The sequence below is a fragment of the Peromyscus maniculatus genome, chromosome 3 (genome assembly GCF_049852395.1).
Source record: "Peromyscus maniculatus bairdii isolate BWxNUB_F1_BW_parent chromosome 3, HU_Pman_BW_mat_3.1, whole genome shotgun sequence".
NCBI classification, from domain to species: Eukaryota; Metazoa; Chordata; class Mammalia; order Rodentia; family Cricetidae; genus Peromyscus; species Peromyscus maniculatus.
In genome coordinates this window covers 119,631,482-120,156,118 of record NC_134854.1, presented here as the reverse complement: position 1 = coordinate 120,156,118, position 524,637 = coordinate 119,631,482, and the positions used below count along the sequence as shown (strand labels likewise).

The 524,637-nt window shown below is 44.2% G+C and overlaps 1 protein-coding gene, 1 long non-coding RNA gene and 1 pseudogene across 9 annotated transcripts; 2 read left to right on the top strand and 1 right to left on the bottom strand.

Moving 5' to 3' along the window:
• Positions 1-34,502: 34,502 nt before the first annotated feature.
• Positions 34,503-34,879, bottom strand: LOC102926261 (histone H2A.V pseudogene; annotated as a pseudogene).
• Positions 34,880-46,845: 11,966 nt separating this feature from the next.
• Positions 46,846-51,371, top strand: LOC143272174 (uncharacterized). Its single transcript, XR_013049614.1, has 4 exons — positions 46,846-46,915; positions 47,469-47,565; positions 48,703-48,814; positions 49,612-51,371. It is a non-coding gene; the product is annotated as an uncharacterized LOC143272174 (long non-coding RNA).
• Positions 51,372-179,058: 127,687 nt separating this feature from the next.
• On the top strand, positions 179,059-517,488 carry Frmd4b (FERM domain containing 4B). 8 transcript variants are annotated; one of them, XM_076567441.1, is made up of 25 exons: positions 179,060-179,462; positions 275,894-276,021; positions 387,319-387,384; positions 388,593-388,687; positions 396,961-397,053; positions 413,330-413,414; positions 451,146-451,202; positions 452,029-452,051; positions 475,687-475,770; positions 476,983-477,048; positions 478,793-478,850; positions 480,753-480,839; positions 493,980-494,056; positions 495,435-495,573; positions 495,999-496,140; positions 497,381-497,514; positions 497,604-497,723; positions 498,840-499,068; positions 502,022-502,078; positions 503,853-504,000; positions 505,849-505,968; positions 507,593-508,404; positions 511,488-511,620; positions 514,658-514,749; positions 515,160-515,480. In XM_076567441.1, exons 3-25 carry the CDS (start codon positions 387,319-387,321, stop codon positions 515,348-515,350), a joined length of 3,108 nt encoding a protein of 1,035 aa, XP_076423556.1. In that variant the 5' UTR covers positions 179,060-179,462; positions 275,894-276,021; the 3' UTR covers positions 515,351-515,480. The 8 variants fall into 8 exon arrangements, with proteins under 8 accessions (XP_006972638.1, XP_076423556.1, XP_006972637.1 ...); XM_006972576.2 differs by lacking the exons at positions 514,658-514,749; positions 515,160-515,480 and adding an exon at positions 515,879-517,488 and having other exon boundaries at positions 179,059-179,462; XM_076567439.1 differs by lacking the exons at positions 179,060-179,462; positions 275,894-276,021 and adding an exon at positions 323,939-324,217 and having other exon boundaries at positions 515,160-515,481.
• Positions 517,489-524,637: the final 7,149 nt, after the last annotated feature.

Genomic DNA, 524,637 nt, shown 5'->3' with positions numbered 1-524,637 from the left:
GAGGAAGCAGAGAAGAAAAGTTGCTAGGAGAAAAAAAAATAGGTTGTTAACACTGGCCCAATGAATGGAACTAGCCATGGGGAGAGTGGAGATTGCCAGTAAGAATGGAATGGAGATGTGCCCTGGTTGTACTGATGAAGATGAATGAGCAAGACAAAAGAGCAGATAGACCCTTCATAGGGACAATTTGGAAAAATGGAGGATGGAGAGTTCTAGTTGCTGGACAGACCATCTATCCTGGGTAGGTGTCTTCTTGAGCCTGGAGAGATGGTACCAGCATTGACATCCCAGGAGCTTGGGTGGCAGGTGGCATGCCAAATTGGGGGATGATATGTTCCAGTTCCTGAGACATCACACCTCCTGTTTCCCTGGAGACAGGGAGTGCCTCCGTCCATCCTGTGAAGGTGTCAACAAAAGTTAAGAGATAATGGAGCTTTTTATGAGTGGGCATGTGGATGAACTCAATCTGTCAGGTGCCTGGCTGTTGTTCTCATGTCCTTGGAGCTGATGCAAGGGCTCTGGCACATCTGGGGGGCCCCCTGTGGGTTGGCCTTGGCATAAGTATGTCAGGAAGAGTGAACCTGTAAAATACAGGCTTGAAGATGGGTGGGATAAAGAGGAGCTCTAGAGAGTGATATTACTTTCCACCAGGCCAGATTTCTCAATACAGTAGCATAACTCTTTCCCTAAGAACCTGCAAGTGCATGTAAAACAGCTAGAACAGATTTATACTTTGGCATCATAGCAAAGGCTATGTCTTTGGGTTAAAAAGCATGAATATTTTTGCCTAGTGCCTGTTTTAGCCCATGAAACATACCTTTAAGTCTATACCTAGAAGATAACCAGAGGAAATTTACTGAACAAAAGAGGTTGAGCCAGTGAAGGAGGTGGAGGGAAGGAGACTGAGGAGCAGGGGATTAGGAACAGAGTTGAACATGTCTGCAGGCTTCCATACCCTCTTTAATGCTAACCTGTTTCAGAGGAGGAGTAGTTGGCATTTCAGCAGAGTTTTGCCATATGTGGCTGGAGACAATATAGTAATGCTGACAAAGCCTCCATGCAGTCCTAAAAGCTGGGACCAGTAAAATCCACAGAAATTTTAGAACTTCTAAAAACTGTTGGTAGTTAGTGCTCTATCGGTTTAACAAAACTGTATTTATCAACGCTAAAATTCTGAAGCCCATTTATCCTTTACTACAAAGCCTATGAACAAGGCAAACTTGTCTGTATTTTTATCAGGAAATTTAACTACTAAACTATTGAGCTACCAGGGTGGTGGTAGCCTTGGGGGGGAGCAGCTATTAAATTGGTAGATCTATTAGTACCCTAGTCATGATACACCATCAGATAGGAGAAGTATAAATTTCACCTGAATATACAGAACTAAGACAGCTTTATGGCTACCTAGGCAACTCTCACAGTTTTCTCCATGGTTGCTGGGGACAGAGGTCCCAAGGCAGTGTCAATCTTCAGCTGCCAATAACATAAGATTTGACAGACTTTCCTTGATAAAGTGGGGCAATCAATTCCCCAGTGTCCTGTTTGTCCACAGTCTGGACAGGTTCCCCCCACCCACTGATGGCTGGCATTGTTACATTTAAAGCAAGCTCCAGGAGGAAGCTCTTCTGTGGCCATCCATCTTCCTTGGAGGAGATGGGGATGCTGCCAGGAGCTGGCATGTCTCCATCATGAGAAGCTTTTTTTTATTAAATGCCATGTTTCAGGTCTCTGAGGTGTTTGAGGATCAGGTATATCTGTTAGGTATAAGCAGTTTAGTATCTCTAGAAGGCAAAACCTAGTTTCACAGTGTAAACAATTTAGTGTTTCTAAAGTAAATATCAGGGGGATTACTCTTATGTTAAAAAAAAAAAATCTGGCTGCCAACAAGATACATCTCAGTACAGGAATACATGGAGGTGTAGCTTTGATACCTCAGTAAACCAGCATTGTTTTAAATCCTATCTTTTACAAACCTTGTTTCTAGGACAGGACAGGGATTATCATACAGAAATCTATCCTAGTCCAAAATGTTTTGGAGACCCGTTGTCTCTTGGTGGACCCACTCCATTTGGTCACCTTTATTTAAGATGGTAGTGAAGTCATATGACCTCCCTCTTTTCCATCCTAAGTCAAAATGGTAGCTGCCCATGTGTTGTACTTAATTAAGGTGGTGGCAGACCGACCATATGTTGTTCCTCAGAGCAGTTCCAATTTGTAGTTACAAGTTTTAAGCTAACCTTTGTTACAGATATTTTAACCATAACCAATTCCTTAGCTTTCTTTTTTTTAAGGTAGAACAGCATAAAATAACTTTCTCTGTCATCACATCAGATTCAGCAAATCCCAGAGGCAAATTCTGAGCCCAGGCAGCTAGCTGTTACCAAAACACATGGAACATGTAAACTTAGGCATCCAAGACTAGTCAGAAACAAATATACAGCAGCCACATTTCCATCCATACACACAAAAACAGACGGGACTTTTTTAATGGAAAGAGAAACAAAACTTTTCGAGGGAAACTATGTCAGTGGACACACTTCGGCAGGTTCTGCCAGGAAGAGAGAACAGCAGAGTTAGTGCATGGGGGAAAACTTGGACAGTGATTGAGCAAAAGGTCATGTTGGAGGGGAGGCATGAGAAGCAGGTAGCAGGTGAAGGGTCGGAGGGCAGAGACACAAACGGCCAACAGGGAAGGGGCAGTTAAGCCTGGATGAAGGATCTCAAACCAACATACGGTGCAAGACAGGCCCAGTTTGGATAAATTTAGTAGGACACACCCCAAGGTTGTCTGGCGATCAAACTTAGACCCGCAAGTACCCATTCACAAGCCAAAGGGTAAAGAATTACATCCGGTTCTACAAACCTATGACTGGGAGTGGTATGAGGATTGCCTCTGCCTCTGTGAAGAACATTTCCCACATAGGGGAACCCCAAGGGACAGGGACTGTCACTGCTCTGGGAACAGGCTAGAGTTACCTGGCACTGTAGTGACCCATTACCTGGAAGCCCTTGACCCAGAAAGGGTCAAAAGACTCGGAAGAGATCCTGGATCCCGTATAGGCTATTGGTTTGGAAATGGGTGACTTACCGAGCCAAGAGCTGATCTGGTGTGGCAGAGGTGGGGTGGACAAGATGGGGAATGGCTTCCCATGTTGCCGGGGGACCAGCAGGGAACGCACCCACATGGCCAGAGGCTGGCAGGGAGGCCCTACTCTACTCAGGCTTGACACCAGATGATAAGTGTTTTGAATCCCCAATAAAAGGTTTCTCTGAAGATGCAGTAAGCCAGATCAAGCCAAATTAAAAGTAAAGGACCAGGTTTAATCTGAGCAAAGCTTTCCTGGTGACCTCGGAAGAAGAGAGGGGGAGAAATCATGTGGCAGGTCTATGGACAGGAGCTTAAATACCCTGTAGGAACAGTCTTGAACAGCTCCAGGGGAGGAGCCACCACTTGGCCAGATTTCTGAAAGGAACAGGGTTTGGGAAGGGAGCGGGGAATGCTGAAGTGGAACATATAGGACAGTGAGTGACAACTCAGACCTAAAGGATCATCCTTAAAGTGAAAGAAAAAATGAAAAAAAAAATCAAGACTTCAGAATTCTTCTTCACTGAAGTACAGTTTCCAGAGAGATCTCTGGGATGTGGCCCTGAGCTCGAACTGTCTTAACACTACACATCTAGCTGCTATTGCCCCCTCTCGCACTGTTTCTTTGGGCTCGTTCTACTCTCTGTTCAGAAAACCCTCACAGGGTTCCCTGTTACAGTGCCACCTGCCACCCTGTGGGAGTGGGTATGTAACTTTGTCCTCACTAAAATAACTTTTGATTTATTACTTGACAATTGCATATGTATATATAATGTATTTTGATTAGGATCAACCCCCATTTCCCTCCCTTATCCCCTCCCCTGGAGCCCCTCTTCATCCCAACACAGCTCCCTTCTACTTCCACATCTACTTTCTTAAGTAGCTCAGAGTGTTTAATTATGGTTGTTTGCATGTGCATGGATGTGAGGTGATTTCCTGGATCTTTAGCAGCTTATCAGTGCCTGCCCCTGATACTATCATGTTTTAGCCATAGTGATGCCTTTAGGAATTGACACGGGACCCTAACATGACTGTAAACTCTCCTTGGGCATTTTTTGCTAAGGTAATTCTGGTTTTGGTCATTCCGATGTATTAACCACTGAACCATGTCTCCAGACCCAATAGTTACACCATCTTAAATAAATAAATATCATGAAACAAATGGGAAAGAAAAACTTGTCATCAGTTTGTGGAGATATAATAGACACGTGACTTACACTTCAATTTTTAAAAATAGAGAAAAAAAAAAAGATATATCCCCTAAACATACTGTGTGGAATGCATTTGGACGTTCACTAAAAAAAACTCATGGGCCAAAACTGAATAATGTTATTAGGTCTGATGATGGCAGTATGCTTTTGTTGTTGATTTGCTTGATTCTGAGGATGGAACCCAGGGCCTCCCTCGTAATAGGCAAGGGTTCTACCACTAGATCACACCCCCACCACTACTCTATTTTTTTAACACCTTATCTCAGAGATACACATGAACTACTCATAAGTGAGAGTTTTTTAAAAACTGTTTCCTTCCTTCCTAGTCACAAAAGGCCTGGGGAAAGGGACAATGAGAAATGAATGGTGACGTGTTGAAGTTAGGTGATAGGATAGAAGAATTTATCACACACACACACACACACACACACACACACACACACACACACACGAACAAGCACATCCCGTCTTGCCCGGTTCTTTGTTGGTTCTGGGAATTGAACTCAGGTCCCTCTGCTTGCATCAAAAGCGCTTTACCAAGTGAGCATTTTGCCAAGTCACCATGACCAAATATTTTAGGGAAGACAGGAGACTCTGTCATAATGATTTTCCAATTTCTTCTGCTTTATTAGTATTGGGGGAAGTACACACCAATACACAAAGGGCACATGCAGAGGTCAGAGGACAGTTCCCTGGAGTCACTTATATCCCCACTCTTAGTTAAGTGCCAAGGATCAAGCTCATGTGACAAACACTTTTAGGGGCTAAACCATCTCTATAGCCATTCATAATGATTTTTATGTGACTTAAATTTTGATAAAACTAAATTGAAAAGTATATAACTCCAAATGAAAATAAGAGGGCACACAAGAAGGCTGTGGAAACAGATTTGTACATGCTGCATTTAAGGAAAAGAGCCAGTGGAAAGCTTCAGCAGAAAGAGGCTTATGGGGAAATGGAAAGTCTCTCTAGACCTTCAAGGAATGTAGCAGAGCCCAATACATAAATCTGCCTGTAGGAGCAACTGGATAACTTGTGCCATGACAGAACTGGGCTAGGGAGCCACCACCCAGGCCATCATTGGACAGTAAACATCGGTTTTGCACCCCCAAACACTAGACATTGTCATACTATGGGATGATCCTTCTGCGCACTGTGACTATGTATTGCTCTCGTAGGTTGATAATAAAGCTGTCTGGGCCTATGGCAAGGCAGGATAAGGTTAGGGGTGCAATTAAACTGAGAACTCCAATGAAGAAGGGTGGAGTCAGAATAGCTGCAAGGGGCCAGAGAAGAAGCAAGATGCCAGGGAACCAGTAAGCCATGGACCACATGGCAATACACAGATGAATAGAAATGGGTTAATTTAAATGTAAGAGTTAGGTCATATAAGTGATATAAGTGTGAGCCATCGGCCACGCATACTGTAATTAATATAAGCCTCTGTGTGGTAATTTGCAAAGCAGTTGCTGGGTATTTGGGAGTTGCTGGCAGGACAGAAACTTCTGATTACACTGTCACAATATCACATTTGGTGACAGAAAGTGGCCAAACCCACCAAAATCATTTCAGCATAGTTCCCACTACTTCACCTCTCTACCGTTCAATCCAAGGTCAATGCTAGATTTGATTGGTAGATCTAGGTTTTGTGCCCAAGTTTCAACCTGAAAGGAAGCTCACTGTCTCAAGTTTCCAGTACCCTCTTTCTCTCAAAGCTTCAGAGATATGAAATATTTTAATTATTTTGCAACATCCTTGGTAGCAATAAACTCAACCGTATACACAAACCCCCATAAATCTGACCCATAAATCTGACCAAACCCTACTCCTTTTTAAAGAGAATTTAATCTTTTGTTGTTGCTATTGTTTTATTTTTGTTTTTCAAGACAGGGTTTCTCTGTGAGGCCCTGGCTATCCTGGAACATGCTCTATAGACCAGGTTAGCCTCAAACTCACAGAGCTCTGCCTGTCTCTGCCTCCCAAGTGCTGGGATTAAAGGCATGTGCCACCACTACCCACCCAGAATTTAATCTTATTCTGCCTTTGAAAAAATATGTTCTTAGACACAGGAGGAAACAGGAGGGTATCCAGTTGTCTAAGAAGAGTTCCACATAACAACAATGTAAATAACGGAGCCAAGGGACATGGTTGCCAGGGATGGGGAGGGGTCAGCAGGCACGGTTTCCATATCTCCCAGCATATGGTATTCCTCTGTTTGCCAAGGCAGGAGAGTCTGTGCCAAGATGCGGGTCATGCCCCAGGAAAATGAGCGAAGGTGCACAGTGTTCAGAGATAGAGGATGAAAAACGTGGAGGTAAGTAAGTTCCAAGTTGTTAGGTGTGCTCCATGGCTTGTTAGGATTATTTAATAATACATCTGTTGTATTTCTTTGGGAGTTTTATCAAAGGTTTAGATCTTATTTTTTTTTAAAAAAATTATTAAGTGCACACTCACATCATCTGCATGTTCAAAGGTACTAAGGACAACCTTGTGATCATCTATCACAAAGAAGTCTGTGGGGATCCTGCTCTCCCAGCTTCCAGATACATTGTTCTTGCAAGTACAGTATGATGCAGATTCCTGGAGCTGCTAGAGAGGGAGAGAGATTCAAGGAACAGGGAACAAGAGTTGTACTGTGCAGAGCAAGAACAGAAAGTGTGACACCTTTCTCAAAGTGCTGTTATGAGGGAAGTCCACCAGCATCAATGGGGGGATATCAATCAAACTGCAGGTTGCCAAGCTGAGAGCCAGGATGGGGACTGAGAATTTGTACTTAGAGCAAGCTTCCCAGTGAGTTCTCTTGTTTTTGTTTGTGTTTGAGACAGGGTCTCACCATGTAGTTCTGCCTGTCCTGGAATTCACTCTGTAGACCAGGCTGGCATCAAACTCACAGAGCTTCACCTGCCTCTGCCTTCTGAGTGCTGGAATCAGGTGCCTGCACCACCATACATGGCTTGATTTTTTTTTAACTTTTACATTTATTTATTTGTGCGAGGATGAGGCACATGCTGTGGCTGCTGTGTAGAAGTAAACAACTTGTAGGAGTTGGTTTTCTCCTTCCACCATGTGGGTTCTGGGGATCGAACTCAAGTCAGGTTGTCAGCCTTGGTGGCAAGCATCCTTGAACACTGAGCTAGCTCCCAATGAGTTCCTTTGTGTGAAACTTTGAGAAGCATTTTTAACACAATCTTTTATTCTTTGAGAATGTCATACAATGTATTTTGATCATAGTCAGCCCTAATACCTGCCAAATTCCTAAATATCTTCTCACCTCTCCACCTCCTCCCAACTTCACATGCTTTTTTTTTTTTTTTTCAAATAACTGGCTGGGTCCAATTTGTGCTGCCCATAAACTCATGGGTATGTGACCATCCACTGGAGTGTGGCTGACCTATCAGGTACCACACCATGAACGAAAACTGGCTCCCCCTCCCCTAGAAGCTATGAACTATCCAAATTTTCTCAGTAAGGGGTGGGAGCACCTGAGCCCCTCCCCTCTCCATGCCAGAATGTTCACTGGCTTGATCTCGGTGTGATAATAGCAACAAGTCAGACCGGAAGAAAATGTGGCACCAACATGAGCCTAGATGAAAGGCTAGTGGAAGATGATTTTTAAAAAGTGCATGTAACGTTATGTAGACTGAGCAGCTTATATTTAAGAATATATATGTGTATATATATATATGTGTGTGTGTGTGTATATATATACATATATATCTGTGCATGTAACAGCAATTAATGAAAAAAGGTATGAATTTGAAAAAGAGCAAGGCGGGGTATATGGGAGGGAGAAAAGGAAAGGAGGAAATGATGTAAATATATTATACTATAAAGAAAAAAGAAAAAAATTAAACCAACCATAACAAAAGAATAAAATGTAAAGTCTGAGTAACTTGGATCTGAACAGAGGCGACACGAGGAAGTTAGGAGAGGCTCTGCTGAGATCTGGGGGTGCTTAAATGATTTCAGAATGGAGACTCGAGGGCCTCAAGAGTTGCTGACTACATACAATCCTTTGGGGAGAGACAACAGGGCTGGGGGCTGAGCATGGAGTTTGGGGAGGACTTTACCTTCTTTAAGGCAAGGAAGTCCTTTGATGGTTTAGAAGCCCAGAGGCAGGCAGGCAGCAACAGGCAGCTGCCATCCCGGGCTCCCACGAGCAGGACTCAGATGTGGTTACTCCAAACCCAGTGCTCAACAGTCCTGAAAGTCAAGCTGGTCTGAGGTCACAGGACTTGAAGGAAGAAGGAAAATGCAGACATGTCATGAGAACAAAAAGAAGACAACAAAAGAAGACAAATCCCAAAGGGAGTCTTTCTACTTCTCACCTCCCCCAAAACTACTAATCACTCCTGGGTAGGGTAGTTTTTGTTTGGTTGCTTGGTTTTCATTCGTTTGTGTGAGACAGGGTCGTATGTATCCCAGGCCCTTATGACTTTGAACGCCTGATCTTCCAGTTTCTATCTCCCAAGTGCTGAGATATAATGTATTTTTAAGCATAATTTTTCATTGATTCTTTGGGAGTTATACATCATGCATCCCAATCCCATTCATTTCCCAGGCCCTCCATATTTGCCTTTCACCCTTGCAGAGTCCCCTCCCAAAAATTAAAATAATAATAATAAAAAAACTACTAAAAGCAAAACAAAACACTACTCCTTCATCTTTCCCACCTCCCCATCACCTCTTGATTCATCTTACTGGCATTGGGAGCTGAGGTATGTCACACAGTATACCATTTTGTCCAATCAGCTTTGCCTGTTCATTATAATGAGTTGTTGGTCTGGTTCGAGGCCTCTAGCTTTCAGTACACCATCAATGCTGAACCTTGCCAAAACTCCTCTCGGGTATCTTGCTGCTGCCCCAAGTTATGGTGATCCTGTAGCTCTGGTACTCTAGGACCAGTCCCTTCATGCAGGTCATACATGTAGATGTTGGGGTGGGCCAACTCAAAGCACTAGATAGGGGCCTGGGTGTTAGCTGAGTCGATCAGTTCATGCTTCCACTGGGACTAACACTGCAGGCAAGGGGCAGAGCCAGCTCTCCTGCACCCATGTCATCTGGGGGTCAGCTCTACTGCACCGGTGGTGAGGGGTGGGCCAGCTCTTCCAGGGATGGGGTCATGTGAGCCTGCTCTCCCATGCAGGGTAGGGAGGTGCCAGCTCTCCCACTGCATCGGCCAGCAGCCAGCAGAGCCAGATCTCCCAGGGCCAGCGAAGGGAAGGGGTAGCTCAGCACAACTCTCGGATTTCAACAGGCATGGTTCACATGGTCCCCGATGGTAACATGGGCTGTGGATGTCAACAAAGACCTCAGCTGCAGCAGGACCACGGACCCAGACATGGCCCTTGGCAGCAGCTCAGGTCAGGATATCACCATGGTCCCGGGCAGCAGTGTATCCATATGGCCTTTGGTAGCAACATGGGCCACGGACATCAACACAGACCCCCGGTTGGGTAGCACCACTGATCCAAACATGGTCCTCAGCAGCAGCCCGGGTCAGATGTCACAATGGCCCCAGGTATTAGCACAGGCCACTCAGAACGTCATGGCCCTTGGGCACCAACATGGTCTCAAATGAGGCCTAGACCCCAGGCACCTGCATAGCTCTCGGTGGTAACAGGAGCCCTGGACATCAATACAGTCCCTGGATGCTTACAGGGCCACGAACCCAGACATGACCCTCAGCATCAGCCTGGGCCTGGCCATCACCATGGCCCCGGGTGGCAGAACAGGCCATCCACATCAGCCTCTTCCTCACTGTCTTCGATTCTTCAGTTGGGCCTCTCTCCACAGCACATGAAAGCTTCTTTCTCTCCCATTTCTCCACCATACAGTTGCTCGTTGTAATAGTGTCCAGTGGGTCTCTGGGTATCTTCCGCCTGCCCAGGCCGAGCAGGGCTGGGTGGGCCTGGCCATGTAATATATTTCCATATATTCATTTTCTTGTTGGAAAAGTAATATTACTCCGTACTTAAAATTATAAAATGTAAGTAAAAGAAAAAAATAATAATCTCATTGTTGAGAGCTGCCCATACTTAAATGTATGTCATCGAGTGTGTTCTTATAGATAGGTGTGAAGAAATACTTGAAAGATCACAGAATATACTGCCTTGTCCCTAGCATTTCCCTTTTGTATAGTTATTATGGGTAATTTACATTAGCTACAAATTATTTTCATATTTTAAAATATCTAATATTCATTATCATACAAATTTACTAAAATTCATTCTTCAAAACTCTGCCTTAATAGACCTTAGATGGCTTCCATGGTTATAGGTAAAGAAAATCGCGTAAAGAAAAGAAACAAAACAAAACCAGAAAATCTCATGAATTCTCTATCAATAATATAACTTCCTAGACATTAAATTACTATGCCAAAAAACATCCATGTTTGTTAAACGTTTATCTCACTTCGATTTTTGCCTGATTTCAGTTCTTTCCAGATTCCCATTGATTATTACAGCAAAAAGGCCAAGCTCTGTAACGCTGGCAGCCCATCTCCTCCTGTCCTGTCTTCTGGCCCCTCTCAAGCCTACTCATATCATTCCTAGGGTTGCAATGGCTAAGTTCTTAGACCAGTGGTTCTCACATGACCCCTTCACAGGTGTCTCCAAGACCATTGGAAAACCCAGACGCTTACACTACGATTCATAGCAGTAGCAGAGTCACAGTGATGAAGTAACAATGGAAATAATTTTATACTAGGGGGTCACCACAACCCGAGGAACTGTATTGAAGGGTCACAGCAATAGGTAGGTCGAGAAGCACTGTCTTAGTGCTAACCTGTCTCTGCCCTTTCCTTTCTCTGGGTCTTCTGTTCAATACCATTATTTAGATATTAAAACTCAGCTCAACCATTATAGGAAGCCTTGCCTGCCTCTATCCACACTCAGGACATCCCCAGATCACTTCAGCAGCCCATTCCCAAATTCAACGCAATCGACTGTGATGCACTGTGTTCTAATTATCTGCTTAACTTTCCACACGTTCCCACCCACCCCCCCCCCCCCCCCCCCCGCAGCTACACACGTATCTAAAACACTCCAACCTCTGCCCAGTCTGTGAACTTTTAGAGGGCTGGGACCATGTCTGTGGCTGATTTTGAATAGTGAGTGAATGAACTGACCATGAGTAAAAAGACTATGACACAATGTCTGAGACAGACAACTTAAAAGGAAAGAAGGGAGTTTACTTTGACTTGAGATTTCAGAGGGCTCCATCTGTGGTCACGTGACCTCACCAGTCTGAGCCTGTAGAACCACGGTGTGTTATGACCGGAGCAAATGGCGGAGTCAGTCTCTTCATCTTATGGTGGCTTCAGAGCGAGTTAAAAAAAGGGGGGGGGGAATGGAATCCCCAAACTCCTTCAAGAACACTCCCTCAGTGGTTTAAATTCCTATGCTCCGTTTGATAATAAAGGCTGGCCACCAGGCCTCTGATACGAGGATCTTAAGGGATCCTTATCCAAGCCTCAGTGGCTGCATTTGTCCCTTTCTGTCATGATAACAGCACTGCAGAGGAAAGCGTCACGTGTCCCTAGGTTGTCTGTCACCGTCGTCACGTGCACGTCACACAAATACAGATGGGACAGAAGAAGTGACTTTTCCATCGTTAGAACTCGCTCCCAGTCTACACTGATTTATCAGGGTAGAAATTAGCCTGTGTCCCCAGGGCACAGCACAGATGAGGAGGCTGCAGCCTCTTCATTAAAGCAAGAGACAGACGTGTTAGCACATGCTGCCGGGTGATTTGAAGAAACGCACTGGAAAATAACCGGATGGAGCCTGTTTAGCACTTATTAAAGGAACTAAAATCAGAAGCAGAAATACACCAAGATGCCTGCACACTTCCTGTCGTGAAGGCCTGCAGAGACAATCCTCAGGAGATATGATGTTCCTGTCTGTGCTAACACAGAAAACTGTCAGGAGGTTTCAAAAGCTAAGGATGCATTTGCTAGGTCACAGATGAAAATCAATTTATTCTTCTTTCCCTTTAGAATCCAGCATAAGAATGGGTGCTCAGTGTCCTGCTGTAATCTTTGGGAATAGGATGCTAAAGTAGCAAGATCCAGGGGCCAAAGGTCAAGAACATTGAAAAATAGAGTGCTTTCTACCTAGGGATAAGTGAGGAAGGAAGTTAGCCAGGGGCTTTTACTGCTTAAGAGCTGAAATAACCTGGATACTGGCCTGAGAATGATATACTAGCTAATACCTGTAAGATACACAGAATACTTCTCAGTACTTTGAATAGCATTGCACAAGATTATTGTAAATGAAATACATTTTTTATTCACTTAACACATATCTGTCCAGTATTTACGTGATGCTAGCCACTTTCTGAGAAAGACTTGTTGACGGATTCGGCTAACAGATCCGGTTTGTTCCATTTGGTCAAATACAAAGAGACTTTTAAACAGACATCAATAGTCTGGCCTCTTTTTTTCTGCATCACAAGGGCACATCAGCTGTGCTTGAACCCTGGCTCTGCTTACATGACCTTGAGCAAGATATAGAAATCACTTTGATCCTGACTTCTTCTTGTTGTTGTTGTTATTTTAATTTGTGAAACAGGATTGATGGGCCTGCATTGATTGTTGAGAAGAACAAATAAGTTATAATATTAAGTGAAGCAACACTTCCATCCGATTTTATATATTACCCTTGGTGGTGTTTGAATGAGAATGGTTCCCATAGGTTCCTATGTTTGAATGGTTGGTCGCCAGTTGGTGGAACTGTTTGGGAAGGGTTAGGAGGTGTGGCCTTGTTGGAGGAGGTGTGCCACTGGGGGTGGGCTTTTTGAGGTTTCAGAAACCGACTCCAGGCCACTCTCTCCTCCTGCTATCTATAGATAAGTTGTAAGTTCTCATCAACTCCTCCAGCACCATGCTAGTCTGCCTGCCTGCTGCCATCCTCCCCGCCATACTCCCCACCATGATGATCATGGGCTCACCTCTGATGTGAGAAGCAAGCCTGAAAGTAAATGCTTTCTTGGTGTCTCTTCACGGCAGTAGAAAAGTAACTAATATGCCATGTGTGATTATAGGGTTGTTATTCTACTTTTTGACATATTTTAAGTTCTACGTGAAGAAAAGACTGCTGCCAACAAAGCATGTCAACTCTCCTTTCACTTCAGGGAAACTATTGCGCATGTGTTAATGGTGTACGTAGATGAAGGATGAAGTCATGAACTGCTATGATTGAGGTTGGTGATGGGGAAAAAAAAGAAATTTTACTTTCAAAGTCTCACATTTTCATGTTGTTGTTGTTTTGAGAAAGGGCATCATGTTGCACAGGCTGACCCCAAACATCATATGTAGCTGTGACCGGCCTTGAATTCCTGGCCCTCCTACCAATTAAGTGCTGGGAATAAATGTGTGGAAGACTGTGCTGGGCTTTTTCGAAGTTATATTGGATACAAGCTTTATTTCACTAAAAATCTACATGTACCTTTTAAAATCAGGGAGGAAACAATGATATTTGAGGATCCTCATTAGTGCTTGATATATGACTTTCTTGTAGAATTGTCTCCTATGGCTCAAAGAGCCATAAAAAAACTACATAGAATAAGAAGGCTTGGCATTAGCTGCATATTCATCTCCAAGTTCATCAAAATCTACAGCTTTTTAAAAAATAAAAACATATATATGTATGTATGTGTATATATATATATATATATATATATATATATATATATATATATATAGTGTGTGTGTGTGTGTGTGTGTGTATGAGTGTACCACATATGTACTTGCTGCTCAGGGAAGCCAGAAGACAACATCCAGTTCCCTGGAAATGGAGTTACAGATAGTTGCAAGTCACCATGCGGACCCTGGGAAACTGAACCTGAGTCCTCTGCAAGCTCAGCAAGTTCTTTTAACTGCTGAGGCATCGCCCTAGCCCCACATTCTACAGCATTTTTGTGTCGACGATATCAAGTGCTTGCTTAAGAAAGATTGGAATAATGAAAGAAGGGAATGAGAGAGAGAATACATAAATTTTTAAATATTTTTTAAAATTAAAAAGAGTAAGGAAGGGAGGGACGAAGGGATGGATGGAAGGAAGGAAGGGAAAAAGAAAATCTGGGTAAATTCCTAATAGAAGTTAAAGGTGCGAGAGACACAGAAAAGGAAAACAAAACAAAGCAAAAATCGGGACGCTGCCTGGGGTTGGTTCAGCTGCTGTTCTTTTCCCCTTCCCAATGGCGAACTGCTGCCCAGGCCCCTTTCCAGGCGTCAATCAACAGAATCTAACATCCTCTGGTTAGAGAAGCAAGCTGCTGACCCAAGCTGGATCAGTAAACTTCCTATCCCTGTAAGCGGAATCTCCTGTGGAGGAACCCTAGGAGGGAAGGCCATTGGAGTAGAGTCAGCCCACAGTGCCCCCCTGTAGAACAGACCCAGAGGTTCCTGCTGAGATATCAGTCAAGAACCCCTGCTTCCCGCTCTCCCCCACAGGAAGCTATCCAACTGTGCCTTCTGGACTCTGAGCTACACAATATTCTTCCAATTAATTCCCATTCTTGCTTAACTTCATGAAAGTCAATGTTTGTTGCCTGAACACCAACAACAAAATCTTAGGGCATTTAGAGGTGTATCCATGGATACAGTGGACATCTAGGGCCCACCCCTTGACATCTTGTACAAAGCACAGTTGCACACACAGGTCTAATAGTGTCAAAACATCTGGCTCAGCTCTCAGGGCTCTTTGTGAGAGTAGGAAGATCCCACACCCATCTCTCCTCAATACAATACACAATTCCTAAGAAGCAGAAGCTCTGTCTTGTGAATCAGTGAATGCCCCACCCCTAAAACAGGACCACACCATAAGTGTTCAGCAAATGGTACTTGTTAATGTTACATCTCTGTTGTTTCCTTGATTTAAAAAAAAAAGTTACCTAAGACATGCAGTTAAATTTTTAAAAATTGCAAAATACTGTCTACTCTGTGATCCTTCTTCATAATTTAAAACACTCTAGAGGGGAAATAATAGGCCCGAGTGAGGCATCTACAACTGTTGTTTTGCTAAATGGAGATGTTGTAAAACTGCCTTAACTATGAACGCTTTTGCCCATACATTAGCACTGCTCTCAACTTTGACCAGAGAAACTTCTTGCGGAGTGGGCAACAGTTAGTGCAGTGACTCATAATTGCTCAAAGTGTGAGATGAAGCGACCATAAAGTTCTCATCCATGAGTGGACCATCTATATCAAGCCCACTCAGCTCAGAGAACACCTCAGAAGAGGGCATGGGAACCTTGCAGGAGCTGGAGGATGGGCAGGAGTGCTGTGGCATGCTGCCTTCTGGATATAATGTGGCCACTGCACTCATGAACGCATAGCTCTTAGCGTTACCCACACAAGACCTGTAAGCAAACAGAACCAGTCAATATTCTAACAGACAGCATGAACTGGAATGTGGGAGTGGGATGGGGTGGGAGGCATTTGGAGCTGGGGAGAGAAAGAGGAGAGTTGAGGGTAGATATGATATTATCAAGATATATTATATACTTATATTAAAATTTCAATAAATAAAAGATCAAAAATTAAATAGACAAATAATTAAAATGCACTATAGTATTTATAATTATATGAAAAATGATCCAGAGCTGTGCTCCTGGAGCTACTTTTTTCAAAGTCGCTATCTGATAGACGAGACATTGGCAAGATTTTAAGAAATGTTTCAATGTTATCTGGAATTTTTCACAGTATAAATGTGCCATTTACAGGCTGGAGAGATGGTTCAGAGGTTAAGAACACTGACTGTTCTTCCAGAGATCCTAAGTTCAATTCCCAGCAACCACATGGTGGCTCACAACCATCTATAATGAGATCTGGTGCCCTCTTCTGGCCTTCAGGCAAACATGTAGGCAGAACACTGTATACATAATAAATAAATTTATAAAATAAATAAATAAAAATAAAATGTGTCATTTATGGCAAATACCAAGTTCGGAAGAGGAGAAAGGTGCACTCAGATTCTGCTGGTAGAAACAGGAGACTCCTCTGTGTTGATGCAGAACCGGATGACTGTAAGTAACAGCTGGGAAGTAAATGCCTCAAAAAACTAAGAGAAAAGATTTGAATGCTTTTATCATAAAAAGAACAATCAGTGTTTGAGGAAGTAGATACTTTAACCTGACTTAAACAATATACAATGTAATGTATATATTTATCAAGATAATGGTACCCCATAAACATAGAAATTTTGTGGTCTTGTGTACCAATTAAAATAAATTTAATTAATAAAAAGAAAATAATTTTCTTTCTTTCTTTCTTTCTTTCTTTCTTTCTTTCTTTCTTTCTTTCTTTCTTTCTTTCTTTCTTTCTTTCTTTCTTTCTTCCTTTCTATTTTTAGACAGAATCTCACTACATAACCCTGGCTGGCCTGGAACCCTCTATGTAGTCCAGACAAGCCTGAAATTCACAGGGCTTTGCCTCTGCCTCCAGAGGGCTGTGTGTGCTACCATACCTAACTAAAATAAATAATTTTTAAATGCTTAATATCTCAGATTACCAGAGAAGTACAAGTTAAAACCAAATGAGCTAGCTTCTCACCTCAATAAGAAGGATTGTCAGCAAAAAGACTAAAGATAGCAAGTGGTGTGGACATGGAGAAAATTCGACAGTGTCATCAGGAATGTCATCATGACATAGCATGGAGGGTCTTCTAAAAATTTTAAGTGAACTACTTTAAAAATTCTCACTTCCGAGCTGGGCGGTGGTGGCACACGCCTTGAATCCCCGCACTCAGGAGGCAGATCCAGGCGGATCTCTGAGTTTGAGGCCAGCCTGATCTACAGAGCGAGATCCAGGACAGCCACCAAAACTACACAGAGAAATCCTGTCTTGAAAAACAAAACAAAACAAAACAAAACAAAAAAAACCCTCACTGGGTTGATATATATCCAAAGTAATGGAAAACAGTGTAAGTTAAAAACTTCACTCTCATGTTTATTGTAGCACTATTCGTAAGAGTCAAGATTTAGAAGCAATCTGTGTCTATCCCCCAGATCAACAGATAAGTAAAATTGTACATTTAAGCTGGGCATGGTAAGACATGCCTGTAATCCTATCAGTCAGGAATATGATAAGCTCAAGGCTAGCCTGGGCTACATAGTAAGACACTCCTCTAAAAAAAAAAAAAGCCAAGTTTGGGAGGTATAGCTCAGTGGTATATCACTTGCCTAACACACATAGGTTCTGGGTTTGGACCCAATACCACAAAATAACATACCATATATACACAATGGGACACCATTGAGCCTGAAAAAGAAAATGGAATCCTGTCATTCAGGAGTTCATGTCAGCCTAGATAAGCCTGGATGCACTGTGCCACGTGAAATAAGTCAGGCATGAAAAAAAATGTTATATGGCCTAAATACTTACATGAGGAATGATAATAGTCTGACTTTTATGGAAAAGAGAGTGAATAGTTGGTCATCAGAATCTGAGGGCTGGAACAAGGGTAGATAAAGAGATGTGGATCAAAGGGTTAGCCCTCCTTATCACATTTTATTTTCTAGTCCTCTCTTTATAAATAATGCCTCTTTAAATCCACACCCTTATTCAAAACGGCTGCTTGCATCTTATACCCCCTGGGTTTGAGGCATAAGACTACTCTGAAGAGAGACCAGTGTCTTAATTCTAAAATCACTGTAGGGAAAAAACCCATGATTAACACTAAGTGCACCATGTCACTGATGATGGTAGAGGAAGAAGTCAAGTGGTATTGTTGGACCCCAAAATTTAGGGTCTCAAGTGGGTGCCCCAAGAACCCAGACTCCAGTCCAGTTGATGCAAAAGCATGAGGAATTTATTATTAAAGCTTCTATATAGATGGGCAAACTCTGCTCCTAAGAGCAAGAGCCACATCTTACTGCAGCCCCATAAGGGCTTATAAAGGAAAAACCCACAAGATTACAATTCCCATACAATTTCATTTCACAAGATCATGGTCTGATCACAGAGTGATCACAGAAGGGGGTACAGTTATGTCAACAGATACTTTCTTCCTGAAACCTCAAGGGGGGTATCAAGGCTGGAGTGGAGTTTACACACAGGTCATAGTGGTCCTTCCTGGAACACCTGCAACTATCCCAGTCACAGTTGAGCATATCTCTTAACAGAAATCTCTTTATATTTTTATATGGTTGCAGGGGAGATTGAACAATGGCTAAGTCAGGTTGCCCTTGGAACTAGATTTTTAGTTTCTCAATTCCTGGTGCTTGAAGTTTCTCTTTTCCTGAGGCTTGGGGGTGTAAGCCTGAAGGGCTAGAGTCAGCATAAACATGGCCATTGTGGTCCAGTCCTGTGTGCATTCAGGGAAAAAGAATCAACATGGGCCCAGAAGGCACCACAGTAGTACCCAAGTCTACACACCAAGAATACCTAACAGAGAAAGATGGACCATGGCCTCCATATTCCAGACCCAGTGAGACAGTAAGTATGGAGAAATGGAAGACATTTTCTATGTCTTTTAAATTAGGCCCAACCTATGGCTATGTGACTGGAATGATTCCTCCTAACTATGATAGGAAGGACAACATTTCTACAAAGGGTTACTTCAGCAGACAGATGTGTGAAATGCAGCAAGTTATGTTACAAACTAGGAAATTCATTCACAGATGTGTAATGCCAGGCTCCACCAACATCCAGGGATATTTTCAACCTGACATCCAGTCAGCCTTTGATTTGTTTATCAGTAAAGTGATAGCTCTTGCAACGACTGGTTTAAAAATAAACACAATGTGGGTGAACTCCTTGAATCAATACCTGGACAAGGGAACAAGTATGAGGCATGAATAGGATCCTGGGAAGGTGTTACATCAGGGTTTTTAGATGGCAAAGCCAAGTTAACTTTACTAGCTGGCATCCAGCAATTGCAAAACGTTAGACATGGCCTGTCTTGTTGAAATCTACCTTGGTGCAATGAAGCAAACTCTCTGTCACCCAGGAACATTCTATAAGTGGGTCCAATGTGAGATCTACCTCTGATTTTCAATTGCTTTGATATTCCCATTGACACACAATGATATACTCATTATTGAGTGACTTCTTGTAATGTAATAAAGTCATTATATAAAATTGCCAAAAAAGAAAAGAAAAGAAAAGAAAAAGAAGGAGAATCCATCACCACAATGGGCCATTTGCAAACATTTATTTGAATACTATTTAAAGTGTTCTTGAGATAATGGACACAAAAATGAACCCTTGTCAATTCCAGTTATCTAGATAATTTCACAGTTAGCCACCCCTAATCATTCCCTCCAGGATCTGATCACACTGACAATCAAGATTTTCTGAACTATAACTCAAAAAAAATTTTTTTCCCAGTCATCTGGGGGTAGCTAGAAAACATAAGCTGTGAACTATAGAGATCTACAAGTTTTAAAAATATTCTTTTTCCTGCTCAGCCTGCTCTCTTGAATTTCACTGTGAAGTTCCCAGCTCCCTCCTCTTGGAGTTCTTATCTTTGGAGAGACTCACACTGCACAGGCAACAATGCCTGTCACGAGAGTCACGCCCTGACCGTCTCCAGAGACCAACATGCAGTGGCTCCTTATATGGTGAGGCTTGCTGCTCTGTGTCTTTGGACTCTTAGCTCCATCCTGAAGAGTGTTCCACTCCCCAGGCTCTGTTGCCCTCTGGCTGCCGGGTAGTTTGGCCAAGGGACTCATTGGTGCAAGAACGATTGCCAAGAAGAGGGATGGAGGCAGAGGACTTCTCTCCACCCCTTTATGTGCCGTCTTTCCGGCTTGGGTGCATCTCTCGGTAGTTCCGGTTTTGCAGGACGGTCCTTCTCCTTTTCATCTTCATTCCTGCAACTTACTATGATTTCAGCTTCCAAGAGATGGCCCCAAATCCTGGGCTCTGGTAACTACTATCCTCTCTTTCCTTTAGGGTGGTACTAATGTCTTGCTATTCTGCCTCTCATCTCCTTCCTTCACTTTTTAGTTCTTTCTCTGCCTGTGTAGCCAGTTCTCCATATTGAATTCTGTGTTGGAGACATATGGGGTCATTAGACATGTCTTTCCTGAATGCTTAGTGGTATGAAGACAAACACAGAAATACATTCAGAAGTCAAACAGAACACGCAAACACAACTAACTGAGTAAATCTGATAAGAGAGTCCAATTAGGGTTCGTAGAATGGAAAAGTCAGAAAAGCCTAAACATGGAGCTGGACCTCTGTGTACTGAGAAGGTTTCTCTGGTCCCGCCTGGCCTGCAGTCCCACAGCCACTTATAAAGTAATTACTCAGAGGCTCATATTAATCACCAATTGCATGGCATATGGCAGACTTCTTGCTAGCTGGCTTTTGTATCTTAAATTAACCTATTTCTATTAATCTATGTTTTGCCACGTTTTCTGTGGTTTTATTGGATTCTCCTTTGGCAGTGGCTGGCATCTCTCTGCCTCTCCTTTCTCTTCCTCTTATCTCTCTTGGATTTTCTCACCTGGGTCCATCCTGCCCTGCCATAGGCCAATGCAGCTTTATTTAACCAATCAGAGCAACACATATTCACACCATACAGAAAGACATCCTACAGTACTTCCCCTTGTCTGTCTAAGAAGCTTGAGCTATAGGCCATGGCCATACAATTCGCAATTTTTAAAAAAAGGAGGATTCTGAGCTAAACGCTGCTGGATGGAGGCATGGACCCACTGCTTCCCAGAGTCAGTGGAGAGAATGGCTCCCAGAGCTGGAGGTGAATTACCTCCGCCATGTTGAAAAGCCGAAATGGGACAAATCAGCAGCCAAGGCTGCCCCTTCAGTCCTAAATACACAGTTTAGCAGTTCAAAATCTCTCCCGGTCAGAGAAGGATTACAGATTCACAATGAGACAGATTCAGATAAAATAAAACTCTAAATGGTTTACAGTGTGTGTAAAAATGTATGTAGGCTTGAAAGAGAGAGAAAAAGGAGGATAGACAGTTATATAAAGAAATAGTTTTAAAAATTAAAGTCTTTTAAAGAGACAGTAAAAGTAATACAAAAAATAAGCCACATAAAGATGGAAATCACACACAAAGTCTGAATTATATTGTTTTTGGAATTTTTTCACTGCAGAAAGACATTTTATTGTAAAGGCTGCTGAACTAAGCCAATATATCTATATCTATATATCTATATCTATATCTATATCTATATTAAAGGTATCTTGAGTTCAAAGTTTGTTTCTAAGGATATGTTACTTTGGAAAAGAGGTTCTGCTTTTGTTTACACAGAAAACCAAAATTAAGGGACTATTCTATTGTCACTAATCTCATAATTCTTTGGTTCTATTTTGATTCTTTAAACTTTTCTCAAGGTATGAATTTTATATCAAAATTGATAAGATATATATATATATATATATTAAAATTTTGTCATGATATTAATGGTCATATAGAGTACTAACTAATTCTATAAAAAAGGGCTTCATCTAGCTGCCTGTGCATGTTTTTGTGTTTGAGTCTCTATCAGTTTATGAGAACCTGTGAATTGCTTCCAGGCTAATATGGTTTGATCAGCAAAACTCCCTGAAAGGTCTCTGATGACACCATGGCCCAGATGATCCAACATCCAAAAACAGTTTTGAAGCAACTGGCTGAGATGATCTATCCTCACAGATGCTACAGCCAAGGTTTAACTATAATTCTTCATTTTCTCAGGATCCCCATAAGATTACCAGTGCCCCCATCAGCAGGAAGTAGTATAAGAAACTATGCCCAAATTCCCAAAATATTGTTTATGAATGTTTATTTGTATTTAAAGCAGGTTGATTACAAATAAAATCTCTTTCTAAAAGAAGAAAGGGGAATATAATATAGAAATATAGGATAAATACTTTGCTATAGATTTTAGTTTATTGATACAAATTTAAAGTTAATTTTGTTATGCTGTATGTATATTTCTACTCTTGTTTAAGGTATTATGTTTGTACAGCTCATTTGAAATTGCAATGTATAATTAAGAAATATAGATTAATAATTAATCATCAATGACAATCAAACTTGTAGTCAAATTAGTTGTTTTCTAGGTATACATAGACATATTTCAATTAGGTAGGTAATCCTCAAACACTTCAAAGACCTACAGAATTTTTAAAACATTTAAAATGTTTTAAAAACTTAACCTTTCTGGACAATGAGACATGTCCGCTCCTGACAGCACCAATTTACTTCAAAGAGGAAGATGGGCATCAAAGACACTCTATATGCAGTTTATCTCCTTGGCAAAAATAGCCATTTAGGCAAGAAACTGCTCTTGCCTGGATTGTTAATAATATGTTTTATAAACTGGACATACAGGACTCATAGAAAAATGACCACTGAATTTGCCAAAGTGGGGTGAAATGGTCCTTCAGGTTCCTGTTTCACAGAGGAGACTGCCAGACATTCTGCAGGACATAGGGAGAAACTCAAGACCTATAAGCTGAAGAATGGATGCCCCAACGTTGAAGAGGATTTTGGGTGACTGTCCAGGCAGCCAGCTGTCTCTGTCATTCTAGATTTTTGGAAGTTGCTTGCAATTTACTTCCTATTTACTTAGGTAATATTATATCCTTCTTGCATCTTTAATGTAGTTGAAGACTAAATAGTTATAATTATAGTTTTCCTTAGTCATGATAAAAGATAAATTAGATATGAAACCTTAGACTCACAAATATAGATGATAAAATATTTTCTTTAATTTTGCCAACTATAAATAGATTAGATATTGTAACTGTAATGCTTGCTTGATAACTGTTTTGTCATATGTAATTTTACTAGGTTAAAGTTAAAACCTTCGTTTGTGATTAGACAGAAAAAGGGGAAGTGCTGTGGGATGTCTTTCTGTATGCTGTGAACATGTGTTGCTCTGATTGGTTGATAAATAAAGCCGCATTGCTCTATGGCAGGGCAGGATGGAGCCAGGTGGGAAAATCCAAGAGAGATAGTGAGAGAAGAAAGGAGAGTGGGGCAGACACTGCTAGCCGCTGCCAGGAGAAGCAAGATGTAAAAGTACCAGTAAGCCACAAGCCACAAGCCACAGGGCAAAGTACAGATTTATAGAAATTGGTTAAGATGTAAGAGTTAGCTAGCAAGAAGCCTGAGCCATTAGCCCACATAGTTTGAAAATAATATAAGCCTCTGTGTGTTTATTTGGGACCAAGTGGCTGTGGGATGCAGGTGGTAGAGATTCATCCTGACCACAGAGCCCAAGCAGGACAAAAGAAAATTTCAGACTATACCTGCGACTCATCATGAATTCCAGGTATCACTTTCTTCTGGACCTACCTTCCAGCTTCAGAGTTCTCACAGGCTTCCACTGTTAGAATTTTCTAGTCAAGTTTCAAAGAGAAGTTACTATGTTTTAAGTTATGGTATTACCCCATTCTGTCTCTCAGAGGCAGGGTCTAATGTATCCCAAACTAGCCTCAATCTTGATTAATAGCTATTGATAGCCTTGAACTCTTAATTATCCTGCCTCTACTACCCAAGTGCCAAGATTACAGGCAAGCATCAAAATATTCACTGCTGAAGATCAAACCATTGTTTGATGGCTTCATTTGTGCTAGGCACAAGTTATAGCCCCAGGACAACCCATGTTATTTTTGACATAAAATACTTGTTAATCTGTCCATTGGTGTCCCTCACTGATAGTTGAGTCAGGTCTAGCAAGAAAGTACTGAATAAAGCAATGGTGGCTATGGTCAATAAGGATTTACCTCTGTGATAAAAGTCCTCTAATCCATTATAGCATTTAATTTATAAAACATCCTCATGGGCTGTATGCTCATCATCACCTCCATTTTTTAAATGTTGAAACCGAAGCTTAGAAATGCAATATTCTGTCTGCAAACACAGGTGATGGCTGGCTGCTTCATCGTCCGTGGAGATCATATCTCTATTAGCACTGTCCCCCTGGAAGGGGTGGGAGTAGGTGGCCAGACTTGACGGCTTAAGTAGAAACTGAGAACTGTGGGGGGTATTCAGGAAGGAGACCGGCTATGGAAGATTTTCCAAACTTGGGCCAGGATAAACTTCTAAAAGTTGATGGGAATGATATTAACATAAAGTATAGACCTTTGTGTTACTGGAAATGGATTGAATTTGGATATTTTAATAGGAATGACCAGCCTGGACCCAGTGGATCTTGTGTCTGAACAAATGCAGTATCTAGACTGCTGACCCTCTCCAGATGAGCACTGTCAGTTGAGGCCCATGTATTCATTTTTAGAAAGAAGGCTTTCTGTTTAGACAATGACAATCCATAATCATTCACAGTAACTACCACCACCATCTACCTCCACCTGCACATAAAACATCCACACTGTGTTTGATGGGAAGCCCGGCACAGAGCAACCAATGTAGTGATGGTGTCCATGTAATCTGTTGAGAAGAGAAATCACCAATTCACCATGAGATGATGAGTAAGACTGTTTTCTTACACAGCTCTCTTGAGGTTTTGTTTTGATTTGACTTCGGTTTTTCTAATTGCACCTGTTCAAATTAAGATTCTGTGGTGAGTCAGCAGAAGGCATTGTTGATCCTACAATTCCCAATCCCTCCTACCCAGACACAGAACTACACACACACACACACACACACACACACACACACACACACACACAGGCAGGAGGTAGGAATGGAAGGAAGGAGAAAGAGGGAGAGAGAGAGAGCTCAGCTTGACTTCTTTGTTAGAAGGCAGATGTAAACTAGCACCTCTATCCAGGGGTCTCTTCTTGGGAATAAATGATGAAAGAAAATTAAAAATCATTAACCACTGTCTTAGTTATGGTTTTTATTGCTATGTTGAGACACCATGACAATAGCAACTCTTATAAGGAAATCATTTAATTGAAGGGGCTTGCTTATAGTTTCAGAGGTTTATTTTATTATCATCATGGTGGGGAACATGACAGCATGCAGGCAGATTTGTTGCTGGAGTAGTAGCTGAGAGTGCTACATCTTACAGGTAACAGGAAGTCTACTGAAACACTGGTCTTTATCCTGAGCATAGGAAACTTCAAAGCCCGCCCCCACAGTGACACACTTCCTCCAACAAGGCCATACTCATTCTGACAAAGCCACATCTCCTAATAGTGCCACTCCCTTTGAAATTATAGGGACCAATTACATTTAAACTACCATACCCACTGATGTCACCAGCCTCATGGTCAGCCCCAGTTTCACAGCTGACAGGAACCGGAGGGAAGGAGATGAGGGAGGAGAAAGCTATGGACCACCAATGGCATCCCCACTGATGGCATTAACTTGAAGTATGGTTTTTCTGCAGGATGACGTCCTAGATGAGAAAAAAAAGGGTATTTTCATATCACATGTACATTTAAAATATCACAGCAAAAATGTCTTTCCTTTCTCCCATAAGCATACATGGTTGTACATGTGTGTGTGTGAGTGTGCACATGCATGTGTATGTATATGCTGCATACATACATACATGTACAGAAGAAATTTCAGAACACCTATATTTACAAAAGACTGTCTTGGAAAAAGGCTGCTCAATGGTCGGTGGTGGCGCATGCCTTTAATCCCAGCACTTGAGAGGCAAAGGCAGGCAGATCTCTGAGTTCAAGGCCAGCCTGGTCTACAAAGTGAGTTCCAGGACATCAAAGACTAAACAGAGAAACCCTATCTTGAAAAAAAAAAAGAAAGAAAGAAAAAGAAAAAGAAAAAAAGAAAAGAAAAAGGCTGCTCATTGTGCAAACTCACACACAGAGGTACAGTCTGGACTTTTAGCTTCCAGCCCAATGACATCTATGGATAAGGCATTTTCTATTCTGCAAAGTCAAAGCAAACATTGTCCTTGGAGCCTGAATTCATTCTGAAAAGAATCTAGAGGGGAGACATGAGCCAAGCTGAAACAATCCCAGTGGCCAAGATGGAATCCTTTGGACAGCAGAACGAATAACCGCAGCATCAGATTATAACCCAAAGAATACAGAGCTATTTATTCATCAGTACTGACGAGCATCATTTATGTGATAGAATGCATAAACAGATGGGAGTGAGGCAGTACATTTCCTCACTTGAATCATTACAAGTAATACTTACAGAAATCTCCGTTTCTTACCTAACACCTCTCAAGTGGATTTTTTTTTTTTTTTTTTTTTACTTTGGAGGCTATTTTACTGAAGGCTTGGTAGAGCCAGCCTCTAAAACTATCACTCAGAAGGCTGATGAAAGAGTACTGTAAGCTCCAGGCTAGCCTGAGCTACATAGTTTTCTGGTCAGGTTGGGCTACATCCTAAATTTCATGTCAGACTGAACTACATAGCAAGAGTATGTCTTGAAATAAACAAACAAACAAAAATACTCAGGATATGTGATGTTTGAGGGCTTCTGTGACTATGTAAATGTGAGGACATAGGCGAAAGCTCTCAAGTGTGAGGGCCTGCATGGGAGATGGGTAAGTTATATTAAGGTGTGTGCATGTGTGTGCACATGTGGGCACATGTGTGCTGGATATTATAAATATATTTTATAGAAAAATTGACATGTTGAGTCTTCTCACAGTAATCAATAAGGCAAAATGTTACTTGATTTGTCAATTTCTTCCTGAAAATCACTTGTCAGATGAATGCTTTAATTTTTAAATATTATATATAGAGAGGTACACACATACATATATATGGTTCTGTATAGTCTCATAAATAGGGTCAAATTAATACAGCTAAGGCTAACAGTAGACAATATTAGGGATTAGCCATTTGAAAAAAGAATAAGAGACATGTATTAAATTTCCTTGTGTTTCATGGTTAGATGATGTGGTATCATTGGGAGCTGGGTTTCTGCCAGTTTCCCTCCTAATTTTAGTATTTAGACGAAGGGCCCAGTGCGCCACCACTTTTCCCACAAATTCTGAATCATCCCCTCAAGGCAACACATTATTAACACAACCAACTTTTTGTTGCAATGGAGTTAGAAATCTACTCCAAATGAGACATTCTGAAGTGGCTCCTATAGGAGGGAAGTATTTGAACTTCCAGTGTGATTTGTATGTGCACATGATGGGATGTGGTCCAACAAGCCCCTGAGATGTTCATTAGTGCTAATGAAGGATATGGCCAAGGGACCTAATACACACACAACTTTTCAAGTGGTTGGAGCATTTGGAGGTGGGGCCAGTTAGCATCTCAGTAATGAGTACTCAGCGTTTGTCATTTGGAGAGTTCTTTTCATTTTGAGTTCATCACCCAGCTACCTGTGAAAGCAGAATTAATTTCTATCGATAAATGGACACAACTGAACATTAAGTGTGTTGATGTGATTGACCAGCTAGGGGAAAGATTTTTTTCTTTTTCAGTTTTTAAAATCAGTCTTAGTGTGTGGGTATGGGTGTGGTGGGGTGTGACTGCATGAGCATGTGTCACAGTGTGTCTGTGGAGGTCACAGGGCAACTTTTTTGGAGTGATCATCTTCTCCCTTGTTGAGGTAGGGCCTCTCTTGTTTCTGCCTATGCATGCTCCAGGCTAGCTAGCCCATGAGCCTTCAGAAGATTCTCCTGTCCCACCTCCAAGTTGTAGCACAGAAATGTTGGGATTACAGATGTGTGCTACCACATCTGGCTTTTTAGTGTAGATTCTGAGCACCAAACTTAGCTTTACAGCAAGTGCTTTAATTCAATGAACCATGTGACTGACCTTCAGGGTTTTGGTTGTTGTTATTTGTTAGGGTTTTTTTCCTCCTCTCCCATCCTCCTCCCCACCCCCATCCTCCTCCCCCTCCCACTCCCCTCCTCCTCCTCCTCCTCTTCCTCCTCCTCCTCCTCCTCTTCTTCAACTTCTCCTTGTCCTCTGTCTTCTTCTTCTTCTTCTTCTTCTTCTTCTTCTTCTTCTTCTTCTTCTTCTTCTTCTTCTTCTTCTCCTTCTCCTTCTCCTTCTCCTTCTCCTTCTCCTTCTCCTTCTCCTTCTCCTTCTCCTTCTCCTTCTCCTTCTCCTTCTCCTTCTCCTTCTCCTTCTCCTTCTCCTTCTCCTTCTCCTTCTCCTTCTCCTTCTCCTTCTCCTTCTCCTTCTCCTCTTCCTCCTTCTTCTTCTTCAACTTCTCCTTCTTGTCCTCCGTCTTTGTCTTTGTCTTCGTCTTCATCTTTGTCTTCCTCTCCCTCCTCCTCCTCCTCCTCCTCCTCCTCTTCCTCTTCTTCTTCTTCTTCTTCTTCTTCTTCTTCTTCTTCTTCTTCTTCTTCTTCTTCTTCTTCTTCTTCTTCTTTCTCTTTGAGACAGTCTTACTATGTAGCACAGACTAGCATTGAATCCAAGATCTTTCTGTACCATCTTCTCATGTGGCTGGGATTACAGGTGTGTGCCACCCTGCTCACCAGGGAGACATTAAATCCTTTCCTTGTTTTTATATTCAAAAGGTAGTCTTGTTCTAAAAAGAATCAACATGTGGTGCCATTTAATAATAAATTGCAGAGTCATTTCTACTTTGATTTAGAAAGCTGATGACAAGGATGGCCCTTCTGCCAAGTTTTTGGATCACCAGAGCTGGGATTTGGTGGAGACCACTCCTGGAAACATGAAACTGGACCAGCTGCAATGATGATCAGACACAAAAGCACAGATGAAGCCAAATGTCCATGTTCTGATACGGCCCCATGACTCATGGTGCATCCTCAGATAACTTCTCTGGGAGAGTTTCCTTATCAGTTCAGCTGGTAACAAATTTTTACTATGGCATAGCTTTAGAAAGGGACTTTAAATCATCTTTGTGCTATTAATGACTCAGATATTCAGATGTGGAAGTAGGAAAGCATACAGCTTACAAAGTATTGAGTGAGAGGACGGAAAGTCTTCAGTATTTTATAAGTATTTCAGGTGGAGTTGCCATTCACTCTCCTGTGTTTTGACAACCCTCTTATGGCACTAACCTTTAACAGGAATCAACTTTAACAGATGTATTCTTAAGGTTGATGCTTACCCCAGTTGGAATCAATGATGTTTTTCCTTAGCTATTACATGGCCAGAGTTACCACAGAGCAAGGGATTGCTGTGGTTATCTAGAACATAACTTGACCCAGCGGTCATGACAATGCAATTAACAGAACGGCACAATACCAGGTAGGTCTATGGTGATGGTAATGAGGTTAATAACACTCTATAGAAGAAGGAGTCGGCATAGAGTCATTCCACACACTTTTTCCTGCTCCCAAGCTCTCCAGTGGTACAAGAACATGCAGGCAGTAGAAGGTTAACTAAAAATCGGACTCCAGTAGTGTAGTTTCCACTATGTGGCCACCATGCTGGGGTGGGACTCTCAGTGATGCAGCTGTTTTAATGTCACCCACACTCCTATAAGAAAGCCCACTAAACTCAATGTTTCGCCAAGCTGGATTTGGCTACCCTTTCTTTGGCTTGTCACTGGTGCCCTATGTGGGAAGAATACATGGTTGCTCACATCTCCCTTACAAAGGAACACAACAAATGACTTTTATTAATCTAAGTAATCATGCAGTGGGGGCAGGGAGGAGAGTCTAGACTGTGGTGTCACAAATAAATTTACACCCTGGTTTGTGGGAAAAATATTAACTAGAGCCCGAAACTGTACTCTCCAACCTAGGAAGCATGCCTGTTTCTCTCAAAGAATACTAGGTAAAGTGACTGATCTTTAATGACCATTTTGTACAAATGCCTTAAGTGAATGAGATGGTTTATCTGGAGGATAAAGAAGGGGTTATGTCACATACATCAGCTGAATTCGGTAAGGCTAAATAAAACTCTCCCATAATCACCTAAAGGTCAAGAATTATATTCATATATATATATATATATATATATATATATATTCACATATATATACATATATGTATATATATTCATATATGTATATATATATATGTGTAGTTTTCTTGGTGTTCACTGCATGAGAACAAATACTTAGTTGGCTAATGGTTTTTGTCAATTCAGCAGCTAATTGTAGCTCTTAACATAATTAAATCACTGATTAAAATAGGTTTATCTGAGCCATGGAAGAGAAAAAAAAGTATATTGCATCATCACTCTAACACCTCAAGGGCCGTGTGTGAATTAGGTCTCTTGGCCACATCTTTCTCAATAGCACTAGAGTCTTGTGTATGTGCATATTCATATGTGTGCAATTGCATGAATGTGAACATGTATATGGAGGCCAGAGGACAGCATTGAGCATTGTTCTTCAGGAGTTGTCCACCTTGTTGAGGGTCTTTTTAATTAAAAAAATTTAAATTGTTTGTTTATGTATGTGGGTATTTTGCCTGCATGCATGTCTGTCTATCATGTGTATTCCTAGTACTTACGAAAGCCAGAAGAGGGCATCAGATCCTCTGGGACTGGAGTTGAAGATGGTTTTGAGCCTCCATGTAAGTACTAGGCATTGAACCAGGAGTCCTCTGAAAAAGCAGCCAGTGCATTTAACCATTGAGCCATCTCTCTGACCTCCACCTTGTGTTTTGCAACACTGGTCTGAAGTTCACTGTGTACTCTAGAATGGCTGGCCATCGAGCCCCAAGAATCCTCCTGTCTCTACCTTCCTACCTTCCTAGAGCTGGGATTTGAAGATGTATCCTCTCCCAAGGCAAGCTGTATGTTCTGTGGAGCAATGTTGCTTGCTCTCCTGACTAGTCAACCAGCCCAGCATCTTCTCTCCTGCCACATGTCACCCTCACTACTAATCAGATGTGTTTATCACTTCTAACTTTTTACTAGATAAAAAATTTTAATGACTTGTTAAGGAGATACAGGTACATGACTTCCCAAGTCTAATTATGTTAAGATGTATTCTGATTCTTTTCATTAATCTCACTGCTCAGTTCAGGTTAACAGTATCTTCACCCTCTCCTCCTGATCTATATTTGCCCATAGGCCACATGAGACTGTTAGGAGCAGATGACTAACTGCACCAGCCTGTCTGCTGCTGCCTGAGGTCTGGACCTAGGCACTCTCTGGGTCTTCTGTAACACTATGGCCATACCTTCCCCACCATAGGCCAGTCTGAAACCTTCTTCAACTCTTTCCATCTCCCTAGGTGGAATGTGTCTGTCCTGGGAAACAGAGCCATAGACCTCCAACAGCAGGGAGCATGATTGACAAAGATCCCCAGTTGCAGGGTTCTGCAGTATGCCACTGTGCTTGGGACAAAGCCAGGCTTCCCAGTGAGCATGGTCAACCGAGGCAGGCTCGCTCCTTGGAAGCACAGGGCTCCAAAGTGGCCTTGCTCATCTTTTATCTGGATTTCACTCAGACCTTCTCCCTGCTCACTGGCGATGAGCTTGTAATGAGGTCTGATGGCTCTCGAAACCTCTCCATTTCTCCTCAAAGCACTTCTCCTAATAAACATATGCTCATTAACTCATATCTAAGCATTTGCTTCTCAAAGGACTCAAACAACATGGGGAACATGGGCCTTCAAGCTAAGTAAGGTGAGTTGCATTAAGAGAGGCCAAACCCATCAGGGCTCTTGGAACTGGAGGAAGTCACTGTTATCTGACCCTCAGAGACTTCCTTGGAGAATTTTAATATGCTGTCATTCCTTGCCTTTGTATCCTTGATGGACATTATGAATTGTAGGAAGCATGGCTGTGCTGAATTAGCAGGATCTTCCACAGCAGAGGCCATTAGGGTAGAGCAGATGATTTGGCATCCTTCTTCAAACCTGTCAGCAGGAACTAAGTGTGAAAGTGTTGTGATGAAGCTGAGGATACAGCTCAGTTTCTAGAGTGCTTGCCTAGACACACAAGGCCTTGTGCTCCATCCTCAGCACTGCATACACAAACAAGCAAACCAACAAAAGACAAAAACAGCCATAGAGGAGCATACCTGTAGTCCCAGCTCTTGGGAGATGAAAGCAGGAGGATCAGACATTCAAGATCTTCTTCAGTCTTACTGTGAGTATATCACCAGCCTGACCACCAGCCTGGGCTATATGAGACCCTGCCTCAACAAAACGAAGCAAATCTAAGGAGAAAGGATCATGATGGTGTTAGGAAATTCACTGATTCCTAGGACTCCTCTGTCCCAAGGCAAGCTGTATGTTCTGTGGAGCAATGTTGCTTGCTCTCCTGACTAGTCAACCAGCCCAGCATCTTCTCTCCTGCCACATGTCACCCTCACTACTAATCAGACGTGTTCATCACTTCTAACTTTTTACTAGATAAAAAACTGTAATGACTTGTTAAGGAGATACAGGTACATGACTTCCCAAGTCTAATCAGGCAGTTCACGAAGGATTCTCAAGACCACCTCATTCTTCATCTACCCCTCCGAAGTAGCTTGCCTTTAACTCTCCATTTCCCTCCTCTAGGTATCGTATCTTAAGCAGGTGGATGAGCCTTGGCTCAGTTGTTTCAGATGTGCCCCCTGACTCCACTGCCAACTGCATATGGCTTCATCTCACCGTCATATTCCCACCATTTTCCTTTTTCTCAGCATCCCAGCATAGATTTGACTTCACTGAGTCCATGTTGGCATTACTATAGGGATGAAAACATGGCTCTGCTCAACAGAATCATGCCTCCTTTTGTTTATAAATACACAGCTCTGATGAAGTTACTAGACAATTTATATATTACTATTACATTATAAGTAATACTGATTTTCTTTGTTTCCGGAGCCCTCGATGTTTAGTCCATCCACCCTTCTGATGCTGTCTATGCTAACTATTCCCCGAGCGGTCTGAGCTGCGTTCTTAGGCTTGTCGCTCTGCTGCCAGTTTTGAGATAACGCTTTCTATCTTCCAACATCCCATATCCCATGCCCTCTTAGTCTTCTCTTTCAGCCTGATGACCCCTGCTTGGGACACTCTCTGGCCACTACCATTATTCCTTGCTTCACTTCCAGTTGCTTCTAAAGATAGACTAGGGGAGGCATGGACTCAATGAGTACTAGCCTACAAGAAAATGCGTTTGGTCCATCTTTCCATTTATTGAGGTAGTGTGTCAGTCAGCTTCCCACCACTGTAATAAAGCCCCGGGATAATGCAGTTATAAAGAGAAACTCTCTGCTTTGGAGAGTTTAGTCCATGATTACCTGGTCCCATTACTTCTGGGCCTGTGGCGAGGCAAACAGTACCTCAGGCAGCATGTGGTAGAGCAAAGCTACTCATTTTAGGACCAAGAAACAAGTGAAAAAGAAAGAAAAGTCTGGGGTTTTGTTATGCTAATCATATACACGATTCCAATGGTCTAAAAATGCCCCATTAGATGCTACCCTGTAAAGATTCACATGCATGGACCCAATGGCCTAAAGATTCCCCATGAAGTGCTACCTCTAAATCCTCTGCTGTTTCCCAGAAATAACACAAGGGCCTTAGGAACATTCCAGATTCAGACCTCAGATGGAAGCTACATAGTTCTATGGAGAAAATAAGTTCTCCTCATTATTTACAATGTATTTTTCTAGATCCTAAAGTTACTGTTGAGAAATCTAATGTTATTTTCTTTCCTGTTCTTTTGCTTTTCCTTTATGAAAGCTTTTAGGAGCCTTTTCTTGTTGCTTGAGGCTTGAAATTCACCACACTCCACTTCAGTACGGTCTGGATTTGGATTCTGAGACAGACACAGACAATTGTACAAGAAGTTTGGTGGAAAACAGTTCTTACTTTTATTGTTATTTATTCCTTGGTAATCTCATACATGAACACAATGTATTTAGGTAGTATTCACCTCATAACCCCCCCCACTTCTCCCTATTTCCAAACTTCATGTTGTTCCCCCTCCCTGCCCCTCATTTTTCTGCCCCCACCTTCCTCTTCTTTTTCCTTCTTCCTCCATTTCCTTTCAAAGGGGCGACTTTTTTTTTTTTTTTTTTTTTTTGGTTTTTCGAGACAGGGTTTCTCTGTGTAGCTTTGCGCCTTTCCTGGGACTCACTTGGTAGCCCAGGCTGGCCTCGAACTCACAGAGATCCGCCTGGCTCTGCCTCCCGAGTGCTGGGATTAAAGGCGTGCGCCACCACCGCCCGGCCAAAGGGGCGACTTTTAAAAAAATTGTAACAAATGTTTCATCAATTCTATTTTTTGTATAAAAAACAAGCGAAAAACCTGGCCAATAACCACATGACCATGACCACAGGGAAAGGGACTTCTCAAACTTCAAGAGTCTAAAAACATACACATGTTCCTTTCAGCTTGTCTACAGCAATTGTCTGTGCTTTTCCATTGAGCTGTTCTTGAAAATTCCACACACCCTCAATGGTATTCTTTGTCCCAGCTACAGACAGTGAGGGAGAGCATGCTGGTTAAATCACTTCCTAAACAGTTTTCTGCTGCCCCTTCTTGATTTGTGGATGTACAGGATCTCACTGACCCTGGCTATGGTAGCCCTGATAAGTGACTCCAACTCTTCACCATCTTGGATTACAAGCTACAAGTGGTGTGGAGTGATGTGCTTTACTTTGAGATCTTGGGAAGCATTACCCGTCAACTCCAGCACTCAGCTGGGAGGTACTTGGTAATTGTGGCCCTGTTCACAGCAGCAGTGGTACCCACCTGTCCATGGCTTGTGGTTGAGTCTTCGACTGTCTATGGATGCAGCCTATAGGAAAACTGTATCCCGGCTCTCTGTGAGTGAGACACCACCATAGCCTTTGACCTTCCCACCGTCCTGTCCAGTTTTGCCTCCAGCCATGGGCTTGGCCATGTGACACCCACCCAAAGGTACAATTCTTAACATTAACACTTGTAACAGGTTTAAAAAAAAAGGAAATCAGGACTAGGTTGAGTTATAGCAGTAACAGATCATCATCTGAGAAGGGAAAAGCACTCACAGGAGGTAGGCAGGGCCTTCACACCCTGGTTCTAGATTGGACAGCACTTGATTTTCAGTCTCTACAAAAGAGCCTGACCTTGGGTAGAGTATCACCTTTGCATCATCAGCTATCAACCCGGCTTTGATAAAAAAAAAAAAAAATAAGTATCTTGGTCCTGAGGAGAAACCATGGCGACACCCCACTACACTAACTCTGATACAGGTCTTACTTTAACCTCTGTACTTACGCTTCCTTCGTTCTGAGTAGCTGGGTCCTTTAATTCGGAGATTTTGTGGGGGTGTGTGTTTGTTCTTTATTTCCTCTCCTGCTTTCTCCTTGTTTTGTACAGATTAGGTCTTGCTTCCCCCAGGATTGAGCTACTCTTACTTCTTCTATAGGCTATCTCTTGTTAATTTGGCTTACATTTTGAGCTATTTCCTCAACTTTGTTTTCCGATATGCCTGCCACGGTTACCCAGTGACACGGTAAGCCCTAAAGACACTAGTGGGGTGCCAACCACATCTGCTTTTCTGATCAATCATATGCTCATCCTGTGCTGTCATTCTGCAAGATATTGGAGGAAAACTATACAATAAAAATGTATGGTCTATCTGACATGTGACCCCAAGAACCATCAAGGACAGATGACAGCTCATTACTGCTTCTCTTAAAATCACTCACTTTAAGTATAGTTAGACGACCCAGTTAACTCAAACTGAAAGCAGGCAAGGTCATAATGTTTAACAAGACTCTCAAGACCTCGGGCTTATGGAATGCATTATAAGCAGAGAAATCTAGAAACAGATGATAAAGTTGAATGCTCTTAGAGATCATAGATCTGGCTCATTACAAGATGCATCAGCTGAGTATTTAATCGATCCTGACTTAGTCATGTGTTTCAGGGAAGTGCTAACTTCCCCCATTTTAGGACCCCTGGAGTACATCTCTGCTCGTGCCTATAAGAACATGAGACCACCAGCAGCAGAAAGTCTCTTTTCCTCTCCAATGTTTGGTCTTACCCCTCTTTCCTTCTTCCTCTCTTTTTTCCAGGACCACACAGTGTAGCCTAGACTGGCCTTGTACTTACTATGTAGTCCAGTGCTGGGATTATAAGTGTACCACACCATCCCGAGCCAAGTCCTTATTTTTTTAACCTAGCACTAGACTCTTCCCCAGATGAATGGAGGTAGGAATTTCTATTCTTTCCATAGCACCAAGTCCTTTCAATACATCTATGTATTTCCCAAGGTTGATCTTCAGTGTATTCAAGAGAGGGACCCCCACAACTCTGCAGTTTTGTTCTCCTCTCTTCCTGACCCCAAGGACAGGCTTCAGGAATGCTGGGACAATTGGTGGCTTGACCAATTTGCAACTGACAATCGCTTCCCAGTTTGTACCGTTCAAAAGATGAGTGATAATGAGGAGCCTCCTAATTACTGGGGCTTCAGCCTTGTCACATTACGACTCTTTCCACGAGACATAGCTAATTGCTTCTGTCAAGGAGAGAAATTTAGAAAGACCCAGAAAAGAAGAAGACACTTAATTCAGTTAAGAATATATTTTTTTAATTATTTCTGTTCATGGCACTCTTACATTTAAACCTTCTGCCTCTCTATTCATGTGTTGGAAGGGAGAGGTCTTTGTCCTTTCTTGTCTTGACTACTATTCCATCTCTCTCCAGACCCAACATTCACCCATTAATCTAGGGAGAGCCCCATGACCTAATTACCTTCCTCTAGGCCCTACTGCTTAAGATTTCCTCCATGGTGACACCAGTCTAGGGGCCAAGCTTCCAAGACATAAACCTTTGGGGAACACACTCAAGTCATAGCAACCCATGGCATATGCTGATGTTACAGTTAAGTGTAAAGCCCAGATCTCTGAATTTTAGGAACCTGTCACTGAGGACCACTGTAGATTGTGTTTCTATTACCTATCACTGCCAGCAAAGTGTCCAAAGCATGTTAGCTTAAAGCAACGATGATTCCTTACTCCTTGTCAACTCTTGAATTGACCAAGCTTAACTGATACCATCCAAGGTGGCCCCTCCTGCTCTGCCTTTTTGCCACCAGCCAGAAATCAGTCTAACTGAGCTGCCTCCCAGCACACCACCTCTATCAAGCCTCTATCTGCATAGTATTAATGTCTCATTGGTTAAGCAAGTCACATAATTAAGCATACTCAATGTGTGTGGGGAGAACCTTGTAACAGAAGGAGTACCAGAGCCATGGATGGAGTTAGCACTTAACTCCAAGTCTGATTAAAGTCATCATGTTGCCTCATAGCCACTTTATGTTGCTATTTTTTTAATGATTTGTTCATTTTTATTTTCTGTGCATTGGTGTTTTGCCTGCATGTATGTCTGTGTGAGGGTGTCAGATCCCCTAGAACTGGAGTTACAGACAGTTGTGAGCTGCCACATGGGTCCTGGGAATTGAACCCGGGTCCTCTGGAAGAGAAGCTAGTGCTCTTAAACTGCTGAGCCATCTCTCTAGCCCCTCATGTTGCTATTTTTATTTTGGGCGTCATGATTCTCAAAATTAGAAATAAAATTTTACCACAGCTGTCTCTAATCATTTTCTAATTCCTTACCCAAGATATTTAACCCTGTGCCCCTCTTTTTTCATATACATTCCCAGCTAGTTCATGCAGGACAGTCTGATAGCTTAGAAGGTCTGGACTATGAGCTAGCACCCAGGACTGAGTGTTTGACAGGCTGGAGACCTTCATTTGGGGATTTAGAGGGGAACACCCAGGGCATCAGAAGTCTCTGGGCCATGCCTACTGACCAGGAGCCTTGTTCCCCTGCCCAAGGAGCCACACGGATCTTTGTTTCTTGAGTGCCACACCATGAGCAATCTTATCGAAGCTAAGGTCCTTGCCTTCTCCCTACCTCGCCCTCCATTACGGGTCAGTCCCTTTCCTGACTATCCTTTCATAGTTCACTCCTTTCTCAACTCTTCAAGTCGCCAGTTGTCCAAGCTGATATTAAAAAAAGCCTACTTCCTGACTTATACCCATTTTTCACTCTTTGCTCATTCTTCCACAAAAACCCCACTTCTGCAAGCCTGAGCTAAATAGCTCCCCCTAAATAAGAATGCCTACATCCCCCCCCCTTTGATTTCCTTTCCTTTCCTGTCTTTAAATTTTATTTTAGCTTAACGTTTCAGATGGGGTCTCTCTTGCTATGTAGTACATGCTGGTCTTGAAGTTATGATCCTCTTGCCTCAACCTCCCAAGTGAGGGTTAAACAGTATGTCACTGTCCCAGTTCCCTGACTTAGGGTGAGCCCACTCTCCTTTGGATCTATTTCAAGTTCCTTGCTCCCCTGAAGGCCCTGTGCCCACAGGCTCTAGTTCTCCATTCTGTCTCTGACCTCCAGGAAGACATTACCGAGAAGATATTATTGTGCTTCACACTGCCCAGTAGCAGTCAAATCCTCATCTGCCTATTTATATTTAAATTAAATTAAACCAATTAAATTTAAATAGAAATGAGAAGTTCAGTTTCTCAGTCATATGGACACAAGTGGCCAAAGGCCACCGAGTGTGACTTAGTGACAATAACAAGCATTTCTTTTCCCCAAAAACTCTTCCTAAAATCTAGGTGGCCATTCTTTGGTAGCTAATTATTGCTTCTGATTTTTGATTGACTTTTCAGTCACCAGTTCTTAGCCCCCTTATTTCTTAAGCCTGATCCCAAGCCATACACTTTTTGTTGTAGAATCCTTTGAAGCTGGACTTATCCTTGTGGCCTAGAGTTGATCAAAAGAATCCCAGGGTAGGTTTATTGGGAGGGTTTCTTGTATATGGTACATCCAAGGAATAATCAAGATCCGAGCTTGCACCACATACCTCTTTGCCTGGGCTAACAAGGAAATGAGGACGTCTTTTCTAAATCAACAGCAGCCATCTTGTTTAAATCTATAGCAGCCATCTTGTACCATGAAGGAAGTGGGGTGACTGTCTTACAAGGCTACTCAGAATACTTAAATGTCTGAAAGAACCTACCTATCCCTAAGAAGCTTGATATGTCATTAAAATAAAATGACATTGTTTTATTGTTTAACAGTCTGCTGTCCAACTTTATTTATTATATAGCCTTTAAACATTACTGACAATAAAAATCATATTGTTCATGTGGGGAAGACAAACTCACTTCTGAAGAGTCCTTTCTGGACACAGTCTGACTTTGTCTAGCACGTATGGTTACAGAGAATGTTCCCCTGGTGGTGATCTTGGCTGGTACAGTATGATCTTGGCATGTCAACTAGAGCTGGATGTGTCAATCAAACTGGGTAAGAAGCCCTAAGTTTAGAATTCAGATTCATTCAGAAAGGGCAGCACATGTTCATCCTGGCTTCTGAGCAGAGGAGAGTCACTTCATAGCTCTAGATGGCAAGCCCAGGGCATATGACCTAGGAATTGGAGAAATTTAAAGTTAAGAGATTAGAATGCAGAAGAAAAGTGAGTTGTGCTAGAGTTGGACCCTTGCTCTGAGATAAAGCTTTGAAGTGTTGGGTTTGATTCTTCTGTATCTTACAGTTCTAGTGCATTCTTTCTTTGTAGCCCAGTGGAGTTATAACTCTCCCAGTTCAGATTCTGGGGCACTAACTGCCTGGTTGGTAAAATTTCCTCTATAGATGCCATTCATCTTTGAATGTTGAAAATACGTTAAGCAGGGATGTCTCCATGATATCCCCCTGACTCACTTATAGCACATAGTAGGAAATGAGTAAACTTAGGTGTCTTAGTCGATTTTATTTCGGTGCATGGAAAAGCAGAGCGAGGGCTCCCAGGCTGGACCACAGCCTCTCGAGTTCCTCTCCTGAAACAGTCTAATCTTAGCCTCTGTGAAAGTGTGTCATCTTAGCAACAGCAGCACTTCCATCTATATTTGTACCTGAAAGTTACACTAGAAAGGTGAGAAGGGAAGAGATGCCGCTCTCTGTGTTTCAGCTCCAAGATACACCCGAGACCAATCAATTCAAAAATGAATCTGCTAGTGCGATGCCAGTGACAATTTGAAAGGAAGTCTTGAGTCTCATTGAAAGCTCTGCCCAGTCCCCTACTCACGCTTAGATCTGAGAATCATTCATCGTGTCTGGTGTGTGTGGTGTGATGAGTCTATATGTAGGTGAACGTGTATTTCCTTGAATGGCTTATTATCAAAGATGTTAAAACTGAAGTAAGAGAATACTGAGGTCAATTGATTGGTTTCCATTTACTTTGTTTTATAACATCTGCCAATATTCTGGATCTTGACCCAATATGAATTCCCATTATATTCATCTATTGAATATTCATCCTTAAATAACCAGCAGACAGCAAAGATCCAAAATAATGATGGGTATGTTATGTATTTAGATGATATACCCATTAACAATGTATAGTGCACCATTCCGATAATTATCTCCTTCAATTGGCTCCTTGATTCTGGGAGATAAGACCTGCTTGTGCCCTGTTGTTTGAGTTTCTTGGACTGGTTCTAAAAGCAACTCACCCGCAAATGTACAGCAAAGACCAGCAGAACGTGTCCCAGAGCCAAGAGCTTCCTTTTTCTAAATCCTAGCCTTGTCTCTCTGCTCTGCTTAGAGACAGAACCAGGTAAGGCTTTGGAACAATGGCATCAGAGTTAGGTTCCCTAGCCAGCTGTGTACCAGATACATGGCAGGATTGAAATTCACAGCTACTTAGAGATGTCACTCCCTTCTTCATAAATTGGAACAGGAATATGCCTATCCTACAATGTCAAGTCAAAAGTCTTATACAAGAGTATATCTCGGGGATGATCCTGTCATATGTGCTCAATGAATGGTAGGCCACAAAGGAGACTTTCATAGATCCAGTTAATACAAATTCAGGTGTGTATGGTGTAATATGCAAAAATAAAAAATAAAAAAATAGAGGTAACCCTCTGCCTTCACTTCAGACTGGCTAGCAGGGATCAAGCTGGACTGGCGCTTTCATCAGCAAGGAACTTGCCACAGGGATCTAACCAGAAAGGTGACAATAGCCCACAAACACCAAGCTTCCAGACACTGGGCATCTGGAAATATCAGAAAACTGCTTAAAAACTCACCTCCTAGTCCAGGCTGCTTTGTGCCAAGAATCCCATGATTGCCCTCTGTAGCGGGGAGCATTGAAGACAGGCCTATGCTGGTATGAACTTAAGGGGAACAGTCAGAGGATGGGGGACACTGGGTCACACCTCCTGTGGCTGATCGTGTAAGCATTTCCTGTCTCCAGCACAGGCAATTTTCTGAAGCACAGAGTTTAGCCAAACATTCAGATGCTAACAGATCAGTATAGGTAACTGAGGCACAGAGCCCTGGACTTCTGCAGGGGAAGAAGCAAACAAGCACTGAGAAAAGACATCAGGAGTGTCCCGGGATGCCCCAGAGACAGCCATTGGACCTGAAAACTTGGCCCTTTCTCATACTGTGAATATACTTACTACCTGTTGTTCTCATCAGTTTTTAGGAGATTCAAGTCACCTCAGTCAAAGGTCTCGGCGACTGCTGAGCAACCCTACCCAGTGCTCATAAAGAACATTTCTATTTGTGGCACTGCATTTCTTTCTTAAAAGGAGTCCTCCAGCTGGGTGGTAGTGGCACACCTTAAATCTCAGCCCTCAGAGAGCAGAGGCAGGTGGATCTCAGTGAGTTCCAGGCCAGCCTGATCTACATAGCGAGGTCCAAGACAGCCAGAGCTGTTACACAGAGAAACCCTGTCTTGAAAAACAAAACAAAAAAGGAGTTCTTCAACTTCTACACATTTTTGGGCTCCTCAAACTGTGACAAGAGGAGAGAGAGAGAATGCCTGTATTCAAAGAGTGCCTGCTGTGTGTGACCCAATTGATTTGTATGACAAATAAACAAACCGAGGTCTGTGGGGAGGGAACTGACTCTCACTTGGCCTCACAACCAGCAACAGCCATGTGAATTTTAATGTTCAGCTCTCCTTTCCTCCCATCCTGGGCTCTTTCTAAAGAAACAGGTCACATTCCTGAGTAGTTCAGTGATTGGTGAAGTATGGGTCCCTAGAGCCAGGCTAGACCCCTGTCAGGTTCATTCTTCAGTAGCAAGAGTGGGGTGTTATAACTACACCTGTGGCACCTATTTCTGCAGGATAATGGATGTTCATAAAAAATATAATTAGTTTAAAAATACTAAAATATTTAAAGAGAGAATAAAGTAATACTAAAAAAATAAGAATGGAAAATACCATAACACAGAGCATGTAGATCATAGACAGTGCTTTGTTAACTTTAAATATTTTAAATGCTAATGATAAAAGAATGATAGCTGTGGAGAGTCACTGGATAGTAGAAAAAACTGCTGAATTAAATCAGTCTGTATACTTTAAGGATGTGTTGACCTCAGAATAGAAACTAGCATACGTGTTATGTTGGGGAAGAGGTTTTGCTTTTGTTTCCACAGAAGAAGAGATATGGATACCACAAGAGTGATAAAGACTAGATTCAAACCAGAGAGACTTCTTGATTAGGAGAGGTGATAGTTCATCTGCTGTGGGATGGTCTTTATGTCAAATTACTCTGATTGGTCAATAAATAAAATACTGATTGGCCAGTGGCTAGGCAGGAAGTATAGGTGGGACTAACAGAGAGGAGAAAAGAAAGAACAGGAAGGCAAAAGGAGTCACTGCCAGCCGCCACCATGACAAGAAGCATGTGAAGATGCCGGTAAGCCATGAGCCATGTGGCAAGGTATAGATTTATGGAGATGGATTAATTTGAGCTATAAGAACAGTTAGCAAGAAGCCTGCCACGGCCATACAGTTTGTAAGCAATATAAGTCTCTGTGTTTACTTGGTTGGGTCTGAGCGGCTGTGGGACTGGCGGGTGACAGAGATTGTCCTGACTGTGGGCCAGGCAGGAAAACTCTAGTTACATTCATCAAACAGCATGGCCATTCAATCTAAACAAAATTATAAGACTAACAAAAGCCTTTCATTTGATCAGATATAACCTGCCTGAAAGAGAACTTCCCCAAAGTTAGGGTTGGGGCAGAGTTTTGTTTTTGTCTTTCCAGGAGAATGAAGGCATCCAACTAAGGAATCTGAAGACCACTGGACAAATAAGACACCTGAAGAAAAAGGATGAATCATTCAGAGAAAATGTCCCAAGAAAAAGAGTAAATTGGCCTATCGGTATATCACATTTCCAACAGGATAAAATCTCATAAATCTTTCCAAATGTTTGCTTCTGCTGTTCTCTACAGACCTATAATGCAAATGGTCTTTTTGTAGTCCAAGTTCAATTACAAATTAAAGCTGACTTTGGAGTTGGAATGTGGCTCTCTAAACCCAAGCATGCTTGTTAAAGGAAAACCCAGAATCTCTGTCTTATGTCAGAAGAACCATCTGGTATGGGACAGAAGAAAAACCAAATTAGGGACTATTCTATTGCCACTAATATCATAATCCTTTGATTTTATTTTGATGCTTTAAAACCTTTCTTAAGGCATAAATATTATCTCAAAATTTGTAAGATTAATATATGTGTATTTAAACTTTCTGTTGTGATATTAATGGTCATATAAAGTACTAATTTTAGAAATAGGCTTCATCTAGCTTCCTGTACATGATTTTGGGCTTGAATCTGAAGCAGCTGGTAACTAGAAATTAAGCTTGTGTAGATTGTGGTCCTTTAACCTCTCTGAGATCTGCTGCATAAGACATTTAAAATGTTTTAAGTTTTCTGCAGTGAACTGTGACCATTCCTAATAACAACATTTGAAGTCTCCAAAAGAATAATGGGACCCCACAATGACAATTCTACCTGGATTGTGGTAATGCCACTAAGCTGACAAACACCATCTAAAGATCAGCTTTGGACTACAAACTGCTCAGGACAATTTCAAGGCAGTTAGCTCAGGTGGTCCAGTCTCATAGACTACTCTAGCCATGACTTCAGATAAGGCCTGCACTTTCCCATCACACCAAGACTGGACAACAGCTATCTCTCCCAGGACTTGATCATTATCTCAATTTTTTCAGGGTCCCTTAAAGATGCCGTTGCCCCCAGACAACAGGAAATAAACTTAAGAACATGACGGCCACATTCCTAAGAGGTGGGGTGGGTGGTTTTTGGTCCTTTGGTAGATTATGGATATTTATTATTCTTTAGGGAGGTTAGTAACAAGTTGTTGTTGGTCATAGTCAGGGAGGAAACTAAGCAATGGATATTTGATTCTGGAATCTTGTTCTGAGGCACAAAAAAAAAAAAGGATGGGGATATAGGGATGATAGGATAAAAAGGTAGATTATTGAATCTACTTTTAAACTAAAAAAGCAACTACTAGTCTCAAATATCATACATTGGTATGGGTTTTTTTGTATATTGATACAAATTTAAAGTTATTTTTATTATATTGGATATATGTTTCTACTCTCATTTAAGGCATTTTTGTATATGATACAAATTAAAAGTTACTTTTGTTATACTATATATATGTTTCTACTCTTGTTTAAGGCACTATATCTCTGCAGCTTATTTAACAATGTAATATATATTTCTAGTCCTTGAAAGTTATTATTACAAACTACTTAGGATAACTAAGAACTATAGGTTAGTAGTCAGTCATTTAACAATCAAATTTGTGACCATGTTAGGTATGTTTTCAAGGCCAAACAAATATATTTTAGATATACAGATGGTCTTCAAACACTTTAGAGACCTACAGAATATGGCATTTTAAATGTTTGAATAACATAAGGCTTTTTAAGACAGTGAGACATGTCTGCTCCTGGCAGCACCAATTTACTTCAAAAAAAGGTTGATGCACATCAAAGAACCTCCATATGGAGTTTGATTTCATTGTGGAAAAGTTAGCCACTGGGCAAGAAACTGCCCTTGCCTCAACTGCTGACAGTATGTTGTCCAAAGTGGACAAGCAGACCACAAAAGAATGTGACTGTTGAACCTTGCTAAGATAAGGCAGGACAGTCCTTCAAAATTCCTGCTTCACAGAAAAGTCTGTTAGATATGCTAAGCCTGTAGGTCAAAGATGAATGCCCTAACTGATGGTGGCCATGTCAGAAGAGCAGCAGGTAGAAATTGAACTTTGAGGTGTCAGCCCACCAGGATATGAATCCCTGATGGGTGAATCTTGGATAGGCAAGGCCCCGAGACCTTTGTTTGAGTGTGGAAGGGGAACAAGGGGGAGGAATGTGGTGCTCACCACTAGGACAAGACTGGCTAGGTCAGGAGCACACACTCTTTGATGTCACTGGAGCCAGGCTAGATTCACCTTGAGTTTTACAATCAAAACTTCCTGCCTTATTTCCTCAGCTGTAGACATCAAAGCAAGTTAAAGATATAAGATACACAGCAAAGCATATTCTTTCTGAAAAAAATATTTTGGATTTATTTACAAAAGAGAAAATGGAGAAAGGAGGTGGATGCAGAGAAAGAAGAGGAGAAGGAAGAGAAGGAGAAAGAGGTGGAGGAAGAAGGAGCAAGAGGAGGAGGGAGAAAAAGAAAGAAGAGGAAGAGGAAGAGGAGGGGGCATTCTCTTTCTTGTCTACATAGCTCACCAATAATAAATCTATCCTGTAGCCTGAAGATTTTCTCCAGTCCTGCCTGGCTCAATAGTTCACAGCCACTTATAAAATAATCACTCAGAGGCTTAATATTATTTGTAACTGCTAGGCCATTAGCTCAGGCTTATTACTGACTAGCTCTTTACACTTAAACTAACCCATAATTCTTATCTATGTTTAGCCACATGGCTTGGTACCTTTTCTCAGTTCTGCCTTGTCATCTTGCTTCCTCTGTGTCTGGCTGGTGACTTTTGAGTCTGCCCTTCCTCTTCCCAGAATTCTCCTAGTCTGCTCACCCTGCCTATACTTCCTGCCTGGCTCCTGGCCAATCAGCATTTTATGAAACCAGTGTACAAGAGCATTATCTCACAGCACTATTCCACTGCTTTAGTTGAAGCCAAGAAACAGTCTGCTTCAGTGAGGTTTGTGGAGCTGAGGGCCTCACAGGGGTCACATGCAAGAGCCCTCACAACAGCACAGAGCTTGGCCACCACAGGCTTTTATGGAAAGAACCACCACACAAGGGGGCTCAGGAAGTGAGAGTGTTCTCATCCTTCCATCGACATGAATGAATACAGGCCTAATGGTGTGGGCAAGAGGACCCACAGTATGCAATAATAAATCAAAGAGACGGGTAATGAAAACGAGGAGGCTTATTTTAAATTTCTGTAGAACTGGGAGCCAATCTAAACAAAATGGTGGGCATGCAGACTCGGCACAGAGAACAGTGCTCATAATCCCAATGATGGGTCCTTCTCCCTTTCCTTGTTGGCTGGTAGGAGGGGAGGGGAGATCGTTTTCCACATCATCTGCCACCCACATTCATCCTTTCCTCAACAAAGACTGGGCGGTGGGCTGTTCATCTTTATGTTTTATACCCTGTCTGTTGTAAAGCTTATCTGAAACATGAATTTTATCAGTCTGTGCTTTACTAGGCAAACTTTGCTGTCATTAATCTTTCTACTCGAACCTCTTAGTTTGGGTGGAAGTGGCTAGACCAGCGGGGGCCAGCAGGGGCCAGTAGGGGCTGTAGTGGGTAGCCATTCCAGCTTGGATCTGGAAGTTCCAACCCCCATGCTCTCTCTGTGCGTGCTCTCTGTGCCTGGACCCTGGACGGTGGAGGTTGACTGTGCAGAGAGCCCGCACAGAGAGAGCGCTGGCCCATCCAGCTCTCGGGTTTCCAGCGCCTCCCCTCGCCCCGCCTCGTAGGCGTGACAGTTGCCTGAGTCTCAATGGGAGTTGGAACTTCCAGATCCAAGCTGGAATGGCTACCCACTACAAGGGGCCAGCAGGGAACAGCAGGGGCCAGCAGGGGCCAGCAGGGGCCCAGTGTTTTCTGTGCATCTGCAGGTAGGCTGCCAGGCACTTTGGTCTTGAAAATGGACCCTTCTACTTTCTATCTTTACAATGAGCATTGTGATTCCATTGAAGATGAAGAGAATGGAAGAGAAAAGAAGAGGAAATTTTTTCATTTTAAAATTTAACTCAAAAGTGTGGTGGTATTCTAATTGTACTGAAATGTGATTTTGATTGTATGGTAATAAATAAATAAATAAATAAAGTTACCCGGGGGTCAGAGCTATTAGAGCCATAGACAGAGTGTGGCGGTGGTGGCACACACCTTTAATCCCATAGATCTCTGTGTGTTCAGGGATACAGCCAGCATTGGAGACATATGCCTTTAAGACCTAGGGGGCTGTACATTTAGACAGTGATGAGGCAGTCACGTGTTTGGGTTTACAACCAATGAGAAGGCAGAATGACTATGGAAATGACTGACACACAGGGAAATAGCTCTCTTTCGGGAAGCTGGGACAGCAGGAGGAAGGGTGAGATTTTAGCTCTGAGCTCTGACCTCTTGGCTTTCTCTTTTACATTGTTTCTGTGTTTCTTATTTAATAAGACTGTTGAATACATCTACACAAAAGTTGCATTTAACTAAGAAGAAATCCCCATGTTTCTTCAAGGAAAAAAAAAACCCCACAAAGTTAAAACAAGAGGTAAGCTATCAGGTACTTTGTTTTAAAAGTACACACAAATAGGCCTCTCACACTGGGCAGTGTGAAGCGGCTTCAGCTCTAGACACTAGATGCAACTGTAGTTGCTTAAGAAACTCAGACTGGGAAAATTCCCCTTTGCTCTGTTCTCATTGAAGGGTAAGGCATGGCCTGATATGGTGGTGCAGGACTTGAATCCCAGAACTTGGGAGGCAGAGGCAGGTAGATCTCTGTGAGTTCGAGGCCATCCTGGTCTATAGAGTAAGTTCCAGGATAGCCAGGTCTACACAAAGAAAAACACTGTCTTGAAAAACTGAACAAAAAGGTGGGGGGGGATGGGGTGGGTAAGGCAGGCCCTTTGTGTAAACTTTACACCAGCTCCATGGATGGAGCTGGCTGCTAGCCCCAGGTCACTCCCTAGCCTGGTGTTTCTGTTCATAAATTCCTTTACCTCACTCCATCTCTCTGGTTCCCTACAAGTACAGCCAAGCTTTGATGGTTATGTCTTTACAATCGACGAAGAGCAATTAGGAAAATGAATGAGAAGAAAGAGAACTCTATTTGTGTCCAACTATTTTAATTGCCTTTCCTGAGAAACTGAGGCCAGCCAATCAGTAAAATCTTAAAGGCCCATTAGCGCCCCAGTATACGCAAAGACTTCTGGGAGCTTCTGGGAAGGTCACTACGTGGCTTAGGTTTTAGAAACTATCCTGCCATTCCACTGTTAGCCAGGTGTTCTTTTTGAAAGTATTGTTGTTGTCCCCCACCTGTGTGTGTGTGTGTGTGTGTGTGTGTGTGTGTGTGTGTGTGTGTTGCATACCTGTGGATATGCAGGCAGAGGCCAAAGGAAGACACTGAATGTCCGAATCTGTCAATTGGCTTTAATTGCCTGGAGACAGAGTCTCTCACTGAGCCAGAAGCTGGACACTTCAGCTAGGCTGACTGGCCAGGAGGCTTCCAGGATCCACTCAGTGCTGGGGATGCAGGCATGTACATCCATACCTGGCTTTTTGCATGGGTGCCAGGGATTTAAATTCAGCTCTTTATGCTTACACGGGGCTCTTATCTTCTGAGCTCTATCTCCCTAGCACCAGGTTTTAGAAACTCGACTCTTTGTTTCCTTTTTTTTCTTTCCTACAGAAGTTTGGAAAAATCACCACCTCTTTGTTTTAATTATTCCTCATCTTGAGAAACAGAAGTAAAGCCATCTGCTGTTCTGATGTCCTGGGTGAGCTGTGAAAGGTGGGAAGAGGTATGTTAGAGCCCTACAAAGTGCTTATGTAAGTGTTAGCTACCAAGCCTGGGAGGGGGGCGGTTCCACTCTGTATGCAGATTTTTGTTTCAGGGTGTCCGTGGGTATTTAGTGATCATTGGCCCCTCCTGTCAGAATCAAACACACAAGACTCTCAGGTCAGATTGCTTTGGGGCTTTTGTGTCACAGTGTGTAGCCGCAGTTTCAGGTGTGCAAGAAATAACACATTTCTCTCAGAAAATCTTTGCATGGTGAACAGAAGCAAAAGCAGATGAAATATTAAATAACTCTCTTTATATTTCTCATTCTGCTTCAAAAAAAAGTGCCCACTCAGAGCCAATCACATTTCATCTATACTCTCATCTAAAATGACTCATTTTTTAAAACAAATGTGTGTGGTAGAAGTCGGGTGGGGGCTGCTTTTGTCTCCTGTGGGATGTCATGACACACCATCTCTACCATGCAGACCTCCTTCTTGTTTCCTGGAGCAAGAAGCCCACAAACATAGACAGCTTAGGTTATCTCACCTTTAGTCCTTATTCCCTGTGAAACCAAGGTGAAGTCCTTCTATCTCTGTGCTTCAGTCTGGATTGCTTACTTTTCTCACTGCTGTGGCTAAATACTGGACACGAAGCGGCTTAAGGGAGGAAGAGTTTGTTTAGGTTCAAAAGTGGAGTCCATCGAGGCAGGGAAGAACAGAGACATTGACAGGGGTCAGGGAGCAGAGAGAGAGACACGATGCTACTGCTCCGCTGGCTTGCTCTGGTGTTTGTTCATTTATTTGTTTTTGTTTTCAGTCCGGGGACCCTAACCTACAGAATGGTGCTGCCCACATTGATAGTGAGTCTTCCTGCCTCAGTTAACCTAGTCTAGAAACTTCTTCAAAGATTCACCCAAAGGTATGTTTCTACGGCGATTCTAAATCCCATCAAGTTGGCAATCAAGACTGAGCATCAAACAAACAACAAGGTTGAGCGTCCTAGTCTCTCCGTTTATGGATTGCCTTAAGCAAGACCTAAGAGAACTGTAGCAAGGAAAACAAGTTGAGATCTATAAAGCGTTCGGGACTTGGAGCTTGGCCAATGGCTGATTATTGTTGGTCAGCCCTCGTGAGCCCCAAGAGGTAAGCATCATAGTGTTAATTTTATAGACTGCTGTAAGGATACATGGCCACCCTGGGACTGGAGTAGATACTGGCTTCATTCATATTAGGGCATATTCCCTTTGGCGTTTTTAAAAAGTGACTTAAGCAATATGCAGGTTTATTTATAAAGCCAGAGCACATTATTCTCTGAGTATAATTAAGCACTTTTGAGAGCCCAAATAGGAAACAATTAGTCACTACTAAATGGTAATATTAATAATTCTAGATAATTAAAAAGGAACTTCCTGTGGCTCATCCTTGGGGAGAAACAGCTTTTTTTCATGCGTCCAGGGGATAATCTATAAATTGCAGGTAATTTTACTCCAGTACCTTACTGTTTATATGCATGCAGGATGGTATGGAGTGAGAGGCAGAGGCCAGCCTCTGCTTCATTAATGTCCACTCATTCATCTCAACACTTCCAACATCTCTATCCTGGTGACAGGTCTCCACATCTCCAGTGACAGCTTTACTCTTAAGACCCTATGACATTCTCCCCTGAATCATGAAATTATCTCTTAAGGAAACACCACTATTAGCATGTCACTTCCCAGATTGCTGCAAACCCCCACAAGGAATGTGGGCATCATTCTGGCATCACCTAGGTGTGGCTTTTTATTTAAAAGTTATCCTCTCAAGTCTCAAAGGTAGCAAAGATGCTAGCATTAGGAACATGACCCCAAAGGTGTCTCCAATTGAGGAAAACAGCCCAACTTCTAGAAACTGAGATCCTTGTTAGGTTTTCAGTTTGAATTGCCCCCAAGATTGTACTTTGAGTGCTTCCTTTCCAGCCTGGGGTCGCCATTTTGGGAGATGTTGGGATTTTGTAGGTGAGGCCTCAAACAGGTCACTAAGAGTTGGCATTTGAAGGGCATTTATGGCCCCCACTTCCTGCCTTCTTCTCTACTTTCTGGTCTGCTGTGATGTGAACAGCCCCTTTACCTGCTGCTCCCAATGCCACAAATGGTGCTGCTCCTCCATGCCTTCACCCCAGGACAGCCTGAAGCCAGAAACCAAGAATCCACCTTTCCACACTGAAGCAGCATTTGTGAAGTACACTTATCACAACAACACAGAGGTCACCAATCCAATCCTTAACCAGCCACACTATGGTGGGACCATAGGCAAGGTGCTTTGAGGCTCAAGGAAAACTGTAGGTGCCTACTGCTTGCTTCTTTTGTTCCTAAGGCTTATATTTTTGTAACTTTTGTATGTGTTTGTGTTGGTCCGTGTGTGCAGGTGTACATGTGTGTAAACACATGCATAGGGAGACCAGAAGACAGCTTTAGTATTGTTCCTCAGGACCTATCCACCTTTTTTGTTTTTAATACAAAAGACAGGGTCTCTCACTGGAGTCTGGGGTATATTAGGCTGACTTTTCAGTGGACTCAAGGATGTGCTGGTCTCCACCTCCCCAGGGCTGGAATTACATGCATGTGCCTTCATGCCTATCCTTTGTTTGTTTGTTTGTTTGTGAGATATCTTCTAGTAGTGTCAGAAGCTATAACCATAAACTCTCACCAACATGACTGCCTAAACATGAGCTGAACAAGGACAGTGCCACCAGGCATGCCAAAACAGAGGAGCAAAGCCCAAGAGGCCTCAACCCTCGTCTTTACACACGGATTCTAGGAACTGAACTCAAGTCCTTGTCCTTGCAAGGTGAGCACTTTATTGACTGAGTTATCTCCTCAGTCCTTTAGTTCTATTTTAAAGTGAAATATCCAGGTTCATTTACAGACCAGCAGCAAAATCCATCAATCAGTCAGTCAGTCAGTCAGTCACTCACTCACTCACTCAATCAATCAATCAATCAATCAGCATTTTCCTCTTAGGCTGAGTTAGGTGTTCTCATCTGAGACTAGGCTGCTGGGATTCAAGGTTTCTACTGATGCCCTCTGTGCTCAGTCTAGTCAAAGCCATGCTCATTTCATGTTGAGTCATAAATATTTTAGCAACATCCAATCCTCCCCTCACCCTACTCCCACTGAAGAGGGTTAGCATGCCTGTTAACTCCAGGATCAGAGACCTGAGTGTGAATGCTGACTGTGTGTTCTTAGACAAGTCACTAAAATTCTACTGCCTTACCTTCCTGATTTATAGAGGCTGGAGAGATGGCTCAGTGATCAAGAACAGAGGCTACTCTTTCAGAGGTCCTGAGTTCAATTCCCAACACCTACATGATGGCTCACAACTATCTATAATTATAGTCCCATGGGATCTGATTCCTTTCCCTCATGTATATGAAGGAAAAACCCCACTCATATACGTAAAATAAAGGAATATATCTAAAAAAGAATGTAAGAAAAGAAAAACTTCCTACCTTATAGTGGGAACATAGTAGGTACAACTAGGAATATAGAAGGTAAAACTGAGCAGCCATTGCTGAGCATCAAGCGCTAACGTGGTAGAATGCACACACCAGTAAATGTCCATTATTGTCTTTACAATGTGAGAAAACAGCCTCAGAGACTTTAGGTACAAACACAAATAAAGACCCTTGTCTAAAGACAGGATTGAAGGCAAACACAACTACCATACAAAGGAAAGGTGTACAGAGAAATGAGGGGAAGAGAAGAGAAGAAAAGAGAAGGGAAAAAATAAGCTAACCATCTGCCCCATCTCCGAATATGTGCTTTATCATATAATTTCAAGAAGATAAATTTAACAGAATAAATAGTGGTAGAAGTGCTGGGAGGCAGGCAACGGGGAAAGAGATATTTTTAGGCTGGCAAAGGGTTCTATCCTGTGAACGGATATGGTCTTGAAAATGTGTTGGGTCTTCCAGAGTTGAGTTAGCCATCATGAGAGCAGGGTGTAAAGCGAGGTCACCCCACACACAGACTATTTGCGTACAATCAGTTCTCTTTCCACTTCTTCATCATGTTTGTTGTCTTTGCCAGTACTCTGGTGCCAGGAGTTGACATGGAAGAAGGACTTGTGTCTTGTTTGCTTCCCTGTGCACAGTTTATTAATAAGTCCCTTGGAGACTGTGGTTATTAATCTCCATGGGATTTAGACTTACCTAGGAGACACACTTTTGGGCATGTATGTGAGGATGTGTCCCTGAGGGCAAAAACCTACTCCTTAATGTGGATGCATGATCCTGTAGGCTGGGGTCCCAGACTCAATAAAAAGGGAAAAAAGAAAAAGCAACAGCATCCATCGCTTGCTGCTTCCTGACTGCAGACACAATGTGTCAGCCACCTCATGCTCCCACCACCATGTGTTCCCTCAGACCACAAAGCAAGTCAATTCTTTTCCCATTAAATTGCTTTCATCAGATATTTGGTCACAGCACCGAGCGAAATAACCAGCATAGGGAAGAACACAGATTGAGACAAGAACATGTACAATGCCTGCTTGCACCGAGTCCACAACTCCCTATGAGACAGCTCGCACAGTGATTGGGGATTAGATGACATGGCACACTTGGAGTTCTTGACATGGTGCCTGGCACTGCTTTTCAATGCCAACGATTACTCCCACCCTCCTATTGATGACCTTTCAAATTCGCATCCAGACCATAAGCATGGATTTCACAAAACCAAATCTGGGAAGATCCCCTTTCTTCTATCCCCTCAGGGTCCAAAGACTTTTCCAAAAAATGATGGCAAGTCAAGGTTCCCAGGTCACATGTGACATGACTCTGAGCCATAGTGTCCTTGAGTGAGAAATGATGACAGGCCACTCGATGTTGCTCAGAGACTGTGGGGAGGATTTAACAGAAAGCGTCGGGTGTGTGGCATGCGGAGGGCTGGTTCCCCGTGGGGAAACAGGGGCATTGTAGTCTTGGCTGCATGAAGCTGGGTCCCCAACATCCAGCCATACTTTGAGATAGTGAAAGAGAAGGATCTGGATAAATGCTTGGGTCTGAGATTCCTTGAGCCCTTCTGTTGCCCCTAGAAGCAAAAGTTAGCATCCTAAGCCGGCCCTTAAAGTTACAGTCACCACGAGGCTGTGCTGCCTCCCTGTGGACTTTCACAGACACAGTTCTGAGGCGGCCAAGCCTTCCAGCCCAGGGTTTCAATGCCAAACCAGTCTTGGGGCGATTCCATGAGCTTCCTGATTGTGTTGTCCACATATTATTACTGTTCAAGTCACACTGGTTGAATTTCAGTGCTGCCCTACTCAGTACAGCGAATCACAACGCACCTGCCCCACTCACCGCGTTCTAGCTTTCCCTTTGCTCACTGAATTAGTCAGCCATGTGGTGTGTGTGTGTGTGTGTGTGTGTGTGTGTGTGTGTGTGTGAGTGGGGGGGATTTGAAGGTAAATATGATGGGGAAGGAAGAACTGGTCTTCTCTGATGATTAGGGGCAGGAGACAGCATCCTGACAACCTGTCATGTAACACTTCAGGGTCAGAATTAGTTTCCAATCCCCCTTTGAAACCAATCCTTCTTACTTCCCCGGTCTCAAAGTGCTCATCCACTCAATAAAGATAATGCTTGGCCACTGAAAATGAAGAGATTCTGCTTTCATTATCCATCACTCTTACTAAAACAACAGCTCAGCTCCGCCCACCTTCCTCTGCACTGTGAACCCCAGGCGGAGTGATGCTTTGCCTCTAGCAGCCCTTTCTTCAGGCTTCCTGATTTCCATGATGTGTGACTTATCTGTGTCCCCATCCCCCCCCCCCTTCCTCCAGCTAAAGGAAGCAGGGTTTATGAAAGACTCAGTGCCGATCCCTAACAAAGTTGTTAAAGACAGGAAAACGTGTGACTGGGCATATCGAATGCCGAGGAACGCAGAAGGGAATTACTTCTCTCTTAGTCACAGTACAAGCAAGTAAACCTGCCAGGACTTTACAGTTTTTTAGACACCCGAGGTATGTATTTATCATGGGCCGGTCCCTCCCAGGACCACCTCCTTGCTGCGTTCCTCGGCCTTGCTCACTGCTTCCTTCTTAGATGGATCTGTGATTTCAGGGCATGAACCTTCACCTTGCACTGACATTGCAGCCACCTCTTCATTTCTACATGCTCACTTAGAGTCTCTGCTTTAGAAGCATGAAACCTTCGTCTTTTGGCATGACAAGGCGGGGCCACTGTCTAGGACATCCCAACTGCTTCTGGTGTTATTTTTGTGGTGGTGGGCCTTGAACACACAACCTTGCCTATGCTGCCTAAGCACTCTGTCACAGAGTTTTTCAGAAGGAGCCCCCCTTTGCAGCCCAGGATGGACTTGAACTCAATAAGCAGACCAGACTGACCTCGAAGTCACACCAACCCCCCTGCCTCAGCCTCCCAAATGCTATCACACAGCTTTCATGTCCTCTTTGATTTAATCCTAAAGTCTGGTGTCTGGATCCATAGCCGCTTTGCTCTCTATACGAGGAAGGAATAGGGGGGAATATTTCTACTGACTCTGTTTACCCTAGTATACTTAGGTTTCCCATCTACTCCAAACCACCCCACCCACCCTTCTTCTTCCATATCAGACATGCTGTGGCAACTTCATCCCCTTTGCATACTGCCTGGTACACAGTCCATGCTGAGTAATGGTAGAGGCACTAATGACTTTTGTTGTTACCGTGACCGATACCTGATAGAAACAGCTTAGGAAAGGCAGCTCCCTGTTTGGCAGGGCAGTGGGAGTGGCTGTGGCTGCAGGAGTCAGGCGGGTGTGAGGTAGACACAGCTTACCCACATCTCTATGGAATTCACTTCCTCCAAAGGTTTCAACAATCTCACCACATGATATCACAACCTGGAGATCCCCAGGGTTCAAACACAGGAGCCCATGAAGGGTGTCTCACATTTAGACAATTCCAACATGTGGGTTTCCCCCAAGAAGGGAGCGAGGCAAGCCCCGGACTGCAGGCTGAGACTAGCATCTATGCTGGCCTTAGAGGCAAAAGACTGAATGTCATTGTCAATGGCTTCGTATTGCTTTATTGAAGACTCAACTCTTCTGATCCTCCAACCATTTCTTTTCTGTCCTGACAGGCAAAGGAAAAGGAGCGCCATCTACTGTTAGCATTTACCACATGGCAGACAGGCCCCTGATACTTCCCCGGGATTCTCCACTCACCATAAAGACAGCTGTCATTTTCCTTCACTTACACACAGGAAAACTAAGACCGAAAGGATACCTGAGAGGTCACTCAACCACAGAGGGAAAAAACTGGGCTCTGAGTCTAGGGTTTTGAGATGCTCACGCAAGAGGGAAGGAGAACACAGTCTCAAATGAACAAAAAAGGGCCACACTTCTTGCAGAATATTCCAACCCAGGGGATTCAGAGGTCCCTCAAAAGGATGCAAGGGCTGTTGATGTACCCTGCAGAGTCTGTCCTTCATCTCTCCCTCCCACTTTCCCTAATGACCCTATTCAGATCCCCATTCTGTCTACGCTATTTGCAACAGCTGCAGCTGAGAAGCAGGTGGTATTTACTTGAAGCCCACACAGAACTGAAGCGCCGTGCACTGTGGGAGCCCAGGGAGGGTCCATTAAACAGACAGAACAGGGCCTGGGAAGCAGGGGGGGCTGTGAGTCGGGTGGGTGGGTGAATCAGGAGGGTTGTGAGTTGAGGGGACTGGGAGTCAGGGGACGGGGAGTCAGGAGGGCTGGGAGTTAGAGAACACCTTTGCTAACCTTCAAGCAACTCCCCATTAATATTGCTCAGTTCCACGTCTAACCTTCCCATCCCGAAGGAGGGGTCCCTGCTGGAAGCAGTATTTGCCATTTAGTCCCGTGTCTGTGACTTGAGAGACCACAAGAAGCCTTCTGCTGGACCAGACTCTGAATCAGTAGATGACATTGTGTGTGTGTGTGTGTGTGTGTGTGTGTGTGTGTGTGTGTGTGTGTGTGTGTGGAGAGAGAGAGAGAGAGAGAGAGAGAGAGAGAGAGAGAGAGAGAGAGAGAGAGAGAGAGAGAGAGAGAGACCCTCACTTCATAATAAGAGTACTGGAGACTCAGAATGCTGACAGGGAGGCAGTTTATGACCTTGAAAACTTGGGTGTCAGCCTAGAAAAAGGGCAAAGATATCAGGTGAAGGGATTTGGCACAAAACAGTATTTTTTTTTAATTTTAATATGTATATCCCAAACTACATTTCTCTGCCTTGTTGAGTTCTCACTGGCTGAGTTCTTTAGGGAGTATAATCTTCCCGGTGTCTAGCATTGTCGAGCCCTAAGGTCCCATCCCATTGGCTCGGGACACACATCCTCAGCTAATGTATATCTTGGGGCCTGCCCTTTCCTCCTTTTCTGATACATGTGCTCAGTCATGTAGCTGCCTTTACAGCCCTGGAATGAACCGAGGGTGCTTAAACAAGAGGCTGCTACCTGCCAGCTACAGAAGACAGGGTGCTAGTGCCTCTTGCTTCTCTGTGATTATTTTAGTTTTAAAACTAAAAATAAACCATAACTATTCATTTCTAACATTCCCTGTATGTGTTCATGTATGCATAAGTGCACATACATATGTGCACATGCGTAAGGACAGAGGTCAGCCTCAGACGATGTTCATCTGGTTTATTGAGACAGGGTCTCAGATTTATCTAGGCTGGCTGGCTAGCAAGCAAGCCTTAGGGATCTGCCTGTCTCTACCTCCCCAGGGCTGGGATTCCAATTGCATTCAAACACTCCCACCTTTTTTTAACGTTGGTTCCGGGGCTCGAACTCAGGACCCCCAGCTTGCAGAGCAAGCACTTTACTGGCTGAATCATCTCCCCAGGCCAGCAAGTGGTTTTTATTTGTATAGCTTCTTTGCCTCTCAGTTCACTTGTCTTGTCAGGAGCTCTGTTCATGAGTCATGTGCTGGCCCTCTCCTGAGTCATCTGATCTCCATTTAGACCCCACTTCCACTTGGAAATGTCTTTTCTTTCACAGCCATCCGACTTCATTGGTCTAGTACAGGCTCTCCCTGGAGTTTTATGTTTCTGCTGTGTGGCAGGCCCCAGGTTTTTGCGACCCTTTCATTTGGCTGGTTTATATTTTCTCGTGTCCTCTCTGGCTTTTCACTCCTCACCCCCCTATTACATTTTGCAATCAACTGATTTTAATCTTTCTGGCTGTTTCCCTTGGCTTGGCTGGGCTCTGGCTGATTTTCTCTGTTTAAGGGTTTGTTTCTCAACATGTTTTGCCTCTTCTCCCTTGCTTCTAGATGTTACTGAGGAGTGATGGCTTTCAGCCTCCTAGCAAGATGCACCACAAAGAGAGTGACCACATGTCCCCATTTGTCTCAGACAGCCTCTGTTTGGCTTGTTATTCTGATGTCCAGTCCAAGAACTGTTTTGAAAATTTGCTCTAAGATGATAAGACCTATTTGAAAGTGTATTTGCCTCAGAGCTGGGGAGGCTGGCTCAGTCAATAATAAAGTCCTTGCCTCACAAGCACGAAGACCTGAGTTGGGATCCTCGGCACTCATGTAAAATGCCAGGCACAGTGGACTAGAACTCTAGCATTGAGAGGGTGGAGACAGGAGGCTCCTTGGAGCTCTCCAGTCAGGTCTCTCAATGAGAGACGTGGTCTCAGGGGAAACAAACGAACATGGAGAGCAATAGAAGAAGACACCTAGCAGTGACCTCTGACCTCCACATGTGCACACGTGAGAGTATGCTCAGGCCTCTTAAGCCAGCAACCTATGATTTTGCACGCTTGGACTTCATGGGTTCTGGGACAGGAAACACATTCTAGCATGTGCTGCTTGCTCTCTGGGTCGACCTACAGTCTGTGAAAGGTCTCTGCTTAGCGTTTCTTTTCCTGAGGCTGTATCTAACAGTGTTGTTGACTTCTCTTTTGGTGGATCTCCAGCATGTGACTAGGTATCCACGTGAACTGTTCCTTAGGGAAAAATATGAATAGGTTGGAGGTGAGGAATGAGAAATGCGGGGGAGAGATACAACATCGTGCCTATTCATTTATTTAGACTAATGTTATGAAATTAAAATTGCTAAGTCCTAAGTGTTGACTCAATATTTTCCATCAAAACAGGGGATAAATCCTGGAGTTCCCTCCCTCCACTCACGTTCTTCCAGGAGCTTCAGATGGCTCACATGCATTTGATCACAACTCCAGCATTAATTATCCACCCTTAGACAAGTGGCTATAAACTCCTGCAGGTTTCCTTCTGACACTTGAAAATGTAGATAAATATTTGCTCTCTTAGGATTAAGACGAGATGATAACTATGACTGTGCAAAGCAAAATTTATCAAACACCACTGAGTAGAGACATTAAAATGGCCACTTCGATGATCTGTGAATTTCATTTCCAAAGATCAGGCTGTCAGACTCTAGGACATCAGAGGATATGGTGGTGACACAACTCCCTGCCCCTATAATGGATACACTCTAAATCCTGTATCCTTTTTAGTCCCCTGGTTCCTGTTGCTCATAGAACTAAGAGATACCCTGACTATATGGCACCCCATTCTTCTTCTAAGCCTACAAGAAAGGTCCCCTACTCTGCCTCAAGGGCTTGAATCTTCCCAGAGACCCTACCCTGCTGCTATCTCCCTGTCTCTTTGTCCACCGGCTGACTCTTCTAATAACTCTTCTAATAAACTTCTACCCAAAAGGACAGTTTACTCCAGTGTCCCCTTTGAGCCCCCAATTTGAGACCTTGTGTGTGTACAAAGTTATTAAAGCCATCTACATATTCATGGGAAAGATAAGCAAGATACTGTTACCAATGGGGAATCCTCTTAATGGAGTGGATAGCCATCCCAGTCTGCCTAGGACAGAGGGCATTCTGGGAAAACAAGACTTTGAGCTTGAACAAGGCCAAGTGCTAAGCAAACAGAGATGAACTGGTCTTCTTCTCTTAGGACAGTGACGGGCCTGAGGCAGGGAGTGTCGGACAGATCAGGTAGAATGGAACCCGCTGCTTCCTTACTGACCTTGGGGAGTCATGAGGGCTGAAACCCCTATAGATTTGGGAATGTAGCCTCCTGGTAGCTGAGAAGCTGGGTGATCTTCAAGAGATGCTTCCAAACTCTGCATGTGGGACATCCATCAGCTAACATCAACTAAGGCAGATAGCCACAATAGCTATCACCATGCAAATCAAAGAACTGAATAAATCAATGTACTTAGAATATTACCCGGCACATAGCAGGTACTCCCAGTTGCAGTTATGAATCACTTTCTGTGCCTTATAAAACTTTGATAAATAGCATTGACTAATTGTATCATTGAAATGACACAGATGTTATTTTTTTAATATGATGAAAATAAGTTATAGAAATGGATGCCAGCCATTGGGTGGTATACCTTTAATCCAAATGCTAGGAAGGCTGAGGCAGGAGAATTGTGAGTTCCAAGCCAGTCTGGGCTACAGAACATGACTTATTCTGAAAAAAATTATGGGAAGAAGCTCAGAGCATATGTCAGTGGCAGAGCTCAGACCTAGCATGTATGAGACCAGGGTAGGCTTGGCAATGCGAGATCATACCCATGGGTGTGCGCAGTCACACACTTAAAAATGCCATCCCGTGCCTTAGTACCATTTTTACATCTTTGCTGTCTCTCCCTTCCTCATCACCCCATCTCTGATTTGCTATGCTCTTTTCTGTTCTATTAAAGAAATATATTTGATTTTGTATAATCTCAGCAGTAAAAAATAGAAACTAAGATCTCTCTTCTGTCATAAAGAGGAATGGGCCTTACACTACCCCCACAACCTGTGCCACAGCCCTCTTTTTAACTACTTATTTAAACAGTGTCTGATGTCTCCTTTACTCAATGGAATGGGTTGTTTGACAGGAAAAAAAGAAAAAGCAAACTTCACTTTAACTGCAAGCTGTGACACTTTCTTTGCCTGGAAACACATTCTCACTGTGAGGTGCTTTGAGCAAGACCCAGCAACCCAGCAATGGAAGACAGTTAAGTCACTCATGCCTTGGGTCACATTTATCTTCTCATTGTGAAAGAAAATGACGTGCTTGCTAAGGCTGAGGGCCCTGGAAGCCTGTCAGCAAGGTGCCTGTTTGAAGACAAGAAATGAGTGAGAATTGTTAGTTAGTCTTGGGAGCCCTCAAAGAGTCCTGTTTCCAAGATACATACAGTTTTAAACAGAACTGAAGCAGCAGCAGGGTGTAGGACGGTGTGGTTGTTTCTTCAGGCCGACAAACATTATTTTTCCCAGAGAGATTGCAGACATTATTTCTTGAGCTTACTTTACTGCTGGCTATCAGGCAGAGTCTGTCATGTTCTTGAACTGTTGAGACAAAACAGTGCTGTTTGGTTTAAATCAACACAAAACGCCACCTGGGGAACCATCCAACTTTCTCCCTTCTCTTCCCCTCGGCTTGTATTTACTGATGCTATGGAGAAGGCAACAGGGATGAAGGATGAGAAGCCTGTCTTTATAGATGGGCACCCTGAACTCACACTCAGGCCCTCCAGGCCAGCTCTCAGTCTACCCGCGTGGTGGTTGTCAAGGTTTCTGAGATCACAGATGATGTGATGACAGTAGAGACTGAGAATGTTGCTTGTCACACTGAGCAAACAGGTGCAAACCTCACCTGCACGTGTGGGCGGATTTCTCTCCAACAGGGTGGGATTCGAAAGCTTTTGGAGCAGTGGCAGGTGGATGCGGGGCCCTCTAAGTTGTATGTCCCCTCGCTCTCCTCCTGGCACTCTTCATTCGTTGTGAGAACTGTCTCAAGTGAGTGTGCCCACTTGAGTTCCCCATCATATGAGGATCTATTGACACATTCCTGGCCAATCAAATTACTCCTTTGGATTTTATTGTGTTTCAATATTTTATTGCATCCATATATTAACATTTTGAAGGTTTATTTCATCTTTTAAAAACTTATTTGAGATGTATTTCTCTTATGTGTGGGGGTGTTTTGCCTACATGTATGTGCACCACATGCATCATCAATATATGCAGTACTCAAGGAGGCCAGAAGAGGGCATCGTATGTGCCAGTACTGGAGTTAAGAGCCTTGTGAGCCATGTAGGTTCTGAGAATTGAACCTGGGTCCTCTGAAAGAGAAGTCAGTGATCTTAAGCACTGAGCCAACTTTCCAGGCTCACATATTCATATTTTTATATCATCTACTTTAATTTTTATCAGATCTTATTTTTGAAGACTATCACCACTCCCATTAAAGGCCTCAGAATGAGTCACACTGACTTTGCAGGCCAAGGACTTATTAAACACTTTCAGAAGGGTTTGATCTGGGAAGTGTGTGATTTGTTTATTTGTACCCCCTTTCCCCAGAGGCCAGGGGAAACAATGACAATGTAGAAGGAGTCATTTGGGGGTGATCTATTATAGTGTAAATACATGGGAATACAGAAGATAGCTTCCTGTGTCCACTTGTTGATTTCCTGTGTACCAAGCTCTGGACATTGGCTGCTTGACTCAACCCTCATCATAGGGTAAGAAGTCATGATTCAATCCTCCCCTTCATGGATTGATGACTGAATGGGAAGCTCACAGTTTCAGCTAAGTGGTCCCCCCATGGAGATGGAGCTCCCAGAAACCACCTGTCTCCATCCCCAATACAGAGGTACAGGTACTCAAACTATGCCTGGCTGTTGGCATAGGTGCTGGGAATTTGAATTCAGGTTCTCGTGCATGCACAGCATGTACCCTTTCTTACTAAGCATCATCCCAGCCTCAATGATCTGGTGTGTGTGTGTGTGTGTGTGTGTGTGTGTGTGTGTGTGCCCCAAGGTTCACACGTGGAGGTCAGAGGACTACTGGTGTGAGTTGGTTCTCTCCTAACATGTGGGTCTTGGGGATCAGTCTCAGGTTTGGCAGCAAGTGCCTCTACCGCTAAGCCAATGGCCACCCCCTCCATTGGCCATCTCCTTTTAAAACGTGGATCCTGGGGATTGAGCTTAGGTCCTCGTGCTTTTCAGACAAGCCCACTACGGACTGAGTTACCCCATCCCCGCGGGTCCAGCTTTCCCTGAATGGAGGTCCCTAAGCAAGAGTCTGGACAGTTCCTCGGGTTTCTGGCAGCCTTGTTGGACAGGGTCCCCTGCTCCTGACAGCTCCTAACACACAGTCACATGTTTAGAAGGAAAATGCCCCACACTGAGCCCTCATAAAGAAAAACCTAAAGGAATTTCCCAAACCAAAGTGACTCCAGGGAGTCTACGAGCACGTCGTCGTCGTCGTCGTCGTCGTCGTCGTCGTCGAGGACGACAGGGGAGAGAGAGAAGCAGACCCTGGCGGTTTGACGCTGACGGGTCTGGAGTGGACAGCTGAAGGAAGTCATTTAGACAGCAAGCAGCTACCTGCCAACTTGCCTCTTCACTCACCACCCCACCTCTGCAATAACAGCCTGAAAAACAGGGGTTATGTCGTAATTATGGGAGGAGAGAAGACTTCCTACTAGCAGGCAAGGGGTGGCGCAGCCCTCCATCAACATCCATCAACCCAGACAAAACCCCAGAAAAGCACGAGCCAGTTCACAACTGCGGAGAAGCAGCCATCTCTAATGCTCATTGCTCGATCCTGGGGCTACCACGGGGAGAAAATATGTAATATGTGGTGCTTGAAATCTGGTGAGGAAGACAGACGTGCAACAGAGATTTACACCAATGATTAAGTTAGTATACATCTACACAAGCCTGCATACGGATTCATCCTGGCTGTATTTTGCTAATGGCAGGCCTCAAAGCACAATTGATCATCATTTATACGAGTAATTAAGCTGTTATCTCTCAGGTCTAAATCCAGCCCTGTCTAGTCTGTCCTGTGGTTAGGCACAAGAGACATTTCCCAATCGACTTTGTCGGGTTTTCTGTTCACAGGAGGCCTAGGCTGGGCTTGGAAGGGAGGTAGGAGCGCAAAGCAGGAGGCTTCGGAGCAAAGGCTTTTACTACCTGCTTCTGGCTCTTGTGATTGAGTCCCAGCACTAACATTTCAGCCCAGCAGCAGGAGCCAGCTCAAGGGTGGAGCTCTGGCGTTCCCAGGACTGAGCTTGAGCCCCCTCAGAAAACCTTGTCTTACTCCCTCGTGCCGTGTGCACTCCTAAATGGCGACCTCCAGCTCCCGCCTTTCCTTAAATTAGTGTCAGGGAAAAACTGGAGTGTGTGTTTGTGCGTGAATTTAGGTGCATAAGCCTTCCTGCATCTCCACTAAATCCCTGTTTAAATGCCTAGGAGGGTTTCCGTTCCCCGACTACACTCCACCCTGTGGATCCTGGGCAAGCTCCGCCCACAAAGAGAAGGCCAGTGATTCTTTCAGCCAACCAAAGCAGAGAGAACAATTGGGTCTGGCCCTCCTCTTTAGGGTGGTCACTTCAGAAGTCAGAATCTAGGGGGAACTGGGTATAGGTTCTGGAAAGAGAGCAGAGATCTCCGTGAAGTCCCTGCCTAGAGAGAGCTTCTTACCTAGTGGGAGGACCGAGAACACAGGCAAACACGAGGCAGGCAGCTGGGCAGGGTGGATCAGCATCCTGTGGCTGCTATAATGAGTTATCACAAGCTGATGCCTTCCAACAATAAGAAAGACTCTCCTAAGTCAGAGGTCTGAAGGGAGGGTGTTATCCAAGTGTCACTTAAGTCTCTAGAAGAGAAGCAGCTCTTGCCTTTTCATTGACTCTAGGCATCACCTGATTATGGCCATGCAGCTCCAACCTCCGCTTCATCTTCCTGTGCCTCTTATAATAAACAAGAGCTGTGACTGTGGTTGGACTCCCCTGATTAACACAGGAGGAACTTGTTTCCAGATTCTATAGTTACTATATCTGGAAAGAACAACCCCGCCCGTTTTTTTTTTTTTTTTTGTTTGTTTGTTTTGTTTTTGTTTTTTGAGAGAGGAGGGGAAGGGAGAGAGAGAGAGAGAATAAGAATCATAATCACAGGTTCTAGGGGTTCCAATGTGGGTCTGTCTTTGGAGAGTGACTGTCTAAGTCTTTCACATAGTAATGTATGGATGCAAGCAGTATTGGGGTGATTTTACATGAGACAATGGAGAAAGGTCTTCATGATGGAGGAACATCGCTACCTGAAGCTTGCAGCATCCTGTCGCAGGCTCAGCTTGTGTGTGTCTGTCTCGGGGCTGCCTCCTATCTCCTTCTACAACAATTTAAGTGGCAGAGACAGGACCCTTTTCTTCTCAGAAAGTGTATGCATCAGCACCTCTCCCAACAAAACCAGGATTAAAACTGGAATATTACATAATAAAAAGTGGAATTTTCAGTAGATCTTTAATTCTCTAAGATCATATCTTAAGATCACTCAAGAAAAATTTACAATGAAGACTTTCAGATTTCACTTTTTAACACATGCTTTACTGAATAAAAGGACTTAAGACTGGGCAGCAGCTGAAGTCAAATTAGCTCAGGAGTGGGAGTGTGGGTCAGCTGGTAAATGCTTGCCTAGCATGCATGAGGTCTTGAGTTTGATCCCCAGAATCCTACAAACTGGGTATGTTGTCTCATGCCTGTAACTCCAGCATTCAGGAAGTAGATGCAGGAGGACTAGAAAGTCAAACTCATCCTCAACTCCATAGTGAGTTCAAGGCCAGCCTGGGATATATTGGACCCCATCTCAAGAAACAAGCCTAGTTAGCTCAGCAAAGGCATACTTTTTTCTTTTAAAAATGTTTTTGTTAATACATATTACTTAAGCGTAATAGTGGATTTCATTGCACACTTTTAATATATATTTTTGATTATATTCACCCTATTCTGAATTTCTTTTTAATTAAACTATTTTCCAGGGTTAAATAAACAAATGGGAAGGAGTACTTCTACACTTCCCTTAGCGTTATGGGAGTTCCTCAACACCCTAACTGTTCCTCTTCTAAATCCTATTGTGAGCTACAAGCCCTTGATTGGCACAGAAGCATTTTATTCTGCTGGTAGTGAAGGGCTGCTGATAAACACTTGACCTCTGGAAGGTCACAGCCCAGCTCCCCTCAGGCAAAAGAAACCCTGTTTCCATAACTGCAAGAACATCAGCAGGCCGATTACAGGAGCTCGGGGAGACCAGTTGAGAAAGAGGTTGCCTGCTGCTAAGTGGATCACACAAGCCTGTCCACAGATCCAAATTGCCTTCGCCATCTTGTTTCAGTAATACTTTTGACCTCTATTCTGAGCCTTTCATTGAAATTAACATCTCTGTGCACCAGACGCTCTGCACCTGTAACTTTACCTGCCTCAATTCATCCCTACAACCACGCTGTGAATTGTACAGCATCCATTGAATCATTAACGTGTGTGTGTGTGTGTGTGTGTGTGTGTGTGTGTGTGTGTGTACTTGAGAACATGTTTAGGCCAGAGGACAATCTTGGGTATCATCCTCAGAAATGCCTCCCCACCCCACAAATCCTTTGGGTCAAGGTCTCTATTAGCCTGGAGCCTGGAGCTTGAAATTAGTGTAAAATGTCTGGCCAGTGAGTCCCAGAGAGCCACCTGTCTCTGCCTCCTCCATGTTGGGGTAACAAGCTTGTCCCACATGTGGAGCAATTTTATGTGGGTTTTGGATGGGGGAAGTGGGAGGATAGACTTCAGGTCTTTGTGTTTACAAGGCAAACACTTCACTCACTGAGCCACATCCCCAGTCTTTATTCTGAAAATCCCATGAAAGTTTAGGGATGCTTTTGGAACAAATATATATATATAGTCACACAACACACACACAATCATATACTATCAGGGAAGCTCGCAGAAATGTTAGTTTGTGCGTTAAGAAACTCCAAGTAAGGAGCCGGCAGCCTCATTAATCTCACTTACAGAGGAGCTGGGCGGTGAAACTCACGCTGAGCCACACAGATTGCTGCCCACACCTTCAGAGTCCAGTGCAAACCCACGAACACTAGGCTGAACATGAAGGTTGTTCGTGAACGCACTGTGGACGGTTAACCCCAGGGATGACAGTACACACAATGTCAGTGCAGCCTTGTTAATCTTGTGGGGAGAGAATTTGCTTTCCAACTCAGGGACGACAGGAACGTGATAGTTCGGGGAATTCACATGACTTCCCCAAAGACGGGCGATCTGTAAGGTCCTTGGTCACAGTCCCAGGTTCTGGTCTCTTGTCTGTACGCCCGTGGGGATGACCTTCACAGTTTCCTGTTTGATGATATGCACAAAGCCCTGAGCCGCCAAGGACAGCATCCGAAGCACCGGACTCTGCAGTCAGCAACACCTCTCTGGCGCAGCAGCCCAGGCTCATATCTCACTTGTCCGTTTCGATTACATCCACATGGAGGGAAGAGCGATGGCTCTGAAGGGCACTTGACCAAGAAAATTAAAGTAATTTAGCCCTCATCTAGGAAACTGTGGGGAGGGTTGGCCTCCAGGCTGTTTCATTTGCTGATTTAACCCCATGCAGATGGTTAAATGATAGGGATAATCATTTTTTAATGAAAAATATTTTTTAAAAAATCTGGAACTGGCATTTCTTCTGCACTACGGTGAATTCATTCAACAATTTTGATAGACTTAATTTAATGTACAACTAATTAATATTCAAATGTGATCCTAATCCTAATTTCAGATTTTACAGGAGTTCTAATAACTGAAAATTTCAGCAAGGAATTAGTTTCACTCATGAGCTTGGAATTGCACTTTGAATATTGGCCAGCAGGTGGCAGTGTCTGACAAAGGGTTTTGTAATTTTCTGATTTCTCCCTTCCCCCTTCCTCAAATTCAAGTTTAAAAAAATAATTAGGTGCCCCCTTATTTCTTACTGTTGCAGAAGCAGCTGGTCTCAATCCTTTGGAAAAGGAAAAAAATTATTTTAAACCAATTCTCTAAATATCCCCAATTGATTTCAATAAATAATTCTATTTACAGATTATTTTTTTGGTAATTTAGATGAATTTGTATGGATGAGAATAGTTTAATTTTAGGGGTGGGGGCACAGTTCGAGTGTGTCTTTCATCACTCTCCCCTTATTTTTTGAGTCACAGTCTCTCGCTGAACTGGAGCGCTTTGGTTAGACTAGCTGAGCTGCAAGCCCCAGGCATCCTGGCGTTTTGTCTGCCCAGTGCTGGGGTCCCAGTGCTGGGGTTACAGGCACTCATTGCTCTACCTAGCGTTTAATCTTGGATGCTGGGGACCAAACTCAGGTCCTCGTGGTTCTGTGGCAATCACTTGACCAACACAACCAGCTCCCCAACCCTAAAAATAGCTTTAAAAAAAGCTGAATTAATAGAGACATACCCTCAGTTCTTTCCTGCAGTATGAATTTCCAATAACATCACCATTAGCTCTTGCTATTATTTCAATTCAATTGACTATTAACGTTTGCCAAAGAAAAATTACAGTGTTTCTGCCCAGAGTCTCTCTCTCTCTCTCTCTCTCTCTCTCTTTCTCTCTCTCTCTCTCTCTCTCTCTCTCTCGTCGCCCTTTCCTGCAAGAACTAAGTACTAACAAACAGAAAAAGAGATTTAAAACTGAGGTGAGGTGCACCTGTCTGCAATTACAGTACTTAGGACGCAGAGGCAGGGGGATGGCTGCAAATTTCAAGGCCAGCCTGGTCTACATAGAAAATGCCAGACAAGCCAGGGCTACCCACTGAGATCTTGCCTAAGGGTAATTTTCTCTCTTTCTTCCTTCCTTCCTTCCTTCCTTCCTTCCTTCCTTCCTTCCTTCCTTTCTTTTTTCTTTCTTTCTTTCTTTCTTTCTTTCTTTCTTTCTTTCTTTCAAGAAAAATAAGAAAGAAAAGAAGGGGGAAATGTTATTGGTTAAAAGAGAATTCAGAATTTGCATTAATTCTGAATTAATTAAATCTATTAATTTTGGCTGGAACCTCAGTTGTATTTACTTTGAATATTACAGTGTTTTGACTTTTTTTTCATACTGTCCTCTATCTGTCTGGTTTAGATAATATCTCAGAAATTGTTCCTATATATAATGTTGCATATCCAATATACATGCATGTTACAAAATGATACCATTTCCTTCAACCAACCTATCGGGCAGGGAGTGACAGGAATGAGTTAGCAAGGACTCTGAAGCCAGCATCCTGGCTGAGGACGTAAGAATAAATGCACGTGCCAGCTTCTGAAAGGACTCAGATGACCTCTGTTGCAGAGCTAAGAAGTAGGGGTGATGAATAGCACAGTGCAGAGCATGGAGGTCTAGAAGGGCGTCATGACGCGGTTAACCCTTGAGGGAGTCTCGCTTGAGGAGGACTGGCGGGTCATAGGATCTACAGGCACAGTTGGTCTGGGGAACAGCACATGCAAAAGCACACACAGTGAGAAGTGGTGGGTCATGAAGCCACTGCAGTGGGGCCCACATAGCTGGGTGTGTTGAGTGGGAAAGGATGAGTGGAGGGAAAAGCAGAGATCTTGCTGGCCTAGAGACCAGGAATAAAGAAAGAAAATCCCTTTCAGGACACGGGGAGCCACTGAGGGCTTCACACAGGGGCCAAAGCTTAGCCTTCTTATCCCCATTGTACAAGTGAAGACACCCAAGTTTAATGCGATGAAGCCATTCACCAAAGGCTGCCCAGACAGGAAGGCGTGGCTTCCCGGAGGTCAGCCCAACGTTGACTCAAGTAAGCCACAGGCATAAACTGGGGACTACCTTGAGACTCAGGAATCACTATAAAGACTGCCAGACAATGCTCTTCTTACTCTCCTGTTTTAAAATGTGGAGATGAGAGACACTGAGCAAGAAGGTACGGTCTAAATTGAAAAATAGATAACTAAATAATAAAATGGAACTATAATGGCTGGTGAGATGGCTTATTTAATCCAGGGTTTCCCTCTCGGGCCCAAGAACCTGGGTTCAGAACCCAGAACTATTGTAAAAGCTCAGTGCTGCAACAAGTGTGTGTGACCCCAGTGCTGGGGTGGGGGCGGGGAACAGATACAGACTCATCCCTGAATCACTTGAGCAGCTAGCCTAGTCCATAAACTCCAGGGTCAGTGAGAGGCCTGTCTCAGAAAATAATCTGGAGAGCACTAAAAAGACATTCAGTGTCGGAACTATGGCCTCCACCCATGTGAGGGCTATTCTTGGTGGTCAATTTGACTACATCCGGAATTAATTAAAACCCCAAACTGTCTGGGCACACCTGTGGGGGATTTGTGCTTAATCATTCAAAGTGGGAAGATCTCCTTCTCATCTGGATCTCTGAGGTTGGAAGACACAGCTTTAATCCTGATCTTTTGAGATAGGAAGACCCACCTCTATTCTGGGCCACACCTTCTGCTGGAAGCCTATATAAAGGACCTGGAAGAAGTTGCTCTCTTAGCCTGGTTAAATCCTCTCTCTCTCTCTCTCTCTCTCTCTCTCTCTCTCTCTCTCTCTCTCTCTCTCTCTCTCTCTCTCTCTCTCTCTCCACAGAGAGATTCATTTTACAAGTTTTGTTAATCTAGAGAACCCCAACTAATACAACATGCATGCACATATGAACATGTACATATACTTCCTCCCACAAAAGCTAGCCTGTATTTCTGACACACAGAGCAAAATAAATGGTTGGTTTAATCTGATTTCAGTTCTGCCACAGAAAAGTCACGCCTCAGTTGGGATTGTGCAAAAGGTTCTATGGCAGACACACCTTTAAAAGGTCCCAAGAACCACACCTTATGCAATTCCCTCTTGGTGAGCAAGTCTGGGACATATGACTACCTTCTAACCCACAGAATATGTCAAGAGCCATGGGCTGTCACTCTTGTGATTATGGTGCATTATGTAAGACAGCGACTTAGCAGAATGGGGAGAGATGCTGACGGATGGAAGACACGAGCTGCTATCATGTTCACACCTGAGCTGCTATCACATTCACACACAGCTACAAGGAAATCAACCTAGAGTTCTGTCTTTACTGGGGCAAGGTATGTTCCAGTAGACCTGTGAGACCAGACAGAGTACCATGATCTATATAGTGTAACCCCCATACACACATGCCTAAAATAAACTTCACAAGTTAGGTACAAGAAGAGATTAACAACAATAAAAACCAAATATAACAACTATGATAATATTCTGTGTGATGGTTTGAATAGGAGTGACCCCCATAGACTCATACATTTGAATGCTTGGCCCATAGGGAGTGGCACTATTAGGAGATGTGACCTTGTTGGAGTAGGTGTGGCCTTGTTGGAGGAAATGTGTTACTGGGGATACAGGCTTTGAGGTCTCCTATATGCTCAAGCCATGCTCAATGTGACAGTTGACTTCCTGTTGCCTGTGGATGAAGATGTAGAACTCTCAGCTCCTTCTCCAGCACCATGTCTGCCTGCACACTGCCATACTTCCCACCATGATGATAATGACCTAACCTCTGAACTGTGAGCCAGGCCTGATTAAATGTTTTCCTTTATAAGAGTTACTGTGGTCATGGTGTCTCTTCACAGCAACAGAAACCCTAACTAAGACATCCTGAAATGAAATGGCCAGCAATCTCTATTCTGGAACGTGGGGCCACTATGAAGTAAAATAAGGTTTATTTAACAGAAGCACTGTGATACTGTGAGTCAGTCAGTTAAGTGGGACGGCAAAGTTCATAGAAGGAGAGTAGTATATATAGTCTTGGTGCATCAGACAAAGAGATGTGTGTGTCTGGTGGGATAAAACAAGTTGGTATGAGATTTCTTCATGATGGTTACAATGATACATAATTAAAACTCATGAACTGTTTATTTTTAGAATTTCATATTTAAATATTTTCAGACCGCAGTTCATCATAGGTAACCAAAATCACAAAAAGGAAAATTGTTGATGGGGAGGGGCCTGTTCTCCTGCCTGCATAGCTTGGGAACCAGTTGTTTTTTGTTTGTTTGTTTTTTCCCCAATTGAGCCTCTGATGAGAACTCCACCCCAGACTGCACAAAAGCAGAGAACCCAGGTAAGTCACACTTAGAAACTTCAAGACAGAAAGTTGGGTGGGTTTTTGTTGTTGTTGTTGTTTTGTTTTTGTTTTGTCGGGAGCTATTCAGGGTACTTTGTTGCACAGTACTGAAAATGAATATATGCACCAACGCTTTAAAATGTTCAGGGCCTCTAATACCTGACCTTCCTATGGTTTCCATCTCTTGCTGCCTATGAACCCATGATGCCACCGTCCTCAGGTATAGGAAGTCCCAGATGCCAGGTAACAAACAGAATCATTTGCACTCTAGGGAGGAAAACAATTATGGAAACAAGCGAACCTAAAGATTTTCTGCTAAGGTCAGAGACCATCACCAGGACTTCAAATACCATCATCCCTCTGTTTCCAAAGGATTATGTCTTTGAAACTGCTGCACACAGTACAAAACAGGGCTCGTCAAGGTGTAGTGAACACCACACTAGTGTCTTGAGTTCTGAATACCTTTCTCTGGAAAAAAGGGTTCATGTCAGTATATTAAAGACCCAAGCAAAGTAAGCTTCATTAATTTTTAAAATCAACATCTCCCAGCCAGCTGTGGTGATGCCCACCTGTAATCACAGCACTTGTGAGGGTGACACAGGAGGATCGCTATAGTTCACGACTAGCCTGGACTGCACAGAGACTTGGAGCCAACCTGGGCTGTACAGTGAGATCCTACTTTAAGAACAGGCAAACAACAAAAGGATTTTCCAAATGGAACCTTCTCTTTCACACATACTGCCTACTGATACTCACCCTGACCAGAGTTTCTAGGAAGCAATCCCAGGCCGTGTAGGGAACCACAGTGGGACTAATTCTCCAATCATTAGTCAGAACTCAGCGTCTCTGAGAACTGGATAGACTGCAATTCCCTTTGGAAATGTGCTCTGCTCCTTGGGAAAGTCAAGCAGTTATTAGGGTCCTTGGTGCTATAATATCCAATCCATTCCAAGAAAGACAGAGTGGCTTCCACACAGATTATTTTTCAAACATTTACATCAAGTTTACCACGGGCATCATTTTGTGTGCTTTGAAAAGTCTCTAAGATGTATATATTGCGTGGCTCATCTTACAACGTTTTTTCAAATTTTTAAATGCAAAAGCAATGGATAGACCTACAGGATTCTCGCAAGAAGCAACACAACCATGGTGTGAACCTGGTCAGGACAGGTATAAAATTCAGCCTTGCACCTCCTCCGTGAGGCTGCCTCCCCGGATACCCATCTACGGAGGTCCTGAGCAATGATGTATGTGTATGGAAAGTGCTGAAAGGATAATGGGCGTGGGGAGGAAGTCCTGAGCAAGTTTTCTATTTATTCAATACTTCCTTTCCTTAAACAGAGTCTCACTAGGCTGTCCACGTTGGCCTTGAACTTCTCCCTCAGTCTCATGAATGCCGGAGTGTAGACATATGCCACCGTGCCTAACTAGTAAGACTTCTTGCATTTATTTATTTGGTTATTTAGTACCAGTTCTTTAGTTTTGTGGTGCGAGGGATGCCACCCAGAGCCACGTACATCCTCGGTGAGCCTTCTGCCACTAAGTCATGTCCTGAGTCTATTTTTACTTCACAGTAAGTGTGTGGACCGTACATCTGTGCTAACATTCTCGTTTACACATCCATAGCACCTTTGGTTCTCGTTCATCTCTTTAGTTCCTCTGCATCAGGGAAGAAGGGGGAGAGAGAGAGACAGAGACAGAGACAGAGATATTGATTGATTGAGAGAGAGAGAGAGAGAGAGAGAGAGAGAGAGAGAGAGAGAGAGAGAGCCCCATTCCCTGACTTCAGATCTGCCTTCATTAATTTGACTCTGGGATGCATTGCATCCAGAAAGCTCCCAGGCTGAAATATTGCAAATACCTAACAGACTTACAAAGCCTTATATGCCCCATGCTTCCAACCCGAGGCTGCATCACACCAAAATCCCCACCTCCAGTTAAGGGACTCTGGCAAACCGGCAAGGAGAGTGAACTGGAGAACACCAGTTTCCCAGTGGGTAGCGCGGGGGTGGAGGTGGAGGGGATGGGGGGGGGGGGGGTCCCATTGCCTCTTTCTTGCTGCTCTCCCAGCTCAGGAACCCACCACTCACCGGCAGGGAAGGCTGAAGCTCATCTCACCGCCCCAGGGCATTATCGGGGTTTAGGTTTCCTGTCATTCTCACCGCTTCCTCTCCACGCCCAGTGGACTTCCGGCAGTGCCCAGGGACAGGGCAGGTGACAGCTAAAGCTCCTTCCTGCTGCTGTCCCCATTTCCCAGGAGCCAGCTGCAGCAAATGCCCCCCGTGTTGTCTGGGATGCTAGCTCTGGGACCGCAGGCTCAGCAGAGAGCTCCATTTCCATTAAGGCCCTGCAGCTGCCAGGCTGCAGGCTGTCTCCCTCAGACTCAATGCAATAAACACTTCACAGCGACAGCCTTCACAAGCACACCAGTGGCTTCCAGGCTGGGGTTGATAACTGAAGTTCTGTCACTCAATAGCAAGTTGGAGGCAAAAACAAAGCACAAAATGATTAATTTTTCAAATATTAAAACAATGAAAATGTGCTTTTTTTAAAAAAAAAAAAAAAAGATACTAAAATCCTTTTGTGGACGGGATTAAACGCCTGACAGAGTGACTTGAGGGAGGAAGGATCCCCTTTGGCTCACTGTTCAGGGGGACACAGTTCAGTGCAGCAGGGAAGACATAGCAGAGGGAACCTGGGACTTTGCTTGTTAATTCTTCATGGATCAAGAAGCAGAGAGAGCTCCAGCAAAAGCTGCTGTGGAGTATTAGCTTGGGATGGCTTACATTCATGTATGCTGTGGAACATTTGTTTGATGATACAAAGAGGTGTTGCATTCTTTCATCTTGCATTTGCTTAACTCTGTGAAGCTGTGATACTTTGCCTGTCTAAAACACTTGGTTGGTCTAATAAAGAGCCGGACAGCCAATAGCCAGGCAGGAGAAAGGATAGGCAGGATTGGCAAGCAGGAAGAATAAAGAGGAGGAGAAATCTAGAAGGAAAATATCAAGGAGCAAGAAAAAGAGAAGGAGAAGGACTCCAGGGACCAGCCACCCAGCTACACAGCAAGCCACCGAGTAAGAAGTAGACAAAGATATACAGAAATAGAGAAAGATAAAAGCCCAGAGGCAAAAGGTAGATGGGATAATTTAATTTAAGTTAAGAAAAGCTGGTAAGAAATAAGCTAAATTTGGGCATTCATAAGAAAGAATAAGCCTCTGTGTGATTTATTCAGGCCCCCCAAAGAGCAAAGATCCAAAAGAGTTAAAAAACAAACAAACAAATAAACAAAAAATTCTTCTACAAAAGCTGGCACAGACAAACCCTCCACTCCATAACCATTTCCAGTGGCCCACTTTCTCCAGTTAGGTACCAACTCCTCAAGTCTCTACAACTTCCCCAAATAGAGCCCTACCTAGGAGCCAATATTCAAACACATGAAACTGCAGGGAGTACTTTATAGTCAAATACAGCACCTTTACTTTATGAAGTAATGGTCATGCTAAAAAGCATGCATTGTGTACTTAGCATCCTCACCCATCAGACTGCAGATACAGAGAATTTGCATAACTGATCCAGACACAAATGACTGGGAATCTGGCCCAAGCTGACACTAAATTTCAGCTTCCATGTCCTAATGCTGTAGGTTTCTACATCTCCAGAGATAATTGCTCATCCATGTTCATTGCTGCTCTATTCATAATAGTTGGAAACTGGAAACATCCAGCTCCATCAACTAAAGAATGGATTATGAAAATGTGGTACATTTATACAATGGAATATTATTCAGCTGTTAAAAATGAAATTATGAAATTTGCAGGTAAATGGATGAAGCAGGAAACAATCATCCTGAGTGAGGCAACCCAGAGATAAACATTGTATGTTTTCCTTATATATGGATGTTAGCTTCTGTGCTTTAAATGTGTGTTTTTCATTTAAAATAACCACAGATGTTAGGGAGCTAGTAAGGGAGGGTTAGAGGTGGGGGTGGGGGAGGGGAATCTTGTAAGGAAAAGGAAAATAGAATATAGTGTTATAAAGGGATAAAGAGAAACTAGAATAGGGGGATTAAATAGGAGGGGGTGACAGAGTTGGGTAGAGGAGGGAATTTGGGGAGGAATAACTAACACTAAAGGACCTTTGAAAAGTCAAATGGAATCCTACTACTGTAGAAGCCTCCTAAAATATAAACGTATATAAAAGGAATCTAAATGGAGTCACCACATCATGAGGGAGACAGTGCCCCAAATAAACAAATCTGTGAAGGTTTTCTGTAACAAAGGAAAGCTCACAGTTTTCCTCAACAACATCACCAAGTCCTTACAAATAGAAATCATCTTCCCCTTCCCACCACTTAGGCTCTAGATGTCTAATAACACTGCCAGGTACAAAAAGTCTCTTTGTAAAGATCTAGACTTGTTCTGTAGCAGTAATAATTGCTGATACTTCAAAAGCCTACTATTGATATTTCTTCTATTTTTAAAAATATTTATTTGTTTTAATCTTATGAGTATGTACATGTACCTGAGTGTATGTCTGTGCACCACATGAGTGCAAGAGCCCTCAGTGGTCAGGAGAGGCATCGGATTCCCTGGAACTGTAGTTACATATGGTTATGAGTCACAGTGTTGATACAGGGTTAGCTGGTGAGCTGTCTCCACCTCCCATCCTGCCATTGTTGGAATCACAAGCATGAGAAGCTGAGTTTAATCCCCAGAACCACATGCAAAAGGCAAGTGGCAATCCCAGTGCTGGGGAAATAGAGACAGGTGGATCCCTGGGCACACTGGCCAGCCAGTCTAGTGTATTTGGCAAGTTCCAAGGCAGTGAGAGACCCTACATCAAAAATCAAGGTAGAGCTATACAACTGTCTCATCTCTCCAGAGGTCCTAGTCCAGTACCATGGGAGCTTCTCAGCTATTGACCCACAGTTCATGTGTTTCCACTAGTTTGGCTGGCCATCTCTGTACATTTTCCCATCATGATCTCCATGTCCCTTGCTCATAGAATCCCCCCCCCCTCATTGATTGGACTCCTGGAGCTTGACCTGGTGCCCGGCTGTGGATCTCCGCATCTGCTTCCATGAGTCACTGGATGAGGGCTCTATGATGACAGTTAGGGTATTCAGCCATCTGATCACTGGAGTAGGCCAGTTCAGGCACCCTTGAGACCATGCCTTGGAGGAGGTGGGAATGAGGGGTGGGTTGGGGGGAAAGGCTGGGTGGCAGGAGGAGGGAGGAGAGGGGAATCCGTGGTTGGTATGTAAAATGAATAGAAAATCCCTTAATAATAATAATAATAAAAAACCAGGGTGGAGCTAGAGAGATGACTCATGGGTAAAACGCTTGCACAAAAGCATAAGGACCACACTTTGGCTTCCCAGAGCCACAGAAAAGCCAAGCAGTCGCACCTAATTCCAGCATTCTGGAGGCAGAGCCATGGAATCCCTGGGCCAAGCCAACTAGCTAGACTAGCTGAATCTGCCAACTCTGGGGTCAGTGAGAGACCCTGCCTCACTGATAAAGTAGAGAATAATAACATCAACATTGGGCCTCTACATGCATGTGCACACATTTGCACATGAACCTGCGCACATATTTATGCCATTACACATGCAAAAATCACACACACTCATACACGCACATAAATTCATAAATTTTGATGTTCCATGATATCATCATACACAAAGTCTGAAAGATCTGTAGGAAAGTAATGAATGATGCCAAAAACCCAATTAAGAGGCCATCTGCCCCCCAGAATATTCCCTTTATCTTGTTGCCACTTTGAGATATGGCTTTTAATATCCCTTCCCTAATAGTTGAGGTTTTTTTTTTTTTCCCTATGTGGCTAATCCTTTCCTGCTTCTTGAAGTCAATACAATTACAATCTGGCTCTCAGTAGATTTTACATAATGCAATCTGTCTTACGTGATCCATCAATAGATCAGAGCTGTCCATTTGTTAAGTATGGCCTGCATGTTCCTCAACTAAGACTTGTTTTCATTGTTACTATTGTGTGTGTGTGTGTGTGTGTGTGTGTGTGTGTGTGTGTCTGTGTGTGTGTGTGTGTGTGTGTGTCTGTGTGTGTGTGTTTTGCAGGAGTGTGGGTGCATGAACCCACATGTATGTATACACATGTGTGCAGGTGGAGGCCAGAGACCCATTAACTTCGGCTGTCATTCTTCAGGCAATGAGCACCCTGCTTTTTGAGACAGGGTATCTCAGTGGGGCCTGGGGCTCACCACTTAGAGAAAAAATAAAACCTCATGAGTCTTAGGACAAGGAAGTCCTTGTTAACACTTAATCCAGGCTGGCTGTCCAGAGAACTCCAGGAATCCACCTACATCTATCTTCCCAGTGGTGGGAGGACAAACATGTGCCACTGTGCTTGTTTTTTCACAAGAATACTGGGGATCAAACTCAAGTCTTCATGACTGTGCATCATAAATGATCTGGTTCCTCTCATGGCAGGCCTTCCAATGTTATGTTCTAACCTCTGGAGCTGAATTTAAATCTGAAACCCAGCAACATTCCAGGGAAAGCCATGAGTGGGTGAGTCTTTTGTTTGGGGATGTGTACGGTGAAAGGGTAAACCAAACAGACATTCTTCTTGCAAGTGACTCACCCTGGCTGCTTACCCCTCCAGAAGCAAGCTCTTATCAGTGCATGAAAGCCAGATCCTCACAGCCTATTAAGTAGCTCAACTAGGATCTACCAGAACCTCAGCAGTTCTTTTATCTCTAAACATCCTTCTTTCTTTTCCCTCTTGGCTCCATCTACACACACACACACACACACACACACACACACACACACACACACACCATCTTCACCACCACACCACTACTATTTTATCAAGCATTTTAAAAATAGGAGAAAAATAAAACCTCATGAGTCTTAAGGAAGTCCTTGTTAACATTGAAGCTAACTAGCAGCCTGGATTCTTCAAGCTGTTAATTTTGGAGATACCTTTTAGAAAGCTTTGTCTTCTGGTTATGAACATTTTTTACTCGGAAGATTCTGGATGAAGTAAGCAAAATGTTAGGCTTCAGAGTAAAGGAGGCCAGGCTTAAACATTACACCTATTGTATGGGGAACTTGGGTGAATCACCTTTTTTTTTTCCCCTTCCTTCCTTCCTTCCTTCCTTCCTTCCTTCCTTCCTTCCTTCCTTCCTTCCTTCCTTTCTTTCTTTCTTTTTAGCTGCACTTTCCTCCTGTACAAAATAAGACTAACAAGACTGGCCTTCAGGAGGGACAGCATGACCCCTCAAGAAGAGAAGGTGTTGTCAGTTTCAAGGCTCCACAGAAATAAAGCCCTTAGTATACAACAGCTTTTGTTACTCTTAAGCTGTTGTAACCCCGTTGTTTTACAATGACTCTTTTTAAAGCAAACCCAGAAATGGTTACTCCTAAAACATTTGTGTCACTATCACATCCAGGGGCATAGCTTGTGAGACCAGCTCATAAGTCTCACATAGCTCATAGGGTTCACAGCTGGGTAAGACTGTTGACAACTTCTCTCCCTACACTACAAGTATGTGTAGAACTTTCCAGCACTATGAAAGCCAGCCAGTGGGAATGAAGGTACCACATCAGTACCAGCTTGATTTCTCCATGTCCTAAGACTCAAAAGTGTGCTGTCTTCAGCAATAGGCATTATTGTCAACGAGGTCCTTGGAACCTCACTGACTGTGGCAGTTTGGGTGTAATTGGCCCCCATAAGCTTACAGTAAGATGCACTATTGGGAGGTGTGTCCTTGTTAAAAGAAGTGTATTGTAGCTAAATGTTTTCCTGTGTCCTGCCTGGCCCACAGCCACTCAGACCCAAGTAAACACACAGAGGCTTATATTAATTAAAACTGCTCGGCCATTAGCTCAAGTTAACTACTGACCATCTTTTACACTTAAACTCAGCCCATTTCTGTTGATCTATATGCTGCCGAGTGTTCCATGGCTTTACCTGTATGCCTTACATGCTGCTCCCTGGATGGCTGGCATCTCCTGACTCAGCCTTCCTTTTCCCAGAATTCTCTTTATCTGCTTATCCCACTTATACTTCCTGGCTGGCTACTGGCCAGTCAGCATTTTATTTATCAACCAATCAAAGCAACCCATTCACAGCATACAGAGTGATATCACCTATCAGTGTGTCACTGTGGGGTCAGGCTTTGAGGTTTCCTATTTTTAAGCTTCACTCAGAGTCACAGTTGATTTCCTGTTGCCTGCAAGATGTAGGGCTCTCAGCTACTTCTTCAGCACCATGGCTGCCTGCAAGCCACCATGCTCCCTGCCGTGATGATAATGGGCTGAACCTCTGAAACTGTAGGGGAGTCACCACAATTAAATGTTTTCCTTTATAAAAATTGCTATGGTCAAGGTGTCTCTTCATAGCAACAAAAACCCCAACTAAGACAGAAGTTGGTACCAGGGACTGGGGTATTGCTGTGATAGGCCTGTCCATGATTTTGTTTGAAGGAGTATGGACCTTGGGACTGTGGATTAGAAAAGCAATTGAATGCATTAAGTGCTGTTTAATGGGCCATACTAGTAGGAGCATGGAAGACAGTGGTGCTGAGTGTGATTTGACAAACTGTGGGGAACTGACTCAAGAGGTTTCAGAGGAGAAGAATATTAGTGTGTTGACTAGAGATCATGCTTGTGACATTTTGATGAAGCATGTGCTGCTTTTTGCCCTTGTCTAAAAGAGACTGCCTGAGACTAAAGTGAAGAGTTTTGAATTAATTTCGTTGGCAGAGGAAATATTTAAACAGCCGAGTATAGACTCTGTTGTGTGGCTATTAGTGGTAACTCTAATGAAGATTTATAATGAAAAGGAGCAAGTTGAGCAGGGTAAATTACAAAGTGTAAATTTGGAGGAGAAAAAGAGCACCAGGAAATAGAATGGAGTCAAGTCCTGTGTTCAAAGAGATAAATGGATTAAGAAATGGAATAAAAGGAGTGATGACCTCAGGGCAAGATCCTACCCAGCTAAGTTTCCAACTTGTGAAAAAAAACTAAAGAAAAGCTTAGAGCCAGGTGTGGTGGTATAGGCCTTTAATCCCAGCACTAGGAAGTTAGAGCCTGGCAGATCTCTGAGTTAGAGGCCAGCCTGGTCTGTAGAACAAGTTTCAGGACAGTCAAGCTTAGGCAGTGAAAGACAGAAAGCTGGTGAAGATATAATTGAATGAGGGGACCCATTAAGCATCAGAACTTGTCAGCTTCAGCCACATTGTTCTAGAGCTAACAATAGAAGAAAGGGGCTATAGAATTTGCTCCTGAGACTAAGGAAAGTTGCTGAGGCCAGGCAAATGTCTGGGGGTCCCTGAATGGAGGCCTTGTAGAGAGGCCATTTTGCGAAGCTGGGAAGTTGAAGTCTATATTGCCTTGGAGAGGCCAAGCTGTTAGAGATGCCAGAGTTGTGGGATACCTGCTGAGGAGAGCTATTAACAGGGAGTGAAATCAGCCCAGGAGAAAGAAGTCAACAAAGCTGAACAGAGTTGGAGATCTGAAGAGCATTTTGACATCAGACATGGAGATGCAGAGTTTAGAGTTTGCCTAGCTGAATTTTGGTCTTGCTTTGCCCTATCTAAAGATTCAAAGGTAGTATCCACATAGGAATGCAAACATTCAATGTTTGTCTTTCTGGGTCTGGGTCACCTCACTCAGAATGATTATTCCCAGTTCCATCTATTTACCTGCAAATTTCATAATTTTATTTTTCTTAACAGCTGAATAATATTCCATTGTGTAAGCATAGCACATTTTCATTATCCATTCATTAGCTGATGCACATCTAAGCTGTTTCCATTTTCTAGCTGTTATGAATAGAGTAGCAGTGAACATGGATGAGCAGACATCTTTCTAGTAAGATATAGTCCTTTGGGTTTTGCCCAGCAATAGTGTAACTGGGGTAGATTTGGTTTTGTTTGTTTGTTTTGTTTCACTTATATGTGTTTGTACCTGTCTGAGTTTATGTGCACCACCTGTGTGCAGGTACCCAAGAAGGCCAGAATAAGGCATTGGATCCCCTGGAACTTGAGTTACAGGCGGTTGTGAGCTGCCATGTAGCTACTGTGAACCAAAGTCAGGTTATTTACAGAAGCAGCAAACACACTTACCTGCTAAACCATCTTCCCAATCCTGCTGGGAAATGATATTAAATTGCCTCCTGAGTACTTATCTTTAACCCTCCACAGACTAGTGCAAGTTTCAGCCCCTATCAAAGAAGCTTGTTCTTGAAGTAGATGACAAATAATACAGAAACTCGCAGGTGATTGATGTGCACTAAGAGATTGTGTGGTGCTCAGCTCTAAATGGGACAGCCATAGCACACATCCCACCTCCAAAGGCTCAGGAATTGTTACAGAAGAGGAGGCAAAAGATGGTCAAAGCCAGAGGTTGTAGAGGACTGCTGTGAAACAGACTCTTCCAGACACAACCTGGCCACTACACGTGTGAAGTCCCAGCAGCTGTAGCTGTGTGCACAAGACCTGCACAAGATCAAGCCAGTCAAATTGCCAGAACGAATAGGGGAGAGACTCATGAAGTCCCACCGCTGGCTAAGGAGTATTGGCAATTAATGGCCTTTGGGTGGAGGGAGAGTGTCAGTTTTCTTCAGTGATGTGATTTCTGCAAGGCTGCCCATGCTGCAGTGGGTGGTCCTGCACCATGCACATACTGGTAGTACTAATTGTATTCAGTGGATTTAAAAAAGAGTACATTCAGTTGGGAGAGAAAAGTGTGTGTGTGTGGGGGGGGGTCAGCATGGGAGGACTTGGGGAAGAGAGAGTGTGGATTTGATCAAAACACATTATACACATAGATGAAACTCTCAAACAATACATTTTTAAAAATCTTTAAATGGACATTGTTTTCTCAGCGAGTCCTCAGCATCCTCAGGGGATACTCTTGTTAAAATATGAGGCTTTAGGGACAGAAGGGACAGCTCGGCCAGTGCAGTGCTTGCAATTACAACCATGAAGACCCTAATCTGACCCTCAGAACCCATGTGCAAAAAGCCAGGTGTGGTGGCGCTGGCTTGAGATCTCAGGACTGGTGATGGGGGACAGCAGGATCTCTGAGCTCACTGACCAGCCAGCCTCGCCCACTTGGCAAGTTCCAGGCCAGTGACGGACCCTGTCTCAGAGCACAACAAAACCGACAAGTGGACAGCACTTGAGGAAGGACATTCAAGGTTATCCTTTGTTCTTCGGATCTTCACATGCTTGTGCACACACATGAAAATGTACAAACTTGAACATGCGAACACATTACACACGTGTTATTAAAATATGAGGCTTCACGGTCAGGCGGTCCTGAATTTAAACCCTGCCTCTGCCATTAGGACCTGGATGACACAAGCTCTGTGTGATAATTTCTTTACTCACACTGTGCAACCAGACTACGTCACGGGCTACTGGAGACAAATGGCAATGTGTTTAGTACCAACTGTGGTGATATATTGTGTACCCTAATAAACTTGTCTAAGGATCAGACGACAGAGCCAGCCACTAGAGTGGACATAGAGGTCAGGCAGTGGTGGCACATACCTTTAATCCTGTTGCTTGGGAGGCTCTGGATCTCTATGAGTTCAAGGCCACACTGGGTTACAGGAGATTGAACCAGTATAGGAGAGAAACAGAGCCAGGCAGTGGTGACACACACCTTTAATCCCAGAACTTGAGATCTCATGCCTTTGCTTGGGAAGCACTTAATCCCAGGAAGTAATATGGCAGGGTAGAGAAAGGTATATAAGGTGTGAGGAAACAGGAACTCACTCTCTTTAGGTGGGGATTTCATAGAGGTAAGAACTAGTGGCTGGCTGTTCTGCTTATCTTTCAGCTTTCACCTTGATATTTGGCTCTGGGTTTTTTTTTTTTTTTTTTTTAATTAAAAGACCATTTAAGATTTGAACAACAACCAGCCACATAGTAAAGATTCAATAATGAGTTGTACTGATGAGGAGAAGGAGGAAGAGGAGGAGGAGGAACAGGGACCAGGGACATTGCTGAGAAGGGGAAGATGATAAGAAAATACCCTTGCTGGTGTTTTTATAAAACAAAGACATTTTATTTTTTGTTATTCCTGGCATATTTACTACAGACAAGGACTTGGAGTCTGGCACAATATTTATATTGCCTTTTATTCATGTACTTAATGACTAATTGGTAAGTGTTCAATGAATTTTACTGAATGAAATAGTTAGTAAACAGATTATTTGATAGTAGAAAAAGAAATGACTTCATGTGCCCACAACTCTGGCTTTGGAACCAGCCATGTGTTTTTATATCTGGAATCACCCCATTTGCTACGTGACTGGGTTACTCACTTGCCTTCTCTCTGTAAAGTTGGAATGAAGAGAGACTCTGCCCCAGCAACAGGAGACTTGAGCGATGAAATGTGTGTAAAGAACTTAGCACTGTACCAGAATCAGACTTAGTGTTCAATAAAAGTTAGTTACTCGGCACAGAAAGCCACCATTTGACATGAACTGACAGGAAAAGGTGGCCAGTAGGACTCAGCTCACTGGCACCAACGCCCAGTTCTCCTGAACTGTCAACATGCTCTCCCAGCTTGGAAGCTCACAAATGTTCAGAAAGCCTAACCATTTTCTACTCACCATCAAGACTGGAAATAAACATAAGGATCAATTGCCTTCCTGATGTGCCTGTATCCTTGCTCAGTCATTGTGTCTGGCTTCACCATTACAATAAAGCATGCAAATGGGAGCTCTGTTGATTCTTATCAGCCGGCTAAGGCCAGACCTTTTCAATTTGGCTTCATTTGCATCCATTTAGATAATGGTGGTGGTACCAACAGATCTTCTCTGTTCCCCTCTGCCTTTTGTTCAAGAATCTGGCCTGGAGGTGCTTTTGAGAGACCACACTGATAGATTAATTCTATCATTACTGCTCCACGGAGTCCCTGGGGCAGCCAGAGCGCATATTAACTTTTGCCAGTGATGCTGCAGAAACACCAGATTGGGAAATGGTGAATAACTCACTCTGGCTGCAAACATACGGGAAATTTATGAGGCTAGAAAGGAAAAGCTACAACGAGCAGGCTATGATGTAGCTTCCAATTTCAAACAAACAAGCTATCCACAAATTAAGGTCCCTCCCTCGGGTTGGAGCCATGACTCAACAGGAAGAGAGAAGAGTCTACTCACCTGTCACCACCCACACCCCCTTGTCATTTGATAATTCCACACTGGACATGGGAGTGAATAAGGTAGGCTCCAGACTTGCAAAGTACTGCAAGCTACTTAAGCCAAAGCCCTTTTGAGATCCGCTATTTGTTGTTGTTTTTTTTTTCTCCTCTGTTTTTGTTATAATCATGTGTCAGAAAAGTAATAAGCTCTAGCATTTTGAGGAGACTGAATTATACTGGAGACATGTAACCTGTATCACCAATTCTCCTGGGAAAATGGATAGATGCTACCCACATAAATATGCGCTCAAACATGTACACATAGATTCTACAGGAATTTCATGTCTATTTGTTGGGAAATTCATTGGAATCCTGCTTATTTTTAGTCTCATGTCAAGAGAAACTCATTGACTTCTAAGACTGTGTCTCTGATGCCATTCACTCATCCACATTTATAGGACTACTGTGTTCAATCACTATGATAGGTCTTGGGACCACAGAAGTACATATACAACAATTGCCTCAACTTAGGCTGTGCTTGTATTTGGATGTTTAAAGATCTTGTTTCATTTTAGTGGTTGATGACTGCCTATAGACACATTAAAATATACTAAAGATATGGGAAAGAAAGCATTTCTAAATCTGGCTCAGGGAGTCAGGGATATTGTGACAGAGGAAATGACATTTGAGCATTATGTTCGAGATGTACATACCGTGTCCATGTTTATCAGAGAGAGCACTGTTGACAGCGGCCAAGTCATGGAATCAGCCTAGATGTCCGTCAACAGATGAATGGATAAAGACTATGTGGTATATATGACAATAGAGTTTCATTCAGCCATAAAGAAGAATGAAACTATATTGCTTACAAGAAAATAAATGAAGCTTGGATCCTCACATTAATTAGAATAGGCCAGACTCAGAAAAAGATTGTCTTATCTGCGGGTCCTAGATTATATATATATAGACACAATAAAATCACACACACACACACACACACACACACACACACACACACACACACATACACACACACGCTATGAAGTTGATTAGAAGGGGGAAAAGAGGGATGAGAAGAAGGGTGGGTATGCCAACATGGTCAAAGTACATGAGAAACTTGAAAGAGATCCTCTTTTTGAAATCTAGCACTATGTACAAGAATATATGCAGATATAAAATAAGTAAGTAAAAAGATCTTTAAATCCACCAGGAGATAGGGGGTTGTGACAGAATTCCTGGGAAAGGGGACAACAGCCACAAAGGCTAGGTTTGGGAGAGTGATTGGTTCTAGAATCCTTCTGGGTTATTACAATCTTCAGATGCTAAAGTCTATTCTACGACATGTCTTCATGTCTGCATATAACCTACACGCACCCTCCCGCAGGCTTTAACTCATCCCCAAGTTTTTTGTTCTACCTTGTACTATGTAAATGTTATATAAATACTTGCTCTGCTATATTATGGGGAATTATGACAAGAACATGTCTGTGCATATTGAGTCCTGATGTAAGGTTGTCAACAATAATATTTATGAGGTATGGGATATAGCTCCATTGGTAGAATGCAGTCTAGCATGTACAAGCCCCTGGGTTCAATCATCAGGACTTCATCAACTGGGCACTGTGGCACATATCTGTAAATCTAACTCTGAAGGGGCAGGGGCAGGAGGATCAGAAGTTCAAAGCCAACCTTGGTTATACAGTGAGTTCAAGGCTAGCCTGGTCTCTATAAGACCCTGTTTCCAAAACAACAATTACTAAAATGACCTTTAAAAATACTATTTATGATTCAAGGCCAGTGAAATGCACATTGCAGAACCCAAAGACACAGAAAACTGCTTGGAGCAAGGGAGAAAATCTGTTGGGGGGGGGGGATGAAAATCAGAAGACGTAGAGTTTCTAAGTCTTGTTTCCATAAAATCTGGACTTTTTCTTGTAACAGGAAGTTGCCAGGGGATTTGCAGCATAGAAAAGCAACATATTCAGATTTCTGTTATACAAAGGCAGTGTTAAAATTATGTGTAGGAAAAATAAGTGTGAGTCCTTCTAATATCAATGAAACTGTCACCATGCTTCATGTTCTATTGCTCTCTCTCTCTCTCTCTCTCTCTCTCTCTCTCTCTCTCTCTCTCTCTCTCTCTCACACACACACACACACACACACACACACACACACACACACACACACACACACACACAGTTAAATGAGTTTTCAGACAACTTAGAAAGCCCAGTGGAAAGGAAGGGTATTTTTAGAGTAAAGCACGTCTGGTCCCCTGTGGGGATGGACATGCAATATTAACAGAAGATGACGTAAGCTTCATAAATTTAACCAAGAAAAGTAGCTGCTCCCATGAATTCATTGTCAATAGTATTTAACACTAACTGGTAGTTCTTCATCTATCTGGGAAATATGTAAATTAACTTATTATAATAAAAATAGAGCCATACCTTAAAGCAGTGGTTCTCAACCTTCCTAATGCTGTGACCCCTTAATATAGTTCCTCATGGTGTGGTGACCCCAATCATAAAATTATCCTTGTTGCTACTTCATAACTGTAATTTTGCTACTGTTATGAATCATAATGTAAATATCTGATATGCAGGATGTATTTTCATTGTTATAAATTGACCCAAAAGGGTAGAGACTCACGGGTTGAGAACCGCTGCCTTAAGGTACCAGTGATGATGATGGACAAGGCAGGTGGAAGGAGATGCTGCCTAAAATAACTGGGTACAGACTGGCATGGTGGCTAGCTCCTGTAATTCCAGCATTTGGGAGGCTGAGGCAAGAGGCCTGCCTTGAGTTCAAAGTCAGCCTAGACTACACAGTGAATTCTAGAGCGAGACCCTGTCTCAAAAAAGTATTCATAACCAAAATTACTTCTGGAAAAAAATTTAAATTTATTTCCAAAGTACAGTATGTATTCAGTCTATTTAGACATGTTTTTCTTGAGTCAGAGTTTCACTGTGTAGCCTTGATTGGCCTCCCACAGCAGTGGAGATTGTGCTGGGATTAAGGTATATACGTACAACTATTCCTGATCATCTTTTATAAATGCCATCTATATCCTACAAGGTTTCTAAAATGTGCAAAAATGCAAATTTGTGCTAATTTCACTATACTAATATATTTTAAATTTGCATAGATTAAATAAATATATGATGTGGCCATCACTGTAAACATTATTTTTTTACATGCAGTAATTCACTAATAAGTGTATTTTAAAAACTGAAAATGGAAGAGCTTCGAGGCTGCTCCCACTGTGATCTAATTTGTTGAATCCTAATACACTGTCTTAAGCAGGAAAATAACTAGCTTTACCAGAAGTGAGGCAATTCCTAGAGCCTCACATTACTAAAACCTGCAGCCTGTCCCACAGCTCGGATGGTAATGAGTGCTTGGATCAACCTCCTGTACTGTTACTTGTCGTTACAGGGATGGCAGGTCTGTATATCCCCACACACATTTCAGGTAAATCAATTGGAGAGGTGTTACCTCTGAACAACATTTGTTACATTTCTGGAAACGTCAGATGGAAATTGTTAATGACCAAAGACTTGACTGAGAAACTTCCATGGAAGGCAAGATGTCATGGAGGGTGTCTGGGAAACCAGGCACAATTAATGCCAGGGTCCTGGATAACACCTGATCCACATGAATATTTGCATAAACTGTCCTTGTGGGTCACAGAAAGGTCACTCTCTGAGGCCATTCCTGTAGGCCTTCCAGCTGCTGGGGTGACAGGTAGCTGAGGTCTGCCCACTGCTGGAGGGGCTGGGAGATCTTCCCTGGTCAGTTTCAGGGGAAGTCTTCACCACCATGTATGATGTACATTGTTCTGGCAAGTGGTCACATGCTGCTCAAGGTTATAGAGAAGCTGGCTTTGGAAGCAGTGTAGCCACCAATTTTAGACCTGAGATTATTTGTCTCAAACTAAACTCTAAGGTCTCTTATCTGGTGATGGGCTGGCCTGCATAACTCTCACAAAAAAGGATATGAGTGGCAAAATAGCCCAAGAGTGAAAACATTGTGTGCCTGAGAACCGAGAGAAGACAAGCCATTTCCAAGAGAGTACCCCATGGTATAAACATGTCTGCAGTGGGAAAGTTCAGCCACAGAGCTCACCAGTGGCAAGAAAGCTCAGTAGGAACCCAGTCTCAGCTTCCCAAGTAAATTTCTGCTGGGTATTTATAAGCCTTTGATTTGATAATGGTACCTTTGTTTGCTCTGTCAATCAGGCTACTCCAGTCATCTTTGCTGGATAGTGTATACTCTTATTTTGATGCTTTGTTATCTATTTGTGGCTTCCATCATTGCTCTTTGGGGGCCCATCACCCTATCTTGTGAACACCTGGCCTTAGCTTAACTTGGTTCTACCCAGCTCTTCTTAAATTACCCCATCTTTTGCCTTTGAGCTTTTACCTTTCTCTATTTCTGTGTATCTTTTCTTTCCTTCTTATTCCGTGTCTGGCTGTGTGGCTGGGTGGTTGGCCCCTTCTTTTCTCGCTTCTCGATCTTCTCCCAGATTTCTCCTCCTTCCTGCCAGCTATTGGCTGGTCAGCTCTTTATTAGACCAATCAGGTGTGTTAGACAGGAAAGTAACAGCTTCACAGAGTTAAACAAATGCAACATAAAGAAGGCCACACATCTTTAGATCATCAAACAAATGTTCCGCAGCATAAACAAATGAAATTAACACACCTTCGGCTAACATTCCACAACTCATCTCTCTCTAGACTCTGTAATAAGCTCACTCTTTCCAAACAGAAAGCACAGTTATTGGAGGTGGTTCTCCAGACTGCACGGAACACCGGGCCTGTCTATGAAAATGCCACTCCTAGGGGCTGACTTCAAGAACTTGTCCTTATGTAACCAGGCTTAGCAGTGATGAGAAGCTGATTAGGAAAGACAATGAGAAGCACTGTTACCTCCTGACGTTTAGTCTCTGCATCCATAAATGGGCAACAGGTCATGACAGGAAGAGGCCTGTCACTCTAGAGAGAATGATATATTAAAAAAAAAATGGTATCACCAACTTGTCCTCAACACTTCCTCCTCTGCTTCCTTTTTTCCTCTCCTTCTTCCTCATTTCCTTCCTCTCTCTCTTTTACTCCTCTTTCTCCTCCTCTTCCTCCTTTCCCCACTTCTCCCTTTTCTCTTTCTCTTCTTCCTCCAGGCACATCTTTTCCCCACATCCTCCCTATATGGCCAAATGTTTGAAACTTAGATGTATTCACACCTGGATTCTGGTCCCTGCTGGATCTTGGACAAGTTATTCATATATCACTTCACTCAGCTCTAATGTGGGGGAAACAATCACCTCTACCCTCTAGCGTTGTTCTGGGAAATGAACAGGAAATATCTCTGTCTGTCTGTCTGCCTATCTACCTACCTACCCATCCATCCATCCATCCATCCACCCACTCACCCACCCACCCACCAGGTAAACAATAAATATTATTTATTATTCCCATTTTGTTTTGCAGTTATATGTTGCCTTATAGTTGCAGTTTTTAATTTCTATTATATGCTGTGATCATTTGCTCATATCAGGAATATATTTCTAATGTAAAATTGAATGATGGGACAGAATTTCATTGTATAGATAATATAGTTACCAATATGATTTTAGTATATACTCCATCTTATTTAATTTTCTTAGTAAACATGAAGAAATATTACTCAAGTTGCTATATGCTTAGCTTAAACTTAGGATTTTTTCCCCTAATTTTTGCTTTAATTAGGTAAAGAAGCAAGTTATTTTTTGCTAAGGGGACGGGGCAGAAGAGATCAGCATAGATTCCCTACAAAATGCACATTTCCAGCTCAGTTAGCTAACTATTAGTTAAGACGAATATTGATGAAGCAATCATTGCGAAGTGAAAAATACAATATAGAACAAGAGGCTGCCAAGCAAGCCCACTGTGTTTGACCAAATGACAGGAAAGCTAACCAGTGACATGTCTGTCACTGCCCTTCTGTGAGTGCCGGTGGTGTGGTCTCCGTTTTCTTTCTTTTGACTCGCCATTTCGGGAGGGGGCCAGAAAGATTATGTGGCATTTTGATAATTCAAATTTTGTTTTTATTCAGAAAAAAAAAGATGTTCTCTCTGTAAAATTCACACTCATCTTAATTTCTTGCTTAGATAAAGAGGGGTCTTTTGCCCAGAAAGAGATATCCTCATTTGAGGAGAGAAAGCTATAAAACTTAAGACGTTTTAATACATGTCTGTTTGCTGTTGCTGCAACAGAGTGTCACAGACTGCAGAACTTATAAATAGTAGAGATTGATTTTGGCTCCTCTGTTCTGGAGGTGGGGAAATCTAAGAACTCAACACTGGCATCTGATGAAGTCCTCTGTGCTATAAAGGGAGGCATGTGAGGACCGCACACTTGATAACAACTCCACTCCTGTGATAAGGGAACCATTCCCACGGTAACAACACTAATCCATCCAGGACCCCATTCCTTCTTATTTGGCTGCAAGTCCCGACACTATTGCATTAGTCCGTTTTGGACACAGTAAACATCCGGGAACAGTCACATGCCCAATAATCTTTGAACTGTCAAACAAAACTTACTGAGTTATTTCATCGCCGAAATGGCACTTCACAGAGCTTCCTGCTTCCAGTGGGAGTTGCCTCAGCTCTGTCATTTCAAAGAGAATTTCAGCAGTGTGGTTAGGAACACACGCCTCCTCTGTGCTTTGTGAAACTAAGCCGCTTAGTCTTGTTGAGCACATCGGTAACAGCTTGCACCCTGAGAATTCAGTGTGTGCCGGCCTGTGTCTCAAGCATTTTATGTACGTTAGCTTATTGTCCTCTCTGAAGAACTCTTGACGTAAGTATGATACTTGTCTTTAACAGATGAGGAACTGGAGTGTGTTTCCTCATTGTAAAACAGGGATGCTACAACTTCCCTGGAGCATCAGGTGAGTATCAGGGACATGATGGAAGTGACACTAACAATATGAATGGGATGAAATGTAGACTAGAATTAACATCTCATGACACGCATAAGGTAATGCCTATGAGCTTTATGGCCAAGCAAAATAATCACAAAGTTCAGCCTATGCCACAGCCTCACCTTGTAGGCCCTGGAGTTTTCTGATGCCAAACACAGCTAAATTTTATAGCTTTCTCTCCTCAAATCAGGATATCTCTTTCCAGGCAAAAGACCCCTCTTTATCTAAGCAAGTAATTAAGATGAGTGTGAATTTTACACACATAGAAAGATCTAACCCCCTCCCGAAATGGTGAGTCAAAAGAAAGAAAACGGAGACCACACCGCCGGCACTCACAGAAGGGCAGTGACAGACATGTCACTGGTTAGCTTTCCTGTCATTTAGTCAAACACAGTGGGCTTGCTTGGCAGCCTCTTGTTCTATATTGTATTTTTCACTTTGCAATGATTGCTTCATCAATATTCGTCTTAACTAATAATTAGCTAACTGAACATACCATGGTATTTCATATCTGCACAGGTCAGCTAACCATCATTATCTAATCAATCCTCTATTGATAGGCATCATACTGTTTTCCTTTGCTGTAGTACAGAATTTGGTGAGCCCCTTTGATGATTCACCTGAATACCCCTTAGGGGAAACTCACGCATGTAGAATTGCTAAATGAAAGAACATACATGCCTCACAGCTTGATTCCTAATTAGGTTCTTAGTGTCTACGTAACAGATTGCTCCACTGTGAGAGTAGGGGCCTTCCAGTTCCTTCCTGGTTTCTGGTAGACCAGGAAAAGATGAAAGTGTGTACTGTGTGGATATACTTTTCCTAAGTAAACAAGGGCAGGGAACACAGCCCCTTCTCCCCCAGGACTTATCCCCTCCCCTCCTTTTCATCCTTCATCCTCCCATTTTCGTGTCTCCTAAGGGAAGAGGGGTCAGGAGGATGACAGCCAACTGATAGCCCGACTGAAACACTGGTTCAGCAACTGCGGACACTGAACCTTGGATCTCAGGTAACACAACTGAGGGATCCTGGTGCGAAAGGAGAAGCCAGGTCTCCCTGAGGTTGATGGCTGGTGATATTTACAACAAAACGAATCCTTCCCCTTGTTGCTCTTGTATGAGTTTCTGAGGTTGTTGCTCTGCAGTGATCTTTATCTGTGGAACAAAGCAGTTAGCTGTTCTCAGACTGCGGCATCCTTCGTAGAAAGGCATGCTCCACAGGGCTCCTACCAAACCTACAACTTCAGATAGTGGTGGCAGCCCCACTCAGCAGGGCCTCTCTAAGGCCAGGGAGACCTCAGTCACCCTGAACTCCAGGAGAACACGGGTAAGGGAGGGGGATCGCTGTGCCACGGCTCAGGCAAAGCTGACCACCTGCAAAAGAGCAGAGGGAGTACCCCAGAATCAACTGGCCACAAAAGCGAGTATCCTCTCTGAGAGGCTGGGTACTGTGTCCTTTGGTGAAATCACATGTCATCAGGGGTGCCTTCGACTTCAGATTTCCAAGCATCCCTTTCTGCATCTCAGTTAATAAATTATTCAGGACTTCCAAACAGATCTTCACTTCCAGGGTGTAGTGGTTGGTGTTTTGTGGAAGAGTGTTGGGTTGGTCTTTTTGAAGATACCAACCTGTGTGCTGTTCATGACAAACATGTAACAATTGTGCCAAAAGATTCAGCTAGCCTGATGCATGGAACATTGTGGTGGTATTGTGTTCCCCAAAATAATGTGTACCCTAATAAACTTATCTGGGGTCAGAGACAGAACAGCCACAATATTAAACATGAGGATAGGCAGTGGTAGCACACGCCCTTAATCCTAGCATTCCACAGGCAGAAATCCATGTGTTCAAGGATACAGCCAAGCATGGTGACTCACTCCTTTAATCCCAGAAAGCAAGCCTTTAATCCCAGGGAGTAATGGCAGAAAGAGAAAAATATATAAGGTTGAAGATCAGAAACTAGAAGCATTTGCCCTGGTTAAGCATTCAGGCTTTTGAGCAGCAACTCAGCTGAGACCCATTTGGATATGAGGACCCAGAGACTTCCAGTCTGAGGAAACAAGACCAGCTGAGGATCCGGTGAGGTGAGGTAGCTGTGGCTTGTTCTGGTTCTCTGATCTTCTAGTTCACCCCAATACCTGGCTCAGGTTTGATTTATTAATAAGAACTTTTAAGATTCCTGCTACAGAGCATGCACTCAGGACAAGAAGAACAAACCATTATTGTTATGAAGTATTTCATTAAAAAAAAACAACAACTCCCCTTTCTTCCCTTTATTGGTAGTTCCCCTCATCCATGGGACCAAATGGTTTATGATCAACAGTTAGAAATCAGCAGTTCCTCTACTTTCAACTGCCTGTGAGTTTTTAATGTGCATATGGGGGTGTGGCACATTAATATAAGCCAAAATATTTTAGTAAACAAGTTTCAGCAGCTCAATTTTAAAAATAAACCCATTGGGACTGCGGAGTTGCCCAGTGGGTAGAGAGTTTGCTGCCCAAGTGTGAGGACATACCTGAGTTTGGATCCTAAGAACCCATGTACAGCTGGATTCGGCAGAGTAGTACATGAGCCCAGCATTACCACAGCAAGATGAGAGATGGAGATGGGATAATCCCTGAAGCTGGAGGGCCACCTGGCCTGATGTATGCAGCAGTGATCAACAAGAAACCCTGCTGTGGGATAGTCTGTATGTCAAATTACTCTGATTGGTCAATAAATAAAACACTGATTGGCCAGTGGCTAGGCAGGAGGTATAGGTGGGACTAACGGGAGAAAAGAAAGAACAAGAAGGCAGAAGGAGACACTGCCAGCTGCCGCCATGACAAGAAGCATGTGAAGACACCAGTAAGCCACGAGCCACATGGCAAGGTATAGATTTATGGAAATGGATTCATTTACGCTATAAGAACAGTTAGCAAGAAGCCTGCCACGGCCATACAGTTTGTAAACAATATAAGTCTCTGTGTTTACTTGGTTGGGTCTGAGCGGCTGTGGGACTGGCAGGTGACAAAGATTTGTCCTGACTGTGGGCAAGGCAGGAAAACTTTAGCTACAAAACCCTGTCTAAAATAAGGTAGAAAGCAAAGACCAACATTTGAGGTTGTCCTATGACTTCAACATCTGCACGGTTGCTGTGACTTTTGCATGTGTCCATATGCATGCAACACACAATCATAAACTCATTAAACTTTTCTAGGCAATGTCAGCATTTCTATTTTTGAACCATATTTATTTGTTTATTTGTTCATTGGCAGGATCTTGAAAACTCTATGTAGCTCTGGTTGGCCTTGAACTTGAGGCAATCCTCTCTCCTCAGACTTTCATGTTCCAGGACGCAGGCATAAGCTACCATGACCATGTTAATTTTCTTACTGACAGTGAGAAAATAGCATTTGATGCATTTTTATGGGACAGCAGATGCCATCCATTGACTGTACTTTTTTTCCACAGAGCTGTTCCACATACCAGCATGCTTTTAATGTTTTTATGCTGTTCCTGTAATTTGCTAATGAGATATTAAAGTATATTTTTCTTCATGAATATGGAAAAACACCATTGGTCTGTAATAAGCAGAGAAGCAGCACCATGGCCTATGATCTTAGTAATATCTTAAATTTTTGACTTAATTTTCAGATTCTGAGTCCTGGGGTGCACACAACACCCAAATGTAAATACTAGGGATGTGGGCAAAGAATATTTCCTATGTGACACACCTGTCTCGTTGCATTTCAATTTGGGGTTGCATTTTAGTCACACCTGCCTTTTGGTGTTCTGACGTGGCTGTAGAATATCAGTGGCATTTAAAATGACACAAATACTGAGAAACAGGAAAAATAATCTTCAAATCATGGAGTTTTTTAAGTGATTGATTTAGTGATGTGACAAATAAGACAGCCGTAAATTTTGAGGCTGAGAAGTAGCAATAATATTTTATTACCAACACAAACACAACATGCTGGCTGCTTACTTATTTTCATTCTGGCCAAGTCCTTAGTGGTTTCTGTGATTCTCCCAAGATGCTCCATCAGGATAAATAATATAGCAGGCTTCTAGAAAGCTGCAAATGGTGATCTCAGGATGAAAAGAACAGGGGCAGAGAAACTGAAGTTGTAGAACACGGGGAAGCAACAGGCATCTCCTGCAATTTCACCAGAAAAAAACATGCTTTTCAGCCCACTCCAGGTTCCCAGCACATCTGTGTTCATAGGCTGCCACAGGAAGGGTTTACAGAGAGGGATGCAAACACCCTCCCCACCTGCTTCTTCCAGGTGATAATTCAAAGGCAGCTAATGGCACTTTGCATCTGTAGAGCACTTTACAGTTTCAAGCACACTCACTTACCTCATTTGGGTCTCACATAAGGAAGGAGCACTTTGGCAGTTCTTAATAGCTCAGTTTTATCAGAGAAGAAATATTAGTCCCTGCTACACTCATAACTTCTTACAGAAGAAACATAACTTAGATAATATAAATATAACTTGGCACACAGCAGGCTTCCAGTGGTGGAAAACACTTGTCCTAGGCTTCTATTGCTATGCTAAAACACCAGGACCAAAAGCAACTTGGAGAAAAAATGATTCCTTTCACCTTACAACTCACAGGTCATACTCCATCACTGGGAGAAGTCAAGACAAGAACTCCAGGCAGGAACCTGGAGACGGGACTGAAGCAGAGACGGTGGAGGAACTGCAGGAACACTGCTTATTGGCTTTCTCTCCTTGGCTTGCTCTCCATGGCTTGCTCCGTTTGCCTTCCTACACACTCCAGGACCATTTGTCCAAGGGTGGCACCACCCACAGTGGGCTGGATCCTCTCACATCCACCATTAATGAAGAAAATTCCCCATAGGCTTGCCTATAGGCAATCTGATGGAGGTATTGTCTTGATTGAGGTTCCTCTTCCCAGATAACTTGAGCTTGTGTGAAGCTGACAAGAAGACAAACTAGAATAACTACAGGAGCAACCAGAACACTGCTGTTATCATTATTACCATCCCCTGTGACCAGTGATTGGCTCTCAAATATTCCTAACCTTTGTGGTTGCAGCCTTTTATTGACAGCAGTGTTCGGTGTCTCAGAAACCTGCTCCATGATCTAGTTTCCTTTTTATTGCTGTGATAAACACCATGACCAAACGATACTTGGGGAAGGAAGGGGTTTATCTGGCTTGCAGGTTACAGTCCATCATCAAAGGAAGTCCGGGCAGAGGCTCAGGCAGGAACTGATACAGAGACCATGGAGGACCACTGCTCACTGGCTTGCCCCGCATGGCTTCTTCACTTTTGTGCACACCCAGGCTCACCTGCTGAGGGCTGCCATGTGCCTCGGCTTCTTCCCATGACCACTTCGATCTTGGCATTTCCACTAGAACTGAGGCCTGCACCTTCACCAACGGCCTCTCTGCCGGAAGACTGATGCCATCATGCAATGCCAAGCCCCAGGTGCTCTCCATGACCCCTTCATGCCTTTAAAAGCAGCAGTGGTCATATTGACAGCAATAGATACCAGTCTATATAAAACAAACAAATGCTTTAGGTATTGTCTAGTGTAGTTTTAATAACAATTAATAAATAAATATTATTGTGAGTCTGTCCTTTCAGATGAGAAGATCAAGGCTCAGAGAATTGCAATAATTCCTTAAGCTGATACAGGGCAGAGCTGGGAAGCAGGTTTAAATCTCCAAATCCTATGTCATTTTCTTCAAATTTCGTGTTAATTCACAGAAGTTGTCAGGAAGTAATACAATAAAGACCCATTTACTCATTGTGTATATGTTCAACTTCTAACACTATTAGTCATTTCTGCCTTCCTTCCTCCCCACCTCCCTGTCCAGCTGCAGACAGCACACCCTTCAGCCACTAAACCCTCATCCTTTGTCTCCGAAGAATAAGGACATCCCGTAGCCTGTGCTGCTGCTGAGGGCCAGGATGGTACCGAGGGCCATGATGCAGCCAAGGGTGGTGTTGATGTCCACGGTCTGTACTGCAGCCTGAAGACTATGTTGAGGTCTGTGTTCCCATGCTGTCGCTAGAAACCATGTGGAAGTCCATGTTCCATGCTGTTGCTCACTGTAGAGAGCAAGGAAGCTTCTTTTGCAGTGGTGTCCATGACTGCAGACTCTCATAGTTGAGAAGAGGAGACATTGATGTTTTCTGTGACAACCTCTCCCTGCCCCCGCCCCTCAAAAGAAACAGTCTAGACAGGGAGCCATTGAAGAGGACTCTTAAAAATTGTGACATGGATGCTCAAGTGCAGCTCTTCACAGCTGAGGACTTCTGGCAGGATGGAGTAGGACTCATTTTTTTTTTTTAAGGGCTGGCCACTGGGAGTTTGACCATGCTCCAGTGAGTATATGGGCAACACAAATTGAACTTTTTTTTGGTCTGTTCTTTTTCTTTCCTCGAAGGAGTCACAAAAGGTGGGGGATGGAATTGGGAGAATTGGAAAGCGAATGTGATCAATTATCAAGGTGCATTATATGAAGCTCCCAAATAATCAATAAAAATATTATGTTGAAAATATAAGAAAAGAAGGACATCCTCCCACATAGCCACAATACTGTTACCCAGCTTATCAATGATTTCCTAGGATCATATATTCCCATCTTATATTAATATAATTATCATGAATTCTTTCCTAAATGCTTTCAATGGCTATGGTTTTCAACTGTAAATCAAGACATGTACTTTTTATTTGACTGTTATGTCTTTGTATTTTTTTTTTAGGTTACTTATCACCACTAAATTTTTTTAAATTGCATGGACCTATTCTTACATCGATTCATTTATTATTAATTATTAATTAAATCTATTCATTAATTTATTAATATTTATTCGTTTATTGTTTGTTTGTTTATTTTGTGTGCATGTGTGTGTACACTACGGTCTGCATGTGGAGATCAGAGAACAGCTCATGGGAGATGACTCTCTCTTTCGATTGTGTCATGGAAATTCAACTCAGGTTGTCTTCACCTGCTCAGTCATCTTGCCAGCTCAAACATTTGACTGACCTTTTGAAGAATACAAGCAAGTTCTTTTTCTTTTTAAAAAGTATCTGCATTCTATGTTTATAAGGCTAATTAATGGTAGTTCCTTTACACGTCTGCCCTCAAAATTTCCAACAAAGCAAGTTTTTTGTTGAATGTCAAATCCCTAGCTAAGAAGCACAGACTACAAACCAATAAATAGGAGCTGTGTGACAAAAACTTTTCCTGGTAGATAGAACACACATGTCTACTCACCCCAGAGAGGGAGCCCACAATGGACCAAAGTACCGATACCACCAAAGTCCAGCTTGGTGAACCCATGAGTTTTACTGGGGTTGGTTACTTACAGGAATATGGGTGAGCGGTTACTTACAGAAGCAGAAATGACTCAGAGACAGCTGCGCCATCAAGGCCCACCCTGGCATGGGTGACAGCTCACAAAAGCTGGGAACCTGGAGCACACTGCACAGCCTTCAGGCAGCTCAAGGAGTTGGAGGGTGTCCCTTCCAAGTAACTCAGTCTAAACCTCTTCTAGGAAGCTTGGCTGGTTTCTGCTTCTTCCCAGCAGCTGGCCTGGTCTCAGAGTCTTCTTTGCAGCTTGGCTTCCATGGGTCTGAGAGGGACTTTTAGTTTTAATGCTTACTTTGGCAGGGAGGGCCCGTGAATCTGGTCAGTTTCAGGGACTTCCTGAAGCTCGTTTGAGTTGTTAACTTTCATGTTTAAGATATTCCCTCCAGGATGGAATGCATCAATCTCAGAGGAAACTGTCATCTAACAGAGGCCCTCATCTTTAACTCTATTTTTAATATATAATATTTTTCTTAATCATAGAAAAATTAACATGGGCTCAGTGAATAGGAAAAAGAGAAATATGGAGACATTGCATACTGGGAATCCATTGGGTATAAAAAGTTTACACATGATGTTTTCAAATTTGGCTACAAATTTATTCACAAGCATGAATTTTGGGAAAATCTAAGCACTCGGTTATTTTTTGGAAACTTTGCTAGCGACACTTACAAATCCTCCAGCTTCTACTAGATTTGGCAAATCTGTCCAGATAGTAGCACATTCTCTCTACTATGGAGATGAAATTTAGAGAAGTCTTGGAGTTCAGCCTGTTTGAAAGTCCCTGAAGCATATGAGCTGCTATCCACTACAAAGCTGTCATGCTGTTTTTACAAAACCAAGGGTCTTTATCCCATTAGTGGACTTCATTTTCCACTAATAATATATAGTTAACACCCATAGCCTGGCCTCATTATATACAGAGGGACTCTTAGGAAACAATGGAAGACAACACCAGTTTGCATTGTAAAATGTTGCAGAACTAAGGAACTCGGTGCCGAAATCTGACTTGGGGTAGCACCGTGCAGTAGAAAGCAGATGGGAGAGACATGAGAGGAAGCTCAAGGGTGAGAGCACTGGATGCTCTTCCAGAGGATCAGGTTTCAATTCCCAATACCACGTGGCTGCTCACAACCATCTGTAATTCCAGTTCCAGGGAATCAAACACCCTCTTCTGCCCTCTGTGGGCATCAGACATACATATAGTATACACATACATACAGGCAAAATACACATAAAATAAAAATAAAAAAATAAATCTTAGAGCACAAAGTAGGCAAGTTTTGTAAGATTCAACCATATAGTGCTTTCTGAATGTGTTGTTCATAATACACATTCAACAAACACTGAGATTGATTTATATTTCTACCATTTCCACCCCAAGACAGGATTTCTAGTCCAAACGAGGCTTGAACCCATTGTATAGTTGAGGATGAGCTTGAACTTCTGTCCTCCTATCTCTACCTCTCAAGTACTTGGAGTACAGTTATGTGCTGCTATGCCTGGTTTCAATGGTGCTGGGAAATCAAACTCAGTACTTCATGAATGCCAGAGAAACACTCTCCCCGCTGAACTGTATTCCATAGCCATATTTGTATCACTTCTTTATTCTTCCAAGCATTTTTGATTGGTTTAGCTGCATAAGCTACCTAGGTATTATGCAAGATGGATTGTGATCAAATCTTCTGTAACACAAGGAGATTTACCGTCATGTAAGATCATGCAGACAATTATTCTCAAGATAATATGATACATGATAAAATAGCATGTATGAAAGCCCTGATGAGCATGGAAAGTCTGGAAGGCTTCAAGGGCAAGGGGGTATAAGAGACTTAAAGACAAGAATTCAGAAAAGAGGAGGAAGAAATGCAGACTCACAGCCAGGACCTGGGACAAGTGGGAATAGTTAGTGTGGACCACGCATCTCCTGTCTTCAGGAACATGATGCACAAGGTAACAAGAGAGACATGATCTAGAACAGAACCAGGGTTGTTCTATGGCAATGGTTCTCAACCTCTGGGTCATGACCCCTTTGGAGATCAAACTGCACTTTCCCAGGGGTCTCATGTCAGATATCCTGCATATCAGATTTTTATATTATGGTTCATAACAGTAGCAAAACTACAGTTATGAAGTAGTAACAAAAATAATTTTATGGTTGGGGGTCACCACAACATGAAGATCTGTATTGAAAGTGTTGAAACGTTAGCAAAGTCAAGATCCACTGTTCTACAGGGATACTCAAAAAAAATGTGTGTGTGTGTGTGTGTGTGTGTGTGTGTGTGTGTGTGTGTGTGTGAGAGAGAGAGAGAGAGAGAAAGATAGAGAGAGACATAGACAGAGAGAGACAGAGAGAGATACAGAGAGAGAGACACACAGACAGAGAAACACATGGAGACAGAGAACTTGAAGACTTTCACTTGTAGTCGAATTTCTAAACAGTCTTATTAAATAAGAAACACAGAGACAAATACAAAGGTAATAGCCAAAGAGATCAGAGAACTAGTGAAGAGCCACGGCTTCCCCAGAGATAGCTTCTTCCTGTGTAACTGTGTTTTTATTGCCTTTCTGTTCTGCTTTCTCATTGGCTCTAAGCCCAGCCACATGACTTCCTCATCACTGCCTGTCTATACAGACCTTCAGATCTCTATGGTTGGTACTGGAAATAAAGGCTCGTGTCACCACGATTGACTGTGTCCTTAACCACCCAGAGACTCTGCCTGCCCTGTGATTAAGGGTGTGGACTACCACCACTGGACTTCTGCTTATGGCTCACTATGTGACCTCTGATCTGCAGGCAAACTTTATTTATTAACATACAAATAAAATCAAATTTCAGCACAATTAAAATATCACCACATCACTCAACCAATTCCAAAAGAGTAGAGGAAAGCAGAGGCATGGCTACAGCCAACACAACCAACAGCTGGAAGAATCCACCATGCGATGCAGCTAAGTAATGACTCTTCATTATAGATAACAGATTTTAGTTCACTTATAATATATAATGTATAGAGAGCCTTCATTCAAAAAATACGTAATGTATACTTTAGGTCTGGTTAATTTTGGTGTGTAATGCTTTTATTTGCAAGTTTTTTTTAAAAAAAATAATAAAGTTCATTTAAAAGATAAAACTGAAAACAATTTTAAAATAATTATATTTACTATTCTCAGAGAAAATAGTATAAGAAAAAATATGAAAATACTCATTGCAAGGAGCACCCTCAGAAACTCTAATCAATGAAGTCATGCACACACGAAAGACACATGAAGACGTCCCAGAAGGTGGAAGGAGAGGAATCAGGAGACAAATACCACGGTCAGAGAAACCGATGCCCAGTGAGTCGATTGACGTGGTCTAAAGTTCAGGTGATCCATTTTCAGCTGAGAATGAAGAGGACGAAGCTGCAGCAATGTGTTAGCCACGACTGGTCTGCTGAGTAAAAATGGATGATGAGGATGAATGCAGAGAAAAGAGAAGAAATCTAAAGAGGAAGCCGCCACCAGCAGCACACCAGAAAAGCTGCAGAGCGGCAATGAAGAAAAAAAAAAAAACTCTGAAAAGTAGCTATGAGGAAAAGCAGATTTTCCAGGAAAGAATTTTAATGAAGATGAGTCGATTTCTTGTCAACAGCAGATGTCAGAAGTCAATGCGGGAAGTAATGTACTTCAAAGAGCTGAGGGATGTAACTGTCCCCAGAGTTCTGTACTCTGCTAAACATCCTCCTAGCAAGAGAGTAAGTCTACTTAAGACATCCACAGCCAGAAATCATCTGCTACTCACAGTACTTTACTGAGAGAGCAACCGAAAAGGGAAGCTTGGGAAGAAAAGTAGTAATTCCTGAGGAAGGGATGTCTATATAAAACAGCGATCGGGCCTTGAGAGTTGTGTAAGTGGTTGAGAGCGCTGTTGCTCTTTCAGGGAATGGAGTTCAGTATCTAGCACACGTGTTGGGCTGCTCACAACCACCTGTGACCCCCCAGTTCCAGTGGATCTGATGCCTTCTACTGGTCTCCTCAGGCACCCACATGCACACCCACATGTACACACACACAAACACACACACACACACACACACACACACACACGAAAACAAAACTCTGGCCAGGCAGCGGTGGTACACACCTTTAATCCCAGCACTCGGGAGACAGAGCCAGGCAGATCTCTGTGAGTTCAAGGCTGGCCTGGTCTACAGAGAGAGATTCAGGACAGGTACCAAAACTACACGGAGAAGTCCTGTCTAGAAGAAACAAAAAACCAAAACCCAAAACACCACTACCACCACCACCACCACCAACAAAACCCTGGTGAATAAGGATTATACAGAAATGCTGAAACATTTTCTGAACTTTAAAACATTTTTCCTATCATAAAATGATAATAGCAACCAGGAAGAATGGTGCTTCTGTTCTGTAAAAAGATGGAGGAACTAGGTAACGGTAAAATTAAGAGTAATCACTAAACATGGAAATGTTTCTATAACTTCACAACTGATACAGGTTGAGAAAAAAGCCGAGTGTGTCAGCCTCCCCAGGCAGGAAGAAAGGGCTGCAACAGGAAGTGGACAGAGGGTGACTTTCTGGTTGGCTGACAGCATCCCAGTTCTCAACTGTGCTGGTTACAAAGACAGAGACTTCACCGACACCTGTGACGTTGTGAACTGCATGGATGGAATTTTGAGAGTGCATTTTGCAGTGCATTAAAGTGGGGGTTGAATAAAGTAAGTTACAAAAGAGGAAACAGAAAAGGCTGGTAACAGGAAGAAGAGAGAGAAAAAGGAGGAAGGGGAGGAAGAAGATGAAGAAGAAAGGAGGAAGAGGAAGAAGGGGGCAGGAAGAGAAACACCTGCATCCAGGGGCGAATCTGCTCCTCCTCCTTCTCTTCCTCCTTCTCCACATCTTTCCTCCCAGGCATGCTTTGTTCTGCAGCCTTAGCAGCCTTATCTTCTACGACTCCTCTTCTGTGAGCTTAACATTCCTTTGCTTCCTTGGTATTGAGAGCCAAGCTGGATGGTCCAGGATAATCGTATCTTTCGATCCTTAATTGAATTACGTCTGCTAAATCCCTTTTCCAAAGAAGGGAAATCCAAGCTCCAAAGGTTGGAAAGATACTCTGGAAGGCTTGGGTTTTCAGTCTGCCTTAGTGCCCATAGGCTGTCTTGGTTTTAACTTTGAAAAATCTACAATCTATAAAGTCCACAGTCTGAAACCAACTTGGGGCTGTTCATGTTCCTTATGCTTCTCTGAAATAGAAACATCAGCACTGGGAAGCCCTGCACCCTGAGAGCCCCTTAAGCCTAGGCAAGCAGTCTATGGTTTTAGCACACAGTCCTAGAAAAAAATGTCCTCTTCCACCATGTCCCCAAGAAGAAATGATTGCCAAATATTAGGAATGCAGGCTTCAGGCAAAATGGTACTGGAGGGCTGGGATGTAGTAGAGAGGCAGAATTTTAGTACACAGTCTAGTACACAGGAAGTCTAGTACACAGGAAGCCATGGGTTCAAACCCCAGCATCACCACTAACTAAAATGGAACTGGAGAGTTATTGTGAGAACAAGTAGGCTGCAGTTTAGCACCAATAGTCAAATTCTGAAAGTAAAGATGAAGGCGAAAGATTCAATAGTATGAATTTTAATGATGGTAGTCAGTTGCTCTGAAATGTCTCTATATGAAGGTAAAGAAACACGAAAATGACCGCAGGTGCCATTAGCACAAAGTGAGCACCTTCTTTTGTCATTCAGAACATGATCAGTGTGAGAACTTACTAGAAATGCCGGTTCTTGAGCCTTTTTGTAGACTTGGTATCTCAGACTCTCTGGCACTGAGGTCCATGAATCGACTGGCAGAGGTAGACTTTATCACTTTATATACATCCTTTATAGTATGTCAGTATGCAAAGCCCTATGGGAATGGCCCTGATAGAGAATCAACGTCCTGCTCTGGCCTTTGGGTAATCTCTTCCACTAGTGTTGGGTAGAATTGGTAGTTTACTTCTAAGCAATAAATTAGGTTGGAGAGGATGGATTACCTTTTATCATATAACAATCTGCTTTAGCAAACAGGAGGGGAGGCTTCTGGGAAGAGTACTTGAGAGGACTCCATGGCAAAGAACTGTGTGCCACCTCTAGACTGGCACATGGTAGGTGCCTGTATGTCACGACTATGAGTTATGTTTGGGGTGGTTGGTTTGATGTCCCTTGAAACAAACTAAAGTCACCAACCTTAACTGAGAAAATAGCCCCCACCAGATTGGCCTGTGGGCAAGCCTGTGGTACAAATTGTTAACTATGATTGATGTGGGAGGGACTACCCTACTGTGGGCAGTGCCAACGCCTGGGCAGCTGATCCTAGGTTGTATATAGGAAAGCAAACTGAGCAAGCCAGGGAGAGTGAGCAAATAAGCAGTGTTTGTCCATGGCTTCTGTTCTAGTTCCTGCCCCTAGTCCTGTCCTGAGTACCTGTCCTGACTTCTGTTCACGACGGACTGACTACAAGCTAGAAGGGGAAGTAAATCCCTTTTTCCCCAAAGTGCTTTTGGTTATGGTGTTTTGTCACAGCCATGAAAACTCTAGTGAAGACAGTTATTATGAAGCTTTTTATTATAATTTATATTAATGTACATTAAGTTTCTTACGTGGTGCTTTATTCTTAACGGTACCCGATATTTTCAGAGTCAAAAAAGAAAGAAAGGGTGATATTTTATCATCTAGTCATTCATTTTTTTTTTTTACAAAGTGAAGCAAAAACCTCACACCATAAAGCTATTCACATGACACATAAAATACACAATGAAATGACTGAAAGTGGGGACAAAGGGAAAAACACAGGACAGCAGAACAAAGCGGCTCCAGATCTAGGTCAGCTTCCTGCTCCATTCAGAAATACGTAGTTATTTCTGTGATGACTTATTTAATTCTCAGTTCCACTATTCAAAACATGCCAGGGAACATTTTAATAGGAACATTTCATCCTCTGTGCAGACCTGGTGTGAGCCTGGGCCCAGTTTCTAGAATTTACCTTGCATGACTTATAGCCATTGAATACCAAGTACAACGGATCAGAAGACGCTGTGCCCTATTGACTGTGAGATAAGACAAAAGGAGCCTTTGGCTACTGGAGCTCACTGGAGGGGGGGTGGTGGTGAATGACGTTCATCAAGTTCACCTCCAGGGACTTCCTGTGGGTAACGTAACGTCAGATGCTGGGGGATTTATACTATGGAAATCAAGCACCGTGAGTTGGAATTTCATTTTGCATTCACGGGGCTGATTTATGGGGGTGCTCCTAGAGTTGCCTGAGCTGAATAAAAATTTAAGGAAGACATTCTTTGCACGAGTCATGGAGCACCATCTTCCCTCATAGGGCGGGTGACAGCTCTGTGCAGACAGAACAATGGCAGGCGAATGATAAAGCAAGCAACACACCCAGTGGACGTCCCTCTGGACATTGTAAGCTGAGGCTCTGTGTTCAGGTGTCAGTGTTATGATCACATCTGACTTGTCTAGTCCTCTCAATGCCTTCGCATTCCCTTTGTGTGGCCTGCCAAGATGTCTGCGCTGCAGCGTCTCCTGACAGAGCTGGTTTAGGCAAAGAAGGGGGAGGGGAGGAATTTGAAAACAGAGCAGTTTTCCAAAAATGGGTGTGTGCTCTACCAACAAGCCTGAGGTGGCAGATAGCGATCTGTGTCCTTCGGTAGTTTTCAGTTCTCTCGCCCCCCCCCCCCCAGAGTCAGAATCTCATCCTGAGATGTGATTCCGATGTGTGGAAAGATGTATTTCTCAAACAATATGGCCCATCGGTAGAAGCCAACTGCTTCAGCTGGTACCAGCCATGGAACCAGCCATCTGTTCCAGGGCTGGAAAGAACACTGACTTGGCCTTAATGACGGGTTAAAAAGCATTGTGCCGTATGGCTAACTTAAGGGAGTTTCGAGGGGTGTTGGACTCCATACAAGTTTTCTTAACCCTGTGGAAGACGCAGTTGCACACATCAGAAAGCAGAACCGTGAAAGCATCAAAGGCAGCGCTTACCCACTAGCCTAGAAGCAGCCATTGTATTTCTGAGTGAATGACCATGGAGAAACCCGAATGGAGTTAGAGTCCTTTCAGGGTCCTGTGAAAGGTGTCAACTCCAAAGAAGTGTGTCAGGATGGAAGACAATCTCATTACTACACAGAGGGGAGCAGGAGGCGTAATCCTCTTAGGTAATCAAAATTGAAGTGCCCATGGTGCCTGGCACATCCTGGATCATCACCAAAATACCAGTGTTTCATTATGAAACTGTCAACAGAAATGTCAAAACACCTTCTCTTGCAAGCAAGAGCCGATTTCCCTTCATTTAACTCTGTGATTGCTTTCCCGCAGGAAGATGCTGTATGCAGACATCTCCCTGACAGTATGCCACATTTTCTATCATATCTACATTGTACTGGTCTAAATGGAGCTTCGAAATACAGTCATCAAATAGGCTGGGGCAAGAAAGGATTCCTTGTCCAGAGCGGGGAAAATGCTGCGGCAGCCTGTTGGGACCAGGGAACTGCAGATACCAGGACTTGGCGAAGACTTATTTCTGTTTTAATTCTTTACCGTCACATCTTTTTCCTGTCTTCTATGCTTGGTTAGCATGATTTAACAGAGAGTAAATGAACGGAATCAGGTGCCCAAAATGGCCCTTCAAAGACCTATCAATTACAGCATTGATTTCAATGTCTTCTCAGTGTGTGGACGATACATACAAATTCCAGTTACGAAGGAAGTTCCCTGACTAACTTGGTTAAACTACCAAGGGCTTCTGGAGGGAAAGCAGCAGGATAAAGCTTCAATTCATCTTGAAAGCCCAAGTCTTTGTGAGACAGAGCTATCTTGCCCAGCTTGTGGTTTATGTCTGCCTGAGCTTGCTGGAGAGAAGTCATTCAGTTCAACAAAAATCTCCTGTGTTCATCCATCCACAGGATTTCCTGTCTCTGAGAAGAGAAAAAGCAGGCTTGGATGAGTAATCTTGTTTGTTTTCTGTTGCTCTGATAAACATCATGATCAAAGGCAACTTAAAAAGGGAGGGTCGTTTCATCTTACACTTCCAGGTCACAGTTTATCATGGAGGGAAGTCTGGACAGGAATTCAGGGCAGAATCTTGAAGCAGAAACCGAGTTAACATGGCTCACTGCTTTGATCTTTAGTTCATAGTCAGCTAGATTTCTTATACAGGTCAGACCTTCACATCTAGGGGTGGTGCTGCCCACAGTGGGCTTGACCCCACCCACACCAATCATCAATAAAGACAATCTCTCATAGACATGACTTCATGTCAATTTGGTATGAGCAATTCCTCTGTTGAAGTTACCTCTTCCCAGATGACTTTATGTTGGAGCAAGTTGACAATAAAAAAATAACCAACACAGATGAGAACATCAGAGTCACGTTAGTTCTGACAAGAAAAAGTACCTCTCCATTCCTATCTCAGTGAGATCAGTGAACCACTCCTTTGGGGCTTGAGTACCAAACAGTGGGAGGTTGGGGAGTGATATAAAAATAATCTTGGGTACTTGGGAGGCAGAAGCAGGCAGATCTCTATGAGTATGAGCCTAGTCTAGTCTACATAGTGAGTTCCAGGCCTGCCAAGGACTACGTATTGAGACCCTGTATCAAAAAACCAATAACAATAACAATAATCTTAATGAAAACAATATTTTCCTAAATAATTTCATCCAGAAATAATAACAGAAATAGTTATTGTCTGTTAAAATGTCTTCTAAGACTTTTTGTGAGATTAACAATGAGAGATACATTTTGCGTTGGAGCTTGAGGTACACAAACCTAAATATGAATATACACAAAGTAAATCTCAATGTCATGGAACAGTCTTCTGACACTTCCTGTTTTTAAGTCACTGATTCATCAGCCACACTCATCAGCCATAATGGTCACCAGTGGTCAGATGATGAAGTCCCTGATTAAAAGTGCCCTGTAGTCATCTTGCCTGTGTTCGAGTCCTGATTCATGCAAATAGGAAACTTCCTTCTCTTCTCTCCCTGCACTTCAGGTTTCTTGTCAATAAAACAGAATTAACCTCTCAGGAGGAAACTTCTTGAGGGGTCAGCGATATCCAACTATCCTTCATTATTAACAGGGACCATTGTTCACAGATGCCCATACCTCTTACAAAACCATGTAGATTTACATCGACTCTGTGCACACCCTCTGTACACTTCAAATCCTTGTTAGCCTCTTGATAATGTCTTGTATCTTTTTCTGAAAGTATCTCTCACCTTGGAAGAGACTGAAGTTTTCTCAGGTCTTGTAACCAATAAAAATGGTTTACTATACACACACTATAAAGGTTAGTCGGGGGGGGGGGGGGGGGGGAGGGGGGGAGCTTCTAGCTCAGCTCCAGTATGATTTTGCTGTGTTCTGCAACCAAGATGCATAGTTATCTTCAACAGCAGGGTCCTGCTATCCAGTTCTGGTGGGCGGTCTATGGTAGGTGCCATTGGGTCCTCTCCAGGTGCCCTTGTGTTCCTACTGTCTGCTAAATACTTTTGAAACCACTGTGTAAATCCAGTGGTTCTCAGCCTTCCTAACACTGCAGCCCTTTAATACATACAGGTCCATGTCATGCTGACCCCAACCATAAAATTATTTCATTGCTACTTCATCACTCTAATTTTGCTAGTGTTATGCATCATAATGTAAATATTTGTGTTTTCCAATGGCTTTAGGTGACCGCTATGAAAGGGTCATTTGACTCCCACCACAAAGGGGTCATGACCCATATGTTGAGAACCAATGGTCTAAAGCCTTCTTATTCTTCAGAGTAGTCCGTGGTCATACTCAGACATTCAATCACATTTCCTGAAACCTTTGATTACGGGGACAACAATCTATTGGAGGAGCACAGATGAGATTCATTTCTTGTCTGGGTCTGCTGCATGCCCAGCAGTCACCCAAAAGCAGCAGCTGGAGTTGGGGTTGGGAAGATTCAACCATGTACCTGAAGCAGGGCATGGTTTTCTCAACCTCAGTTATTCAGAAAACCAGTTGCCTCACTAGCAGCAAATGTGAGAGATTCTGCATGAGTTGAGTGTTTATCTACATAGAAGAGCAAAGAATGGCAAGAGACAGGAAAGCCCACCATCCTAGGTAGCATATGAAAAAGACAGTAAAAGGCTGAAGTGTTCTACTTCAGTATCTTACCCTGTACTTTTACTGGAAACAGCCAGCCTTGAGTTATTTCATGCACTGAAGAAACTGTAAGGAGTTGGCAGCTAACAAATATGTCTCTTAATGTACAAGTTCTATGGCCTGATGTAGTTTCAAGTGGAAGGAGAAAAACATCTATTTGATGCCAAATATATATGCTCTTATATTAAACAGAACCTTGCAACAACACTGTGAGGTGAGCATTATCATCATCACTTAGTACGAGAGGAACTAGGAACCTGAAGGTATAGAAATCCATGGAGCACGGGATGTGGCTCAGTTAGTAGAGTCTCTGCCCAACCTTCCCAAAGCCCTGAACTTGAACCGAAGCACTGCAAATAACAGGTATGGTGGTGCACACCTGTGCTCCACAGGCAGATGCCAAAGGATCAAAAAGTCTATCTAGGTCATCCTTGGCTACATAGCAAAATCAAGGCCAGCCTAGGCTATGTGAAATCTTAAAAACAACAATAATCTTTAAAGAATCCTGTGTAAAAGCACAATTGGTGAATGGGGAACCAGTATTTGACTCCACATTAGCTTGCCTATAGAACTCTTGACATACACAAAACCACTGGGAAATTTTCAGCAGAAAATACAACTGAGGAGTTCAGCAGATTCTCTTTCCTACTGCTTATTTGTACACCTGCCTTGTGACAATGAAACAATAGTACTTATACAAACACAGCCAGCTCAGTTGAGAACATTCTGGAAACACTTTGTCAGGTTTGTTTAGTGTTTTGAAGAGGATTTCTGGAAGACTAGCACAGAAGTGGGATCACACACACACACACACACACACACACACACACACACACACACAAAACAACTATAATCAGGAAGGTTAAGAAATGTGGGAATCAATCTTCTTCAAGATCAATTATGACAGCTGAAGAGATGGTTCAGTGGTTAAGAGCACTGGCTGCTCTTGCAGAGGTCTTGAGTTCAATTCCCAGCAACCACATAGTGGCTCACTACCATCCAAAATGTAATCTGATGCTCTCTTCTGGCATGCAGGCTCTATATGCAGATAGAGCACTCATATACATAAAATAAAGAAATAAATCCTTAAAAAAAGAAGATCCATTTATATCACCCTTGAGCATGTACCCAAAGGATGCTTCATCCTACTGCTGAGACATTTACTCAGTTCTGTTCTTTGCTACTCTATTAATAATAGCCAGAAATAGGAAACAATCTGGGTGTCCGTCAATGGATGGACATTGTCGTCAGGACCAATTGAAGAATAAACGTTTTGCTGCTGCATGATGAAGCCAGCCAGTCAGAACTCAATTGTCAAATGCAGGCCAAACCAATGAGTGAGGATAAAGAATATTACTTACAGTGTTGAGGCCGGCCAGCACACCCTGCCCAAATGGCGTGAAGACTACCGTGGTGGGTACGCCTTCTGTTTGCAATGTGCAGGCGTGAGACATGTCACAACAGAAGCAGAAGAGCTGTCACAGCTTCAGAGCGGATGCTGAGCCACCCAACTCTATTGCCGCTAGAAAGCACAATGGGCCTCGGTTCAGACAAGGAAACATGTGTTGTCTTCTCATTAGGGAGAACAGCTGAAGAGAATTTGAACCAGGAAAGGTAATTGCATGTGTACACACACTTCCCTTCTGAGCCTCCGCCTAAGTGTACAGTGTGAGAACAATTCTTGTGGGCATTGAAATGTTGTTTTGGGGTTAGAATTCCATTTGATGAATACTATCAGGTCAGCTTCATTGTTTATCATTAACAACCTACAACATGACCTTCAAAACTTCCTAAGACACGGGTTAGCGCATTACCAAAATCAGAAAAGTTTAAACTTTTCGATCTTAGATTACGAGGTATCAGGAGGCAAGAAGAAAATTGTATAAATTTTAGTTTGTTTAGGACCTGGCATGGTACATGACGACATAGGCTCCAGATAAGTGGTTATTGACCAAATGGCTCTTTAGTTTACGTTTACACCATTGGTTTGAATTGCTGTTACTTACTTATGCTTAAATAATCAAGTTTTCTTTTATGTAGTTCCTTGGGTGTGACTTATAAAGTATTAGCCTCTTTCAGTGTTATTTCTTATATGCCTACAAAAGGTATTTCCCAGCTAGATCTGAAGCAAATGCAATCTAAAAAATTAAATTAAATACATTCAACACATTTTTTATAAAAAGGACATGATGTTGGGAAGTATAAAGTGGAGGAGCGTCTAGGAGGGGTTATGGAGAGAAATGGGGTAGTGAATAGAATCGAAATACACTTTGTTCATGTAAGAAGTTCTCAAATAATTAGTAAAGTGTCTTTGCATGCGTTTCGAGACAGAGTTTCTCTTTGTGTGGCCCTGGGGGTCCTGAAACTCATACTGTGGACTGGGCTGGCCTCGAGCCACAGAGATCTGCTTGCCTCCTGAGTGCTGAGATTAAAGGTATGTGCCACTGTTACCCGGCTAATAAAGTGTATTTTTGAAAGCAATGTAAGTTGTGATTGGGACACACACTCCTCTTCCCTTCTGTATCTATGGCACACATCTCTAATCACCAGATTTATTTCTGGCCTCAGGGTCCTTCAGTCTGGCGATGCTGGCAGTTATTGTCTTTTGGCTCCATTTAACCTCCTTAAGCTAGGATTTCCTCTTGGCAGAGTCATGTTCTGGGTTAGCTAAGCCCACGTCATCAAATCCATCAGTGACTGAAGGTTTCCTACACAAAATGTGACTTTACAGGATGTAAATATATGAACGTGTCCTGTTTCTCCATTTCCTCTGTGTGGGCATAGTAAAGCAAGACTCTTCACACTACTAAATGATTTCCTGGATCAAGGACCTGTCCGAGAAATTGTCATGCATTGCCTTTTGCTAATTATTATTTGCACCTGAGAATGCATGTTTGCAAAGACTAAAATCCTTTCTAGGATAGTTGGGTGCCACTGCCTTGAGCAGCTTACAGTAAGCTCCCTCATTTCTTTTGAGCCATGAAACTGAAAGACACTGATTGGAAGTAAAGATGCAACAGTCGCTCTAACATTAATATATATTAAATGATTTTCTCACACGCTGAGAAAGTCTTTAGTAACCTAATCACAGTGGCTGGTTCAATGACATCTTAAGCGATGGTTAGATGCTCACAGATCTCCCTCTTCCAGGAATGCCACTGGAATTTCTTGTGGGAGAAGACACTATTGTCTCTGCAGTGTGGACAGGTGATTAGAGAAGGGAAGAAGACTGAACCAGAGAGACTCATGGGAAGCAGCTACTGTCCTATGCGCAGAAATGAGCACTCAGCAATTGTGGACTCTGGAGCAATGGTTCTCAACCTACGGTTCAAGACCCCTTGAACTACCCTTTCGAAGGGGTCGCCTAACACCATCGGAAAACACAAATATTTACATTACAATTCATAACAGTAGCAAAATTACAGTTACACGGTAACAAAATTACCGTTATGAAGTCACAATGAAAATAATTTTATGGTTGGGGTCAGCACAACGTGAGGGACTGTATTAAAGGGTCACAGCATCAGGAGGGCTGAGAACCACACTGCTCTGGAGAACGGTCACAGCAAATGTGTACAAGGGCAGCAGCCATTTGTAAGAGGCTGGATTGGAGGCCTCCATGTGTACCTGTCCACAAGGCTTAAATGTCGCTGCTCAGTAGTCTGCACAGCATAATGTGTGTTCCTGGATGCTGGAAGGAATAAACCTGTTGCCAATCCTACTTTGTTCTGTCTTTAAATCATAGAACAGAAAAGCTATGTGAGCCAACTGTGCCAGGAGGGAACTCCAAGAAAACATCTTACTCTGGGTGCACAAATATAGATTTTGCCAAGACTATTAATAAGAGTAGTGATGACTGACATAAATTAATGCATTTCCTCCCTGGGTCAAGTGTGATCAGCTGGTGGTATGCTGGCGTGCAGGCTATTTATTGATTTGTTTGTTTGTTTGTTTTTTTGTCAACTTGATACAAGCTAAGGTAATTTGAGAAGAAGAAACCTCTTTTCCCCACCTCCACCAGATTGGCCTGTGGGGGCATTTTTCTTAGTGATTGATGTGGGAGAGTCCAGCTCACTCTGGGTGGTACCAGACAGGTGATCCTTGGTTGTATAAGAAAGCAACCGAGAAGCCGGGCGTTGGTGGCGCACGCCTTTAATCCCAGCACTCGGGAGGCAGAGCCAGGTGGATCTCTGTGAGTTCGAGGCCAGCCTGGACTACCAAGTGAGTTCCAGGAAAGGCGCAAAGCTACACAAAGAAACCCTGTCTCGAAAAACCAAAAAAAAAAAAAAAAAAAAAAAAAAAAGAAAGCAACCGAGGAAGCCATAGTTTCTGTGGTATAAATACTCCACTCCCAGGGTGGCTAGTTTTTAACTACTAACTTGACATCACTAAACACAGACTTGGGAAGAAAACCTTGTCACTGGCTTTCATGAGCTCATGCAGGCAGGCTCAGGCACATTGTCACACCATCATTTCTGCCATCAGGTATTTCATGGGCTCCTGCTCTGTACTATGGATTGCCCTGCACATTAGGGCTACAAGAGAAGGCAAAAAAGAGATGGTCTTACTGCTGAATCTCTCTTGGATTTGTAACCTAGTGAGAAACAGACATTAATCAAATAGTCACAGAAATAAAAATTCAGATGACTCAGCTCTTAAGAATGCTTGCTGCTCTTTCAGAGGACTGGAGTTGGTTCCCAGCACCCACATTTAAGTGCCTTTAACTCCAGTTCCAAGGGACCCTTTTCTGGCACTTTTAGGCATTCACCCATATTTGTAAATATAAACCCATACACATATACAAAAATCAAATAAATCTTTAAAATATCAAATCAATGCTTAAGTGAACTAGGAGAGAGTAGAAAGGTTTCACCTTGTCTATGGTCCAGGGAAGGCTTCCTTCTTTCTTGTTGACTTATTCCATATAATTAATCCCTTTGGAAATAACCTTTGCTGGATTCTCTTTTCCTGACTAGACAGTCACTGAAATACTAAGAATATGATTTCAGTTGGAATGTGAGTATCTGTCTTGGTATTTCTCTCAAAACAGACCCTAAACCATGAATGAGAACAAGTCAGGAAGAGAGAAAGTGAGGCAGCCAAGGGGAGGAGACCAGTCACTGGATCACTGGGAGAAGGTCTCACTGTGAGCATCTGGAGTTGCATTCTGCCTGGGACTCTGGGACCATGTGTTGAAAATGCACCTCAGGAGAGAGATGTGTGATTTGCAGGAGTGGGATGCCTCCAGTGTTTCTGACCTGCTCTCTCTCTCTCTCTCTCTCTCTCTCTCTCTCTCTCTCTCTCTCTCTCTCTCTCGTGTGTGTGTGTGTGTGTGTGTGTGTGTGTGTGTGTGTGTGAAGGTTGGACTTTTATTGCAAAGGAAGACAACAGGAAGGAGACTCGGGCATTGATATTTTGCCAGAGCCAAAAGGATATGGGCAGAGCAATGGCAGTGGCAGGGGTGGGTCAGTTAAGAGCAAACTTATCAGTATGCAGGCATGAGGAGTAAGTGAATATCTATGTGGAGAATGCACACAAGATTGCTCAGGTTGGCTCAGGACTATGGCTAGAGATGCTTAAGCGACGCCCTGTGATACACAAGGCCTAAGCTGCCGGGTGTGTTTGAACTCCATTGAAATAGCCAATGTCTAAGCCAGCCTGAGTTTATATTGCTACCAATAAATGTTTCTTGAGATTCCAGTCCTGGGCATTTGAAAAGGTGAATTGGTAAGTATGTTGAATTAATATCATGCTTTAATTTTAACTGTAACACCTGTCTCTCTCTCTCTCACCAAAGCCAACGTCACCAGATTCCTTCACTCCCTCTGTTTTATGCTCATGAATGTTCTTTCTGATAATATTTATTTTATTTTAATCATGTGTACGTATTTGTCACTATGTGTGAGCATGCCCACATGAGTGCGGATACCTGGGCATCCCCAGAATGGGTGTTGAAGACCCTGGAGCTGGAGCAACAGGTGCTTGTGAGCCGCTCCACCTGGGTGCTAGGAACCAAATCTGCATCGTCTATAAGAGCAATGCTCACTCTAAACCTCCAAGCCGTATCTCCAGCCTCAGTGGCCCTGCATCTCCACAGACTTTTCTGTCTTTCTGATCAGAATGCCCTTCCCTCGTGTGTACACACCCCTGGCCCTCTGCTCATTCTTTCATACCTTAATGCTTAGCTATAGGCGTTAAGTGTCCCCTTCCGTCTATTCTGTAAGTGAGGTGTCCCCATCACTGCGGGAGACAAAACTTACACGGCAGAAAACTGACCGTTTTAAGGTGTACGGTTCAGAAGGGCTGGTACAGTCTCAGCTCCATTTGAAAACATTCTCTTGGGGAATCCTCTTCCCCTCAGCCCCCGACAACCGCTGCGCTGCTTTTGGTGTCTGTGAGAGCATGCCTCTTGTGAATACTCCACACAAACGGAACTGAAGCCGTCTGTGGCTCACTGCTCTGTGACTTCTTTCGCTGGGCATGTTTTCGAGCTTCGTTGATCTTGTTTTATTATTATTCACTCAATTTTTATAGTTTATTTATTTTGTGTGGATGGGTGTTTGCCTGCACGCGTGTTTGTGCATCACATCTGTGCAGTACCCACAGAGGCCAGAAGAGGGTGCCAGATCCTCTGGGACTGGAGTTACAGACAGTTGTGAGCCATCTCCCCTGGGCTTGAATTCGGTTCCTCTAGGAGATCAACTAGTGGTCTTAACCACTGAGCCACCTCTCCAGCCACTACCTTTTATTTTCTAAGATTTATTTATTTAATTTTATGTGCATGGGTGTTTTGCCTGCATATATGTATGTGAACTACATGCACACCTGGTAGCCACAGAGGCCAGAAGAGGGTGTTGGATGCCCCAGAGGGAAATGGAGTCACAGGAGGCTGTGAAACACCACATGGGTGCTAAGAAACAAACCTGGGACCTCTGCAAGACCAAAGAGTCTCCTTGGTCACGCAGTTCTCAGCTGATGGGATTTGGGTTGTTGGCATCACTGGCTAGTGAGAGCAATGCTCCTGAGCTCCCGCCTGTCCACGCCAGTGTTCCGATGTAGATTTGGGTACTTTCGGTGGGCACATCAGCTACTTTCATGTGGCTATGGCCGCATCTTGGACAGAAACATCTTCAAAGAGGGAAGATTTATGTCTGCTGATGGTTTCAGTCCATCGTGGCAGAGAAGGCAGGACAGCACAACACAGTCCACGGTAGCATAGTGGTTGTTCACACTGCAGCAGAGCAGAAAGAACCTAGGGCGGTGTAACCTTCCAAAGCCTGCCCCCAGTGATCCACGCCTGCCAGCTAGGCTCCACCTCCTGAAGGCTCCACCTCCTGAAGGTTCCACCTCCTGAAGGCTCCACCTCCTGAAGGCTCCACCTCCTGAAGGCTCCACCTCCTGAAGGCTCCACCTCCTGAAGGCTCCACCTCCTGAAGGCTCGGATTTCTTATTCACAAAGAAGTGGAGAAGTATCTACTTCATATAAACTTTAGGGGGAATTAAATATGATAGCTTGTGAAAACAGTAGTTCCCTACCTATATAAAACTCTAAATGTTAACTGTCTTAGTAATTTGCTTATATTGTAGCACTTGAGTATTTCTGCATAAATATTCCAAAACAGTCTGTTGCTTTAGATTTTTTTTATCTCTTATCTTATACACTACCTAGTAATCAACTCCAGGGTTTGGAGAATCAAGTCAACCATAAAAGCTAAAGGATATCTCAAAAATAAGTGAGTGACTAAATCTGGTCATATTAAATAAGACTCATAGCAACAATAGTTTACCCTATAGGCTACTCATGTAATATATACATGGTTCACTGTAGTAAATAGCTAGTCTATGACATACCTAACCATACAATACATGAGATTCTGATTGATAATGCACTATAGTGATATTTTATTTGTACTAAAATGTGATTTGTATATTAATAAATAAAGCTGCCTGGGGGTCAGAGCTATTAGAGCCATAGCAAAAGCTGGGTGGTGGTGGTGCATGCCTTTAATCCCAGCACTTGGTAGGCAGAGCTAGGTAGATCTCTATGTGTTCAAGGATACAAACAGCATTGGAGACACACACCTTTAATTTCAATACCAACCACAGAAGACCTGGAGGTCTGTACAGACAGGCAGTGACAAGGCAGTCATGTGGTTGGGTTTACAACCAATGAGAAGGCAGAACAGAAAGTCTATATAAAGACAAAAACACAGGAAGTAGGTCTCTTGGCTCAAGAGGCTAGCTGCAGCAGACGGGTAAGGCTCTTAGCTCTGATCTTGGCTTTCTTCTTTGCATTGGTTCTGTGTTTCTTATTTAATAAGATGGTTGATTACATCTACAATGCACTACAGGCCATACAATGAAGAATGTTTTATAAAAATGTCTCACAAGATTGTCAACATTCAAGAAAAAAAAGTAAATTCAGATTAATGTAAATTTTTTATCTAAAAATTAAATTAGAAAGAAAAGTCAAGCAAAGGTCTTCGTAGTTTAGCCTGTGGTAAGGAAAGCACAGGATAAGTGTCCAAGGAGAAAAGCAACAAATTTGACTATTACACCAAAGAAGTTTGGCTGTTTAAAACAGAATCCCAAAAGAAAACAAATTGAAAAAGAAAAGTACTTCACACACACACACACACACACACACACACACACACACACACACACACACAAACGCCATCACGTTTGTTTATGCGCTTAGTTCACAAAGAACTCGTAAGTGGCTCAGGAAAAAGCACTCAGGACTCGGCAGCAACAGAAAAATAAAATAGTTCAGTGGTCATTTCCAAGGCAAACGTTATAGAAAACAAAATAAATACACCTCCTTCAAATGGAGAAAAAAAAAGACTCACTATCACTAGGAAACAAAGAATTCAAAACTAAACCAGAGTGAAATCAGTCCACTCAGCAGATTAGCAGCTTTCCAGAAGTGATACTCCTCAGTGAGGAGACGGGTTCTCCAAGACCAGGGAGTTTTACCCATTGGGGGTGACTGAGCATATTGCTGCAAATAACCAGGAAGTCTAGAACTTTCTTTGGATGGAATTGTATAGCACATTGCCTTTCCTTGCTGACTTCTTTCTTCTGGTAGAATGATGTTGCTAGTCATGTATGTTAATCCGATATTGTTTACTTGGACTTTTGTGTGTATTGGTTGTTTTCTGTTCTCAGCCATTAAGACAAAGCTGTTGAAAATATTATTAGGGGCTACAGTGGTGGTTCAGAGGTTAAGAACACTGGTTGACCTGCCAGAGGACTGGGTTTGATTCCCAGCATGCACATGGTGGCTCACAATCTTCTGTAACTCTTGTTCTAGGGGATCTGATACCCTCTTTTAACCACAGAGTGCACACACACACACACACACACACACACACACACTCACTCACTCACACACAATGTATATACATCCATATAGGTACTCATCCATGCTCAAAAGTTATCTTAATCTTTTGTAAAAAGAGTATTTTAGACAGATGTTTGTTCAGGATAGGTGTGTGCTGTTTCCTTTGAGTAAACCTAATCAAATTGCTAATTAGCATACATTGTGTTCTATAATCAACTCCTATGCTGCCTTCCAGTGTTTGATTAGCGTCATTTCCATCAGCAAGACAGGAGAGCTGTGGATGCTTCATGACCTCACCAACACTTTGTAATGCCAGCCTTTGCCATTTCAGCCAGTCTAGACATCATGGACTTACTCTATGGGTGTGTGGTGCTATGTTATAGGAAATAGGACAAATCTTTAATCCCCCCCCTTAAATTGGTAATTTTCGGAAGATTATTGGCTCCCTAGTCACTTTCACTTACGTTTTATACTCCCATTCATTTTGTTTTGTTTGAGACAGTGTCTGACTGTGTAGCCTAGGGTGGCTTAGGCATTACCGTTCTCCTGCCTCAGACTCCCAAGTTCTGGAATTAGAGGTGTGCGCCACTGTATCCAACTTTACTTTCTTTGATTTTCTGAGGCATTTCTAATTGAAACAAGCAAAAGTTCCCAATATAGTGAAACAATAGTACGGATCCATAATCAGTAAGAATGGTGGTTATCTCCATTTGAGAAATTATGAGGAATTCTTACTTAAACTATAAAATACTTCCCAATTTTCTATCATAAAGACGTAACACTTCAAAAAAATCCTTCAGAAAAGTTCCCCCAAGTTGGTCGACTCAAACGATAGAGGTCTGGATAGTTCTCCCTCCCTAGATGTTCCAGTATACCAGCTGGCTTTGGCTGTCTGCAGCAGAGCCGGTAAGGCTGGGAGCTGTCTGCAAGAAGAAGGGAGCATTTCAACCCAGCCAACTTTTCAGTTGGATCTAATAAATTTGTCTTCAGGCTCTCATCCTTTAAGTGAAACAGAATGTGCTAGCCTATAAATAAAACTGTTGGCAAGCAGGAAAATGTTGGGGCTGCTACCATAAAAAATCCTAAAATACAGTTGAGAAGTAAAATGCAGCAGGTAAGAGGCCACACACACCTCTTTCCACTCATGGATATATAACGACAGTCAGACACATCACAGCAAGGCTGATTCTCTGATGTTCTATAACTCTTGCTGATACTCAGACACTCGTGATACGTTAAAATAATGTCACTTACTGCTGTGTGCCTTTTAAGGCTTCAAAGCTCGGCACCGCAATGAACACTACTTTATCAAAGGACAGCCCAGTCAGGAATGTTTGTGAGAGCATAATGCTGAACAAAAAATTCCTTTGATTGTGGCACCCAGATTTCTTCCCCGGAGCCCCGGCTCGTTTGTGGGAAGTTGAACCCCAGTGCTCTTCCCAGTTTGTCAGAATCTCAGCTTGGCATACACAGCATCTGAGGGCACACTCTCCCCGCGGCAGGCTGTTGGTCTTCTCTTTGTGTGGCTTGTACTTTCCCTTTACAGTTCTCTGTAGTCCTTTCAGCATCCCGAGGCTGCAGGACCCCTGGGAGCAGAGAAGGATGATTATGGAGATCGACATCTCTGGGAGTGGAGCTTGCTTACTGGTGTGATTAAGTCAAGCGTAGGTCGCCTTCACAACTCCCACCCCTACCATTAAATAAGAGAGGGCTTCCCACTGCTCACCCGCGGAGGGATCACAGGAGTGAGAGCCATGAAAGAATTCTCAAATTGGAGAAAGCAGGATATGTGTACTGCTACACGGTGATTACTTAGCAGACAACCATGGCTGTTTAGTTGATTTTTCCCAACATTTCTCTCTTCCTTTGACCATTAAAAACATTCCATTTTTCTTTGGGAGGATCAGTATCTCCTATTTGTGGCCATATGGATGGGATAGGCTTGACTTTACCATTCTGCAGATGGGCTCCTTGATTGTCTTTGAATAAATCTACTTTCCCCATAGGGAGGGGAGCACTCAGGAACAGATGTGTAAAGCAAATGCGTAGATCCAGAAACTGGAGAGAGACCCTCTTTCAGGAAACAAACAGAGAAGAAAAAAAATCTTTCTTAAGCCGAAGGATATACTCTGAGGACAGTGGCTCTGAAGCTCTGGCGGTGGCATGGTGACAGCAGCCGTTCAGTCCACTACAGTGGAAACATAATGAATGCAGCTGGTCACACGGCAGCTGCAGACCAGGAAGAAGTGAACTGGGTTGTAGACAGGGCTAGACCATGCCACTAAAGACCCACCCCTTAGTGACCTGTCTCACCATCTAGGGCCCAAGTTCCAAAGATTCTGCAGTCTCCCAGAACAGGGCTACAAGCTGAGGACCAAGTGTTCAAACACGTGAGTCTGGTAAGGCATGCTTCACATTTAAGCAATAGTAAGAAGTGAATTTAAATTGCCCAAGGTCCATATCACCAAACTATATTCCAACATTTCTTATGGTGTGGTCCATGTTTCAATAATGTCAACGATAAAATGTATACCTTTAGTCACTACTTCAAAATTAAAGGTACTTGTACCTGGGTTGGTTTCTACTCATTACAGACCTTTTTTTTTTTTTCCTTTCAACTCTGGGGTTGCCATCTTTCAGAATCCACAGACTTGACATTCATTACCACTTGGGGAAGAGCTCCAAGAGAGTTTCTTCTTGTGGCTCTGAGTAAGTTCTTGCATGAATCCTTACCTTGGGTCTGAAATGGCTCCTTTCTCCTTTCCTTGGGCGTAACATCTAAGGCTTCAGTACTACATATCATTGATGACTCTGTGTCATACAGGGTCACCTCCATCATTGACCTCAGGATTCTCTTGTGTTCTGACTCATGTAACCCAAACTTCAGGAGATCTCGAGGTCCCAGGCATTTGGGAATCAATGTCAAGATTCCAGATACTGACTGCAGAGAAGCTCCTTGTGTGTTGCCTTTCCCCGATCCCCGTGCTCCTCTGTACAGCCTCCTCCCTAGCTCAGTACACTGTGGGCACACTGACCTCTTCTTGTCTTTCATCCCAGGCCTCTTCCTTTCACTTTCCTCTTCCTTTTCCCTAACTCTCTATTGCTTTCTCCTCCTCCTCCAAACTCCCACTGACACGTCACTTCCTCAGGGGCGATGCCACAATGCTTTAGCTGAGACACAAATCCCCTGTGCCCTTCTGTCATCTGCTTTCCTTTGGACATTTCTTGGCTTGATTTTTGTCTATCTCTTCCACTGGACTGCAACTCCTGACATTAGTTACTATGTCCGTTCTATTTCTTGCCTTCCCAGCAATATGTACACTTTCCATACACGGAAGACCTTTAATGTGTTGTTTTGTGAGTGAATAAATAAATGAGTGAATGAAAATTATTTCCTCTAACTCTTTCAAAATTCCACCAGAATCCCATTGTGAAAAAGACCATTATTATTTTCAAAACTTAGGATGCCACTGGATCCTTAAAGAAATCAAGGAAACAAGGTCAGAGAGAGGCTGAGAGGTTAAGAGGATTTGCTGCTCTCCCAAAGGACATGGTTCCTAGCACCGAGGTTACTTGGGTCACAACCACCTGTAACTCCAGCTCTAGGAGACCCATTGCCCTCCTCAGTGGGCATCTGTACATGCATATACAATCTGCCCTCATGCACACACATACATACATAATTAAAAATAAAAACAAAATATTTTCATTTTAATTCACAGAAACTAGCAATTAGGCCCCAAATCAGTCAAAGAAAAATAGATAGATAGATAGATAGATAGATAGATAGATAGATAGATAGATAGATAGATGATAGTAGATGGATATATAGATGATAGATAGATAGATAGATAGATAGATAGATAGATAGATAGATAGATAGATAGATAGATATAGATATAGATATGTGTGTGCATACACACACATATATGGCTTCTATGACAAGGGAGTTATGAGTTTACACTATAGATTCAGTGATTCAATGTATAAGAGTTCAGAAGCAGTAGAGACTAACAGTTTCCAGAAGTCGTAAGAGTGTATGCTACACTTGGAAAGTGTAACATTACAATTCAGCAGTGTAGGTTATATCTTGGGGAAAGACATGAAAGACACTCCTGGATAGCTTGGAATGTTTATTTTGTGGTTCCATGGTTGAGCGCATATGTCCATATTCATCACTCTGTAAGCTCAGAATTTGTTGAGACCATGCCCAGACACAATTAATACTATTGTATCTAATCACACCAGAAGTAAACTGCTTTATGAAAGTTTAGCTAGAAGTCATGTCATTGACTGCCTTCCTGGGATGAGAGTTTCCTTAAAAAATAGCATCTAATTTAGACCTAGGGCTTGGAAAAATTGCAAACAAGGTTTTAGAAACATTCTAGAGTCACATCAAAATATAATATCTGTGTAGAACCCTGCTTTGACACAAATAATTCATCAATGCCTCTTGAAATTATCTTCTCTCTTTGCCAAAGAGCAAGAGTGGATGTCACAGCTTTAAGTTTGTATTGTTTTCTAAAGAGGGAGAAAAAAAATGGAATTTATTGCCACTCTTTTTGCTTCCAAATGAGGTCTGCCTCTGACAGACAGGTGGCTCATAAATTGATCTTTTTACATGGAAATTATGGTGCACTTAATTTTTCTTAAGACCAAAGCTATAAATAGAAAACAGGTCATTGTATCATGACAATAAATTATTATTATTTATGCACACTGAAGATGAGAGTTACTTGCCTTCATAAATTACCTCTTCATGACTCATTGAATTCCTCCCGACCCGTGAATAATGAGTTCCCCAATCTGTAAAGAGCTGGAGCAGTGAAGACAAAGCAGGAATGGGAGGAGCTTGGAGAAGAATTATTGAATTAAGGACTTAACGTATTTACATAGCAGCTTTATAAAGATGGTTCCTTGGCAGTCTACACTAAATCAATGGTGCATAATTTGAAAAATAGCAGCCTGGTGCCTCTTTAGTTTTTCTGACAAGGGTAAATGATGTTATTTTAACAACAGCACCACATACTTTCATGAGAATGCTTGTTAAATGAAAAAGGGCCCCCTTTACGAAGTTATACATGTTGATAGCATGTATATATCAGTCATTTTCACACAATCCAAGAAAAAGTCTGGGTTTGTTTGGTCACAGACTCCATGTAGTCTCCTAGCTTTGAAATATATACTATATAAATATTATTTCTTAAGATCATGAAAGGTTCTAAGAAAATTGAACCCGTGAAACAAAGTATTCAATGATAGAAGACACTATGTGATTAATATTCTTGCGTTTATTGTATAAAAGAAGTGTTGGGCGGTTTTAAAAAAAAATGTATGCCAGTAAATTCATTAAAGTGCAAGACAAAAGCTTCTCTAGTGAATTTGAGATGTGGCAGATAAGCATTTGTAAGAGAGAAATGAGTCCCTCTATTACAAAATAATCTCCCCGTATTTGTGGGGTCAATAAATTTGTGGGGCCAAAAAGTTTTCTCTAGTGTCATTATTATTTCAAATCTATAGAAGAACTACAGTCTATAAAACTTAAAACAATGATGCTGCCTTCACTTTTGAGGCACCACTGAATCCACTGTAGACATAATTTTGGTTTCTGCTGTAACAAAGGGAAAGCAATACATGCGGCAAAGCTGGGGCCCCGTTCATTAGAGATCATTTTTCTACCTCTAAACAATGGACTCTCCATCCTTCCTATTCCACAGACTTGACATTCATCATCATTTGGGGGAAAACTCAAAGAGAATTTTCCCTTGTGGCTGTGATACAGAATAGCATCTGATTTCCTGCCCCCAGTTTAAAATACACTAGACAAATTTAAGCAAAAATCTAAAATTGTGCTGGTGGTCAATGTAGAGCCAATGTATTACACAAATTTTCACTTAAGTAACTGTTTAACATGAAGTAGAACAGCCTCTAGCTGTCATAGTCTCAGAAATTCCAATGATTTTCTAGTAAATTACACATATGTCCCCTTGCTTGAAGTGTTTCTGGTTGAGCCAGTCCCATGAAGCGTTCTAATTACATCCATCCTTGCTCCTGTCCTATCTCAGAAAGCTCTAGCAGGGGCCAAAGCTCTTGGAAATCAAATGGACAGCAAACTGAGATAAGATAAGATATTAAACTGCGTGATAACCAGAACTGTAGTTTTCCATGTATTTTATGAAATACTAGATAGCGGTAATGGGATAAGATCACATGAGATAAAAGAACTGCACTACATGAACCCTTGCCAGACACTAAGGACAGAAGTCGGAGATGGACACACCAAATTTATTTCCAAGTGTGTATCTCTGTACTTTCTCAAGGCTGCTTTGTGCATCGGAAGATACTCAAAACGTGCCACCAAGCAGACATCAACATATTCATTAGTATCATAGGAAACAAAGTAGCCAAGCCATAGAATCACTGCCAATCTTGACACCTTGATGATTGACAAACAAGAGGTCAGACAGTCTGTCATCCTTCTATAGAGATTAAAAACAATAGATAAAGAACAACAGTGGAAAACAGAGAAATCATTCCACTGAAGGTTCACAAGGACCAGACTCAAAAAAATTCATCACAAAGATACAAAGAAAATACAGAGAGCTGTTTGGCATATTAATTGACTGCAGGAAGATATGAGTCTTGTATAACCAAAGGCTGCCATTAGCAAATCAAAGGAAAAGGAAATTAAGATTGGATTCAATGAGAAATTAGATTAATAGGCTTAGGAAGAATAATAGGAAAATCAAGATAGGAATGAGAGGATTAAAATTTTCATAGGCAAAAAAAAAAAAGCGGGTGAATAGTCAATGTTGAAAACCAAGACACTAATTATGAAAGGTGAAATATGGAGAATGGATGAATCCTTGAGTAAACATGTACTGTTAACATGAGCACAGTTATGTCACAGGCATCGATGTCTTAGACCTATCAGAATGGTAAAACCTTCCCCTGGTCAGACTAAGGATGCTGACAGTGTACGTAGAAAGTATGGACCACAGTTTCCTCACCTCGGATGATAGCAGCCTGAGACTGCTCCCCTACAAAGACCCATAACCAAGACAGGCATTAGAGCAGTAGTGGTCCTCCTGACTCCCACCTATGCTTATATTCTCATTCTCTCTCTCTCTCTCTCTCTCTCTCTCTCTCTCTCTCTCTCTCTCTCTCTCCCTCCCTCCCTCCCTCCCTCCCTCCCTCCCTCCCTCCCTCCCTCTCTCTCTCTCTCTCTCTCTCTCTCTCTCTCTCTCTCTCTCTTCTCTATCTCTCTCTCCCCTATTGTCTCCCTTGATCTCCAGTCAGGTTCACAAACCTAGCCACTTGGGCCTGTCAGCAGTGGAGATATTCTTCCATTTCCAGAAGTTGGGAATTCAGTGGGTTGGAGATAGAAGTGATGCCTAGTCATTCACACAAAGTGCTAAAGAAACAGTTGAGCATTTTGAACAGAAGAAACCTGGAAAAGACAATGGAGTAAAGAGCCTACAGCTGGAGCAAAATAAGCCAAAACCCTATGGCTATCACCACTGTGGGGTTGCCATTGCTCAAGGTAGTCATAAATATCACAATTACTCAGTCATTGTGATGAGATATTTAATTTTGGCTCATTGTTTGAGGAGACTCATAACCATGGCCGTGTGCACTAGTTTGGAGCAGAAGAATATGTTCACATTATTATTAAAAAGAAGCGAAGAATGAGGTGGGGGGGCTCTAACAAAAAATCCCAAAGACCTAGCGACTTATTCCCTCCAGCTGGGTCCACCTTCTAAATCCTCTGAACATCTCAAAAGAGCCCCACTACCTGAGTACCAAATGTTTAATGCACAAGCTTGTGGGGGAATATCTCATGCTTTTATTATACCATCCTGGAACACTTTAGGATTTTCTCAAATAAATATTATGCATTCCTAATGTCCCAGAATGGAGAAGGGTCAGGGATGGTGGAGAAACACTAAGTATAAAGAAGCAGTGAGGTGGTAAACACAACGTTTCAGCATTTCTTGAGGAAAGCATCGTGATGCAAAACTGACCCTTATGAGAAAACAGACCTCCTTTTTAAACCATTCATTCCCTGTGACCTTAAAAATAAATAGGTAAGATACTGTTTATGAGCCATGTTCAAATTTTCCTTAAAGGAAGAAAATGATGGAGGAAAGGTGAGGAGCAAAATGCTTTCTGGTTTATAGAGGATAGCCATTATTTTTCCCAACAGTTCCAGTGACCTGTTCAGTGAGCAAGTGAGAGAAGATGCTTCTTATTTTTTTAATTGTACAAATCATGAAGCATGGTTTCAATACTTTATTTCAACATTTTTAGCATGAAGATCTAGAACTTGGTAACATCCTGTTCTGGAAGCTTAAACATAAGCTAATTCCATAAGGTTATCCACTTCTCTTTGACCTTCAACTTGGGATCCACCAGTGTGATAGCTGACTGACATTGGTCCTGATGAGAGCAACAGTGAATTCCAGGAAGTTGCCAAGCTAGACCAGTTTTAACTGAGGGCACAGCAGCAGGCTAAGGAGATTGGTTCAATGGCCTGATTTTGATTGTGCATCAGGCCACACAGTCCTCCACTTTCTGAGTCAATTTCCCAAGCTTGATTATGTTTAATTAATTCAATTAGCTGCCTGTATCTCTAGTGAATGCCGTTTACCCAAGAAAACTAATATCTGGTTCTTCTTATTTGCCACAAAGATCCTGATAGATACAGAATTTCATCAAGCTAAACTGAGTCTCAAAACCACTGAGGCATTGAACTCTGAAGTTAAACCAGCCTTGCATTTTTATAGTAAATCCCACCTGACTATGTTATGTGATTACTTTGATATATTATTGAATCCTAGTGTCTTATCTACTCTCATAATTTTCAAGTGTATCACACCTGGCTATGAATTACAGCTTGCAGACATTTCCTGCACTTGGTGTTATTCTCTTTAACTAAAGTTTTGTTTCTATCAACCCATATTGAAGTTCCCCCACCCCACCCCCATACTGGCCACATCTCCTGGGGCCATCACTCCACTCTCTGCTTTTATGAGTTTGGCTTATTTAGATTCCACATAGAAGTCAGATCCTAAAATACTTGTTTTCATTTGTCTGACTTATTTCACTTAGCCAGGTGACCCATCTTCATCTGTCTTGTCACAGATGAAAAGATTTCCTTCCTTTTTAAGTTTGCATAGCATTTCTGTTTATCCATACCACATTTTCTCCATCCACTTGCTTTTTGATGGACATTTAGGTTCATTCTGTGTCCTGGCTCTTGTGTTAACACTGCAACAAACACGGGATGTAGATGTCTCTGTTGTGGTGGTTCCATGTCTTTTGTGTGTACAAGCAGAAACGAACTGCTGAGTCCCGTGGCGGTTCTGGTTCTGTTTTCCTTCATTTTATTCTCTCTTGTATTGAATTGGTTCTATTGTTCTACTTTCAAGTTCCCTGACTCTTTTGTCATCTTGGTTTAGCTCTCAATGCTCACCTTAGTTCAAATATCTTTATCAACCTTGAGGGTTCTGTTTGCTTCTTTTTACAGACTTTAATTCTTTAATAATACTCCTTATTTTTTTTAAGTTCTGTCAGCAAGGCTTATTGTTACATTCTCCCTCTTTAAACTTGCTTGCTTTTTAAACATTAGGAACATATTTATTGTGGTTTCTTGAAATCTTTACTGTTAATTTCAACCTCTAGACAGAGGTGGTTTTCGTCGACTACTTGTTTCCATGAAATTGATGACTCTCGTCTGATCTTCCAGCTCATGGAATTTTTGTGGTTGTTCTTGTTAAAAATCTGGCCATTTAAGAGCCTACCTTAGCCGGGCGGTGGTGGCGCACGCCTTTAATCCCAGCACTCGGGAGGCAGAGGCAGGCGGATCTCTGTGAGTTCGAGGCCAGCCTGGTCTACCAAGTGAGTTCCAGGAGAGGCGCAAAGCTACACAGAGAAACCCTGTCTCGAAAAACCAAAAAAAAAAAAAAAAAAAAAAAAAGAGCCTACCTTAAATCAACTCTGGGTTCTGTTCTCCCCAGTGGATTATTTTTGCTTCTTTGTTGCCTTCTTTAATTTAGTATCTACTGTTTTAGATTTTGCCTGTGCACCCTGTAGTCACCAGGGACTGATGCCTGCTTGCACTGACACACTTGTAGTCCATGAGGCTTATATCTTCTGCTGGTGGATTAGTTTTTGGTTTAACAACATCAACGATTATACAGCTTGAAAACCACCCCCATATATTTGTCTCATAGCCAGCTCTCTCGGTTTTCCATCATGGGTACACACGAGCTGCAGGCCACATAGCCGTGGCCCTCGATTTATCTGTAGAGTGTTTAGGAAACATTTCAACTCATTTCCCCATTGAGCTCTCACTAGTCTTTCCATCTGCTTCTCCTCCATCGGGGATCACGATATCCTATGCTTGGGTTATATGTGGGCGTCAACATTTGCCATTGGCACAGATACCCACTCCCCATGCTGGATCAAGTTAGCCTCCTCCAGCAACATAGCTGATCATTTCCTCAGTCCACCCTTGGCAGCTCAGGTGGAGGAGCCATGAACAGGTGAGTGGCAGACTGCTCCCCTCCTGCAGGTCAGCAGTTAATCACGAGATAGGCTTCTGGCTTCCTTGTTTCCCTCTAGTTGACTCATAGTGCCCCCCTAAAAGTTGCTTCTGTCAACTGTGTCCAGTTGTAGTCATTTTTTAAAGAGAGTTTAGTGACCCCTTTAATCCTTCATAGACAAAATCCACGCTCTCTCCATGATGTTGCCGCCTCTTCCTCACCCCTACCTACTGCCTTTTACCTGTGTTTTACATCTAGGTTTCTCAAACCCTGGACTTTCCACACAGTTCCTAGGACACCAGCAATTCTCTTTTTAATTCTTGCTTGAAAAATCTTATTGTTTCTTGCTGCTTCCTTGGGCCTTGGCTGGATAGGATGCCCAAGAGCCTGTCTCCGGCTTTCTCCTACTTTTAATTTTCTCTTGCCTTCTTTTCTCTTGCGAATGAATGTCTCCTGTTCCTAAGCAAGAAAGAGTAGTGTAACAATTATAGGCACGATGGCAGGGAATACTACTGGTAGCCATTTTTAAGTAATGCATCACTTTGTAAAACTAAATATTATATAAAACATGTATTTATTTAAAATTTCACCTTTAATGGATTATAATTGATGAGCAAGTAGTGTATTGTCAAGCTATAAAACATAATGTAGGTTGAGGGGGAAGGCTTTGGGGTGGGAGGAGGGAGGACAGGGGAATCTGAGGTTGATATGTAAAATGAATAGCAAATCTCTTAATTAAAAGGAAAGAAAACATAACGTGGGTTTTTTGGTGATGTGTGTGTGCGTGTGCATGCATGCATGTGTGAACATTCATGTGGGATGGGGGATGTAGAGGCCAGAGGTCTAAGTTGAATGCCTTTCTCACTTTTTCTCCATCTTGTTTTTTGAGGAAACCATTTTTCTAACCCCAACATGGTGGTTTGCTGTCTGTCTATATTATGAGATGATTGCCACAATCAAGACAATTAGCATATCTGACACTTCATAGGATTACTTTTTGTAACTGAAACACTTAAGATCTACTCTTAGAAAATTTCCAATAGCAAACCCATCTTTATTAGCTACAGTCACCTCACTTTTCTTTGTTGGAACTCATTTCTCTTACAGCATCTAGCTTGCACCTGTGATAAAAGCCCTTCTGTTTCTCACACCACACTCAGCCATTACTAACCTGTAAATTCACCAAAGTTCCACATTGTCTGGGCAGCTGCTGGGTGCTTCTGCCTTCACCATTTCCTCCAAATCGTGCTCAGTTCCATGTCTGTCCACCTTAACAGTCTCCTCCCAAGACTTTCCAACAGCATGTAGCACCCCCACTCATGTACCACTTAGATTCTATTTTAGTTAATTCAATGTATTTGTGGCTGGTTCAGGAGAAGTTGGTTTTGCCTTGGTGGTTGGTGCTGAGGTTCTTTCCCTGTGGTGATATCATAAAGTAACAAAGCCAGACTCCTGTAACGCTAGATCTTTACTCAAGTTTCAAAAACAAACAAACAAAAAAACAAAAAAACAAAAAAACAACAACAAAATCTCAGAAGAAACTATCTGATTGACTAAAGGAAATTAGCATCCACCTCCACTGACTAATTACTGTGGAGTAAGGAGGGGTAGGGAGCTCATCCTGATGGGTGGAAGTGAGCCAGCTTTTTCTCTCCCCTCCAGTGACAGACTCTTCTCTCTTTTAACTGAGCCCTACTTGTATCTTCAAAGAAGAATAGATACACCCTTGTTGCTCAATCCTGAGGGCTCCCTCGGGGCAGGGGGTGAGAAGGTAATGCATCAAAGACACAGACACCAGGAGTCAGTTGAAGGCAAATACCGAACTCCTTTATTGAATATCAGGGAAGGCCTTATATACCCTCCTCCCAGCACCCCACCCAGTCTGTGTTCCAATATGGTGGCACAGCATGGTCATCCCTCATTGGCTGGGCATGATCAAGAACTCAACAGTGATCAGAAACTCTGACAGTGCCTGTTGCTAGGCCCTCAGGCAGACTTCAGGTTGGCTCATAAGGAAGTACATTATATGCATGCCTTGGCAACTGGTTTGAGGCAACTTCCTCAACCCTATGGGCCTGTCCTACTACACACCCTAGTTTGAAAGAAATTTCTCTTAACTTTGTAATCCCCTTTTACAGTTATCCTCCTCCTTTCAAAAGGCTGTAATGAGCCATCTACTTTGGTTCCCAGATAGCCAAGTTACTCCTGGAGGAGAATGTATACATATGTATCATAGCCTGCTTCAAATTCTTCCTCTGTCAGAAAGTCTGGTCTCCCTCCCTACGTCCTCTCACCAAATCTTCTACAGGACCATTTGGTTTCATCAAGCGGTGTTACTACTATGTATTTGAGTTTGTTGATTTTGTAGCTTGCACTTCATTTCTTTATTTGATTTTGTTTCTGAGATGCTTAATAGTAATAAAGAGTTTAAATGTGCTTTTCTATTTGCTCCCATTTAACCAGCGTTATAATACAAATAAGTCAAGTTAATCCTGGGAGGCTGAGGGAAGGCCTTTCTTTAAATAAGATCTACGTTTCGAGAAATATTGTCTATAATGTCAATTTGTCAGTCACACACTCCCAGCTGTGGCACTTAGCTATGTTCCCCAGAAAGTGAAATAAATTATTCAAAGGTAGGGACTTTGACATTTGTGTTTCTTTTTATACATACCTCCACATACCTATTGCTATTTCAAAACTATATTTTATTGAGTGAAGACCTGAAATCTTTGCTTTGTTATGAAACTCTGTTATACATCATAACTTTATTGGTTTTTTTTTATTAAGTTAGTTCTTTGATGATTTCAGGCAGTGTGTATGTGTACCAAAGAGTCTTCAGGAGAAAGGTCCATTTGGCCCATTCTTCTACATCACAGTTCATCACCAAAGGAAGTCAGGACAGGAACTCAAGCAGAACAGGAACCTGGAGGCAGAAGTCAATGCAGAAACCATGGAAGAGTACTTGCCTACAGGCTTCCTCTCCATGGCTTTCTCAGCCTGCCTCCACATAGAACCCAGGAATACCAGCCTGGGGATGGCACCACCCACAATGGGTTGGGTCCCCCTTCATCAATCATCAGTTGAGAAAATTGCCTACAGCTCAATCTTATGGAGGCATCTTTTCAATTGAGGCTCCCTTCTGTCTGATGACTCTAGTTTATGTCAAGTTGGCATAAAACTAGCCAATACAACAAATATGTATTGTGTGTGTGCAGGTGCGTGTGCGTGTGCGTGTGCGTGTGCGTGTGCGTGTGCGTGTGTGTGTGTGTGTGTGTGTGTGTGTTACATTTTGGTTACCCCCTCATCTCCTTCTTATTGATATCTACCCTCCTCCTTCCTGATTCTTTTCCAGATTCATGACTTTTGGTTTTAGTTTTAATTCATTTTTTTAAAATCAGGACCACCAGTTTGATTATCAGATTGGGACTACTGATTGAAGTCTGATAGTCATCACTGGGTTAAGACGAAAGGTAACAAGTCTGTCATTCCCTGAATATACCCATAGGAAATAGTTCAGCAGAAAGAGGCAGGACACCCTGGGTGGCTTTTATTAAGAGCTAGAAATTGTGCTAAACACTTTGGAGTTCCTCAATTACACTTTAAAACAAGTGTAGAGAATCTGATATAATTAAGAAATTCCCTAGCCGGGCGGTGGTGGCGCATGCCTTTAATCCCAGCACTCAGGAGGCAGAGTCAGGCAGATCTCTGTGAGTTAGAGGCCACCCTGGTCTACAGAGCGAGATCTAGGATAGGCACCAAAACTACACAGAGAAACCCTGTCTCAAAAATCAAAAAAAGAAAAAGAAAAGAAAAGAAAAATGAAATTCCCTAACAGAAGGAGAAACTGAGGCCCAGAGACTTCAAATAAGTTGTTTAACATCATATACCTTGTAAGCCCTAGATGTGTGACTGCATGTGTACAGCTGGTTGCTAGATGACCCAAAGCAGGACTATCCAGTGTGGTTTGCATAATATTTATAACACTTGTTCCTTTGCAACATGTTTATGCTCACTTTAGTCTTCAGCCTGTAATGCACCGATGGCTGGATTTCTTTTTCCCACTGCACACTGGTCAGAGGAGCACACAGTGAGTGTTTATCCAATCCCCTTATTTTGCATTTGCGTTTGAACCCTTGTTTTTAGGGTTGAGAAATTTTGCCTCCTTTAGCAGAACAGCTTTTAAAAACTGAACCTTGATCAGAGGACCTGTCACTATCCAGGCTGTGTTTTGCAATGAAGGAAATGCCATGCCAACACATCATTACAACACATTTCTGCCTGCTGACTTTCCATCCAGAACAAAGAAATCCATTGTGGTGGTGATGGTGGGACAAAGAGAATGAGTGTTGACAATGTGTCAACCAATGACCGACCGTGAAAAACACACCACGACCACAACCTTCCCATAGACTAAACGGGCATGTCTCAGCCCAGTCTTTGCTAATGACTGCAGCATTTATCAATCTGAATGTGATTGTGCCTTATACAAAGACCCTGTGAATGGCTTCATTTTGCTCTTCTGATGGCACAAATGAACTAAACAGAAGAGAGGCCTATGTAGTCATTGAGTGTTAACACATAGCTAAGGGCTTGGCTAGGCTTTCCCATCCTGTGTGTATAGTCAAACATGGCCCAAACTACCCTGCCTTAGCAACTGTGTTACCCTAGTTCATTCCTGCAGCAGAAGCCCAACCATTAAAGTGGTCCTTATTCTAAGAAATAGATATGTAAAGAATAGGGATGGGCTCTACCATCACGAGGAAAGGACTAGAAAATTCTTATCAAGATCCACTAAGTTTCTTCTTGCTGTGCATCCCTGTAACATTTTGTCTGGGTAACACCATTCCCCTCCCCATAGCAACCAGTGTAAACAAGCTGTTTGCTCTTCATGGAGTTCCCCGTCTTTCTGCTGTCAGATTTCAATCTAAATGTTACCTTTTAGAGGAACCATGTTAGGACTGCCATCGTAGACTTTGCAAACTGAACACAGTGCATTTATAACTAGAATTAGATAGTTCATTGGAGAAAAAGTACTCTGATTCATCTGGCAGACAAAATGACAGACTCAATCGTAAGTCTACCAGGAGAGGAAGAAGGAGGAAAGATTTACTTATTCAGGAAGAATCAAAACCAGACAATGTGACCCAATGTGTGTCCATGTGCACATATACAAGGAAGAGGGTGGAGGGAGGGAAAGAGAGGGAGGGGGAGGGAGAGAGAGATCCTTGCTAAGATGCTAGGATTCCTAAACGTTACCCACACCTTTGTTTATCTCAGCCTGTATTTCTATATTTCCTGCTATGACAGAAGTCACTAGTGATACTTCCCTGTCCCCATGCTTTCCTCTTCTTCCTGGGTGTAGTTACATTACCATTCCCAGCCTTCTCTGAAGCTAAGTAACACCACGTGACTGAGTGCTGGCCAATGGAATACACACAGAAGAAGTGATTAGCTGACATGCTGATTAGTTTCCCAAGGGCTCTTGCAGACTCTCTCATTCTTGGCTTGTTGACTGCCCAATGAAACAGCATTCAGCCAAGTATTCCAGGCCCAGGGCAGCCATTTGCTAAAGAAACCCAAAGTTCCTGACTCGCTTTGTGGAAGGTCATCTGGTGAAGACCAGCTTTACCTATGAGGGGAGTGAGGGGCAAACCTTTGGCTCATCAGGCAATTGGGAGTTGGGTGTTTGTTTAAGCAGCTAACTTTAACTTCAAGGACAGTGCAATATTTTCAAAGGCATTATCTTTATTTGGCTTACATTAAATTTGAAACATACCTGAATCATTACCACTCAAACATCCTTGAGTAAGACAGCTGCTAAAAATGAAGGCAATGCTTTGCACTGTGATTTATACGACTGATTTAGAAGAAACACATTGTTCATTTATACATAAATACATACACATACATGCCCCCACACAAACACATACAATATACGTAAGTCTATACAGAGAATAAATAAGAAAGTGTTAATGGTGGTGGATGTCTGGACTGGGTGTTCTTGGTGTCTTATTCAAGAAAATAAATGCATACAGATTGCAAAAGAAATTAAACATACTTTATTTAGAAAACAAAGAGATAGATAAGGACATACTTTCAAAAGTGACAGCTGGGCTTATTAGTAAGAGTGCTCAAGGGCCCTAGGTTATTGCTGGGGGCTTCTTTTATGGTATCTAAAAGAAGTAGGAGCAGTTTGGTTGCTGAAGACTGTAACATGGAGCATTACTTATTTTGATTGAACAGACTTGAGTTATGCAACCTTCTATTTACTGTATTACAGGTATCCATGGGTCCCATGAAGTATCTGATTTTAATTATATGCACTTATGCCTTTTTAAATATGCCTAGGCATAAGATAGTAAATAGGAGACCCCTTCCTAAAAATTTGCATAGAGGACACTGCACCTCATTGCACATGCACTCAAAACTGGTTCACGCTGGGTCAGTACTCTTGCCCTCCTACCTAGACATAACTGGGGAAATGTTTAAATAGGAACTTTTCATGACTGATGGCTGTCCAGGGGAGAGAGAAATCTGCTCCACTGTTTGGAGTGGGGTAGATATGCAGCTCGATGCAGGTAAGACCCCAAGTTGCTAGTTACAGTTAGAAGAGGGATGATGTATGTGGCCCAGGCCAAGCGGAGTCCGAGGTTGCTAAGCTACCCCTATGCTAAGCTATCCCCTATGATTCAAAACTACCTCTCCCAAAGAGGAAAACGTAAGTCAACACACACTGACGAATCACTCTGGGGAGGGCAAATTAAATTCAGCAAAGCTAATTCAGCATAGGTCAAATCTAATGTCTATTACTCTGTAGCTAAAAGATTAAGTCTATAAGGTCAACCTGAATGACCAGCAAAGCACCCACAAATACTTATGTATTGAGTGTGTGGGTGCACATGTGTACATGTGTTTATATGTGTATGTTATGCATATAATTATAACACACACTTACACACACACACACACACACACACACACACACACAGCCAGGCCAGGGAGCATTGATTCAGATTACGTCCCAACCTATTGCTGGGGCTAGGGCCTGGAAGGGGAATGGTTGACCAACCAGTGTCATATGTTTCTGTGCTATTATTACAATATTTTAACTGGCTTTTGTTTGTTTAAGTCACAGATGGGCATGGTACAAAATGGAAAAGCTGTGAAGGACTCTGTAGGGAACATACAGACTTGCTTCAGCATTAGAGCCTGCTACCTTCTCCCTGCGTATTTTTTTCCACATCTACGCTAAATTATACATTGTCATTCTTTGTACTGTTATAGGGTCTATTTTTATTTCCTTGTTTCAAATAATAAAATATGAAACATGAGTTAATACACCTATGGTTTATGCGAGCAGAAAATGAGAGCTAACTTTGAAACAAAAGGGAGATAAAATAGGAATGCCTTAAAAATTAAAAATTTAGTTTCAGTGAAATTGGAGATAATTCAGCGGGGCATGGTGATATATGCCTTTAATCTCAACATTGGGGAGGCAGAAGCAGGTGGATTTCTGTGAGTTAATGAGTTCTAGACCAGCTAGGGCTACATAGACCCAGCTTTGAGAGAAAGGAGAAAGAGAGAGAGAGAGAGAGAGAGAGAGAGAGAGAGAGAGAGAGAGAGAGAGAGAGAGAGAGAGAGAGAGAGAGAGATCATTCTAACTAACTGTTCAATACAGATTCTGTACTACAAGGAAGCTTCAGACTGAATCCGGTTTTGCTGCAGTCTGCCTTAATTTCACCTCTCTTGGCGTGTGTAGATTATAAAAGGACTTAACAGTCTTGTACCCTCCATCCAGTTCTCCCAAGAATAGAACTGGTCTCGTCTGTGCTTACAAGTCATGCCCTCCAGTAGTGTGTGTGTGTGTGTGTGTGTGTGTGTGTGTGTGTGTGTGTGTGTGTGTGTGTGTAGCCCGCAGCTTGTTCCCTTGGTAAACAGCCCCAGGGAAGAAGCAGGAAAGAGACAGCAGGAGAGACACAGGGCAGGTGGGACAAGCATCATAAAGCCACAAATGGAGCTGCTCTCGGCTTCCCGGGTGACCAGGACAAGCCTACCCCTCGACCCAGACCTTCCCTGGAGCGTATGAAATGCATCTCACAATCTAGTCTGCCAGGGAGACAAAAGCGGGACTCATTCGTCCTTGCGACACCCAGGGCTCATTGTGTGCCATTCACTTTCGGCTGTGCTTCTTAATGGTCCCCAGGCTGAGCTGTCTGGTAGCACAGATGTTAATTATTCGTGACTATTCTTAATTAGTTGTGTGAGTTATTCGTTCTTAAGCCTGACAGAAAGCCTCAGCTGGTGTGGTCTCTGGGGACACACCGGAGGGCCTTTCAGAAGCTGGGCTCACGACTCCTCCCCCACCCTGCCCCCCCTCCTTGAACCCCAGCGTTTCTATTTAATCAGGCTCAGTGAGGCCAGCCCCCATGGGGACCTCTGAAATAAATGCTGAGGCAGCACATAATGCTGGGAGGGCCCTTGCCCATGTGCTCTCCAGGCACCACCGGCCTGTGAAGTCTTCCAGCTGGAAATCAAGTTACCTCTTGGAGGCCATGGGGGTCTGGACTCTTTGACAAGTAAGTTCCCTAGTTCTGGTGATTGGTGCATTTCCCTGTGTGCTGTGTTAAGTCCATTTGGCTGCCCTCCAGACCGGCTAGATAATTAAAGCTTTATTGAGGAGTGTTGTACACATTATTGAACACGAATCTTCTTGGTCATCGCAGTTATCTGCACACTCAAACTAGGAAGCAGAGAGGCCACAACCCAAATGAAAGTGTTCTTGTCACGTGATACTCCTATTAGGAATGCCATGGCTCTGGTGGTCATTTGGAAAGAGTTTGCTGGAAGACATTGCTGATCTACTACTCGTTTGGGAACCTCTTTCCTCTGGTCCCCTTTTATCTGAACAAAAGAATTGGAGGGAAAAGAAACTCCCTTCGTTCTGAAAACCAGCTCCAGGTAGGGATAAATGAAAGCCTCCAGGAAATAAAACATATGCAAGAGAAAAATGGCTCCTGCCAGAAGGATGGCAGGAGAGGAAATAGACCAGAGTTCATTTTCAAGCACTTCAAGCCTTGCATTCTTTTTCTGAGTGTGATGTGAGCGCTTGGGAGAGCAGAGGGGGATGGAGGGAATATATCACAATTACACTTTAAACTCTGCTGTACAGAATAAACTGCAAGAATAAAAAGGAGTCACTTGGAAGCCATCTGTGATAAGATTAAAAATGAAGAAGGAATACAGCAGTCAGCAGCCTGTAACCCATTAGTATAAACTCTAATTTGGAAAAACTTCATCTAGATTATGCACAGTTATTAAGTCTCTGAGTGTGTAGAGGACTAACATATCTAAATATTTTAGTGTTTGCTCTAAGAAAGCAATTGATTTGAGAGGGGAAGAGAGAAGGATTTTATTACAAAAAAAGAGTAAATCATAAATATGCCGGTGAATAAATGTTTCAATTATCTGAAGAATTTTTCTATTAACGAGCTTATGGTGGCAGCTAAGATATAATCCTGAAGTAATCTTCAACAAAGAAAAGAGAACAGTGACTTGGGTTTCATAATTCTGAAAAACCCAAAATGGAGGTATTTGGTCTTCAGAGTGTTGAACTGTAGACTTAAGGAGGCTTTGGCTGGCATGGTTGTGTTGTTTGTTTGGGGTTTGCAGACATCTGGACACATTAGTGTCCTGATCTTTCCCAGGAAGATTCCTCTTGCATCACAAGCATATGCATAAATGACAGAGAACTACACCTAAATTCTGTCTCTGCCTCGGCCTCACTGTGGCACCGGGACAACGTGCTCAGCCTTAAACGGCATCCTCCCCTCCTGTGAAATAAGAAGCTTAAACAAAACTGGGACCATGTGAACCTCAGCTAAGAGAATGTACGTAAAGCACTTTACCTATTGGCTGGTAGGAAACAAGCATGCAAGCACTATCAGCTGCTTATACACATTACAGGATGGGATGTAGGCTGTGCTGTTGTTCAAAGTAGCCTGTGTACTGTCCCAGCCCTTGAACTTAACACTGACCAAATGATCCAGCTCTACACTGAGTCCCAGAAGACGTCAAAGAGCCAGGCTCCAGCTCACTGCAAATCTCTTTGCTCTCTCCATTTCACACAATCTATGTGGTTGGTGGGGCTTCCCTAAGAGTTTGGGTCTTGTAAAGCTGGGCACTGAATAATGTAGCCAGTATACAACAGCCAGGATCTAGGGCATAGGTGGAAAATAAGTTGTGAGATTATGTGAAAATAAGACACTGAAATTCTGGACTATTTGTTACTGCAGCCTACCTGACTGATACATAATTTCCCCCTCTTCATACAAAGCTCAAGGAGTTTTCTAGACTCCTTGGTTATGAGCATCAGAAGTATCTTTACCTACCTTAAGCAGAAATGTAGTTTATTGAAGATGTAGTCTATTATAGGCATGCTATATCTTTTAATAGTTCAAGGATAAAGTTTTAACTCTTCAGTTAGGAACAATGGTCAATTCTTGTGTGGGTCTTCTCCAGTGGACATAGCCGTTATCCCGGGGCCAGGCTTTGTAGCTTGTACCATCCATATTCTAGTCTGGTCTGAAGCCTTTGACTCACCGCCTAGCACTCCCACTTTGAGAAACTAGAGGAATATCTCATCAATATCGCTAGGATAGAGCCCAGTAGGCAGGTGTTTGCATCTCCCATGCCTGCATTTGGTAGTAATGGAGGCTGAGAAGGTACCCTCTGGGTTTTACTTTGGGAAGATGCGAACTAACCAATCCTAGGAAAGTCAATCAATGTTAAGGGCGGCAGAAGAGAACTGAAAACCGTGACAAGGAATATACAACTCAGGCAGGGGAGACATCCTGGTGGATCCAGGGCTAGCCGCACACACTTTAAGAACTGAGCTCAAACCCCCCAAACCGAGTTAAACACCATGCTTGGTAGCACACATCTGCAACCATGGCGCTCCTACAGTGAGATGGGAGCTAGAGACAAGCAAATCCCCAGAGACATGAGGGCCACCTGTTGTACACAGTGGCAAAAGAAGAAGAAGAAGAAGAAGAAGAAGAAGAAGAAGAAGAAGAAGAAGAAGAAGAAGAAGAAGAAGAAGAAGAAGAAGAAAGCTGTCTGCAAGAAGGCGATAACTGAAGTTAGTCTCTGACCTCGACAAGTGTTCCATGACATGCACACACCCACACATGAAATGTGTTGAGTTGCTGTGGTGGTGTAGAATTGAGTGGTCCAAGACAGTAGTCGCTAGCTACTAGCCACACGGGACTGTTTATGTTTAAAAACTTTAAGTTGAGTTAAAAATGCAGTCCCTACATCTCTCTAACCTATTGCAAGGACCCAGTGACTACACAAGGCTGGCAAAGGCCCTGCACAGTGCAAGAAGGGCTTTGGCATAGCACTGATACAGAATACAGTTTGTTACTCTGAACTAATGGCTGCATCAGAGTAAAGTCTGGGAGTGAGGCTCCCGCTTCAAGTGACAGCACCACTCTTGGTGATGCTTGGCAGGTCTCTTAGATTAGGCGGGGGCTGGGGAGGGGCTACCTGATTTTTACATCTGTTAAACAAGGGCCTGGTGAATGTAATGGAGGAAGCCACCTCCAATGGTCCTCACACAAGTCTCCCATAATTGGCTTCCGGATACGGCTTGTAGTGGGGAAGTCTTCTCACCTTCCTCCCACCCCATCCCCCATCCACTCCTCAGAGAAGGTAAAGCCTCCCATGAGGAGTCAACAAAACCAGGCATATCAAGTTGAGGCAGGGCCAAGCCCCTCCCCTCTGCATCAAGGCTGTGCAAGGTGTCCCACCCTAGGGAATGGGCTCCATAAAACCAGTTCATGCACCAGGGATAAATCCTAGTCCCACTGACAGGTGACCCACAAACAGACCAAGCCACACAACTGTCACCCACATTCAGAGGGCCTAGTTTGGTCCCATGCAGGCTCCCCAGCTGTCAGTCCAGAGTCGGTGAGTTCCCACTAGCTAGGTTCAGCTGTCTCTGTGGGTTTCCCCATCATGATCTTGACCCCCGCTTGCTCATGTAGGGAACAGGATGGTCGAGCTGGGAGAGAGATGGAGAGGGAGAGCAATGAAAGAGTTGTGTTGATAGAGTGAGCCATTATGGGGTTAGGGAGAAACCTGGTGCTAGGGAAATTCCCAGGAATCCACAAAGATGACCCCAGCTACGACTCCTAGCAACAGTGGAGAGGGTGCCTGAATTGGACTCCTGTAATCAGATTGGTGACTACCCTAATTGTCATCATAGAGCCTTCATCTAGTGACTGATGGAAGCAGATGCAGAGATCCACAGCCAAGCACTAGGTCTAACTCCCAGCTTGCTTTCTTATATCACCCAGTGTCACCTGCCCTTGGATGACACCACCCACAGTGTCCTGGGCCCTCCCGCATCAGTTATTAATCAAGAAAACACACCACAGGCTTGCTCCCAGGCCACTGGAAGCATTTTCTCACTTGAGGACCCCTCTTCCCAGATGAACCCAGCTTGTGTAAAGACAACAAAAAGCTAACCAGCTCACATGTGTGAACCATTTTCCAGACTAGCAGCTCAGGAGAGACCCAGATTATAAACCGAGTATACTACATCCAAAAAAAACTTCAAAATCCAAACTCATTTTGAGCACTGAAATGGAGCTACAAATGAAAATTTCCAGAAATGTAGCTTTCTTTCACATACAAAATTATTAGAAACATTGCATGAAATTATCTTCATTAAAAATTAACAATAATGCGAGGCGCTTGCTTCTTTCTTTTTTTGAGTGTTCTGGATGATTCTCTCCTTAGAATTGGTGTGCTTCCTTTTCCTGGAAATCATTGACCTAAGATCTTCCTGGAGCTAACTTCTCTTTACTCAAGTGCCACCTCTGCAGAGACCTTCCCTGACCCTGTCCCAAGTCTCTAGACATTCCTCCTTTTTAGCAACCTTTCAGCACTTAGGTTTTATTCTAAGATTTTAGTGTAAAAATTGTTTTCTACATATATTTGCTCTTTTCTTTCTAAGAGCTCTTTGTTTTATGTGCATGTGTGTTTTACCCATATATGTATGTGTACCACATGTGTGCAGTACCAGCAGAGAACAGATGAGGGCAGTAGATCCTCTGTAACTGGAGTGATGGATAGTTGTGTGCCACCACATGGGTACTAAGAACTAAGTCTGGTGTGTTCCAGGCAGGCCCCAAACTTACTATATAGTTAAGGCTGACACTGAGCATCTCATTCTCCTGCCTCCAGCTCCTGGGATTATAGGTCCAACTACCATACCCTGTTTATGCATTCCTGCGAATTAACCCCAGGGCCTCAAGTGTGCTGGGCAAATAGTCTTCCACCTGAGTTGTATCTCTAGCCTCTATTCAGTTATATCTTGAACAACTGATTGCCTTCTTTCTTTAGCCCAAGAAATAGTAAAATAGTTCTAAGGTCCATGAAAGTCAGAATTGTATGTTCTTTTACTCCTCATCCCTGGCCAGTGCCTGGTGTGAAGTAGACACTCAAAAGTGTGATAGCTTGAGAGCGTGGTTAGCTAATAATCCACATCACTTACTGCCTACTTGAGCCTCAGTAACTGTCTTAGCTTTTGACCTTTGGTCTTCTAGGACAAACGTGATGCTAATAGCTTTAACCCTCAGGTTTTTATGAGGATCCGAGTGAGAGAGAGAATGCAAAGAATCTAGCCAGCAAGTGGCATCAGTAATTACCCAGTAAATCAGGACTGTTGCCGTGGCTTTACCCTGGCTTGGTTCTTCCATGTGTCACTCATTCTTCATCTGCTCTTGGATCCCTTCGTGGGACACTTTCCATGAAGTCAAGGAGAACAGGGCTTCTCAGTGTGAAACGCCAGAGTTCTTGTTACCAGAACAAATAATTTCTGGTCTGTTTCCTTGGGAGATGATGAGATAAGTTGGATCTCCCTCCCTCCCTCCCTCCCTCCCCCTCCCCCTCTCAATCTCTCTCGGAAGTGTGACCCAGAAAACTAGGCCTGCTATCGTCATCTCAAGGGTTTCTCTGAGTACATGGGTGCTTAACAGCTAAGAGAGTACTGCTGTTGGGAGCCAGCAGGTATGGCAGGAAGCAGTTTATTTTAATGTTACGTTGGCTCTGTAGAAAGCATCTGTGACAATACAGGGACACTGACAGATGACGTAGGAGAGGGCTACTCAAAGGCAGAGGTGTCTAGCATTTGGAGAACAGCTTGATGGGGTGGGCAAAACTGACATCAATTTTCATTCCAAAGTCAAGATTAGAATTTAATATGCTCCAAAGCCATCTTCTGCTCCCAGTAAGCACATTGAACAGGAGTGGTTGCGTTCCTAGAAAGGAAGCATATGGTCACATCACCACTCAGGAAATTTGGTGGCCATGACAAATGGATGTGAATAGTATGCCTGTTAGTAATATATGGGGGTTGTTATTTATTTTTCCTTACGCCCTTGTTCTCTAATAGAATACAGACACAAACTTCTCCATTTTGTCTCACAAGTAGTCTAGCCCAAGGGAACTTTTCCCTGCTACCTTTATTTTATGGGTCTTTATTTCTCACTCATTCTATTTTCTCCCCACCCCTCTATATATATGTATATAATCTCATGATTTCTTTCTAAAAATTATGATGAAGTTTCAGTAGGTAAGTAGCCCCACAGGGAAAGTGTTTCCCTAGCATGCATGAGGCCCTGAGATTGAGCCCCAGAAGCACATAAACAGGGTATGGTGGTGCATGCCTGTAATCTCCAAATTTAGGAGGTGAAGGCAGGAGGACTCAGAGTTCAAGGCCAGACTCGATTATATAATACACTGGAGGCTGCCCTGGGCTGCGAGGGGCCTTATCTAAACAAAAACAAGGAAACATTTCATTCACTGGTAAACTAGAACCAAACCCACGCACAAGTGAGCTGGATTTAATGGGATATCTCTTCCCATACATACACAGGTTAAATGGTGCGTATTTATTTCCACACATTTATTCATAGAGTGTAATATTTGGGGGGAGGTTGTAGGGGGAAGAAAAGATTGTTTACTGGTTTTCTTGCAGAAAGAGGGACATGGGCATGTAGTCGGTGCCACCGGCATGTAGGTTGTGCCCCAGGCACGTAGGCGGTGCCCCCGGCACGTAGGCGGTGCCCCCGGCACGTAGGCGGTGCCCCCGGCACGTAGGCGGTGCCCCCGGCACGTAGGCGGTGCCCCCGAGCAGGCACCACGACCTTCTGCAGTTAGACATGAATGGCGCTGACAGGCTGGAAAGGAAAGATGCTCAGCATGCTGCCATCTTGCTGTCTCTCCCTGAGTCAGCGTGGCCTTGGACCTCGTTTCTTGGAAAGAGCTCTGTGTGGACTGCAATGGAACACTGGCTGTGGCCTCCAGGACAAATCATCAGTTCTCCGTGTCTCCATTTTCTTCTCTGGAAAAACAAAGGGATAGATGAAATTGCCTCCCAATTTATTCCAGCCCGATTTCTAATTGTACATGCAGTTTCTTGCTTATGTCGATATAAAAAGAAATAAATTTGACTAATGTAAGAACCAGAATCAAAGGGCTAGAAAACTCAAGGCTTTTAGGTCGTCTTTTGTTCAGAATGCCACGTTACCACCAAAGGAGGGATGACAATGTCCATCGTGGCGTAAAGCCATCCAATGGAGCATTAAGTAATAATTTAAAATAACATTTGCAAAAAATTTCCAGGGCCTGAAAGAATGCTGTAGACAGATGTTAAATAGTAGGGGAAAAAATTGAGAAATTAAGTTGCATGAACAAAATCATAACAACAAGGAAATGTATAGAAAGAATTGATCATTTACCCATGTGCTTTTTAATCAGTGGCTGCTTTGAATGGTTGACATTATGGACAAACTGTTTTCTCAACTTCCCCGTGTTGATTTTTCTATACTATCACACATAGGTTAAATTTTCCTTTGCACATGCTATACACTTGCTATGGAGCGTGTCCTCTATCTTCCCATTATAGGCTCATTTGTTGAACACTTTCCTCTAGCCATGGGTGATGGATTTCTGTGTCTGGCATCTACAGATTCTTGTAACAAATGGAAGGGAGCTGAGGAAAAGCCAACTGGGATGGGGACACAGTCTGCCACTCAATAGTAGTTCAATGGCTAGTAAGTACTCACCCTTGGTATTATTAGAGTTAGTCACCACCTGAAGGAACTAGCTATCTATATATCTTTTAAAAAGCCTCAGACTATTAAAATAGAAAGATCTCACTCAGCTAGAAAGAGACCATTGATGCGCCTGACTAAGAGTGATACTGATATCTCAGAGAATTTATTTATGACACAATACTCTTCAGATATTAAGGAAGATGAGCAGTATGGTAATTACATACCAGTCAGCATTTATTAAATGTGAGCTTTGGGCTAAACCCTGTACTAATTATTGAGGACATAGGAAAAGTATGATCTAGGTTTGCTCATCAAGGAATTCACATGTTGCACAGGCTACAGACCAAAACCAAATAGTCATGCTATCACATGAGACAGAGCATGAAGGTAGCAGATATCAGAATTGTGAGAGTTCAGAAAGCACCTGTACATTACCAAGAAATGCAGCAAAGTATGTGGAATTTTCCAAGACAAAGAACCCTTGAGTTGAGTAGCAAATGGGTGTGGCCTTGGAGAAGGGGGAGCTATGCCAGGAAGAAAAGGGAGAAAAACAGCAATGTTGAGAGGCAGGAAACAGTGTGCAGCATGACCCAAAAGGCTGGGCAGAAAGCGGGAGGCAGAGGGAGGCAAGAAATGAGAGCAGAGAGGGAGTGGGTCATGCTGATGTATATGAACCTTAGGCAACCAACGAGAGAGAGAGAGAGAGAGAGAGAGAGAGAGAGAGAGAGAGAGAGAGAGAGAGAGAGAGAGAGAGAGATTTTATTGGTTTAAATAGCTCTTTCATACATTTACATAAGTTTCTGCACAGTGTCTTTAATTTTGCTGCTTGTCTCACAAAGCCTAAAATACTTACTATTTGGTCTGTTGAGAAAGAGGTTTGTTCACCTTGAACTATATGTATCCTGAAGATGATAGAGGACCTCAGAGGAACATGTGTTTGGAATGAGCCTGGGAAATATGGCTGCAGTCATAGATGGCTGGGAAGGCTGCTCAGGAGAGAAATAAGAAGTATCTGCATTGAGGTGATGGTAGAAAGTTGGGGAGGATTCCTGTGGAAAGTCCTGAGGTCAGATTTGGATGATATCTTGGAAATGAGTAGGAATATGTGCATACAGAAGTCAGTCAGCTACTGTGTCTGGAAATCTAGAATGATCTGAAGAGGGAACTACTTTATTGTCATCAAATATGGGAAATATGCAAGTGGGTGTGTTACTGTGGTGAGGGGCTGAGCTGGGTGTGTGTAGACAGAGTTTTCCTGTCCCAACCACCTTTTCTCAGCACGCCATGTCCACCTTGTTTCTCCCTGCTTCTGCTCATGACTCCTCAGACTCTGCCCTTCTTTCTCCCAGCATTCTCAGTTTGACTCTCCTACCTAACCTTACCCTGTTCAGCTAATTGGCCAGTCAGCTTCTTTATTAACCAATGAGATTAATACATATTTACAGTGTACAGAAGGATTATTCCAATTAGACAAAAGGGGAAAAATACTGTGGAATAATCTTATACATTGTGAAAATGTGCTGCTCTCATTGTTAATAAAAAGCTAATTGGCCAATAGCCAGGCAGGAATTATAGGCAGGACACCAAACTAGGAGAATGATGGGAAGAAGCAGAGTCAGAGGAGACTCCAGCCAGCTGCTGAGGAAGCAGGTTGTGTAGAAAATGGGGTAACACGCCATGAGCCATGTGGCAAAGCATAGATAAGAAATATGGATCAATTTAAATGTAAGAGTTAGATAGTAACAAGCCTGAGCTATGGGCTGAGCATTTGTAATTAATATTAAGTCTCTAATTATTTAAGAGCAACTGCCAGTTATTTGGGAGCAGGTGGTCTGGACAGGAATACTCCACCTACAGGTATGTCCTGGTTCTTGGTCTCTAACTCAAGGAATTGAAACAAAGGCTCATAGAGTAGCAAAGAAATTTTTTTTTTTTTTTTTGGTTTTTCAAGACAGGGTTTCTCTGTGTAGCTTTGCGCCTTTCCTGGATCTCGCTCTGTAGACCAGGCTGGCCTCAGAACTCACAAAGATCCACCTTCCTCTGCCTCCCGAGTGCTGGGATTAAAGGTGTGCACCACCACCGCCTGGCAAAGAAATTTTATTTTAAGCAAAGCAATAGAACAGATCAGAATAGATTGGAGAAGAGCAGCAGTCCACATAAGTGAAGATACTTAAGGGTCACATTATTATTTAGGGTTTCCTTTTATGGCATTGAAGAGGAGTTTAGCTGTTAAGGAGTGTAGAATAGTCTTTACTTTGATTGGTACATTATGTCATATAATAATTTTTTTGTTGTACATATCCCTTCCCATAATGCATCTGATTTTCATCATATCCATGCCCAATTATGCATAAGGACAAGATAGAAAAACAGGGACTTCTCCCTAAAACTTCACTTGAGGTCACAGCTTTGCCTCATTACATGTGTACCCAAAACTAGTTTGGGACAGATTAGTTTTTCCATTTGTCATACCTGGAAATGTTGGGGATATATTTCAACAGACACTGTCCAAGTTTGGTTGCTATCTGGAGGAAAAATTTATCCCTTTGTTTATAGAGAGTGGCTGTGACTATAGAACGATGCAGATGGAGGGTCCCAGGTTGCTAGATATGTTGTTGAGAGAGTACATAGTTCATGTAGGTAAAGGGGCAAGGCAATCCAGTGCATTATTAGAAGAGGATGTGCATAACCCAAGCTCAGAAGAGTCTCAAGTTGCTAAGCCATGCCCTGTGCTTGCCCACCTCAAAAGAGGTCATATAGATCGAGTTTGTGTGGGAGAGATAAGAAAAGCAGAAGGAGAAGAACAGAATCTTGAGGATCACAATATTTAAAAATTTAAAATGGGGTAAAGAAATCACAAAGGAAACAGGAAATGGGTGGGCAGAGAGCTAGAAGAACCATGAATTTTTCAAAGAATCAAGAAGGAAAGGATGGTTAATATTGTTTGCTGTGATGGCTGGCCTTGGTTGTCAACTTGGCAGCATCTGGAATCAAGGCAAAGCTAAGCAGCTAGGCATGATGTGGTGGTTTGAAAGAAAATGGCCCCCATAGGGAGTGGCTATTAGGAGGTGTGGCTTTGGTGTAGGTGTGGCTTCATTGGAGGAAGTGTGTCATCAAGGAGGTGGACTTTGAGGTCTCCTACATTCAAGTTACACCCAGTATAGACACAGACTCCTTCTAGTGCCCGAGGATCAAGATGTAGAACTCTCAGCTCCTTCTGCAGCACCATGTCTGCCTATACATTGCTATGCTTTCCGCCATGATGATAATGGACTCAACCTCTGAAACTGTAAGCTAGTTCCAATGAAATGTTTTCCTTTATAAGAGTTGCCATGGTCATGGTGTCTTTTCACAGCAATAGAAACCCTAACTAAGACACAGGCCTGTGAAGGATGTTTTTGATTGGATTATTTGATATCAGAAGACCCACCCTAAATCTGGACCACACTTTCTGATGGCAGCCTACATAAAAGGACATGGGAAAAGGAGCATTTGTCTTTTGTCTCCTTGCCTTAATGCTTGATGGCAAGTTGATCTATCCTGCTGCTGAGGCATTTTTTTGCTTTTATTAGGACCTACTTCTTTGGGATTCCAATGTGGACTGAGAACCAGCAGCTCTCTAGGACTTCCCTGGGACTCCAGTACTAGACTGAGACTGTTGAGAAATCCAGTCAAGTGGACTGAACAATTATCAGAACTTTGGCTTTTCCATCAGGAGCTAGTCATTGTTGGAACACTTGAGCCACAGCCTATAAGCTACTCTAAATAAGTGCGCGTACACACACACACACACACACACACACACACACACACACATACACACACACACACGCGCGCGCACACAAATATTTACTAGATCCATGGGATCTGTCCATTTCTATTTGTAAGGAATATTCAAAGAATACCACAAAGGACATTCCAGTAATCTGGATTAGTGAGCGACTCAATGGCCTGAATCATTATATTGGGATTAATGCTAAAATTATTTATCTCAGTAAATGTAACAAGTGCCTCACACAAAGTAACATGTTTTATGTAAAGCACGATTTTTTGAGATAATGTTACCTTAAAACAAAGAACTGGGGGGTCATAAATAAGAAAGCTATACATAAGAAATTGTGTACTACCAGCCACGAATTCCCTGAAGAAAACAAAGAGATAACAAAATAAGAATATAACAGTGAAAACCAGGCATGTGGTGCATACTTATAATTCCAGGGCTGAGGAGGTAATAGATCTCCAGAGCTCATTGGTCAGTGAGCTCAGCCTACATGGCAAGCTTCAAGTCTCTGAGAGACCTTGTCTCAAAAAAGAAGGTGTATGGTGCCTGTCTTAGGGTTCCTATTGCTGCAATGAAACACCATGACCAAAAAATAATCTGGGGAGGAAAGGATTTATTTGGCTTACACCTATAGATCATAGTCAATGATTGGAGGAAGTCAGAACAGGACCTCAAGCAGGGCTGGAACCTGGAGGCAAGAACTGAGGATATGGAGGGGAGCTGCTTATTGTTTTGCCTCCCTGGCTTGATCAGCCTGCTTTCTTATAGAACCTAGGACCACCAGCCCAGGGATGGCACCATTCACCCAGACTGAATCCTCCCCCATTGATCACTAACTGAGAAAATACCTTACCGCTGGATCTCATGGAGGCATTTCCTCAAATAAGGCTTCTTCCTCTGTGATAACTCTAGCTTGTGTCAAGTTGACACACGGAACCAGCTAGTACAGTGCCTGAGGAATGACACCCAGCATTGACCTCTGGTCTCCACAGGTCAGACACACACATACATGCACATGCATTCACACTCACATGAAGGCACATGTATGTGCACATACAACACACACACACAGTATAATGGTAATCATATAATATTCAGAAATTAACAAGTAGGTGAATTTTTTAACAGACTTTGTACAAAACTCTAATCTGGAAATAGCCCAACCATCCCCTTGAGAACCTTTTCTCCAGCCTCACGGTTCAAGAGAAATTGCTGCTTTTGTAGCTCCAGGCAGAGGTGTACAGTTTCCATCCCAGGAGGTCCCTTGTCTCCTGAACCACAGAAATTCAGGGATGGGCCTGTGCCCTAGTTAGTCCTTGTCAGCTTGATACAAACCTAAATTAAGCACACCTTGGAAGAGGGGATCTCAACTGAGGAATCATCTCTATCAGAAAGGCCTATGGTCATACCTATTATGCATTTTCCTGATTAATGATTGATGTGCGAGGGCCCAGCCCACTGTGGGCAGGGCCATCCATAGTCAGGTGGACCTGGGCTATGGAAGGATGTTAACCGAGCAGGCCAGGAGAAGGAAGCCAGTAAGCAGTATTCCTCCATGGTTTCTGCTTCCATTCCTGCCTCCTGGTTCCTGCCTTGAGTTCTTGCACTGACTTCACTAAATGATGGACTGTGTTGTGACAGTCTTTCCCTCTCAAGGGGCTTTCGGTGAGTGTTTTATCACAGCAACAGAAAACCAACTAGGACATGTTGGGACCCCAGCGTAAGCCAGCAAGAGCTAGGTCTGGGCCTTTCCTTGGCACTCGTAGTATAGAAAGAGTTTCTATCTTTCCATCAGGATCCTACACCGGTAGGAAACACTCAAGGAGTCACTGGTGCCTGCCACCAGTGGAGCTGCATCAGATGAAAGGTCCTAGGGAGAGAAGACAAATGGAGTTGAGAGAAAAACAAAAACCAAAACAACAACAATGAAACTGGGACTCTCCTGATGGCATCATTAGGTCATGCCACAAGCAAGGCCAGGATGTTTTAAGGACAACAGCCCAAGAAATTTCCCTTCTCCCTAAAGCTGCTTCGATTTCAAGTTTCTGTCATTTGCAATTATAATCATCCACACTGGTGGAGTAAGCCGGTGATCTTTAGGCATGTAATGTAACCCATGCTAAGGGAATCCAAAATTACAGAATTGTTATGTGTTCCAAAATATGGTTATTGGTTTAGTCATGGGTTGTTCGGGTTAAAGCAGGAGAAATTTATTGTGTGAAAATAAAAAGGAATTTGTTGAGCTGCTCACCAAACTCAAGCGCAGTAATTAAAGTCAGACCGCACAGCCTGTGGAACAGCAGTAGGTGCACTGGTTACTTTCCTGTGGCTATGATAAAATGCCACGACCAAGGCAACTGATAGAAAGAAGGATTGGGGGCTCACAGTTCCGGAGGTTTAAGAGTCCGTCACCATGATGGTGGGAGATCGGCAGTCTTGGTGGCAGACAGAGTGGCTGGAGTATCGAGCTGGTGGCTCACACCTTAACCTGCAAGCGGGAAGCAGAGAGAGTGACATCAAAATGGCTGGAGTCTTTAAACTCTCAAAGCCCACCTCCAGGACATCCTCCAACAAAACCAGACCTCCTCAACCTCCCAAACAGTGCCATCAATTGGGGAACCAATGGTTTAAATGCACTAGACTATGGGGGGGGGGGAGTTTACATTCAAACTACAATAGTAAGTGTCAAAGTGGTCTGTCTGTCTGTCTGTGTTCCTTGCAGGGTTCACAGGGCATCACTAGTATGCTGATGTGTAGCTATTTTTTTCCTGGAAGGTAAAGGAAACCTCATAAGACTAATGAAGTAAATGAAACATACCTGGCTTGTGGTGATATAGTGTGTACCCCCAATAAAGCTTGCCTGGGGATCAGAGGACAAAGCCAGCCACTATGTTATACATAGACGTCAGGCAGTGGTAGCACATGCCTTTAATCCTAGCATTCGGGAGGCAGAGATCCATCCAGATCTCTGTGACTTCAAGGCCACACTGGGAACAGAGCCAAGCGTGATGGCACACGCCTTTAATCCCAGGACTAGGAAGAAAGGAAGATGGCAGGGCACAGAAAGGCACATAAGGCATGAGTAAACAGGAAGTCTCTCTCTTGAGGCTGAGGATTTCGTAGAGGTAAGAACGTGGCTGGCTTGTTCTGTTTATCTGATCGTTCAGCTTTCACCCCAGTATCTGGCTCTGTGTTTATTTTTTTAAATTAAGACTGTTTAGCAATTCATGTTACACTGGCCCATGAAGCAAATGCAGCTCCCGAGGAGCTATAAGATGTACAGTGCCTCTCCCTAAGCTATAAGCAACAACTATTCCTGCAGAGAAGAGACTCTATGACCCTTGTTGCTTCCAGGTTATACAGACAGCCCCAGGGATGCAGCTTCTGTGAGCTGTCACCCAGACTGAGGCAGGTCTGTTGGTTATAGAGCTGCTTTTGAGTCAGTCACGTGTGTCAGTGACCCCACATCCATCTTTCCGTAAGCAATCCCGGTAAACTCATTTTCACCACACTGGGCTAGAATCGTTCCCATGGTCTGCCATCAGTGCCTTATCTTGGCTGAACAGTTATCTGCTCACAACTCTTCAGGAAAAGTCACAGAAAGTGATCCATGAGCATCGAATCTCTTAGCGGTTTACTTAGCCTTAGAAAGAACCAAGCTCATGAGATTCCATCAATTACTGGCTAGCACTGCCTGGTTAATTGTCTGTGTCAGTAAGATTTCTGTTACTGTGAGAAAAATATCTGAGAAAATCAACTTAAAAGTGGAAAGGTTCATTTTAGCTCAAGGTTTCAGAGGTTTCTCTCAGGCCTGTGGTAAGGTAGTGGTATCATGGTGAAATGGGATGACAAAGGAAAGTGGCTGGCTCACCGAAGCCAGGAAGATGTGGAGGGGAAGGAGGAAGAGGAACAGAAAGAGGAAGTGGCAGAGAAGGGGAGAGGAAGAAGAGATGGGAGAGGGAAATGGAGGAAGTGGAAGAAAAAGGTGGAGGCAGAAGGGAGGGAGAGAGAGAAAGACAGAGAGAGAGACAGACACACAAACACACACAGAGACAGAGAGAGGAGAGAGAGAGAGAGAGAGAGAGAGAGAGAGAGAGAGAGAGAGAGAGAGAGAGAGAGAGAGAGAGAATATGAGAGTCCATGTGACTGGTTCACCCTCGGGATGGTATTCCTCTTTATAATCGGCTGTGGCCATGCATTAGCAGCGCCATTGTATACTGTGCTGTGTTAGTATCATCAACCTGGCAGGATCCACAATCACCCAGGAGACAAATCTCTGGGCATGTCTGTGAGGAAATGTTGATATTGAGTTAACTGAGCTAGGAAGGACCCAACCTAACTGTGGGTGGCACCACCCCACAGACTGGAGTCCTGGACTGCAGAAAGAGAAAAGGGGGAGCTGGGCAGCAACATCTCTCCGTACTTACTGATTGTGAATGCAATAGGCAAACACCTCCAGCTGCAGCACCACGATGCAATGTGCTCTTGAACTGTGCACCAAAATAAATGCTGCCTTCCTTCAGTTGCTTGAGTCAAGTATTTTTTGTTGTTTTGTTGCAGCAGTGAAGAACATGATTGGTCCCCAAACTTGTAAATCAGAACATGACCGCAAAAGCAGGAAGTAGAACAGAATAGAAAACACCGGGGTTTCCACTTCAAGTTCTAGGCAAAGCAAACTGAGTAGTTTCCAGTGATCCTGTCTCCGAGGAGCTCCAGGCTCCATTTCACCATGCTGAAACTCTCCTTGAGAACATCAAGATGGAATGCCACCACGTCTCCAAGTTGTATTTTTAAGTGTATTAAAAGTGGCAGGTGAATATGCAGATGTAAAATGTGACTTAGAAGTCAGATGCAGAGACTTTGAATCCCAGAATCTAAATCATTTCTACCTTGTGGTGTTAGGTACACCCTCCAGATAGCCTTTCCTTGACAGAACACACCGGTGGGAGGGCTCAGTGAGGAAGACGGCTTACTGCATGAACATAAAGACCTGAGTCTGGATCCCCAACAGCCACATAAAAAGCCAGCTGTGGCCTGTTAACCCCATTGCTATGTTGGGGTGATGAGGACACAGGAGAATGACTGAAACCTGCTGGCCAGACAGCCAAGCTGAGAAACAGCAAGCTGCAGGACAGTGGAAGACCTGGTCTCTGGGGGATGAGGCAGAGAGTGGTAGAAAGGGACACTTACATCCTCCTCTAGCCCCTGGAACTGTGTATCCTCACATACACGTGTTTATACATTACACACACATGCACCAAAGCACACACACACCCACATACACGGAAAGTACCTGGGTTACAGGATTGATGTAGAAATTAAATAAGGAGTTATATAGGAAGTACATTAGTACCCATGGCCCTCATTAAGGGTTAACTAGTAATATTAGTATTAGACTGCGACACACTATTATTATCTATGCCAAGACAAATCCACCGTTAATCTTAAAAAAGAAACTACCATAATGCTTCAAATAATCACATGTATTGGGAAAAAAAATCTGTAGATATTGTTATTGTTTTAAATCACATTGTGTGTGTGTGTGTGTGTGTGTGTGTGTGTGTGTGTGTGTGTGTATGTGTGTGACATATGTGTTGAAGTCAATGGACAACTTGCAGGAGTCAGTCCTCTGCTTCTATGATGTGGCTCTGGTCATTAGACTTAGAGGAAGACATTGTTATTGTTTTAAATCACATTTAGTGTGTGTGTGTGTGTGTGTGTGTGTGTGTGTGTGTGTGTGCATGTGTGCATGACATATGTGTTGAAGTCAATGGACAACTTGCAGGAGTCAGTCCTCTGCTTCTATGATGTGGCTCTGGTCATCAGACTTAGAGGAAAGCAACTTTACCCACTGACCCATCTTGCCAGCCCTAACACTGAGTTTTAACCAGTAGAAACACTTGGGAGTCGTTTTACATTATCAGTGCTTGAAGGCCCCTGCAGATCAACAGCATCAGATCTATAGCCCTAGGCCTATAGCCCTGCCATTTTTCAAATCATAGTGGAAGATAAAACAAAAGCTCATTAAGCCTTTGTGGAACAAATGAATGTGTGACCAACATACAGAGAAAACAATAAGTGGGTGAAGACTACAATAAATTGAACGCCCCAATCATAAATTGGAACAAAAAATGTTTAAGTCTGAAATTTACATTTTAAAGGTATATTTAAGGGCTGGGGAGATGACTCAGCAGTTAAGAACACCCACTGTTCTTGAAGAAGACCTGGGTTTGGTTCCCAGCAACCACATTGAGAGACTCACAGTTACCTGTGCCTACAGCTCCAAGGTAGCTGGTGTCCTCTTTTGGTTCCGTGGGCACTGGTACTCATATGTGTATACCTGCACCCCCAAATTTAAAATTTAAATCTTTACATTGCATATAAGAGCTGCATGTAGTGGTGCATACTTGTGATCTTAGCCCTCAGGAGGCTGCAGCAGGAGGATGGAAAGTTCAAAGCCATGCAAATCTGAGCTACTCTAATAAGACTATATCAAGTTACAATGGTAAGTTTTAAACACAAATACAATACTTAAAGCAATAGCATAATATGCAGGGTTAGGCTGGATGCACTACAATAAAGCCTCGTGTTTTCTTATAGCGTGTGTCTCCAGCATTGAGTCATTGTGGGAGAGCCAGTTGGTTGGAGAGAGCACATTGCCACTGTGGTGTGTAGAGGGGATAAAACTGCCTTCTGAGGGAGGGCACAGGCATTTGCTTCCATGACTGAAGTGCTCCCCCCTGGCTGGTGCTGTCTCTACTCTGTCTTTGGTTCTTGGATTCTCGTGCCAGCAATCACACAGCAGACAGACAGGAACGTCCAGACAGCATCACTCCCTGAGCGTTTCCTTCTCCTTCCTGACCAGCGCTTGGCACTTGCTGGCTTGCATGCAGGCCACTTCTTCTTTCAAATATTTTGCCTACTAAATGCCACAACCCAAAATAAAGATGCCAGCAAGGGAAGAATTCAAGAGGAAAGAGCTTTATATAGATCCCTGGGCTCAGTTTAACCCATAAAAGGTGAGGCAGGAACAAGCCCTCCCGTGGCTAATCAAAAGTCTGAACTGTGAAGTAATATTGATAGGCACTTGCCAGGAGGCTAGAAGAGAATTAATATTTGAAGGGGTTAGCAGCACCTGAATTTCAGATCCTCAGGAAATATATAAAGAATTAAAAGGATTCATGGATCAAATATGGCACAGCTATTGTAAGAAGGAAAAGGAAATGGATTTCATTTTATTGAAGATAGCAGAGTAAGTTGGAAAGGTCTAGAAAGAAGGAAAAGTAAGTAAGAAAGTAAGTTGGACCCATAAATAACCTTTTCAAATTATTCTACAGATGAATAAGAAGGAAAGAGGACCACAAGGATGTCAGAAAACAATGGGACCAAAAGAACCAGACATACACACCGGTTATGACAGAGTCATGTCCGTGGAACCTTTCAGTAAAGAGTTTTAATATAAAGCAATAAAGAAGATGGGATAAAGTTGTTGGAAAACTCACATTCATTTTTGTGTTATGAGTGTATAAGTGTACATGTGTCTCTGTGTAGGGTACCTGTACACATGTGTGTAAAGGTCAGAGGTCAACCTTGGGTGTTGTTTTCCACTTTACTTTTTAAGACAGTCTCTACCTGAGACTCGGTTCTCACCAATTAGTCCAGGCTGGCTGGCCAGTGAGCACCAAGTATCTGCCTGTCTCTGCTTCCCCATTGCTGGGTGAGCTCCACCATGCCCAGCTTTTCATGTGAGTGCTTTCATAGTACTGAAGGTGCTATGCATGCTACTGAAGGAGCAAAGTAATCATCAGTCACGCCCAGCTGTGAGCCCTGGGAGCTGCAAAAATGAATTCCACTATGTTTGCCTTTCTTTGGGGGTGAGATGATGGACATAAATCTCTTCCTATGGTTTCTGGGGAAAAGGAGATAGTCGGGAACCCAGCCAATGTAATGTGTGCTAATACGACATCTGATTACTTAGTGGGATCATTTTATGGAGACTGGGTGACACTGGAGCCCCAAACATGGCTACCTTCTATGCCTTATTGTACTGATCGCAGCTCCTTATGAAAAGAATTTTACAGCGCACCAGAAGCCTGCCAGTCTCCCTGGAGATGTCGCTTCCCAGGAAACCGTCTTCTCAGAGCATGTTAGCAACACCTGCTGCTCCTCCTCATAGACCCAGAGGTCTGAAAATGCATGGGAAAAATCACCACGACAAACATGTCAGATGGAAGAATTGCTTTTGCTTATCTTTCCTCATTCTTGGCCAATGTCCTGTCTGTTCAGGCTGCTGTAACAAAGTGACCAGACTGAGTGGCTTAAAGTGACAGAAGTTGATGTCTTACAGTTCTGACGGCTGGGATGCCCAAGAGCAAGGTGCAGTGTCTAATGAACGTTGCTAATCACGTCTTTTTAAACATATAACATTCTTATTAGGTTTTGAAAATTTCATGCAATATAAAATACAATTTATTTTGAACATATAATTCTCTTCCCAGCTCTATCCCCGTCATCTGGTTACTGGTCTCTTCAAATTTCATGTTCTTTCTCCCACTTTATTTTTGTCTTTTTCCTTTTTATAGATCAGCGATTCTAGTTTGTGCTGCCTGTACATTCAGGGCTGTAGGGCCATTCACTAGAGTCTAATTGATCTATCAGGCTCTATACCTTTAAAAATACCTGTCTTTTCCCAACTCCTCAGAAGCCACCACAAAGACTTTTTTAGCTATGCTCTTGCTTGAAGAAAAAAAAAAAAAAAACAAAACCTAGCTAACTCTCTGGAATATCTGTCTGTCTTGCTGTCTGTCTGCCTGTCTGTCCCTCCCTCCCCTCCCCTGCCTCTCTCTGTGCATGTTTCTGCATGTGGTGCACATACGCCACAATGAGTGATGCCACAGCACACTGTGAAGCCCAGAGGACCACCTTTGGGTGTTGCTCATCCTCCTCTGCTTGTGTGAGACAGAGCTCTGCCGTTGCATTCACCAGGCTGTCTGGCCCATGTGCTTCTGGAGTGCCTCCTGTTTCTGCCTCCCATCTCCCCGCAGGGATGCTCTAGGATGACAGTTGCCTGCCCTACAGCACTTAGGTTTTACATGGGTCCTGGTGATCTGAACTCGGGTTGGCAGGCTTGCATGGCAAATGCTCTTACTCACTGAGCCCTTTCCCTAGCCCTGGAGTGCCTTTTATAAAGGGTATGGATCACCTCCCAAGTCTTGCCTCCAATATCATCACTTGGGTTGGGGGATAGGATTTTAACATAGGAATTTTAGAAAGGAAACAAACATTAGGAGTCTGAATTTTAGGCCATAACAACCTCTTACTTCTCTGTAAAGGCCAGCCTTTTTCTTACTAACCTATGGTAATGTAAGCTCTGTTGATTGCAGACCTATGATAAGGCATCAGAGGCAGGTTCAGTGGCAACTTCTACCGGGCTTCCTCCATCTGGCTAGCCCCCAAGCCAGACTCCAGAGAGAAAGCAGAACCATTGCCTGGAGCCTTGTGGTACTTTCATGATTGCCTCATGCTTGGCAACCTGCTGAGCAACAAAAGCTGTAGTTCAACTGTGGAGGCTGTTAAGAAATCCTGCCCCAAGAGGAAGTCTACAGATGATATCATAATAATTAGATATTAAAAGTTTCAGACTTCACAATTATTAAACAGCTGAGGAAGAGGGGTGAATGGATGCTGTCTGGCCAGCTAGAAGCTTAACTAGTCAATGAAGACTCTTGAAGAGCTGACTCCAACATTGCAAGTGGTCTAAGGACTGAGAACCGGTATTGACCACTGATCCTCCTCAAGCCTGCTACAGCTGTCGTCTGGTGTTTTAACTAAACACTTATCCATATTAAAACTCTTGTCCATATTAAAACTCAATGTAGCCAGGTTCATTTTCACACTTCATTCACAGCTAGGAACACTGCTCTTGGAAGGGCTTGTTGTAATGATTTTTGTTATTAAGAAAACAGTAGGAGCTGAGTATGGTAGCTCATGCCTTTAATTTTAAAACTCAGGAGGCAGAAACAGGCAGATCTCTATGAGTTCAAGAGCAGCCTGGTCTGTAAAGTGAGTTCCAGGACAGCCACAGCAGTTACACAGAAAAAAAAAAAAAAACAAAAAAAAACGCTATCTCAAATTAATCAACCAACCAAACAACAACAATTAAAAAAAAAAACCAAAAGAAAAAAAAACAGTGTTTACCACAGTCCATAAGGGATAAATATTATTATTTTCTTCAAATAATGCATGCTTTTAGACCAGCTGGACTGAGTTTGAATCTTGTTCCTGTTGATGATGAACTTAGATTGCTTTACTTTGTATGGGCATCTGTTTCCATGTCTGTCAAATGGGGACAATCCCTATGTCAGGCACTGAAGGGTTGCCAGGAAGAATGAGTGGGTGCATACAAAATTTTAATCATGTTGTGGTTAACTCAGTGTTTGGCACACAGTCAATGGTAGCTATTTGTGACTACAATTATTTTTAATAATTAACATTACGTTTTGTTTTGGGAGGGATCATCTTTGAAAGTCGGGAAATAAGAAAAAGACATATTCTCATTCAGTAGGTCCCTTGAAAACCTTTCGGGCACCTGTATGTTGTTAGACTTCTGGGAGACAGAGAACCAAGGACGAACTCTGTTGCTTTGTGCAAGCTGCCTAAGGTTTCTCGAGCCAAGCATGGAAGCTGGAGTCTAGGCTGAAGGAGAAAAGAGGTCAAGGAATAAACTGAAGGACTTTTTTCCTTGCTGTGCCGCGGATGGAACCCAGGCCTATGTGCATGCTAGGCAAGCCCTTCATCACTGAGCCAGATCGCCAGCTCTGGACGGATTATTCTTACTGCTCAAGCTCACATATTTGAGTGTTCAGCACCTGTGGTGTGTGGTTTCACCATATCAAAGTTCTATCTTTATCCTTTCCGAAATTAAAATATAATACATCATCTCCCTCCTTCCCCTTTCTCCCTCCAACACCTCTCATGTCTTCCCCTCCTTGCTCCCTCTCAAATCCATGGCCTCTTTTTCTTATATATACATATATACGAATACTATATATATATAGTATGTAATTTATATATTTATACATATGCGTATGCATAAATAGGTACAACTAAGTGCTTAATGTTGCTTATGTGTACATGATTTCAGGGCTGACCACTCAGTGTTGGATAACCTATTAGAGGGAAGGACTAATTCTTCTGTTCTCAGCATTGCTTAGTTGTCTATAGTTCTTTCTTTAGGGGTAGTGTCCCATGAGAATTTCACCTTCCATGTTAGCATGTCTATTGGTGTTGTTCTTTTTGTTTTGTGGTGTGTGTGTGTGTGTGTGTGTGTGTGTGTGTGTGTGTGTGTGTGTGTGTTGTTCTTATTGAGGTCTTCTTTAGGCAGCCATATTGTTAAGGTAGCACGGATGAAGCTTCCCTCTCATTTCTAAGAGATGATCTCAGTAGATTTCTTGGTTCTCTGTCTCTTTTCATCTTCTCTACTGACCCTCTTCCAAGATGTTCCCTAAGCATTAGGTGTAGGAGTTGTGCTATAAATGGACCAACTGGGGCTGAGTATTTCATGGTCAGTTGGTTTCTGCATTTTGACCAGTTGTGATTCTTTTGTAATAGTTTCCATATGTTGCAAGAAGTTTCTTTGATGAGGAGTGAAAGCCACATTATTTGTGGGTATAAGAACAAGTATTTAGGAATTAATGGCACTAGTACATTCTCTTCTGATATCCATGATTTCACTGACACCAGGTAGGTGGCTAAGTTTCCAATACCAGATATAATTTCCCTACTATTGGTCAGGCATTAAGTCTAGTTAGACAGCTGTTAGTCACTGCCAGGATGTAAGTGTGCTGGCTAGTTTCATGTCAATGTGACACAAGCTAGAGATACCTGAAAGGAGGGAACCTCAATGGAGAAAATGCCTCCATAAGAGCCAGCTGTAAGGCATTTTCTTAATTAGTAATTGATGGGGAAGGGCCCAGCCTATTGTGAGTGGTGCCATCCCTGGGCTGGGGTCCTGGGTTCTATAAGAAAGTGAGCTGAACAAGCTATGGGAAGCAAGTCAAAAAGCAGAACCCCTCCATGGCTCCTGCCTTCAGGTTCCTGCCCTGTTTGAATTCCTGTCCTGACTTCCTTCAGTGATGGACTACAATGTGGAAGTATAAGCCAAATAAACCCTTTCGTCCCCAACTTGCTTTTGGTCATGGTGTTTCATCACAGCAACAGAAACCCTAACTAGGACAGTGAGTGTCACTATTCCATTGTATCTAGTTCAGACTTAGAACATAGCCAATTATAATCCTGAATGCTGATCATCCTGTCATCACCTTTGGGTGCAAGGATTATAGATACGTACCTCCATGTGTAGTTTACATGACGATGGAAATCAAACTCAGGCCTTCCTGTATACTGGGTAAGCACTATATCAACTGAGCTGTACTTCCAATACCTTGTTTCTTTGAATGTTGACTCTAGAGCAGGATGTGGCCTCTGAACATACAATTAAGATTCTCACAGTCACCTCAGGGAGCAGACTGCTTGATACAGAAGGTTGACAAGTCAAGGTATATTGCCATTAATGGTTGTCTAAGGTGATTTTTATATGTATCTGAGTATTTGTGGCTCCTTATATGTGCATGAGAGATGCCCACAGAGGTCAGAAGAGGGTGTCAGATCCCTTGGAACTAGAATTATGAGTGGTTGTGAGCCACAACGTGGGTACTGGGAACAGAACCCAGGTCCCAGGCAAAAGCAACCAGTGGACTGAGCCATCTTGTTATAATTGATTGCTTTGTGTCATTCCCAGTGACACCAAGTGATGCGTTTCCCAGTTTTGTAAAGAATCAGCCTACATAACTATGTTGGTTCCAAGCTCAGCTTCGACAACTCTACCAGCCCTGGCTGACATGAACTCCACCTCCATCACTTAATGTGCTTGGGCAATGCCTCCATCATCACCACTATGAGAGACACTGGATCATTGGGCCAGGCCACTGGCCACTTCAGTCCATCAGTCCCAGGAATAGAAGGACAAGGCTTTGGGAAAGAAGGAAAGGCAGCAAGACAGATAAGATCCTCTCTCTGCACAGAAACAGCTTTGCAAACTGGAGGCCGGGCGGTGGTGGCACACACCTTTAATCCCAGCACTCGGGAGGCAGAGGCAGGCAGATCTCATAGACACAATCTCTTTGGTCCATACAGGGTTAACATGGATTTTTGAATTGGCTGCCACCATTTAAATTTGAAACTATAATTTTAAAGTTGGAGTTTCTGGCTTCTGAAAAGTAAAAAACGTTGGCAACCCTCGGCCTGTGTTCCTGCACAGTCTCATGGCTGTAGCTGAGATGAACTGCTAGCAGGCTGGTCTCCACGTTGCTTCATTTCCCCATTCCCTGGAGCTTTGCTTTGCTCTATTTATGTTATATGTTGGTACTTTGGTTACATCTGCATGCTACTGTGTATGCAGCATGACTGTGTTATTTCATTGTTATAAACTTGTTATTCCTTCTGTAGTAGAGAGACAAATAAAATGTTCTGCATATCCAGATCTTGATCCAAAGCAGGGAATCAAAATGACTACACAATTTGGCACTTTAAAAAGACATCTTACACCCATTTCCCTTTCATTCATGTGATATTTGGCTGACAGACACTCGGGACAGTTCCAGTTTTTAAAATAATGAAGCATTCCTGTATGGCTTGGTCCAAAGCCGATGTCCTCAACTCCTTTGTGTCCTCAACTGCCCAACTAGCTCCAAATCTTCTCCTGACACCCTGAAACTGAGGGTCAATGGCTGGCCCTAGCAAAGGGCTCTTGAGGACCCCACCGTTGTGCTGGGTAACCATAGATATATTCAGCTGGTAAATGGAGAGTAATAGTGAAGGAGGAATATATTTGTCTCATTTCTACCTAAGACATGTCCTCTCGGGCAACATTCCATAGTGATGGTGAAATCCATAGTACTTGGCTGATTTCAGTCCTCCAATCCCACAAGCAAGAGCTGCTGATCCTTGTAGATAAAGAAAGTGGGATAAATTTGAGGGAAAGAAGTGTCTCAGGAAGTAGTGTGGCAATATTTGAAGAGGGACGAGCCCTGTGGATGCTGGCTTGTAGACCCTCAATTTAAATGCATGTTACTAGTTAGCCTCCAATCCTGTCAACGATTTCAGCTCCCATTTCCTCCAGGTTATCATTTGCCTTGGTCTTCATGTGTAGGGGAATCATTATGGTGCTGCTGTCCAGCTCTTAACTCTAGACTTGACACCAGAGTAATTCTTACTTAGCTTGACCCTGCCCCCAAACTCAGTGTTCCTCGCTCAGGGAACATTCTTGAAAGCTCATGAGTAGTCCCTCCAGTGCCATGTGCAAGGTCTTGCTTGCTGAACATACATATTGTGCACCTCATTCGCTTTCTAGTTCATAGCACAGTTCAGGGCACATGGTGGAAAGTCAATCATTATTTGCTGAGTGAACGAATACTTGAATGAATGTCTTTGAGTCCTTAAACCATGTTGCCACACTTCTGGACTACAAAGTAGCAGGAGTCACACGGGTCCCCAGATTCCTGTTGCTACCAGTGTCTGCTGCTCTCCTGACAACCTTCTTGCAGAAAACCTCTTCAGAAGCCAGGTCACATTCAGAAGCCACAGTCCTTTTCCTGAATGGAAATCCAAGAGTGCCTGCAAGTTTCCATATATTACTCAGGAAGCTCATGACAGGCTATTGCTCCCAGGAAGAAGTCTGGGGCGTAGAAGATGCTTGCAGAGTTCAGGCTAGAGCTGGGACTAGACCTGAAGGGGCTTCCGCATCTAATTCCATCCCTTCCCCTGTCCCACTGCTCTTGTCTCTCAAGAGCTTCTCCTGAGAGAACTTAATTCTTGGATCTGGATCTCTGTCTGGAAGAATTCAACTTAAGAAAATCAACAGGTAAGCATTTGTAGCTGAGGCTAGAGCATGTTTATCACATCTGTCTCGTGTTACAGCCTCATTGGGTCACACCTCGAGAGACATCACAAGCTCTAAGAATACTGAGAACCCCAGTGATGCCACCTGACATCACTTACTTAGTTTGTCACTTTTAGAATAAAAACACAGCACAAATATAGACCATTAAGAAATAAGAAAAGCCTATAGGAAATCAATAGCCTTTTTCTCTGAAGTCTCAGAGAAGGTTCCAACTCAGGAATTCCTTAATGATGAGGCTTCTGGTGGAACTTTGAAGAGCTATAATTGCACATTTTTCCCTAGGACCAAAATAAAGGACTTATTTTGAGAGGTCAATGATGGAGTTTTAATGCCTGGAGGCTTAATTGAAGAAACAATTGATTTCCCCATTAATATTTTAACCTCCTTGAAAGAAAGTAAAAACTAACTTGATTTTTTTAAATACTCTGCTTTAAAACTATGAGGCAAGTACATATTTGATTCAGTTGAGGTTGGTGATAAAAAGAATAGACCTGGGTGTGGATCTAGGGTGGAGGGCTAAGTTAATAAAGTGTTTGCTATTACAAGCCTGGAGACCTGAATTTAATCCCCAGGATCTATGTAAAAAAGACAGATTTGTTGATGTGCGAACATAATCCCAGCACTGAGGAGGCAGAGATAAATTGGTGCCTTGTGATGGCATCTCAGGCCAGCCAGCTTAGCTTAAAGCTCTAGGCCAATGAGAGATTGATCATGTCCCAAAAAAACGGGGATGTGGACAGCATTTCTGAGGAATAACAGCTGAGGCTGCCCCATTGCTTTCACAAGCATACACACACACACACACACACACACACACACACACACACACACATACACACACACACACTCACGCCATGAATTAGGATTTCTCAATAGTGGCAATTTGGGCATTTGGGGCTGAGTTGTAGGAGATCTGTCACATGCATTGGAGAATGGTTAGAAGACTATCTCCCACTGTCCAAATTTCAGCAACACATCCCTGCTTGGACAGTTGGACAACCATAAGTATCTCCAGACATTGCCAAATGTTTCACAGGGAAACAATTGCCCCTGAATAGGAGTCGATGATGCCCCATAGAGCATGTAAGAGGACTGTGGCCAGGGGTCTGAAGTACAAGAGTCGGAGAGTGAAGATTATTATCTCTGTCCTAAGAGTGTAATTATAAAAGTTCAGATATGTCTCCTGGATCCTGGAATTATTAATGGAACCCTCTAGAAATCGGCTTCTAAGTGATTAAAGTCTATTTCAAGACCACTTTGTGTGATTTTACAGCATTCCCCCTTCATGTAAGAGGGCTTAACCAGGAAGCTCACGTACTTACGAAGAATGTTTTAAAATGTGTGCCAGATTTATCCTGAAAAATTAAAAAAACTACTTGGAACTAAAAAAAGAACCTAACTGCTGAGCTAATTAAACAGATTTCTCCCTCACACACACACACGGGGGCCAGCTTGTTTTGACAGACAAAACAAAACAGAACAACCACACCAGGTCAGAAGCGACTGTTTTAGTCCTTGGGAACTTGAAGAGATTAAAATAAAAATAAGAAGAGAATAAACAGTCTTTACCATCCATGTCCTAATGGTTTCTCACTTAGAATTATTTGTACTGAGGAAGAAAGACAGAGAGTTGTAAATCTCTGGAAGCCAGTTACAAAAACTTTGTGGGTAACTTCAATGGCTGAAACCAAATCTGGGGTGATACATTGTGTACCCCAATAAAGCTTGCCAGAGGATCAGAGGACAGAGCCCACCACTAGATTAGACATAGAGGCCAGACAGTGGTGGCACACACCCTTATCCTATCACTCAGGAGGCAGAGGTCCTTCTGGACCTCTGTGAGTTCAAGGCCACACTGGAAACAGAGCCAGGCAGTGGAGGCACACACCTTTAATCCCCGTACTAGGAAGCACACATGTCTTTAATCCCAGGAAGTGAAGGCAGGGTTGAGAAGGTATATAAGGCACAAGGAAGCAGGAACTAAAGCAGTACAGCTGAGACCCTTTTGGGTGAGAACTCAGAGGCTTTCATTTTGAGGAAACAGGATTGGCTGAGGAGTTGGTGAGATGAGGTTGGCTGTGGCTTGCTCTGCTTCTCTGATCTTTCAGCATTCACCTGATATCTGGCTCTGTTTTTTTTTTTTTTTTTTTTTTTGCAAGACAGGGTTTCTCTGTGTAGCCTTGGCTGTCCTGACTGGGTGTGTCAGCACACACTTTTAATCCCAGCACTTGGGAGGCAGAGGCAGGTGGATCTCTGTAAGTTTGGGGCCAGCCTGGTCTACAGAGCGAGTTTCAGGAAACCAAATCTTTTTAAAACTTGAATGTGGAGCGTTATCACAGTCTCCAGCTGACAAGTATGAAGGACATGTACCACCTGTAAAGCAGTCTGTGGTGTCCTGTGCCCATAGCTCTTCAGTCTTCAGGTAAAATGCTTTATTTCACTAAATACATCCAAACATGACTTCTTTCAGCAGAAACCCTGACTTCTTATTAAAAACTTCAGAAGACAAGTGAGGGACACATGTTCTTGCCTTATATAATTTTGATCCATTAAGTAATATAATGAATAAATTAAGTCATCCTCTTTGCCACCAAAAATTAAAAAGGGGACAGATTTGTCCCTTGTCATAATTGCCACACAGTTGCCAAGGCCTAACCAGGGATTCTTCTGACCTGTGCATATCCGTTTTCTCTGCCTTTGCTTCATACCAAGTGGTCTGCTTTCTTGTTGAAGTCTGTTCTCTCAAATGGATGGGAAATACACACTGTTACTATGCAGTTGACACCAAAAGCCACAGATGTGGCATCCCTTGCTTTCAACAAGGCCGCTGTGAAATTCTTTCTGCGCTCCTGTGATGGACCATTGTGTATCTGAATACTTGCATGATCTGTCATGTTTGGCCCTTTGTATTTGGGAATGACCCTTCTTGAATTCTGTTATCCATGGTTAAATGTTTAAATACCCATTTGTTTTGTTCCTACTGAGGAGGGGTCTATAGAACTCATCTGCTTGATTTTGGAACTGGCAAGGCCAATAGCTAAGTGGACTGGCTGGTGGTTGTAATTGTTCATGACCTTCAAACGTCAGGTTCTCATCATTACATTATTTTATAGCTGAATGACGGGAAACAAACATTAACCAAAGAATTACACGGATGGATGTGAAATTCTCGTCTCTTTGAAGTAGGACTCCTGGACTATAGCAGCACCGTTGTTATTTTGAAATGGATCCATCGTTTTGTTGAGTGGCTCCCCTCTGCATCATTGCTTATGCCAGGGAATCTCTGAGCTCTATTAGGTGATAACAGGAACCTCTGCACCCCTTCTCCTCATGAGTGATCCCCAAAATGTCTGTAGAAATTGCCAAGTGCAAAAATTCAATGAAAATGAGACTCAGGAGGGTGCCAAGTGGACAGAGATCATAGCATCATTTGAGCATATAATCAGATGATTGGAAGGGGCCTGAATCCTTAAGAAAGATTTCTCCAGAGATATGATCTATGCCAAAGCCCCAATAATTCATGAGTTAACTAAGCAAAGACAGACTTTCATTCATTATCTGAAGAAGTATCTAGTAAATTCCTACAAGGTGCTGATGTTACAGCAGTAAATAAATGAACCAAACCAAACCAAACAAGAAAACACATACTTTGAAGCTGCCCCTTTACTAAGGAAACACAATTAAAACCAGATAAACAAACAAGGCAAAGAATGTAGGGTTTTTTTCTCCTAGGGCAAGCATGGAAATTTATTCTCTGAAGAGCTGACCATTTGGTTAGTCCTGGAATAAAGACAAAGAGGTAGCCCATGCCAAGAGCCTAGAAGAACTGAATGCCAGGGAGGGAAAGCCATGGTGCTGTGTACAAAAGTTACCTTAGGAAAGAATGTAATAATTCTCAGACCCAGATCTTTGCATTCATGTGGAATCCTGGCCATAGCATTAACAACTAAAATGCAGAATTACTTAATGGCTCAGCAGCTGCTTGAATGACACTCGTTTCTGGAATTCATTTAGATCGAAGAGGACCTGCACCCGAATCACCACCAACACAACAGAAATCAGAGACCCACTGTTAGTAGAGTGAACGTTGTCATCGTTTCCAGCATAGTTCACTCACAATCATGTAGATGGAACACTCTAGAAAAACAGTCATTGGCTATGTGTTATGGCTGAAAGGAAAGACTCTTAAAATGTCATGGTCTATAAATCTAGACCCTTTTGCTTGAAGATCAAATTTACCCATGAGATAAACAGCTTGAAATTCCTGTTAACAGCATCTACAAGATTGTTTTATAATGAGGTAGGCAATTGACAAGATCATTTAAAAAGAAGTAATGTAGAAACATGTCCAGGGGCTGTGCTTTCTAATAAAAAGGTTACTTTCCATGACAGACAATATTTAGCAAAACACTCTCTCTGTATTTATTTTTATTCAAACAAAAGCAATTTCCAAATTCTGGTTCTTCACACCCATGCTGAGAATTCAGAGGACTCAGAGGTCATGGCTACTAGAAAATTTTAGGCTGGAAATGTGAACTATCCTTGTATGTTATCAAAGAAACTGCAGCTCGGAAATGTTGAATGCCTCGTGGGTTTTCAAGACTGTGGAAGGGAGCACTTCATGCTTTTCTCAATTATCCCTGTTCCTGTTTCTGGTAACTTGTCACAGCCACAGACATTTGATACATTCTTCATTGTTTTATGGTTGGATTCACTTTCATTTAAAACCACAACACAAGATGCCAATTCCTTCAAGAGGTGTAGTTAAGAGGAGCAATTGAAGAAAGCCAATGGCAACTTTCAACATCACGTGGAAACCCTTTAGTTGGTATATACTCTCTGTGCATGGTACTGGGTTTCACGAGGACGTTTTCACACAAGTATAGAACGTACTGAGAGCCAATTCCCTATGCCCCACCCCCACCTCACCTCTCCTTATTCCCTTCATTTCCCTGGGTTTATTCCTACCTTGATGCCACAGATACATATGATTTTATTTATCTACATAAAACCTAGGAGCCATAAGTTTTGAAAAATCATACTTTCTTTCTGAGACTGACTCAATTCACAAAATAATCTCCAGTTTCATCCATTTTTCTACAAATGACATAATTTTGTTCTTCTTTATGACTGAACGAAGTTCTACTGTGTATATACCATTTTTTCCCCAATCTTCATCCTTTTGAGGAATCTCAAAGCAAGAACTTTTAACCTTCCCATCTGAAATATGTCATTTAAAACAATTTTCCATCCCAAAGTTTTCCAGTAGACTCCATGCAATGCCAGAAAGATCAAGGATCCTGGACCGAGAAGAAAGGAGAAAATGTTCTCTACCTTGGTCCTGGATAATAAGAAAAATGACCAGCTTAAAACTTATTGTCAATGTTTTCAGTAAAATTAGCTCCTTGTTTAAATGTTTTGAAATAAAATAATTAAGACTTTGAAAATGATCAACTGAAATAGACAAATAGAGTATAGAATATCACCCAGTGGATAAAAATTAAACTAGATTCAGATCCATCATCTTGGATATACCTTTATAAGACTGTTATTAAATGAAACACACACCCTAAGGCACCTTAGGGATGGACTGCATTTCAAACTGCAGATCACTATACTAGGAATTATTCATGGATACATATGTATACACACAATATACATACAATATACATATGTATATACACAATGATAGATTCGAACAAACTCATGTTACTGGTTACTTGTGGAAAGTTGAAAAGAATAATATTGGGAATAGGAGAAAAAGGGAACTTCAGCTTCCTCTAATGTTTTACCTTGATTAAAAACAAAGAATAGCAGTCAGTCCTGAGTGGTAGCTGTGTGTATTTGCTATAGAAAAACAACAAACAAACAAAAAAACGCGTTTCTGAAAAAGCAAAAAAGACGAAATCTCATGGAGGTTTCCGGTTTCTAAAACACCTAGAAAAAATTATCTCCATGCTTTCTCAGGAGAGTATTGGGTCCTGACAAGTTCACTGTGTGTTGCTATGATTGATTGATAAATAAAACACTGATTGGCTAAAAATAAAACACTGATTGACCAGTAGCCAGGCAGGAAGGATAGTGTAGGCGGGACAAGGAGAGAGGAGAATGCTGGGAAGTGGAAGGCTGAGTCAGGAGCCGCTGCCAACTGGTGCCATGGGGAGCAGAATGTAAAGTACTGGTAAGCCACAAGCCACATGGCAAGGTATAGATTTATAGAAATGGGTTAATTTAAGATATACGAACTAGATAACAAGAAGCCTGAGCCATTAGGCCAGTTTAAATAATATAAGCGTCTGTGTGTTTACTTTATAAGTGGGCTGCGGGACTACGGGGCTTGGCGGACGGGGAGAAAAACTATCCAGCTACGGCTGTGCGTTTTGTTTGCTTTGGCAGCACAAGCAAAGGCCCTGCAAGGCTCTGTGCATGGCTGAGCTCTTTACCACTGCTGACTCAAGGTGTGTTCCTCTTGCCGGCATCTTCTTCTTACCCCCTGCAGGACAGTCAACACGCTACCTCTTCAATATTTTACTTTTCTCTAAAATTGGCCCGCTACAGCAAGCGAGAGGAAACGGAGGGAAACAGAGGTGCAGAAAGTTCTGCAAAGTACATGAACGGAAGTGGAACTGAACTAACCTTATAAGCATTAGGAACAATTTTAAAAGAGGTGATCCCGTGACTGAAATGCCATCCATTGTCAATTGCATGCTTCAGAGCCAATGAATATCGTTATTATTTTTTTTTAACAGTGCACAATGTTTGAAATCATGTAATTGGAAATATCACTTAAATCTTAGCAAAAGAATAGAAGCAGACGCCTGTACTGGAAAAGCCCTAGGCTAGAAGCCAAGCAGCCATGCTTCAATTTCCTGTGATATGATTTTGTATTCGTGGGCAAATTATCTCCATGCTCCGAGCCTCACTTTCCCAGTTTTCCGAAGGAACAGTTTGGGAGAGGTCAGTGGTCCAACTGGGGCCCCTTGAGTCCTATCAGGAACTCAGATACCTTTTGTTTGACTAATTATTTTTAAATGGCTTTAAATTAATTGCTAGCATTTAATAATCAGAGATTTTAAAAATAAAACCCCAAGTTTGGCCTGCTATTGTTTTAATGGGGGTGGAGGTGGGGGTACTGGGTAGCAGGGGACCCTGTGGTCAGAGTGTGTGTTTCCTGTTTTGTGGTGGTCTCTACTTTGTCATCCTGACCCTCTCGGTTTAGTCGTTTTGCTCCTTATTGTGACAAAATGACAGACAGGGAACACCTTGACAGAGGATGGGTTTACCTCAGTTTGCACTTTGAGGAGATACAGTCTACAGTGGCAGTGAAGACATGGTGGCGGGAACCGGAGGCTGCTGGCCACGTTGCATCTGCAGTCAGGAAGCACAGAGTGAACAGGAAATAAGGCTAGGCTATGAAATCTCCCCAGGCCTCCTGGTGACCCACTTCCTTAATTGATGCTCCACTTTCTGAAGGTTCCACAACTTTCCAACACAGGGCCATCGCCTGGGGACCAAGCAAGTTTTCAAACACATGAATCTCTAGGGGGAATATTTCTAATTCAATCACAACACCTGGGCTCCTGTTTTTATTTAATGTACTTCGGGGTATGCCAACATGTACATCTGTATGAGGGTGTCAGATCCCCTGGAACTGGAGTTACAGACAGTTGTGAACTGTTACGTGGGTGCTGGGCATTGAACCCAGGTCCTTTGGAAGAGCAGCCAGTGCTCTGAACCACTTGAGCCATCTCTCCAGCCCATTCCCATTGATGTTTTTTGTCAAGTCCTGAGCATCTGGTTTACTCACCCGTGGACACAAAGTTCTCCCAAATCCTCCAGGTTTCGTGGGAGGAAGGATGTTGGTGTTAGTCAACAAGGCATCCCAAATGAAACAGGCCTAAAGGAAGATGTATCAAGGCCACCCACAGACTGGAAGATCTCTTCCATCCATATCAGAAGTTGCAAGAAAACTATTAAACTGATGAAACTTTTAAAGAACATACCCTGCTTTTCTTTTTACATTATTGTCATTATTGTGCACATTGTTTACACTACTCATCTTACACAATGTAAAATAATGCAGTTGAAGTGATCTCATGAAACAGTGGCAGCCGAGTTGGTAGAACTTCTGCTTTGCTTCGTTTTTAAAGAAAACTGTAAAAAAAATTTTCAGTGAAATACCCTCAGAAGGAGATCATGACATGTTCGTAGAAAATTAGTTCAAAATTCTAGAATAACATGAGATTCTTTCCTACACGCCCCCCACTCTTTGTTAGACTTTCCTTTCATGCTTCTGTCGTTTACAGTAATAAGGATTGTCCTAGAAGACACAATTAATGACGTAAGCCAGGGTCCGAAGGAAAACCACCCTGTGATCTCGCTCCTGTGTGGAATCTACACACCTTGAGGGCTGAAGGCTAGTTCAGTGTCTGGCCATTTGCAAAGCCCTTACAGAGTCCCGACTTTCAAGACTAGCACTAGAGGCGATGTGGAAAATAGAAAAGCTCATGTTGCGTCAGGTAGATGCTTCATGGATAAAGGAGCTTGTGACCAAGCCTGATCACCAATGTGCAGTCCCGGGGACCCAGATGCTGAAAGAAGAGAAATGACTCCAACCCATTGTCCTCTGACCTCCACACACGTAATGGGGCAATGCACACACGTCCTGCCAAAGTAAATAAATGAATGTAATAAAACTTTATGTCCTAGTGCGAGAGGGTGTAATGATGGTCACCAGGCACTAAGTTTCAATTAAATAGAATTTCAGGTAGTTGGGTATGGTTAGCAACCATGTATTATGTATATTAACATGCTGTAAATAAGAGAAGATTTTGAATGTTTCACAGTATATATATATTCAGTATAACTGAATACACTCATTTCCCTGACTTGATCCTTACACATCATATTCATGTACTTAAACATAATTGTGCATCCCTAAGTGTTACAATGATCATTTTTCAATTAAAAATAAAATTTAAAACATCCCCTTTTAGAACTAATAGGATGGTGTCAAATGGTGGCCTGGGTCTGGAATCATCTCTCTAAATACGCTCAAGCATGCCTACAATCCACTCGCTTAGGTTAGCATCTCCAAGTTTTAGCCATTAGTGAAAAACAAAACCTAATGACACTAACAAAATCCTGCCACACAGGCTAGAACTGACACTAGCCTGTAACCTCTCCAGGGCAATGGGTCCTGCCAGTGTGTCCTGCCGATGCCGTCACTGAGTCACTTCCCCGAGACAGTCGGGATCTTCAGGATCAGGTAACATGGCGGCAGAATGGTAGAAGAATAGTTGTCTATGGCTTGTGGAGCATCCTTGCCCTTTGGAGGGAAAGATGCTGCTGCCTGAGTACTCCAATGTAATATTTCATTAGATCTCTGCTCTCCTCTCAGGCTAGCCCGTAAGGGGCCGGATTGCTGCACTGGCTGCTCTCCAAGGCATTTCAACCAGTTAAGTGGCAAAGGAGCATCATTAAAAAGCATTTTCACTTGTGAAGGGCATAGTGATAGGCCCTTAAAAGGCATTATATGCGCATTTCTGTGAGGTTCAAATTCAGTTGTATTACTTGCATAACGTGGAAGCAGGGGAGAGGAGCAGCCCCACGGCTCATGCCCATGTTCACAGCTAAGCTGCAGCAATGGAGTCACATGAGATTGAACATTATGAAATTCCCAGTATTTGACTCTGGTAGGCAATTTCCCAGGATTGAGCCTAATATCCACCCTGGTTTAAACAGCATTATTTAAACTTTCATATTCTGTTTCAGGGCACCATAGTTCATGCACTTAAAACACATATTGTGTGTTCATTCACATCACATCACAGACTCAAAAGTTAGAAATAATATTTTTATGCTATATATGAGTGTAAAACCCAGCAGCCTTGGAGACCTTATTGGAAAGAGAGGATTTCGTTTCGTCTTGCTGTACGTGAAAAGGCCCTGGGGTTGATGGAAAGATGACGTCATTATAACGGTAAACACCTCCCATAGAAGCGGCAAAGAGAGGGTTACCCTTTGTCAGTTACAATACATATTTCATGTCTTTGGGGTGGAGAGTCTGTGTAGAACTTACGTAGAAATGTATGATGTAGTGGTGCTCTTATTAAAGAAGGAACAAAATGGCCTGGAGCCATCTTTGGATGGCCATGAGCCTCCTCAGCATTTGCTGCTTCCTAAGGATTGTTTTAGAAAGAAAACACAGCCACTGGCCTTGAACCAGGGTAGCTCCAAGAACAGCTATGTTCTGATATGTCCAATGTCACTATGGTTCTATCTTTTTGGTTGTTGTTGTTTTTGTTTTTTGTTTTTTGTTTTGTTTTGTTTTTCGAGACAGGGTTTCTCTACGTAGCTTTGCGCCTTTCCTGGAACTCACTCTGTAGTCCAGGCTGGCTTTGAACCCACAGAGATCCTCCTGCCTCTGCCTCCCAAGTGCTGGTATTACAGGCATGCACCACCACCACTCGGCTTCTATCTTAAATTTGAGACAGAATTGCAGCTCAGGCTGGTCTAGAACGATATTTCTTGAGGGGCAGGATTACAGCTTTACTACCAAGACTGACCCAATATTTTATTTTTTAAGTCCTCTTGAGAACCCCTAAGCCAGTGGAGAGTTGCTTAAGCCATTACACTAATAACAGAAGTACCCCAAATGGTGGGGTTCCCAGGTGTGGTACCCAGGTGGGGCCACCTTGCTGAGTCACATAGACCTAGGAGCCAGCCAAAGCTGAATTAATAGCTGACTAACCTGAGCACATCACATCTCCTTCCTGATTCTGCCTCTTCCTCTGTCTCCTTGTCTAGAATGGGGACTGGAGGAATGAATGCTTCCTAGGGTACAAAATTCAGTGACCTCCTATATATTCAGGGAACCCAAGTGTGGTTGTCCTCATTACACATAAATGGACACTTGCTCACTTGCAAGCCTTTAGCTACAAAACATGAGAGCATTATTATGCGTTCTTTTATCCCAAATTTGAGTGATCAGCAGGAAATCTTTGAAAACTGCAAACTTGCTAAAATTAAGATCTTGCTGCAGGGATGGCATGACTTTCGTGTAACCTTGTCTTTCAAATTTTACATAAAGCAAACAAAAAAGAAAATCAAAGAAGCTTAATTGGCATGGGGGAATAAGACACAGCTCATCAATAAAATATTTGGTTTATATATGTGTTTGCACATATATTTTTAAAGTCTGAAGTCTATAGGTTAAAGGTTCTTATCTGGAGCAGAGGACTTGTGCATACTTTTCAATTTCTATTACACAGACTCAAGTCAACAATATCTCTAAATGAGAGGCTGGAGAGATGCTCAGAGGCTGAGCACTGGCTGCTCTTCCAGAGGACCTCTGTTCAATTCCCAGCACCCACATGTCTGTAACTCTACTTCCAGGGGAGTTAATACCCTCTTGTGGCCTCTGTGAGCACTATGCACAAAAATGGTAAATAGATATACATACAAACAAAATACCAATACATATAAGTTAAAAAAAAAACAACCAATGAGCATTTATCTACCATTAATCCAAAAAAAAAAAAGAATACTTTTAAAATGTTCTAATTGGGCATTTATAGTATATGACCTTATTAACCCAGTAGCTAAATTTCATGTTACACATACCAAAACACTCCTTTATGCTGTGAAAAACTAATGTAGGGCTGGAAATGAAGACAAGAAATTTCTGATGAAAAAAAAATTCTTTTAATTGACTTATTGCAATGTTTTTCAATACTGCCCAACATGTTATGTATTTACTGATTATATGAAAACTACGAGAGCTGTTAATTATTTTGTTTTGAAACACAAATACTATTTTTTTATCTAGATGTCTCATTTCGATTATCTGACAATCCCTATTTAAATTAGACACATAGACTTGCATATTTTATTGTTTGTATATTTGAAAACAAATACCATATATCCTTTAAGGATTTTGTTCCTCTTGCATTTCCTCCCACGTTTTTTGACAGCATCTCCTAGAGAACAGACTAGTCAAAATGAAAGAGATGCTTCTTTATATCAAGACTTAATGTAACCCCTTGATTTCCTTTACTCTGGGTATGCGTACTGTTACTTTTCCTCACTCTGACCAAACACGTGGCAGAAGCAGCGGAAGAGAGCAAAGATTAGCTCAGCTCACCCGCTCAGACAGCCCATTCTGTCATGGTGGGGAAGAGTTGGGGAGAGGCATAGCAAAGTTCATTGCATCACCTCACCATAGGCCAGGAAGCAGAGAATTGGGAAACTAACCCAGGCTACTACCTTCAAGGGTCCACCTCCAGCAACCTATTTTCACCAGCTAGGTCCCACCATCTAAAAGGTCTCCTGATTTGCAAAATATCCACCTAGGAGAAAGCAAAGGCTCAAAACATTCGCTTGGGGCTGGGGGGGGGGGGTGCGTATTTCCACACCGGTGTACCCATTGAACAGGCGTTTGTGGAGTGATTTGCCAAGTTTACAGATGGGTACCACCTCCTCCCAGGGGCTTGTTCTCAGGCTGGTCAGCTGACCTCTAGACCTTTCGTCCTTCCTCAGTAGAAGTCCAAAATTAGAGGTCCATAAACTCAACTGACACTGAATGTGCTCCCACTATGTGTTGGAAGCTGAAAGTGTCAGGTGTGGACCTGGTTGTAGGGGGCTTCCTTCTCTTCCCAGGGGTGGGTGGTAGGGAATGGGGATGAGGGATGGGAGGAAGTGACATGTGCCAAGTCATCTGCTTACACAGCTCAGGTCTGAGAGGGCAAGTAATTACCACTCAACAAATGTTAGCTGCTCATTCAGTCTTTTCTATTTAATGGAAAGCAAACAGTCCATTCAGCACCAGAAGAAAATTTAATTAGAACTTACACCAGGCACGCATGATATCTATCACACATCAAGCCACCTCAAGTGTCTGTCACTTCAGATCTTACTTTCTCTCTGCTTGCACCCCTTCCCGTCAGCAGCTGTACCACATCGGGGCCAGGAAAACCAAGGTCCTCTCTCCCTTCGAGCTCTGTGTAGGACTGTGATCTGCTGAGAAGAAAGAGATGTTCAGAAGAGCAGGAACAGAAGAAGCCAAGAAAGAGAGGAGAAAGGAAGAGAGAGGAGGGTCAAGCCCCAGTATTGCAGAAACATTAAATTAAATATTCACAAGTGACTGTTCAACAAAACGCTGCATAATTGTGTAGTTGGAGATAATTAGTTTTGTAATGGATTTACTTTGAAAAATGAATTAACAGCAAGTGTGTAAAGAAATGAAGTGTGCGTGGGAGGGGTGTATTTAAGGAGCTTTGGGACATGCTTTCATCCAGCCCAGGCTTTCCAACTTTGGCGTTCTACCTGCCGATTCAATTGGATAAAACAGAGAAAATACCTTATTAGTGGGTGTTTCATGAATGGTCTTCTCCCTTCCTTCTCCCAATGACTGCATTAAGCTCAGCATCGGATCGGATTGCGACCTCTGCTCTGTCACTATCAGCTGTTTGGAGGGAATCTCTCTGAGCCTCCAAATAAAGCGCAACGCGGTAACCCTGACTCAGAGTGAATAAATGTCATGTCATAAATGTCTAGTGTGAAACAGTATCAGACACCCCCCCCCTTTCTTTCATGCAGAGCCATCAGATTTCAGGAGTCTTAGTCTAGTGATTTCTCCAGCCCCACTGAAGTCCTTGGGGACACCTTGCATTTCCTACCGTCTCCCTTTATTCTAAGGTCCTGGGGGTGCCTAAATCCAGGAAGTGCAATCGAGAGTCACACAGCTTTTCCAAGTCAGGGCTATGCAGAAAGGCGAGCTCTCCCGCCTCCTAACTGCACCTGAGGACCGGCTTGCGCTGGGTGCCCGCTGCCTGTGCGCGCGCAGGCGGCCGGGCGAGCTGCAACCGCGGGGCTGAGCGCCCCCTCCCTGCTCCGCTCCCCCTCCTCCTCCCGATACAATGACTGGGCCGGAACAGCGCATCCGCCGAGCCTCATTGGCAGGGCCGCCCCGGCCCCCGGAGAGGCGACGGGCGGGGGCAGCGCAGACAGAGCGGTGGAGAGCCCCGGCTGACAGCGGCCAGAGGCTGGACCGAGGGACGCGGGGACACTCGGAAGGCGGCTCGGGGCTCCTCCGCGGAGTGTGGGGATCCTGGTGAGGACTCCGGGCCAGGGGATGCTGCAGGCTCTGGCTGCCAGGCTAGCCGCTGCAGAGTTGGACTGCGTGTCTCCGACGCTGAGCCCAAGCCTGGGCGGAGAGGAGGAGGACCGAGAGGAAGACAACCGCCGCGGGGGAAGGCGCCGCGCGCCCAGGAGTTGCGGGACTGGCGCCGAGCGGGTTCCCCGGGTCCCGCGCGGTGCGCAGCGCAGACAATAAAGTAGCAAGGCGACAGCCCCCCGCGTCAGAGGGAGGAGGCGGCTGAGCAGGTTGGTGGGTGACTGTCCCGGGGATGTCGGACCGCACTGTCACTGGAGGAGGGGGCCGAGGTTCACCTCGGAGCCGCAGAGTGCGCCCCCCGGCGCGGAGCGCAGATTGGGGACCCTCAGAGAAGGTCCCCTACTCCTGCTACAGGGAAGCCCCGCCCCAAGGCTCCAGGGCTGGTGCAGCCTGGACTGGAGTTTCTAGGCACTTGGCGCCGCGCTTTGGTGGCTCTGGCGGTGTGGTGACAGGAAGTTTGGCGGGTTCAAGGCTTTGATGCTAGTGGGGTTTGTGAAAGCGCCGCCTGGGACCATGAGCTTTTTGCTTTGGTGGGAGGTATGGAGAAGAACCGTTGAATCCCAGACCCGGTTGCCCGGAGATGCCCTCCGAAGGCAGTGGAAAAAGCAGAGGGGTCCCTGGCGCTAGCCGAGGGCACCCAGGGTTTGGCTTGGCTGCCCTTTGTAAATAGGCGTGTCACATCCTAGGCGCGCCTGTATTGGAGATGCTGTGTGCGTGTGAACCGCTCCCTGTCAATTTTCTGGAGTATCTCACTTTTCATTTTTATCCTGATAAAGCATATTTAGCCCTAATTTGAGAAGTGTTATTTCGTTTGGACTAGAGGCCAAAGTCTCCCTGTGCATGGCTCTCTTAAAGATGCTCCTGATTAGAGCTGGGTGCCATTTACAAAGGGGTAGAGCTGGACTCCAGTCTTCCCCGGTCTGAGAATTCAGTGGCAGGAGGAGGTCTCTAGCTCTCCTTTGTGTGGCCGCTTCCTTCCTTCCAGATGTGAGAGGGTTGGGCTGGGCGCTTCTGGGTGCGGTAATAATTATCCAGAACATTCCTGAGATCTGCTAGGACTTGTAAACATACCAGGGCCAACTCCTCTGAACTTTGCGGGCTGACTTGATGTGTTTGCTGGTACCTAGAGGGCCGCGACTGCAGGGTGGCCCCTTGGGGAAGGAAGACGCCACGGTGCTGACAGCCACAGTCTCGGGAAAGCTGCATGATTCTTCAGGGTTAGCCTGAGCTTGCCCCAGAACTGCACCCGCCAACTCCGAGGATGTGTTAAAGATTACAGGGCAATCCCTGACATGCTGATTCTTGTCCCAAAGGGGGTGGATCTGAGGAACTTCCAAAGCCAGTGTCTGGAAGGGAAGAAAAACGTCTTCGCCTTACTTAAACCTCTCTAGCCGCCCTTTGATCTGTCACACACAGCGTGCAGCGTGCTGAAAAGAACTGGGGAGAGCTGTGTTAGGCAGTCTGGCTGGCAGTTTGCAGGCTTCGTGAATAGTCCAATAGTAAGACAAACCCTAGAGGGATGTTAAGGACCATGCCATTAAGGCTTACTAGCAACTCATCGAACTTCATGTTAGCCTTCCTTAGCAGAGCAGGGTCACTAGAAGGGACCCTGTCATGTTCTGTTAATGATTATGAAGAACAAACAAACAAATCAACAACAATAGCCACCTTGCCGTTTCTTCCTCATAAATTTAAGTTGATATTTAAGAGTTGATGGAGAATCAAGAGTTCCGTGTATTTTTGTTCCCGACTTCAGCGTTACAAAATAGCTAGCAGGCTATTCTGTAAACAACAGCAGGCATGTATAGGCACATGTCTTGGAGCAGTACATATATTTCCCAGAGGAGGTCAAGAAAAACTGGGGGCTTCTTGGAATAGAGAAGATTTGTCATGTCGTTGGGACATTGTGTATGTGTTAACCAAACGCTTTATTTGCTTATAATTTGGTAATGTGGGTGGAAAGTATTTGGATAAGTCAGTGGTGGAAAATGAAGAAGTCTACCTATAACACTCTCACAATAAGGTTTAATTTTCATCATCCGCCAAGTTCTCAAAAGGTCAGGCTTCAGGGCATGCAAGTGTTTGCAAGCTCACAATTTTCCATGTTAGCTACAGAAAAGTTAAGGGTCCTCTTGTAGCACATATATAACCACACTTGAGCCTAAAGAGTCTAGGAAAGGGTGGGCGGAGCTAACTTCACAGCCAGTCCAGAGTGTGGGGCAGGTTATAGGGAAGAGCTGCCTGGTCTCAGAAGAATTTATCATTTCTAGTCTCTGTTTCTAGCAAAACTTGGGACTCCCTGGTGTCTGTCCATTTGGTGGCACAGATTTAATTAAGGCTTTGCAATGCTTTTGCGGGAAGAGAAAGGAAAATTTGGCTAACTGACAACACAAACAGGGTGCATGGAAGGCAGTTAAAAATATCTGATTGTCCTACCCAGTCTGCAAGGATTTTCAGAATTGCACATCTTTGCACACATAAGTAAAGGCTCGGAGTTTACAAATGATGGCTTTCTCCTCCTCTACCTTTCCTTCCCCCTCCCCTTTCTCTCTCTCCTTCCCTTCCTCTCACTTAACAGTTTTATTTTGTTTTAGATGATCTTTTGTTTGGTAATGAATTCATTTCTAAATCCTCAGGGCTTTCTCCTACCTTTTCTTCTAGTTAACATGGGTCCTAGGCTATCAGAAAGATGTCTGAAGATGGTATGTTTCTGTTGCTAGATGCTTGATTAAAAAAAAAAAAAACTTGGTAATTTAGGGGCCGAGCTTATTTTCTTTTGTAAACTGCCTTCCTGAAGTTATAATGTCATAAAAAAACAAAGACAAAACCAAGTTCTTCTTTATGAACTCAATTTCTAAACCTTATCTTGAAGGACAGTGTTTTCCAAAATGAAGGTCATAAACTCTATTTACTGGTCACAACCAATATTAAAAGACTATATGACAAGACAAGAGACTGGCTCCATAAGAAGTTGATAAGAGTTCTGTGGCTTTATGGAACTTTGAGTCAGATTTATGGGGTGGGGCTGACATTTATACGTTCAGGGCTGCAGCATAACATGTCATTTCACCGTGAGTTACTGTCAAAGTTTGAAATGCACTGCTACAGAGGGTGTGTATCTATCAGTATTGTTTTGCTAAGTGGGAAATACAGTTGTAAGTGGCTTTGGGATACTTTATAGACATCACAAAGGCACGGTGTCTTTTCCTGTATATGGGTTTGTGTCATTAACAGGTTGGGGAGTACTTTGCTTAGAGATGAAGAAACAACTTCAAGATCTGCTTTCTTCTCAGTTTTTAAAAGCCCTGCTTTTCTGTCTGTATACTGGGTTCCTTTTTGTATGATAAGAAGACTGGATAGTATAGCTGTTGCTGGTTTAGATGGATATGGTTTGAGTATGGCACTCACAGCTTCATGGGCTAGAAGCCTGGTTCCCAGTGTGGCCATAAGTAAAGGGCTTTGGTCATAGGGGTGCCAGCTTAGGAAGGGATTGGTGTAGTGTTTCTAGGACCTGGGTCAATACGAGAGAGAGAGAGAGAGAGAGAGAGAGAGAGAGAGAGAGAGAGAGAGAGAGAGAGAGAGAGAGAGAGGTGGCAACTGAATCTCTCAGTCTTCCTACCTTACTGTGTTACCTCTTTCCATCATGAGCCATAGGCTCAAGAGAAGGGGTCACATGATGTTGAACTTTTAGTCTCACAAACTGCAAGCTTTCTTTGTAAGGTTTCCAGGGGAAAAAATCAGTCTTATTGACTTCTCTGGAGGAAGATCCTGTAGCAAATTACTTCTGGAGTAGAGAACTACAGGGACCATGTGATCTGTCACATGAATACAGTTGCTGGGGAAGAAAATTGTACACAGTCTGGGGCGGGTGTTTCAGCAAAGCACAAAGGGCCTAATGAAGACAACTGATTCCTGTCTTCTTTGATGTCCTGCATAATGGAAGTCGAGCTGAGCTGTACTCCCGCAAATAGGTCATCAATATGGTTTTTCGTGTGTATCAAGAAAACCCCAGCTGCCTCTGGACATGGTCAATATAGGGGCTTATGAGCTCAAAATGTAAAGCAACTGAAATTGATAAGAAGCATGCTGCTTTCAATGGGACCTGAGGGAGGAAAGTAAATACATCAATTAAATATCCACAACACACCCAAGCCCCTCTTATCAGGGATGACCATGCTTGTTTCTACATGTGTGGGCAGATCTTGGGAAGCATTTATTTTAAATCAATTTTTCATTCTAATGTGATATAAATTATTTAAGTTGGTCTTGGAGGAGATTATTTGGAGAGTGCACCCCTTTAAGGCCCAGGGTGCTTAAACCAAATCCTCCATTGCGCAGCTCTTTAGCCCTGAGCTATGTGTTTGGGTCTGTGTTACTTTGCCCTTGGGGAATGCACTGTTTTTAATTGTCTCCCCGTCACTTCATATACAATTAGCCAGTGGGAAGAGAGCCCTAATTGTGCCTGGCTGCAAGGATAATGCTCACTCACAGCAGAGGGTCCTTGGAAGTAGGTTGATCATGCTGACTTGCCTTGGGTCAGTCCTGATTAATATCTGTGCCTCCAGTATGGATGGTAAATTGCATGGTCACCCCACCTAGGAGGCTATTTTTTGAGGGCTATGATTAGGGTTTGTGTAATAATTTAAATTATTTGATAAAGTATTTATTCGACCAGGAAGAGCTAAATGATTATGCTAAAGGATGTATGGTCACATGACCAAGGAGAAAGGGAATCTAAGATATCATTATCAAAATGCTGTAGGAGTTCTGTATCAGGGATATAGTTCTTCCTCCCCCCCCCCCCCCACACACAAGGGATATTTGTAAATGTCCAAGAAATTTGTTGGTCGTCACCATTTGGGAGCAATGGCAGTAGAATCTAGTGAGTATAGGGCAGGGCTCTCAGAAAAGTCTGCAATACACTGGACACCCTACACCAAAGAACTGCCCGGCCCCAATGCTGTGGCATGTGGTTGGGTAACCCTCTGATAAGCGACATTAGAAGGACAGGAAAAATGTGGTGGTTGTTTTCAGTCGTTTGCTTGAAAGGATCTGGAATCACCTGGAGAGGAGTTCTTGGTAAGGGATTAGGTTGGCTCATGGCCTTTCTCTGAGGGATTTCCTTAATTAGGTTCATTGAGGTGGGAAGACCCACCCTGGATGTAGGTAGCACCATTTCATTGAAAGGGTCCGGGCTGAATGAAAAGGAGAGTGTGGACTGCACACTGGCATTGTTCTCTGTTTTTTTGTTTTTGTTTTTGTTTTTTTTTTGTTGTTGTTGTTGTTGTGATGAACTCTATCTGAACCATGAGCCAGGAAGAAGACCCTTTCTCCCTTAAGTTGCTTTTTGTCAGGAGTATTTGATAAGCAACAGAAAAGCAACTGAGATAGAAGGAAGGTGTTTGAGGCGAGAGGGTGATGCTATATGGGTGTTCATTTTGAGATCATTATTAGGCTATATATTTGCATTCTTTAATCTTTTTTGTATGTGAAACATTTTTTTAAAAAAGTTTTAAACAAGATGTGTTCACCAGAACTGAGGGACCAAACTTCTGATGCCTGATGATATAACTGTAAAGATTCCATAAATGATAGAACTAATAGTGACAGCATCAACTCATGTTCAGGTACACTGAGAATTACTCAGCTACGGCCTTGACATGTTCATTCCTTGTAGCTCTTCCCCTCATTTTAGTCTGTTTCCTGTTACTATAGCAAAATACCTGAGGCTGGGTATTACATAAGGAAAAGTTGATTCAGCTCAGAATTCTCGTGGTAAGAGCATTGCGTGGGCGCATGCGTATGATGACGGCATTGGCGCAGACAGCAAATGCTTGTGTGTGTGAAGAGAGCATGTGTAAAAAAGAAGTCACAGGGCCAGATAAGAAACTATCAAGGGAAAAATCCATCTTTTTTATAGAAACTCATTCTTGCAGGAACTTGCTCCTTGAGGCCCTCCAAGCAAGCACCTAGACTCCAGGGACCTCATTTCCTTTAGGCCCCATGTCTTAGTAGTTTTCCCACTTCTCGGAACTGCCAGACTGGGAGCAATGCTTCCAACACACGAACCATTATGAGACACATTTAAACCATACTCAAACCATAGACCCCTTGCTCTCCACCCCTTCTATGGCCAAGAAGGCTCATTCTGAGATGATGACTGGACTCAAATCACCCAGTGTTTATTGAAGAACCAGAGCCAAGGCTGCGCTAGTGTTGTCTAGAGAAGTGGAGTCACCGTCAGGAAAGCTGGTTCTTGTGTCACGTGACCTTCTGGCATACCACAACCAGCTCCCAAATCTAACTCTGTTGCTTACTAAACATGTGTTTTGAACAAGTGGCTTACCCTTCACGCCTCAGGTTCCCTCTCCGTCAGATGGAGGTGATCAGAGCTCCTGCTGTATCCAGCTGCTGTCAGGTTCAAATGATAAAATACTGCCTGATCTTGCTGGTGTCTGGAACCTATAACGCATTGACAACGGGGTGTAGCTCTGTGCTGGAAGGCTTGCCTAGTGTGCTGGAGGCCCTGATTTGGATCCCAGTCTGGGGGGGTGGGGACAACAATGGTCAGAGGAGGGGATTCAGCATCATCTGTCTGGAACACTGGCTTACAGTAACGTTCCTCTCTACAGAGGGAGCCTCCCACCTGGTGATGTCAGCAGCCTCCATGCAACCTCTGCGGAGTCTGTTAAACGCTCCCACACACTGTTTCCTTCATCCCCACCAGTCCCAGAGTTGCCCACACTTTACAGGGGTGGACATCAGGCCTGGAAAGCTCCAGGACTTGTTCATGATCACATAGCTAGTGAGTGGCAGGCTTAGGGGTGGGCAAATGCTGCCACTTTGGCCCCAAAGACCCCCTTCTTTATTGTCCTAGCATTCATGGTGCAAGAGCCTGGCTATATCTCCAGGGAAAGCTCACAACAGACCTACAATGTGTCATCTCCTCCACTGTGTGGTCTGGCAGTAGGAGTGTGTAAAGGGCCACAAGAGCTACTGCTAATACAACATTTGTAAGAAACAAGGAAAAACATTCCTTTCTGTTTTGCTGAACAACCCTTTAGCAGAGTAGAGTTTTCAGCCATGCAATTTGACATGGGCAGTAAATATAAAACCCTCCCAAATCAGCCCTAAATATTTGGCTGCAGTAAGGAGGCCCCTGGCTTTGAAACTCACCAAGCAGCCTAGACAGTTATTGGAAATAATTATGCCTCTGCCACAGCATGCGGCCCCATCACAACCCTCCTGAATCAAAAGGCCTTTCTGGAAATACCAGCATCCATCTTCCAGCTGGTGCTTCCAACAGCCAACAGTGTCGGTGGGAGGGGGGCAAACAATAGATGGGGCCAGGAATTGTTTTTAGCTTTTCCTGGTTGCACCTGACTGAGCCCAGCCCATCAGTTCAGTCATTTCAAGGGAGCAGAAGGAGCCATATGTGACCAGAATGCCAGGCACCCACAGGCACCGAGTTTAAACAGCCAGCTCTGGTCCTGCTTTATCCAAGTTCAGTGCTGGAGCAGAATTCTGCTAGATGGGGGAGGAGCTGGGGAGAAAAGAGGTGATCTGTGGTCTAGAATTGGCAGCAGTTAGAGAATCAAGGCAGAGGATACGGTTCGATGGGAACGCACTTGCTTAGGCATGCTCAAAGCCCTGGGTTCTAGTCTCAGCAACACAAGAAATAGGAAAAAAAAACTGTTGAAAAAATCAGTAAGGCAGAGTTCACATCCCCCCGTGGCAGTAAGGTGACAGGAGGTGCCGTAACTAGCTTTCTGAGTTTGTCAAACGGGTGGTGACTGCCACAGCCTGTAAGTCTTTGAATCACGAATATGCACACCATTTTTTATAGCATCAAACTTTTGCAACTTTAACATTTTTTTTTAAAGTTCCCAGATAAATGCTCCTTTAAAGGGGAAGTTTCTGTAGAGTGACTATTTCAGTAAAATCACTTGCTGTCCAGTTAAAAACGGCATTTAGTGTCACTGGTTCTATCAAATTGCCTTCCGGTATTTAGATACCTTTCAAAACAGGGCAGTGTGGCTTCTGAATACATCAGAAGACACAGGGGGCATCTGAGGCCATCACACATGCTCCAATTGGCTCCATTTAAATGTGTGAAGTAAAAACCAGGGTCCTGATAAACTAATGAAAGCCATGTGTCCCCGACTGGGAACACAGAACCTTGTCCCAGTGAGGCTGTAAGACTTAAATTGAGCACATAGCACAGTTATTTGCTCTAACTGTGTTAAATTAATTCAATTTGTATTTCGAAGAGCAAGAGAAAAAAAAAAACCCATGTTGTTTTTAATCTCCCTCCATGGCCACGGTCTTGCTCTCCCTTCCCCATCTGAGAGGGTTGGGCTCCAGTGTTCTGGAGGCCGAGGGTGACTCGGACAAAGAGTAAGGCACTGTGTTTGTTTTGAATGATTTGGCTGCTGGAGACAGTTCTAATCATGAGTGCATCTCACGGTACGCTCCAGCTTCGTCTTCCTTGCAGACTCACACAGAAAAGTACTCTGTGTAAATCTCAGAGAAAAGCTGCAGATACAGTCATGGTAAATGATAGTTTAAAAGTGACAGTTGGTCAGAAAGACCACATGAGCCTTGATTGATGCTGTTGCTATACAGTCTGACAGAAGTTCAAGTTTGACTGCCTGCAAACTGCACCACACATTTTTTTTCTGCCCTGTGTGCAGTTTCATTTCTATTACTGATGTCTAGGAATCAGCAATACATTTCACCTAGGACGTTCTTTCCCAGGCGATGAAGACCCACCTCTTTGTAGTCACTTTATCTTTTGCTTGAGCTGTCTCTAATGGCACATGCTTGTTTGGTTGGACAGTGTTAATGTGACTACATTTTCCCTGTACTTAGCTTTATCATGATAAATATCACCCATGGTTCCTTGCTGTCATCCCGCTGGATGGTGTGGGGCTAAATGCCTCTTCAAAACTAGCCAACGACTTGGAGCATGTGGCAGGGCACACACCTATTGCCCATTCAGAAGGCAGAGGCAGGTGGGTCAATGGGAGTTCCAGGCCAGCCTCTACTACATCTGGAGACCCTGCCTCAAAGATAAGTAAATTAGAGGCAGGTGATGTAGCTTGGTGTGTCTTGCTCAGCATGCACAAGGCGCTGGGTTGGATTTTCCAGCACCACATAAAATTAAGAGTGGTGGTTCGGGCCTGCAATTTCATCACCTGGAGGACAAATAGAAAGATCAGGCATTCAAAGCCATTCCCTGCTACCCAGTATTATGGGACAAAACTTTTCCTGGGGAGATGCAACACACACACATTTATTCTTTCCAGATAGGGATCCCATGACAGACCAAAGTATGGGTACCACCAAAGTCCAATGTTGTGAACCAGTGAGTTTTACTGGGGTTACTTACAGGAATATGGGTGAGGGATAACTTGCAGGAGCAGAAGTGACTCAAAGACAGCTGCATCCCCAAAGTCCACCCCAGCATGGGTGATGGCTCATAAAACTGGGAAGCAGGAGCACACTGTTGTAGCTGGAAAGTTTCTCTCCCGGTCCCGGCAAGCCCCCACAGCCTTGCAGCCCACTTATAAAATAATCACTCAGAAGCTTATATTAATTAAAATTGCATGGCCTAATGGCTCAGGCTTCTTGCTAGCTAGATCTCACATCTTAAATTAACCTATTTCTATAAATGTATAACTTGCCATGTGGCTCATGGCTTACTGGTATCTTTACATCTTGCTTCTCATGGTGGTGGCTGGCAGCGTCTCCTGCCTCAGCCTTCCTGTTCCCAGAATTCTCCTCTCTGCTTGTCCCACCTATACTTCCTGCCTGGCTACTGGCTAATAAGTATTTTATTTATTAACCGATCAGAGCAACACAGTCACAGCATACAGAGCAATATCCATGGCACACTCTACAGCCTGCAGGCAGCTCAACAGGTTGGAGAGTGTCCTTTCCGAGTGATTCTGCTCTTAATCTCTTCCAGGCAGCTTGGCTGGTTTCTTCTTCTGCTTGGTCTTGCTCTTCTTTGCAGCTTTGGCCATCTAAGTGTTGAGTAACTGTTTCCTCCGAGATTGGAATATTACATCCTGCAGGGAAGTTCCTAAGTAAAACAACTCAAGATAGCTTCGGAAGTTTCTGAAACTGACCAGTTTCTCTAGACTCCTCCCTTCTAGAGTAAGCAATAAAAATTTCAGAGTTCCTGTCAGGGGAAGGAGAGTCCAACTGCAAAGAAGACTCAGTCAATCCAAGCTTTGAAGAAGACAGCTGCCCGAAAGAAGCAGAAACCAGTTAAGCTGGCTCAAAGAAGTTTAGACCAACTGTAGCACCTGGGGAGGACTCTTTCCAACCTGTTGAGCTGCCAGCAGTCTTGCAGTGTGCTCTAAATTCTCAGCTTTTGTGAGCTGTCACCCATTCTGGGGTAGGCTTTTGTGACACAGCTGTCTTGGAGTCATTTCTGCTCCTATAAGGAATCCCTGACCCATATTCCTGTAAGTAACTGTAGTAATACTTTCTTTTTTCCCCTTTTTTTAAAATTAAGAGATTTTTCTATTCATTTTAAAATCCAACCACATATTCCCCTGTCCTCCCTCCTCCCACCTCCCAGCCTTCTCCCCAATCCACGCCCCATTCCCACCTTCTCCAAGGCAAGGTCTCCCATGGGGAGTCAGCAGAGCCTGGTACATTCAGTTTAGGCAGGTCCAAGCCCCTCCTCCCTACATCAAGGCTGTGCAAAGTGTCCCACCATAGGCACTAGGCTCCAAAAAGCAGACTCATACACTAGGGGCAGGTCCCAATCACACTGCCTGGGGGCCCCCTAAACAATTCAAGCCAAACAACTGTCTTGCTTATCCAGAGGGCCTAGTCCAGTACCTAGTCCAGCTCCTCAGTTACTGGTCCATAGTTCATGTGTTTCCACCAGTTTGGCTAGTTGTCTCTGTACTTTTTCCAATCATGATCTCGATAGCTCTTGCTCATAGAATCCCTCCTCTCTCTCATCGATTAGACTCCTGGAGCTCTGCCTGGGACCCAGACGTGGATCTCTGCATCTACTTCTATCAGTCACTAGATGAGGGTTCTATGATGACAGTTAGGGTATTCAGCCATCCAATCACCAGAGTAGGTCAGCTCAGGCACCCTCTCAACTATTGCCACTAGTCTATGGTAGAGTCATCTTTGTGGATTCCCGGGAACCTCCCTAACACTCTGCTTCTTCCTATTCCCATGATGCCTTCATTTATCATGGTATCTTTTTCCTTGTTCTCCCACTCTGTTCCCATTCCAGCTTTTATTTGTCTAAAAAAAGGAAATGTTTCATCTCTAACATAGTAAAATTATACAGAATAAGAACAATTATCAGATAAGAATTACATTCACAATGGCCAGTCCATTTGAATTTAGCAAATTCAGAGAAATTACTTTATTAACTATTCTATCTTGGTGAGTCCAAAGTTTTATACCTAAATCATTTTCTATCATAACTTATATTATCATCCTAAAATATCCATTTCGACCGAAAAACGTCTTCTTAGATAAACAACTTAAGCTTTTTATGTTTCTCAAACATAAATTTTATATCTCTTATGTAAGTTTCTTTACTGAATTTGGTAACAAAGAAAACTATAGCTATCAAATCTTCAACCCCATCAAAGATCCAAGAAGAATATAATATTACCTCAGTAAATGGGAAGTGCAGAGCAAGCAACTTCCAAAACTATAGAAATGACAGAAATAGCTGTCTGCCTGAACAGTTACCCAAGATTCCTCTGCAAGGTTGGGGCATCCATCTTTGACCCGCAGACCTAGAATATCTGATAGACTTTTCTGTGAAGCAGGAATATTAAAGGATTGTCCTACTTTGTCTTGGTAAAGTTTAGCAGTCATCTTCTTTTGTGTCCTGCTTATTCAATTTGGATAACATATTGTCAGCAATTGAGACAAGGGAAATTTCTTATCTAGTGACTAACTTTGCCACAATGAAAGCAAACTCCATATAAAGGTTGTTCAATACTCATCATCCTTTTTGTGAAGTAAATTGATGCTACCAGGAGCAGAAGTGACTCACTGTCATGAAAAGTCTTATGTTATTAAAACATCTTAAATGCCATATTCTGTAGGTCTCTGAAATGTTTGAAGACCACCTATTTAAAATATTCTATTTACCCTTGAAAAAATACCTAACATGACTACAAATTTGATTATTATAGATGATTAATTGCTAACCTGCATTTCTAAATTATTCTAAATAGTTTATAATAGTAACTTTTAAGGACTAAAAAATTATATTACATTGTTAAATGAGCTGCATAGGTACAATATCTTAAACAAGAGTAGAAATATACATACAGTATAACAAAAAACCCTTTAAATTTGTATCATACAAAAATCCTTACCAATGTAAAATATTTGAGACTAGTAGCTGCTTTTTAGTTTAAAGTTTAGATTCAATAATATATCCTTTTATTCTATCATTCCTATAGCCTCCCTTTTTCTTTTTAGAAAAAAAGATCCTTGAATCTAGCTCCTTTGCTTAGTTTCCTCCCTTACCATGACCAGTAACAATTTGCAACCAACACCCCTAAATGATGACAAACATCCATAACCCATCAAACCACTGAAAAGTACCCACATCTACTTCTTGAGAATGTGGGTGTCATGTTCTTTTTTTTTTTTTTTTTGGTTTTTAGAGACAGGGTTTGTCTATGTAGCTTTGTGCCTTTCCTCAAACTCACTTTGTAGACCAGGCTAGCCTTGAACTCACAGAGATCTGCCTGCCTCTGCCTCCTGAGTGCTGGGATTAAAGGCATGCATCACCACCACCCAGCTGGGTGTCATGTTCTCAAAATTATTTACTGTTGTCTGTGGGCAATGGCATCTTTAGGGGACCCTCATAAAATTGAGATAATGGTCAAGTCCTGGGAGAACTAGCTGTATTGTTTTTGTTTAGTCTCTATGTGATAGGAAAATATAGAGCTTATCTGAAGTCCTGGCTGGAGTAGTCTGTGAGGCTGTATCATCTCAACTAGCAGCTTTGATGTTGTTCTGGATGCAGAATTTTGAGGAAACTGCAACAGAGGCATTCTGAGAGGCTGTATCATCTGGGCTACTTGTCTTCATTGGTGTCTGGTCTTTTTTTATGAAAACATACAGACTTGTAAAGATAACATATATATCTGCATTAAAACAAATATAGAATTGCGATGTGCACAAGTCAGCAAAAGATGATTTTTTTTTGTTTGTTTTATGAGCTGGTAAAAAGCGTCTATTAACTTTATAAGTCTGTGTGGACTGTTAAACCTTTATCCATGCCATATGAAAGGATGACATGTAGTAGTAAGTCATGAGGACTCTGTAGCCAACAAGATTTATGTCTCATCGAGTCTCAGAACTGTTCCCATAGTAGAGGGATCAGCATATACATTACCTGTGTTATAGTTTTTCTTGGTTTCTTCCTTCATGTCTGTAGATATGATTTTTTAGGAGGTCTCCCCTGGTCAAATCTAATCTTCATTAATTTTGAAGGAATACATAGCTTTTTGTTTCCTGTGGAAACAAAACCATAATCTCTCCCCCAACACAATGTATTTTCTGACTTCCATTCTCAAGTTAAGACATCTTTAAAATATATAGACTGATTTAATTCAGTAGTTTTTTTCCACAAGCCAATATCTCTCAGCAGCTGCCATTTTTTGTTCATTAGCACTTAAAAAATTCAAAGTTAAAAAAGCACCATGCAGGATCCAGATGCCCTCTGTATTTCCCATCTTTAAGTGCCCTTTTTAATCACTTTAATCTTTATTTAAAGACTTTATTATTTTTAAACTTTTTTATTTCTATGAGTGTCTATACCAATTTTCTCTTCTTTCTCCGGCACCTAAGCACCTTTTTAAGCATACTGCACCTTTGTAGGGATATTTTTCTGTCTGAACCTTGCTTTACTGTTCATCTGCAGTCTTCTCTCACCACATGAGCCAAACCTGAAACTGCTGAGCTGCTGCTGCAGTGTGACACTGGTGGCTGACTCTGCCCCACCCAGGTCTGTGAGAGCCAAGCTTTATGCCCACAGGCAACAGCTGGAAGCCACGCCTCTGTATGCTGCCAGCACTGGCCTACCTGAGAGACTGTGGGACCAGGAAGCCACATCCAGCTCCTTCTCCAGAACTTTGCTAAGCTTTCTCAGGCACTATGTTTGGGTATGTGAGCCTCCACACTGGATGCCATCTGTAGGAGTACTTTCTCATCGAGACGGCCATCCCACAAATAATGACATGGAAACTATTATTAATTATGAAAGCTTGGCTTTAGCTTGGGCTTTTTCCCAACTAGCCCAATAAAACTCACTGGTTTACCAAGTCGGACTTCGGTGGTATCTGTACTCTGGTTTGACATGGGTTCCCTGTCTAGGGTTGGTAGATGTGTGTGTGTGTTGAATCTCCCTAGGAAACGTTTGGTTACACAACACACGGTGAGTCTGAGGCCAGCCTGAAGTTCATGAGACTCTGTCAACAAATACATAAACAGATTAAGAGATTTTGCTTCCCAGCAACTAGTTCTATAGAATAGTCAGCAAATGGCTGGCAGCTCGCTTAGACATTCATGCTTAGGAGCTCAGCTAAGTGGTCCAACCCCCTGGGCAATGAGCAGTGTTACTCCTCCCCTTTCACCAGGGATAAGATGGGGTGGAGCAGATAGACCTAGGATTTGAGCCTGAAGCCAGGTCCCTAAGTGCGCAGCACCTCTTGCCGGATTTTAACTTGAGTCGCTCCTCTCTGCCCTTTGAGTACTCCTGATTCCCCCTTTGCTTTGAAGGCTTTCAGTTCAGGGGAGGGGCTGGGATTAGATCTGTGCATCTTTGATGTGGCATTTTTGGTATCCTTCTGCACAGGTGGAGTTCTGCTGATTTCTGAGTTCCTAGACATCTTCTGCACAGTTGCAGTTTCTGAACGTCTTAACTTGTGCATTTAGCTTTGGAGCCTGGGGCTTTGGGAAGGATTTAAAATTTTCTATGTTATGATTAAGTAGTGTATTTGAGAAACCTGCAATCAGAAGACTGCTTGGTGACTCTTTAATGTAGGCATTGGGAAACATTTTATTTATTCATTTATTTGTTTATTTATTTATTTATTTATTTATTTATTTATTTAGCAAAGGGTGAGATCCTAAGTATATTGAGCTTCTCAGGCCATATGGCCAATGTTGCAATTACTTCTCAACTCTGCCTTTGCAGAGCTAGAGAGCCAGAGAATCAAATACGGGGGCAGAGGCAGAGGAGATGGCTTAGTCAGCAGGTACCTGCCTAGTAAGTGTGAGGATCTGATTGTCCCTCAGAACCTGTGAGTCCTAGTTAGGGTTTCTACTGCTGCGATAAAACACCATTGACCAAAATCAACTTGGGGAGGCAAGGGTTTATTTCAGCTTTATCACAGTTCCACAGAACAGTCCACCACTGAGGGAAGTTAGAGCAGAAATCTGGAGGCAGGAGCTGCCACAGAGGCCGTGGAAGAATGCTGCTTACTGGCTTGCTGCTCGTGATTGCTCAACCTGCTTTCTTATACACCCCCAGAACTACCTACCCATGGGTGGTACTGCACACATTAGGCTGGCTCCTTCCTCATCAATTACTAATTCTTTCCCATAGGCCTATTTGCTGGGTCCATTTTCTCAACTGAGGTTAGTTCCTCTCAAGTGACTCTAACTTGTGTCAAGTTGACATAAAACTAGCCAGCACACCATGTAAAACATTCTGGCATGGTAGTGCCTGTCTGTAATCACAGTGCTGGAGCAGCCAAGATAGACAGATACCTGTGGCTGAATGGTTCATACTTGGTGAGATCCAAGACAGTGGAGAACCTGACTCAAAACAATAAGGTAGAGGCCAGAGAGATGGCTCAGTGGTTAACTACTGTTCCTGCTGAGGACCTAAGTTCAGTTCACAGCACCCACATCATAAGGTTCACAACCACCTGTCACTCCAGATCTAAGGAGTCTAATGCCTCTAGCCTCTGAGGGCACCAAGATTCACCTGTACAGATCCACGCTTACACACATAATTTAAAAATGTAAAATAAGTCTTTAAAATAATTAAAACAGAAAATGGAGAGCAATTGAGAAAGACCCTGATGCCAACCTCTGGCTTTCATATGCACTGGCTTACACACACACACACACACACACACACACACACACACACACACACACACACGTAATATAAAATATTTAATTAATATAAAATATTTAATATTTTGTATTATTAATTATGCTAACAATTAATATAAAATAAAAAGAAGTTTTATTCTGGTGAACCTTTATTTACAGAAATCAAGCAATGGGAGGAAGTTGACCCAGGAAGCTGTATTTTGCCAACCCCTCTTGAACAGATAAAAGGGCCCTGCTGGGTATCACAATCTGTGTAGGTATGTTGTTGAGTAACAACAGACTCGTGAGATAAGGGCTTAGGTTTGTCCCTATGCCCACTTCTACCTGCTCTAGCTGAGGCAAGTGCTTTAAATACCCTGTTCCTCAGTTTCCTGTCTTCAAGTTTGGAGAAAGGACAGGTCTTACATCACTCCATGGCCCTGGGAGTTGACAGATTTATTCTCACACTTCACTTCATGGTGGAGAAGAGATCTGAGAGAGGAGGCATGGGGCGGATTTTGTCCTGCACATATCTCAGAGTGTGATTACCCACACCTCAACTAATCAGGTCAGTTAGAGCGGCCTCTCAATCAGTGGGTTCATTAAACATGAGATGAACGAGACTGTGGCACAGTAAACCTTCATGTAAGTGTGCATATATGTAGGTGCATGTGCACATGTTTTTGTGCACGTGTGTAGGTGCATGTGTACATGTGTTTGTGTGCATGTGGAGGCCAGAGCACAATATCGAATGTCATTCACCTTTTCCTTTTCTTTCTTTCCTTCTTTCTTTCTTTCTTTCTTTCTTTCTTTCTTTCTTTCTTTCTTTCTTTCTTTCTTTCTTTCTTTCTTCCTTCCTTCCTTCCTTCCTTCCTTCCTTCCTTCCTTCCTTCCTTCCTTCCTTCCTTCCTTCCTTCCTTCCTTTCTTTCTTTCTTTCTTTCTTTCTTTCTTTCTTTCTTTCTTTAGACAGAGCCTCCCACTGGCATGAGGCTAGATTAGCCAGGCAGTGAGGCTCAGGGACCCTCCTGTCTCTGCCTTTTCCTAGCCCCGGGATTACAAGTTGAGGCCACCACAGTGGCTTTATATGCAGGTTCTGGAGATGGAGTTCAGGGCCCTGAACTTGAACGGCAAGCACTTTAGCAAATGGCCTCTCTCCCTGCCCCTCACAGTAAACTTGGCTTCTCTGTTTATTTATTTTTATTTTGTACATGTGTGGCATATGTGTGTTGTGTGCACATGTACGCAAGAGCAAGTGTGTGTGTGTGTGTGTGTGTGTGTGTGTGTGTGTGTGTGTGTGTGTAGAGGTCCAGTGTCAGTGTTGGCTTGTGGCTCCAGAAGGTAGAGGCCGGAAACCTAGGTGAGGTGTATTACTCTGCCATTGAGTGCCAGTGTGCTGGCACTTGGGCAGCCTGTGAAATCCTCAGCTTGCAATAGCAGCTATTCTCACTGCTCCAAGTGTGACACTCCCAGGCCTAAGGTGCCACATCCTTGCTTCTTATCAGTAGCTGGGGTCACAGTTCTTGACCCTCAGTCCTTAGGGCTGGACCACTCCCTGGAACGCCACCAGTAACCAGAATTTGCAACGTCCTGCCTTTGGGTCTTCACAGCCTCCTCTGCATGTCCATGCCCTTTGTCCCCTCTGCTGCCTCTGCCCGTGTCTCTGTCCTCTCTTGCTAGAACTGCCTCTGTGCCTCTGGACTTGCTGCTGCCGCTGCTCCCTTCTCGGTGTTCACCACCTCAGCTTTCTCTGCTTACAACAGAAATCAGAAGTAGGCAAAGAAAGGGCCATTCGGAAAAGCCTTTTCTTGGTTCTAACTGTGTGACTGAGGGCAACCCCAGAGGTCGAGTCCTGGCAGACTCCACACAGAAGTGAGATGAACAGCCTGCTTAAGCAGTTGGCAGAGGGCTGTGGAAAAGATGCCCCCACAAATCATGGTACTGTCCTTCATGCACATGGAGGATTGTGTTTAAATAAGTCATGGGGCTTCTCCAGAGCTTTCAGGGAAGTACATCCTCATTGGCACAGAGGAAAATGGCTAATAGTGTCCATTGAGGCTTGTAGTGATTAAAAAAGACTGGTGTAGCTGTTGGAGACATTCAGACTGGGACAGAACCTTCTGGAGCCAGAGTTGTGTTTTGGCAGCAAGTAGCTGTAGTTAAAAATGTAGCTTCCTCAAGGTATCCATGCAGTCAGTATTCAAAGCAGCCAGGCTACTTGATTCAAGATAGTCTGCCCTAACAGCTGTCAGAAAATCAAATTCCCCGAGATCTTCAATATCTTAACTCATTAAATGAAAAATAAAGTTAAATGGGGTTCAGGATACTTTTAGAAAAGGCCTGCCATTAGCATTAACAACTCTTTTACAGTGTTTAATAGTGCCTGGTAGTGCTTACCTCCTGTCCCACTGTTCCAGGGAGACTTGGGTCTCTTTGATATGTCCTATAAAAGATAGCGCACACCTGTGATCATTGCACTTAGGGGTGGAGGCAGGAGGATCCAAAGGAGTCCAAAGTCATTCTCAAGTACATGGTGAGTTGTAGGCCAGCTTGGGCTACATGAGACCCTGTCTCAATTTAACAAACAATTTAAAAGAAGAAAGGAATCAAAGCCAAGTGACAATAAAAAATAACAGTAAACATACAATATAGTAAACACCTGAGACGGTAACAGGCGTTGTCATGATCCAGTCTTAGGAACTGAACACAGGTATAAGGACTACCCCGGCACCACCGTGTTTGGTTACCTCAGAATCACCACATACACAAGGATGCAGTATCATATCCCATTATTTCACAGCGTCACTACCCTTCCTGTGGTGAGGGTATTACGTGAGGGAATTGCATCATGGTATTCTGTCATACATAGCATTACATCACGGCATTCTGTCTCAGCATTGAGTAAGCGATGCTGTGTCACGAAATGTGACCCCCATGGAGCTTTGTTCCTTTATGCCCACGACTCCAGACAAAAGAAAATGCTCAGTTCTGTTGAAACCTCCAGGCCCATCTTCGGGCATGCTGTCCATCGTTACCTGATTTGTCGTTTTGCATTCCTTGACTGACGGACACAGACAGGCATGCTCAGTTTTACAGCGCTTTGCTTCATTGTGCACTGGTGATGGTATTTTCATCATCCATGCTGAAGGCTTGGGCAACCCAGCACAGGGCATATTCCAGAATGCATGCTCCCGGACTGTGGCTCGTTGGAGTAGTTGCTCAGGATGTCAGTCTGTTTCAGCGATCTTTGATATCACTATTGTAATTATCTCATGGTGCTATAAATCATGTGGATAGGGGATTGCAACCTTGACAGACAAAAGGTCACCTCCCGGGTGCCCTGTGCTCTTTCTCACTGGTCTCCCTACTCTCTGGGATGCGATGGTCTTTGAAGAAGCCCAGTTAACAACCCAGCAGTGGCCTTCTCCGGCATCCTCTTGGAATCACAAGCTGAAGACATTGAGCTTAGTGAGAAAGCCATGTCAAAAGCTGAAAAAGAAGTTGGGTATGGTGGCTGGAGCTTGTAACCCCACACTTTTGAGACTTAGGCAGGAGGATTGCCATGACTTTGAGGCCAGCCTGGGCTACATAGTTCCAAGCCAGCCTGGGCTCCTGGATGAGACCTTATTTCAAATAACAAACACAAGCAGAAAGAAAGCGTAAAAGCTACATCTTTTGTACCAAAAAAACAGGTAGCCAAGCTGGAAACGCAAAGGAGAAGTTCTTGAGGGAAAAGGGTGTCTCTTATAAACACAAAAATGTAAGAGAACAGATATAAAGAGTACTAAGGAGATGGGCCGGTGGTTTAGAGCGTCCTGTTCTTGCAACCAGCCCCATGGGATCCAACACAGATTTTTTGCCTCCCTAGACACTGCACAGGCACATCTGCAGGCAAAACATCCATACCGTTCATACACATTAAATAAATAAATAAACCCCAGGAGCACAAGAATGGGGACAATAGCCCTGACCCTTACCCACTGCAGCATGGGAGGAAGCAGCCTCTGCTCCCCACCTGGACAGCACACTAGAGCTGACACTGTGGTTGGAGATGCAGGTGAGCTAACCCCTGAGGCTGTGAGAGCAACAGAGCTGACCCCACCCCACTCCCCTCCTCTGCCATGCAGTGGCATGGGTGAAGGAAAGATGCCTTCCCCCCTCTGCCCCTTGCTACCTGTGCCAGGCATGAGAGCTGGGCCCGAGGTCACAGGAGAATGGGTCCTGTACCCGGCCAGGGCAGCACACTAGAGCTGACCCTATTGTTGACGTCACAGGTGAGCCAGCCCTGAGGGCATGAGAGCAGGAGAGCTCTCTTCAAACCATGAAGAGCAAACCAGTAAGAAGCACCCCTCTCTGGCTTCTATTCCAGTCCCTGCCTCTGGGTTCTAGCCCCAACTTCCCTCAAAGACAGACTTACAAACTGCAAAGTGAAATGGACCCCTTCCTCCTTAAGTTGCTTCTTGTCATTGAAATTTTATCACAGCAATAATCTGGATTAAGACAATCCCTAAGAGGGTCTCAGCATCCCCTCCAACATGAAGAAGAAGCGGATTCGTCATCTGTGTTCCTGGATAAAACACATCATGGGCATTTGTTCTGCCCAGGCCACCTGACACCCTTCTGCTGGAGGTTCCTCTATTTTAAGTGACATTGTGTCTTCAAATGGAGATGAATGTGTGGAAATCTCTGCCCCCGAATTAGAAATGTGTGTCCTAGTTGAGTGAGGGAGAGCAAGATCCATGCCCTCACAGGGGCAGGGGTTGGAAATAACATAGGTGTGAATGGTACCTAAATGTGGCACTTTCTGAGAACTGGAAACTGGATGTGTGGGGTGCAGAGCACAGTGTGAAGGAGACATGGGAGTGAGGTCTACGCTGACTTGGTGCATCAGCCAGGGAGATGTAGACTGGGGTGGGGGTGGGGGGTGGGGGAGTGGAGGGGATGATGTATGTGAGGCCAACAGGGAAGTCAGTGAGTAGACAATCTATGCTGGAATCCAAGCTACCTTACTTAAACAACTCAGTGACCACATGCAGGTGGGGCAAGCTTCTTGAGCCTCAGTTTCCTTATCTGTAAAATGGAGATGAGATGGGAAGCAGGCCAGCTCTCTTTAACAGCTGTGTTCTAGGAACAGTGCTAAAGACGTGAGAGATCATTTCACTTACAACCTCCCAGCCCCACAGGATGTGGAGATATGGCTCTGTTTGGTGGGCTGAGAATTTAGGCACCAAATGTCTAGTGGTGTTTTCAGTTCTACTCATCTGGTAGTGAAATCTGGATTAATCTAACCAGCATGTGCGTGCGTGCGTGCATGCGTGCATGCATGCATGCATGCGTCCACCTGCATGTTCTTCTCTTGACTGTGATGTCTTATTTGGGTTCAGAAGCACTGAAAGAGATCTCAAGTCATTTATTTGGGAAACAGGAAACACCACTAGTGAAGTTAGGAGATGAGACAAGGAAAGAAGGTAGCCCCCGAACCGCTGCGCTCACACTGCGGGTTATCTAGAAATAAACTCCACCAAGGAAGCTGGGCAGGAGCAGAGAGCATGCATGTCAGCTTGCCCAACTGACCGCCGGGGCAGTTGAGTCTGCCACAGCGGGGTCTGCTACGGTGGGTGACTTCCGGGAGGTGGAGCTTACATTCTTGGTCCTGAACCTGTGTCCCGAGTTTGGCTAAGTATGACTAGCAGCAAGAGAAAGTCCTCAGCGGGGAAATGCTAGGAAACAGAGAGGCGAGGACTATGGGAACAGCACCAACAGTTCTTACTGCTGCGGTGGATCTAAGAATTAGAGACCACGTGACAGTGGCAGGCCGGGAGCCGCTACTCACAGGAGCTCTACTGCAGTAGTTCTCAACCTGAGGGTTGCAACTCAACCCCCTGAGGTATCGAGTGACCCATTCACAGAGGGCGCCTAAGACCTTTGGAAAACACAGATGTTTGCATTACGGTTTGTAACAGTAGCAATATTACAGTTATGAAGTAGCAACGAAAATAATTTTATGACTGGGGGTCTCCACAGCACAAGGAACTGGATTAAAGGGTCACAGCATCAGGAAGGTTGAGAGCTGCTGCTATACTGTGATTTCCAGATATGTGAAGGGCTTTTGAGAGCTTAATTTGGCCTCTTCCTGGACTCAGAGTTGCTCACAGGTGAATGCCTGGCCAGGCCTTGCTGTGAGTTGCTTTCTGGGATGCTTTTCATACGGATCTATCCACCTATTGGACCATCAAGACACATCATTAAGGGACCTGAGTCTAGAGCAAGAAACTAGAGTGGATATTTTGGCACAGCCTCAATCTCCCTCTCCTCTATCTCAAAGCCCAAGGCCTATCCATCCACTGTGCTACAAGAAGCGAAATTTGGAAAAGGTGTGAGCCTCATCTGAACCAGAACAGGAAGGGTAAATATTGCATGTGTGGCATGAATAGCAAGAAATTTTGTTTGCTTGTTTGGCTTTGCGAGATAGAACCTTAGGTAGCCCAGGTTAGACTCAGACTCACAATATAGCTTAGGGTGGCCTTGGGTTCCTCCTCGTCCTCTTCCTCCACCTCATAAATGCTGGAGTTCTGGGCATGGCCACTCCTGGCTGACTTGTGTTTTTGTTTTTCTCCCTATTCCTGTTCCTGCATTTTGTACCAGCCGGGCTGCCCCTCCCCCGTTCTGTTCGGTCCTACTACAGTTGTATTCACATCTTCTTAACCAGGAATTCCAGATTGTTTCTTCCCATGGGATTCAAAGTGAAAATGCATCACAAAATGTTTTGTCCATGAATACCCATTCCCACTCCTTGAGGAGTGGCCCCACCCTTTACCTTTTATCTTGGCCTGTAGCTCTGCTAGAGGGACCACATTTCCCAGACTTCCTTGTGTCTAGCTAGCATTGCTATGTCATGAGGCTCCATTTAACGAGAGGGGAAGTGACATATGCAGCCTCTGAGTTATTCCCTTTGAGAGGAAACCCCTTCCACCTGCTCCCACACCCCTCCAGACTCCTCTCTTTCCCTAAGCTGAACAAGGAAGTAGTCATGAGCCATCTTCTGGCAGAGGGATGTAGATGATAATCTAGCAGTTACAGAGCACCAAGGTGCCGGGGCCTCGGTACTCCTGCCCTTGTGTGGAGCTGAGCTGGACCGTGTGGCCCCTGGCTCCCACTGTGCTGGCCTCCACATGGATTTGCAATGGATCTAATAAAAACCATTCTCCCTTGCTCCTTACCAAAGCTAAGAACCCATGTTCTCATGAGCATGATGTCTGAGTCCGCGACTGAGCCTCGGTTACTTCAGACTGATTAAATATTCATTCTAGGTTGGAGAGGTGACTCAGCAGTGGCCTCTTGCAGAGGACCCAGCATTAGTTCCCAGCACATGCACAGGGCAGCTTACAACTGCGTGTATCTCCAGCTTCCGTCTGGCCACCACTGGAACCTACACTAATGCGCATAAACCCACATAGGCATACACATAATTAAAATTCTTCTTAATTCTTAAATAAGATAAGTGATCATTGGAGTTAGGCTCAGAAGACAACTTTAAATCCATCAGTTGTGTGTTGCGCATGTGTATGTGCTATGGTAGCCAGGTAGACATCAAAAGACAACCTCCTTGAGTTGGTTCTCTCCTTCCACCTTTACCCGGCTTCTAGGGGGTGAACTCGGGTTATCAGGCTTGCATCACCGTGCAGTAAATGCCTTTATTCTTGAGCCATTCCACTGGCTGAGAAGACCTGACTTTCAGCCTAGCTCTGCCACTTGCTAACTTCCTATATAGGTACCTGCTTCACCCCATGTAGGAAGTCCATGCGATCCTTGTAAGCTGGCTGCTGGTGGACAATGCCCAATACGGTGCTTGACACCTGGTCTATGGTCGGTGGAAGAAACAGTTGATATTTCTATCGCCGTGAATTATTCCTCTTACTTAGTTGCTGCTGACCAGCTCAGCAGTATCAGCTAACTTAGTAATCAGCAGTATTAGACTGGAATCTGCTGCTCTGACATTTAGAATTAGCTTCGCTAGGTCCTAGGAAGGTTGGGTCACCATGGCAGATGAGCAGGTGGACAGAATCCCTATGGTCTTTCAGCAACTCTCCCACACTTGGAGCAGCCTTTCCCTGCCTCAGCTAGTGGACACAGCACCATTAGGTGGAGTAAAGGTGATGCCTAGTGATGCAGTAGACAGCCTCCCATGCCTGGTACCTCCTGATCCCCAACAGAGCCAGGCCCTGGGGAGGATGGCTGGGATGACTTGTGAGATGGATGACAGTTGGTGAGAGCAGAACCTACAGTGTTCACTGTCAGTACTTCTCCTGGCTTACCTGAAGCTACACCCTTACTGTGTGTGGCTAACACCCTGTCTGTCTGCAATCCAGTCCCAGCATTCTTAAGAATACAACTTCAGGGCTAGAGAGATGGCTCAGCGCTTAACAGTGCTTGCTGCTCTTACAGAGGTCCTGAGTTCAGTTCCCAGAAACCACCTAGTGGATCACAACCACCTATAACAGGATTTGATGCCTTCTTCTGGCATGCAGGTATACATGTAGGGCACTCATACATAAAATATAAGTAAATAAAATAAATAAAATACAACTTCAGTTTTCTTCAAGGCTATAGAAAGTATGCTTGTCTTAAAAAAAATATTTCCCATCCTCTCATACTTTGTAAATTTGGCTGTGACCAATTTCTGGCCCTCAAGGTAAGACTTGAGAGAACATTTTTTTTTTTCTGGGAAATGACTTAGGTGGGAGTCATAGGATTTTGCCTTCCCAGGTTTCTCCTGCTACCTAGAACACAGGCAGGATACTGACGTATAGGCGATTATCTGTGGTTTTTGAAGTCAGAGCCATAGGATCAGACCAGGACAGCGGAGTAAGATGATGGGTGGGTCCTGCTTCCTACCAGGAGTCATTACCTTTAAATAACACCTTGTTAATGTTTAGACTTGAGTGTGTGTGTGTGTGTGTGTGTGTGTGTGTGTGTGTGTGTGTGTGTGTATACCATGATATACATGTGGAGGTCAGAGGACAGCCTGCTGGGATTCAGACTTGGCCACAGGGCACTCTTACCTTCTGAGCCATCTCATGAGCAGAACGCCTTTCTGGAAATAATTTTTGGCACTTATTTGCTTATTAATTTGTTTGTTCAGTGTGTGTGTGTGTGTGTGTGTGTGTGTGTGTGTGTGTGTGTGTGTGTGTGTGTGTGTTTTCTACAGCATATGTGTGGAGGTCAACTTTCGAAAGTTGGTTCCATCTTTCTGCTATGTGAGTTCCTAGGATTAAACTCAGGTCATCAGGCTGGTGGCATCCATATTCATAGAGTCATCTAGAAGGCCTTCACACTTGAGTGCTGCCTGCTTCCTCCCCCATCTTCACCTCTTCCCATCCTTTTAACTTCTCATAGTGAAATGAGTCTTAGTGTCGTTTCCCAATGAAACTTCTAATAGCTCTCAAGGGTTAAAGCCCGGGGCTAAAGGATGCTTGGCTACTTCTTCATCCCTTTGTGGGGCTGAGTTAATTTCTACAGCCTTCTTGTAACAGCCTGGAATCTAGCTTCACAGTCGAATCATCATGATCCCACCATCTGTCATCTGGGCTTGGGGTCAGATGTGCACAGTGCTGCACATTCTGGAATTTGACCATTCTTTGATTTTTTTTTTTGCTATTATATGGTCTCTTTGAGTGGCCAGAATGTTTTTCTAACATAGTCACACTTCTTGTATTTTTCCTTCCTAAATATGCAGCTGACTTCCCAAGTCTTGCTCTGTCAGAGGAGAGATCCTTAGGAAAGGCCTTGGAAAAATCATCTATGGTACAAGGTGAGGTCTGCAGCCTCTTGGCCTTCACCACGGAGTGGATAATTTTAATTCTGTACTGGTCACTTAGCTGGCAATTCACCCTAGGTCCATTCTTCTTACTCTGAGCTGTGACCCAGACTAGAAGTCTGCAATCTATGCTGCCAAATCTCCTTTTAACTGGCCTCTCAGGGTCCACCCTGGGATGTGTTGTGAGGCAAGAGCGTTGAGAAGGGAAGGGGGACCCCTGCACCCCTCATAAGCTTGCACCCCTCAACAGCAGCATGCTCCTGGAAACTACAGCTTAGAAACATAGCCTGAGTGGAAAGACTGACCCTGGCGCAGAGGACAGTGACATCTGGAGCTGAAGGAAGAGGGTCAGATCACGTGGACCCTTGTTTATCACACCCACTTCTTTTACTTCCTGGGTCCCACACAGCTGGATTACGTTGAGTAGCACCTCTTGCTGAAGTTTGGAGGGCTGGAGGCAGGAGGCTGTGTTCCAGGCAATGGAATGTAGTAAAGGGTTATATGGGGTTTCTTGCTTGGTCCATCAAAGCTGCCTCCCAGGGCTGGGAGACAACTTACAGGACAAAGTGCTTTTCTAGAAAGCACAGGATCCTGAGTTCAATCCCAGAACCCACATCAAATAAACTGAGTGTGGGGGGGGCACACTTCTTACCCTAGCACTAAGGATGAAGAGACAGGTGGATCCCAGGACTCTGTCTCCAAACAAGAAAGTGGTCAGCATTTGAAGAATGACAGCCAAGCTGCCCACATGCATGTACACCTGCTCTCCTATGTGGACACACAGAAAGCTCTATCTAAAGCCGGGTGGTGCACAGAGCAAGATCCAGGACGGACACCAAACTACACAGAGAAACCCTGTCTCCAAAAAACAAAAAACCAAAAAACCAAAAAAAAAAAAAAAAAAAAAAAAAAGGAAGCTCTATCTATTTCCCCTTTCTCTGCCCTCAACTCTCTCCTAGTGTAGAGCCCTGAGGACCAAACATGACCCTACCTGATGTGATCATCAACACCTTTGCTGGCCCTCTTTGAGCTCCTTCATCCTAGATATGTAAATGTAGAGCAATTATAAAGGCACATTTGAGGTGCTGGCAGTATTTCCAGGGAGGGGTCATGGAAATCCAGCCGATGAAAATAAAAGCTATCCTTGATCCTAGTCTCAGCAGTACTTAGACTTTATCTAAAGTTCTTTTTTCCCCGAGTGAGGATGGCTTTATTGTTCTCTCTGCTAATAAAAATTATAGAAGAAAATACCACATGAAGAAAGATGAAACATCTGTGAGTTATCGGCATGAGATTGCTTGCTATTTTATACATGGTCTTCCTAATTTTTTATTACCTTTTATTTATTTGTGTGCTCATTTGTGTGTGTTTGTGTGTGTGTGCGTGTACGTGCGTGCATGCGTGCGTGCGTGCGTGCGTGCGTGCGTGTGTGTGTGTGTGTGTGTGTGTGTGTATGTGTATGTGCATGTGAAGAACAACTTAGAAGAATCACGTCTCTTCTTCTGCCATGTTGGACGTGGGGATCGAGTTCACGTTCTCAGGCTTGGTGGCAGTTGCCTTTACCAGCTGAGCTGTCTTGCTGGCTTATATGTGTAGACTTCTGAGCTGACTTCATTTCTAATTTTCATTAAGCCATGGCTTTTGACACTATCATTTTGAGGTTATGAATTGGCTTGTAGCTAATGCTTTAAGGATTTTGATCTAATTACAAAGGTAGTTATTAGCATTACTATCATCAGTGTACTAAGTATTTTATGGAAATGTAATTTAATCCTATAATGACTCTTGGAGTAAGCAAAAATCTTCTGCAAGAATATCCCAGAGAAATGGAACTCTTTCAAAGGATAGCTATTTGCCAAACACTTTGGCAGGGCTCTGATTTGAAAGGAATGAATAGACTTATTTTGAATCATCGTATTCTCTTATGTAGAGCATGAGAGGCTGCCTGCACATTCTGGAATGTGTCAGGTATATGCAATGCAAACACGAAAGCTTGAGGCTATTGCTTTCTGCGTCAACACAGGGCCTGCCCTTCTGTGACCCTGGAAGAAACCATTTTGTTATGGATCTGCTCCTCCATAATTTACCTGATTTGTAATTTCAGGGTTTCGGGTGTGAGGGTTCCACTATAATTATGCTGGGTGCTCTGTGCAGTCAGATCCTGATGCCCGCAGCCTCCTCTTCCAGCATGACTACAGGGTTTCTAGTGCCACTTAGCTCCTTTTAAGCAGCCTTTTACCCATTGGCTGGCAAATGGTCCAAGCTACATTTGAGTGCTCTTGAGCTTCTAACTATGGCATCCATTTTATGTTTTATGTCTGTTACTAAGAGGAAGGATATTTCTGAGCAAGCACTTCCGTATCCTCAGGTTCAAGTGCTCCGTTAAGATTCTTGAATAATGACCTGAGTGATTGCCAAGGCTGGAGTCCTACAAACTGAAATTCTGTCCTGCAGATCAACCATGTGGTGTGTCTTCTTCAGTATACATGGAAGAGCACAAACTGTGCTCTCACACGCATGGTTTTTAGCTTGATTTCCAGTTTAACATTTAGACAAGGGCAATGTTTGGACAAATCAACTTTAAAAGCTGTCTAACTGTAAGGATAGTGCAGGGGAGGCGGATCAAACCTTATTGCTATAAGTATTTGAAAGGCTGAATCTATGTTTGCAAAGTTTAATCACTGGTAAGAACCACAAGGCAGGTATCACAAATGCATGGTCAAGGCCAAAAGGAAGCACCCAGAGGTGGAAGGCGCTAAGGTAAACTGGAGAATGATGCCCCATCCAAATTACTACTCTTTTTTAAAAAAAAAAAATTCTGATCAGACAAAACACACTGATTGTTACATGTAGTTCAAGACTGTTACCAGTTAAACATCACTGTTTATTGGAATCAAAGATAGATAGATGCAAGGCAGAAAAACATTAGAAGGTCTCAGAAGTTTGAATACTTTCTTTAAGTAGACACCTTGGATTCCCCAAACTGGGGTACCCTCAGTTCTCCTTCCTGGCATTTCAAGTTTTCCTCTCTATTTGTTCACTTTTTTTTTTTACTATGTCTCTCTCCATAAGCTCCATGAAGGCAAGGGCTGTGTTTGCCTTTCATGTGGCTGTAATCACCAGGGCTCGCTCACACGGAACACATAATCAGCCCTCATAAGAATCGTTGGATGGATGAAGCAAGGGCAGTGCTGTGTCTCGTCATCTGTTGACATGTGTTACTCATCTCTGTGCCATCAGCTCGACACACAATAGTAATTAAGAGGCGTATATCTCGGATGAAATTGGTGATTATGGTCCACCGCAATGGGTAGCCACAGGGAGGTGCTTTCCATCGGGTGGGGCAACAGTCTAGAAATAGAAGTGATTGCTAGGCTGGGGAGATGCTTGGACATGATACAAATGAGCAAGGAAGCCCAGAAAGACAGAAAATACCAAGCTGTATGGACACTAATAAGATAGGGTTAGTAATCTAGGTAAGGTGCTGGGATCAGAGGTGCCCTACGAGGGCTAAAAATAGGGAATCCAGGAAGGGCTGATGTGTCTGCCTGTGGTAAGCAACCAACACTAGAACTAAAGCCGTTGGAGCTAAAAGCTGAGGTAGTTCATAGACATGCTGAAAAGGGATGTGGGGGAGAGAGTCATCAGCAGCAAAACTGCTAAGAAAGCATCTATCTAGGCAGCCAGGGTTGTTTTTATGACTTTAAAATTCAAGAACAAGTAACAAGGTATAGACCTAGCCTTAACTTGGGGTTCAAAAGAATGTCCATGCTGGATCCCAGGTCAAGCCCACACTGGAGCTGCTATCGGTTGTAGCTGAGTTGGGAAGTCTCTAATGGAAACCAGGGGCTGAGATTATCCTCCTCATTTATAAGGAGAAAACATCCAAGTTTTGTGTTGGTCCTGAGAATAGTCCTAGAAGGTTTCATTTCCAGAGTGGGAGAAGCTGTGTGGGTTAATGCTGTCCCATGTCTCAGTGATCACTAGAGTAACAGAAAGATCATTCATCTACCTTAAGGGGGGAAAGGGAATCTATTGGCCACAGTAACACAACGGGCTTAGGCAGGAGCATGGCTGGCCTCCAGGCTGGGCTTGTTCTGTGCCTCCCTGCTCTGCTGCCCTCTGTGGTCAGCCCCACTCTACGCTGTTAGAGGTGGGCTTTCTCTGAGAGAGTCAACACAGTCTTATGGGTGTGTCCAACCCCACCCTAGGATACTATGAATGCAATCCAAAATAGTAAACTTACTTTCAAATTATTATGAGCTAGAAAAAAAATGGTAACTCAATTACATGGCTCTCAAGCATGAACTTCATAGATGAAGTCATGTCTCGATATTGAAAAGGTTAGACATGCTGAAATGGAATTGGTAGTTTCTTAGGTATCTTTGCAGCCCAACTTTGCTCTTCTACCTGACAAATTCTTCATTCCCAGGAGGTGCATTATCAGTAGCACTGACCTCTTAGATGGTTGTAAGAATTAAATGAGAAGATGTATGATAAGTACTTAGAATGGGGCTTGGTGCCTGCAGAGTGTTCAGGTGTTATTGGCAGCCATAGTTAGGAGTGAGTGGTCCCACCAATTCTACCACGGGCAGCATCTAGAGGAGGGCTCCCCCTAGTTCAGTCTGTGACAGAGATAGTATCCACATGAGGACGGGAACCCTGGATTCGACATGAGAAAACATAGAGACAAAGCAGAGAGAGGTGTCTAGACGACTTTGCCACTGAAACATGCACCCCCCTTCTGCTTGGAGTTACTCCTCCAGAGCCAATTCCCCGCAGTTCCCCTGTTGCTCCCAAAAAGAAATTTAGAGGGGGAAAGAGGTTTCTTTCAGCTCATCGTTCCAGGTGGGAGCCCATTGTAGAGAAAAGCCACAGTGGCGAGACCCTGGAGAAGACTGTCATGTGACATCCAGAGTCAAGAGCAAAGAGAAATGAATGCATAGGCTGTGCATGCTTGCTTGTGCCCAGCTGGATTTCTCCCTTTTTTGTAGTTCAGGACTCCTGACTAGGCAATGGTAAGGCTCACAGGAGGCTGGGTCTTCACAGGTCAATTAAAGTTATTGACAGTCTCTCACAAGCATGCCCACAGGCCAACTCAGGATCCACACGGTAGAGGGAGAGAATTGACTACAGTTGTGCACACGCATCACACAAACAAACACTCCACACACGAAATGAATTAGTAACTGTCTGCAGAGAACGGAATATATACTTAAACTGAGGACTATTTTATTTCTTAAAATTTACCAGTAACTCCCAGCACAGATTTCCCCAATTAAAGGCACACCCAAATCAGTATGCAGAGAATCTGTGGCATGGAAATCGACTCTGAAGGCTTAGTTTGCATTCTAGATAGAAAATATTGTGGGCCTGACCTAAATAACTAGAGTAGGTATTCAACTAAAACATTACTTGTAGTATTTCCTCTGGGTTAGTCAGTAAATATTCATTTTCCACATTATCTTATTAGCTATTATTTGTAATAAAGACAAATTGAATTTATAAAATTGGAGTTAAAAACACTGTTACAGATGGTGGCTTTGGTAAATGTTGTAAAAATGCCAGGAGCCCAAGTCTGTTCCACTATTTATGCAAGTTACTATGAATGCTGTAAAATCGGTCCCTATTGAAACCATTCAGGGATTTTGAGGTTCTCCAGCACTTTTAAAGAAAAAAAGAGTTAATATTCTCGGTGCATGGCTTTCCAGAGGGCCCATTTCTGGTCTAGGTATGACCCGAAGGGCACTGAACTGTACAGCTGTGTTGATGGATTTAGGGATGGGCTGTTTGCCTAAGCTCATCCAGTGGAGTTTTCAGACTAAGATACAACGGAGGTCAGATAGGAGAATGCTCCTGAACACAACTGAAATGTGTACCACTCTAGAGGAAAGCACCCTGATGAAACTCCTTCTGTTACTTCCAGAATCAACTGCCCTGAATGGAGTCCAAGGTCACCTAACTAATATTGAACATTGCTTCCTGGCAAATGGCATGCCGGGGCAGCTCCCAAGGTGTTACTTTTAATATTGTATCTGTACCATTCCAGGAAACAGTGGCTGGGGAGAACATTGCCAAGAAAGTTCCATCAGAAGTCATTGATATTTTCTTGTATTATAAACCAAGTAAAAACAGAAAGATTCTGGGGAATTTGGACCTTAAGTCAGAACTGAAGACGCCAGAATCTAGATGCTGTTGCCAATTATTCTTCGGCAACAAGAAGTGTTTGGCAACTTTGGCTACTGGGCGAAGGCTTCACTGTTTGAACTTGTTGTTCGGTCTTGAAAAGATGGTAAGGGCTATAACAAAGGGATATTTCTTAGACAGATAGATTTAAATGATCAATTTGAATTAACTGAGTTCTTTGTGTGTCTGACTGTGTGATATGTGTGTATGTGTCTGAGTGTGTGTGTATATGTGTGTGTGTGTGTGTGTGTGTGTGTGTGTGTGTGTGTGTGTGTGTGTGTAAGGGGTCAGAATATAAGAGTGCAAAAGAAGACACTGACTTTAGATATCTGTTCTAAGTACTGTAAATGTCCCAGTCTTTCTCTCTATTTCATTTCACAGCAAAGTGTTGCTGTTTTTGACTATCCAGTATACAAGACAAAAATACGTTATTACAAATAAACAGTTCAGTCCTCACTTACTGTTTTACTGAGAAAATTTCATATTGCAGAGCTTATTTTTACAGATGAGGCTGGGAGGTCCAAGGATCTTGAAAACAGTCTGGCTCAGATCTTCTTGTGGCATTGTTTCATGGTGCGAGGTGGAAAACCAGAACACTGTGAGAGAAGAGGAGGAGGAGGATGAATAGGAGAGGAGACAGGAGAAGAGAGGAAGAGGAGGAAGAAGAAGAAAAGAAGAGAGGATAGGGAAACCTTTTTCTCTTCAAGCATTCATCTCTCACTTTGATCAGATATTCAGCTATTGGAACTGAGGCTATAAAACAGCGGTTCTCAGCCTATGGGCAGTGACCCCTTTGGGGGTCTGTAGCTAGAGAGTTTTCTCTCCAGGTCTTGCCAAGTCCCGGCAGTCCCTTAGCCCACTTATAAAATAAACATACAGACACTTATATTATTTAAACTGCTTGGCCATTAGCTCAGGCCTATCATTGTCTAGCTCTTACTCTTATATTCAGCCCATTTCTATTAATCTATACTTTACCATGTGGCTCATGGCTTACTGGTACCTTATATCTTCCTTGTCCTGGTGGCGGCTGCAGTCTCCCCCTCTGCCTTCCTGTTCCCTCAATTCTCCTCTCTGTTAATCCCACCTATACTTTCTGCCTGGCTACTGGCCAATCAGTGTTTTACTTATTAACCAATCAGAGCAACACATTTGCCATACAGAACATCCCAGGACAGGAGTCACCGAAGACCATCGGAAAACACATATATTTGCATTACAATTTATAACGGTAGTGAAATTGCAGTTACAAAGTAGCAACTGAAATAATTTTATGGTTGGGGGTCACCACAACATGAGAAACTGTATTAAAAGGTCACAGCAGTAGGAAGTTTGAGAACCACTGCTGTAGAGGCTCATTGGCTTAACAAGACTATAGCAGCCCCCGTGCTAAGGGAACTGGGATAAATTTGTATAATGCAGACCTGGCTGTGACGTTCTCAGTGCTTGTAGTCTAAGGGGAGTAGAGGTGGTTGAATTTTCATATTCAATTGCAATTGCAAGTGAATCTATAATTACAATAAGGAGAGCTAAGGAAAATTAGAAAGAACAGTAACACTGTTTAACAAAGACATAGAACCTTTGGGGGTGTCGGGGAGGTGTGTACGGCCACATGGTGTTTTGAAAGGATTACTTTGGACAAGGTTGACATGAGAGTTGGTAATGTGTACAGAGGAACAGAAATCTACTGATCAGGTCGCAGCAAAGGGTGTGAAAATGGACTGATTTGAGAAATCCTTGGTAGGTAAGCTTAAATGAATTTGGTAAGGAACTGGACAAGTAGGTGAGAGGTGGGAGGACTGGAACTCTATATCAAAAATGAAATCTTGAAGTTTAACTCTTTAGCTAATTTCTAGGTTTATCCAAATTCAACAACAACAAAAAGCAGCATGTATATGCCCAAGAATAAGCAAAATGAAGACAGAGAAAACTAGAACTTGAAAAATGTCCCATCGCCAACCCTTGAGCAGAATTCCCTGTCCACAAGTGTGTGAAGATCAGAGTGTAATTTATTTAGTGTACAGTTCATGACCAACATTCCCACCAGCATGTAAAATACAATATATATCACTTAAGGACACATTTTAAACATCTAGCCTTGAAGTCAGTCCAGCTGTGATATCAAAATGTTGTAGAGCTTATGGTCGTCCCTGTGATCCCCTCAAGTGCCCCTACTCATCAGAGCTGTTGAGGAAGCCTGAGACATGCCAGGTAACAATGTGTGCTTCAGGGAATGGGCCTTGTAGCTTAAGCAAGAAACACATGTATGACTTCTCCTGTACTTAGTTTTTCCTAAGTTTCAAATCATAGAAATGCCTTAGGTAGGGGTATAGTTATATAAGCTCTGCAGCATATAAATTTATAGTAGATTTTTATTGTGAGCAAGAAGTAGATACTTCTTAGTATCTCTTGTGGAACAGAACACTATAGTAATAAATATTAAATAAGTCAATATTAGACTTACATTATTAAAAGTTTGTACTGATACCCAGACATCTTTCAACAAGTCTCTATCTATTGAGACTTCAAGGTGTGCTGAGAGGTGATGGTATGATCTGATGAACTTCCTGCCTTTAGGATACTTGTGCTCTATTGGAAATGGAACTAAGGCAAGCAATGGGTGATATCATTTAATATAGCCATGATGGTTGATTGTGATGGTCAAAGTCAATTTGGCCACTTTGAGAGATGCCTGAGGGCTGTGTGTGTGTGTGTGTGTGTGTGTGTGTGTGTGTGTGTGTGTTGATCAGAGGATGACCTCAGTTATTGGTTTTTATCTTCCACTTTGAGACAGTCTCTTTGTTGTTTTCTACTGTGTATGCCAGGCTATCTGGGCTTTTAGTGTCCAGTCATTTTTTTTCTAATTTCACCTCCCATCTCCCCAGAGAGACATAGGTGCCACTGTGCCTGGCTTTTACATGGTATCTTAGTTACTTTTCTATTGCTGAAAAGAGATACCATGACCAAGGCAACTTATAAAAGAAAACATTTAGTTGAGAGCTTTTTTACAGTTTCAGAGGGTGAGTTCATAGCTATCATGGCATGGAGCACGGCTTCAGGCAGGTAGGCATGGAGCTGGAGCAGTAGCTGTGAGTTTACATCTTAATCTGAAAAGAGGCAGAAAGAGCAAGAAGGACCTAGCATGGGCTTTTGAAACCTCAAATCCCGCCCTTAGTGACACACCTCCTCCAACAAGGCCACACCCCCTAATCCTTCCCAAAACACTTTCACCAACTAGGGACCTAGTCTGTAGAGGGCCATTCCGACTCAGAACAGAACTCAGGTCATCCTTGCTGCTTTGCAGCAAGGGCTTTACTCACTACGCCACCCCACCCCCCCAGGGTTATTCTCCAAGCATACTTCGAGGTGTGTCTGAGGAGATGTTTCCAGAGAAGCTTGACATATGAAAACTGGGAAGCAGATCCATCCTGAATATGGGCAGTACCAGCCGATAAGCAGGGAGTCTGGAAGGAATAAAAGGGAAAAGAGACAGACAGACAGACAGACAGACAGCATGGGAGATCTCTCATTGCTGTTTCTTATCGTGACTGCTCCACTCTGCCACACCCTCCTTGCCCTGATGGACTGACATCCCTAACACCTTGTAAACAAAACCTTCCTCTTGAGTTGCTCATGTCAAGTGTTTCTTCATAACAACTTAAAAGGAGCAAACACAACCACGAAGAAAGGCCACTTAATCAAAGAATTCCTTTCTAAGGAGAAGACACTTGAGCTGGAACAAGATGATGAGAAGGGATTATGAGAGGGAAAACCACCCAGGTAAGGGAGTGGAAGTAAAACTGTCCTGAGGGAGAAAACAGCTTGGTGGCTTCTCCAACAGAGGAAAGCTAGTATGAAAAAGGAAGGGAGGGAGGAAGGGAGGGAGGGAGGGAGGGAGGGAGGGAGGGAGGGAGGGAGGGAGGAGAAGGAAGGAAGGAAGGAAGGAAGGAAGGAAGGAAGGAAGGAAGGAAGGAAGGAAGGAAGGAAGGAAGAAAGAAAGAAAGGAAGGAAGGAAGGAAGGAAGGAAGGAAGGAAGAAAGGAAGAAAGGAAGAAAGGAAGAAAGGAAGAAAGAAAAGAAGGCTAGTGTATTTGAACTGTCTCAAGGCCAGAAAAGAAGGGTACAGTTGAAGACCCACAGCTTTGACTGTTGAGGTACAGTGGAGTTTAGGGTTATTGTAAGTGTAGGAGGAAACCATTAAACAGGATATTTTCTTGATGCCAACAATATTTCAGATCACTCTAGCTCCTTGGTGGAGACCTGACAAGCTAGGCACGCTGAGTTAAGGAAGACATCAGCAGAGAAAGCTGGCAGCTTCAGGCCAGTGTTAGGGGAGGGAGCAGAGAGATGGGTGAGTTGCAGCTGTCTTTTTGGATATGAGCTGAGAAGCTTTGCTGGTAGACTAAATGTAGAGTGCTTGGATAAAACAGAAGCAAGGCGACCTCTAGGTTTTTTTTTTTTTTATCAAAGTATTGAAACATTGAAGCTGTGTAGGAAGGAGTTAATCCCAATTCCTACAGTATGTCTCTCATGAGAGGCATATGTCCTCCTCTCCTGCTGAACAGTTTTCCTTACTAGAGTGTTATTTTATTGTTCTGTCTTGGGGAAACAGGGGATGGAGGGAAGGAGAGATGGAAAGACAGAGATAGAGGGTGAGAAAGACAGATGAGACAGAGAGATAGAAAGACAGACAGAGATAGACAAAGAAATCAAACATGAGTGAGTGCCATGGTAGCATTCATCTTAGTGTCCAGTCAATTCATGTAAGATTTAAAAAATGTATGTGTATGTGTGCCCAAGTATATATACATATATATATCATGTGCAGATGTCCTCAGAGGTCAGAACAGGGTTTCAGATCCCCTGGATCTGGAGTTCCAGGTGTTTGTGAGCCACCTCATGTGAGTGCTGGGCACTGAACCCAGGTCCTTTGCAAGAGCAGCAAATGCTGTAAACTACTGAGCTGTTTCTCGAGCCCCCAAGTCCCTTGATTTAAGGAGGACGGGGAGACTAACAGCTGTCTGGCCTGCTTGCCCACCGATAGCTTTAGTCTGCAGCCCACTTCCTGGATCTGGCTTCCTGACTTGGCCAAGATTATGTGTCTATGCCCCAAGAGCACATGGTAAGAGATTGGGCTCCAAGAGAAGGGTCTGCTCTGAGGTCAAGGGTGCTGGAAGGTCCCCAGAGGCCACAAGATGATAGGCTGGCCCCTTTGGCTCCCTGCCTTCTGCAACCAGAGCAAGCCAAGCCCCAGAAGCCAGGGTTGGAGCTGGGTCACCACTGTGATCTGGATAGAGAGCACAGCAGGGTGTAGCCGTCCTGCAGGCTGCTCCAAAGTTGGCTTCAGACAAGAGACGAATGTCGGGCATGCAGTTGAGATTACAAACATGCATCCGGCAGAAGTCATGTCAGGACTTAGGAAAATCGATCTTATAACCTCAGCTGTTCTTGGCAGTGCAGTCTCCTGGTTGAAGATGCACGGAGGGTCTCTAAGGTGGTTTTTCCATGCTGGGTGGGTCATGCACACTCCCAGAAATGTTACTGTCTTGTTTGGAGTTAAAGCAGAGTATCATTCAGCATAAAAGCAGACTTGGCACGTCTAGTTCAAAGACGTGCATCAAAGAGGTATGGGTGGAGCTCGGGCAACTAACATAGAAAAGGAAGAACCAGCCAAGGCCAGCAATGATGGCAAGCATCCGGAGGGCAAAGGGGACAAAGGGAGGAACAGAGCTTGCCTGTACCAGGTCACAGCTGGAACCACAGATTAGGCATCTCCGTCAAGCTGAATCACACAGGAAAGAGTTTCTGCCAGGGACGTGGCCCAGCAGTGGGAGAGAGCATGGGAGGGACATTCATCCCTTCTCCTGTCCCAGGGATGTTGGCCCAGCAGTGGGAGAGAGCACGGAAGGGACATTCATCCCTTCTCCTATCACCTCCCACGGGAAGGAGGGTGAGTCAGGAGCCCCAGGAAGAATCAGCAGCACAAGGGGAGGTCATGGTCTCCAGTCATAGGATTGGCATTGTTTCTAAAAGCACACACACACACACACACACACACACACACACACACACACACACACACACACACACACGCTCAAGCATGAGTTAGTCCCCACAGAGTTGAACTTCATTTGCTGTCGTATTATTCTGGAGGTGATGTTGTATATGCTGAAGGCATAGTGATGGTTTTGATTCTGTGTCCTCAGTGTGAAAAGGAGGCAGACAACACAAAATTTGCCCATTTATATTGCCATGAGCTGCTTGATGTTGTTCCCATCAGCAACAGGCCGGAAATGATAGCAGTGGTCTCGTGACAGCGCCTGGGGATCTCTCTGCCCTCTTAGTTTGTGTAAATATTCTCTGAGGTTTGCCTTATCCTGGTTCCTTGTCCTTAAACAACAGGTGACCGGATTTGTAAGCTGAGTGTGCTGTGTGCACATGCCTGCTCCAATATACTGTATACAGCAAGGGTTTTGGGAGAATTTTTAAGTCCATAGGCTCTTCCTTAGTCTTTTTAGAGGGTTATTGTGAGAATTAAATCTTTGTCTATGGAGCCCATAGAACAGTGTCTAACAAGATACCCAACAAGGAGGGAGTGTGTGTGTGTGTGTGTGTGTGTGTGTGTGTGTGTGTGTGTGTGTGTGTGTACATACCAACTCTATGTGTTTCCTGGAGTAAAGTGCCCTGTTACAATCTTAATGTCCTCAACCACAAAATGACACCAATTCACAGTGCCCTGCCCAACTCCATTATTGGTCATTTATGACACCCACACCCACCCCACCGCCTCATTTAAACCAACAATGAGATGAATGATTTTATAGCAGCTTTATTGAGATATAATTCATACATCATAAGATCCATCTATATAAAATGTCCAGTTCACTGATCTTTAGTGTATTCTAAGCAGTGTGATTATCATCACCTGATACTAGAACATTTTGTTGTTCCAAAAAGAAACCTGCAGCTGTCATAGTTTGTCCGACTCCCCACCCCTAGCAAATCCAGACAACCTCCAGTATGCATCCTGCGTCCATGTCTGTTCATCTTTCTCTTTCTGAGTGAATCAGATAAGCAGAATTCTGCAATATGTGAGCTTTTGTATCTGTCCTATTTCATTTACCACAAACATAAAAGGTCCACCCATTCTAGGGCACTCAGAATTTACTGCTGAGGATTCCGTAATACAGATTTGAGGGGCAGGGGGGCAGAGTGGGCAGGGTTTCTATCCCAGGCTGGCCTCAAGCTCCCTATGTAGCTGAATATGCCCTTGAACATCTAATCCTTCTGCTTCTACCTCCCAAGGGGGCTGGGATTGCAGGACCCAGCCATCACATCCAGTTTACGTGGTACTGAGGATTGAACCCAGGGCTTCCTGTATTGCTAAGGAAGCTCTCCACCAGCTCAGCTACATCACCAGCCCTGACTGCGTTTTGCTTATTCATCAGTGATGGATGTTTAGGTTGTTTCCAAGATGTATGATCCGTACAAGTTAGTCTTTGCTCACATCTAATTTAGTTTCTTCAGATGCATTCCTAGACTTGAAATCCTAGGTCAAAGATTTCAGGCTTCAGAGTATAACACATGACTCATCTAGTCTTTATCCCCTGAAGAGTCCTTTGTTATCTGCGGAGTTACTGATGGACAGCCAATGAACTACAAAATGTTGTGTCCCTCCCCACACCTGGAGATATTTGCAATAGAAACCTTCTGAATCACCACCCCTCAGGACTCTGCCCTGTTAGGGATGTCGTCAGTTCTGATAGACAGTGGCATGCTAACAGGAACAAATATGTATGCAGAAACTGTTTTTCTAGTAACCGCCTAGAGTCTGGTCCTAGTGAAAATGCTTGGAGACTTCTAAGTGGCCAATAGACTCTGAATGGCCTCGCTTTATTTTTAAAAGACAGTCTCACTGTGTAGCTCTGGCTGGCCTATGTTGACCAAACTGACCTGGAACTCACCGGGAGTGCTGGGATCAAAGGTGTGTATCAACAAGCCCTGTGTCCCTTTTTTGTTTGTTTGTTTGGTTTTTAATGCATGTTTTCATGACCAACCTCTCCAAAATGGGATAGTGTCCACAAGAATCATTTCTCTCGATAGAGGAATTTTGACCCAAGTTTTCATGCACAGAGGATGCTAAGTATCATTAGGCTCTCAATCTGTGTATTTGCGAATGTGTTACGGATGAACTGACTTTTCCAACCTCAGAAATTTGAAGTTGGGGGTAAATATATTTTCCTCATGCTGTGGTTTTTAATCTGACATAGCCATTAAACTCTTGTGGGGGACTCCTGGGCACAGTCTCCTCACACTTTTTCTTTATTACATGAGAGGATCCTGTGGAGAAGGCAGCTGGTGGATGAACACAGTCTCTGGGAGGCCTGGAGAGTGTTTACAAATAGCCTGGTCTCTGCAGCAACCAATGAGCCATAGATAAGAGAGCCGCCTCCTTGACAGCTGCCTCGAATCTTTCCCAAGCCTGAAAAACATTCCCGGACCATGGTGACAAGGATGGCTGATTGTGCCTCCTCGCCCCTGACCTCCACTGGCCTTTCTGATCACAGACAAGAGGTCTAACTGACATGCTCAGGAAGACCACCCACTGCTCCACCTGGCTCCCAGTGTCCTCAGTGCTGATGGGGCTTGCCTTAATCATTGTTACATCTTGAGAATATCAACAGGTCAGGAAGAAAGTTTGGGGGTGATGAATAACTGTTGTTCCTTTCCTGCACAACTTTCAAGAGGCACCGTGTAGACTGCATTCAGTTTTTTTGTTTGTTTGGGCTGGGTTTTGTGTATGGGTGTGCATGCAGGTGCATTTGGAGACGGGGAGGTGCACCTGTGTGGAAATGTGTGTGGAGGCTACAGGACAACCTTGTGTGTGGTTCCTTAGATGTCATCCACTTTGGTTTTATATTCTTATTTACTTTGATGGAGATAGGGTCTCTCACTTGCCTAGAACTATCGAGTAGGCTAGACAGACTGAGCAGTGAGTACCAGGGGTCTGCCTGTTAGTATTGCCCCAGCCTGGGGATTACAAGCATAAACTCCTACATCTGTATATATTATTTAAATGTGGGTTCTAGGGCTCAAACTCAGGTCCTTGTGCTTGCAAAACTTTACCAACAGCTGTCCCCTTAACGCTAGGGCATCTGGTTTTAAGCTTTGAACTTCACCATAGATGCTATCATGCCCATTTTAACGATGAGAAAGTTGAGACACAGTTATGCTAAAAATGCAAAAATAATCTCAAACAAACTCCTAAGGCTGGGACGATAGATCAATGGTAAATTGTTTGCCTACCATGACTAAGGCTATGGGTTCAATCCCTAGTGTTCCAGAAACTAAAAGCAAAACAAACAAACAAAGGATAAAAATACCAGACAGACAGATGAGTGAATACAGGCTCCTACAGATGCACTTAGAAAATGCTTCCATTTCTAAGAGTAAAAGAAGGCGACTTTACTGTTGGGAACTCACATCTGAGCTGGGAGCTGTGTGCATGGTGATGACCACACCCCATACAACAAAAGCTGCAGGGCCCCACTTTGCAAGGTGGGCTCAAAGAAGCAAACAGCCTGGAGCACAAGAAAGGTCATTGATCAGGAAACTCGGAAATGCTGGCTACATTTAGCTGCAAAGGATTCCTGACGGTCCATCTTCTTAGAGACTCCAATATAGACATCGGCATTGTAAAACACAGAGAATGGGAAGGTAGGGGGACGATTTTTGTGGGATGCTATTTAGCATGTTAAAGGTCTATTTTTTAATATCCACAACCAAAATAAGTTGTGTAATAGTCATGTTTTTTGGCTTAATTAAAAAAAATAGATGAGGTACATATATGGTGACTTATTTGTTTATTTAGTAGAAAATATATCTCCCTCTAGTCTCTGCCCCTGAGAGTCTTTCTTAGGAAGTGAGTACAGACTTTAAGTTCTGAAATAACGTATGTGTGTAGCAGTCTATGCATAAGATTATGTGTAAGTACACGTGTGCCTTTCCGTTCTGAGGCCCACTCTTATATAGTGTTCTTGCTTTGTCAATGTATATAAAAAATCACATCATCGCTGCCAAAAAAGCTATATCACTTGTTTTAATATCTGTGCACCATTGTGTGATATGGACATGCCAGGTCCATTTACCCAGTACTATACTGATGGTCTTTCAGCATATTCCTAGCCTTTTGCACAGAGCTGCAGTGGGGCCCATATGCATTTGTCTTTGTTACCATGGTGTGTCTTCTATGGGCACTTAATTTAAAGCCTGGGTGGGGGCTAGGGCTTAGTGGAAGAGTGCCAACCTCAAATGCACAAGGTGGGAGTACCCACCCCAGTCCTGTCACACAAGCAAAGCCAGAGCAAAAGGTCTAAGGATGTGCTACGGCTCTATAAAGCCAGGGACGGCCCGTGTTTATAGCCTGCTAATGACTATTTTTTAAGTTATTTATTTTTAATGTGCATTGGTATTTTGTTTTGCCTGTGGAAGGGTGTTGGGCCTCCTGGAACTGTAGTTATGGACAGTTGTGGGCCACCATGTGGGTGCTGGGAATTGAACCTGGGTCCTCTGGAAGAGCAGCTGGTGCTCCTGACTGCTGAGCCATCTCTCCAGTCCCTGCTAATGACTGTTTTAATCCAGAGAGAGAGGAAATCTGGGGAGCCATAGACCGAAGTCCTGGAAAAATGTTACCAAACATTACCTAGAACAGCAAGAAATCAAAGAGTCCGTTGCTGTGGATATCATTCTATATAAATAAAACACTGATGGCCAGTGACCAGACAGGAAGTATAGGCGGGACATGGAGAGAGGAGAATTGGGGAAACAGGAAGAAGGAAGGAGAGACACTGCAGCCACTGCCAGGACAAGCAGCATGTAAAGGCACCAGTAAGCCACCAGCCACGTGGCAAGGTACAGATTTATAGAAATGGGTTAATTTAAGATAAAAGAACAGTTAGCAAGAAGCCTGCCACAGCCATACAGTTTATAAGTAATATAAGCATCTGAGTGATTATTTTATATGTGGATTGTGGGACTGCGGGGCTTGGGGAACCTGGAGAGAAGCCCTCCAGCAACAGTCCGTAATGTAAGATTTTTTTTTTTGAAGTCTCGTTTCTTGAAGGAAATACGGACGTTCCGATGAATGATTACGTACACTTTCCTCCCTTTAATCAACGGAAACCGAAGGCATGGAGCCTCTGGGAAGCAGACTGCACACCCGAATATCCTTTCTCCTGCTTGCACACTTGAAGCAGACTGCTCGGGTCAGCCAGGATTGGAAGACCTGGTCCTGCTTCCTTATCCTCTTGTACTTCGTTTAATTTCTGCCAAATAACGTTTAGCTGTCAGGCCTTCAGAGTCACTCCTGAACAAGCCGTCTTGAATATATGTCTTCTACTTTGTGTACCAAATACAAACAAATAGTATGGTTCACTCTGTGTGTGTCTTAGGGATATTCATAGAGTTCTTTGAGGATTTTGTACAGTGTGTTTTGATCACATTCACCCCTCCACCAACTCCTCTAGAGTCTACCCCCTTCTCTACCCACCCAACTCCGTGCCCCACCTCCCTCTGAAACCCATGTCGGCCAACTTGTATACTCCTATGTTCTTGGATGTCTGGCCTTCAGCTGGAGGATGGCCAGTTTACCAGTGGCTTCACTGTTAAAACTGCCTCTTTCTCCCAGCAGCTCTCCTTTGCCAATAGCTCCTCACCTGGAGTGGGACGTCATGCCTACTCTATCTCCATGCAGGGATTTCGTCTGGCTTGGCTCTCAGGTGTAGTTCATGAATGTTTAAGTCCATGTGTGAAATGTCTGTCCAGCTATTCATGCAGACATAATGTTTAAAAGTAGTTGAAGTATCGGGGACTAGGGGGATCCAGCCCCTCAATAGTCCCCTCCCAGGGTCTGGGAAGAATCTACAACCAGCTGATAATTAATCTTTGATGAAAAGAAATGAATCTATGTACACGAAACTCCTTAGTTCATACACTTTATTATTCTGTGATAGTTCTCTCTCTGCACAGCTTCTATTCTGCTCTCATGTCTAGCTCCTTTTTTGCCTGATTTCTCTCTGTATTTATCTACTGCCCCTCCCCTAGGTTCTATCTGAATTCCTTCATCTAGTTCTGTCCCTTCTAGGTTCTCATCTGTCTAGTTCTTTCCCCTATCAGCTCCTCTCCCATCTCCTTCTCTCACATCTGGCTCTTCCTCATCTTGTTCTTCCCCATCTAGCTCTTCTTCATCTTCCATCTCGTTCCTCTAGTACTCTCTTCTAGCCCTTCAATCTATTCTTCCCCATCTCAGTTTGTTCCTCTCAAGTTCTTACCCATCTAGTTCTTCTATTCCCTTTTCTTTTCTCCCTCTCCCCGTGCCCTGGAAGTCCCGGTATATAAAGGGAGGGTCAGAGCTAAATTGTGTAAAGCTATTTACTTAACGTCCAACTCACCTAGGCAGTGTCTCCTTGTGGAATTTACCGTAAGTGAGGAGACTTGCATGTGGGCTGCTATCATTGTTAGTCCTCGGAAGTTGGGTGCCCACCTGTGTGGTGTCTCCTTTAGTCCTTGAAAGTGGCTAAGGGAGATATCTGATTCCAGAGAAAACCTTTCCTGAGGCTGTTTTCCAAATACCTGGAATGTGTATGTCCAGAGAGTGATCAGTCTACACTGTTAGTCCTTCTTAGGGGAAAGTCAATTGGAAAAACTATGAAGGCACACATGATTTTCATAACAGAATACAGCTGATATATAACAAGCCAAGTAACACCAAAAACTCCTTGGAATTTGGCTTCCTCTGGAGGAATTCCCTGATCCCTCCAGGTAGTGATTTTGCCATAACCAGCTGAGTTCTTATGATATATTCCTGCGGCCTGCAGCATTGAAGGTTTGAACGAGTTACCATCTGATACCTTAAAATTTTGTATTAGTTCTTTGAGTGTTTTGTACAATGGGATTTAATCATAGTCACCCGGCCCTTCCCAACTCTTTCAAGATCCACTCCCTACCTTACTTGGGCAATCTTGAATCTTTTAAAAAAAATATATCAAGACTAATTTGTGCTACCCAAATATTCTTCGTGGTGTGGCCTTCCACTGGAGGGTGGCCCACTTACCTCAGAGAAAGCTGTCTGTACTTCTCCCAGCAGCTAACAACTGCCAATAGCTCCATGTCTGGTGGTGAACTCTGTGCCCACCTCCCCTCTCCGTGCTAGGATTTGGTCTGTTTGGGGATTGCACCGGCCCTGTCCTTATAGTCACAACCAAGTGAGGTCATATGTGCCACAGTCCTGCTATGTCTGGAAGACACTCTTTCCTCGTGGTCATCCAATGCCTGTGGGCTCTTAAACTCTTTCTACCCCCTCTCTGCTGCGTGTGATCTCTGGGCCTTGGGAAGGAGGTGCAGTACAGTTTGTTTGTTTGTTTTTATTCAATAAAACACGAAACTCTTCATTTTTCCCTGAGAAATAGATGTCTAGGTAAAACAAATGGTGAAGTGATAGAAATTAATCTTTCCATATTTTGGTAAAAAGCCTGGACATTTTCCCTGAGAAGAGTTTCCAGCTGGGTCAGTTATGTAGGCACAGGTATGTTTTGCCTTTTCTGATGCTCCTTTGGTGTAATGGAGAGAGATACCTTACAGCCACCACAGAAGCTACCAGTCTAACTTGGGTACTTTATATACAGCAGCTTTATATATTAATAACCATCTCTAATGTGGGTACTGCTGTTATTCCCAACCACCCCCCAACCCCCGCCATTGGACGTGGACAGAACAATGAAGTACGTTCTTCCAGTGAAGATGTAAGAGAGCTAGAATTTGGAGCCATGATTTAAAAACTGTGCCCAGATATAAGTTGACTTCCTTCCCTAGACTCAGTTTGAAATCCTATTTAAGCCATAAAGCATACTCAGCCACTGAAGACAGGTTTTGTCCCACGTGGCTGCTCTGGACTGTCCATAACCTGTGTGTGTGGTGGGGATGGTGGGAGCCAGAAGCAGAGTACCAAAGGAATGGGCAAAGGAAGGAAATCGGACTGTCTACTCACCTTTCCCGGGGCAGGGTGATGTCACCTGGAGTGACATCTAATCACAGCTCTGTGTCCTCCTTTGAGGCCAGTTTGGGATAAGTGTCTCTGTTACCATGTGTCACTGCAAACATGAAACAGAATTTACGTTTAGCTCTTCATATAGGTATAAACCACCCCAAGACTTGTCTGTAACATGTAGAAACAGTGTGCTTAGGGATGTCCATGGTGACATCCTACACTGACAAGTTCCTTAGTCTTTCTTGCATCAAGAGGCTGGAGGTGAGCTCAGATAAAGCCTAAATGATAAGGCACCTAGAAGCCTGTAAACAGGATCTGGACTAGCAACCCAGGCCTAATTTGAGTCTAGGCCCGTGGCCATCTGACTACGTACATTTGCCCCAAGGCTCTATAAGCTCCTTTCCCACTAGAACATCTCAGAAACCATAAATAAAGAGGACTGTCCCTTACTGAGCAGTGACTGGTGCCAAGGACAGTTAGATGCTGATATTCCTTCAGAGTGGAATCGGGATTGCCGGGCCCAGTTCACCTGCCAAGCTCATACCAGGCAAGTGCCAAAACTGGGGTTCCATGCAGGCCTTGCAGTCTCTCACTTCGGCATGCGGTCTCACCACGTGCTCTGTGTCCGCAACATGCCAGATGCAGGAGACACAGATGAAAGGGAGCCTTGATTGCCAGGTTCCTCTCCTGCCAGGGGAGGATGTAATTGCAAGGATAAGAAGAGAGCCTGTGATCAGCTGATATCACACTTGTTCTTGGCAGAACTTTTGGGGACATGTGGGGGTAGAGCGGAGGAGGGGGAAGTAGTGGCTTAGCTGCAAGAGGCCTTCTGTAACCCCACATGTCCTCCTGTTGGGACATGAGGACATTCCTGGTCCTAAATATTTAGTGGCCTCGGAGATAGACGGCTGGTCTTTGCTGTGCACGCTGCAGACAGACCAGTCACATTCCCTGCTGCCCCTGACCTTAATATTCAATCCTCCTGGAAAGCTGGCTGGAGACTTCTGTGTCATCCAGGGCTCTGGATCTGATGTCTCTTGTGGTGTAACAGGTAAATTATCATAGCCTTTGGACGCTTCTCTTATTGCCTGTTGGTTATCAATGCTATCAACCTCTCAGGTTTAAAAGAAACCAAACGCTAACTGAATGGCTTTATGTTCATAGTGGTGCTCCTCCGGATCTTCTCTGTCTCTGTTTCTGCCTCTATCTTTGTTTGTATAGGGAAGAAACTCAAGAATGGATATGTAGCTTTGCATAAATATTTCTTTAATTCCACATAGGTGTCAAAGATGTCATGTGGGAATCAACCATTGGCATTCTTCAGCTTCTTTCATTAGCTTTTTCTATTGGGACAAGGTCTCATACAGTGCAGGCTGGCCTCAAATTTTCTGGGTAGCAGAGGATCTTCTACCTCCAAAGTGCTGGGATTATTGGTGTACATCCTAGCCTGTTTCATTCAGTGCTGGTGGAGACTGAACCCAGGGCTTCTTGTACCCAAGGCAAGCATCCTTTCACTAGCTCTTGTATGCAGGAAAAAAGTAGTAGGTGGAAAAAAAACTCTTGTTTTTCTTATTTTTAGAAAACGTATATTCTTCCTTTCTTCACTTCTTCCCCTCCTCCCCCTCCTTCTCCCTCTCCAACTAATTTAATATTGAAGGGGCCCAGTGCTCTGCAGCTCCTTCCACAGAGCCTGCTATAAATCTTAGGGCAAGCTCCACACACAGTGAATTCTGCTGCTCTCCCCTTTGTCCGAGGGCTCCTCCTTTTGTCAGGGGGGGATGGGCTAACACTGGAGCTGTCTCATTGAGAAATAGACCAGCCCGGCGTGGCTCCCAGACACCCATTGTCTCAGCTCCTCTGGGACGGGTTCAGCTTTGATTCTCACTATGAGAATCTCCAGCTAGCCTTTGTCACCCGCTCTTCTCCTTGAGACTGTCGCTTTTATGGAACAGTTTTCGTTGAGCTGGGCTGAACTGTCGATGTCTAGGAATGCTTTCCTGTAATCAGGTTCTTAAGAGGTTTCCAGTGCCGATGGTAGAGTGGTTGAAGAAATTCTTACTTGTTCTTGGCATTGGTGGCGGTGGTGAGGTTAATGGGAGTAGAATTTTGAAGAAGAATTAGTGCTATTTTGTCTGTGTATGGTCCTGAGGATAGAACCCGGGGCCTTGCACATGCTAGGCAAATGCTTTACCACGAAGCCACATCCTCAGCCCCAAGGTTCCCTATGTTCCCCACACTATCCCCAGGGAAGAAGTAACCCATTTGTTTGTGCTTTATTCAACCTAAAAGAAATTTAGCCAACAGCACCATCCCAGGCCTGGTGCTGTCAGCTGATAGAACTCCCATTCTCAGAAAGTGTTCGCTGTGGTAAGGGAGACAGACAGTAGACCTGTGTCGAAGCAAGAAAGCAGACGCAGTGCACAGATGTGAATTAGGGAATCAGTACCGAGGCTACCGGTAGACACTTGCCCACCACACACGATGAGTGGTGGGTAGTGAGTGAGGGCGGTGTGGGTGAAGGAATCCCAGATCCTCCTTCTGGGGTTGTGCTTCAGTGGTGAGGAGCTGGCAGTGATGCCACGGAGGGGAGCTTTGCAGGGGCAGGAGCACCTAGGCAAATGCTTGGGGGGGGGGGTCGTCAGACGACTTGGCGGTGGGAAGCAGGAGTGTACGCTGCTCCGACAGGCAGAAGCCGCTCTGTGACGCACAGAATCCAGGTGTTTCTGACAAAGGGGGGACCCACGGAAAAGGTCCTGCAGGAGGCGCGAGAGAGGGTGCCACAGGCTGTAACCAGTGCTGCGAACTGTAGGTGACACACGGTGCATGGATTTTTAAAGGTTTCATTGCGATAAAACTTGAGTATCACTTGTATCGGTTCATTTTCCTCGTGGATGTGATGAGAATAACTGACAAGAAGCAACAGAAGTAGGGGAGCATTGTCCGGGCTCACAGTGTGACGGGGTACAGACCGCCATGGCAGCGAAGGCATGGCTGAGGAAGTGGGAGGCAGCTGGTTCCCTTGCATCAGCAGTAAGTGAAGGGAAGTAGGTGGAACACTAAACCTTACGGTATGCCCCCGTGACCCATTTTCCCCAGAAAAGATCCACCTAAAGGTTCCAGAACCTTCACAAACAGTGCTATACTCTGGGGACCAAGTGTTCAAACATACTCGCCTCTTTGGGACATTTTATATTTAAACATCAATACTGTTCCATTTAAAGTGTCCCCCACTTGAGACACAGCTCAGTGGCTTTCAGTATATTTATATGGTGACAGCTATCCCAATGAACCCATTGTGAAATATAAGATTAACTATCCGCTTCTTTAAAACATTGTCCTCAGCTATTTGGACCAAACTCAAATACAGTCATATCACTAGAGCCAGGTGTGGTGGCACATGCCTGTAATCCCAGCCCTCAAGAGTGTCCGAGGCATGAGGATCTTGAGTGCTAGGCCATCTGTGCCACCCAGTGAGACCTGTCTCAAAAACAAAACAGAAATCAGAGCAATTACCAACCACATGGGCTGGCCACACACACTTGGCTAAATATGAGTCCTGAGTTGCTACAACCCCTCTCCTGGTCTTGCACTTGGCTTTACATTTGCTGCATTAGGACTTGATATTTTGGGCATGGGTGCCAAGAGGTGCTATGAAGCCTAAGATGGTTCAGCTGAGCATGTTAAAGACTAGAGGAAGCTGTAATTTTTAAACACAGCACATGAATCAGAGGAATTGGGAGAGTCAGCCTCAAGTAGGTGTTGCAAAGTCGGGAGTCATGTTCAGGCAGAGGGTTGCCTATGATTTCTAGATAATTTCAACGTAAATGGTTGATGGGTCAGCATATTTGGTGTCAGAGGCCTGTATTTCTGTCTCCAGTGAGGCATACTCAAGTTTGTGGTTAAAACAGGTCTTCTCATTTGTACATAATCATCTGAACCACCAAGTAACGCCAGGTATTGCTTGCATACTTCCATGAAGAAACCATCGCTATTAAAAGAGTACAGGCTGAAATTCAGGTAATAGTCACTACCTTCTCTGTGATTTCTGCAGACCACAAGAGCAGGATGTAAAGCCATGTTTTCATGGAAGGGTTGGATTTTGCAAAAAGAGATTGTTTTATATCTTACCAACAAATCGCTGCAAGGTTTGAACTATTGACAATAAACGGCTGCACCGTATCCAGAAGTAAATGTCTACCCACTGAGAGATGTGAAATAAAAATTATCTCAAAAATAAAATCACTTTAAAAAATAAAATATGAATTTGACCTACAAGGTTTTGCCACATGGGGGAATTTGAACCATGTAAACAAATGGCTGAATGATCCAGAATATTTTCATCATCTCCCAACTATCCTGTACTCTGAATAATTATGATGTATGGATATTTCTTATGTTATTTATCCACTTGTCAGTTGATGGACATTTGGGCTGCTTGCATGTTTTTCTTTCTTTTTTATGAGGAATACTTCTGTGGTTTTTGTTCAGGTCTTCCTGTGGACCATATACTTTCTTCCTTCATGTGGTGGATGCATAGAAGTGGGGTTTCTGGGTCATGGGAAGCTGGAGGTTTAACATTTCAAATCCCTACCGAAGTGGTTTCCAGAGTCTTCTAGCATCTTGCATTCACACCAGCAATGTGTGAAGGGTCTAGTTCTAGCCACATTCTTTCCAACACTTGATATTGTTTGTCTTTTCAGTGTTTCCATTCCAGTGCATTAAAATTGTCGTCTTGGCCTGGTGTAGTGATTTAGGCCTTTAATCCCAGCACTTGGGAGGCAGAGGCTGATCAATCTCTGTGAGTTCAAGGCTAACCTGGTCTACATAGTTCGGGGCCAACCAGGGCTAACTTGGTGAGACCTTCTCAAACAAAACAAAACAGGCTATCATCTCACTGTGATTTGGGCTTACGTTTCCCTAAAGATGCTGAACCTCTTTTCATAATGTTTAGTAATCTTTATGTTTTATTTGAAGAAATATTTATTCCAATCACTTGACATATTTTATCCTTAAGGCCTAAGAGCGCCTCAGCAGCCTGATTTGTAAATATTCCTCCAGGTTAGGTTATTTATTTATTTATTAATTATTTATTTATTTATACATTCTTTACGGTGTCCTCCAAAACCCAAAAGTTTTAAAGTTTGTGTGGAGTCTTATTTAGATTTTTCTCTTTCACTGTTTGATCTTTTGATGTATTCTCCAAGGAATTGTTGCCTAACTCCAAGTCACAAAAATTTGCCACTGTGTTTTCTTCTAGGAGTTCTATATTGTTTCATTCTTGGGGTTAGGTCTGTGATTCACCATTTGTTGTTATTGTCGAATTGTGTAGCACGAGATGGGGAAGGGTCCCGCTCTTAATTTTCATGTGCTTGTCCAGTCATTACAGCAGGTTTTGTTGGAAAGATTGTTTTTTCTTGTTGAACATTGCTGCCCGTTTTGAACAAAATCATTAATCATGAAAGTGAGTGTGCTGCTCGGTTCTCAGGTGAATGTGTTTTTAGTTGACATCTTTCTGACATGGTATAAAGCCTTGAGGATGCCCAACTCTAGGTGCCAGTAGTTTTTAGACCATTAATGACCTTTATCTTAACTGTCCTTGGCAAGTCAGCATCTACTCTAAAGCTCTTTCCTCTTCCACTTTTAGTGTCTGTGATGGTTAAGGCTGGCTGTCAACCTGAATGGTCTAAAAATCACTCGGGAAGGGAATCTCAATGAGGAATTTTCCAGATGGTCTGTGATCATGTCTGAGGAAGGTTATCTTGGTTCCATTAATTGAGGTGGGAAGACCTGCCTGCCCACTGTGAGTAGAACATCTGCTGGCAAGGGATCCTGGCCTTTGTAGAGTAGGACGAGTGAGCTGAGCATTAGTATGTGTGAACTAATTAATCAGCTGCTCTCAGCTCTTGACTGTGGACATCGTGTGACCAGTTGCCATGATCTTCCTGCTTTGATTTCTCGACAGTAGTGGACTGCAGTCTAGAACTGGGAGCCAAATAAACACTTTCTACCTCAAGTTCTCACAGCAACCGGAAAAATCTAAGACACAATTAAAACATAAGATGGAGGGCTGGAGAAATGTCACCTGCTGCTCTTGCCAAGGGCTGGGGTTTGGATCCCAGCACCCGCATGGATCGTTACAACTGTCTGTAACTCTAGTTCTGGGGGATCTGATGTTCTCATCTGGCTTCTGGCTTCACATCAATTTTCAGGCCTCCAAATCCTCATACCCCATGAGATGAAACACAGATTTGTCAGCTTCGTGTTTCAGATCTTTATCATGTTGTCCATTGCTTATCAAGCCTTCTGTCTAGCTGCAGAATAGGAAGGGTTGTTCTGGGTTTGGGTTTTTTGAGACAGAGTCTCCTGTAGCCCAGACCTGCCTTAAGTTCCTAATCATGCCTCTGTCTTCCAAGTGCTGACATTTAGGGTATGCAGTGCCATGCCTGGGTCAAAATGAGTCTTCTAATGAACCAAGCGGTTCAGTGCTCCCTGAATATTCCTTGAGACTTCTTGCTTCACTCACTGCCCACCCATGGTACGTCACTCCCTCCCTCTCCCTTCTCCTCATGCAACTCTTCTTCAGTTCCACATTAAGATTCTGCATAAATCCACTTATGAGTGCATAGTCCAGGGCGAAGTTCTGAGTTCAAGTCTTAAGCCTCAATGATTGAGTCACCAGGCAAAGATGGAAAAGTAATAAACAAGTGAATCCAGCTTGCAGAAATGAGTTCTTTTGACCACACAGTGTTTTAAATGCTTCCATTTTTAATTGCATTTATTTATTTAATGTATGTCTGCATAGGTGTGTAGTGTACACATGATACTGCCTGTGTTTGGAGATCAGAGAACAAATCTGAGGGATGTAGTAATCCTCTCCTTCCACCATCTGGGAGCCAAGAATCGAACTCAGGTCATCAGGCTTGGTAGCAAGTGCTTTTACCCACCGGGCCATCTCACTGGCCCTCAAATGATTTTAAAAATAGTTGCCGACAGTTAGAAACCTAAAGTTTGATATTAAGAACCAAACAGAGGAAGACAAAACATAAGTTTCCAGCTAAGCTGCAAAAGTTGAAGTCGGGTCTGTATCTCCACATGGCAACTACATGGGCCTGATCAACGGAGCGGTCTCATCTCTTTAATGTGTGCGCAGCCACTACACCACTTCTGCCTGGTTTGCCCCAGGCCTCCTCCTCCACGTACCTCCCCCAGCTGGCCTCCCCGGGATGTGACTGGCGGTAATACTGCAGCATCTTGCAGTTACCTCTCGGTTGTCTTGAACCGTGAAGTCACTATTGCTCTTCACTCGTTTGTGTCTTCACTCACCATTAAAATCAAAAGCTCCCTACTATATCACCCTGGAGACCCCGTGTTTGCAAGAAACTAAATGAGTCAAGACGATTTTCAGTTTCCTATCACTCAAAAAGTTTCAATATAATAATTTGTCAAGACCTGTTCCATGAGGAAGAAGAGATATTCACATGAAAAACAGGGCCAGGGAGATGAGGGATAGGTAACAAATATGGCTGCCATGATCATCTGCATAAAGGGAAAAGACGGTTAACAGGGATGTTACTTCCAGCAGATCCAACCTGTAAACAACTGAGCAGAAACCCCAGTGAGCGGTGGGCCTGTCCCATTAACCATGTGTTGGATAGAACTGGCTTTTATTTTTAATTAGCTTATGTTAGTTGGGCAAAATAATGGGTTACATTGTGATGTTTTCATAGGGGCTCTTATTTTAAAAAATAAATAAGTTTTCTCCCAAATAAAAATCATGCAGGGCCTCTGATAAGGTCATACTATGGAAAGTAAGTCTTCCATATTATTTCTGTCGGTTTTAAAAATAACTGTATGGGTCCACGGTTGGTTAACATTTCTTGCTTTTTATTTTTAGCAGTTGGCAAAGTGATCCATCATTCTTGTTCAACCAGCAGTTTCCAGGTTTCCGCTGTCTTCTTCTCATGAAGTTTCCCAGCATGAAGTTTGGGGAAATGTCCCTTTGGTGACCCTTTACCAACTTGGTCCTTATTTTCCAGCATTTTTTTTTTTTTGTGGATAGGAGGGAAGGCATTTCCACTACAATCCACATTAAGCTTCCCGCTGTCAAATAAGACAGTTCTAATTCTACCATGCAGCTTCATGGACCGAAGGTCTAAAGGTTTGCTTACCTTAGAAGTTATTCTAAAATGTGTGAAGCCAGATGTGGCAGCACATACATCTAACCCTGCTACTACGGGCTGCGACAGAAGGATCAAGAATTCTAGGCTAGTTTGGGCTGCTTGGTGACACACTGTCTCAAATAAGAGGCTGAAATTTGTGTCAGTCCTCAATGGCAGTTTACCTAGCATGTGTAGGGCACGTGCAGGGCTCATTAAGGGCTTTGGTTCTCAGCACTCAAACATGAACAATAAACCCCTGAGTCTCTGGCGAAGGTCTCAGAATTTTTTTCCCACTCCAAAGACCTGCCTGTCACTTTTGTACTGACATGGGTTGGGAACATGGAGGGAAGTCTTCTTTTTGACCCAGGGACTTCCTAAGCTTGCTTGCCTAGTCACAGAGTCCATCCTTTATCCTTTTAATTGCTGGTCCTACCACTCTTGCTATCTTTCTTGAAATTTACTGCCTTGTATACAGTAAAACAAGTATTTCAAGAGGTACCGTTCCATGTCACCTATCAAAGGCAGCTTCACACATCCTGCTTGAAACTGAACACCCCTAGGCTGCTCGCTACAGTGAGGCACATTGGTGTATGTATTCCACTGCCTGGCTGGGGCTCTGCTTTCTCTCTGTATACCAGAGGGTAGAGCTGGTGTTAGATGGGGACTATGTTTATTACAATACCAAATGGAGACCCTCTGAGAGCTATTTTTCAGGATTAGGAGATCACAACAGGGGTTGTTTCACACTGGAACACACTGTTATTTAGGGTCCTTGTGGGAACTACTTGAGGTCATCTCAGGCAGTGGCTCCATGTTTTGACAGTTCCTGGGCAAAAAGTATGCCTCTTGCCCTTTATGTCAGGAAATGCTGATGTAAAGCTTTGTTAGCTGGATGTGATAACATGTGCCTATGATCCATCCTATTAATTGGGAGATTGAGTCAGGAAGATCCCAAGTTCATGGCCAGCCTGGAATACACCGTATAAACATATCTCAAGACAAACAAACATACAAATGAAAGCTTTGATGCTTATGCTCCTGATGGATGGAGCCACTCTGTAGTAAAGATGCTTCCAGAAAAAAAATCTCCACTGTGTGAAATGTTTGCATGAAACTTACATTTTGAAAGAAGACTTTAAAGTCATGTCCCACATCAGAATGCCTTAGTTTTTCTGTCTTTCATCTTTACTGTCCCTCTGCCTGCCTTCCTCCTGTCTTTCTTTCTCTCCCTCTTCCTCCCCCGTCACACTCCCTATTAGTCATCTTCCCAGACTGTACCTGTGGGAGTACTTTGATCATTAAGTGCAGAGCAGACACACTCCAGATGTCTCCAGGGCTATGGCCCACAATTCCCCGTTTACCCAGTTCTGTGATATTCTTAGTTAGGGCCACAGGGAAGCTCCTGGCAGTGACGCTTTCATGAGTGTTTATTTGTGTGTTTATCTGCTCACTCACTCGGTCACTCTTTTGCGGCGTTGGGGATTGAACGTGGGCCCTCACAAACGTGCCCCCCGTGTTTTGTCACTGAGCCACACCTCCAGCCTCTTGAGAATGTTTGATGTTGTCATACTGCCTGCAGCATTTGCCCCCATCCCCTGCCCACCACCCGACAAAGTCTAAAACAATTGAACTTTGGCATTGCAGGAATGCCTTTGAGAATCCTGTGTGCACGAAACAAAGGAGTGGATGTTCCGTGGTTTCGGAGGCCCAGGGTTTTGTTTTTGATTTTGATTTCTCCAAGCAGAGTTGGCTACCAAAAGAATGCATTTATTTAGTTCATTGTGACTTTGTCATGGTTTTATTGAGGGGTGTGTGTGTGTGTGTGTGTGTGTGTGTGTGTGTGTGTGTGTGTGTGTTTGGCTGGGTTTTTGTTTATTTGTTCTTTGAGACAGAGTTTCATTATTCTCGGCTGGCCTGGAATTCACTATGTAGTTCAGGCTGACCTTGAACTCATGGAGATCCACCTGCTTCTGCCTGATGAATGCTTGGATTAGAGGTGTACACTACCAGGCCCGTAGTCAGCATTTTGGGGAAGAAGTTTGCTGTAAGAAATCTAAATTAATGCAGCTTTAACTTAATATCAAAATGGTCTTTATTATATCCTAAATCTGAAAATGAAGTTCGAAGCCCCCATTTGAGAATGATGAGTGGGATGGACTTTCAGCCTCCAAATGTTAGACAGACAATTTTCCCTTACATCTGTGAGAAGTCCAAGAACAGTGTGAGGGATCTCCATTTCCATTGCGTGGAAGACAGGAGGAGACACAGCCAAAAAGCAGAGGTTGTATCTTAACCACTGCTGTTCCGTCCTGACCAAGCAGTTTATTCTTGGAGAAAAAGACTAACAGTTTTCCACTAGCTTCCAACCCTTTGTGGGAACATCCTTTGTCTTCTGCTTAGAATCAGGGAGTGTAGCTCCCAATCCCAATTTAGAAGTTAGATCCCAAACCACCCTTGCTTCTTTAGAAGAATAATTATGGAGGGCGTTGCCAAAAAATGCAAGTTTTCCAACACAAAGAAAGACCCTTTCCCACATTCAACGATGCAGCCACTACAATAAGACATGTGGTCAATGGCGCCCTCTACTCCCAGTTTGGTCACCCTGTGGCCATTTGACCCACAGCAAGTCACTCTGAGACCTCCTCTTGAAACCCGACTAGTCACTTGAAGTCAGACTTGCAAATGGTGTCTTTATTTGAAAAATCTTTTCCCAGTGACTAGCACTACTCAAATGAAAGGACACATTCTGGCGCCTCCTTGCAGACTCAGTCAGGAGCAGGCTGTAGGAAGAAATGTGCATCTCGATCAACCCCCAGACTTGCCTGTGAATGTAAATATGATTTCCATAACGGTCTGCATGATGGTGCCCTCTTGATGAAAGTGCAAGAAGTTGCCTTGGCTTAGCTGAGAAATCGTATTTGCTACTATAAATAATAAACTTGTTTTCTCCGAAAGCAGCCTCTGTGGGGAATACTGATCAGAAATATTCCCATCATTTCGGAGTCTTTAATGTGTTTTGCAGCTGGGTATCTTGAGGGCATCTTTCAACAAATCTATGAACTAGATTTTCTGACTCTGTCCCATGGAGAACTGGGCTATATTGCTATTAATTTGAAGCATGCGCCACAATGAAGCAATTTGGAGAAATTGTAATTGAAACATGGTACTTGACCCTGAGGGGACCATGAAAAAAGAGATTGGCTTTGCTGGCTCCTCATGCATCATTTAGTACCTGCTGCCAACACATCCAAGTCTTGCTTAGACCTTGATAATATACACCCTTCATCCACAGCCAGCTCAGCTGGCCTGTAGAATAGTGGGCCAGCCAGTTCTGTCCGTTCTTTGTGGCCGTCCTTATTTTTTATTTTTTCCATAAGTTGGATTACTCTGATTAATAAGAATCTTGTGACGGAGCAGCTCGCTGTGGGATCCTGGTGAGTAGCCAGCAGACTATCACTAAAGCATCCTTGAGCCATGACGAAAAGACATTAGAAGTGAAGGGAGACTGGTAAACTTCAGTTGTGAATTTAACACTTAACTAGATGATAAACTAGGCTAACAAGGTAGTACCAACTATTGGGACCCTTCCAGAACCTGCGCGATGACATGAGGCCCTTACATCTACGTAAGTTGATTTTGCCGAATCATTTGGAGGATTCTTAAGGACAGTCGTTTGAAGTTTTGTTTACATTCTGAGTTGAACCAAGTCAAGTTCCCCTCCGTGTTTCTCCTCCAGCTGGGGCTGCTCGTTATGTCCATACTTACTTTTCCTCTTTCCTCAAAGTATCAGAACTGGCATATAGCTTCCCAGAATAACTACTGTATTCTCCAGCCTCCCCTGCAAGCCACAGGACTAACTTCCGGCCAGTGAGGTGAGATATATCTAATTCCCGGCTGGGTTTTGACCTTGAAGGGGCTGAGTGACCATGACCACGAATGTCCTTTCTAGTGTGGGAATGTGTGTGTACTTGGTGGGAGTGAGAACAGCTGTTTGTGGTGTAGAGATGGGGGCTGAATGCTAAGGGTGGAGAGGAAACCGTGTGACGGCTGTGAAGTTTCTTTAGCCTATTCGGGCCTAGGCATGCAACCCACACACCCACTTCTGATTGGTCTAGGCTGTTTTGTCTTAGAGTGATTTGTTACAGCACCCAATCCTGATTCTTCCTTGTGGCTCCCTCATTTTATTATTATTAATGTTTGCCCATTTGTATACATGTGTGTGGATGCACATGCCAGGGCATGCGTGTAGAAAACAGAGGACACCTTTGGGACGTCAGTTCTCTCCTTTCACCTTCACTTAGGTTCCACGGGACCACGCAGGTGGCGAGGCTTGTCCATCAACCTCTTGACCTGATGAGCCATCTCACCAGCCCTATGATGCCTTCGTTTTTGAAATTCAGACCGAATAGCTGTTAGACTCTGTGGCAATAAGAGTAAATACTTTGAGTAGAAGTGACAGATCCCTGGGATAAACCAGGCTGACACAGGGGAGCACACTGAGAGGGCGGGACAGGCAGGCAGGCCTTCTGGCTGCTTGGTTCACAAAAGGCTCTGCTTCCTGTATCTCATGCCATCCTCGGTATTAACTTCATTATGGTCCCTAGAGCTAATTTGGCCATTCTGGTTCTGAGCATCACATCCAGGGAGACAGGTGTTTTGTGTGTGTGTGTGTGTGTGTGGTTGCCTCTTAGGAAACAGAAAATTGCCCAGAAGTTTCTCCCTTCACCCATATAGATAGTCCTGTTGGTGTTGCAACAGCCAATATATTAAATAGTATTCCTGACCGTGTTACTGGCAAGGGGAATTAAATTATTGGCTTGCCTCTGGGCTTTCGATGGGATCCATACCTTGGGCCGCAAGGGGGAAGGACTAAGAAGTTAACATCACCAGATACATCAGTTGAGGACATGAATAATAGACAAGCCACCACAATGTCTTTTATCCAAGAAAACATTACAAAAGGGCCTGAAAAAATTGTGAATGAAAAAGGCATATATTGTGGAGTTGCTTCAGGATAGTAGGAAAGCTGCTCACAGGTGTCACAGTGTTAGTTGTCAACATGATACCCCGGGAAGAGGGGAATCTCCTCCATCAAATTGGCCTGTGGGTGTGTCTGAGGGGCATCTTCTTAATTACTAATTGATGAAGGAGGGCCCAACTGACTCTGGGAGATACCATCCCTGAGGAAGCGGACCTGGGCTGCATAGGCAAGATAGCTAAGCAAGCCAGAAAGCAGCATTTTTTTTTGGGGGGGGGGGGTCCGGCTTCAGTTTCTACCTCCAAGTTCCTGCCTAGGCTTTCTTCAATAATAAGCCAAATAAACGCTTTTCTCCTCTAGCTGCTTTTGGTCAGTGCTTTCTCACAGCAACAAAAAGCCAACCGTGACAGCAGGGTATGAACAAAACACAACCGTCCATGAATTGAAAATTGTGTTTCTCCTCATTTTACATGGATTTGAAATTGTCTGTGTTTTTAAACAACTCTAAAGAGAAAAACAATTCAAATCAACAGAAGGAACAGTAGGTGGAGGGGGCTGGAGAGATGCTAAATGGTTAAGAGCACTTGCTGTTCCTGCAGAGGACCTGGGTTTGGTTCCCAGCATCCATGTGGCAGCTCACAACCATCTGGGACCCCAGTTTCAGAGAATCCAAGGCCCTTTTTTGGCCTTTGAGAACACAAGTCACACATGCGGTACCCAGACATGTGTGCAGGAAAAAGTATTCCTACATATAAAATAAAAATAAGTAAACATTAGGTAGAGAAGGTTGGTCCTATTCATGTAAGTGCTGAAACCAGATCGAATGCCCCAGAGCAGTGGCTCTTTATCAGAAACTCCGCCCTGTGCTCAGAATGGCTTAGGCCCTTAGGGAGTCTGTGGTATGACTGGAACTTGTAGGCATAGATTTGGGCCTGGATGACCGGTTTTCTTCACATTGCCTAACTAAGTGTGCAGGTGCCTAGCAGGTTCTGGCTGCTTTGGTTCTTCATTATCAGAGGGGAGCCAATACCCGATCCCCCATTTGGAGAATTTGCAACCGAAAATCCTGGGCTGTCATTCCATCTCCCCATACCTGAAGCAGCCCTGGCCGGGATCCTGTGGTGCTTTTACAAGTTTTTACAAGTGAATCATATTCCACTCCTGGAGCTAGGAGGAGTGGACTGGAACAGAAAGAGATTCAGGCACCCTGGTGGTGATTACCATGTTGATTTCTCTTCAAAACCTGAGGTGGGGTTGGAGAGATGTCTCAGCGGTTAAGAGCACTGGCTGTTCTTCCAGAGGTTCTGAGTTCAATTCCCAGCAACCACATGGTGGCTCACAACCATCTGTAATGAGATCTGATGCCCTCTTCAGGCCATGCAGACACAGCACTGTATACATAATAAATAAATAAATCTTAAAAAAAAAAAAACAAAAACCCTGAGGCATATTCTTTCAATAACCTGTTTGACAGGACAAAAACCAAAAAATTCTGAGACTTGATGACACTTGATGGCAACTAATGGTGGATCTAGAACTGAAGTCGAGGAAACTAGACCTTAAGACCACGTGCTTTGTCCCCACCCAGTGGCACAGCTACACTGTGTCCAGGTCTCTGATACCCGAGTTTCCATGACTTACGGCAAATAGTGAGACTTGCTATTGAAGACCACGTGACGCAGTAGTGACAAGCATGGCTATTTGGAGTCAGAGGGTTTTGGGTCACTGGTAAGTTCAACTGCACTTCATTACAGAGAGGAGGAAAGCTGAACTCAGGAACCAAAGTGGCCTGTCACCTTGGCAGGGCCAGAGTATAGCTCCACCTCTGGCTGACCCAAGAGTCCATGCTCCCACATTCACCAGTGTCTCCGGGATGTGTTAGAGACCCCAGAGAGTTAGACAGGGACACACAAGCAAGGCCCTGGACCCTAGCTTCCACTTTGCTTCAAGAAGCCAACGATGTGTAATGAATGGCAGTCTCCCTGAGTTCTCACTGTTTTCTAAGAGTTCTCTGCTTTCTGTGTAAGCTTTGTTCTGGAAGTTTAAACACATTTTTAAACGGCAAAACAAGTACGGTGATCACGCCTGTGCCCGGAGCAGCTGCAGCAGTTAACTTGTGACCAACCGCACTCTGCCGTTCCCTTGTCCTCCTCTTATTTGGAGTCACGGCTCAGTCACCATATCCTGTCATTTCAGTCGTGAAGTATTTCAGCAAACATCTCTGAAAGATAGACTCTTCTCACAAAGATAATTTTACACATATAAGGATGGAAGAAAAACCCAGGCAATGTTAAACTTTAAGGTCTCTAGTACTATATGCATAAATGATTTATTCAAACAATATGTAGAAAGCATAATAAATATATATATAATGTAACAGATTCATGTTTTTCTGCATATTGTTTGTGTTGTCAAACTATTGGCATTGGGTCAATATGTCTGAAGTCTCTTTCTACTCTGGAAGTTTCTGTACCATTTTTTTTTCTCCTTGCAGTTTAGATATTCCTTCAGTATCTAAATTGGGTTGTTTGGCCTGAAGAATTTCTCACTGTCTGGATTTAGCTAATGCCATCCTCATGGTACGATTCCCTCTGTTCTTCTGTTTGTTGGTTTTTGGTAAGTGGATCCAGGGGTTTAATCAGACTCATATTCAACCTTCCTTTTGGAGACTAATTTGTATGGATGGTGTGTTATTCTCTCAGGAGGTCCATCAGTCTATGGTATCAGCAGACAGAGGTGGGTCCATCATCTCCTTCACGGTTGCCAAATAGTGACATTCTAATTTCAGTTTTATCTTTCCTTCTTCTGTATTAACAGAAATGCTTCCATGATGCTTCTCAATATTTAAAATGTTTGCAAACTTACTTACCTGCTAGCCTCAGTCTCAGGTTTTTGTTTTGTTTTGTTTTGTTTTGTTTTGTTTTGTTTTTCTGAGACAGGGTTTCTCTGTGTAGCTTTGCGCCTTTCCTGGAACTCACTTGGTAGCCCAGGCTGGCCTCGAACTCACAGAGATCCGCCTGCCTCTGCCTCCCAAGTGCTGGGATTAAAGGCGTGTGCCACCACCGCCCGGCAAGTCTCAGGGGTTTTGTATGCGTGTGTACATGTATGTATACATGAGATATATGCTCATGTATACGCAGGTGTACATGTATACCTGTGCATGTGAGGGCCAGAGGGAAACTGCAGGTGCCACCCTCAGGTGCCATCCGCCTTGTTTTTAGAGACAGGGTCTCTCACTGGCTGGAATTCATCAAGTAGGTTAGTCTGGTCAGCTAGGGAGCCCAGGATCTGCCCGTTTCTGCCTCCCCAGTGCTGAGATTACAAGTACACCTGGGTTTGCTTGGGTTTCTCTCACACATGGGCTCTGGGACTAGCACTCAGGTCCTCACACTTGCAAGGCAAGCGCTTACTGACAGCCTCCTAGTTCCTCATTTTATATAAAAGAAAACCCCTTTCCAACTCTCGCCGGTGTAGTAATCAGTCCCAAGAAATGCTTGCTTTATGGCCCCAGGACATTCTGTGCAGAGGAGCACTGACCATGTTGTGATCCTGCCCACAATTCACAGGCCAAGCCAGTGGGTTGCCAAGCTAACCTCTGCGTTCTAGCCGGAGAACGTCTGGCCAGTGTGCTCTTCCCATTCCCATCCAAATAGGGACCGATGGGCAGAGACGATGACAAACAGATCTTAACATCACAATGAGTGGTACCAATCGCGGTGGTGTCTGCTTGTAATCACTGCTCTTGAAAGGCTGAGGCACAAGGATCATGAGTTTAAGCCAGGTCTGAACTACATACAGAGACCATGGCTCAAAAAAAAAAAAAAAAAAAAAATTACTCTGAGCCCCCGCTCTAATCAAATCAGCTAAGCATGTATCCAGTAACCCAGCTTGGTTAGTGCCCTAACCTCAGAATCTAAACAGCAGGGTCTAATTGTAGCAGTTGCCCCAGTTGGGTGAGTGAGGAAAATAAACTTTCACATTTCCAAATGCATCAGTGAGGCTCTGCCTGTTTGCCATGTCCTCCCTCTTCCTTCAGAGCCCTGTTCCGGCAGCCTGCCTCCTGTGCAGGCTGCTTGGGGTTTTCTGCAGTACCCTAAGTTTTCTCTCCTATGTAGAGCTCTAGTAGGAAGCGTTCCAAAGCTGCTCTCACAAAGCAGGTCAGTTATTTCTTTATGAGGAGAGCCCCCTCCGGACACGTTTTCTTGCCCTTCCAACTCATGCTTCATTCATGAGCCAATATTTGCTTCGGGGGTTTCCTCGGAATCATGGCCACTAAATTTGTAGGGGGATGTCTGTTCAGATAAATATAAGTAGAATATTTTGTGAAGGAGCCAAGGGTGAGGCGAGATGCTGTCACGTTGAAAGCCCAGCCCAGTCCCACCTCTTTCAGGGATTGTCTTTTCAAGCCACCACTCAACCTAAACAGGGTTCTCGCTTCTTAGCTGTGGGCTGAAGGGCATCCTGACCCCCAGACTCCTTATGGGAAGAAGGCACAGTTTAAAAGGTATTTGTGTCATGCCTCAGATGTCATGCAAAGAAAAGCATTTTGGCAATGAATCTTAAAGACTAGTATGGGGGGGGGGATCCTTCCTCTTCTGTGCTCTTCCGTGGACCGGAAGTATGAGAAATCCTTAAACTACATCTGGAAGGGCAAGGCCTACCCTAGGCTGTCTGTTAGCAGCCCTTGGCCAAGGCTTATGTGTCAGACTGTGATTTCACTTATATGTTCTAGGTTAGGTATAACTTAATGGTGAAAGAAATTCAGTTTCCCTGGGGTGACAAGAGTGGATGGAACAGGAAGAGGACCTTTGTGGACTGACAGTCTTATTCTAGATCTGAATACAGGTGTAGATGTCAGCACTCACCAAAATGTATTATATGCGACTTAGGTTTTGTTGTCAAAATAAAAATGGCAATGCTGTCAGTTTGCTGTGAAGTTGAATCCCAGGGAAGCAGGACAAAGGGTGAGGGACAGAGCGGTGAGCAGGGAAGGCAAGGTGGTGACTACAGGCCTGTGTGTTATGTGTAAGGAAACCCGCCATTACTTAGTGACAAGCTGATGGCGTGATGTCAGAAAGATACCTTAGGAGGTGGCTTTGTGAACTCAGTGTGCTCTGAAGAGTGCTGGGGGTGGGGGTGGGAGGGTGGATCAGTACTTACCTGTCATTTCTTCAGAGGCTAGGAGGAGTCACCTGTTGGAGGTAATTCTGAGGCCATGATGACCTATCTGGCTGTGCAGCTGTGGGAATTTTGCAAGACATTATTAGAGTTCCTCAGGCCAGAGGCAAAACCTGTGCTCAGATCCAGGATGGAACACACCTGCCTCAGGTGTGGGCTCTGGCAGGGCTGTGCTGTGGCTAAGGGTAAACCTTGCAAAGCCAGAATGGCTTCGCCACAGTCTAGTCTCCACCACTCACAAGTTAAGCCTCTCCGAGACAGTGACCTAACCTGTCTAAACCACAGTCTGCCTAGATCTGACTGAGGGGGCCCCGGGCGGGGCCTTCCTCGGAGGAGGTTGTCTCTAGACAGTTCTCATGTGCACTACCAAACTCACTAGGGTGTCTAGCCACCCTTTTGAAGACAGAACAGGCCAGACACTCTTGAGGGAGGGCAAACCGACCCAGGAGGGCGCTTCATGACTGAAGGATCAAACTATGGATAAGTTTGCAGCTTCCTAGTCCATCTGTGGGAAGTACCAAGGTCTAGTCACACTATGTGTCAAGAGGGCTCCCCGTGAGGTTGGAACCCAGTCACTCCCAAAGGCGACCTGCATCGGAATGAATGCACCGTGTTGGCGCTTCCTTTCCTTGGCTCAGCTCTTCGGTCTACCTATGTTATAGGAGATTATGTCCCCAAACATACTTCCCCTTAACTCTTTGTGTCAGAGAAAAGCCAACCTAAGGGCATCACCTGTCACCGAGAGATGAGGAGGGTGAATCGAGGTAATAGAGATAAAGCCTAGGAGCGGTACATAGTCCTCAGGCAGCGTGAACTAAGGCAAGCAATCAGCTTGACTTTTCCATGCAGATCACCTGTAAGAAGGAAGAAAGATGGCTGTCACATTTATTTTCCAAATGAGACATTTTAAGGACACCTTTGTGTGTGTGTTTAAGATGTGTGTACTTATGTATGTACGTGTGCTTAAGATGTGTGTATGTGAATGTGCATGAACATGGGCACATGTGAGCCATCTTGCAAACATGGAGGACAAAGACAACCTCTGGTGTCGCTCCTTGTCTGAAGCAGTCTTTTTATTGTTCACTGCTATGTTTTCCAGGCTGACTGGCCTGCTAGCTCCTGGAGACTCGCCCGTCTCCACCCCCACCCCCCCATCTCTCACTAGGAACACTGGGATTTTGAACACATGCTACCACTTCAGCTTTGCGTGGGTTCTGGGGTACCACATGCCACCATGCATGCCAATCACTCCACACATTGAACCATCTCCCCAGCTCCTAAATGAGAAACTTCTGAGAGTGCAGATAGACAATATGTAAAAACTGTGGCTGTTCCGGAAAATCAGATTGTACTATAACCAATAGTTTGGGTTTTCAGAAGAACAGGAGTCCTCTATACAAAGGAGGTCACAGCCCAAATACTATATAAAAACAACACAACAACCTTCAATCTGCTTTACAATTTCATATTTTTGCATTCTCCTTTCTTTTATGTATGTGTAAATGTATGTGTGTGTGTTATATACCTCTCTCTCTCTTTCTCTCTCTCTCTCTCTCTCTCTCTCTCTCTCTCTCTCTCTCTCTCTCTCTCTCTCTCTCTCTCTCTGTGTAGGCCAGAGGTCAACCATGAATATCATTTCCTAGGTACTGTCTACCTTGTTTTATGAAACATGGTCTCTCACTGGCCTGGAGTTTACCAAGGAAGCTGAGATGATTGACTAGCGAGACCCAAGGTTCTGCCCTCCTCTTCCTCATCAACATCGGGATATATGCCATCGTGCCTAGCTTCTCGATGTATGTTCTCAGGACTTGAACTCAAGGTCTCCCACCAGCAAATGTTTTTACCTAACAAACTTCTCCCTAGTTCCTGTATTCTCTTTTCTGAAGTCAGGGTCTAGTCTGCGATGTGCTGTTTTATTTCTTGACAGAGATAGTATGAAAATTAAACTTTGTGACAGAGTGATGAAATTGTCACTTACAGAGAACAAACACAGGGTACCACATAGAGAGATCCTTTAAAGATAAACACGATGAAATACTACTTTAACTTTCTATAGAGGAAAAAAACCCTGAATTTTGAGAGTAAACATTTCAGAAATCAAAAGACCATACCTCAAAGTGATTCATTTCTAAGACTATTAAAGTAACTGTCTAGACCACACCGAGTGGGAGCAGTCATTTCTCACACTCTTTCCCAGGTAGACATGGAAGAACTTCACCCATCCTCTAACCTGGTGGTCACTGGCCACAGATTTTGTGTATCTTCAGAGAACTGATCCTTAGGCTAGGAGGCAGTAGAGGGTCTGGGGCAGTGGCCAGCCGACTGTGGTCCATCAGCACTCTGGCTGGTCCTGACCTACTCTTTTGCATGACTCTCCCAGCATTGGCAGCATGGTGGCAGAGCATGAGTGGTTGTGACAGATCACACAGCCTACAAAGCTACAAAAGGTCTCTGGGTTGTCATTGACAAAGTTTGCAAACATACAGGCCTGGAGGAACCAGTTTCTAAAAGCTCACCAGAAGATTCTGGTGTGTGCTCAGAGTTGGTGTGTGCTCAGAAGACAGCGTGTGTGTGTTCTGTTTACATGAACAATAAGCAAAGAGGCGTTGAGGGGTAAGTGCTTTGCCCAGGGTTCAAAAGCCAAAGCTGCAATGAGAAATGCCTGGCCCTCCACCTCTCAGCCTCTTAGCACGTCCCTCTGTTTCTGTAGCAATGCCACTGGCTTCTGGGGAGACAGCCTCTCCGCTTGACCAGCATGGAGCCTGCTGACAGCAGTCAGTCTGCCGGCCAATGGCATTTTACGATGAATAATACAGCACGTTGGCTTGTCATCTGGCACTGTAAATCTCAGGCATGCCAGCACGTCTTCCCTTTGTCGTAGCACCATCTGGACATAAAACTGTGTGGAATTTCCAACAAAGGGTGTTTGATGGACATGCATGATGGAAATCTCTGCAGAGAAAGGCTAGAGGAGAGCGAAAGCATCCATATGTCTTGATAGAGGATCATGGACTCCCTTGTTTATCATTCTACAAACGTTTACTGGAACTTTACTGTGAGCCAAGAACAAGGACAGGCACCAAGCATGTCCTCATGCACCCTATAATTTGATGAAGAAAGCCACAGTAAATAGTAATATCTATTGGATAACTAAATAGATGAGTTGATGAGAGAAAGATGGTTGTGACTGCCATGAGTTATTTTTTTAAGATTTATTTATTTATTATGTATACAACATTCTGCCTCCATGTATCCTTGCATGCCAGAAGAGGGCACCAGATCTCATAGATGGCTGTGAGTCACCATGTGGGTGCTGGGAATTGAACTCAGGACCCCTGGGAGAGCAGTCAATGCTTTTAACCTCTGAGCCATCTCTTCAGCCCCAACTGCCATGAGTTATTACAGATAGGTACAATATAATGGTGACACACACAGGCAACAATTACCAAGTGCCTGCTGTGCCCCAGATGATCTTTTTCATGTTTTACTTGTACTGACACATTTTATATCCGCAACAGGCCTGTGGAGGTCAGTACTATTTTAATCTTCACTTTACACAGGGGAGAATGAATTGGTTAATTGGCATGTCCTGCATCACAGGAGTGAGAAGTAATAAAACCAGAGTTTAAATATACAATGAGCACTCTGTGTGCATGAGCTCTGAATTCTTGCATGCAATTAAATACACAACAAATATATTGAAAAAATATCACATCTATACTCCGTATGTGTATGGACTTTTGTTCTGGTCATCCTTCCTTGAACAATACATCACCAAGCTGTATCTGTAGCCACAACACTACATGGAGTAATGAACAATCTAGAGAGGATTGAAGAGGTAGAATCAAGTCAGGTTCAGTGATACATGCTTGCACTTGGAGAAACTGAGGCAGGAGAATCACTTGAGCTAAGGCATTTCAGACCAGCTTAGCTAACACAATCAGAATGTGTCTAAATGAATAAGTGAAAAGTGTGTGTGGCCTACATGTAAAGACTATGCTATTTTTTAAAATAATGCATTTAGCATAGGACTTCGGTCTTACAAGTTCTAAGAACCAGTCCCTAGAGACACTGAAGGACAACAGTGCAGATCACGTGGGTTTGTGTTTCGTGGCCCAGCAGGGGGATGCTGCTCTCACAACCTGTGTCTAAACTACCCTTCTCTCTTTCACAGTGGCTGGCTCATGCACACACTTCATAAACATAGTGCTAAATTGTGAAAGAGTGAATTAATTAAAACATGTATCCATCTATACCTATGTCTTCTTATGAATAATACCTGCTATACAATGAACTGCATTGGGTCCTGCCTTACCTGTCCTCATCATTTTTCCTTCTCGAGTGTTTGAGCTACCGCCAGCCAGCTCACACTGCCGTACCCTAACACAAAGATGAAATGCAATCGTTAGACTGAGCTCATTAAATCAGTTCAATGATTCTGAAGGAGAACCAGGGATCCATAATTTACTAAAATGTTTGAAGAATTAGTATGCAGCGAGAATAATAAAAATATGAAGCAAAACTTATACAGGATTGCTACAAGAAAAAGAGCCATCGATCATAAGCACAGAAGTGCCAAAGATGGCTTTATGGGGTGTCTTCTTGGCACGGATACACTGTACAGACGTGTGCGTGTTAAGGAAGAAGTTAAGCTCAGCTAAGCTGACTTGAAGTATGGAGAAATGTCTGTGTGCCGTAAAGCTTTGTGAGTGTCATCTTCATCTGGTCCCTTCCACTTTTTGTTTGAGACAGAGTCTCTCACTGGCCTGGAACTTTGGGTAGCAGGCCACAGTCTGGCCCACAAGCCTTCGGGGATCTGCCTTTCTCAGCTGGGAATCTGGCCATTGTTGCAAGCCTGGGTCTCCTACACCAGATTTTCAGGTGGTTTCTGGGGACTGAACCCATGTCCTTCCATTTGCAAGGGGAGTGCTTTACTGACTGAGCCTAGCATCCTCAGATTCTTCTGAGGCTACTCCAGGGAGAACTGGCAGGCAGGTGCTCTTCAAACCAATTTCAAGGATATCCTTGTGAATGTGAAGCTTCGCATTTTGAAAGAAGTTATATGGCTTTTAGCGCCACACTCATTTCCAGACAGCCAGAGTAGAAATCCGTCAAGCAGAGCCTCCGGTCACCACGATGTTTCTCTAGGCCATGTTTAAATGTTAATGGCAACTTTGGGCCTCTCAGTAATTAATACCCTGCAGGTAACCATGCATTTGTTCAGCTCTTGGGATGTTGAATACATGTGAGATGAAAGGGGAGAATATTCGCTGGCTATATACTTTTTGAAGTTTTCAGAGCTCTTTTATATCATTAATCAGCCCAGCAAATGCCCACCTCCTTGTTCAACCTTCATATGTGGAAGGAACATCATAGTCCTTCCTCACTGTTGAGCTGACTCCTAAGTGGGGGCCCGGGTTAAACGCTTTCTTTAATCCCAGCTGAGGTTAGCCCGCCCTCTGTTTGCCCACTTTCCCTGGGTTTCCACAGACTAGCCTGCACAGTCACCGCAGGACACTGTGTATTATCAAGTTGTCCTCCTAATTTTCTCTTAGATACTCAGCATGTGTGTGGCCTAGTGAAGACGTCCAATAAATAGCTGTAGGGTGAATAGTGTATCTGCAGACCAATGAGCTCTCTTTGAAGTCATCCAAGCAGGCTTTCTGGCATTCTGTGGTGTGAGTTGAACTGTCTTGGTTTGACTTCTTAAGGGAAAGAAATAAAGCCTGAAACAATGTGTTGGTGCTGGAAGTTCATTTGGGAGGAGATTCCCTAACAGCATGGCAGAGAGGTGAAGAGAAAATGAGAAGGGAAAAGATGGTCTTCCACAGCGCTGGCCATCCTCTATGCCAGGACCCCAAGGCCTATAGGCTAGGCCACTTAGCCACTACTTCCCCACTCTCATGATGCCCTGAGGATGCTACCTGCCTCAACCCATACTGGAAGTGGAGAAGCCAAGAGACACTGGATGAAGCTAAGACTGAAGTCAAGGAGATATGAGCAAGTCACCCTCCCATAACAAACACCTCATAGAAAAGAACTTATAGAGAGGAAAAAGTTACTTTGGCTCACCATTTAGAGGTTTGAGTTATAATTATTGGCTCCGTTGCTTTGGGCCGGTGGCAGGAAATCATATCAAGAATGCATGGCAGAGGAATGTTATGCACCTTATGGCCAGGAAGCAAAAACAGGGGAAGAAGAAGGGGCTAGGGTCCCATTGCCCCCTTCGAGAACACGTCCCCAATGACCAGAAGGCCTCCTGTTCAGCCCCACCTCGGGAAGGTTGTACACCCCTCCTCCACAGCACCACGCTGGGGAGCAAACCTTTATCCCATGTGCTTTGGGGAGACACTCTTGACCCGAGCTAGAGCAGGAAAGCACTACACATAGGTGCTGCCGAAGCAGGAAACACCCCCAAGGCACTTCCTGCCTTCCTCGACTTTGCAAGCTGTGCTTTGCAAGGATTAAGTTGTGTTCTGGGGAGGTTTATTTCCAATATGTTTTAATATACAAAGAAAAACACCCATCCTATCACTAAGGAACATGAAATAAGGGGCGACGTGACTCCAGACTTTAACCTTGCCGCCTTGGCCTTGGTCCCATTTTAGGGGACAGTGCAAAGAAACCACTCTGAGTTGTTGTGTTTGGTGTCTGGTCAAAGGCTGGCAGAGCCACTGCTGCTACCCATGTAGACTGGCATCCCCTTTGTTCTGCTCTTCTCTTCAATAGCTCCTGGTTTCTTTGTCGTGTTAGCGCGAAAGTAAGGTGTGCTTAGGGACTCAGAAAGTACAACCAAGAGCTATAAAGTAAAATAAAACGAAAGCCATTCATAGATTCCTCGCAAGATGCAGCCATGAGACTCTTTACATATTCCTTCCCAGAGCTTTGTTCGGGCAGTCGTAAACCAGAGTCACCATATTCACACTATTGGTAACAATTGTACTGACGGTGGACACTCTCTATTTGGTAAATATGAGAATGTCGCTCTCTTGCTTCCTTTGTTCTTTTTTTTTTTTAAAGATTTATTTACTTATTATGTATACAGGAGAGGGTGCCAGATCTCATTACAGATGGTTGTGAGCCACCATGTGGGTGCTAGGAATCGAACTCAGGACCTCTGCAAGAGCAGTCAGTGCTCTTAACCTCTGAGCCATCTCTCCAGCCCCCGCTTCCTTTGTTCTTTAATTAATGGTTTTGTAATATTAAGCCTAACTTTCTGGGATTATAAAAGTACTACATGGAGAAACATACATACCATACTCACATGTATATATGCACGTGTGTGTGTATATATGTATATATAATATATGCTTGTCTATGTTTATGTGTCCATGTAAATTTGATCACTCAGAAAGAATTTCTATCCTCTAGCGCTTCATCCAGGAAACTTTTTTTTCTCAAGGCCAGAGAGTGAGTATTTTCAGCTTTGTGCACCACATGGTCTCATGACCACTCAGCTCTGCTCTTGTGGTGAACAAGTTACCACAGACAACATGTAAGAAAATGATTATGGTTGTGTTCCAAAGGCTTTATTTAGCTATCCCAGGGACTGCAGTCTTCTGACCCTTGCTCTCAGTGTGGACACTAGGAGCCATACTTCCAGAAATGCATGTGTTTTTCCCCAACAAAGATGGAATTATATTCTACATGCTCTACCTCGCATAGTTAAATATTTATTGGTGTCTGTGACGTGCCAGCTCATACATGGTGGAGAAGACAATAGTGAAAGTGACAAATAAGGTCCCTGCTTTTGGGGCGTTCACTGCAGAGGATTGCAATTAGCATAATGTGTGCTTGGAAAGTAATGGGGGCAGTAGTGGAGGAAAACAAGCATTCCAGTCCAGCATAGCTTGTGTGACCAATCCTCCATTTATTGGCATTTAATTTCCCTAACTGTTTCTGAAGCAGACTCCATTCTCATAAATGTTCTTGGGCCTAAATCTTCACACACACACACACACACACACACACACACACACACACACACACACACACACACTATTCTTTTCTTCTTAGTATGAATCCCTTGCAGTAGCCAAGTCCAAGAACTCATATTTTCACCTAGCCTGCTCACTCTCCTTACTTCTTTTGTGCAAATACATTGACTTTGATAAATGGACAGAGTGAAAGGAAAGTGTCATTAGTCTAAGTCGTGATACAGAAATGGTGAGGTAGAGACTCATTTGTGGGAGTAGGGACGTGGTTTCTGATGTTTTTGTCTCCAGGGGCTTCCTGTGACTTGATCCCTAAATAATCGTTAGAAAAAAATCTCACAAGTTCCTTAGAGGCAGCCCACACCAGCTATTAACTGCCTTCACTGTGTGCCAGAGACTGCGAAACCCTTCATGTGCACAATCGGAGTGGAGCCTCAGAGTAAAAAGTAACCGATGGGAAGTGACTCTGACCAAAGCCTGGAAACAAAATGTATCTGAGACGCTACAAGAGTCAGATGATGGCGGAGACTGATCACTGACCAAGTCTGCAACCTAGCACAGCAGCCTCAAGTCCGCAGCCCTGCCAGCTGCTTGCTTTGGCTTGAGTGGCGTGGGTCAGCACCATTGTAAGCTTATTGACTTAGAGACATTTAAAAATCTATGGGTGTTGCATGAACTCCACTGAAGACATGAGGGAAATTAAAGTCCCCAGACACCCTGGAGTTCCGTTCTCACTTGTGGACAGCTGGTTAGATCAGAGGGTAGCCCCTTACCGGGAGGATGCTGAAGACCAGTCAGAAATGTATCAGTGGTTGTTGTCGACAGCACAGGGAGCTGTGAGGAGGAAGCAGTGTTTGACTGCACTGCGGATCCACTTCTCTCCTTTATTTGCTCGCCTTGGTTTGTGGCTCTGCTACTAGTCCCTGGGCATTAGGATGAGGCTGAGGAGAAAAGACAGACTTGGGTCCAGCCCAACACCATCATTCAGCACGGGACATCCTGGGTGACATGGGTTGAGTGCATGGCCCCTGTACCCACAGAAGCAAGTTGAGAGGGTCCCTGAGGCACTAAAGCATGTGATGGGAGCATTTAACTAAATGCTGCAATGGAAGATTCTGCCTGAATAGCTTTTCAAAAGACTTAGACCTCTAAATGCCTCTTGCCAAGCTCGCCTCCTCCCTGAGACACCTCAGCTGCCTGCATCTTCAGCCAACTCTCCCATCTGCAGACTTCTGGAACGGTGTTGTCCGGGATGGGAGTCAGTGGTAACATACAGCTACTGAACATGTGAACTGTGGCTAGACCAAACTAGGAGATAGTACAAGTGTCAGTACATCCTGATTTCAAAGGCTCACACACAAAATGGAATCAAAATAATACCTCAGTAAAGGTAGTATACTGCCCAGAGGTTAAAATAGTAATAGTCTGACTATACTGGTGTCTTAGTTAGGGTTTCTATTGCTGTGATAAAAACACCATGACCAAAAAAAGCAAGGTGGGAGGACAGGGTTTATGTGGCTTATACTTCAGCATTGCTGTTCAGCATAGAAGGAAGGCAGAACAGGAATTCAAACAGGGCAGGATCCTGGAGGCAAGAGCTGATGCAGAGGCCATGGAGGGGTGCTGCTTACTGGCTTGCTTCCCTTAGCTTTGCTCAGCTTCCTTTCTTAAAGAACCCAAGACCACCAGCCCAGGGATGGCACCACCCACATGGACAGGGCCCTCCCTCATTGATCACTGATTGAGAAAATGCCTCCCAGCTGGATCTCATGGAGGCATTTCCTCAACTGAGGCTCCTTCCTCTCTGATGACTGTAGCTTGTGTCAAGTTGACACACATCCAGCCAGTACACTTGGATTGTCTGTGTTTCATGTTTATGCCTGTGGAGATTGCATACTCACATGTGTCTGCTTGTGTGTGGAGGCCAGAGGTCAATGCTGGATGTCATTCCCTGGGTGCTGGTCACTTTGTCTTTTGAGACAGGGTCTTTCTCTGGCTTGAAGCTCACCAAGTAGGCTGTATTGACTGACCAGTAAGTCCCAGAAATCTGTCTGTCCCCACTCCCCCAGGGCTAGGATTGCAAGTGCATGCCGGGTCTTTTAATGTGGGTATCCAATCCAGGTTCTCATGCTTGCACAAACACTTTCCTGATTACGCTATCACTCCTGTCCAGGTGAAATACATTAATAAACTTACACTATGTGTTTCTGTTCTCTTTGACTGGTGTGCCTGCTACAAAGGTGCATGTTGTACACACTGTCATATATACTTGTAGCTCGTGTTTTCTTAGGGTCTTAGACAGTTTTGCTGTGCCTCCCCGTGGCTTTGACATCTTGCTGCTTTAAATTCTCTGGGCACAAAGCAGAACTAATGTTTCCTCACTTCTGTTCCATCATTATCTGCCTGAGTGACCCCTTCTGTACCAGAGATCCAGCATGTATTTGATAATGATCCTTTCATTCACTTCACAAATACACAGTGAGCCTGACTTTGTGTCGGACTTGCCTGAGAACCTGGACTTCACCTCAGAGCTTGGCACAGCCAACAGAGCAGGCGTGATTAGCTCTCCTTTACAGATAAGGAAATTGATAGAAAGTCAAAGTGACTTGTTCAAGGTCACCCCCCAGGTGAGTGGCAGGAAACGGAATTTCAGCAGTCTTGTTTAGCCTCGAGTCATGTGGACTTTCTCCTTAAGTGTGCTAAGCTGCTTGTGAATCCTTCACCTCCACCCAACTGCTCTCTAAATACTCTCTTTTATTGGTGTGTGCACACTTATTACAATGCTTAATAGTCCATCCTTCCCACTAGACATCAAGTGAGAACCGAGATTATTTCCCTCCTGATTTCTGGCATCCCCAGGCCTCGCGCATGCCTGGTGCTCGGCAAGCATTCAGTAATGGCTGCTCAGCACATGTAGAAATAAATGATTAGGCCACCGTTGTTATAAAAATTCATGCTGAATTCTATTTTCCTGCAGAGGATTAGAACAAATTACTACAACACTTGAAAGCCATTCCTCAACAACTGTGCTCTTATGAACATTCATTTTGGTTTTTATTTATTTGGAGCTCTGTTCTGCAAAGATATCCACTTATACATGAGGCTAGGGAGGACACCTCTGCCTCCCTCTTTGTCCCAGTTCAGCATACTATAATTTCTTAGACCATCATAACCAAGTAAGCCACCTGTCTTTTGTCAAAACAGGACACGTATCCTTATAACAGCTGTGTGCTGGCTGTTGGCAGAGCTTTGGTACGAAGATGAGAGTTCTTTTTTTTTTTTAATTATCATACCATAATTTATTCATTACAGAAGTGATCTGAATAGGTTGAAACATGCCAGGACCACCTAATGCTTACAAGACAGGAAACCATCCAGCCCACCGAAGAAGAAGAGACAGCCAGGCATGCGAGAGGAATGCTGAACTACAACCCATAAAGAAGGAAGAACGGTTACTAACTCCAGCCTTGCCATGTCCTGTCTCTCCTGGATTCCTCGTTACCATGAACTTGAGTAGATCATGGAGGCTAGCACACGGCTTGTGAATCCCTTGAATGTTGCCATCTTCCACCGTAGACATTAATAATCGTTGTGGCTTACATGTGAACTGTCCACATAGGCTAATGTGCTGGTTCCTGGCTGCTGGTTCTATCTAGGAAGGCTGTGGGACCTTTCAGAGGTGAAGCTTTGATTAAAAAGAAGTAGGTTCCAAGGATGAGCCTTGAGACTGTATAGTCTGGTACCACTTTCTTTCCACCCTTTGCTTCCCAAGTGCAGATACAGTGTGAAGAGCTGGTCTCCGCTCCGGCTGCGAAGACTTCTCTGCCATGATGGCATGTATCTGTTCAAACTGTAAGCTTGGATAAAGCCTTTCTCCCTTAAGTTGCTTTCGTCAAGGTATTGTCTCATAGCAACAGGGAGGGTAACTAATACATTAACCAATGATAGTTTACTTTCCCACTGATCCAGGGTACATTGCCATCAATCTTCCCATGCTACTTCCTGCAGCTGTCACCCATCAATGCCTGACTATTTGTAGGGCAGCAGTTCTCTCTGAAGTCTCAGGAACAGAGGTAGCAATGGTTTATGGTGGTTTATTTAGGGTAGAAAAGGAAGAGATTACACTAGTATTGCTTTTACACTCCAGAGCCTCCCCGCTTCACCTGGAAATCAACACCCTGACCACAATGATATCACAGGTCAACACTGAGATGGGCTGAAGGCCAGGAAGGATCCCTTTCTGTGGCTGTATCAGGGGACCAGTGTTGGAATGTAGCTATGGCCTGGGCTAATTTTCCAAATTGGAGAGCTGTAGATTCAGCAAGAGTCTATCTCAAAATAATAATAATAATAATAATAATAATAATAATAATAATAATAATAAAGTAGAGAAATATTAAGACATCCAACATTAACCTCTGGCCTCCACACTTACACACACACACACACACACACACACACACACACACACACACACGTATATACCATACACATGTACAGAAATAAAACTTCATCTGGGTGGTTACCTCAGTGGTAAAGCACATCCCTAGTATGTAAGAAGCAGTGGATTTCATCCCCAGGACCTAAGAGAGAGAGAGAGAGAGAGAGAGAGAGAGATCTAAGACTAGTTGTACGGCTTTTTCATCTGCTAGTAAAGTCCTTCGGTGCAAATCTCAATAACAACTGCAGCCTAGGCAGCCAGCATCTCAGAATTTTGGGTTATGAGCCAAGATTGACAGGCCAGCAAGCCACGGGGCTCCTCCTTTCTCCACCTCCCCAGCACCGAGACTACAGGTATGCTCTGCTGAGCTGGATTTTCTACACGAGTGGTAGGACTCTGAACTCAGGTCTTCATGCCCAGACAGCGAGAACTTTAGCAAGCAAGCCACATCCCCAGCCAGGCGGAGCAGGATCTAGGTACAATGTAGCTGTGAAGTGCTGCATTGGCTTTTACCCCCTGCTCAAAAGGAAACTGTGACCTTCCGAGCCCCCTGCCTGCTGTGGTACCCAGGCAGCGGGGATGCTGGATCTCATACAGGTCCCCCAATCTGAGCATGACTTGGCAAGTCAGTCTCCAGAAGGAGGTCATGTGAGCATTTAGTGGATGATGGCAGGACAAAGACACCTGGAGGAAATTCAGATAAGGGATTGTCTTAGTTACTTGTCTATTGCTGCGCTAAGGTGCCATGGCCAAGGCAAGTCCAAGAAGAAGCATTAAAAAGTAGGATGTGTTGATAAACATGTGACCCCATAAATCACTCTGTCAGCTCTCCCACCCTCCTGCTCCAGCCCCTTGGGAAGTCTGCAAGTGGTTATCTCAGAGTCGGGACTGGAAGTCATCAGCAATAGATGACTTGTACTCGTGTGAATGTTTTACAGGTTTCCACACTGTACCTACAACAGTGAAAACAGAAAAGAAAACAGAGGGAGGCCAGAGCTCTCATGGCTGAGAGTCAGAGTCGGGGGCAGGTCTGGATCTTTTGAACTGATTGAAATTTCTCATTGCTGGGCCTTCGCTTCTCTTTCTGTGAAACAGGACCATTGGACTGAAGGGTCCCTCAGGACCCCTCTAGGTGGGCCACTGTTCACATTCATATCACTGAGGGTCTGGGCTTCTTTCTAAATGAACTCTTGGGCCTTTTCTTCCTCCTGGGAAGTGATGATAATGGTAAGTATCAGAAGCTCATGGGTTATGTGATTTGAAAATCTGCACTGGTTCCTGTCTGGGTTCTCTGCTGCCTCTGAGGGCCCTGAGCATCTCAAAACAAACGCATTAGAACAGAGTTTTCTGTTAACTTCACAGGAGCCTCCCCTCTGGTGAGCTAACTTTAGTGGTCATGTTAGGTCTAAATTTAGTGATCTCGTTGGGTAGAGGTGCTGGAGGGGATATTGGAAGTAAAATACTATCTTAGAACTTGGTTGCATTTATAGATCTTGAGAGGCCTTGGTGTGATAAAAGTCTGAGTTATGCAGTGCATTAGCAGAGTTATATAAAGCCTGTTGAATATTAATTTTGTAATGATTCACCTTACAATTTTATGAGGCTGGATATAAAAAGATTCTGTGACTAAATGAGCCCATGGTCTATAAAATGAAGCATAGAGGGGAGAGAGAGAGTAATTGGAAGTGAAGAGAGCAGAATCTCTTCCTTCTTTGCTGGGATCAGTTAACTCAGCCCTAGCCCTTTCCAGCAAATCCAGCCCTTGACAGTTTCTTTTTCTTTCTCTTTGGTTTTTCGAGACAGGGTTTCTCTGTGTAGTTTTGGTGTCTGTCCTGGATCTCGCTCTGTAGACCAGACTGGCCTTGAACTCACAGATATCCATCTGACTCTGCCTCCCAAGTGCTGAGATTAAAGGCGTGTGCCACCACCACCTGGTGCCTTGACAGTTTCTTAGACCACTGTAAGAGTGCATGCATTGGCACTTTGGTTTTCATGGGGGAGTGGTTCTAGGACTCCTGTGGATATCAAAATGTGTAAGTGTTACATTCCTCATATCAAATGGCAAAATATCTTCATGTTTACTTTAAACCATCTCTGAATTGTTTATAATTCTCAATGCCATGTAAAAGCTATGGGGTGGTGATTGTACTATGGTGTACATCTTAAAGTTCCCAACATAGAAACAATACCAGTGTAGTGAATGGAAATGATAATTACACAGATGTCCCTACTCTAAGTTGTATATGTGTCTCAAATGGTCATACTATGCCCACAATGAGAACACATATTGTGCTATTTAAGAAATAAGAAACATGCCGGGCGGTGGTGGCACACGCCTTTAATCCCAGCACTCAGGAGGCAGAGGCAGGTAGGTCTCTGTGAGTTGGAGGCCAGCCTGGTCTACAGAAAGAGATCCAGGACAGGCACCAAAACTACACAGAGAAACCCTGTCTCGGGAAAAAAAAAAAAAAAGAAGAAGGAAGGAAGGAAGGAAGGAAGGAAGGAAGGAAGGAAGGAAGGAAGGAAGGAAGGAAAGGAAAGGAAAAAAGGAAGGAAGGAAGGAAGGAAGGAAGGAAGGAAGGAAGGAAGGAAGGAAGGAAGGAAGGAAGGAAGGAAGGAAGAAGAAACAAACTAGCATCGTGGTGCACACCTGTAGACCCAGCACTTGAGAAGCTAGCAAGGAGGCTTACCAAGAGTTCCAGGCCAGCCTCCGCTACTGAGTGAGGCTTTGTCTAAAAATTAACCAAGCAAGCAATCCAATTATACTGGGAAAAAGAAGTCCAACTCACAAAAGAAATCAGACTCCATGATTCCATTCATGTGATTCTAAACAAGATCCATTAACATCATGAGAGAAAGCATATTACCATTTGCATGAGGAAAGAGAGGAAGGAAGAGGAGGCACGGGTATAAAAGGACATGAAGGGAAATTTCAGGGGTTAGAGATGTCATGTGTCTCCATTACAGTAGTGGCCACAGGAATACGAATCTATATATTTGTCAATATCTGTTAGACGTTACACTTGGCCTATTTTATAACATATTATACTAAAACAAATTTGATTTAAAAAAAATTATTTGTTATTATATGTGTATATGATGGGGGCACCGTGCCATGCAGGTTGAGGGCAAAAGACAGCTTTGGGGATCTGTTCTCTCAACCTACCTTTCTGTGGGTTCCTGGTGATGAAATTCAGACAAGCATACTTGTACAGCAAGCCTTTTTGTCAACTAAATCATCTCTCTGGCTCAATTTGAGGTTTCCTTTTTCTTTATGTTTATTTATTTGAATAGGATGGGAGTGTTTTACTACAATACGCATGTGGAGGTCAGAGGACAATTTGTAGGAGGAGTCAGTTCTTCCACCACGTAGGTCCCAGAGATTGAATTTGGGTCATCAATGTTGGTGACAGATGCCTTTACCCACTGAGCCTTCTTATCAGCTCACAGATTTGATCTTTTTGAATGTGCTTTGCAATGTCTTTCTTATTGATCCATTCGCGTTTCTGGAAGCTGGCCTCTCAATCAAGATTCTTGTATTTATTCATTCGAGGATCTTGGATCCTGTAACCACAAATATAATACAAATATAGTCCTGGGTACAGCTCAGGGGAAGAGCACTTATCTAGGATCATGATGCCTAGGCTTCAACCTCAAGTATAATAAATACATAAGTAACCGATATGATATTTACATTTGGCCAACATCACAGAAGTGATGGATGTCCAAAAAGAGATTTATACATCATGATACTATGCAGAGAAATTGCTGTTGCTGCTACTGTTTCACTCAGAGAGTGAGAGGAAAATTACCTCAACTTGGGCCGATTTAATAATTCAATGACTTGTCCCCCTTATTTGGGCTGTAAATGAATTCCTCTCATACTGAATGCTTGGCAACAGGATCCAAACCTATTTCCTCAACACTGAAAAGGTAACCTCCATCTCCCCCACCATACACCGCTCACCCCACTCAGGCTCTCTACCCTTGGCTTCCAGGAGTGACAACTTACACAGTTGCTCCCTCACATCAGGCAGCATCAAGAGAATCATGTGAGTTTGTCACGGAGGTGGAAATTAATTTGACTTTTGTGCTTTTCGAGAAATGAGTTCTGTATTAGAAATTCTACCAGGTGGTGGGGTGTGACAGGACAGTCATAGTGCGAGCTGTGTCTCTCCTGAAAGTGAGCAATTTGCCTTCCTGACTGGACACTGAGCTCTCACTCTGAATGGGAGAAGAATCACTGTGCTGTCGGCTCCAGAGTTAACCTAAAACGACACATGCCTTCATTGGATGAGTGGCCATTCAGTGTCTACTGCATGCCATCTCCTGGGAAGGGGATGTCACCATCCACAGCAGCATCTATTGAGTTGAATTGGAATAGTGAGGTGAGTCCACTAGGCAAAGATGGGGAGAAACAGTGGCTTAAGGATCGGGAACTACAACTGTAAAGGCACTGTGGTATGAGGGCTTGGCCGAGGAGTCAGTGTTGGAGGGCATCCAGAGCAAAGATCTGCATGAAATGGGGCCAGGAGGCAGGTGGGAACCAAGATGGAACTGAAAGTCAAGACTGAGTCAAATGAGAAGGCAGTGAAAGGTTTTAAGCAGGAGAGAAAGGATTAGATGCATCAGTACAGCTATCGTGTGAAGAAAGAATTGTCTTGAGTCAAGTGAGAAAGCAAGAAAATGGGGAGCTGGGGGGATGGCTGTCCTTGTGAAGGGCTTGCCACACATGTGAGGACCTGAGCTGGGATTCCTAGCACACATGTGAAAGGGCAGGCATGGCAGCATGTGCCTGTCATCCCAGAACTAGAGGGGCAGACACGGGGATAGGCGGGACTTACTGGACAGCCAGTCTAGATTAATCAATCAGCTCCAGGTTCACTGAGAGATCCAGTCTAGATGAATCAAGCTCCAGGTTCAATGAGAGATGCAGTCTCGACGAACCAATCAGGACAACACTTGGCAACTTTGGCCTCTGCGTGCGTGCATGCATACACACACACACACACACACACACACACACACACACACACACACACACACACACAGGCTAATGGCACAGTCTAAGGAAAGACACTAGTGCTTGTACCATGGTGATGGTATCAGAGGTTAAGAGAGGTGAACGGGCAGAAGGGTGGATTGCAGAGGGAATGGATGGATAAATGGCAGGTGAAGAAAAAGGGCACATAGGTTTATAAGCAGCCAAGCATTTCCCGGGAGGTGACCTGGAGTAATTGGCTAGGTTCTGAGCATCCTTTGTCAGCCCTGAGAACAGTAACTAGCCCACTGTGAAGGTCAGAAGAGCAGTGTTTAGAAACATTCAAAAGAACTCGGCTTGTGAAGGCCTCTTCATTCCCCTCCCATGATTCTCCAGACCTGATAATAAGCAGGTCCTGGAAACGTCCCAGCCTTCTGACCACGGCCCCGTCTTCCTAGAGCATTTCCGGCAACACCAGCTCAGGGTGGCTCCAAGCCTTCTCTGCCTGCTGCTGTTTATTGGCTGGGCTGCTTGTGAGCATCCTGCCGGCCGCACAGTGAGTGCCCTGAGGAGGTTCCTTTAGCTTTGGGAGCCTTTTTGGAAGATTGCCTGTTTTTGTTAATTACGGCTTAGAAATTACTTTGTCAATTATTTTGGAGCCCAGGAGTCTAAAATCTTACAGGGTGTTATTAAATATTTAAGAACCGCTTAATTTCTCCACGTGATAGGAGATTTTAGTTGAAATCTGATCCTTGGGCCGTTTACCGTCATGTAGAGTCAGAGACCCGATTTTGCCCATTAAAACAGAAAAGTGTGTGTAGAGATGTTGTTGTTGGGGAGTAGTGATCTAAACCGAGAACAGAAGCAGTCAGGGGCTGGGGATGCAGCTCAGTCGGCAGAGTTCTTGCCTGGCATGCCTGAAGCCCATGGTTTGGTTCCCCAGCGCCATGTAAACCAAGTGTGGTGGTGCATGCCTATAATACCAGCCTTTGGGAAGTAGAAGCAGAAGGATCAAAAGGTCATCGTTAAGTACCCTATGAACTCAAACCCAGCCTTACTTTAGACTCTGCCACATACACACATGCTCAGATGCGTGCACCTGTGGAAAATAGAAGTAATCATCTCAGCCTATGAAAATCTAGTTAGACTCCAACTCCTAAAGCAATGAGGAGGGGGGCTTATTGAAGCATGACCGACGCTAGCCAGAAAGGACCGTGTCTGGAAACAAGTCCCCATGGCGACAAGTAGCAAGACTAGAAACCAGTTGAAAATAAATCTTTGAAACCCAGAGTTCTCAGCGATGTTCCACTGAAAACTGGAAGAAGGAAAGCATAAATCATCTGGTTGGACCAACATTAGCTGTAGATAAGGGAAGGGGAGATAGAGTGAAACGGGAGGAGTTGGGAATGGGATGGATCATCAGGAGAAGTGGCTGTTGTTTCTGGAGTAGTGGGGTAATAAGTACGATGCTGTGGTACCCACACATATCCAGGAACCTAGAATATGATTCATTTGGCCAAGAACTGCTGAGCAATTTGTGCCCTTATGTTTCCTCTCTCCCATGCCCAGCTCTTATAATTAAATGTAGGACATTAATATCTTGATTGTCGACTTGATTACTTCTAGAATCACCTAGCAGACAGATCTATGCATCATTAGGGAGGGAGGGTTAGAATAGGTTGAGGTGAGGAGACTCAGCCTGACTGTAGGCAGCTCTGTTCTATGGGCTGGAATCCCAGATGGAATAAAAAGTAGGATGTTAGTTTAGTCCTAGTGTTCATTGCTCCCTGCTTCCTGAATACAGATGCAAAGTGACCAGATGTTTCACACCTCTGCCTTGATGCCTTTCGGGGCTGCATAAGCCCTTCACTTGCTAAAGTTACTTCTGAGGGATATTTTGTTATAACAATGAGATGAGGGATATAGATACCTCCGAAATTTTTCTATTACCAGAAACAATGAGAAATGTTACCTTTTTTCTTATTTAAAAAAAAAAAAAAAGCTAATCTTGGAAAAATTGGAAGGTTTAGAAGAAAAATTAGCTATAACCCAATTCCAAAGAAATCATGAAATGTTAAAATTTGCATAAAATCTTAGAGGGATAATGGACTTTTAGAATGATCTGTTTCAGAGGATTTTTTTTAGCAAAATTTACTAACAGTTCTAGTAGCCAATGTGTAGGTTTCCCACAGCAGTCAATTCTCCAGCTCACTAGACACACCAGGAGGACTCTAGTGCAGCCTGACTCAGCCCCATCCTATCACTGTCTCTGCTGCTAACAGAGCTCACTGGCTAAGGGCGTGGTCCTATTAGACACCAACCACAAGTGCAGGCACCTTGGACTTCTGACCAACTTAACACAAAGCTAGACTTCTTTTGTTCCCTCCTCAGATCTAGCAATTCTCTGCTGCAACACTGCACTTACTGTTACCTTTCATAGATGACAAAGATGTAAGGCCAGATAGACAATGGTAAAGTCCAGAATCCTAGAACAGTGGTTTCTGTTCCAGGAGTCCGGGACATGCCATACCCCCTCAAGATGAGTGTTACATCAACCCAGATGCTCCCCTCCCCCAAACACTACTGTTTAAGAGTTTTATGGACATTTCACTGGGTAAGCAGGACTGAGTAAATCTTGGCCATTGGTGATTGAACTCAAATTCCAGCCTGCTTCCTGTCTCTGGAGGTCACGGGGTGTGGACAGAAGCTCCAACCCTCTAATCACATAGTTGGTTCCTGGGACATTGGTCCTGAAGCTGACTATAAGCATCCAGCCACCAGTGGGCTCATTAGAATCAGCTCAGAAATGATGGAAAGGTACCCATTTTGAGAAAGAAATGATGATCCTCCAGTGAGTCTAGAGTGATATACAGTAGCCTCTGAAAATTAAGGTCCCAGGGACCTCATTGCACATTGGCATCATCAGAGCCTGTAGGGGTGGGACTGATACTCATCCTTCTTAACAGGTTCGCATCTGTGAAAAAAATGTACTTTTCCATTAAGATTAGGCTTCTTTTTTTTTTTTTTTTTTTGGTTTTTCGAGACAGGGTTTCTCTGTGTAGCTTTGCGCCTTTCCTGGAACTCACTTGGTAGCCCAGGCTGGCCTCGAACTCACAGAGATCCACCTGGCTCTGCCTCCCGAGTGCTGGGATTAAAGGCGTGTGCCACCACCGCCCGGCAAGATTAGGCTTCTTATATTAAATCATTCAAGTTGTCTGATCTACTAATGAATAGAGAGATAGAACTGGGATGGACATACAGATGTTTATAAAGGACAAATAATTTCCAGCAATGAAAACTGGATGGAATTGAAAAAATATTTTATTGAGTGAGGTAACCCAGGAAAGACAAACACATCACGTTTTTTCTCATACACGGATTCTAGTTTCTGATTTTTATGTATGTATATTTGTGTTGAAGCAAGTGTGGGTAGAGATTATGAAACTCGAAAAGGAGGCCATAAAAGGGGAAGAGTCTCACAGGAAGGGGACATGTGACATGGAATTGGTAGGGACAGGGCAAGAAAGATGGCTCAGTGGTTAAGAGCACTTGCAGAGGACCCAGGTTCTGCTCTCAGCACCCACAGGATGGCTGTGACTGCCTGTCACCTCAACTTCAGGACTTCTGATGCCCCCTTCTGGTTTCCTTAGGCATGCAGGAACATGGTTTGTGTACATACATGCATACACATAAAACTAAAATAAATAATTGTAAAAGAAAGAAAAGGAAAAAATAAGAAAGAGAAGAAGGAAGGAAAGAAAGCAGGATGGAGAGGGGGAGTAAGAGAAGGATGAAGGGAGGGAGGGAAGGAGGGAGAGAGAAAGGGAAGAAGGGAGGGAGGGACAGAAGAAGGGAAGGAGGGAGGGAAGGAAGGAAGGAAGGAGAGAGGGAGGAGGAGAAGAATGCAGGAAGGAAGGGAAGGAGGGAGAGAGGGAGGGAAGAAGGGATGGACAAAGGAAGGGAAGGAAGGTTAACACTAGAAGCAGACTGGTACCAGTGGGAAGGGGACAGGGGCGTGGGAAAGAGGACTGGGAGCAGGAAGATCAACCAAAACCAAGCACCTATGAAAACGCAGTAAGGAGCCGCACTGCTTTGTAGACTAATTAAAATCTCTTTTACATTTTCAACAAACAAACTATTAAGAGCCATCTCTCAGGAGTAGACCTAAGTTAGAGTGGGGAGTGTGACTTTCACTGTGTTAACCACTTATACCTCGGGTGTGCTGAAGAGGAATGTCTTCAAAAGCCCCTTTGTGGTGTGTCCACTGCCAAGCTTTCACTTTGAGAGACTATGGGTATCTGTCCAGCATTTCTTATTGGAGAAGACACCTGTGTGGTATAAGAGGACACAGAAAGCACAATCAAGGTGAAGAAAGATTGCTGTGGAATAGAATATTTGCTTAACTATGTAAAAATGTGTTGCATTTGTTTGTGTTGCAGAATAATTGTTTAACTCTGTAAAGATGTGTTGCATTTGTTTATGCTGCTTTTGTTTAACTATGTAAAGATGTGTTGCTGTTTCACCTTGCCTGCCTAAGGCACCTGATTGGTCTAATAAAAAAAGCTGAACGACTAGTCAGTAGAAGGGTAAGTGGGGCTGGCCAGCAGAGAAAGTAGGAGGAGGAATCTAGGCTCAGGGGAGAATGAGGGAGAAAAAGAGGGAGACATCAGGGACCAGCCAACCAGGTAGTCACCAGACACACAGACAAGGAGGAAGCAGGAAAGTAGGACATACAGAATGAAAGAAAGATAAAAAAGCCCAAGGCAAAATGTAGATGAAGAGAAACAGGTTAAATTAAGTTATAAGAGCTAGTAGAACAAGCCTAAACTAAGGTCGAGCATTCATAACTAATATTAAGTCTCCATGTCATGATTTGGGGGCTGGCAGTCCAAAAAATCCTGATACAGAAGATCATTTACTCACTTGTCTAACAATCATCTACTGATTGACCACCTACTATGTGATGCTGTGTGAAAAGAATAGGACAATATGGTCCTTAGTTCTGTAGAGCTCAGTCTTTACTGTGGGCAAATACCAGTGGTCTGAGGAGATGTTCAGTTGGTAACATGCTTGCCATGCAAGCCTGAAGACCCACATAAAAAAGCTGGGCAGGGTCGGGTGTTCTTATAATCCCAGCACTTGTAGGAAGTAGGGGACAGGGACAGAGACAAGTGGATCCCTATGGCTTCCTTGACCAGCCAAACTAGAAGGTTCCAGGTAAAAGTGAGAGACTCTGTTTCCAAAAAACAAAACAAAATAGATGCCATCCTGAAGCAAGACAACTGAGGTTTGCCTCTGGCTTCTGCACTCATGTGACTACACACACACACACACACACACACACACACACACACACACACACACACACACATACATATCTACATACAAAAGTTAAAGAAGGGGGGCTGGAGAGATGGCTCAGTGGTTAAAAGCATTTGACTGCTCTTCCAAAGGTCCCGAGTTCAATTCCCAGCAACCACATGGTAGTTCACAACTATCAGTAATGGGATCAGATTCCTTCGTATGGTATGCATGAAGACAGAACACTCATACACATAAAATACATGAATAAATAAATCTTTTTAAAAAGTTAAAGAAGATAGCTGGGCGGTGGTGGCGCACGCCTTTAATCCCAGCACTCGGGAGGCAGAGGCAGGCGGATCTCTGTGAGTTCAAGGCCAGCCTGGGCTACCAAGTGAGTTCCAGGAAAGGCACAAAGCTACACAGAGAAACCCTGTCTCGAAAAACCAAAAAAGAAAAAAGAAAAAAAAGTTAAAGAAGATAAATTTAAATGGCAGAAACAGAGGAAGTGCACTATTACTGGTGGTTGGACCGCTCTTGTCTGATGGTTAGGAATGATTTCTCTGAGAGCAGATATCTGAGCTGAGGGGCACACACCAAGAACCAACCATACACCTAACTATAGAACCAATTTCTGGAAGAGGAAGCTACAAGGTGGAGAGTCCCAAGGTGAAATTAGCTGGAGATATTTAGTGTCCCTAAAGAAAGCTGGTGTGGTTGAAGCTGAATGAATAACAGATGATATGAGATAAAGTGCAAGACTTAGGCAGGACTAAGCCAGATAGAGCATCTCTGACCTCTACACACATGCTATATATGTGCCTGTACTCATAGACACACAGCAGAGGTGGGGCGGGAAGATGAACACACACAAAATTACCCCCTCCAAAAGCACACAGCATATATCAGAAGTCAAAAGGGGGAAACAGGGTCTCAAAAGTAAATGGTGTTACTACAACTGATTTGCCGCAAGAAAAACACAATCAGATTCCTAATTCACACTTTATGCAAAACCAAATTATGAGGTGGATCAAAAAACTACACATAATGAAGAAAAAAAGGTGAGAAAATAAAGGCTATCTTTATGATGTTAAAGTAGATTTTATAAATTAGGAATGTATCTCTTAAGATTACACGGGCTTCACTATAATCAAAATATGTAACTTCCGCATGATCTGATAGCATAAATTAAAAGCAGACGACAAACTGGTGGAAGACATTCACAACCCCAGATCTCCAGCATAGGTCCCACCATCAGAGGGGAATTCTAACTACCCAGTGGAGTGGACGCTTTACTGGTTGATGCCTTCCTAGGGAGGGACATGAGCTGCAGAAATATGAACAGGTTTCCCACATCACTAATACAATCAAATCCCCACAAGCTTAGAGCGCAGGGAGACGGCATTTTATGCCCATCAGAGCAGCAGACGTCTGAAGGCTGACAGTGGCATTTGGCAAGGAGTGAAGGCAAACAGGCACTTCAGCTGTGGCACTTGGCACTGGAGAACGAGCTGTCACCCCCTAATTAGACTCACAGATGCACACCCTCTGCAACACAAAGATCCTACTTCAAACTGGATGCCGTTTGAAGAGGAGCCTCTTGGTTGCTTTGTGGGGAACAAGGCTGATTATTCCAGACACTTGTGTACTGTACACAGCTCAGCATCCCTGTGCTCCCATTCCAGCTCACAAAATACTAACCCGAACTTCCAAATACTCAGGGGAACTGAGGGACCCCAGGGAGAAATTCCTGCTCATGTCCTCACAGTGTGGCCTGGTGCTCAGAGAGTGTGAGTCATACACAACTTCCACAGTTGCGCAGAGAACAGTCAAAGATGCACTGGGTCCTAGCCTGCTTTCTGTTGCTGTGATGATTAACACTATGATAAACACTAAAAACAAATTAGCTTTATAGACAATTGTGTTAGTTATTTTTCTATCACTGTGACAAAATACCATGACCAAGGCAACTTATAAAACACAGCATTGAATTGGGCTTACAGTTTCAGAGGGTTAGAACCCAGGATGGCAGAAGAAAGGTGTGGTGGTAGGAACAGCTAAGAGTTCACATCTTCATCTGAAAACAGGAAGCAGAGAAAGCACACTGGGTATGGTGGGAGTCTTTGAAACCTCAGAGCCCTCCCCCAGTGACACACCTCCTAATCCTTCCCAAACAGTCTCACCAACTAGGGACCAAGCATCAAACATAGGAGTCGATGGTGGCCTCTTCCTTCAAACCACTGCAGTAATATTCTGTCATCTAGGGGAGTCAAGGATGGAACCTGGAGGCAGACATTGAAACAGAGACCACAGAGGGATGCTGCTTACTGGCTTGCTTCCTCTGCCTTGCTCAGCTACGTTTCTTTTATAGCTCAAGCCCACTTTCCTAGGGATGGCATTGATCTCCTTGATCAATCAGCAACTAAGAAAATGTGCCATTGGGCGGTGGTGGCACATGCCTTTAATCCCAGCACTCAGAAGGCAAAGGCAGGCTGATCTTTGAGTTTGAATCCAGCCTGGTCTACATAGTGAGTTTCAGGATAGCCAGGGCTACACAGAGAAACCCCTTGAAAAAAGAAAGAAAAGGAGGGATGGAGAGAGAGGGAGGTAGGGAGGAAGGAGAGAGAGAGAGAGAGAGAGAGAGAGAGAGAGAGAGAGAGAGAGAGAGAATTTCCTCAGTCGAGGGCTTCCTTTCCCCCAGTATGTTAATTTGGCAACTAAAGTTAACTATGACATAGGCTAAGGTTTGAATCTGAAGGCTCCGGTTCTAAACGCTCGGTCTCCAGCTTGGGGCACTGTTGGGATGTTGTAGAGCTATTGGGGAACGAGGTGTGAGTGGTGGAAGTGGGTAACTGGGTGCAGGCCTTGGAAGGTTACGCTTACCCCTGGTTCCACCCCAAGCTTTCTGCTTCCTGTCTGCACCGTGTGAAAAAGCCTGCACCTTACAGCCCTGCCACCATGTAGTGTGGCCCTATCATGTCTGCTCTGCTGTGATGGACTGAGACCCTCTGAAACCATAAGCCAGCATAAATCCTCTACCCCTTAAGCTGCTTCTGCCTGGTATGCTGTCCCAAGGACAGAAAGGTCACAAATACAGTGTGTACTGCGGTGTCCATTATTTTGAGCAAAAATTGTATATGAACTGAGCACTACAGAGCAGTGAGAGATCCAGTGCTCTTTGGAGCAAAATGAAAATAGCTAAAAAATAAAAATAAAACTTTGAGTAAAATGTACAATATAATATGAAGCACTTTTTAAAATGCTCAAACCCACAAAACCATACAAAATACCTGCACACATAAATAGATATTTATTTAATTCATGATAGTGGTTGCCTGTGATATAGCTAAGGAGAAATTGGACTGGAAAAAATCAATACAAGGACATTAAATTGTGTGTGGTTCTGTCTTTTTTAAAAGTGAAGATAGGATGTGAAATCCGTGTGTAAAGGAAACTTTAATTGCTTTGAGTGTGGCTCATGGATGGGGTTTGTTGTTTTACATTGTGTTACTGTGTGTCACCCCTGGGGACTGCTACCGAGACAGCAGGTAGGGCTGAGTCAATGGGAGAGCCTGAGGCTGTGCGGGACCTCCAGTGATGCTCCCTCTGTGGCTTTAAACTCCCAAGAGCAGAGGCTAACCTTTGTGCTTTGTACTGACTGGGTTGGGGTGTCAACTTGACACAAGCTACAATCATCAGAGAGAAAGAAGCCTCCGTTGAGGAAATGCCTCCATGAGATCCAGCTGTAAGGCATTTTCTCAATTAGTGATCAATGGGGGGAGGGCCCAGCCTATGGTGGGTGGTGCCATCCCTGGGCTGGTGGTCCTGTGTTCTATCAGAAAACAGGCTGAGCAAGCCATGAGGAAGCAGGCCAGTACGCAGCCCCCCTCCAAGGCCTCTGCATCAGCTCCTGCCTCCAGGTTCCTGCCCTGCTTGAGTTCCTGTCCTGACTTCCTTTGGTGATGAACAGCAATGCTGAAGTGTGAGCCAAATAAACCCTTTCCTCCCCAACTTGCTTTTTGGTCATGACATTTTTGTCACAGCAACAGAAACCCTAACTAAGACATGTCCCATGCCTTCCTCACCAAGAAGCCCTTCCTAGAATGACGCTTTTCCTCGAAGCTCTCCCTGCGTTCTGGGCTGTGAAGTCGTCATCTAAGCAAGCCAGGCATTTGTCAACTGTTAGGTTCTTTAGTAGAATGGCACGTTTCACTGATTCTAAAGGAATAGCTCCTCATCCTCCTGCCCACTTTTAATCCTGTGATTTTTTTTTTCTGAGCAATTTTCCTTCTGGTGGTAAAAATATATACAGCACTCATGTTCCCATTTCAAAATGTACAGTTTCAATAGAGTAAGTACATTTGCACTGTTCAAACTCCAACTGGCAGCCATGTTCTGAACTTTGGCATCATCTCAAACTAAACCTCTTTCCTCCTTTTCACTTCCATCCCTCAGGTCCTCACTTCCTGGTGTCTTCTGTTTTTTCTCTCTGACTCGGCAATACTTGTCTTCTGTGTTTTGGCTCCTTCCATTTAGTGTCATGTTTTTGCGATTCACCCCCATTTTACCATGTGTCTAAATTTCATTCTTTTCAGGGTTGAATAACCTTCCATTGAACGGTGTATTAATTTTGTTGATTCATCTGTCAATCGAGTTCTGAATTGTCTCCTGCTTTAGCTATTGAAAAAAAATGCAGCTATGAACATCAGTGTACAACTTTTTTTTGAGGAGCACGCCTAGAGTGGTCCCTGAAGAACCACATGGAAAGCTTATGACTCATCTTTTGAGGGTCTGCAAACTCTTTAACAGTGCAGCATCCTACATCCCCATCAGCACCCTGCAGCAGTTCTGGGTTTTGCACACTGTTGTCAATTCTTGTTTTTTCCTGTTTCTCATAGCCACTCAGATGGGTGTGAGGTAGTTCTTGACTATAGTTCACTCTGTTTCCTTAATAATCAGTGCTAAGTGTTATACATGTTTTGTTTGTTTGTTTTGTTTTTGTTTGTTTTTGTTTTGACCAGTTGATAGCATCTTAACACTCAGCCTGAGTTCAGCATTTCCCCAGATGTGGTACACAGAACATAGGTCTTATTCATGGTTTCACTGAGGGTGGGGAACTGGGGAGGGAGACTCCCTGGCTACAGAAGTTAAGAAACAAAGCCAACGGCAGTGGCTTCCTATCATATGTGTGTTTAGTGTCTGCAAATTCAAGAGGCGGGTGTGAGATGGCGACCTTGATTTCCTGTGCTTTGGTCCCTCTCAGAAGTTTTTCCAAGCATTTTATGTGTAAAGTGATTCTGTTCATTAATGCTGTGCATCCTTTTATGCTGGTTGTTTACATGTGAAGCCAACTGTTTCATGTGGTGCTCAAAGAGAATGTTATCACTTGCAACTTTGAAGGCAAAGCTAGCCATGCTGAGGCTGATGTGGTGTGCTGGCCTCTGCCACCAGACTCTACTCAAGGGATTTTTCAGTGTTACATTTTATCGGTTACAGTTTTATTTTATACTTACATAAAAACTAATGTCGATGTGAGACACAATTTAAAATTTTACCTATGGGGCTAACAAGATATTTCAATGGGTAGAGGTACTTACCCCTAAGCCTGAAGACTTGAGTTCAATCACCAGAATACACACACACGCACACGCACACACACACACACACACAAATAAATAAAATGTAATTTTATTTTAGAGCTGGAAAAATGGCTTAGCAGTTAAGAGTGCTGGCAGTTCTTCCAAATCATCCAAGTTTAATTCTCAGAGTCCCAGCCAATGTGATACCCTCTTCTATCTGGCCTCTGAAAGCATCTTAGTTTTGATGTTCTAGAAAACACTGTAACTAAAAGCAACTTGGGAGAGTGAAGGGTGTATTTCATCTTACAACTTTCAAGTCATACTCCATCACTGACAAGTCATGGCAGAAACTCAAAGATCTAACCTGGAGTCAAGCCACAAAGGGCTGCTGCTTACTTGCTTGCTCCTAGTGGCTTGCTCAGCCTGCTTTCTTATACTGTCAAGGACCATCTGACCAGGGGTGGCACCACCCACAATGGGTGAGGCCCTCCCACATCAATCATTAATCAAGACAATACTGGACAGACTTGCCTATTGCTTGATATGTGGAAACATTTCCCCAATTAATCCTCCTAACCAGATGAACCTAGTTTGTGTCAAGTTGACATAAAAAACGAGTCAGCACAATGAGTCTGTTAAGACAAGTCCTAATATAATCTGACTAATGTCCTTGTAAAAAGAGGAAGGGTAAACACAGAAAGAAACACCAGGGCTGCATACACAGAGGAAAGATTGTACAAAGAAAGTGCAGGGCAGCCATCTGCAAGCCAAGAATGGAGACCACATGCAAGTCACCCTGCCGTTGCCTTGATCTTGAACTTCCAGCCTTCAGAAACCCAAGGAGATAGATTTTGCTCATTTAAGTGTGCAGGCTGCCTCATTTTGTTATGACAGCCCTAGAAAAAGAATGCTGCTGTTGAACCAAAGCCACTCATTCTAACTCACCGAGAACCAGCTCTTCTTGTCCCATCGTCAAGGACCTAATACCACAAGTTTCTTCGGCTGACTTCTAAGAATTAAGTTGTATGTTGTAATTACATTTACATGGTTGGTGTGTTCTCTGATCTTTGGCGTGCCCCCCATTGATAGAATAATTATAAAACAGATTCCTCTAGTGTTTGTATTAGTTACTTTCACGTCACCATGACCGAAATACTGAAAAGAACAATTTAAAGGAAGGACAGACTTACTGTTGGTTCCTGGTCCCGGAGGGTTCAATCCAAAGTAACTTGGCTCCATCCACTTGGGAAGAATGCCATAACAGGAGAGCATGTGACAGGAGAGGTTCTCACCCCATGATGGACAAGGAGCAGAGAAAGGAGGGCACTGGAGGCCTAGAATTGCCTTCCAAGTTAGACCACCAGTGACGACTCCCTCCAGCTAGATCCCATCTCCCAAAATTTACAGTTTGCCACAAGTGTGCCACCAGCTGGGACCAAGTGCTCAAAGCGGGAGCCTGTTGAAACCACAATGATGCGCTAAGTCTGTTTCCTCTCTCTTCTGTTTAGCTCATTCTAAATGCTTTCCATGCTGCTTCTATTCCTAGACGCCGGGGTTTCCCAGCAGATGCCTATTTCCGTGACTTATTGAACAGCTCATCACAGACAGGAAGTTGGTGTGTATATGGGGAGTCATAGGACCTGAGAACTTACTAGCTGTGTGCAACCTCAGACAGGGTATCTCATTTTTCTGGCTCGGTTTCCTCGTTTTCAGGGTACATTAATGTGTGTGTTATTTTCAGAGTTCCTGGAAGCATTAGTGTCACCGTAAGTGATGGGCATGGGATGCTGCATGTCTTAGGGTTGGTCCTCAATCGATGGTAGCTATTCTAGGTAGTCGGGAAGGTTCTGTTTATTTCCCCTTTCTGCTCTTGTGGTCTGAGTTTATTTAAGCTGTGTGATGTCTGCTTACCTAAGAGATTGAACTAGTTTCTTATGCTTGATGTATGCAACATGGCTTGGTATATCAGCACTAAATGGCTTGACTGCTTAAGTTTTTGTTGCCTAGTGGATACATCAAAGACATGGCACAAGATGTAACAAAGTAGGAAGTGTGTAAGTCTTTTGAGGGTGATTGTGTTACCTCTTACATGTCTCCTCATGTTGACCCTCATTTATCTTATCTATAGAGGGGGGGCTTAGTTTAGGATCTATCTCTATGTAATTTTTCTGAAACCAATGGTTTACCCTAAAATTATGAGGGTCAAGGGAATGAGCAGAATCTTCATTCTCATCTTGTACTGCCCATTTCCTCCTCTCATCACTACTCTCTAAACACCAGTTCTCGCTATTTATATCCAGTTTTATTGCCTTTGCTTCTTTGCTGAGACAAGGTCTCACACTAGAGACAAACACGCCTAGACTTACAACACAGCCTAGGCTAGCCTTAAACTCCTGGAAATCCTCCTGTCTCGGCTTCCTGAGTACTGGGATTGCAAGTGGGAGCCACCATGGCTAGCTTTTGGCATTTTAATGTTTGGTTAAAATAGCTAACACAAAAGCAGCCTTTATCAGCTTTGGAATAGTAAAGTCAATGAACTCGCTCCTGAAACAACTTGGGAATTCCTTCTAGAAGGACACTGGAAAATAGTGCATGGAACTCCCCACCTGCACTGTGTTTCATTTGTAACAGATCTCCTAAAATCTATCATGGTTTAGACTTGAGTGTCTTCCAAAATGCTTGTGTGTTAAAGCTCTCAGTGGATGGGCTCTGGCTTCATCCGCGGATTCGTTCATTAGTGAATGATTAAATGGGTTGCTCTATTGGAAGGTGGGGCAACTATTTGAAAGTGGGGCCAAGCTGGAAAGAAGAAGTCATGAGGGTGGGCCCTTGATGGTCTGAACCTCCCTCCTTCTCTCCCTCTGTCCTTCCTGTGATGGCCTCCTCTCCGTCCGTCCACATGCTCCTCCCACCATGGTGTTCTAGTCTACCTCCTAGCAATGGAGGAAGCCAAGCCGGAGCTAAACCTCTGAAACCGTGAACAAAGATCTCTTCCTTTGAAATCATTTAAGATCTTTGTCACACCCATGAGAAATTGACTGGCATGGTGTCGGCGCGGGAAGATGGACTTGTTCTGTGGCATCTGTGAACAGGGCGGGGCAAAGGTGCTTGTAGGGAACCATGTTGAGTTCCTTCTGCCTCCTGCACCACCTTGACCCTCGCACTCATATCCAGAGGGGCTAGAGAGGGGCAAGTGGGCGGGGAGCCGCCAAGGGGATAGGGAGACAAGCGTCTCATTCATCCACACAATGGAACAATGAAAGCCACATCTGCTGCGTCTGCCCTCCTTGTCCAGTGTCTGTGCGCTGCTCTGTGAAGCAGTTTGGCCACACCATTGACAAGGGGGAGGTATGCTCACTGACTGAAGCAGAGTCTCCAGAGGAAAGCCATGTCGTTTATAGGGAGTATGATGGATACATCTAAATGGTCTCGAGGCACCGTGCCCACACTAACGGTTAGTTTGGCAGCATCCACATCCAGCTTCATCCTTACCATAGTCGTCATCTGTTCAAAACTGGAGTCAGAGCTGCCCTGCTGGTTTCAGTAATCCTGAGATGTGAGTCTAAGGTGCTATTATCCTGAGTTCTCGCTCCTACCCTGACAGCCCTGATTATATATCGGTGGATAACTTGTTGTACTTCAGAATCTCCTCCTATCGAGACCAGGCAAGCCTGATACCAGATGTCCGCTGACTCGGAGGTCAAATTGCTGTCGCATCTTCAGCTGTTAAGGAGAACGGCCCAGTTTCATCACTACCTTGCCAGATCTCTGTTCTAAATATCTAATTACGTGAACTTTTAAAACTGTGATTAAACAGTAGCCAGCCAGGGGGGAGTTGGAAAGAAATGGGTCTCGTCACTGACTTGAGATTGATGGTCCTCCCATGTGCTGCAGAAATGACTGAGCCTCTCTGCTCTGTGTTCCAGGCTTTGCGGAAAAACCCAGAAGAAAGGATGTGGGGAAGGAAAAGATGACATTGGCGCAGGGCCAACAGAACGCAAGGATCCTTCCAGTGAGAACAGACTGAGGCCGTGAGAGAAGCTGCTGGTCAAAGGTGCGTGCTCAGTTCTGTGAATACCAAAGCCTTGGGTGTGTCGGTGAGCACATTCAGAGGCGTTCGCTGGGGACAGAGGAAAGCTCACACTACCATAACCATCCAAACGTCTGTGTTGCCATTGATGAGGATGAAGAATACAGTTACCCTTCTGTAACTGGAAGCTTTCCTGTGTGCCGCCTGGCCTGTACCCGAATGACCAGTCAGAGGCTTAATATTAATTGCAAACTGTTTGGTCTACGGCTCAGGCTTACTGTGAGCTAGCTATTACATCTTAAATTAATCCATGTCTATTAATCTATGTATAGACATGTGTCTCCTGGCTTCACCTGTGTTCTGTTACATCTTGCTCCCCTGGCAGCCGGCAGCGTCTCTTCTGACTCCACCCCTCTCCATCTCCAGCTTCAGTTTGAATGGACCACCTAACTTTTTCTGCCTCACATTGGCTTTATTTATCGGCCAATGAGAGGAACACATTCACAGCATACAGAAAGACCATCCCACAGCACCCTTCCATGTTGAAATAAAAGCAAATGCCCCAAAGTTGACTGATAAACTCCCATTTTATAGAGGTTCTCTTCCCAGAGAGAAAAATAAACTAAAACTAAAAGAAAAAGAATTTAAAAAATTTTAAATAGCAACTGTTCTGCACTTTAGACAAATTGCCTATAATATGTTGCTAAAATTCTGCACAAGCATTCTACTTGTGAAGTTTTTTTTTCTTTAAAAATTGTGTGTGTGTGTGTGTGTGTGTGTGTGTGTGTGTGTGTGTGTGTGTATGGGGTGTTTTGCCTGCATGCATGTCTATGCACCAAGTGCATGCCTGCTGTTCACAGAGGCCAGAAAAGAGCATCAGAGTCCCTGGGATGGGAGTCCCTTGGGATAGTTGTGAGCCACCATGTGGGTGCTGGCAATCAAACCCAGGGCTCTGGAAGAGCAGTTGGTACTCTGTACCACTGAGCCGTCTCTCTGGCCCCAAATTATTTTATTTGTATTCACAGTTAAACACTTAACTAGCTCAGGACTGATGGACAGATGAACAAAGCTAATGGTTGATATTTAATGATTTTGTCTGTTCTTTGACAAATCCCTTCATGTATATAACATATATGTATATGTGTGTGTATATCATACACAAATGAATTTGATCATAGCAAATCCCATTCCTCCTTTTCTCCTTATCCAACCCTTCCAACACTAATTTCCTCTTTATTCTTTTTTAATAACTCACTAACTCCAACTAGTGCCGCCCATATGTGCAGAGGCATGGGGCTACCACTAGAGCATGGGCAACCTCCCAGGGACCACAGCCCTAGAGAAAATTGACTCTTCCCTCTTCAGCAGCCACCAGCTGCCAATAGCAGTTCAGGTAGGGCTGGACCTCAGGATCCTCTCCTCTACTCATGCTGGGAATTTTGACCAGATTGTAACTGACTCATATTCTTTCTTCCCTCTTTTCCATGATTCTGTCCTTTTTCTCTATGTCTTAGGGTAGGATAGGGTTAAAATAAATGGCCTGTTTAGGGCTAAACATTCAACAGTCACTTATTCTCAGCTCTTTGACCCATTACAGATAAGATATCAGAAAGTCTAAGTGGTCACTGAGTCCTAGGTTTGGTATCCGAACTCTTCCCACAGAATTGGCTGGAAAGGCATTAAGAACTATGTCCTGTTCACCATCAGGAGTCACTGGGGAAATGGGAACCATACTGTGGGCTGCTGGGATGGTTCAGGAGGAAGAGTGCTGTATAAGCATGAGGCCTGAGTTCAAATGGCCATGTAGGAAAGTCAGACATGGGTGTGTGTGTGTGTGTGTGTGTGTGTGTGTGTGTGTGTGTGTGTGTGTGTGTGTGCCTTTAATCCCAGCACTATGGAGGCAGAAAAAGGAGGACCCCTGAGATGTGCTGGTTGCGAGCCTAACTCAGTTTCAGTGAATGGCCTTGTCTCTAGGGAATAAGAGGGGAATGCTAGGGCAGAGCACCTGTGGCGGCTTGAATAAGAACGGCCCCCATCCCTAGGCTCACAGATTTGAAAGCTTGGTCAGCAGGGCGTGGCACTATTTGAAAGGATTAGCAGGAGTGGCCTTGTTGAATGAAGTGTGTCATGGGGGGGTGGGCTTTGAGCTTTCAAAAGCCTAAGTCAGCCCCAGTCTCTCTCTCTTCCTGTTGCCTGCTGACCCAGATGCACTCTCAGCTACTTCTCCAGCTCCAAGCCTCCCTTCATGTCATGGACTAAACCTCTGAAAGTGTAAGCTAGCCCAGTTCAGCGCTTTCTTTGATAAGAGTTCCTCCGGTCCTGGTGTCTCTTTCTAGCAACAGAACAGAGACTAAGACAGCGCCCATGTCTGTCTCTGTTCTAGCTTCAGCATGTGCACAAGCAGGGGCACAGGTACACACACGTCTGTGTGTACACACATTCACACACACATACATCTGTACGCGCACACACGCACACACACATACGTCTGTATACACACACACACAAATTAGAATGGCTGGTCGCTGTTTGAAAACAGTGCAGTAGAGAAGTAATTCATTGTGCGGGTAAGGCTGTGGGGAAATCAGAATCTTTGCACACTATGGCAGGAATGTGAAATGGTGTAGACACTGTGGGAAACAGTGGAAGTCGTGTGGCTCTCTCTCAAAATGCCTAACAGAATCACTACATCAGCCAGAAAGTCACCTCCGGCTGTCTCCTTCACAACACTGGCCAGCAGGGACCAATGCTTTCTCTCTGTGCCTTTCATTGTTTTGACACGGAGTCTAGCTACATAGCACACTCTGGCCTTGAACTCACGACCTTCCTGCCTCAGACTCTGAGTGCTGGGATTACACTTGCGTGCTTCCACACCTGGCTCTTCAGCAGTCTAATTAACAATGACCAAAAATGAAAACCTCCAAAGAGGCTCAGCAGTAACTGAGTAGACAAACAATATCTAGAAACACAGTCAATGGAGTATTATTCAGCCTGCAAAAAGGCATGAAATTCTGATCCATGTTCCGTGGATGAACTTTGAAGGCAGCATGCTCAGAGAAAAGCAGTTATGAGAGAAGGAGCACTGTGGGAGTCCACTTCCCTGGGGTGTCTGACGCAGTCCTAGGCAGAGAGAAGGCAGTAGTGGTTTCCAGGAGCTGTGGAGAGACACGGAGAGCAACGCTTGAGACCATGTCAAGTGTAGAGTGTTCAACTCCCGAGAGCTGTCCTCCAACTCACATGCACACTAAAAATAATAAAATCAAATGGATAGATGAGTAAAACGCAATTAAAAAGTAAGTGGCTTCAGGGATCATTTTTATTTATATTGACCCTGATTTTGTTTTTAGATACTGACAAAAAAAAATCCTTTTTCCAAGAAAACATGTCAATGGTTTAAAATGTCACCTTAATATGCTTTATTCATTGCCAAGATTGGTTAGTAATTTCATGACCCTAAATAAAAAGTACAACATTTTGATGTACTTTAGTGTGGCGGGGAAGAGAGGAAGGGACAGGGTCACACATGTGTGTGCTGGTACATGTCAAAGCCAGAGGATCGTCTCAGGCATCATCCATGATGGTTTTTTTGTTTGTTTGTTTTGTTTTTTTTTTAGTATGTAAAGTGGACTTGGCCAAGTATTCTGTGCTGGGGAGTCCAAGCATGGATCACCATGCCTGGCTTTTTTGAAAGTGAATTGAGCTAGCTCATAGGTTAAGAGAACTCACCGTTCCAGAGGACTGAAGTTTGGCTTCTAGCACTCACATCAGGCAGCTCACAACTGCTTGTCACTCCAGCTCTAGCCTCTTTGGGCCCCTGCACTCATGTGCACACACTGACATAGACACACACGCATACACATAACTTAAACGTAGGAGAGATGGCTCAGTGGCTAAGAGCACTTGTTCTTGCACAAGAACTGGGTTCGAGTCCCAGGACCCCTGTGGCAGCTCACAACCATCTATAACTCCAGTTCCTGGGGACCCAATACCCCCTTGCAACTTCCATGGGCACCAGGCACACACATGGTGCACAGAGATACAAGTGAGCAAAACATGTGTATGCATAAAACTTAAAAATCTAAAAAAATTAATAATAAAAATGAAGGCAGGTTCGGGGATCAAACTTAGATCCCTGTGTCTGAGAAGCAAGCCCCCTGGCAGCTGAGCTATTTCCTCAAAACCCAGACCTCTGAAGTGATGCTTCTTACTCCCAAATTAGAAAAAGTAAAGAGAAGTCAACATGTTGCTCTCTAACTTCCAGTCAAGTACTTAACTTCCGGGTTAAGTACTTTACACGTATTTGCTCAACGAAGCCTTTATAGAGCGGAGAGATGCTGTCATTTCCGTATCACGGATGACAGCATTGAGAACAGGGAGGCTATGTAACACCCCCAATGTCACACAGCGAGGGAGAAGCAGAGTTGGTCTGGGGGGATGGCTCCAGAGCTGCTGACCTCCCAGCCCCTGTGTCTTGAGGACTCCCACTCCGAAAGCTCCAGAGGCAGGAAAGCATTGTACGCAGTGAGAGTGTTTCAAGCATTCCTGTCTGGAGAGCTGGGAGGCCTTGAAGGAATTTGATTTTCTGCAGTACAGTTCTCACCCGAGGTCTATGAAGGCTTCGTGTATAGCTGGAAGAAGACTTTTTAACATTCAGACCTCTTACTAGCTACAGTCACGATACAGAACAAAAGAAGGCTGCGTACCGAAAATGCAGGTTCTCGGAGGCTTTGACAGGGAGATTCGGTAGACGAAATATCCATGAAGTTTCTTTCCACACTGAAGGGAAAACCAGGAGTGCGCATTCCTTCCTTCCTTCCTCTGAAGATCCACGGCCCCGCAGAACCGGAAGATGAGAAACAAGCACGGCTCCGGTCAAACAAACTGGGGAGCTAAAGGGAATTTAAGTTACTTTATGGCAAGAATGCTCAGACACTTAGAAAACATCGTGAATCACCAAGAAAAGGATAGAATTTGTACGATTACACAATACAAAGTTGTTCTTAGCTATTTTATCCCGGAGTCCTTCTTCTATGGAAAATCATGAGGGGGCCTAGCCACACTTTCTGGCAGGCTTTTTTAAGTAGGAATTTTCCCGATCCACCGCTAGGGGTCAGTCATGCCCCATCCGGTGCCACCCCTGCCCTTCCCTGTCCTCACTGAACATTTACCAAATGACACTTGGCACACTTGAGGCAGACTGGAATTTCAAGAAGACTTTGCTCATGTTCAAGGGATGCATGAGGCAGGTATGAAAACGAGGAGCCCACCAAACAGCCGCACTTCCAGAGCCTCTGCCTCAAATCTGTGCTCGCCGGGGGTTCTCAGGCCCCATTTTTCCTGGAGACGTGGCCTTTCTGTCATCCCAGGAGCATCTGTGGGCCTCGTGTGGCCCCTGAGGAGAAATCCCTCAGACCCAGTGAGAACCCCACCTCCTCTTCCGGTTTAAGCTTCTATTTCCTGTCAGGCCTGGTTGGCCACTCTGAGGAAGCTGCTGGGAGCCATGGATGGCACTTGATCAGTGACCCCGGCCTGATTAGAGCTAATATGCCTAAATGTGGGAGCAGTCCTCCTTTCCCATGTCAGGACAGACATCATCAATCTCCCACACCACCCTTTGGTCACAGAATTCAAAATGGTCTCAGGATCCCTTCCTGACCCAGGCAGACATTTTTAATCAAAGGCTATTAGTTAGCATGACGAGAAAACTCTCTCCTTGAAGAAGGCTAAGATGTAGGTGATTTTATTGACTTTCTCTAACCTTCTACTGGACACACACACACACACACACACACACACACACACAGAAAAGTTGGCAAAATATGGTGGCACATGCATGTAACCCCCACCCCTGGGGAGACTGAGGTAGAAGGATCTTGAATTCAAGGTCATGTCTCAATAAAATGGTGTTTTGCTTTGATTTTTCTATTTCTGGCCCACGGGAAAGTGCGTATCTCTACAGCCTCAGCTTCTCTTTACTATAGCTTCCCCAAGACAGCTCACCCAGGTGCCACACCTAATTGAAACAGGGATGCTACTACATCCCAGCATCAGCCACAGGCCCAAACCTAGGCCACCCTGTGGCTTACCTTCTGATTCCAGATAATGTCATATGACACATGCCCATTTTAATTAGTAAGTCCATGGGGTTAGCCAGTTCTGTGAACAAAGTGCTGAAAAAAACAGGTGTGTGTGTGTGTGTGTGTGTGTGTGAGAGAGAGAGAGAGAGAGAGAGAGAGAGAGAGAGAGAGAGAGAGAGAGAGAGAGAGTAATTTCAGCTTAGCATCTATCAGTCTGTTGGATGCTGAGCACATATTTAGCATTACAGAATACGAGACAGAATGCCACAGCCACTAAGCATGGCTTCTGTAGTGAGGTGGTGCTTTCTCTCCTTTGCCTAATTGTTATTGGAGTCTCTGGTGACTTACACTTGCCGCCTACATCATACAGCTCGTTTGTGTAGCCAGTGCTGTGCATTCATGCTGTGCTGAGTATTACACCCCCTGCCACTGTGAGGACTGAACGGAGTTGGGAATTGGATAGTATAATTACAAGACATTAAAGCACCTGTAGATCCCAACAAAGCCACTAGGAAAGATGAGGACAAAAGCAATCCACGAGTGAGCTTGAATTCTGATTGCATCAGCTGTGAGATCTGACAGCTAGGCCCTAGGTCAGTATTTAATTCACAATGGTGCATTGGGAGTGAACTTTCCCCTCATGGCCAGTGGGGTGCGCTGCAGGGACAGCACACTTCCAGAACTGGCTTCGGGACAGTGTCACGGTTCACTTAGAGTGAGAAAAGAATGAGTAGCCATGTTCAACTTCTCTGTTCATTCCCTAGAAGTTTCATGCCATCCACATTCTTATGACAGCTGAATAGATTGACATTTGTTAAAGAGCTTCCCAGAAGTACTTGGGGAATTTATAGGGGGCGGGGGGCACATTGGATACTAGGAAGAAAGCGTCGTAGAAATCCTACAAAGAGGCATGAACAGCTGATGAGATGGCTTTGTGCAAAACTATGAAAACAGTGGATGTCATTAAGGAGCAATAGCATGCCCCCATCCTCCAGTCTGCCCGAGACTCCGTCTGGCCGTGTCGCAGATGGGAGGTGGGAGATGTTGGGTACAACGGTAGGAATAAAAAGCTGTTACTTTCCACGCCCTCATGGTTGAAGGATACCGTCAACATCAAGCTCACCTATTTTCTGTCGCCTCTGTACGGTTTGTGGTTCAGCATCTTATCCTCGTTCCTGTAGCTCTGCCTCCTGTTTGGAGCTTTGCAAAGTAACTCGTTGGTCCTCAGAAAATCTGAAATCTTACTTTGAAAGCAGCTACTGCGGTTTCATTATGAATATCCACACTGGGGTTGAAGGTAATTGACAGATACTTTATTTGTCTTTTTAAAGTTTATGTGCCTTCCAGAAGTCATTTGGTCTCTGACAAGAAAAAAAATATGTATCTCATTTGTTCAATGTTCATTTTTTTATTAGCAGTGAAATCAAGAGGTTTATCCTTCCATATATTTTCTGTTTATATATCTTATGAAAATCACCTCCTCCCACCCCTAGCCTAACTAAGGTGAGAAAGAAGAAATTAATTTGGAAGTGACAGACTGAGGGGCAGGAAAACTGTCTCCATAAATCCCATCCAGTAGTTAAGGGCAGGCTGAGTGTCCCTTCCCTGAATTGCTTGAGGACAGTGTGTTTTGGATTTTAGGTTTATTTTCTGTTTTAGAAAAACTGTACATACATAATGAAATCTTTCCAATAAAACTCAAGTCTAAACATGGACTTTCTTTTTGTTTCTCACGCAGTTCGTTTCATGCAGTACACATACAGCCTGGGGGTACAGCCTGGGGGTGGTTTTATACAACATTTAAATAATTCTGTATGTGAGAGAGTTTTGTGGTGTGGGATTTTCCACTGCTGATGCTTAAACCAGTCTCATATTTTGGAATATTTTGCATTTTATGTTTCCGGGGATGTTCAACCTGCAATAGCAAATAATTGGACAACATGAACTCTCAGCTTCTGCTGGCTGTACTTAGTGGGTGTTGTGACTGATAAACCTTTCTCCAAACTCTCACTTCCTGTGGAATCAGAGGACGATTTTCTCTTTCTGCTGTCCCTGTCAGTCAGCCTGGCCATTGCTAAAGCCTGCAGGAGCAGCCAGTCTTTGCAGTTCATGCAGATTCCCAACTAGGCGGCAGGTGGCGCTGGTGAGCAACACTGGTGCCCTTAGTAGTGTTTCTCTCCTTGGTGCGCTGCTCTGCTCAGCTTCCAGAGGTTTAAGATAAAGATCTATAGTTCCTCCACCAGTGTGGGCAGCAAGGGAACCGTATTCAGTCTGTGTCTCACACTCAGCAGAAATGTGTCTTGATGAGCTGTGCAAGTGTTTTTCCATGATCACATATGTTCTTTATTGCCTGTCATAATGGAGTAAGTTACCAATGACTCACTTTACCTATCCATCATTTCTCTCAGGGAATGCTCTGGAAAGCAGACCCCTTTCAAAAAAACTGGCAAAGCTTATGGACCCCTTCTTAGGGGGAAAAAACATGCACTAGTTAAATGTAAATTATATTGAAATGCAGTTATTAAATGTTAAACACATCTTGACATAAACACTCTGGTTGCTTTCTACAATGAATACTTCCATCTAACTGATATTTAGTGCCGTAAAGAGGGTCTCCAGTGGTGCTTATTCTGTTAAGACAAAATATAAGTTCTATAGATGGATGTGGTTACTGTGATGTCAGGTCTGTGTGGAGGATAAGCAATATTTATACCTGCAGTGTGGTATAAACAGATCTGTGCTTTCCGGGAGTGATACAGTCAAGGGAACTGTGGCATTTATGCAGTTTGTACCCACATTAGCAACTGAAGGAGTGCTGGACTTACGTTGGAGATGTGATGATAAATGATGTCATTTCCTCTAACCCATATTCTGTTCTTGAATCCTCTCCAAGGGTCCTTTGAGAGTCATGGATATCCGGCTACAGTCCCATGGTCTCTGAGCTAGGGTGGGGACAGGGTTGACTGCAGAGCAACATGGGAGGAAGCCTCTGAGAGTGTGAGACTGTTCCGTTTTAATTATGGTGGTATTTAATTATGTGAGTGCATACATTTGTCAAAAACTTACAGTCTGTACATTTGAAAGGGTAATTTTTGCTATATGTAAATTAAGCATTAATGAAAGAAAGAATGAATGAAAGAAAGAAAGGGAGAGAGGGAGGGAGGGAAGGAGAATGAAAGAAAAGATATGGGTTGAATGTTGCTACCAATGGAAGCAACCCCGGTTCCTACCCCTCCTCTATTAAGGCACCTGTGGAGGGTTCATGCAGCAACAGAGTTAAGCGGGGAGACTTTGAAACAAGTGCTCCTGTGCTCCAACTCTGACCCCAATGCCTGTTTGCTGTGGGACCCAGAAAAGTTCACAGATACCTCCGTGCCATACTTTACTAGAAAAATGCACATACATGGCCATGCCTGTATTTACCTCAAACACTCGTTTGTGGATTAAATGGATTTACATGTTTAAAGTGCTTACACTAATGAAAAAAAAAGTCAGGCATGGAGCAAATATTAGAAAAGTGTGTGATATTTAGAAGTTCTGGGGAAGGAGTTGAGGCTGTGATAAAGAGCACCCAAACAGAGATTGCTTCTGTAATCTCAGAAAGATTTCACCTGGCCAAGAGGAGTTCATTATTAACGAAAAAGGAAAGAAAGGGGTGAGTGTGTGCATCCCAAAGACAAGCCAACTTTCTGTGAATGTTTTGCTAAATGAAACTTTTTCCCCCTTTGGCCGAGCCTCAGTTCTCAGCTGCATCGCCTCCCAGCATCCTTTTCCGTTTCCAAATAACTTCCCCTGGACCACCCCACAGGACACATTTCCAGAAGATATCGCTCATGCATTATGCAGTGTTTGCAAATTAAAATCATACTCGACAGCTAAGCAAAGGTCTCCTATCAAACCCTGGGTGGTCTGTGCGATGAATACTTAGGTTTCATTGATGCTCGATGCCATTAAGATGGTCCTCCATCTGTGTTAACCATTTGGAGCAAGACAAAGTACTCATCGGATCAGTTTCCACCGGGTTCCTGCTGCTGTTAGTGGTGTACTCAGTGTACTCTCCTATTTGGATAACAGTGTACGGAGTCACATAAAGTGAATTCACTTAAATGAAGCTTTATTTGTTTGTTTCAATAGTTTCTGTGCTATATTCTATATTCACAGCCCCTTTATGTGGGAGATCAGAACCATAGAATTACAGAAACATACCATCATGAAATAATATAAAATTTAAAGCAATTTTAGCCTTTCTCATTAAACGTGAAATGCAATTTATAAGATCGGGGGGAGGGGAACATACAGTATGTCTAGGGAGTCTTTTTTAAGGCCATTCAAGTCTCATTATTTGAGATAATTTGTTTTTTTTTTTTTTGTTTTTTGTTTTTTTGGTTGGGTTTGGGGTTTGAGACAATTTCTCCCTTTGTAGCCTACATGTACCTTTACCAACATAGCCATCCCCCTGCCCTTGAGCATGGCTTTTTTGTTTTGTTTTCTCCTCTTTTCTTGCAGGGCATCATGGCCTTCTACTCAGAAACTATTCTAAAACAAAACCATAGTCCGGATGGCTTGTAATCAAAAGAAATTTATGTCTTGCCGTCTGGAGGCTGGAAGTTCAAGGTGAAGGCACCAGCTGGTTAGGTGTCTGGCAAGGTCCCATATGTATATGGCATCCTCTAGTGCTGCCCTCTGTTGGTGTTAACTGGCAAGGCAGCTCTCTGTAGCTGCCTTACATTTCACACAGGTCTGTTTTTAGGACCTAATTGGTGATTAGGTTTCAACGTGAATGTTTTAAGGGGGGAGGGGCACCAACAATCAGAGAATAGCTGCCTCTGCATATCAGCACTCTGTGGACCCATATAAATAGCAGCAAAATCACCAACAAAAGGACAAAAGTGTGCACATCATTCGTGGACTAGAGGCAGTGCCCAGACTTTTGACATCAAGACAGGATGTTGTGGTCTACGAATGTGTTGGGTTGCGTTCATAGCTACCCCATGGGACCCTTAGACCACAGGCTGGACGTGCCTAAAGACCATGAGAAGGACACAAACACCAGGAAAGCTAAAGCTAGAGGGCAGTGAGTTCTTGTCACACCTCAGTTGGAAACTCGTGAGTCAGGAGACTCTCATTTTTCTCTGATGTGTGTAAGTCACAGAGTGATTGGACAAAAGCCTCAAGTGTTGACTTTAGAGTTATAAGGGAATTTGAGATAATAAGCAAATTTCTGAATTCAGAGTCCGAATAATGAGGATTGCCTATGTTGATGAAAGTCCTCACAGAAGGGCCTGTGGTGGTCCTTCCCTCCATCCCTGATCAATGTTGGCTAAGTGTAGAACTTACATGGGAAATGTAGCCAGGGTGTCAAATTTGTGTGTCCAAGTCCCCCCTCCCCATCTGCAGCCCACCTGTCTCCATCAGAAAGCTCCCGGGGCAAACTCAGGGGCCAGCAGGCCATGCCTGTGGGCCCCGTCCAGCATACAGCTGCCTGCTTGGGATTATGTTAGAGTGGGACAGGCTCTTCCACTTTTAAACGGGGGTAGGGAATTAGGTAGCTATTCCTTTGACCTATGAAGATCATACAAAGCTCACATTTTGGTCCATGATAAAATTATACTGAAGCACAGTCATGCCTGCATGATTTTATATTGTCAGTTGCTGCCTTTGTCAATGAGATGAGGTTACCACAAGAAACCTTTGATCCCACGAAGTTGGATATATTCACTATCTAGTGTGCATGTGCTGTGAGTCAATCATCAAACGGCAGTAGCTGTTTTCCTGAATCTAAAGTCTGTTTCATTTTGTCTTGATTTTGACTAGTATCCTAGACATAATTTAGGCCAGGGCTATGGGGAGAATTTTCTATGGCTCTCTGCCTTGTCTAGATCTGCTTTCTCCAATGCTCCAACCCCTGATATGAGGGACCATGGAGGACCTGAGATGTGCCAGCGGCACTGAACATTTAATGTTTGTTCATTTTTAATTAAACTGAAGTATCTACATGTGACTCCTGGCTACCTGTGTGGATTTAAGATTACAAACTGGCCAGAGGCTGGGCTTGTTTCCAGCATTTAAAGATAAGGTGATATGATGTAAAGGTCAGAATTCTGGATTCTTGTGGAAAACTAGAACATGTAGAGATAGCATGTTCTGGGGGGTGGGGCAAGCCATGTTTTCCAGCTGCTCCTGTGCCCAGCTACCATATATGTTTATAGCCCACTTCATCAGTGCCATCACCATCACCATCATCATCATCATCATCGTCGTCGTCGTCGTCGTCGTCGTCGTCGTCGTCGTCGTCGTAGTCGTCATCATCATCATCTAGTTCAGCCTTATACTAAGTCCAGAGGCATTAAGGACCTCAGAAGTCATCCAGTAATCAATATCTCTCTCTCTCTCTCTCTCTCTCTCTCTCTCTCTCTCTCTCTCTCTCTCTCTCTCTCTCTCTCTCTCTCTCTGAGACAAGGTCTCATGCAGTCCCAGCTGGCCTCAAATCTTCACGTAGATAAGAATAACCTTGAACTTCTGATCTGCCTGCCTCCACCTCCTGAGTTCTCGGATCATGGGTGAGTCTAGTTTGTACTGTGCTGGGCACTGATCCCAGGGTTTTCTGCATGCTAGGCAAGTGCTCTACCAACTGAACTATACCCATAGCCTGACATTCTGTAATTAACAGGCACATCCTAGGCTGGCACCAGAATCCAGGTCCTTGAAAGGATGCCTCCTCCCTGGAACCCTGACTGAAATCTCGGCAGTGCGGTGGGAGTGGCAGGGTACCACACAACATCTGAGTGTGTAGAGACGGGGATGTGGCACCTGGGGATGTGGAGGTGAGGGACGGGTACCTGTTTGTGTCTTATCCATGCTCATGTGTCCTACCCTCTTCTCCTCCCCCATGGTGGGGAGGTGAGAGTTGTGGGGGAGGTTGACGTGTTCTCTTCCTCCCCAAGCTGACTCAGTGAGAGGCACAATGGGAGTGAGTGCATGGGAGGGGGAGAGTCCTGAACCTGTTTCCTTCTCAGGCTTCCTCTCTCATTGTTTGCCTCTGGAGCTGTCATGGCTGTCAATGCTGGGACTTCTCATGGCCCTCTGGTGGCTGCTCATCCTCTCCCATATCTCTGCTCCCTGCACCTCCTGTGATGACTGAGATCCATGTCGTCGTCGTCGTCCCCCTCCCCCCCCCCAACTCCCCGAAGGCCTTTGGCCTTTCTTCTAAAAGTCCTAGCCAGTGAATTGCTAGGCCCAAATGAAAGCAGGCTGCTTATTAAAACCCCAAGGGAAGCTAGCTTTGAAGTGGGCCTTCACAGAAGGGGAGCGACATTTTATTAGGGTAGCAAACCACTCCCATGCTCTAGTCTGGTTAGGGTTCATTCAGAAAGAGATCATCTGACTCAGTACTCTGGAAACTCACACACCTAGATCTAGGTTTGAGTCCTGTTTGCCAGTTGCTAGGTCAGTGGCCTGGGCAAAATCTGAGCCTGAATGTCCTCCAAGGTCAGCGTGCCTATTGCAGAAGGCTGTGGGCAAAATGAGTCTGGTAGTTAAGTGTGAAGGCAAATGCCACACACAGGAGCCTGCCTGCATTTACCACTTACGTCTTGGTTTTCTGACATGCAAAGTCTCGCCCCTCTTCTACCTGAGCATGAACATGGAGCCAGATTCATGAATCTCTAACATCTTTTGTGGAGGGCGACAGGTGACTGTGACCTCTGCCTACTGAGTATCCATTTGGTCTCAGGTGAGGCTGCCTCCCCACCCATGACGTCAAAGTTGGGCATGCAAGTCAGGTGTGACCGGGCCAGAGCTAGTAAAGGTGGCCAGGGACTCCTGCAGGAATGACTAGGAGGAGTCTCATTCCTCAGGAGTTGTTTAACAAGGCAGCTGCCAGCCTGGACCCTTGAGTGGCCCTTGGGTGACTACTACAAGGGTCTGCCTGACAGTGACGTCAGCAGTGAGGAAGGGAGTAAGAGAGAGAGCGGAGAGGAGGCATCAGGCTGATGCTGAAACCGCTGAACTTTTCAGCCCGTAGGCTTTCCCTGTTCCTCGTTGGATTCACTCATGGCTGCTTGGCCTGTTTGCGTTGGAATTTTATCCCTCAGTTGAAAGGCTTGGCTAAATATCTCCCTTTTCCATTTCTCAGTTTCCCTCAAATCTGTCTCCCAGTAAGTATACTTTGCAGTTAACATTATTAGTCTATTTCCTGACTCTAAGCCATCTCACTTGCACAGCAGACGTTTTCTTCCCAGGACACTTTGCTGCCTGGGCATTTGCTGTTCTTGACTTTTCACTTGGGTTGTCTGCCCTTATCTATTCTCTAGCTCAGATCTGAACAATAACGCCCCTTGCAAAACAAGTACATCAATTTTTCTATTGCTGCATAACCAATTACCATAAATTTAACGGCTTACTCAGCACACATGGGTGGCTGTGGGTCAGCGCTCTCACATGGTCTAACTGGGCCCTTTGCCCTGGGTTTTGCCAAGTTGAAATTAAGGTGCAGGCTCAGGCTGTGATCTTTCAGAGGCCCAGGCTCCTCCTCCATGCTCACTGGCTGCTGGGAGAATATGGTTCACGGACGGCACCCTCAGCCCTCAGGCACCGATAGCTCTCTCCCGCACAGCTGGTTCCACACCAGGGCTGTGTGCTTCTTCAAAAACAGCAGGACATCTTTCTCTCCCATCTGTCCCGATGCTCTGATGGAGTGACCACTGAGGTGATGCTGTGGTGCCTTAGGCATACAGCATAAGGTGACCAGGGTCGTGCCAGCCTATCCTTGTCATCTTCCCTTAGCTTGAAGAGCATTGCAAGCCCCAGCTGCACACAAGGGCATGGATTTTACCCAGGGAGTGCACACCAGGGCCTCTGAGGGAATTCTGCCATCACCTCTCACTGACCTGTCGCCGCTGAGATCTAAGCCCACTTCAGCAGTGACTCCTACTGGTTAGTAAAGTTGTCCTATATAAACAGAAGCAAGGGTGAGGGATGTGAATATATTTGGAAGTCCTAAAGATGACTGTAGTAGGCTGAGTAATGAATGACCCCAAAAGTATGGAGTCCTAATTTCTGCAATCTGTAAATGTCGCCTTATATAATGAAGACTTGGAAGAGGGCATTAAATGAAGGTTCTTGAAATGGAGGGATTACTCCAAATTATCTGGATGGACACTACATATCGACATACTTCTTTCTATGAGAGACAGACTACAGACATATCTACAGATAGATAGTGAAGGTGATATGAAGACAGAGACAGAGACTTGAATGATGTGGCTGCTTGTCAAGGAGCGCCAACCGCCACCAGAAGCATGGACATGCAAGGACCAGAGCCTCAGTCCTCCTGGGCTGTGACTTCAGCCCAGTGACAGTGATGTGGACCTTCTGACTCTCAGAAACATGCCAACTCCATTGCTGCTGCCTCAAGCCTCCCGTTCTGTGGTGGTTTGTTGTAGAACCCCTAACAAGAGCCCCAAGAGCCTTAGAACCCAGCTCATATGTGAGGTGCTTGAGCTCAAAAACAATTTGATTGGCCAGATATCAGTCTAACTTTTAAAATAATATTTCTCCCAACTAAGTCTCTGGAGTGTATGCTCTGCAGCCTTGTGGGTGCTGGTTTAGAAATGGCCCACTCACAAATTCCTGTGGATCACGCCAGTGGCTGACAGCCAGCCCAAATGAGGCCCAACATGGTTTCGTGTTAGCTGGAGAGATGGGGCACTGTATTCAGCAAAGGAGCCTTTTTTTCCTTGTATACCAGTAGCTAATCTTTCAGGGGAAATAAGATGAACGTTACCCTGCACTGTCGTTGTCTTTCTCCATGAGCATCTCTACCTTTGATGCAGGGGATCAACCCCCAGCCTTGTCCCCGCTAGGCAAACATTCTAACACGGACTCCAGTCCCAGTCCATGTATTGACCATTCTGTTTTCTTGCTTGTTTGTCTCGAGACAGGCTCTCACTGTATAGCACAGTTTGGTCCCAAACTTTGGATCTTCCTGACTCATTCCCCTGAGCACTGGAATTGCAGATATAGGTCACCACCCTGGCTCATGTTACTGACTTTGCTTGGCTCTTACTGTGTCAAACAGATACTTTTGAGTATGTTTTCACTTCATAAACATGTAATGATGCCCATCAATGTGTTTTATGAAGCAGAAACACATAGGGACTAATAGACAATATTTCCTGCTCTCAAAAATCTCTACAGACCCGGGAAAAAGAAGCAAAAACCAAATAGACTTATGAATAAACATGAGCTTGCAGACTGAGTTAAGTCGGGAGACAAAAAAAAAAAAGTCATTCTAGAAGTTATTTAACACAAGATATTGGTTGAAGCTGAATCATGAACAGTTTTCTCCCAGATGTGTCTTTTCAACCGAGAGCTGATCGTTAGGTCCTTTCCAACCAAGAGAGGGAGAGGCCAGGAGTCTTCCACAGAGCTAACAGCACACAGGAGAGCCATGGCTTGCTGTCACTGCCTTGGAGGACTGGAAGGATGCCAGGAAGTGGGACCATAGGGAACAAACAGGTAGACCGAGCCTGGCCATGGACCCTGAAAACCTTGAAGCCAGGATCATGTGGTTGAAATGTTAGCATCTTATTATGTTTTTTTGGTTTTCAACAGAGTCTCTCTCTGAGCCTGTAGCTCATTGTTTTGGCCAGATTGACTGGCTGATGAGTCCCCCAGGGTCTGTCTGTCTCTATCCTCCAGCACCGTGGTTACAGATGTGTCTAACCACATCTAGCTTTTATGTAGATACTGGGAATCCAAACTCAAGTCGTCATGAGTGAGCAGAAAGCACTTTGCCCACTAGACCGTCTTTCGATCCATTCAACATCCCCTTCTTCCCATAGGGCAGTGGTCAGGACCTTAGAAGGCTTTTTTGTGGTGCATCGTATTGTAAGTAGAAGCTATGTTAGACAGAGCTCCTATGGGTGTTCCTGGGGGACTACTCAGCCACCTACAGAAGGCTGTTAAACCCAATTTCTGCATACGCACTGTCCCTCAGGCAGCACCTGAGATGCATTCAAATGCCACCCCCTGAAATGTGCCACTGGCAGATCCAGCTAGCAGCACTGCCTACCCGTAGTGATAAGCAGGCTTTATTGATCCAAACCTGCCAACATGCGCTGTGACTACTGACTTTCCCGTTGGGCTTTCATTGAAGAAATACCTTCTAATTATGAGGAAGCACCATTTTCCCTGCTGATAGGAAGAACTGGCTGTTTTCTAAGACTGATAGTTCTTAGCTGCATGGTACCAATGTGCTAAAGTGGGGAGAAAGCCTAGTCTTAGTGCAGACTGGTTTTATACCTTCACCCATTAAATATTGTTCAGATGGGCAGTCTTGTTCTTTAGGACATTCTCAGTTATGAGAGGCATGCATTGTTCCCATTTGACATATTCAAAACAGGTATTATGTGTTTTGCACATGTCTAAAGCAAGGTGCCTCTTCTCTGTATCACCCTCTCTCCTGTGGAAACCATGTATAAATGAAATGTAACTGTGATATTTACTTGTCTTACCCTGGACATGGAAACACACGCCTTAAGAAACACAGTTAAAAACCATTCCATGTATACCTCTCCCCCAGGTCAGCACCATCCTTCTGAAAAGAAACCAAACTTAATAATAAAAATTCAGTAACAAATGTCCCAACACAGCCCAGAATGGAGAAATTCCAGAAGGTTTCAACTCCCCTGGGAGTTTAGCAGCTTTCACGTAACCAGAAGTTATTAGGCAATTAGAAAATTCCCTCCATTTCTTTTCTGAGCAGTTCAAACATTTTTTTTTGAATGTTTTTTTTTGTTGCTGTTGCTGTTGCTTTCATATGCAGCTCACAGCATATGAGACACAATTTTAATGTCTTCATCCTGCAGCTTCAGGGAAAGCCACACATCATTGGGATGCATGGTGAATCCATCACATTGTCTTGAGATAAGTGAGCTAATCAAGTCCGACTCCACAGCAAGCTGGGAGAAGATGGGATGATGGGAGCCCTGGCTATTTCAAGCACTTTTGCATATTTATTCTGCCTTAGAATCTGAAGACATCTGTGGAAGTCTGGTCATGAAGGAGGACTTCAGTGACCTGTGATTGACTACACCAGTGTAGTTCTGAAGAGGGACGACCAGGGGGAGAGGATCTGAGAACAAAGAATGCATGCTTAATTGCCTTCAGGCAGGAGAGTCCATGTGAGGCTGGGGGATCTGACTGGAACACTGAGTTGCCTCGAGTTAAATCTGGCCTAAGTGACCTTGAATTACTTTAACATCCCTGTGCCATTGTTTCCTTAACTGTGACTTTGAGATGATCAAGACAATGTCTACACTACAGAGTCACGGGAGGAGGGGGCGGGGAGATGAGATTATCACACTTAGTCCATTAGTACTCAGTAAATAATAATTATTCTTATCAGTATTGCCGAAGAGCTTATGTATTGATAGAGTCGGGTGTCTTTAATCCCTCCTTCAACAAGTGACTATTGCACCTCACATATGCCAATCACTGTGCATGGTATTAAGAGTATAGTGGTCGTCATGGGAACTACTGCAACAGAGATATGAGTAGCAGTGGGATCAAAGAGGACACCATGTTAACGCTGACCCGCCATTGATGTTGATAACCTGTGAAACTTCCCATTGAAATTAGGGGACCTGGAAAGGATGTGGAACTTGTCACTGGCACCCTCTCAGTTCTCTTCTGTCACATTATCCACCCCTTCCAGCTTTCAACCATGTTAACTCTTTCCTCCAATAAACCTTAAGTGATTGGCAAGACCAACTTCTAGTTCTGAATCTTAGATGGCCAGAGAAAATCGACACATGGAAAGGTCTGATTCTATAAGTGCACCATTCAGCACACTCCGGTCATTTGTGTTTCAAGAGAAACTCAGCCAACTAGATTCCCTTTAAGCAATAGAAGGAGGGAGGCCATTGAACCAGGGACTGTCCACTCCAGGCAGTCCACATTCCCCACCCTTACCTTATCTCTCTCGTGCTTCTGCTGAGTCTCACTAACTTTGGGGCTAGCAAGAGAGCAGGGATCCTGAAAAGACACTGTGTCTTGTGGTGAAATGTCAGGGACAACTTCTCCAAATTCCAGGTGTCCCTTTCTTGTGGTGGCAGGTATCCTCAGCATGTCTTTCCTTTGTTCCCATTTGAAAAGGTTGCTTTAAATTGTGTTTCCATCCTGTGAGCCAGTTAGCATGGGTTATGATCCAGAGAGTTTGCACCTAGGGAAACCTTGTCTGATTCATATTGCTGTCCTCCTCTTCCTCCTCTTCTTCCTCTCTCCTTTTTTCTCCCTCTCTCTGTCTCCTTCTTCCTCTCCCTCCCCACTGCCTATCCATTTAAACAGTGAGGATGATAACAGTATGTACCTCTCAGAGATGATGAGTGCATCCGAGACTTAATGGATATAAAGTGATGAACATAGTACTTGAGACATGGTCAACCCTAGTAAATGTTCACGGTCACCATCACCTCTTCTACAGAAAAGTGCCACCTGTCCAACTAGATCATCAAGTGGATAATATTTCTGATATATTTATGAGTACTCCATCACTTATTTATGAAGCTCTGGTTTGAAAAATGAAAAATTTAAAATCCTTGAGTCAAGAGTTTGTTCTGATTTGATTTAGATAATTGCTGAAAAGCCTGGACTTGGAAACCTTCCCCTTTAAAACCAGAATGATGAAGCCTGTTCTAAGTTGGAATCCCAGTGTGAATTTCCGTATAGCTGTGTTTCCCAATGGTTATCATGTATGCTGCAAATGTCTCACCCCTTTACTCCTGGACTGTTGAAAGTCACCCCGGGAAGGTGTGCAGGCTCAATTTTGGAAGTAGAGACTTTCTTGTGTAGTCATAGTGTTCCAGAAGTCCCAAATCAGAAGGTTTCTGATTCCCCTGACAAAGAAGGATCCCGACTGAAGGGTCAGGCCTGGGGTGACTCACATCCTGTGGGATGAGAAGTCAGCTTAGGAAGCCATGCTGTCTCCTCCTCTCTGCCCCAGGTGGGAATGGTGTTGCTTAGACACGTTTATAATTACTCAGGTGCACCTTGCTGCAGGCTGAGGCCATGTGTGCCTTTCCTGAGCTGGGTCCTCTTTGTAGGAGTGCTGGGGCACTTTGTAGAAGTTAAATGAGTCATGAGTTAAACTTTCTCCAAACAAAAGCAGCTAACAGAGAAGTCCCCAGGACAGTCACACATGAGTGGTGAGTATCTCAAGCAGCCTAAGAATTAGAAGCTGCCAGAGAGAAAACCAGGAAATCAGAATAGCTTGTCTGGTGGCTTTGGGTTTAAACTGGAGTTCTGGCAGTATTGAGTTGTTGCTGCCATGTGGTGCCACCGAGAGATGAATAACAATGTCCCCTTGTCAATCAGGAGTGCTTTCTCCAGCTGTTACTACAGGTTAGTCTGCAGGATTTGTGAGTTTAACCTAGATGATCCCTGGGGACCCTGGCTCCTATTCTAGATGGCAGACTATAGGTTTTCAAACGTTAGTGTTTTCCATTACAATTCTAAAACAAACAATAACAGCCAGTTGCTCTCTACCCTGCCCCCTTCTAGAACCTTACAAGTATCACTCATGAAAAGAAGATGCCTCTAGAGTGGACCTGTGCTAGAACACTTACCCGGCATGTGTGATGCCCTGGCTTTCATTCCCAGCACTGCAAAAATACGACAGTGTGTCTTGTGGTAAAACACCATGCTGTTTTGCTCCTCAGTGGCCATTTCTAGGCCCTAACCACTTGCTTTCTCTCTAGGGCATATGTTCAGCAGCCCACCCACAGGAGGAGCACCCTCCCAGAAGCTGCTGGCCCACAGGGTGTGTATAGTATACACACCTGGGCACTCTCTGACCACCCTGTGCTACATGCATTCCCATTGTCTCAAGAGCTGCACATTGCACTAACTTGCACTCACACACATTCAGATTCTCCTAGATGCCACACATTCACACCCTCACCTGCTCACCCACCCACTCTTTGACATAGGAATGACATGGGGGTTGCCTGGTTTTCAGAGCTGCTTTTAGAACTGCAAATTAGTTCACTTTGGTAGACAGTACGTTGTCATAGACAGAGGGGAATGGTCAAGAGTAAACGTTGGACTCAGAGAGGAAGGTGGGAAGGTGCCAAAATTGGGTTTTCACCCTTCTGCTACAGATCCAAAGGGCAGCAAGCCAGGTTCTGTTCTGTGTCCTGGGAAACAGCAATTGTTCTCAGGAAATGTAATCTTTTTGAGGAAAAGGTGGAGTTTTGCTGGCACTGAGAGGGGCTATGAGGGATCTTGAAAGTGGAGGGATCCACAATTTAAACTGGCTTCCACAGTAAGAGATATTTACTGGCTCATAGAACTGAGTTGCCTAGAGGGTCCTACTTCAGTCAAGATTGGATCAGGAGGCTGACATTGTTCCCCATTCCCTTTGTTCTACATTTCCTTCAGGTGAACTCAGTCATCAGATTGTCTTCCTTCATAACTGCAAACACACTATAGCAAGTTATTCCTGCACAGGGAAGGGAGGGTAGATATATCCTTCTCCCAGAATTCCAAGCAATAGGCCTCACAGTCTCTCTGATGGGTTGATTTTTGTCCCAGGTCCACTCACATGTTAACTGGTTTGTGTTAAGCAAGATTCTTTCTGCGGAGGAAGAGGAGTGGTTGGGGGAGGGAGGGGGAAAGTTGGGAGGAGGGGCCGGGAGGAGAGGAAGGAGAGAGGATGCTGCAGGCCGCAGAAATACGTAGTAGGAACTCAGCTGACTAGGGCAAAGCTATTACCTGGAGGAGTTAAAAACTCTTCCAGAGGATAAAGCCAAGACTCAAGGAGTCTTGGTGATATTAGCTTTTAAATATATTAGCCAGTTCCTACAATGATTTTCCTGTGTGCTATGGTAGCTTTCCCAATTAATTCTTTTTCTAAGAACTTTTAATAGTGTGGTTGATCATTCTTTGGGCACAATTTCCCCTATATTTGGGGTATTTGGATAACTTTCCCAACTGTGTTGACACGTCACACAGTCAAGACCCTTCTTTTCAGGCTTTTGTTCCTTTATTTTTTAGCATTAGACTCAGAAGTCTGCCTTTCTATAACTACTGTCATTAGCAAGTATCTGGCCAGGGCCATCTCTGGACCAAAGTATTTTATCTGAGATACTTCTCAAACATCCAAGGACAGACCACAGATAAGATAAGCACCCAGGGTACCTGCTAGCCTCCTGAATTAAGGTAAATATCCATACAGAGCCGACCACCAAGGCCAGAGGGATGCAAGGTACAAGCCTTGTTTCTTGTGCAAATTAAGCTTAGACCCTCCTTTCCACCATAGCCCAAGTGTTATCTCTATACTTTCCATTTAACAATTAACTCAGAAAAAAGGGGGCTTTTACATACCAGGTACATCAAGCTGTGACACAGGCTGCCTAGCTACCCCCCACCCACCCCAGAAAACGGCACAGCCAAGATTAGGCTGAGACAGATACGGCTCCAAAGGAACAAAAAAGGCAGTTTTATTTTCACTCATGGCTTAGTGACTTAGACTCTTCACATTTTAACTAACCATTTCTAAGAATATAGTTTGAGCACATAAATCCCTTTTCTCAGATCTATTAACCGAATTTAGCCTTCAGTTGATTCGATTCCCCATCAGTCACTTCCCTTTTGGGTTGTAAATGACAGCTGACAATTACTGCTCTTTGTGTGGATCTTATCACTTCCTCTTTGACCCTGAAAGAATTCAAGCCTGGTGCCCTTGCCTTGGCCAGAACATTGTTAATTGCATGGGTATACAACTGAAAATGTCAGGGACTTCACGGGGAAGTAGAAGAATGAAAGGAAGATGAGGAAGAGCTAGATGAGAAAGAACTGGATGGGGCAGAACTAAGATGGGAGAATTAAGATAGAACTTAGAAAGAACAGCAGAAAAGTGGAGAGAGAAATCAGGCAAGAAAGGAGCTAAGTATGAGAGCAGAAAAGAAGCTGTGCAGAGGGAGAACTGACTCAGGAGGATAAGGTGAATGGACTAAAGAATTTCGTGTACGTAGATTTATTCAAGGATCCCTCGGTTTCATTAATTCACTGCTGGTAGTGTCTCTTCTGGAGCTCTGGGAAAAGACTATAGAGGCCCTGGACCCCCATAATCTTTGTTAAGAGGGGAAACTGTGATCATCAGACTGGAAAAGATTGATTAATTAATTAATTTTAAAAAGGCATTCTTCTGAAGTGGAGCTGAGGAGAGTGGAGACTGAAAACGAACACTGAGGTTTTCACACCAAGAAGGGAGATGGATGCCACTGGCGACTGGGCTGCGCGGTGAGACCTTCATCCATCTAAAAGGAGAACTCATTATTTTCTTCATGTCGTGTTGTGAAAGGTTGATGGCACAGTGCAAAGCCCCTGCTCCCAGCTCATCACACACACACACACACACACACACACACACCTGGGGCTGGTCTTATTGTCTCCCTGCTTGAGCTGGTTTCCATTTTTGTGGATTTTCCCCTGGGAATTTCTCTACAGCCCAGTGGATTGCCTCTCCATCATGAGGGAAAGAGTTCGGACATCTGCCCCCAGGGTAAGGATCAAGCCAGAATTCACAGTAAACTACTCTGTCTTCCTGTTGTGTCTTCTGCTCCAGGAAGCGCTGAGAGCTAGCGGGGGGGGGGGGGGGGGGGGGGGGGGGGGCCGCACGCCTTTAATCCCAGCACTCTAGAGGCAGAGGCAGGAGGATCTCTGTGGTCTGTTCCAGAACAGCCAGGACTGTTACACAGAGAAGCCCTATCTTGAAGGAAGAAAGAAAAAGCTGAGCCAAAGCCAGGTCCCTGCAGAAGCAGCTAGAGTAGTGGACTAGTGAGCATATGGGCCATTTGCCCACAGCCCACCTTTTCCCCAGGGCCGTCCCTTTAGACACTGCATGTGTGTTCTTCATGAGCAGTCTTACGGGGGTGGAGTTTTCCCCTCTATTTTACAGATACTAAGCCAGAGCCTTAACAGGGTGAAATAACTCCCTCAAGGTAATGAGGCAGATCAAGATGAGAGAGGGATTTTAGCCTGGGTTTGCCAGAACTTGTATAGGAACCTGAGCTTCCCCAGGATGCGATAGGAGGCAGCCTTCCCATCATCTGCCTTTCCTCCTTGGAGTCCTCATCTGTGGTTCATTTTATTGTCAGAACCCCACGCAGCCACTGGTCCCTCTCAGGACAGCCGCCGCCGCTGTTTACCTACCTAACCAGACCTGCCTGTCCAGTGCAATAAACCCTGATTCTTTCAGAATTTCATTTCCCCATTTTGAGCCATTTTTTTCTTTATTCAAAACGTACGTTCCATTCCACCACAAGCCCTGCCCTGTCTTCACTGTTGAAGTCCCCGAGTGCTGTTGATTGTACTGAATGTGTTCACGGAGTCAGTTTGCTTTTTAACAAGGGCCTTGTCTTGCTCCATAGGAGAAGGTTTCACACAAACAAGACAATGCCACCTGGAGCACTTGGCACTTGAGCCACTCTTGGTAAGCACAGTATCTTGTTTGCACAGGGAGGTGGCCAGTAGGACATTCGCTGAAAGGAACATTCTCAGTCCCGGTACTGCATGGTTCTCTGTTACTTCAAAAGGAATGTTCCAGAGACGCTCCAGAACTACTTCCCAGGCAAAACTTTCTTCTCATTTCATCTTCTTGTTTCTTCCATGTTTTCTCTCCTGCCCGCATTTCTCCTAATCACGTTCAGCATCAGCCATGGCCTTTATGATCCATGAGTGTTACTGGCACACAGCCATGTCCATCATATATGTGTTGTCCCCAGCTGCTTCCCCACCACGGCAGTAGCAGCCTGGTTACAGCTCAGACAGATTTCTTCTGGAAAGTTCAAAATATTATAACCCTTGGAAGAAAAGTGAGGCGACCCCTGATCCAGGTCCATAGCTCCATAGATACTCATCCATGGACTCTGACTTCCTCACATCCTACTGTGGCCTGGAATAAATCCTGATATTTGGAAAGAAAAAAAAAAAAAACACATTACCTCATTTGTGTTCACGTGCAAGGAAAAGAGGTAGATGGCCACCCTGCCTCCTCCACTTGAGACCTAGGATAGACACTGCTGGCCTGCCACGCACCCCAGCCTGTAGATGTTAAAAGGAAAAATGCAAACTCCCTGTATCATGCCAGAAGACCAGCCCTTCTTCAGAGCAATGCCCTGGCAGCTGCTGTTCAGAAATTAGCTATAGCACTAGGGTGGAAAAATGTTCTCCCTCCCCAGCCCAGGAGACATTATCAGATCAGAAAAGTCATGTAAGACAACAATTACATTGCATGTAACCCATGGATGTCCTCTGGGTTATCCTGCCTCAGACAGCATTCCTTGTGAAGTTGAGTCGATGAAACTTAATTTACTCTCTGTTTCTTTGGTTCAACATCACACACAGTATGCATTGTATAATTAAGGACTATGTTTTAAGAAAAATTCCTCCCCTTAAAAAAGTAGGTTCATTACCAGGCAATCCCTACACCATGAGAAACACCCAGGAACTAAGCTCCACTGAGAACATTCTAGAAACTCGGCTAACACTGACTTTATCCAATGGCTTCATTGTTAGAGGCCCGGGCTGTGTTTATGTTCTCTCTCTCATGCTAACTCCTACAGCTTTTTATAAGCAAGCCCCTGTTGTTGACATGTATAGGGTAAAGGCATATGTGTGCTTCTTGTAGGGGCTAATCGTCTATGCGACCCCCATCTGCCACAAGCCCAGCTGTTCTCATCCTCTTTCGCTTCATAGACAGTTCAGAAATACCACGAAACAACACACTCAATACAGGTGTAGGCACTTGCTCTGAAACCTGCCATTCTTGGAGACAGATGGGAGCTAGCTTGCATGGGCATGCACTAGCTGCTGTGAGGACCTGCCCCAGGCTCCATTTGTTGCCAGTAAGCGGCTGAGCAAGCTTCCTCTGAGGAGGAGGTGATAGGAAAGTTGTGAATGAGGAGGCGGCTTCACTTCACAGTTTCTGGTTTCTTTTTTTCTTCTGAAGCAAGTATTTTACCAAGGAGATGGGGCAAGGCTATTTAAAGGACGGGGAGAGCCTCCTCTCTTCCTAGCATTAGCAGTTCTATGGAGGACTGGGAGGAGCCCACAGCTCTGGGAAGGTTGCAGCCTTGTGCAGTTTGGCATCCTGACAACCAAGTTGTAAACTGGGCGGATGGGCTACAATCCAATGTGGGGCTTTCCAAGAACCACTGTTCATCGAACCTAGAGCTGCAGAAGCCAAGCCAGAAAGACTGTGCGTGTGCTGTTGGCCATTTAAAAACAGTAAGGCAGACTTGGCAAAAGGCTTTGGCTCTTGGCACCTTTGGCTCTTGGCTCCTTATGCATTTTTTGTGTTAAATTTATGCAAATTATGGTAAAAGTGCCCTCCCAGGTGATAGGGGCTAGGGGTCTTTTAAATAGTGTTTTAAGCTTTTGGATTCATGGGATCTCAATAAGATTAAGAAGATGATATTATTGATATTCTTTAGAGAAGAGAGAGAGAGGGGGAGAGAGAGAGAGAGAGAGAGAGAGAGAGAGAGAGAGAGAGAGAGAGAGAGAGAGAGAGTCAATCCCATTGCTTTGGATCAGACTGAAGAGCTTAATAAGTATAATACCCAAGGTACTGAACAACCAAGTTATTGAAAATTGAAAAAAATATTATTTGAAGTCACATTCATTAAAAGGCTGTTCCTATTAATATACTGCATATGAGGCAGTACAATCTCACTAAAAGAGACAAGGTTTAAATTAAATCACTTTTTAGTGGGCTGCCAGGGCAGTAGAAGGCCTTTTACCTAGGCCAGAGGGCAAATCACCATGAGTTCACTCAAAGGAGAAAGAGGGGGGAAACATGGTACTAGAATGAACAGGAGCTGGGCTCTTCCCAGAGCAAGAATGTCATGGATTGGGGTGTTTCCTGACTTACCTGGGATATTCATTTGCTTCCAAAGTAATGGTCCTAAAAAGATGTTGGCTGTTCCTGCCACTCAGCACCCCTTTACTTTCTTCTGGAAACAGGGAGTCCTTACTGGGACAAGTATTCCTTCCAGACTACTATCAAGCTGTACTGCAAGAAGCTAGCAATCACGGCACCCACACTCCTGGGTTCTATAATGGCTCTTGCATCTGGATTGGCCAGTCACTATACACATCCCTACTTCTTCACCTGGTCACAATGCTTATGATGGTCAGTCAGCACATCTCCCATGATTTAATTACTAATGGTAATAATGGGACCTATTTCATAGGTCATGGTGATTGATTATTGACAATGTCTTGAAAGTAAATCAAAATATACAATAGATAAGGATATTTATGATCCTTCTATTTCTAGTAATCAGGCCTCCAATAGTAGGATTCTTAGCTTTTTGTCCTTAATATTAAAGAAAATAATGCTATAAGAACATACTAGATTAGAAAAACCTCTACTTTCTTATTTTAATTTTTCAGAATTCTTTTACTGGGCAGAAATATTAAATAAAAACAGTATTTCGAGCCTGGGAAGGTGGCCAAGGTAGTTAAGTGCCTATGCTATAAGGCTGAGTTCAAATCTCAGCACGAGTAAAAAAGCCAGTCACAGCCGGGCGGTGGTGGCGCACGCCTTTAATCCCAGCACTCGGGAGGCAGAGCCAGGCGAATCTCCGTGAGTTCGAGGCCAGCCTGGGCTACCAAGTGAGTTCCAGGAAAAGGCGCAAAGCTACACAGAGAAACCCTGTCTCGAAAAACCAAAAAAAAAAAAAAAGCCAGTCACAGTGGCACTCACCTAGCAGTACACTGGCACTGGATCTCTTATTTAGACACCACAGTGGCACTCACCTATCAGTATACTAGCACTGGATCTCTTATTTAGACTCTTCAAGGAAACTCACAGGAGGCTTTTTGGGCTCCTTCCTCAGATAACTAGGAGATTTCCACTCTTGGAAGCACACTTTCCTTTCTTAACAATCTGTCTGTTTCTATTCCTTGCTAACATAAAAGGCATGACTTTCTCTCCATCTCTCCTCCTAGTGGCTTAGGAACCTTCACTTAACCTGTCCTGTGTTTATCTCTTAAACGCTAACAAAATTGTTCTCATGTTTAGACATAAAGGAAGGACGTGAGTTGTGAAAGAGGATATAATAAAGCTAATTGTTTTTGAGTCCTGGTTCTGTTGTGGATTCTTTGGTCTTGGTGTTGGAGAAGTGAACAGACTATTCTCAATACTGAAGTGTAAAACTGAATATGAAACCTCACACCTTCCATGCCAAATGCAGATTCTAACTGTAATTCCACTGAGGTGTATAGACCTTGAGTCTGTAATGAGACTCTTGGTGTGTAATGGTTTTTCCTCATTTGAATTTTTATTTAATGAAGTTTATAAAATGAAAAAAATTAAATAAAAGAAAAAGGAAAGAAACATATTCTGAGTGAAGGACTTGCCTCTGACTCTGGTTAAAATGAAATGTGCCTGGAGAGACACCCAGGTCCACACCAGGAAGAGAGAAAGCAGATGGGCCGCTCTCCTTCTCGGGCAGTGCATTTGAGCCTGTAGGTCCTTGTGCCTTTTTTCTTTCTTCCTTCCTTCTTCCTTCCTTCCTTCCTTCCTTCCTTCCTTCCTTCCTTCCTTCCTTCCTTCCTTCCTTCCTTCCTTTCTTTCTTTGTTTCTTTTTTTAAGCAGACTTCCTTAGACACACATGGAAGGTTTCTGCACTAGCAAGCCCGCCCCGCCTGCTTCTCATCTCGGCCAGGATCCAGGGACTGCTGGACGGTACAGCAGGGGCAGCAAGGGAGTCCGCGCCGCCACTTATCTCGTGGAGAAGGGTTTCCTCCTTGAACCCTTGCACTTTGCTAGCAGCGCGCTCAGTTAGAGTCTGTGCTACAATGACTCCCGTGTGTTTACTGTTCATCGGCCTCCGTGGTTGATGAAGTAACTGCCCACTTAGACCAGTTTCTAAATGAAGACGATAATACTTCTGCGTTGTTGAGGACAGCGGGGTGGTTTAATGAACAGAAGATTCCAGTGCCAATACCTTATAACAAACTGACCTTTCCTTCCTGCTTTTCTTCTTTCTTTGAAATAAGTTCTCACTATATAGTCAAAGCTCTGCCTGCTTCAGCCTCTGGAGGACAGGGATTACAGATGGGGGCCACCACACCAGGTTGCGTATGTTATTTTATAAGGAGTAATCACAAAAAGGGACTAAATCTCCATCTGGGGGCACCCATTTGAGGCCGATGAGTCTGTGCTGAATTCTCAAGCACCTCCATGGTCTAAGGTGTCTGTACAAATGAACTATGTGGTGAGGATCTTGCGTGGCCTCTGTACTTTCTCAGTGTGAGTGTGCATCGAATCACCAGGACCCTGTACACAATCAATCACTACGCTTTTCAGGTGTTCCACAAGCAAAGGGCATGCCCCTCTCCTCCATGCATTCTGTGTTTGCACGGTCATTGCAATCCAGGACCTCAATGCTGTACATTCTTTACACTTCATAATTATCCTGGGGCCCTTCTCCCCTGGCCCCTGTTTGTGAGTGTGTAGGTGCTATCTGTGTGCAGGTACCTGTGGCCTGGGTACATGTGCACATGTATGTGCATGCATGTGGAAGCCAGAGGGCAATATCAGGTATCTTTTCTTAGGCTCTGCTCACTTTCCCTTTTTTCTGACTTTCTTTCTCCCTCCCCTCCCCTTCTCTTCCCCTTCCCTCCCCTTTATTTTTTGAGACAAGATCTCTCACTGGCTTGGAGCTGACCAATTAGGCTGACAGGCCCCAGAAATCCCCTGTTTTGCCTTCTGAAGCACTGGGAAAATGAACATATGTTGCCATGCCAAGAACTCTTATGTGGGTTCTGGAGTCTGAACTCAGGTCCTCAATTTACCAACTGAGCTACTTCCCCAGTCCCCGTGGGTCTCTTTTAGTCACTCTTCAATTTATTTTGTTTTTATTATTTATTTATTATATTATATTTATATGCTTGGATCTCATTGGTTTCTTCCTGCTTGATTGCAGCTTGTACTCTACAGCATTAATAATATACAGAAACAAATTATGGTCTCTATAATCTAGTTGCTTAGTTGGATATTAGGGATCCATGAGGCCTAGAGTTCATGGGAAACTCAAGTCACATCTTACTTTAGAATTCGGATGTGTTTACTTTTACATATGTGAATTATGTATCTACTATGTGTGGTGGTTTGCGCTGGGCTCTGGAATACAGTGATAAACTCTTACCTTTCACAAAGACTTCAAGTCAAATGTAAAATGTATAATTCAAGTTCTCCAAAGATAACAGAGAATCTACATATCAGTTGATTCAGTTAATAAGTAGCTATATCATCTTCAGGGTTTTTTGTTTAAGATTTTATTTTTATTTTGTGTTTGAGTGTCTTGTCTGCATGTGTGTATGTGCACAGCATGCATGCCTGATACCCAAGGAGACCAGGAGATGGCTTGGATTCCCTAGAACCGGAGTTAGAGATAGTTGTTAACTACCATGTGAGTGCTGGGAACTGAACTGAACCCTTGTTCTCTGGAAAAGCAAGTGCTCTTAACCACTGGGTCATCTTTCCAGTCCCTCCCCATCTCACTGTGCATAGGAGATAAATTACCTCAGAATATCCTAAGGTAGAGCAACTCATGTGCAGTTCTGAGAGCCTTCAAATTGCTTTCTTGGTGATTGTCATGTTTAAGCAACCCCTCTGTATCAGCTCCATTCCCAAGCTGGCAGTAAGAGGTCTCCACCAGGTTCAAGCAAAGCTTCCAGAAGGTTCTTAGTTGATTTTTTTCCTTGGATTTTAAGGGCCCAAACTGGAGTCACGTTGCTTTCCTAAACCATCTTCTCATGGCAAGGAGAGCAGGATTGTTATAACTATCCCAGGCTCCTGGTTGGGGTAGAAGAATAGATGTTGAGTAATCACTGATAGCCACATTAGATGACAGAGACAAGGAATGGGAAATTTACTGTAGTGTGTTTGTGGCATGAAAAGATAGGAGGCCTTATGAAATCCCAGAAGGATGGTCTATGTACAGGAAGCCATATTGAATCATTTCTTGTGAAAGACGTGTTCTTTTGAACTACACGTAAAGCTTTCTGAAACCTGCAGAGACTACAGGGATTGGATCCCCTGCTCTCTGCGACTGTTTCTCTCACCATATCCATAGACTTTCCTCAAAAGGGTCCTGAGAGGTGCCAAAAGAGATTCTGAAGAACTAGACGTCAATACAAACCTTCCTAGAGCCATAGGACTAATTGTGTGCTTTAAGAAAGAAAATCAAGCATATATTACAAAGAAGTATTCAAAACTTCATAGGACTCTTTAAGATAAACAACAAGATAAATTCAAAATGTTGATTAAATTGCCTTAAAATATCTACCTGAACCATCACCTTTGCATGTAATTTACTTGATGGAATAGTTGAAAAGGTCCTGTCTCCATATATTTTCACTGCTGTAAAAAGAAATTAAATTAATCTAGATGCTCTCTTGACCACATGACCATAGTTTAATGGCTGTGGGATTTTGAAAACACTTCCTCGGCTAACTGTAATCTGATGTTTGTGTGGTTATACCTTTTCATGTAATGCAGTGTTTATATACACCTATACTCTGCATCTGAAGTTCTTTATTCTAATTATTTTTCCTCTCTGAAACTATAGAGTAGTGCGCTTGGAAAATGGCATTCAAAATGGAAGTGTAAACTGTCAGTAACCAACTGTTGATGTTCTCTGTACTTTTATAGCTAATCAGGATATGGGCTTAGAAGTTCTATTTTAGAAACAAGGAACAAGTGCATCAGGCACCTAAGCTGCATCATCCTATCCTGCCCCCAGCATAACCTCTCCTAGGAATAGAAGTAGCATCTGCCTGCACCAGTTCACTGTAGAAAGGTGCTTTGGAGAACTAAGCCACTTAGTATATTAGGGATAAATATACCTCAGATAATCCTTGTTGCTCCTGTCAAGACCACTCTGAATCAGGTCAAATTAAGATTACCATGGTTTAGACCTAGAATCTGGTCCGCCATCTTCTTTCTTACCTCCCAGTATCTCCATCTTACTGGAAATATCTTACACTTGGTTATGCCTGGTCCCTGGGTCTCCACCACTTTGTCCCGGTCATTTTTCTTGTTTTCAGACAGTGGTTGGGTCTAGTCAGATACCAGCTTCAGGTTTTCTCATTCTTGAAAAATGCTTCCAGACCTAAAGTTTAGTCACAAGCTTTACGAGGATGTTGATTGTTTTGTATGTGTTGTATATATTTGTGCATGTTTGTGTGGGTATGTATGGGGGGGGTGGTATATATGCATATGAGTGCTCATGTATGTGGAGGTCAGAGGGCAAACACAGATGTCCTTCCTCAGGTTCTGTCCACCTTCCTTTTGAGATAGGGTCTCCTACTGGCTGCGTGTGAGCCTGGAGATCTGCTTAGAGTGCCCCAGACTCTGCTTTTTAAGAGTGTGTATGGGTGTTTTGCCTGCAGGTATGCCAATACACCAAGTGCATGCCTTGTGCCTGCAGAGGCCAGAAGAGGAGGTTGTCAAATCCCCTGGAATTGGAGTTACAGGAAGTTGTGGGCTGCCATGTCTGTGCTGGGAATTGAGCCTGGGTCCTCTGGAAGAGCAGCCAGTGCTCTTAACCACTGAGCCATCTCTCCAGCACCCAGATGCTTATTTATTTATTTTTTTTAACATGATTCCCAAGGATGGAGCTCAGGTCCTTGTGCTCGTAAAGCAAGCATTTCACTGACTCAGCCAGCACTCCAGTCTGCTTTGTTCTCATTTCCAGTCAATTCCAGGTGCTCTCTTGGAAGACCAAGTGCTAAATGGTCTTATTAATAAAATAAAATAAAATAAACCCCGAGCCAGATATTGGGGTGAAAACTGAGAGGTCAGAGGAATAGAACAAGCCAAGCCACAAGTTCTTACTGCCAGGAAATCCTCAGCCCAAGAAAGAGCTACTTCCTGTATAATCACACCTATATACCTTTCTATGCCCTGCCATCTCACTTCCTCTTTCCACCCAACTACTCACTTCCTCTTTCCACCCAGCTCTATCACTTCCTGTCTGTCTGTACCGACCTCCAGACCTCTATGGTTAACTAGTGCTGGGATTAAAAGCGTGTGCCACCACACCTGGCTCTGTTCCCAGTGTGGCCCTGAACTCACAGAGATCAAGATGAATCTTTGCCTCCCAAATGCTAGGATTAAATGTGTGTGCTACCATTGCCTGACCTCTGTGTTTAATATAGTGGCTGGCTTTTTCCTCTGATCCCTAGATAAGCTTTATTGGGGTGCACAAATAAAATATAACCACACTCTCTTATTACAACCAACTTTTCAAAATGAAGAAAGTCTCTTTTTTGTAGGGCCACAGACAGTTTTTATATTTTCATCCTCAGTTCACAGGCTTGTTGCAGACCTCCAAGGAGCCAGATACTGTACCAGACACCAGAGTAGTGACAAACACCCAGAGTCCCTGTGCTAATGGAGTTCATGCCAGAATCAAGCAGTGTCAAAATGGATGAGTGTTATAACAGGGAAGATCGAGCTGCTGGAATGGAGTGCCCACCAGCTTAGATGAACCCACATGAAAGCTGAGCCTTGAGAATAGGTGGGAATTGTCTGGATGAAATTTTGGGTTGGAGGAGATGGTCCAGGTCTGAAAGAATAGTAAGCACTGAGGTCCTGGAGTCAAAGCATTAGAAACCCAGGTGACAACAGTGTCACCCTCTCTAGTGAGGCAGAGCAGAGAACAGGAACATGGTGGTTTGAATGAGAATGGCCCCCATCAGCCCATATGTTTAAATGCTTCATCCCCAATGGGTAGAACTATTTGGGAAGGATTAAGAGGTGTGGCCTTGTTGGAAGAGGTGTGTCACTTGGAATTTCCAAAAGCCCACACCATTCCCAGTTAGCTCTCTCTGCCTCTTGCTTATGGGTCATGATATGAATTCTTAGATGTTCCTGCCGCCACGCCTTCACTCTGCCGTCATGGACTCTGGCCCTCTGCAACCAGAAGCCCAATTAAACACTTTCTTTTATAAGACTTGGTCATGGTGCCTTGTCTCAACAATAGGAAAATGACTAAACCAAGGAACACTGGAGCAGCTTCAGACATTACTGAGGGGCAGAGTCATTCCTGAGATCCAGATTTGTTGCCTGGATTTTCATACTTAAACCATCATTCCCCGCAAAGAAGTGGGAACCTCAGCACAGACTGAATGGATGCAGAGACGTTAGGATCAGAACCAGTTGAGTGCTCTGGGGTTGCCTGCTGGAGGAATTCTTGCTCTGAAGGACTCCAGGGTGAAGGAAATGAAAGTGTGAGGCTTACCAAGGATAGGGGCACTCATTCACAGGCTTTTTGGAAGGTTGCAGTCTCAAAGCTCCCACAGTGAAAGTTGGACCACCCTCGGTTCCTCTTTGGGGAGGGATGACAAATTCAGTATGGACTGTTCACCCATTTGGAAACGGAGAGAACCAATTTCATTTTCTGTTCAGACAATTCTTGTGACTTGACATCCTGTCGGGTAGAAACAATTTAACAGTCCTGGCACATTGGAGTCTTCTTTTGGAACTTATTTCTTCCAATTCTTTTCTTCCTTTAAATCCAATTTTACCAGATTGCCTCAAATGACTTCTTTTAAAAACATGTGAGTTTTGAATATACTGAGTTGCCCTTTTTTTGCCATTGCATCATCCTTTATTTACTCTTGTAAAATAACTCTCCAGACTTGTTCCATGAGGACTGGCTGTGTCTGGAGGGATATTCAAGAAACTAGAAATCACATACCTGTAGGGGAAAGAGACACTATCTAAATACTTGGGTATATAATGTTTTGTGTGATTTAGATGAAGGGGATGTTTTCTCTCTTTGTTTGCATCTGTATGGGCTTTGTTGTTGTTGCTGTTTGCTTTTTAAGACAGGGTTTCACACACCCCAAACTAACCTCAATATGTAGCTGAGACTGGCCTTGAATTCCTGATCTCACTGTTTCCACCTCCCAAATGCTGAGATTACAAGCAAAAACCACCACACCTGGCTGGAATCTTTTGTCAGAGCTGTGAGTTCTGGCTTACCCACTGGAGTTCTGGTTACAGGACAACCTCCACTTATATCAGCAGGGCGTTGAGCAGCAAACAATGGGAGCCATCTCATCTGGCAGCCCAGGAAATGAGCAGCTGAGGACCAAGGGTGTGATGGAAGCCTGTCTTGCACTCACTAACTAGCATTTTGTTTGATGGTGTGCGCACTTCAAAACTGGAAATCCTAAAGTTGCATGTCCTGATATAGACAACCAGGGGAGGAAGCCCCTCCACCAAATACAGGTTATCCAGTAAGTTCAACTCAGAAAGCACTATTGTTAGTCATTCTTACCAGGTAGCGTAACGCAGCCTTGACCCAAGAAGCACTGTGAATATGGAGGATCAGGAATTCAAAGTCATCCTGAAGCTAGCCTGGACTACAAGGCTAACCTGAACTACAGGAGAGCCTGCCACAGAAAAAGCAATAATAATTCACGATATGTTCCTCCATCTTTTTAAGTTTCATGGCTATGTTCATGTACAGCATTTTCTTCCATTTTTATTTTTACTTTTTCTTTTTTTTAAAAAAGATTTATTTATTATGTATACAATGTTCTGCCTGCATGTATGTCTGCAGGCGGGAAGAGGGCACCAGATCTCATTACAGATGGTTGTGAGCCACCATGTGGTTGCTGGGAATTGAACTCAGGACCTCTGGAAGAGCAGTCAGTGCTCTTAACCTCTGAGACATCTCTCCATCCCTATTTTTACTTTTTCTTATAACATATGTTCTTTATCCACATCAACAGAAAGTTTAACGCCTTGTTTTTCAGTTGCTGGCAGTAAGTTTACATGCTTCTTGCAGAATACTTGTAAATCCGGATAAAGTTGTGTTCTGTGTTTTTGCCTTTTCTTTTAAGGTTCACATGTTTACAGTATATGATTTAGCAGCTTCCTGGGTTGTTCTAGTTCTGTAGACATAACCCAACGTCAAGACATTTCACTGTTCCGGCTAGAAACCCTGCATCCACACACAGTCAGTTCCTAGTTCTCCTACTTCCCCCTCCATCCCTGAGCAACCACTAATCTACTTCCTGACTGAGGCCTCTTACACAAATGGGGTTGTGTGCTGTGGCTTTGTAATCAGCTTCTCTCACTCCGCAAAGTGGTTTTAAGATTTATCCATGGCATGAACTTTATTTTGTTCTTTTCTTAAAGCTCCCTGTTTCCTATTGGTTATTTATTTCTGTGGTGCTGGGAATTGAACACAGGGCCGTACAAATCCCACACACACACAGACACACACTCACATCTTAGCCTTTGGTGTTTGTGTCTTTCTTTGTTTTGTCTTTGAAACAGGGTCTCTCTCCATAACCCTGGGTGTCTTGGAACTCACTATGTAGACCCGGCTGGTCTCAAATGCTCGGAAATTGACCTGCCTTTGCCTCCTGAATGCTGGGGTTAAAGGCCTGTGCCACCATACCTGGCAGCCCTCGGTTTTTGAGACAGTGTCTTGCTCTGTAGCCTAGGCTGGCTGTGAACTTGTGATCCTTTTTCCCCTCTCCTGAGTGCACTCTCATGTCCAGCACCAGCTACTTAGTTATTATTGTTTGACTTTTCGTCACATGCCATACAATTCATATTCTTAAGGCTGTACTGTTTTTTGGTATATTCAAGATTATGCTGTGATTGCCACTGTGCAGTTCCAGACCAGTTTCATCACCCCCTGAAGAAATCCCTTATTCATTAGTGGTCATTTCTCATCCACCCCATCCATGTCCCAACTACTGCATGACCACTAACTTATTCGCTAGTTCTAAGATATCTATAATTTTGTCATTTTGTTTATCTCTTTTTACCTCATATGATGCTTTCAGTATTAGAAAACAGGAACATCTGTTGGTACCTTGTTCCTATTTATGGATGAATAATGCAGATATACCATATTCTGTACATCTCCTCATCAGGTATTAGACATTTGAGTTTTCCACTTTGGGGCTACTATAAACAATATCACTGTAAACACATGTGCCCCAGTTTTGTTGAGCATATGTTTTCGATTCTCTTCGGTATATGCCTTATTCCTTTTCATTATTGAGAATATTCGGTTGATTGAATGGGAGTGTACCATATTCTTGTGTGTGGTGCTGGGATTGAACCCACGGCTACAGCTGAACTTCATTCTCAGCCCTGTATTTTTAAAGTGTGTTCATCGTGTAGTACTTGTGAATTTTCTTCTCACCCTTCAGCTGATCTAAATACTGTTGCTATGAATTCTTGCACATATATCTCTTTTTATGCCTGCTTTACTTCTTGTGAAGTTCCTGCATCATATGGACTCTTGAAGAAATGCATCTCTTCCACAGTGGCCACAACATGCCCTATTCCTACCAGCAGGACAGAAGGATTGCAGTTTCTCCAAATCTTTGCTAATATGTGTGTCTTAGTTAGGGTATCTGTTGCGGTGATAAAGCACTCTGACCGGAAGAAACTTGGAGAAGAAAGGGGGTTATTTTGCTTATACGTTCATCATCAGAGGCCGTTGGGGTAGGTACTTAAACAGGGAAGAAACCTGGAGGCAGGAACTCACGCAGAGGCTGTGGAGGGGTACTGCTTACTGGCTTGCTACTTATGGCTTGCTCAGCCTGCTTTTTCCTAGAACTCTGGACCACCAGCCTAGGGATGGACTGCCTACAAAGGGCTGTACCCTCCCACATCGTTAGTTAAGTAAATACCCTACAGGCTTGCCTGCAGCCAGATCGTATGGAGGCATTTTCTCAGTTGAAGTTTCCTCCTCTCAGATGATTCTAGCCTGTGTCAAGTTGACATAAACACTAGCCAGCCCAATTTGTCACTATTCATATTTCTTTATTTCTTCTTGTGGATTTGAAGCAGTCTATTATTGTGGTTTTGATTTGCACTTCCCTGTTGACTAATGATGTTGTATCTCTTTCTGTGTGCTGATAAAATTTTGTTCTGTTGCATCTCTTAAAGAGATATTTTTTTTATTTGATTTCTTATTTTATTTTATTTTTTGAGTCAGGATCTCATGTAAATTGGGCCTTAAAGTTGCTATGTAGCCAAGATGACCTGGAACCTCTGACCTTTTTTTTCTCTCAAGTGCTGAGATTAAAACCCAAATGAGCACCTCCATACCCAGTTTCTACAGTGTCAGGAATGGAACTCTGGGGTCCATGTATTGTATGTAAATGCTCTACTAGCCTAGCTACATTCCCAACTGAAGGGCATATTTTTAGAAGGCTCCACTTTGTGCCTTATTCAGGAAATAGTGTTCTAAATCAACCACAGTCCATCTTAGGCTGCAGCCCGCAGAGTCGGAGTCTCTGAAAAAGGGAGAGATCATGACTAGGCAGCTGATGGCATCTGCCCAGACATACAAGCCGACAAGGCATGATCCAAGACTACCTGCAACCTTCCCAGTCCGAGACACTAACAGCCCATTCCTAGGTGTGGAAGTGTACCTTCAGTGTCTTTGGCCTGCCCCTTCCAAACTGAAATCTAGCCTTGCTTTCATTGTGGACTCCAAGCAGGTCGTGCCGCTCTGCCCTGTGCCCTCAATACTGCCCACAGCTCTCTGCACAGTTTCCCGACTGTCTAGACTGGCCCCAGCCTGGAGGCCTGTGGCATGCTGGCTCTTTGCTCCTTCTTGTAGACAGTCCATTTCATAGTGAAGTACAGTGTGTTGTTACCTTCCACTGTGAAGTTAATTTTAGAAGAGCAAAATACGAGAAATGCTTTTGGGTCTGTTTTGGGTTTGTTGTTGGTTTTTTGTTTTGTTTTGTTTTTGTGATACTTAATTTGGCTTTGCTTTTGCTTGTACTGCCAAAGGCCAAATATTTGAAATTCCTAGCAATAATCATACTAAATTTTCTGTACTTTACTGGTGCTGGGAAAATGGTCTATTTTCAAGACCGATCACTCACATTTGTTTGAAGACCGAGATGGATTGGCCTTAAGTGCCCTGTTTTATTTTGGTTTTAAGTACTTTCATAGCCTTGACATTGGCCGATTTCTCCTTTGAACTTTCCTATCTGTGCCCCAGGAAGGTAGGTTAGTAAGTCTTTTAAGAATCAAGGATTTGCATAAATGTGTTTGTTTCCCCGCTACTGTTTCTTGTATAAACGCGACAGGCCACTGTGTCTCAAGGAACTTGTCCACTTGTCCTCCATATACTATTCTGTTACTTCTCATCTTAAGTGTTTTTTTGTTTTTTTTTTTTTGTCATTGTTTTCTTATGGAACCCTAGTAAGCCCAAAGGGCGTGCTTTTTGTCACACTCAGTTCCCAGAATACTAAAGTGCATTCTGGAGTCATCAAAATCTAGAGTAGAATGACTGTTCATGTTTCCCCAACATTTATATTCGAAGCGTGGGTCCCCATGCCATGGGTAGAGGTGTGATCTTTGGGAGGAAGGGAGGTTGGAATGACATCATGGAGATGGACTCTTATGGAGACAGGTGCCCCTAGACAGGGATGAGAAGATCAAGAAATTACCCTCTCTGCTGTCTGAGAATACAGTGAGGGTGTAGCCCCCACAGACCAGGAAATGCCCCTCCTCCAGTGCCAAGTGAGCTGGCACTTTAATACCATACTTCTTAGCCTCCACCATGATGAAAAGTAAATTCTGCTGCTGAAGTCTCTCGGTATGAGGAGCCTTTTGTCACCGCAGCCCAAACTAAGACATTACTTAACATTTCAGTATGAGGCCAAAGAAAATTATAACTGATAAATATAAGTAGATACTTTTGTCTCCCAGAGCAGGATTGAAAATTTTGCAGCTACATCATATAAGAAGGACTTTATAAATTTTTCCCACTGATCTTTGGCAGCTTTTCTAACCTCTCTATATATCAGATTCCTATCTATCAATTGGGACTAAAATGACCTTTTCTACATGATCTTGGAAAACACCGTGAAAGTCAACTGAAAGTGTAGCTGAAGCCATCGTATTTATTTAGGAGAAAAGCACGCTATGGAACTTATTACAGTTTATTTTTGTCATTGTCGATGTGCATGTAAATGAGGTATAAACACAAGGTGACAGGTTATGGGGTGGGCAGTCAGTCACAAGACTGTCACCGTTGCTTCTGTAAATGGGGTCAGCCCTTTCTGTCTGGTCCACACCGGTCTCCATGGAGCCGGCATCCCCTCCAGACACTTTCGCAGCAGCATCAATGAGGTGTAAAACTGGACCTGGGAAGAACTTCCAGCATCTGCTCAGTGGGTTAATGAGCAAAATGGGAACAACCAGGAGCCTGGAACGGCCTTGTAATTCGGGCAAGAAGGGCAGCGTCCCTCCTTGTGCGTTTGAGTGGCGAGAATACAACTTGATGCACAGAAGGATGGAATTGTTAGGAGAATGGGGAATTTTCTCTTCCCTCCTCTCTCTCCTTTCCTCCCTCCTTCCTCTCTCTTCCCACATTTCTTCCTCCCCTCTTCCCTTCCCTTCCCTCCCCTTCCTTTCCTAGTCCTCCTCTTCCTGTTCTTCCAGGGATGGAATGATCTTGCCAAAGTGGAAGCTGAATCGCCGCCTTCATATGGGATGTTATTTAGTTTATCATGATTTCAGCCTTGGGGAATGCCATTCCTAGGCACAAAAGTCAACTAACCCATCCTTCATCATTGGCTGTAGGCATAGGGGCAGGGTTCCCCGTACCTGAGGACCTTCTGCTGCCTGCCCACTTACTTCCTCGCCTGCTGCTTGAGGACAGGGCCGAGAACTGGATGCTCCACAGGGAAAGAAGACAGAGAACGGGAAAGGGTGAAACAGCTAGCCTTTGGCTCTAGCAGGACTGCAAAAGAACATGTCCCCGCTGGCCAGGTCTTCCAGCCTTCGGAGTAAGAGCTAGAGCAGGGGGTGTGCAGGCCTCTGCACAAGAAGCAGCTACTGCACAGGGGGGTTGCCGGGGCTGGGAGCTGGCTGCTTGTAAAGGACAACTTCTCCTACCAACCTCTTCCTGCGTTCTGTCTCTAGCATTTAATATGTTGTGGTATTGAGGATTAAATCTAGAGGCCTTGCAGACCTTCATTTTCCTGTTTATTTGGAGGCCTGGTTTTAGTGTGTTTCCAAGGCTGGCCTTCAACCCACTGTGTGGCCCAAGCAGACCTTGAATTTACAATCCTCATACCCTAAGACCCCCAGAAGCTGGAACAAAAGGCAAGTACCACCAGGCGCAGCTCCTCTTCCTCCATTCTGCACGCTAGGTGTGGAGGAGGCAGAGGGACTCATGGCTTAGTTATGGAGTCTTTCCTGGGACCTACTTCAAGCTCTCCCTTTGCACCCTGTGATCCTGCATACGCACCCCTACTTGATTTCCCTCATCCCTAGTGTCTCCTGGACCCTTGTTGTCTTTCTCCCCAAAATTCACAAATATAGAAGGTTATTGACCTCAGGACCTTGGTTATCACAGCTCTCTGAGCCTTGGATTTCACCTCCTTGACGGTCACTAGCTCTCCCCTCCACAGGTGTCAGATCTCAGCTTAAATGGTCTTTGTTCAGGGAGACATTCCTGACTCCCCGCCCCCCTCGGCATGATATGGCTCTCGTGATCCCCTAGTGGCAGTGCCTGCTCCTTTATGGTCCTCATTCAAAGGTCTGACAGTCTCACTCTCCTCCAAGGCCCTCTTAGACAGAGATGGCCTCAGTCCTCTCACTGTGTGTTCTGAGTGCGTTGCGTGGGTCTCTGACTGACACACGGTACAGATGATAGCCTTTGGAAAAGGCGAGTTTGTGTGTGGAGACTGGATGGACTGCTTTCTGTATTCACTGCTGAGACAGATATTCATTGTTCTTTCCGTCAACACTTAGAGACTGCCTGCTCTGCACCAGCCAGGAGAATGGATGGATGGATAAGACTCTTCCCCAATGTCTATGGGTGGTTGGGGGGGGGGGGTATAGGTACCAGTTTTCCCAATAACGTAGAATTTGTGAAAAGCTTTTTGATGTTGCTGTTGTGATGACTACTGAGATTTAGTGAGCAAAGCCCAAAGTATCTGTCTTAGTTACTTTTCTGATTGCTATTAGAGAATGTCATCTGGCAACAGGAACATGGGGCATTTGTCACCTTATGTCTACACTCAAGAGTCAGAGATGCCGGGTGGTGGCAGCGGCGGCAGCAGCGCATGCCTTTAATCCCAGCACTCGGGAGGCAGAGCCAGGTGGATCTCTGTGAGCTGTGAGTTCGAGGCCAGCCTAGGCTACCAAGTGAGTTCCAGGAAAGGCACAAAGTTATACAGAGAGAGAGGAGAGAAGAGAAGAGGGAGGGAGGGAGGGAGGGAGGGAGAGAGAGAGAGAGAGAGAGAGAGAGAGAGAGAGAGAGAGAGAGAGAGAAGCTGACTGAGAGACAGACTTTTGAAACCTCAAAGTCCACCCCAAGTGACATACCTCCTCCAACAAAGCCACACCTCCTAATCCTTCCCAAAATAGTTCCACCAACTTGGGATCAACCATTCAAAAATATAAGCCCATGGGAACCATTCTCATTCAAAACACAACACATAGTGAGTTTCAAGCTAGATTAACTGCATCATGAGAATTTGTCTCAAGAAATGAAAAAAATGCCAAAGAAAAGCTTAACTTAAATAAAACAATTAAGCTTAAAGTAAAGGAAGAAAATATCAATAGCTTATGATGAAAATTATGCCTTCCTTTCATGATATTTTTTTAAAGAGAAAATGAAGCAGTGGGAAACAGAATTCCAGTTCTTTCTTTGAAGGCTTGGGTCCCTTATAATTCTGGGGTGTGAAAGCTGAGCTGGGGTGATTGCTTCATTTCTTCTCCCACCGGCTCCTTGGGGAGGATGGTTCTGCATGGTAGAAGTCACAGGAGGGAAGAAGTGGAGTGCAGAGTTTATGTCGACCTGGGGTCCTTCAAGCCGGATCTCTGATGTTGGGTACTGTCATAGGTACTGCAGCAGGCTGGGCAGTATCTCAGACCTCTGTTAACTAGATGCCAGGAGCACTCCTTGGTTGTGACAACCAGAAACACACGCAAACATTGCACAGATTTAAGGTGGGGTGCAAAATTGTTCTTGTTTGGAAACCATTGAGCTGGACCTTGCTTGCATCCACCTTAAGCCTTGGGTCAGATATTCATGGTTTTTCAGACCTTGACTTCAGGTATGCAGAGTATGACTGAACAATGTCCACAGATGTGAGAAGGACTCTTGTTTCTTTTTTCCTCTTGCTTCTTAGAAATGAGCTTCCTCTGTGTAACCCAGGTGGGAGTGGAACTTACCGTGTTGCCCAGGCTACTCTTAGATTTGAGCTCTTTCTGCCTCAGCCTCTCCAGTGCTGGCATTACATCATCGTGCCCAGCTCAGAGGGACTCTAATATGCAGTGGGAACCCCTGGGAGCTGTGTTAGAGCTGGCTGCCTCTCCATTTCTGGGGGTTGTGAGTTTGTACCATCTTTCTGGAGCTCACCGTTGCTCCTCTTCCTGCTGAGTGTTTAAAGAAGAGCCTACAGAAGCCTCGGGGATGATGACAAATTTTCTTTGACGTCCACAGCAGCACTCCCAGGTGTGTGAGTAATGCTGTCAGCCAAAGCATCCCCTAACCCTCTGGAGAGAGCTGCAGGAAATTACAGTGTGTTGCAGGGAGCTCCGATGCTGGGGAGAGGGGAAATCTGCTCCTTGAGCTAAAAGGGGGAAATAAGACAGTGTTCAAACTAGTGTCGTTTAGCTCTCTTCCCATGGAAAATTACAGATCGGCTTCAAGGTGTGGGTCTGGGATCTGGTCTTCCCCTGTGGCTGGTCAGCTAGGCTGCTCTTTTTCTCTGCAGCTACACACCTCTATTCAGCTGCCCCCACCTCAGTTCCTGGAATGGAAGAGGAAGCATCTCTACCTGCGTTTGCTGGGAACGATGGCTTCTGTCTTACATCCGGCTTTGAGCGTACTCTCTTTTCCAAGTCCACAGGAAAAGTCAGCTCTGGTGGGGAAGACTGAGCTTCTAAAAGCATTTTGGGGAGCTTGGAGCAGAGCATCAGAACTGCTCTTCAAAACAAGTCACCTCGGACCCTTACCCTCAGCAAAGGAAAAGGACCTACCGAGTCATTTAAAAGTTATTTTAAAAAAGCATTATTTGTGTATGCGTGTCTGCATGTTTGAGTGGGTACATGTATGGGTACAGGCACATGTGCACATGTGTGTTCATGTGCGTGTGGAGGCCAGAGCTCTCTATCTTGGTTTTCGTTGTTATTGTTGTCGTGTGGATTTTGTTTGTTTGTTTGTTTGTTTGTTGTTTTGTTTTGAGACAGGGTCTGCCACTAACCTGGAGCTTCAGGATTAGGTTGGGCTAGCAAGTCCCAGGGCTGGACCCATCTCTGCCTCCCTAGCACTGAGATGACAAGCTTAGGCCACCACAGTCAGCTTTAAAGATGCCTATTTGGGCACTGGAGCGATAGCTTGGTGGTGAAGAGCACTGGGTACTCTTCAAGGGGACCTGGATTCGAGTCCCAGCACCCACACGTGGCAGCTCACAATTGCAACTCCAGTTTCAGAGGACATGACGTCCTCTTCTGGCCTCCACAGTTACCACATGCACAGGGTACACAGACACACGTGCAGGCAAAGTAGTCACACACATAAACATTTTAATGTATATTTTACTTATTGTTTTATCTAAATCCAAAAAGTTCAGACAATTCCTGCTTTTAGTAGTGAGGCTGGCTAGTTGTCCTGGGTGCTCGCCTTTTGTCAGCCACCGTTCTAAACACTTCCGAAAGAGTGCTTTGACTTGAACTTCCCCAGACCCCCATAGTGCGTTCTGACAGCATCCCCATGTCATACCTGAGGACCTTCAGACTTTGCTTGGTTAAGGGGTATATTCGAGGTACTCAGGGTTTGAAGCCAGGTTTAGCTCCCATCCGCCATTCTTCTCCCCCACAGGGTGACAATTTTCATGTGAACTGGAATCCCCTGAGACCAGGTAAAAATCGAGATCACTAACCTTAGTATCCATGGCTCCCGGTCCACAAGAGGCCTGAACACTTCCCACCTGAACAAGCCCCCAAGTGCTGCTGACTGGCTGGTCTGGCAAACCCTGTTATAGACTATGTCTCCTTTTCTGAAAGGTTGTGCAGGCCTTCTGCAGGAGTAGGGGGTGAGGCTGGCAGCACAGGGGGTCAAGTGCTTGTTGTGCAAGCCTGAGGACCTAAGTTCAAATCCTCAGCAACCAAGCAACAACTACCAGGTGAGCATGAATGCCTGTAACCCCAGAACTAGGAGGTAGAGACAGGCAGATCCTGGGGGTACACTGGCCAGCTAATTTAGCCAAGAAGTGAGCTTAAGTTCAGTGAGAGACCCTGTCTGGAAAAATAAGCTGGAGGGGCTGGGAATATAACTCACTCAGTAGAATACCTATCCGCCAGCATACACAGGCTCTGGATTTAATCTCCAGTACTACACAAACTAGGTGTAGTGTTAGCACCGACCTGTAATCTCAGCACTTGGGAGACAGAGATTGCCCTGACTACATAGCAAGTTTGAGGCTAGCCTGACTCCAGAAGCCCCCACTGGAAGGAATAATGATAATGCAGATAAGTGATTGAAGAAGACATCAACATATCAACTTCTAGACTGCACGTGAGCAAGCATGGGCGCACATAAGCATGTACACATGAAAAAAGAAAAGAAAAGAAGGTCGTTCTCTTAAGAACTAGCTTTGAAACCTTGAGTGAAAATGTCCCAGGCTGCAATTGACTGCTGACGTGAGACCTGATCAGTACCTGCCAAAGTGTCTTGAGAGCATCTTTTTCTCAGAGGACAGTGTCACGAGACACTGGTAATTGACCTGTTGGGGGTGTTATTCTGGTATTCCCTAGGCTGCCTGACATTTCCGAGAACTGAGTCAACTGCATCATTAAAAAAAGATGTGTGTACCATGCTTTACTCTAGCAGGCCATTTTTTGAAGTTCAGTAATTTCCCATCAACAAGGTGACATTTCTTTTCCAAATTATGCGTGCTTCATTTTATCCCAGTTCAGTAAAACCTCCTATATCAGATTGTGTGTAAACACCATGTCTATTATCCTGGTGAAGTACAGCCAGAATGTTAATAGGAATGAGCAGACAGGTTTACTGCCAAGAAAGAGCAGCAGTTCTCAGAGTAGTTGTGTCTAGGAATCCTACAGACCCCCAAGCAAAAAAAAAAAAGAAAGAAAGAAAAAATTCTGGCTGTTAAAAGTTTTCCAATTACAGCTACTTTGAAACCAGCAGGATTTTGTTTTGTTTTGTTTTGTTTTGAGTACAGATTTTTGTGTTGTTTTGAATGCTAGTGTTACACCTGAATTGAGATGCTAAGGGCACATTTGAAACCTGAAATGAAGCTGATTGACTGACAGATAATCTGTCCTGAGGCCTCTGGAGCTAGTTTGGCAGAAAAGCTTCGGCATCTTACCTCTCAGCCACTTAATAGCAAGGATAATAGTGCAGGTCTGGATCACTAATGAAATGCTCACCATGCCCAACAGGTAGATTCAGAGAAAAATACCTGAATATATCTCCGTCCTGAAATCTAATGCAGTGGGGTTTTTATTATTATTATATTAGCATATGTGAATTATATATAATAATGGGCTTCTTGTGATACGTTCATGCACACGAGTAATGTAATTTGATCCTACTCATCCTCATTGCCCTCTTCTGACTCGCTCCCTTTCCTGCTGGTCCCCTCTCTCCCCGCAGGTATCCCCATTAAACTCTCTTGTCTTTGTGTGTGTGTACACGTGATCCAGTGGGTTTAATTGGGGTTGCTTCCAAGATGCAGTAATCTTGCTCTGCGAAATGGGATAGGATTCTGGGGACTGCAATATACGAACATTCTAAAGGAAAATACAGACGCAGGGTATGTGGGACTCCTTGGATTCCCTTTTCAAATGCCTTAGACAATATCACACTCCCTGTGGGAGACCTTTCAAAAGCACGAATTGTCCCATGGCTTCTTGAGCTGAGGAACAGTTTTTACCTTTCTATTTATCTGCTTATTTCTTATTTACTTTTGAGTGACAAGCTCCCCATTCTGGTTTGTGAGGCTAGCTGTAGCTAGGCATGTCCTGAGGCTGAATAGTATACAAACTGACCAGGGATCCTCTTCCCAACCTTCTGCTTCCCAGCGAGTCACAACTGGACGCTGTTTGCAGAGGATCAAAGACGCCTTGTTTTTCTTCTGAGCCCACAGCTGCACTGGCACCGGACTCATCGAGGTGTCAGGGCACTTGCTTTGCTTGTGGACACAGCAGGCTGGCATTTTCTTGGAGACCCTCAAGTTAGGAGCAAAGAGAGTCTGGAGGCACGCACATACTGTTGCTTTGAGTCTCTTCATCTGGCTTCAGCAAAGCCAAGAAAACATGCACAATTCCCCCAGGGGTGAGATCTAAAGGGAGATGCAACTGGGTTTTTTTTTTTTTCTTCCCTTTCCTTCTGCTTCTGTGGCTTTCCCAAAGGTGTTTATCGGTGAGGTGGACAGAGCAAGATGCAAGGCAGAGAAACCTGATAGAATAGAATAAAGGGGCCGTGTGTGTGTGTGTGTGTGTGTGTGTGTGTGTGTGTGTGTGTGTGTGTGTGTGTGCAAGCGCGCGCTGAAATGCAGCTCCCCACTAGGCCTGCAAAGAGTTGCTGGGCTTCGCCAGCGGCCCTGTACCCTGGAGCAGCACCGCGGGGAGTCCTCACCGGCCAGGGCTTCCCGCGCCCTGGGAGCGCCCAGGGCTGGCCTGGCGGAGCTTAGGAAGCTGGCGCTGCGGGCGGGCGGGGTGACACACAACCTCCCTCCGTGCCAGCCGCAGCCGTTGGCTGGCGGGCGCCCAATCCCGGGGCATGCCGCCCCAACCTGGCCGGGACACACAGTGAAAGGCGAGTTTGGTCGCAGATCTGACCCCTGGGGCTTGTCAGCTGCAGCAGCGTGGCGAGCCCAGTATCGGGGACCCCAGGCTTGGAGGGAAAGCCGTGGCAATGGCTTCGGTGTTCATGTGCGGAGTGGAGGACTTGCTGTTCAGCGGCAGCCGCTTCGTGTGGAACTTGACCGTGTCCACGCTGCGGAGATGGTACACCGAGAGGCTGCGGGCTTGCCACCAGGTGCTGCGGACGTGGTGCGGGCTGCGGGACGTGTATCAGGTGAGCCGGTGAGCCCGGCCCGTTGCGGGATGCCGGGCGCTCAGCCCGGAGCCGGTCCACCTGTATGATTTCATAACCTCACGCTTCTGATAGCTTTGTTTTCAACTCCTAGCGAGGAGCTTGGTGCTTGGGGCAAATCCTCAGCGGCTCTAGCTAACAGTAGCCTGACATTTTTTTTTTCTTTCCCCAGTTGGGCATGAGGGCACTTGGGAGTTTTACACACACACACACACACACACACACACACACACACACACACACACACACACCAGCAGACATGTGTTACAAAGTGATGGAGGTACCTGCTGGCACCAGGAAAGGGGGCTGTGGCTTTGCAGCAGAGCGTTTGCGGGAAGCGACTTAGGGGTTGAGAGGATTATTTCTATTTCATTTCGTGGGGGGTGGCCATTTCAGAGGCTCTGATTTCCCATCATTGCTTGCTGTCAGAGCGTGTCTCGGTGAATTTGCCTTCTTCCGTCTGATTTTATTGCACTTTTCCACCAGGCAGCCCCAGCTTGCAGAGACCAGCCAGGAAAAGCTGATTCTGGGCTGTGTCGACTGGCTTTGGGGAGGAAGCACTGCAAATTTTGAGCACTTTGTGGGAGGCTGACAGGCTAGGGAAGGGAAGGGTGGCTTGGCCAAGCGCTGGAATGCTTGCGCTTGGATTTCATCTGTCACACAACACAGCCTCTTTATTGCTTTGCTGGCCCCATCTTGCAGGCAAAATTTGTCGCAACTTTGCTCAGTGAGGAGACCATTCATCCTCTCTGGAACTGCAACTTGCCTGGATTTTTGTGAACAGTATTATATGGTTTTAAAAGTCCTCTATTTTGATTATTAATACATTTAAGATAAAATATAAAAAAAACCTACATTGTTAAATTATGGTGATTTTTTTTTTACCTGTACTTGTTTCCTGGATATGGAGTAGTTTTGTTACAATTTTTGAAACCTCTCACACGTAACCTGACCCTATTCCTAATAGGGCTGAAATATATCTGTCATAGTGTCTCCCTCATGTGACCAAGCTTTGATTTTGAAAAGTCATAGTCTTCCATCAACCAGATAGAATAAAGGCCAGCTAAGGACAGACTACAAGAGTTCTGAGGAATGAGTGTTCCCTTTCCATCCTTGTTAAAAATATAAGGAACATTTTAACCTGGGGTTTCATGGCTCCTGGTTTGCCTAACAGGTCTGTGATATTATGCATTTTGAAATGGAACCAGCAGGGCACATTGAGAGCCCTGGAAGGCCGCTGGGGCTTGAGAGCATTAGAGAACTGTAGATATTGCCCATCTGGCCACAAGGGATGATACCCCTGGCTTTCGGGAGCCAGATGTGTGTCTGTCTTGGGCCTTTTCTTTCCTGGGAAGTCCTTGCCCAGTTTTGTTTATAGAGTAAGTCCCCATTCCCTTGTGTGGCGCTGCCTTTTCTTTTTAATATTTGAGGAACTTTCAAAAGGAGAGCACAGATATCGTAGCCAACCGGACAGGCTCTGTGTCGTCGTCTCCCCCCCCCCCCCATGGATTCAGAGGATTTGTGGCTTACTGCTAATGCTGTTACTGAACGATTTAGAAATGAGGGTTCCAAAAACCAGAGAGTCATTGGCTTCTCTGGGAGACTGATCAATTGTTATTCTTTTTAACTTTGAAAATGTTTTGTGTGTATGGGTTCATGAGTGTGTGGGCATGGGCATGTAGGCAGGCATGTGGTACATGTGCACATATGTGTGGCCAAAAGTGTCACTCCTCAGCAATATCATCCACCTTAGCTTTGAAACAGAGTCTCTTATTGGCCTGGGGCTTGCCATCCGATATCCCAGATAGAGCTAGTTGCTTGGCTGTTTTTAAAGATGTTTGTTTGTTTGTTTATTCTGGGTGTGGAACCCAGGGCCTTGGTTATTCTAGGTGAATGCTGTACTTCTGAGCTCCATTGCTCAGAAAAAGATCATTTTTCCAAACAAGCAAGCTAAAAAACATAAATAAAAAGTAAAATTGTTTTTCAAATGCTGAGTAATAAAAAGGGATGCAGACTTATATAGACTGAACAGAAGTAAAGAAAATGATTTCTACCCTCAGCCCGCGAGATAGACAAAGGATGAATCCAAGCTCTTTCTGTGTGGGACCACGGGGAAATTAACTTTCCTATGCTTCCCTTCCATCCTCTATAAAGTGAGGAATAGAACAGTACTAATTAAAGAGGTTAATAAGAGTTAATTGACATGTAGCATATTTAGCACATGAGCTTGGAAAACATCCAGTAAATATTATCTGTTCTATCATGTAGGATTTTTATTTTATTGTGGTTAGAGGCCTAACTCAGAACTAGCAACCGAGTGAAAAGAAGCGGCAGCGGCAGCTTACAGCTCTACTGATCGACTGAGCATGAGGTGTGGTTTGATGAGGGCACACTGCTTGTTTCCTGGCCCGGTTACGTTCAGTTATGGGGCTTATCCCCATCAGCCTCCTTTCCTCCTGGCACCTGATGACTGTAGCAGTTCACTAGGCTTACATATCAACACAGCCAGAAAGGAAGTGAATTTCTTATATCCACCAAACTATCAAAAGAGCCCTGTGTATCCTCTGGGCTGCTAATGTCCGGTCTGCCCACCCCAATGCTATGCACTACCATGATGCCATGCATTGATTGGCACAAGGAACAGGATCACTCTCCATCCATTCTCAGTGGCATGGTATGGCCCCAAAGGAGCAGAAATTATTTCAGGGAGAGATGTCAAATAAAAAAGCTCCCTCCTTGGGCTGGTGTGGACGGAGCTCACTGGTAGAACACTTGCCTATCGTGTGTGAGGCTCGGGTTCAATTTCCAATGTGTCAATAATAATAATGATAATAATAATAATACATAAGTAAATACACAATGTATGTCCTTAAAAGTGAAAGGGGGAGCCAGTGAGCTGGCTCAGCATGTAAAGGAGCTTGCCCCCAAGTCTGACAACCTGATTTCAGTCCCCAGAATCCACATGGCGGAATGAGAGAGCAGCCTCCTACAAGCTGTCCTCTGATCCCAGCTTGTACACATAGCACCCATCCACATGCAAACACAATACATAAATGGTTCATTTTCTAATGACGATTGAGTGGATTGCCAAACAAAAACGTTCACTAAAATAAAAGACTCTTTAAGGTGGCAATAATGAACAACAGGGTTCAGACACACCAGATGGCCTGACTGGAGTATAAGGCAGTTTCTGAAACTGGGAATGAGGTGGGGCCCACTGACCACACATTTGCCTGGGTTAGTCAGTGTCCGATGCTCTGACAAATACCTGAGAAAGCAGCTTAGTGGGGAGGATTTATTTTGACTCAGGGTTTTGGTCTAGGGTGGTGGGCTGGTTCCATTCTTTCAGGCCTGTAGCAAGGCAGAAGCATCATAGTAGAAGACCGTGGCAGGGAAGGACGTCTACGTCATGGTAGCCAGGATACAGAAATATAGAGGATGGCACCATGAAAAAGATGCGCCCTTCCAAGGCACGCTCCTGGTCACCCATTTCCTCTGGTCAAGGCCTCCACCTTTTACAGACTCCATTTCAGTTATGAATCCATCCGTGGTTTAACCCTTTGATTAGATCAGGGCCCTAGCTTCCCAAAGCTCTGCCAAGGGAAGGTACAATGAGGAAGGGTACAGCATTTGATTAAAATGCAACCATGGTCTGGGGCGGTGGCTCAAGGGCGAGAGAAAATGCTAAACAAGTATGAGGAGCTGAGTTCGAATACTCAGAACATATGTAAGACATTGGGCGTGGCCATTGTGCCTTTGGGTGATTGAGACAGGATTACCGGAGCTTGCTGGCTGCAGCGCTACTTCTAGGTTCAGTGAGAGAGAGGGAGACCCTGTTTCAGGGAAATACGGCAGAGAGTGATAGGGAAAGACGCCTAAAGTCCTCCTCAGGCCTTCTGGCATGCACATGGATGTGTGTGTGTATGCGCGCGCACGCACGGACACACATACACACACACACACACACACACACACACACACACACACACACACACACACTTTTCATGCAACCAGTTGTGCCGCCCACATAATGAGAATCTCAAGCCTAGCGTTCTCCCGATAAAAAGGGTTACTCTTCAAGGTAAGCTCAAAGATGAAGACACAAATACCTTTTAAAGTGTTTTGCTACACTTGTTTGAATTGAATGTGGGGGCTCATGATGAGAATACTTGTATTGCTACCCTGGAATTCTGAACTCTAAACTATGCAGAAGAATGTGCTACCGTTCTGCCCCATGCACGGCTGTATGAACTGGTTGCACACCAGAGTCACATGTTACTGAACCCATTTTTTTTATCATCTTGTTGATTTTTTTTAAGGTGTCAATTTCCTTGCTTCTAGTCTCAATAGTCTTGTTTGTGAAGAAACCTAATGCTGGATCACTCTAGAGAGAGAGACCAGGGTGGGGCAGGAGATATCCATTACCCGAAATATCTGACCGGCCCCTAGGGTGTTTTGTTTATTCATATACGACACTTGAAAGATGATCCTTCACCTATTCATAAAGCATTTGGCAGTGATCTTGTTGCCTGGCTGGCAAGGTTGGGAAGGCATAATTTCTTTGGAATTGAACACTTCCTCCACTTCTAGATGTTGGAACAGCAAGTGATTTAATTTGCCAACAAACTATGAATAATGAAGGTATTTACTATAAGGCCTTTTTGTAGTAATGGAACTAAATAAAAAGCAGGAAGAGAGGTTCCATGAGACTGTTTGATAAAGGCCCACTACATAAGGGAAGACTTAAGCTTGATTCAGGTAGCAGACTTGAAAACTCACCTTTAATTTAGGCAAAATTCTCAAAGCTCATTCTTTGGTTGCTTGCCTACCCTGCTCACACCTCTCCTGGGTGGGACACATTGTAATCATTAATCAGCTCCCTCATGGGAGGCAGAAAGTGGTGGGGGGATACTGTTGACAAAAGATGAACTCTTCTTGCTTTTTGGGAAGTGTGACATGCGCTAACAAAGCCCTCAGTTTGTTACTTGGGCTTTAGATTTTTCTCCTCACCAGAGTCCCCAAGGTAGAATTTCCTACAAGCCTTGAACGGAGTCATTGCCTCCAACAGGATGCAACTTGAACCGAATCTGGGGTATTTAAGTGACTAGGCGAGGCTGGATCAGCTCCTCTGGGACAGGCGGCTGGCAGAGAGGAGAAGGCACAGTGTTCACGACTTGAAGAGTCTGCAGGCTCCGTGTGACCGAGCCTGACATTGTACAAATTACTTCCCCTCTCTGAAGCTCATTTCCTCTTGGGTAACAAGGAAGTGCTATGACTACAGTATGGGATCGGGTGGGAAACTCACGAGATATATTCTTAAAACACTTGACACTTTGCAGGCGTAAGAAAATGCTTAATAAAGGCCAGCTCTTGGTTATATAAAACCCTTTGAGCTCAGAGTGTCTGTGATGAAAGGTCACTGACAGTATTGCTATTGGTTTTATACCTGAGACAAGCTGTATGGAAATTTAGTTCCCATTTTCAGTGGGTAAATGTTCTTTAAGAAAGAAGGCAAGAATTCCTTCGTGTATGGGTTAGATGTAGGGCATTTGAAGTGTTCTCTTCTGGTAGTCCCATATTCTTCTAAGCCCATTCATAAATCTAGGAAGCCGTAGGCATCTTGTAGTCAGGTTTCTGAACTCATTTCTCTATGATGATCCACCGAGTGCTAATACTTGAGTTTTGTGTCTCCCTAGCTTGATTGAAAAAAAGCCACGTGTCTCCAAGACAATTCTGCACCAAGCATTTGACGATATCTGTTATTTTAAAGCCAAGACACTTGGCTTGCTTTGGCCCTTCACTTTACACTCCAGAAACTGGTCTGCCTCCTGTTTTTACGAATAAAGTTTTATTGTCACACAGCCATGCAGTTACCCATCTGTGGCTGCTTTAATACTGCAGGGGTGGAATAGCTCTGTGTGGCTCGGCTGCTTAGAGTTAAACGGCTGATATAAATCTGAAAAAAAATTTACCACCCTCCTCTTTACAGAAAACCTTTGCCAATCTCTGGAGTGTGGGGTAAAGAATGTTAGGGGAAGACAAGTCCACAATCCTATCACAGGAAAACAGAATTTGAAAGATTTTCTCATCATCTCAGCCTAAGTGGCCTGGAGAATGGCTTACTGGGTAGAGTGCTTGCTCTGCAAGCATAAGAACCTGGGTTCAAATCCCCAGCACTCACAAAAAGCAGAGCATCAGAAGTCACAGCTCATGGTCAGCCAGTCTAGCCAAAATGGTAAGCTTTAGTTCAGTGAGAGACCCTGTCTCAAGGAACTAAGGAAAAGCAATGGAAGAAGACATCTAATGCCCTGCTTTGACCATCTCCCCCACATACACCCCCCACCCCCAATACATACACAGCATAAAATTTTAAGGTTGTAATTAAAAAATGTTCAAGGTAAGTGCTCAGCTCACTTTTACTCAGTTCTTTGTTTTTACAGTGTAATGACTGATATTACCAGTAATTCATTAATTTGCTTGTTCATGCACACCTAAGTAATTAACATCTGCTCACTTTGTTACCAGTTACTGCATCAAAGGTTAGCAGCAGGCATTTCCCCTGTCCTCTGTGAACATAATGTGAAGTAGGGGAGAATGCCAAGAAAATAACACTCTAGGAAAATGACTGACTTTCGGGCGACACTCAGAGGACATCTACCAGAGGAGAGTAATCTGAAAGGCAGACAATAGGAGACTTCCTGGAGAGGTTGACTCCTGTCCTGGTCTTTGAAGGACGAATAGAGTTCTGTAGGTGAAGGGAAGCAGAAGGGCGTTCCAGGCACAGGTGATTGTAAAAAGGATTTCTTCAAAGCCTGGTGAGCAGAAACAGTGACAGAGCGATTTGGACTAAGAGTAACACCTGCCCTCAAATGATCTTAATTGACATTTTTCTTCAGACTTTTAGGAAAGGGAGCTATTGATTTAAAACTATTCCTGGCAGTTCTGAGACTAGTAGATTTCAAGAGGGCAGAATAGTGGAGGCCAGAAGGGAAGGGGATCAAGAAGGTGGTGATGGCAATATTGGTGCATTACTCAGAGTAGAGTGAGTTCAAGTCCCAGCATCCACATGACGGCTCCTGTCATTAATCTCAGTGCCAGGGGAATCCGATGTCCTCTTCTGACCTCTGTGGGCACTGCACACATGTGGTAGTGACAACAAACTGCCCAGGGCCATACAGAAATAAAGATTTGGATTTCTCCATGCTATCTAGCCCATGACATGGTAGCCATTACAGCTCATTACTATCTTTCGGGCTCATGGAATGCTCACAGTAATATCAGTTACCAGGATAGAAAATGAAGTGCTTTTTAGGGTCTGGAAATTAGGTGCACAGCCTCCAAGGGACTTCTCATAGATCATGGGTGAGAACAGGTCTACAATAGACCCAACTCACCATCCACGAGAGCCAGGAACAGCATACATGCTGGTGCAATGTGTTGCTTAGCAATCACACTGAGGTCAACAAGCAGAAAGGTTATCCGTAGGCCTGTAAGAATTGTTCCCTGTATAGGGGACTAGGAACAGAGCGGAGTTAGCGAAGAGAGAAGTTTGGCTACAATTCGCAATCATTGAAGCCACAACTGACCTCACAGGTAGCTCTGAAGCCAAGAGTTATCCCACGCTGGAACAGATGACTGATTTTGCCCTCTTGGCCCATTAGTCCCCCCTTGAAGGTGGCCCTTGAAAGCTGGGCTACCCTTGGAGGAAGCAGGTCTCTTTAAAGAAAGGACAATTTCCAGAAGGAGCTGAGAGCTGTCAGTTCACAGAGCTCCCAACAGCTGAGGAGGATCTGTCTGGCAATACATCATAGCATCTTTTATAAATGCCTCCCAGCAGGTGCTGGGCCCAGGCCGGAACTAAATCAGGGCCAGCAGGAAGGAAGTGCAGGGTGAAGACCATAGGAACAGGAAGATGCAGAATTCGGCTGTTAAAAGTTGCACAACCTTCAGAGTGGCCACTAGACTGCTACCTACCCTCTGCTGGAGAGACTGGGTAGCCATGGGATCCAGTACTAGTTACTACTAACTACTACTACTACTAACTACTGACTAGCAACAGGCAAGAGTCTCATTCATCCTCACCCTGAAAAGCAAAGTGACATTTCCTTTTTTGCGTCTATTACATAACATAAATATATTTTTCAGAGTCGTATCATTTAAGGTCAAAGAGTTTAGTCTCACAGTCTTTAAAATACATTTGTGAACTTTCCGTCCCACAGCTTGGCAAACACAAGGTTAAGAGCCGACTCTCCTGCCATTTCAAGCGAGTGTTTGTTTTTCTCTTTCCATCTTGCAGTTATAAAAAAAAAAAGAGTCCTCGTTCACCCCCTGCTTAGGTTTATTCTGAACGTTATATTTTGGTGTCCTGAATGGTTGTTGTGGAAGAACTTGCATGTCTCAAATTAAGAATAAGATCTGTAGTTCTGAATCTTATAAGCAAGACCATATGACTTACAGCATGCAAGAAGGCAAAAATGAAGCCTTCGTTGAGAAAAAAAATACTGAAGGTTCGCATGCAATTCCATCAGCATCGTGTATGCAAATGTACATGTGGTCATCTTGAAATAAACCCTGTTATGAAATAAGCAGGTAAATATGGCAAGTTCTCTGGTCTCATTCTCTCCTAATGTCCCAATCACTTTTAGTCAGTTGAATTTTGTGTTTGGGTTGAGTTTTTGATGAGTAGCTGTTTTCTGTTTGACGGATGCTTTTATTGAATCTTACTGTCTGAGTTTGACTATACTACTAGGCATTAAACTCTGTGTGCTGGGCCTACACTTGGCTTCACACAAATGATACTGGCATTCAGGAAACGAGGAAAAACAATTTTAAAGAGCCAGATGGTTGCACACACCTGGAATCGGAGCACTTGGGAGGCTGAGGCAGGAGAATCGTGAGGTTTTGTTTTATTGTTGTTGTTGTTGTTGTTGTTTTTAAAGCAGCCTTGGCTACATAATGACTTCCTGTTCAAAAAGAAAAAAGAAAAGGAAAATGTGTATAAAAATACAAAAAGCATATTGATAGATGCTTGCAACTCTCAGTTTTAAGGAAGATTATTGATATTTTTCCAAGTCTGCTTCAAACATTTTTTGTGGTGTAACAAAATCACACAGAGTCAGCTGAAACCTCCTTTGTACCTGCCCCCTTTTCCTGAAAATAGTCACACCTAGGGGGTACAACAGCAGTAGAGTGCCTGCTCATCATTTTCAGGGTCCTGGGTTCAATTCCCAGTGAAGAGAAAGCTTACGTCTATAATCCCAGCACTTAGGAAACTAAGGCAGGGGAGGATCATAATGAGTTAAAGGTGAGTGAGTTACATAATGAGGACTTATCTCCACAGAAAGAGTCTTACCCGGATGTTGATAGGCAAATTATCACAGAATAATAATGTTGCTCCATCTGCTTTTATCTATAAATGATATATACTATTTGTACCGAATTTATGTGTGTACGTGCATCATTCTTCCCTTGTATTTTTCTCTCAGCCCGTTTTTGGAATGCATCTCTAAGTTCCATTAGCCCTGCATTCCACTGATGAATATACCCATCTCTTGCTAAGGAACATCGCATCCCTCCCAGCTTGTCAGTGTTCTAAAGAACTATAGTAAAAACAAGTGTGTTTGTTCTTCATGACACAAGCAGGAGCTTCTCCATGGTATGTGTGGTACACAAGTATCACTGGATACTCCTGCGTGATGTGCCTTGTCTTTGGCTCATCCTGAAGATGTCAAGGATCCATGTCACCCACCGGTGACATGAGTGCATTAGCCAGTAGGGGACAATGCTCTAGAGGACTCAGCACTCTGGTCACCAACTCACTTCTTCAGCTATGGAAAGGTAAAGAACTTATCATGATCTAATTGATCCAATCAGATCCATCAGTCTCTTATTCGTCTACGCAGAATGAACTGGAAGAAAAGTTTGAAAATGATATCTAGAGATTCTGACTTCAAGAGTCCAAATTCTGGGCTTGGGATGATGGCTCAGTCAGTAAAGTGTGTCTTTGAAAGCTCAAAGAACTGGGTTCAATCCCAGAACCCATGTTTTTGTAAAAAGCTTAAGTGTGGTGTCATGGGCTTGCTATCCCAGCACTGGGAAGGTAGAGACAGGTGGATCCCTGGGACTCAGTGGCCAGCCGTCCTAGCCACTTGGTGAGTTATAGGCCAGTGAGAAACCTTCACTCAACAAGCAAGGTGGACAGCACCTGAGGAAGGACAGCTGAAGGTTTGTCCTCTGGTGTTTATGCATGTATAGACACACATAGATACACACACACACACACACACACACACGCACGCACGCACGCACGCACGCACGCACGCACGCACGCACGCGCGAACCCAAATCGCAACTCAGTTGTTATAAGCCATATTGAGTTCTCTGAAGCTCAGTTTTTCTCTGCTGTAAATGTGGACAATGATAGTCTCTTTCCCCCAGAAGAGCTGTTTTTCTGAGATTATCGTAAGAATTTAATGTACTGCTAATTTAAAACATTGTTACTTTTATGTGGATGGATAATTGGTGTTAGATGGAGGATGGCTAGAAGGATGGATGAGTTATTGGAATTTGATGGGGGCTGACTGGCTGGACAATGGATAGATGATGGATGAATGGATGGATGGATGGATGGATGGGTGGATGGATGGATGGATGGATGGGTGAATGGATAATAATAAATGGATGCATATTGAATAATTGTCTTCATATAATCATGGCTCTCAATGTAGAGTATAAACCTTATAGCCTCTAAAATATACAAGAACCTTGTCCCCCTTCCTCCCATCACCCCAAATGAAGAATTACAGTCTTTACCACCCTGTGGGAAAGTGAGGATCACATCATTTGATGGCTCAGTTTTCGGTTAGGTTGATCGAGTCCTGATGCTGATGTTGTCCTGTTTTATTCAGGGAAGGCTAAATGCTTACAACTTGTTGTTTTATTTTATCTCCAAACAAAGTTTTAAGTCTATTTTTCCTAATCCTGAACCCCTTTCGAAAAGACTATGAGCTCTAGATTCCAGTCTGTGACCATCCTGGCCCCTGTTGCTGGTCATCTTCTGGGTAAATGGTCCGTGTTATAAACTTTAGATTTTTGACTGCTCAGGAGACCCAGATATCCTAAGTATCACACTGCCCTTGGGTAGTGGCCAGCAAATATTTTTACAGAAATTAGTTTGTCTCATTAAAATGCAATAAAATATTCATTACCAAAGTATGAACATGACCTTTATTTAAAAGGGAGGGCTATCAAGATGGCTCAATGCTAAAGCACTTGCTGTATAAGCCTGGCGACCAGAGTTTGGTCCTTGGATCCCACATATAGTAGGAAGGGACAGCTGATTCCTCTGCTGTTTGGGACTTTTCACCGGTATGATGGGAAGCCATTGAAAGGGGTTGAAGAGATGGCTTAGTCAATGAAATCTTCACCTTGCAAACACAAGGACCTGAGCTGGGACTCCAGAACCTACTTTTTTTTTTTTTTTTTTTTTTTTTTTTTGGTTTTTCAAGACAAGGTTTCTCTAGATAGCTTTGCGCCTTTCCTGGAACTCACTTGGTAGCCCAGGCTGGCCTGGAACTCACAGAGATCCACCTGGCTCTGCCTCCCGAGTGCTGGGATTAAAGGCGTGTGCCACCACCGCCCGGCTAGAACCTACTTTTAAACAAAACAGCAGCAGCAGCAGCAGCAAGACAGGCATAGTGTATGCACTATAGTCCCAGCACTGGGGAGGCAGACCCAGGCAGGTCCCTGATGCTCACCGGCCGGCCAGCCTCGCCTACTTGGCAAGCCATGGACCAATGAGAGGCCCTGTCTCAACAAAACGAGATGGACAGTATCAGGAGAATAATAGCTGGTGTTTCCTGGCTTCCACATGTGTGTGCAGATATACATGTAGCTGCACACGAATGAACTCACACACACACAGGGATTATGTTTTCATTAATTCAGTAAATATTTGCAAAAAGCCCCTTATACCCCAACTCAAGCCTAAATTGTGGAAATACAGCAGTAAACAGAAGAAAAGTGCCTGCCTTCTTGGAGCTTGCATTCTAGTTGGTTGACCCTTTCTGATAGGATTCAGACTTGCATTTTGAGCTGCCCGTACTCCTTGAGTGATCTACATCTTAAACTTGCTACCCACAACTCAACCCCTGATCCCTTCCCCCAAACCCACTCCCCTGCAGAAAATGGCAGGTGGAAATGTGTCCTCCACAGTCCCACCACATACCTGTCTCCACCTTCACACTGAACACCAATTCTCCCCGTCTTCATCACTGGTGCTCTGGGCCAGACTCCCTTCCCGTCTTAGCTGGGCCCTTGCGGCACCCTCCTGACGGGCCTCTCCTGGTACATTCTTTCCCTTGAAGTCTGGTTTCAAGCTTACCACCATAGAGACCATTCAAAGTAGGTCAAAACAAGCCGCTGCCCTGTCCAGCCATTGTCTCAGCCACTTCAGGACACTACAAAAGAGTTGCCTTTACTATCACTGAAAGGACTTGTGCAGTGAGTACCTCCGTGAGGCTCTTCCCAACTCCACCCAAGGCCCAGCCAACACTCACTTCTGGGCCTTACCCCCTAATTCTGTCCCTTTGTCCTTCACTGATGCTGTTTTGCTGTCCCCCAACCCAAACTCCAAGCCTTCACCCTTTGTACTGTTCTCTTCTAATGATCTCACCCCCCCACTCCTCCAGCAATGTACAATGTTCTTTTGCCTTCACCTCCTAAAGGTCTATTTTAGATGTCACCTGCCCAGAACACACTTACCCACTGTATTTTTCTTTATAACTCTAGGCCAGATGTTAGTAAGAGGTAGCTAGGGACTTCACTGTGGTGTCCTCTGGAACAGTGGCTGGCACCTGGTGTGAACTCCAGAGGTACTTGTTGTCAGATGCACACATGGGTGTGCTCGCTGTACACTTTGGTGGCTCTGGATGGAGCAGGTAGGAGCCCATTTGTGATTACCAGTACCTGCACATGGTAGGATACAGCATTCCTATGACTCTGTCCAGGGGCCTGTTTCTATTCTGGAAAGCTTCAGAAGGTTCATACTAGAAGAACGCCTTGCCAAATGATATTTGCATGTGTGATTATGCTCCTTTGTTATTGAAAATAATAGCTCAGTATGAGGTGCTAGAGAGCACATTTGTGGGGCTTCTCTGACAATCATTTCATGAGGGAAGTGTGTTAGGGGCAGAGTAGACAGGGAAGCAGACATACCCAAGGACCGTTTGGAAACTCACCGTTGACCAGAACCCTCTGTGCCCACTCCAGGATGGGAGCCTGGCAACCCGCCCTCATCAGCTCTGAATGCCAAGTGATTGCCATTTCCTGCCAGGACCTATGGTTGGGCTCTGGACGGTGTCCTGTCTTTCCTGACACATGCTGATGGTTGTCTCAAGACATTTACTTCCTTTTCTTGTTGTCTTTAACCATTTGCCAGGCGTCACTTCTCCATTCCCCTCCCTCATTCTCACCCACTGAAGTTAAGTGTGGTAGGGCCTGTTTTTATTTTATTTGTTTGGGTTCCTAGGAGTCTCTCTCTCTCTCTCTCTCTCTCTCTCTCTCTCTCTCTCTCTCTCTCTCTCTCTCTCTCTAGGTCTTTATTAATGTTTCATTAAAAACTTGCTTTGCTTAACTCTTGGCTGTCTGCAGATGTTTTCCAGTTCTGCAAGCACTGGGACTCTGACCCTGTTTAATTATCAACCTCAAATCATAACAGAATCATAATCTCAGGAGCAAATGAAATGTTAGGTATTTTGCAAATACTTACTAAAGAGATGAATACTTTATTTTTTTAATAAATAAGCTAACACAAGCGCCATACTACAGACTCTTAACCATGAGCTCCTTCTTCTGTAGGGTTTGTATATATTAAAGTTTCAAGGTATTGATGCCAAATAGAGGTCCAGCCAAGCTCATAAGATTTGGCTGTTAAATTCTTTTTGGAAATATATATTTTTAGTAAATGCATTTTCCTTGAATAAACTTCAGAAGCCAGTTTTTGAGAGGCAATTTCTGGAGTCTGGACAATGTCCTTTGTCTCCTATTCAGTGCTACAGTGTGAATTTTTCAAGTTCAGATGCTACAGTAGGTTGTAAATAATAGCAAAGGTTTGCCATACTATAACCTGAATATTGTATATTTTGAATAAATCATACTTGTGTGTTGTCTTCCTTTCCTCTTTTTTTTTTTATATTTTTATTGTCTTACTCTCAGCCAATGGGAGATATTTAAATATATAAATAAATAAATCATGCATGTCTATCATCGGCATACTTGTGAAATAAGTATTGATCCATGTATGTGTGTGTGTGTGTGTGTGTGTGTGTGTGTGTGTGTGTGTGTGTGCCATGTTGGTTTGGTAGTCACTACACCCCAGTACCCTACACAAACAACTTAAGGAAGGAAGGATTTGTTTTGGCTGACTGCTCCAAGTCCATTACAGAAGGAGGTGTGGTGGACAGAACAGCTCACTTCATGGCAACCAGGAAACAGAGAGCATGCCTGCAATACCTAGGTTTCTCCCTTTTCCCTTTTGACCCTGGACCTGCAGCCTCCAGGATGGTGCCACCTATACTTAGGGTTGCTCTTCTCCATTGAGTTAATCCTCTCTGGAATGCTCATCCCCACCCCACCCCCACACACACTCAGAGCTATACCTCACCAATCTCCTAGACTCTTCTCCACGCAATCAAGCTGACTATCAAGATCAACCATCACATACATGTACCTATGTGACTGTCTTGAGTTTCCTCAGGGAGTAAAACCAGGAGCTGATGCCTTCGCTAAGCACAGCTGTGGCCTTCTTATCCTTGGTCAACATCCCTTCCAAGCTTATGGCATGACTGAAACAGTCTACCACCAATGTGGTTAGACTCCATTGGAAATGCCTATAAAGTTTACAGAAGTTCAGCAAATGAAAATTTGGTGAGTGACATCTGTAACACAAATCTTAAAGGTCTTATTAATTTAAAAAAAAAAAGAAAGGAACTTGGAGTCGGATATTGGGTGAAAGCTAAAAGATCAGAGAACCAGAACAAGCCAGCCACGTTCTTACCGCTATGAAATCCTCAGCCTCAAGAGAGACTTCCTGTTTATTCATGCTTTATATACCTTTCTGTGCCCTGCCATCTTATTTCCTTCCTGTGCTGGGATTAAAGGTGTATGCCACGATGCCTGGCTCTGTTCCCAGGCCTTGAACTCACAGAGATCTGGATGAATCTCTGCCTCCCGAATGCTAGGATTAAAGGTGTGTGCTACCACTGCCTGACCTCTATGTTTAATATAGTGCCTGGCTTTGTCCTCCTATCCTCAGGCAAGCTTTATTGAGATGCACAATATGTCACCACAGACGTCCATGTCCACTGGTTAAAGAAGATCAGAGAGCTTATAGGTGCTGAACTTCCTGCTGGTCCGGCTGATCCACTTGTTTGTGAACCTGGAACACAGTGGTGACTGGATATTAGGTGAAAAAGCAAAGAGCCAGGTACTAAAACCCAGTATGGCTGTTGCTCTTTGGCCCACCCCTCTCTGAGGTCAAAGTAGGCAGTCACAGGCCTGAGGGACCTGCAAGGAAAAAAAGAAGCAGCAGCATGGGACCCCACAGTACCTTCCTGGACCACAGCAGCTTCATTACTTGCAGGAATTGAATGCCATCAGTCTGTTTTAATGATGGAACTTTCAGTGGGATGAGTGTTATCTGTTTCCTTTAAGCAGTATTCACACATCTTGTGGGAACTAAGGCTCATAGACAGTATGCTTTCAACCCTGTGTCTCACTCCTCACTTCCTGTGTTACCCAGAGTACATGGCTAACCCCTTGGAGACTAGTGTGCTCTTCCAATAAGCAGCTATACAGTATCTTAAAATACTGTTGTCGAGTAAGGTGTGGGGGAACAAGCCTGCAACCCTAGCAGTGAAGAAGCTTAGATGGGAGGATCATGAGTTTGAGATCAGCCTGGACTACATGGTGAATTCCAGGCCAGCATGCAGTACATAGTGAGACACTACCTCAAATGAAACAAGGGCTGGGATGTATATCAATAATACAGTTATTTGACTAGCATACAGAAGCCCCTGGGTTTGACTCCCAGCACCACCAGACAAATGGAAAGATATGTATGACTGCTTAGAGTAATGGAATAATGTCCTAACAAGAACCCAAAGTTCTAACTTACTAAAATAAACAACAGAAACAAAAGGGAAAGCGTTCTGGAAATGAGACTCTTTCTTCTTCTCTCATATAGATTAAATTACCCAGAGTGATAATTAATGAAGATATTTTGAAGCAGAAAATATATATATACTTATTCTGGTAAATTCTTACAATCTTTTTATAGGACAATTTAATTGCATGCAATCAAAATGTAAGATGTGTCCCCCTTGACGTGACTTCGAGGAGGGAGATTTTATTGTTTCATTATTAGCAAACCAGTAAGTTAAGTGACAGTCCTCTTGTGTGACTAGTATAAATGTCAACTTGATATAGTGTAGAAGTACTTGTGTTAATAAGGAGTTATCTAGAACAGTTTGGTTAATGGACATGCTTATGGGGGATTATCTTGATTACATTAATTGAGATGGGAAGACCTGCCCACTCTGGGTGGCACCATTCCTTAGGCAAGGGATTCTGTACGGTGGAAGAGTAGAGAAAGTGAGCTGAGCACAAGTAAGCATGTATGAGTTCATTGTTTTCTTCTTTTAACTCTAAATGTAATGTGATTAGCTGTTTCAAGTCCATGCCACTTTTTGTCCATGCTGGGATGGACTCTAACCTGTAATTGTAAGCTGTAATAAATCCTTCCTTCTCTAAGTTGTATGAGTCAGTATTTTATCACAACAGGAACAAAACTAAGACACTCTGTAACATGACCTCACCAGGCATAGAAAATAATCTGTGCTATATTTTCAGGTAAAAAAGAAAGTATAAAACAATATATGGTGTTTGTGTGTGTGTGTGTGTGTATGTGTGATGTGTGTGTATGTTCACACATGCATATGGATGTGTATAAATATGCATGTTTATATAGATATAGATAAATGTAAGCCATGTACATTCATACATGTGAATGGCTAGGGTTAGAAATGTACATGCCAAATCAGTAATATTTTACACCCAAGCAATATGAGTGAAAGAAGGGAGGACTTTCCATTTTTTTACTTTCATAATTCTGAATTTTTTATATTACAAGAGTGTGTACACTTTTTGTAAACCTTTCTTTTCAGAACACTTGATCCAAACCAGGTGTGTTGGCACACATACCTCTAATTCCCAAACTCAGAAGGTACAGGAACAAAGACTTGTAAGTTCAAGGCTAACCTGAGCATTATCAGAGGCTCTGTCTCAACAAAACAGAAAACAAAGCAAAAGAAATCTGTTTTCTCTAGACTCGTGTCTAGACTGTTTCTGGAACAGAGGTCTGACTTCACCTGGGCTCTTCTCTCACAGAACTGGCATGTAGCAATGCCTCCAGTGTTTACATAGGGTGGCCACTTAATAGTGACCACTAGTCATTGTTGATTCCATTGCTGTAGAGCAGAAGGAACAGCTGTGCTCTTTTGAGAACCATGGAATTGTCATTAAAATACGGTACATGCACCAACTGAACTGCTATGTGTAGGCATGACTTAGAGGGTAAAAGTTCTTTAGTGTATATCAACGAGATTTTATAAACATACCATGACTCACATATTACATTATTACAGCATGAATTTTAAAGCAATGAAACCATCCTATACATATTACCCTGAAGTCTACTGACTTGCTTACTAACACATCTTATGTACAATGGTATCTTATTTTTCCTCAAACTATTGTGTAATGAGTGCACCATATTTCCATTGGTCATGTATTGATGGATATTTACATTGCTTCCAGTTTTTATCAAGGCAGTGATATGATAAATATTCATATACATGAGATGTTTGTGGTCAGATTTCTGTAAGATGAATAGCTTGAAGCAGTACTGCTGGAAGGTTTCTGGTTTTCCAAAAAGACCGGATCAGTTTATACTGGCATGGAGTGAATGAATCCTAGCCAGTAACTCTTGATTTACACCAGTCTGCTAGCCAAAACTGTGTATTTCTTATCTGTCTTTGTTTTACCTCCTTTATTAGTAGAGCTTTCCAACTGCCATGACTTTCTTAAGGGCCTGATTCTTGGAGCGGTGAAACTGTTCTTGCCTGATAGTATCCGGGGAAGTGTATTCTGCATTTTATCATGGTGTGTGTTGGTTTATATGTTTTCAGAGCCAAACCTGAGACTGAGTTTTAGTCTCTTAGAAAGCATTCGTCAGAATGAGTGGTATGGAATTTTTGTTGTGCAGTTAAAGCAGGTTGGTATGGAGCACTGGTTCATGTCCAAGTGCATAGTGATGTACTACATGGTTCCTCCACCATGCACATAAATCTTTACAAAGAGCCTAGTTATTTCTTTGAGTCACTGTATTACATGGCTTCATACTCTGGATTCTCCATTTATTGTTTAGTACATTTCAGCAATTGGAGCCTATCCCAGATATAAACGTGCTAAATTTCATTTAGATAAACCTAATGGAAATCACTAAAACCTTTACTTATTTATTTAGTGTAAGCAAGAGAGGGGGCATGATGGACAAGAAGAGAAAACAGCACTGTGTCTTTCTTTTCTCTTTTACATCTTTATACCCCAGGCCTTTGCTTATCAACCTTTTAAATTCATAGTTATTAAGTTAAATGTGATTTTGCCTGAGTTTGTCTCAGTGAGGTTTTCTCTGTTTTTTGTTTTTGCCACCAGCAACCATGGAACTTCCCCGTGTCTCTGAGAGAGACAGCAGAATTGGTCACTTGAAGGGTGGTTGAAATTGCCGGGCTCCCTCCATCAAGTGATTCCATAGATGACATCATCCTGAGGTGGGGTGGGGACAGAATGGTCCACACTTGTATTTGTGTGTAGTTTTTGACCATGGCTAGACTAACTCAGAAGTCAAATAGAATTGCTGCCGGAAATCCACCTCCAAAGGGCTTCATCACTCTTTCCAGCTGCTTTTCTGATAGTGCCCATCAGGGGAGTGGCAGAAAAGCTGGTCTCAGTATCTCTCTCTTATGCTGTCTGCCAAGGGGCCAGGCTGGTCCTCTGCCCCCTGAACCTAGTTAGCCTGATGCTTATGTTTCTAAACCCCTCATCCGTAGTAAATGGCTCCAATCTGAGCTGTCCCCTAGCAGGTTTGTGGTTTTGAGTATTTGGTTTCCTATTGCTTGCGCTGAATTGGGAAGCTATGGAACCTTTAAGATTCAGGATCTAGATGACAGATGTGAGCTGACAGGGTCAGGCCTTCAGGGTTATAGCCATCTTCCAGTCTGGCCACCATGTAAAGAGCACCACATTGCCCCTGATATCACGAATCCCTCTGCCATGCCGTCCCCTGTGAAACTGTGACCCACGATAAACCTTTGCTCCCATGAGTGGCCTCCCTGGGCTATTTTGTCACAGTGATGAGAAAATTAACTAACATGAGAAGCTTGGGAGTCAGAACCAGAGGTGTGGGAGGAGGGGCAAGTGTAGGCCTGACAGTCATGTGGCATGGCATAGTGTCACCATGGGCTGTTTAGTTCCCTAGTTCTCTCCTTCCGTGCTCATTTTCCAAACCTGCTTCTAGCCACCTTTTCCACCGTCACCTGATAGGTGTGGTTTGGTTCAGAAATCTGTGTCACCTCCCATGCTTCCTTGGGAAATCCTGGTTGGCTCTGAGTAGGGTTTCTCTACTGTTTCAGGTCTTAGAAACCACAGAAGATGGTAGCATTTCCATGGCACTGGTACATGCATGGGACTAATCAGGGATGGATGTGACCATTGTAGGTATGGTGGCTACACTGAAGGCTCAGAAGACCCATAGCTCAGGACCCCCAGAGCTTGTGAAGCTGTGGTTGAAGCTGATCATAGTGCCCCTACTCCTCTGCTAGTGATGGGATCAGAGTAAACATGTAGCCTAAGGCAGGCAAGGACAAGCTCTCTGTTCTTCCAAGAGGGTAGGATGGAGGAGTAGAGATCTCATGCCTGGAAGGGTGGCAGCCATATTGCAGTTACAAATGCCAACTTGCAGAAAGCATGCTACTACAATAGAAAAACAGAAGGAATTTGAGGCCTTCAATACATTGCTAATGGTAGAACCCATCAACCGTGAAACTGTCTTAGCCCTGGATATCGAGATCAAAGATCTCTAGTTGTCAAGCAACTATTAGTTACTGTTCTCCTGGTTGTGAGCAAATCCCTGCCAAGGAGAAAGAGGGAGCACAGTCCATCGGGGTGGGAAGTCATGGAGGCAAGAGTGGGAGGGGGCCGGTCACGTTACAATGAATGATGCTGTTCGGCGCATGCTCTCCTTTTGCTAGAGTCTAGGACACATGTTTAGGGTAAATCTTCCCACCTCAGTTAGTATACTCTAGATAATCCCTCACATGGATGTCAGAGGCATGTCTCCTGGGTGTCAAGTTCACCATCAGTATAAGCAAATTATAAATATAAACTGTCACAGAGATTTTTCCATTTGGCTTCATTGGTATTACTGCAGAAAAACTTTATGATCTAGTAGCCACTCGAGATTGGGCCTTAGAAAAGAGTCATGCAACAGTGGCAAGAATAAATGAGGCTCAAAATAGGAACCTCCTGAGAAACGAGTTCAAAAACTGGGGATGTGCCATGAAAAGGAAAGTGTTTAAGTTCCAAGACAGATGGGTTGAAGCAGGAGGGAAACGCTGACAACATTAAGGTCCTTTACATGGAAGAGTCCAGGGCACTTTGCACTGATGTCCATTGCTACTTCTTGGTTAGATGTTAGAGGGAGGGAGGAGATGCTTTGGGACAGTTCTGAGGGGCAGAAAAACCCTTGAGTTTGAGGCCAGAGCTACACAGGGAAACTCTGTATCAAGAAACAAAAACAAATGAACAAAAAGCATCTTTGTGCCTCAATTTTCTCATTTGTAAAATGGAGATAGTAATAAGAGTCCCGACCTCAAAGGTATTTCAAGGTTTATGCTAGGTAATCCTTCAGTGTGGAGCCTAGACAGGGTCTGGTGCACGTTAAGGTACTACATAAGGGTTTGTTCTTCCTAATCTTTAGTTATCATTTAAACCTACACTCTTGAAAACAGTCACTCAGCAGTATAGTCTCGGCTACTCGACAGTTTGATATGACTATGTCAGGAAAACCTAGGGCTGGTGAGAAGGCTGTTGGTAAAGGTGCTTGCTGCCCAGGCCTGGCCACAGATTTCAATCTCCAGAAGCCGCAGGATGGAAGGAGAGAACTGACTTCTGAAGGTTGTCCTCTGAGCTCGACACACACACCACACACAATCACACACTCATATGCATACACATCACACTCACACACACCGAGGGGGAGGGAGGGAAGGAGGGAGGGAGGGACAGAAAGAGAGAAAGCAATAACAATTTAAAAGAACACCTAGCTGAGGGTGGAGTGGCAGGCATGGAACCCCAGCGCTGAGAAGGCTGAAGCAGGAGGATCACACGTTTGAGAGCAGCCAGGGCTACACAGTGAGTTCCAGGACACTAGGACACTGTGAGTTACAGGGTAAGACTCTTCTCCAAAAACTGCCAAAAAGAAGGAGAAGGGGGGAAGAGAGGAGGAGGAGGAAGAGGAAGAGGAGGAAATGAAGAGGGAGAGGAGACCCATAATACCATGCTCTTGTGAAAAGAAAGGATAGCTAGCCCTCTCACAGCTTTCTAGTGGGCATGTAAAATGATGGGTAGGATAGTTAAGGGAAGGGGACTATTTGGCAGTTTCATAAAAAATTTAAGGCTATCTGCCCCATAATCTGTTTGCTCAACTCTTGCATATTTACTAATGAGAAGTAAATGTGTGTACATATGTCTGAGTGCACACCACACACACACACACACACACACACACACACACACACACACACACTGGGTTCAGTGTGTGAAGCTGTGCTTAAAAGAATACATCTCTTAATTCAATTTATATCAAATTCTAGAATAGAAGAAACTTATCTATGTTGCTATAAATCTGAAGAGTATCTATAAAATTGTCAGGTAACTTTCTACAAGTGTTCTCTATCTTGGTAGCTGCTTATACCATGGATGGAGTACATAGGGTATGTATGTATGTCTTGGGTATAAATTCTAATTCAAATTTTTATTTTAGAATATGTGTGTACGTGTGTGTGATGTGCAAGCACATGTATGTACAGATGCACAGAGGCCGGAGGAGGATGTTGAGTATCCTCCTGTATCAGTTTCTGCCTTAGTTTCTTGAAACAGGGTCTCTGACCAGACTGAGAGCCAGGCTGGCGTTCAGAAAGCCAAAGCAGCCCCCCGGCCCGGCTGCACAGCGCTGAAAGCGGTGGTGGATGTCTGAACTCACAGCAGTCCACGCCAGCTTGCAGCTCCACCATGAGATCCTGGGCCAGAAAAAAGGGGGGATGGTATAACTCAGCATCTTAAGAACTGGTAAGGAAGGTAAAGCACAAAGTTTCTCTTTCCTGAGTCGGGACACTCCTGGGTGACCAGTCACTCAGCGATATTGAACAGAGCATCATCCATTTGAAGATGATAGGGGAGGATCTGTCCTCAGCAAGATATTCCAGTGAATGGGGCTGGCAGAATTCGAAAGTTGTCTTGTTGCAATCCTTGATTAAATGAATGACCTGGGTCATTAGTTTTCTACCATAACAGAGAGAATGTCCTTCCAATGCAGGAACACACGGGGGCGGGGGGGGGGGCGCGAAGGGGAGGAGGAAGGGAAAGAATTGAATGTGGTCAAGCATGAGTATAATCCCAGAACTCTGGAGGCTGAGGCAGGAGGATTGTAAGTTTGAAGCCAAGCTGTACCACATAATGAGACCTTGACTGAAAAACAAACAAACAAACAAGAAAAAATACTTATCAATTGGAAATCTGAACTCTAACACATTTGAAGATGTTGAGAATTTTTTTCCTTTTAGCTATCTGGGGCCATGTTCAAAAAGAATGCCATGGTCTTTTATGTTGAAATAGTTACAGATGCCTGAAGTCTTAGATTTGGTTCAAAATGACCCAGAAGACAGAAAGGAGGTGAGAATATAGATGAAGTAAGAGTGACTGGATCAAAAAGTGGGTGCAGAAACCGGGTGGACACAGGGTGTGAAGCCAGTTTGCCACTGTGTGTGTGTGTGTGTGTGTGTGTGTGTGTGTGTGTGTGTGTGTGTGTGCCCCGAAGTCTTCCTTCATACAAAGTTTCATTTTTAGGCAGGAGTAATTCTAGCTTAAGGCCAGCCTGGTCTACATAGAGAAGACTCCCTGTGTCAGAAAAAGTGGAGGAGGAGGAAGAGGAGGAGGGAGAGGAGGAGGAGGAAGAGGAGGAGGGAGAGGAGGAGGAGGAAGAGGAGGAGGAGGAAGAGAAGGAGGAGGAGGAGCACATAGTTTTGTTTTCTTTTCCAAGGATTGACTGTAAATGGGCAGAGAAAGGGGAAAACGAAACAGAGCGAACAATCAGAGTCCACAGAAAGACAGGAAGGAAGTGGGATGGAAAGCTGCGTGCTCAGCCACTTTCTTTGCACATTTTCTGCAGCAGCCTCTTGGAAAGGTGTGGCTTGGGACTCTGGGCTCTGGGTGCAGATTCTGCTTTCTTACCCGCAACGGAGAGGCTCCTTGCACTGACATCTCCTAGTCTTAGTTTCCTGTGTGTAAAATGGACTTCAAACATGTTCTTCAAAGGCCTTTGTGTCTTTAATTTTCCGAACACGAGGAAGTTATTAAGTTTTACAGCGTTTGTGTCCTTCACTTGAAAAGCCGCACGTGCCTTTGGCCTCTCGCTGTGAGACAGACATGAGAGCCCCACAACGCCTGTCTCCCTCCCTCAAGCTCTTCACCTCTGCCTTCCCATTTGCGGTTAAGAAAGAAGAGAATCCACCCTGCACAAGAGACTTCCCTCTTTCTGCCTGGAGAACATGAGTAACAGATTTTTCCATCGGAGCTGTTTTTCCTGGACACAGCGTACCCGACGGCCACAGCATGTGATCTCGGGGAGACCTTAAATAAACTTGCAGTGCTCCTTATCAGCCCCAGTTTTAGTAACTTATGAATTCATTTTCTGTAGTTGGTGATTTTCCTTTTTAAACAGAAGTTCTCTTTTCATTCGGTAGCTTCTGAGAGCGTTCCAGGTACCTCCTCGTGTAGCCCTGTGACATAACGGGCGTGCCCTGGGCTGAGGCCAATCCTTGTAGCAGCTGTCTCTTCCTGTCTCGCCCAGCGTTTTCCCTGGTAGGAGTCCTCGGCCCTCTCTATCATGGTTTCCGACTGTATTTTGTGGATTTCTACCTTCATCTGAAAGTATCTTGTGTATTACTTGCCTGTCTATCCCTTCCCTGTCCTGGATTTCTCTCCTGCTCACTCACTGGTCTCTACCACCCAGCACAATGCCAGGCAGAGAGAGCCACATCACTGATGTGGCCCTGTGCAAAAGGAAAAAACCCAACTCCAAGAACCAGGGAAAGCAGAGCCTGTAATGCCCACACTTGGGAGGCAGAGGGAGGGTCCTGAGTTCAAGACAAGCCTTTTGACACTCTGTCTCAAAAAACAAACAAACAAAAACCCAAGGGCTAGAAATGTATTTCACAGATAGAACATTTGTCCAGCATACTCAGAGCCTTTAGTTTGACCCCAAGCAACACAAAGTAATAATAACAGTGGTATTAAGAAGCCAAACATTAAAGCGGGCACGAGGTCCTTCTGAGCCTGGGATTCTGTGGGACCACAACGCCACCCTGAGCACCCAAGGTGCCAGCTCTGGTGCCTACCACCTTCTGAACAGCCAAAGTAATAGTCCTTGTAATGAATGAAAACGTAGGAAGTACCATGAGGCACCCAAGTGCTGTGGTTACGGCCTGATTACAATGAAGGGCAGAAGACAGTGTGTGTGGAAGAGATGCTGGTCCCAGACAGACAGTGAAGTATGATATCCAGGGCCACAAAGTCCAATTGGCTGAGGATTAGAACGTGATGTTTTCCAAGTTGATTTCCCTGTAGCACCCCTGTGTGTATTTGGTGCCTGAGCATATCTGAACAGAATCAAATTAGGTGTAGAAGCCGAACTCTGAAAGGAAATATTCCTTTCTTTATGCAAAGCTCCCTGCACATAGGAGTACAGCTTATCTCGTAGTTATGGCGGATGGCTTGCTGCTAGGTGAAGCTGTTGGCTTTGGAAGGTGGGCACACATCGCCTGTGTTGGGATTTGCAGTGTGCCTGGCATTTGCCTGGCATGTGAAGCATTTGGTGAATAATGAAAATGATAGTTTAGTGATAATACAAAGACACTCTATAATTCTTCAAAAGGGAGGTGGGGACGGTAAGGACCAGAGAGTCGGCTCAGCAGTTCAGAGCACTTGCTGCTCTTGCAGAGGACTCAGGTTAGGTTTCCAGCACCCACGTGGCAGCTCACATCTGTCTGTAACTTGAGTTTCAGGGAATCTGATACCCTTTTCTGGCCTCTGAAGACACGACACCCATGTGGTGCTCATACACAATGCAAGCATATCACTCACACATAAAAAATAAAAAATAATTAAGTTTTCAGAAAAAAAAATCAGACCCTATGTACACATTTTCCCCTAGACTGTTGTGTGTGTTTCCCCTTGTCTTACTTCCAGGAGCAGGGAAAGTCCCCGTTACACCTGCCCAAGTTCACCAAGTAGGTGAGCCTACCATCACACCACGACGAATGTTTGATAGTCTCGTTTCACGGGTGCTCGTCAGTCCACGATCACAGGGACTCTGCTGTGGGTTGGACATTGACCCCCTCAGTCTTCCTGGGTCAGAAGCTCACTTCCCCATACTCTGTGGTAATGGCACTTGGAGTTGGAGTTTTTGAGTTAGGATCAGATGAGGTCATAAGGGTGGAGAGCCCGTGATGGCATTACTGATATTATACAAAAAGGAAGAGAAACCCAAGTCAGCCAGCTTGCTCTGTCTTTCTGCATGGATGATGTGGCAAGAAGACTTTTAACAGATGTCAATACAATACCATACCCCAGGACATCCCAGCCTCCAGAACCATGAGATAAACCTTTATTTTTGTAAATTACCTGTCCATGGTATTTTGTTATAACAACAGAAAATGAACTAAGACAGAGTTCTTAAGCAGGAACCCAGGTTAAGTCTGCCCCAGAGCTGGGTGCTTGTCAGGAAGCATTGGGAAGAACAATCAAATCAGATAGAACGTGCTTTACCCATCCCTGCCCCTGGTCTCTGAATGCTACTTGTCTAGGAATGCTTCCAAACTGGTTGCAGCATTCCTGTCTGATAACTTAATGCTGCAGGCATGGACCACTTCATTCTGAACCTAGCCATATCCCCAGCCTTCCTCCATCTTTCCACCTAGAGCCTATCCAACCTTGTGTTGATAGCACCAGGATCCAGAGTCACATGGAGCAACTGGCTAATGATGTATGCGTCACACTGTCCTTTCTCTCACAATTGACACGTAACAGAGAATCTTTTCACCCACATGTAGAAGCAGAAATTGCAGACTGAGTAACGGAAAAGCTCAGGGAATGACTTTGGATACAGTCACATCCAGTCATCTAGTCATCCAGAGCACGTCAATGAAACCTCTGTCTCCAACCCTGCTGCCTACTAGGGTGTGTCCTGGTGGCTCTAGACTGTCATCCCAGCTACTTTGCCATGCTAAACAATTATAGAATGCTTCTGGTAAACTAAAGCCGGAGATGAGATATTAATCTAATACTTAACATCATTTATAACCTGATTAATAATCTAAGGACTAGTAAGAGCTACTGCTCTTTTCACAAATATGGAGCTGAAAGTAAACCCAGGCCTTTGTGCACGGCAAGCACAGCTCTGCCACTGGGCAGCACCCCATGTTTCCACCTTCATCCCCACTTCTGCAGATGTGTGTTGACAGAAGCGTGTCCCTCCTTGAGTTACACAGTCCTAACGATGACATCTTCACTTGGGCTCAGGCTGTTTGGGACTCACAACTTTCTGACATCATTACATTTTCTCGACCTGTAAATGTGTGTATGTGGGTTCCACAGCAAAAGCACTGTCTGTGCAGCCCCTTAAGAGTGCTTAACCAACTTGTTCCTTCCAACTCCCAGCTCTTCTGGTTGTCAGAATGTGTGTGCACAAACAATCGCTAAATCCAGAGTAAATTGTCACATTTTCTGCCGGTCACATTGTGTCCCCTCTGTCTGCACCCAAACGTGTTGCTGATTAAGTTGGCTTCTGGTGGAGTCCTTCACACTGTCTATTGTCATTCAGAGTAAGGAAACCCTTTGAAAGCACCTTGTGATGTGCCATTAAAACCATTCCTGCTCCTTGACAGATAGATAAATTCGCAGCGGAGGAGGGCAGGCCGCTCACACTGCAGTACTGGGGCATCTGACACTTTCCAGGCATCGGATTCCCAGGGCCTGGCCTGCGCTAACTCCTCTAACCCCTCCAACACCCTTGAGAGATAGGGATTTTTGTCCCCAGTCTACAAAGGAGGAAATGGGTTCCCACAAAGATCAAGTAGCATTCTCAAAGACAAACCACGACAAAACACCAAGGTTTACTTCACTCTCGAACTTAAGCTTTTGTCCATAATGCCGGAAGGCTCTTATGTGTCAGATGGAAGAACCATGGTGCCATGTTATGAGCTCTTTCTCAACTGCCCTAAGAAAAATAAGTCAATTCATTATATTTCTGTGTATTTTTCTCCTTTTTACCTTGAAGTAATAGGTACTTGAATATTCCCTACCCCGTGAGTAATTCCATTAGTAAATTATTCTCTAAAATGCAAATGATGTAATCAGCCCTCTGTGAGTCCACAGTTAGCCTGCCAAGATAGACACTCTGTGCCTGGCATCCCTGACGCTGACTGATGCTGATGCTTTTCCCCATGGAACTCGGAGTTTATTTCTGAGTGGAAAAGCCATTGGCGTGAGATGTCTGTGAGAAGCAAAGTTTATTAAATACTCTATTCCATGCATTAAATTCCCAGGCTAAGCCAGAATATGCACGGGATGGGGAGCCAGATTAGAATTTGAGTGGTACCCCGCATAGACCATCTCTCGAGTAATTCTCAAGCCCTCTTGGACATTGTAAACGAAGTTGAGAATACAGTTACACACGGTATGTCATCATATGTTTTAAGTGTATAATGGAGAGAGGCTTCAGGTGGCCAAAAGAAATAGCGGGCTCTTTAGCTGGATTTTCCCCTGTTGCCTTCCTGACTCATGTTGAAAGGCTTTTGTTTCTAATCAAAGCAACAAACAGTAAGGTCACTTCCTTGCGATTATATGGCAGCGGAAGGTGTCAGGGGCTTTGGGTCCTCACTTCTCCCGGCTTGTAGTTGGAGGACACAGCACACGCACCCCACAGTGCTGAATACATGTGTCCTGCGTCCTGCACCTTCTCGCCAGTCCTTTTAAATGAGCCTCGATCATGGATTGGAGGTAAGAGTAATCTCTCTGGACAGCAGACTGCAGACAGTGTCATCAGGCGTCATGAGCTTTTTCCAGTGTGTCTTAGCAAAATTTTGGACGGATTTTAACATTACGCGGGGGAAGGTTCCTATAAACACAGCATTTCAGAAACCAACTGTTAAGAAACGGAACTAAAAGGCATGTTTGTCTTTCCATTTTTCAAGGAATTCCTCCTTCCTAATTCCTATTGAGTAAGGGTTGGAACAATACCATAGCGGAGACAGCTCTTAATGCCCGTCTTTTGGGTTTTCCTGTTTTGTGTAAAAATGCTCTCTTGGCTTCTTTAGCAGACTCAAAAGGCTGGTTTTCCGATTTTCTCTAGCACTTTAGTGATTGTTGAAATGTGTCATTCCAGGTCACCGTCAGCCTCACACACCTACTGTTTTTCTATTCTTTCTTTTCTCTTAATTATTTGGTAATTTGAAAGATTCGAGCTCCTTCACTTATCCTGGAAAGAACCATGGAAAGGATCCCCGCGCACAGCACAAAAATGCTCTTGATGTGTGATTGTTAATCACCTCATCAAGATGGGGTCCTTCCATTTCTCTCTGGTACTTGGCAGCAAAGGTCCTAGTGTCCTAGAACTCATTAGTGTCCTCTCTGAAAGGACCCTTTGATGTGTGCCCCTGCTCTGCCTAGGGAAGCTGAGAATTGAATTCTGCCCATTACTCTAGTTCACGGTAAAGCTTCTGTGTGAGCGGAATTCATCAGCTCACCGTAGAGACCTCGGAAATGCTGTTTTTGTGGATAGCTATCAATTAATTAATAAAACTCCTCTGACTTGTCAGAGGAAGTCCTACATCCTTATTAAAGGGAAGCTTTTTGCTCTTTTCCCTTGTAATGTGGTTATGGTAAACTCATTAAAGGCCAATGTCGTGTGTTCATCTTTCTTCCCTGGTCGGTTGTTGGTGATGGGGGAAGGGAGGGAAATCTGGGTAGACTTCAGAAAAGAAAGGAAATTGTCTCATGCAGTGGAGTGCAAAGCTCTGGGGGGACAGGAGGAAGTCTGTGGAGGAAGTAGCTGGGATTGCGTAAGAGGAGAGAAAGCTTCAAGAAATAAATATATGACAATGGAGACTGCGACGGGACCTCCCACCATAACAGAACACAATGGTTTGGCCTTAGAAGTGAGCCATCTGTCTCGAAATCAGTCCTACCTAAAGGTGCCTGATGTCAGAAAGAATGTATTAGTTTCTGAAATACAGCCCCGTGGTCTGGATTTGCAGAGTAGCATTGTAGCGGCCCAGGGCTTGTGTGGCGTGATTCACACAAGAAATTCTCCATGCAAAGTAAAGCCATCCTACTCTGCAGTCCCTTTAAGAGGTCAGAAACTGTAACTCTTCCCCAGAGCCATCACGAGTTGACCTTCCAGCCTCCGTGCCAGGGCGCATTCTGTTTTTCCGGCATACTATTTACTGGCTTTCCATCTGGAAGCTGGGGAAGTGCTACTGTGGAAATACAGGATGAGCTGAAGGGTGCTGTGTCCCATCCCACACAGAGGCGGATCAGTGACCAGCAGGATATGGGGAAGTAGGGAGAGAAACACCTCTGATTGAGGAGACCTGTACCACGAAATGCTTAAGCTGGAGTAAGACCTATAAATTACCTTGTCCAGTCTCCACATTCTGTCACGGGGGATGAAGAAAACTGCCTCTCTTTCTCCCAGCAGCTCTCAAATGCCAATAGCTCCCTCAGCTAGCAGTGGGATATCCTGTCCATCTTCCATCCTCTGGCTGGGATTTGTGTATGGCTAGAGCTCCTGAAGACCTTGTGCCTGCCATCGCAATTGCTACAAGTTCATATGTGTGGCTGCCCTGTCCTGCCTGCAAACACTGTTTCCTTGATGTTATGGACCACCTCTGGCTCGTACAATCTCCCCGCCTCCCAGCTCTTCCATAAAGATCCCTCAGACAATATGTAGGGAAGTTTTTTTTTTTTTTTTTTTTTTTTTTTTTAAATGCATGCTGCCAAGCCTGAAGAATTGAGTTGCTTCCCCAGGACCCGCACGGTAGAAGGGCAGAACCAACTCTCACAAGTTGCCCTTTGACCTCTACACATGCATCATGTCATGTCCATGTCCTCCTGCTTAGACACAAATGCGCATACTTACGTACAAATACATAAATTTCAAAATAAAATAAAATAAGTGAAGGGGCTTTCTCAAAAGTTTGTGCCCCATTGGGGCAGAACACAGTCTAGAGCCCAGGTCTCTGAATCCCAGCTCTGCCCGATGCCCACACCACAGAGTTTCAGGGACATCTGGTCACTCTGCCCAGTTTCCAGTATCTCTGCCTACCATGCAGAAAAGCATCTGTTCACAGAAGCACCTTGGGATAGAAATCCAAGAGCAACATTCCAAATGAGGCCTTTGTCCTAAGAGCAACTGCTGGCAGAAATCTATTTGCTCGTACAGAAAAGTCCCCAAGAACCAGTCTCCAGTGCCAGTGAGAAGTAGCAAGTAGGTAAAACCTAAATTGCTAAGAAACATGAGCTGGAGACATAGTTATGTCCAGGTAAAGTGTTTGCATAGCAAGCTCTTTCCTCTCCACACTTCAGAGTCTTCCTTGCTGGGTTCAGAGCTGAGACTAACACTGAGGCTCCCTTGCTGCTCAGAAACTGGCCCTCTTGATCCAAACCATTTGACTTCCTTCCCTGGGACCCCTATACATTGAAGCGATGTATATCTCTCTGCTTGTTCCCATTCCTTTTCTCCATTCCTCCGCTCCCTCCCTCCCTCTCTTCCATCTCTCCCCACAAGCTTTGCTTTTTAGCTAGAAAGGAAATCAAGAGACGAGGATGTCCCAGGTTCCTCAGAGCCAGCGGCAGTGTGTGTGGAACCAACACAGTCGAGCAAAGTTGAGGGTGGAGACTGGCTGCAGTTGTTAACTGGAAGCAGACACCGAGGTGCCGTCTAGGAAGAAATCAGAACATGTGGGTTATGAGTGCAACTCTCCTGTTCCAACTAGGCACCATTCCTTAGATCAAATGTCTTTAAAAGTCAACACAGTATGAGATATGTACTTGTAACCCCAGCTACGTGGGAGGCAGAAGCAGGAGGGAGAGCCCTGGAGCCCAGAAGTTCACAGCTAGAGTGGGTGAGATAGTCAGGCTTTTTCCCCAAAACAAAACCACAAACAAAAGCATTCAACACTTGGCTAGAGCTAGCTCAGCAGTTAAGAGCACTTGCTGCTCTTTCAGAGGACCTGAGTTCGATTTCTAATACTCACATCCAGCTTACAATCATCTATAACTCCAGTTCTAAGGGGATCAGACAGCCTCCATGGGAACCAGGCACACAAGTGATGTGCAGACACACATGCAGGCAAAACACCCATGCACATAAAATAAAATTAAATAAAAATTAAAAACCACCCCATATCTATTTCCTGGGTATGTTCTACACCAGCACTATGTCAGACTTAAATTAATGAAGGTGAGTTCAAGAGAGCCATGGAAGCCTCCAGCAGTCAGCAAGGACAGCCAGCCACTCTCTGCCACTCTCTGCCACACAGCCAATCTTTACTATTAGTTCGTTTACCACTCACTGGGCGAATATCAAAGCCATTGACTTGAGATACTGCGATAAGTTATCATAATTAATATGATTCTGAAGTCAGAGAATTAAACTGACTTTTGCACTAACCACTGTATTCGAGTTGTAAGACTCACGTATATAGGTAGAAATCAAATCGGGTCAGTTCAGGCAAATAGGGACTCTCTGGTACATTTAGAAATTCTGTTTTTGACATGTTCTGCCCCCCAGGAACAGAGAGAAATGAAGTGTTGAGTGTGTACAGTTAACACAATCTTTGTGTAAACCCTGCTTTCCTAGTCACAGACTGTTGAGGAAGGAGAGCTGCCCACCATCTGCCAGTAAAGATATGCCTAAAAGGTAGGAGGTGGATACTGTTGCTTCATAGTATGCTTCTGTACCTACCCCAAATACAGTAAGCAGGGGCAATGGTGTTGTGAAAGTATCTAGATACTGCCAGAATTTCGAGTGTATGGCAAATGGGTAGTTTTTCGGGAAATGTAGTGTTTCTGTCCACATGAATAAGCATCAGTGGTTCCTTTGGACCCACTTGTCTATCTTTTGGCATCTTGCCCTTATCAGAGCATCTTTCAGCATTTGTCCTGTGGATACATCAGACCCCTTGACCCTGTGGACATTCATCTGGATTCACTAGGCAGAAATTCACAAATAGAGGCAGAGAGTTATAGAATGTCTTTTGCAGACTTGGTGTTGGCTTGAGGGTAGACAGGGAGGTGTTTGAAAATATTTTTCAGCCACCTTCTGGATCTGAACCCAGAACAAGTGGGATGAAAGTTCTAGAATGTTTTCCTGGAAAGAGTCTCCTCAATACATCTTGTTTCTATTGTGGGAAATAGGGCCTTGCACACTCACTGCGTTAGAATACTGTGAGAGGTTTCAGCCTGGGCTCTGCTGTCTTAGACAGACTGAATCTTCCTGAGAAAGGTAAGGTGCTTGGCCTCCATGTGTGATGCCTCTGAGTCCACTTGCCCTGTCTCACAGGACACCTGAGGGTGGGTAACTTCTTTGAAAATGCAACAAGCAGGACCTGTTTCTCCCCATGCTGGGGGCTTGGAAGTCCAAATTCAAGGTGGCAGCATTTGACCTTGCTGTTAGCGTATGGACTCCCCAGATGCATTTCTCCTTCTCCCAGACTTCAGATCATCACCCCTGCAACTCCCAGATGGAGAGCTGGTAAGAAAGCAAACTGTGCTGTGGCCTTGCAGCCCACCTCCTTGTGACTACAGGATGCATTTATGGTCCTGTTCAATGTCTGCCTGCCTCCATGCAGAACACCGGCCAGGTTGCATGGTGTGGAGTACGTCTTCCCCTGGGGAAACCTGTTAAGAGTCAGAAACCTCTTTTGTTCTCCAGAACTGAAGGGTCTGGCTCTCTCCCTTCAGGATTCCCATCACTCATGGCACTTATCTCCTCTGACATTCTCCCACTTCAAGGCCCGATCATTGCTGTCCACAGTGGAGGCTCTTTCTCTCTCTTAATAAAGCTCATTCTAGAGGGTGACTTCCTGCAGCTCTGTTCAATGCACCTGCTGTTCTTGCTCTCTAACACAGGCGAGGGCCTTCTTACTGCATCCTCATGTGCGAGAAGGCAGAAAACCAAACTGCCGAGGTAGCCTACCACTGCATGAAACCTCTTTTCTAAGGGCCTCAGCCCCATCAAGGGAGGGATGGGCCTGAAACCTCATTATCGTTAAGACCCATTGGTTACATTCTTCCACTGAGCCACACCTAAGTGTTGCAGAGAGCGCATTCATAGCATCCTCATACTCCAGAAATGCAGTCTTATGGAATCCTAGCCTCGACCCTTAATTGAATGTGCTGAAATTGTGGTACCCTGGCATTGACCAGGGCTCTGCAGAAGGTGTCTTGGAGCTGAGAGCAGAGCCTGCCACCTCCCTTCTGCAGCTATTTATACTGCTCCTCTGAGAGGAGGAGTCATAGCTTTAGTAACGGCTTGGTCCAGAGGTAACGATGCCCTCTTGGTACGTGGGGTGGCCTTGTGCTGTGAGAGTCAGATCAACCTAGTGGGACGTGAGGGCCATTGCTCTGCTCACCATGAGAATGGCCAACAGCTTTAAAGGGTTCATCTGTAAATCTGCAGCGATTGTATGTCGTCTTTGTACTGGAGTCAGGGTAATAGAAGGTTGCTCAGGAACTATGCCCATGCCAGGTGCCCCTTGAGATGTAAGCACTCCACTTCATCCGACAAGGTCAAATATGGATCATTTCTTGCTTTGTCTTATTCATTTCTACCTCTTTTAAAAGTACCTTTTTAGCCGGGCGGTGGTGGCGCACGCCTTTAATCCCAGCACTGGGGAGGCAGAGCCAGGCAGATCTCTGTGAGTTCAAGGCCAGCCTGGGCTACCAAGTGAGTTCCAGGAAAGGGGCAAAGCTACACAGAGAAACCCTGTCTCGAAAAACCCAAAAAAAATAAAAATAAAAAAAATAAAAGTACCTTTTTAGATTTATTTATTTTATGTGTGTGAATTTTTGCCTACATGTGCGTGGCACATGTCTGTAGTATCCACAGAGGTCAGAAGAAGGCATTGGATCCCCTGGAGCTGGAATTACAGATGGTTATGAATCACCATGTTGGTGCTGGGAATTGAACCTGGGTCCTCTACAAGAGCAGCCAGTGCTCTTAACTACTGAGTCATTTCTTCAGCCCCTCCCCCCATTTTCTTTTTGAAAGAAATAACTGATCATCTTGTGATATGTTTAGTTATTTTTTATTTACTTACTTCTGAGTTGTGTTTTGCTACATATCTCAGACTGGACTTGAATATCCCAGGCTGTTCTCTAACTTGTCATCCTGGTTTAGCCTCCTCAAGTCTCATAATTAAAAACATGGGCCACCAAACCCAACTCTTTCAGTGTTTTGCGTGACAAAAAGTACCATGTTGCTTTTCCAGTTTCCATAAAACGAATGGGCAAGTGCATGCTCTCCTTCCACGGGTGTTTTTGGTAACTCCTTTTGCAAAGAACACGCTGCATGCTCAGCGGTGAAGAAGACTCAGCTTGTCCTTGGAGGCAGATAGCCCATAGTGGAGGTCATTGCTAATTAGTTACTACTGTAAAAAGTGCGGCCAACGGTATGGAGAGAACAGAAGGAACAACCCTACAGAGCGGGAGGTGTGGAGCCCTGGGCTGTCCCAGCACCTGCCTGTTTAAACCTGTCTGTCATTCAGATCAGGAAGCCAGAAAACAAAGACATGAGGTCAGCTGTCCAGGGTGGTGACAGTAACACAGTGGTTCTCAACCTGTGGCTTGTGACCCCTTTGTAGGGGGGAGGTGTTGAACAACCCTTTCACAAGGGTCACCTAAGACCATCGGAAAACAGATATTTACATTACAACTCGTCACAGTAGCAAAATTACAGTTATGAAGTAGCAACGAAAATAATTGTATGCTTGGGGGTCACCACAACACGAGGCACTATATTAAAGGGCTGCAGCATCAGGATGGTTGAGAACCTTCACAGCATTAGTGTAAAGGCTAGGCTGGGTTTTGAACCCTTGCTGGTCTATCTTCACCCATAAGCATTGCATGACAGTAACAATGGGAAAATGATATTGTTTGTGGGGTGTGTGTGTGTGTGTGTGTGTGTGTGCAGATACACTCATGGAGGCTAGAGTTTGATGCCAGATGTCTTTTTCAATCTCTCTCCACCTTTTTCTTTTGTGTATATGTGGTGTGTACACACGAGTTTATGTGTGTAGGTGCACGTGTGTGTGAAGGTGCCCATGGATGTCTGTGTATGTGCTTGTGGAGAGTGGAGATTGACACAGGGGTCTTCCTCAATCACTGTCTTGCCTTATATAGTGAAACAGGATCTCTCCAGTCGAACCCAATCAGTCTAGCTAGCCAGCTTGCCCTGGGACTCTCCTGCCTCCACCTCATGAGCACTGGAGTTACAAGTAGGCTACCATGCGCACGCAAAATTTAACTGGGTGGTCAGGGTACAAGCTCAGGTCCTCACCCTTGGATAGTGAGCACTTTAACCCACTGAGCCTCTACCCATCCTCCCTCATTTTTTTTTTTTTGAGACAGGGTCTCTTACGGAAACTGGAGATCACCAATTTGGTTAGATTGGCTGTCCAGCAAACCCCAGGAACCTTCCTCTCTCCTCCTCCCCAACACTGGGATGATAGATGCATTGCCACTGTGCCTGTTTTTTTTATGTGGGTACAGGGGATTTAAATTTAGGACCCTCATAACTGCAAGATCTTTATAACTGAACCATTTTCTAGAAAATAATTTTAATTTATGTGCTTAAAGATAAAATATACTAGCTAGACCATTTCCAGCCCTGTTTTCTGGAGATAGAAAGGAGGTAAAATGGAGAAAACCTAAAAGGAGGTGTGTGTAGTATAGCCCAGGGAAGGAGGGAAAACAAGAACATAATAAGGGGAAAAGGATGAGATTGTGTAGCACTGGATTCTAACTGAGGTCAGCTCCAAAGCTAACTGTATCAATGATAGTTCTCATTAATACTTCATAACTGTAATTTTGCTACTGTTATGAATCATAATGTAAATGTCTGATATGCAGGATATCTGATATGTGATATGAAAGGATCATTGGACACCTTCCTCAAATGGGTCACGACCCACATGTTGAGAAACACTGCCTAGACCTCTGTTTAAACCTAAACTTCGTCTTAGGGCCCCAAAGTTGGACTTGGGGGTCACCGGCTCTCTTTATTTCTCTTCCCAGGTGGCCACACTGGATAAGTCTCAACTCACTGCTTTTCACTTTTACTTAACTAACTTACTTGACCTGATGAGGACTGGTAACCAAGCCTGGCTTCTTTTCTCAGGGATGCCAGGGCCAGACTGATGCTAACTAGTCTGGCACATTAGTCCTGGACAGCTGTGTGCCTGGCGCTTACCCCTCCTCTGTCTTCCCTCCCCACAGAAAACACTTCTTACTTCACCAACATAACATCTGTCCAGAGTTAATGATGAAACCGACCCTAAAACTTAGATTTTACATGAAGTTTCACTCTCTGGGTCCCAGCAGTTAAATCCCACAGCTGGAGCCCGGGGACACGAAAATGAAAGGACACTGAATAGAACACCAGGTACCCTCCCCTGACCTGAAGCAGCCTTGTAAGCATGTTACAGAGTTACCAGAGCACGAAGATGTTTAACTAGCTTGCTGGCTCACTGAATTGGTCGTGCTGACACAGAAGAAGGGGACTGTAAAGGAGAAGTGGGGGAAGGGGGGCTTAAATTTAACAAGTAGACGTTTGGGCGGAGAATTGAAGGCCAGAACAGAAGAGTTTTAACATAATCGGGTGCTTACCATGCGCTTGGTGTCTATGACTATGTAAATGGAGTTGATCATGAGTATGTGAGTCCCTCACTCATGTTCATTCTAATTTGCTGAACAGTCTTATGGGGGTGTCACCCCAGCTTCCTTCTCCTCCTTTTTACCTTTGAATCCATCTGCTTTCCATCTCCATTACTAAGAGATGATTCACAGATAGTACACGTCACCCAGCGTGATCCGGTAGTTCTTAACAGTTTGCGCACTCATTTGCAGATGAGGACCATTTGATTTGTAAAACTTCCTAGATCGTTTCTCTCTCTCTCTCTCTCTCTCTCTCTCTCTCTCTCTCTCTCTCTCTCTCTCTCTCTCTTTTGCTGTCGCTCTTGCTCTCCCATCATTGCCCCACCCCCAGTCTCCTCCCACAGTAACCAGAGTCATCGTATAGAAATGTCCCCAGATTACCTCCTCCATGCCTCCGAGCCTCCTGTGACTTTGCCCTGCCTTTGTAACAAACCTCACAATGTTCTGTGGCCCGTGGTGCAGTGAAGAACACTCCAGCCCAGTGGCTGCCAACTTCAGCATGGTGTGGAGTTAGCGCACCCAGGAAGCCTTGTGGAAACACAGGTTGCAGGTGCATCATGAGTTTTGTTCATCAACTTTTGTTCTGAGACAGGGTCTGGTATTTCCCAGGTTGAGCTTTAGTTCAGTATGTAGCCAAGGATGCCCTTGCATGCTACCTACTGGGATACATCCCGCCCCTACTCTGGATTTCTAACCATATGGGTGGTCCAGGAAACAGCACCCTTTGAGAACTTCTGATGAACCTCCAATTGACTTTTGTATTTGCTCTGTTCTTGGCATCCTTCTCCAGCCACACTTTCTGCCATTGTTTTCTTAAGTCATTCATTCTCTGGAGGTGACTTGAGTCCCTAAGAAAATGAAAATTGATTCCTGAGGGGTAAAGAAAAAGTTGAGGCCTTACAGTAAGTAGTCTGTGGCTCTTCCGAGCTTAGTTCTGCCTTAGAAATACAGATATCTGTGGGGTTAAAATTTCACTCAGGAAGCAAATTTCTTGTTTGCAATAGTGAGATAAAAAAGAAAGAAAGAAAGAAAAACTTTGTCCAACACTGTCCTGAACTAAGCAAGATTTTGCCTCGTGACCTTGCACTTCTTGGTTCTCTCTTTCTGGAATGTTCTTGTCTCTGTCTTACTAAGGCTGATTCCTCAGCATTACCATTGCAGATTTTATGTCAGCCTCCTCAAACAGCCTTCTCCTGACTGCCCTGCCCAGAGCAACAGCTCTCCCCATCTCCCTGCTTCCTGTTTGTGTGGTACTTCCTGATCTGAAGTCATCCTGTGGATTGGTTTGCTTGCCTCCTCGCTGCCTCCTTCACTTAGAGAGCAAGGCAAGAACCTGCGCCAACTCAGTGTGTGTCACTGTTGGCTTCCCAGACTCTATTAGTAAGTTCTGGACTATAAGAAAAGCCTGCTCTTATTTGTGAATACATGAAGCGGTGTTTATCACATAGCCCACCGAGAAGTGGGGCTGAGATTTGAGCCAAGGGCAGAACCTGAATGAAGATGCCTGGCATAAGAATGACCCCATGGTTTACTGGGCTTGTGGATGCCCCTGGCCATCGCATGGCCATTTAAGGAGCCAAGCTTTTCCCAAAAGCTTTTCCCCACCACTTTGTTTTCTCCCGTGACTATCTCTAGCATGAATAAGGGGAGGGAGCGTGAAACCCTGGTAACCTGGGGTGAGGAGTCTGTGCCAAGGCCTAAAGGTGACAGAAGCCTCTTGTTTCACAAACTCAGAGACTGGATCCCAAAACCTTAATCAAATTCCCAAGGTTGAGTAGCCAATAACTGAAAAGAATATAAGGCCATCTAGTCCTGCCTTTCTCTGGAGCCTGACCGTGAGTCTATTATACCCAAGTCTAGCCTATGAACTTTACAGTGTGAGCCACCATGTTTTAGAACATTCTCTTTGTCTCAGGGCAATTTTTGGACATGGATGCAAAACTTTTTTTTTTGTTTGTTTGTCTTGGGCCTATCCTAGTCTCGAAAGTTGGGAGGACACTTCAAATGGTATATGATCCATAATTTAAATATAAGTAATTTCTGGTCCCTTCATCTGCGGCATGAGATTCAGTTGTCTGATATTCATCTGTCAAGCCAAATCTGCCATCATTATGTTAGACCCAAGAGAAGGACCTCGCTCAAAGTAGGTCCACTCACTGGAAAGAGAAAGAAACAAAGTAGTGCAGGATACAGGCAGAACGGATCATGTTCATGATCGCACTGCATTCTCATAATCAGAAAAAGAAATGATAGAGTAGAATCATGTTCAAGCAAAGAAGGAGAAAGTCCTTATTGTCCCGGATGCAATCTTCCTAAGTAACTTACTATTGCGTTTGCAGCAGGAATTTCTGCAGCAGCACTCAAACTGCCTGGTATGTTTGACCCTGCCAGATTATTCATGGACTGCAGGGACAGCGGGGCTCCCTGGTTCCCAGTCCTGGCTTCTGTGCCACTCTTGGCCCGATCCATGTGATGAGAACATCTGTTTATTTAAATACGTCTCTTCAAGGCTGGTGAGGTGGCTTAGTTGGTAAAAAGCACTTGCTGCCGAGGCTGGCAACCTGTGCTCCATGCTCAGGACCCACACAATAGAAGAACCCAGGTTGGAGAGATGGCTCAGTGGTTAAGAGCACTGGCTGCTCTTCCAGAGGATCCAGGCTTAATTCCCAGCACCCACATGGCAGCTCACAACTGCCTGTAACTCCAGTTCCAGGGGATCTGACACTGTCACATAGATATACAAGCAGGCAAAACACCACTGCACATAAAGTAAAAAATAAATTTTAAAAAAAGGAGAGAACTGACACCTTCTAACTTCCATACATGTACCATAGCATAGGCATGTGCACACACACACACACACACACACACACACACACACACACACACACACACAAATAATAATAATATTATTAATATTAATAGTAGTAAGTAGTAAAAAAACATGAACAAATCCCTCCTTGTGGTAGAATCTTCCCTGTTCCAATTTGTTGCTGGGGCTCCTCCTACCTGTCTCAGGGGCTGTTATTAAAACTCTTTGGTACATTTATTTTCATTAACTTCAGTATCATAAAAGGCTGAGCTACAGAGACAGCCAGAGCCACGCTGGCAGGCCACTGCTGATTGCTGAAATCCTCCTAGGCAAGATCTACATTCACTTATTTGTTATTTTTTTCCAGGATCTCCCTTTTCAAACAGGTCTCACTATTAGCCCAGGCTGGCTCCAAACATGTGCTCCTCCTGCCTCTGGCTGAGGGCTGAGACTACATGTGTGGACAGCCTCACACCTTTGCATTAGTTTTACGTTTTTAATTTCCACTCATTTAGAAGAAAGAGTGACTTCAGGCATTGGACATGAGTTTGTAGAGATAAAGCTATATGGTTTTCTAGTTCTAACTTGGCCATGGATTGTTTTAACGGTGGATGCTTAAGCGAAATATATTCAATACTAAAAGTGTACAAGTTAAAATGAGGCTGCACAGCTTCAGTTTTGAATGCTAATTCTAACTCGAGGTGAGTTCATTAAGTTGTATACTCTTTGGATGTGGTTAATTTTAGTGTATGATATTCTGATTTATGTCCAAGTTTTATAGTAAAGAAAAAATAGTTTCCCTGCATGGACGCCTTCCCACTGTAAGAAGACAGAAGGAACCGTTGCATTCCAGAGCTGGCTTATAGTCCAGTGTGCTTAAACTTTACTTTTTGGAGCATTTTGTAGTAAGACTGCAGAATCTACAGAAATATTACGACACCTCCCACTCCCCAACCCCCCACTCCCGCTAGCCCTGGAGCCAGGAGTCAGGACGCTGTCTGGCTGTGGAACCATAAAGAGAAGTCATATCAAAGTGACCTCACCTGTGAAGTAGAATTATGACTCATAAAGTTCAAAAGAGGAAATAGTAGTGAAAGTATTTTGACCCAAATTACATCTTGGGGTCTTGTCTCAAATGAAAACAAAAACAAAACAAACAAACAAAAAAACAGGTGTGGTGGCATATGCCTGTAATCCAGCACTTGGGAAGAGGAAACAGGAGAAATTACAGGCCATGGAGACTACGAGACCAGCCTGGGCTACCTAAGACCCCATCTTAAAAAGAAAACAAGAAGAGAGGTACAGTGTCCCATGCCTTTAATCACAGTGCTTGGGAGGCAGAGGCAGGGAGATCTCTGAATTAGATGTCAGCTCAGTCTACATAGTAAGTTCCAGACCAGCCAGAGCTGTATATTGAGACCCTATCTCAGGAAGCAGGGGCGGGCAAGGAAGGGAGAGACGTAGCTTAGCAAGGAGCTTTTGCTTCTTACTTTCCTGGGTCTCAGGGGGCCCAGGAGAATAGCCAGGCTCTCATCAGCCCATGGCCTTTGGAAGCGTATAAATATCACACAGGTGGTATAGACTAAAGCTGGGCTTTAACCCCAAGCCTGTGTGTGCTCTCGCCCTCATCTTTGTTGAGGTTTTGAAACAAAGTCTCCATGTATACCTCCAGCTGCCCTGGAAGTCACTGTGTAGAACAGGCTGGCTTCGAACACACAGCAGTCCTGCTGGGATTACAGGTATATACCACACCAGCTACTTCAGCCACTGCTAAAGAAATGCTTACAATGAAGGAAGCAAATGTCTATCCATTTTACAGCAGTTCCTCAGAGAGCGGGGGTATAACTTGCCCCACATCACCAGCCAGGTTGCCACAGGCCAGAATCAGACATCCCAGACAGGAATGGCTCCTAAGGAACTGCTCCTCCCCCTGCCCTGTCCTAAAGGGCTAAAGCAACCCCCGGCTTACCTTTTCACCTGTCTCTGAACTACAGAACTGAGTGACTCCAGAGAGCTTGCATAATGTTTTGCCTGCCTCCCAGAAGTATGGAAACCACCCCCACCCCCACCCCAGTGGCCAGCCTTGTGTCCCCATCCTCCCCTCACCCCACTTCAGAAAGCCACACTAAGGGGAACAAGTGACAGACCAGAGCCAATGTGGGCCACAGGGGAAAATATTTGGTTCCCTGGATACAGCCCTCTATGTGTTGGGTGAGATTTCCTCTCCCAAGGCACAGCCCTTCCGAGGGAGGGAAGTGAGAACAGCACAGAGCGGGAAGAGAAGTGGGGAGAAATTTGCCAGCTAAACAGAAAGCCAGGACTCCTGCGCATGACACGTGTCTGTTTTGCTGGTGAATGAGAAATCCTGACCGGTCCTGCAGCAGGCCATCAGGTCGCAGCTGCCTGGGTTACCAGGGGAGGGATCCCAAGGGACAGAGGCAGCGCAGTCGTTCAGAACCTGACAGTTCCATAGCTAAGGAATCACAAGGAATACATTCAAGGTTTTGTTTTTGTTTTGAGAAAAGGTCTCATGTAGCCAAGGCTGGCTTCCAACTCCCTGTGTAGCTGAGGATGGCCTTACATTTCTGGTCTTCCTACCTTCACGGTGCTGGGGAAAATCGGCATGTGGGGCCACACCTGGTTTATGCATTTCTGGGGCTCAGACCCGGGAGTTTGTACATGTTAGGTAAGAACTCTACCAATCAAATTACAATCCCAGACCCACAAAATTCCAAAGCCACAGGCAACGGAAGCGTTGAGTGACTTGAACTGTAGAAAGGGGTAAAATCTCAGAAGTGAAGCTGGAGGTGGAAATGAAGATTGTTCATTTCATTCATTCACTCATTCATTCATTCATTCACCCATCTTGCACATGTTTTCTGGCACATACAATGAGCTGGGTACCATTTTAAGGGCTCAAAATACGGCAATAATGAGAGGCACCTTTTCTTCATGGAACTTGTATTCTGGTGACTGAAGGATTGGAAAGTGGAGTAACACAGCCTTTGACTTGGGCATGCGGATGCTTAGCACTGAGCCTGCCCACAGATGCACTAAGATACGATGGCCTCTATTTACCAAGCTCTGTGCTCGGCTTGCAGCCACCCTGTTGGCAGGTATTATTATCACCGTTTGATTTTTTTTTTAAATCCTTCAAAAGTTTAATTTTAGTAAGCTGTGGCTTGAACAGAGCTGTGTACATCTGAGGTTTCTGGTATTTCATCTCTACCACATGGTCTCACAGTGGCCCGAGCATCCTGAAGATGGGAGCGAATATTGCTGTGTCCTCAGGGTACTCCATGCTATTACCCAGACAGAGGCTTCACCGCTTGCCCTCTGGGTCAGGGGCACAGATTGTGGCGTTTCCCCATCTTTGTAACAGAGATCTCACTGAGCTGGGAAGAGCTGAACCACAGTCTGCCATGACAGTGCATTGCTCCCCTTCAAGTTCAGTGAACATAAATGCCCTCAGCAGCAGAGGTGGCTGTGAAATGTAGGAGCCCGGGTAGTGGGGTGTTCCAGATGCCTTTGTCCTGAGCTGTGCATGTCACTGCTTTGATGTATGTACTTAAATAAAGTACAGTAGATAATGTACTTTCATTTTAAAATATTATTTGTGCCTAACAACCAGCTGGAAAATGGACATTGTGTTCTCAGGAGCTGCTTGACTGATCCCATCATATGCTGACTGATCCCATTACAGCTTCTCTTGCAAAGGATTTATTGTTCTCCTCATTGTTTGCCCACTATTTACCAAAAACAACAACAACAACAACAAAAACCACTTTTTTGCCGTTTTGGTTTGTTTTTGGGAAACGGCCACGCTCTTTTCCATAGCGTCGTCTTCTCCTAACCTGTGGCCTTCCAGTTCCTGTTTTGTTTCCTTTCGTTAAAACTTAATTCCATGATAACTTCAGAAGGACTCCTCCACAATCACACTGAAAAAGAGCCTGCAGAATCTTCTCATGCCTGAGTGCTGGGAGCTTCTGGACTGAGAGGGGGGTTTCTTCTGTGATGATATAATGAGTCCTGCATCTTGAGATGCAAGTTTTTCTGGATGGGGGCAGTAGCTCACTGGCAGGGCGCTTGCCCAGTGAGCGAAGGGCCCTGGGTTCCATCCCCAGTACAAGCAAGAAAGAAGAAAATGGGGGAGAAAAAAGATTTTTTTTTCCCCAAAAAACCTCAAACGAACTTTACTTTTCCAATTTGGTAAACTTTTCTAAATCCTTTGCCCAAATATGACATTTCTACCAACTAATTGGAGACAGGCCAGGACTCTGGCTCTATTCAGTCCATTTTTATTCACTGTGAGTTCCCTGAGGATTTCTTCACCCTCTGCTTGCACATGGATCACAAAGTACAGAGAGAGATTGATAAACACCTACCAGGGGTTTGAACGGAGCTGAAGAGGAATAGAAAACAGAGTAACTGTGAGATGTGTACTCAAATGAAGGCTAAGGGGAGGGGCCTTCCATAAGGTGTGTTTGTGTCTAGGTCTGATGTAGGTGATCTGTTTGCCCCACGGCGGGTGGCTTAGAGTCAGGCTGGCTGTAAATGTTCGACAGTCACCAAGCGTACCCAGAGCGTCTTCATAAGTACGGCCGTTCATTGGAAAAGCCCTCCCCATGAGCTGCATGTCATTACTTTTAAATTTTTGAAAGCCGCTCTGCCTCTGCCCTTCCTATTGGCTGTTTTTCTCAGGAAAGGAGAAAACAGTTGGCAGAACTTAAAGTTTCCAGACCACAGGGTGTCTGCTGCTTGCATAACCCCAAAGCTGTAATTTCCACTTTCTCCAACTCCACTGGGAACTTCCCGCGAAGCTAACCTGTGCTGCAGACCCTCCAGAGCTTGCCTTGGTTACACTTTTGTGACTTCCTGTCTGTAGTATTTGTGCCTCCTCATTGTTTCTTCTTTCTTTCTTTTCTTTTTTTTTTTCCTCATTGATACTGTACCACAATGTCTAAAAATACAGCCTAACCACTAGTTTTCAAAAAAGAGGAGCTGCAGAAATAACCTGAGTGGCTTTGTGGCCATGAACTCTCGACAGCCTCCTCTGGGTCTGTCGGGAGGTACTAGCTACAGAAACACCATCAAACCGTTTCTAGGGAGAATGTGGTTCCCACTGCTCTTGCATCTATGAAGTTACAGCCCCGGCCATTTTCCTTTCTTGTCCTCGGGTGAGCCTCTTGCCAAGTTGGCTCAGTTGGGACTTTAGGGAGTTATTCTCAGACACTTGGGGGTCCAGCTTTCTAACTGGATAAAAGAAACTTGATTTCACAGGGTGCTTTCAAGAATGTCATAAACAAAACGTGGATAAACATACATGATGTAGGCAGGCCTGGGTATGGGGACTTGAGCCTGAGTTTGATCCGCCACAACACTTCAAAAAAAACCAGAGCATGGTGGCCCACACCTTTAATCCCAGCACTCCAGAGGCAGGGGCAGGTGGATCTCTGTGTATTCAAGGCCAGCTTGGTCTACAGAGTGAGTTCCAAGACTCCAGAACAGCCAGGACTATACAGAGAGACCCTGTCAAAAAAAAAAGTGCATGACAACCCTACTCATAATCCCAGTGCTAGGATGGCAGAGATGGGTGGCACCTTGGGACTTGATGGGTGGCACCTTGGGACTTGATGGGTGGCACCTTGGGACTTGATGGGTGGCACCTTGGGACTTGCTAGCCAGGCAGTCTGGAAACTCCAGGACAGCGAGAGACTCGCTCAAAAAACCAAGGTGTACAGCACCTGAGGAACAATGTTTGAGCTTATCTTTTGGGCTCCCTGTGCACACACACGTGGGCACATGCACTCGCACTCACACATGCACTCACAGTATGTGTGAATGTGCATACACACACACAAAGAAGCAGGGTGTAAAAATCATGTATGTTTATATGATCCAAAAGTGGAAGTGAAATCATGTAAGGACCCAAGTGGACTAATGGGAGTGGGGGGGGGGGGATATGGGGGAAAATGGGCTTGTCTGAAAATGCCCTTATGAAACCCAGTACCATACTTGAGTTTAAAAATACATTTTATGAGGGGGACCGGGGAGGAGTAGAGAGAGGGGAAAAAACTATGCTCAAAATGTATTGTATGATAGTCTCAAAGAGTAAATAGAAACATTCAATATGTGTACGAATGAGAGGGTAAATAAACCCACCTAATACAAATAATCTACGTGCGTGTATTAACTTTTTTTGTTGTTGTTGTTGGTGGTGATGGTGACGGTGAGAATTAAGGAACTCAGTCCCAGGAACAGTGTCATCACAGTCACACAAAACCCCAGAGATGGACAACAGCTTCCCCTGGCTCCAGGCCCTGGGGAGGCTGTAAAGAGTGTGTTTGTAGTTCTGGCGATTAAGCTGAGTGCCTCACACGTGCTCAGCAAACACCCCACCGCTGAGCTATGCCCTCACCCCTCAATGGTGGTTTTGAGTTAGTCTATTGATTATGACGGGGAAGTAAGAAAGGAATTAATCCCAGAGATTGGATTGCTGCCCTCTCCAGGGTTTGACTAACGGTTTGATTTTCAACTCAAATATGACCGTTTGACATCTTCATAGTCCAAAAGAAACATTTGGGTGGGTGAGGAGGAATAAGCCACGTAAGTAAGTAATCTAAGCATTTACAGTTAGCCGAATAGTTAACAAACTATGTCTACTGGCTATGGAACTCACTGCACTAGGGTAAAAGCCTGTGTCTTCCACTTTGCATGGTTATCTTCCATTCCTTGGAGACAGATTCTAGTTTCAACAAGAGGAGAAAAACTAAACAGGAAAGGCTGGAAGTCTACGGGTGGAGAATGTGCTTAACATGAGCAGCACCCTCCCTGGCTTTAATGCCCAGCATCAAAGAGAACAACAGAGAATTAATTACCACCAGGAACCCAGGCCTGGTGGTACACACCTGGAACCCCAGCACTCAGAAGGCCGATGTCCGAGCTGCATAGTGAACTCCAGGCCAACCGAAGCTACAGAACAGGGCCCTGCCTCAAACAAGTAAAAAATAAATAAATAAAACAAAAAGATAAATGTTTTTAAAGTTAGGTGAAATCTATTCTCTTCTCTTTTTGAGAGAGAGAGAGAGAGAGAGAGAGAGAGAGAGAGAGAGAGAGAGAGAGAGAGAGAGAGAGAGAGAGAGTCTGTGTGTAAGTGAAGGTGTGTGTGTGGAGGTCAGAGAACAACTTTTAAGTTGCTGGGACTGGGTTTTTCTTGCTGTGTTTGCCTGTTAGCTACTTAGCCAGGTACTCAGTTTAGCTAGCCCAAGAGTTCCCAGACCAGCCTGTGGTCTCCACCATTTACTTCCCTGCTGGGATACAGGAATATCTAGCTCTTCTATGCACTGAGCTGTATCCCCGGCCCATGAAGTTTTTTCTTCTCGTCTCCATTATACAGGGACAGAAATTGAGACTCAGAAAAGGCCAGGGTCTCAGGGTCTCAGATACTGCTAAGCCTGAAACAAAAATAAAAATAAGAATCTGAGCTTCCTGACTCCACATCCCGTCTGCACCTCCTGGTGACTCTCAGCTCCGAGCTGATGTTGTGTCTTTTCTTTTCAGCCAGCCTTATAATACCAGGCTACCATCTTGAAGGGATTGGCTCTTGTAAAAATGCCCTCCCCAGAGACTGTCTTGCCCCAAGGTACCGGTGCTGGGGGATTGGGGGAGAGAGAACAGCTGTTCACAGAATCCAGAATCCAAACTTCTGGCCTGCCTTGTGGGCTCTGCTTGCCTCCCACACCCTGCAGGCAGATCAGAGCTTGCAACTGAATGCTAAAGCCCAGAAAAGAGGTTAGCTTTCAGTCCCTGCCGGGGCCACTTGTCAGCAACAATGAACAAGGAAACCTTCTTCTCTCCATTGATAGCCTCCTTTCTTGAGCCTCCTGGGTAAACTGAAAGTGAGCTCTAGCAGAGCCCTGAGCTCAGTTCAGGGCTTTATTTCAAGTCCCTACCCTCTCCTTTCTTTAGGTTTGTTTATTTGTTTGTTTGTTTAGGTAGGTAGGTAGGTAGGTAGGTAGGTAGGTAGGTAGGTAGGTAGGTAGGTAGGTAGTTAATTAATGTGTGTGTGCCAGGGCACACCTGGGAAGGGCAGAGGACCGCTTAGGTCTGTTCTCTCCGTCCACCTTGTGAGTTCCAGGGATCAAATTCAGGCATCAGACTTGGCGATAAGCCCTCTGACCTGCTGAGCCTTCAGCCCTTTCTGAAATTTTCTTACTGGTTTAATTGCCCATAGTTTCTCTCCTTATCTCTAAAGCAGTTTTTTTTTCCTCCTAAGGAACGATTCTGCCCGGGAGCAGACCTTTCTTGACGTTTGGCGATGTATTTAGTGTCATAGCAGTGGGAGGTGTTTTCTGACATCTAGTGGGTAGTGCTCAGTCACTCCGCACCAGAGGAGCATCAAAACCTTCTGCGGCTGCAGATGGCCACACTGTTGAGGCTGAGACCTCCAGCACGAGCTCCATGGACAGTGCCCTGGTGGTCTCATCAACTGATCCCTGTTGGTACTAAGAGTGGCACTTTCTCTCAGACTGCTGTTGCTTGATAGAGCACATGATGGAGAGTCTGAATGTTTGGCATTGTGTACAGGACTCAATCACAAGCCAGGTGCCTGTGGACTCCGGCCCTGGATGTCACCCAACCGATGCATGGTAGAGCCAGTCACTCAGCATGGGTGAATTGCATCTCCACTGTGCAGTACAACCCACTAGCAAACACACGCAGTGACTGCAGGACGAGCTCAGCCTGGCCATTACTTATTGTTAAATTTTCTTAAGACGGCGATCGTTCAGTTACTTCCCTTCTTTTTCCGTCTCTCTGACAAGATGTCTGATTTAGCCAAGGCTGTCCTTGAACTCTCAATCCTTCTGCCTCAGACTCCTGAGCCATGCCCAGCCATGCCCAGCATTCAGTTTCATCCTTAGCACACTGAATTCTCAATTTCCCATTCCTCCCTCACCCATCTATTTTTCATCTTTTACTCTTTTGCTACATGTCTTTCTTCCTAGCTCTCTGTCTCCTTTGCCCTTTCCTCTCCCAAGGGGCCTTTCCAGGAGCCTGTGACTCCCACCCCACACTGCAGCAGGGTGACTAGTCCCTCTGGGACTCCACTCTGGCCTCTGTCTAATCAGAGTAGTAATGCTTCCTACTTCCTGGGCTTGTGAGCAGCATGCAGCAAGAGAGTACACATGTCGTGTGCCACCAAGTCCATGCTCAATAGGAAGTGCAGTTGCATGCTGGGAAGGCAGGCACTGTCTTGCGAGAACTAAAGGGGAGATCACAGCTGACTCTTCTGGAGACATCTGTGTCAGTGCAGGCCATTCTCGGGATGAGAGTGTCAATAGCTCACACTCAGTCACCACCCAGAGACAATATAAAAGGGCCCTGTTCTGCTGGGGTTGACATCATCCGGGTGAAATTTAAAACTCCATCCACTCAATAGGTCTCAGAGTGAGACTGGCCTAGATTGCCCCCTCCCTCACCCCAGAGACGCTCGTCTGATGAGGAGTTTTACAGCTCACCTTGCTGTCTGGATGGAAGGCTTGTTTCCCGGTGTGTCAGGTTTTCTGGGCCATGGTTTGGGAGCTGCTTGGGATGGCCTCTCTTTAGATCATGCACTATCAATGTAAAGCAGCAGTTCTCAACCTGTGGGTCACAACCTCCCAGGAGGGTCAATCAGTTTTCACAGAGGTCCCCCAAGACCACTGGGAGAACACAGATATTTGCATTATGATTCATACCAGTAGCACAATTACAGTTATGAAGAAGCAACAAAAATAATTTTATGGTTGAGGGTCACCACGGCATGAGGAACTGTATTAAAGGGTCGCTGCTCCAGGAAGGTTGAGAACCACCTATGTAAATGTTTATGAATATCTTTTAACATCTAGATTCAATTTATTCACTAGGAAGATCTGTACAGGTGCCATGACACTCACGTGGAGGTCAAAGGACAGCCTTACCTCGACTTCCACTTTGTTCTGAAACCGGGTCTCCTTTGGGTCACTACTTGTTTTTTTAACATAGTTCTTTGTTGGTTCTTTGGAAATTTCATGTCATACACCCCAATCCTGCTTGCCTCCCAGTCCCTCCATATCTGCTCCTCAACTCTGCAGTGTGCCCCCAAAAAATTAATTAAAAATAAAACCAAAGAAACAAACAAAACTAAGAACAACAACAACAAAAAAAAAACCTTCCTCTGTCTTTCCCACACCTCTGCATTCATCCTAGTGGCATCGGGAGCTGCAGTGTGTTATACAGTATGCCCCTTTTGTCCAGTCAGCCCCTCCCACAAAATGTTCATTGCAGTGAATCATTGGCCTGGTTCATGGGGCTGCATAGATGGTTCAGAGGTTAAGAGCACTGGCTGCTCTTCCAGAGATGCTAAGTTCAATTCCCAGCAACCACATGGTGGCTCACAACCATCTATAATGAGATCTGGTACCCTCTTCTGGCCTGCACGTGTATATGCAAGCAGAACACTGTGTATATAATGTTCACTACTTATACCAGGCCAGCAAGCCACCAGAGATTCTTCTGTGTCCACCTCCCACCTCTCTTTAGGAACACTAGGGTTACAGATGTGGGTTTACTGCATCAAGATTGACAGGTGACCTGGAGATCCTAATTCAGGTCTCCAGGCTTGCAGGAGTTTCGCAGAAGCGTGTTACACGCAGCCTTCACTCAGAAGCTTTGGGAGACCCCAGTCTCACTCAGCTAGTTGTCTGTCTGTCTGTCTGTCTTCTACCACTAGATCTTAAGGTTCACAGACAGACAAACAACTAGCCCAGTGAGAAACTGTAGGTCTTAGGGACACAGAACAGCATGGTGGAGTAGAGGAGACAAGGAAGGCCTCTCTGAGAAGGTGACAGACATCTGATCTCAGGTCTGAAGGAGGTGAAGGAACCTGAGGATGGGTTGAGTTGGGGGCAAGGCATTCCAGGTAGAGGGAACAGCATGTGTGAAAACCCCAAAGTAGGACCGGGGCTTGATTTGAGGGAAGGAAAGGAGGCCGGTGAGGCTGCGCTGAACTCGAGGTGAGCCGTGAAAGAGAAAGAAGGAGCCCTGTGTTACTTGCTCTTCTTGTCATGAAATACCTCACATAGCTTAAGGACGGATGGGCTTGTGTGCCTCACAGTTCAATCCATCATGGCAGCAGCGAGACACCACCAGAGGCTCCTGGTCACATTGCATCAATAGTCAGAAATGAGAGAAAGAGAGATAGGAGTGGGGAGGAGAGAGAGAGGAGATGGGGGAGAGAGAGGAGGGGGAGGAGAGAGAGGGGAGAAAGGAGAGGGGAAGGCTGCAGCTCAGCTCGTTCTTTTTAACTTTCATTGATTCTTTGTGGATTTCACATCACGCCTCCCAATCCCACTTATCCCCAACCCCCCTCACATCTGCCCTTTGCCCTTCCCAATCAAAACCAAATTTAAAAAGAAAAACCAAAACAGAACAGTGAAACAAAACAAAAACTAAAAAAGCTTGTCCTGGAAGCTGTAGTGTGATCCGCTGAGTCACACCGTTTACCCTTTTGTCCACTCATCTTTACTTGCAAGTGTACGTTGCCACGAGTCACTGGTCTGGCTCGGGGCCCCTGGCTTCTGCTGCTCCACTGATAACGGGCTCTCACTGGGGCTGTCTCTTGGATAGCCTGTTGTTGGCCTGTGTCAGGGAGATCCTGCTGATTTGGATCTGAAGGTTCGTCCTCTTCACAGTCCTGCTCCAACAGTTTCAGAGATGAGGTGGATGTTGGGGTGGGCCAGCTCATAGCCCTGGTGCGGGGCCTGGGTTGATCATCTCTCCAGCTCTCCCTCATCATCACTACCCAGACGAGCTCTCCAGCACTGCCTGGGCTAGCTCACCCAATGCAGCCTGCTGCAAGGAGTGAAGAAGCCCTTTCTCCCGTTCTCTGGTCCTCAGATCCGGCTCACCCACACTCACACCATCAGGGTCGTCGGTTCTACTGTTTAGCCCAAGCGAGGTGCAGGTCCCTCTCTCCCGATTGCTGTAGGGGGAATATGGGGGGGGGGGGCAGGGTCCATTCTGCTCTCATACCCTCAGGGCTGGCTCACCTGTGCCTTCGACAACAAGGACAGCTCCACTGTGCTGCCCTGGCAGGGTACAGGGCCTGCTTTCTTGTGTGCCACCACTGGTGAGGGGCAGGGCTAGTTCTCTCTCGGGACCCCGGGACCAGCTCTCTCACCTGCCACAGGTAGGAATGGGTGAGGAGGGGGCATCTTTCTCTCACCCACGCCACCACAAGGCAGAAGAAGGGGGCGGAGTCAGCTTTCCTGCTCTCACACCCTCATGACATCCCCAAGCACAGGGTCAGCTCTAGTGTGCTGCCCGGGTCAGGTACATGCCTGCGGTAAGGGGTGGGACCATCTTCCCCAAGTACAGGGTCCAGCTCTCCTACTGCAGTCTCCAGTAAGGGGCAGGGCCAGCAATCCCAGGGCCAGTGAAGAGCTGGCTTACTCAGCAGCACAGCGTGGTCCCAATGACCCCCTGTGCTAACCACAGGCCACAGACATCATCACAGACCCCAAGCTCACTTTCTTTTTATTCAGTCTGGGACCTCAGCCCATGAGATAATTGTCACCAACATTTAAGTCGTGTCTTCCAATCCTAGAAAACCCACCTAGGCTCCTTCACAGGCATGCCCGGAGGTCTGTGTCCTAGGTACTTGTAGAACCTGCTGATGATTAGCCATCATAGGAAGTGAGGAGTTAGTTTCCGGGTGTGTTGTGTGGCAAGAGATTGGACATCTCTAAATAGAAAAGGAGAGAGGTCCAGGCTTCATTTAGAAGATATCGCTCCTGTGGCCAGGTCCTCACAGTGATAGGATCGTTGCCCAGCTGCATGGGAACTCTGGACTTGGTCAGAGAGCTGAGCTGGGACTCTTCCAGATGGCAGGTTAGACCTCGGCTGGGTCACGCCATCCAAAGCCCTGAGAAGTCATTTTGAGGAGGCCAGGTCTCTTCTGCTGAGTCTCAGGAAAAGTCAGTAGGGAACCAGAAGAAAGGGGGGCGGGGGGTGGACAAGACGCTTGCTACTTCCTTGTCAAGTGTTTGTGTTTCTGTGTTCCAAGCACCAGCTGAAGCAAAACCAAAGGCAGCTAGGAGTTTGCTCTGTTTTCATAGTTGTTATTTCCTGTTCAGTTTTAGTCCGAGCCCAGATACTTTAAGTGGGGTCCCTTCTGCCTGTGTGGGATTGTTACCACCCGGCGGCCCTCCTCTCATCTCCTCAGTCAGGACAGGGGTGTTCCCGTGTAGACCCGAGCCTCGCCATGTGCTGCGGCAGCTGGGCGCTGGAAGCAGAGGTCAAGCCTGTAGCAGATTCTCACTTCCCTGTGAGTCTTCCCCACATGACAACGGACCCACCAGACGGAGCATTTCCACCCGCTACCAGCACTTGCCGGCTGAGGACCCGCTCTTATCAGCTGGGAAGCAAACGCAGCCTGAGGTGGGAGTTCTAACCCAGCATGGCCAGTCTTACCTCTGGATACCTGGAGCTGGGTGGGGAAGAGGTGGGAGGAAGTGAATCATCTGGGCGGGTGCTGCACAAGGGTCTCCAGAGAGAACGCCTTTGAATATACATTGTGTGTGTGTGTGTGATTTTCCTGGAGAGGTTGCTACTCTTAGCTGTCGTGGACAGGAAGAGGTAAATTCTGAGACTATTCCCATGGTCTCTGTGGAGCTCAAAAGTGATTCTGAATTTAGATATATAATTAAGGAATTCCACGTTCCTGTGTCAAATGTGGAGAGCCCTGGTTGAAATTAGAAAGTCAAGCATTTTTGAGAGTCATGCTTTAAAATAAGTGAGACATGTACATAACTGACCTGTTGACACAATATTTGTTTGAATTAGATGGCTTTTTTTTTAAAGCTGAGTTACTTTACATACCTCAGTTAAGCTCTGACTCGGGAGGCAGAGTTCAGAGTCTCGTGTCCAGGTCTAGCATTAATGACTTGTGTGGCTTTGGGTGAATCTGACCTTATTTCCCCCTATCGCAAACCAATGGCCGTGAATAGAGGCTCTCCCTATTCTGTTTGTCAACTCCGTGGTTCTAAGTGCTTCCTGTGGACGTGTTTTGATCTGGAAGTGAATGAGTTTCCCTGACTGCTCCATGGTGCCGTCTTTCCATTTCTCCCTGCTTGCGTGCTCCTTTGGCAATGGTCTTCACAGGGACTTGTTGGTGTCTGCTGGATGCAGGACTGTGTGCAATGCTGTACGGCTGAGGGTTAGGGTCCTCGTCTGGGCTCTTGCTCCATTGTTTATGAATCTTGTGAATCACGGGGTTTCCTTTGGTTTCTCTCATGATATTGGAGTGAGGAGAGTACCTGCCTCAGGGACATCCCAGTGTTGACCACGTGGCAGCCTCTGGATTGCAGAGGGTGCCTGTGAGCGGTACCGTTGGTATTGCTATTAGAGTGCCCTGGTTGTGCAGATGTGCTGGAGGTGGGCAGGAACCCGTGGTCCTTTCTCTTCCTTTATTTCTATCAGCTCTGCACAATTTTTCTGTCACATGCTTTTTAACTGGCTTGCTAATTTACCCCGCCATTGATCTTCTCTAAAATGAGTATGTATAAGATTACACGCTGGGCGGTGGTGGCGCAGGCCTTTAATCCCAGCACTCAGGAGGCAGATGCAGGCGGATCTCTGTGAGTTCGAGGCCAGCCTGGTCTCCAAAGCGAGTTCCAGGAAAGGCTCAAAGCTACACAGAGAAACCCTGTCTCGAAAAAACCAAAAAAAAAAAAAAAAAAAAAAAAAGATTACAGAAAAGTTTACCTGTTTACCAGCTTTCAAAGAATAGAGTGTGCCCTAGTGTTAAATGCTACCTTGACACAGCCTAGAAGCATTAGTGAGAAAAGTCTCAGTTGAGGAGCTGCCTTTACCAGGTTGGTCTTGTGGACACGTCTATGACGTGTTGTCTGGAGAGCTAATTGCTCTAGGAGAATCCAGTCCACTGTGGTTCCCCTGGCCCATGCCTTTGGATAGCATCGTGGGAGTGGGAGGCTGTGCTGGAGACGCTTCTTTGCCTCATTGCAGCTAGGGGGCAGAGCAAAGGGCACATACAGGAAGGGCTTAAGACGCAGCCTCCAAGAACACTGCACTAGCAACTCTCTCCTCCACGGAGGCTGCCTCTGGCCCTTCAGCACCTCCAAACACTGCTATTACATGAATTCATCAAAGGATTATTCCGTTCGTTGAGTCAGAGTCCTTGTGATCTAATGGTCTCTGGAAACACCCTCACAGATATTGGTGAAATCATTGAGGCCACTCCACGTAGTTAAAAGGGGGGTTTATTTTGTGGGGTAACTTACAAGTGAAGGGATAGGTAACAGGGTCTGGGAAAGGTGTGGCACAGTCCAGCGGTATTCTCTGGAGAACTCTGCTCAGTCTACCTCTAGCGTCCAGGGTCCAGGAACCAAGAGAGATGGCGCGTCTGGATCTTGAGTCTTCAGGGTCCTCTCTCGGCCCGCCTTGCAGGCGTGACAGTTACCGAAGCCTCAATGGGGGTTGGAACTTCCAGATCAAAGCTGGAATGGCTACCCACTACACACAGACTTACCCAGAAGTGGGCAACACTAATAGACATTTACTAATCTACCTGCATTGATGATCAAGGTTAATCCCTGTGAGCAATATCCCTGTGCTCAGCAGGACCTTCATCAGTACTGGGATATCTTTTCTGGTGCCATGAAATTTTATTGAATCAAGGTCTGCTCACTCATCTGACATGACTCCCTGCAGGTCATACACTTGGGTGAACCAGAAGCCCCAATACTGTGCCTTGTGCTGTCAAATACTGCCATGGAGGAAATCAAACCCTGTGTTCCCAAATCTTTCCCTTGTCAAAGAAGCTCTCCCTTGAAATTTGAATTTTATGGCTTCTCTTAGTTTCTGTTGTCAACTAAAATCTATTCATAAGCATTGTTTTGATGAACAAAACACACCTCTCACTTTTCAACCTCCAATGTAAGTAAATGACAAGGGCAGGCCTTTCTGTTCCTAGTGACAATCAAATCAACCCTATGACATCCCCTCAAAAGCACCATCCTGCAGAGGAAGGGACTCAGGGAATATTGAACAGGATGCTCAGAGTATAGACAAATACTAGTGTGTGCTCCCACCCTGCCCTCCTTCACTGGCCCTCGTCATCTCTTACCACACCACGCAGGGAAGTGTCTGCCACTCTCCTTTCCATATGTCATTCTCTCTGAGGGCTATTTCTCATCATCTCACCACGGCACACCTGAGATGATGAGGAGACTGTACAGGCCGTCATTTTGGAGTCTGACCTTTGGAAACAATTTGTTTTGGTTAATTACAGAAACCCATGGCCTGGAGAGAAGGCTCAGTTGGTGAAACACTTGCCTGGCAAGTGTGAGAGCTTGAGCTGAGATTCCTCACACTTGCTGGGAAGAGTTGGCACAGAAGTCTGCTCTTGTCATTTTAGGGACGGTAAGATGGGAGGCAGAAATGGGTAGATGCTCCAAAGATACACCTACCCTGCCCCACCCCCACACAACCTGTGTGTCTTACTTGAAGAAGTAGAATTCAGTTCAGATAGATTAGTAAATGTCTATTGGTGTTGCATACTTCTGGATAAGTCTGTGATCCACAGAGGAAGGAAGCAGATCATTCTGAGACTCTTGGGAGTATTGTAGAATGCAAAGACATGAGTTCACACAGACAAGGAGAAGCGTGAAAACCATCCGGAAAGACGTTAGAGACTGACAGTGATTCCCAAGCTTTCCCCTCAGCCCACCTGATTCTCGTGCCCCCTTCAGCTACCTGTCCTCTGAATTCTTCCTGCAGGATTTTCTCTGCACACGGCAGTAACCCCACAGCAGCCAAGGTTCCAGATCCAATTCCAGATTCCTTGGACTAAAGTTCTGACTGCCTCAGCTTGGGGCAGGTGGCCGTGTTCAGTTCAGTCAACTAAGATCAAGTTGTGTGTCACATCAAAAAGACATTCATTGTTTAATAGGCTAGAGTGATCCAGGGCTTGGGAGTTGGAGACAGAAAGATCAGCCTGAAGTCATCCTTGGCTACATAGGAACCAGAAGCCAGCCTGGGCTACAAGAGACTCTGTCTCATAATACTACCAAATAATAATAATAATAATAATAATAATAATAATAATAATAATAATAAAAAATATTATGTGTTGAGAAAAGAAATGCTGATTGGTTGGAGGAAGGCCCAAAACAAATTGACATAGCAAGTGGATCCTTTCTTTGTTTGTTTGTTTGTTTGAGGGGGGGTGTTTGTTTTTGAGACAGGATTTCTCTGTATAGCCCTAGCTATCCAAAAATTCACTATGTAGACCAGGCTGGCTTTGAACTCACAGAGATCTGCCTGCCTCTGCCTCCTGAGTGCTGGGATTAAAGGTGTATGCCGATAGATACATTTTTAAAATAGAGAAATAAATGTATTTGGATTATGGGCAACCTAGTGACTTGAAATATTGTGTGATTTGTGGCATTTTCTTTAATGGACTGTGTGTGTGTGTGTGTGTGTGTGTGTGTGTGTGTGTGTGTGTGTTTTCAAGGATTGTTTTACTTTCTGTAGGACACGTATAGAGTTAGTTCTAGGGTAGTTTTGCAAAAGAAAAATGATTTAAACCAACATATTTTTTATCCACCCTGCTCCCCTCCCCCAATATAGATAACTAGAAAATGGATGGTGTTTTTTTGTTTGCTTGTCTGCTCTGTTTCTATTTGTTGCTGGGGTTTTATTTTGTTGTTAAGTTGTGCTTTCAGTTTAGTGCATTTTGTTTTGTTTTTGATACAAGGTCTCAAATTGGCCGGGTAGCCCAGGCTGTCTTTGAACTCCTGGGGTTACTCCTACTTCGGCCTCCAGAGTACTGTTAATATTATAACCATTCACCTCTATGCCTGTGACTCGGGGCCTTGAACAGGTTAGTCAAATCAGCCACTGGGCTATGCCCGATTACCTCGTTCACATTTCGACTTGGTTCTTTACGTTCCTGGGTAATGTTGAATAAATTATCCTGAAGTTTATGTGTCCGTTTCCTACTCTATAAAATGAGGACAATGCCATCATGTTGCTATTTGCAGACCTTTTAGGGGAGAGGTGGTTGAAGCAGGTTCTCTTATATCCCAGGCTGGTCTCAAACTCTTACTGAGTCAAGGCTGGCCTTGAACTTCTGATTGTCCTGCCGCTGTCTTCCCAGTGCTGAGGTCACAAGCATGTGCTACCATCCCCAGTGTGTGTGGTGCTGGTGAGCAAACCCAGGGCTTCATGCATGCTAGGCAAGCACTCTCGACTCTCAGCTACATCTCCGATCCCTTTGGAGGATCTCTAATGAGACCATAACATGCATTGCCCAGCTCAGTGACCAGAACTAGCATCCCATCCATTTAGCCACCCTAGGTGTGTATTTGACCTTGGCATTGCCTAGCTAAGAGAGTTCTGTGGTTCTTTGGGCCGTGTGTCTATAACCCCATGGTCTGACCTGTTAAGCTGGTTCACAGGTGCTTAAAACAGAGTTCAGTCAAAATTCTGAGTGCAGAAAATACTCTTTTGCATTGAAAACAGGTTATTTATACCCTCCCTGAGCCTCTGTTGCTTCATCTATTGGATATGAATAATAATAGGCATCCTGGAATGAACCATTATAGCTCATAGGTAACATATATAAGACACCTAGGGCAATGCATGTATACAGCTGATGCTCAGTAATGGAGTCTATCTTTTTTTTTTTTTTTTTTTTTTGAGATAGGGTCTCACTATGTTTCTCAGGTTGGTCTCAAACTCCTGCACTCTAGTGATCTGCTCATCCATACCTAGGTGTAGCTAGAACCACAAGCATGTACCACTAAACTCATTATTTATTAATTTATTTGTTTTGAGCTTTTGAAGTAATCTTTCATGTAGCTCAGGATGGTCTTGAATTCATTATGTAGCCAGGACTGATCTAGAACCCCTAATCCTCCTGCCTCCCTTTCCCAAGCAGTGGGATTACAGGTGTGAACCATCACATCCAACTCGATTTTTCCTTTCAAATTGAGTTCACAAATGTCTGAATTTTGAACAGTACCTGAAAGGAAAAGAATGTTGTCCAAGCTTCTCAAATGTGACCCAACAAATCCACTTTTGTGGCCAAAATTAGACATGCAGATTTCACCGAGCTATTGCTCATATCAGGGAGATGCTGGGGAAAACCTAGGTATCTCTCGGAAGGAGACTCAGAGCATTGTTAGTAATAAAAGGTCCTATGCCACAGAATAGTGAAGCAAAATAAGTCCCTATAGGGAAATTTTCCAAGAAATATCAGTGAAAAACACCGAAGGCAAAGCCATGAGTACAGGTTGGTCACATTTGAAATGAAAGTTTATGTGCGTGTGCATATACATACACCTATATGCATTACATAGATGGATGGTTTCACACAAAAATAGTGAGTGCTTCATTTGGATGAGTCTGTGTAACAACTATATATATATATATATATATATATATATATATATATATATATATATATATATAATGTTTTTTGTTTTATTGTTTTTTGTTTGTTTGTTTGTTTGTTTGTTTGTTTGTTTGTTTTGAGATGGGGTTTCTCTGTGTTTCCTTGGCTATCCTAGAACTCGCTTCATAGACCATAGACCTCGAATCTAGAGAGATCTACCTGCCTCTGCCTCCTGATCACTGGGATTAAAGGCATGCACCACCACTTCCCAGTAGTAACATAACAATATTAAATATATTTAATAAAAATATAGATGTACCTTGATTTTTGCAAAAAAACAAAATAGGGGGAGGGGTTTCTTCAGCATTTCAGTCCACGAGTAACAGTATCCTAACAGGCAAAGTGTTCTCTCGCTGTCAACAGAATGAACTGCTGCTGGAGGTCAACTTGGGTTTTAATTTGCATTAGCACTTACATGCATAGTAGTCCAAGTTGTTGACCTCATGACTTTAAAAAGTAACTCTAAAAAAGTAAAATGGCCCTTCTTGGAATACTAAAGAAAGACATCCAGCCACAGTTGTAAAAAGTCTCATCAAAACAATATACCCTTTTATGAATTACGCCTCAATTAAAAAAAAAAAAAAGTAGCCCCAAATAAGAAGCAGCTCTGAAAAAGAAAATATAACTTAAGATATTTGAAAAAAACAAGGTGAATACAGGTTCAAAAATAATTAAGATACATTTTCTTAAGGCTACCTAGATTTAGGCTTTAAAGAATTCTACCATTTCAAGTTTACCACTAGTTACTAGATACCTATTTACAAACAAGATGTTCACTTTTATTGTTCCTTTATCAAGAGAAAAATCTACCTTCAGACTATGAGGGTGGTGATGGGGAGGGACTAGAAAACAAGATTCAAAAAATCCCATGCAAATATCACATTTTTCAAATGGAAGAACTCCAAACTGCACTAGAAGTTCCAATCACTAAGACACTTTCCATTGAAATGATTTAAGTACAAGGTATATTCTTGGGTTTCCTGGTTGACCTCAACAGATAAACTGAGCTGATAGTTTTAGTTCAGAAATGATCTGAATGTAGATTTACAGTCTACGTGTACAGCTGGCTAAGTGAGATCGCTTTCACAGTTCTGCATGTATCCCATCGGCTCCCCATTAGTCACTGAACTCTTAAAACTGGTATTGTAACATTATCACAATGTTTTGCGCCAATTTTATAAACTTTACAGTGCAATATGTGTTCCTTTTCTGAGGCAAACCAAAGGTATATTTCTCAAGGTTCTGCTGCTAACAGCAGCATTGATGGAGGATTTTTTATACATTTGTAATAGATAGAAATAAACCAGAAAGAAAGAAGAAAAAAAAAGTGGTGGAGGAAAAGGTGAACACTGCAAGAATACTCAAAAGGGCTGAGAGTTTCAAACGCCAAGAATGGCGTTGCATAGTAAATGGAATAGAACAGCTCTGAACTATAGCTTACTTTTCCTGGTTTGGTCTGACAGAATGATTGAATGCTTTTGTACAAAAATCAGAGCCTTAAAAACAAGGATTTGAGCCGGGCGGTGGTGGCGCACGCCTTTAATCCCAGCACTCGGGAGGCAGAGCCAGGCAGATCTCTGTGAGTTCGAGGCCAGCCTGGGCTACCAAGTGAGTCCCAGGAAAGGCGCAAAGCTACACAGAGAAACCCTGTCTCAAAAAACCAAAAAAAAAAAAAAAAAAAAAAAAAAACAAGGATTTGGTGAGATTGTAAAATGGTGTGCCACTTTGGCAAAACAGTTTGGTGGTTGGTCAAAATGCAAAACATTGTTACTCTGTTACTCAACAATTCTACCCTTAGGAATATATCCTCAAACTACTGAAAATGGGCACCTATGAAACATGTACATGAAAGTTTATAGCAGTATGTTGCTAATAGTAAAAAGCTAAAACAACTCAAATAGCTATCAAATACTGGAGAGAAATAAAATGTGGCTTATTCATACAATAGAATATTACTAAGACATAAAAATGAATGAGAAACTGACAGATTAAATGACTTTGGTGAACCTTCATAATTTCATTTGTGGATCTTTCCATTTCTAATATATAAATACATTTGGGGTTATAAATTATAAATGTACTGCCTCCTGTCAACATTGTATACTTCTATTTGATGATTTCTGTGTCAAACATTATATGGAAATGTTTCCAAGTATTTTCTGTATTAACTGTGAATGAATAGAACAAAATAAATTGCCTGTGATGGAAAAAAAAAATATATAGATGTAGAAGTATAAGCCAGGGGCTAGGAATGTTGCTCAGTGGTAGAGCTTATGCCTAACCTATGTGGGGTTCTGAGTTCAGTCTCAGCGCTGCACCAAGAGAGGGGGGAAAAGCATAGATGAAGTGGGAGCAATTCATCTATGGGTACCTTCCATCCGTGGTCCCACTGCCCAGGGTGCTTCTTAGGCTGTGAGGTTTCAAGTTTGGGGCCAGCCTAGACTATACAGCAAGACCCTGTCTCAGAAAGAAAGAAAATATCTGTAAGTGTTCACATCGGAAGTGTCCATAAAGGTGGCCTTCAAGATGCCCCTCAAAGGGACAGGATGGTGACATCTACAGATGGGATGGTTTGGAGTGTGAGTTTATCAAGGGAAGGGTGGGTGGCTTACAACCGGTATTTCCCAGCCCTGCAGTTTTAAATTTAAAAAAATAGAATTACATATTGAAAACTGATGTGTCAAACTGTCAGCCCTGCACCTCAACCGCTAACTATAGATGGTGATCTATTAAAAGGGGCAAAGAGTTCAAAAGTTGAGGCCTTTGCGTTTGAACTTCAGTCTCATGCTTTCCTTCTTGTATTATGGAAGTTTCGCATTTACCAGAGCGCAGCCTTGATGAACAGTGTTTGCATTTGTGAAATGTCACCATGACTCAAGAAAACATTTGCTTTCTTCTGGGAGACCTGCTTCTCTACACTTGACCTTGTGCCCTGTGTGAACTTGGCCTACTATACGGGCATTAGTTTTGTTAGTCTTGTTCCCCCCATACATTACGTGGTCTTCGCTTTTCATCTTTTTCTTACTTTAAAACCATGGGAATGCTCCCAGGCACAGCTGACCCTTTGACACTGTGACATGCCATTGTCATCCCCAAAGTCTGCATTCAAGAACTGCACAATCTAGTTATTTCTTTTTTTGAATTCTCATAATGTCTCAAGTAAGTGTGACTTTGTGTTGGGCCACTCTCAAAACTGTCCTTGGCCTCATTCAGGGTGCAGACTCCAGTTCGGTCATCCCTGAAAGCCTGTTGTAAGTCTGATTCTGAGAAGCCCCCTGATGAGCTCACTGGAACATGGCGCATATATACGATTAAGTGAGTCTGCAGTGTGCTGACAGACCGGGCTCTGACATCACATCTCTCGAACCTTTTTTGTCCCCACAGATGACAGAAGGCAGGCACTGCCAGGTGCACCTGCTGGATGACAGGAGACTGGAGTTGCTGGTCCAGGTAGGCATTGGGTCCTCAGGGGTGACCACTCCCTGCCCTCTTTGGAGCATGGTGGCCCGTGTCCAGGCCGCTCACCTAACTGTGCCTAGAACTCAATGCTTTAAAGTGACTGAAGGGGGAAGAGGTGGCTCTGAGGTCGGCAAACTTGGTCTGCACGTGAGTTATGGTAGCTTAGTCCTCCTGAAAGAATCCTGAGTCAGGCTGGTCAGGGATGAGTGGAAACTCTTGGTAAAATGTGATGCTACGTGAGTTTTATCCATTTTACTTGCTGATGATTTTCTTTCTATTTGCCCAACACCCTGGACCACAGTTTACAAACCCAGTTGGATTCCTGTGGATAGACCCCACCTATGGTTAGCCTAGACACCTCTTCAAGACCAGGCCTACTTTACCTTCTCACTGAGCCTTGAGCTCCACCCACTGCACCCACACTGCCATTGAAATAACAGGAGCTAGAGAGACGGTTCAGTGGGCCGGAGGGCTTGCTGCCCTTGTAGAAGATCCACGTTCGATTCCCAGAACTCCAGTTCTGACCTCTGCAGGCACCAAGCATGTGCGCTGTGTTCAAACATACATGCAGAAAAAAACACCACATGTGAAGTAAAATGAATAAGTCTGTGTCTGAGGTTGGGAGATAAAATATCACCACATAAGTCTTTTAAAAGAATTAGAGGACTAGGACACAGCACAGTGGTTTTGTCAACTTTTAATCCAGATTTCTGCCCTCTTCTCTCCTTCCTCCCGCCCCCTTCTTTCCTTCCCTGTCCCTTCTCTCCTCTCCCCCTTTTCTTCCTAGCTTCCTTTCCTAGTCCCTCCCTCCCCATTCCGTCTCCTCCAACAGCAACATCCAGACTTCACACCATCACTATGTACCCATGACTGTTAGGCTCAGGGTTCAGAAGGGAGCCATTCAGGCTGCTGCCCAGCGGTGCTCCTGCTTCCCCAGTCCCTGCAAGACCAACATCAGCCATCAGCTGGGTGCTCTGGCGGATTCCAAACCACACTTCTTCCCGCCAAGCCCATAGTATGCCCGAAGCTCATAGACAGTTCCTTCTGGAACTGGGTTCTCAGAACTTAGTGGTGATGATGGTGTGAAGAAGGGTTAAGAAATCACACAAGCAAGCAAAGACTGCTTTTGATGGTTAGGGAGGGGAAACGTGAGCAATGGGAGAGAGGATAGGCTGCTAATCAGCTTTGTGTTTTGACAGCCCAAGCTTTTATCAAGAGAACTGCTGGACCTTGTGGCATCACATTTCAACCTGAAAGAGAAGGAGTACTTTGGAATAACGTTTATAGACGACACGTGAGTGTTCTGGTTTTTCATGTCTTTGCCTTTTGCTTGCCCAGTGCACATGCTGATTCTCGTGGTTGGCAACAAGGGAGAAAGGAGTTGTATCCTGTTTAGATACAAGTGTCTCAGTCTGGAAATTTTTTCCTACAAATGTCATAAAGGAAGAAGAAAAGGAACAGGGAGCACTTAAAAGTCTTGCAAATATCGCCAGGTACAGTGGCAAATGCCTGTCATCTCAACACTCAGGAAGCAGAGGCAGGATGAAGGATTCGAGTTCTAGGCCACCTGGTCTACATAATGAGCCCCAGGCAGGCCAGGGCTGTGAAGCAGGATAATGAAAAAACCAAAACCAAAAACCTCAGAATGTGTTTAGAAATGTGTGCCAATGAGTTTGAGTCTGTGTGACTGGTCTTTGAATGGGTGGTCATGTTCCCCAACTCACTCATGTGTCACGGATAGAAACACTAGGTTGTTATTCACATGAGGAGTGAAGCTAGTTTAATGCTTTGGTGTTAATGGTTAGGAAGTTTAAAGCCCAGTTTGTGACTGGCCTTAAAGATATACACAGGTGAATACGGATTTAGCTTTTACCACAATCTAATCTCCTTCATGTTGTCCTGGAAGTTGTTTATTTTCCATCTAACTCCATTCTTTACATTAACATATTGGGGGGTCCCTGTCTGTCTGTTTTATATCTGCCTAATTTGTCTATATTATATGTGGTCCGATATGTTATGAGAGGAATCCTTCCTTTTTCTGAAGATATTTTCCAAAGAGTTCAAGAAAATGTGTTCCAGACACAAAATATGCTGGCCAACCACCATGTTCTTTCCATAACTCTCTCGATGTAAGTGATTTTTCAGTTGTTCAGTGAAACCAGAAAGAAAATAACCTCAAGAATGAGTTAGTTTGTTTTTAACACCTTGTACCCACTAATGATTTCTCACTTAGGGCCTCCACGAAGTCTAAACAAAACCCTTAACAACTCAGGCTGCTAAAACCCTGATACTTGTTTAGAGATATACAACCCCCTCCACACACACACACACACACAAAAAACAAAACAAAAAAAAAAACAAAACAAAACAAAAAAAATCTTATAGCAGACTCAGAATGTTTTCTGAAGATGATTCACCCAAAGCAGAGGGCAGGGGGAATGTAGTAGGCATCACCTTCATACTCTTGATTCACCCAGTAGCTGGTGGAGAGGCGTTTGATTTTTTGCCCTCTGCTGGAAAAAAGAGGAAATGCATGTGTCTGTTTTCCACAATACTAGCCAGAAAGCCACAGCAGTTCAAATGAATCAGTGGTTGAATGGCCACACAAGTGTAGGCAGAACCTGTGTGTGAATGAAAGTATATAAGACCTATGGGCATAAATACATCATAACTGAATGATATGCTATGGACTGTAATTGCTACGAGCACCGTCATTTAGAAGGAGATCATATCAAGTTGAAGCTAAAGGCCTGAAGACTGGCACCATGCAATTGTTTCACAAATGTCTCCTGAGTGTCCACAAGCTACCAGATGGTATTCTAGGTGCCAGGGAATCATCTTTGAGCAATGCAGTTATGATTTCCTGCTTGCAAGGGTTGATATTACAGTGCTTGTGGTCTAGTTTAACAAGCAAAGAGTTGATGAGAAGATGCCAGAGACTATAAGCTCACTGAGATCGTATGAAAGGCCATATGAGGGAAAGCTGGTAGGGGCAGTTCTAGACAGAGTGGGCCAGGATGGTGTCTGGAAGACAGCGTGCATCAAACACCAAGAACCGGCTCTGCCAACAAGAGTCTAAAAGTCTAAAGATGGAGCCCAGTTTTACTTTTGTGTTTTGTTTTAATATGATGTTTGTTTGTTCGAGGTGGGGCCTCCAAGCCGCCCTTGAATTCCCAACCCTCCTGCCTCTACCTCAGTGTTGGGGTTATAGGTATGTGCCACCATGCTTGACTTGGTTTAGTTTTTAAGAAAGGTAGGGAAAGCCAATGGTAGCCAGATTGCAGAAAGCAGGAAGGAAGGAGGTCCAAGATTAGGGCTAAGGATGAGATGGGGGAAATACCCAGAACCCTGTAGCTGTGTGGTAGGACAGCAGTTTTGGACATTGCTGACACTCACGCTCCACATCTATCACCTGCACAGAACTCTAGTCCTTATAAGGCAAATACCATATGAGGGGCCCAGAACAGAGTGCTGGCATTCTGTATTTCAGGCATGCTGAGTAAGACATTTGAGTCCAGAGCACAGGCACACATGCAAGAGAGGCCTCTCAGGGCACTGGAATGCTGTCACAGAATTCTCTCTAGAACTGGGCCAGCCAGGCACACAGAATCCACAGAGGGATAGGGAGGTGGCAGTCTAGGGAAGCATCACTTGAAACCAACATACACCGTGCTCTTGCTCAGTGTGAAGACACCAGCCTGAGGGTGGGTTCAGAGGTGAGCAGCAAAGGACAAGATCACGGGTGAGCCCCATGAGTCACAGAGATAGAGGGCAGTGCACAGGGTTTAGTCAGCACTGGAAAGAAGGGTCCAGACCATGTGGAGGGTTTCTGGGGACGCCCCAAGCACAGTGCCTTGTCCAGACATTCTAACTTGCTTCAGAAAGAAAAGGAAAAGATCTGAGCATAGTGCCGCCTACCCGTAACCCCAGCACCCGGAAGGTGTCCCACAGACTCTAGGCGAGCCCAGGCCATAAAGAAAACGCTATCAGGAAAGAAAAAGGCTGGGGAGAGGGTTCACTGGGTAAGGATGTTTGCTGCACAGTCATGAGGACCTGAATTCTAATCCCTAGGACCCATGGGGAAAAAAAAAAAAAAAAAAAAAAAACACTGGGTGTGGCCACACGCATCTGTAACCCTAGCACTGTGTAAGGAAGAGGAAGCAGATTCCTGGGACTTACTGACGGCCAACCTAACTTCTGATTCAATAGCAACCCCTCCACAGGGAGTAAGAGAGGGAGTTATAGAGGGAGACGCCCATTGCTCTCTTCTGGCCTCTGCATAGACATGTACAAAACACACCAACATGTACATCACACACACACACACACACACACACACACACACACACCGAAAAGGGGGGATGGTATGAATGACTTCCTTGGAGGACTTGGGCCACCATTTTCCTTGTCTACCCTGGGATTTGTGGGCTCCCTTCCATTAGACTTCTGCCACGGAAGTCAAACCTTACAGCCTTCCCAGGAAGCTGGCGTGCCCCGACTCCCCTACAGGTGACAGACAACCCCTAATGTCTGAATTACAGCCAACTGGGGAAGGTGTCTCCTGGACCCATCTGTGTTTATTCCCAGGAGTCTGAATTTGTCTTTTCTGGGAGAAGGAAAGTCTTGGCCATTTCCACCTTGCTGAGGAACAGGTCTGGAAACATATTTATGTCTAAGGGTGTTTCTTCGGAAAGTCTTGGTCACAAACCTAGTTCTTCGTCTGGTAAATATTTTTGGAAGGTTTTTTGCTCCCAGCACTCCCCCGTGAAACCACCAAGTCGATCCCTCCCAGGACACTGGCTGAGTTGCCTTTTCCAGCCCTGGTGCCACATCAGCCTTGAGGCTGTGGCAAGCCCAACAGAGGAAGGCAAAGCTGAAACTAGCTACTATCTTTACCCCAGCTCATGGAGCCAAAAGAGAGATGGGAAAACAGACCACAGTTAGTTACGTAAGGAAGGCAGCAACACTGACCAAGTAAAGCACATTCCTGACAGAGAGGGATGGAATTCCTGAGGCTGCACTTGCTGAAGCATCCCCGCTCTGTGTGCAGGGTGGTCTTCCACCTCTAGAGGGCAGTCTCAGCCCTCCTTCCCCACAAGGGGCCCTTCTTCTGCCATCCCTTCACCCATTTTGAAGAACTTTGCTGAGTGACCTTTGCTGATGCAGAAATAACAAACAGACTTTACAATACAACAGTTGCTTTGGATCTCTGCCCTTTCTGGTGCAGCTGAGACAATGGGGCTTCCAGGGTACAGAATCTGGACCAAAGAGAACCCGTGGCTTGGTTACGAGCAATTATCTTTGGTTTTCGTTTTGTTTTGTTTTGTTTTGTTGTTGGTTGGTTGGTTTGGGTTTTTTTTTTTTTTAATTAATTATATCCCATCATTATTGATGAAAAATTTAAAAACAGCAAGATGCAAACATTAAAGGAACCTTATTATATCTTAGTATTTAGACATAGGTAATTTTCTTTCTTATTTTTCAGAACGTTCATTCTGAAATGAGATGAGAATGGCCTGAACTACATGTAGAGGTCAAGGCCAGTTTTCACAACACGGGGACGTCAGTCTCAGTTATAAACAACAGAAATCTGGTTTCTAGGGCCAGGGATAGAGCTTCAAGTTAGAGCTCTTGCCTAGTGTGCACAAAAATTCAAGTCCCATTACAGGGAAAAATTCAAATCTCTAAAACATAGTTTCATGCTTTAGAAGTGTATTTACTATTACGTATACATGAATATCCCCTTAGAGTATTTATCGTGATTAAGGCTAGTCTTTTTGTTCCCTCCCCACTCTGACTATAGTCTCTTCCAAAGAAGTAATAGCTATAACTTGTTCTGTGTCCATCTAGAATTGTACATTAAAATTTTTCTCCATGTTTAATAGTGTCTTGACCCTATTCTGGTGTTTAACCTAATTGGAATGTGTGTGCATGTGATGTACCACTCACTCTGTTCATTCTTATGCAATGTTTGATACAAGTTCATATAAAACACCTTACACATTTTCAGTTATGCCACATCTTCTCTATAACGAAAGAATAAAAATAAAAATAAAATAAAATAAAAACACCGGGTGATGGTGGCGCATGCCTTTAATCCCGGGTACTGGGGAGGCAGAGCCAGGCGGATCTCTGTGAGTTCAAAGCCAGCCTGGGCTACCAAGTGAGTTTCAGGAAAGGCGCAAAGCTACACAGAGAAACCCTGTCTCGAAAAACCAAAAAATAAAATAAAATATAACGAAAGAATAAAGGACATACCCACCTGTAATGGTGTGCCGCACACTCAGGAGGAGACAGGAGGATTGCAGTGCCAGGCCAGCCTGGCTGAACAGGGAGACCCTCCTCCCAAAGGAAAGAATGGGGAAGAGGAAATGGAAAGGGAGGAGGGGAGGGGGAGGACAGGAAGAGGAAATGGAAAGGGAGGAGGGGAAGGGGAGGACAGGAAGAGGAAATGGGAAGGGAAGAGGGGAAGAGGACAGGAAGAGGAAATGGAAAGGGAAGAGGGGGAGGGGAGGACAGGAAGAGGAAATGGGAAGGGAAGAGGGGGAGGGGAGGACAGGAAGAGGAAATGGGAAGGGAAGAGGGGAGGAGGAGGAAGGGAGAAGGGGACAGATTCAAGGCTGGTCTGGTCTGCCATATGAAACCTTGAAAGACTTCAAACTGCTGTGCCACGTATTTTGACATCTGTGTTTAACAGCTCTGGAGTTGACACGTCTTTAAATAAGTGCCACATTAAACCCGACAAAACAGAACGCCAGAGTCCTTTGACTCCAGCCCTCCATTTTTGTTCTTACACCCAAAATCACGAATTCTAAGAAGTTCCCCAATGCTCCACCAAGGAAATCTTGGGGTGGTTCCCTGCAGCCTTATCTTGTAATTATAAATGCACAGACACAGAAACTGAGCCCAGTGTTATTCTAAAAGGTAGGGAATCCCCTGGTATTATTTACCCCATATTGAGAGTCCTGGATTCAAATCCCAGACCTGCCATTTTCTTTAGATATTTACCATAGAACGTAACATAAATAGATATAGATGTCCAACTTGGTTGATGTATGTGAGGGGGTACAGTAAGGAAACCACTGAAATGGCCGTTCCATGGTATGGTTGTGGGGAAGGTTTCTATTGTGGGTAAGAGAAAGAAAATCTCCAGAGGCATCTGGAAGAGTCCAGAGCAGAGAGTAAGAGAAGTAGACTGGACAAGGCCAGGATTGGGAGAGATCAAGGGGAGTGGACAAATCATATGGATTGTAAGGACAGCAGCTGTGGAGAGGGAAGGGCCAGGAGGCTAGCATGGACTTTGAAATGTATAACAAGGACTTGTGAGTAGGGACTGAGGACTTGGAGGCCAGCATCGGCTTTGATGTGTGACCACAGGTGTGTTGATGGAGAGCCTTGACCCTCTGCCAAAAGCCAGGGGAGTGACCCCTTTGGGGACGGGACAGACGTGTTTCACAAATTCCCAAATAATGCCGGCTTTTATCTGGTCCGGCGGCCAGAAATTCTTCTGTAGTCCAGCTTGAGCTTATTTCTAGACATATGGACTACCTGAGACCCAAGAGTTGACAAAAAGTATTTGCTCAATAAAGAGTGGCTGTTATCATTTATACTGTTACTATTTGTACCCACGTTTCCTATCTGCTTGTTTCCAATTTCTAAAGAGTCATAGAGTGCCCATGGAGGACAGAAGAAGGCACTAGAATTCCCAGAAATGGAGTCACAGATGATTGGTTACGAGCCGCCATGTGGGTGCTAGGAACTGAAGCCCAGGTCTTCTGTCAAAGCAGGCCATGTATTTTTCTGCTGAACCATCTCTCTAGCCCTCTTTTTTATTTACTTATATTGGAATTTCCTTTAATTATTTATTCAAGGACCAAAATAGGCTGGAAAATGTTTTCTAGCTCATAACAGATTTTGCTGGAATTCAACATCCTCTTCCCAGCACCAGAAGTATGTTCTGAAAGTGGATTTAGTGTAAGCATGTTGGAGCAGGCTCTAAGATGGATGGGCCAGTTGAACAGCCTTGGAAATCATGTAAACAAACCACAGAGCATCAAGCCAGAGAGGTCAAGGTCTTGAGAGAACTGTTTATACCTGTGAACTGGTGAGGCTCTGAAGTAAATAAATATTTAAACATCTGTAAGTCATGTGTCCACGGAAATAGCTCCAGAGAGTGCCGACCTGGGTATGCATTGAAAATCGCAGTGTTGTACTTGACTGGAATCTTCCTCCTTCTTCACAAAAATACGTCACATTTAACCTTTTATATAAATTTAAAGATTAATTTAGTGTTGTTCAGTGTCTTAACCTCCCAAAGCATTATCCAATTCTTATTTATTCTCTCAGTTTTTCTTAAATATGTGAGTGCAATATATATGAATTTCCATTGGTTAAGCTGGGCATTCTATTGGGCAAGCTGGGCATGGTAGAGCAGACCTAGGCTATAGCAAGGCTCTGTGTCCATAAACAAAAGGCAGTATAGGTAATATATTATACTTACTGTTATTCTCTTTATTAAAATTTTAAATTTATTTTTATTTATTTATTTGAAACAAGGTCTCACTAATTAGTCATAGCTGGCTCAGTCTTGTATAGACCAAGCTAGCCTCGAACTCACAGAGATCCATTTGCTCCTCCTCCTCCTCCCCCGAGTGCTTGGATTAAAGGCATGCATCACCATGCCTAGGAAATCTTGCTGTTTTTAATTCAAGGTTTTTGTTTGTTTGGTTGGTTGGTTGGTGGTTGGGTGGGTGGGTTAGTTAGTTGGTTAGTTGGTTGGCTGGCTGGCTGGCTGGCTGGTTGGTTGATTGGCTGGCTGGCTGGCTGGCTGGCTGGTTGGTTGGTTGGTTGGTTGGTTGGTTGGTTGGTTGGTTGGTTGGTTGGTAGGTTGGTTGGTTGGTTGGTTGGTTGGTTGGTTGGTTGGTTGGTTGGTTGGTTGATTGGCTGGCTGGCTGGCTGGCTGGCTGGCTGGCTGGCTGGCTGGCAGGTTGGTTGGTTGGTTGGTTGGTTGGTTGGTTGGTTGGTTGGTTGATTGGCTGGCTGGCTGGCTGGCTGGCTGGCTGGCTGGTTGGTTGGTTGGTTGGTTGGTTTTTCAAGACAGGGTTTCTCTGTGTTACAGCTCTAACTGTCCTGGAACTTGCTTTGTAGACCAGTCTGCCCTTGAACTCAGATCTGCCTGCCTCTACCTCCCAAATGCTAATTCTAGAAAACTGTTCCAAGCAATTTTTCAAGCAGTCTCTCCAGCTTGTTTTATGACTGCATTGTATTTCTCTGCACAGATTTAGATCATTACGTTAACGATACCCTATAAATATTTGGGTTATTTCCAGACTTTTGGCTATCAAAATGAGTGCTTTTTAAACATAGGTCCTTTTTCAAATGTGCAAGTTCCTCTCAATAAGCTCTTCCAGTGGGAAAGGCTAGCTGTTCAATAAAATTGCTGAAGTGGCCTCACGGCCCGTAGTGCCCTTGCCTGGTATGTGAGCATGACTGTTTCCAGGCAGCTTTGCCAGCACCGTGCATTGTTAAACTTTCCATGCCATCCTTTGCCTTTGCTTCTTCTCGCAGGGGTCAAGAGAACTGGCTGCAGCTAGACCACAGAGTTCTGGAGCATGATTTGCCTAAGAAGCCTGGCCCAGCTATCCTGCACTTTGCTGTCAGGTATGTGTGGGCACACCCAGCATTCACCTCCTGTTTTATTTTATTTTTATTTTTCAACATTTCTAGTCATCAGAGATAGTGTATAAAAAGAGAGAAGACCCTGTGAGAACATGACCATGTGAAGGAGATTGTCTACTGTTGCCATAGATACAGTGTAGAGTTGTTTTCTTTGAAGATAAAGGAGGGAAGCATCTTGCTTTATTCCTCAAAGATTCTTAGATTAAATATAAGGCTGAGTAACCTAAGAGATGTGTTTTAATGTTTAAGCCTGTTTTTTTTTTTTCAATTCAATAAACTGTTAGGATTCTTCAAATCTGAAATCTGGCAAACATTTACTGTTATGCTTTATGTTGGGATAATGTGTTCTAGAGATGTGGAAAAATTGCATTTTATACAGTTCTATAGCTAAAATCGAAGTTACAATGCCAAGCAAATGCCCAGAGAAAGGATTATCCTAACAGCTCAGAGACCTGAATTGTTTCGTACAGGGACAGACAAGGATAACTCTCACAGTCCTTCCTTGACATGTTCTGTGAGCTCTGTTTGGAGAAATCCCTTAACAAGATCCCCAAACTGATACCGTTAACTAAACTGGGGATTCTCAGAGCTGGCCCAGGAAAATATTTTAGCATTAACTACTACCAATCTAAGAGAAGTAGAGTGCTCAAGACTAATCATCTTGCCCTCTCCATAGCTTCAGATACAAAACATTACCAATGGAGCTGGAAGTCCGTCCTGTAGTAGCCCTGCCCCCACCTTAACTGATGAACAGCTTTACAACAAATTTGTATTGCCGGTCGATTTTTCAAATCAATTTTATTTTCATAAAGCTGATTCAGAGGCCTCAGCCAGGAAAGGCACTTGCTGCCAAGGGTGACAGCCTGGTTTGGATAACGGGGACCTCCCCCGTGGATGAAGAAAACCTGCTCCGACAGTTGTCCCCTGACATCCACATGCAGGCACAGACACAAAATAAATAAGTGTAAAAAAATCATTTTCAGCTAATTCAACCAGAAGAATCGTCCAAGATCAAGCTGAATTTTAATGATGAAGATGTGTCTTGTTTTATACTATGATATTGGGGACCCCACCCCCCACTCCTCTTCCCCTCCCCCTCCCTCCTTTCCCTACTTTTCCTCTTCCTTACTATAATATTGAGGCAAAGTAAGTTATGATGAAATTTTACAAATACTATTGTTTCCTTACCTCATCTGCTCCACGAAATTCAGAAGCACAAAGATACTGTATCTTACCCCTTTTTAAAGTTGTGGTTCTTACAGGCATCAGCTACTGAGAGTTGCTGAGCCTTAGCTTGCACACCATGTGTTCACAGCCCTGGGAAGGGGAGGGGCGTCTTGTTCTTGTTGGTATTCATTTTCTCAATTTTTGATTCTGGGGCTAGAGAGATGGCTCTTCCAGAGGACCTGAGTTTGACTCCTAGCACCCACATGACGGCTTCAAACCATCCATAACCCCAGTTCCAGAGGATCTGATACCCTCTTCTGGCCTCCATGATACATGCGCAAGCAAAACACATAAAATTACATTTGTGGCTGGGTGGTAGTGGCACACTCCTTTAATCTTAGCACTTGGGAGGCAGAGGCAGGCGGATCTCTGTGAGTTGGAGGCCAGCCTGGTCTATAGAGCAAGTTTCAGGACAGACTCCAAAGCTACACAGAGAAACACTGTCTAGAAAAAAAAAAAAAAACAATTAAAAAGTTACATTTTTGATTCTGAGATCTGCATTGGATTTTTTTTCCCTTGCCCTTAACCGTATTTGTTGTTGGGTGGTTTTTAATGGTGCTAGGGATTGAATCCAGGATCTTGCCCATCCTAGGTCTATGCTCCACCACTGAGCCGTGCCCCCAATGCCTCAGAACATCTGCTAATGCCCAAGAAGTGGGGGCACATAGAGATGACTTATTTAAGTGTAATTCATAGCTGGAGAATTGCCCAAGGATCCTAAAGAAAACCTGGAATTTACTGACCCCCAGTGATGTGAGGCTGGTGTGCCCAGAAACAGAGGAAAAGGAGGCACAGCCAGAGGCCAGGAGAGAGCTGCCTGTCAGTGGCTGAGCAGGGGTCAGAACAGCGAAGGGAAAATGGCTAGCTGCAAATGAGGTACCTGTCCATAAGGAAGGAAGTCATCACCATGAACATGTCAAACTCAGACAACACAGGCTGAGCCGTTCCTCTCCACCAGCCTTCAACCTCAGGCTCTCCCACCTCTCGGTTTCCCACCTTAGAGGACGGGCTGTGTAGTGGCTTACTGTTGACATCTTACGAAGGCCAGAGAATGTCAGCTGCCCAGCCTCCTGCAGGCATGGGCTGTTCCTGGCTCCGTGCAAATCTGGGCACCGTCGGCACCTTCTGCATTCATCTGTGGGTGCACGAGCCGTGCTTCTGCTGCGTCACGGCTCAGCCAAGGCATTGTGTCTTTGGAGAACCTTAACAAGTGTCATTTATTCAGTGACCACACTTGTGTGCCTGTTCTTTGACAGCTGCTGTGGTCTAGCGTGCGTCTGAAAATTCCAGAGCACAGACGCTTCCTGGCCGCCTTTCACAAGGCCGTGCTATCTTTTCCAGCAGGCTCCTGGGATTCCACAGCAGTTGCTGGCTTGTTCCTGGGGCTTCAGGCCCTACTTAGCACGTTATCTCAAATGTCCTGTAACCACTTGGTGTTCGCTTTCTCCTCTCTGCTGGCATATCTGAAACCCTTATCAAGGCTTTAATGATTCATGTAATTCAGCCTCCCAACAAGACAGTGATATCATCATAGCCTTTATTATTCCAATTAAGTAGCTGCTGTTGCTATGGTTAAAGAAATGAATCCTGAATGGACTTCACTGAGGTCACAGAGTGGAGACCCCTAGTGCAGGGACAGCTAGTGGATGGCTTTTGTCACACACACACACTCGTTTGTCAGAGGGTCTCACACCTCCAGTTAGAAGACACAGAATTGTTGGTGACATTTCTATCTGAGGAAAGAACCCATTAGGTTACCTGTGTTGACTAGAGAATGCAACCAGGGAATTCAAACTAGAATTTAAAAAAAAAAACAAAACTGTTTTTAATAAAAAAACTTAAGTGTGATGATGCTCACTTGTAATCCCAGCTCCAATGAGGCCAAAACAGGCGGATCCCTGGGGCTTGCTGGCTAGCCAGCCTAGCCTGCTTAGTGAGCCCCAAATAGGGAGAGACTCTGTCTTGGCACTGGGTGTGGGGAGGGTACACACACACACACGCACACGCACACGCACACGCACACGCACACACACACACACACACAAATGCAATCAAGGGTATTATTTGGTTGTTTTGATCTTTGGACACTATAACAGTATCTGAAAGTTCAGGGGCCCTTGATACATGGACACTGGGTAATGTGCTGGGGTACAGGTATAGGGACCCTCATGCATAGACACCAGATAATGTACTAGGAGAGCACAGGAGCCCCTCATGTGTGGATACTAGGTGATATGCTGGGGTACAGAGTACAGGGACCCCTCATGCATAGACAGCAGGTGATGTGTATCTACACAGCACACACACACACACACACACGGATGTCAGTGACATACCGAGATACAGAACATGGGGGCCCCTCATGCAAGGACATCAGGTGATAGTCTAGTGTACAGCATACAGGGGCCCTTCATGCATGGCCATCTAGGTAATGAGTTAGCACGCAGTCAGAAAGGATCCCCTCTGGTGGCCACACATTGCCAGGATGCATATCACTGTTAATCTTAATGCAAACAATTAGAAATACCCAAATGCTGACACCAGAGATAGGGTGAGCAAGTTCTGGCATCTTATAGCAAGCTGTAAGGAGGAGGTGAGAGCATATGCTGTATTTCAGTGCCTCCAGAGAGAGAACCGGGACCCAGTGTAATCATATTGGGAAAATTGTCAAACTATGCACTAACTCTCCCCTTTAGAACCAAAGCTTCCACCTCACCCTCCCTCAGTCCTGGCCTGGGTCCTTCCTGCCTGTGTGCCGTGGAAGATGGTTCTCCCGCTGTGAATCACAACTTCATTAAGTCACTGTTCTCAGGGATGTCCTCATCTGCCTTGTCTCCTGGGCGCCTGCGTGGTGAGGCAGGTTGTGTCTGAACAAATAGAGAATCAGCATGTATTTATGACGGATGCTAATAGAGCCTTGAGAGAAGCTCAGGATGTCTTTGTTAAGTTGGTACTTTTTAGAAATATTTAAGGGCCGGGGAACCATCTGGAAGGAACGACACTGAGCCTCAAAGAAACATTTCTCATTTCCTTCTTTCTATTCGTCATTTATTGTTTCTGCTCAGGAGAGACAACCGTGCATCAGGAAACATCTCTGCCATGCTCATCTGAAAGTGGACAGCCATTCCTTAGTCTCTTGCTCTGCCCATTCATCTGGCAGTTACCCTGGGTCTGGCCGTGTGCTGATGCTGGCGTCGCAATGATAAATGATAGGGATAGAATCCTGCTCTCACAGCCATTGGGGGGACATTGACACTAAAAAAGCGAATGTGTAGGGTATTTTATGGAAGAGATTCTGGAAAAGGAAAATGCTTTCAAGATGGAGAACAGGGAATGTTGGTGAAGCCAGGGCTGCTGTGTTAATCAGAGTGGTCCAAAACATCTAACCATAGAAGCTGTTATCAGCAAAGACATGGAGATGAGGCAAGGAGGTATCAGATCTCTGGGGAGGTTCACGCCAGGCCAGGAGACTAGTAAGTAAGCAGGCCAGACAGTGGGAACATACCTGGTAGGGAGCTGTGTGTCTGGAGAGGACCCAAAGGAGGGAGTGGGGTAGAAGGTGGCGGCAGCGGCTTGGAGTTCAGGGGCAAAGCACTGGGCTTGAGGGACTTAAGAGAGTAATTGGAAAGTCTCTATAACAGACTCAATGTGGCTGTAGTGTTGAGTGGAATTGGGGAGTGGGGCTGGGAGGAGCCAAGGTAGGAAGGAGTTGTGAAGATCTGGGAAAGAAGTGAGAGAGGGGAGGGGAATGTACTGCATCCCACGCTCCAGTAACTTGGAGATGATGAAGGAGACCTTCAGCAAGGTCTTGTGAGAATGCAAGAGAAAGCAGAGGATGTGAACTGACCTTACAAAACCATACGAAAATATGAAGAAAAAAAAAAGTCGTTTTTTTTTTTAGCTTTGGGTTTAAGGGGGGGGGGGAGAGGGAGGGAGGGAGGGAGGGAGGGAGGGAGGGAGGGAGGGAGGGAAGAAACACTGTATGCTTTTGCTGAGACGTTTCTTCTTTCCTGTACTGTAACAAGCCCTGTAGTAGGCAACAGTCTGAACACCAGACATGAGTTGTCACATTTACTCTGACCCGGACATGGCAGTCCTGCCAGTGGGCAAGTAAGTGAATCTCTGCCTTACACCCTGACCACGTAGGAAGCCGCTCCGACACAGAACGCTTCCCCATAGAGGAGGGAGGGGAAAAATCAAAGGGGAATCACACAGCATTTTGTTTAGGATTTCAGCATTAAACATTTGCACCTCCCATTTACAAAACCTCCAGGATATACGGTAAATGTTTGTATAAGGGCCATCAAGATTGCTCAGTGGGTAGAGGTGTCTGCTGCCGAGCCTGAGTTCAGTTCCAAAGATCCATGTGGCTGAAGGAGAGCATGGACACTCACAAATTATCCTCTGACACGTGTGTGCATGTGCACATACATTAAATAAGTTTTTGAAATTTTGAGACAAAATTAAAAAAAAAAATATGCCTATGACCCATTTGTGACTGGGCCAGTATAATTTATGAATGTGAACCACCTCCATGCGAGTGCAAACTCCCTCAGACTTCTGGGGGGGACTTCTCCCCCCAGATGGGTTGTTGCTATCCTACAGCTGTAAATTATCTTTGGCAAACATGCCTTTTTGGTAATGGAGCCCAGATGTGAACATTTGAAAAGCTGATAGTGAGTGAGCTATTACAAGCTTGATTTAAACAGGAGTGCAGGGACTTGCCTGACCTCGCTGGAAAGACTCCTAATCCCTCAGGGCAGGGCAGTGGGGCTGGTGCAGGCTGGTACCACCCTGATCCACCCACTGGGACCTCAGGACCTTTCACAAGCCTTATGCCCTGAATAGCTCTTAGGTTCTTCATTCCTTTTTTAATGAGTCTTTTTCTTCCCCCTTCTTTTCCTCCCCATACTTGCTCTATCCCAGACTATACATGTCCCCTCTGTGGCACCCCAAAGCATTGTTGGGGACACTCAGGACTGAGCTTGGAGGAGAATTCTGTTAGGAAATGTGAGGGAAAACTGCTACCATCTTGTCTGAATTGTTGGGAACAAGGAGCCTTTGAAAGCCTCCTGCATACTACAAATGCTTTGCCATTGTCCTCTGGCCTGCCTTTGGAAGTTAGGCCTCTGGAACAGATGAGCAAGGACCGGCTATGGTGGCACACACCCTCTAATGCCAGCATTCAGGAGGCCAAAGAAAGAGAATCTTGAGTTCAAGGCCAGCCAGGGCCACACAGCAAGACCTTGTCCCAAAAATAAAGAACAAGGAATGAGTTCTACTTTAGGGAACATCGTGACTACAGCAGTGGCTTCGTCACTCTGCTAGATATTAAATAAATAAATACATACATACATACATACATACATAAATACCTTATTTATTTGTAGACTGCAGTGAAAAGAGATTTGTTGATGGGGAAAGATGTTTCAGGCAAATTCTAGGTGGAAAAAAAAAAGATCACAAAATAGAATATGCAACATGAAAGTACTTTTGTAAAATATATGAACACATTGACAAAGAGTTTCAGGGACTGGAGAGATGACTCAGCAGTTCAGAGCACTGGCTGCTCTTTCAGAGGACTGGGGTTCAATTCCCAGCATCCACATGGTAGGGAACAACTGTCTGAAACTCCAGTTCCAGGACATCTGGCATCCTCACACAGACATACTTGTAGGCAAAACACCAATCCACATGAAACAAAAATAAATAAATCATTTAAAAAGAAAAAGGAGTTTCAGGTGTTAGCAGGGGTTAAATTTCAGAGTAGAGTGACTCGTGATGAATTGTTGACATCTCTTTATGCTCTTCCTGCAATGGACAGCAGTAAATCACATGAACAAATTGTTTTTTAATTCAAGTGCAAAGAGTAATCAAAAGACTCTCTACCATGGCTGTGACAAGATAGCATGAATTACCTCACAGTCATTGAGGAGGAGGTGAGTATAACAAGCCATGGGAAAACCACCTTTTTAAAGAGGAATGTGATCTAAAAGTCCAAAGGACTAACAGAGTCTCCCCTGGCTCAGCAGAGGGTAGGCAGGATGTGAATCTTTCTTTGGCCCTGAAGTCAATCCCTTCTGGGTTCAGAACATCCCAGAACCTGGAAGTAGCTATGAGTCATTTAATGTCAGTCGTGACCCTGTCAGTGGCCAGACCAGTTCTGAACTTCCGGGTGATGTGTGTCGGTTTCCACTTGTGAAGTTACACCATCCTAATTCAAATTCAAGAAAGACACAAAATCTCCTGAACTCATTCCCAGTTCAGATTCAAGTTTCTTACAGATTTACATCTGTGCTCCTCAATCAAATAGCAGGCTGTGTCTGCTTACAGTAGCCAGCTTTAAAAACAAAAACAAAAAAACAAGCCACAAACAAATATTGCTCTCTGCGCGCGCTCTGTGTATGTGTGTGCGCGAACGTGCGTGCATGCGTGTGTGCACACGTGCGTGTCTCAGGCCAGTGAAGAAAGAAACATTAGGGTGCCATTTAAAAAAAAAGATTTAGTATTTTAAAGGGTAAGAGAAACTATAGAATAAAAAGGTAGAAAGCTGGGGCCGGTGATGTAACTGAGCAAACAAAGGTACTTGCCCTGAAAGTCTGGTGAGCTGAGTTGAACCCCCAGAACCCATGTCAAAGTGGAAGGAGAGAACCAAGTCTACAAAATTGTTCTCTGACCACCACATGCACACTGTGGTAGCCTGAGCACACCACACACACACACCTACACACACACACACACACACACAGAGGAATAGCAAAGATAATCAACTTTGAAAGTTAAATGTGTGCTCTTTCATGCAGGGTTTCTCAGGAGCTGTTAGTTGGGGCCAGATTGTCTTTGGCTGGCTGTAAAATGCTGAGAGGCATGCCTGGCCTCATCCAGGGCTGCCAACACCCCCGCCCCTAGGTCTGATCATCAAAACTCAGACCCCCACCTGGACAGCGGGCTTTCCCACCGTCTGATCCTCAAAACTCACCCTCCACATCTCTCAGGCCCCCACCTGGACAGCGGGCTTTCCCACCGTTCTCGTTCCTGGGCCAGCCTTCTCACTCCCCAGCCATGTAGCTTTGGTGCACCTCACCAGTGAAAACGAAACAGGTGCTGCTAATCTAGCATGAGGGTCTGTCGGATCATCACATGATAATGATGATGGAGGCTTACAACACGTGTTAGGTGTTTGTATGTTTTAAACCACAGAGTCTGTCTGTCTCCATGTGCTGAGGAGGTAGGACAGCCACTAGGTGATATACAGCCTTTCACTGTGAAGGATTTGAGCCTGTCCGGTTTGGGGCTGACCCTGCCCCCTCTGCGTGGGGTAGAGCATTTGTCTTCCTTCCTCACCATCCCCAGCTGTCCTCTCCCTGTCAGACATGCCTTCCCGCTCCTCTTCTCAGACCCTTGCAAAACCTCAGCCTCTGTTTGCCCTCAGGAGGTTAAGAGCGCCCTGCTTTGAAGAGACAAGCACTTAATAAACAGTCCCTAGGGATGCTCACCTCTGTCCCTAGCAGGTCACAGCAAGGTCCTCCACTCCTCACACAAGGTCACCAGCCTTTCTAGAGAGCTTGGAAAACTGAGTTTCTTTTGAGGAGAAGAGCCAGAGGGCAGGCCCCTCCAGGCTCAGCTGATGTCCTGCCTGGCTCCCCAGGCCATCTGGAAATGCAGGAAGGAGGAAAAGGAGGAGGTGCAGAGGAGGAGAAGCCAAGAATGCTTCTCCTGGGAATTTTCCAAGGCTGCTCCCCTCACAGAGATGAAAGGCAACACACTGGACTCCCTTCCATACTACGACTACATAACAGTGAAGAGAAAGAGATGCACTTGGAGACCAAGAGAGGCTTTTAAATTACAACTCGGTGTTCCACTTGCATGGCGGAGGGGCCATGGCTGCACTGAAGGATCATTACAAACAATCAACAGGGATCAATCACCTTGCTCAGAATGTGGATTAGGATCTAATGAGACTTCTGAGGCATGTGGCTACTGTGAGTTCTCTCTCTCTCTCTCTCTCTCTCTCTCTCTCTCTCTCTCTCTCTCTCTCTCTCGTGTGTGTGTGTGTGTGTGTGTGTGTGTGTGTGTGTGTGTGTGTGTGTGTGTGTGTATTCACCTATGTAGGTGCCTGTAGGTAAGTGGATACACCTGTATGTGTAATTGGTAATTGAGGCTAGAAGACAACAAGTACTCTACTGCATGGGCTATCTCCCCAGCCGGAAGTAAGTTTTTAAAATTATCCACCGCCACCCAGAGAAACTAGAGTGAGGCGTGTTGATCTGGTCCCACCCCTTACCAGTCATCAACTGAACAATACAAAGTGATTGAGTGACTCTTGCCCACTTTACCCCTTTAGAAGATCATCACTCAAGCCCAGCCATGACCTTAGCAAAGAAAGAGAATGTGCTCACTTGAGGAGAACAGAAGTCATGGCTGACCAGGCAGCGGTTTGTTGAGCAGTATTTTCCCATCCTGTCTCGAAGGGAGAACCACCAGCCTTAAGAAGGAAGGCAGAGAGTAACCAATCTAGAATCAGCTGAGGCTACATAGTAAGCTCAGGGGCAGCCTGGGCTACATGTTTTATGAGCCCCCAGCATGTACACTATGCCATAATCCATATGCCACCCACTACTTTTGGCCCACGTCAGATGTCATGGAGGTCTGAAAGGGAAGAGAGACCCTGAGAGCCAGACTGATGACCTGAACTCTGGAGACAGACCTATGTAGGCTTTGAGATATAGACAAGTATCCACCCGGCCCCACAGCATTCCTATGACCGCTATAGATAAATGCCAGAGACAAAAATGGTGGCTGCCCAAACATCAGTGACCATTCAAAGGAGAGACCACACAAACAATTCCAGTGTGTGTGTGTGTGTGTGTGTGTGTGTGTGTGTGTGTGTGTGTGTGTGTACATATGTCTATTTGGAGATCAGAAGTCAACCTCAGAAGTCGTTCCTCAGGTGATGTCCATCTTGGTTTTTGAGACTGGGTGTTAATGGCCTGAAGCTCACTGAGTGACTAGGCTGTCTGGCTAGCAAGCCCCAGGAATTCACCTGTCTGAAATGAGTGCCACCATACCCAGCTTTTTGTTTGTTTGTTTTTTGGTTTTTCAAGACAGAGTTTCTCTGTGTAGTTTTGGTGCCTGTCCTGAATCTCACTCTGTAGACCAGAGCTGGCCTCGAACTCACAGAGATCTGCCTGCCTCTGCCTCCCGAGTACCCGGGATTAAAGGCGTGCACCACCACCACCACCACCACCACCACCACCACCACCACCACCACCACCACCACCACCCGGCCACACCCAGCTTTTTTTACATGGGTCCCAGGGCTTGAACTCAGGTCCTCCTGCTTGCAGGGCAAGCGTTTTACCTACTGAGCCATCTTTCCGCTTGCTGTCCTCTTCCATATGCCGTCTTGCTATCTGACTGGAAGGCCATCTCCCTCCAACTACCAGCCGTCTTTCCATGGCATTGAGATGTCATGTTCTAGAATCCCTTATGAGTGATTAGGTGAACCGTGAGGAGTGGGAACCTGTTGGGGAAGGGACAGGAAAAGTAAGGACTGGAGCTCCCCCAAGCAAATTTTCTTCCCAAGAAATTACCCTTTATCATGTTTCTGACACCTATTCAAAGAGCCAGGGTTGGTTCTGAAGCTGCACGCTTAGACTGACCCTCAGAGTCACAGAATCCTGGTGAAATTCCTTATAGTGAACTCACAGAAAAGAAACACTGTCTTTTGCAAAAGGGGCTGAAGCAATAGGTGTTGCGTCCGTTAGTGAGTCTAGAGAGTCATCATTCCTGAAGACCATCTGTCCTTTCCACACACCCCTTACACCTGAAGTTGTCACAAGGATCCCCTGCACAGGATGGTGGACTCAGAGAGCTGGTAACTGGATGCCTGGTTAGTGGGCAGAAGCACTAACCAGGGAAGAACGTCGGAGGTTAGTGAGAAATAGGTAGGGGCTTGTTTGCTGGAACTAGGATTCATTCAGGGGCCTGGGCATCAGAGGTGAGCCCAGTGTCACAGCTGGAAGAGCTCCAGATCGATCTGGTGCTGCTGGGCCACCAGCAATGTGGGTCCTTCAGTTCTTGAAGCCTAGCACAAGGACTGTGTGGGTTGATCTGTCCTCTGCCTGGAATGACCTCCCTGCCACTGTCACCTGCTGACCTCATACATTCTTTAAGACTCAGCTCAAATGCCCCCTATCCCGTGGCACTTAGGCGATGGATTCCATTTTGGCAGGACACTCCCTCTTATTTATCAGTTGAGTTAATTACATCCCTCTCGTAGGCTTCCATGACACTGTGTTCATGGTGTATTTCATTGAGATTGTTACTATAGGAAAGAATTATATCTCATTTGCTTGAGACATAAACTAGGAAGTCTGTTCAACTCAGTTTGAAGCGTGGCTCCACCACTTTCTACCTCTGTGGCCAAGAGTGGAGAGCATCACGTCTCTGTTCTTCAGCCTTCTCATCTGCGGGATGGGTTCAGGATTTGCTTCCTACTGTATCTAGTTTTACTGATGAAGAAAAAAAATGATGTCTGTTGAAGAACGCTGTTTATTGCTGCTAGTACTTAATTAGATTCTTTGGTTGCCAGAAAATGGGTTCCAACTGCAACTAACATAGAAAGAAAAACCATTGCAGGAAAATTAATCTAACAAAGCCTCAGAGGAGACAGGGTTTTGGTGACTCTGGAGAGCAGGGACACGTTAGGGACACCAACAGGACAAGAAAGATCCAGGCGCTTTTATTGTTGGTCATTCTACCAGTGCTAAATTCCACAGTGAAAGGACTGGCCTGGTCTAGCCTGGGTCACATGCCTGTACATTGGAGTGTACTCCCCTGTCCTCCAAGGGTCGTCCTTGCTCAGCCTCACCCATTTATATCGAGTCATCAACCTTCTGGCTTTGCCCATGTGATTCCCGCCGCCAATCGATGCGGTGTTATTGATTCAGACACAGGGTTTAAACAGAAAGTGCTGGAGACAGAGGGAAAATCTGAATGAGAATTGGATTTTAAATAGAGTGATGGAATTATTATGAACTTGTTAGTGTGAAAATCCATTGCACTTATGGCTTTAGTACAATTCTATTCTATGAGAGGTACTCTCTGAAATAGTTCAGAGAGACGATAGCCCTGCGTAATAATAATCAGCGCGTTCTGTTATGGCTATGTATGCTGCCTTTCCTTTATGATGCATGGTCTTTGAAGGAAAGCCTGTCCATCTTCAGGTCTTTCTATGAGAATGGTGTGATATAGTTGAACACCGTTTGAGCCCAACGGGTTGTCCCTCAGTCGTCGATTCTATAGACAGATCTGAACATTTGTATTTGGCATTTACTTTCTCCAGTTCTCTTCAACCTGAAAATGGAGATAAAATGATATGGAGAATTCTTGCACAGTGTCTGGCTCATAGAGGGCTTTAGATAAATGGTTTACTGTCTTCACCAATACTGCCATTATTGTCCCTGATTCTCCCATCATCTTTCTCAATGTCTGGTGACAGTCAGGTACTCAATGTTTGATAAATGAATAATTTCTAGTTCCATATAAAGTCATGTACACCCATGATTAGTTTGATTGACTGATGGTCTGTTGACAATGAATGAACTGTATTCATTGCTGTACTCTCAACAATTTACAAAATGAATTTTTTGGACAGCAAATATCTATTGAATACAGAGTGGGGATTTAAAAGGTAGAGGAGGAATAGAAGCATAGACTCTTGGGGTGGAGAATAGGCTTGGGGTTCTATTGGTATGACCTGGGGACTCTGGGCTAGGAGATCCCTGGCCTGGGAGAGCAGCTCCCTTCTGGACAGCCCCAACATTGTACATTAGTCTAAGCTCTACCATCTGCTAGCTGTTGCCTACAAGTGCTGGCTCTGCTCTTTTGAAGGCACAGGGAAAACACATGTCCATACATGTTAATGCACTACTGATTACACTAGTCTTGTTCCTCTTCGTGTTTATTAACATAACTGAGATGGCCGCCATTACTGAGGGCTTAGCTTCCCGGTTACAAATGCTGGCTCAGCACCTCAGAAAGATAGGCACAAAAGAGGATCTGGTGAACAACATTCTCGGCAGAGTCAAAGGAGCCCACGTCAGACCTACCCTGCTGTGCAAGCAGAGCTCTGAAGCCCCGTGGCTGCATCTGGGAAAGGATGAAAGCAGACAGGAGATTGTGACCGTTACATAGAAGAAGGCGTGGGAACCCTGAGCGCACCTCAGCACACACGCAGGAGCCCAGTCGACAGCCAGGACCCTGACGTCCATCAGTCTCTTACTGGAAACCTGCTTGGGTTATCTCCATAGATAGAATCAGAGATTTAAAAAAAAAAAAATGCTCCCAGCACTTGGGAGGCAGAGCCAGGCGGATCTCTGTGAGTTTGAGGCCAGCCTGGACTACCAAGTGAGTTCCAGGAAAGGCGCAAAGCTACACAGAAAAACCCTGTCTCAAAAAACCAAAAAAAAAAAAAAAAAAAAAAAAAAATGCAAAGGAGCCTGGTGCGGTGGTACAAGCAAGCCTTTGTTCTCAATCTCCAGAGGTAGAGACAGGCAGATCTCTATCGTGAGTTCGAGGCCAGCATGCCTACCTAGCAAGTGGCATGCCAACCGGGGATTCACAGTGAGACCCAGTTTCAAAACAAAACAAACCAACATAAAAAAGGAAAGTAGAAAACAAATGACCAGCACCACCTGGCTGAAAGAGATTAGGGACAGAGCTGTTCATCTCAGCCTCACAGCAGCAGTCACCCTCTGGCGCTCCTCTCCCTGATATCCTGATATCCACCACCACAATGACTAGGCCACCCTCTCCAACTCCTGCTGTTTCCTCTCCTGTCCACGCCCCTTCCCACTTCCTGTGGATTCTGTTTTCTGCCTCCCTGGCCTCCTATGAGACCTTCTTATCCGGCCTCTCCCACTCTGCCCGTTTTCATACAATGAGAAGGCTCTGCTGGGCAGCACTCTCTCTTCCTCAGAGCTCTGATCAGGATAAAACAAACTAAAGCAAGGCGAGAACACCCAGAATATCGTGAATGTTGTCTCGGCGAAGGTCAAATTCCAAAACTGTTTATCACACTGTCCAAAGAAGGCTCTGTTTAACTACGGCGTTTGCATCTCCTGGATTTATTCTTTTGCTCAGCAGAATCTTGTGTCCTCTTGATCTTCAGATATAGTTCAAATTCTATCACACCCTTCAAGTCTGTTTAACGAAGTAAGGTTTCGAGGAGCCTCAGTGACTAGAATTTATTGGGTTTCTAATGTGTGTGGGCATTGTACCGGGCACCTCATTTGTTATGTGTCTCTCAATCACAGGAGAGCCAGCCCTCCTAGAGAAGTATCAGTGACTTCACCTTATACACAAGGATCTAGTTTAGATAAATCATATGACTTTATTCTCGTTATACAGCAGTGGTTCTTAACCTGTGTGGGTCATGACCCCTTTGAGGGTCAAACAACCCTTTCACGGGGGGTCGCCTAAGACTATCTCCATATCTAATATCTACGTTACGATTCATAACAGTAGCCAGATTACAGTTACGAAGTAGCAATGAAAATAAATTTTTATGGTTGGGCATCACCACAACATGGGGAACTGTATTAAAGGGTCCCAGCATTAGGAAGGTTGAGAACCACTGCTCTACAGGAATTCAGTGAGGACAGGAGAGAGATTTTCTTAGCAATTGTAAGATTTTTTTTAAACATTTTATACTTAATATCTAATTTCAACTCTCCAAAATTAAAAGTGCAATCATGACACCTACTTTGTTAAAGACACAACGAATAACTTGCCCAAGACCATACACGTAATAAACAAGAGAGGTGACATTCTAGACTTTTCTTACTCAAAAGCCTGTTTTCCTATGAGCCCCTCATTACCTTTCCTGCCTCCATACTTCTCAAAACCCAATCCTCCCCAGCCTTCATTAATCTCACTTAGCAGTGAGCTAAACCCTTTTAAGTAAAAATATCCCAGATTTATTCTCCTCCTGGAGCCTCCCTTGACAAGTCAACACACAGAGGTGGCGTTTTCCAAACCATCTTAACATTTCTGTGATGAATTCTTTTACGGCCTTTTCAGCTGCATTCCTGGTTCACATATTTCATTAACAATGGAGAAAAACAGGGACGAACGCCCAACCCCCATCATGGCTTTGCACGCCTGAGGATACTCATCCCCCCTACCATGGCCCTCTTGTGTTTTGATTCTCACGGATTTGAGAGCAAGTTCTTTTTGAGGATCCGAGCTGTGTGAGTTGTCCTAGGAGAGTGCGTCTCTCGTGTATTATTCAACAACAAGTTTCGAGAGCTCAGAAAATGCAGAGACTCGGATTTGTCTGGACTCAGCACCGAGCGCCCCATCCTCTCGGGCCAGCTTCAGCACCCTGTGATGGTGGAAACTGGCTGACACACTCAGCTTCCCCCCCTTCCCACCTCAAAGCTGTCAGAGCTCCCCTGATGAAAAAGCAGCTTCGACTTTGTAGGCTCACAAACTGTACATGGAAAATCTTAGAGCGGGCCTGAGGACTGAGGCCCTGAAACCCCTGATTTACATGAGAAAAGACCAACACTAACAGCTATAGGGAGCTTGGCTTCCAGCCAAGGGAAACTCTAGCTCCTCATGGAAAGGGAAGGAACAGGGCCTGGAGGCCCCCTCACCCCAACTCGGAGAACCACTGGGCCAGCAGCATGCCTTGAGGTTCAGATACACTCTGCCTGCTCAGTAGGTCGCTGATGCATTTGGCTCTGGGCTCCTACCTGACCTCTGAGGCTCTCTGAGTTCCCAGCACATGGGTCAAAGAATGAGCCACACAGAGTATTTGCAGGTGGAGCCGTGTTGAGTCTCCCATCCTACACAGTCATGTTCCGTAGGCAATTCCATCTGTGTGTGAGCCCTGAGGTGGTGTGTGGTGTCGAAACAAGAGCAGAGCCATAGGGCTTCTTATAACATTGTCTCCGAGGAAACGAAATCATACCAAGAGAAGAAAGTTCAGTCCGAAGAAACAAAGTCCTGTACTGTCTTTCAGGTTCTACATCGAGAGCATATCCTTCCTAAAGGATAAGAACACGGTGGAACTGTTCTTCCTGAACGCAAAGGCCTGTGTACACAAGGTAAGGCACTTGTTTGTGTTTGTGGAGTATCTCCTTCCCCCCGCCCCCTGCGAGGTCTTGCCTGCCTTTTCACATCCAAACTAAAGAAAAAATACAGTCTCCCACTGCAAACCCAACCAACCCACCCCTCCCCAGCTCACCCCTCCCCAACCCCTCTTCACATGCTGAATGGAGGGCTGATGGCCACACCTCCACTCAGTCACTGCTTCAAAAATAGCTGAGGCTCCATCCACGTGGAATGACGGAGAAAGACAGAAAGATGGGTTCAGTAGGTTGTGGGAAGCCTCTTCTACCTGCCAGTCCCTGACGCCTCTCCCACCTTAGCTCCAGGGAGGCAGCTGGCAGCTCAGCACCAGGGTGCTTTCCCCAGGTCAGTTCCCTTTACGCATGGGCCAGCGGGGATGGTTTTTGTTTGTTTTATGTCTATCAATCAAGGACAGGTTGCTTTTATAAAATTCAGTAAACATGCATTTCGGGGGGTTGGGGGTGGGGGCGATCCAAGTTGGTGTTGCAGTCAAGTCGAACTGCCTGTACAAAGTTTGCTTTGCTTTGCTTCGCTTTTGTATGGTGTGGGTATGAGCCTGGGGGGTTGGTTGCTTGGGTTCGAGGCAGCGCGGGCTCTTTTTCTTTTCTTTTTTTTCTTTTTCTTTTTCTTTTTTTTTTTTTTTTTTGGTTTTTCGAGACAGGGTTTCTCTGTGTAGCTTTGCGCCTTTCCTGGGACTCACTTGGTAGCCCAGGCTGGCCTCGAACTCACAGAGATCCGCCTGGCTCTGCCTCCCAAGTGCTGGGACTAAAGGCGTGCGCCACCACCGCCCGGCTCTTTTTCTTTTCTTACTTTTATTTATTTGTATGTGTGTGTTGAGGTGCAGGGTTGCACATGCCACAGCACACATATGGAGGTCAGAAGGCAACTTTCACGAGAGGAGTCTGTTCTCACTATTTTTACATGAATCACAGATAAAACTCAAGACTGTCCTGAGCCATCTCACTGGCCCTCATAAACTGGTGTATTTGTTTTGTTTACATATACTATGATTAATTACAGGAGTGGATGTAAGTCTGTCACCTTCCTATTATTTTTACTTTTGTCTGACTTCTTTTGATTGTGTGTGTGTGTGTGTGTGTGTGTGTGTGTGTGTGTGTGTGTGTGTGTGTGAGATGTCTGTATCTGTACATGTGTGAGTGACAGCTCATGCCTGCCATAGCACATGTGCTAACATCAGAGGACATCTTTGGGTACTGATCCTTACCTTCTACCTTGTTGAAGACCATGTCCCCCAGGCTGGCTCGCCCTTCAGGGTCCAGGTACTCTACCTTCCATCGCATATAAGCTCTGGAATTACACACGCGACTATGCCTGGCTTTTTGTGAGTTCTGAGGATCAGTACTTGCATGTCAAGGGGTTCACAGTCTTCCCAGACTTTGATTGAGTGTTTTACGATTTTATTTTACCTCCTTTGTTGGATTCACGCTGAATCTTTGTTTCGCTATTTTCATGATTGCTTTAGAGTTTACAGTGTACATCTCACACACATGTGAGACCCTCTGATCTCTTCATGTAGGTGGTTTCCATCTTGCCTCCCTTTTGGCTACTGTATGCTGGGAACATTGCTACTTCGTGTGAACTTTCGATCACCTTCAAAAGATATGAAAATGTTATAAAACATATTTATCAGTGCAGCCCCCATTTCTGTTTGTCTTCATTCTTTTCTGCCTGATTTAATTTTTCTTCTACCTGAAATACATTGGGTAACATTTCCTATAGTCAAGAATCTGCTGGTGACTTATTCTCTTAGCTTCTTTCTGAAAGTGCTGGTTTTTGTCTTTGGGGTGTTTATTTGTTTGTTTGTTTGTTTGGTTGGTTGGTTGGTTGGTTGGTTTTTGTTTTTTTCAGACAAGGTTTCTCTTTATAGCCCTGGCTGTCCAGGAACTCACTCTAGACCAGGCTGGCCTCCAACTCACAGAGATCTGCTGCCCCTGCTCTGGGATGAAAGGCGTGGGCCAGTGTCCGACCCCACCCCACCCCCTGTCTGTCTTCAGTTTTTGAAAGATAGTTCATTGGATATAAAATAGTACATTGGCAGTTTTTTCATTTCTATGGAGATAGTGGTTTATTTGGATTTTGCTTGGGTCGCTGCTGGGTGGTCGGCTGTCACACCAGTCCCTGTGGCTCAGTGTGTGGTCTGCATTTTTTCTCTTGCTGCTTTTCTGTGTTTCCACTTTGAGCAGTTTGATTATAACAAGGTGGTGATATATTGTGTCCCCCAATATATTGTGCACCCTAGTAAACTTATCTGGGATCTGAGAACAGAACAGCCACTAGATTAGACAGAGAGGCCAGACAGTGGTAGCACACATCTTTAATCCTAGCATTTGGGAGGCAGAGATCCATCCTGATCTCTGTGAGTTCAAGGCCACACTAGGAACAGAGCCAGGAGTGGTGGTACACACCTTTAATCCCAACACTTGAAATCTCTTGTCTTTGCTTGGGAAGGACACACACCTTTAATCCCAGGAAGTGATGGCAGGAAGCAGAAAGGTGTATAAGGCGTGAGGACTGGGAACTAGAGGCTTTTAAGCTTTTAGGCTTTTTAGCAGCAGTTCAGCTGAGATCCCTTCTGGGTGAAGACTCCGAGGTTTTCAGTCTGAGGATTCATGGAAACAGAATCAGCTGAGGAGTCAGTAAGGTGAGGTTGACTGTGGCTTCTTCTGCTTCTCTGAACTTTCGGAATTCACCCCAATATCTGGCTCTGGGTTTTTTTTGTTAATAAGACTGTTTAGCAATTCATGCTACATAACAATACCTTCCTAGTGTGTCTAATGACTTAAGTGTCTTGGGTTTTTAGGTTTATTGTTTATATTAAATTTAGAAAGGGGTGTATGGGGGGGGTAAAGTCTTTGTGTTTAGGTGTGTGTTGGTCATATGTATGCTGGTGCTAGTGCATGTGTGTGCATGTGCAGATGGAGATCAGAGGTCAACCTTGGGTGTCTTTCCTCAGGAACCTCACCTTGTATTTTGAGACACAGTCTCTCATTAGGACCTGGAACTCACCAACTTGGCTGAGCTGGGTGACCAATAATCTCCTTGTGACCTTTTTTACGTGACTCCAGATATCTAGGTGTATAAAAATAGGTATAGAGATTATTGATTACAAATCATATAGAATTTTATTTTAAAACAATTCTTTAGTATACACATATTTTACCATTTTTTAAAAGATTAAAGTGAATTTGCATATTAATGAGATGAATGTGTTTGTTCATTTTTACATACAGAATTCAGTCTTAGCTGAGTATTAGACACTACACTGCAGGATATAACGAATCTTGAACATTTTTCATAGTTCATTAATATTTGATTTTATAATTGTCAATACTGAGAACACTGTTTCATGCAACTATGAAATGCAAATGACAGAAATGTGTTTAGAGCTATTTGAGAAATTATTGGAAGTTTGGTCCTAATCCCAAGTAGAAATCCACTGAGCTACTTTTTATGAAAGCTAACAACTCATATAGTAATTTTTAAAATCAAGTGTTGTAATACAATCGAAAGATACACGAATTTGGTACTTGCGCACCAAGGAATCATGGTAGGAAACTATTAGAAGTCTTCGTTCTCCGTAATAAAGTCATTACTCTTCTGTAAGAGGAGACAAGTTTGTACATATGGTAAAAACACTGCAGTTCCCACACTCTGTCGTTCACCATGGGTTATCCAGTTTCAGACATTGTTAGCTGGCGTGTTGTTATGTAAGGTGTACATAGGGTGAAGTATGCATGTCGTGTGTGCAGAACTGAGCCTGCAGTGATGTGGAGTGATACCACACAGACAAGCACCTCCCAAAACACGAGGTTTCTCACGCATGTGATTGTCAATCAGGCTTTGGTTGTGGCACATGCAGAAAACTTTTACTGTTGCCAGATTTTTTTTTCAAACCCCACAAGTCACGTTACCCCATATGACAGTGTGGCCACAATCTCAGGAGCTGGTTTTAGGCCATTAGAAGTGACTCTGTGGCTTAAGTTGCTCCTTTGTTTTCTTTTAGGTTTGGGGTATTTTGGTTTGGTTTGGTTTGGTTTGGTTTGGTTGGGTGTTTTGTTGTTTGTTTTGGTTGTGTGCACGCAGGGTTGTGGTGGGGGGTCGCGCGCGCGCGTGTGTTTGTGTGTGTGTGTGTGTGTGTGTGTGTGTGATCTTATGTGGTTTCTGTTGCTGCATCCTTAGTTCCATCCTTCCATTGTAACCTAACCTTCATGAATCACATCTGGTGTGTTCCAGTGTTTATTGTTAGAAGGATTTTTTTAGAAACATGTTTTACAGGTTAGTAGGTTGACTACTTAACTTTGGACTGAATAAAATGTAATTGTAATAACTGTTTTCATATCCTTGGCTGCTTCGTCTAATTTATGCCTCAGTTCTGGGTGGCTTCAATTTTTTTCATTTTCAGGCCACGTTTTGCCAGCCCAGTGATATGTGATTGCATGCTAAATGTTCATATCTTTAATTTTTTTTTTACTTTATTTTTAATTAAATGTATATGGTGATCTGCCTGATGTGGGTGTGGGATTTGAACCTGGGTCCTCTGCAAGAGCAGCCAGTGCTCTTGACTGCTGAGTCATCCCTCCAACACCCTGGATGTCACTAATTTTACCTTTTTGAATGCGACTTGCTTTTGTCTACTCCTAACTACCCTTTGCTTTAGTTTCCAGATGGAGTTTAGTTGTCAGGATACAGTTTGGGGTTTCTTTCCAGGCTTGCTTTTAGAATTTGGTAGGCAGGCCCAGAGCAGAACCCTTACTGTAAACCAGCTATTCCCCATAGCTGAGGCCAGACTTTACTGGGTCTGCTTCCCAGTGCCCCAGGAATTACAAGGCTTTCTAGTCTTTCTCATGGCGACAAGCACCATTTCCAATCCCATATGAGGACCAACCACCGTTTCCTTCCACGGTTCCCAACTTGGGGTAATCCTTCATGCAGTGGTTGGTGGTCTGCTCAGGACCCACAGGGCCGCTCTCTCCCTGTCTGGAAGCGCCCCGCCCCCTCCTCTGGCACTCTGCTCTGCAAATTCTTTTCATTTTAGTTCTTCCATCTTTCAACTCCAACTCCTCAACTCAAGGTGTCTGCTATGTTCCCTGTGTTCATAGGCCGGAGCCTGCGCAGTAAGGGCAACGTGAGACTTCTCTTGTTCTGGGTTCACTGTCTGTGTTGCCGGCTGCTCAGTGTTTTGAAAACTGTTGAGGTTGTTTGTTTGTTTGTTTGTTTGTTTGTCTTGTGGGGTTGGGTGGGATTTTTCAGATAAGAGACACATTGTTCCATCTTGGCTGGAAGCTGAAGTATTCGAAGCAGAATCTTTGGTTGGCGCTAAGAAAACCCTCAAATGTTCCCACACCAAAATTTAACTATAGCCCTTTCTTTTGAGGTTCAGATTTCCCCAAGCGTTGACTGGTGAGTCAACACTAATACCCAAGGGCAGCATTTACTGAGTTGAGAAAGGGTCCTGTAGCCACACTGGTCATCCTCCTGTGTAGATGAACACAGGATGTGTGATGTCTTCACTGCCTAGCTGATGGTACTCCAACAAAATGGCTTTCTCTGCTGCTGGTTCACTCTGTTGTTAATGCAAACAAAAAGAAGAAGAAAAATTTAAAGCCTACAGTTTTAAACTCATGATGTTTTCCTTGCTGCTTTATATACTAAATTCTGCTTGTCTGGATGAGTAATGCAAAGCAGAACTCTTTTCCTCTCATCCCATCATCCTGTGTCGGTTGCAGGTGTTCCTGTCTCAATGGGAGTTTTCTTACGCCTTTTCAGAGAAGTCAGAATACTACTATTATTTTAGAAATAGGATCTCACTATATATAGCTCAGACTCATCTCAAACTGACAGAAATCCACCTGCCTCAGTCTCCTAAATGCTGGAATTACAAGCCTGTGTCACCATGCCCAGATAAACTTTTATAGTTTTTTAATAAAACATAATATTGACTATTGTATATGTATGTGTGTGAGGCTATTGTTCAGCTAATTCTTTTTTTTTAAATCAAGTGATAGGAATTTAGAGTGAATATTTTCTATGTAATTAGTATGCAAGCCCATGCCAGTCAAAAGAGAAGTTACAGAATCAAGTGAATGTTCACAGAACAGAGCAGCTGTCTGTCCGTCCAGTTCTAAGTAATTTCTTAAGGTGTCTGTCTGATTGTTTAAGGACATTTGACATAAGGACTATCAACTGAACCACGGCTGTAGAATAAATAAGTTTTCTGAACACGTCGTAGCCTGAGCTGTGGATCATGTGCAGGTGGATTTATTTATTGGCAAAACTGAGTCAGTAGCGTTGACGGCTCTTGTGAGTTGGGCCTCACTGCTGGATCTAAGAGTGAGTCGGCTTCCCTCCACAGTCTGTAGGACAGGATGTACTCAGTCACTCTTCCCACCCCCACACAATCCTTCATCTTTGCCAGAGAGCTTCCCTTCTCTTGTTATTTTCCCCTTCCACAGAGGAGAGAATGAGCCAGCGGAGAGAGCTCTGCTTTGCAAATACAAAGCCACACTGTTGACATAGTTCATTACAAGAAATATGACTGTAAGGTTTAATACAGTAGCTGGAGCTCTGCATGCTGATGTAAAAGTTGGTTTATATGCACCAGATTCAGCTTCAGTAATATGTCATTTGAAATGCTGGGTAGCTTCCAGTGGTTTTGTAAATATCATTGCCCATATGCATTGTGAATATGCCATTGGTGACCTTTAGCTGTGTTGAAAGAATACCTCATTTCTGACTCTGAGTATCCCGGAGAGTCTGGAGAAGAGATAAAGATTTTTCATTTTTGTTTACCACAAAGCATATTCACATGTGCACAGCTGAACACACCTTGGGCGTTCAGTGACTGCTCGTAACTGTTCATTAGGTAAATATGAAGAGTTGATGGTCAACATTTCTTACTTCCTAAGCAGTTAAGAAATAGCAAAGGTGGCCAGATGGGGTGGCCTGTTACCTTAGTACTTGGGGCATGGATGCAGGAGGCTCAAGAGTTCAAGACCAGTCTCTGATCCATAGTGAGTTCAAGGCCGGCCTGAGCCACATGAAACCTCTATCTCAGAAAAGATATAAACAAAAACATAGAATTTTCCAGAGGGAAAAATATACATGGCAATATCTAGGCATTTACATTTACCATAATTTACACTTTATAGGGATTATTGATAACATTTAGATGTGCTGTGTTCAACTTTAATTATAGTCATTGTGAAAGGATGAATGAGATAGATTAATTCTGCTCTCACCTTCTTTGAAGCAGCTTCTTTGAGTAGCAGGCAGGCGTTCATTGCTGAGTCACATAGCTAACTGTTCAAAGTGCTGAGATTAAGTGACTATTGGTGCTCGACTCCTTTTTTTTAAAAGATGTATTTATTACACATACAGTGCTCTGTCTACATGCCAGAAGAGGGCACCAGATCTCACGATAGATGGTTGTGAGCCACCATGGGGTTGCTGGGGATTGAACTCGGGACCTCTGGAAGAACAGCCAGTGCTCTTAACCTCTGAGCCACCTCTCCAGCCCCGGTGCTCAACTCTTAAATGGGATGTCCGTATCAACTGTAAGAAAGCTCTGGGAACACCACAGGAGAGGGGCAGGGGGAATGCAGGAGCTGGAGGATGGGGACAGCTGGGAAATGCTGCCTTCTGGACAGGCCGTGGCGCTCATGAACTCCTGCAGCTGTGGTCGCTTAAGTAAGAGGAGGCCTCAGTCAACAGCCCCGGCAGGCAGCCCTGATTGGACTTCGTGGGTTTCAGGAAAAAAGAGGAAAAGGGCCTGAAGATGGGAGAGAGAGGTGTTGAAGAATGTCCAGGGAAAGGAAAGGGGTAGTTGCCGGGCGGTGGTGGCGCATGCCTTTAATCCCAGCACTCGGGAGGCAGAGGCAGGCCAATCTCTGTGAGTTCGAGGCCAGCCTGGGCTACAGAGTGAGTTTCAGGACAGGCTCCAAAGCTACACAGAGAAACCCTGTCTCGAAAAAAAAAAAAAAAAGAAAGAAAGGGGTAGTTGAGGTGGATGTGATCTAGATACATTATATACATATGTACAATTGCCAAAGAATAAAGTTCTTCCTCTTCCCCTTCCCCCTCCTCCTTCTTCTTTTCTTCTTCTTCTTCCTCTCCTCCTCCTCCTCCTCCTTCTTCCTTTTTTTTTTTTTTTTGATTTTCCGAGACAGGGTTTCTCTGTGTAGCTTTGCGCCTTTCCTGGAACTCACTTGGTAGCCCAGGCTGGCCTCAAACTCACAGAGATCCACCTGGCTCTGCCTCCCGAGTGCTGGGATTAAAGGCATGCGCCACCACCTCCCAGCCTTCTTCTTCCTTTTGAGACAAGATCTTACTATATAGCCCTGACTGGCCTGGAATTTACTATGTAGACCAGGCTAGCCTTTAATTGACAGGGATCTATCTGCCTCTGGAGGGAATAAAGGCAAGCACCACCACTCCCAGCACTAAAGTTCCTGTTTTAAAAGATTAATGATAATAGTTTTATAGAGAGAACATTTCATGTCCAGTCTAATTTTTTTTAATCAACTGCCCTTGGAATTTTTCCCTAATATTTCAGGTGTCAACTAAAGATCAGTTGTCACCTTATAGAAAACTGGTTGTGGGCTTAGTGTAAGTAGCTCAATTGATTGAGTGCTTCCCTAGCATGCACAGGGCCCTGGGTTCAATACCCTGCACTGCAGAAACCAGATCTGGGAGAACAGAAATGTAATTGCCACACCAGGGAGGTGGAGGCAGGAGAATCGGAATCTCAAGGTCGTGCTCAGCTATATAGTGAGTTTGAGAGTAATTTAGGATACCTGAGACCCTATCTCAAAACAAAAGGAGATGGGAACTATTGATTGTTTATTTGAGACAAGGTCTAATTATGTATGTAGCCCAGGCTGGCCTCCAATTTTATAATTCTGCCTCAGCCTCCTAAGTGGTAGGTTTACAAGTGTGTGCCAGCCTAGTCAGAAGAAAGAAAGTTCTTAAAATATTGGTGTACAAACCAAACTCAGCCACAGATGGACCTGAGAATATGGGAGAGCATGTTCCTGGCAGGCATTTATTTGGAGCCTATGGGTGCTATATTGGTTTGTGGCTGTTTATCTCTAGAGAAACCCAGAAGTCTTCTTAATTTTTCTTATGGTATTTTAAATTCCAATTTTAACACCAAGGAAAATTAAATCTTTTTCCTCTGGAAAAGAAAAAGAAAGAAAATCTACCCCGGCAGTGGTTTGGACAAAGCCCCACTTCCTGTGTGGCCATCTCATTAAATAACGCAGATGATGGGGTGCCTCTGTTTGCAGTGTGGGAAAATGTGCAAATCAGAGTGTGCTTTGACCTGGACCTTGACCTGTTTTCTAAGGTGAGGATTCAGTGTGAGGGCTACCTTGGCCTGTGCTAGCTGTGTGGTTTAAAATGGTATTTAACCTGCCCCCAGGAAACTCTCAGGACAGCATGGTGAGGTTAGGGTAGCATTTCTCATCATGTGACCTGTGACTACTTCAATCCGATTTACACCACATATTCATTATTAAACAGGGGGTGGGAGGAGAGTGTCGCAATTCATGCCTTTAATTCCTGTACCGGGGAGGCAGAGGCAGGCAGAGCTCTGTGAGTTCAAGGATAACCCAGTCCACACAGCAAGTTCCAGGCCAGCCAGGGCTACATCATGAGTCCCTGCCCCACTTCCACACTAAAAAGAAAAATATTTATTTTTGTTTATATGTGTTTGTATGATATGTGTATGTATGTGTTCGTGTGTAAAGGCACACACGAGTGTCAGTCCTCTTTTCCCATCTTGACTGAGGTGAGGTCTCATGTTGTTCGGGGCTGCACTGTTTCTGCCTAGTCTGCTGGCCCTGGAACTTCCGGGGAATTCTGCATCTGTCTCCCATCTCACCTTAGGAGTGTTGTGATTACAGACTCTCATCACCATGTCTGGTTTATACATGTGTTCTACGGTCATCAGGTTCGTACTGCAATTTCTTTTAACTGCTGTACCACCATCTCCCTGGCTCCCCCAAATTCTCGTTATTAATGAGTAGGCTCATACCTTCCTGCCCCTCTCCAGCCACACACTGGGGATGTGGAAGGAGTGAAAATTCAGCTCTGTGAGCAAGGTTTTCAGTGGACCTTCTGCACACGTAAGTGGAAAGGCCCTTGGGCGTTGGGCGAGTCCAACCTGTAGAATGTATAATGGGTTAAATGAGTCCAGGATAGACACAGGAGTCTAGGAATGGCCCTTTTAAATCTGTTCCTCAGGTTTACTCAGTGGGTTTGCTTTGAGATTTCACTTTAAGAATGAGTGAACTCCTTAGAGTAGATATAGTGGCTCACACCTATAATCCCAGGACTTGAGAGACTGAGGTACTGGGTAGAAGGATCAGCGTGGGTTGGTACAGGCTGAGTCTGGGCTACCGAGTGAGTTCCAGATCAGCTTGGGCTAGAGTGAGACCTTGACTTAAAAATCAACAATTAAGAATGTATGGAGTTCATTCCCTTCCTTATGGGAAGGAGAGAAATGAGCGAAGGGCCCCTTCAGTGCTCAGAATGTCTGGTGCTCCTGAAGGAGCCATTGGATGCAGGAGACCCAGACCAGACTTTAATGTCATGGGACTAGTAAGTGAGAAAAGGGTCCTTAGAGTTAGACCCATGGCAGACATTAAAAGTGTCTTTTGCTTATCATAGGTTTGTTTCATTCACTGTGTTCAATCACTGTTCTTGGGAAATCAAACTGTCTTTAGTAATTTAGGTCTCCGGAGTATTGTCTCCACTGCTTACAGAGTAGAGCGTATCGTAGCAGCCACTAAGCAGAGAACAGATGTGATTCCGTCTGCATTTCCTGTCTGTATTCATTTTTCTAGTTCTCACACTGCCCCCATTAGGTAAGATCTCTTACTGTTCCCAGACTATTTGAGGGGATACTGAGGTACGGAAGTCATATAGTGTACACAGTGTCACATAGTTAGTGACTGAGCAGTAAGAAGCCAGAATCTCTGCATTTAGCCACTCGACATCTGCTTCTTTGTTTCATTTAATATTAGTGTATGTGTATGTGGTGGTGGGGGGGTAGGTGTGTGTGGGGGTGTGTGCCAACAGTGTATGTGTATGTATGGGGGGGGATAGTGGGTGTGCCAACAGTGTACGTGTGGACATCAGAGGACAACTTCAGGAGTTGCTTCTCTCCTTCCACTGTGGGTTCCAGGGATTGAACCCAAGTTGTAAGGTTTGCATGGCAAGTGCCTTTACCTGATGAACCATCTCGCCAGCCCATATCCTGCCTTTCGATGGAGAATTACCTGCCTCATGAGAGTCACACGGCATCCATCCCTTAATTCCAAACTTTGTAGATGCCGATGTTCTTAGCCCTGGGAGGTCCATAAGATACCTCTCTACATGACATACAGTATGGCTTCCATGGGCAGGACTTAGGGACAAAGTTCTCTCCTCTGAAAAGATCTTTCAGAAGTGCATTAGCCCTTGCGTCGAACAGAGCCTGCAAGACAGTGAAAAACTGCCCTCACTGATAAGCCACTCCAGGCAGAGCCAGGCCCCTGTGGTGTCCTCATTCCAGTGGGATCCCTTGAACCTGTTCAGCTTCCCCGGTGAGAGCACAGCTGGCATGCCTCACCTTTGAAAACAGCTGCCTGTGCCAGCTGGGGACGGTGTGGACATGCTGAAACCTACATGGAGAAACTGTGGGAGTTGCCAGTGTGCCAGCTGTGGTCCACACAGAGAAACCAAAGGAAACAGGACTGGATGTCCTCCCCGGATTATGATGCCTGTATGCTTTCTTGACCACGTCTGAAATACAGCGATCAGCCAGAACTTATCTCAAGCACCCCTTTATGATAATCAGTGAGCTGAACCCAGGGTTGGCAATTATGATAACATTGGCTGTCTTCTCTCTTCTCTCTTTTCGTGTGCATGAGATCACGGTAAGTGTCCACTGAGCCTTGTACCTTCTCCCTCTGTAAATGAATGATCTTGTGAGGAAACAACAAAAACAGACGGAAAACAAGAACAAGCAAGCCCATGGGTTGTTCTCTGGTAGTGAGCAGATAGGACAGTGGCTTCCATCCAAAGAATCAAGAGAACAGCGATTTGCTATAGTTCATGTTGTGGAATGGCTCCTGGACACCCAGGCTTTAAAGCTTTGTCCCCAGGGTGCCATAATTGAGAAGTAGTAGAAACTTTAAGTGTGGCATCTAATGGGAAGCTCTCAGGTCACTGGAGGCACATTACTGATTGGGAAGCAACACCCCAGAAACCTCCTCTCTTTTTTGCTTCCTGGCCAAGAAGTGGTTGGTTGTGGCCTGTCACACTGTTTTCCTGCACTGTACAGCCTCGTCAGTGGTTCAACCATTTGTGGCTTGAGACCTCCAAAACCATGAGCCAAAATAAACCTTTTCTATGTATGTATGCATGTACATATCTATCTACTTGTCTGTCTGTCTATCTACCTACGTACCTACCTACCTGTCCATCCATCTATGTTTGTGTGTGTGTGTGTGTGTGTGTGTGTGTGTGTGTGTGTGTGTGTATGTGTGTGTGTGTGCACATATGTGCGTGCATGTAGAGTCCAGAAGTCAAACATGGGTGTCATTCCTCTGCCATCCATCTTCCTTGATTTTTGAGACAGGGTCTCTCAGTGGTCTTGGGTTTACCAAATAGGCTAGGCTGGCTGACTAGTGAGCCTCAGGAATCTCTCTCTGCCTCCCCAGTGCCAGTAGGTACATGTCATCACACCCAGCTTTGTTTATGTGAATGCTGGGGGTTGAACTTAGACCTTCACACTTGTACTTTTGATCAGCAAACATTCTATCCATTGAGCTGTCTCCTAGCCCCTTTCCTCCTTGTAAGTTGAATTTTAATGTGGTGATCGAAAACTAACACACGGCTCTATTCTGTTAAAAGCTTATCAAGTATCAGGCACTGGTTTCTCACAGTCCATGAGGCTGAGGTTGTATTTATGACCGCTTTGACAAATGAGGAAGTGGAGGTGTGAATAGAGGAAATCATTTGATGAATATCAAATGGAGTGATCAGACCTAGGGAGACTGGCTCCAGAAACCATATTATTTATTTTTTAGTTTTCTTTCTAGTGAAACAATTACTGTACTCAATTAAGGACTAGGGCCTCTGATGAACATTGCCTTATCATTCCCATAGCTATTACTTCTTGCAGCCTAAAAAAAAAAAAAAAAAAAAAAAAAACAGCTGTCTTCAGTGGGCTTTGTTCATGTGCATGTCTTGAAAACATAGCATTTCCTTCCAGTTCCAGGGATCTTGCAGAAACTGGACACGTCTGTGATTCCCAGATAGTGCTTGTTACTTTTTCCTTGGATAATGTAAAAAAGACATTCAAGACATTTTCTTAGTTCTGCAATTAATTGTAATTAATACACGCATGCACATGTATTGGCCTTGGTGGCACACAGCTATCTATGATCCTGGCACTTGGAGGTAGAGGCAGGAGGATCACAAGTAATGGCAGCCAATCCCACCAGCATGGTGAGACCCTTTCTCAAAAGAGACACCGGGACTTGGGGAGCTGGCTGGCGGGATAAGGGCATCTGCTGCCAAACCTGAGGACGTCAGTTCTGTCCCCTGGACCCACGTGGTGGAAGAAGAGACTCCTGTCAGATGTCCTCTGACATGTCTGCATGCTCCCACACATACAGGGCACACAATAAATAAATGTAGTAAAAACAAATTTAAAGACACTCCGTGTTATACCATTTTCATGAGAGTGCCACAGATAAAACCTAGGTGTGTTCCGGTTACTTGTTGTTACTGTTTTCAGGGTGTTTTTTTATTTATTTTTAATTGACATACGAAGTGCTGGCTTCGTTGTGGTATTTTCATATCTGTGTGTCATTATTTCTTGTTCTCATTTGTCCCCTGTCCTCACCACTGGGCCCTACCCCCTTATTGCTTTTTTCCTTTAAATGAAGCATCTTTGAAGTCATTAAGACACTGAGCTAGGCACCATGCCAGTCAGTACCTCCTGTCCCATAGTAGGACGAGATAGTCTGTCAACATAGAGGACACAGTGGCCCAGCTGGTCAGGCCTCCTGGATAGCAACCCCTTGCTTCCCTAATAACTACTCACCTCTCTGTACTTTAAATAAATGTGCAAATGCAGGTGAGCCAAACATTAGTAACCCAATTAAATAAATGAGTTCCTGCAAGGACATGCGGCGCTGTTTATTTTTGTCTTTCCTCTTACCCCATTTCTTGACCCAGACTTCATATGGTGTGCTCTTTCATTAGCAGACTTGAGAAGCCTGGCCCTGGCATCCCAACCTCACTTTCACCACACTCAGGGTGATGGTGAGTTGCACAATGTCCCCAGAATCTCAATGCCATTTGCATTGAAGCGTGTGAATCTAGAGGCCTCTAAGCTCTCTCAAGAGCCTGGCTATTTATGGAAAGTCATCTGGCCACTTGCAGTAAAATGAGGAATCCATCTGTCCAGGGCTGACTGGGTCTATGCTGAGCATAGTGGTGCAAGCCTTTTAATCCCTGTATTCAGAAGGCAGAGACAGACAAATCTCTGAGTTCCAGGCCAGCCTGGTCTACAGAGCAAGTTCCAGAACCCTGTCTCGAAAAACAACAACAACAACAAAAACCAAACCAAACAAACAAAATCCTTCTCAGAAAGACATTTTATTTACCTGGATTTTGAGATAAGGTCTCACTGTGTAGCCCAGGCTGGCCTTCGACTTCTGCTCTTCCTGCCTCAGCCTCCCCAGTGTTAGGATGACCGTAGTGTGAAGCCATGCCCAGTTTCAGCATAAATTTTTTTAAATAAATAAAAATGTCTTCCAATTACTGTTTCTAATAGTGAGAGACTAGAAATTGCATAAATGTGTTCCAACATGAATTAGTTAAAGAAATAACAAGCCACCCACATGGTAGGGTGTTAACTATACAGATAAGAATATTTGGGCTCTCCTTAACTCACATGGAAATAAGTGTAAATGCTGCTAGACTTTAAATGAATAAATTAAAAGCTACAGAATAGTGAGTACAGTGTGGTTAGACTTAACTGAACTGTTTACTTACCTATATAAAAATGCATCATAGGAAATAGAAGATGTGTAGCATCGTATGCTCCTTTATTAATGCTGGGAGAGATTTGGGGAGGAAGCTTCGGTTTTCACATTATAATCAACACATTTCCTGTACTTAATTTTACAATCCCAGCTGGCTTTTCTAGCTATTTAAACAGGTTAGAATGTGTGTGTGTGTGTGTGTGTGTGTGTGTGTGTGTGTGTGTGTGTGTGTGTGTGTATGTGTGGTGTGTGTGTGTGTGTGTCCATGTGTGAGAGGTGTGAGAGTGTGGGTATGTGTTCCTGTGTAGGTACATGTGTATGCATGTGCTTGTGTACCTGTGTGTGTGTGTGTGTGTGTGTGTGTGTGTACGCGAGGCCAGAGGTTAAGTCAAGAATATTCCTTAATCACTCTCTGTCTTTTGGGGATGAGGGGAGTGTCTTCCACTGAATTTGGATGGGCTGGTCACTGAGCCACAAGGATCCTCAGTCTCCACCTCCTCAGCTCCAGATCTACAGGCCTGCATTACTACATGCAGCTTTCTCCTCTTCTCCTTTCACGAGTGCCAAGGCTCTAGCTCGGGCCCTCTTGCTTGCATGGCAAGTGCTTTACCAGACGAGTCGTTCTCCCAGCCCTGGACTTAGGCTTAAATCAGGAAGACAGATACAAACCCGGGATAGCCGTGAAATGTGTTCATGGGTATCAAGAGAAAGCAAAGATTTTGCTGACTGCTTTCCATCCAAAAACCCTTCTTTCTAGCCAAACTCAATGCAAGTTGAGATTTCTATCTGAATGATCCAGAAAAGCCAAAGATCCGCCGTGAAAGTACAGCTGCCATTGCTTTATTCCTGTTGTCACATATATTAGTTGTGGAAGAGCTGTGTGGTGGGCTGGTGGAGTTTGAACCCTAGACTCAGACAACCGGGCTTCAGCAACATGGCCTTGGCACTAATCTGGCCAAGCCGTTTACGTTTTAAGCCTCTGTCATTGGCCATAGAGAGGGGATAGTAACGTTTCTTCCCTGGTGGATAAGTTAGAATATATGTGAAACATATAGAAGTATCTAGCATAGACACTGTGTTACTGTGTGTACTGTGGCTGTTGTTACTGGAGTGGTCCCTTCTTTCCCTCCCAGTGAGTATCTGAAGCTGAGCCAACATTTACATCTACTGGTTTTGCTTATATGTACATACCTACGAAGTTTATAAATCAGGCCTAGAATGAGATCAACAACAGTAATTAATCATAAAATACAGTTATAGAATACACTGTAGTAAAAGTCATGTGGGTGTGGTCTGTGTGGAAGCCCCTGAGAGCTCAAATGGCAACTAAGTGACTTACATGTGGGGTAGCATATACCGCATGGACACACTTAGACAAAGGGTAGTTCAGGCCCCAGGCAAAACCATATGAGATCTCCTTCTGCATCTCATTAAAACACGCAGTTTAAAACTATGAATTATTTTTACAATTCTGCATTTAAGTTCTTCAGACTGTGATGGCCTGTGATCACTGAAACCCCAGAAAGCAAGCCCTCAGATAAAAGACCGCGGCTCTACTGCTGCATACTAAGCCCCTTAACGGGCTATACATGCCCTCGTTCATCACCTGCAGCTTCCTGCCACACTCTGCGGTCTTCTGTGAGACACACTAGGCTAGACCACACCACTTTTGACATGGTTATCTACTTACTGTCTTGTTTATTTTCCTGTCTCTACCTGTCCTCTGTCACCATGTAAAGGTCTTGATTGGATTCCTTTTGTCTGTCAGTTAAAGAATTAAAAAGTGGGAAAATTCTTGAGCAGGGTTGCAGCATGGAAAAAAATCTCAAATAGAGGAGACAGAATCAGCTGGTGTAGAAAGGCTTTTGTCAGAGGTGAGGACACACACACACACACACACACACACACACACACACACACACACACAGAGCAAGGCACACAGGAAAGACTTCTACAAAGCCAGTGAGCCTCGAATCCAGTCTCTCCGCAAGGGCTGTTGTTTTTAAGGGACTTTGAGGGGAGTTCTTTCGTAATTTAGGGCTGGCCAGCTTGAACAGAGATGGGGTATCTAAGAGATCCACAAGTTTGTCATAAACATATCCCGATCCAGCCCTGAGTATGGCAAGCTGGTCGATGACCAGGGGGCCTTACTGGCCAGAGAGAAAGCCAGCCAGGCCTTTGCTTTAAGCTGCCAGGCTTTTGTCTCAGGTCAGGAGGTTGAGGAAGAAGGCCGCCATCTTGGAAGTTCAGCATCTGTATTGTCTAGTCACGGTCCCTCTCCTTGTCTAACTCCTAGCCCCTTGCTTCCATTGCAGGCCTCTCTCCACCTGGCTTTCCCTCTTGCACATTTTCACTCTCTGTGATCCTCTGCTCCAGAGTCCTGACCTGGAAGCAGTTCCTCCCCTCTCCTCTCCACTGCTACCATCACTTCCTCCAGAGTGTTCTTTGCTTCTGACTCCGGAAGACAATGTTTTCCTTCCAGCATCCGCCTGTGGTGATATATTGTGTCCCCCAATATATTGTGCACCCTAACAAAACTTATCAGGGGTCAGAGAATAGAATAGCCACTAGATTAGACATAGAAACCAGATGGTGGTGGCACACACCTTTAATCCTAGCATTCTGGAGACAGAGATCCATCTGGATCCATCTGGATCTCTGTGAGTTTAAGGCCACACTGGAAACAGAGCCAGGCAGGGTGGCACACACCAGGACTTGAGATGTCATGTCTTTGCTTGGGAAGCACACACGCCTTTAATCCCAGGAAGTAATATGGCAGGACAACGAAATGTATATAAAGCCCAAGGAAACAGAAACTCGAGCTCTTAAGACAAGAGGACCATGGCCGGGAGGTGGTGGCGCACGCCTTCAATCCCAGCACTCGGGAGGCAGAGACAGGCGGATCTTTGTGAGTTCGAGGCCAGCCTGGTCTCCAAAGCGAGTTCCAGGAAAGGCGCAAAGCTACACAGAGAAACCCTGTCTCGAAAAACCAAAAAAAAAAAAAAAAAAAAAAAAAAAAAAAGACAAGAGGACCAGGAACTAGAGGCTTTTAAAAGCAGTTCAGCTGAGATCTGTTCGGGTGAGGACTCAGAAGTTTTCAGTCTGAGGAAGCAAGATCACCTGAGGAACTGGCCAGGTGAGGTATGCAGTGGCTTGTTCTCTCTGATCTTTCAGAATTTACCCCAATATCTAGCGCCAGTTTTGTTTTTATTATTATTAATAAGACCAGTTAGCAATTCATCTTACATCTGCCCCTTCCTAACACATGAACTCTTCTGCTGGTTTTTAATTACAGCATTTTAGTGAGTGCCTATCGGGTGTTTATGGGGGACTGTATGACATTTTAGTGCATGTGTACCATCTATAACAATTAGATCAGGATAAGTGGTCTTCATCCCAGCCCTACACTATTTATGGTAAGAATACTTTAAAATCACTTTAAGAGCTGCCGTGAAGTAGTCAATTACTTTTTCCCAGCCATAGTTACCCTCCTGTGCTACCCAGCAGAAGTCAGTTGTCTTACCAGTCTGCATCCCTCAGCCATCCTCTCTCCATCTTTGCTGCCCCTTCTCTGCGACAGCTGTTCTACCTCTGCTCTCATCCATTTCTGCAATACATTTATTAGTGTTGTTATCATCATCATCATCATCATCATTATTATTATTATTATTGGTGGTGGCAGTGGTGGTACTAGGGCCTTACCTCAGGTACATGCCAGGCAAATGCTCCACTACTGAGCTATACCACCAGGCCCTTTTAATCCACTTTTGAGGTCCAGTTTCATCATCATCTCCCTGCTGCTGGCGCTTAGACAAAATTCCATAACAGGCCCTCAGTAATTACATATCAAGTGAACAAAATAGATGTAACTTATACGGTAAGATAAATGGATCAGACTGCAAAATGGGCCTGCGAAGGAATCACGTCAATCTGAAAAGCAATTCTGAGTAGCACCCATAAAATTAGTCATTTTCAACCTTCAATCTTACCTCAATTTCACTACCAAACAGGAGCCTATTGTTTCTAAATTCAATTTTCTAGGGTGGATACTGTACTGGGAACCTTGAAATCCAATTCAGTGAAGCTCTAGGAATACAATTTTAGCAGTGTGTGATGGGGTGGGGCCAGAGGTCTCCGTGTGTCTGCCATGCTTCTTGATGCGGCATTCGCTGGTGAGCATCTTTGGAGACATTTGGGAGAACTACAAAATCAGCCACAGGGCTCCTTCTGCTCTTGGAGCTAGGTATGGTTCTCTATGCAAATGAGCCATCGGCTTCCGATTGCTCTAGGACAGACAGGTGTTGAGCATACACGAAGAGAGTCCACTAAGTATGGAGCTTCATTTTAGCCAAATCTTCCAAAACGTCTCCACGCTGACCATCAGCTCAACTGCCCTGGCTGTAATTAGCTTCCCTTTTTCTTGTCGTAAGGCCCAGAGTTACCACAGCATACAGCAACTCAGGGGTAGAAAGGAAAACAGAAAAAAATGAGTCTCCCAAAAGTCAATAACATTGAGTATGCCAGTGTATATGCCTTTAATGCCAGCACTCATGATGGGCTGCAGAGTAAGGCCCTATCTCTGGGGGTGGGGGTTAAAAGGGAATGTTTGAATATTTAGTACAGGTTTGTTCATGGCTAGGAGGCTTTCCTTTAGTTCATGTTCATGGAAAGACTGTTACTATCCTAACCGATGGCACTTTAAGAAAAAGGGCTGAGAGCTAGGATGCTGGCACCTTGAGTCAAGTACTCGTTGCACAAGCGTGAGGTCATGAGTTCAGACCCCTTGAACCCTCGAAAAGCTCGATGCAGTAGCTCATGTCTGTAACATTGCCACTCCTAAGGGCCAGGGGAGGCAGAGATGGAACCTCATGTCAGATAAGCGAACGAGAGACCCTCCGTGAAAAAAAAATATAAGGTAAAAGGCAAGAGCCAAACCTGTGATTACCCTCCACACATGTACCGTGACACATGCCATGACGTGTTCAACTCCACACACACACACACACACACACACACACACACACACACACACACACACTGAAAGTAAGAAAGGAAGGAAGGAAGAGAGAAAGAAAATTAAAGAGCACTTAAAATCAGGCATGGTGGACCACTCCATTATACTAGCACTTGGAAGGTGGAGGCCAGAGGATCAAGGCTTCAGGGTCACCCTATCAGTCTACATAGTGATTTCAAGGCCATCCTGGGTTACATGACACCCAGTCACAAACAAACAAAAACCAAAAATGAGAGAGGGGTTAGAGTCCACATTACTTAACTGAACACGAAGCACGTTTCTTTCTACCCAGTCCATGACTGCCAGGGGCACACTTGTGGTTCTTGTCATGGGGTTACTCCCCAGAACTCCGAATAGTACAAAGCCCCCACTGAATTGAGCATTTGGCATTTGAGAAAATTACAAATGTGAATTCATATGTGTGTGCTTCCTTCTCAACTCATTTTAAGATTAAGAAGTCATTGAAAGGCGCAGTAGCAGCGACCGAATCTGGCAGGCAGGACGGTTGGGTGTGTTCTCCTAACACCCAGCCATCTAAACACCGGTGTTTACCAAGTGAGGTCCTAAAGCAAACATCAGAGCTGGTTTGAAGACCAGCCAGTCCACAAGGAACAAAGAAATCTAAGGCTGGGTTCTGAAGGACTGTGGGAAGGTCTGTAATAAATACTTCACCTTTCCCTGTTTCATGTGGGTTTGTGGGGTTTCCCTGTCTGTTTGTCTGGCATGGACACTGTGCTTGTTTTCAATGCTGTGTTCAGATGCCTGTTCCCTCTGGCAGCCGCAAGTGTGGGGATGAGTTCTCACGACAGGAGGAGCGTGTTTGACACCTGCCATGTGGACCACAGTCCTCGGGGCCTTTCCCCACCCTGCGCTGCCGTTTGTCTGGTGGAAGGACATGTAATTGTTCCCTCTTTGCAAAGATAAAAACCCAAAGCCCAGCATTGTGAAAGGGTGTGGCCATAAAGCAGAAGATAAAATACCCCCCAGCAACTAGCCAGCCTTTTTTTTTTAAACAGATGTTGAATTATTTGTCCATTGGTATATTGCTGGCCCACGGAGGAACTCAAATATTTGCTGAATAAATTGGGAAGAGACTCTCAAAATTCAGTTGGGAAGGCCTGTGTTTCATAATAGTGTGATTTAATATGAACTATTATAAAACATTTATAGTCCATACTGATACTTTGGGGATACCATGATCTCAGACATTGGCTATAAGAATTGTATGGCAGCCAGCTATGGTGGCACACGCCTTTAATCCCAGCGCATGGAAGGCAGGGCAGATTACTGTGAGTTCGAGGCCATCCTAGTCTACACAGAGTTCTAGGTTCTCTTTCTTTGTCCATCTGTCCTGTCAACCCACCCATCTAACCTCTCTGTGTGCTGTTTTTGTCTGTTGGTTTGCTTTGGGGTTTTTGTTTGATTTTTGTTTTGGTTTTTCGAGACTCTGTCTCTCCAGGCTGGCCCAGAATTATTGATGCTCCTGCCTCAGTCTCTCCAGGGCTGGAATTACTGTGAAGGGCCACCATCCCTGGATCTGCCCTCTGTTGTTTGAAGCTATTCTAGAAGCTGATGTGATCTACCATTCTGCAACACTTCAGGAGTTTAGGAGCCCTGGTTTGGGGACTGTGAGGGCTCCTATCCTGTTTTTCAGAAACTGAATCAGAGACATCCATGTCATATAATTAAGTAGGCAAAGTGAAGGCTGTCTCATGGGGGCAAATTACAATGTAGATTCATTAATAAATCAAAGTATTCTTGTCAGGAAAACACATTTAATTGGCTTCATATGACATAACTAAATTTGCAAAGAGCATGTTATAATTCCTACCTTAGAAAAGTAGGATTTTCTCCTGAAGTCGGTAATTCCTGGGTGGACACCAGCCAAGATGGGTTTTCACTCCCTGGAAAAACGGAGCATACTTTGGCTTCAGTCAGGACATGGGGGAGGTGGGTGGAGAGGGGTTTGGATTATGCAACCGTGAATCCCAGCTTCACCATTGGCAGGCGGTGACTCTGAGCCACAGTGCACCTCCTTATTCTGAACTTGCTCCCTCACCTGTGAAGCAGGCCTGAGACCTTAGCTTTTCACAGGCTGATCCTAAGGAGCCAACAGATCAGCATGTAGGAAAAGTTCTCAGTGTGAGCAGGAAGTACTAAGTCATGGTTTCTTTCTTTCTTTTTTCCTTTTGAAAATTTTCATGCGTGTGAGTGTTTGTCTGTGTGTATACCTGTGCACTGTGTGCATGCAGTGCCCATGGAGGGCGGAAGAGGCAATCTGAGCCCCTGGAACTGAAGAGGGTGTGGGCAACCATGTGGATGCTGGGAATTGAACCTGGGTCCTCCAGAAGAGTAGCCTTAGCCTCCTGTAACTGCTGAGCCATCTCTCCAGCTCCCAGGCACGGTGTATTGTTTCTGTTGTCACCAGCATTCTCCATGTCATGACGTGTCCTCATGTATTAGGTACCTGAGCATATACAACCACAATTAAGATACGATTAGTTATATTTTTTGATAAAATGTCTGACAAAAGTAATTTAAGGGAGGAAGGGATTATTTTGGCTCACAGTTTGAAGATAATCAGTCAGTCATGGGAGGAAAGCATGGTGACAGGAGCGTGCCTCACTTTCTCCTTTTCATTTAGTCAGGACTCCAACTCATGGAATGTTTTATGTGCTGTTCAGATAGATGGGCAGGTGAGTGGATGAGTGGGTGGGTGGATGGATGTGGATGGATGGATGGATGGATGGATGGATGGATGGATGGATGGATGGATGGGTGGGTGGATGGTGGGGTGGATGGATGGTTGAATGGAGTGCCTATCTGATGGAGGCACAGTAGTCCTGAAAACAAAAGTTATCTTTGTATATTTACTTTTGTAAAAAACATCCAGTTAGACAGGGCAGTAACTTTAGCAGGGAACATTTTTCACTCAAAGGCTTAGTTTTAACATCAGGACCATAACTTTCTCCTGATTCATCCCTTTCTCCCTGTAATCATCTCTGATTATCTTGTAAGCACCTTGCACTTTTTTATTTAAATGACTAGTTTTCTATCAGAATGCTCTCCTACTACAAATTCAAATTGTCGTTGTAAATTGGTGCCGGGCTGTGTTTAAGCAATTAGAAGGCGGTAATTAAAGCCTGCTGTGTATGTAATCTTCCATGTGTAAGGGTGAGGACAGAAGCTGGGCACCTGGTTCTCACTGTTTCATAATGGTTATTCGTCTCTTCCTCAGTTGTCTCCGCTTGGGTATCAGATGTGGGTGCCTTAGAAGCTGCATGCTTATTAGCAGTTCCTGACCTATTTAGGCTCCCGGTCTCTCTTGCATGCATAACTCACTCTTTGGCCGAGCTCACCACACCTCCAATTTCCAGAGCAGACTCATAAACATTCACTCCCTTGCTTTGAAAATGTGTTGGCGCAAGAGCTTATAAAGAAGGTTCAGATTTGGTGGAATGATGAGCCAGTCTAACCTTTGACTGGGTGATAGCTTTCTCTACCAGAAATACAGTGGGACTCCACCCTCAGGTTGTGGGGAGGGGTGATAGTGAGAATGAAAGCAGAAGAAAGGGGAACACACAGTCTGCTGACATTGTGCATCAGGTAGGACACTGTCATCAAAAGCTTAGTTTTGGGCTGGAGAGATGGCTCAAAGGTTCAGAGTATGTACTGCTCTTGCAGAGGACCTGGGGACCACATCAAGCAGCTCACAGCTACCTGTATTTTCAGCTCCAAAGGACCTCATGCCTCCAGCTCCCTCCAGCAGTTGTACTCCCGTGCACACAGCTGCATACAAACACACATGCACACATAGAATTAAAATAAAATCTTAAAAAAAAAAGTTTAGCTTTTAAAAAATTGAGGAGTGGAAGTGATTAACTATATTGTAATTGAAAAGTAAAGCAATGATAATAAAGTAAAAGAAAACATTGAAGGGGGTCTGGGGAGATGGCTCAGTCGGTAAATTGCGTGCTATGCAAGCCTAAAGACCTGAGTTCCATTCCTAGAACATATATTTAAAATATCTATCCTGGCCTGGTGATACATGTGTGTAATCTCAGGGCTGGGGAAGTGGAGACAGGAGGATCCTTGGGACGCTTTCATCAGCCAACCTAGTAATTGGCTAGCCTTGGCTCTACCCCCGTCCCCCCCCACACACCCTTTAGAGACGCTGCTTTTAAAAACAAGGTGGCAGCAATCCTGAGGTAGAAAATTCCTGAGGTTGACCTCTGGATTCCACATGCACATTCACACACACACACACACACACACACACACACACACACACAAATATATATATGTGCACAAAAAATACAGAGAAACTCATTCAAAAATACTTACCTTGCCAATATCTCTTGGGTGATGGGAACTACCTAGGTGATAGGCGTGCAGTATTGAGTGAAGCAAACATCTCTTAATGTGATGACCCACAGTTCACAACTTGTGTGTGTGTGTGTGATCCACTGTCCTGGCTCAGATCTCTCTCTGGTTCCAATGTTTGAACTGTTTTTATTCTTCTGTTTTCTGACCGAAGGTCCTATCTAGGATCACACACTGTCCTTATTCTACAGTCCCTTCTACACCCAAGCCCTGGGGTCCAGTTTTCCTGTGGCTTTTACTACCAGGACATTTGAAGAGAACAGGCAGATTGCCTTGGAAAATGTCTGTCCACGATTTGTTTAACTCTTGAGTTTCAAACACATACCAGGCTGGGTGTGTCTCCAAATCACCTGAAACCGGGTGAAAGCTTAGAAACCCACACGCTGCCCTCCTTCAATGAGCCTGGCCCATGCATCCTTTCTCAGATCCCCAAGTCTTCTACTACATACCCAAGACTGAAGACCACAGGTCTGGTAATGTCCCCACTGTAGGGATACTACAGAAATACTGTTGTGCCCTTCAGGATGTCTCACAGGAGGCAAACAGTACCAGTACATCTCACTTAGAATTGAACTGATGTCTGCTGGGCTTCTCTACTGTGAAGCTACCTTGTCCCCTTATAATAAACAAATCGCCTGGAGTTGATACTTGGAGACGGTTTGTCCTCTTTCCCCACAGTCCTGGCCAACCATCCGTGACCTTTCCCCAGGCAGTTGATAATGTGATCACCTTCGATGGCGATTTTGAATTCTGACACCTTCAACCTTCAGCTAAAGGGCAACTTTTTCTTCTGCTCCATCTTTACCATTTCAAATATTTCTAAGTGATCTGCATAGGCTCATGAGCTCCTCCCTATTCAATCTGTTGCTACCTAGTCCTGTCATTCATTTCGATGCTCACATCCCTCCCCCTGTGGCTAACGGAATTCCCTCTAAGTTGGATTCTATGTCCCTTTGGTTTGTCCCATCACTTGCTCACTATTTGTTTGGCTTTATTTTTTGGAAAAGGGTCTACCTATGTAGACCAGGCTGAGCACTAACCTCTGATTCTCTTGCCTCTACCTCTGGTCTCCCAAGATCTGAGAGGACAGACCTGTTGCCACCACCTGCCAGTCTGCATCCTTTGCACACTTCCTTACTTTCTGATACAGTAGGACAAGCCCAGGATGGCCTTGCATTTTCATTGCCATGGCTTTGGAATCAACCATTTTTCCTCTCAGTGAAGAATAGGATCTTGTTTCTTTTAAGTGAATTGTAATCGCATTCTAAGAACAGACTTTCAAGTCCTCTGTCTGCCTTCAACTGAAAGTAAACTTTACTCACTAGTCAGGGCTTCCCCTGAGGGGGAAACATGATCTAATTTACCCTTCTTTCTCATGTCTATTGCCAAAGTTCATCTGCATTATCTAGAGTTGACAGCAGGGCCCTAATTCATGTACCCTCCCCTCCTCCTTCCCCCTCCTCTTCCTCTTTTCCTCCCTCCCCATTCCTATCTCCACTGTGATCAAGTTTCTGAGACGCTGTCTGCAGATACTTTGGTCATGATGCTCGTGTCTTTGCAATTAGGGCACACGCCCATAGAACCTCCACTCTGGTTTCCTTGTGATACATTTGACTTCTTCAGATTATCCTTCTGTCGTTCTTCTTTTCGTCCTCCAAAGTCCATGAAGTGTGCAGGCCAGTTTCTCTTGTGTTCTTACTGTACAGGAAGCCAAGGAGGCTAGAAGAGTAAACGTCTTTTCGGAATCTGACATTTCTCTGTATCTTGTCTCCAGACTGTGCGACTGGAACCACTGTTCACACACTCCACCTACAGTGTTCATAGGTGTAGCCTGGTTAATATCCTCACAGTTCGAAAAGAGGAGTTTTTTACTCCAAGTTAAAGATTAAGCAAAGCAAGTATACAATGAATCCACAAACACAAGAAACACTCCTTACTAAAAGCAGACTCTATACCCTCATCACCTCAGTGTTCTGCACATATTCTACAAATAGTACCGAACACCTACTGTATACCGGGAGCAAGGGGTAGATCCTGGGTCCTGAAGATAATGCAGTTGCCAAAATAGCTAAAATTCCATGTCCTTGATGGCACATGAGGTGTGTAATGTATCAGAAGGTGTAAATAGTCGCCACATGCAGTGTGCGGGGAAAGATGGAGGATGGTGTTGCTGTTGGAGAAGATGGAGGGAAGCTGTGATAAGACTGGGAATTTTGCTTGTTTTGTGACTTTATATTGAAGTATCAGTACACAGAGCAAAGTGCATAGAACCTACGTGCATGGCTCGGTGAAAATCCACAAGTAGGACACGGTAGTGTAACCAGTGCCAGTATCAAAGCAGAAGACCATAATGGCCACTAAGATGCCCCTGGTGTATTCCTTCCCAGTTTTGAATCTCTTCCCAACTCAATCTGTTAACCAAAATTTTAGCTAATCATGTCCTCTACAGGGCAGGAGTCACTCAGGTGCCTTCTCTAGCTCCCTGACTTCTGTTGCTGAGATTCATCAGATCCTTGTACATAGTTGCTGCCCACAGCTTATTCACTTTCACTGTGCACAAGAGTCCACAATATCACTATGCCATAGTTTATCCACTGATGGGTGTCTGGCAGCTTGCACCCTGGCTGTTATCAACAGCACTTCCATGAAGATGCTAATGACTGTTTTGTAATGGGCACACGCACATATGTCTGTGACATGTGTCCCTAGGATTGTTATATATTATGTACCTAGACCATAAGGCATATAATGTGTGTTAAGGTTTAGTAGACCTTGCCCAAAAGTTGGTCTAAGCCCAGCTTACAGTCACCCAGCAGTCGCAGAGGACTGTAGTGTATTCAGCACACAGTGAACTCAGGTGCATCCCATTTGATGCAAAGAACTGCACCAGAGTGTTACTGGAGACGGTCTTACCACCTGCCTGGAAACAGAAGTCAAGCGACAAAAGGTTACTGACACTGTTAACTTTTATAAAGCATCCTGTGCAATGATGGTCACCAGACAAGTAAAAGGATGCAAAAGAGGCCTCTGATCAAGGAAAGTATGAAATATGAAGTATTGATTCTAGCCTACAGTTTGATGACCTTCCTAGCACAGACTCTGTTTACAACCATTACTGAGCAGTTTCTGGAGAAGCACGCTGCGGTTTCAAACTGGAAGACAAGTAGGGTACTTTTTTTTTTTTAACTTGACAAGATTATTTTCAAATTAAAAAAAAAAAAAAAGGTAGAGAATAATGCCAAGGATTAATAGGGAAAAATAATGCCTTTATCTTACCAGCTATATAGTGAACATTGAGTCAATTTTATGGAATAACAGAATTTGACAAAGTATCCCAGAATAAAGCAGGTAAGATAGAAAAAGATGTAATTTCATGTGAAACTTGAGGTGACATTTGGTGCATGACTATAATCCCAGCACTTGGGATGTGGAGGCAGGAGGATCAGGAGTTCAAGATTCCTTGGCTGTGTAGGAAGTTGGAGGGCATCAATTTCACTAAGTTTTCTAGATTGTTAAGTGAAATTGGTGCTTATTTCCCCTGGTGATTTGAATGTTATTGGCCCCCATAAGCCCATAGGGAGTGGCACTATTAGAAGGTGTGGCTTTGTTGGAGTAGGTGTGGCCTTATTGGAGGAAGTGCATCACTGTGGGGTGGGCTTTAACTATGCCCAGTGACACAGTTCACTTCCTGTTGCCTGCAGATCAAGATGTAGAACTCTCAGCTCCTCCCCAGCACCATGTCTGCCTGCTGTACTCTGCCATGTCCCACCATGATGGCAATAGACCAAACCTCTGAAACTATAAGCCACCCCAATTAATGTTTTCCTTTATAAGAGTTGCCATGGTTATGGTGTCTCTTCAAAGCAATAGAAAATCTAACTGAGACATTCCCATTTTCAGATGAGGAACTGAGTTTTAGAAAAAGTAAGTCACCCAAATCCCATGCTTCTTTGGGCAATCGAGAGGGAGATAGGTTCTAGTACAATCTGACGTCACAGGCCAGGGGAGCAGCAGGTCCAAGTTGAAGAGATGGAAGGACACAGTACATACCCAACTGACCACTGGGGTGTACACAGTGCTGGAACTACACAGCTTCTCAAACAGAAAGGGGACTTAGTGTCATGGCCAATAGAATGCAATGATAAAGGCTTACACAGGTGAGTGGTCACATTTGCAGCATTACCTCACACTTCTCTACTTAGTGGGGCTGGAGGTGTGACTTAGTGGTAGAGTACTTGCCGGACATGCACAAGACCCAAGAAGTCCCATGCTGGCACCACTAAATAAATAAATAAAAGATTTCTTAGTTACCCAAAAGTATTTTACTAATTTAATGTCATGTATAAAAAGACATACATTTCCCTAAGATGGAAATGTTAGTGAGTATGTCTGATAGCCAATGTTGGTGAAGATTCCCTGGGTGACATGCATGTGTGACAATGCACCTAGCTGTCTGGACACGATGGCACATATCTGTAATCCCAGAATTTGAGAGACTGAAGCAGGGTAATCACAAATCAAGATCCTGTCTCCACAAAACAAAACCTCAAACAGAAATGAGCAAAAAACAATCAGCCTGTGCTCTGGGGTTGGTTCATTTTGCTGTATCTCTCTCAATTGTAAAAACTCACATAGAGTAAGTGATGAAATCGGAGTTATCTTTAAGTAAGACAATACATAGACATAATTAGATGCTACGAGAAGCAGAGTTAGTGTAAAACTAAATTTAGTTTGGCCAATATAAAGCAGTCAGTCCACAAATATGAGCTTAGTTTCTCTTAAAAGCTAAAGCAAGATAGTATTCAGGCCAGTACATAGCTCACCACGGCCATTAAGATTTCAACAAAGCAGGAAGGAACATAGGCAGCTTGGGTACTGAGGCTTGGAAACTTCTCCCATGGGTCCTCATAAAGGGCTATTATATGATGTAATCAACAATGTCCTCAATAACCACCTGGGGTTATTAAAATAATGACTCCTGAGTGTTGCTGCACCGGATTTCAACCGAAGCCAGTGGAGTAATGCTAAAGCATAGATTCCCCCAAAAGCTGTTTTATCTAGGATAGCCCCTAGGGTGACTCTGGATTAGCTGAGGAATAAAACATTGGAAATCTGGAGCAACAGTCCTTAACTAGGGTTAGTCTTGTCCCCTAGGGGGGCATCTGGCAGTGTGTAGAGACAATTTTAGCTGTCACAGGTAGGGAAAGGATGTTGTCCACATCCAGTAAGTAGACCAGATGCTGCTCAGTGTCCTAGATGGGACAGTGCTCACAGGAGTCAGGGGCTCCAGGCTTGTAATCTAGAGCAGATTCAACTTTTTCTGTCCATGACACCTTTTTGCCCAAGAAATTTTTATTTGACCCAGGGTGTATAAAATAACTTCGCACATCATACATTAACATACATTTATTTTAGAGCAGTTCTTTGGTATTGTGAGTAATTTTACCATTTATTAAGGATGAAAGCAAATTTGCATACTAATGAGATGGATACATTTGTTCATTTTACATAAAAAATAAATAAATCTTGGCTGAGTATTTGGCACTGCTGACGGACATTTTGATTTTATAATCCCCAGTGCTGGGAATGGGGCTTTGTACATATTTACTGGACAAAATGACATAAGTATGCTTAGGGTCACTTTGGAAACTGTTGGAATTTCTGACCTAATCTCAAGCCCAAATTCACTGAATGATTTTTTTTTTTAAATAAATGCAGTTCAGATCAGCAACACAAGCAACAATTTTTACAGTGTTTCTTTTTTCTTGAAAATAAATGTGTGTGGTGTATTATGTGTGTTGCACATGTTCAATGAGTGTGGCATTCTCTCCTCTACCATGTCGTTCCCACAGAAGAAGCTCTGGTTGTTAGGCTTGGTGGCAGGTGCATTTACCCACAGCCAGCTTGCCTGCCCCTTTCCTTTTCTGTTACCATATGAGGTCTTTAGCCCAGGCTAGCAGACTAGTCTCCAACTTGCCATGGAGCCCAGGGTGGTCTTGACTTCCTGAACCTCTTGCTTCCACTTCCAGTGCTGGCTGGGATTACAGGCTTTGACACCGTGCTTGGTTCTCAAAAGTCAAATTTGAAACATCATTTAGTTATTCTTTGACAATTTCTTTACACATATACAATGTGTCTTGATCCTGTCGACCCCCAGGTTCCCCCTCTCACTTTCTCTGGATGTTCCCCAACAGGTCCCTTTCCCATATCCATGTATCTGTCTTAGTCACTGTTCTCTTGCTGCGAAGAAACACCATGACCCAGGCAACTTATAAAATAAAGCATTCAATTGGGAGCTTGCTTAGAGTTTCAGAGGGGGAGTCCACGACCATCATGGCAGCAGGCAGGCAGGCATGGTTCTGGAGAAGTAGAATATTATTCACAGACAGGAGGCAGAGAGACTGGTCCTGGTGTGAACTTTGGAAACCTGAAAGCCCACCCCCAGGGATACACCTCCTTCAACAAGGCCACACCTCCCAGTCCTTCCTAAACCAACTGGGAACCAAGCATTCAAATATTAGCTGATGGGGCCATTCTCATTCAAACCACATCCTCTCCTTTTTTTTTTTTTTTTTTTTTTTTTTTGGTCACCCCTGTGCTTCTTTTCATTTTTGCTTTTACCCGTGAGTCTAATTAGCGCTGCCTGCTGCAATGTTGACTGATTTTGCCTTGACCTTGTGGAAGTCTTCTGCTGGTACCCACAGCTGCTGTCAGTTCCTGATGGCAATAGTCATGCTGCTAGAATAAGGTTAGACATGACCAATTATCAGATATTGATTTATTGATTTGTTCAGAGATTGACTGAGCACTGCTTGTACTGCCTATTTGCCAAGCATGACTTCGCTTGCTACCTGGACCAGAATGACCTGGAGGAATAGCTGAAACAATGGGCCATTGCCCTTAACAACCTGTTGGCTGCCATGAACCGTTCTGTAAAATCTCACCTGCTTTCCCAGTCCACCTTGTGGTTTTAGAGTATAAATTGAGAGTGCAAACCGGACCTGGCAGTGAAGCCTTTCAGGAGCTGCCCTGGCTTCAGCTCACCAGGGACATCTCTTCTCTTCCACTCTCACTGGTGTCAGAGTGCTTAATCCAGAAGGATTCCCGAGACAATATCATGTCGAGAACCCAGGATTTCACAGCATTCCTCCCCATCCTCTGGCTCATTCCACCCCTCATCCATGACCGAGCATCAATTTTTAAAATAAAACATCTTTCCCCAATGCAATTCATAGATCTACCTATTTGATAATTACACCCTCCAAAAGGATAGTAGGGAACTATTAGAAGTCTTTGTTTTCTGTAATTAAGCCATTATGTTTGTATAAGAGCAGAAAATTTGACCTATTCAGCAAATACACTGTAGTTTATAATATCCAGTCGTCTCTGGTCTGAGCTGAGGTGTTTCAGTGTCTGTTGGTGTCACGTGGTTTGTGTTGTGTAATCCCAAGGCTTCCGTCAAGTCCTGTGATCCTGTGATTCAAAGCAAGCCAGCACTGACAGGAGCACCTCAGATTCATTACACATTTGAGTTGAATTATGTTTTAGTCATTGTGCTTTCAGAAACCTTCCATCTCTGCCGAATTTTTCATCACCCCCATTTTCAATTGCACATCCCCATAGGACAGCAAACAGCTGACAGTTTAAGGTGCTGTGGTCCAGAAGAGTGAGTGAACAATGTATCCCAAAGAGGAAATACTGGCTCATGCACTCAGAGGCTGTAGGCAGATGTGGTAGTAGAAGGTCTGACCTGCTATAAGCACAGTAAACTCTAGTGAGCTGGAACTAGCACATTGCCTAGGAGAATCGCTCTGCAAAGAAATCAAGCTTGTCTATCCTACCAGTCTGGCTTTATGGATAACAGCATACTCATCTCTGAGTTGGCAGATTTTTCTGTGTTTATGTGTTTTCAGAAAAAACCTGGCAATCTCCAGGGAGCAGCGTGCATGTATTGGCTTGTGTCTTTGTCACATCTGTTCACTGCAGTTGGCTGTCTTAGAGACAAAGCACACTGAGAGCATCCTACCTAGCGTCTATGTCATCATTGTCTGCAATGTCTGAGTTCCAACTAGACTGGGAAGTCAGCCCCACTCAGGAGTGGAAATGACTGAGTACCAGTGTGAAGAAGACTTTTTGTGTGTGGTCATTCGTCCCATCTGGGTCATATCTTCCCAGCTTTGTCTCTAGCAACAGAAAACTTTCTTCCCTTGGTTCTAATTTTTAAAAGCCCTGAAAAGGTATCTGGACCAGTTTCTATAATTTGCCCCCAATAATGATGATGACATTTCCAGAACAGCCAAAAGAGAGAGAAGTAATTTTCAAAGGAGTATTACTTGTCAGGCAAGACAGAATGATGTCCACTAGTCCAGGAAAATGGAATATTCTTCTTCTCTTAAACAAGATTTAAAACTTTACTATGAGATCATTTCAAACTCATACGAGAGCTAGAAGAACAGCACAAAGCATAAAATATGTGTTTGCCAAACATAATTTTTTAATGGTGTGCAACATCCACATTTATACATTCTCCATGCCCTGTATACAGTTTTTAGTTGAGCCCCTCAAGAGTAAGCTATAAATAATAACAGTTAACCCCTAAGAATGCCACTGTGTATTTCTCACGATCAGGGGCAAATCTTACATAGCTACATTACTGTGATCCAACTTAGAACATTTGGACCCATAATGGTGCCTAGTACACAATCCATCATCCCACCCTCCTCACCTTCCCCCTTGATCCAGGATAACACACTTCATTCAGTCGTTGTGACCCTGTGGTCTCCATCACTTGGACATTCAGTGTAGTGGTGTTATGTGTAGGCAGGATGTTTTCTAGGATGGCCTTCAGTTTGTTTGTGTTTCATGAATGGTTCCTCACTATTCAGTCTAGTGATTTTGTTTGTTTGTTTGTTTGTTTGTTTGTCTTTTGAGACAGGGTCTCTCTCTACATAGCCCTGGCTGTCTGGGTACTCACTATGTAAAATAAGATGGCCTCAAATTCACAGAGATCTGTCCTCCTCTGCCTCCTGAGTGCTGGGATTAAAGGTGTAATTTATTTTTGACAGGAATTCTACATCATGGTATACTGAAGACAGCTTGGATTAGTTCCTGAGAACCAATTCTCACATAGATTTTAAACCCCAAGTTCTGTGAAGTTATATTTGTCACTTGCAATAGGCCCTGACGGGAACACGTTACCTCAGAGAAATCAGCTAACACTGGAGCTGGGAGCTTCTCCTAACCCTTGGGTTGCAGTTGTAAGATACCTACACTTACTGGCACAGCACACGTGTGTGTGTGTGTGTGTGTGTGTGTGTGTGTGTGTGTGTGTGTGTGTGTGTTCCCATCCTAAGTGCACAGCATCAGAAGGCGCTTGCTACTTGCTATTTTTCTCTTCTGATGTTGGCATCCTTGTTATCCCGGGTTGAGATAAGATCTACCTGGTTCTCTCCATATTCCCCTTTGGACTTGATGAGTGATGTATGAAGAGATAATATTCACATTGTCCCTGTGAGGATGTACTTCTCCTATCCTGTTTCCAATTGAACCTTCATGTCATTAATTGAAGATTATTGTGTAAGGCTCTGGGCATGTAGCTCAGTGGTAGAGCACTTACCTAGTGTGCATAAGGCTCAAGTTTCATGCCCAGAACCGTAAATACAAGATCAATAACAACAAAATATATTAGTTTCCAAATCTATTAGTATTGTAACAGTTTAAAACAGTAATTTTCTCTTTCATGTTGGTATTTATTTTCTTATTTATTTGGCAGCACCAAGGTCAAAACCCAGGCCTCATGCATGATAGACAAATGTTCTACCACTGAGCTGCAGCCTCAGCCTCTTGTACATTTTTTTGTTGATTTTTACAACTTTTTTAAAAAACGTAAACTTATTCTTAAAATAGATAATTAGCAAAAGATTGGGAAGCATACTGACCTCACCCCACAGTTTGTCAGAATACAACAGACTGTTATAGTGTAGAATATGCTTCCATGAAATACACCATCCATCTAGGATGAGCAGAATGAGTCTTCAGAAATGACTTCCTGTTCTGCTATAGAAAGTGTGCTTGCTGATAACATATAGTTTCTAGGATGAGCAGAATGAGTCCTCAGAAATGACTTCCTATTCTACTATAAAAAGTGTGCTTGCTGATAACATATAGTTTCATTGTCAATGGAGATGACATTCTGAGTTGTTTTCCACAGGCTTGCCTGAGCCCACGTTTTACCCAAAGCATGCCTTTGGAAGATTGCTAAAGATTTGGTAATGAAATCATAGGTTAGCTGTAATAGAATGGGAATAGAATAGAATAGGAAGAACACAGGACAGGATGTCTGGAACCACAACTTACGAGGAGATTGGATGCTACAGTACATCTCCCCGATCTTCAGGACTGACAGAACCCATTGGGTCCTGTTTCACTCAGTTCCCTCTCAGGTCCTAGGACTTTTTCTTTTCTCCAGTCCCCTTAATTGGGGACCTAGAATTCACCTCATTAGCATGGTGAGAGGTGCAAGGTGGACAGTGACCTGGTGGTTGAACTGCTAACACAGCTCCGAAGCACCAGGCTGCTGTCTCAGCTTACCTTTGGGTGTTCAGCCCCATCGTCTGGCTCCTGTCTCTGGCTCTGTTTGTTGCTGGCAGTCATGGAAACCCACTGAAGGATGTCCTCACCTTTCTCTGTAAGGAGCTCCTCTCAAGTGTTAGCTTGCTCTGTATCGGATTACCTCTGTTGCCATGGTTGGAGATAAAAGAACTCTTCTGCCCTGGGCAGTCTACAGTTTTAAAAGAGGGTTGCTACTCCAGGCATGTGGATACTTCAGTCTTAATTGACTTTTGCCAAATGGAAGTGCTGAGAACTGGACGAATGGGCTGTTCTTTATGGATGCATTGTTTAATGAACTCCAGGAATTACAAGTGACAGTGATCAGTATTAGGGTTTATAATGGTTTGCTTCGGATATCTAGAACAGGTATGTGTGTAGGTTACATGTAAGGAGGAGTGGAGAAGAAGAATTATAAAACAAAGTGGGGCTCTTGCCAAACTGTGTGTTGGAGACATTCCTCCACCCGTCCTTCCTCTTCCCCTTCCCCTCGGAAACTGGATTTGGGCTCCTTTAGCTAAGGAAGGCCACGGGTGAGCTGGTGTTTGCAGCCTGCACGTGGTGCTGTCTGAGCCTGGCACTGTCTCTCTCCACGCCTCAGTTCCTCCTTTCAGCATTTTTAATATTGAATGACCCTCCCGAGGTAGGGAATTACTTGGCAGCTCCCCCAGGGATATCTGCTTTAGATATCTATCCTTTTTTATCTGTCTACTGAACTTCCATTTGCTAAATCAAAAAGGTGGTGTCTAGAATGTTTTTCAGATGACTCATCTAAGGTTTTGATGAGTCCGTGGGAATCCAGGGAGTTGGTAGGACTTTTCGACTTTTTTTTATTCATCCTTGGCTTTTGTAATACTCCAAATAGGACATCTTTTCTCGTCCCTCAACTGCTGAGTTCTGTTCTCTGCTCCTTCTCCAGGAGTTCCTTTGTGTTTGAATTTAAGGAATTTGACCTTCCTAGAATGTAATCTAATCAACCCCCACCTCACCTGGTGGATTAACCACTCATCATCTCTCCCATTAGAAGGCCAGTGTCTTGCTGGGAACACAGAGAGCCATTGATTCCTGAGCTCAGGCTGGCTTCTCTTTGATTTTATAATCAGTTCCTAGAGATTGTAGGCGAGCTTTGAATTCCAAGGCTTGGGGTCTGGGAACTCTTGAAACAAGCCTTTGAAGCAGATCTTCTGCCTTGGGTTTGAGAAGGGAGGACCCAACTGGGTGTTGATGGGGGAATGAAGTTGTTTTCATGTTCTAATATAAGGAAACCGATACTTATCACTGCTAGTGTAACACCTTGGGGTTTTTCCTTTTTCTCTTCTTTGTTTTTGTCTTTCGTGTTTTAATGGGGGGCGGGGTTGTATCAGAACAACCGTAGGGAACTGGTTCTCTCCTTACCCTCCTGAGTCTCGGGGCTGGATCTCAGATCACCAGGCCTGCCTCCCTACTTCCTGATCCATCTCACTGGTTCTGCTTTCCCTTGTCGATTCGTTCTATGGCTTCTATAAGAATTATTATAAGTTTGTTTTCTGTTTGAGAACTCTTAAGAAAGTTAGTGCTAAGAGGCAACCTTAATCTTTCCAGAAACCCTCACCGAGGGTAGTGCCCCTGTAAACCTCCTATTGTACAATGACCTAACACGTTTAGTGACTCCCAGTGATGGGTTTGGATAACTAACAATTGCTACAGTTCAGGTTCAACAGATAAAAGGGAGGAAGAAAGAGCACAAGGCAGTTCCTAGGCCTTTAAACATTGTGCACTTTCAAGTGCTGAGGACTCTGTACTTAATGGGGAAGGCCTTGGGTGCATTATTTCTGTACATACTAATCCTTACAAGCTCACAGAACACCCCCGCAACTTTAAATTTGAAGTTCCTCTATTCCAGCTTACTGTTGTAAGACTACATGGTACAGTACTGCCATTTACACACGCCACACATTTAAAGATGTGAAGGTGCAGGGAATATTTGTTCACCCACGCTTAAGCATGACTCCTTAACTCTTGTTAATCAAGCCCCAGAACCCCAGTTTTCCCTGGGATCTTGAAGAATGAAGAAATAAAAGGATGGGAAAGTGATGAATTTGAGTTCATCAAACTTTCAGAGCAACAGACATCTTCCAGTTTACTGTTACTGATGTTTAAGACTTCTCATTCTAGCAAGGATGGAACAAATATTAACTCAATAGTATGTTACTGACAACCAAGTGAAATTATGCCTTAATAATGCTTGCATCATGTGTATGCTGCAGTAACCATGTTGTGACTTGGAGAGGGGAAATTATCTCAGGAAAACCCACCCCAAAAAAAATAATACAGAAAAATCTGCAAAGCTTAAAAAATGAATTTGCAGAGATAAAAAAAATATTCAAATATTTCCACTTAAAAACTGTCTAAATTTTTAGCCTGCAAGTTATTTCTATTTTCTAAGTAAAATTTCCCTATCCAGTGAACACACACACACACACACTCCTCCCAGCCCTCCTTGAGGTCTCTCTGCTCACCCCCCTCTCTCACAATGGTATGCTCTGCATTTGATCGGAAACTGGAGGTGCCAAGCTGTGACAGCTTCTTCAGCTCCACGGCCATTTGCTCCCACCCAGGGTAGGCATGTGTTCAGTGATGGTCTCCTCTTCCACCCACAGGGGCAAATTGAAGTAGACAGTGAAACCATCTTCAAGTTGGCAGCCCTGGTGTTGCAGGTAAGAATTCACTCGCCACTTCTAACCAGCTCCCTTTCATTTCTTGGTGTCTAGCTTAACTGCCTGCAACTCTGAAACTCTTGCCAGGCCAGAACCCGATGGATTTTTCAAACCACTAACCAGTTTATCAGCGAAAGCTGTGACCTGCTGAATTCTGTTTTCAGATCATTTGCATGAACTAGCATGCGGTAATGTTTCTCAAAGACATGAAGAAGTTTAGATCGCATCAAGGGAAGAGTTCAGCCGTATTCCTGGAAAAAGGACTCCCAGTTACTTGAACTTGGGAGGCAACAGTTGTTGTTAGAACAGCTGTAATTTTCATTTAAATTTAGCAACTTTTGTACACGTTTTCTTGAGGTTGTGTAAAGAACCCTTTAATTCTTAAAGGCACTGGCAGCTGAAAAGCAAAGTCAGTTCCTGTACTTGTTTAAAAAGTAAAGAGAAAGCAAATAATGTGTGTTGATTTACCTGGGTCATAGTCTAAAAAGTGTATCCCATCTAAAAAACTCGGCACTGCAATGCAAGTGTATTTATCCTGTGGTCTTAGAAATGCAACAGAGAAATGATTATCTGTGCTTCATATAGACATATGAAGAATATATATATATATATACAAATATATACATGTAAGTCACTTCTGTTAATGGTAGGACACATCTCATGTATACTCGTATTTTCTTATCAATAGTGCCATGTGGGTAGTACTCCTTAAGTACCTTTCTTAACAAGAAGCTCTGGGTTTTGTGAGAGGGAAAATAACCAAGAATAAATCATTCATTGAGCTTAGCATAAATACATATTGATCATGTCTTTATTTTTATTTCAGGAAAGCAAGGGAGACTATACCAGGTAATGATTCCTTTTCTGATCTTACTATGTAGAACGAGGTTCCCCAGTTGTGAAATGAGTTATTTTAAATAATAATGGATGCAAAATGAAAAGAGAGGGGATCTGAGGCTCCAGCCTCACATACAGACCTATTCTTTTGGTGAATGACTTGAAGAATGAAACTTTCTCACAATTTTTAAGGGCAGAGCGACATAAAATTATAACCAGAAGCCCTCCAAAGTTCTAGTAGTGTACCACATCAGTTATTGAGATGAAGAAATCCATGAAAAGCTTTGCTAACTTGTGCTTTCTTTTTTTTAAAGTATATAATGATGCTGTGTGTGTAAGGGGTTCTAATGTATGCAGACACAGATTAAATCCATCAGCTGCTTAGTTAAGGGATTAATAGGGGCTTTCTTCTGCAGCTGCCCCGAAGGGGCCTCACCCTTCATACACTTGACCTAGCTGTTGTATTGTTACCACACAGACACTGGGGCTAAGTTCCTCGCTGGCCACATCAGCAGAGATTGTTTGTGTGAATTCACCCTCGCCGGTGCAGCGGTCCTAGGTAGAAAAATCGGACATTGTCAAAGCCGGAGGGGAGCCTCTGATGGGGAGCAGTGCCCAGGTCAATGACCCACTGAGAGCCTGGTCTCTGCCACGCTAGCGTTCCACTTCTGTAAACTTCACCCAGAGATTATTTACAGATCGCCTGGTACTCATTCCCAGCCAAGTCTTTGAATAACGTGCTCAGTAATGGACTGATAAAATAATGCCTCCCAAGCTTGACGGCTTCCTGTCCTTGAGGAATAATCCACTCTCCCGAGTGATAGAGTAGGGGTTTCTACCTAACACCCCATCATTCACTTACTCACCCCTCCCTCTCATTGAGAGCATTTGAGTGTGTGTGTGTGTGTGTATGTGTGTGTGTGTGTGTGTGTGTATGGATGTGTATACGTATGTTTGTGTATATTGTTGTATACTCATTATACATAGGGACTGATTCCACAGCATTCCACAGCACTAAATCCCCCTCATCTTGTCTTTGTACCCCTATTTCTAATCCCATTCATCTTCTCAGTCTCTCCTACTTTCATATGTACATGTACTCATACATGTATATGATTTGGTGTATCCATAAAGTCTGTGGTTGTATAGGGCAGTTGTGACGTCAGTTTCTGATGGCTTAGGCTCTGTCATGTGGGTCGCCTCCTCTCCCTTCCCACTCCTGACTCTGTGAGATCTGAGCAGGTGTCAGACACCCTAAGCCTCAGTTTTCTCAGGAGTCAAGGGCAGCCTAGCCTATAGGACTGCTGTGAATGAAATTTGGGAAGGTCACTGGGGCAATGTCTACAGTCATCAGCTCTGACTACACCTCAAATGTTACAGTGGTTACTGTCCCCTTAATTGGCGTCAAAATTCTGAATGGTGTCATGGCTACTTCTGAGAAGAGTTGTGCCATAAAGGTGGGTCCGTGAAAGCTGTAACAGCGTGTTCAGGCACTGAAAGGGAAAGATTTGTCTCACCAACTTTCCTTGGTGAGAGCCCAGGACCTGACAGAGAGGGAGGCTGCCATGGACTCACCTGGAGGGATGCGGACATTTCAGCCCCAGATGGCACAGTTGCTCTAGCTGACTTAGCTCCGACCAAGTCTTACCCAGTCCTTCCTTATGGCCAGCTGGTTTCTAGCAGTTTCCTTGAGGAGCCCTAGGTTGAAGATATGTCACACACTGTCTTAAAATTATCCACCTCTGCCCAACAGTGGAGAGAACAGGGAACCGAGGCTCGCACAAAGTCAGTGTCACCCCAAATGAGGCTACGTTTCCTCATCTGTAAGTTGGGGTCTGGAGGAAGTTAGTGGTGTGGAAGAACTATAAATGACAAAGACATTAATTATTGATAGCAAGGGTGAAAGACTAAGAATCCCAAGCAGCTGTCACTGAAGGTGACGATGGACCAGAATCCATTACCACCCAGCCCTGTCTAATCTCCTCCCGGTGCAGTGTATGGTCGTTTTTATAGAACTAGTCATGTAGAAAAGTCAGGCAAAATAAAGTACGACCAGCGAATGTCATCATGGTTAGAGCAAAGACTATAGAGGCAAACTGACTCTGCCATGGACTGCCTGTGTAATATAGAAAAAAATCACTTACCTCTCTGAGTGTTAGTTTCCTGGTGTGTAAAATGGGACTTCTAATCATTGTAAATATGCCGTAGGTTGGTGGGAGGACTGAATTCCTATTTGTGAGATGACTAGCGCTGTTCCTGTAGTCATTGCTTTAATATCCCATCAGAATTTAGCTGTTGCTTGCTGGTCCTGTTTCTGTTGTTAGACAGAGTCTCATGTGGCCTAAGCTTGCCTGAAACTCACTGTACAGCCATAGATGACCTTGACCTTCTGATCCTCCTGTCTCCCCTTCTCCATTGCTGGGATTGCAGGCATGGCCATCATATCTGCCTAGTCCATCAAACTGATGGACATATGTACCATTCCCCTGTTACACCTGCGAGTTGTCGCTTAGATTTTAGCTGTTGTAAACAATGCCAGGGGCAGGGGGACATCTGTGTATGTCTGAAATTATTTGTGTTTTTTTTTAAAGACTACAAACTTTACTTATTTATTTGTTTATTTATTATTATGTTCATGTTTTTATAAGGGGATATCACAGCTCACATGTTGTCATCAAGCTTGGTGGCATTCATGCTTGAACCATTTCCCCCCTTGGTTAATAGCTCTCAGGCACCCAGAGGAGTTCCTTTCCCATGGGAAACGGGCATTTTTTATAACACCACCATAAATTGGGAATATTCCCTCCCCCTTTGAAGGTAGGTGTTAAGCATACCCTTGTTCTGACCCCTGCAGTGAGGTGAAAATTGAAGTCACTCATTCTCTCCACTTACAAACCGAAGCATCCCACCACTTAGTTACTAGGTAATGCTAGGCTTTCAGGATCTTAAAAACAGAGCCAAACAAAACCCCTTTACAAACTCACTTGTGGCTGGCAGCTCCGAGATAAAGCCTGGCTGGGTCAGCTCGCAGGAATTCTGCCTCTGTTTGCCTGTGTTGTGTTACCAAAGCGCTTGCTATCTTTACAGTGTAAGGGCTGACTTAGAAATTCAGAGCTGTCAGCTATTTAAAGCAAATGGAAGTCAGCACCCCACTCCTAATGAACGCCCTGAGAGCAGGGTCTCCTACTGTTTGTGATCAGGTCAACTTAAGTACTTACTCTAAAGGATCCCTGGCAGGAAGCGAAATAAGAAGGGTGGTGCGTGTTATTTTAAAAGGCATTCTGAAAGAAGAGTTTGAGCAAAGCCTGTTTGGGTGCAAAATAACATGGGGAATAGGAGGAGGAAGAAGAGCAAGCAGCAAGCAGAGGTGTGTGGTGCGGAGATGTGGTTGGCATGCCAGGTTAGGGTGTTTGTATGCAGCGGGAAACTGAGGTTTTGGAGGTAAACAACAGTGACCACGGACTCTTTATGTTAGTTTAAGAAAGCAACAGCAACCAGGCAGCTCACAGAGGTCAGGAGCTGTTCTGAGGGCCTGAGTGAGCCAAGGGGTATTAGTGATGCTCCAGAGCTTTGGAATTTAACCATTTGGTTTCAAGTCACTTGATGGATATAGTAGCTACCCTGTCTGAAACTCAGTTTATCTTAATATTGGATATGTAACAGCAGCCTTCTGCGACTGCTTTATTATTACCTCCACCCTCCTTGCAGACCTATGAAAATGGCATTATTGCTGTCCCACTTCACAGGTAAGGACACTGAGCTTTGGAGTCCTGGACAAGTCAACTGTGTTGCAGGTTTCCTTGAATCTCAAAGAAAACACAAACTTACTAGCATAGTAAAGATGGAAATTGACACCGAAACTGACAGAATTGAACACATCTGTCTTATCTAGGACAGGGCTTTGATGAATCAATAAGACCTTATGGCAGCTGGAGAGATGGCTCAGTGGTTACAAGCACTTGCTGCTCTGCCAGAGTACCTGGGTTCTATTCTCAGCACCCACATGGCTGCTAATAACAGTTTGTAACTCAGGTCCCAGGTGATCTAACACCCTCTCTGGCTTCCATGGGTATTGCAGTCATGTGGTCTACAGGCATCCATGCAGACAAAACACCCATATGTGTAAAATAAAATCTTTCCTCTCAAACTTTTTAAAATAAGACTTGATGGTGTATGGAAAGAAATTCAGCATATCCACACACAGACAGGAGTGTGTTTCTTCATGTGTGTTCTTCATGATGTTTGTTTAAAGTTAAACACAGGGGCTGGATGGAGATGTCACCCTTTGGTAACATGCAAGAATCCCTGTGTTCAATCCCCAGAACTGAATAAAACTGGCCTGTTGGGGCATTCTTGGGAGGTAGAAGCAGGAGGGTCAGAAGTTCAAGATCATCCTGGGGTACATGGTTAATTTGAGGCCAGCATGGGCTACATGAGACCCTGGCTCAAACCACCAAAAAGTCAAACCAAGTCTCCCATATTTTCTCCAAGTTTTCAATCTACTCACATATACTGAGTTCTCCAAGAAGGGCCACACCAGCAGTGTTTAATGTCTGAGCATGCTGACCAGTGTGCTGTGGGCTTCATATCACTAGCCACAGTCCCGTGGGGGTATCGGGGGCTTTGTGTTTTACAATTTATGCATTCTGTACCTCAAAATACCTTAACATCTGAAGGATGAGGTGCAAAGGCAACAGAAGCCTGAGTAGGTCAATCCTGTTCTCTTGACCTATTGAGACTTTCTCTCCGGGAGAGTGGACCAGGCCAGGGCACTCACGACAACTATGTGAGCCTGGAGTGAAGCTCAGCATGGTGTTGACAGTAGCTGTCCCAAACATTGACCAGTCCATCTCCCTTACCAGTAGAGAGTGGTGGACAGGAACTACGTACAGTCCTCAGAGGCAAGCCATCCCTGGAGCTAAGGGTGACATGGTAGGGAAGGCATCTTGCATTCCTGCTGATGCATGTCTGCATGTCTTTTGGTGTGGTTCTGGAAACACAGAGTCATAGCAGGAGCTGTAACGTAACCCACTGCGGCCAACTGTGCCGATGCGGCTACCACAGCTAACCCACCTGTCTGTCACTGGTGCAATCTGGATGGGCCGAGTCACCCGAGGCAGGAGGAAGTGACAAGCCTCCCAGGCCTCAGGTTGACTGTCCAGAATCTCGATTTCTCTCACAGAAGGTTCCAGATTCCGACTTTCCGTTTCTTGGGAGAAACGAGCACTTGTGTAAACTCTTATTCTCCTGCCTCCCGTTTCCTAGCTCTGGATTTTAAGAATATGGGTCAGCCCTGTTAACGGCATTCTGCATGTGCAGCTAGTCTCTGAAACTTCCTCATTACACACATTGAAATTTCGTAACTATTAAATAAGTAGCTCTCCAAAGCCCCTGTTGGCTGTGGTTCCACCTGCTCTTATCAATATGATGAGAGCTAAAATATTTTTTTTTTTTTTTTTTTTTTTTTGGTTTTTCGAGACAGGGTTTCTCTGCGTAGTTTTGCGCCTTTCCTGGAGCTCACTTGGTAGCCCAGGCTGGCCTCGAACTCACAGCGATCCGCCTGGCTCTGCCTCCCGAGTGCTGGGATTAAAGGCGTGCGCCACCACCGCCCGGCCGAGAGCTAAAATATTTTTGTTAAAAGTATTTACAGACTTTTGGTTTAACCTGCTTTTCAGCCTAAAACAATTCTTATAGATTTTATTTTTCCTGCCAGCTATGAAGAGTTGACAGTTCAAAGCAGACATGACAAGCGTCCTCAGCAAGCTGGATAATGGTTAGGAAAATCTCTCATCACATTTTCATTCTTAATCGAAATTCTTTAGACTTTAAAAAAAAAAAAAAGTTGAGGGTTGACCCTAGTCCAGCCTGCAACCTTACAAGTTTGGCCACAGAAGGAAAAGCAATGACAAAGGAATTCTAGCTGACTGACAGTGCTTTCTAGAACACTAGCAGATGTCCTGCGTCAGGACGAGTCTTTGATAGAGGGTTGAGAGAGGAAGAGTGTGACACCAGCAAACTTATGTGACTGTGATGTTGAAAGAGGAGTATCCAGGTCACACTTTCATCTCCCACCAATTCTCAAACTGCTTCCAACACAGAGGTGGCAGGTCACTTGCAATTTCCTTCCCCCCTGTAGTTTATTACAGACCCTTAGGGTTACCAGATTTAGCAGACAGAAACCTAGAAGACCAAGTTCAATTGGAATGTCATTAAACTAACAAATAATATCCGAAGTATCTATTCTGACACTTCTAACTAGATTGTTTACTGAGCATTCTCCTCAATGACAATAATAATTCGCAGGCCAATAACACAGCGGTAAAGGCACTTGCCATAACCCGAGTTTAATCCCTGGGGCCCAAGTAGTGGAAGGAGAGAACTGACTCCTGCAAGTTGTCTTCTGACCTCCACACCCTTGCCGTGGCAGGTGTGCCCACACCCCCCAAGGACACAAAATAAATACGTGAATGTGATCTAAGACTAAGCATAATGAAAAGCGTTCACCTACCAGCCTGCTCTGAAGGTGAAGATAGAAGGAAGTGTTTGCTGGGGTCTTATTTGGAACACTGTGACAGGAAAGGAAGGCAGACATTTACTGAGCACAAGCTGGTGCCGTCCTAACATCTATTACAATATTCTCCAGAACAGCACGAACATGTCACCATCCCACCTTTTAAAGTAAATTTGGAAGCTGGGGCATGGTGACACATGCCTTAACCCCAGTACTCAAGAGGCAGAGATAGGAGGATTGCTATGAGTTCAAGGCCAGCCTGATCTGCATAGTGAATTCTGGGCTAGCCAGGGCTGCAAAGTGAGATATTTTTTTTTTCCTCTAGTAATAATGATGATAATAATAATTTGGAAACTTGGGCTTACAACGGTTAATTTACTTTAAAAGGTGTGAGGCTGGCAGGTTCAGCACCTGTCTGTCTTCATGACGTGATACTTCCTGCCATGATGATAATGGACTAAGTTTTTAACTGTAAGCCAGCCGGCCCCAATGAAATGTTTTCCTCTATAGGAGTTGTCATGGTGTCTCTTCACAGCAATAAAAACCCTAACTAAGATGCTAGGCAAGCACTCTACCAACGGAGCCTCATCCCTAGCCCTAAACCCAGTTCTAAATCCCAAACCTTATTGGTGCAAATAACATGTGTAAGGCTGGCTGGTTGGTTGTTTGGTCTTTTTTCAAGGTATCCCCTAGTTGCTTTTGAGTCTGCGCTGGTGGAACAGGGGGTGGCAGGAATGCACCTCAAGCCTCAGTTTTCTTATCAGCAAATTAGAAATAGCACCTACACCTTGGGTTGGTATGAAGACAAAATAAGTTCACATAAACACAATGCTGAGCATTCCTTGAGGAAGTAAGTGCCCAGGGTTGGAATCCTTTGAAGACGGTGATTGGATTTTTCTTTTTTAATTGTTCTGTGGAGGCAGAAATGAGAGATCCTAGGAAGGTGGAGACCAGAAGTAGCCTAAGAATAAATGTTCACCCCTGAAGCCCCATGAAGGGGTTTTTCTTATGGAGATAAAAGGGGAACCTAGCTTCAGCAGAGGTGCACACAGGTCTATTTAATTATTTCTTGCTTTGTACTCTGCAAATAGCTACAACCTGATTTGGCTTAACGTGTGACCCGGAAGTGACTAAAAGGGGTTGGGAGGGAACTCCAAGAACGGTGAAACTCTGCAGCTTAGGAGAGTAGGAGGGACCCCACCTGTCCAGTCACTGGACCTTTCCCAGCCCCTCCCGGGCTCACCCTCCCCTCTTTGGAACTCATTGCCCCTCTTCTCTTCTGGTGGCTGAGCGCCAAGTCTCCAAGATCAAACTCTTTGGTCTCAAACCTGTTGTTACTAGTTACCACTCGGCCTTGGCAAACCTTGAAACATGGCCAGGCCTCTTTCCTATCTGCCAACTCAGGACCTGGACCCAGTGAGTTCTGTTCACTTACCTGGCTGATTGGAACTGTGCTCTTTACATTCTTGGCCCATACAGGTAGAAGATGAAGGCAGTGCATTATCTTAGCTGATACGAAATTGACTCAAATCTATAAAAATTATTTTTAAAAACTGGCTACAATAAATAATCAGAAATGGTACCAGGTTGTGGTTGCACAAGGCCTTCAACCCCAGCACTAGGAAGGCACAGGCAGGCATATCTCTGTGAGTTCAAGGCTAGCCTAGTCTACATAGTACATTCCAGGATAGCCAGTGCTATGTAGGGAGATCCTGTCTCAAAAACTAAACAAACAAAATGGCATTAGGATCTGGGAATGCAGCTTAGTGTTCTAATGCAGCCTGTGGCACACAAGGTCCTGGGTTCTGTCCCTGGCTGGGGTGAAGGGAAGGGAAGGGTCCTATATTTTCAGGTTAGGGATATAGCCCAGTTAGTAGAGTGATGGCCTAGTATCCTTGAAGCTCTGGGTTCTCTTCCCCAGCACTCCATAAACTGGATCTGGTGGCATAAGCCTGTAATCCCAGTATTTGGGAGGTAGAGGCAAGAAGTTGAGATGTTCAAGGTCATCCTTGGCTACGTAGAAAGTTGTCTGCCCTTGTTCAGGATTAACTTCTAATGAACTTGCTTCCTACAGTCCTCATCCTATCCCAGGCCTAGGTTCCCAGAACGGAAACAGAGATAGGTCATGGGGTTAGGACCGTTACCATGCGTACTTTTGGTACGTGCCCGTATACAAGCTGGGCGTCAGGGATATTTTGTGTGGTCTGATGAGCTTCTGTGAGAAGTCGGGCTTCTAGGCTTGGCTGAGTTTACACCATGTTTTAAGATCACATTGAAAATAGCCATGACCTGGCATTGTCATATATTTAAAACACTTTTCAAAAAAACCTGAATTTGGAGCTGGGCATAATTATACATGCATGTAATCCTAGCGCTTGGGAGGTGGAGGCAGGAGGATCAGGAATTCAAGGCCAGCCTCAGCTACATGGCAGGTTCTAGGCCAGTCTGGCTGGGCTGCCCTACCCCTTCTCCACCCCCCAAAAAAAAGGGGGGGGTTCAAAAATTGACTGAATCTGGTATATTTTGATATTAAAAGACATGCAGTCTGTAGTTTGGTTTGATTTGGTTGAAGAAATGCCAAGTGAGAGAAGGTAAGACATTAAGTCCTGTTACCTGTACTCAAATCCTTCATGCAGGTAGTCCGGTTTAAGTTAATCCTGCTTAATCTAGTTTTAAAAGCAGGCTGTCACCACCCAAGAAACACACATTCTGATGGAATTCAACCATGGCCACCGGAATAAGGAAATCTGAAGCCTGGTGCTAAAAGAGGTCTGTCTTCCCCTTGCCAATGCTGTCCCTTCCTGGTTTTCTGTCCCCTCCTTGAGGACCCTGGGAGAGGTGACAGCAAGTGTGTAAAGCGTGTGTGTAATTACAGCTGCATCATCCTTATTGCGAGTTTGTTACTTCACCTCTTAAGTGTCAGTTTTTCTATCTGTGAAATGGGGAGGATAATGTTCACAACACAACCTCAGACCAAGGGTTTGATCCAAGCTTTACCACCCTGTGGCCATGGGCTGTTGTCCTCTAGGACTGCCTTAGGAGATTGAGTGATGCCATCATGCTGTGTCCCTGCTAGGTCACCCAGAACTTCCTGAAATTGCCCTCCTGTGGTGGGCACTCAAAAGCCTGGGTCAGCCCTCCGGGGCATTTCTCTCACTTCAGATAGGTGTTTCCTGACACTGCCCCTATAACCTGTTTTGTGTTGTGTTTATTCTACGGCACCAACTCCTAACCCACTCGCTAGGTACAGATTCCCGGCCTTTGTGATTTAGCAGGTCTTGAATGGAGCCTGAGAACCTGAATTATTTTTTTGTTTGAGACAGAGTTCCATATAAGTCAGCTGAGGCCCTGACTCACCTTGTAGCCAAAATGGCTTTGAACTTTTGATTTTCCTGTCTCTGTCTGCAAAGTATTGAGATTGCAGGTGTGTACCACCACATCTGGTTCATGCAGTGTTGGTGATGGAACCCAGGAACGTGCGTGCTAGACGAGTATTCTTCCAATAGAGACACATCTCCAGACCCAGACCCTGAAATGATGACAGGTCAGAGATGCTTTTTGACTGAGGACTGGGTTATATCCTGATAAAATGACAGTAAGTTAAAAATACAAGTCTGGGCTGGAAAGATGTTAAGAACACTTCTGTGTTCTTGCAAAGGATCAGGTTTGGCTCCCAGCACCCACGTCATATTTTACAACTATCTGTAACTCCAATGCCAGGGGATCCAAAGCCCTTCTCTGCATTTCTCAGCCACCAAGCAAGCATGTAGTGCACAGACAGACAAAACACTCATACATGTAAAATAAGAATATCAAAATCTTAAAAAAAAAAAAAACTAGTAAAAATACTTCTCAAATTTTTTGTGTTTTGTTTTTCTGAGACAGGGTCTTGCTACATAGTATATACTGGCCTTGATCTCACAATCCTTTTGCCCCAACTTCCAGAATACTGGTGATTTCAGGAGTATGCTACTCTGTCTATTGATAATTGCATTTAGTACACCTAACCTTCTGAGTGTCGTAGGCTAGCAACCCAGTACTGGTTGTTTACTGTGCCGGCTCCATGGCTGAGTAGGACCCACAGCTTGCCACTGCTGCCCAGCAGCATGAGAGAGGATCCGACCTAGCCAGGGAAAAGGTCAACATTGAACATCTAAATCACGCTTTCACACCATGCCAAACTGAAAACTTGTGAGTTGGCCTTGTGTCGGGGATTGTGTGTGTGTGTGTTGTGAGTTTGGCACATTTGCCACCCTTTTCTCTAGGAACTAGTAGATGGATGTATGAGAAGGTCTGGGGGCTGTGGCTCAGTTGGTAGAGTCCTTGCCTGGCATCTGCAAAATCCTGGGCTTGATTTCTGAACTGCCGAAACAGGCTGACGTGAGCCATGCCTGTCATGCTAGGAATGGGAGGAGAGAGAGAGAGAAAAAAAAAAGAGAGAGAGAGAGAGAAAGTCAAGTCTAAATGAAGCAGGATAATAAGCTAAATTTACTACTGAAGGCCAAATTCCACAGATTACTGAAAGAAATGGGGATTTATTTATTTACTTATCTTGCGGTGTTGGGAATCAAGCCCAAGGCCTCATACATGCTAGACAAGTATGAACCCTGGGCCACATCTTCACCCATGACACAGGATTTTATACAAAGGACAGCGTTCTGTCTGCCCAAGAGGAAACTGGAGCGGACCCTCTGGCGTTCAACCCCAGGGTGTCCATCCGTACCTGCCTAGCAGTTAAGGAACTGTGTCTCTAAAGAGTAGCCAAGATCCTTGTAATAATCACCCCATTTCGGTAAGGTGTTATCCTTACACACTGGCTTCAGCGAGGGCAGTGTTTGGATTGGCCTCTCCTGCACCTGTTGGCCAGACATGAAAGTAGACTTTTCTAACTGTCGGGGTTATTAAACCTCTCCCGTTTCTTCATGAGAGGTGCAAACCTGGTAGGGGAGGGGTGGCACGGGGTTTTCGCACATACAGAGAAGAAGGGGACCCTTCAGCACGTCATCTGCAAGGCCATGCCAAGGCCTGGAAGGCAATGGGTACCAGTTCCGTTCTCCAGCAGCACATCTTTGATTGTGTGGAACACAGGATTAAATAGAAGTCCCAGGTGGATGACTCCGCTCCATCCCTGGAGGCCTGCCTGCAACCCTTCAGTTCATTTCTTTTTTTTTTCTTTTTTTTTTTTTTTGGTTTTTTCGAGACAGGGTTTCTCTGTGTAGCTTTGCGCCTTTCCTGGAGCTCACTTGGTAGCCCAGGCTGGCCTCGAACTCACAAAGATCCGCCTGGCTCTGCCTCCCGAGTGCTGGGATTAAAGGCGTGCGCCACCACGCCCGGCTCAGTTCATTTCTGATAGTTAGGATAGATGGTACACGTGCAGGCAACAGGCCACAGACTAGAATGTCTACACACACATACAGTGTGTGGATGTGTGTGTGTGTGTGTGTGTGTGTGTGTGTGTGTGTGTGTGTGCGTGTGTTCCTTTAGAGAAGGTCTAGCTCATGCTAGCTTAGAATTTGAGGTCTTCCTGTCTCACGTTCTCAAGTTCTGGGATTCTAGGCATGTGTCCTCATAGGAAGCTCAACCAGGTAATTTAACTGTAGTTTGTTTGTTTTGTTTTTTACATCCACATATACATTTTGAATTATGTTTGGGTGTCAGTGTCCAAAGAGGTTCATTCCCAGTGAACTTTTTTAAAGGATTCATTGTTTTTTTATTTCTGTGTATGTGTATTTGCATGTAGTTTTTATTTCTATGTATGTGTGCTTGCCCTAATGTATGTTCATATATGAGTGTGGGTATCTGTCCACAGGATCCAGAAGAGGGCACTGGATCCCCTCGAGCTGGAGTTACAGGTGGTTGTGAGCCACTCAGCATGGGTGCTGGGAACTGAACTCTGGTCCTCTAGAAGAGCAGGAATCCTTCTGAATCACTGAGCCACCTCACCAGCCCCTCAGATTAACTTTGGAACAGTTACTTCTTTGTTACGTGACGTTTCTGCAGGCATTCCTGCTTGGTCCCTGAATTTAAACTTGTACCTTTTTATGCACCTTGGCTTTGGGTTTCAAGGGCTATGGCGCTGATAAAGTGGGGCCTGGGCTTTGCTTTGCTTTGTTTTTTATTTTACTTTATTTGTGGGGGACAGCGTCTCGTGTGTCCTGGGATGGCTTCATGGACTACATCACTCCTTGAACTTCTGCGCCTCTTGCTTCTGCTGTGGGTCTCCTGTGCCATGCGAGAGACTGAACCCTGGACTTCATGCATGTTAGGCAGGCGCTCTACCAAGTGAGCTATGTGCCCAGCCCAGTTTTGTTTTCTTTTAACTGCCCGAGAAACCCCGGTTTCACCCACACCAAGCACGAACAGCAAGGATTGTTTTGTGCTAACAAGTGCAGAGTGTTAATTGCCGGCACTCCCTTCCAGGCGGCCTCTGATGGCAGGTGGCTGATCGCTGCTCAGAGCAAGCTTGAAGTTTGCCACAAGCAGGTGCTCACAGTTGCTGGGGTGGCTTTTTTCCTACACACCACACGTGTGCTTCAGCACATGCAGCGGGTGGCTTTGCTTTTCCCAGCCTTGTGGCTTCCTTGAAAAGGACGGGGGATGTCACATTCCAATCCGGGCTTTCCGGGGTCCATGAGGAAAAGCATACAGCTCAGGAAAAGAAGCTGGGCGTTTGCAGAGAAATCATGGCTTGAGTGATGGCTTCAGCGGAGAGTCAGAACAGCTCCCTTCGGGAATATAGAAAGAGAACACTGGAATGCCTAAGGGTAGGACTCAGACTGGTCAACCAAATAAAATGTAAGCCTGTCCTTAAAACAAATTTTCATCACATTTATTTATTTCATGTACACGTTTATGGGTACATAGAACACATATGCCACATTACACTTAGGGAGGTCAGAGGAAAGCTTCTTGGAGTCCTTCACCGTATAGGTCCGGGCATCTAACTCAGATCAGCAGGCTCGGCAGCAGGTCCCGTTGCCGGCTGCGGCATCTTGTGGACCTGCCAGCCTGTTCTTTCAACTCGCCTGAAATGACAGAGAAAAACCTGTTGGTCTGGTCACTGAGAAACAAGGAGTGCAGTCGTCGCTCTTTGGGCCTTCCGTCTGACTGGGGCCTTGAGAAAGCAGTGCCTCATGACAGCTCTGGTCAAGTGCATCTCTGTAATCACATATCCATCGCCATCGGGGTCAGGAATGTCTAGCCGGGGTGAGCGGGTTTATTGCTAGTGAAAGGCAGAGACATCCCCAGGAGGTCTCCTCACCTCCCAGCTGCTCTCAAGCCCTCTGTCTGCACCCGGAGGTTGATCCAGGTTCACATAAACAGTGCTGCCTGGACAGCCAAAGGGAGGGGCCCTCTGCTCTGAAGCCAGCTCTGGCTGTCCCTGCAAGCTCCGTAGCTTCACTGGGTTCCAGGCTCCCAGGCAAAGTCCCCGGGAGGGTGAGCAAATAATGACCCAGCCACTGTGGTGCACTCAAACGTGAAATCCTGTTTGGTCCTAAATTCTGAACACGATCGGAATTAACCCTCTGGAGTAATGTTCCGTTGCTGGATTCGCTTCTTGTTCTGTGGGGTCCCCGCCCCCTCTGGCTCGTCTATCACGGCACTCCCGTTATAAATGGTAGCTTCGCCCTTTATCAGCCCTTCATCCACTTGCTGGTCATGTCTGATAGGGTTTGTGGTGAATTATTACACCGATGAGCATGTCCAATGCATGGGCTGTATACAGAACAAATTAGAAATAGCACGTCCACAAAACCGCAGCCCCTAGGACGCTCTCCCGCTACCACCGTTATGCCTCACACCCTGCCCCCATCCCATGCCAATACAATGCCGTGTCTGTTCTCAGAGGCATTCACATTCTGTCAGCTTTCATTTTGCTTGCTTTGGGCCTTCTGTATATGGAATTGTAAAATTGCTTTGAGACAAGGTCTCAGTATAGAGTCCAGGCTGGCCTTGAACTTAGAATCCTCCTGTGACAACCTCTCAAGTATTGGGATTACAGGAATTCACCGCCGTACCAGGCTGTGATGTTTATTTGCCCAGTATCAATCAGATTCATCTGTGTTACATGTGGCTAAAGTGTATTTTCTTTGCAATCTCATCATGTCTACTATTAGGAGATGTTGGGGAGGGGTTGTTTTGTTTTGTTTTTGAGATAGGGTCTCATGTTTCCTGGCTGGCTGGGAACTTATTATATAACTGGGATGACTTTGAACTTCTGACATTCCTTGCTTCTACCACTAGCCTTCGAGGACTACAGGCATGTGCTATCACCTCCATTTTTTAGAATGTCAACAACCAAACCCAGGGTTCACATGTGCTAGGCAAGTGTTGTACTGAGTTACATTCTCAGCCCATATTATTGGATGTTTGCATTGATTTCTTTCTTTTCTTTCCTTTTCTTCTTGTCTTACTGTAAACCCCATTCAAGTGCGTATGTTTCTAGGTATGCAAATTTCCAAACAATCTTACTGATTTACCCTCACTCTAGCCTGGATCAGAGTTCTCTTTGACTTTTACCTAGGGATAATTTAGATAGGATCCAAGTTTCAAAACTCTGATTGTCTGGCATCTGTCAGGAGCTCACAGAAGGTGCAATTTGCTTTGACCCAGAATTCTAAAGTTGTTGAATATTTTTCTTCCACTCGTTGGCTGTTTGGGTTTCTCCTTTGCTGCAGCTTGTTGAAGGGCTCGCCTCGTTTATCTGCCAGGCTGTCTGCCTCGGTCCTCCTTTGAGTCTTCCATGGGCATTTGTTGTTGTTGTGAATGTTAAATGTCAAAGCTCAGCGTGCCTCTGTATCAGCAATGACTCTCTGGAAGTGTCCTGTGCTAAGTAAGTCTGTGTAGGAAAGTGGGGTCACATGGTTACAGAGTGTTCTGCACAGCACACCAGATTTGAAACTTGTAAAGGGAGACCTTTGGGATGTGAATGAATGAGTCTGTGTTCTCTCCCGGGAGTGTGTATGTTCCTTAAGGGTCCTGATTGTACACTTGTGAAAATACTTATCTGTCTCCTTCATCCATACACTACTAACAATTTACACCGATAATTAATTATCTTAAACTGGAAGCCCAGTTAAGCTGAGAACACACACACACACACACACACACACACACACACACACACACACACATTTCTAGTGAGAGACTGCAGATTAACAATAGCAGTCTGCTGCTGTGTTTGTTATGGACAGTTGTTGAGTTAAATTCTGATATTTTACATAAAACTCTGCAGAGCTGAACTTTTTTTTTGCTTGTTCACTTACTTGTTTGTTTTTACACACAAATGTCAGGCAACATTCCTACCTAGCTAGTTATCAAAAATTAGCTCTCTGAGTTTGGCAAAATATGATCGCTTTTCCCCAGTACCCAATCAACCTTTCATACGATTAGAACTTTGGGGCTGCCCACAATGAAAAGCACACAGCCAGCCAGCCACCCTTGCTACTAGCACACTGTTAAACAGTGGTCAGCTGGATTAATTAGGGAAGGGAGTGGATTTCAGCTTCTGCCATGGGAGAGAATGGACACTTCTTCATTCTTTATCATTATGTGGTGATGCCCTGAATTGGGTCATGTGGGGCTGGCCACACCTCAGGGATGGCAAGGTAGCCAGAGAAGAGACTGAAATCCTTAGACGGAAATCCTCTATGTATGTCCAGGTCTAACTTTACGGAAAGAAAAGTCAGCAAAAAGTGAACTGCAATTTACCCTTAGACATGTGATCAGCGTTGCCAGAGAATTATTTAATAAATTACATGACATGTTCTATTCCTTAGCAGTCTCAGGTAATTTTGCCAAGTGTAAGTTAATGTGTTTTGTATGTATGTATGTATGTATGTATGTATGTATGTATGTATGTATATATGTATGTGTAAACGTGCACATAGAGACCAGAGGTCACCCTCAGTATCAATCCCCGGAAACTATCCACCATGTCGTTTGGAGACAGGGTCTCTCACTGGCCTGGAGCACACCAAATAGGCAAGGTTGGCTGGCCAGGGAGCCCCAGGAGTCTGCCTGTCTCTACCTTACCAGCACTAGGATTGCAAGCATGTACCTGCTGAGTCCAACTTTGTTATGTGGGTTCTGGGGATCAGGTTCTCCTGTCTACGCAGCAAGCACCTTACCAGTTAAACTCTTTTCCCCAGCCCAGTGTGTTTTAAGCATGTTTAAGGCTATTGGGCCAAGATGGTTTTTTGGTATATTAGGTGTATAGTAAGTACAGTTTTGAGTTTTGAGATTTTCAACTTATGGTGGGATCATGTTATCTTCTTCTTGAGGTTCCCCTTTTCCCATGCTCCAGTGTCTCCTGCTGTTTGGCCGTTTCGGAGTTAGCTTTTTGGAGGATTCCCATGGTGCATCCTAGGCTTGCCTCAAGCTCATGATCCTGCTTCAGCCTTCATGTGCTGGTGTTACAGGCACACCCAACCCCACACCACACCCAACACCTGCTTGATTGTCTAACACCCGTCTTTTTGTCTGGCTCACATTACCCGTTTTCATCTAAGATCTCCAATGTTTATAGTTGGAAGGACATGAGAAAATGAAGCCTTCGTGTGTAAAATGTATGCTTCAAAGAGCAGTAAGATAGAATTCTCAGAATTCTTTTCTTTCCCGTGTTTTATTATTTAAGAGCAGGTCTTACTGTAGGCCTAGGCTGGCCCGGCCTGGAAATTGCTGTGTAATTTAGGCTGGCCTCAGACTTGGGAACCTCCTCAGTTTCAGCCTTCCTAGTGTGTGTGTCATCAGACCTGAAATCTGTGGTGGCAGCACTTCCTCTTCCTCTTCCTCCTCTTCCTCCTCTTCCTCCTCCTCCTCCTCTTCCTCCTCCTCCTCCTCTTTCTCCTCCTCCTCTTCCTCTTCCTCTTTGCTTCATTTTCTTGGTTTCTTTTCATGCTGTTCGTTGTTTTACTTCATTTTGTTTTGAAGCAGCATCTTATGTAGCCCAGGCTGGCCTTGAACTCACTTTGTACCAAACTACTGATCCTCCTGCCCCTAGCTCCCAAGTGCTCCAATTAAAGGCATGCACCACACCCCCAGATTGTTGGGAGGACAGTTGTTTTCTAGTGATCCCAGTGGCCTCACATACACACTAAGCAGGTACTCTGTCCCTGAGCTATGCACCCAGCAACCTCAGGTTTCTTAAGCTTGGCTCTATTAACAATGGAATGAAGCAGTTCTTTGCAGGTGGGGGCTATGCTGTGCCCTGTAGTAAAGTATTCTAGCCTCTACCCAAAACATACCAACAACAGCTTCTTAATTGTAACTATTAAGAAGGCTGCTTTGCGCTCACCACCTGAAGGGCAAAATCACCCCAATTGAAAACCACTAATCTAGCACATCCCTTTAATCCCAGCACTTGAAAGGCAAAGATAGATGGATCTCTGAGTTTGTGGCCAGCCTGGTCCACAGAGCGAATTCCAGGACAGCCAGGGTTAGATAGACAAACCCTGTCTTGAAAAAAGAGAAAAGAAAAGAAAACCACTAATCCAAGGAGATCTCTTAGATCTCTTTCTTCTTTTTGATCTTAATGAACTTTATTTTTAAGAGCTTTAAACTTGAAAGAAAATTGAGCAATAAGTGCAGAGTTCCTATACAGCTCATCTCCTTCCAATCCATCACTTCTCCTAAGAGTCCTATCTTGCAGTAGTACGGTGCATTGGTTATAAACATCCATAGACAAGTGTTATCTAGATCTACAGGTCCTGACAAACGCCTAGTGTCGTGTATGCTCTTTCACAGCACCATATAAATAAAATCACTGCCTTAAACACCTCCATCCTCTACCCTCCACCCCTATGATCCATTTCTGCTTTGCTCCTGAAGCAGAGTAGGGTATAGGTGCCCGTGAGGTTCCAAGACCTCCCCTCCCTTTCTGCTAAAATCTGGAGACACTCAAGTCCCTTATAGACAGTAGTCTAGTATCTGCACGTAACCCACACACATTCCTGTTTGAACCACAGCTCAATGAATTATGCTCACTACCATGAAACTGCTATGTAGGTCATGGTTGCTCTATTGTTTATACCATAATGACCAGGAAAAATCAGTCTGTATTTGGCACAGACTCAGTCAGTTATTAATATTTTCAATCTGTAGTTGGTTGAGTCCATGGGTACAAAGCTTCTGCTATGGACAACTCATAGTTGGCTCCTCTCTTAAAAAAAAAAAAAAGCTATATTATATTTTTAACTTATGTGTTTATCTGTGTGTCTGTGTGAGCTATGCATATGTGAGTGCTTGAGTGCTGTGTTTGTGGAGTTCAGAAGAGGGTGTTGGGTCCCCTGGAGCTGGAATTTCAGATGGTTGTAAGTTACCTAAGAGGGATGCTGGGACGCAAACCTGGGCCCTCTGTAAGAGCAATGTATGTTCTTAATGGGTGGATCATCTTTCCAGCTCCTGCTGGCTTCTCTTTAAACTAGCTGGAACACCTTGAAATAATCTCCACGGAGCTTTTCTATTAATGTGTCTGTATTAGTTGTCCCTCCATGGTTGATTAGTACAGAAGAAGGCTCTCAATGCATGAATATTCATTGTTTAGAATGATAGCTCACAATTAACCTTTGGAAATTTATTGATTTATTCAACCAGCCTTTCTAGACAAATAACACTCACATTTCACAACGAAGGAGGATTGTATAAATATCACATCGTATGACTGGGATAGGTTCTAGCTGACTAGAATAAAAACCGTTCTTGAGAAATCTTGGCAAAATGACATCTTCAAGACGAAAATTCATCTTTGAAAACTCTAACACAGGCAGTAGTTGTCATCTGAAACACAGAGCTGTTTCTCTGTATAGGCGCTAGACACAGAATGAGCTTGTATTTGCCAGTCATTCATTGATTGCTTCAGTGCCAGAAAAGCCTCAGTGTTTAAGATGTTTGCATTTAGTGGGGGACAAAGGACCAAAACTATCTTGAAGAGCCAGAGCTCCGAGGGTCCATAAGTACCTACTCTCATCGGTGAGCTTGTTGGATAGAACGGTGATACAATGCCTCCCTTGCTTCCCCCACCCCGACTCTTTCCTCTTTTGTCTTGACTGTATTTTTTAACTCTTTGGAAATTATTTCTTATTTATTTTATGTGTGTGAGTGTTTTGCCTGATGGTATGTATGTGCATCACAGGTGCGCAGTGCCTGCTGCCTTCAAAATTCAGAAAGTGGGTCAGATTCCCTGGAACTAGAATTAATGGATGGCTATGAGCCTCCCTCCATATGCATGCTGTGAATTGAACCCAGGTCCTCTACAAGAACAAGTGCTCTTAACCACTGAGCCATCTCTCTAGCCCCTTGCATTTTTATAACTCAAAAGTCAATACACCATATGAAAGTTCTCCATGTTAGGCACGCATTTTATGCTTATTGTCAAGTGAAGAAATAAATTTATGAGAAATACTAACTAATAATAATACTGAAGTCTTCATTGCCACAAAATTAACTGTAAACAAAGCTCTCCTAGATGCTAATCTTGAAACATGGGTTCTGGAAATATGCCTTGTGGTTCACCTGGATCTGAAATTCATCGGTATCCATGGGTTACTGGCAATGAGTAACAGCAAAAAGTACTGTCCTATCCCAGTGTGGTGGCTCCTGCCTGATATCCCAGTTTTCAAGTCAGAGACTGGAGGATCATGAATTTAAGAGGCCAGCCGAGGCTACATAGCAATACCCTGGCATCCAAAATCACCAGAGAGAGAGAGAGAATGTGTGTCAAAGGGCTTTGAAGGACGGAGCCTGAAATTATTAAGAAAATAAATATTAGCCCTAGGAGTTGACAGTTGACCTTTAATATGAATAAGTTGGATTGTAGTCTATTTTGATTTTCTGGAAGCACAAACCAGTTTTCCAAGATTGTCAGTTTGATTAAACCCTGCCGCTCAGATTCCAAGTGAGTGGAGAGAATTATTCTTACGTAAGAACAGGAGCCAAGTGACTTTTTGTTTCCTGTAGTGATTTAGAAAGCTCAGTGTTTCCCCTTCAGGTAGGCCCCACCCTCTCCTTAGGAAAACACATGGAGAGTGTGTCAAGCCTGCTTCACCTTCCTCAGCATAGACATCTGGCAATAAAATGGTTAACGTAGACATTGCTGTTGCTCTTCGTTTATTTCCCTGTCACCCTCGGAAATGCAATGGGCCAAGTCAGCCATGTTTGGAAAGTTCATCTCTGTAGAAATCTCTTGTAGCTAGAGTTTTCCTATCTTGCCCACAGTCAGGACAAATCTTTGTCACCCGCCAGTCCCACAGCCGCTCAGACCCAACCAAGTAAACACAGAGACTTATTTTGCTTACAAACTGTATGGCCGTGGCAGGCTTCTTGCTAACTGTTCTTTTATCTTAAATTAACCATTTCCATAAATCTAAACCTTGCCACGTGGCTCGTGGCTTACCGGCATCTTCACATGCTGCTGGTCATGGCGGCGGCTGCAGTGTCTCTCTGCCTCAGCCTTCCACTTCCCAGAATTCTCCTCTCTCCTTGTCCCACCTACTGCCTGCCTGGCCACTGGCCAACCAGTGTTTTATTTATTGACCAATCAGAGCAATTTGACATACAGACCGTCCCACAGCAATCTCTAGAATGGATAAAACTAGAAAACAAAGGGGAAACTTTTCAACTAAGTAATAGGCGGGAGCAAATATCTGATACTAAATGGTAGGTGTAAGCCGCACAGATGGAGTGGAGGCCATGTTTTGATCTCCAGTTTCTTGTTCTTTTCCTTTCTTCTTTTTCTTTTGAATCCCTACCATAATATGGATGTGCGCTCGGTCTATGAGGGCTAGATGATTGATTTGAAAAGAAATTTACCCGGGGTCCGATCTGGGTCCGATGTATGCTCCTCCCCAGGCAGGTTCTTGGGCTTCATTATCATGGGTAGTGTGGTGACTTTAATGAGCTGCCCCCCATCATCCAGGCATCTGAATACTGGATCCCCAGATGGTGGCTGTTTGAAGAGGTTTAGAAGGTGTGGCCTCCACTGAGGGAGAGCATTGAGTTTTCAAAAGACTCGCTGTTTTGCGTTCGCTCTCTGCTTCCTACATTCAGCTCCAGATGTGAGCACTTTGCTTCAGCTGCCATATCTGCTACTTGTTACCATGCTTCCCTGCCATTATGGCGATGAATGGATGTTTATGTCTCTGGAACCGTGAGCTCAAAGTAAACCTTTCCTTCTATAAGTTGCCTTGGTCATGGTGTTTTATCACAGCCACAGAAAAGTTACTAATACAGGAAGTTAATGTGAAAATGCCTCAATGATAAGTTTCAAAATTTGTCAGTGTGTGTGTGTGTGTGTGTGTGTGTGTGTGTATTAGTTATTCCATTGCTGTGACCAAATACCAGACAAGAATAACTTAAGAAGGGAAAGGAGGGCTGGAGAGATGGCTCTGAGATTAAGAGCACTGGCTGCTCTTCCAAAGGTCCTGAGTTCAATTTCCAGCAACCACATGGTGGCTCACAACCAACTATAATGAGATCTGATGCCCTTTTCTAACATTCAGGCAGAACACTATATACATAATAAATAAATCAATCTTAAAAAAAAAAAAGACGGGAAAGGATTATTTTGACTCGCAGTTTGAGGATGCAGTTCATCATGTGGAGGTCATGGCAGCAAAGTTTGACAGCGTGAGGCAGCTGGTCGCATTGTACCCATAGTCAGGAAGCGAAGAGAGGTGAATGATGGTCATCAGTTGGCTTTTTCCCCTTTATCAATCCCTGACGTCAGCCCATGGGATGGTGCCACCCACATTCAGAGTGGGCTTTTGCTCCTCATTTAAACCTTCTTGGAAATCTCCTGATATACACACCCAGAAGTATGTCTCCATGGTGGTCCTCAAACCTATCAAATTGACAGACAAGATTAGCCATCACAGGGAATGAGGGGTTGTGCCTTTGAGGGGTTGAGAATGCAACCTAGGACATCCTAGGACAGTGCCTTGGGAAGACAGCTGGGAATCAGTGTTAGAACACAGTGGTTAAGAACCTGGCCTTCGGAGCCAAACAGACAGGCTTCTAATGCATGTCTCGTCTATACAGTAGCCATGAACAGTTAGCAAGTGAGTCAGTGTCCCTGAACCTCACAGCTTTACCAGGAAAACATGGAGAATAATAATGCCTTCTGCATGAGAATATTGGCATCCAGCCTACCATGAGGAAAATAATGTCCCTAAATGTACTACATAGTTCCTGGTACTTAGCCTTTCAACAAACTCTAGCTAGTGGGAAGAGAGGAAGATATGGGAGTTGGGGAGAGGAAGAGTTAGCATGACTCTGTGTGGAGAACACCAGGGCTCTTGGGGTTGGAGCCACCTTTCCATGTATGTTTCCAAGGAGCTAATAGACCTTCTAGAACCATGTTTACTCCTTCCTCAAATACTCAGAGCAGCTAGAGAATCTGTTCTCTCATATAGCATATGACCAGCTCTCACTAGCTCATATTCTAGGATCTCCACAAAGACCACACCTTTCTCTTGACCACTCAAATTTGTCTACTTTATATAGAATTTGTCAACTTTATAATTATAGAATATTTGAACTGTATGTAAGTGCATTTTAGTTTACTGTGGGTGATGTGAGGGGTCTTGTGGGTTCATCAGAAGCATGTTTTCCCGTCATCCTCTTATATTCCAGTGATTTCTGCAGAAACTAACTTTTCAAAGCTGGTTGGTTGGCTTGGTCTATTGTATTCCAGGGTGGTAGAGAAATAACCAAAGAGTGACAGCAATGTATATGTAAGCCGTTTGATTGTAGGATGTCCATATTGAAGAAATTGTAGACATTCTGTTGATGGTTCATTGGTGACTGGTGTTCCAACACGCTGAATATTAGGAGCTGCGAGAGTTGACTAGGGTGATGCTCCCAGAACACAGAAAAGCAGGCAGTGGAATATGAATAATACTGTGTAAAAGGAAAATATGAACTAAGTGCAATTCCATTCATCCTATGCAATAAAATTGATGCTCACAGAAAGTATTGGAGGCTTGAAAGTATATGTGATTGTCTCACTTGAGGGTAGTCTCTAGTGAGTGACAGAGACCAAGGTCCTATAGTAACTATTCGGATCTCTTCATTGGGAGAACCTGACTGGATATCTTTTCAGGTGATATTCTGATATCACTGCATTGTGTTTCTTCCTAGTGATGAGAATGCCAGGAAAGATTTGAAGACACTGCCAGTCTTTCCAACCAAAACCCTCCAGGAACATCCATCACTCGCTTACTGGTAAGCCAGGACCGCCCCAAGCTGAGGCCATGGCCTGCACTGAGCACTGGGTACTTAGCAGGCAATTCAAGAGAATCACCTTTTTCTTTCAAATTACTTGTATTCCTTGTAAATGTAGTCTCTGTGGTTTTTGCCTCCAAACTGTGAAGATGACTTTACTTTGCACACACAAAAAATACTAAAGATGATAAAACATTCTATTTGGAAAGCTTTAAACATGAAAACTGGAATACATTTTCCAAATATGCGGGGAAATTAGATACAAAGCCCACATTGCATTCTAACTCTGGGATCTTCTGAAGAAATCACTGATGAGTGAAAGTTTCTTTTTTTTTAAAAAAGTGGAGGGGGGAAGAGGAGGTGACGATTGGTCTCAGACAGATGCCTATAGTCTCACAGATTACGCCTGGGGTGTGACTGGAAGAGCTACCTGAGATGTAGGGTAAAGCTGAGGAAGGCTGAAACTTCAGCGTAGTCTCTCTTCTTACAGGATAAAACTAGACCTTTCTTTACAGCACTGTGTCCAAAGTGGTGATAAGAATAATATTTCAAATAGTGTTTAAACTCAAAGCAGGATTAATTTTCTGAAAATAGCTTTTTTTTAAAAAAAAAAAAAAAAAAAAAAGAACAAGTCAGTCTCATATAGCTCAGGCTGCCTGAAACTCTTTATGTAGCTAAGGATGAACTTGAACTTCTGGTTTTTCTGCCTCCACCTCCTAAATGCTGTGGGCCACCATGCCTGTTTTCTGTGGTCCTGAGGATTGAATCCAGGGCTTTGTGCATTCCAGTCAAGAACTCTACCAACAGAACTCCATCTCTTTTTAATTGACAGCAAGAGAATAGTTTTCAGGCTCAAAATTACCTCAATAATGTTCTCCACCTAGTATTTAGTATTTGTACTTTATATCTAGTATGATGCATCTAGAATATTAGTTTTTCTATTTGAGAATCATCTTGTTTCCTCTCCTAGTAAATGACATTCTAAAGATATGAATATGAATTATATAACAATATTAAAAGGTAAAGATCATAATGGAAGTAGTCACGTGCTGAGCTCGTGAACAGGAGTCCTACAGAAACAGCAGAAGATGCCACCCTGGCTCCCAAACAAGCATGTTCCTCTCAGGTTTTCAGGAGCTGCCTGACAACAGAGAGATGGAATCCGGGTGTCGGAGAGTCACCCGTCACCTTGCTTATTTCTCTGTTTTGCAGTGAAGACAGAGTGATCGAGCATTATTTGAAAATCAAAGGTCTGACTCGGGGTCAAGCTGTGGTCCAGTAAGTATCATTTTTTCTTTTTGCTTTAGACAAAGTTTTAAAGAACACATCTTGGGGATTCCATACCTGAGTGTTACAGTTCCCGTGCTTCCCAGTGTGGGACAGGTAACAGAGAGGGAAGTGTTGGCCACCTTGGGAATGGTGACGATGGTGATGGCAAGAACTGGGCATAGGTAAGGTGACTTAGCTTTAGAATTCAGGCACAATGGTGCCAAGTCTTCCAACACTTTCAACGAGAAGGCAGAAATTGTCTGTGACTTGACTTTGGATGGAACTCAGGGTAATACACTTGCTGTGTGGGAGTTCTGCTTCTTCTGCCAAAAGTAGACCATAGTCATTACTCGGAGACAGACAGACAGACAGATGATTGATAGATAGATCTATAGATGATAGATAGATAGATAGATAGATAGATAGATAGATAGATAGATAGATAGATAGATAGACAGACAGACAGACAGACAGACAGACAGACAGACAGATAGATAGATAGATAGATAGATAGATAGATAGATAGATAGATAGATAGACAGATAGATAGATAGATGATAGTCTCCTGTAGACAGGCTGACCCTTAGCTCACTAAGTAGCTAAGGAGAGCCTTGAATCCCGGCTCCACTTGCCTCCTCATTGCTGGGACTCTAAGTACCACCACACCCAGCTTCTGCCATATTCGTTGACTGTATAGAGTTACCACTGATTTATTATTATTTATTGTATCTTCACTTAATACAATAAACTTCTAAGTTTATAAAAAGGCAGTCTGCTTTAGTTCATGACTATTCCAGTAACTGGAGAGTAACTCTTAGGGCCGTAACTTTAAGAGGAAGAATAAGACCTTTTGAGAGTGGCATAGGTCACGTGAGAAGTAAGATGAGGAGCCAGGTCACCTGTCCCGTGGAGACATCCCAAGGATGACACTGAGATGAATATTTACATTCACCCTCTCTCCCCTCTCCTCAATGCTGATTTCTGAGGGGTTTTGGTGCTTTGAGACAGGGTCTTATGACTGGCCTAGAACCTCCTAAATGCTGAGGCTACACTCATGTGCCACCATACCTGGCTTAAAAGTTGATTCTTACCGTTTGTGTATTAAGTGTTTGCCTTAAAAAAAATATTTGCAGTATAGGGCTGGAGAGATGGCTCAACAGTTAAGAAAACCGGCTGCTCTTCCAGAGGACCTAATTCAATTCCCAACATTCATATGGTGGCTCACAACTTTCTGTAGCTGAGGATTCTAATGTCCTCTTCTTGTGTACATATGTACATGAAGAAAAAAATACCATATGCATAATAAGTATAAATAGGCCAGGTGTGGGGGCACATGCTTTTTATCACAACACTCTGGGTTCCAGGCCAGCCTGGTCTACAGAACAAGGTTCAGGATAATCAGGGCTATACAAAGAAACCCTGCCTCGGAAAACCAAAAGCAGAGGTGTGGGTGTGGGGGGGCTGCATAAATAAATAAAGCTTTTTTTAAATTTACAATCTGGGTGTTTTGATGCAATCTGTAAGTTGTAGAAACCTTCACTATATTTATTTTGTTAGAAAACCCCTGGCGTTTAGGTAAGGTACAAACCATATTACTCCCTACAGTGGTTTATTATTCTGTTTCTGCTTGAGTCAACGATCTTAGTCATGGCTAAAGGAGAGGAGAAGCCAATTGTGTTTCCTGAAATCAATTTCCCCCCAAAGGCCCTTTGGCCGTGTTGATTAACTCACGACATGCGTCTATTTTCTTTAGGTACATGAAAATAGTGGAAGCCCTACCTACCTATGGAGTTCATTATTATGCAGTGAAGGTAAGTGCTTCCCTTTTCCAGAGCTTTCCACAGTGCTCACCAAGCTGTGCAAGTCACTCAACAGCACCGGCTGTCTAAAACAACATCTAAATGTGTATGTTAACTGTGTCTAGAATTTGCAATGTTTTGTTTTGTTTTGTTTTGTCTTTTTTTGAGACAGTGTTTCTCTGTGTAGCCTTGGCTGTTCTGGAACTTGCTCTGTAGACCAGGATGGCCTCGAACTCACAGAGATCCAAGTGCTAGGATTAAAGGCATGCACTACCACCACCTGGCTTTAATTATCTTTTGAAAGACTTTTTTACTTTATTTTTCTGTGTGTGAGTGTTTGCCTGCCTATATGTCTGTGCACTACATGCAAGCAGTGCCCATAGCGGCCAGAAGAAAGCATCAGATTCCCTGGAACCTGAGTAACAGAGGGTTGTAAGCCACCATGTGAGTGCCTGGAACTGAACCCTGGTGCTATGGAAGACCAGCCAGTGCTCTTAACTACTGAGCCATCTCTCCAGCCCCAAAATTTCAGCATTTTAAGTAGAATTATTTTCATAAATGTTTTAAGTCTATTAATTTTTTTTAGCAAATTATAAAGCACATTGTGTTTGTAAAATGCTACACTCAGGTGCTTTCCCAGACGTATTCTCTCTTAGGTCATTCTCTCTCTCTCTCTCTCTCTCTCTCTCTCTCTCTCTCTCTCTCTCTCTCTCTCTCTCTCCCTCCCTGCCCCCTTGCATGCTGGGTATTGAACTTAGGACCCATAGCATGCTAAATTCATACTACAGACCTTCCCCTGCATTCTAGGTCACCCTCCCATCTACCCGTAGTGATTTTGTTTTCGGTTATTTGCCTCTCCAATGCTCCCAGCTCTTTATCTGCTCCCTTCTCCGAGTGACAGTCATGCCAGTCTTCAATGTTTCTGCAAACCTCTGTGGGAACTGCTGAAAATTTTGCAAATTTTGCAGTATCACATCCTCATCAGTGTGCTTTGTCCTCTTACATTGGTAAGCAGGAAGAAGCTGGCTAAGAAATATTTTGATGATAAAAGATGAAGCATAAATGAACAGAATTTTGTTTAAGAGAAGCATAATTTTATAACTGATTAGCTCTTCAGTGAGTTTTAATATCATGACAATGTTGATATCTTTACCATTGCAGATGTCAGGAAAATCAGATAATATATACTTTCCTATTGAGGACACCGGTGCTAAAAATGTATATTAATTTAATCTTAATTCTCACTGATTATGCTTTGCATGCACACATGCCTAAGCCTATATTTTTCTTTCCCTCTGTCAATACATTCTTTTCATTGGAAAAACCCAATAAAAAATTTAGAAACACATTGTATTTATAATAGAATATCATATATATCCACTCCTCACATGTATCTCAGACTGATTATTCATGCTGGGAGTTGTCCATCTCCCCAAAAGGTATTCTTGCTTCTCCCTGTTCATTGTTGATTGTACTCTGAGCATTGGGCTTTAGAGCCTCTGTCTTTCCCTTGGTAATCCCTGGGAAACTCTCCAGCCTTTATAGCTGCTTGTTAGCTAAGGGAACAAGGAGTCTTTTTAAAATCATAACTAGCTTCGTGCTGGATTAATTCTTGGTTGAATTACATTTTTTCATCCTCTCCAACAATTTAATCAAAGCAGTAATGCTTCATTCTTTTGGATGATAATAACAGTATTGGCTTTGTGTGTGTGTGTGTATTATTTGAAGAGACATTAAGAAAATATTTCAACAAGTTACATTTCTCAGTAAGGTTCTATTTACCAAGGCAGATTTATTTTGGCTTGTTGGCACTTGTTAAGGAAAGAAATTGATTAAACAGTGCTTTCCCTGTAGAAGACTTTCCAGATCTTGGGTCTCATGTTTTTGTTTTTTGGTTTGTTTTCTACTTTTTAGGATAAGCAGGGACTTCCATGGTGGCTTGGGATCAGCTACAAAGGAATCGGCCAGTATGATTTACAGGACAAGGTGAAACCTCGGAAAGTAAGTGGGAACCACTGCGGACACTCAGAGAAACCTTGAATGTTCTAGAACCTACAGCATCACTTTCAGGGGCACCTTGAACAATCTCGGGTAGTAAACTTTGCTAAGTGAAGCTGGTATAGAAGCTATTCGTGTTAAATGTAACTTTAAAAAAGTAACTCATTGTGCACGGTCTACACAGTTCCATAATGAGCCGTCTTTCCATCTGTTTGTTGAGATAGGTTCTCATGTGGCATTAAATGATCCTTCTTCCTCTACCTCCCAAGTGCTAGGATTGAACGCTGTCTGTTCTGAGGCCATAACCTAAACTACACACTAAGGTTCGCCTACAAAGCTAACCACAACCTGGTTTACAGCCCCCACACTTTCGTTTAAATCCAAAGTTTTTGTGGCAATTATTTCTCAGTGAATGGTTATAAGCAATCTTCCTGCAATTGCAGCTATTTTTGCTGGTCTTTGTTTTCACTGTCTTTTATAACAAACATCTGCTTTCTGTAGAGAAAAAGAAGAATTCATGAGCTAAAGGGCCAGAATCTATCAGATTCGGGTTTTCCAAAGCTAAATAAGTTACTATTTATCATTATATGCTTGTAATCCTAGTAGTTGAGAGGCAGAGCTAAGAGAATCAGAAGTTAAGGTCATGCTCTTCTAGTATGTTGTGAGTTGGAGGCCAGCTTGGGCGACATGAAACTCTGTCTCCAAAAAAAGCGGCTATGAAGCTGCCACTCTTACCTCAAGTGTAAGTGCAACGTGTACATTGTCAGCGCTGATGAATCTGTATAGATCACCATCCAGTGGCTATTGGTCTCCTTATGTATAGTGAGATAAAGACCTACTCACACTGCTCTGGGTGAGATTGCTACCCTCCCTAGGCTCTGCTGCCATCCCTGCAGGCTGTAGGAGTGAAATGATGGCCTCTTAATAACAAACCATGGTCAGCCTGCCTGCCTTACCTCAAGCCAGCATCACGGTCTAAGACAACTCCTGTCTGTGGCTGTGTTCTTCATAAAGCAACCCTGGAAACAGACCACGCACTGTGTGTGTCTTCTGAAGCTCCTTCTCTCCTCGATCAATGCTTACAATCTCCTTAAGTTATGAAAATTGAGCACTCTTCTTGACCTCCTTGCATGGTTGGGACATTAACATAGATAATACGATGGGTGGCATAGGGCAGACCATGGCTCCCCTTCCCATGCTCATCCAGCTCTGCTGAGCCAGAACTTGTTGGGCACCGAGGCTGCTTATTAGAGAACTATTAACAAAAGCAATAAAGCAGCATTCAACCACCATGTCCTCCTGTACAACCAGCTTGTAGTTTCTGTCAGCTCTGCGAGCAATATCCATTGGATAAGGAATACTGTGTGTTATTTTCCGTTTTGTAATGCTGGGGATCTAATCCCGGGCCTTGCGAAAGCCAGGCAGTCGCTACACCCCGGTCCTCTTGCCACTTTTGAAAGCTGCCTAGCGTTCCATTTTGTGGATATACATAATCTTTTTAGCAGATTCTCTCTCGTGATCCTCCTGTCCACCCTCCACCCAATCCTGGGATTACAGGTGTGAGCCACCACACCTAACTAACAACCAATTCTCTTTGATGGACATTACAGTTTCCGTTGTGGGCGGGCAGAGAGGTCAGGGTACAGAGCATAATAAAGAGTCCCAGCCAAGCTGTTGCTCGTCATGTTTTCTTAAGGCATAGCTCACCCGTGTTACTATGTTTTTGCTCTTTAGTCTGTCCTGAATTTTACCTTTTTAATAAAGAACACACAGGACTCTTGCTGAGTTTTACTAAACGTGTATGCAAAATAGAACTTAAGCCAACTCACAGGGCAACTTATAACCAACTAGCATGGCTTGATAAGTACGAAGTTCTCACAACATGGAAATGTTTCTTTAAAAAAAAAAAATAAAAATAAAAACAAGCAAGCTCAGTGTTCCTCCCCTACAACCGCTCCCACTTTCGGGGTCCTTTCTCCCTTTTCCTTTAATACATCTGTGTTCCCACTGCATAAAGAAACAAAAACGAGCAATCAGATTTTCTCCCCAAGTAATGGTGAGTCAGATCTGCACAGCAAATGCTGAGCTTCATTTCCTCTCCAGGGCTTCTGACTCACCGGCCTCTCCTTACATTCACAGCTTCATAAAAATCGGTATGCACTGCTTCACGCCGATCACAATCAGGCTTGCTTGTTCATCCCAGGGTCTAGACAAGGGTCAACAGCTACTTCCTTTTATCAATTTGCAGTTTTCCTCTTTCGTTTCCAAGATCTGTCACACTCGATTCTGACAGGACAGTAGAGCTCTCTCCTGGTTCTGTGGCTTCCTCAACCTCCCCTTCTCCATCACTTCAGGTGTCCAGGCTGCACTGTGGCTTGTTCCCCACTTCCTTTTGTTAAAATCTGATGGTGGGTCTTGCTTCTGTGGGCTGATTGCTTTCTGTCACCTACTGATTTGAGCTGGGGGCAGCAGTGTGCTCTGCAAGGCTCTCTCCTGGCCAGCTTGCCCATGTTAAAAGAATGTATAATTTAAAGGGTTGTGAGCACCGACACAAAAGAAGACTCATGCTTCAGCATCTGGCCATGCAGCAGGTTCTCCAATGGCCAGGAAAGAATCGAGGTCATGCTGACAAATGAGAGGAATGCAGGCTGTTGGGCCAGCCTCAAGATGCTGGGCCTCCCGAGCCATGTACCTACCTTGTGGATGTAAAAACAAACCAGGAGGGAGGATGTACCAAGGATCAGAGACTGACGCCAAAAGGCTGGTTTTTAAAGGGGTTGTTCAAGGTCTGTCTAGATGATGTCTGTTAATTATTGCCTCTAAATGTTAGGGACCGTGTTTGTTTTTCTACCAGGGCACTAGCAAGCGCTCTTCGTTTATTCTAGCTTTGACTTTTTTGTCGGTCTTCTGGCTGAGGGGCAACAAGTGGATTTCATCAGTGAAGTACCATGATGTAGGCCAGGAGTTGGGGAGACATTCTAGACCCTGGCCCTGATGTCTATTTTCGGTGTGATTTTGGTGCTATGTGTGAATGTGTGTGTGTGTGTGTGTGTGTGTGTGTGTGTGTGTATTTTGTCATGCTGAGGATCCAAGCTAGACCCTCAGGCAAGCTAAGCAAGCCCTGTACCACTGAACTGTATGTCCAAGCCGTATCTGCTGTGTGATCTTGGGCACGGTTTTCATCTGTCTTTAGAAGTGTCTTCCTTATCTGCACAACCACAGTCCCACAGACTTCATGGGGAGGGTGTGAGAACTAAATGTGATTATATTCTGTCCCATGCCTCATAAGCAGAGATCACTGGGTAACTGCTAATCATTGCTTGGGAGTGAGGAAGACAGACAATTAAAGAGAATAATCGGGAAATATTTTTGGGTTACTGACAGAGAAGGCCCCAACATTGCTACAAAGCAGCCCTGGTACAATAGGAGTCCCTATATTCAGGTACTTGTGAAACCCTTCTCTCCCTGGTTCCTTACCCATAATGCATGAAGATGTGCTATATATGAAAAGAAAAATAGCGGATTAATGACTTTACCACAGGGTCTACTGCATCCCAGGCTGGCCTTGAATTTCCTGTGTAGCCAAGAAATTTTGAATTTTTGATCCTTCTGCCTCCAACTTTCCAATGCTGGGATTGCAAGTATGCACCATCACACCCAGCTTGTGTGGTGCTGGGGTTCAAACCCAGAGGGTTTCATGAACACTAGGCAAGCACCCTACCAGCTGAGCTACATCCCCAGCCTCTCTGTGGGTTTTTGGTTTTTTTGCTGGTTTAGCATTTTGAGAGAGGATAATGTCTTTCACAAGGATCTAGACAGTGCATCAGTGAGTGAATAAGGCGTTAGTGTGCATGTCATGACCGAACTCTAACCCTACAGCAAGGACTTCACCTGGGAAAATGGCCTGTAGGAGAGCAGAGATGCAAGGCTGACATGGCATTGCTAGTTAGGGCCTCATCTAGACCATCCTAGTGCCTTTCAAGATTAGCATCTTTTGACATTGTAGCAAGATGAGAGAGCCTGTGGTGAGCACCATCACTAAGCCTTCAGTTAACTGATTTTTTTTTAACTGTTGGAATTCCCTTGTGCCTGGAGGCGGATGTGTTAAGTAATAGCACAAAGGCCTTCTGTTCGCTTGTCATAGCAGTCCTAGGCTCATTCCTTGACTTAAAGGCACCACCTTGATTATTTTTCTAGTCACAGGCATCTTGACCGTCTCAACTTGTCCTTGCTCTTCCCACCACCAGCTTGTTACCGTGGACCACCCCAGAGAAGGTCCTTCTGTCCCAGAGCAGGTGAAGTTAGGAGATCAGGAGAGTGCGTGCCGTCCAATCTCACTTTCTACATCAATACCACACACTGTCTGGTGTGGAAGAGAAACACCGGATTACAAAATGTGGTCAGGAGACCCGTCCATCCTGTTCGGAAAGTGTGTCATTAAGCTTCAGCCACACCAATAATCAATCTGATTGTTAGAACCTGCAGAGCCAGTGGGAGGTGGCCGCCAATCCTATAACACGGGCTTGAAATAAGAACCAGTTCTGCGTTCCCACTGACCAGCTGGCTGACTTGGAACCACCACTTAACCTCTCTGTGCCCTCATTTTCTCATCTATAAAGCTCAAAGAATCCTGTCTGCACTCTTACCTCAGAGGTGCCGTAGGCACCCGATGGGCTAAAGGAATTTGTTCAGAGTGGATGCACCCCCCTCCACACCATACTTGCTGCGTGGGATGACATGTCTCTTCCCCTCTATGCTTAAGCACAGTTAGGGTCTGTAATTCTATGGTAAGAACTTTCCAAGCGTCTGCTGAGTATTGTCAAAGAAGGTAAAAAGGCATTCCTGAGCAAGCCGTTTGTCCTTCAGGGAGCCCCATCTCATTGCAAGGGAGGCTGTGAAGAATTGTCTTGATGCCAGCAGGCCATGGCCAAAACTATAACTCAAATTGTTTTGTGACCAAAAAGAAATGTCAAAATATACTCTGGAGGAGGTAAGCTATGGCCACTAACCTATTTGTTTCTCAAAAAAAAGAAAAGAAAAAATTCTAGAGAGATGGTTGGTGAGAAGCAAGTCAGCAAAGAAATCAGATAATTGCAAACTGAATTGCCTCTGATAGGAACTGATGGGCTGGAGGGACAATCATGGGGCAGGGAGAGACATCTGGTATGTTCAGGGAAGGCCTCCCTGAGGAAAGTGACATTTAAGCTGAGACCTGAAGGGTGAGATTCTTGCAAAGTATCTGGTGGCTTCTCGGAAGGAGAGAAGATAAACCTTTAAAGGAGACCACTAACCACGCCTTCAAGAATAAGAGGATTCCTCGCATGGGAATGGCGGGTGTTCTCTGAAGAGGAAATGGCTGGGCAGAGGGGGAACCACCACATACCCACTCGCTCAGTGGGCAGGATGCTTGCCTGGCATGTGTGAGGTCCTAAGTTTGATGGAGCACTCCTCAGATCCGAGCACTCAGGATGCAGAAGCATGAAGGTCAGAAATTCAAAGTCATCCTCAGCTTCAGAGCAACTTCGAAGTCAGACTGAGAAACAGTGAGTCCCTGTCAGAGAGGTGGGGTGGACAGAGAGGAAGACACGGAGAGAGAGCATTCTTGATCATCTGTGGCAACACCCGGGAACAGCACCGTGCCAGGCCTGGTTGTCTGACATGCATGTGCAATGTGTCTCCATGCAACTTCTAACAGGGAGGGAGTCCTGGGAGGTTAGAGACCTGGACACAGGAGACTCTTGGGTGAGATGATACTATTTTAGACATTTTGGGGGACGGGGGGTGGGGGAGGCGGTTTCAAGACAGGGTTTCTTTGGAGCCTGTCCTGGACTAGCTCTGTAGACCAGGCTGGACTCGAACTCACAGAGATCCACCTGCCTCTGCCTCCCAAGTGCTAGGATTACATGCGTGCGCCGCCGCCACCACCGCCGCCACCACCACTCGGCAACATTTGGTTTTTATATGACACACTTTTTTTTCAAGACCAAAAGGGTTTCTCTGTGTACTTTTGCGCCTTTCCTGGAACTTACTTTATAGACCAGGCTGGCCTCGAACTCACAGAGATCCTCCTGGCTCTGCCTCCCGAGTGCTGGGATTAAAGGCATGCGCCGCCACCGCCGCCACCCGGCTCATGACACAGAACTTTTTCATCTAAACTTATTTGCAAATAACCAATGTATTTAATTGATTGCATATAAGATGTGGCATTTTATGTACATATGGCTATGAGATCACAACTAAAGAAAGTAATTTTCAGACTCTGAGCATGTTCTGTTGGGATCTCTCTCTCTCTCTCTCTCTCTCTCTCTCTCTCTCTCTCTCTCTCTCTCTCTCCCTCCCTCCCTCCCTCCCTCCCTCTTAGTTTTTCAAGACAGGGTTTCTCTCTGTAACAACAGCCCTGGCTGTTTTGGAACTTGCTTTGTGGTCCAGGCTGGCCTTGAACTCACAGAGATTCCCCTGCCTCTGCCTCCTGAGTATTGGGATTAAAGGCGTGCACTACCACTGCCCGACCTGTTGGAAAGTATCATCTCTTATGGAAGTATTTTTACCATAGCTGATGCTCTTAGCAGGACCTCTGTAGTCTGATCAAGTATTGTAAGTCTCTCTACCAGGTAACATTTATATTTAGAAAAGTACCTGAACAATTATTTTGATACTAAAAGTATTATCTAATTGAAAGAAACAGAACTCAGAAACTTACTATTTCAGAGAAAAAATCTAAGGCATCTTATTTACATATTCTAGCTCTCAGAGCCTAGATATAGAGCAAGATATTGCCCACTAACTCAGCTTTCTCAACTCCAGCTGGATTACTGTTTCCTTTGGGGTATGGGGCTGTCCTGTACATAGTGGGACAGAGCACAGCATCTGTGCTGTATCCTGGCAGCATCCTCCCTTCCCATGTGATCACTAGCCAAGTCTCCTCTCATCACCAGAGGGCCTGGAGGTGGGGTGGAGGTGGGGAATACTGCATTTATCATGAGCTGCGAACCACTAGTAAGTAAAGTTGAGGGATGTGCCAGTTACAGGGGGCATCTGTAAGCCCAGCACTTGGGAAGCTGAGGGGTCAGCGTCAACATGCATCTAAGACTAGCCTTGTCGATGAAACCAAACCCCATTTGGAGAAGGGACTTGGTCCTATTCCACAAACGGCTGCCACATTTGCCTTCTCTGTTCTTTTTAGTCTGAAGTGTAAATATTACTCTTTTCCTTCCTTCTCTCCTCCTCCTGTTAAAAACACAAATGCCCCCACAGATTCCTCCCTGACTGAAAAAGGAAGTGATGTGCTATGATGCTATGCTGGGGGTTTGGAGCCTGACTCTGGTTGTATGTAAATCCCGGATCCATCCCTGTTGACTGAGTGAGTTGGTCAGGTAGTGGCCCCTCTGTGACCCTTCATTTTCTCCTGGATGGGATTCAGTTGAAGATGGAGCGTCCACACCTGGCTCTTGGGAAGACTCAGTGCACTTGGTTTCTGGTACTCCAGAAGGCATCAGCAGTATCTTCACCCACCAGGTGTAACCTTTGAAACCCAGGAAGTCCATGATGCCCGGTTTGCTTTGTTTCACACCACACTGGAGGAATCGCCCTATCCCCCTATCCGAGTGACTCATTGTTGGCTGTACCTTGGCTGTGACTAGCCTGAATTTAGTCATTTCCATGTGAATTTGCAGTTAAATGATTAACCTATAGTAGAATGAGCAATGAAAAGTCCCAACTCCTGTGACCACTTTTCCTACCCTACCTACTGTCAGACCGAGGTGGTGCTTACTTGCAGTTTGCTAGGATTTAAAAGAGAACTGGATCCTTTCTGTCCAAGTCCCGCCCCCTCCCCTGGGGCGGGGGAGGTCTTACGACCCTCAAGCAAAACTCCCTGCCCTAGGCAGGCAGCTCTCCAGCATTCCTCGGCATGCTGGGGCACATTCCTTCTTCCTGGCTACTCCAGACAGAAGGGAACTTGCTACTCAGTCTGTCTAGGGGCAGGCTGACACCCCACCACTCTGTCTCTCTACTCATCGGTGACGACCAGGTACAGGATAGAGGAACAGATTTCTTCCCTTCAGGATGCATCAGGAAAGCACCCAGGAGATCCACAGGGCCAGCCCAGCGTGGTCATAGACAATGAGACTCTCAGAACTGGAGGCCAGATGACACAGCTATGTCAACAGAACAACTGAGCTGCTTCCTCTGTGGAGGGACAGATGTGGAGCCAGATAGCCATTGCCAGCTCTGTTTCTGCTCTTAAGTGGCTGTCGTCCATTTAGTAACAATTAGCCAAGTGTGGAGCAAGCCCTTCACCACACATTAGCTAAACCACTCACTGCTGTATATTCCAAGCCAGGCTCTGGGCCAAGTACCCTATAAACAGAAGGTTGTGTTTGTATAGCCTTTGGAGGCAGGCACCATTGGTCCATTTAACAGAAAGGAAACTAAGGCTTAGGAAAGTTACGTACCTTGCTGATCAGCACAGCTCCAAGTAGTGGATCCAATGGCAAACCTAGACAGGCTGGTATAGTTCCTGTGTGTGCATGCCATGAGGGACAGGACCTGCTCACTGTTCATCAACAAGTGAAAAGCCGGGCGGGCGGTGGTGGTGGTGCACCCCTTTAATCCCAGCACTCGGGAGGTAGAGCCAGGTGGGTCTCTGTGAGTTTGAGGCCAGCCTGGGCTACAGAGTGAGTTCCAGGAAAGGCACCAAAACTACACTGAGAAACCCTGTCTCAAAAAAACCAATAAATAAATTAATTAATTAATTAAATAAAAAAGTGAAGAGCCTTACCCACAAAAGGTGCTCAAAACATACTGTTGAACTGAGCTTAGTACCTCAGGCCTTTAATCCCAGCACTTGGAGGACAGAGAAAGGTGGATCTCTGTGAGTTCAACAGCCTCCTGGTCTACATAGTGAGTTCCAGGACAGCCAGGGATATGACTAACAACAATAGCAACAAAATACTACCATTGACAAGGAATCAGTCAAAATCTACTGGTATACACCAGACCTGCTTCCTAAAAGTCCTTCAGGACCCCCACTCTTTTAAAATATCAATCCGTTTTATTTTGGTTTTTTATATTTTATTGATCTATTTATTTGTGTGTGAGAGTTTTGTTTGCATGTATGTCTGTGTACCACATGTGTGCCTGGTGCCCATGGAGGTCAGAAGAGGGTATTGAGTCACCTGGAACTGGAGTTACAGGCAGTTGTGAGCTGTCCTCTGGGTGCTAGGAACTGAACTTGAGTCCCCTGGAAGATAACCAGGGCAGACCCATCTCTCCAGCCCCATTCAGAAGCCTTTGTAAGAGGTGGAGCTGTGGCAGAGGCGATTTCATCTCGTTTTTCAAGTGTGTATGAAGGAGTGGGACCTAACTGAATAGTGATTATTGATTTCAACAAAATGCCTTGAATATTTAAGATGCTCCTTTCTTTGAATAATGTATCATATTGTGGCAAATTTTTCCCCTAAAGCCTTCAGCTTCCTTTGCGTCCAAACAGGAGAGAACTTCGCGGGCATACAGAACTTTACACAAGTTCATTTTCAAAGGAGTGTTTGGTGCCACCATGCTTTTCTACCTTAGTGTTTAAATTCTTGGTTCTCCCTTGTTTGAAGACAGATGATTAACGACTCCGAGATATGTCTTCCTATTGTGATTTCTTGATTATATCTTCATTGACATGATTTATGTTCCCACACTCCTTTCCCTGATTTATCTATTTATTTACTTTTGCAATATCAAAGTAATCCAGGATTGCTGTCTGCTACCTATTAGTATCTGCTTCCTTCTGTTGACTCCAAAGGGGACAACGAATCCTTGTAAATGAGTCTAGAGAGACATCTGCAAGACCTAATTAATAGTTTTATTTTCATCCTTCAGCTATTTCTCTTATCCAACGAGCAGCATCAGTTCTAGAAACAAGAGATTCTCAGACTCGTGGTTTCTACGAAGTGCACGTTGACAATGAACGCTGATTTAAGGCAAACAGGGCCTTTCCACAGTCTGAACCCCACTGCAAACAAATCACGTCCCCTTTCTTCCTGTCTTCCTCTTTCTTTAAAGTCTTCAAGATTAAAATTTTTGACTTGAGCCACTTTTTTTTCTGTTTTAGTAGGAAAATTATGTTTGTGCCCACACATGCGTGCATAACGTCCCACCCCCTTAACTCGTAGGGTCCTGTACCGTGCTCGGCACCATGCCACGCTGGACAACTTTCCAAGCGTAGTACATCTGGAGTGTACAGTTGCTTCCATTTTGCCTCCTTTGAGCCTGAATCTTCTCAAGTTTAGAATTCCCTTGGCACCTCCTGCATCTCTCAGAGATAAAGAGTCTTTCTGTGTGTTTCACAGGCTACTTCTCTAAGAAAATTTAAAACCAGTCAGGTTGCCTTGGATATTTCCCTAACCAATTCTCCATTCCCTTTCCCATTGGTCTGAAATCTCCCCATGGTTTTGACTGGAGGGAGCCTCTGGTTTATTCTTTGCGCACTGGAACAAGAGCAGAGCCCTGGAACCCTGGTTGAAATCCATAGTTGGTAGTCTCTTAGATCTGGCACATTTGTACACCCTTAAAGGGCATCCGCCAGGGTGTTTGTTTCACCTCCTCCCTCGGTTGGCACTTTCAGAACCTCATCATACCCACCCCACTCCACCCCATCCCCCCCACCCCCCGCCCAAAGCAAGCACTCAGAAACATTAAAAAAGTGCAATAGAAGAATTATCATACACATTTCAAGAAAAGAAAGAAAGCTCTATCAAACCAAACAATCTTACATCTAGCCACTGGCTAGATCAGGCACGGGTACAATAAAAAGTCTTGTAGCAACTGTAAACATTGATAGGATCACACTGATAGTCCCATGGAATGTCTAAAGAATCCCCCAGACCACTGAGATCTGGGCTCTGGACAGATGGACTGGCATTCCTTTTGCCAGATTTCTCAGAATTTTGAGGAATAAGTATTACTTTAATAACTTTGAAGACGGATTTCGAAAAAATTATGAGAACTCAGGCAAAACCACACACGTGGACACTGACTAATTCTGTCAGTTTACCTTCACCCCAGCTTTTCTCAAGCTGAAGTTTCCTGTCCCACTGACTCCCTGTACGTGCTACCTAGAGTCCACCACGGTTAGCTTAGTTTATGCCCTCCCAGGCCACTTTGACAGGGCTCCAGGAGGAGAGTATGTATCTAAAAGCAGCTTTTGCGTAAACTTTCAAAATGTGGGGGGGAGAAGGGAGCTTTCCCTTTTCCCCAAAACCTTGCCTGTCTCCCATAACTTCTTTTGCAACGCTGGCTGCCATGTAATTATTTCTGATTCTCTGTAAATAAGTCGAAGCCCTCCTCCACTTTTTAAGTAGGGTTTCTCCTTGCTGGGCGCCAGCTTGCTCCCTGTTCTGGACGGGCTGAATGGAGTCAGCCTAGCATTTCCCATTTGTAAGTGATAAGAGGGGGAGGTGGCGACTCAGAGATCAGGTTTCAAGTGGAGCCCTGGTTTTATGTGTGTGGGAATGGACAGCGAAGGAAAACACAGCCTGGCTGCCTCTGACTCTTCCTGTCGAACCTGTTCCTGTGCCAGTGAGTAGACCTGGGTAAAAAGGTTTTCCTCAAACAGCCTTGGGTGAAATTCGTGCCCGGATTCAGAGTCGGCTCACCTCCCAGGAAGTACCGTGGGAGTCCAGGCTGCCCCATTTTAGAACTCTTTTCTGAGAAAAAAATCTACCCAGCGAGAACCTGGCTCCCCTCTCCCTGCCGGGAAAGAGTGTGCTGGGGAGGTGTCCCTCCGCGGAGTGGCTGATGTCAGTGGTGTGTCAAGTGTGGGAGGCTCGGTTTGTGAAACCGAGTTACACCTAGGTGTCTTATGAAACTCGATTCAGAAGGCACCGGAGCTGCCATCGGGGTAGGGAAGCAGACAGGATCCCGGGGCTTTCTCTCACATTTCTGTCCCGTTTGCGGGAACTTCTGGATTGAAGGAAATGATCACCTCAACTCCACAGACACCTTAGGACATTGGTATGTTGCTTTATGTGTTTACTAATTCTTTGAAACTGGTGAATGGGGTAATCGCAGACAGCTGTGCGTCCTTGGTGCACGCTGGTCTGTTGGGCTGTTGGGGTGGAAGGTCCATTCTGAACACCGTGTCCCCATACAGCCCTAAGCTCAGCCCATTCTTCCTGCGGGCCGGCGTTTGTGAAAAGCTTCTGTTCTTCAGGAAATGTGTTTGCTGACTGTGTGCCGCACAGCCATGTTTCTTAATTAGACAAGCAGTTGTGTACTTTGAGCATCGTGTCACTGTGGAGGCAGACCCGAAGGGGTTGAGGCTGGAGGAGAGGACCACCCAGTCCAAGATGAGAGCTTGTAAAGCCTGCATCGGTGGGAGACTTAACGAAGGGGTTGGAAAATACAGCCAGGCACGCTCACTCCTATCAACATGCAGTTTTATCAAATTATTTGGTTTTTGAAGACACATTTCCATCACAGTTTCTTTCTCCATCCCAATGGCAAATCACTCCTGAGTCCAGTGTCAGAAAGACAGCTGGACAAAGGCGGAGGTTGGGAACTCTGAACACACCTGGAGCCTCTTAACTTAAGAAAGCTGCGGAATCAGCCCTCACCCCCACTGGAGCCCTGACTGGATTCCTGGCACTCAGCCTGTGTCACTCAGGGGGATTTAGGGCTGGGTGAGAAACTGCTTCGCGGAGACTCACCTCAACCTGGGAAATCTCTTTTACTTTCGCTTTGCATGCCTTTGAAATGTTATCTCTGACTTGTATAGAAACATCCCCTCTAGGAGCTTTCCATTTAAGTCTGAAGTCTCCATCCTTAAGCCGAAGGTCTGTGCTTACAGTAATCGATGCAAGTTTCCTGCCACACACTTGAGTCAGAGGAAAAACTGAATGTGTGTTCTGCGGGTGCTCAGTTTTGTTGTTCAAGGGAGATTTACCGGGGAGGTGGCATTTACTAGGTAAACATTGCTGTCAGAAGAAAGAATAAAATGGTTTCGGGTTATAGCTGATTTGTAAAAAAGTTGATAAATCACCAGTCTGTGCTTGACCTCGTCGGTGTCCCTCGGGGAACCTGCAATCATTTGCTTAAGAGACTTGGGAAAGATAAGAGTAATGACAGCTACATGGTTTTCTTACTTTCTTTTAGTTATTTCAATGGAAGCAGCTGGAGAATTTGTATTTCCGTGAGAAGAAATTTGCTGTGGAGGTGCACGACCCACGCAGGTAAAGAGAGGAGTTGTTTTGTATGGGCTGCTGTGAATGTGTGTGCGTAGCTTTTGGTATTTGCTGTTTATTTCCCTTGGAAATTCACCTCCTAGTGGAATCTCTGAGGTCAGAGAGTAACTGTGCTTAACCTTCCGGGCAACTGTCAGGCGCTTCCAAAGCGCAGGCTGCTTTACATCCCTACCAGGGACTACGGGGTTCCCGTTTCTGTCCATTCTCTCTAGCACTCGTGTGTGTGTGTGTGTGTGTGATTTTTAAATAGAGTATTTATTAATTTTTTAGAACTTCATATACATACATACGGTATGTTTTGATCCCAATTTCATATGCTTTTTTTTTTTTTTAACCTACTGGGTCCAGTGTATGCTGCCCATGGATCTGGGCCAACCACTGGAGATGGTCGGTGTGCTAAGATCTGGGGTGTGTGTTTTAAAGCCACTTTGGTAGTATGAACTAGCCGTGGGTGTTTGCACAGTAAATTTCCTTTAGGACTAACCATGGCCAGGGCCTCTTTGCAGGGGTTTATTGGCCATTTAGCTTAGGAGAGTTACCTATTCTGGTGCTTTGCTCATTTTTATTTGAGTGTTCCTGGGTCCTGAAAGAAAGAAAACAACACAGTTGTCAAAAATACGCATGAATGGAGATCAGGATGTAGGTTCTCTGAGCAAGAAGAAGCACCTTTCAGAAGTTACCCTTTAAACCCCAGGTAGTGCTTAGAGGTCAGAGGGATGGAGGAAACCACTGTGACAAAAAGATGACCAAGGAGATTAACCAGTTCCTACAAAGAACATTAGCGCACTCCCCCCCACACACCCCATGCCCTTCTGCCCTCTGCCCTCTGCCTTCCCCATCCGGCTCCCTCCTCCCCGTGGTTGTCTTTCTCTCTTCCTCGCCTGCCTTTCCTCTTTTTACTTGGTGCACAAGCAGCAGTCTGGACCGTTGTGGGGCTTGCTCGTTCCAGCCAGTATCATCAAGTTCATCTTGCAGGTTGAGTCTCCCTCGCCCGGAGGTGCTCCTTCTTCGCCCCGGGCAGGTGCCGTTTCTGCAGGCCTTACGACTGTCTGTAAATGACCGCTTTTATCTCCTGCCGCTTGCTTACTCGCTCGCTTCTCTGTGGTTTCCAACTAGATGCTTCTCTACAGCTTCTCATTTGACTAACTCCTCATCCAGCTTTGAGTGTGTGAGAGTTTAGACAGAGATTGCTTGGGGCTGCCTGGTTTTGTTATTTGTTATAAAAGGACGACGTCAGAACCCCAGCCCCTGTGTGTAGCGGAAGGACAGAGAAGGAAAGTGAGGTGTGACGACATTGCCTGCTAGGTACACACCGTGCGCCGCTGGCCCCGGGCATGGATAACTCATGATTTTCTTCACATTTTAGGATTTCTGTGTCTAGAAGAACCTTTGGACAGAGTGGCCTGTTTGTACAAACCTGGTATGCAAATTCTTCTCTCATCAAGTCCATCTGGGTAATGGCCATCAGCCAGCATCAGTTCTACCTGGACCGGAAGCAGAGTAAAGTGAGTAACCGAAGGTGTTGCTTTGGGGACAAAGTCCAGTCCTTCTCCTTTCTGTTTTAAAAATGACTCTTCCTAGAAAACATGTAAGAAGAAAACGTTTTAAGCTTTGCTACCAACTGTCTTGTTTTTTCGTGTATTTAAAAGATGGGCAATGTATAAAGCTGATTTAAAAGCTGTGAGGTTTGGCATGCATATGCTCGTACAGTGGAGACATTGCTGGTGACATGTTAAAGTTAGTGATTGAATCCAGCATATTTATTGAAACCTCCCATGTACAAAAATAAAGTTTTCTGTTATTTCTAAAGTGCCATTTGAAAGGTTTAAATTGCCCTGTGTTGACATTTTTGATTACATAGTGACCTAATCATTGCATTGATTTAAAATGTGACTGTGCTCATTTCATTTCAATGTTATTTACTTCATAGGCAAAAATTCCTTCAGCCAGAAGTTTAGACGATATCGCAATGGATTTAACAGAGACTGGAACACAGAGGGTCTCCAAACTGGTGACCCTGGAAGCAAAAAGTCAGTTTATCATGGCAAGCAATGGCAGTCTGATATCCTCAGGTATTTACTGTTCAAAAAAGTATAAGCCATCTTTTCTCTCTCTCTATCTCTATCTCTCTCTCTCCCCCTCAATCTTTCTTTTTCTTTTTCTTTTCTATTTATTTATTTATTTGTTTTTATTTTTGGAGACAGGGTTTCTCTGTGTAGTTTTGGTGCCTGTCCTAGATCTCACTCTGTAGACCAGGCTGGCCTCGAACTCACAGAGTTCTCCCTGGCTCTGTCTCCCGAGTGCTGGGATCAAAGACATGCACCACCACTGCCTGGCTCTTTTCTCTCCTTTTATTTCTTTCCCTTTTCTCTCTCTTCTTGTTTTTTTTTTTTTTTCTTTTCTGTTTGTTATAAATCATTTCCAAATGCATCTTGTTGAGGAAAAAAAATTTTAGCAAAATGCTACAGTCTGCAACAGCTTCAAATAACATTTTAAACTTTATTTATTTATTTTGAGATAAGGGTTCACTGTATAGCACTGGCTAGCCTCAAACTCACAGAGATCTGCCTGCTTCTGCCTCCTGACACACTGTCATCCCCAGCCTTTCACTATTTTTAAAGAATATGAAGTTAAATTGTAGGGAGTCAGGCTGTGTAAATAACACGAGATGCGAAGATACTCAGTACCCAAGGCTGTCTGGAAAGATGTTTGCTCTCTGCTAGGTTTTGATGCCACCAATTCTCCGCAGAATGTATAATCCTATACGAACACAACTGCAAGTTCATAAACTGTAATGGTTGAGCCCAGTCTTTCCTTTGTGGAAATTCTGGAGTCTCTTGTCACTGAGTCTGGGTCACTTCACTAAGTTAACCTGCCTCACCAAAGTCCCTCTCAGCTTGTGAGTCTGAAGCAGCAGGGGTGGGGTGGGGGAGGGGGTTCCTTTGCATGGAGCAGTCCATTGCCTTGCTTGCTTACCTCCTAAAGAAATATTGAGTGGGACCAGCTCAGGGATCATCCTCCCTTCACTCTTAGAAAAAAATGTCTCCTTGTGTGTGCCTGAACCGTAAAGCAGTCTATGGGGTCTTCCAACATGACTGAGCCACAAAGCGCAGAAGACATTTTCTTACTGGGCTCTTCCTGATGCCCAGAAGCATGTGAAGTGCTTCCCGGTTTCCTTTCATTATGTTCAGAAACAAGGAGAAAAGAAACAAAACCAGCATTTGGGAGCAGCTTTGCCCCCGCAGCCCTTTGTCCCTCAGCGAGGAAGGAAGCGGGGCCTGTGTGAACCTCCCTGCCCTGCCCCCACTCCAGGTTCTCAGGACTCCGAAGGCATGGAGGAGCAGAAGCGAGAGAAAATCCTGGAACTCAAGAAGAAGGAGAAACTGTTGCAAGAAAAACTCCTGAAGAAAGTTGAGGAGCTGAAGAAGATCTGTCTTCGCGAGGCCGTGAGTGGCCTTGGCCTCTCGGGGCACATGGGTTGGGTGGCCTGTAGCCTGGGTCTGTTATGAACTCTTGACCCTGTCCTGTTTTACAGGAACTCACGGGCAGAATGCCAAAGGAGTATCCACTGAACGTCGGCGAGAAGCCCCCTCAGGTCAGGAGGCGAGTGGGGACCGCGTTCAAGTTAGATGACAACTTACTGCCTACTGAGGAGGTAGGAGCGAGGCGCGGAGCCATCCTGTGCACAGACAGGAGAGCCATCTGTTCAGTTTCCTCCTTCTGCACCTTCTGACCCAAGTCACTGCTGCAGATTTCCCCCCAAGCCGTGGAAATAGAGTAGACCCAACTGTACTGTTTCTTCCAGGCACACGCTGAGCAAAACTGATTGTATTTCTTGCTATTTTGTCCCCCGTGTCACAGAGAGCATTAAGGGGACCCTGTGTGTAAGTTATAAATAGTATCACAGAAATTAAGATGGAATTTCAACTTCAGACCCTTTCACTTAAAGCCAGGTAGCCTTCATCCAAGGGTTTCATCAGCCTAAAGTTTCAGTGCATCAGAAAAGTCAGTGGTGGAACTCCCCTCTGGAGGGTGTAGTAAGGCTCAAATGAGATAACACATATACAGCATTCGGTATAATTAAGTTAAAAGATTTGATGGCCAACAGAGTGTGTGCTTTCCCAATTGCATATCACATGCAATTATGCCTTTAGGGCCCACCCCATGGTTCTTGCAGGGATTTAACCATCTCAGCCTCCATTCATAACAGAGTCAAGTTTTGCTCCTTTGTTGAGTGCCTGCCTGTGCACTCCGCTCTGGCCCAAGCAGCACACGGTGTGTCTCTTAATCTTCAGCACGCTTTTAGAAAGTAGTTTCTTCCTTTTATAAACCCAGAAAAACCAAAGTATTAAAAGATTATTTGTGAATAGTATATTCAGTCATGCAACCAGGGACAACCAGAAAGAGCAGTCGGAAGCCAAATGACGCGTCTCTAAAGCTCCCCGAGTAAATGTAACATCCTGCATGTGTGAGTCACAGGTTAGCATCTCTTTCTGAAAACTGGTCCTGAGCCAGCCAAGTGAATGAATGCAAAGTCATTTTCCTCCTTAAAAAGGAAAAGAGGTTGACCCCTGAGATGGTGAAGCTAGGGTGGGTGAGAGATGTCTTCTTGGAAGGTGTCTGAGGATGCCTTTGTTATTAAAACTTGAAAGTAAAACTTGGCGTATTAGTCAAGAACATACAAGGATCTTTCACTGTTAGCAAGAAATACTGTGAGAGAGCGACTGTGTGCGTCTGTAAAAAATAAAGCAGTGTCATTGTCTAAATGCAGGATCCGGCTTTGCAAGAATTGGAGAGCAATTTCCTGATACAGCAAAAGCTGGTTGAAGCTGCAAAGAAACTTGCCGGTGAGCCAGACCTCTGTAAAACCGTGAAGAAAAAGCGGAAGCAAGATTACACAGATGCCGTGAAAAGGCTACAGGAGATTGAAAACGCCATAAACGAATACCGAATCCGGTGTGGAAAGAAACCCAGCCAGAAAGCCGCAGTTACTCTACCGGGTTAGTAGGGGGAAGCTGTTAGCCAGCCCTGTACCCAGTTCTCCTGCTGGGATGCAGCGTGCCTTCCCTTGTTCACTTGGTGGAAGGCAGAAGGACAGCATGCAAAGCAACTGCCCCAGGGTAAAAATGGTTGAGTTTTCGGGGTCAGAGGCGTGTGAACTTGAGGTTCGCTGGCAGGCTCATCGCTGCGGTTCTGTAAGACAGGGCTTGGACTTTCGGGATGAAGGCTCACAGGGATGCTGCCCATGATAAAACAGACTCCTCTCCCTGGACCCGTGTCACTGCCCCAGACACCTTTCCTGATGCACGCTGCTAAGAATGCTGAGCTCTAGACAGTAGTTTCTGGGAAGGATTTGAATGTGGCAGACCCTGCATTTTCTTAGAGGCCCAATCTCTCGTGTGTGTAGATAGAGAAGAGGTCTTATAATTATCCCATTCCAAGAGAGTATTTACATGGTAAATGGTAAATGATAACATGGGATGCAACAAGATGAGAGATAAGATTATAACCACAAGGTAATCCTGACTTTGTATAAACCTGCACGCAGGATGACTGATTGGGAACTGTTTTGAAATACTAACAGCCATAGAATTTCAAGCATGCTGATTCTCTTCTGTTTCCAAGATTCTCGACATCATATATCTATGAAGTTCATATTCAGAGAAAAAAATGGAGAAGTCTTTATTACATTAACTTAGAGTCTAATTAACTATACACATATTAATGTGGTTTTTAGACAAAATTATTATTGAAATGTGATAGTATTTCTTTAAACCCAAGCCTTTCCCCAACTTTAACACATAAACACCTGAGACACTGAGGCCATTCCTTCACTGGATGAATGTTGTAATCATAACTGGTCGTACCTTACATCTTCACTGGAATATGAAATAATTATACACTTTCTGTTTGATAAGCTGTGGTAGCTGGGTTTTGAATAGACCAGGCTTAGAGCCCATGTTTCACAAAGCTGAGATATGACTTTCGGGAAGTGACTATACAGACATTAGCACACAAATGTTAGTCCACTACAGCTGGAGGATTTAAATGTGCAATCCAGTTGGTTAGATGGTGGTTACATTCTTTGCCTCCAGACATGGGTGATTAACAGTGTGCTTAACGTTCATGGCCATTTGTCACAGCCAACTCACCCTCAAGCTGTGCTAGACCCAAATGTTCTTTTTGGTGGCTGACATTTGGGCAGCAGATGGTGCCATTGGTTGAGCATATATTGGATAGATGTTTTTTTAAAGTGTACCCAACAGCTGACTATACTGGCACCTCGCCTTCAAGTTTCACTATGAGTCTAATTAAGAGAGAGTCCACCTGGCTCTGATAAAGATTAGCATTTGAGTTTGAATGAAGACAGGCTCTCCATAATGGCTTTAAAGCTTACATGGAGGTGTTATATTTGGCTAGAACCTTCCACCAAAACAGTTGACACAGAATATGGAATGATTTGCCAAAAAAAAAAAAAATTATATCAACATATCTGAGATATCTCTTTTTACCAAATGGGTAACAGAAATGCTCAGAGCACTATGGCTGTCATTTCCAATCAGACAGCCAAGTATGAATAATAAAACTAGTTGGTATTTTTTTTAAAGATTTATTTATGTATTTATTTAATGTATGAATGCTTTATCTGCATGTACAATTTTATGCCAGGAGAGGGTATCACATCCCACTGTGAGCCACCATGTAGTGGCTGGGAATTGAACTCAGGACCCTTGGAAGAGCAGCCAGTGCTCTTAACTGCTAAGCCATCTCTCCAGCCCATGTAGTTGGTATTTATCTAGCATCTGTGGTGTGCCTGGAGCTGGCTAAGGTCTTCGAATCACTAGTCAATCAAATGGCTCACCGAAGCACTAGGCAATAGGTCCTGTTATTATACCCATTGCAGAGCAGAGCCAATGGTCCTTACTGAGATGAAGCAACTTGCCCAAGCTCCTGAAAATGATAAATGACAAAAATGATATTTGAACTCAAGTCTTCCAATTCAGTAATTCTTAAGTAGGGACAATTTTGCCCTCCATACCGCCACCCTGGAAATATTTGATGACATTTGAAGGCATTTGGGGTTGTGAAAATTGAGGGTAAGAGTGCTATTTCAGGTCAGTAAATAGACATAGTTTCTACAATGCACAAGGCAGCTCCCTAGTACAAATATGGAATGCAGTTTCCTTTCAATGTATAAAAACATTGCAAACCAGTTTAAGACCCAAACTCTGTGGATATTAGTCCTATTCTAAGTGATAGAGCTCAGTCGGTACTGCCCAGCATACATGAATATTAGGTTCAGTCCCCAGTACCACATGAAAACAGGCATTGTGGTGTATGCTCGTAATCCTAGCACTTGGGACACAGAAGTATCATTAGTTATGTAGAGAGTTCAGGAGGAGCCTGGGCTTCTATATAAGACTGTGTCTCCAGAGAGAGAGAGAGAGAAGAGAGGAGAGAGAGAAAGTGATGGAGAAGGAAAAAGAAATATAATCTGCCCTTCTATTCTCAGATTCCACATCTATAGATACAGCCAGCCTCAGGTCAAAATATCTGGGGGGAAATTGTCTTTGTACTAAGTACATATTTGATAAAACTACAATATAGCAACTATTTATACAACATTCATACCATATTAATAATAGAGACAGTATTCACAGTATCCAAGAGAATTTGGGACAACCTCAGATTTGTTGGGGAGACCAGAAACCAGTCTCCTCTGGATACGAAGGAATGACTAATCCATTATAACATCTGCACAATAGGTCAGATGTTTTTACCTCCACTAGAACGTAAGTGATTCCGACAACAGCTAATTATTCTTAATGCACTGTAATTGCTTACATTTATCTAAATGAAAATAAAATGCACTCCATTGAAAATTGCTTCGCTGAACTCATTCTAATTGTATAAATGCACAATTATACTAAAGATGGCTATTTTTATTCACAGAAGACATAATTCCATCAGAAAGTAGTTCTTTGTCCGACACCACCACCTATGATGATCGTAAGTGGCTTCCTTTTTATTTAAAAATATTAGGTACTCTGAAGTGTGAAGACCATTTTTTAAAACATTTATTTTTATTTATTCATGTGTGTGTTTGTGTGTGTGTGTGTGTGTGTGTGTGTGTGTGTGTGTGTGTGTGTAGACCATGTGTGCGGTTACTCAAAGAGCTGGAGTTACAGGCCATTTTCTGAGACTTTCTGACTTGGGTGCTAGGAAATGAACTCGGGTCACCTGTAAGAACAGCAAGCGCTCTTAACAGCTGAGCCTTGTCTCCCGCCCCTAAGGAAATTTTTTAATTTATGTAAACTTGGGTATAGGTTGCAGCTTAGCCAGTAGAATGCCTAACATGCATGATGCTCTAGGTTTGATCCCCAAGACCAAATGATCCAGGTATGATACTGCATACCTATTGTCCAGGTACTAGGAAGGTAGAGGCAAGACCAGAGTTCAAGGCTTTCCTTTGCTACATAATGAGTTCTAACCATAAGATTCTGTAACGAAGAGTAACAACAACAAAAAAAAAGGTAGAATAAACTAACTTTATTTATACAAATGATTGAGGAGAGAGGTCTATAATTGTCATCTTCACAGCATATTAAAACAGGACCACCCAATCAGAAATCTTTAGCATGAGTAAGTCTATCTGTCCGATTTTTTTTTTTAACTTTGTAAAAAACTAAAGACTCAGAACTGTGTTAGTCACACAGTCCTTCCCCTAACTCTTTCCAGTGGTGATGTTTTACATATCTGGAATCCAGCATCAAACCAGGGAATTAGAGTGTACACTTTGCATATCGCTGCTTTCTGGAGAAGTGGGAATTGATTTTATTTTACTTAGGAAGAAAGGCACATTTTATGAGTTAGATTTTCCATCATTTTTGCCATTTCCTGTAAGTAAATAATGTGTGTTACAGTGGCCGATATTAGTTCAGTGTGTTTTGGGTGGAGTGAGTTTCATATCAAGGGACTGAGTACTTGTTGTAATCCTTTATATGGAGTCAGCTGATTGGCCGTCTATCTGATGTGATTTGAAGAATCCCAAAGCTACTGCCCTGCACCAGCCACCCCCCACCCCACCCCCACTGCTTCTTCTCTGAACTTGGTGGCCAATAAAGTAACATCTCACAACTCCAGGAGCCTTACTTTGAGCTGTAATCCGACACACTTGTCATTTGTTTTTTGAAAGTGTACAGGTTGGTGGTGAACATACCATGTCTGCAACAACGTAGCCCATCCCCCATAGGATAAGCCTGCTGTCTCAGAGGCCTAAGGTCTTTAAAGGGGAGCCAAAAACCTCTTTTTAACTCCCTTCTTTTTAGACAGGGTCTCACTATCTAACTCTGGCTTGTCTGGAACTCACTATATAGACTAGGCTAGCCTCAAACTGGTAGAAATCCTCCTGCCTTTACTTCTCAAGTGCTGGGCTTAAAGGCGTGCACCACCACACCTGGCAAATTGCAGATTTTCTCTAATAAACATTTTTGAAAGTGGCACTGTCGCCCGTTGTACCTGAGTGATTTTCACACTCACTCACAGTGGTCACTCTGAACTGAGAAGAAGTGGTTCAGATCTCAGTATTTCTTTTTTTCTAACATACTAATCATAAAACAACTTTACAAAATGTATGTATGCATCCCTACTACATATTCCTACAAATACAGTCTTGAGAAGAACTGTTGTTCATCTGATCTGCGAATTTCTTTGTGAAAGACTGACAGGCTATTCATTTACTAATTTGCTCATCTTTATTCATTTGCTTTTTGATTCCCTTTAGCCAATGACTCCTTCACTCTTGCTGGGCAGCGACCAAGTTCAGTCCCTCATTCTCCAAGAATTCTACCCCCCAAGTCTCTCGGTATTGAGCGAATCCACTTCAGAAAATCCTCCATCAATGACCAGTTCATGGACACCAGGCAGTCCAGGTGAGCAGTCCTCATCTTCAGGTCGATGCCTTGAAACGAAGAAGGGTCATCTCTAAAATAGTGACCCATTTTCCTTGCTCATTACTTGCGCTTCCAGACGATGTTCTATTAGGAAACTGAGGTAGGAATACTAACCCAGAGGTTTGTGGTTGAAAGTGAGCAGAAGTGTTCTTAAGAGTGTTTTTGAAAAAGCTCTTGGCTCTTTCCTTGCTATTAAAGTCTATATGATTTAGATCTAGTTGCAAGGACTTTAATGATCAAGGTTGGGGGATGATGTTAGCTTGAAATAAGCAACTTATAAAAAAGCTTGTGACTTCAAAAGGTTTGAGGCCATGATCACCTGACCCCTTCCTTTTGGGTCTGTGGTTAGGGTAGCACCATGGTAGAGAGCATGTGGTAAAAAAACAGAGTACTCACCTTGGGGTAACTGAATCACAAAGAGACAGGAAGTAACTGATTCCAATTTCCCCTTCCAGGGGACACCGCCCCCCTCCATGGCCTAATTTCATCCCATTTGTCACACCCTTGCCAAGTTTCCATCACTTTCTAGTAACCTCACAAGTTACAAGCCAAGCTTTCAACCCATGCATCTTTGGGAGACTTTCAGGTCAAATTCTGGCAGGCCTAGGATCCCATAGTTTAATTTTATAGCTTTGGTGCTAAAGAAACTATCAATCCGTGGACTGTTTAAATAAATTGTCATAAAGCCACATGGTAGAATGATTGTGAATTCACTAAAATTACATTGTAGAGTCCTGAATAGTGACTTATGCCTCTAAGTATAGCATCAGGAGACTGAAGAGGGATTACTACAAGTTTGAGGCTAGCCTGAAGGCTAGCCTGAGCTAGCAAGAGAGATCCTGCCCTCAAAACCAAAACTAAACAAATTAATGAATTAATTAACAGTAAAATAAAAAGTATAACAAAAATTAAGTAATATGAAAATTTTATATGCAACTTCAATTTTTAGGTAAGTATTGAAAATACAAAGTAAGATCTCTTTTTGTTAAGAAAAAGTAGGTATTTGTGTGTATATATATGTGTATTTGTGTATATATATATATACACATACACACTTAGGAAAACATATGAAAAAAATTTATAATGTGTGTGTGATCTCACCTTATGGATACCCAAATCTTAACTTTTGTACTTCTGAGCTATAATGCACTTTGCTTGCATTCACAGGAAGTAGATGGTTCTTTGGGAAGTTTCCTTCTGGGCAGTGGGGAGCTGGTCCCAGAATCTGTATGTGCTAATCATGTGCTGCAGCACCAGTGTTATGCCTTCCCCTTAGGCAGTTGTGTTCTTAGCATTCTGGGAAGTAGAAAACCATGATTTAAAGATGACACACTTTAGTCGAGTACCAGTGGATAACAGCCCATGGGGGACATCGACTCAGCCACCATGAGCTGAGTCTTTAAGAAATTATTTTCAAGAAATTGGAGGGAACAGGTCAAAAGTGATAATACTTGGTGATGTCTGAAAACTACATTAAGTTTTGTTGGAACACAGCCACGCCCATTCTCTTCTATACTGTGTGTCAAAACCTTAACTATTTACTACTAGACATGAAAGAAGGGCTTGCTGAGCCGCACTGCAGTTACTCTCAATCTATCCTATTGAACATCCTCTTACTGACAGTGTGCATGTCTCCAAAGAGTCAGACCACATGTGCTAAAAATCATCCAGGACCCCTCAGGATGCTGACCTCTAGAGACCCTCCTTCTGTCCTTCTTCCATGCTCTCTTTCCATTACCTTCCAGTAAGTTTCATATCGATGTGTAACAAGTTTGCCAGGGGTATCAGGCGGAGACTCCTCATTTCTTCAATTCCTCTTCATTGCAGAGAAGTGCTGTCCACCCACAGCAGCCCATACAAAACCCTAGAGAGGCGGCCCCAAGGAGGACGGAGCATGCCCACCACGCCTGTCTTGACTCGGAATGCCTACAGCAGCAGCCACCTGGAGTAAGAGCCTCCTTTCTACCGCTTCAGCTCCCTCAGTCTTGGCTTGAGTGCTTGTCTTGCTTTTGCTGGGTTTTTAAATCTTTTAAAGTGACTTTCTACTTCTTGGTGACCCTGACTCATTCTAGCTCATTTTCCGCTAACTTAAAATTTCTAATTTGGGAGTAAACACTGTGTACTTGATTCCTCCAGGTACATATTGGATTTTTAGTACTTTAATTTCCCCAACTGGATATTACCATTCATCGTTCCTTGGCAAGGATGAGAATCATCACAGTGGAGTTTTGAAGTATTAGCAGGGTTCTGTACTAAGTGTTTTATCTTCTTTTATTTTTTAAAGATATTTAGCAACACCATTTCATACAGTCCAGGTTGACCCTGAACTCACTATGTAGCCAAGAATGACCTTGAATTTCTCACCCTTCTGCTTCCACCATCTCAGCACTGGATTACAGTCGTACACCTGGGTTATGTGGTGCCAAGGTCCAAACCCAGGGCTTCGTACATGCTAGGCGAGCACTACCAACTGAGCTCTATCCTCAGCCCTGTAATTCTTTACCCATGCTATCTTAGTTAGTGTCAACAGCAAGCTTATGAAGTGGATATTAGGTACCATTGTCATCTCATTTTACAAACACAGAAGCAAAACTGAGAGAAGTTAAGTATCTTGCCCTAACTCTTACAGCTGATGAATACCAGCCATGCCATGGCTCAGCACCGGTATCTCTGATTTAGGCCCAGGCTCCACTCCACCTTGCCTTTCTTCTCTTCTTATGTAACCTAACACTATGTGAGAGGAAAGGAGCCTCCAAAGACCTGTTGGAGGGCATCTTCCAGCTTTAATTCAGGCTGCATATCTTTATACACACACACACACACACACACACACACACACACACACACACACACACACATATAGCTTCAAGGAAGGATTTGGCTTGCACAATAATAGAACCTGATTCCTCCCTTACAAAACATCATGGTAAGAACTTATGTGTGATATGAACAGGTAGACTCTGTTGTGTAGTCAAATTTGGGAACTTGCAAAGTCCAGTTGAATTTAGAAGTGATGAATCCATTCAGCATTTTCCTTTCTCTGTGTTGCATGTGTTCCTCTGTATGCACGTATGTGGGTGCTCATTCGCATGGCTGTACATGTATATGGAGACCAGAGGTCAACCTGGGGTACCTTCCTCAATCACTCTCCTTTTTTCTGAGACAGGGTTTTTCTGTGTAATAGCCCCGGCTGTCCTGGAACTCACTTTGTAAACCAGGCAGGCCTTGAACTCACAGAGATCCACCTGGCTCTGCCTCCCAAGTGCTGAAATTAAAGGCATGTGCCACCACTGCCCCACTACCTTATTTTTTTTTATGATGAGGTCTCCCATTAAACCTTAGGCTCACCAGTTCAAGCTTCAGGGATCTGCCTGTCACCACCTCCCTAGTATTGAGATTACAGGAACTGTGTGTGTCTTCTTTACGTGGGTTCTGCAGTATTGAACTCAAGTTTCCATGCTCACATAGTGAGCACTCTACACTGGAGCCATCCCCTGCAGCCCTCAGCCTAGTGTTCCGTTCTCTTCTTTGGGCCCTTCTACGGCACTCATCTTCCCTTCTCTTCCTTCAGACCTGACTCTTCATCTCAGCACTGCCGCCAGCGGAGTGGAAGCCTGGAGTCCCAGTCCCACTTGCTCTCTGAGATGGACAGTGACAAGCCATTTTTCACCCTTTCCAAGTCCCAAAGAAGCAGCAGCACTGAGATCCTCGATGATGGGTCTTCCTACACCAGCCAGTCAAGCTCCGAGTATTACTGTGTGACCCCCGTTTCTGGCCCTTACTACACCACCCAGACTCTGGACACCCGCGCCCGGGGTAGGAGGAGGTCCAAGAAACAGAACGTTTCTACTTCCAATTCAGGAAGCATGCCCAACCTAGCACAAAAGGATACTTTGAGGAACGGTGTCTACTCAAAGGGTCAGGACCCACCTCCTTCCGGTTACTATATCTCCGGATATGCACCATATGCCGAGTGTGACCTGTATTACAGTGGTGGCTATGTCTATGAGAATGACACCGAGGGACAGTACAGTGTCAATCCTTCCTACCGATCCTCCGCTCACTATGGATACGACCGCCAGAGGGACTACAGCAGGTCTTTCCACGAAGACGAGGTAGACCGCGTGCCCCACAACCCTTACGCAACTCTTCGGCTGCCAAGGAAGGCTGCCGTGAAATCTGAGCACATCACCAAAAACATCCACAAGGCCTTAGTTGCTGAGCACCTGCGTGGCTGGTACCAGAGAGCTTCTGGGCAAAAGGATCAGGGGCACAGCCCACAGACTAGCTTTGACTCGGACAGGGGATCCCAGAGGTGCCTGGGATTTCCTGGGTTGCAGGTGCCCTGTTCTCCGAGCAGCCGAGCGTCTTCCTACTCTTCAGGTAAGATGTCTGGGGAAGCACATCACCCCTGGGGCCGCCATGTGTCATACTCCCGAACCACTCCTGCGCAGGGTCATGAAATTGGTCCCCCAAGGTCATTAAGAGTGGTAGCCATTCAGTAGACCCATAGTACGGACTGCCAACTTGGACAGTGCTCTGCAGCTTTCACAGAGCGTAAGAGTCTGATGAAGCCATTTGTAGATGTTAAGTCTAGGAAACAGATGCTGAGAACCTGGTCTGTGCCGTCCCAGGTTGGTGCTTTCACATCTTTGTGTTGTCTGGGTATTGGTGGATAACCACATCTCTTCGATGTAGTCTCTCGCCATTTGGAGTTTGACATTTTGAAAGAGTAAAGAAACACATGAGCTGAGCGGAAGACATTAAGGACCATGCATCCTTCCCACTGGCCTCCAAGATGTGATCAATTCAAAGATTGAATATTCATGTACCTGCCTGCATACGGTTTACAGTAATTCCGATAGACGCTGGTATTTGTTAAGAATTTTTCTACATACTTTCTTTATCTTATCTCAGTATGTACTATAATCTACTGAATTGCTAACTGAAGGAATTTGAGGGCCTGGGTACTTGCCTGGAGCGCTTAAAAATCTGATTCCATGTCCATCATCATTACCAAAGACCCCAGGAATTTTTGTAGATAATGTTTGATCATCAAAACTATTCCCTTCCTAACCTTTCTACGGGGTTTGGCCACTCCCTCTGCTCTCATTTGCAGAGCACCTGCTGCACACCCTAACCTGTTCTAAGTAGAGAAGTAGGAGCTGAGGAGAGCTCTGCCTGCCACAGTGAGAGCTCAGTACTGGAGCAATGCCTGGCCTCCATGAGTTCAGGGTCTAGACAGCAGCTGAAGGAACGGATGAAAATTAAGTAAGCTTCGGATTTGAAGAAATGAATGGACTCAGGAAAACCTGGGTCCTGAGTTTTGCTGCTTCCCTTAAACATACGTGGGGATTTCCAAGCCTATGGAACAGTTAGGGTAAACTGTACCTTTAAGATTCTTAAGTTTGCTGACAAAGGACATTGCCATGGAGACTTGTATTTGGGTTCCGTTTTGTTCCTATTTCTAGGACTTTGGACTTCTGCTAGGACTATCCCACCTATGACCACATCTAACACCTGAAAGAGGCTCCTGTCGTTATCTCTCGTGGTTTATAGCTTTGACCTAGAGGATGCCTTGTCTTGCTCTTAAAGTTCAGGGGGAAGCATGAAAAGCTTTCACAGATCACACCTGGGCATAAGAATAAAAGCAAACAAGGGGTCTGGAAATGCTTGTGGATGGCTTTTGGTGCCCAGGGCTAGGTAGGGGAACACCCAGGGAAAAGCAGGTGTGATCCAAAACCCTGTCTTGGCTGTTGGCTTTGTATCTAGGGCAAGGGTGAAAACAAAGTTAATACTTCCTGGTTCCGACCTGGTATCAGCTCTGCTGACTCTACCACCAAGAGCATTCCTCCTTCACCACCTAAACTCCCCTTGGCAGTTTAAGATAGGATCTTACAGTGCATCCTGGGCTGACGTCAAACTCAGAGGGCCTCCTCCCATGCCTGCCCTACCACACCTGGCTGAGAGCATCCTTTAACAAAGAATTAAATGGATGAAACCAAGGCTCCCTGAAATCCCTTCTGGAATGTTCTTCGTGCCTGCCCCGCTTTATAGCTTTAGAGATATATTTCTACAGGCGCGCATCATTCACACGGACAGCTGCATTTCCTGTTTCTGGTTAGTCAGATTTTGCACCACCTGAAGGCCTCATGGTGACTCAGTTTCAGTAGTGACGGCAGCCGCCTCTCCTTGGCAGCTGTCCGTGCCAGGGTGCTCTCCCTTGTAATAGGAGCGGCGGCAGCGCTGTAGGGTGGGTGCTGTGGTTGGGTTTGTTATTATTCTCATTTTACGATTAAGGTGACCTGGTTTGGAGAGTTTGTATGACTCTGCCAATCCCGGCAGATAAGAAAGTAGGGCTTCTCTCCCAGCTCCAACAGTATAACCCTAAGGCCTCAGAACCTTTGCTTAGTGCTCAGTCTTGGAAACCCACCGTGAGGACCCTGCATCTGTTAGTCAAAATGATGTGGCATTATGGCCACAGATGCATTTTGAAGTGTGTCTGGCCTGTGGTGATTGCAACTGGCTTGTGGGTGTGGGAAGAGGTCAGCAGCCAGGAACAGAACATGGAGAACAGGAAGAACCATTCCCAGGGCTGTCTGTGTGAGACTTGGACTTATGCACAGGGCCAGAGAGCCACTTGAGTAGCCAAGGCGTGCAGCAGGACTGGTTTTACAGAGAGGACGGCAGAAGCCAGTGATGAGCCTTCAATCAGGCCCTGCTTCAAAATGATGCCCTTGTCCGCTCCTGGTTCCACCCTTTTGCAAAAGTAGTCTCTTCCTCCTTCGGCTGGGTTCTCTCCCCAACCCCATTGCTTTTGATTCAACAACAGTGAATGTCCTGTCTTGCCAGTGGCCAGTGTTGCCTTTGGCAGTCAGGCCTCAACAAGTCACCGGCTGGATGTTTTTCCTCTACAGACCTCTGCATCTTCTCAAGTACCCTTTGGTCTGACAGCTGAAGCCCCAGTGTCAAGATTCTCTCCCTTCATGAGAATCCTCTCCCTTTTTTTCCCCTGGGCTACTTAAAAACGTGTGTAATTGAAAATGTTTTGTCCTTCCTTTGGACTACTGTTAATAATAATATTTATCATGTTGTGAGTCCTTATTCTACACTAGGTTAAAGATGTTCATAATTACCTTTAGTCTTGGTGGTGTAACCACAGAATATATGTGTCATTATCCTCTCTACACACAAGGAAACTGAACCTTGAAAAGGATAATTTTTTATTTGCCCGAGCCACTAAGCCAACCAATTGAATTGACTGCAAATTCTGGCACAAATAGGGGTCTATTTTGGTGGTAGAACAGGGGCAAGGCCTGGACTGGTCCCCAGCACCGGCAAATACAGAACCAAACCTGGGCCTTTCACCTCTCTATTCTACACACACTTGACTGTGAAACAACCTGAGCAGATTTCGCTTGAAGTATTTCAACTAATGTGCTCTCTCTTCCCATTCTTATTTCTAGTGTCTTCTACAAATGCTTCTGGGAACTGGAGGACCCAGTTAACCGTGGGGCTATCTGAATACGAAAATCCAGTGCATTCTCCCTACACCAGCTACTATGGCAGCATCTACAATCCTTTACCCTCTCCAAGCAGGTGAGGAAGTACTGACCAGACTCTAGGAGCTTGCTCCTCTTCTAAGGATACCTGGCCCCTACACTAAAGTCCCAGTGTGAAGATATGTAACATGGGATTTGGTCAACACGAGCCTACAGGCCAAACCCAACTGCCACCTCATTCAGTAAATAATGAGCACTATTCCCCATGTGAGCTGTGTCTGTGCTCAGTCTGCGGACAAAGCTAAATGGCTTTGACAAACAGCACGTGGCCAGGAAAGCCAAAACTACAACCAGACTTTTCGAGTTTTCGGAGCTCCATCTAGCTCATCCAAATTCAGCCCTGTCTTTACAGCTGTAGGCATTAAAGTCTCAGGCCACAGATGGGCTTTTTTTTCCCCCCTTCCATTTTAAGGGTGTATTTAAAACTATATTGTGGATAATGTCCACTTAAGTCTTCTCTGGAAAAGAGAAAAACTGCAGGAAAAATACCTCTCCCCCAGTTAAGCTCTTTGTAGCAAAGTCCAGCCAACAGTTGGTCAGTTAGATTTCACCACTTGCTGTCTTTTTGTGTTTGCTAAGACACAGTGGACACAACCAGCTGTTCTATTTGCCCTTTAAAGCAGTTCTTTGTAAACAGTAAAGGGAATGGGCAGCACAATGCGGTAGAGTGGGACTCTAAAAACTCCCTAGCCTCTCCCCCAAATGACTGTGAAACTCCCCTGGCACAGAAGATAGGCAGGTGGGTGGGGCAAATGATTATCGCATCATCTCAGGTCTATTAAAATGCATCAAACAGATTAGAATAAAACTTAACAAGTGCCCTCCCCCCAAAATCACAGACTTAGAATTACATGGTTTCCAATTCTTCTGCAGAGGAGGAATTAGCTTCATTCCTTCCTCTTACCCCAACAGTCCACACCTACAAAGCCGAGAAGACAAGCATTTTCTGGGTTCTTTTTGGGTGTTGTTGAAAATTTGATCTTGATGTTTAAATCCCATTGCCGCTTCCGGTGAAGGAGACTTAGAAGGACCACAGCTTGGACGGTGTCTGTGCTAGCGAACTGGGAGGGTTAGCAGCTCCCTGCAGAGCCAGTCGGTGTTCCGGGCTAATTGGAAGTATTTGGTCTCCCAATCCTTGTTTTTCTTCCCCGCATTCCACCAGAGTTTTTCTTGGCTTGAAATATTAAGCCAATTGTCTCAACTCAACAAAGGGCGTGCTCAAAATAGACTTGGTGAAACTGTACTTCACAGGATGTTAGAGGGCTGAGACTTGGATAAATAATGCTTTAAAATGAGTTTGCAGCAGGAACCAAAATGTGCGGCCCCAAGTTTGAGCTGAACCCTTTCAACACAGTTCTCATCCCTTTGGCTAATAGATTTGCAAATACTTTTCGTGTTTGAACAGTACTCTCCTCTCTGCTGAGTCAGACGTTTCTCGTATCATTAACACTGCTTTCATTGAATCCAGGAACTGGATTTTAAACATTCGGAGAAGAAAATCTATTTTTACCAAGTCTGCCTATGTATTTCAGTCAGACCAAGATGGCTGAGGAGAGAAGGCTGGGGTCAGAGGGGACATAGTGTACAGGAAATTGGAAGTTATTTAAAGCTCCATTGTGGTGTGGGTGGATGTGTACGCTCACAGGCACTCCTTGTGGAGAACACATAGAAAGTAACAAAGGACTAGAAGAGATAACAATGGAGCCATGATCCCGCCAACCAGAGACAGTGTTACTAACATTTGACACATTTCTCCACAACCCTCAGTCCATTGAACATGATCATAACGATGCAGTAAATACAGTTTTGCATCTTATATTGTATATGAAATTATACACCTCATTTAAAAAATATATCTTAAAAATTCAATCCTATGTTGTTAAACTTTTTGTTGTTTGTTTGTTTTGATTTTTCAAGACAAGGTTTCTCTGTGTCGCCCTGGCTGTCCTGGAACTTACCATGTAGACCAGGCTGGTCTTGAACTCAGAGATCCACCTATCTCTGCCTCCCAAGTGCTGGGATTAAAGGTGTACACCACCTTTTATGTGGCTATAGTTAAACATTTTAAACCTTCCATATATAACTAATTATTAAATACATGATGCTTTATCTAAAAGCTCCATAGTTGTTGAACAACTTTATGACCCTTTTTATTAGTAGTGATTTTAATGTATCCTGTGGGATCTATTTATCTGCAAGTCAGACCACCTCCTCAGGATTCATCCCCAAAGTAGGGTTAATACTTAAAACTAAAAAGTATGGTCTTCAAGTTCCTGCTTTTCAGAAGAATGGGCAACATTGAAGCCCCAGGGATTACAGAAGTACATACCTGTCTTATGTAGGATTTTAAAAACTATGATATAATCTGATCATTTTAATTTAACTTACTAACAAGCCAAATACAACAATAATCATTCATAAAACTTCAGAAATTTACCTTAAGATTGCATGATGCATTTTTTTTGGAAAGAGGTTTTTAAAGCTGCCATGGTGGTTCATGCTCTTGGAGGTGGAGGCAGGAGGGTTGCTGCAAACTTGTGGGCAGCCTGGGCTACATAATGATTTTAAGGTCAGTCTAGGCTATAAAGTAAGGCCCTGTCTCAAAAAGCAAAGCAAACCAACCAACAAAAAGCATGATTATTTTAAGATCAGAGACAGAATACATACACATGTGAAAATGTTATAATGAACCCTATTTGGTACAATTAATACATTAGTTATGCTAACAAAAGTAAGAAACACAATAAACTTTATGATGCAGAAGGAAAACTCTAGATTGTCCACACTAAAGTCTTAAAATGCTCAGCAACATATGGGTGGGTTTATTTTTTTAATAAGCTGTCTGTTATTTATAGAAAGCTAGGAGTTTTTATTGGCAGCTTTTCCCTAGTATGGTTTGGTAAACTTGGCATTGGTGGACTCCCCAGAGTGGACAGGCGGAAGTCTCTTGCGCTAGGGGTGTCTCAGAAAGGCAGGGTTGTGTTTTCCTGCTGCGGTGTTCAGATGAACTTGTTTTCTTTCACTTCCTGTTTCCCTCTGCCTTTCCTCTTCCTGTCTAACCTTCCCATCACTAGGCACAATCGAGGCCCTCTGTCGCAGAGGATGGCTGTGACTCCGGGAGTGAGATCAGTGTTAAGCTCTGTCTTGCTCAGTGTAGCCAGTGGGAGTAAGTATGGTACTCTGCCTGCTGCTTCGGTACAGGTACAGCAGGATTTTCGCCCTCTCTGGCTGCCGTGTGAGGTTGTGAAATCTGACTTTGCTTTGACATTTCCTGAAAACACTAAAAAAAAAAAAAAAAAAAAAACCTGAATTGACATAGTATCTAGTTCCCAAGCTCTCCTTCCAAAGGTTTTTTGTTGTTGTTGTTTTGTTTTTTTGACCTGGCTTTACTAAAAGAGTTTGGAATTGAAAACAAAAGTCTACTAACTCTCTAACCTCTGTTAACCTACTGTTAAAGAATGCAGTTTGCTTAACTGAACCGTTTGTAGCATAGGCTGTGCTTGTATGAATACATCATCCAAATATGTCTGTTTCTTTTTCTTTTCTTTTCTTTTCTTTTTTTTTTTTTTCTGGCAGCGTTCAGACCAAACTGCCTATATGATGTCATTTCCTGGGTCACTGGCAATTTATATTTGGCCCATAAACCCTCAGGATATGATGTCTATCCCAAGGTATCCCTGCTAACTTTAAGTATTTTTCTTGCCTCTGAGAACAACATGAAATTTATTCTCTTAATTTTGAAAAGTTGTCAAATTGTGCCTCTTTAAAGAGTTGAAATGTGATTTTTGTTAACAAAATTAAGAAGCAAGCACGTGTCCAAAGATTCACTTTTTTCCTATTATTAATAAGGAAATGAGCTGTGCTGCTTCAAAGGGAATTCAAAACAACAGAAGAGAATGAGTTCTGGGATAAGACTGTGAAGTTACACACCGAACCAGTCAGTGTTAAGTGGGACAATAAACTATAACCCATAGTATTTTCTGCTGCAAAGGACACATTGGTATTTCTTCCCAACAAATGCCTTTAAGTTAACATATAACTTAATACCTTCTGGGCCCTAATCAAGAGTAAATGAAAGGTAAACAAAGGTAGAACTCTCCTGAGAGATCAGCAACCTTTCACGTGCCTGTTAGACAATGCTCTACTGTGCTGGGAAAACAATATACACTCTTTGCCTCCTGTCCTAGGTTCTGGAAATTTTTTCTTAACAGTGCTTCCTTCTAACCTGTTGGACTGCTTGTGTTGAGGGAGCAAAATAGATTCATGTGGTAACTTTCCTGGTTCCCTTTTACCAGACAGTACGCAGAGACCACTCCGCTGGACGGTACAGATGGAAGCCAGCTGGAAGACAACCTGGAGAGCAGCGAGCAGAGACTCTTTTGGCACGAAGACTCCAAGCCTGGAACATTAGTCTGAATGCAGCTGGACTCCTGACCAAGCACTGCGCGTTCTCACACTAGTGTGCCTTGCAGAGTGTGTTCCTTTTCTAGAAGGATTTAGAAACTAAAGGCCTCCAAGGGAGAAGAGAAGACTTCAGTGAATCACACACTAAGCCCCACAAAGCCCTGGGTGAGGACTTGCCTTTCAAACTCTAGGCACCGACCCATCACTAAGTCTGATCCCATTGTGGGATTCTTGTCAAGAGAGTTGACATGAAGCCTTGACGCACAGCGAGCTCTTCTGAAGGGAACAACAATCATCAAAGGCAAGCCTTGAAACTGGGGACATGTTCAGGGAGTTTGTCCCATTGGAAAGGAGGATGGGATATTGCAGAGCACAGTTCAGAATGCTGAGAGAGGGGACCCGGAAGCTCCTGAGCTGTGGCTCACCGTTACAAGGTTTGAACTCATGAGCTGACAGAAAACACCCTGTTTCTACAAAACAGACGACAATTTAGACAGTATTGAAAACTTACTTGAAGAGAAGTTAGATTTTCATGAAGTTCTGAATGAATGTAAATGTTTTAAGATATTACAAAGTGATGTTTTCCATGAGCACCATAATACGGATTCTAGTCATTCTGATTGCTGTAGCATCCTGTACCATAACTTGATGGTAGACAACCAGAGGAATTAACTGGCCACCTCTGCTTGGAGAACGTTCTTAAGGTACATATCACCAATCCCTATTGTGCTTCCCGCCACTGACTTCTCGGACTCTCCACCTTGCCTGTCCTTTGAAATGGTAGGCTTGAGGTGGAAAGTTTGTGGAACCACGAATCTGAGAAAGGGTTTCGAGATGATGACAGAAAGGACCCAGAGGACAAAGCCAACTCGTATCATCATAGATGAATCGTGTGCCTTAAAGTGGTGAACAGTAGAGAGTTAAACCTACACTCTGAACGCCAGAAGTAAATTCGAGTCACCCAGTGACCAGACAAGATGGGCATGAAAGGATTTCCTCCAAGCTGCAGGAGAGTGAATCAAGGGACTTCAACTACCTCCTACCCCGTCTGGAGGAGCTCCTCATTGGCTGTTTGCAGGATTTTGCGTGCTTATAGGGCAGCCTTGATCTCTGTCTCTTTATTCGGCTTCGGAATCCCACAAAAGGTGCTTCCTCTCCCCTCCTTTTCTACGAGTTTCTTGTCCATATTGTGAATAGAGACATTTCTCAAAAACAGCTTTTCTGGAACATTTTTCTACTTGTATTCCAAAGCATGTAATATATACATAAAAATGATTTGTTAAACTGGTCCTTAGTCATTTGTATCATTAGAAGTTTGGGGAAAATTTTTTGGAAAAAAAAAATGACACAAGTTGGAAAAAATAATAACTTATTTCTTTTTGCATATTTGTATAGTCTTCTGGAATCGGAAACAGCCTTTTGCATATACTTTCACTGTTTTGACTTTTTGAGACCTATTATTTTTTTACGTAGGTCAATAAACTGAAAGTGTGCTACTGAACATGTTTTCGAGTGCTTGCATTTATGTTTAGGGTGCACAAGACACAGTTTGAGGTGCCCCATTCAAGAAGGAAATCAGACAAGATACAAATTTATTTACTATTACAATGTTTTGTAGATTCCAAGATACATGGTTTTTTTTTTTATATCCATACACCTGAAAATAGGGATCCTATCTTCATTGTGTCTTAGTGGAATTGACTGTGGTTGGATCTTGTTTTTCTTTCTTTCTTTCTTTCTTTCTTTCTTTCTTTCTTTCTTTCTTTCTTTCTGTCTTTCTTTCTTAGTGATACCTAAAATATTGTTTTGTTCTGTTGTTTAAGTGTGGGCCTGAACCTAGGTCCTTTTACACACTGCCCAGATTCTCTCCCACTGCAGTAGACCCCAGCCTTACAATCAGGTGCCTTGGAATTGATCAAGTTTGGTAGTTAATTGTTTCTCTGAAAATGACCGATGAGAAGTTTTAGGTTTGAAAAAACTAACTGATTGATAATGAGTAATTTGTCTTCATTTTAAAAACAAGCCTTTTACATTGAAGAAAACATTTCAGTCTCCATCTTCTTAGCCTATTCATTGGAGAGAGCTGGGATGGACATGAAATGTCGGGAAAACTCAAGTGAGTGTTTCTGTGTATGTAGCCTATGTGAAAATCCCCCTTTCCCACTCAAAAGACAATGTGCTCAGAGTCAGAAATATAGCCTTCGAAAAGAAACGAGGACCAGACTTCTACAGAGAAGTTTCCACACCAGAAGGGCAGTGGCTCTGCCAGGATCACATCTGCTTTTTGTAGAAATTGCTCACTCAAAAGCAAAAACTGATCAAGGCGAATTTTCAACACGTAAACACTGTCTTTTTTTTTTTTTTAGCAAAAATATTCCATACTCACAGAAAGCATTTGAAACACGGGTAGCATAGGTAATCATGTCCTGCAAGTCTTCCTCGACAGAATGCAATTGCTAATTTAGTAGTTTGGAATTCTTTTTTCTTTCTTGCTTTCTTTTTTGTTTTGTTTTGTTTGTTGTTTCATTTTTTGAGACAGGGTTTTTCTGTGTAACAGCTCTGGCTATCTTGGAACTCACTCTGTAGACCAGGCTTGCCTTGAACTCACAGAGATCTGACTGCCTCTGCCTTCGGAGTTCTGGGATTAAAGACTTATACCACCACTGCCTGGCTTCTTTTTAAGAAAAAAAAAAGTTTAGATTTATTTATTTATTATGTACATAGTGTTCTCTTTGCACATATGCCTGCATGCCAGAAGAGGGTATCAGATGTAGCTAGAGTTTTCCTGCCTTGCCCACAGTCAGGACAAATCTTTATCACCCGCCAGTCCCACAGCCGCTCAGACCCAACCAAGTAAACACAGAGACTTATATTGCTTACAAACTGTATGGCTGTGGCAGGCTTCTTGCTAACTGTCCTTATAGCTTAAATTAATCCATTTCCACAAATCTATACCCAGCCACGTGGCTCGTGGCTTACCGGCATCTTTTCATGATGCTTGTCAGGGTGGTGGCTGGCAGTGACTCCTTCTGCCTTCCTGTTCTTTTATTTCTCCTCTCTGTTAGTCCCGCCTGTACTTCCTGCCTAGCCACGGGCCAATCAGTGTTTTATTTATTGACCAATCAGAGCAACTTGACATACAGACCATCCCCCAGCACAGCCAAGTGCAGACCATCTCAGGCACCTGCACTCAGGCCCCTGGTCCTAATCATCCTCTATGCGGACCTGCTGGATAAAGCCACGAGAAACCCAAGAACAGGCTCCCACAGGACATACAGAACATCCCACAGCAATCAGATCTCAATATAGATGGTTGTGAGCCACCATGTTGTTGGTGGGAATTGAACTCAGGATCTCTGGAAGAGAGGTCAGTGCTCTTAACCACTGAGCCATCTCTCTAGCCCCCGTGAAAAAAAAAATTTTTAAATTTTGTGTACGTGTGCATCTGCATACATGTATGTGTGCAAGTGTGTAGATGCCCACAGAGGACAGAAGAAGGTGTCAGATCCCCAGGAGCTGGAGTCACAAGTGGTGGTGAGCCCAGCCAGGGTACATGCTGGATGTGAACTCAGGTCCTATGGAAGAGTGGCAAAGCACTCTATGGCGGTTCAGGTGACAAATGCCCCCCATGGGTGCATTTATTTGAACACTTGCTCCCCTGTTGGTGGTACTATGTGGGGAAATTATGGGACCTTTAGGAGGCAGAACCTAACTGCAGGAAGTGGAGTGACTGGAAGAAGGACTCACAGCCTCTCCCTGCTGCCTCTAGGACTCACGGCCTCTCCCTACCTCCTCTATTCCCTCTCTTTGCTACCTATGTGTGGATGAAAACATAACCAGCCAGCTTCCTGCTTCTGATGGTGGGAAGGCATGGCATGCCATAAATCCTATAGATTTGTAAGGTGAAATAAACTGAATTGTTATGAGAAAATTAATCCAAAAAGTAAATTACTAGTTGATTAATAGAGATCCAGATATACACTGGCGTGTACTGTTAGCTTCGACGGATGACAAACTACTCCATCCCCAGGCACCCTGGCACATGCCTGCATTTCCTGCAGCTGCAGGGGCTTTGGCAGAGGACTCCTTTAGCCCAGGAGACCAGCCTGGGGAAAGTGATGAGACCGTGTCTCAAAAACAAACGAAAACCTCCTCGGTCAAGCCACTGTCTGAATCCTGACTCCATACCTTTGCACTGGAGTTTTCAGACTGTATCCTGAGTAGCACTGACCTGGAGGTAAACATCCACCAAGATGCTTCACCCATGCCTCTTGACGAGGTAAGTCAATCACTGTCCTTTCTAATCTCAAAGTGCATGGAGACACAGCCCATTTCCAGAGAGAGAAAACACTTTCGGACAGACAAACCCTGTAGGTAACAAAGCACTTGCTTTGCCTTTCAGCTCAGTGTGCCATAGAGGGCTGGGGATGGATGGTGGAGTACTTACCTAGCATGAAGTCTTAGATTCCATCCCCAGTAGGGCATAAACTAGGCATGGTGGGGGGACATACAAGACCCCTGCACTTGAGAAGTAGAGGCAGGAGGAACAGGAAGTAATCATGGTCATCTTTAACCTCACAGTGAGCCTGAGGCCAACTTGATCAAGACCTTGTCTCAAAAAATAAATAAATACAACTAAAATTTGGAAGCTCCCTGTATCCTCTGTTTTAACCCTATCATCCCTTCTCTGGATTCCCCTATGCCTTTGCTTCTGCTCTGCCTTCCTTCCAGCCCCAGTCATGGGCCTAGGGATAGAAAGAGGGATGTGGGAAGGGACCTAGCTGGACATGAGCCAGGCTGACATGCATAAGAGCTTGATGTGCATTTAATTTAGTTCTCTTGCCAGGCTGGGGAGGTGCACTGAGTATCTCCATGTTATAACAAGGGACCTGAGCCCTGGAGAAAGTCAAGACATACATCCTGACAGGTCAAACTCCATGTCCTAAGCTGTTGAAAGTTAAGTGCTCCTGACAAAAGAAGCCAAAATGGACCCAAACCTGAAATGTTTGAAAAAGATTTTTTGTTTTCTTTTGTGTGTATGTCTGAGTATGTGTATGTATACCACATGCATGCAGAAGAGGATATCAATTCCTAAAATTGCAGTTACAGGTTGTCACTACCCCCATGTGGTTGCTGGGAACTAAAACCAGGTCTCTGTAAGAGCGGCAAGAGCACTTAGCCACTGAGCCATCTCTCCAGCTCCCCTCCTCCAGAACCTGGAGCTTTCTGAGCATCAGCCTGAAGCCACAAGTAAAACATTCCAGACCATGGATCTTCGCTTTATACACAAAATTAATGAAAATATGGTATGGCATTTCATTTAGGTGTCCAGCATAGTAGCTTGTGCCTACAATCCCAGCCCCTAGGACACTAAAGAAGATTGCAAATTGAAGGCTAGCCTAGGTTACATAGTGAGACCCTGCTTTCAAAAAAGAAAAAAAAAAAAAAAAGGAAAGGAAAGGAAAAAAAAATAAAACATACTAGGGGTAGAAAGATTTTCGACAGATTGGTGAAAATTGTGTGCTACATTCTAAGGCTGGCTCTCATAATTAATACACCTAATTTGCATTTGCCAATGACAAAAAAACAGAGTCAGACCTGTGTGCAAGCACGGGTCATGATAACCTGTAACGAGGATGTCACCAAATCTCAGCTGGCTTCTCACTAGACTTAATTATCAATGGCTGAATAAGCTCACCCATGGACCAAATCCACTTCTTAAATGGTTCTAGCTAATGAAGTCTCTTGCTCCAGTGCATACATACTTGTTATAAGCACCCATAAGCAAAATGAACTAAGTATTGATTAGTAGCTCTGAAACTGCATATTGATCCTTCCCATTTTGATGATTCGGGGCAGTGTAGTGATATGAAATATGGTGTGCTCTTTATGGATTTGCTGTGAAGCCACCTTGGAAGTCATCTCTGTGTGTCTGGGCACTCACAAAGAAGGAGATTAGGCTCTAAACAGAAGCTTAGTGCACCCCCAAAACGTCCTTCAAACACCCTCACCCTCTTCCTCCTTCATGGAGTCAGTTAGAGTCGGACTTCCTGGCAGGAGAAAATGGAAGACAAGTGGAGACCTGCTTTGGTGGTGCTTACCTGGCGCAGCCCTTAACATGCAAACATACACAGAGCACTACTCCATTCCTTCTGCTTTCAAGTACCAGCAGCCTTGGCAAGAACAGTGACCTGGGACTGGGAGGAGAGTAGGAGTTGACCCAAATTGGGATTTTCAGATCATTTTCTCCAATGATGATCATTCACAAAAGCACTCAAGGCTGAAGAGGTCTGTGAACATCAATTATGGCTGTGCTGGCTCCTGTGGAGTGTTGGAGAAGTATGTGGGTATGTTTTTGATTCACCCAGCGATTGGGGAATATGATTGACGTTGTAGAATATTGTTTTAACTAGACAAAGACATGTTACATTTGTTTATGCTGCATTTGTTAAATTATGGAAAGATGTGTTGCATTTGTTTCATCTTGCCTGCATAAGGCACCTGATTGGTCTAATAAAAAGCTGAATGGCCAATAGCTGTGCAGGAGAGAGATAAATGGGGCTGGCATGCAGAGAGAATAAACAAGAGAAATTAGGCTGGAGAGAAGAAATGAGAGAAGGAGGAGGAGAGGACAAAGGAGACACCCAGGGCCAGAAGCCATGAGAAGCAGTGAAAGTAAGATATACAGAAGTAAGAAAAGTGAAAAGTCCAAGTATCCCATCTTGACTGTGCATGGTGATCCTTTGAGAACCCCTAGGCTGTGTACCTAGGGGCAGGTGTTACATCTGGGTGCTGTGTTCCACAGCTTAAAGCAGAGAGGAAAAAAGGGGAGACAACAGTTGTTAATAAGAGTCAGGCAAAATTATGTGTGATTCAGGGAAGAGAAATGGGCACCCAACACCTCACTCGTGTGCCAACTGCAAATCCGTAAGTCACAGACGCAGGCAATTGGATAGAACGGGCTGTTTCCCCAAAGGCTTCAGTCTCATGAGGAAGAAGCATAACTGTTTGAATGACTTGATATGATGGTTAATTCTATGAAGACCAAGGGTGACGAGACACAATAAAGCGGGGCACAGATGCTACCTGAGATGGGTGGGACACATCAGGTCCCTTTGAGGAGATGCTGCTGCGTGGGGTCTTTCTCCAGAGTTGGGAAGCAACATCTTAGAAACTAAAGGAACGTGCGGCCAGCCCGGCTAATACAGAAGACATCTGGGTAATAGGAAGATAGGACCATGAAGACAGTGGCTCAGAAAGGTGGCCAAGCCTTTGGTTCTATGACCACTGGAATTTCAGAGCCTGGTGTGTCTGATGCCTAATCTCATGCTCTGTGATGGCCGTGGTGCTATTCAGAAAGCAGCCAGTGACAGAGCAACTGCTTTAAATGGAAACCAGTGAAAATGAAAAGGGGAAAGAAGGAAGAAAGAGAGGAAAAGGCCGGGGAAGAAGGAACTGGAAGGGCCGGAGGGCAGCTCAGCAGCGAGACAATCACAACCAATGGTCAGGGAGAAAAGTACAGTCCTAGCAGCTGGCAAGGAGTGGTTTACAAGACTCAGATGTTGTCCATCAAGGTGCGATTTGAGAGATTCTTGATGAAGGGTCAGGTAACAGCCAGTGCACTGGAATTATCTTTGCAAATAATGTGGAGGAAAATGAGCTGCATCATTTTCAACTTGTACCCCAAAGGCTTCACTTGCAGGGAAGGAGCCTCATGTCATCCTGTGCCTCTCTTTTGCAATACAAATACACACACACACACACACACACACACACAGACACACAGGGAGGGATACGCATGTTCCCTAGTCATGAACCCATTCTCTAGCTTGCCCTTTCCTCATTTTCAAGAGATACAGGCATCCTGAAAAGATCAAAAGGTGCGAAATAGCAAAGATCTCATCAGGAATCCCAGGAGCTCCAGGCTGGGAGAGGCATCCCAGCCACCCTTCAATTACTGGAGAAGCCTTTCGGGGAGTTGGTGGTGTCGGGACAGACACCACCGTCTTCATAAAGTAGTGGTTAAAGACATGGGCTTTGAAGTCTTGGAGACAGACTATCAGGCTTGGAGTCTAGCCCAGCCTCACTGCTAGCTGGCTAGTCTCCTGGGCCTGAGTTTCCTCCTTGGTACAGGACTCACAAGGGTACTGCATGGGTTGTACAGTGTAATGCGTGCAACTTACACAGCACAGCATGTATGTACCCAGCAGGTTTTTCTGAAGATACCCTGTAGGAAAGCAGTAGGAGATGTCCCATAGTAAACATGATCTAGCAAGCTGAGGTTTTTATCTGTGTGTGTGTGTGTGTGTGTGTGTGTGTGTGTGTGCTTGTTCCTGTGTGAATAGGGGTATGTGCATGTCATGGTACACTTGCCACAGTGCCTGTGAGAATGCCAGAGGACAGCCTCTGGTCTTGTGTAAGAGCGAGGCCCTTGTTTGCTCAGCACTGTCTGTTTATATTGTGTTAGACGCCCGTGAACTTCTGGGGAATCTCCTGTCTCAGCTTCCCAGCTCACTGTAGAGCCACTGGGTTCCAGATGTGCAGCTCATCACTCAGCTTCTTTATGTGGCTTTTCAGGATCCAAACTGAGGTCCTCATTGTTAGGGGGCAATTGCTTTAGCCAATGAGTTCCCATCCCCAAAGCTGAGGT

Excerpts from the sequence above, each read along its gene's own strand:
- Frmd4b (XM_076567439.1), top strand. The coding sequence starts at position 324,056 with ATGGCTTCGGTGTTCATGTGCGGAGTGGAGGACTTGCTGTTCAGCGGC. Across the intron at positions 388,688-396,960 it reads ATAACGTTTATAGACGACAC|GGGTCAAGAGAACTGGCTGC; the intron begins GTGAGTGTTCTG and ends TTCTTCTCGCAG. Across the intron at positions 477,049-478,792 it reads CGGGGTCAAGCTGTGGTCCA|GTACATGAAAATAGTGGAAG; the intron begins GTAAGTATCATT and ends TATTTTCTTTAG.